At 43.2% G+C, this 565,863-nt stretch overlaps 6 protein-coding genes, 2 long non-coding RNA genes and 1 pseudogene across 17 annotated transcripts; 8 read left to right on the top strand and 1 right to left on the bottom strand.

Moving 5' to 3' along the window:
* Positions 1-1,328: 1,328 nt before the first annotated feature.
* Positions 1,329-187,962, top strand: SHROOM2 (shroom family member 2). Of its 4 annotated transcripts, none has more exons than XM_006120196.4 (11): positions 1,335-2,421; positions 76,385-76,536; positions 129,737-129,865; positions 134,724-137,329; positions 142,901-142,998; positions 161,718-161,795; positions 162,676-163,434; positions 170,733-171,284; positions 173,497-173,665; positions 182,194-182,466; positions 184,914-187,962. In XM_006120196.4, the coding sequence occupies exons 4-11, from the start codon at positions 136,178-136,180 to the stop codon at positions 185,178-185,180; spliced, it is 3,348 nt and encodes a 1,115-aa protein (XP_006120258.3). In that variant the 5' UTR covers positions 1,335-2,421; positions 76,385-76,536; positions 129,737-129,865; positions 134,724-136,177; the 3' UTR covers positions 185,181-187,962. The 4 variants fall into 4 exon arrangements, with proteins under 4 accessions (XP_025038919.3, XP_006120258.3, XP_006120257.3 ...); XM_006120195.4 differs by having other exon boundaries at positions 129,734-129,865; XM_006120197.4 differs by lacking the exon at positions 161,718-161,795 and having other exon boundaries at positions 129,734-129,865.
* Positions 187,963-203,023: 15,061 nt separating this feature from the next.
* Positions 203,024-219,275, top strand: LOC102454132 (claudin-34). Its single transcript, XM_025183128.3, has 5 exons — positions 203,024-203,150; positions 209,023-209,118; positions 210,183-210,339; positions 211,687-211,803; positions 213,858-219,275. The coding sequence occupies exon 5, from the start codon at positions 213,930-213,932 to the stop codon at positions 214,566-214,568; it is 639 nt and encodes a 212-aa protein (XP_025038913.3). The 5' UTR covers positions 203,024-203,150; positions 209,023-209,118; positions 210,183-210,339; positions 211,687-211,803; positions 213,858-213,929; the 3' UTR covers positions 214,569-219,275.
* Positions 219,276-221,591: 2,316 nt separating this feature from the next.
* On the top strand, positions 221,592-223,909 carry LOC142823775 (claudin-34-like; annotated as a pseudogene).
* Positions 223,910-231,003: 7,094 nt separating this feature from the next.
* On the top strand, positions 231,004-238,786 carry LOC112545311 (uncharacterized). Its single transcript, XR_016348773.1, has 4 exons — positions 231,004-231,080; positions 233,217-233,325; positions 233,849-233,907; positions 236,006-238,786. It is a non-coding gene; the product is annotated as an uncharacterized LOC112545311 (long non-coding RNA).
* Positions 238,787-245,446: 6,660 nt separating this feature from the next.
* On the top strand, positions 245,447-254,401 carry LOC142823143 (claudin-34-like). Of its 4 annotated transcripts, none has more exons than XM_089776272.1 (4): positions 245,447-245,577; positions 247,305-247,443; positions 250,902-250,973; positions 253,547-254,401. In XM_089776272.1, the coding sequence occupies exon 4, from the start codon at positions 253,610-253,612 to the stop codon at positions 254,264-254,266; it is 657 nt and encodes a 218-aa protein (XP_089632398.1). In that variant the 5' UTR covers positions 245,447-245,577; positions 247,305-247,443; positions 250,902-250,973; positions 253,547-253,609; the 3' UTR covers positions 254,267-254,401. The 4 variants fall into 4 exon arrangements, with proteins under 4 accessions (XP_089632398.1, XP_075770106.2, XP_089632396.1 ...); XM_089776270.1 differs by having other exon boundaries at positions 245,492-245,683; XM_089776271.1 differs by lacking the exon at positions 250,902-250,973 and having other exon boundaries at positions 245,493-245,683.
* A 29,600-nt stretch (positions 254,402-284,001) lies between these two features.
* On the top strand, positions 284,002-478,938 carry WWC3 (WWC family member 3). 2 transcript variants are annotated; one of them, XM_075915044.2, is made up of 23 exons: positions 284,002-284,414; positions 359,177-359,286; positions 363,935-364,138; positions 378,748-378,824; positions 381,652-381,731; positions 386,202-386,331; positions 393,200-393,349; positions 403,302-403,375; positions 425,084-425,326; positions 429,190-429,279; positions 432,464-433,038; positions 440,868-440,988; positions 443,082-443,156; positions 444,979-445,065; positions 445,681-445,873; positions 448,146-448,316; positions 450,854-451,005; positions 462,027-462,186; positions 465,188-465,352; positions 467,255-467,347; positions 468,359-468,586; positions 468,968-469,095; positions 476,657-478,938. In XM_075915044.2, exons 1-23 carry the CDS (start codon positions 284,224-284,226, stop codon positions 476,721-476,723), a joined length of 3,564 nt encoding a protein of 1,187 aa, XP_075771159.1. In that variant the 5' UTR covers positions 284,002-284,223; the 3' UTR covers positions 476,724-478,938. The 2 variants fall into 2 exon arrangements, with proteins under 2 accessions (XP_075771159.1, XP_075771150.1); XM_075915035.2 differs by having other exon boundaries at positions 284,005-284,414; positions 468,356-468,586.
* On the top strand, positions 468,972-547,396 carry CLCN4 (Cl-/H+ antiporter 4). Of its 3 annotated transcripts, none has more exons than XM_089775230.1 (12): positions 468,972-469,095; positions 504,346-504,497; positions 509,733-509,832; positions 515,196-515,383; positions 521,950-522,072; positions 522,848-523,054; positions 523,148-523,228; positions 524,044-524,589; positions 530,561-530,747; positions 534,842-535,240; positions 541,914-542,130; positions 544,489-547,396. In XM_089775230.1, exons 2-12 carry the CDS (start codon positions 504,354-504,356, stop codon positions 544,577-544,579), a joined length of 2,283 nt encoding a protein of 760 aa, XP_089631356.1. In that variant the 5' UTR covers positions 468,972-469,095; positions 504,346-504,353; the 3' UTR covers positions 544,580-547,396. The 3 variants fall into 3 exon arrangements, with proteins under 3 accessions (XP_089631356.1, XP_014427549.2, XP_089631357.1); XM_014572063.4 differs by lacking the exon at positions 468,972-469,095 and adding an exon at positions 485,260-486,008; XM_089775231.1 differs by lacking the exons at positions 468,972-469,095; positions 544,489-547,396 and adding exons at positions 485,260-486,008; positions 540,455-540,534 and having other exon boundaries at positions 541,914-542,045.
* On the top strand, positions 471,016-476,650 carry LOC149525712 (uncharacterized). Its single transcript, XM_089775238.1, has 2 exons — positions 471,016-471,472; positions 471,706-476,650. Exons 1-2 carry the CDS (start codon positions 471,230-471,232, stop codon positions 471,928-471,930), a joined length of 468 nt encoding a protein of 155 aa, XP_089631364.1. The 5' UTR covers positions 471,016-471,229; the 3' UTR covers positions 471,931-476,650.
* Positions 509,795-530,308, bottom strand: LOC142823758 (uncharacterized). The gene is made up of 3 exons (XR_016348355.1): positions 529,754-530,308; positions 529,251-529,344; positions 509,795-509,927 (listed from the first exon to the last, which is right to left on the bottom strand). It is a non-coding gene; the product is annotated as an uncharacterized LOC142823758 (long non-coding RNA).
* Positions 547,397-565,863: the final 18,467 nt, after the last annotated feature.

Below are 565,863 nucleotides of genomic sequence, written 5' to 3'. Positions count from 1 at the left end.
TGCCATCAGGTTGTTTTCTGCAGTGTAGACATACCCTAAATTTATTTTATTTGTTTATTTCCCCTGTGGTTCTGTCTACCAGTATTTAGCCCCCAAACTATTAATTTGATTGTAGGTACCAATTTTCACTCATCTTGAATTTTTTAATAAACAATAAATTCCAGGGATTTTAAAAAATAAAACAAAATGTGAAAACATAGTGGTTTGCCGATCCCTAAAATATTTGTCCACCTTTGTAAAGAATGTTGCATTCTTCCTTATTATTATCCTCTCTCAAATCTCCTGGAGTGATGCCTATAGACAACTGAGACCACTGCCTTGTGCACTGATTAATATTGTCTCATTGTTCTCCTGCACTGAAACCAGCTATGTTTGCTCTTAAATCAGGGATGGGCAACCACAAATAGGAAGTGGGTCACATGAGTGGCTTTCCTTCACCTGTGTGGGCCACAGCAGTTTAGGGCCCCACTGGAATGTCACCTGCGGCCCCCATGTGCCTACTTCTCCTGCACTGGAGCCCCAGATCCTTGATCCTCGCACTTACCTACTCCTCCCCTCAGCACTTTCGGAGCACCTCAAATTGCCTGATTCGTGCTCCATCCTCACTCCTTCCTCTCCCTCTTGGAGCTGGAACAGCTGATTCACAGATTTCCTACTGCAGCTCTGGGAGGGAAGAGGAACAGCGGAGATGGAGCCAAAATCAGACAATTTGCGGCTCCTCTGAAAGTGCTGGAAGGGAGGGAAGAGTGAATCGTAGGAAGTGTGGGGTTCTGGTGCTCCAGTGCGTGAGGCTCGTGAGGGATGGGGGCAGTCAGAGAGTCCTCACACCACGGGTGGCACCCCAATAGGCTGTATATGGCCTGCGGTCTATAGATTGCCCATTGCTGCCTTACATTGTAATATCTTTGGGGACAGTGCTGTCTTTTTGTACTGTTTTTAGCCAGTGGGTGGATCTTGAAAATCATCAAAATGATGTTAGGTAAGTTATGGGGAAGGCCCCCCCTCCAACCCCCAACCGAGTGGGGCTCTGTTCCCTGATTGGAGCTTTGCCCCAATACACACAGCTAGAACTCCGGGGCCTCCTGGAGCTGTAGGGAAAAGGAAGCGGATGCACCAAGTCTTGGGCAGCCACCTTGCAAAGCAGAGGCCACCTCCTGCTCCCCCGGGGGAATTGCCCAGGGGACTTTCGTGCGCTTGGCCTCCCAGGAAGCCAGCCGGCGCCCCGCGCCTGCTAGTCTCGCTGGCTGCCACCAGAGGGGCTGCGAGGGCTCAGGACGCGCGAGCCGGGCAGGCTCCTCCCGCCTGCCAGGTAGCGGGATGCGCCCCGGGGAAGGCAGCGAATCCGGGGAGCGGGAGCGAGACCCAGCGCGAGCACCGCCCTCGGCCGCCGCTCCAGCTGCTCCCGGGCTCAGCCCGGCGCCGCCGCTGCCCCGCTAGGGGGCCGGGGAGTGTGGCCCCCCAGCCCCGCGCGCACACTGCAGCTCTCCCCCGCCACCACGCGCAGAGGCGGGCGCCGGAGCTGCCCCCTGTCCCCGGGGCCTGAGCGCTGGCAAAGCAGGCGGGAGGGGGAAGCGGTGCCGCCGCGGGGGGTTGCTCGCGGTCGCGGCTGCCCGCCCGGCGGGGCCCCTGCTGCCCGACAGGCGCTCCCGCCCCCCCGTGTGCAGGCTGCGGGCGTCCCGCCTGGGCGCTGCCCCCTTTCCCTCCGCTCGTGCGCCGCGGGCCCGGCCTTTGTCTGCCCCCCCCGGCCTGAGTCCCCGCGTGACCCCCTGCCCCCGGGGCAGTGGCGACTCCCCGCCGTGACTTTGCCCCGCTCCCGTCCTGCAGCGTTTGCGCCCCCCCCCCCCCTTGCAGGAGGCAAAGCAAGGAGGTCGCAGCTGCGGCCAAGCAGCCCGGGCTGACCCCTGCCCGCGCGGCTGCCAAGCGCTCACAAGTTTGGGCACAGAGCAGTTTCGCAACCCCCGCCCCCCCCCCCCCACTTGCTTCCCCTCCTCCCGCCCGCCTCGCCCCATCCCAGCGGGCTCCAGAGGCAGAGGCGAGGCGAGCGTGCAGGGGTGGCTTGCGCCCTCCCCACCCCCATGGGACCACGCTTGAAGCGGTTGTTAGGTATGTGGTTCCTAGGTCAGCCGCAGCACGCTGGATCCGGCTAGGAAGACGCTGGGACGGGAGGGCAGGAGCCTGCCTGCGAGCAGCAGCAGCGCCATGGAGAACGTGGAGTTGCGCGGCGGCCCGGAGAGACTGCCAGACAAAGCTCCCCGGCTCAGCGCAGCCTTTGGGGACCAGGGGCCCCTGCTGATGATGATGGTGGACCCGAGGGGAGGGGATGGGCACAAACTGGTGGAAGTGTTGCTGACTGGAGGGGCTCCTTGGGGCTTCACGTTAAAAGGAGGAAGAGAGCACGGGGAACCTCTTATCATCACCAAGGTAAGAGACTTCTGTCTGGCACGTTCCCCCCCCGTGTTTCTTATCTTTCCTGTTGTGTGATCTCGCCTCCCCCCCCCCCTCAGGTTAACCATAGCTTTGTAGTCGCTACCCTCCCCGAACAATAGGCTGGCATAATGAATGACAATCATGGGAACATTATACTGGTAATCGACCCTTTTCTGAGAACGGTATAGGGATCTCTTTAACAAGCGTCTCATGTCATGTGCAGACTTAGACGCTTGAAAGTTGCTTAGCAATTTTGAGAAAAGTGCATGACAAAGAGACGTTGCTGGCAGGGTGTTCTGTGTGTGTTGGTGCTTTTGCTAATGTGAATTTCAGCGTGCCAGTGAACCTAACGGGGATCTTTCTCGGCAGGAGTTTTTACTAGTTTGTTGATTTGGTGAAATACATTTGCCTGTTGCTCGTGGTTCCTGCTCAATCACATCAGGAGTTCATAATTTCTTTAAACTTACAGTAGTTCCTTTCCCAAACGGTGCAGTTCCCCTCTCGCCAATAGTGTACTGCTGATTCTTGTCTCATTTCTCCTCTTTAGCAGTGGCCTGCACCTGTAGTACAACAACCAACGTTGGGGGAAGGGAGGAGCTGGTGAGAATGTAAATAAACAAAGCAATAAACTTCCTTAACTTATTAGGCTGTTGTGTTCTGTTGCTTGTTGGAAAAGGAAACATGGGACAGATGTGCTTTAGTTGTACTTTCATGGTTTTATTTTATTCACTGCTTAGTTATTTTTTTACAGCAAAGCATAGAATTGTATCAGAACACAACACAAATTTTCCATTATATACATCAATCCTGCTATATATATTTGACAAGATTTTGTTTGACATTTCATTGCACAGTTATGCAGGTTCAGAGAAACTCATTTACAAGGCTGTACCTAAAAGCTGTTTTTGGCCTGCAGCCTGTTAGCTTTACAGCTTTAAAAATGCTGCTGGGTGAAACTTCTTAAAAGGGTGTATTGCTTTTTATTTTCCTTTTCTCCCCATCAAAAATCTTTCAAATTATTCTGAATGACCACTGAAAATTCCACTCCCCCACATCCATAGTAGAAATCACTTCAGGCTTTTATATTATTAAAGTTCTGACACAAGCCAGGAAAATTCGAAGTAAAGGCTAGTACTTGTTCTGATGCTGAGTTTTCCATGGGGATTTTGTTAATTTTAATTTAACATAGTATTTTGAATCTGATTTAAAGCAAAAGTTTTTGTGGAAAATGATTAAACATGTTAGAAAGACAAGATTCTTGATTTAAAAAGTGTTATGTATGTGTATCCTGAATTTCACTATTATAGATTGTATATTTCAGTGTATTGGGCACACATTACTTGACAAGTGTGCATTGTTATGTGTTTTCTAAGAAAATGAAAACTGTGGTATATGTTTTGACCCAAGAATTCCCTTATGTTTTTTTAAACAAAATAAGCAATTACATCAGGGTCTAAGTGATGGTTTAAAAACCACAAAGGCAGATGTCTTGCTATGCAATTAAAAAAAAAGACCCTTCGTATTTGTGCATTACTTTAAAAAAAGTCAAAATACATTTTTTGAAGCTCTGGTATGGGAGAAACACAATTCTTGGTCTGCCTGCTCTAGGAACATTTTGCATGCCCCTATTTTAAAAGTACATAAAGAATGTGAGATGTCAGCAATTCTTGAATATCCCAGAGCAAGAACTTTTCTGTTCTTATTGTCATATTAAGTAGGGGTTTTTTCTCCCTCTGTTTAAGTGTCTGTCTACTCTGGACTTCCCAAATTGAGGCTTATCTTAACAGAACACAGATTGTCTAGCAACTGCGTACCTTGTTTCCACCCACGTACTTTGAGTTTTAGAGCCTGAGAATTCAAAAGTTTCAGGATACCAAAGAGAAGGACTTCTCATTACTATGTTTGATTCTGACACCTGGAAACTGAAGTGATTCCTATTCTAAAGATTCTCATATTGTGCTATAGACAAGGGCATGGTGCTGCAAAGATGCACATCTATAATGTAGCTCACTCACATAATAGGACAGTTCTCATAAGCAGAGATGCATATCAACTCAAGCATTTGGAGTCTTTGAATGTATGTCCTAAGCCTTTAGTGTTTGAAAACCAAGAAAGACCAGGACTTCCATGGCATTTTCACCTCTGTAGCTCACGAAAGAAGTTTGTGCCTAAATGTCTGCTTCTCTGTTTTTCCTTAACATACAAAGGATAACTACTACCTAAAAGGACATAACTGGCTTAAAATTCACACCATTATCTGAAAAGTAGCACCTGTGATTACTATAACAGAGCAATAGTGGAAATTGTTTACTTTTTTTCTTTTATGATTACCATGCAAAGAAGAATAGGGAGATTCTCTGGCAGAATTAATTGCTAAAACTAAGCCTGAAGTTAATATATTTTTATTCCACCAAGCTACCAGAAAGCACTGAGGGAAAGGCATGCTGAATGGAAGAAAATCTATGTTTAAATCTCAGCAGGGAGATAAGCAGTGGAATGTTGGGTACAGGAAGTATTTTTTACTCATCCCACATGCAAAGAAAGGTCAAACTAGAATCACCTTACTAATACCCAATAACAGTACTAATAGAGCATCTCACTTAATTGGGTGATTAAGCTAATTCATTTCAATATTTCTTCTTACCATGCAAATGAAACAGAACACTCAAGAATGTAATTACCTACTTTAGAAGCACACATTTAAGTTCACACCAACTAGGGTGGTTGGTGTACATTTTTTTGCAATGAACATGAAGAAAAATGGCACATGATACAGCTTGTTCAGACCTTGAATGTAGTTGGTCTTCTGAAACTCACCCAACCCGTATGCTACTGCATTGTTGACTAATACAGATATTTTTTCAGTGTCTTTTGGTTTTATTATGCTTATCTGACAATAAAACCTTACTCCTGAAAGAAAAATAAGGAATTTTCAGTCTGATTTTGCAAATCTGTACATTAAAAAGTAATAGCATTATGTTTTGTATTTCTCCCAGAGCTCTGGCCATGTTGTCTAGAGCATTCCAAAAATTTTCACAAAAGGCAACTTATTTTTATAGCAACTTGCAGAATCTTTACTTTAGCTACACCCTCACTTAAATAGTAAATAGTCTCTTCTAACTATTTAAATTTTCTTTTTTAAAATGAAGCAAGAAAACACTCAATTTGATAATGAAAACCTCAATATTGTCATGGGTAAACCTTTAGGAAAAAATCTCTTTGACAGCTAGCTAGCTTTAAATATAGATAACTTTCCCTTTTAAAATGTCTTTTTGAGAACATGCAGAAAACTTACCTGTCATTTCCAGGTTTGCTTGTGGGGGATGGGTAGAAAATATCAATATCAATATGGAATTCAGTTCATTTACAATACTAACAACATGTAAAGAATCACAAATCCTGGAATTAACATGATAACTTTATTGATAATGTATGTGAAACATTTCCAGTGTATGCTTAGATAGCATGATGCATTGTAATGCTGATACTACTTAAAAGAATTGCTTTACCAAGTGCCTGCAGCCATAGCTCCTCAAGCTATGATCTCACTCCAAGATAATTGAGACCTCCAAGTGAAACCTGGGTTTTTGCAAGAAGTGTTGCTGATTCAGTAGATGAAACTCTTCTGTCTGAATCAGTGTTGAAGCAGAAACCCAGCTGCTGCAGATGTCATTTTTGAGATCAGGAGGAAAATCAGAGTATGACTACTTATTCCTATTAAAAATTCCATAATACTGTTCTAATGGCAGTATGTGCCTGCAGTGTTGTCTTGTTCTGTGTTTGTAAAGTGTCTACTTAGTACAATGGGCTCATAAGTGCTATAAAATACAAATAGGTGTCATGGATAAATTGCAGTTTGAGTATTTACATTTGATGTAAAATTCCTCTGTTCTAACAAGGTTACAGCATTCTGTTTTCTGTCTCAGATTATTATAGAGAGCTATTTTCATTTCATTTCAGGAGTGGGAGAAGTGACTGCTGTTTTTATAAAGAATTTTTGAATCCTATAGTTTCAAAGACATAATATAAATGTAAATATTTTTTGTTTAATGGTTCAAGTATATCAGAAGTTCTTTTTCACACAATTTAATGTCTATCCATTTGTACAGAAATCTGTAGGGAACCTTTTCTGTTTGCTTGAGTATAAACCAATCATTTCATTATTTTGTACAAACTAAATATTTGACAACCTGGTTAAATGGCTCATTGATGACAATACAGCTAGGTGAAAAGATCAAGACTATATGCACAAAGGATTTGGCTTGGTTGACTTTGGGTTTTTATATGTGTGTATATAATTAAAAAGAAGAATCCTGTCACCTGACACATAAGATAATGAAATCTAGGATTTTGTGAGTTTTAGCATTAAAAAAGAGACCAAAACACTTGTCCATTATATTTAAGGGTTTTTGTTGAAACATTAATAAAGTTTAGCTTTGCTAGTAACTAAAATTTAACTTTATATTTGTAGGTAAAATTCTCTATTCCACAGGAAAAAAGGATCACAGGTTGCTAATGTTGTGCTTCAGCACAGAGTTCAATATGATCCCTAGCTAATGAACTTTTCATTTTTGTTTATGGAAATACACAGAGGTGCAGAGTCTGTATTGGCTTCCCACTACTTCCTCCTAATGATAGTTGGCTATTTTACACAACCCCATCTGTAGGAAAAAGCAGTAAACTATAATAAAAGTGGTTAAATCCGTAGAATCACACCTGAAATACTTCATGCCTTACAGATAGTGCTCTTTAAACCCTTCATTTAGTTCTTAGAGTGAGGCTGCTATTTGGGACACTATTCTAAATCAAACCTTCCATAAGACACTATTTTTGTGTATACCACTCTGCTTCCCAGCTTTAGAACAATTTTATTAGGGAATATTTATATGCTACAATGAAGATTCTGAACACGGGCAAAGTTGTATCTCATTGGGTGTGATTTGTTTTTCTCAATAGACAGATGTTTTCCATCTTAAAGGTTTAGAGTGGGATGAGGAGCCTAACGCCTGGGGGCCTGTTCTGGCCCCTGAGGCTCAGGGTTCTCCCCCCAGAATTGGGGAGCCCACATTTGACACTCCAGCGCCACAGCCCTCCCATGCTTGCACTCAAGGGCTAGAGTCAGGCAAGCCAGAGCCGGATCTAGCCCACAGGCTCTGTCTGGTGGGGGGAGGAAGCGGGTATGCTACTGCTCTCTTCCCCTTCCCCCCCCATGGCTGATTGATGCAGCAAAGTGCTGCCTGGAGGCTTTTCTCTCTTTCCCTCCCCCCCCCCCCCACGTCTCTGATTGACTGTAAGTGTGGCTAATAGGAGCAGCAGGTGATGGTGCCTGGAAGCAGTGGGGGATACCGAGCCATGTGCATACCCGAGGAGCTCTGCCAGTTTAGCGCTCTCCCTCTCACTATTACCCAGCCCTCACACTCCTACCCTGCTATCCAACCCAGCCCGCTCCTGCACCCGCTCTTCCACCCAGACCCGATACCCAGGTCCACTTCCTAGCAGCCCGCTCCTACACACTGGAGAATGGGTACTTAAACCTAAGCAGATAAAAATCAAAGTCAAAAGATAAATTGCTAAGACAGGAAGGATACCACTCAGAGACCTGTTAGCACCGTCAGTGGTTATTAAGTAGGTAGTGTCCTAGCCAGCCCATATCACTATTCAGTCCATTAGCATGTGAATTGAATTTGTGGATGAACTGTGGTTCCAGTCTTTCCCTATGTATCTGGCTTGTGGATCTGGCCTGTGACAAGACAGCCAGCTGCGGGTCTGTCAGACTGTGGTTAGGCAAGCAGAAATGTTCACCAACAGGCTTCTGTATGTTCCCTTTATGTATATCCAGTTTGTGTCCATTGATTCTTTCCCGCAGAGACCATACAGTTTGTCCAATATATATAGCAGTGGGGCACTGCTGGCATTTGATGGCATAGATCAAATTACTAAATGTGCAGCCAAATGACCCTTTGATTTTGTGGCTTATGTTGTTTGCTCCAGTCATGAATTCGTCAGTGTAGATATGTGGGCAGAGTTGGCATCTTTTTTGGTTGCAGGGCTAGGTTCCTGCAGGATTATGATGTGGTTGTGTGGCATGGTTATCAGAAAGAATATGTTTCAGGTTAGGGGATTGTCTGTAAGCAAGAATAGGTTTTTCTCCTAAGGCCTCTGAGAGTGAGGAATCATTTTCCATGATGGGTTGTAGATTGTGTATAATGCGTTGGAGGGGTCTGAGTTGTGGACTGTAGGTAACAACAAGAGGAGTTCTGTTATTTTCTTTTTTGGGTCTGTCTTGAAGTAGTTCATGTCTGGGTATTTTTTTGGCTCTGTCGATTTTTTTCACTTCCCCAGGTGGGTATTTCAGTTTTAGGAATGCTCTGTAAAGATCCTGTAGGTGATTGTCTCTGTCTGTGGGGTCGGAGCAAATCCGGTTGTATCGTAGGGTTTGGCTGCATACAATCGACTGAAAAATGTGTCTGGGATGGAAGATGGAAGCGTGAAAATAAGTGTAGTGGTCGGTGGATTTCCAATATAGGGTGGTGGAAATGTGTCCATTATTTAACTGTATTGTAGTGTCCAGGAAGTGGATTTCCCTTGTGGACTGGTCCAGGCTGAGGTTGATAGTAGGGTGGAAGTTCTTGAAATCCTTGTGGAATTATTCAAGAGTGTCTTTTCCATGGGTCCATATGATGAAGATGTCCTCGATGTAGCGTAAGTAAAGTAGAGGTATTAGGGGGCGAGAGCTGAGGAAATGTTGTTCAAGGTCAACCATAAAGATATTGAGTGTTACTTAGGGCTATCTATCTGTGCTCTCATTTAAACCACTTTGCCTTTATTTATATAGCAAAGGCTTTCCTACCTGAATGTCTAGAACAGTCATGGTAATATTAGAGACTTTTCCACAAGACAACATCTTGTAATGTTGTTACTCGCTAGTGAAAACTTAACTAGAAATGAATCATTGTGCCAACAGCAGGACTGAGAAAAGAGAGAATGAGTAAAAAGGCTTGTGACTCTTAGGAATCCATCTTTAACAGGGGTGGGCAAGATACTTCTCGCGGGCTGCCTCCGACCCACCAAGCCACCGAATCTGGTCGGTGGATCCCCCTGTCGGGACGCTGAGGCACTCAGCAGCCGCTGATCTAAGTGCAGGGCTGCTCTGTGTATCTCTCTTCTCTGGAGGGAGAGGGAGGCTTTGTGTGAACTCCCTGCCTCATCCTCAGCTCCTACTGGCCAGAAATAGCCAGCCAATTGGATCTGAGAGATTGGCTGGCAGGATGGGAGCAGCACAAGCCTCTCCCCATCCCAGTGCTGAGAGCCACATGGAGAGAGCAGCAGCAGTGTTAAGTGATCTGGGACTGTGGTAGGCAGGAAGCCCAGCCTGCCTTGGGGTTGTTGCAGGGCTGCTGGACGGGAGATGCTTAGGTAATCCCCTCCTAGCCAGATCCTGCCCCTGCTCCTCCTGCACCCCAACTCCCTTCCCAGTTAATCATCCAAACCCTCTGCGCTGCTCTCCCCCGGTCACAACTTCCTCCCAGACCCTGTACCCTTGCTTATACCTCTTCCCCAGGCCAGAATCCTCTCCTGCACCCAGTCCCCCTCCTGGACCCTGCACCCAAATCTCCTGCTCCAGGTCACAACCCCCTCCTTCACCCATACTCCCTCTCACACTGTCTCCTGCATCCCAGTCCCTTGTCCCGTGTGCCCTTCTGCACCATCCTAGACCCTGCACTTCCTCCACAGAAAAGTGCAGTTCTTGATCACTTTCCAAAATCTTGCAGTGGCCCCCCCCCCCACAAAAATTATTGCCGATCTTTGATCTTTAATCTTGGCTCAGAAGAGAGGATAAAAATTATCTTTTCTCAAAAATCTCAGCGTTCTGCTTTGCTAGGTGTGTCCTTTGACTGACATGTATTTAGTTTTATGAACAGTGATAGGAATGTTAAAAGATGTTTAATAAGGTAACCATGTAACTGCACTTAAATAAGCTTCATACTGCAGAGCCTTCAGTGAATCTTCCCTGGGAGTGGTTCCACCAGCCCCTGAGGGTCCCCCTCCCAAGGAGGAGGTTTCACTGCCACAGCAAAGTCGCTTCCCTAGGAGCAGAGTAGAGTTAAACCCAGGGGCAGATGACTGTTTTGCGGGGCCCCGGGCAGCATAATTCCGCGGGGCCCCCCTTTGCCACAGTGACGCCATGCGCATGCGCGGTGGCGCCACGGTGCATGCGCGGGGCTTTTTTAAGCGCGGGGCCCAGGGCGGCCGCCCCGTTCGCCCTGCCCTATATCTGCCCCTGCTTAAACCAGTAGCACTAACTGAAAAGCATCAGTTTATTGGTTAATCAGTTAAACTATAGCATCCCTAATACTGAAACAATACTTAATATTTTTGTTCTCTAGCGTGTCACTGTTTTAAAATGATACATTAGAACTCATGTTGTGTGAAAGAATCCTGTTGCTTTTTTCCTCCCTCTACCCTGAGAGGACTCAGTTATGGTTAGGGTACCTGGTCTGATGGACCACTCAGTTCTTTGTTTATTTTAATCAAGTAAAGCCATCCAGAAGAAGTAGCCACATACTTCCCACTTGTAGGAATTCTGTGGCTAAATCTAACAAGCTTTGAACATATCAACTGATAATTTAATTTTTCTATCGGTGTTATAAAACTAATTTTGACATGTGTCTGTTGCCACTATTCTAACATGATTCTCAAATTTATCATGTTAAAGTAAGGGTGTCACTATATATAGAGAAAGTTTTTGAAAAAACAGCAACAGCCTTCTGGAAGAAGTAATAAGTTATCATGGGATTGCTAAAATATGCTAATTAGATTAATGATGTGTTTGTGTGTATTTTTATTTTTTATATAGAGTTTGGATTTGGTTTTATACTCAGTATAGCTTGTGTCTTTGCAATGTGATTGCCACTATAGCTGTGTGTGTTTAAAAAGTAGGTGTTGGAAAGAACAAGTGCATGGGAAATGAAGTTCAGACATGAATAGATTAGAAGGATATAGCCAGAAGGGCTGGCCTTACCATGAGGCGAACTGAGGCAGCTGCCTCAGGTGCCAGACTTTGGGGGGAGGCGTCACTAGGACCCAGAGTGTAGAAAATTGTGTCTGCTGCTGGTGCAGCCAGGGGGTATGGAGGCATCATTTGAGCTCCCTGCCTCAGGTGCCAAAATGTTGTGGGCCGGCCCCAATAGCCAGCTTGTCACTGAGACTGCTCTTGAGTTCTCCGAACAAGGTATTAGGTACTTTTCTTGGGGCAGTGCTCCTTTCCATGTATTCTTGTTTTTTTGCTAAGGTGTGCTTTGTGTCATCTGTGGCTCATTCATTACAGAAACTTGAGACAGGCCCCAACAGTTCAGCAGAATTTTTACTCAATATACACATCATGATCTGTACAGTTTCGTTGGCTATATCAGATAAAAACAACAGCTGAATTGAGTTTCATGAATTTGCATAGTGCTTAAATAGATGTTAATTTATATCAAAATAGCCTTCTATTTTTAGGACAGTTTTTGAATGAGGTGAGGGTCCAGTTGGAATATGTTGGATAAAATCTTGTCCCTACTGAAACCCCTGGGAATATTTGCCAGTGAGGTTCAAATTTTATCCCACTGTTTCTTTTAAGAAAAATACATTGAAGTCTTTTAAGTCACACACAACTAATACATTGTGATTGTATCTTGAAAGAATAGTATAACTATTGTGGTGCATTTATCAGTTCTATAAGGAACAAAATTTCTCTTTTCAGAGCTTTAATTGAAACTATTTAATTAAAACTATTAATGTTCAATATAGCAAACAGCCTCATAAAGCTAGAAAGTGATCAAGTTTTATAATGAGTTATTGAATGTGGTTTGGCAAAAATGCGGAAAGGAAAGATTTGCAAAATATATATTTTGATTTTTTTTCCACTCTTGATATTTAATCAGTTTTAAAATTCAGAATGTTTTTACCGAGTCTCTGTATCAGCTTTGTACAGTAGATTAGTGAGAGAAAACCAAGAGTTTGTAACTGTAGGCTACGAAATCAGTTGTATATAACTTTATAGAATTTTTAATTTTCTAAAAAACTTTGTTTTGTGTGTTTTTGTTCAAAAGAGAGTTTAGTGCAAGTTTCTGAATAATATTTTAGCTTTGGTCTCCTTTGCCTAACTGGATGATATTAGGATTTTGCATTAAAATCATAGTTGTTGACTAAGGATTAGTTGACAAGTGTTAGCTAGGAGTGAATTTTTCTCAACAGAGTTCAACCACAGTATCACTCCTCTATCTAGTTTAACTAGAGAATTCTTCTTCAAAACATCCAGGTCAGGCCTTCAAAGGTAGAAGAGTGGTTTTTGGAAGTCAGAGGATAAAGTGAGAAAGTCCGATTAATAGATTTTATGTGACTCTGAAGAGTAAGGTATAGCACACAATACCCAGCTTCCCAAAACTGTATAGTACTATTATTTCTCTAGTAAATGCCAGAAAAGAAGTAGGGAGTGACTAGAAGGGAGATTAGAGAGGCTACCAAAATAAAGAACTCTATAATAATGGGGGATTTTAATTACCCCCATATTGACTGAATACATGTCACCTCAGGAAGAGAAGCAGAGAGAAAATTTCTCAATGGCTTAAATGACTGCTTCTTGGAGCAGCTGGTGCAGGAACCCACAAGGGGAGAGGCAATTCTCAATTTAGTCCTGAGTGGAGTGCAGGATCAGGTCCAGGATATAACCGTTACAAGACCGCTTGGGAATAGTGACCATAATATAACGACATTCAACATTCCTGTGGTGGGAAGAACACCTCAGTAGTCCAGCACCCTGGCATTTAATTTCAAAAAGGGGAATTACACAAAAATGAGGAGGTTAGTTAAACAGAAATTAAAAGGCACAGTGACTAGAGCCAAATCCCTGAAAGCTGCATGGAAACTTTTTAAAGACACCATAATAGAGGCCCAACTTAAATGTATACTCCAAATTAAAAAACCTAGCAAGAGACCTAAAAAAGAGTCACTGTGGCTTAACCACCATGTAAAAGAAGCAGTGAGGGACAAAAAGATATCTTTTAAGAAGTGGAAGTCCAATCCTAGTGAGATAAATAGAAAAGAACATAAACACTGTCAAATCAAGTGTAAAAATGTAATAAGAAAAGCAAAAAAAGATTTTGAGAAACAGCTAGCCAAAAACTCAAAAAGAAATAACAAAATATTTTTTAAGTACATTAGAAGCAGGAAGTCTGCTAAAAAACCTGTGGGTCCCCTAGATGATCGAGCTATAAAAGGAGCAATCAAGGACGATAAAGCCATTGCGGAGAAACTAAATGATTTCTTTGCTTCAGTCTTCACGGCTGAGGACGTTGGGGAGATTCCTGAATCTGCACCGTCCTTTGTGGGTGATGAAACTGAGAAACTGTCCCAGATTGAAGTGTCATTAGAGGAGGTTTTGGAACAAATAGAAAAACTTAATGTTAACAAATCTCCGGGACCAGATGGCATTCATCCAAGGGTTCTAAAAGAACTCAAATGGGAAATTGCTGAGCTATTATCTATGGTTTGTAACCTATCCTTTAAATCGGCTTCCGTACCTAATGACTGGAAGGTAGCCAACGTGACACCAATATTTAAAAAGGGCTGTAGAGGCGATCCTGGCAATTACAGACCGGTAAGTCTAACTTCAGTACTGGGCAAATTAGTGGAAACAATAGTAAAGAATAAAATAGTGAAGCATGTAGAAGAACATAATTTGTTAGACAAAAGTCAACATGGTTTCTGTAAAGGGAAATCCTGTTTTACTAATCTGTTAGGGTATGTCTACACTACCCTCCTAATTCGAACTAGGAGGGTAATGTAGGCATACCGCACTTGCAAATGAAGCCCGGGATTTGAATTTCCCGGGCTTCATTTGCATAAGCCGGGCGCCGCCATTTTTAAATCCCGGCTAGTTCGAACCCCGTGCCGCGCGGCTACACGCGACACGGAGTAGCTAGTTCAGATTAGGCTTCTAATCCGAACTAGTTGTACTCCTTGTGGAATGTACTCCCCGTGGGTTCGAACTAGCCGGGATTTAAAAATGGTGGCGCCCAGCTTATGCAAATGAAGCCCGGGAAATTCAAATCCCGTGCTTCATTTGCAAGTGCGGTATGCCTACATTACCCCACTAGTTCGAACTAGCGGGGTAGTGTAGACATACCCTTAGAGTTCTTGAAGGAGTTAACAAACATGTGGACAAGGGGGATCCAGTAGATATAGTATACTTGGATTTTCAGAAAGCCTTTGACAAGGTCCCTCACCAAAGGCTCTTGTGTAAATTTCATGGCCATGGGATAAGAGGGAAGGTCCTTTCTTGGATTGAGAACTGGTTAAAAGACAGGAAACAAAGGGTAGGAATAAATGGTAAATTTTCAGATTGGAGAGGGGTAACTAGTGGTGTACCCCAAGGATCGGTCCTGGGACCAATCCTTTTCAACTTATTCATAAATGATCTGGAGAAAGGGGTAAGCAGTGAGGTAGTAAAGTTTGCAGATGATACCAAACTGTTTAGGATAGTCAAGACAGAAGCAGACTGTGAGGGACTCCAAGAAGATCTCACCAAACTGAGTGACTGGGCAACAAAATGGCAAATGAAATTGAATGTGGATAAGTGTAAAGTAATGCACATCGGGAAAAATAACCCCAACTATACGTACAGTATGATGGGGGCTAATTTGGCTACGACAAATCAGGAAAGAGCTCTTGGAGTTATCGTGGACAGTTCTCTGAAAACTTCCACACAGTGTGCAGCGGCGGTCAAAAAGACAAATAGGATGCTAGGAATTATTAGGAAAGGGATAGAAAATAAGACCCAGAATATCTTACTGCCCCTGTATAAAACTATGGTACGCCCACATCTTGAATACTGTGTACAGATGTGGTCTCCTCACCTCAAAAAGATATTTTGGCCTTGGAACGGGTTCAGAAAAGGGCAACTAAAATGATTAGGGGTTTGGAATGGGTCCTGTATGAGGAGAGGTTAAAGCGACTGGGACTTTTGAGTTTAGAAAAGAGGAGACTGAGGGGGGATATGATAGAGGTATATAAAATCAAGAGTGGTGTGGAGAGGGTGGATAAAGAAAAGTTATTTATTAGTTCCCTAAAAAGAAGAACTAGAGGACACCAAATGAAATTAATGGGGAGCAGGTTTAAACTAATAAAAGAGCACAGCGTGTAGTCAACCTGTTGAACTCCTTGCCAGAGGAGGCTGTGAAGGCTAGGACTATAATAGAGTTTAAAGAGAAGCTAGATAATTTCATGGAGGTTAGGTCCATAAAAGGCTATTAGCCAGGGGATAAAATGGTGTCCTTGGCCTCTGTCTGTCAGAGGCTGGAGAGGGATGGCAGGAGACAAATCGCTTGATCATTGTCTTCGGTCCACCCTCTCTGGGGCACCTGGTGCTGGCCACTGTCGGTAGGCAGGATACTGGGCTAGATGGACCTTTGGTCTGACCCAATACGTCTGTTCTTATGTTCTAGAAGTAGGCACACAGCCAAAAATAAAACTACACATGTCTGTATAAAAATGGTGAAGCTTAAAAGCAAACCCACTATGAACTAGGATGCTTGGTAATGGAAGAGGATCTTGAAATAACAAGCATTTCTAAATCCTGATGATGCCTGTCAATGAGAAAGCGGAAAACACTGGCTACATAAATAGTCAGGGCTCGACTGTTAGGGCAATCTTCTCACCCAGGGGCGAGTAGATTTTAGTCTGGTAGCACAGTCAGCACATGTGCAGCATGCCAAACCGCGCGGCTGGCAAGTGGGGCTCGCCGCCGCTTGTCAAGTCCTTTAAATAGTAATGGTAATACTAATAATTATAGTGGTCAGACTATTCATTTACAGCCCCTTCTGCAACTCATTGCTTCCCTAGCTGCATCATAGAGACTTACTCAATTCTTCTCTGTTTCACAGAATTAGGAACAGCTGCAATTATTACTTATATACACATTATCAAAACTCTGATAAGTCTGCAGAGGCACTGGAGCTACCTGCAGATTCAGGCAAACCTAACTACATCAATTTTGCTGGGCTCATGGCTGCAAGAGGTTAACTGTGTAACCATAAGGGCTAGAGACCTAATTATTTTAAAATGAAAATTCTGACTCTGTAGATATTGGCAGCTTATGCTCAAATTCAGCATTGGTTTGAAAGTACTACTGTAACTTAAATTCTAAATTAACACGAGTGTAAGTACACATCCAAGCCTTACAGGTAATTTTAAAAATAAAATCTTAGCCTTCCTAAAATGTGCATGGATTTAAAATTTTCGGTCTCTTTCTTTTTTAAAAGGCATGTTCTGACTCATTCCAGATCCTGGTTCTAAATCTGTTCTGCAGGATGTAGTGCATTCAGATAGGTTTGAGTGGTCTGTCTTTTTTTTGTGTGTAGCTGCTGCTTTATTTATCATAAAATATGGTGTTGTAAATTTACTATGGCTGGTTTTGACTTGGATATGATCATGCAAAAATCAGCAGAGTCCCTGGAGCTCTTGCATGTATTTTTCTTTTGCTACTAGAGATACACACAAAATGCTGTAGTGTTTCTCCTGAAGTACACTAATGACTGCTACTAGTGCTGGTGCAACTAATGCTTAAAAATGCTTAACATGGTACTAATGCTAATTTTATGACTACATTCCTTTACTAGCAGTTCAGTTATTCACAACAGTTCTGAAGTGAGGTATTCTAGTGCTTCAGGGTGGTATTCCAGAAACATGGTTTTGTAGTAAAGAAAACAACAGCACTTCCTGCAAAGTAGCACCACTGTACCATTTTACTAATTATTTTATATGAATAGCACGCAAAAATGAGTTTTTGTAGATATGCCCAGCCCAGCAGTATCAGTTGAAACTTGTACACCAGGTCATGCTGAGTATTTTTATCTGAGAATGGGAAAATCTGTGGGGTTACATACACATTTCTTTGGACTACAATTAAATGTATTTTTCTGAACTTACATTTTAATTGTTATTTTACATTTTTCTGAACTACACAAAACTTGACAATGGTTAGGCTGATGTGTGTTGAGACGACAAACTATCATGTTGAGCAATATTGTCTCATTATTTCCTTGTATGGTCCCATTGGTCTGTCCTATCCATCTATTGCCGTGGTGTCGAACATATTAGCTGTTAGCCACTTGTGGCTACGTGGCCGGTTGTGTGTGGCTAGTTCGCTATAGCAATAGCCACAGATCTATTGTATCTCGTCCTCTGTTTAGGTTTAGAGCATGGACAGTATCTTTTTATACAGGGGAATCCAGATCCATGAGTGGGGCCACTAGGTGCTACAGTAATAACACACAATAAAGTTAGGTACATTAGCACTGCTCAATCCTGCAAAATGTTAATGCACAGCAAATATTACAGTTGCTGTTTCTGATACAGAGAAACAAAGTTGGATTTCTGACAGAGAGCTTTATTTCAGTCAACAGAGTCTGTTCACCAACCTTCATTTATTTAAAAGGAAAATTAAACTACAATCTATTTTGATACAGAGTGCTATGTTTCAGATGGACTTGATTGCTTTTCAACAATTATACAATGTAGAAAATAACCATTTTTAGCCTATAACATAATATTAATTGTTCAAATTTAAGTAAAGATCTGTGTAATTAAAGATATTCAGGAAGGCCAAAGAACAGTATCAAAACTGTAATGAGTTACAGCAAATCATTTGAACATGTTCCCTAACTTTGAAGTTGGTATGCAATTGCTTTTCTATTATGGGCCAACATTTCTGTTTGGAAGTACTTCTAAATCTACAGGTAGGTGTAAAATTACATCAAGTAATGACTTGTTAGAAAGTGGAAAGAGATCTACTATGTACTTCACACCTAGAAGGATGTTCTAAAGCCTTCTGACTTTCTCTTCTTCCCCAAGATTGCTAAGGTAGTGTTTTAATATTCCACAAGAACGTTTTTCTTTTTATTGTGTTTAGTCTTTAATATTTGTAACAGTCTTGCATCACTTGTTCTTGTGTCTTTCTTCGCTCGCACCCTAAGTTGTAGAAATATAAAATGGACTGCTCAAAATAATGTTAATTTTCCTATTAACATTTTAAAGAACAGTGACCTTTTTGTAAGCTTTAGATTCAGCAAGCTGGTTACTTTCTTCTGTGATCTTATATTGTAAGATATAAGCTATTTACTTATTCCCACAATATAAGAACTAGGGGTCACTAAATTAAATTAATAGGCAGCAGGTTTAAAACAAACAAAAGGAAGTTTTTCTTCACTCAGAACAGTCAACCTGTGGAACTCCTTGCCAGAGGATGTGGTAAAGACTAGGACTTTAACGGGGTTCAAAAAAGATCTAGATTGATTCATGGAGGTTAGGTCCATCAATGGCTGTTAACCAGGATGGGTAGGAATGGTGTCCCTAGTCTCTGTTTGTCTGTAAACTGATGACAGGAGAGGGATTACGTGAGGATTGCCTGTTGTGTTCCTTCCCTCTGGGGCATCTGATATTGGCCACTGTTGGCATACAGGATACTAGGGTAGATGGACCTTTGGTGTGACCTAGTATGAACGTTCTTATGATCTGATGATACAGTATTTGGAGGGAAGAGAAAATAATAGGTGGTGGCACTCTGAGGATTGCAGAAGTGCTTTGCAATAGGGAAGAAGTAATTAGTTCTTTGCTGTCACGTCAGAGACCTGAGTTCAGTTTCTATAGTTGCCCAGTGTATTTCTGGGCTGGGTTGTAAAGGGAGTGGGTCCTGTTGCTCAATAAAACTTTCCTGGAAGACTAAGGAGTTCATAATTTAAAAAAAAAAAAAAAAAGTCTTGGCTTTGAGGTAGTGAGTCAAGGGTGTGGGCAGCTGAATATGGGGGATGAGAAATCCTCTTCCTTCCCTTTCACCTCAGCTTGCATTTAAATTAATATGGAAGAGGAAGGAAGTGGTTAGGGTGCTGGGATTTGGGAGACCTAGATTCCAATTCTTTCACCTTTTACACATTTCTTGTGTGACCTTCTTCACACAATGCAAAATTTACCTGTGGAACTCCTTGCTGCAGGATGTTGTGAAGTCCAAGACTATAACAGGATTCAGAAAAGAACTAGATAAGTGCATGGAGGATAGGTCCATCAGTAGCCAGGATGGGTAGGAATGGTGTCCTTAGACTCTGTTTGTCAGAAACTTAGAATGGGTGACAGTACGTGGGTCACCCAATGATTACCTGTTCTGTTCATTCCCTCTGGAGCACCTGGCATTGGCCACTGTCAGAAGACCGGATCCTGGGCTGTATGGATGTTTGGTCTGACCCATTATGGTTCTTTTTATGGTCTTGGGCAAGTCATTTCGTCTGTCCATGCCTCAGCTTCCAGGCTGTGCTCCCATCTCAGAGGTGTTCAGAGGATAAGTACGTTGAAGATGGTGATGTGCTTCAAAACTATGGTTAAATATATGAGACAAATTAATATTGTGATTCTTCCATTGGATATCTTTATAAGTTTTTAAAAAATGTGTATATTTAATAGTGACAAGGAAAGTGAAACAAGCATGTCAGTCAGGAATATATCATACTTAACATTTAATATATTTTTATATTTTACATGTGCTTTCTAAGAATGGCCTGAGTGAACGATTAGACCTGCTCTAAACATGGCATTACTTATGTGCCATTTCTCGCGTGCAAGGCACAGATGCTCTTAACCTATCTGAAAAAAAGGAAAAGCTTTGGGAATGATAGAGACAGGCAAAGAAGAGGATTTCAGTACTTGGCTGAAATATAATAATGGAAAATATGAAAGGTCTGTATGAAGGTCTGGGGAGACATCTGAATCCTTGGGATCCAGCATTCACACATTTGTTGTGTTAATTATACATCAAAAGCAAATTGAGCAGGTTCAGTCAAAACATGGTTTCACTGACCGCTTGATCCACACTTTGAGATTGGCCATGGTGTACTTATTCTCCCCTGAAAGAAGTATGTTGCCAGTGTCCCAAATCCTAAAGCTGGATCAGGTAGTAATGCAAGGTGTAATTTTCAAAAGCATCTAAGTGACCTAGGAACCTATGTCTATTAGACTTTGAGTGATACTTAACCTCTTAAGTGCCTAACTCACTTAGACACTTTTCAGAAATTTTGCTCATAAGAAATGTATATATAGACCTTTTTGCTTTTTCTTTTAGAATCATGAAATGATAGAACTTGAATCCACGAAGAACAGCAGTACTCCTGCTTCATAGTAATGAAAAGAAGGGTACTAATGAAGCCTTGTTAATATCCTAGTCAAGGAATAAACAGGGGAAAACTTTATCCTTATAAACAGATGAGCTACTTTAAATGAGAACTTTTAAGTGTGTTCATTAAAGGAGTAATAAGTAATGGCATGTGTAATTTCTGATATAAATCACTCAGTGAGTTAGGCCAGATCTGGGTCCATACTACAGTAGATACTTCCTGTCTGTCTGGTTGCATGAAACAGTCTGAAGTATGTAAGGTAAGGTTGGTTGACAACCACACCTAATGCCAAAAAGGGTACTTCATAAAACAGATTCTAGTAGCAGAGTATTTCATTTTGACATAGCTATTTTTCCTCTCCGAGCTCAGATGAACAATCTAAATTTCTGCGGATTTTAAAATTTTTGTTATAAAATCAAAAGCCGATCTCATAGCTTTTAAAAAAAACCAAACATTAATAATAATATTCGGTCTTTTAATAATTAATAGCTACTGGTTGGTTTAACTTTCTGAATTTTGGAAAATGGAGAAAAATCAACTTTTTTGTGACGTTTTCTCCTTTTTATGTTAGTCTTAGTGATAATTTAAGTTGTATTGCTCCCTGAATTCTTCCTGCTCACTTATGATCTGGCTCCAACTTTCCAATACAAAATATTAAAGTATCTGATTCTCTACAGCAGCATTCCACTGTTTAAACAAGGAGATCACCCTTTCTCTTCCTTCATTGTCTTGCCTCATTCACAAACCACATTCAAACTTCTGAAACAAATGAAGCCGACAATAACATCCTTCGCTGTACAACCCTAATTTATCTCTAAGGCAGATATATCCTGTGCCCTGAATGAGGTTAAGGGTCCTGTGCAGCAAAAAAAAAAAAAAAAGTGATTATGTAATTCTGTTTTATGATAACGCATGTGCACATGGGAGCGAAGTAAGGTTGCACAGGAAACAATTCTGGCATTTCCTCATGTTGGAGTGCTTGACTTTGCAACTATAATGTTCTTTTAATGTAGCATTTTTTGTGTGCAATTTCCTTGGACTTTAAACAAATCAAACAGAAGTTCTAGCATATGACATCACATTGACACCCATTTGTGACATCAGTGAATAATGAAGTTATTTACTTATTCCCACGATATAAGAAGTAGGGTTCACCAAATGAAATTAATAGGCAACAGGTTTAAAACAAAAGGAAGTTTTTCTTCACTCAGTGCATAGTCAACCTTTCAAACTCCTTGCCAGAGGATGGGGTGAAGGCTAGGATTTTAACAGAGTTCAAAAAGAGCTAGATAGATCCACGGAGGTTAGGTCCATCAATGATTATTAGCCAGGATGAGTAGGAATGGTGTCCCTAGTCTCTGTTTGTCTGGAAACAGGTGACAGGAGAGGGATTGTGTGAGGATTACCTGTTGTGTTTCCCTCCATCTGGGACATCGGATATAGGCCACAGTTGGCAGACAGGATACTGGGCTAGATGGACCATTGGTCTGACCCAGTATGGCTGTTCTTATGTTCTTTAAACGGTATCATTTTTGTTAATGGTTTTCTTTAGGTTGGAAACTGTTTAAACTGTTGAGGGAAGCAATGAGAGAGACAATAAGAAATGAACAGTTACACTTCACAGAGGAAGACACTTCAGATGTTCGTCACTTCAGTCACCATCACCACCATTGTCCATTCTCTTTCTAAAAGAAGGGGGAAGGCTGGTTTTTTAGAGGATACAATTTAAGATCGGATCATTGTTTGTACAGTGCCATAGGTACAGACAGAAAAATAAGGCTGGTTTTTTAGAGGATACAATTTAAGATTGGATCATTGTTTGTACAGTGCCATAGGTACAGACAGAAAAATAAGACTATGTCCCTCCCTTCAAGGGTCTTCTGTTTGAATTACTTAGACAATACAATAGCACAACACAGGAGGGGAATCTTCAGATTACATGAGTGAAGATGATTGAGCAGAAGACAGAACAAGAAGGGAGAGATGAAGGAGGCGGCTCTAGGAGTTACTTGTGCTTAGTTTTCGTTGCTTTTTTGGAATTTATTTATTTTAGGGTTGTACATAAGCATAATTAAGTTGTAACATGGTGAATGCTGGGATTCTTAAATGAAATTGTTATACAAATGGTGATGGAAATCAGATAAATGTAGATTATTGATGGCATGCTAACTGAAAATCTTTCAATAGGTGTGCAGCCTAACAGAGTAAACGTTAACAAACCCTTGATGTGTTACAGTTTCTGTATGTGAAATATAGCTACTAATATGTAATCTGTTCTAGATTGTTTTTGTTTAAACTGATTAGGAGAGAAAGAACTGGGTAGACATTTCTCATCTGTGTCACCTTGGGGATCAAATTCAGGAATAACTGGTTAGATGTTTTGGCATTACGCTTTGTTTGGGAAAATATTGGAAGGAAAGAATGCGGCTTTTTTATTGTTGGTTAAACACAGCTTTGAAATTCACGTGTCCATGCTCCTAAGCTGCTTGATTTCATATCTTACATAAACAGATCTCAACTGTACAGTATTTTCATCAGAGAGATATGCTTTGCATAACTTCAGTTGGAATGGGAGAGATGGTGGCTTTTTTTTTTTTTTGCAGCTGCTGATTAAATTTTGACCTTTATAATTGAAAGCTGACAAAATCCTAAACAATCCTAGACAGTTTTATTTAACTCTAGGGGTGTGTCTAGACTACAGAGTTTTGTCGACAAAAGTGGACTTTTGTCGCCAAAGCTATAACTACACTACCGCTGAGTTCTGTCAACATAACATTGACAGAACTCAGCAGTTTTGTCGATGCTGGTAAACCTCATTTTACGAGGCATAATGCCTTTTGTCGACAGAGTTCTGTCGACAGAAGGTGTTATTGCATCTAGGGTTGTGTCTAGACTACAGGGTTTTGTCGACAAAGCAACTTGCTTTGTCAACAGAACTGAATGTAGTCTAGACGCTCTTTGTCGACAGAAGCTTTGTCGACAGTATCTGTCGACAAAACTTCTGTCGACAAAAGCCTGTAGTAGACGTACCCTAGATGTCTCAAATAGTGCCATACATTTATGTCCTTATATTTCCAATGGTTCTTAACTTTTATTTTATAATTCCCTTACATCTCAGAGCAAAAGTCTTTTATAAGTTTCCCTTTATTTTTTTAAACACACTCATTCCATTTTTTATGGGTCTGTGGCTATAGTAAAGCAAAGCCTTCTTTAAAATCCTGCAGGTTGGACCTCTTTGGTCTGGCACAGTCAAGACCAGAGCTGTCCTGGACCAGGGAGTTTGCTGGACCAGGAGAGTTCAGTAATCCCCTGCTGGTTGTCCTGCTCCCAGGCTCCTCTCCTTGGGGCTCCCTGCCCTGCCTCTGGCACCCTTAACTCTGACCTGGCATGGGTCTTTACCTTGCTGCCCGCCCGCTACCCCAGGATCTACCAGGGTTCCTGGCGGGGGCAGCTTGGCTGCTGCTGGAAACTCTGCTGCACGGTGTTCCCCAGAGTTCCTGTCTGGGGTCACCTGACACTGCCAGCCCTGCTGCTGCTTGGGGTTCCCGAGGTGGGACACCCGGCCTCCCTGCTGCTAGGGAATTATGCCCACCTCTACCAGCCCCGCTTCAGCTGGGGGTTCCCCAGTAGAGGCTGCCCACTCACCCCAGCCTCACTGCCACGGGGGATTTGCCGGGATTCGTGGCTGTGGCTGCCTGGCTGCTGGCAGCTCTGCTGCAGCCAGGGGTTCCCCAGCTGGGGCCGGGAATCCTCAGTCACCTGGCCCCGCTAATACCATGGATTTCCTATGGGTAGGGGCTCCCCAGATGCCACTGGCCCAGCTGTGGCTCCCCACTGCCTGCATTGGTCCCGCCGCCTTTGGGTCTCTTTGGTCCAGCAACATCCATGGCTCTGCCAGACCACGGCTGTTGCCAGACCAGAGTCCTGGATTTGGAAGGTTCAACCTGTACTTAAATGTGGCTTGGTTTGAAAAACAGAAATGTATTCATTTCAGAAATCAAAATTAGATAAACTCAGCTCAGTTTTATTATTACATATAACAAGCAGGAATTGTTAGCAGTGGTTTCATAAATTCCACAAGAAGGGAGTACTCTGATATGTATTCTGACCTCTTGTACAGAGGCCATCAAACTTCTCCAAAATAATTCTGAGACTATACCTTTTAGAAAAAACAGCTAATCTTGATACAAAAACTGTTAATGACTGAGAATCCACCACAACTCTTGATAAACTGTTCTAATGGTTAAATCCTCTCACTGTTAAAAATGTTTGTTTTTTTTTCCCCATCTGAATCTACCCATCTTCCAGCCTTTGGATGGTGTTATGCTTTTTTTTGCTAGATTGAAGGTCACATTATTAAATAGCTGTTTCCTCTGTGGCTACTTGTAGCCTGCAATCAAGTCACCCCTTTACTGTCTCTTTAAGCTAATTATAGTGAGTTAATCAAGTCTATCACTATAAGACACGTTTGATCTTTTGATCATATTTTGACTCTTCTATGAACCCTCTCCAATTTATCGAAGGCCACATCCTGCTTCCATTGAAGTCTGTAGGAGTTATGCCGTGGACTCCAGTGGGAACAAGATATGGCTCTTAAGGTGTGTCTATACTGCAATCAGGAGGTGCAACTGTAGTAAACATATATCTCAAAGCTAACTTAAGAAATAATTTCAGTGAAGATACGGCAGCAAAGGTGACTGCACAGGCTAGCCTTATCCACCTAGGGTATATACTCATGTCATCGTTGCCTATGCTGCCTTCGCTTCGCTGTTATTGTTACTTGAGCTAGCTTAGCTCTAGCTACATCAAAGCTAGCTCAGGTATGTCTACGTGTGCTGCGTTCATGCTTTCCTTAGTTCTGAGGCATTGAAAGCTTGTGTTCCCACTCAAAGGTGTTCTTCACTAGGGATTTAGATATTGTGTAATTGAATAGTTGTGTAACCCCACCAAATATTATCAGTTACATGACACTTCAATAGTCCCTGTGGGCCCCGCGCTGCTGCCTCTGTATCCGCTCCCCTCATGGACTGGCTGCCTGCCTCCATACAGAGGCAGCAGTGCAGGGTGGCAGCAGCCCTCATCATCATGGAGCTCGAACCCCTCTCCCCCCCCGGACGGGACTGCTGCCGCAAAGCAGCTTCTGTTCAGGGTGGGCCCAGGCTTGCTGCAAACAGAGGCTGATCTGTGGGATGTGGAGCAGCCTCTGTCTGCAGGGAGCTTGGTCCACAATGGGCAGAGGCTACTTCACAGCAGCCTCCCCTGCCCTGTCTAATAAAGGCAGCAGTGCGTGCGCAGGGGTCAGACGGATTCACAGACCTGATGCACGCAGGGAGCTGGCTTGAAAGCAGCGAGGAGTTGGGAGGGGAGGAGGCGGATCTAATGCCAGCTTCCATTTCCCCCAGGGGGGAGTGGAGGATGGAAAAAGTGTGTAGTTGACAAGATTAACTAATGAACCTAGGCTTATTAGTTAATTGAATAGTCGACTACACATTGACATTCCTATACTTCATCCTTATTTATAGAACTCTGTTAATGGTATATGATACATTTTCTAAAAGTATTACTTCCTGGCTATAGGAATAGGATAACTTACTTTCTAGCATCAGAAGATAGTTAAAAGGGGGGAAGTGTTCAGAGGCACAAAGCGGACTTATGAATACTTATAAGAGTACTGATCTGATTGGAAGCCTTACAGCCGAGCATAACCCAAACAGTGAGACTTCTGACATGCTGGCAGCAGAGCACTTTCAAACTTCCAAGGGGAAGCAAAAATACATTGTTATTGTGCATCATTTTCATGTTGAATAATATCCATGGAGTACACTTGTAAACACCTGTGTCTAGACTGGCAAGTTTTTCCACAAAAGCAGCTGCTTTTGTGGAAAAACTTGCCAGCTGTCTACAATGGCCGCTTGAATTTCCGCAAGAACACTGAGGGTATGTCTACACTACCACCCTAGTTCGAACTAGGGTGGTTAATGTAGGCATTTGAAGTTGCAAATGAAGCCTGGGATTTAAATATCCCGGGCTTCATTTGCATCTTGCCGGGCGCCGCCATTTTTAAATCCCCGTTAGTGCGGACTCCGTGCCCACGGCTACACGCGGCAGGGAGCAGGTAGTTCGAATTAGGCTTTCTAATTTGAACTACTGTTACTCCTTGTGGAACATGGAACGGGCTTCATTTGCAACTTTGAATGCCTACATTAATCACCCTAGTTCGAACTAGGGTGGTAGTGTAGACATACCCTGACTTCCTACTGTCTGAAATCAGTGCTTCTTGCGGAAATACTATGCTGCTCCCGTTCGGGCAAAAGTCCTTTTGCGCAAAAGGGCCAGTGTAGACAGCTCAGATTTGTTTTGCACAAAAAAGCGCCGGTCGCGAAAATGGCGATTGGGGCTTTTTTGCGCAAAAGCACGTCTAGATTGGCACGGATGCTTTTTTGCAAAACGTGCTTTTGCGGAAAAGCATCCGTGCCAATCTAGACACTTTTCCGTTAAAAGCATTTGTGGAAAACCATGCCAGTCTAGACGTAGCCCTTTTGATTGTATTCTCTGTTTTACCTGATTGTTTAATTACTACTATATTTAGAGCTTCACGTGCAATGCTGTCATAAACTACTTCTTAATTCATAGGGCTATTATAACTGCATTTTCTCTGACTCTGTATCTGTCCCTGCGGTCTACTTGCTTTGGGTCTCAGTTCCTAGGGCTTTGTATCTCCTGCCATCTGGGCCAGCATTACTGAGAGTATCTGCTTCATTGACACTTTATCTCCTTTGAGCTGAAAATCTGTACTATTGCAACTCTTGATTTCTTTCTTCCTCTATTTAGGGTTGCCAGGTGTCTGGTTTTGAACCAGACAGTCCAGTATTTGAGCTTTCTGTTTGGGAAACAAATTGAGAAAATGTCCGGTATTTTCTAAATAAGATGTAATGTAGATTGTGATGCAATGTCAAGTGTGTCCAGTATTTTTGTTGAAACTATCTGGCAGCTTACCTCTGTTCATATATATTACTTAAAGTGGCACCTTTACTTTACAAATTATTACAATTATAAGCAAAACAAAGAGGTAAATAATCTGGAAAGACTGTGGGGACATTTTCTCTTTTGTTATGCATTTTACAACAGTTGGTATCATACCAGTTTCTTTGTCTGATTGCGATTGTGCTGTTGCACACAAAACCTACATCTATCTCTGAATTGCTAAGAATATGTATTAAGGTTATGACAACCAATAATGCACTTTTATGTAGAAAACTATGATGAAATAGAGTTTTCCTGATTAGTGATTTAAATCATGGTTTAAATCATTTTGATTTAAATCAGATCTGCCCTGCTATGCAATTTATAATATAAGAGCAAGATCGTGATCCTGCTGGATTTTCTTCACAGAGAACTAACAGGTAGATTGTTTTGAGTCCCATGCAACCTTACAAAATGAACAATTTATAAAGTAAGATTGTTAGGAAAACAATAACTAAGAGTGTCTGACATTTTAACTACTAGTTTGATGCTGTTCTTTAGGAGTCAGCTCTAGTTCGAAGTGGGGGAAAGGTTTAATCACATCTTTTGGAACAGTGTGACCCTCAAACTGAACTTTAAAAGGATTTCTGAAGCTCTGTTTTTAATACAGTACTAGACTTTTAATCTCTGTCTAGAGATTCTTCTTAAGGCTTTGAAGAATGAGGGAGTGTGGGCCTAAAGCTGTTTACAAATAATATAAAAATATTGATATAAAAGCATCACCATGTTCTTCTGTCATGCCATTATGCTTATGTTTAACACTATTTATTTTTCTCCTGATTCCTAAGAATGTAGTACAGTAAAACTCCAATAGTCTGGCATCCAATTGTACAGCACTCCTGATAGTCTGGCATCAAAATAGCAAGAGCCTAGTGAGTGAGCTTTGGCAAAACATGAGTTACAAGGCAGCAGCTGAACCGAGTGAAACCGGATGGGACCGAGTCAGTCTGCCGCTGGCATTGTGTGACGCTGGACAGTGCTTGTGCTACAATAAAAAGGGTTAAAAACACGTTATATACAGTATATACTGTGTGTGTGTGTGTGTATATATAAAACCATCTTATAGTACCTCCTGATAGTCCGGCATATCCAGCACCACCTAGGTCCCAAAGGTTCCGGATTATTGGAAGTCTACTCTCTTGGCCAAATACTTCAGATTGACTGAGCATTGCCCACAACACAATTCATAGTAATCTCTGTTCATATTTTAGGAAGATGGTAAGCACTCGGTGTGATTAGCTTTTGTTTTTTGTGTTTGGTCCTTTGTAGCTCTCTTAACTTGTGTTTGTTTTATTTTTTTCGCATACTCATGGTGGGAGGCTCTGAGAAATACATCTGTGGCTATCCTGAAAATGGTGAGACTTTGCTTCGTCTTGTCCTTTCCCTTGGACCATGTTCCAGAACTGGGTCTCCTTATTCCATGTGTAAGACTATATATATACTCTGAGAACCTTGCAGAATTCAGGAACATCAGGAACTCTCTGGTCTGGCAACATCTGTGGTCCTGCCAGACCATAGATGTTCCCAGACTAGAGAGCCCCTGGTGGCTGGGAGTCAGCCAACAGGAGGGCTGGGATCCCGCTGGGGCTCGCAGCAGCCTGACGGGAGCCAGCAGGGGACCCGGGACTGGAGTTGAGTGGCAGCCCAGCAGGGGAGTAGGGATGTTAAATTTCGATTAATCAGCTAATCGAGTAGGTAATGGAATTTCCATTGACTATTCAGTTAGTCAATAAGGGTGGTGGGGGGTGCTCACTGTCCCCGCTGTGCCTCTGCCTTTAAAATGTAGCAAGAGCCACCTGCAGCTCTTGCTACACTTCAAAAGCAGAGGCTCAGCGGGGAACCTAGATGGGAGGCAGAGGTGCAGCAGGAAACCCGGGGCTAGAGGGGACTGAACAACATTTCAAAGGCAGAAAAGCACAGCTTCTGTGACCAGGTGTGAGCTGGGACAGCTGATTCCTGGCTCGTACCTTGCCCCCACTCCAGGTTTCCCCTCAAGTGCTGGGCAGCTGGATCCTGCCCCCTTGTAGGAGCCAGGATAGAAAGCCCAGGGTGGCTGGATCCTATGCACTCCCTGCCAAGATCTGGGGAGTCTTCTCAATTTCACATCTCCTTGAGCTGAAAAATTGACAAATTTCTGGCTCCGGGTGGTGGTAGTGTATGTATGAGAGAAGTGCTGGAGCAGCCAGACCTCACTTCCCAGGATCATGAAACCCCATTTGGCTTCCTCCTTACTCCCTGGAAGGCAAGAAGCCCTGGGTGAGGATGTGTACTACCAGCCCAAGGAAGATAGTGTGGACATGCATCACCACAATAATTACTGCAGAAGCTGTAAGTCATCCTAATATAGCTTAATGTGCCATTCTAGTGTAGCCATAGTCACTGAGGATCAGAGTCTTCGTTTGATACATTCTTGCTCTGTTATTTTAAACGAGACCTTATTTATCATAGTCATGTCTACCCTCTTATCATATATGAAGCCGTGAATATATTTTACCCAGAAAAATACCTCTATCTTCAAAATAGTGTTGGCTGATGGATAGGAAAATACCACAGACCAGTAAAAGTTACTGTTGGTCAGCACTTACCATACACTGATATTTGAGATGCTTTCCTGTTACTTAAAATGGGAAATAACTGTAGTGTCTCAGTTATTGGCAAGTGGTGACCAGTAAATATATGTCATAATATTTTAAGGGGAGATTGGATGGACAAGAAGATTCTGGGATATAAAGCCTTTGCCTTTTATAGTTGGTGGGTGCTAGTTTTCTCAGATAAATCAAGGATTAATGGCATTCGGGGCATCTTTTCCTCTCTCCAGATACTCTTTTCTGAACAGGACTAAGATACATTGTTGAACACTGGAGGGAACTAAATCATATACTCCAGCTACCCATCTGTTCTGAAAATAACTGGAGTCTTTGGCTTCTGGGGCTGCCTGTTTCCATCTTGCATAAGCACCAAGCTCCCCATCAAAACAATATGCTTTCAAAATATGTAATAATTGTGTTTTATACCAGTGTTTCTTAAACATTTTAAGACCTAGGAACACCAAAAAATATTATTTTTATGAGGAACACCAAGGATCTCTTGTTGAGCAAAAAAAAAAAGTCGCCTGTCCCTTTAAGGGTGGCCATTTTGAATTCTGTTGTTCTCCGCAGCACACTGGTGGACCACGGAACACACTTTAAGAACCACTGGTTTATACATAGCAGATGGAACCAAATACAGGAGAATGTGATAGCAGCCAATTGAAACAACATTCCTGCATGATCAAAGCAAGATTCCCCCAAATAATAGGATTTGTAAATGTCTAGTTTTTCGGAGGGTTTTTTGTGTAAAGGTGGGGTGTATTTTTTTTTTCTGGGGATTTTTTTTTTCAAATATTTGTGTGCATTGGGAAAATAAGTGTAAAATAGCAACATAAATCAATGTTCATTGGTAAAATGATCTGTCATTTCTTTAAGGCTTGGCCTAATGGGAGATGCAGAAAGTGGTGGCCTGGCCTATGCCACTTCCCACAGCTCCCATTGGCTGGGAACAGTGAGGCTCCATGCTTACGGATACCCAGGTAAACAAAGCATCTGGTAGCCCGCCAGAAGCTAAGCCTTATGAACTGTATGTGGCCTGTGGGCTGGAGGTTCCCCACCCCTGTTACAAGGGCTCTGTCTTTCAAGCTTAGGAAGAGGCAGAAGGCTCTTAAAATGAGTAAAAATCCTTACTGTTAGTTATCCAAGATACCTTCTTCATCTTCAAGTTATTTTGAAGTAACTTGAAAAAACTGTCTATAAAAGTGACAACATAAAGTAGTGCTGACATTGCTTAGAGATGGAGTTGATACCAAGTTCCTCGGTGCTAAACTGCTTTGATGGTCTCAACTTAACGAATATTGAGTATATAGTAGCACAGCATTATCAGCTATGGTTATCCTTAATGTCACTAAGAACATAAGAATGGCTATACTGGATCAGACCAAAGGTCCATTTAGCCCAGTATGCTGTCTTCCAACATTGGCCAATGTCAGGTGCCTCAGAGGGAGTGAACAGAACAGGGAATCTAGAAGTGATCCATCTTTAGTTTCTAATTCCAAGCTTCTGACAAACATAGGCTAGGGACACCATCCTTGCAAATAGCCATTGACAGACCTATCCTGAATGAATATATCTAGCTCTTTTTTAAACCCTGTTATAGCCTTGGCCTTCAAAACATCCTCTGGCAGGGAATTCGACAGATTGACTGTCATTGTGTGGAAAAAAATGCTTCCTTTGTTTGTTTTTAAACATGCTGCCTCTAAATTTATTTGGTGACCCCTAGTTCTTTTGTTATAAGCAGGCATATATATCACTTCCTTATCTTCTTTCTCCATACCAGTCATGATTTTATAGGCCTCTGTCATATTTCTTCCCTTAGTTGTCTCTTTTCCAAGCTGAAAAGCCTCAGTTTTGTTAATCTCTCCTCATATGGAAGCTGTTCCATACCCATGCCAGAAGTCTTCAGAGAACTATCCACAGTGACTCCAAGAACTCTCTGTTGAGTGGTAACAGGTAAATTTAGTTCCCATCATTATACATGTATAGTTGGGATTATGCTTTCAAATGTTGAAGTTCATCTGCCATTTTGTCAGTTAGTTTTGTCAGATCCTTTTGAAGCCCTTCACAGTCTGTTTTGGACTTAACAGCAATTGTGTATCATCTGCAAATTTTGCCACCTCACTGTTTCCTCCTTTCTCCAGATCATTTATGAATATGTTGAATAGCACAAGTCTCAGTATGGACCCCTGTGAGACACCACTGGTTACTTCCATTCTGAAAACTGATAAATTATTCCTGCTCTTTGTTTCCTATCTTTTAACCCATTATCATTCCTTGAAAGGGCCTTCCCTGTTATCCCATGACAGTTTATTTTTCTTAAGAGCCTTTGGTGAGGTACCTTGTCCAAGGCTTTCTGGAAATCCATTGGATTGCCCATGCTTGTTGACCACCTCAGAGAATTCTAGTAAATTGGTGAGGCATGATTTCCCTTCACAAAATCCATGCTGACTCTTCCCCAACAAATTATGTTCATTTATATTTTTTTTCAGTTCTATTCTTTACTATAGTTTCAACCAGTTTTCCTGTTACTGAAGTTAGACTTTACCAACCTGTAATTGCCAGGATCACCTTTGAGAGCCCTTTTTAAAAATTGATGTCATATCAGTTATTCTTCAGTCTTAGTCTTTTAGGTCTAATGATTTAAGTAGGTTTATTTTTTTTTTATTGTGAAGCTAAGCATGTTAAGCTAGTTTTAGCTATTGTGCTATGATGGCTAGATAGTGAATGCTGATTTATGGACAAATTCTCTAGAATAATAAATTTCAAGGAATAATACAATGCTTTAATTTCAGGTGAAAATACCTGCATTAAAATGGTGATTACTTCTGTATGGTATCTGAGTATTACCTGTGGCAATCCTGAATATCTTGATGTGGTTTAGAGTAAAACAATCATATATTGGGAAAAGTCTCCAACCAGATCTGCCAAATTCTCTTTCTAAATCAGCATGAAAGATTTAGGCCTTGGTCTTTGTTACTAATTTACATTGGTACAATTGCTTTGGTCAGGAGTATGGAAAATCAATGTACCTGAGCTGTGTAGTTAACGCTGGTCTAACTTCCAGTGTAGACAGAACTATGTTGTTGAGAGGGCTTCTCATGTTGACATAACTAGCGCTTCTCAGTGGAGTGGAATCCCTTCAACCTGTGGGAGAAGTGCTCTCATTGACATAATAGCGTCTTTGCTTATAGAGCTTTACTATGATGCCGTCAGAGTAGGCACCTCATAATCTCTGCTATTAAGCCCTAATTCCCTGTGTGTAAGAGTATAACAGGTTGGGTTTTTTTGTTTTTTGTTTTAGTTGTAACAAGAGCATTGAACCTTTGGTTTGTAGTACAGGCAGTCCCCGGGTTACGTACAAGATAGGGACTGTAGGTTTGTTCTTAAGTTGAATCTGTATGTAAGTCAGAACTGGCATCCAGATTCAGCCGCTGCCCGGGGCAGGGGCTTCCTGTAGTCAGCCTCTGGTCAGTTTCAGCAGCGGCTGACTTGGGGACACCTGGGGCAGAGCAGCTGGGGTGCTGCTGGGTTGGTCCAGTGGTGCCCAGAGCGGCGCTACGGGACCAACCGGCAGCGCCCCAGCTGCTGTACCACAGGCGTCCGGAGCAAAGCTGCGGAGCACGGGGGCAGCGGGACAGCCCAGACGCGCCGTGGCTATCCTGCTGCCCTCGGGCTCCGTGGCTTTGCTCTGCTTTGCTCCCCGTCCCCCTGGTCTACAGACCAGGGGGACGGGGAGCAAAGCGGCGGAACACGCGGGCAGCGGACAGCCCAGACACGTCTGGGCTGTCCGCTGTCCGCGTGCTCCGCAGCTTTGCTCTGCTCTGCTCTCCGTCCCCCTGGTCTGCAAAGCCGGGGTGCACGCGGCCAGCTGACAGCCCAGACACGAACGGGGCCCTCCCTCTCCCTGGTCTCCAGCAGACCAGGGACGGGGAGCAAAGCGGCGGAACACGCGGGCAGCGGACAGCCCCGACGTGTCTGGGCTGTCTGCTGGCCGCATGCTCCGCGGCTTTGCTCTGCTCTGCTCTGCTCCCCCACCCCCCACCCCTCCCTCTGGTCTGCAGACCAGGGCGACGGAGAGCAGAGCAGAGCAAAGCCGCGGAGCACGCTGCCAGCTGACTGCCCAGACGCGTCTGGGCTGTCCGCTGCCTGCGTGTTCCGCCGCTTTGCTTCCCCTCCCTGGTCTGCTGGAGACCAGGGAGAGGGAGGGCCCTGTTCGTAACTGCGGATCCGACATAAGTCGGATCCGCGTAACTCGGGGACTGCCTGTATTAAGAATCTTTTGTATTCTGTGCCTGTAGATGTAAATGAGTATATACAGTAGTGCAAATGATAGTGTTTGTTTGTAAAGAAACTTGAACAACATACATTTGAGTGAAACTGTGGGACAGAGGAGAAAGGAACGAAAATGAAGTCAGCAAACAAGGAACTTCAATGTTTACCAGAAACTGAGTGGAGCAAAATGAGATGTCATCCTTGGTTTGGTTTAATGTTAGAGGAAAAAACACCTCTGGTGTCTGTTGGTTCAGCACTCAAAGGGAAACTCTCCAATCATGTAGGGGCAAAATATAGCTTTGTTTAAAAGTTTAGTATTAGTAGTAGTATATTCATGACATATTGAATGAAAACTTCAATTTCCCTTGCACTGTTTGCAAACCAGCTATTACAGCATTGTGCTGGTGCATGAGAACTAGAGGCTGTAGTGAACTTTGTCACTTTGTTATCATCTAGTCTTAGAACAGTGCAAATATTAAATAGCAAGCAGCAAAAAGTTAAAATTCAGTTTCCATGTTATATAAATGGCATCAGAAAGTTTTTATGATCCAGGTTACCTGCTACAGACTCTTCTCCAGTTCACTCTTTTGCTGTCTTTGCTAGTGCTTGTCCCATCTGGGGCTATCATTTAGATCGCGAGCTCTTGAGGCCAGGCACTGATTTTGTTTTGTATCTTGCACTCTGCTGAGTACATTGTCAGTCTTTTAAATAATAACAAATATAAGTAAGGATACTGTGAAATCTGTCAGCTTCCCTTGAAATTTGAACTTATTTCTCATATCTTTTTGAGCAAAGTCTTGTAAATCTTGTAAACTGCTAAACACATTTTTAAATTTAATGGCCAAACGCCATCCTACTATAACCAAACATACATGTCGTGGTAGAAGCATTTAGTACAGAAAGGCTACGTCTAGACTGGCATGATTTTCTGCAAATCTAGATGCGGTTTTGCGCAAGAAAGCCCCGATTGCCATTTTTGCCATCGGGGCTTTTTTGCACAAAACAGTTTTTAGCTGTCTCACTGGCCCTCTTGCGCAAAAGCATTTGCGCAAGAGAGCTTTTTCCCGAGCGGGAGCAACATAGTATTTGCGCAAGAACACTGACAATCTTACATTAAATTGTCAGTGTTCTTGTGCAAATTCAAGCGACCAGTGTAGACAGCTGGCAAGTTTTTCCGCAAAAGCAGCTGCTTTTGTGGAAAATCTTGCCAGTCTAGACACAGCCAAAGGATTTAGATTCAAGTTTTCATGGGAACTGTGATAGAGCAAAAAATTACCACATTTTAGAAGTGAGACACCTACAATCTTGGCCCAAAAAAACCCCAAAACCAAAAAAACCCACACGTGTATCTTAACTTTGTTCATATTTAGTAAGTACACTTATTGTCTGTTCTGTGTTTATTTTTATTAATATTCTAATGTGCATGTGTCCTGCATCACTGCTGAGCTAGAGGCAGTTAATCTTTAGTCTTGGCATAGTTTTGACATAGTCTCCACTGTTACAGATTTTTTTTTAACTTTCTGTGCAAGGGAGCTACTAAATGTTTTGAGACAGTGAAACATAATGAGTGTGAACTGTCCCAGATTCCATGGCAGCAGGGGGAAGAGGTGGTGTTTCAGGGAGAGGATTTTTTTTTCCTGTTGGCTATTCTGTATGTTTTTATTCTGCAGTTCTTGGTTGTGATTGGTGAACATCTTTCCCACCCCAGCCCCCTACTCTGACACCAGAACAACCCAAGGTCAAGAATCTGGCTGTTAAAGGAAACCGTTTTGTGGTATTGCATTGCATTAAGATGAATGGAGTTGAAATGAACCAAGATTGGCATATCATTCTGCTGAGATTGATACATACATGCATATTTTTTAACTGATGAATTTTTCTTGGTTCTTTAGTTTTTAATACTCTTAAATAAGTTGGCGGCAATATATTATATAGAAACCCTATACATTTACAGAAGCATAAAAAATAATCTATTCAAACAGAGCATCGGTCAAATTGATTTAATAACGTAAAAGGTAATTTAGAACAATATTTAAAACATTATGCTATTCTGCACAGTTGATAACACATTCTCACCTTGAATAATGTTTTCTGTTCATGTTTCTGAGTGGGAAGGAGGAAGACAGAACAAGTTGGAAATAAAGTTATAGAGCATACCAATTTTAGTCTATAGAAGCAGGTGTCTGATGGTTTTGTGTGCGTCCACACAAGGAAATATTGAAAAACTGGAAATTATTCAGCTGAGGGAAGGAGATATGATAGATGTGGCAAAATGGTACAGAGAAGGCCAGTTGAGTCCTCTGACTTGAGTCTACCCATAGTGAACTGGATGTTAATGTTTTGAAGCCTTATAAGCACCGTGGATTTGGTTGGTTGGTTGGTTCTGCACAAATTGTTCTAGGGCATACTGGTATCCAAGAATTTGAGGGCAAACTGAGGACATGACTGCTGAATTCCTCCAGCTAGAGAGTAGAGAAGTGCTTTGAATTGTGTACTTTTTTTGTCCTGTAAATCATTCAGGCAGAGAATTGGACTTCGGATTCCCCAGACTTCAAATATTCAGATGTTCAAATGGAACTTGATCAGATCTTTTGAACCCTCCTTATGGACATAATTATCTCTACCTCTAGCTTCCCCAATTTCTCAAGTATGAATCCCAGAAATGTCATTTACTTTTTAAGGGATGTCCATGATAGTGTGCCCAACATCCCTTATCAAATCATCACAGGATCCACTTAGTCCTCATTTTCAACAATAATATTTCAAAAAATCTTCAATGCAAAGATCCAATTTTATGTTGCTTGATGTTGATGGTAGAAATGGAAAAATACTGAGTCTTCTCAATGACACAGCCTCTTCATAATGTTTTCATTAAAGTACCTCTGATTATATCTGAAACGCAGCACAAGCAGAATTTAAAAACTCAGTGTCTTACATTTCTTCTGAGGTTGTAAAGATCATATAGCTCGTGCTATAAATAATAATCGGACCTCCCCCCTGCTCACCAATACAAAGGAATAAAATGTTTTAAATTTAGTATGAGCAGGTTGAACATCCCTGGTCCGGCACCCTCAGGACCAAAGTGGTCCTGAACAAGGGAATTTGCTGGACCAGGGGAGGTTAGGCATCTGGGCTCTCTTGAGGCTCCTGTCCTGGCTGCTGCCCTGGAACAACCTGGAGGCCTGACATCCTCCTGCCTACCTGCTTGGCTCTGTTGGCCCCAGCCCACTCACGGGCCTCTGCTAACTGCCCCCAGTCTTGCATGGTACTGGCAACTTCTCCCGGGGTTCCCCAGCCCTGAGTGCACAGTGGTGGCAGCTGCTCCAGGAGTTCCCTGTGGGGATGGGGACAGGGAGCCCCAGGATCAGCTGCCGCCATGCTGGCTGGGGTTGGGAAACCCTGGGAACAGCTGGGCGGCATCTGTTCACACGGCTCTCTACCCTTAGGCCGTTGCCCCTGTAGGCTGCCGCGGGCGAGACAGACTCCACTCCCAGCTTCTCACAACCTCTGCAGCTGGAGTTCTCTTGTTTAGCAACATCTGTGGTCCTGCCAGACCGCAGACGTTGCCAGACCAGAGAGTCCTGAACGAGAGATGTTCAACCTGTATTTGCAGACTGCGTTAGTCATACTAATGGTAGAATCTTGCTGCACAGTTTAACTTGGCACCTTGTAGGTGAATGAAGGAAACATTTTACCTGAGCGTTGATAATCTTATTAGCTTCAGTCACTTTTGAAAAAGTCAGTGCCCCAGAAACTTAGTTGACTTCTGGACATCCAACACTCTGGTCATCTGCAGAAGTGGGCTGTGCCCACAGAAGCTCATGATACCATCTACATATTTTGTTAGTCTTTAAAGTGCTACCAGACTATTTGTTTTTGAAGTTTTTCCTGTTACAGACTAACTCGGCTACCCCCTGAAGCTTTTGCCCTGTTGACACTCCTAGGCAGTCCAGATTTTTTTTTCTTTTTCCAGTCCTACCAAAAGTCATTTTATTCAGCAAAAATAAATGAGAATAGAAGAAGAGAAGCTCTCTTTGTCTGCCTTAGTGCCAGTTTCTCAGAAAACCTCGTTTTTCACAACCAGGTTGAATTGTAGTCATCTCTGGTGGTGGCATGGCTACAGCTGCTGTCTCTGCTCCAGGAACCACAATTCTGACATGAATGTTCACAGAGCATGGATAAACTAGATCAGGGGTGTCCAAACTTTTTTCAAAGAGGGCCAGATTTGATTAAATGAACATGCGTGAGGGCCGACCATTTTGCCTGACGTTCTTTGAACCATTAAAATTAAATGCAAATTAACTATTTTATGCGAAGGTTATTGCAAACGGCATACTTTTCATTTCGTCACATGGATGACAAATCTAAACAGGTGTTAAATCACTCTGCCTTTCATATCTGAAGGCCAGATGAAAAAAAAATCCAGGAAGCTGAAATATATGTCAGGAACCTTGTAAAGTACATTACATATTATTGGTAATAAAGGTTGTCTGTCAACTTTTAAGTTCAAAAAATATGAACAGGAACATAACACCAAGTATACATGTTGTGTCCAAATATATTTATAACTGATTTAGACCAGCTGACATTAACTGAGATTTTACAATGTATTCATCTCAATACATATGGATTCGTTGGGGGCCATAAAAGATAGATATTGCCAAATTACCTGTGGGGCCATATTAAACCGGAACACGGGCCGCAATTGGCCCGCGGGCCGGACTTTGGACATGCCTGAACTAGATTGTCCATGGCAAATAGAAATTATGGCTAAGTGACAGGGCAGAGTGGGGCGCTTGTGCCTCCTTCCTTGAAGGGAAGAGGGAAAGATGGAGTGGCACAACCCAAGTTTTTCTGGCCCTTTCTTATGAGGGGCATGTGGAAGATTGCAAGCAAATGTGTCCAGGTAGTGGCAGTTTGCCCTTTAGGAAGGGAACAGGGACCTGACCTGCTAGTTCTATTCAGTGAAGGGCTATTCTATCCAGTGGAGCTGGAGCTGAGGGCTGTCCCCCTAGAACTACTTCCTATTTCTTCAAGTGGAAAGGAAGCAACAGAGAGGACATAATCGAAAACATGCAGTGAATTCAGAACATGTTCATTTGTTTGGTCCAGAGGCTGAGGGAAGTTTACCTGTGCTTTTATTGCTCCGCTTTTCATATGAGGAGGCAGCTTTGTTCTGTTCCTCTTTCTGTTTTTGCCACTCCCTTCTGTTTTTGCACACGCTTCCCTATCTCTTAGGATAGCCTATGCAGGAGTCGGAAAGAGTAGACATAACTGAGATAGCTGTGACTTACCTAGGTCAATGCTAGCTCAAGTAATAACTTGCAGATAAGCTGCAACAGGCTGTCAAGTTGCATAGCCTACCCTATCCTATTCAGGACCTTGGGTATATATCAGAGCAGCTGCTGGCTGTGCTTTGTGGCTTCACTGCTACTGTTGGTTGAACTAGCTTTGCTCTAGCTAGTTCAAAGCTAGTATGGATATGTTATGTGCTGCAATCCCATCACCCACTCGCAGTGTAGAAATATGCGTAGTTTGTTCCTTCTCTGCATCCTTGGACATTCTACCAAGCCAGTTGGTCCTTATTCCAGTGAACGTATTGCTCTGTTGCCTCCTTTTGTTGTCCTTTTCTCCTGCTAGTGGAGACACCTAACAGGCTGCTCCATTGGCTGCCCTAGGGTAAAACATGGCAGTTGTTTGAATTTTTTATGTATAATACATAACATTTTTTATCTTTTGCAACGCTTTTATATCATGATTCTATATATCTGTATTTATTGATCACTGTGCCGTACCTCATTTGCATATTTAACGAGCCGCCATTTTGCGCAAGGGGCTTTTTCACAAGAAGGAGCAGTCTATACTGCCTGAAAATACACGGCAGAACGGCTCTTGCGCAAGAGGGGGGTTTTGTGCAAGTCTGTACTGCTTCTTGTGCAAAAGCCCCTTGCGCAAAATGGCAGCTCATTTGCATATGTTGTGCAAGAGAGCACAATGTAGACGTTGCCAAAGTGTTTTACAGAGGGAGGTAAGCAAAAGAAAATTGGTGTGTTGTATCTGTAATATGCTTTATACATACTAATTTATAGCTTCCAGATTTTTTGAGCTGGCTTTTGTTATCCTTTTTTTTGCATCCCAGCTGAGAAGTATGAAGGTGTTTGATTTATGTACCTCTTCTGTTTAAGTTGATATGTTCAAATATAATTATCAGTAGCAAGCTACTACCACTTAGGTCAGGCCTGACTGGCAATAGTTTGATTAATTAAGATTAGTACTGTTGATTGCAACTGACCATATTTTGGAGCTTGCTGGTGTGGGGGATAGAGTTTGGAGATTATGTCTTAGAAGAAAATGTTATGGTTTTGGGGATCAGTGTATAAATGTGAAGAAAAAGTGAAATGAAATCACTACAAAGTTATTCTGTCGATTAGTTGTGATTCAGTTACCTGTTCTCTTAACATACTGTTTATAAATGTTCTGAGGCCTTCACAAAACATGAGACAATTTATGGCTATTTTTTTTTGGCTGTAGTATGTGGGAATCCTAATCCTACAGAAGACAAATGATGGACCTGAAGGGCTCTGAGGCAAAGACCAACAATTGGGGTTGCTGCTGGAGGTTTCCACAGAAAGTAAATCAAATCTCTGAATTCGCACAGGAATGTTCACCTTACATTCCACAGGCTGAGTCAATTTATCACAAGGGCTCTGGGATGCATTTTTCTCTCTCCCTTTTTAAATGTCTTTGGTGATTGGAAAAAGGGAGGGGAATAGAGCGGAAAGAGATCTGGAATTTTGCATGCAGTGGTGCCAGGAATCGTTAAGGAATGTTTAAGCAGTGCCTCTTGTGACTGCGTTCAGTCTTTTGGAAATGTAACGTGCCATCTGGCTTAGATTTTGACTTAATTAAATGCATGCAGCCGTTTTTAACAGTTCAACTGCAATTCAGCCATCTTGACATTTATAAAGAACTGGAGTTTGGTTATTGTTTGGGAAGCTGCAATATATTTGCCTAATTTATTTTGTTTGGCTTCCTTTGATATGGTCAGTGCAGTTTGCTAATGCATTTGAGTGTTTCCTTTTAAATGTTCTGTTATAGTTGCCGAGTTGGCTCCTAGAAGTTGAATTTCTTCTATTCTAGGTATTAGATTTTTTAAAAATATTGCAGTTATTTTGTTTTTAAAGTAGAAAGAAATTTTAATTGCCTTCAGTTTGCCTAGGAAAAAGGTATACTTCTGTGTTGGAAGAGTTTTATTGCCCTCCCCCAGAAATTTTGGATCAAATAAGATTTCAGCCATAAGTGGGAGAAAAAAATACTATCTAGCATTTACAGTCTAAGACAGAGCAAATATAGGAATGATCCTGAGAAATATTGCTATACATTTCTAAATAGTAAATTCAAAACACGTTTATGGATTATTTTTGTCTTCAACGCATTATTTCACAGCCCTGCTTAAGTGTTAATTTTCATTATGTTGATTTCCTTTGTCACCTCACTTTTTAAAGTTTCTTTTTCAATCCAATCTGTATCTATAACATGTTAAAGTGTTTCTTTAAGTAGGGCTGGCCCACACCACCCTGTTTTTCTAGTAATAGGGGTACTTATGACCCCACTATATTCAGTATTTCATACCTTATGACTCAGACAGGGACACAATGTTAAGAATGTACAATCCATTGTCACGTGCTTTTTAAAAAACTCACTAAACTGCTCAATTCAAAAAAGTGCTTTTTTTAAAAAGTAATTTAGACGTGTGTGTGTGTGTGTGTGTGTGTGTGTGTGTGTGTTACTTTTTGTTAACATTTGGAGGATTTATACCAGTCACATCCATTTGTGTCAATAGGAATTATGTATTCAAATGTTCTTGAACTGTAGAGAAAGTAGAGGCTGATATTGAAGCAGAAAGGAATAGTCGTCCTTATAGTCCTAAATTGCACTAGATCTTTTAACCTAGCTGCTTTTTTTTAACCTGCCTAAATCCCTTTCTTTTTAAATTTATTTTTAGGAAATTGTTCTTGGACAGCTGTCACCTATTGTATGACTGGGACTGTAAAAGCAATGAGTATGAACAGTTTCCTCAGACCACTCTAATTGATGTTATATACAGTGTCCAGATGCTTCCCTTTCCCATTTTCTAACAGCTGTGATGCATGCTTGGGTTAAAATTTGATATTCTACTTGTCAAAAGATTTGCATTTTTCTTGTCAAGAGCCTTTACCTCAAAGAATCATGGTGCCGATGTTCTGTGGGCTTCAGTAAATGAGCTTTATTCAGGAGGTGAGCTTTGAAGTCTCTCTTTTTTTGTCCTTTCCATTTTTTATGGAGTTACCACTGGTGACTGGTCCTCTCTTTGAACAGGAGTGGCATGAAGAAAAGCATTGCAAGCTTCCCCATGCTACCCTGCCTGTCTACCTCAGTGGTGACCTGACAGGTCCCCCATTTAGGGGTCAAAGAGTACGACAGCTTAGCTTTGTGCGTATTAGAGTCTTGTCTTCTGTGTTCGTACTGCTAGCAAGGATTCCAATTAGTGTCACTTGTGACGCAGTTTTTTGTGACATAGACAACTGTTCATTGCAAACTGAGAGAACCAAACAAGGTCTTCCCTCTACTAGCTAAAGCCTGAATTATATAGTTCTACTTTGCTTGAATCAGCTGCTCTGGCAATTGGGAATGATGGGGTTGGAATGCAGATTGTCTATCTCTAGATGTAGTTCTAAGAAGGTGAAAGGTTTGTGTCTGTCCAGAGCTTGGGTTACTCTGGAATAGTTTTACTCATGTAATTTACCAGTGCATACTTTTCACATTCTTCATGGCAAAGTTCAAGGCTTTTGTTTGTTTAGCTCCTTCATAGTTTGTTGTAATTTGAAAGTAGGAAGCTGTGATTTTTGTCTTTCTCTGGCATGCATACAGGCAGTCCCCGAGTTACGCGGATCCGACTTATGTCGGATCCGCAGTTACGAACGGGGATTTTCTCACCCCGGAGGACTGGAGCGGCGGGACACCTGGTCCCGCCGCCCGCCCGCCTCCTCCGGGGTGAGAAAAGCTGCTCCCCGTCTCCCTAGTCTGCTGGGGGAGCCAGCAGACCAGGGAGACGGGGAGCAAAGCAGCGGAGGACCCGGGGCCAGACCCGCGGTGCTTCCAGCTGATCTTAAGCTAGTGCCCCCCTTCCCCCCCCCCCAGCAGACCAGGGAGACATGGAGCAAAGCCCAGGGCCTATGGTAGAGCAGGTGGGGCGCTGCCGGTTGGTCCCGCAGCACCGCTCCTTGGCGCTACTGGATCAACCTGGCAGCACCCCAGCTGCTTTGCCCCAGGCGTCCTGATTCAGCCGCTGCTGATCAGTTTCAGCAGCGGCTGAATCAGGACGCCTGGGGCAGAGCAGCTGGGGTGCTGCTGGGTTGGTCCAGTAGCGCCGAGGAGCGGCCGCGCTACTGGAGCAACCCAGCAGCACCCCAGCTGCTCTGCCCCAGCTGTCCCCAAGTCAGCCGCTGCTGAAACTGACCAGCGGCTGACTACAGGAAACCCGAGGCAGAGTTGCTCTGCCCCGGGCTTCCTGGAATCAGCTGCTGATCAGTTTCAGCAGCAGCTGACTTGGGGACGCCTGGGGTTCTTAAGTTGAATCTGTATGTAAGTCGGAACTGGTGTCCAGATTCAGCTGCTGTTGAAACTGATCAGTTTCAGCAGCGGCTGAATCTGGATGCCAGTTCCGACTTACATACAGATTCAACTTAAGAACAAACCTACAGTCCCTATCTTGTACGTAACCCGGGGACTGCCTGTATATTTAGGCATTTTTCTCGGTGTGTTGGATTTCTCTTGAATAATCTAGTGTCTTTAGGGGATATGCACATATACATTTTAGCACATTGTTATTGTATTGTGTATAGTACTCTGAAAACCAGGCTGTCAGCATTTCATGAGACAATTTATTCAGTGCTTTACTGATTTATTTTTGTTCATCTTCTATTTTTGTGGATTGTTTGTCCTTGAGATATTAAAATGGACACACTTCTTCCCAACCTAGGTAGGGAAGTGAGTAAAATGTGGGCCTGATTCTGGAAACCAAGTTGTCCTATGAGACTGAGTCCCTGGAATTTTCATTGATCTATTTGTTCTGGATTATTATCTCTTCAGCATTGTCTATACCTCCTCTCCTATATGGGCACATAGCACACCACTATAAGCCCATAGGCTGCACCCTTGCTACAGTGCATACTAATCTACTGCCAGTGGATAGGGGTTACATTTGTGTAACTCTCAGCAAAAGCCATCAGACTTTCAAAGGGGCAGTTGCACACACAGTTTTGGTGATGGTCAAATATATGTGCTCAGGGTGTTATGCCTGATAGATAAGGACTGCTCTTTCCTCAGCCAATCGGCTGTTGCTGCCTCCTTCCCTGCCGCACTGTTATTCTATGAACGGGAAATGGTTGATTGGAGGATATGAGCATAGAGGAAGCTCCCTGGGAGGCATAGTGAGCTGGTGTATGTGGTAATCCTGTGTGACCGGTTCCAAGGATAGTCCTTAAGACACCTGCTAGCCTGGCAGCTTCATCAACACAGCTGGTCGGGAACCATTTTATGTGCTGTTTCCTGCTGGGGCTTACAAAAACTGGAGTAAAAAAACTGGCGTATCGATGACTGTGTTGTACCTGATACTGGGACATGTCCTGAAACCTGGACATCCCCAATGCTTAGGGAGTGTATTTTTATACAACCGATGTCTATTTCAAAATTGGATCAATGTGAAATGAGTTAATATTCAGTGTACCCATAGGTTTTGAAAAGGATGGGATAGAAGATCATAGCTGGTGTCAATCATTATAGGTTTTATTTATTTATCATCCATTGGTTTTATTGTAGTTATGTTGAATTTTATCATCTTATGATCTGATGTGTTTAGCTGGACACTGCCTCTGGAGTTGTAATCCATCTCTCTGTTATAAAATATATATACACTCCCTTCTTTTTTTTATTTAAAAGAGATGGCTTATTAAAAGAGGCCCTTTGCCACTACTGTTTGTCTACTGAGAATTCATGATCTCTGAATACTTTGCACAGTGTAGTAATGGAGCATCTAATACTTCACTCTTTTTTTTTCTTCCATGGGCTGAATCTGTGTGGTCTATCTGTTCCAGGAAATTCACTTTTCGAAAACTATGCACATTTTCAATAGAGAATAGTGCTTCCTGCTGCCTGTTTCTGGCTTTCATTTCATTTAACGTTTGGTGAATTGTGTAGCTTTCCTGTGGTGCCTAACTTGCAATTGGAGCTGCTGTCTCCCAGGTGCTTAAATTTCCTGCCTTTACAAATGCACTCAGATAAGAAGACATTGATGAGTGAAACTAGGTTTTATCTGTATAGAGCAGATGCACTGAGGTGTGTTCTAATGTTTTTCCCTAATGAGAATGGGAAAAAACCTTGAAAACATCCCTTTATGTATTTCATGGGTTAATCACTTTGCTAATGACATTATGTATGTATGTATGTATATTTATGTATATTATATTGTAGCACAGCCATAGACAATTTCTGATATTTCCTCCCATAAGACCCGATTTCAGTTGCTGATACCTTTGCCAAACGTAAACCGCTTGGGTACAACTACTGCTACCTAACACTGAGAAAATCTCTGCCCAAACTGTTAATCTGTTTCCAAAGATGAGGCTAGGAGAACAATGATTTTTTGCCGATGTCTGACACCTTTTTCTGACCGTATTTACTTTGAATAGCTCTATTGTTCCTATGCTTTAGAGCTGGTTCTTGAAATTTGGCAGGGTGATGTGCCTTTTACCTTCCCAATAAAAATCTCCCCAAATCTGGCCAAGTCCTGCAATGTTGGATTTAAAAAATATTTTAGTGTTTTACATATTATTTGGGGGGAATTTCAGTTTATTTCATTGATTCTCTCTGAGGAGAAATAGTGGAGGGCTAGACAGCGAGCCTGTCGGAGCCTGGTGAGAAGGTAGATTTGTTGCAGAACAAGCCTGCTCCGTCCTCACCCTTCATAGGCAGCTCCTTTCTCACAGAGCTGGGCCCAGCTCCCACTGGAGACATTGTGACTTGGAACACGGGGTTACAGCACTTTTTACGTTAGGCGTGGTGCCCCATGTCATCTGGACATCATGAGAGATACTATTACTCCATGTGCCAGGCATATTTGTATTTAAAAACATTGGTTTTGTTTGATTTTTGCCATTTTGAAAAATGAAAAACCTGGGGCTCTTCCCTTTGATAAACAGCAGTGCCCACAGGCTCAGTAAAGCTTTCTTAGATTTCTAAAGCCTATTGGCACTGGGCATGTTCCAGGCAAGAGTGGAGCTGGACTATCTCTGCAACTAGAGTTCTGGGATACACCGATCCAGGTGCCTGAGTTGAGAGCCCCTATTGGGCCCAAACAACTTTGGGGGAGGAAGCTACTTGATGTGGAGGGGACAAGATCTGGACCTGTGTATGTTGGGATGGACAAAGAGTAGATAGTAGGGGAATAAGAATCTGAGGAGGGGTGTGAAGGAAATTGGGGAGTTTGTTTATATGTGAGGAGTGGGAGAGTAAGGTTGCACAAGCAATCTTAATTCTAGCATTTGCTGTCTTCTGAGTGCTTGATTTGCAATCTCAATGTGTTTTTAGCAGTTTTTTGCTTGTGTGTGTAAAACACAACTGTACATACACACAATATAATACACAGAAAAGTATAACTATAGAGAAAATTGTTGTATTCACCCTGATATCTTCCTAAGAACAGCCGCATTTCTAATGTTTTAAAATAAATTTTTGTAAAGCAGCATACTCTAAGTAAGCCAAAGAATGTTTATGTAGGCCCTTAAGAAACTTCAGACTTGACTTGCAAAAACAAGCAATTCTTCTTTTAGTCCTTCCCCCTCAACTCTTCTAAGCTCAGTGGTATGCTATTAGAGTAATATATGTTATCCAGATACCACGAAAGTTTTCTTGATGACTGCAGTTGTATCTATCCAGAGAATGAATTATAGATACACTTTCCAATCAATTATCCAATTTCCTGTTAATTACTTTTTTTTTCTTTGAATTAATTCATTTGAGTGCTCTAGGGAGTAATTGATAAAAATGTACTGAAAAATGCAAATTGTTTTACACAGGAAACTTTACCTCAAAACTTAATATCAAAAGCTTTTTGGTTTGGAAAAACGGAACCAAAAATGTCATTTTTTCCTTTTTCCTTTTCCTGATTTTTTTTTTCTGACCACCCCTTTTCCAGTGGCAAAATAGGAAAGGAGAGGAGAAATTTTTTTTCATTTCTAATAGATTTTTTTTCTGCAAAAATTAGGCCTTTTTCTATTGAAATATTTTCAAAAGAACATTTTCAAGCAGCTTTACTAACCATTTTGATAGTTGCTGAGCTTTTAAACGATGCAAAATGCATGGATTTTAAGGCAGTGGATATCCTACAAAAGCAAACTTTCATGTTTCATGTGAAAAGCCAGATCCAGCATAGGGGTGTCATTGTAAATCTAGAACAAGAATTTCAGTGTAGACCTTTCAGCTGGTGTCATGGGGTGTGACAAAGCAAGTTGCCAAGAAAGAAAAGAGCTCTGGGAAGAATGAGCAATGCAGGTTAAACCTCCTAAACCTGGGACTCTCTAGAGAGCCCCTGGTGCTAGGTGCGTGAGCAAGCCTGGGAGTCCAGCAGCAGGGAATCCTGCCAGCAGTGGCTGGGCGGGTGGGGAGCTCCATCTTGGTGGAGCCCCAGTGAGCCCTCTGCACTCAAAACCAAGCCAGGCAGCATCAGGGCGCAGCCCTGTGACAGTGAGGCTGGAGGACAGCCAGCTATGGGGAGGGTCTGGGAGGCTGGTGGCTGGGGACTTCCCCATATCTGACCCATTCCCTCATTTGTGACCGGTCAGGTCCCAAGGATGCCAGACCAGGGTGGTCCAATCTTTAGTTAATAACAAGCTAGGCCTGAAGTCTCTAAACTTGAGAGAAGCATGGTCCAAGGCTCCCCCTTTCCTTGCTTGGACTGAATACACCAGGGTAGTCTAGTTTCTGGTGCTGAAAAAGATGAGGGAAAGGTCCTGGAAGTATTCCATGTGGATTTCAAAGTAGGTATGAGCCATTGGAAAGAGAAGAGAACATCCTATAACACTGAGCTATTTTTCTTAAAATAAAGGGAAGAAGGTTCTGGCTGCCATCCTCTTGGCAGCGAATGGCATACTGGGCAAGCAGAGGAACCTGATAGGGCAGCTGTGAGAGAAGAGAGTGCTGACTGTTGGAATAAGAAGGTCCCACGGGAGGAAATTCTGTGCAGCGCTCCTGCAAGGGAGTGCAGGAATGAACTTTTTCGGGGTCACATTACTGTTATATGAAGTATCGGGTGTGTTATTTCACAGAGGAACTTTGATCAACTGTTCTTGGTGGTACCTGTTTTATGAGGTAATAAATCCTGTTTCTTAAAAAAACAAAAACAAAAAAAATCCTTTGACCACCGCTATCTCACTACTTCTCCCTGGGGTGCACCCAGATTCATTGACCTGCTGATGATAGGATGTTAGTGACTGGCTTCATTGCCTTACTATCTCAGTGACAGGTATGGATGCCTTTGGTGCAGGCAGCGATGATTAAAAAAATCAGTGTGTCCAAGGCCAAATCAAAGGCCTAAACAGGCACCAGAAAATATAAATTGTCTAGGACAGGTAGGGCATGGGCTGCCACTTCAACTTATTTAGTTATTCAAGAGTGTTTCTTTTCCCTTCCTTCCACATGTTCAGACTGACAGCATCCAAACAGATGAAGTATGGGTCTATCTCTACAGGCAACTCTGAGCTGAAGCAGATCATTTGAGTGATACTGTTCAAATGAGAGAACAAGAGTTCACCATTGGAGCAATATGAGAGAGAGAGGGAGAGAGATCTTGAGAGAGAAATGTGAATATGAATTTTAAGTAAAGGCAGGGTTATGACCTTGCTTTCTTCTTAATCTCCTTTGGAATGTATCAGTAAAAGCAATCTGTAATCAAATTCTTTGCACCCTTTTCAGTGCTTTTGATCTGAAACAAAGGCAATGAATTATGTGAAAGTAGTCCTAGTATAGTATGAAATATGCTAACTTATTTCATAGATTTGGCATGTGTTCAAATAGCTCCCCTGTGGAATCAGTTGTAAATCGGGTGTTAAAGGTCACAAGTTTGATAGATTCTAGGTTATTTTATTTGACCTTATTTCTTTGATTTATATATTATGTTAAACTTACAATAAAGCATCAAAGCTACTTTAGATTTTTTCCCACCCAGTAGATATGGATACGTGATAAAAATTATGCATCTGGACCTAGGTGAGATTAACTTTTTGCAGTTTGGAAACTGGACAACATCACAAAATGTTTGCAAATCTCATTAGTGTAGTGTCACTATCATCTCTTGTGAGTTATATATTTCTTATCTTCCTTAGTAGGAATGTGAATGTTTAACCAGTAAGCATCACCCTTCGCAGGTGATGTTTACCAGTTAGGTTTAACTGGCGGTCTGGCCTGGCTGGAGAGGCCCCCTCCTCCTGCCCCCATTTTAAGTGGTTCACTGGCTAAACATAAAGTTTAACTAGTTAACTGATTAAAAGGATTTTACATCCCTATTTGTTAGACATTCTGCAAGTATACACAAAAGGCCATTCCTGGTAAGTGAACTAGAAGACCAGAGTTGCACTATATGTGGATTAGAACTGGGCAAAATTACTTTGGCTAAAACTCTTTTTGGAGAAAAATACAGATTGACCAACAGTGGAACAGCAAATTCATGTGTGTTTTGCTGAGTTGTTTCGGTTGGGAAAAGAAAGTTTGATTTTGATCATTTTAAAGCATTTTGATTGTTTTTAATACATTTATGCAAAATCTTACGATGATTGTAATCAAAACATTTTATTTTGATAATGTCAAAATGAAATATTTTAATAGACGCAAAGGAAATATTTTTTACTTTTTAATTTAACAGAACAGACAAAAATTGAAAAACATTTTAGTTTGATCTAATTTTTTTTCTAATTTTTGTTTTTAAAATGCCAGCAAACTGAAAAATCAGTTATTCCAATGAATTGAGTCTGACCCCTGGAAAATCATTGGTTTACATGGAGGCTTTGGGTGTAAGTGAATATCCAGCTTTTTTATTCCACTCAAATATAGTGGAAAATATTTTTGTAGCTGTTGTTGAAAATCAACACAATAAACCTGCTCTAATGCTCTCCAGGTGTGATGCCAAAACAACTATTTGCATTGTATCAGGTTTTGTACTATGGCATGAAATTTCCATTGTAGAAGTGTGTTTTGTTTGTTTGTTGGATCTTTTGTTTTATATGCTCTGTGCAGTTTTTTTTTAAATTGAGTGTTTTGCATTCCAGAGGTTGGGGGTAAAAAAATTTGTTACACTAGTTTAACCCAAATAACTTTGAAATAATTTCCTCGTGTTTAGGTCCTAAAGATTTTTTAAAAATCAATTGGGCACTTAATATTTGAAAGGCAGCCTATTAAACTGTTTAACTATAGAACTATCCCTACAAAAACTGAAATATGTGCTTATCTGATTAGATATTCTGCCATGAGTCCTTCTCCCCAATTACTTTATTGGTATTGGACATCATCTCTCCTTAGTACAGTACAAATGTCATATCTGTGTCAGAGTAGTTTGAATACACTCCAAAATGTTTTAACGTGTCTACAAGAGAATAGAAATATTTCCATTTTAAACCATATGTAGGGTAAGATACAAACTAGTTCTTTTTTGTTTCTATTTTACTTCTATTCTGCTGAACTAGACTTGAGGCCATAGGGGTTTTTTTTGGTTGTTGTTTCTGGGTGAGAAAAATGAGAGATGATTGTGGTGAGGAACTCTTCATTGCGTCTTTAAAATCTGGCAGCTTTCAGAGTCTCTGGGTTAGCATGACTACAGGCAGTCCCCGGGTTACGTACAAGATAGGGACTGTAGGTTTGTTCTTAAGTTGAATCTGTATGTAAGTCGGAACTGGCATCAGCCGCTGCTGAAACTGATCAGTTTCAACAGCCGCTGAATCTGGACACCAGTTCCACTTACATACAGATTCAAGGTAAGAACACCAGGTGTCCCCAAGTCAGCTGCTGCTGAAACTGATCAGCAGCTGATTCCAGGAAGCCCAGGGCAGAGCAACTCTGCCTCGGGCTTCCTGTAGTCAGCCGCTGGTCAGTTTCAGCAGCGGCTGACTTTGGGACGCCTGGGACAGAGGAGCTCGGGTGCTGCTGGCTTGGTCCAGTAGCGCGGCCACTCCTCGGAGCTAATGGAGCAACCCAGCAGCACCCCAGCTGCTCTGCCCCAGGCATCCTGATTCAGCCACTGCTGAAACTGATCAGCAGCTGAATCAGGACGCCTGGGGCAGAGCAGCTGGGGTGCTGCCGGATTGGTCCAGTAGCGCCAAGGAGCGGTGCTGCGGGACCAACCGGCAGTGCCCCCCTGCTCTACCACAGGCCCCCGGCTTTGCTCCACGTCTCCCTGGTCTGCTGGGGGGGCACTAGCTGCGTCCCGCCCCCCCCCCCCCAGCAGACCAGGGAGACGTGGAGCAAAGCTGCGGAGGATCCGAGCCGAACCGTGGCGCTTCCAGATCAGCTGAAAGCGCTGCGTGTCCAGCCGGGTGCTCCGCCGCTTTGTTCAGCGTCTCCCTGGTCTACAGACCAGAGAGACGCTGAACAGAGCGGCGGAGCACTGGGGCCAGACCCGCAGCCACTTCCAGATCAGCTGGAAGCGGCGCGGGTCCGGCCGGGTGCTCCGCCGCTCTGTTCAGCGTCTCCCTGGTCTGCAGACCAGGGAGACGCTGAACAAAGCGGCGGAGCACCCGGCTGGACCTGCGCCGCTTCCAGATCAGCTGGAAGCGGCGTGGGTCCAGCCCCAGGGAGACGCTGGGACCAGGGAGACCAGGGAGACGCTGAACAGAGCGGCGGAGCACCCGGCCGGACCCGCGCCGCTTCCAGCTGATCTGGAAGCGGCCGCGGGTCCGGCCCCCGGTGCTCCACCGCTTTGCTCCCGTCTCCCTGGTCTGCTGGCTCCGCCAGCAGACCAGGGAGACAGGGAGCAGCTTTTCTCGCCCCGGAGAAGGCGGGCGGCGGGACCAGGCGTCCCGCTGCTCTAGTTTTCCGGGGCGAGAAATCCCCGTTCGTAACTGCGGATCCGACATAAGTCGGATCCGCGTAACTCGGAGACTGCCTGTATTAAAGTACGTATTATGGTAACACCAAAGGACTCCAGTCCCAAGATTTGGGTTCCACTGTGCCATATACTGAACAATACAGTAAGACAATCTCTGTATCCAGGACCTTACATGGATACTACTTCACGATCCATTTGTGAAGGAAACTGCATGTTTGTAGGTCTAGTTATCTGTAAATATTTCAACACAATTTAGGAATTTATAGATTAAATTAGTCCTTGATTAATTATAACTTTTATACAAACTACAGGAAAGGATCATAGCACTTCAAAAATCCCCGCGTATGAGAGAAAGGGGAAATAGCCAGTAAAGGAAACTGATATCTCATTGCTCTTGCAATTTGTGCGTGCTAATAAAAATGATAATATGTAACAATTCCTTTTATGCATTTCACAAAGAAATTGTGACCCACATTTCTATTGTATACTCTTTTAATATCCTCAGCACTGTGTCTTTGAATATGTAATACCTGTATATGTAAATATTAGACCTGAGGTAAGGATGTTAAGTATCGGGTAATTGACCAATCGAATAGTTGATGCATTTTTGCACCAACTATTCGATTAGTCAGTAGGGCACCTCTGCCTTTGAAGTGCAGCAACAGCCTTAGGCGGCGTTTCAAAGCGGCAGTGCCACACGGAGCCCGGGGTCGGTTGGGGAGTCCCCATCTGGGCTCTGTGCAGCGCTGCCTCTTTGAAATGCCATGTGGAACCTGGGATCAGCTCACAGCTGACCCCGAGCTCTGTGCTGCGCTGCCTCTTTGAAGTATCTCCCTTTTCTCCCCCTCTTGCTGCCTCTGTCTGATAGAAGCAGCAAGGGAGGGAGGGAAGCAGCTAGTTGACTATCCTGTCAACTAGTCTTTCACATCCCTAACCTGAGAATGTTGAAAGGAATATGTATAGTGCCTGACAAAACGCTGACCTATTACTACATCTGTAGGACTATGTATGAGACACTTCCAGCCCACTCAGCTATCCTCATTAGCACTGGTACTATAATTGACAGGTACTCCCCTCTCTCTCCACACACACACCATTTCTTTTTCTGTTATCAATTCTGGGTTCTGTTATTTCTGCTCCTGTTCATCTGAAGAAGTGGGTTTTGCCCACGAAAGCTCATGATACTATATATATTTAGGTTAGTCTTTAAGGTGCCACGGGACTACTTGCTGTAATGCTATGGTTAATTCTGAATAAATCCATAAATTTCCTGTATATCAGAGCTTGCTCTCACGCTGTAATTAGGGATGTAAGTGACTAGTCGAGTAGTTGACTACCCAGTAAGCATAAGCTTATCAGGTAGTGGAGTGACTACTTAACTACTCTCTCTATCCCCCCCCCCCCAACTGCCTCTGTAAAAGCCACACCCCAGCACTGTCTCTGCAGTGTAGTGAGGAGGGCAAGAGAGACAGAGCTGCAGCGTCCCAGAGGCTGTGCTGGAAGCGTACCTCAGGGTTAACTGCTGGGGGCGGTGTGAGCCAGGACTGAATATTTCTAACTTGCACCATCAGGAACGCTGCGACTCTGCACTTGAAATGCAGTCAGAGTCCACTGGGCTCTGACTGCATTTCAAGTGCAGAGCTGCAGCAGGAGTGCCTCCCCTCCTTCCTTATTAACTCCTTGAGTAGTCCATGGAAATTCCATTGACTACTTGATTACTCAATTAACTGATAGTTAACATTCCTAGCTGCAACCCTTAAGACAGGCATGTCCAAAGTCCGGCCCGCGGGCCAATTGCGGCCCGTGTTCCGGTTTAATATGGCCCCACAGGTAATTTGGCAATATCTATCTTTTATGGCCCCCAACGAATCCATATGTATTGAGATGAATACATTGTAAAATCTCAGTTAATGTCAGTTGGTCTAAATCAGTTATAAATATATTTGGACGCAACATGTATACTTGGTGTTATGTTCCTGTTCATATTTTTGAACTTAAAAGTTGACAGACAACCTTTATTACCAATAATATGTAATGTACTTTACAATGTTCCTGACATATATTTCAGCTTCCTGGATTTTTTTTTTCATCTGGCCTTCAGATATGAAAGGCAGAGTGATTTAACACCTGTTTAGATTTGTCATCCATGTGACGAAATGAAAAGTATGCCGTTTGCAATAACCTTCGCATAAAATAGTTAATTTGCATTTAATTTTAATGGTTCAAAGAACGTCAGGCAAAATGGTCGGCCCTCACGCATGTTCATTTAATCAAATCTGGCCCTCTTTGAAAAAAGTTTGGACACCCCTGCCTTAAGAGAACAAAGCAAGAGGCACTGAGACAGAGGGAAATGTGTTGAAATTCAGGATAGCAACAAGACTCCTCTGATGGACTTTCTCTTGGAGGCAAATGGACTTGAAGGTTAGAGCTAATTAAAGGGCTTTTAGGCTTCTTAGGTTTTTTTTAAACTGGTGCCTAGATACCATGGTATAGTGTTTGGCGCACTCAACAATGAATTGACATGAAGTCATATAGGGTGTATGTGTGTGAAGGAATCATTTTATAGTTTTTTGGGGAGGGGTTACAATATTTCAGATGTGAAAATTGGGTATTATGTCTAGATGCTTTTTAAAAATGGTGTCGATATAAGTGTTTGTACGGGTTGATAAAGAAATGTTACAGTAGTTCTATCCTTTAATGAGCTGATCCTCTTTACTTGTATCCTTGCCAAGGAAGGCACACATCCTTTGCTAGATCACTATCTTTTCTGGCTCAGTGTTGCTTACAGTATCAGTCCTAACAAACAGAGCTAGTGTAGTGCTCTTCACTGGATATATAATTGAAAAGCTGCATCCATCAGTTTCTAATCTAGTTAATCATCCTGAAGAAGTAGTTTTCTTTTTCCATTAGAAGAGAAATGAAAGGCTTGAGTGTAACGTAAAGCCAACACGTAGGAATAGAATTACCAATTAATAATCCCAGCAGTAGAAGGAAACTTGCCTTGTTGTGTTCATGAACATAACACAGTTCTTTTAAAGTCACACAGTTATTAACATTAAAATATTTTCCCCTAGACATGTTTGCTGAAATGATATGGCAATAGTATTCAGTTGATTTCGGTCAGACAACATTTCTTTTTCACACTAAATTAAAAAAAACCACCAATTTTTATATCGTTAACCTGCTATATATCTCACTCATAAATTTTGTGAAAACTAGAGTATCCAACCAACAAAAAGGAGTGAAGCAGACCAAAGGAACACAGACTATCACAGATCTAGAACACACATCCAAATCAGAGTCTTTTATAAGAGAATATATGCAATAAAATCACACAGGTGGAAATCCTTATCTCATCAAAGACAATGAGGGTAGGATTTCACTCCATATGTTGAGATTATTTTTCACACTCCATTGAAATGAAGAGCCCAACTCTCATGTGTGCCTTTGGAAGTTGCAGAGGAGATTTTTCTAAACAGCCTCATTGGCTTTATTTTGCATGTTAGCAAACTTCTAGTTTAGTGATTACGGTTAAAACAAAGTTGGACAAAAATAAAAATCTGTTGCTATATGACACTTGCCCCATTAAAGAACTTCCCTTTTTTTAAAAAAAGCATAAGCATACCTAGTGCTTAAAGCTCTACTATACAAAATAATTAGTTGGTGAGGACTAGAACACATCTGTTTGATTTTTGGCTAACTGACCACTTCTTCCAACAACTCTGCTTGGGAGTTAACATTATAAAAATACTGTAGCATCAGGGGTGCCTGAAGGAATGAGGCGAGACCACATTGTATAAATATCCAGCAAACTTTAATGCTGCCAGATTTCTAACGCTGGCTACACAGCAGCATCTGGCTTTGCTAGAGTTGGCTGCAGGCAGACCATCCACCAAAGGAACAGTTTCAGTTCTCATTTCCCCCGTCTCTTTCTTGATCCACATCCACCTAAGCAGTGGGGGAGGAGAAGTCCATTATGGTATTAATGTGACCAAAGATTATCTCTCCACCTTATTTTGCTACCAGTGTTTTCTTTAAATGGCTTCAACTGGTTATTGTCTTCCTTCCTCTGAATCAGTAGAGACCCAAGAATTAATTATAATTATCCTGGCAGCAGAGGAAAGGAAACAACTTTTCTGTACAACTTTTACTATTGTGGCTTATCCTCCGTTCTCCAAACTCTGTACCTGATCACGGATTGCTTGAAAAGCCCAGCTTGGAAATTTAAAAAGGATTTAATAATCTGAGATAATTTTTACCGCATAGCCTAACATAATTTTTAAAGCAAATGCTTATATGTTTCTAGATACAGCAAGAGGTTTTGAAAAAAAAGCTCTGCTACTGAAAAATATAAACATAAATCTCTCCTTAGGTCTCCAACTCTGTTACACCCAGCAGTATCAGACAGTTCAAGCCATTGTATGAAGACATTAAAATCAGGTTGAAATGAGTCGTTTCAAAGTCACAAATTCAAAATTTTCAAGCCATGCCAACAAGACTCAGCTCAATGGAAATTATCTTTATGTATAAATTCATGACATTGCATTCTAGGAACACAGGAAATAAAAGAAAATCTGAGTCAGAATTTTGAAAAGATGTTTGATTTACTGGTAGTGGAAGGAAAAAACTCTCTCTTGAATAGAGAAGTAGGCTCAAGCAGGCCCAGGCTGTAGAGCTTGATATTGTCTGGGAAACACATAACATGAGACCAGTATGTGGTTGAATTGCCTAGTAAATGTAAGAGGCTATATTTTTTTCCAAGATTCTAAAAGGAATTGCATTCAGCTTATACAGTTGTTTATGTACCAGTTGAGCGCCGAGTCCTATCAGAAATCCAGAATTCAGAAGCGCTTGCCACACATTCTGTGAGTTGCATTACAGAAATTTTACTGAGAGGAATGCAAAACTCCATCTCCACAGGTATTATAACTATTGGTCTTGCTGTTTTCAGTATCTAGCAAAAATGTTTTCACCATGTGTCATAATGATGTTAACTTACATGTAAAAATACCTTATGGAAAGCTGTTGGAAAAGCCAAGAGGCTTAGCCACCTCTTTTCACCAAATGTTGACCTTCTTTCAACTAGTTTATGAAGACTCTCATTAAAATTCAGAGCCTGAACTGCATTTAATCTAGGGAGAACGTTAATAACTAGGCAACAAACAAAAACTACAAATAGTAAACATGCCTGTAATTCAGCACAACTTGAAGCATTTTTTGTAGTTCAAATGCAATGTATTCTTTTCTTGAGGCCTTATAGCCTCTTTATTTTCTTTATTAAATTTAATGTTTAATCCTATAAATTAAATGATATTTTGTGATTTACAAACGTGTCAGGAACTTTTAAGGTTCTAACTAAAATCCAGAATTTTGTACTTAGCATAACTTATGTTTTGCTTGGCATGAACTGCTGTTCAGATTGACTGTGCCTGAACAGATCTTGATGATTTGCAGTCTTTCTTCATTCTTGAATGTTAACTTGTAAAATTGTCATCATCTTGAAAGTGATTGTATCTTCCTCCTCTTCCACGCACAATGACTTTCACATCATTCTGTGTGCTATAGCAACAGTTGGCTTTTATGTGACACTTTGCTCCCTTCTTCGGCGCTCTGCACAATCATTTAAGCCCAGCAATGCCCATACATCCCTATGAGGAAGGTAACTTTGGCGAGTCATTTACCTGTTTGATAATGCTGTTGTGACAATTGGTAAAATCATGTTCACCCTTTTACCAAAGTTCTGTATCCATGTTCTATGTTGTTATGCTTCATTGTTGGCTTCATGGTTGGCTTTTGGAATCATACAAACCTGTTGTTTTGAAAAACATCTGATTAGCTTGGAAACAACAGCATCTCACATTAGCTGCTTAGCAGTCAGTTTCTTTTGCTCTGTGTGCCATATTGCAAAGAGCTCTTCTTCAATACTAGCCAATGTTTTTTAAAGTCAGATGAGACATTATGATAAACCATTACGAGAAAAGTCTTCTGCCTTTCAAAATTAAACTAAGTTTATCTTGCAAAGTTCTACTTTTTAGGGAAATATGGTATTTGTTCAGGTTAGTCATCTGCCTCTGCATTGTACAGAACACAAAGGGACATACTGCCTCCAAGAAATCTATATTCTGATATTTTAAACAACTGTTTCGCAGAACCAAACTGCTAAATATTTTTTCAATAATTTCTTTGGCAGAATATCCAAGTTATTAACTGTATACCTATCTATCTTGGAGTTTTATTTTGTTGTCCATCAGTGTTGTGTTTGAAAAGAACACTGAGAAGTCCTGTTGCATCCTAAAGGCTAAAAAGTTTATTTGGGCATAAGCTTTCGTGGGCAGGAGCCCACTTCATGAGATGCGTCCAGGAGGCACACACAAGCTTTGCTGAAACAAACTAACATAGCTACCCCTCTTGTTTTGAGGAGTACAGGATCTTTCAAAAAAGGCTTTTCTTTTCGAAAGAATCTTGTCATGATGGCAGTTTCACTTTTGAAATATCCGTTTTCGAAAGAACGCGCGGGCACCATTATGCAAATGAAGTGCGGGAAATTCAAATCCCAGCTTCATTTGCAATTTTGATATGTCTAATTTACATCCCTCTTTTGAAAGAGAGATGTAGTTTAGATGTACCCTTAGTGTTTTTTGTGTAAAAGCAATAGCAAGGTCTTTAATATTGTTGTTGTTTGTATTGAGCACCTAGGAGTCTGAGTCATGGAGTAGGACCTCGTTGTGTAAGGTGCTGTAGCAAAAAGATGGCCTCTGTATAGTGGTCTACTGGCATTTTTAGAGGATCAGAACCATGCTTGGGGTAGGTTACTTTTTGGTTGGCGAGAGGAGGCATGAATGTAGATGGTGTTTGAATTCTCAGTTTTGCTTATTCATAGATACAAGACCAGAAGGGACCGCTGTAATCACCTTGTCTGATTTATTGTAATACATGCCCTAGGAAAAGGCATAGCCAAATTTACTGATTCTGAGCTGCATACAATATTCAAAAATGTTCCAATTGCCTCATGGGGTGTTGCATGTTGAGCTGTAGGGCTAAAGCCCTTAGACTGTCCTTGCTGGAGTGCAGAAGTCCCTAGTTCCACCATCCCGCTGCAGGGCAGAAGCTCCTGGTCTAAAGGTTGGCAGTAATTTTTTATTGTGGGTCACACAAAGAATTTGGTAACTGGGCATAGGTCGTACTTTTCTTTGATATTTATGGTGGGGATGCAGGGTCTGGGATGGAGGCTGGTTGCAGAAAGCAGCCCAGGGTGGGCAATTGAGGTTTAGGAGGGAGTTTGGATTTTGGGAGGAGGATTGGGTGCTGGAGTGGATTCTGACCTAAGAAGGTGTTCAGGATCTCGGAGAGAGTTTTTGTGACCTGGGACAGGTGTGCAAGAGGGAGTGTAGAAAGTGGTTGTGACCTGGGCAGGGAGTTGGGGTGTGCGAGGAGGTGGGGAGCTAGATGCAGGCTCTAGTCAGGAGGTGCTCACCGTAAGCAGCTCCTGACTAGCAGCCCAGCAGGAACCTACCAGGCACCCTGCCTGCCTTACCCCTGTGCTGCTATGGCCAGCCTGTGTGTTTTGACACAGTGCACACTATTGGCAGCCCAGAGGATCATGGTGGGCTAGATCCAAATGTTTGACAGGCCAGACCCAGACCCTGGGTGGTATTTTGCCTGTCCTTTTCCAAGTCTCACGATCCTGCTGCAGCAAAGAAGCCTCAAGTTCCTCCTACCCAGTCTGCTAAGTGGAGAATTGGAAGAATGTGTGGGAGGCGCTCCACCAGTGTTGTCTTCAAGTCGTCATTGTCAAGTCCAAGTCGAGTCTCAAGTCACTACAGTTCAAATCTCAAGTCGAATCCCTAAAGTCACTTTCGAGTCAAGTCCCAAGTCAAGTCTCAAGTCTTAATTTAAAAAATGTCAAGTCACTTTTGTACAAGCCATCAGCATTTTCGGACAATTTTTTCACTAAGTCGATTTAACAAAATTAGCGAGTCTCAAGTCTCAAACAATGAACCTGAGTCAAGTCTCAAGTTGAGTCACCTAGGCGACTTAAGTCGGCCTTGATTTCCAAGTCATGGGACTTGAGTCAACAACTCTACGCTCCACAAGTTGTACTTAAACTATAAAAGAGTCGCATGCAGTTGATGAACTGCAGTTTGGCCATGCCTGCCCAAGGACTTCTCTGGATTAACTCTTCTTTGAACTAGTGTATATATTTTAGAAAAAAGATCTTGGTTTTAAAATTTCCAGTGATGGAGAATCTATCGTGATGCTTGGTAAATTCTTCCAATAGTTAATTACCCACATGGCTAATAATTTTTTTTTTCTTCTCTAATCTGAAATTTGTCTGACTTCAGCTTCTAGCCATTCAAACTTTTACACCTTTGTTAGCTAGGCTGAAGAGTCCATTATCAAATGTTCCTGTTTAGTTTCTTACAGATGGTGACTGTCACCCATTAACCCGATGAAACACTTTCTCAGAAGGCTTTGCAACACCGAAGATGGTAGACTTTGTATTCACTGTCCTTCTGGGACACTGCTGAATAGCTGTGCAACTTCAGAATTTCCTGTTAGCTGAAGTATTTGAACTTCTACCAGTTGGTTCCTTGGTGGCTCTGCCATTGACTCAAATACCAAAGCAGATGTACTAGTTCATTTTTAATGAGATATTTGAACATTTGTAAAATAACTTTTGAAAGAGTATATTTGCGTCATTGAATACACACGGTTAAGTGCTGCCTTTTGGTGACGTGTAACAGTACAAAGATAGTATTGCTTGTGAACTTCTCCAGAAATATTTTTAGCTTTTTAAAAGGTGACTAACAATGATTTCTTTGTATTAGATATAGTATAGTGTGTTTGAACTAGTGGAACATGATTTTATAGCATGAAGGCTCTCTCCATGTGGTTCCTCTTTTGTATGGTGTACACCTGTGCTGGAAAAGAAACTGTTTAAGGAATTACCATCTTATCAGTGACATTATACACTTACCATTACGTTAAAAAAAATTCTACATATAGGACTTTCTCCAAACTGTACTATGGGCATGAAAGTCTCAGCCACAGTGCAACGAGGCGTACAGCTAGTTCTGATTTGAAGCCTAATCCGAACTAGCTAGTCCGTGCCACGTCTAGCCGCGCGGTACGGGGTTCGAACTAGCCGGCATTTAAAAATGGCGCCGGCCGGCTTCATGCAAATGAAGCCCGGGAAATTCAAATCCCGGGCTTCATTTGCAACTGCGGATGACTACATTACCCCCACTAGTTCGAACTAACGGTGTTCTCTCTAATTTTTCACATACATGTGCAGAATGAATTTTGATATGTGCACCAATATGGAGGTTTATTAAAAACACAGGGGTGGGGGGGAAAACCCTCACTGATGTGGCCAACTGAGGAGAAGGACACTCCCCCCATTCCCCTCATACACTAGAGCCTATGTGGGCCCAGCCTTCTGGATTTTGTATGCTCCAGCCCCGCGGTGGGAGAGCGGGGGAGGCTGGAATGCCAGTGCAGGCTCCCCAATGCTTGGGGAGGCCAATGAGCCTGGGGGGCCAGATCCAGGCAAGTTGGGGAGCCGCATCCAGACATGAGGTTCCCCACCCCAGTATAACACATCACCTCTGTATTGGTGCATGTAACTAAATACATGTGTTGGGAAGTTTGAGGGGGTTGGGGACTGGAAGGGGGTATAGGACTGGGGCAGAGGATTGGGGTATGGAGAGATGAGGGCTCCTGCTTGGGGTGCAGGCTCTAGCATGGATCCTGGGATGTGGGTTGCAGGCTGCCTCACAGCTACAGTGGGGACAGAGGACTCTTCCCTTGCTCCCCCCCCTTTCTCCCTGCAGCAGCACTGGGCTGGAAGAGAGGGTTGCCCTCCCCTGGCCATGGCATGTCTAGGCTGGGCGGGTTCTCTTAGTGCCTGTGTGGTGTTTACTAGGTTTCTACACAGTTTACCAGGAATTTAGATTCTCATTTGTTCTGTAGATGCACATGCAGTCCAGTTGGCACAGGGAAGCTCCGAGGGGGCAAAGTAACTTGCTGGTGCAGATGAAATCTTTGGATCATTTATCTGCCAAATGCAAATAAAAACTCAGTTTTTTTTAAAGAAGCTTTATGACTTAGACTAATATTTGAGGATGCAAAAGGTACATCTCCACCATTCTGTAAATTTTTATGTCCATACTCCAAACGCTGGAGGCACTAGAGCGTCCCTATAAACATCTGTAATAATTTTTTATCCTGGGCAAAACACATCATTTCTAATTTCTGTGAATGGCCATGCTGTTTGTATTGAGGTTTTTAAAAAAATAGTAATAAACAAAATCAGCCTGGAGCAGTAACCTGGCATGGGATATTTGAGCCTGAGTGGTTAAAATTTGGCTAAGGATGTATCTACACAGCAAGAAAAGCCTTCAGCTCGCCTCTTCCAGCTGACTAGGCTCATGGGCTTAATCTCTGGGGCTGTTTCACTGCTGTATAAATTTCTGAGTGTGGGCTGGACTCTGGGATACTGGGGAGTGGGAGGATCATTATGCCAGGTTGTAATGAAAAGTAATCGGGAACCTTAACTGTAGATGCTGCTCCCAAAACTGACTACAGTAATTTTTGTAATACTGACATTTGATCTGAAACCTTTCTGTGCTTTTTGTATGTTACCTTTTGAGTTAGATCATTAGTTCATTGAGGCTGGGATCATTGCACCTTTAAATATCTTAAATTGTTTTATTTTGTCCTCTTGAATTTACAAAGTGTTCATAATACTCTTATTTAAATGATCCAGGCAAACATGGCTACATTAAACAAAGTGCTGTCTATTACAATTAGGGATGTAATAATATAATCAATTCACTGGTTAATCAATAAGCAAAAGTGTATAGGCTAATGCTATAGACTTACACACATTTCCTCTACCCCCACTTTGCCAGCAAATTTTTTAGCAGGGTGGCCAGCAGCCCAGCTCAGTCCTGGCTTGCGTCATGTCCGGGACCTACCCCTGCTGTGGTTCTGGATTTAACGTATATTAGGAGGCAGGCGGGTAGGCAGCCTGGCTCAGTTCCGGCTTGTACCAGATCCAGGAGCTCAGATCCACCGCGGACAGGGGCTGCTGCCACCTCACGCTGCTGCCTCTGTATCAGGGGTAACAGCATGGGGCAACAGGCAGCTAGACAGACCGGTCCATGAAGGGAGCTGGTTTTTAAACTGGCCCACCTTGCTGACCAGCTCCCACTTGGCACCCCATGCTGCATCACAGGCAGCAGCACGGAGTGGAGGTGGGGTCCTCGGGAGGGGGGCCAGAGTGCAATGGCTGCCGTCCCTGCCCCCGGAAATCACAGAATAGTTGAGTAACTGATCAGAATTCATGAGGTTAATCGACTATTCAATTAACTGATATTTAGCGTGCCAAGTACAAATATAAATAGTTATTGGTGGTTACATTTTAAAAAGTCATCTCATGGTATAATGACAGCATTGATCAACACATTGTGTTAAAATACAATATTAGTTTGTACGTTTTAACCTTTAAAAAGTGTAAATTGATTTGTTTTTAACCAGACTTTTGAAATTCTCACTTCTGGTTTAAGGAGCTGATTGGAGTTTAAGTTTTAGCTTTGAGTCTGTTTGTTGAGGTGTGAAAAGTCCCACAGAAAAAATGTGATATTCTAATATAAATGACAAGCCTTTAATCATAACAGGAATGGCACAATTATAAACATTAAAAAGCTGTATTAAAGAGACAGATTGAATGAAAGCTTTTCAAAATATGATTTTTAACACGAAGACCGTGATAAGCAACTGCCCAAATGCTTGAAGATGATATACTGTTTGAGAGAAATGAGGACTTATAATAGACTTCAGGAGTAGGATAACTTCTTTCATAATTTTTTCCTATCTTGATTTGTTAGGACATTTGTTGATACTAGAGCCTGTTTCCATCCAAATTAGAATTTGGGGTGTCTGAATCTGAATTTGGATTTGATCTCTTTGGGATCATGATGGTGGACATTTCTGAGAACAGTTTTACATGGATTTGTATCCCCATCCTGCGGTTCTTTGGGAGCGAGGTGTATGACAGGGAGCCGCCATCTCCAGTGAGGAGGAAATCTGCTGTGTTAACTTGATCAATGTAGTTTATAAGGCTGCTAGAGAGGTTCTGTGGAGAAGGCAGATGGACTGGTAACAGGACACTGTTAAAATAAAAGTTAGAACTCTGTCGTCACTATAATTGCCTGTGACTGTTGTCACCAGTAGTGTGAACAGCATTGGGTGATCAACTGGCTGATAATGCTGGTGTGGCCAGCTTGCCCCATATGTACCCAAACAACAGGCTGTCTTACTCATTTCTCTCCTCTTTCCACTAAATATTTCTCCTTTCATTACATTTGTTACATGGCAATCGTATGGATATCCAGTCAGAGGCATTGGAGAGGAACGGTGATCCAGTGTCTAGACATGAACCTGAGACTTCAGAGACTTGTTTTAGATTCCCTGCTCTGCCACAGACTTCCTGTGTGGCCTCAGCCTGTATATGCCTGAGATCTCTGTCTATAAAATGCAGATAACAGTATTTCCATACTTCACAGGGGCATGGTGAAGATATTGAAGATCAAAACAGTTTGATAGTCAGTGCTATACAAGTATATAAATAGAATTTGTACAGTGATACTAATTTACCAGAAACACATTGTATTCTGACCAACTTGTTGTACTTTACACACAACCATTAGGGTACGTCTAGACTACATGCCTCTGTCGCCAGAGGCATGTAGATTAGGCTACGAGGCATAGGAAAATGAAGCGGAGATTTAAATAATCGCCGCTTCATTTAAATTTACATGGCTGCCGCGCTGAGCCCACAAACAGCTGATCAGCTGTTTGTCGGCTCAGCGCTGTAGTCTGGACGCTCGGGTGTCGACATCAAAGGCATTTGTCGCCCACCCAGGTATGCCTCCTGGGATGAGGCATACCTGGGTGGTCGACAAATGCCTTTGATGTCGACACCTGCGCGTCCAGACTACAGCGCTGAGCCGACAAACAGCTGATCAGCTGTTTGTCGGCTCAGCGTGGCAGTCATGTAAATTTAAATGAAGCGGCGATTATTTAAATCTCCGCTTCATTTTCCTATGCCTGGTAGCCTAATTTACATGCCTCTGGCGACAGAGGCATGTAGTCTAGACGTACCCTTAGTCTCTCCTGAATCTGACCTGTAGACTCCACTGCTACCTAGATGTGCCTCCTTACTAACAAATCTAGTCACCCAAACTGCATGTTTGTTGCACAGTGCACTACATCATATCCTGCAACAACGGGATGTGGAATTTGTTATGGTATAGTTCCAGGCCTAATAAAAGTATATTAAGCTTTAATTATAAAGGATTTTTTCTTCTCATTCTGCATTGCACTGAATCAGTTTGTCACTTTTTAATTTTATTTGTCTGTCTCCAGAGGTTTCATTCAATTGGTTTTTCCCCCTATGGTTAACTGACTGACTTGGTGTCATTCTGTACTATGAGCATCTAATTCAGGGGTAGCTAATCCGAGGCTCACGAGCCGCATGCAGCTCGCGAAGAAAAAAATTGCAGCTCCTGACGGAACCGGGACAGAACCCGGAACCGCTCAGGTCAGCCGCTCTTGTGGCCGGGCCACTGTGAGCCACATGTGTGCTCATGGCCCGCGCCATTCCGCTCATGGCCCCCAGCGCACTATGTCATATCCTGCACGTGCAGGCCAGGTCGCACACAGTGTTCTGGCCTGCACATGCTAACAGTCAGCTACTGAGCGCAGGCAGCAGCTTCGGCAGCGGCTTCAGGACCCAGGCATAAGGTTGTGGGGGGGGGGATGCCTGGCTCTGGAGAAGGGGAGGAGGATTGGGGGCAGTGCGCAGGCATCCCGGACGCGGCGCAGCGGCTCTGGCTCTGGGATCCAAGCATAAGGTTGGGGGGAAGGGGGGTTGAGTTACAGCGGGGAGGGGAGATGTCTGTCTCTGGGGAAGGAGAGGAGGGGGGGATTGGATTGGGGGTGTATGTGCCTGGCTCTGGGGAAGGGGAGGAGAGGGAGGATTGGGTGTGGGGGGGTGCCTGGCTCTGGGGAAAGGGAGGGGGACTGGGTTAGAGCAGGCTGCTCTTTCCCTCCCCTAAACAGCTGGCACGCTTCCTGAAATGCCGGGTCTGTCGCACCACCGGGGACTTTACCCCTGCTGCCTGCCTGGGCAGGGAGGGAGTAGGAATCCTGGGACTGCATGCCAGCTCCAGCTTCTGAGGAAGTATGCAGCTGTCATAGGGAGCAGAGGAAGGGCACGCACTTCCTGAGACGTTGGAGCTGGCATGCAGTCCCGGGACTCCTACACACACACACACACCCGGTGCAGGCAGGGAGCAGGGGGGAAGGATGTCCTTGGCGGAGTGACAGACGGGGCATTTCAGGAAGCACACCAGCTGTTTAGGAGAGGGGAAAAGCAGCACGCGTGTTTCCTGAGACCCGGGATCCCCAGATACTGGCCCCAGTTGTGTCTGTCCCCTCCCCCTGGCCAGACCTCCCCCCCATGAGCACCCTGCCCCAGCGCCCTGACCGCTGCCCCACCAGCACAGTTGGGGCCACATTAGTGAGGCTTGGGGTGTTTTGGAGGTGTTGGTTTTTTGCATCTCACTTGTGTGGCCCCGACTGACTTTTCTGTGGGTCAGTGACTCCTGATTCAAAACAGGTTCCCCACCCCTCTCATAAAGATAATGCTGAAACATTTTGTGTTTGACATAATATTTTATTTAAAAATGAAGCCTGGCCAACAAGCCCCCAATTGGGGCCAAGCCCCCATCTGGCCGCAGCATCATACCACTCCTGCATCCCCCAGACCCTAAACCTGAGCCTATCATACACTGGAACTGCCTGTCCTGAGCCTCTCACATCCCCAAACTCCCTGCACCCCCACATCCCTGGTCTTCTGCCACAACACTCCTGTACCATCCCCACACTGCAAATCTGTGCCCATCGTACTCCCAGCCTCCTTGCCCTGAGCCCCTCATGCTCCCCAGCCCAAACTCCTGCACCCTCACAGACACAAGCCTGTGGCTTGCTCAGCACCCCAACCCTCCTCCTGACTCCAACACTCTCCAGCCTGGATCCCCCTCCCTGAGCCAACATCCTCTTCTCTACTTCCTCCTGCACCCAGATTCCCTCCCAGAGCTTGCACCTTTCACCCCTTCTCAGTGCTTTTTTTGTGAGCCACAATTGCAGTGAGGACAGCTTGAAGAGCCAGGGCAAAGTTATTGAGTCCAAAAAAAAAAAAAAAACAGGGTCGTGAAGACCTGGGGAAAAGTTGTTAACAAAACAAACAAACAAAAAAGCAGCTGTGGGACTGTGTACCAGCACCTATTTTTCCCCAGCATGGCTTTTTTTTCTTTTTGCTTGACAACTTTGCCCCGGCTCTTCACACTGTCTCCACTGCCATTGTGGCTTTTTGTCTGGAATGGGTTGGCCACCCCTGACTAACTCATTTTTACAGATAATCCACATACCAACCAATACAAAGCTATTTTTTGTTTGGGTGATAAAGCATATTTATATTCGTGGGGTCAGTACTGATAACAATGTGCTGATAAATGGGACTGTTTTCCCTGTGTTTGACTGTTTCCATCTTCCCTCTCCCATAGCAAGGAATCTTCAAGGAGGAAAAGCTGATACAATGTCCTTAGGAAACTAAATAGTGTGTGACAGCCGCATTTCCCCATCTTGGGTCCTGTTTGTTTACACAGGTGTTTCTACAGGAATGTGGGTCTTTAAAATTAACCAATGAAAGCTGATGAAAACAGAAGCTAATGGTCACATTCTGAGACTGTTGCATCTCTTTAAATTACTACATGATCAACTTTTACCTGGTCCTTTATGTGTTACTAACCATGGGAGGTAGCTTTGAGTATTGTTGGAGTAGGATGTACACTTTACTGTGAGTATTCCTTTGTGTGGAGTGGGATGAAGGTCTCCAAATAAGGAGAAATACAAAACATCGTGTAACACACACATTCTGACCATGCTTAGTTTGTTTCTTTGCTCTATACTTCCTGAAATTAATTGCAGCCTCCCTTTCCGTAGGAACAGACAATAGATTAGAATTCAAACACTATTTTTAATGAGAGAATGTTGACAGGGTTTTAGTTTGTACTGGTATTGTTGCATCAGTTAGGGTGTGACACTGTTTTGTTTTTGTTTTGTTTTGTTTTATATTCTATATAGCTATACCACTACAGGAGGATACAGTTCTAAAGCAGTATCTAATATATACCTGTTCCCAATACAGGAGGATACAAATAGAAAGCACTTTACCAATATGGAAATAACTAAACCACTAAAGCAACTTTTATTGATGGTTTAGGTCTTTTTTTTTAATCTTTAGGAAAGCATAGCTCTCGCTTGCCTTTCTTTCCACTTCTCTTCTGCCCCTCCTCTCTGTCTCACTGAAAACTGACAAGCACACAATCAATGGAGGAACACTAAATTTCTCTGTATGGTAGAAGGTGAGAGAAGGATAAATTACATTATATGTATATAGTGTTTATGTGTACTTGGAGTGGGGGGGAATATGGACCCAAACACATAGTATTTCATAATTTTAAAACTTTCTCCTGGGTCTGACAAACACAGTCATTTGTGCCTGTTGCTGATGCTCAACTAATTATGTGAACTGACAGAAATAGATTCTTTTAGTGAAATGATCAAAAGTAAGGTCTTAGATGGTGCAAATGAAATATGTAATTGAACTCTCTTAATCTGTGATTGCAGCAAATGGAGAGGACCTGACAAGGTTTTAGGCTAATGGTCAAAGTGACTTGAGCCAGATTCCTTTCTCTCTTTTTAGTGAGAGTGCAAAACAAAAAAGAAACACCGCTGCTGAAACTGACCGCCAGTTCTGACTTACATACAGAATCAACCTAAGAACCCCAAGCGTCCCCAAGTCAGCTGCTGCTGAAACTGATCAGCAGCTGATTCCAGGAAGCCCAGGGCAGAGCAACTCTGCCTCGGGCTTCCTGTAGTCAGCGCTGGTCAGTTTCAGCAGCAGCTGACTTGGGGATGCCTGGAGCAGAGCAGCTGGGGTGCTGCCGGGTTGGTCCAGTAGCGTCCAGAGCAGTGCTGCGGGACCAACCGGCAGCGCCCCAGCTGCTCTGCCACAGGCGTCTGGAGAAAAGCCTAGTCTGCTGGGGGGGGGGGGGGGCGGGCGTACTAGCTGCGCCCCCCCACCCCAGCAGACCAGGAAGACGCGGGCAGCGGACCGAGACGCACCGCGGTCCCGCCGCTTGGGTCCTCCGCGGCTTTGCTCCCAGTCTCCCTGCTCCGCTGCCGGCTTCCCCGAGGCTTTGCAGAGCCTCGGGGAAGCCAGCAGCGGAGCTGCCCAGGCGCGCCTGGGCTGCCTCGCTGCCCGAGCCCTTCCGCGGCTTTGCTCCACGTCTTCCTGGTCTGCAGACCAGGGAGACGCGGAGAAAGCCCCGGAGTACACAGGCGGCAGGACCACGAGGTCCTGCAGTCTGTGTCCTCCGAGGCGAGCCTCATTCGTAACTGCGGATCCGACGTAAGTCGGGGACTGCCTGTATCAGAAATGGTTCCAGCCTTTTTTGTCCAGATGTTCTTAGTATGTATCAGTATGTGCATGGAGATGTGTGAAAACATTTTTGCATGTGTGCATTTTGAAGTATGGTAAGTAATTGCACAATAGTTCTCACAAGGGTTTTTGGCAGTGCTGAGAGAGTTCTAAGTTTGTCTGTTGGGCAGGGTTTGTAGTTCCGACAGCTGCCTTATAAGTAGTAGAGAGTACATCTGGTGAATAGATAATAGAACGAAAATAATAAAATAAAAATTCACAAATAAGGACAGGGAGATTAGAATGTTAATACCACTAAGAGAAAAGGGGCATAATGTTGTTGGGTTTGGGTTTTTTTTACAGAAAATAGTTATATGATTTGTTGTTTTACATGCATTCAGTTGCTGGTAGAGCCTTTATCAAAGGGAGATTTACATGAGAGACTTTGGATAAAAACAGTTTTTTGGTGTGATTGTATTCTCCCCCAGCAAATACTCATGCTTGGACCAGCACATGCATAATTGAATGGAATGACATTGTTTATACACATATTCACTTATCTTTGTTAAAACCAACAGGAAAAGTATATGCATTAAAACTTTTAGCTCAGAAGGATTTTTATTGTATAGAATATATAGGTTTTATTCTTATTATCTACTACTAATTTAGAAGCAGCATATGAAGAGACCCACTTTCAGTATTTGTTAAGGGGTGCTTCAGATCATTCATGTTTTTCAGTTGATTAATGTTATTTGGGATGTACCCATAAGTCTCTTTGGAAGGCTTATGCTATGTGGAATGTGCAGTTCCCCTGCTGACATGAAAACTCAGAGGGGGTAACTGAATACTCCCTTCAGTCAGTGTATTTCCAACACAAAAAACAAATAGCTTTGCTGAGAACAATGAAAATTCCTTGAAACCCTAGGAAACGGGACTTAAACAGTGACACTGTCAAGGTCTTAAGTCTTAGGCCTTCAAATTGCTTGTAACCCAATGGCACAAAGTCTTTCCAGCCCTGAGGGCTGTACCTTGCTACTAGTTTAAGAGCCACAACTAATTTACATGTGGATATGTTGCTTAAAACTCCTTAAACAATATATTACACCTCTTAATTTTATTCACTTTTGGTTGACCTCCATCCTTCACCTCATGGTCCAATGATTCACCAATGCTTTTCATTAACATTTCCCAATGCTCTCTACCCCACATGCTTCAGGCTTCAACATGCCTTTCATTTCAAGGCAATCCAGAAATGCATAAAAGCACTTAAAGGACTTGAGAGCAATTTTTTGGGAGAGTCAAGATTCATCGTTCCCTAGATGCTCATTTCCTCTATTAGCTTTGATTGACTTATGACTCTCTTCTATGGCTGTCTGTAAGCAGCTACGCAGCCTGTAAGCAATTATGTTTTCATGCCTGACTCCTTGATCTCCTAACCTATTTGCTTGCATGGAAGTGTGATTTCCATCTCTACTCTTTTGCTCTCCACTCCACCATACAACTGAAGTGGGATTTAAAATATTTAGTGAACCCATGAGATTTGGATAATACCCTGGGAGGTCAGTTGTGGGTCATGGATTGTGCATTAATTATAACTGGATATGGAAGCTTTGTCTGGATTTTAATTATTGGTATATTATTTTGAAATCTACTTTACTGTTATCAAGTAAATTTAAAAATAAATGCTCTTTTAGAAAGGCCTACAAATACAAAATATTCAGGGCATTGTTTTTATTTAGACACTTTTGAAGAGACAAGGCAGAGTGAGATATTTTATCAGTCCAACTTCTGTTGGTGAAAGGGACAGCCTTTCAAACGGTCTTTGAAAGCCTTTCAAAGAGCTTTCAAACAGAGCTCTTCAGGTCTCGGAAAAGAACAGTGTCAAATACAAAGTGAGATACCACTTATGCTAAACTATCTGTCTCGTAAGGGAGCATTCAGTCAGTCCTCCTATTAACTCTCATCATTCGAAGACCTATTGGTTTATTTTGCTTGCCATTGTATTGTTGCAGTGTTGCTTTTTTTTTAATCAGTTTACAAAACAGTCTTGAATATCCACTCATGAATTGTGTTGGATCCATACGTCCTCTTTGTTGATTCTTTTTTTGAAATTAGGTTTAAACAAGTTTTTTTCCCATGTAGTTAATGTCTTGGTTTGCTTCAGCATACAGTAGAATTCAAAACATGTTATTTGTGGATGGTAATACCTATGATGTACTAAATTTTTTCCAGCAATTTCAAGGAAGTACAGGTCCTGCTCCTAGGAGCTCACTATCTAAAAACTGGTAGATAAAATTATGACAAGAGGAACTAGTATGGAATTTTTATACAAGTCAACTAGATCTGCTGTGATGTCTACATAAAAATTAAGCGTTCACAGGCCCACTGATGGGTCAGAAGCAAAGGGGACAGATGCCTACAGCCCAGCTACTCATCAGGAACATAGGCAGGCTTCCTACTCACCCTCCCTGTACACTGCAGAGGGATGCAGTTGTCCTGTCCCTACAGCTCCTGGGGTCTCCTGCTGAACCCCGCTCCAACTGCTGACTTGGCAGCTTGCATTGGCCAGGAACTGCAGCCAGTGGGAACTACGAGTGTGGTGCCTGATATCAGTGGTGTTCAAGACCACTTGCCCCCCACCAGCCTAGGAATACATATTGGTTTATTGGCTGCCAGAGGGATGTGTCAGTTACTTTTGGGAGTTCCCTGAGCACCTCCTGTGCCCCAGCCCCCCTGCTTCAGCCCAGAGCCTACACCCCATACTCAAACTCCCTCCTAAAGCCTGCAACCCTCAGCCCCTCTCACACCTTAACCCTCTGCCCCAGTGTAGCCGGGTCTGTCATTCAGGGGTCCTGGGGCACCCCCAGTTCGTGGGCCCTTACCCCAATGGGTCCTGAGCCGCCCCTGTTCCCAGCCTCTACCTCTCCGCTCCCGCAGTCCTTTCTCTGCTGTCAGCTCCCACCGAGCTCGCTACTCCGCTGTCCAGTCTGGTCGTCCCCCAGATCAAAGGCCACCGTCCCCCAACTGTCCGCCCGGCGACCGCTACCGGCCTGGGACCGCTCTGTCCCGTCCCCTCCTCACTGGTCCGGCTGTCCGCCTTGGGTGCTGGGATTCTGGCTCTGGGCGCCGCACTGCCTCCCGCGGAGTCTCTTGCGTGCCCTGCGGAGGAGGCTGAGAACAGAAACTCTCCTGCTCTCCCCAGTCCTCCCCCCTTCCTGTTCCTCCCGCCGCCCTTTTGAATTCCCGCTCGGCGTCCGGCCTGCCCCTCCGTGGGCTCCTGGGGCCGAGAGTGCGGGGGTGAGTCCCCCCCGTCACACCCAGCCTGATGAAAGTGTGTAAAGGTGGTGGAGAGCAAGTGACAGAGGGGAAATGGAGGAGGGGCAGAACAGGACATGATTTCAGGGAAGGAGGAAGGCAGGGGGCAGGGTAAGAGTCTTTGGGTTGGCGCAGTTAGATGGCTGACAGCCCTAATGGGGGGATATGGAAGCCCCGTCTGGGCACCAGCCAACTCAGGCGCAGCACCACCCGAATGTTAGGTGGAACTCATCTGTGCAGGTGCAACTTGTGTGTACACAGGGGCCTACTATTGTCTGTTCAGACCTGGGGCCCAGAATTGCTGCCATTAGTCCTGAGTTTTCAAGAGGGCCTAAAGAGTGGCAGGTTGGTGCCCTGCAGATAGACTTAGGACAGTGGTACCAGGCATAGGGAACTGTATGGTAAAAACCTGGAGATGATTGTGCAAGAAGCAGATGAAACTGGAAGAGCAGAAGCTGTTTGGATGGTGGAGGCATGAGACAAAGCCTGGCAAAAATGGAGAAGCAGGAAGGAGGAGGATTTTACGCCAAGTTTTTGAAGGTGACATGATCAGTGTTAAATCTGGTGTGATAGGAGACGATGAACTGAAGGAGAGTTGGATTCTAAGAGGAGACTGACATGATCATGCAAGGAATAGGCTTGAGTGGTTACATTTTGTGTGGACTGAAGGGGAGGCCAGAGGGGATATGGAATGTAAAGTTGGGATATAATGAGGACCTGAATGAAAGATTTCGTTTTGAGAATGGAAAGAAAATGTCAGATTTAGGAATTGAGGAAGAAGTGACAAGATTTGGATATGGCATGGGAGTGAATGAGAGTCAAATTATCCCTAGAATGTTGGGTGGTGATGGAGTTTTTTTCATAAATGAGAAAGGAAGAAGATAAGGAAGCAAAGTGTCTGATTTGCAGAAGAGCTGAGCACCCACAACTATCATTGAAATCAATGGGAGCTGCTAGTGCTCAGCAAATCAAGCTCTTGTTGTGTTTTTTTAGATTAACAATGTGTGTAATTAGTATTGATACACCTCATAACAACTCCAGTTATTTTATCCTCTTTTCTATTCATTTAAATATTGTGAATAGTTAGAGTAAAATTTTACTAGTAACATTTTCTGTAATCAAGAAAAGGCGCTAGGAATAGCAGTACATCCCTTCCATTGACATCCACCACAAATCGTCATCTTACATGGGCATGTGGCACATTCCATCATTCCTTACTGGTTCTCACACTTCACTCTCTCCTCCCAGCCAAAACTGCTGTGTAATTCTATCAAGCATTGTAACATGTTTGTTTTCTTAAAGGAAGTACCTTCTACCAACCCTGGAAATCTGTTAAATGTATATATGTGATTGATTAAATTTCCCAGACACAACTGGTTTCACAATATTGTGGTTACCACAGCATGTCAAACATCTCTTAGGTGGAATGTAATGGGGATAGTGGTAGTATCAATTCATCTGGAAATCTAGGTTTTAAAGGGCTTGTCCAAGGCTTAAAGTACAAGCATGGTTAAGTATATTGGGGAAAGCATTGAGCGGAGGTGAGACTATCAAACTCAAGATCAGAGATAAGGATGTTAGAGTGGTTATTTGGCTAACTGTGTAGTTGATATAATTTGTATCAACTACACGATTAGTCGATAAGGGGAACTGCTCTGCAGAGCCGCAGTGGGGGTAGCTGGGCTCTTACTACATTTAAAATGCAGAGCCAGGGAGCAGTCCTGGCTCACACCAGTCTGGGAGCACTGCGCCTCTACATTTTAAATGTGAACGGGCCTCTGCCACTGTGAACTGAGGCTGCTCCGGCAGCCCCCCTTGGTTGAAGCGGCCGGGACTGGTCGCAGACAAGGGCTGCTTCGCGGCATCGGCCCCTGTCTGCGGGGGATCCCAACTCCCCATTGGGACCCCCACGGACAGAGGCTGCTGCTGGAGCAGCCTCTGCCCATGTCAGGCAGAGGCTACTGCCTCTGTTAGAGGCAAGGTTGGGGGGAAGGCAGCACTGCTAGATGGTAGAGGCGGCGGGGGGAGGGTGGGAAAGGCAGCACCACAGAGACAGTGCTGGAGGGAACCAGCTTCTTAGGTGGAGGGGGAAGCAAGTAATCAAGTGCTCAATTTGACTACTTTCTTAAATCCCTAATCAGAGGCACCCTTGACCTTCACACCAAGGGCATAGCTATACCACAGGCACTTTAGCGAAGGCTTCCATTACGCCATAGTATAGATGCTTCCTACAGCAATGAAAGGGGCTTTTCCATACATTTAAGACAGCCACCTCCCCAAGCAGTAATAGCTAGACAGACAGACAGAATTCTTCTGATATATATGCACCTATTTTGGGGCCAGGTGGGTTTAACTGGAGCCTTCAGGTGTGTGAGTTTTTTAGGCCTCTGAGTACCATAGCTACACCAAACAAACTTTTTCAGGCACTAAATTGTAGCATTGCAAACTTCTGCACAGGTATCCCTTCCTTCCTCTCTTTTTCTCTAGTGTGGTCTATGTTTTAAAGTTAGATTGACTTACCTGTATCACTACCTTTGCTTGGGAGGATGTATATTAGATGAAAAAAACCTCTTCCATTGCTATAGGAGGTATCTGTACTATAGGGCTGCAGGTACGTAGCTACTGCTATGCTGCTGTAGCACCAGTAACGTGGGCATGCCCTCCCTCTCTCTCATCATGCTTATTTCTTTGTCAATACTTTAGTTCTGAATATTTTCAAACAAAGATTTTTTTTTTTGCATTTTAACTTCCTTAGTGTGTTACGAGTTACCAGTTGTTATGTAGTACCAGTACACAACATGAATGTTTTCATATTTTTTTAAAAGATCAAGTAATTTATTCTCCGTTCTTCTGCCTTTCTGCATTGCTTTCTCTTCAGATTGAAGAAGGGAGCAAAGCTGCAGCTGTTGAAAAGTTACTGGCTGGAGATGAAATTGTCAGCATCAATGACGTGGGGATCTCCGGCTTCAGACAAGAGGCTATCTGTCTGGTGAAAGGTTCACACAAGACACTAAAGCTTACAGTGAAAAGGTAAGCTCATGATGTACAGCCGGAGGGCCAGATGCTGCCCGGCTCTGCTTTTCAAAGCAAAGGGACAGACTGAGGCTTTGTCTACACTCCACAGCTTTTAGTGACATGGCCATGTCACTAAAAGTCATACAGTGTAAACACTGCTTGTCAGCACTTTTGCTGACAAAATATTTCTACTGCCTATGAGCGAGGTTTGCAGTGTTGACAGGGGAGCACTCCTGCTGACAAGAAGCCATTTACATTGCCACTTGCCATGGCAAAACTTTTGCCTTGAAGGGGTTGGGGGAGGGTAGGGGTATTAAGCATTTGTGAATAACAAAAGTTGCATTGTTCGGTTGGCAGTGTAGCCAAAGCCTAAATTTGTTTAAAGAGCAGCAGCAATGATTCACTGTGTTATTTTGCAAGAGACTTATAAGATTCACATTTTTATGCATAAATATGTTACTTGTTCTTCCAAAGGATCATTCACAGAGTCTCCTACGAGATGAAATACTGTGCAGGCATCATTTAGGGTGAAGGTCCAATGAGCTTGGGGTGTTGCTAACAAAATTATTTTCCAGCTTCAGCTTTTAATTCAGGAAGGAGGAAAGGGAGAGGGCAGGCTTGCCCTGGCATTGTGACAATGTCTATATTGGGTGCAATAGTTGCACATGTGAATGTGATTTTTGAGGAATTGGTTTTATGAGGAGCAGGGTGGGAAGCAGTTTTTTCATCCTGCAGGATTTTTTTAGATTTAAAAAAAAAAAACCTTCCCATCCTGAATTAGGATAAAAAGTCAAATCTGAAAAAAAACATTAATCAAAAATCTGGAAAAAATCCAGTCAAGTCACTGGAAATGTGTCGATTTTTAGCTTTTTATGTATGTACTGTAAAATAGCTTAAATTCTGAACATTTTTATGTTGATCCTTAAAATGAACATAGCTGTCTTGACTATTGCAGAAAAATATTGAAAACTGATGTTTTCCTATAAACCATTTCAGATATGATGAATCAGCCTTTCCTGATTTAAACAAATCTTGTAAAAATATAAGACAAGCTCACTAATCATGTGCATTGTGGATGGTTCTGTGTTAGTAGGGAAAACTGCATTGTTGTAGAGCCAAAGAGAATATTACGGTGATTGGGTGATTCAGCACATGCATTTAGATTGACTTGACTATTAATGTTGCCTTAAATGGTGATTCTTGGTTTCTGGAGATAGCATTGATAGGAAATGAAGTTGAACAGCCTTTACTTTTAGATTAAAAAAGGCTTTCTTGTGGGGATGGAAGAAATTAGCATAGCAGTTGAATCTATTACCTAAACAGATGGTGCAATAACTTATAACTATGAATAACAGGTTCAGGGAGTTCTACCAAAATTTGTACAGCACCAGGACTAATAAATAAATAAAAATTGTTTGTACTATGATATAAATCATATCAGTCTCCTTTAACTGGATCCTGCACTGGCTACTCTGCTGGAAAAGATTTCTCATTAGAGTGTATTGTATCAGCCTTCCATGCTCTAGATGATCTGCTTATTCGGCATCTATAAAATCTATAAAGACAGCAGAGCATAGCTGCTATGTATCATTTTCTACTCTGTCTAAAGAATGTCTAGGCACATTAAATAGTGTGGTTGTTAGCTTATTTTGCAGAATCTATGGAAGTTCTGATCTGTCTGGAATATTAGAAGTTTTTTTTTTAATTAAAATATCCTAATATAGGCAGAGGTGCAGTGTTAACATGGTGTTGGGGTGAATAGTCACAGGTCACCGCTCTCATAAAGGCAACCTCCTTTCTCCCTCATGAGGTATTACTAGGGATGTCAACATGTAGTCGACTATACAATTAACCGATAAGCCTGGGCTTATTGGTTAATCTTATTGACTATACGCACTCTCCCCCACTTTGCTACCTCTGGCTGTGCGGCGCTGCCACTTGGAAGTACCCCTTCCCCCCCCTTTGCTGCCTCTATCTCATAGAGGCAGCGGGGGGCGGGGAAACCGACTAGTCGACAGATTATCGACTAGTCTTCAACTATAGTCGACTAGACTTCAACATCCCTAACTCGGACCTCTGTGGACAGGGTCTGCTGCTACGCTGCACTGCTGCCTCTATATCAGAGGCAGCTGGTCTACATGGGGAAACTGGGTCCCCTGGCGGACTATCTCCTGCCTGCCACCCTGTGCTGTTTCCTCTGATAGAGAGGCAGCAGCATGAGGCTGGCAAGAGGGGCACCCTAGGAGTGGGGCTGGGAGCACACTGGCTGCTTGCCCCAACTCCGTGGTCTATCTAATAGTCATGTAACCATTAAGATTTTATGTGGTTACACCACTATTCAATTACATTATATCTAATATCCCTAGGTGTTACAGGTGTTTTTTCATTTGCAAGCTATACAGACAAGTCCTAGGTACGCCCTGCCTATGATTGTGTGGTGGGCATTTGGCTGCAAGGCTGTTACTCTCCAGTCAGTTCTTTCCTTTCCTTTCCTTTCCTTTCCTTTCCTTTCCTTTCCTTTCCTTTCCTTTCCCCACTTCCGTCACGTGCAAGCAACATGGATGGCACTCTGTCCATGAGGCTGAATGAAGTAGTAGCTCTAGGGTGACCTGGGAAGAAAAAAAAAACTTAAACTCCTTAAGAACTCCTCAGATCACAGCCTGGGTGTTCATTTGGAGTCTGGATTTGTCTCTTACCCAGGTCATACCCAGTTCATGGTGTCTGCATTTTCAGGGCATGTTCATATTCTGTATGTTGGAAGGTTTTTTTCCCCACAGACTCACAGCCATAGAGCTAGAAACATAAATGAAAGTCTAAATTATTCAGATTGCTATAAATCCTCATTGCATGCTTTCTATACAAGAGTTCAAAATAATCAGAGTCTTTTTTTTTTAAACTAAGGCACATATTTCATGTAAGTTCCGCTTTCTCTTATCCTAGCCTCATCTCTTTTTGGGGAGAATGTTTACACAAATCCCAGGACTTGATCATTGAAAGGAAAAAAAAATTCTTTACCTGCAAATTGTGTTTCACTTACTGACTGTAGACACTGACCCACCAAGAACTTTTTTGTTTGCTTACTATGTATTCATATGAAGAAGTGGGTTGTACCCATGAAAGCTCATATACCATCTACATGTGTTGTTAGTCTTTAAGGCGCTGCTAGACTATTTGCTGTTTTAAGTTTTTATGTATCCTTTGTCAAGCATCATTAACCTTTCCCTAAAGCATAAGTTTCTAATACTCTATCCTGTGTGTGTCAAAATGACTATTTAGTTTAAGCAAACAACCAATGTTCTGTGTGAACAAAAACGGGAGGCCTTTGCATTCAACAACCAAGTGTAGCATTGGGTCACATTTGTCTCTGTTTAATTATGGTATTTGCTCCTAATATCTATGGGAATTAGCTTGGAGAAGAAACTGGATGGCTGTGTCTACATTGGCAGCCTTTTCCGTAAAAGGGATGCTAATGAGACACTTCGGAATTGCAAATGCCACGGGAGATTTAAATATCCCCCGCGGCATTTGCTTGAACATGGCTGCCGCTTTTTTCCGGCTCGGGGTTTTGCCGGAGAAAAGTGCCAGTCTAGACGGGATCTTGTGGAAAATAAACCCTTTTCCGGAAGATCCCTTATTCCTACTTGAAAGTCCTACTCTTAGAGTCCCTGAGATCGACCAGTAGATTGTGAAAGTAGGAATAAGGGATCTTCCGGAAAAGGGTTTATTTTTCGCAAGATCCCGTCTAGACTGGCGCTTTTCTCCGGCAAAACCCCGAGCCGGAAAAAAGCGGCAGCCATGTTTATGCAAATGCCGCGGGGGATAATTAAATCCCCCGCGGCATTTGCAATTCCAAAGTGTCTCATTAGCATCCCTTTTACGGAAAAGGGTGCCAGTGTAGACACAGCCGATGGCTATAATCTGGGTTTACATCACATTTTTTCCTTTGATTATTTGGTGTGTGCTGTCAAAGAATAACTCTTTCTGCAAGGAGAGTGAATCAAAGCAGAAAATAGCTTTTTAAATTTGATATAGAGAAATCTATTTCTAAAATGACATTCCTCTGACCTATAAAGTAAGTTCTGTTGATGAAAGAGGGGTCCACCCAGAAAGCATTTGGTATCTGCCATTTCTGAGCAGTTCACAGATCTGAAATGATCTACTCCCGTGGTCACCAACCCGTAGATCACGATCTACTGGTCGATCTCAGGGACTCTAAGAGTCGCTCTTGAGCCCTCTCTGAACTGTGCGCCTGTGCAGTACATTTAAATTTGATTTCCTCATTTGAGGAGCAGCTACTCACCGAGCAACAACACAGGTGAGTAGCTGCGCGGAATGGTGGGAGCTGGGAGGTTGGGAGGGCTGAAACACCCTGGCCAGCTGGCTGTGGCTTTCAGCGAGGCGCAGCCTCCCTGGGCTGAGCACAGAGCAGCCGGGCTGGAGTGAAGAGAAGCCACTTCTCTTTGCTCCAGCCCAGCTGCCCTGCGGTCCTGCTGTAGGGAACTCCCTGCCCCCAACCTTGTTCCCTTTCTCCTGCCCCAAACCTGTCCCCCGCCCTCCTGGCCCCCTGTTCACTCTCCCTTGGCCCCCCGCCCTGCTGCAGAAACCTGTCCCCCCTGCAGAAACCTGTTCCCCGGCACCCTGCCCCCCCTGCAGAAACCAGTTCCCTCTGGCACCCTGCTCCCCTCTGCAGAACCCTGTCCCCCCCAGCACCCTGTCCCCTGCTGCAGAAACCTGTCCTTCTAGCACCCTGCCCCCTCTCCCCTGTCCCCACTGGCACCCTGTTCCCTGCTCCTCCCCAGTACTGCGTCCCCTGCTCCCAAATGACTTTTCTATGCGTCAATGACCCCCTGACTCAAGACAGGTTCCCTGCCATTCTCATAAATAAAGACAATGCAGAAACTTGTTGTGTTTAACATAGTATTTTATTTAAAAATGAAGCCTGGCCAACAAACCCCCAACTGGGGCCAAGCTCCCATCTGCCCAAAACCACTCCTGCATTCGCCCTTCCCCAGACCCTAGATCTGAGCCTATCAAACACTGGAACCTCCTGCCCTGAGCTCCTCACATATCCCAACCCAAATTCCTGCACCCTCACATCCACAAGCCTGTGGCTTGCTTAGTACCCCAACACTGGCCAGCCTGGAGCCCCCTCCCCGAGCCAGTGTCCCCTTCTCCACCTCCTCCTGCATCCAGATTTCCTCCCAGAGCTTGCACTGCTCACCCCTTCCTACACCCAAATCCCTCATTCCCACCCCAGAGACTACACATCCTGTCTCAACCCAGTGAGGGTCCAGCTAAACTGCAGGAGTTTTTCAGGATTCTGGAGATATCCCAGAAAAACTCTTCTGCATCCAGGGTTGTGTTTATTCCTTTGTTTTTTTAGTAGAAGAGCAAACATGCTCTTTCGGTCACCCCTATGTTCCTCTTTCCACAAGGAATAAGGGGGCTTCCAAAAGAAGGGTTTTTTTTCTGACATTTGGTCCAGTCTAGACAGGCCAAATGTTGGAAAAACCTCTTCCTACAGAATAATTTTTTTTTAAAGCAGCAGTATAAGGATTGGGGATAGCAAGTGATGGAGAGGAGAATAGAGAGGGCGGGGCTTCAAGGAAGGGGCGGGGCGGTAGATCTCGACTTGGTCTGTCATTTAAAAAGTGATCTTGGGTGTAAAAAGGTTGGAGACCACTGATCTACTCTTATGATTTCATCCTTCACTTCTTTTCCTTGTGCAATAATTTCTAGCATAATTATTGTCTAAATACTTTGAGACCCAGCAAGCTGTAGGACTTTACTGTGCATTTTAAAAGTGCAAATCTTAGCTGAGATTTAGATGGAGCCAAAACTCAAGTGAAAAAGTTTTGCCGTAATGTTCCATAGCATTCATTTACAGTCCCCGTGAATAACTACTTTTTCTGAGGCCATGGTATAGTTCTTATTTTGATACCATGGGATAGTAGCATCAGTTAGCTATCAAATAATTTATTTATTCTGCCACTGGTCTTTAAATAATCAAATGTCCAAATTGTTTAGAAAAAAGAAAGTAGTTATCTAAATAAAGCTCTGCTTTGATATAGAAATCTAGCAGACACAAATCTGCAGGCCATTAACATGCTACCTTTGTTTGCTGATTCTTCCTTTGGGAATGCAGTTGGGTTCAGAGTGATTAGTATTTAAATCAGCTACAAATAGTTGCTACTCTTCAGCCAGTCCCATAATATAACAATGTTTTAAATAGTTTACAGACATTGATAATTGAACAGTGCAGTATTCCTTTGGTCTCGGGTTGAATAAGGACTCCGGAGGATACACGTTGCTTACTTAAGTGGGTTTGTAGAAACAAAAAATGTTTATTATGTGTTAGTTATTCAGTGTTATTGTGAATCATTTCTTGTGTTGGTGCTTTTTTTTGAGAACTAGAGAAGAAAATCAACAAGGCGCATTTCTTATGGGAGCTGTTTGATTTCTCTTGATAAACAAGTACATAGCAAAAAGTCTGAGGCAGTTTGTATACACACATGGTTAAAATAGCTCAGTACAATTGATACTAAATAAGGGAGTGTATGCGCATCTACATGTAATAAAATATGTGCATGCAATTTTAAAACATCATTTCCTTAAATTCCATTCTGGCTAACGATGTATTTGGTTTATGACATACGCTATCATTGAGTATATGTCAGAGAAGGATTTTTCAAATGCTTGGAGTAATTGTTTTCATTATAATGTGGTGAGCAGATCTTTATTACCACAACAATGCATTTTCAAATAACTATAGTTTCTAAATCTCAATTGGACTCTGATACCCTTACTGTAGGGGAAGGGAACCTCTAAAATATGCCTAGGAACTTAAGTGGAACCGAAATGCCATCCTGTAATTGCACCCCATATGGTTCATGTCCTTTGGTATCCATCCTGTGTCCTTATGTCCTCATGCACAAACATATAAATTGTGTATACCTGGGTATTCCCCACCTCTTTCATTTATCTAGGAACCTGCATCGTCGTCTTCTTCTGACCATGTCTGTCTCTCTCCCATACTAGGCTTCTGTTCCTATCCCTTGCTCTCTGTGCTCCCAGATTAGATAGATCCAGGGGTAGGAGGACAAAGGGGACATGCCCTTCTTGGCTCTCTTTATACCTAGTCACCACATACTTTCACTCAGGTTAATAGGTGAGAAACTTTTCCCTGTTCCTGTGACCACTTCCTGGTGACCTCTGATTGGTTCTTGGAGTTCTCTGTGGCAGAGCATCTGAAGGTGGGGAAAAAGATACAGAAGCTGATACAGGCATCCCTGCCCTGCAGTAACTTTTAATGACAGGAGGCTGGAACTGCTGTTTAATTCAACCAGTTGCCCAGGACTTTGGACAGAACTTCAGATTACTGAGACTGGCTTGAAAACCCGAAAGTATTGCCGGCATGTGTGAAACTGACTTTTTTTTCCACTTGAAAATTTATTATTTGTTTTGATGATGCTTTGCATTGCAAAAAGAGGAAGTGTGCTCAGAATGTTGATTAAGTTCATTTTTCTAAACCAGAAGACAGGAAGCCGAATGCTTTTCAATTTTATCTAAGTGTACTCTTAACTGTTAAAATATGTCGATCTAAAACAAAAACCTAAAGTGGAAAGAGAGCAAAGTCAGAAAAGAACAAAATTACATACAATTTGAATTGTAAATACTCATGAGGACATTTAGAATCTCTTATGAGGAGGATGGCTACAAGAAATGCATTGTTCAGGAGAACTGTTCTAAGCTCAGATCTTTGGTGTGTCCATTCAGCAGCATTATTTCAGAATAACAGCAGTTATTCTGAAATAACAATGCGAGCATCTACACGGTAGTTTTGTTATTTCGAAATAAATTCGAAATAACGGACGGCTTATTCCGATTTCTGTAAACCTCATTCCACAACGAATAATGCCTCTTCTAAAATTGCTATTTGGAAATAGCTGTAGTGTGGATGCTCCACTGCCGCTCTTTTGAAATAGCTCCTCCCCAGGGCCATTAAAAGTAATTACTCCCTAGTGCTTCCTGGGACTCTAAATCAAAGTAGTGCGTCCACATTAGGGGAGCCCGCCCCGGACTAATTTTGAGGCTTCCCTGTAGTGTAGATGCGCTATTTTAAATAAACTATTTCAGAGTATTTCTTTTGGAATAGCTTATTCCGAAATAAGTGTGCAGTGTAGATGTACCCTTTCAGAGTGGCTGAGCTGTGTTTCATAGAAAAGTAGGACTGGAAGGGACCTCGAGAGGTCATCGAGTCCAGTCCCCTGCCCTCATGGCAGGACCAAATACTGTCTAGACCATCCCTGATAGACATTTATCTAACCTACTCTTAAATATCTCCAGAGATGGGGATTCCACAACCTCCCTTGGCAATTTATTCCAGTGTTTGATTACCCTGACAGTTAGGAACTTTTTCCTAATGTCCAACCTAAACCTCCCTTGCTGCAGTTTAAGCCCATTGCTTCTTGTTCTATCTCCAGAGGCCAAGATGAACAAGTTTTCTCCCTCCTCCTTATGACACCCTTTTAGATACCTGAAAACTGCTATCATGTCCCCCCTCAATCTTCTCTTTTCTAAACTAAACAAACCCAGTTCCTTCAGTCTTCCTTCATAGGTCATGTTCTCTAGACCTTTAATCATTCCCGTTGCTCTTCTCTGGACCCTCTCCAATTTCTCCACAGCTTTCTTGAAATGTGGTGCCCAGAACTGAACACCATACTCCAATTGAGGCCTAACCAGCGCAGAGTAGAGCGGAAGAATGACTTCTCATGTCTTGCTCACAACACACCTGTTAATGCATCCCAGAATCATGTTTGCTTTCTTGCACTGGCATCACACTGCTGACTCATATTCAACTTGTGGTCCATTATAACCCCTAGATTCCTTTCTGCCGTACTCCTTTCCAGACAGTTGCTTCCCATTCTGTATGCATGAAACTGATTGTTCCTTCCTAAGTGGAGCACTTTGCATTTGTCTTTATTAAACTTCATCCTATTTACCTCAGACCATTCCTCCAATTTGTCCAGGTCATTTTGAATTATGACCCTATTGTCCAGATTAGTCGCAACCCCTCACAGCTTGGTCTCATCTGCAAACTTAATAAGCGTACTTTCTATACCAATATCTAAATCGTTGATGAAGATATTGAATAGAACCGGTCCCAAAACAGACCCCTGCGGAATCCCACTTGTTATGCCTTTCCATCAGGATTGTGAACCATTAATAACTATTCTCTGAGTACGGTTATCCAGCCGGTTATGCACGCACCTTATAGCAGCCCTATCTCAGTTGTATTTACCTAGTTTATTGCTAAGAATATCATGTGAGACAGTATGAGACGCCTTACTAAAGTCTAGGTATACCACCTCCACCGCTTTTCCCTTATCCACAAAGCTCATTATTCTATTAAAGAAAGCTATCAGATTGGTTTGACATGATTTGTTCTTTACAAATCTATGCTGGCTGTTCCCTATCACCTTGCCACTTTCCAAGTGTTTACAGATGATTTCCTTAATTACTTGCTCCATTATCTTCCCTGGCACAGAAGTTAAAGTAACTGGTCTGTAGTTCCCTGGGTTGTTCTTACTTCCCTTTTTATAGATGGGCACTATATTTTCCCTTTTCCAGTTTGGAAAAAGGTTGGTGGGAATAGTTGGGCAGAGGTTTAAGCCATCTCTGCTTTCTCTGTCATAGACTGGCCAGGGACTAGGACAGTCCTTGGTTTATACTGTAGCAAGCAGTGCTAAGGCTGGATATGCCCACACCATTATTCAACTGATGGAGCTAATGTTGATGGAGGTTTTACCCCAACGTGGAGTCAAGGTATCTTGCACTAATTGATAGCCAGAGAATTATTGATTTGAAGCATAGTTATCTGTGAGCATGGATGTATTTTACAGCTATGTTAGGATGTGTCCATTGGATCTCTTTTGTAGACAGGGTGTTGGACTTCTGCCCTTTATTTTCATTTGCTTGGTTGCTGTTTGTTCCTGGTCTTCTTTAATTCTGCTGTTCTCTTCACTACAGTTCTTCTTTGAGTGATGTCCCTGTGGGTGCTCCAGGGCAGGTGTCGGGTTGCCCCAGAGCCGAGCTCAGAGTTTTCTGTAGCAGTAGCCAGTCAGGCCGCGCATGCCATCCAGGTGCTTTGTGTTGTTTGTGCCCTTGCTTCATGCATGCGGCCCAATTCCTCCTCAGTTCCTTAGTTGTTACCGTCGGTTGCAGACGGAACTCATCTCGCTCCTCCAGGCTTTTACCTCAGAGAGACGTGCTTATTTAGTGTTAATTTTATAATTTTTACAGTTAATAATTAGTAGTTATCTTAGTCACTAGTAGTTCTTTCATTAATACCGAAAAAATAGATTATAAATTAATGGAACCTCAAGGCCTAACCAGCCATGGGAAAGAGAGAAAGAGGAAAAGAGAGAAAGAAAGAACCTGAAAATGAATGAAGCGACTTAACCTGTACCCTCAACATAGCAGGATCTCCCCCTTGAATATGAAACATTCTGTTGAGACATGTACCACTATTTTTCTACGTCAGCTGTCCGGGTTTCATTCATCTGTATTTTTTAAGGATGTTTTCTATTTTTACCTTCTCTGCACTGTTGTTGAGCCCTCTCAAACTTGTTCCGATTTCGGTGCAGCCATTGATCGTCTGTGATAGGTCATCACCACTGCCCCCTGGTTCAGTTCCAGGAATCTACTCAGTATTGAGCCTTTGTTTTCAATGATACATGAATGAAGTCTGCAGGGTGACTGGCTAGCACCACTTCCACGAATAGACCTTGAATTATTATTCTTATACCTAGTTTCCGAGAAGGGATAATGATTTGATACTTTGAACTTGTTGTGTGCTTTTGTTTAAAAGCATGCTTTGTTTATAGAAACCCTCTTGTATGTCATTAGTGTTATAGCTGCCATGGTGAGAGAGCTGTGGCTTTTTGCTTCCAGTTTTATAGCTTTTAAAGGTCAAAAAGGGTCCATTATGATCACCGAATGTGACACGTACAACACAGGCCATAGCATTTCAGCAGGTGAATTCAATTATGATGGTGTAACAATGCACAGAAATAGCTCTCTGGGAAAGATCTGAGATCAGAGTTGTATATACCTACTCCACAGGATTTGCGTGGAAAAGAATGTCTCTAATTAATTTAATAGTGTGGGAGCTGTGAAATGTTTCACTTCCTCCTTGTCCTGTTGGTATTTTGCAGAGTGTTAATTTAAACTGAAACACAGCAGAATCTAGAGTTTAAGACCAGAAGTGGCCACCAGATCATATAGTTTGAGCTCCTGTAGATCACAGCCACCAACAGCACCCAATCAGGCGATGCCTAAGAGGCCCTTGGCATGGATGCCGAGTTTCACCCTCCCAGCTCCACCTGACATTGCCTCCTTCCACCTCACCTACTCCCTGTCTCTTCCTCACTTAGTTCCGCTTCTACTCCTGAGTACACTGCTTCTCTCCCCTTCCCCCCACCCCTCCAGCACCTCCTGATGCCACAAAAAATCGTATCTGTGGCAAGTGGTAGGTGCTAAGAAGGAGGGGGAGGTTCTGGTGGGGGTGGAGGGTGTTGCTGGTGGATGCTACAGCCCCTGAGCACATGGCCTCAGGCAGTTGTCCTAACTTACCATACCCTAGGGATGGCTCTGTACCCAACATTTACATACTAAACCCCACAACCAAAATTAGACCTGAAGTAGTACAGCCCATGGGACGATAGGCTATTATGTGCCACAATCACAGAATGGGAGGAGAGCAAGTCCCTCACAATGGAAAAGAAATTGTAATCTTCCAGATAATCCCAGTAAATGTCCTGCACCTACATACTACAAGGGAAGACAGCCCATTTGGTTGCGGTCAGTCTCACCTGGGGAAAAATTCCTTCCTGACCCCACATATAGCAATCAGATAGAGCCTCATCAAGAACCAGACACCTCAGAGAGAGAATGCTCGGTGCCATCTCAGAACAGAATCTTTCAGTTCTTGCTTCATTATGTGAAATTTAAAGATGAGATGGGAAGTATACAGAAGATCTAATGTATCAATTTAATTTGCAATGGGGTTTGTAAAACCCTTGCAATATGAGTTAGATGGTCAACTGATGACTCTCTGATGACTGGTGGGTAGTCAACTGAACATGAGTCCCAATGTGATGCTGTGGCTAATAGTGCTAATGCAATACTGGGGTGCATAAACAGAGGAATTATGAGTAGGTGTAGAAAGGTTATGTTGCCTCTGTTTGGCACTGATGTGATCACTGCCAGAATACTCTGTCCAGTTCTGGTGCCCTCAATTCCAGAAGGATGTTGATAAATTGGAAAGAAGAGCCATGAGGCTGATTTGAAATCTTGCCTCATAGTGATAGACTCAAAGAGCTCAGACTGTTTAGCTTAGCAAAGAGCTGCCCTGATTACAGTGTAAGTACCTACATGGGGAACACATATGTAATAGTGGGCTGTTCACTCTTGCAAAGAAAATATTACACAGTTCATTGCTTGGAAGTTGAAGATAGATACATTTTGACTGGAGATAAGATGTAAGTTTTTAATGATGGATGTAATTAACCATTGAACAATTCATGGAGGCTCATAATGGAGTCTCCTTCATTGACAATTTTTAAACCAACACTGGATATATTTAACTTCTACAGCCTAGGCTCTGCAGGACTTCACACTAGATCGGGGTTGGCAAGATACAGCCTGCGCCAAGTCATTTGATGTGGCCCACAGCCTGCCCTGCTGAGACCCTGACGCTGTTCAAAACGGCTGGTAGCTTCCCTCTTTCAAGGTCACACAGTGCCTCGAGGGAGCCGCCAGCCATTTTGAACAGCGAGATGTGCCACTGGTGGGAGAGGCGGGGTGAGAGACTTTGTGCGTTCCCCCTACCCTGAGTCCTGATTGGCCTGGGGTAGGGGAGTGTGCAAAGTATCCTCCCCCCAAGGGTGCGTGGCGTATAGAGGGAGCTGCCAGCTGTTCAGAACAGCTGGTGATTCCCTCTAGGCAATGCACAGCCCTGGTGGGGGTGGTGAGAGCGTTCGTGCATTCCCCCACTCCCAGGCTTCTCTCCCAGCTGCAATAATTGGCCTGGGGCCCGGGGAGTGTGTGAAGTTTCTCGCCCTCTCCCCACAGATGCACAGCCCTGAGCCTCACAAGGATGGATGCTGTCTTGGGGTCCCTGTGGGCTGCTGGCTAGGAGCTACCTAAGGTAAGGGACTCCTGGCCAGCCTCTGCCTCGGGCACCCCAGCTCCCTACCTCTTGCACCCCAGCCTTTCCCACTTCCCAGCTCCCTGCCCCAGGTTACCACTCCCCCTCTTACCCTAGGTCACCACCCAAATCCTCTGTGCACACATCCTGCCCAGGTCACAATTCCCTCCCAGACCCTTCACCTTCTGTTACACCCTCCCTTAGATCAACATTCACTCTTACACCCCTTACTCCCTCCTTGACCCAGCACCCTAATCCCCTGCTCCAGGTCACAACCCCCTCTTTACCCAAACTCCCTCAGATCCCACACTTTCTCCTGCACCCCAATGCCCTATCCAGTCTCCATCCCAAACCCCCCACTCCCACCATAGAGAAGTGCAGCCCTTGAGACCACTTTCCAAAATTTTGGAGTGGCCCCTCATCAAAAATTATCGCCCACCCCTGAACTAGATAGTCCCTTCTGGCCTTGGAATCCATGATTAAACAGTTAAAAACAATTCAGCTTATCGTTAAATGGAAGGATGCTAAATTCTTTCAATGAGAGAGGCCGTGGATGGAGGGCTGCTCCCAGGCACTGGTTAACCAGTACCTTGTAAGCATCACCTGGTAAGAGTAACCAATTACCTGTTCACATCCCTAAATAGAATATGCTTTTAATTCTCTTAAATCAGATCCAGCACTTGATTCTCATCTGTGGTAGATCGATACACATCACTCCTGAGTTGGCATAGATCAGCTGTTTAACTGGGAGCAGCAAAGAATTGTTTGATGGAACTTCAGGGGGATTAGTATATTAATTAACTGGTCAGTCCAGATTGACATTCTTTCTACCTCCTCTCTCCATTCCCCCAAAAAAACTTTCATGATGGGAACTTTTCAAGTGGGAAGTATCTTGGTGTTGCCAGGGGAAGGGGGAAAGCATCTAAAGCAGCCATAGCCAATGTTCTCTTTAATATTTTCTGTGGAATAAATTTTATGTGCACCAAGTCATGTATAGATGTGCACTGCTAGTAGAAACACATGCTACTGGCTGTGAACGCTCTGTTAATCAGCTAATCTCTCTGGGAGGTGCCCAAGCATTCAGTTTACAGGGAACACTGGCCATGACCCTCATTCCTCTCATACTACAGGTCTACAGAATTAGCAATGCTAATTACAATAGTAATGTTTCATGGAAGTGTCTCATATAAATTATATCTTTGTCTGACTTTGCATTACTTGTAAGAGATAATGAGATCACTGCACCACACAGTGCAACTATGATATGCTTATTAGTGAGTCATCTTTAAGTTCTCCCCTCACCCCCCATTCCAGTGCATTTAGATTCTCTCTCACCTGTAAGCAAAGGCTACAGGTATATAAAATATTCTGTCATATTGTAGACTGAATACAACTTTTTAGAAAAGGGGGTGCAAATTGGTCAAGAAACTAAGTAATTTTTTTTCAAATATGGGTGCATGTATCCCTTTAAAAAATGTTGGCCTTAGTCTCTTGAGTCTTGACCAATTTTATCATTTACAGTCCATATTAGGACTGGTCAAAATATGATAACTTTTTAAAATGGAATCTGTGGGGGGAAAAGGAACAAATTTTTCTCATTAATTCAAGTTTTGTATAAAACGTTGGGTGGCCTTCTGTTTCCCTGCCTTCCTTTTTCCTCCCATCAGCCCCTTTTCTTTTTTGCATTTTGGCATTAAGTGTGTGCACAGGGAAAGAAATAAAAAAAATCCCCAATTTTTTTGAGCAGTTTTGGATGAACATTTTTTCTTGAAGATTTTTCACTTTCTCAAAAATAGGCCATGTTTTCAGTGGATGTTTCTGATTTTTTTTGACCAGTGGTAGTTCATGTATAGGCAATGAAATACATTAGATTCAATTTTCCAAAGGTTCTGAGTCCAGAAGCTCCCACTGATGTCAGATGTTCAGTTTCTTGGTCAATCAAGCTCACTTACTTTGGTGCCTAAAAATGAAGCTAGGAGCATAAGTTTGAGATCTCCATTTTTTAAAAATTCTGTTGGATTTTATGATATTTCAAGCCATTTTGCATGAACTAAGATGCACTTGGTTTTGCAGTTTATGAATTTACTCGTAACGATAACAAGAACAGAAGGATTTGAAATTGACAATGTTTATGACCCGAGCAAAGAATTGGCTTTCTACAGGCAGCATTCTTTTTTTGTTATTTAGCTGTAGTGCTCAGCCTAGTGATAAAGACATCTGTGACTTAAGCCAGCCCAGAAGTTCCGATTGTAAACATGCCTCTTTCCTCATTTTTCTCAAGTGGAATCACTGATTTTGAAACTTATGTAAAACATTTCTTCATAAAATTGGAGGAAGTGACATACTGGTCTTGACAGAACAGGAAAAACATATCCACTAGCTAGAGAGTAACTAACTTTCTTTTCAGATAAAAGATTTTCTGTATATTTGGAGTGAATACTTCTGGGTGTGTTCTGTGTTTTCCCATTGTTAATTGATTGGAGTTGCTTTCATGTACTTCCATGTTTATAGTATACAGTAGTCTGGAACTTGACGTGCACATGCATTCAGGTGTGCCTCAGTTCATCTCTTTCATCTTAAAAACACCATATAATGAATAACAACTTATGTGAAGTGTTATTCTGAAGATTAAACGACAGAGTTTGCTGGCAAAAGACTCTGAAATATTTCCCTGACATGCTGGCTGCCATGTGGGTGGCAGAAACTTGAGAGGTGCTATTAATGGTAACAATTTGGAGCTTAGAAATTGTACTTCAGATTTGAAATGCTTTGCTGACATTGAGCTTTTCAACATCCCTCTGAACTACCCAAATTCCATATCCATTTTCAAGGTGGGTGATTTTAGGCACAGACTGTTAAGGAATGACTCACTGACAAGAGTTTCTGCGTTTCTCATTCCCCGTCACCATCAGAGTTGTTTTTGTAGATACAGACTAACAGGGCTACCCCCTTTGAGACATTACATCCCAGTTAGCTCCTACATATCAAATACCTGAATACGCTTCCACTATGGGCTCGCCTGTGTAGTGCTATAGGTAGGCCATTGCTCAGGCCAAAATTTGGAATTCAGTTGATAATGAAATGCAGTTCATTTGGGGCAGTTGTAAACCTGCAAACCCTGTTGTGCCAGCCACTCCAGACATCCAACACACCCACTGTCTCTCTCAGGCAATTATAAACAAACTGGCAAACTAAATCAACTTATTCATTGGACAGGCTCAGAAGGAAGAAAGCACGGGAGATTTTGTTTTGAAATACTTAGGATGTTCTCTAATACTTTGATCATGAGAGGTGTCTAACGCTGTGTCTACACTTGCAACTGATCAACAAAACTTTTGTTGTTCACAGGTGTTTAAAAACACCTGAAAAGTTTTGCCACAGCAAGTGCAAGTGTAAATGCTGCTTTGTCAGCCGCAATGCTCTTCTGCCAACAAAGCAAAAGCCACTTGTGGGGGCTAGAAGTATTTTGTCTGCAAAAGTGCTGACAAATAACGTTTGCACGTGCCAACTTTTAGTATGCATCAGTTGAGGAGCGCCACTCAAAAAAGGGATAGAAAACAAAGAAAGAAGGCAAAAAATGTTTTTTTCACGTAAGTAAAGAAAATTTCAAACTTTCAAATCCCCTCTCCCCGTGCATTTTTAAAAGAGGCCTATACATTTTTTTTTTTTAAAAGCCTGGAACAAAAATTTTGGACCAGCTGTAATAGTGAAATTAAAATAACTGAAACTGAAACAAATTTTATCCCAAATGAGAGATGTGAATGCTTAACCAGTTACCCAGTGAGCATCACCCTTACTGGCACCAGCAGCCAGCTTCATGCGGCTGGCAGCAGGAACCCTCCGGGCTGATAGGCTGAAACGGTCCTGTGCCTGGGATCCTGCTGAGTTAGTTAACCTGTCAAATGTTAGGTTAACCTAACATTTAACCAGTTAACAGAATAATCGGGATTTTACATCTGTACCCCAGACTACTTAACTTGTAACTTTTATTTGCAATTTAAATTGTGACAAATAATTTAACCCCACCCCAAAATATTGAAGCATTTTATGTAAAGATGTACTTTTACAGAAGGCAAGGATTTGCAGCATTGTATACTAGCACAGATCAAAGTTTTCCTTGCTTGGCATTGTTTTTTATACTAGAGCAGTTATGTCTGTAGTTAGCTAACTCCATTGCTGAAGGTGGGGCTATTTCCCACTGTAGATGAGAGGCCTGAAGTATTATAAAACATCAGATCCAGTTTATATATGCTGAGATTAAAAATAAATATTTCAGTTATGTACTGTGATAGTTTCTAAACACCCAGTTAAAAGTAATACTTTCACAGCATATATAAATGAAACTATTTCTTTCTACTAGATTAGTGAGAAATAATTCCAGTCCCCCATCTTGCAAAAGGAGGTTATTTTAAATCCCATCCGTATTTTCTACCAAGTATGAAAAGTCACTGTTGACTCCAGAAGAAAGTATCATTGTGAGTTGGGAGGGAGGGAGACAACAAAAAACTTGGGATTAATTTACAATGTGTATTATAAAATAGTACCCACTGATGTTGTATTAGGAGCATTTGTTTAAATTTCCATTACTGAACTTCTGGTTTTGAAGATAAAATTTTTGTGTTTCCCACTGTTTCGGGAATGTTTGTCCTTGTTTTCACAAAGTCCATAAATATTGCAGTCATATCATCTCTGACAGCGATCTCTTAAACAAATCAGGGCTAGGCCAGGTTGCTCCTTTAAATGTAACACCCAAAAGAAAATCCAGAGTGTTACTGGAAATGGTGATACTAATTCAGGCTGTCTCTCCATTTGCAATTGATCGACACAACTTTTGTCCTTGGGGAAGTGTGAAGGGTTAAGCACCCATGAATTTGCCATGGTAAATGCAAACATGAGCACTGCTTTGGAGTGCTTTCCTGCCGACAAAGCAAAAGCTGCTTCTGGGGGCTAGAACTATTTTGTCAGCAAGTGCCAACAAACTGTGTTTACGTGTACCAACTTTAAGCAACAGGGCTGTGTTGACACAGCCCTGTTGCTAAAAGTTGCATAATGTAGACATAGCTTCAGTTGGTGGGATCAGAATACTATTGTCATTATGATAGTGTCATGTCTGAGCTTACCGATGTCAATGAGGAGTTGTCTTCACTGGAAAAATACATTGTGTCAGAAAATATATTAGCCAATATGCTTTAAAATTGTTACACACAGCAAGGCCTGCGTGGATACGTGTTAGCTAACCTCAGCTTAACCTCCACTATTTTTTGTAGTGTATACTAACCCTGACCAGGAGAGTGAGTATAATTTTTACAACCCTGCTCTCCTGTTTGTTTGGCATATATCATAAAAACAAACAAACTACACCAAACCCAAGAACACTTTCCAGGAGGGTTCAAAGAACACCTGTCCAATTTGCATGGACTTACCACTGCATAGAAACACGCTCATTTACATAACCATTTAATTGGAGTTGTGGTCTTCCTGATAAGCTGTAAAACAGAGGCCCTGCCATTAAAAATCCCATAACCAATTTTGTAAGGGATGCATTTATCCTGATGTCCTGGTTAAGATCCAGTTTAGATATTGCCTTCTGCTCACCTAAAATCCACTTGAAAGGAGGTATTCTGACCCCTTGTACATTGTGAGGAATCAGGCATGTATTCCTCACTGAAGGCACTGGGGTGGGGTGGCATAGGCAGCATAGGCTCTCCTCAAAGCCTGTTGCAGTGGGAAGGCCAGGAATGGAGATGTAGTCAGAGGGTTTGGGACCCATAGCATGAGTCACTATAGTCATTATAGCTAGTGATGTAAGCCATGAGTAGTATTGGGGAGGCTGCTATTTAACTCAGCATATTTCAGGGATGCTGAGCTATGCTGGGTGCCACATAGGCCCTATAGCAACCCAGAATCCAGGGTATGTCTACACTGCAGAGCTTTTTTTGGGAAAAAAGTCAGTTTTTCTGAAAAAACTTCAGTTATATTCACACTGCAATCATATTCTTTCGACAAAAAGTCAAAAGAATGAAGGGATTTTCTGACAGCAGTAAACCTCTATGAGGAAGAACTCCTTTTCTGAAAGAGCTCTTTTGGAAAAAGGTGTGTGTAGACGCAGAAGAGGGTTTTCTTCCGAAAGAAGAAGCCTCCAGGATATAACACAAGTGCCCTGGAGGCCACTCCATCCAAAGTAATCACAGCACTATAGTTCCTGTCTCCTGGCACCTCTTAAAGCTGCAGTCACCCTGGACAAGCCTTATGGTAGGAAGCCAGCCGTGGAGTGGCACCCTCCAAGAGTCTCCCTTCGCAGCCAGCCTCTACCCACCACAGGAAAGGTAGGAAGGCCTCCCCTTTCCTCTCCACAATGTTGTGGAAGACACAACATGCCGAGATGATCTCTGGGATGTTGTGCTCCCCCACCTCCAGGTGGGTCAGGAGGAACCTGAACCACGCCTTGAGGAGGCCGAAGGCACACTCCACCTGCATCCTCACCTGACTGAGGTGGGAGTTAAATTGGTCCTTGCTGGGGTCCAGGTGGCCGGTATATGGTTTTATCAGCCACCGCATCGGGGTTAGGCTACATCTCCCATGATGCACAGTGGCATCTGCACGTCTCCGACTGCAAAGCCACAGCAGGGGAAGTCATGTGCCCTGCCTGACCACCCCACGAAAATGTCACTAAACTGTCCCTGGTGGTTGACCAGAGCCTGCAGCACCATTGAGAAGTAGCCCTTGTGGTTGGTATACTGGGCCGCTCGATGTTATGGTGTGCAGATTGGAATATGGGTTCCATCGATTGTTCCACGAAACTTTGGGAACCCCCAGGGAGGCAAATCCTGTGATAATTGGGTCCAGGTTTTCCAAGCGGATGACCCTGCGCAGTAGGATGGAGTTGATGGCCCTCGCAACCTGCAGAAGGAAACAAACACACAAAACAGAGAATGAGAGAGCGAGTGCCTGAGCCCTGAGGGAAGGGGTGAGCCAGGCACACAGCTCCAAAAAGGTGGCCTTCTGCATGCGGAAGTTTTGGAGCCACTGCTGGTTGTCCCACCGCTCCATGACCTTGGTTGTCCAGCCTGCTGTATGCCTTTCCTCCATTCCCACTGGTTCACAAGGTGCTCTTCAAGCAGAGTCAGGGCGAACGTTATCCTGATAGATGGGCCCGGCCCCACTGGTACCCCACCCTTGTGGAAATATTCCCTGACTTACTCCCTCTTGGGGCAGGATTTACTAAGATCATGAGGCCTTCAGCAGCAGGCCATGAAGGGCCTGGTTCCCCTCCCTTCTCTCCCACTCCCATCACATCACTGTTTAAAGTCATTTACTTACTCAAAAAATTGAGATGTATTTATGTATTTTGTGCCAGGGCTGTTCCCCCACTCTGGCACTCTGAGTGCAGAAGGTGGGGACCTGCAAAAGACCTTAAATACCTTGCCTCTATAGGCTCTGCTTACCCCCAAAAAAGACTCCCCAGAGTCACAAATGCACTGGCTTGGAAAAATAGGCTATCATCATCAAGTAATTTAAACCCTAAAAAAACAGGAAAGATCCCGTGAATGCCTTCCTTCTTTTGCCACAAGAGAGCTTGAAAAAAGAAACAAAAAGTACAGAAAACAAACGGCATCTCTGATAGCTGACCTGTTAGGTTAGGCAGAAACAGACACAGACCTCCTGTTACCTTCCAGGACACAAGAATCAAATCATCGCCTTAAAGTATTTTATTAACACAACAAAAAGGTATACTTGGTTGCTAGGTGTTACAGAGCAACTAAGAAGAACAAATTAAAACACAGAGAACATTGTATCTCTGGGTACAGCTTAAATAGTGAATGACAGGGAAGGAAACACTTGGATTTTACACAGAGAAGCTTACCCAAACAACCAAAACAAAGAAAAATATCCTGATTGTGACTAACTACATATTTCCCCTTATTTACTCATGAGCCCTTCAGAACCCAGTCCACTTCCATGGATTCTAAATTCCGTGGAGGCATGATAGTTCTGCTTACTGCATCGGCTCCCTCCAGCCCTTAACTTAGAACTCCCACAGAGAGAGCAGGCAAGGTACCTTATACAATTCAGATTTCAACACTGTATCCCATTGGTTCTTCTGGCCCCCTGCTCAACACCCTTGCTAGCTACTCAAGTTTAACCCTTTAGTCACCAGGTGCTGGCCAGCACTGCTCCTGTCCATCATATTTTGTTTTGTAAAAATAGCAGATTCCAGAATCAACATTATAAGAACATAAGAATGGCCGTACTGGGTCAGACCAAAGGTCCATCTATCCCAGAAGCCTGTCTGCCAACAGTGGCCAGCACCAGGTGCTCCAGAGGGGGTTGACTGAAGACAATGATCAAGCGATTTGTCTCCTGCCATCCTTCTCCAGCCTCTGACAAACAGAGGCCAGGGACACCATTTCTATCCCCTGGCTAATAGCCTTTTATGGACCTAACCTCCATGAAATTATCTAGCTTCTCTTTAAACTCTGTTATAGTCCTAGCCTTCACAGCCTCCTCTGGCAAGGAGTTCAACAGGTTGACTACGCGCTGTGTGAAGAAGAACTTTCTTTTATTAGTTTTAAACCTGCTACCCATTAACTTCATTTGGTGTTCTCTAGTTCTTCTATTATGGGAACTAATAAATAACTTTTCTTTATTCACCCTCTCCACACCACTCATGATTTGATATACCTCTATCATATCCCCCCTTAGTCTCCTCTTTTCTAAACTGAAAAGTCCCAGTCGCTTTAACCTCTCTTCATATGGGACCCATTCGAAACCCCTAATCAATTTAGTTGCCCTTTTCTGAACACTTTCTAAGGCCAAAATATCTTTTTTGAGGTGAGGAGACCACATCTGTACACGGTATTCAAGATGTGGGCATACCATAGTTTTATACAGGGGCAGTAAGATATTCTGTGTCTTATTTTCTATCCCCTTCTTAATAATTCCTAACATCCTATTTGCCTTTTTGACTGCCACTGCACACTGTGTGGAAGTTTTCAGAGAACTATCCACGATAACTCGAAGATCTCCTTCCTGATTTGTCGTAGCCAAATTAGCCCCCATCATACTGTACGTATGGTTGGGGTTATTTTTTCCAACGTGCATTACTTTACGCTTATCCACATTAAATTTCATTTGCCATTTTGTTGCCCACTCACTCAGTTTGGTGAGATCTTTTTGAAGTTCTTCACAGTCTGCTTCTTTCTTGACTATCTTAAACAGTTTAGTGTCATCTGCAAACTTTACCACCTCCCTGCTTACGTCTTTCTCCAGATCATTTATGAATAAGTTGAACAGGATTGGTCCCAGGACTGACCCTTGGGGGAACACCACTAGTTACCCCTCTCCATTCTGAAAATTTACCATTTATTTCTACCCTTTGTTTCCTGTCTTTTAACTCACATTGTTACGTGAGTCATTTAGATGTATTCATCTGTCTCACTGAGGCAGATCTTGGATGGACTATTAAAGTTTTATCATAATTTTTTGTGAGTTTCGCAGACAGGAGTATTGACGACTGAATGCCTCCTTGCAGAAAACAGATAATCTCTTTACAAATTAAGTTATTTTGTTCCCTTCCTCTAGTCTGCCCAGCTGAGCTGAGTGAATCTTTCCTTCCCTTTTAAGAAAACAGTTAGGGTGAACTTCCTCACTGAAGTCAATGGCAAAGCTTGCACTGACTTGGCTTTTGGGGGGAGGGGGTGTTAGGATTTCATCTTTAGTAACTCTGTCTATAATGCCTTGCCTATGTAGTATTAATCTCAAAATGGAAGGCACCCAAAGAATTTTTAGCTATCTTGAATTGATCGATCAATATCCTGGGACCAATACACAGCTACAACTGCACTGCGCACAACAATCTGTGTATGTGTGCAGTCTTCCTTTCTACTGGAATTGTGAGGTTCTGTGCACATACCTAATAAGTACAATTCTACCTGCAGCTTAGTAAGGACCAAGTTGCGGTGTAGCCATTTTATGATCTCTGTCTTGCTATGAATATTGCTAAGTTGTGATTGCCTTTTTCAGTTTCAGTATTAACAGTAGTAACTGGGGTCCAGCGAAGAACTATTTTAGGTTTTTTCTTTTTCTTTTCCCCCTCCTTTCCATTTAGGGACTTTGATGGGAGAAATTAAACTATGGCCAGTTTTTTCCCCCTCCCTTTTCAAATAGTAAGTTGGTTCTGTTTTTAGAATACTTTTCAGATGTCACTTCCTTTTTGATAAGAGTTTTGAAGCTGGAGTACAGAAAAACAGGAACTCAGAGACTAGGTTGCTTAGAAAATACTTTCTATCCCAGTTGCTGCTCCTGGAAAGACACAGGAATTTTTTTAACTGGCTTATTTTTAGCAACATTTTTATTTGAATAATTAATTAGGTGGGAGAGTGGGTAGGTTATTTCATGAGAACAGACAAGAACACCCTCCCCCCAAACCCTCCACAATTGTCTTTATGAAGAGTTGGAGCATTTGTGTGTAGCACTGACTTTTAGTTCAGTAGGTTAGAAATTTTGGTATAAGGATATTACGCCAAGATGTCTAAAAATGTGGGTTTTTTTAGATGCCTTGGTTTTTCAGATCTGTTAAAAGGCTCTAATAGTATATTTTAAAAAAAGCACTGAGCATTCATTTTCTAAAAATTAAAGATCTTTTCACAGGTCTCAGCTTAAATGCTCAAAAATTGAGTCACTCAGTCTCTAATTACTTCTGAAAGTGTTGGTCTTTGTTACTAGATGATTTGCTAATAGGTGCATTTTATTTAGATTGCAAGCCATGTTTTCGGAATACTAGATGTCCTTTGCTGCTAGCGCTCTCTGGTGGGCATTATTTTCTTTGACCAAGTGACGATGGGGCTTTTAAAAGTTCAAGAATAATGTATTGCTACTTACAAACAAAAAGAGATGTGTGTATCAAACATCCACAGATGTGTGTGCATCTGGTTTAGATAAACAGCCTGTAACAAAATATAGGAATAACCTTCAGAGGATGAGGGAGGAATGACAGCCCTAGTTAAAGGGGATCTAAGATTGGCTCAAAGGTCAAACAGTTCTTGAACAGCCTTCTGTTTAGTAAGACAGTGCAGTCTTCAGGGAATTAAGTCTTGGTGTGCATTGTTCTCTCTGAACCAGGGGGGAAGAACTGTGTACTGGGATCTACTGCATTCCATTTAAACGTTATGATTTGAAATTTGAATTATTGCCTGCTAGATGCAGTGCTTACCTGGACTCCGCGCTGGGTATGTTGCTGCACCAATGTATCAAACCCAAAACCAAATATGGGAATTAGCTTCCTGCCTCAGTTTCTTTGTAGGTACAACAAAACAGCTGCAGAATGATCTCCTCTATTCCCTCAGTTGTAATGTGAGCATATACTTTACTTTGGGGGTATTGATGAGAAAGTCTGGTGGTTAAAGCATTGCCTGGACATTTGAATTCCATTTCCAGCAATGCCACAGACTTTCTCTGTGACCTTCAGCAACTGACCTACTCTCTCTTGTGTCTCTAATAATACTTTCCTAACTCAAAGGGGTGTCAAGAGCTTAAATGCATTAATCTTTGAAAGGCTCTCAGATACTATGGTGAATGAGCCATCATAGAAGTATTTAGTGTGTAGGACTAAGTATTTACTATTTTTCAGTGAAGTTTGCAGTATCTTGCACAGCTATTTTATTTTATAAGCAAATTAAGATAGGAGCCTGGTTTCCATTTTAAGTCTCTTCTCTAGTCCGTCACCTTACCCAGGATTTTTAAATACAGGTTAGATCTCAGTAACAACTAGTCCTTAAAGGAGGGCCTGGGTGGTCAATTTATACAATTTTTTAAAATCATTTATTTGACTACAAAATAAATATTTCCTTGTTGGCCAACCAAATTTTAGATTAATTATTCTTAAATAAGTTGCCTTAAATATAGGCTAAGAATCTTTTCCTGACATACAGGCAGTCCCCGGGTTACGTACAAGATAGGGACTGTAAGTTTGTTCTTAAGTTGAATTTGTATGTAAGTCAGAACTGGTACATATTGTAGGGGAAACTCAGTTTTATTCTCCCACACCTCACTTCCCTCAGTCCTTTATTCTCAAGCTGAGGTGTCTGCTGAGAAAAGCCGCTCCGCGTCTCCCTGATCTGCTGTGGGGGGACACTAGCTTCGCGTCTCCCTGGTCTGCTGGGGGGAAGCAGCTAGTGTGGGGTTGCCTCCCCCCGTTTGTAAGTAGCGATCCGATGTAAGTCGGATCCATGTAACCCCGGGGACTGCCTGTACTATACTAATTAACTGGTCTCAGCAATATTCTAATATTAGGAGAGATGGACCCAGAGAAAAATAAAGAATTTCACTTGTTTAAACCAAATGTAAATATTCTTAGAAGTTTAATTTGGTAGTAAATTATTATTCGTGCATTAGGCAGGATGGGGGGAGAGATTTATTGCTGGAAATAAAAACTGGAAATATTTTGTTAGGTAATGCATAGAATTTTCTCTGTTATCCCTCTTGGCAGGTGCTACATGTAGAATTGCATTTGGTTAATTGGATTTTTGTTAGTAATAGTATCCTATTTCATGGCACTGGTAGTACACTGAGCAGTTATCTCTTAAATGTTTAAGATTAATGTTAGGAAAATGATACGTCAGGCAACATAAGTATCTCTCTCTTTCTCTGCTATGTGTAATAAGTGAGAATGCATTTGTCCTGAGTAGTGTTGGTCAGCAACCAACGAATCATGCTTAGTCATCGTTATTCAGGATACTTAAAATAACTGTTTAAACTATGTAGTTAAATGATGATCTCAGACAATGTTCCCTCTTTTTCCATCCACGTGCAGAATAAATTTTATGTGCACCGAGGCACGTGTGGATTAGGGGTGTAAGCAACTAGTTGACTACCCGATAAGCATATGCTTATTGGGTATTTGAGTAGTGATTCAACTAGTCACTTCCTTCCTTGCTGCCTCTATCAGGAGAAGCTTATGCTGGAGGGAGCTGGCTTGGTTCTCCCCAGCACCGTCTCCAGGAGGGCAAAAGAGGCAGAGGTGCAGCGGGGGGACTGGGAGAGAGCCGGGAATCAGCTATCCTGGCTTGCTCCTGATCTCTCTTCCCCCTCCCCCCACTGCACTTCTGTTTTTTAAATGTCATAAGAGCCGCCTGGCGACTCTTAATACATTTAAAAAGCAGAAGCGCAGCAAGGGGAACTGGGCGCAAGCCAGGAATCAACTGATTCCTGGCTTGCGCCCAGTCCCTCAGATACGCCTCTGCAGCTCTTAATACATTTAAAAGGCAGAGCCGCAGCAGGATTAGCTCACAGGCTGGGAACTAACCCTGCTGAGGCTCTACAGTTTCCCCCTTATCGACTAATCAAGTAGTCAATGGAAATTCGATCGACTACGCAATTAGCTGATTACCTGCAATTTAACATCTCTAGTGTGGATGTGCACTGCCAGGAGAAACACTTGCTGCTGGCTCTGGGTGCTCTGCTAATAAGCTATGTCGCATTTGAATCTCTCCTGCGTGACTACCCAAGTGATCACTTTACGGGAAACAGTGATCTCAGGTGTTTTAAAACTAGTGCAAAGAAAGTCTTGAATGAAACGTAATTGCAATCTGATTGATATCATTCATCTTCTAGCAAGTTAGCACATTAAAATTCTATAGCTTTTTTTTTTTGTCTCTATCGATCTGTTATAACCAAACAAGGATTTGTTAAACTGACATTCTGTTGAAAATGCAAAATCTTAGGTGCCTCTTAGCAAGTATCTCATAATAATTTTATAGTTGTATCAAATCTACAAGAACTATATCAGTGTATGAAGTGTGTGTTTACAGTCCCCTTCTGTCCCTGATCTCCTTTTCCTACTTCCTTTCTTCTTTCCCCTGAAGTTTGTATGTAATTGTACAGTACTCTTAGTATTTCTGATGTGATGATGATGTATGTAGTCTCTCTTGTCCTGTGGAAAGTTATTCATTCAGCGTACACAGGATGTGGGCGAGTCTGGTGGTAAGGAAACCTCTGTGAGTCAGCTGTAAACCTTAGGTGGTTACCCGCCTCTGCAATATTTTAACACAAAACCAATAGGTTGTTTTCTTCATGTGTTTGTGTGGTTTGTCAGTGAACCTAGAGATAGTCTGATCTCAGTCTAAGAATGCTCTAGGCTATCAGGATGAAACATTCCGTCCTCCCCCTTCTTCCTTATAAGTTGGTGGAATGGAATTCACACCCTTCACACTCTTGTAATAATGTTTGTATAAAGTATGCCGTGCAAGGTATGATTTGGAAACTCATAGTTTACTAATGAGTATTGCCCCGGTAAAATATATGTGGCAACACTGTAAAATTTTAAGATTCTCCCATGATGTTATTAACACATGTTCCAAACCCTGCATCCCTGCCCAGGGAGAAGTCGGGTATATCCTAAACAAAGGAAGGATTGTGTGTTTGCTGGGACAAACTACCCAAGAGACCCCTCTCGCTCCTGGCCCACTGTGTTTACTGCACCTGAAGAGACAAATGAAGTAGGCATTGGGCTCTTGGGGAGAGATCCTGACCTAAACAGTTGGGTCATTTACACTACTGAAATGAAAAATCTTTGCTTTGAATCTAATATAGTTTGTTAAGCACTAGTAAATGTTTTGTCTTTAATTTTTCTTGTAACCACGTCTGATTTTTATGCCTTATTACTTGTGCTCACTTAAAATCTCTCTTTGGGTGTGTCTAGACTACAGGGTTTTTTCAAAAAAAGTAGCCTTTTTTCGAAAAAACTTCACCTGCATCTAGACTACCGCCACGTTCTGTCGACAGTAATTTGAAAGAACGAAGCGGTTTTGTCATCTTTCAAAAAAAGGCGCTATTGCATGTAAACAGGGCTTTTTCGAAAGAGAGTGTCTAGACTCTCTTTCGAAAAAGCGAGCTGCTTTTTCGAAAAATCTCAAAAAATCTTTTTAAGCTGGCTCCCCATGAACACTATCCTGCAAAATTGCTTGTTCCTCCCACCCCAGCACTATTGCCTCTGATAGAGAGGTAGCAGCGTGGAGGGTGAGGGGGGCAGGGGAAGGGAGAAGCCAGTACACGAAGGAAGCCAACTTTCAAGCCGGCTGCCCCCGCATATTGGTTCCCACAAACCACTCTCTCCCCGACCTCCTGTGCTGCTGCTGCTTCTCTATCAGAGGAAGCAGCGTGGGAAGGGGGGGTAGGCAGGAGCCGATATGCATGGAGCTGTCTGCCCTACCCTTGCTACCTCCCACACAGGTGGGTGGAAGGCAGTAGCTGGTGCTCCAGGGCTGGGGCAGAACCAGCTTAAAAGCCAGCTGCCCACAAGCACCTCCTCTGCGGAGCCACCTGCCTCAGCCCCACACTGATGCCTCTATCAGAGGGCAGAGACAGGGAGACTTCCATGGAGCAGCCTCTGTCTGCAGGAAGCTTGGGCCCCCTGCAGACAGGGGCTGCTACTGCCCTGCACTACTGCCTCTGTATTAGGGTACCAGGTGGGAGCTTATCTGTGAAACCGGCTTCCCTTGCAATCTGGCTCCTGCCTGCCACCCCGCGCTGCTGCCTCTGATACAGAGGCAACAGTGTAAGGTAACAGGGAGCTCCTCAGGAGTAGGGCCAGGGACACAGTGGCTGCCAGCCCTGCCCCCCCGAGACTATCAAATAATTGTGTAACTGTTAAGTTTTGATGTGGTTACCTGATTATTGAATTAATCAACATCTAACATTCCTAGTGCATATTATTCCCTTAAATAACAGACTTAACGTTTTTGTACTATCCAAGAGAAGGCTGGGCAGTACAGGACATACACTGGGGAGAGGGAGTGTGTTGGGGTCATCCTGTGCTAAATGTTAAGCTTGTTAAAAGCCAAGGCATGGCTGGTTGGTTTCAGCTCTCGCAGACAAAGTTGGGAGTGATTCACATGCTAGAAGCTGTTTCTGGGCAGTCTTGGTTGGAGACTTTGGCAGCAATGACTCCTGCAGCAGGGCTCCTGGCAGCTGGCCCTCCACCGGGACTCTCTGGTCCAGGAACATCTGTGGTTCTATCAAAGCATGGGTGTTGCCGGACTAGAGTCCTGTTATAGAGAAGTTCAAGCTGTTTTTCATTACAGTTTCTACCTAATGTTTAAAAAACTCTTTGTAGTATAGATTAGCTACACTTTTGAAACTAAAAGCTGCTTACAATGGAAAAACATTTTTGAAAATGTCAAAATGGGAAATTTTTAAACTTTTTTCCACACAGTTAGAATCCAGAATTAGTCAAAAGCCAAAGTGATTTGGTTTTGCTGAATCAGCATTTTCAGATGGAAAAATATTTAATTAGTAGCCCTAGGAACTGTAACTAAAATCCATATCAAATAAGTACATCACATTTAGGGATGTTAAAACACTTAATCGGTTAAACACTAGTCCTTATCCAGTTAATCACTTTAACCTAGGGTCTGCCACCCAGTGCACTGCTCAGCCCACCTGCCCCCTCCCTGGCTGAGGCTGCTCTGGGCCAGCATGGCCGGCTGCCACTGGAGTTTGCGGGCAAGGGTCAGTTAATGGTTTAACTTACCTAATCAGAAGTATTTTCTTTGTCAAATTAATATTTATATTACCTGCTGTTTGCAAATTGTTTTTTTTTTTTCAGCTAACCATGCAATAACATTTAGCCAGAGCATGCTTTAGCATGCCCAAGATGGCTGATGAATGTGTGCTTGGTTGTGTTATTGATTACTTGAATTCAGGCAAATGATGAATTATGTATCTCATATTTTAAACAAATGATACAATTAACAGAGTAAGATTATGACTACTTCCGGGTATATCTGGAGCTCTTTTAATGCTTGCTTTGTCCTGAAATTACCATAATCCAGTACAACTCTGGTTGCCATTCTTTATTTTCTTCTTGGACGACATAATGCTCAGAGTCTTGTCAGCATCTAAGATGAAATACTAATCTCCTTGGCCCTATCTGAAGGGGCAAGGTTCAGCACTAGCCTTTAAAATGGTCATTCCACTCTGTCTACATGTTTGTGTCAACCAAGAATTACAAGCACTTTGCTTACATAGTAGTCTGTTTATTATGTAATGTGTGTTTGTCCAGCTTTAAAAAGTACAATGCAAGAACGTTGTAATAAATGTAATAAACAGACATTACTCAGAAAAATCGAAAGAAAATTCTGGCGTTCACGTTTTCACAGTAACTAATAGGTTATATTTACAGCAAACACACGCTTGCAAACAGCTGATCTTCCTGTAACTTTTTTTCTCACTAATAACTGATCCAGCTATTTTGATATATTATACTAGAAGATTGATTCTGGGTTCTTAACTGAATTCATTTTTCTTTTATGGAAAATAAAATGAAAAAGTACATGCTTCATGTTCATCATTGTTCTGGGGTGGTGTTGGTGTTGAGGGGTTCCGTAAGCAGGCTGCCCTAGAGAGAAACAGAACTATCCCAACTTTCTTCCATCACTGCATCAGATTGGAGCCAGATGAGAATCTTCTCTCCATGGCCACTGCATCTCCAGCAAGCATAGCCTGGGGGAGAGTGCCCCCTGCACTCTCCAGCCAGAGTAAGGAGTGCAGCAGACTGCACTTACTCTTCGTCAGGGCGCATGGGCAAACAGCCAGCAATGTTCCCGTATGAATCATTGGGGTGGGGGGGTCATCCCCCCCACACCCTCCCTAAAGGGCACCATGTGTGTGAGAGAGAGAGAGAGAGAGAGAGAGGCTTGGGGCTGAGGCAGTTCTGGATGACTGGTACTCCCAGCCAGCCCCTTTCACCTACCTGGTGTTTCTTTTTTTTTTTTTACTGTATGGATTCATGAGAAGCCTTCCCATTTTCCTGGCACAACCAAACCCTGACCTTGTTTCAAGTTTAGGATAAAAGGAAGCTGCATACAGAATTTGGTGGTCCTAGCTCTTACAGTTTAGAAGGAGTTCTTGAACAAACAGATGGACAGACAGGTGGATTGACGTGCATTGGAGCTTTCCCTGTGAAACGACTACAGGATAACAGTTGTACAAATGAGTAGCGTAGTGACTCTTCCACCCCCCCTGCTTTCCTCTCTTTTTATCAGAAGTGTACTTATGGTACAGGCCTTTTGATAATAATAGTGCCAAAAAATTAAACCAAGTACAGTAGATCACCTGTTCTGTGCGTTAATTAGGGAGTGAGGAGGAGTTTGTAAAATTGAATGTTTCAAAATTACGGTAAGGAGCCGTGCAAAAGTTGCAATATGGTGTGCTGCATCATATTCTTCTTCTTCAAATCACTGAAATCACCACAAGCCAGCTCCTTTTCTGGGAAACTGGTTTCAGGACAATATTTTAAATGTGCAAGAAGGTATGTGGGAAAACATAGCATGCTTATGATTCTCAAACCAAAGTGAAACCCTGCAGTAATAAGCCTCCATGGTTGCAGGGGCTTTTGGAGCCAGTAGGCTTTGCCGCATAATTAGACAGAAGGCATACTGTTTGGTAAAGCTAGAACCGTCACAGAACTACTAGCATAAGGAATCCAGGCTTGCTGATGGGCTGGATAGATAGTATGTTATCTCTATGTCACTGTCCCAGTTTAACTTGTTAATTTAGAAAACAATAAGAGGAAGGAATGTGGCACTTAAATTTTGTAACAATGTGGAAAAAGCTCGATACTGTGCAAATTCGCACCCCCTAGGTGGCCTTCAAACCAGTAGTTTCAAACCTCTCAGTTTAAATTGGTGATCTAGTTATTCTTCTCCAGAACTGCCCCTCTAACCTCTCTTCAGCCTTCTCTCTCGAGTGCAGTAAGCCTTGTTCATGAGGAATTATTCAGCAGAATCATGGGTCTGACTAATCAAAATCACTGTTTGCCTCTTAGTGTAGTACAGTAATAAGACTTCCTTCTGAATCTAATTATATCCACCAAGCTTGCACACAGGCACAGATTACCACAAGAGGAGGGCAGTCTTTGTTTAGAAGGCTGCAGGGGTTTTATTCTCTTAGGCTACAGTGTGGCATGTCTTTGCCAGAAGACAAAATTAAGTTTTACATCACCATAATGTGATCACGTCATAATCCATGGAAGTAAATTGTCAGCTCCTGTATTATATAATCTGTGGTTTTTTAAATAGATTGTGCAGAAATTAAGCACCAAGCTTATATGTAACATTGCACCCCTCCAGAACTGGCTCTTTGGAATAGTCCATTGACAAGATAGTCCCAAAGCCTAGGAATTGATTAGCACAGATGTTACTGGAGGCCATGTTAGATCTTTAATCAAAGGCATTGATGTTTGGAAAAGATTGAGGAAGTGCCCTAGAAAGGCATATGTTTTCACCTAGGCAACTGTAGACCGAGAGACATGATATCTTGGTTCTGATAGAGGGTATGTACCTGTACTTATGAAACCTGTGCCTGTCAAGAGCTCTTCTGCCAGCTTATAAGAGGTTAAGAAGCAGGGATGCTGGGTTAATTGAGGAATCTTTTAGTGCAGTGACAGGTTGTTGTTGTAAATTGCCTGTGTGACTGTTTTCATGGATGCATTTTGTTGTCTTGCTGTAAATTATTAACATGCATATAAAAGTGATGCAGGGCTTTTATTTGTGACCAAAGCTTTTTGGTTCAAATATTGTTTTGTATGATAATAGAATTGTCTATTTGAAATCAACAGGTGAAGGAAAGGATTCAGAAACCGAGGGAACTGTTTTCTTATTGCTTGCAAATATGCTTCCCATCTGTCACTCTGATCTGACCTTAGTTTGTTATGTGCCTCTGATGCAACACCTACTGTTCGGTAAGGGAGTATGTTGGGTTGGTTTACAATTGATACTTTTGAAAAACTCTGCTGTTAGATTTCTGGGGTCTCAGCGAATCTTTTAATCCAGAGTGCAAATGCAAGCATTCTAACCTGTCCTCATGGCAAAGTGAGTAGGAGGATTAGTATGTTTGTAAAATTTAAAGTATTAAGTACTGGAAATGATTCACTCTGCAGAATTTGTTCGTACAGTGTCAATAAGAGAAGAGGTTTCTTTGCCGTTAATTGTTCACCAACACATGCAGCCTCAGAGAATCAAGAGTTTGCACAAGGACTCAAGGGAATTTATAACAAAACAGTACCACAGGGAACTAGCATGTCGCAGTTGATTGTAGTGTTGCCAGACTTGTTTCGAGCAGACATGACTTTTTTTTTTAAAAAACTTAAAACTTAAAAAGAGAATTGGTGCCTTTAAAAATAACATTACATGCTGTGAGGACGGAACTGGAAACGTGTGGATATCCTTTTCAATATGTATCTTAAATGAAAATTCTGGTCCATAGGTCATATGTTTTGACAGTATGATGTCTCTTTCTAACCATCTCCATCATTATGTCTTCCTTCCCTCCTAGAACATGGAGGGGAAGGTGTGGGGTGGCAAACAGTGATTCTGGCTATGAGACTGTTTGTGTCTGCTGATTGGTGACCAGATAAAGCAGACAGCCCACTACAGAATCCTTAAACTAAAAGGGGTAGTGAAGCTTCTTTCTGTTAGGAGCTGAAATGAGTTTGTCTCACTTGGATGTTGCTTCTTATATATCCATATTATTTAGTCAGCTCCTGTGAGTTGCTGTTATTTTATGTGAGCAACGTGCAGAATAAGGGCCTGATCCAAAGTACATTGAGTTTTTCCATTGACTCCAGTTGGCAGGCCATAAAAGATTATTGTGTTCTTAGAGTCTGATTAATCCAGTTTTCTGTTTGGGGGAAGCTTTAATGCTTTTACTGCCCCAGCATTCAGGACTGCAATTCCTGTACTTTTAAATCCATGTCTGTATTTTGGTAGCCTAATAAATGGAGTCCATTCTTAGTCGGTAACTCATAATTGTCCATGCTGGCTAATATATTGTTTTGAAGCTGACTAATGTCATCGTCTACACCATACTTTCAATATATCTGAAGCCTGACAGTACTATCTATGTAATGAGAAAGTACAGTATACACGTACAAACAGCTGAGAGAAGGTGAATCATATTACATTTATAAAAAATTGTGGTTTAGTCACATTCTGTTATTTTGCCTATTGCTTATATAAACGGACATTGATGTTCGTAATCCATAGATGTTACCTATGGATCTTAAGGAATCTACTTTCATAGTAACTTTTATTCTATAAGAATACTTGATTTTTTTGGTGATTTATAACTTTTGTTCTTAGAATAAAAAAGATTGAACTAGTCACTTAAGGAATGCTGTTAAATCCCATGGCTCTTTCTAAAAGGTCACTTCTACTGAGCATGTCATCTATCAAACCGTACGAGGCAGAACTGATTTCTTTATTCCATTGGCCACTTTGGCCTACCTGGCACTGTAAAATGGCTTAGGTAGTTTGATTTCTCTCTCATTTTAAATCTCTCACATGTCATTTTAACAAATATTTCAACTTTAGTTCATTATTGTGCCAGACTGAAAGATTCTTAACACTGATTGCAACTGATGAATGGGAACCACCACAAAACACATGAATTTTGGAGACCACAAAATGTCACTAAAGTATTTTTTCTTCATTCTCATCTTGAAGGTAAAATGTGTATTGCACTCACGTCATTGAACCCAATTTTCTAAGTGCTGATTAAATTCCCTAATTAGGAATTCCCATAATTGGGAGCCTATATTTAATTATTCAGTTGCTGAAAATTGAACCTGTAAAAGGCTAGAAGCAATGGTCAGATTATGTAAATATTGGTCATAAAATAATACCAACACATCTCTTATGATATTAATTTCTACAGAATTTATATATATATTTTTGTTTAAGTTTCCAACCACTATAATGTTGTGGATGTTTTAATTTGAACAGGGTTGTGGCCATGTTAAGATGCATCCTTGCTGTCGGAGCAACCCAGTCTGGGAAACTGTTGACTCAAACCTGTATACAATATGGTTACAATTAGTAATGTGGATGGGATTTTACCTGTATTCTCTAGACAAGCTAAAGGAGACTGTTGACTCAGTTGTGTTTATATTGCGGTTGTCTGTCTGCAGAGTTAGTAAGGTTCCAAACATGAGACCTATGCATTAATCCCATTAATGTTCATGAAATGGTGAGTCAGTATCCTAATGTTAAATAGGGATATTATTTCACTATTGAACATTTCAGAAAAGAAATCTTGTTATTTTGGGACTATAAGAAGTTTGGAGTAGTGGGTAAAGCTTTACTGAACATTACTATTTTCCTCCTAATTTAAATCCTTGCGTCCATTACTGTTTTTCTCTGGTAAGATGGTGATCTTGCAATGTGTATATTTAATAAAACACAGCTGTTTACATACTTACAGATTCAAAACCAAAATCCTCCCAGTCTTACACCATAAATCTCATGCTTTCACAAATTATTCAAACAGATGCATCAGTAGAAGACAAATTATATTGTGCAATCTCCAAAAGCTAATTGGTTGGGTTGGCACACATGCACGCGCGTACCTGCGTGCATATACAGTGATGTACCTATCTAACTGAAACTTGTGATCTAAAATTTTGGGGGATTGCAGTTACCTTGAAAGTTACGCAATTAGACTTTACTTTTTTATGTTTTTAGCATTCTACATGTTATGACTAGAGCCCTGTGCGAATACAGAGTGGCTGCATCTAGACTGGCAAGTTGCCTTTGTGGAAAAACCTGCCAGCTGTCTACACTGGCTGCTTGAATTTCCGCAAGGAACACTGACTTCCTGCTGTCTGAAATCAGTGCTTCTTGCGGAAATACTATGCTGCGCCCGTTCGGGCAAAAGTCCTTTTGCGCAAAGCTTTTGCACAAAAGGGCCAGTGTAGACAGCTCAGATTTGTTTTGCGCAAAAAAGCCCCGATCGCGAAAATGGCGATCGGGGCTTTTTTGCAGAAAAGCGCGTCTAGATGGCACGGACGCTTTTCCGCAAAAAGTTCTTTTTCGGAAAAGCATCCGTGCCAATCTAGACACGCTTTTCCGCAAATGCTTTCAACGGAAAATTTTTCCGTTAAAAGCATTTGCGGAAAAGCGTGTCTAAATTGGCACGGATGCTTTTCCGCAAAAAGTTCTTTTGCGGAAAAGCATCCGTGCCAATCTAGACACGCTTTTCCGCAAATGCTTTCAACGGAAAATTTTTCCGTTAAAAGCATTTGCGGAAAATCATGCCAGTCTAGACGTAGCCAGTATGTATCCATATCCGAATCTGCAAAAACAAGCCATGGATATTCATATCCACATCCACAGATGTGGGTACCCATGGATATAAACCAGATAGCCACAGATTTGCTGGGCTCTAGTTACGACACTTGAAGTTCCTTGCCAGATTTTTTTATGCCAGTTCTGTAGTATGCTCTCAGCTCTGGATCCAGTGTCAATGCTTTAAGATGATGTGGTTACTATAGAAGCAAAGATTCATTATTTTTTCCCCTCTGAAGATAATAGCTTCCCTGTCTGCATAGACAATGGCCCTGAAGCCATTCTTCAGCAGGACTATGCTATAAATTCTGTGTATGAATGGTGCATAAAACCCAAGCATTTTGTTTTCCACTATTTAACAATCCCCAAATGACTCACCTTCCACTTAACCTCACCTACACATGATTTTTCTATTCACTCTGTCATTCATCCTAATAATAAATCAGGCAGAGAAGAAGAAATCTGCCCTTTTTAAAGCAGTTAGAAGAGGAATGCGTACTGTATACTCCTTGAAATCCCCTTTCTCCTCACATCACAGGTAGCAGCTTCACTAATTATATAATTGCAGTTCTATGGCTTACAGGTGCACCACATAATATGGAGAAAACAGTGAACAGGATGCTATTGCCAGAGCTCAGCCCAACAGAAGGCTGGAATGGACAGTAGGGATGTGAATGATTAGTCGACTAACGGATAAGCAAATGCTTCAAAGGAGGGGGTGCTTCAAAGTGGCAGCGCCATATGGTGCCCAGGGTCAGCCAGGGAGTCCCTAGCTGGCCCCAGGTTGCACGCAGAGTTTCAAAGCGGCAGCACTGTGTGGAGCCTGGAGTTGCTGCTGCTTTGAAACATCTCAGGGAGCACATGGCCAACAGGGGACTGCTTGAGTCCCCCACTGGGCCTGTGGTCCCTGCGGTGCTTTCGCCTTCGAAGTGTAGCAACAGCCCTTTGAAGGCGGAAGCGCCCTTATTGACTAATTGAAATTTTACAGCCGTAATGGACAGCTGGACAACAGTCACTATTGGCAGGAAAGATCATAATGTGCAGCTGAAATTATTTTAATTAGTTTATTCCCAGTGAGGGGCTTCTTTTTTTCCTTTGTCTTGTCAGATATCACTCTATAGATGGGAGAGGGTGAAAGGAAGCAAAGGAAACAGCATCGGATAAACGGGACATAAGCAAACAATATGTATTTTAATATGGCTAAATATAAATGTATACATCTAGAAAGAAATAACTAGCTTAGAGTGAAAGAGATGGTGAGAAGAGCCTGTAACAAAGCCTCCCTGGGTATGTCTGCACTACCCCACTAGTTCGAACTAGCGGGGTAATGTATGCATACCGCACTTGCCAATGAAGCCCGGGATTTGAATTTCCCGGGCTTCATTTGCATAAGCGGGGAGCCGCCATTTTTAAATCCCCGCTTGTTCGAACCCCGTGTAGCGCGGCTACACGGGGCTCGAACTAGGTAGTTCGGACTAGGTTCCTATTCCGAACTACCGGTACACCTCGGGGTTCGAACAAGCGGGGATTTAAAAATGGCGGCTCCCCGCTTATGCAAATGAAGCCCGGGAAATTCAAATCCTGGGCTTCATTGGCAAGTGCGGTATGCCTACATTACCCTCCTAGTTCAAACTAGGAAGGTAGTGTAGACATACCCCCTGAGAGCAGTGCCGGCCAGCATGTAACCTATGGTGAGGGGGGTGGAGTAGACTTGTCATGGACAGGGGCTGCCAGCTGGAGAAGCCTCTGCCTATGGTGGGCATCGCGGAGCTGGACCATACCCTGCCTAAGGTGGGGGTAAGCTGCTTAAGCCCATACAAATTAACTGGCTAATGATTTACATCCCTACTGGAAATGGGACTATATTTTTTTCAATGAAAGTAATTAACTATTGCAACAGTTTACCAAGGGTGGTGGTGGATTCTTCAGCACTGGCAGTCTTTAAATCAAGATTAGATACTTTTCAAAAAGATATGCTGTAGGAATTATTTTGGGAAAGTTCTATGGCCTGTGTTATCACTGTCGATCAGACTAGATGATTCCAATGGTTAGTCCCTTTTGGCACTGGAATCTGGGAAAATCTAATTTTAAAATGGAAGTAGTGCAGGGACAGAATGATGCAGAGGATCTCAGCAAAAGAAGAACTGGATGGAAACCAGGGTCCATCCTCTGATTTAACTAAGTTCAGCAGTTTAATATATGTGCTTTCCTGTTAAACCTGAAAGGAACTGACACACAGAACTTGCAGAATTCTCAAACAGTCGTTCACACTCTAAACTCAATAGTTTTCAAATTTGAGGTTCAAAATTTTCTTGCAGAACCTAAACTTATTTACACGTTTAAAGCTGTTTCTAGCCCTTCTGTTCCTTATTACAGTTCTTTTATTTCAGAAACTTACTATACATCATTGCAGAATGTGCAGTTCTTCATGGGCTGGAACTAGTGCTGATTGAATCCAATTGAAGTTTTTTTTGTGTACTTAAAATGGCACTTTATCAGGCCTGATATTTCAAATAGCAATGTGTAAATGATGCTTACTGCTATATATACACCTAGCCATAGATATCTATATTACATATTAACATTCATATGTAGTGTTGCAAGGTCCTCGCTCAGCCCCTTGCCCTGGGATGCCTTCTGGTCCACAGATTAGTCAGAGACCCTCTCTTGGTGCAGTCACCTGTGCCTTTATTGTCAGTTTCTCACCACCTTCTATTTACAGAATGTTTACAGGTCAGCAAACCTTTCCTTCACCTTCTGCCTGGGCACACACTCAGCCACACCCTGGCTCATTGCTCCTCCCTCCTGGACCCTTTCCTCTGCCTTATATAGTCCTCTGGCTAACAAGGCCCACAGCTGCTTCCATTAGCCCTTTAGGCTTGGGCTTGTTCAGCTGTCTGCAATCAGCCTTTTCTTCCAGGCTACAGTGGCAGAGCTCTGGCTTAGCCAGCAGTTGGTCACAGTAGTGAATGTCAACACCTGTGCTGGCCACATGCAGTACAATTATCTTTTATTTTAAACAACGAATTGTTATAGATTTTCATGAGATGTGAGGTGATGTGAGGCATATAGAATTCAGACATATGGTCATATGTGGGAAAAGGTGATTTGTTTAGGCTGGCAGATGGAATGAATGACCTGGTATTGATATCATGGATGGGGAGAAAAAGATTACAAGTCCACATTAAGAACACACATCAAGCAAGGGCAGTTTGGAAAGGTACGGATTATCACTGTTGACTATATTTTTCAGAGAGGGATAATAGCAGAGAGTCAAATTCTGCCGAAGAATGGTGTTTTTCTCTCTCTGACTGTACATGATGACATTCCATGGTGCTGGCTTTATTGGGACTGTCTCACAGGCAAGCATGAGAGTGCCAAATGTTGTGACCCTTTGAGAGCACATGCTTAGACTATGTTACTGGTGTCTAAAAGCCAGTAGAGGGAGGAAGTTCACTTCAAAAGCTGCCAGTGATCTCTGTCTTGTAACAAAACTAAGAGAACAGATTATTTATCTTGATTAAAAAGAAAAACATTAAGAATCATGAAAAGTGATCTTTTATAGTATTAATGTCCCTGAATATTTTCTTAGGTCTCCCCTTCAGTCTTACTGCCCCTCCCCTTGGTGGCAACTCTCATATCACATCCTTCCAAACAGCAGCCCTTCCCTTTGCAAGTTATGGAAAACAGTTCTTTCTCTGGGGCTTCCAGTTTCCTGGCACAGCCAAAACCAGACCTTGCTTTCAGTTAGGAGAAGAGGAAGCTACATACAAAGATAGATTGATAGATGATTAGAATGATTGCTTTTTTGTAATCTGTGTATTTAATAGTTTAAACTTTTATGTCAATTTTCTCATTCTTTTTTCTGGGGTGATAGAACTGGATCTTCTGTGTTATGAGGTGGGGCATTGTTTTTGTTTTTAATTTCAGATTTTCTTTTATGATACTGTGTACTCCTTTCTCCTCCCACAAGAATTCTTAAAAATATCAGAACTATTTTTCTTTAAATTTTTTTCCTTAAAAACAAAAATTAGCGTATGGACTGGCAACAAATTTGACAAATTTCAGCTAAAATGGTAAAAGTTTGGCAACATTATAAGCAGCTGAAGGAGACCTTTCAGAATGCAAATTCTTGGGCAGCCTTAGCAAAAGATATCATTATACACTACAGGCAGTCCCCGGGTTACGTACAAGATAGAGAAAGCCCCGTTCGTAAGTGCGGGGACTGCCTGTATACCTTGTAACACGTACTGGAATTCCACATTGTTGGTAAATAAATAAAAAATAAATAAATGACTGAACAGACTATATATTTTGCAGAGAATAAAGATATTCTCAATTTTCCTTCTCAAAGTTCCATCCATTTCACTTCACTTCTATGTGAAAGAGCCTTCCAAGGGCACGATTTTTAAATTAAAACTCCATAGTAATGGAGTACTCTATCAGACTTTGAGTTCCATAAACCTATTCTTGTGCTAGGTCAAATCTGTATTGATTCAATATGGCCAATGTGAGTGTGTCAGCACCAGCTGTGGAGGAAGGAAACAGTATGACTAGAGAGCTGGAGAGTAACTAAAAGATTAACTTGGAAAACACAACTTTCATTACTTGATTGATAGTTTTAGAAACGTATAGCCTGTTTTATATAACTGATTCAATTTTTAAACTGACAAATTTGCAGCCTCACTTGGACATTACATTGTAAGCACAAGTCAGCAGGCAGGCGTTAGTGACTTTCTTTGCTGAGCAAAGAAGTGGAATAAGGTATTAACAGTGGCCTTTTAGTTTGGCATAATTAGGCAATGTGCCAGATATGACAGTTTCCTGTAATATCCTTAAAATATTTTATTGTGTTACATTTATGTATTATTCATAGAATCATAGAATAATAGGACTGGAAGGGACCTCAAGAGGTCATCGAGTCCAGCCCCCCGCCCTCAAGGCAGGACCAAGCTCCGTCTACACCATCCCTGACAGATGTCTATCTAACCTGTTCTTAAATATCTCCAGAGAGGGAGATTCCACCACCTCCCTTGGCAATTTATTCCAATATTTGACCACCCTGACAGTTAGGAATTTTTTCCTAATGTCCAATCTAAACCTCCCCTGCTGCACTTTAAGCCCATTACTCCTTGTCCTGTCCTCAGAAACCAAGAGGAACAAATTTTCTCCTTCCTCCTTGTGACACCCTTTTAGATATTTGAAAACCGCTATCATGTCCCCCCTTAATCTTCTTTTTTCCAAACTAAACAAGCCCAGTTCATGAAGCCTGGCTTCATAGGTCATGTTCTCTAAATCTTTAATCATTCTTGTCGCTCTTCTCTGTACCCTTTCCAATTTCTCCACATCTTTCTTGAAATGTGGCGCCCAGAACTGGACACAGTTCTCCAGCTGAGGCCTAACTAGTGCAAAGTAGAGCGGTAGAATGACTTCACGAGTTTTGCTTACAACACACCTGTTGATACAACCTAGAATCATATTTGCTTTTTTTACAACAGCATCACACTGTTGACTCATATTCAACTTGTGGTCCACTATGACCCCTAGATCTCTTTCCGCCATGCTCCTTCCTAGACAGTCGCTTCCCATCTTGTATGTATGGAACTGATTGTTCCTTCCTAAGTGGAGCACTTTGCATTTCTCTTTATTAAACTTCATCCTGTTTACCTCTGACCATTTCTCTAACTTGCTAAGGTCATTTTGAATTATGTCCCTATCCTCCAAAGAAGTTGCAACCCCACCCAGTTTGGTATCATCTGCAAACTTAATAAGCGTACTCTCTATCCCAATATCTACATCATTGATGAAGATATTGAACAGTACGGGTCCCAAAACAGACCCTTGAGGAACTCCACTTGTTATCCCTTTCCAGCAGGATTTAGAACCGTTAACAACAACTCTCTGACTATGGTTATCCAGCCAATTATGCACCCACCTTATCGTGGCCCTATCTAAGTTATATTTGCCTAGTTTATCAATAAGAATATCATGCAAGACCGTATCAAATGCCTTACTAAAGTCTAGGTATATGACATCCACTGCTTCTCCCTTATCCACATAGAAAGCTATCAGATTAGTTTGGCATGACTTGTTCTTCACAAACCCATGCTGGCTATTCCCTATCACTTTATTATTGGTGGCTGGAATTGCATTTAACATCTATAGTGAGGTGATAGGACAGATGTGAGACCTGGGAGTTCACAAGATGTGTAGAAAAAGTGTCAGACAAGTATGGAACAATAAGTGGAATTTTGGGGACTCCCCAGTTGTTAATGCACATTCCCCAACTCTGGTTATGCAAAACCACAGCCTTTTGAAGCTTCGCCCAGAGGAGATGGTCATTGTTTGCTGATGACTGTTGCAGAAAACAACAGATCGAAGCCCCAAGCACTATAAAAAACTCTCTGATCTCTCCCTTCTTGTTTCTGGATCTAAACCAGATGAAGTGTGAAGAAAACACTTTTTGAGGGTTTTGAAGGACCAAACCCATCAGATCCTAGATTGGAGTTTGGGTGACCTCTGTTAAGCATCTTAGTATGCATGTAGATTCTTCGATGGTTTTAATATGTTTTCTCTGTAATGCTTTCACCCTGAAAATAAATAGCTTTCTTAAAATAAGCTGCATGGTAATTGATAACTAGACTTGGAAGGATTAGGTTTTTATCGGTGAATTTCAATGTAACTACATGCAAGCACATTGGAAGAAAAAATATTTCCATCAATAACAACAGAAATGAACCCACTAGGCAAAGTAAGAAAAATGCTGTTTGAGAGCTTATTAGAGTTTGATTTAAGGAATATTTACTTCATATATTTTGACATGTGATGTTGACAAACCATGTTTTAATGGTTATAAAGCTTTAATTTTTTGACTCTTAACATCTGCTGTGTTTAAATTGATGTCAGACCTACACTGTTGTATGATTCCCCCCACAGCCACAATTTTGCACAATGGTGAAAATTAAAATAATTTAAAATAAGCATTGATATCATCAGTTGACAAAAAAAATCATATTCTTCCAAGCCTGTTTATAATTGTGGACAATATACTGGTTATATGTCTCAGAGAAAAAGCAAAGTACAGGTTCTGGCCTTTCTAGGCAGTCTGGGCACATCACAATATAAGAAAGGGGTGGGTAATAAATGTCCCGTGGATCGGATGTGGTTCACTAGGGTTAGCCCTGGGCAGGCTGCCAGATACTTTATTTACCTGCTCTCTTAAAGCTCCTGTTGGCTGCAGTTCACCTTTCCCTGCCAAAGGGAGCTATAGGAAGTGGTGCGGGCCTGGCCATCACTCCCCTTTTAATTTAATATCATCTGACTTAATTTAGAGTATATCCAAACTGTATGGTACTAATTTGGATCTCACTCATAACAATACTTTGCACCATTGTAATTCCATTGATTTCTTTGCATTTATTCTTGATTAACTCTGGTCAGAGCGGACTCAACCTCAATTGTAATGGGCACACTAATAAAACTAATACATGGCTATACGAGAATGAAATTATCTTCTGAACTCTAAATTGCAGTGGTGTTAAGTTGAGTGAGAGAGGTTATTTAAAGTGCAGTTCTGTGTTGCACACAGTACGAGTTTTCCTTCTCGTGATGTAAAAATATTATTAGCACATAGGGAAGTTTTTCCCCCCACTCCCACCATGTAACATGATTTTTCTCTCCCAGAAGTAGTCACAGATGGCGACAGCTTTCTTTTTTAAAGTACTTTTAGAAAGGCAGTCAGTAGAATGCTTTTATTAATGCTTCCGTTAACTCTGCAGAGGTTTCTTGGATTGTAGGTTTAGGTGCTCTCATTCTGTCACTCAGAGTTAATACAGCAGTATTGTACTAATATCTAGCTGGTGTGATTCCAACAGCTTTCGTTGCCTACAAATTTTTCCATCTTTCTAATGTGCTTTATAATGTCTTCCTTTTTCATTCCAGTTCTCTTACTTATTTGAACTGATTGTTTTGGAATGAATTTTATATTAGGCTGTGTCTTATTAATAGAGAACATGTTTGGAGTACCGGTAGTAGAGGTGTTAGCTATTGGGTAATAGCATAGTCAAGTAACGTCATGAATTCTAACCACTCAGAATTCATGCCATTAGTTGACTATTCTATAATCCCTGGAGGTGGGCCGGCAGCCAGTGTGCTGTGGCCACACACCCAGGGAGCCCCCTGCTACCCTGCATTGCTGCCTCTGTATCAGATGCAGCAGTGTGGGGTTCCAAGCGGGAGTCGGTCTGCAAGGGGAGCCAGTTTAAAAACCAGCTTCATGAACAGACCAGCTGCCTGCCTTCTGCCTCTGCAGAGCACCTCCTTGGCGGCGGGGAGCAAAGCAGCCTCTGCTGGCACCTCCTTGGTGGGGGGGAGGAGGGAGAACAGGTGGTACCATGGAACCAGTGCTGGGGAATCTGGCTTAAAACAGGGGGGAGCCAGTTTTCTAGTCTTGAATTTCACTTGTCATATGTGTTAAAAAGTTCATTTTCTCATAATATAGGCACTTTAAATTCTTTGTTGCGTTGATGGCAGAACTGAAGCACTATGGCTACATCTAAATTACACCCCTTTGTCGGCAGAGGGATGTGAATTAGACGTATAGAAAGTGCAAATGAAGTGGGGATTTAAATATCCTGCACTTCATTTGCATAATGGCGGCCGCCGCTTTTTTCGAAACGGGGCTTTTTGAAAAAAAAAAACCCGGCAGTTTAGATGGGGCATTTTCAAAAGAAATGTCCCGTTTCAAAAGATTCAACAAATAATTTTTTGAGGAGTACAGGAGCTTTCAAAACGAGGCATTTCTGTCAAAAATGCCCCGTCTAAACTGCTGGGTTTTTTTTTCGAAAAGCCCTGTTTCGAATAAAAGCAGCGGCTGCCATTATGCAAATGAAGCACAGGATATTTAAATCCCCGCTTCATTTTCACTTTCAATAAGTCTAATTTACATCCCTCTGCCGACAGAGGGGTATAATTTGGACACAGCCTAAAGGTATAGTGTAATGAATTTGCCTAAAATAGATCAGCTCCTGCTTTCCTCCTGCCCCCCGCCCCTGCTGCTTCTGAGGCAGAGGCAGCAAGAGGGGGATGTGAATAGTCGACTAGATTAACTGATAGGACTAGACTTATTGGTTAATCGAATAGATGCCTATTCGTTCAGATCCCTAACAGGAAGTGATAAACATAAGACAATAAGATAGCCAAACACCAACACTTCCTAATTGTTATATGTTTAACTATGTGTAGTATATTGATTCCTAGTCATGCTTTTTGTGAAAGCATACAGTAAACCTGCGCTGATTGTACCCAAAAAATAACTTCTTATAAACTTATTCCCCATGTACCAATGACATAGGGAAGGGTAGCAAAGATATCAAACTTAGAGGTCAAACTTAGGCTGCTAGGAAAGAGACTGAAATCTAGGACCTCTATGGTGGCATTCTCAGAAATGCTTCCAGTTCTACACACAGGACCAGGTAGGCAGGCAGAGCTTCAGAGTCTCAATGCATGGATGAGACGATGGTGTTGGAAGGCGGGGTTTGTAAGGAACTGGGGCAAGTTTTTGGGGAGCCTATACAGGAAGGATGGGATCCACCTAAACCAAAGTAGATCCAGATTGCTGACACTTAATATTTTAAAAAGTTACAGAGCAGATTTTAAACCAAGAGATGAGGGAAAGCTGATTGGTGCAGAAGAGCATGTGGATCCGACAGAGACATCTCTTAGAGGAGAGTCTATTGATAGAGATTCTCTAGGTTTTAGTCAGGAGAAGAGGATAAAGTATGGGCCAGATCAGACGAAAAACATTCACATAAAACAGAATCTGACACATCAGAAAAGGGCAGACAAACAGTGACTATTATTAAAGTCTAAATAAGATGGATAAACTAGAGTGCCTTGTGTTAAAGGAGGATACTGATATAATAGGCATCACAGAAATCTGGTGGAGTGAGGACAATCAATGGGACACAGTCATTCCAGGGTACAAAATATATTGGAAGGACAGAACAGATCGTGCGGGTAGGGGCATGGCAGTATATGTGAAAGAAAATTAAGAATCAAATGAAGTAAAAATCTTAAATGAATCATCATGTTCTATAGACTCTCGATGGATAGTAATTCCCTGCTCTAATAAGAATATAACAGTAGGGATCTATTATTGACCACCTGACCAGGACAGTGATAGTGACTATGAAATGCTAAGGGAGATTAGAGAGGCTATCAAAATAACGATCTCAGTAATAGTGGGGGATATAAATTATCCCCATATTGACTGGGTACATGTCACCTCAGGACAAATTGCAGAGATAAAATTTCTTGATACCTTAAATGACTGCTTCTTGGAGCAGCTGGTACAGGAACCCACAAGAGGAGAAGCAATTCTCGATTTAGTCCTGAGTGGAGCGCAGGATCTGGTCCAAGAGGTAACTATAACAGGACCGCTTGGAAATAGTGACCATAATATAACAACATTTAACATTCCTGTGGTAGGAAGAACACCTCAGCAGCCCAAGACTGTGGCATTTAATTTCAGAAAGGGAAACTATGCAGAAATGAGATTTAATTAAACAGACATTAAAAGGCACAGTGACTAAAGTAAAATCCCTGCAAGCTGCATGGACACTTTTCAAAGATACCATAATAGAGGCCCAAATTAAATATATACCCCAAATTAAAAAACAAAATAAAAGAACTAAAAAAGAGCCACTACGGCTTGGCTTAACCATGTAAAAGAAGCAGTGAGATAAAAAGACATCTTTTAAAAAGTAGAAGTCAGATCCTAGTGAGGTAAATAGAAAGGAGCATAAACACTGCCAAATTAAGTGTAAACATGTAATAAGAAAAGCCAAAAAGGAGTTAGAAGAACAGCTAACCAAAAACTCGAAAGGTAATAAAATGTTTTTTAAGTACATCAGAAGCAGGAAGCCTGCTAAATCACCAGTGGGCCCCCCTGGATGATCAAGATACAAAAGGAGCACTTGAAGATGATAAAGTCATTACGGAGAAACTACATGAATTCTTTACTTCAGTCTTCACAGCTGAGGATGTTAGGGAAATTCCCAAACCTGACCCGTCCTTTGTACGTGACAAATCTGAGGACTTGTCACAGATTGAAGTATCATTAGAGGAGGCTTTGGAATTAATTGATAAACTTAACAGTAACATGTCACTAGGACCAGATGACATTCAGCCAAGAGTTCTGAAAGAACTCAAATGTGAAATTGCAGAACTATTAACTATGGTTTGTAACCTCTCCTTTAAATCAGCTTCTGTATCCAATGACTGAAAGATAGCTAATGTAAGAGAGCCAATATTTTAAAATGGCTCACAGGCAATCCCAGCAATTACATACCAGAAAGTCTAACGTCAGTACTGAGCAAATCAGTTGAAACATTAGTAAATAATAAAATTGTCAGACCCCTAGAAGAACATAACTTGTTGGGCAAAAGTCAACATGGTTTCTGTAAAGGAAAATCATGTCTTACTAATCTATTAGAGTTCTTTGAAGAGTCAACAAAAATGTGGACAAGGGGGATCCAGTAGATATAGTGTACTTAAATTTCCAGAAAACCTTTGACAAGGTCCCTCACCAGAGGCTCTTGCGTAAATTAAGTTGTCATGGAATAAGAGGGAAGATGGACTGATAACTGGTTAAAAGACAGGAAACAAAGGGTAGGAATAAATTATACATTTTCAGAATGGAGAGAGGTAGCTAGTGGTGTTTCCCAAGGGTCAGTCCTAGGACCAATCCTGTTCAACTTATTCATAAATGATCTGGAGAAAGGGGTAAACAGTGAGGTGGCAAAGTTTGCAGATGATACTAAAATGTTAACTACCTTGAAGACCAAAGCAGACTGTGAAGAACTTCAAAAAGATCGCCCAAAACTAAGTGATTGGGCAACAAAATGGCAAATGAAATTTAGTGTGGATAAATGTACAGTAATGCACATTGGAAAAAATAACCCCAACTATACATACAATATGATGGGGCTAAATTAGCTACAACTAATCAGGAACGAGATCTTGGAGTCATTGTGGATAGTTCTCTGAAGACATCCACGCAGTGTGCAGCAGCAGTCAAAAAAGCAAACAGGATGTTAGGAATCATTCAAAAAGGGATAGAGAATAAGACGGAGAATATCTTATTGCCCTTATATAAATGCATGGTACTCCCACATCTTGAATACTGTACAGATGTGGTCTCCTCATCTCAAAAAAGATATACTGGCATTAGAAAAGGTTCAGAGAAGAGCAACTAAAATGATTAGGGTTTTGGAACCGGTCGCATATGAGGAGAGATTAAAGAGACTAGGACTTTTCAGCTTGGAAAAGAAGAGACTAAGGGTGGATATATAAAATCATAAGTGGTGTAGGGAAAGTGAATAAGGAGAAGTTATTTACTTGTTCCCATAATATAAGAACTAGGGGCCACCAAATCAAATTAATAGGCAGCAAGTTTAAAACAAATAAAAGGAAGTTCTTCACACAGCGCATAGTCAACCTGCGGAACTCCTTGCCTGAGGAGCTTGTGAAGGCTGGGACTATAACAGGGTTTAAAGAGAACTAGATACATTTATGGAGGTTAAGTCCAATAATGGCTATTAGCCAGGATGAGTAAGGAATGGTATCCCTAGCTTTTGTTTGCCAGAGGGTGCAGATGCATGGCAGGAGAGAGATCGCTTGATCATTACCTGTTCAATTCACTCCTTCTGGGACACCTGGTGTTGGCCGCTGTCGGCAGACAGGATACTGGGCTGGATGGACCTTTGGTCTGACCCAGTATGGCCATTCTTATGTTCTTAACTTAGTCAGTTTTGTTTATATGGTGATTCACTTAATTCCAAATCCATTGCTAAACATTTTTTTTTGCAAAACATATCTGTGCACAAGCATAAAAGATGTGAAACAAAGGTCTAAAGTTCTCCACCACTCAGTTTGCCTCACGTCCCAGCTCAGTCCAGTCTATTCCTCTCCTTGCTTGGCTGCTCAGGAAGATGAAAGTGATGGTGGATATTGTAGCACAGAAAATGCCATCTGAAAATGATGTTCATGTGGCCAGGCGCTATCTGACGAAGATCCTGAGAAGCTCCATGAGGTATAGTATTGGTTTTACAAAATGCATCATTCCCATTCCTTATCCTTGGCAGATTGCGTTTGCTGAAAGGAATGACAGAAGAAACAGTATGAAAGTTCTCTCCTCCCACTTCCATTTGCTCATTACACCAATGTCTGTGATGTGGTAGTTTTCTAGTCTTGTGTTTCACTTGTCATATGTGTTAAAATGTTCATTTTCTCATGACATAGACACTTTAAATTCTTTGTGGCATTGATAGAAGAACTGAAGCACTAAAGGTATGGTGTCATGAATTTCCCTAAAATAGATAACGGTAATTTACTTCTCCAATATCAGTAGTACCGGAATAAACTGAGGAAATCGCTCCTTATTTTCTTCATATTGCTTCTGAGATAGAGTGCAGTAAAACTCTATGTGGCATTATGGAAAGAGAATTGAGTAGAATTAATTTACTTCTGTTCATTGCAGCAAGTAAAACACACCAAAACCATAAACAAAAACCTACTAAAGTGCCTAAGATTTCTGGAAAATCTCAGAGATGTAGCCATGTTAGTCTGTATCTGTTAAAAAAAAAGAATCATCATCATCCTGTGGCACCTTAGCGACTAACAGATTTATTAGGGCATAAGATTTCTGGGAATATTAGAGAAGCCCCTGTTGTCCCAGATGGCCCCAGGATTTCTCTGTCAAACTACAGCTGCCTTGTGGAAATACTTAATGTACTGTATGGGAAGGTAGTTAACAGGAATGTGATTCAACCTTTTGCATCGCCTGTTTGCACAAATAGCCTCAAAAAAGGGATTTTTTTCCATGTTGAGGGAGAAAGGCATGGTTAAATATTTAGCTTGGGTTTATTTGAAAATTTAGTGATATAATCTAGTTAAAAGGGAAGGAAAAGTTGTCTGTTAAAGGATCAAAGTTATGAGTTCTGGGTTCTGGATGCAGCTTTGTGACCTTGGGAAGATTACTTTCCCATGCTAGGTAAAATTGTCAGAAGTCCCATTGACTTTCCATTAGGGATGTGAAAAGTTAACTAGCTAGCCCGTTAACTGGTAAGCATCTCACTTAATGGATTAACCATTAACCGGTGGGGGCTGGGGCAGCTCCCCACCTTCTGCAGGCAAGGGGTGCTTCTGTCGTCTGAAGAAGTCCCTGCTCCATCCTGGTGTTGGTGTGCAGGGCTGGTACTCCAGCCCAGTGGGACTGGAGCAGATCCCTGCATTGCCCCTTATTTGGTCAGGTGGTTAAATGTAACGGATAACTGGTTAATCAGTTGAATAGGATTTTACATTAGGAAAAGGATAACCATGTACAGTAAAACTCCATTAGTCTGGCATCCAATTCTCCGGGACTCCTGATGGTCCGGAACCATCAGGAACCCGGAAGTGCTGGGGCAGCGGGACAGGCTTCCCCCATTCAGCTGCTGCTGAAACTGACCAGCAGCTGAATCGGGGAAGCTGGGAGCAGAGCAGCTGGGGTGCTGCCGGGTTGGTCTCGTAGCGCTGCCCCTCGGGGCTGCGGGACCAACCCGGCAGCACCCCAGCTGCTCTTGGGGATGCCTGGGGCAGAGCAGCTGGAGTGCTGCTGGGTTGGTCCCGCAGCGCCAAAGGACGGCGCTGCGGGACCAACCCGGCAGGACCCCACCTGCTGTGCCCCAGAGGTCGCCGATTCAGCCGCTGCTGAAACAGATCAGCGGCTGATTCCGGGAAGCCCGGGGCAGAGCAGCTGCTGATCTGTTTCAGCAGCGGCTGACTTGGGGACCCCTGGGGCAGAGCAGCTGGGGTGCTGCCGGGTTGGTCCCATAGTGCCTAGGGGTGGCGCTGCGGGACCAACCCGGCAGCACCCCAGCTGCTTTGTCCCAGGCGTTGGGATTCAGCCGCCGCTGAAACTGACCAGCAGCGTCAGTTTCACCAGCAGGCTGAATCCGGACGCCTGGGGCAGAGCAGCTGGGATGCTGCGGGGTTGGTCTCGCAGCTCTGCCCCGGGCTTCCTGGAATCAGCCACTGATCTGTTTTCAGCAGCGGCTGAATCGGGGACCCCTGGGGCAGAGCAGGTGGGGTCCTGCCGGATTGGTCCCACAGCGCTGTCCTTTAGTGCTGCGGGACCAACCCGGCAGCACTCCAGCTGCTCTGCCCCAGGCGTCCCCAAGAGCAGCTGGGGTGCTGCCGGGTTGGTCCCGCAGCCCCGAGGGGCAGCACTACAGGACCAACCGGGCAGTACCCCAGCTGCTCTGTCCCAGGCGTCCCCAAGAGCAGCTGGAGTGCTGCTGGGTTGGTGCCGTAGCGCCGCCCCTTGGCACTGCGGGACCAACCCGGCAGCACCCCAGCTGCTGTATTGCAGGCATCCCCGATTCAGCTGCTGCGGCAGAGCTGGACTATCGTAAGGGGGAGCTATGAGGGGCCTGGGCATCCCCTCCCACCCCACTCCAGACCCCTCATAGCCCCCCCTTCTGATAGTCCGGCATATCTGATAATCCGGCACCCCCGGGGTCCTAAAGGTGCTGGATTATCGGAAGTTTACTGTAAATGGTTAGCCATCCCATGCTGCTGCCTCTGTATCAAAGGCAGCAGTGCGGGGTCGGCAGCCAGCTCCCTGGGATCGTGACTGCAGATGAGAGTCGGTGTGCACCCCTCACTGCAGATGCAGGTAACCACATAACTGCTGAGATTTTCAGGAGTTACATGTTTATCCAATTACCCACCTTTTAACATCCCTATTTTACATCCCTACTTTCAATACGGCCTAGGCTTAAAAGTGCCTCAGCCACTTTTGAAAAGGGTTGAGTCTTGAATGACCTAAACTATCTCTGAAATTTCAGCCAATAATATTTACCTACATCACAGGAGCGTTGTAAGCATTAATTATAATAATTTGCACTTCCACTTAAGGACATTATTAGTAGTACTAGTATTAGTATTAATTTTCAAGATGTCATAGGATGTAAGCACTAAGGTTGAAAATGGTTTCACAGAATGATTCAGTAAGACAAAAATCTACTTACTACTTAAATTGGTAAATAGGGGGGTCTAGAATTTCTTAGGTGATTAATTAGGTGTTTTGGACTTGAATGTCTAAAGTTATGCATCTGAATCAATATTTAGACAAGTTGAATATTGTCTACATATTGTTAGATAAATTATCTGACTTTCAATGGTGCAGAATGCCCACATTTCCTATTGATTTCTATGGGAACTGCTGTTCTTTAGCACATTTGACAGGTAAGTGATTTTACTTGGGTGCACACTTCAGATACACAGCTTTAAACTTCAGTTTATTTCAGATGCTCTGAGGTATTTGAATGCTAGAGCAGAACTGGATGTGTGTTAGAAGTCAGGCTTCTGTCACCCTTACAACCTGGGATCAAATGAAAATATCCATGGTTTTGTCCTTCCTTCAGTCCCTCATCTCTTTTTTTTTTTTTTTTAATCCACAGTCTTTCCCACATACACACCTACGCAACAAACTTTACAAAATCTTAGAGTTGCTATGCTATAAAATGAGACATAAAACTCCCTAGCCCTTTGAACAGTTAGAGTTCTGAATGAATTCTAAGTACTTATTTACTGTCTTAAAAATACAAACCTTGCATAGAATTAATGATTCATTGTTTGCATGTCAAGTTTTTTGAAGGCAACCTAGCATCTTTTCAAAACTGACTTGTAGAGCATTGCATAGCACATTGCAATTTAAACTTACTTTGCATCTGTATTGTCTGTCTCAAGTTAATTAGATTTGCTGCCCAGTGTCTTTCACTGCATGCCACCTTATTAGGAGATCTGCATTAAAAGTAAGTGCTCTCTTTCATTTCAGAAGAAATGACCTAGCCTGCAGGCCCCACTCCTGGCATGCAACCAAATTCACTGAGAATCAGCCTGAGCCAGCCACGTCACAGCACTCCTCAACCAATGCCTGCCCTTCCTGGCACTCCCGGTATCATGCAAGGTGAGTTTCTGTTTAAGCTGCACGTACCAAGCTCTGACGGTAAGAGAACAATAATGTGCTTCATATTGTTCGGGATTGTAAACCGTGAATTTGCAATCTTTTGAGTTCATTGATATTGTAAATTGTTTTAAAATGTGAAGATAATATTGAGAATTCCCAATATGGCAACAAGTGAGTGAAGAACTACTAATAGTATAGTTCAGAAATATATTGTATTAAGTATGTATGTAAATAAAAGGCAGCTGAAAGCTATTTTTCTTCTTGCTGTGCTTTTCTTTTCAACATCCACTTTTTTTAGTGTCATAAATCTTTTTAAGGGCAGCAGGAAAGATATACTAAATGCACTAATATCTTCAGTAAAATGGAAAAATGCCAGAGCTATTGTTTGAATGCAGGATTTTTTGAAAAGCAATATAAACCTTCGCTAGAGGGGACAAGCATTTTTGTTTTATTAGACATTAAGATATTGGGTGTTCCATTAGTGAAATTGCTTCCTATAATCTGATCTCCACGACAGTACATGTTTGTTCATAGCAAGTAGAAAATGGAAAGTAAATGGCTGTCTCCTTCTATAGTTAAAATACTTACATTTGTCAGGTCTCATTCAACCCTGTAATGGAAGTCCTGGCTTCCTTGTCTTGGTCGTTAAACTTTGCATTTTTTTAGTAGAGCATGCTATGATCTATTAGTTTCCTCCTCATAAATTACACTCTTTTAGCAACAAACCTCATAAAAATGTTACTTTCCTCTCAATTATTTCCCCTTTGCAGCATAGTTATGCTAGGAATTAGAGGAAGTTATTCTGGGATACATTCCTAAGTAACAAAGCTGTCTTGGGTTTCTGTACTTTATTGCTGAACATTCTCCATCATAACTCCCTAATACCTTGTGATACAGCCCCTTTCCTCCTTACTTTAGCATTTAGTCTTATGAATCTATAATAAGATCTTTCTAAATGCTCCCTGTTGTTTTTTTAAATAGCTGCATTCAGCCCTTAAAGTAATACAGACACTAATTTTTATTATAAAAAATCCCTACCATTGTGATGCTCCCCCCACATCTTCACATTAGAACATTTTCTTGGCAGAGGGACTGTTACAAATTATATTTGTCTACCTCTTGATGATGCATCCTCTCGTTTTGCCTGGCACCTAAAAAGGGGTGTTCATTTTCATTTAAACTTCTGGATAAAGAGAGGAATTCTGTTCTATCTAAATTATACAAGAGTGTCCATTAAGCTGTGTAATTTCACCATTAGCTTCCACTGTGTGCCTGCATGTGTTACAAAAGTTTGACAGACACTTTATTTAGTAGTTGCAGTTATAGAGAAGTGTAACTGCTGGAATTTCTATCAAGGTACTGTCTTTTGTGTGAGAAATCATTCACTTCAATATCAGTCTTTGACTAGCAATGTCTGATAAGTTTGACACTTCATCTCTCTAGCTACTGGAAAGAAAAAGAAGGAACCTTCTTTCTCTCCCTCCCCCCCCCCTCCCCCCCATGCTGCTTAGCTCCCTCAGAGTGTAGGGAGGTCTTTGGCTTCTCATCCACAGCTTTATTGTTATGGAAAAATAGAGTAGATCTCCTATATCGCACATCTCCTCTGCCCTCTCACTTTGTGAGGAGAAGCAGGGAACCTAGTCATCTCTGCTATTTTAGCCTGTTCTTCACTTAAGTGCCTGCCTCTGCTCCTACTCTTCGCTTTCCTAAGCGTTTCTACAAATTGACAGGGCTTTTTTTTACAGTTTTGTTGTCAAAATTCTGGGATTCTGAGAAGCATTGCAAAATCTGGCCAGAGTCTGGGTTAATTTCACTCTGCTATATACGCACGTAGGTATATTTGTTCTTCCTTCTGAACTTCTGTAGTGCCTTTCATTGAAGAATCTCAAAGCTTATAATACATAGAAAGTTAGGGCTTCAAGGAGCATTGAAAGATCATCAAGTTCAGCCCAGCCCATGATCTTTTTTGACAGGTGTCTGTGCAAACTGGTTTTTTTAACCTCCAGCGATGGGGTTCCACAACCTCCCTTAGAAGCCTATGATAAAGTTTAACTATCCTTATAGTGAAGAAGGTTTTCCCAATACCTAAGATAAACATCCCTTTTTCATTACTTCTTATCATGCCTTCAGTATATGTGAAATACAATTACCGTAAAATCTCGAGTATAATGCGCACCCCAACTTTTGAAACTTAGGATAATGAAAAAAACTGAACTCCTATATGTAATATGCACCCCATTATACATCGAGCTTACCTCAGACATTTTCCTTTAAAAAGGCCAGGAGCCGACCCGCCAGCACCAAGCCCAGCCTCACCCGCTTCCAGGAGGTGGCCCCAAGCTGCAGAAGAGCGGGAGGGAGGGATGTGCCACTCCCACCTGCAGGCTCGCTGGGAAACACGCACGCAGCCCGGGGAGCCAGCGGCAGAGTTTGAAACCTGACCCCAGTGCTCCCAGGCAACTGCCCGCACGCCACGCCGAGCTTGCGCCTGCCATGGGGACCCCCGGGCGCAGCCTGAAGGAGCATCAGGCAGGCAGCGAGCCAGGGCGCTGCAGCCTGGCAGCACTGCTGACTCCTTGCCTTGTCTGGGAGCCTGACAGGGTGCTGTAGTGGGAAAGTTTCTCTGCGGAGGGGAGGGGGAGTTCCCCAGCCTGGGGCTACTTACAGGCTCATCGACTTCTGCCAAAATAAAACTTTAAAATATAGCTCCTATGTATAATGCGCACCCCTACTTTGACGCTAAATAACCCGGAAAAAAAGTATGCATTTTACTTGAGATTTTACGGTAATCTCCTCTTTACAACAGCCTTAACATATATGAAGACTATTAGCAAGCCCCCCCCCCTTAGTCTTCGTTCCTCAAAAGTAAACGTTTTTAATCCTTTCCACATAAATCAGGTTTTCTGTGTGTGTGTGTGTGTGTGTGTGTGTGTGTGTTTTCTGTTGCTCTCTTCTGGACTCTCTCTCTAATTTGTTCACATCTTTTGTGGTACCCAGATTTGGACACAGTACTTCATCAGAGCCTCACCAGTGCTGAGTTGAGCAGGACAGTTACTTCCTGGCTCATACATGTGACATTCCTGTTGAAATTAGCCTTTTTCATAACTGAATCATATTGTTAACTCATAGTCAATTTGTGATCCATTGCAACCTCCAGAGCCTTTTCAGCTACTTAGCCAGTTGTTCCCTCTTTTGTAATTGTACATTTGATTTTTCCTTCTTAAGAGTGATACTTTGTGTTTGTCTCTATTGAATTTCATCTTGTTGATTTCAGACCAATTTTCCATAATTACTTTTATTCTAATAGATGTATTACAATAGCATCCAGCCAGGACTGGGGCTCTGCTATACTGGGGCTGGTACAAACATGTGTGTAGTTCCTTATCTCAAGAAAAGTAACCAAGTGTGGGAGAAATAGATACAGTCCAATATATACAGTTTGGTTTATATCATGTAAATTTTGCTATTAAAAACTAGCATGGCTTAACTGTCATCTATCCTTGTCTGATCATCAAACAGCCATTGTAGAATAGCTTACTTCTTCTCGACATTGTGGCAGAAAATTGTCTTGAGAAGCAATTTAAAGGAGGACAAGGCAATAGCCTCTCTGTTTGATTCTAGGGGGACAACCTAGGTGGAAGAAGGCACAAATATAAATGTGCTGATGATGCCAAGTGGCAGAGGTATGGAAAGCAATGTGATAAATGGCAAGTGGAAAGGTAGGGATGGGAAAAGTTGTGAAGGACCTTGAATTCAAGGAATTCATTGAATTAATTGCAGGGAAGCATGAAGAGCTAATATTAGAGGTCAAAGATGTGGTCAGAGCAGTGGGCAGGAAGATAAACTTAGTAGCTGTGTTTTGTGTGGATTAGAGTTGATGTCACGGAGTCAGAGGGGAGGAGATAACAGTGACCAATGTAAGAAACACGAGCCTTGGTAAAAATTCCAGCTGGGCAAAATGCGAGGTTATAAAGGAAGAAGCAGCAAACTTTGGGAGCAGTCTGAAGAGTAAGAGAGAGGGCAATGCTGAAGGCCTGAGTGACTTGGAAGATGGTGGTTGTGTTACCCATGACAGACAGGGAGAGCAGACAATTTTTGGGAGGAAAGGCCAGGAGTTGAGCACTGGCCATGTTAAACTGAAGTTGACAGCAGAACTCCTAGGAAGAGATGTTGGAAAAGCTGTGCTGAGTTGCAGGATGAGGAGGAGGGAGTGAAGCGGTGTGATAGATTTGCAAGTTACTGACAAAACGGTGGTAGTTGAAACCTTTGTGTTGAAAGGGAGAGGGTACATAGAGGGAGGGTACATGCTAACTGAGGGATTGGTGATAGTGGTTCCAAGCAGCACATTGTACTTTAGAAGTGAAGGGTGGAGCTCTGTGTGGAGAAGCAGGTGGGACTGAGGGTGACATTTTGTGAAGGAAACAGGCAAGGGAGGAGGAGCAAGAAAGAGGAGAAGGCAATGGGGTGAGAGGGGATAGGATTGCTGGTAGTTTGAGAGAAAGTAAATGTGAAATGTTGAGGTTTGGTATCAAGAGAAGGGGATAAAAGAGGGATGTCAGACTTTTCTTTGAATGTCAGCATGATCTTACACAAGGGGTGTTTCTCGGAGAAGTAAATTTACTTATACCTCATTATGCCTGTTGTGCAGGAAGATAAACTTAAGACACGGTTGCTGAAATTCAGGTGCAAAGTTAATTGTGGAGGAGAGAGAAAGATAAACCACTAGGAGACATGCTCATGTTTCTCTCTGATAATTGCTATGTGGATGGATTGTACCAACTCCCCTGTTTAAAATCAGCTTAATTACTATAGCTATATTAACTTACAGCTGATGGTATTGTCTGTTCTTCTGTTTCAGCTCCTCCTCTCATGACCTGTCCAACTCATGGGATCAGTCAAATCTGCATCGCACATCTGAACGATTCAGTTCCCTGGGAAGTATGGACAGCTGGGATCACTCTCTCCAAACATCCCAATATGCGAAGTCCAACAACAGCATTGATCATCTAGGGAACCAAAGCAAGCGGGATTCTGCCTATGGCTCTTTCTCTACTAGTTCGAGTACCCCTGATCACACTCTGTCCAACATGGATGCTGCTTCAGTGGAGAACATGCTGTACAAAGTAGGCCACTGGGACACTGCAAAGCATGGAAACAGCAAGGCTGGCCAGTTCATGAATAACAGTGGGCTGGAGGACAAACCTGGATTCTTGCCACTTCCCATTCAATATGAGACTAGCAAGAGTCCTAGACTGGAGGAACAGCCGGACTCCAAGCCTTCTGGCAGTGGAAGATCAAGAGTTGGACCTATTTGGCATGTTCCTGAAAAAAAATCATCCTCCCCTCCTCCACCACTACCACCTCTCCGTAGTGACAGCTTTGCTATTACCAAAGGCCACGAGAAGGCCCATGGTTCAGTGTACTCGGAGGAGGCCAGCACTCAGCACTTTACAGCTCTGAACCAGTCTCAGCACAGGAGGGACTGGAAATCAGAAACTGCAGAACAACCAAGAAGACCTGTTCGGACAAGTGACAGATGTGCAGATGGAAAGAGGATCAATAATTCCAACTATAAATCTGACACTAGTCTGGACTACAATTTGTCCTCTGCTGGTGAAAGGTATCACAACAATTCAGGAAATGCTAACAGACTGCAGTCCTCTTTGTCCAGCACTGATGTTCGGTTTGCACAGCCTGCTTACGGTTACCACCACCAGCGCCAATACAGCGATGAAAGCACTTTCTTTCACCATGCAAGAGCTTCGACTTCACCTAAAGAGCACCGGCATGTTTCCTCTTATGGGGACAATAAAGAGCTACCTGCCAATCACTTTCACTGCTACAGTCCAAATCAAGCTAGAATGCTCAACACTTCTGCTAGTAACAGTGCTGCTGAACAGAAGTTGGACAACACTGTGCAGAATCGTTATTATTGCGTCACAGCAAAACAGCCTGCCCAGGGAAGCTCAAGGCCAGTACAGCTTAAGGATGAATGTTGGAAATCTGGAATAGGGGCTGATGGATCTAATGAAAATCCTGCAGTAGTCACAATGGTCCAAAAACCAAAATACTATTTACCACAACAACTGGTCGAGCCTTTGCTAGAAGGGCATGAGAAGAGTGGACACTACATAGTAGACAATGGAGGAGATGTTAAGTCTACTCTAGTGGAAGAGCCTAAAAAAATAAGTTATACTAAAAAAGCTGCTAAAAAAAAAAAGCTTTGATGGCAGTTTGGAAGAAAATGCCAACCAGCAGGAGTGTGCAAAGAGCTGTGTCCCTGTCACTGAACACAGAGCTACCCAAAAAGATATGAGGGGGCAACCAGAAGAGTGTAGTAAGATTTCTGCTCAGAAGACCCCCATCTTACATTCCTTAGCCCAGGAAGGAAAAAGCCAGTCTGGCAACTGCTTGGAACCTGGAATGGAGAGACAGCCCGCCTTTGATACTCATATGGCTAAGCAGACCCGCAGGAGTGATCGCTTTGCAACAACCCTGAGAAATGAGATCCAAATGAGGCGAGCCAAGCTGCAGAAAAGCAAAAGCACTGCTACCTTAGTAGGGTCGAGTGAAACAGAAGAGTACACTGAAAACTGGAAACCAGATTCAGTGGAGAACTTAAACACACCTTCGGAGAGCTCTTTTACCAGTTCCTACACAGATCACCTGAAGGAGGCTCAAGCCAGGGTCCTGAAGGCTACTTCTTTCAAACGGCGGGATTTGGAACCTAGCCCTGTTGATTATCTACCCAGATCACCGGAACGGAAGACAAATAATTGCAACTCTTCATTGGCGTGGGTTTCTGAAGATGTGTCAGAATTTCTTGAGGCTATGCAGGCTAAACCAAACTCATCAGGGAGTGGCACTCATCATATTTCCCGCATTGGCGCTAGGAAGAGGTTCACAGCAGAACAAAAACTGAAGTCTTACTCTGAACCAGAAAAGATGAATGAAGTGGGGGTGTCTGAAGATGACTGCCATTCCCACTGCCGCCCAAATACATCCAATGAAGCCCTGGGCTCTTTTGCAGATAAGTGGAAGTTCTTTGAAGAAACGAGTAAACCCACGTATCGTAAGTCTGCACAGAAACAAACTCCCTACAGTCTGCCTGAGCGGTCTGATAAGAAAGCTCATGGACATGAGGGTGAGGCACCATGGTATGACAGAAGGGTTCGGGCAGCCTCTTTTGGAATTGAAAGTACACGAGCTACAAAAGATAATGTCCATTACCTAGCTCATAAATCTTCAGACAAAGTGATGAAAATGGAACAGCCTCAGAGGTTGGGAACTTTTGCAGAATATCAGGCATCCTGGAAAGAGCAGAGAAAACCTCTAGAGCCAAGGAGTTCAGGAAAGTACCATTCAGCTGATAACATCCTTGATGTAAGCCATGAGCAGCAAGGGAATCCTCAGTACGCACATGAGAGATCCAGGTCATCTCCTTCTACTGATTTCTACAAACAGGTAAGAGGATTTTGTATTCCCTTCTTAATTACCTTAAAATGTGACAGAGAGGAAATAAAAAAGTTATTGTGTGTGTAACTGTTCAAGTATAGTCAAAGAACATAGACAAAGTATTGTTATTATATTGTTACAGGTAGCTCATATAAAAAGGTTTCTCATTTTTGATGCATTAGTAGTTCAGCATGGGACAAAATACACTGAGCTAAACAGTTAAGTCACTTTTCTATTGTAACTGGCATGACGGAAGAGGAGAGAAACTGATTAATTTGATCATCATTTTAAAATAGATAGCTTGTGCAGATTCTGTTTTTAGTAGTAAATCTACATAAGTGTCTATTTCACTGGATACACACAAACCAACAAAAAAGAGATTTCCATTGATGACAAAAGAAATTTAAAGTAAGAAAAATGCTGCTTGAGAATTTTTTTAGAGTTTGATTTGCGGATATTTGGTATATTTTGATGTTGGCATTTGTGGTTTAATGGCTAAAAACATGTGTTTTAACCTCTTTATCTATTGTCATTAAATAATTACCATCTAATCCCGACCATTATTTGACTCTCTCAGGGTATGTCTACACTATAGCACTAATTCAAATTAACTTAGTTCGAATTAGTTAATTCGAACTAAGCTAATTCGAATTAGCGCATTTAGACTTAAAAACTAGTTCGAATTAGCATTTTGCTAATTCAAACTAGCATGTCCACCCTGAGTGGACCCTGAACCGAGGTTAAGGATGGCCGGAAGCAGTGCCGGCAGGGCATCAGATTAGGACTTAGAGCGTGGAGCTGCTGTCTCAGGCTAGCCGAGGGCTGTGCTTAAAGGGACCCAACCCTCACCCCGGACAGACAGTTCTCAGGGGTGCCCCGCTTGCAAAGCAGTCCTGGTTTGGACTGCCCTGAGTGCCCACACTGGGCACATCACAGCACTCGGCCATCAGACCAGCTGCACTTGCCGCAGGCTGCCATCTGGGGAGAGGGGGCAATTGGGGGGCTGCAGGAGAGCTTCCACCCCCAGAAGCCAGCAGAGCCAGCCCAGTCCTCCCCATCGGGGGCCCGTGCCCCATTCCTCCCTCACCTTCTTCCACTTACCCTTCCCTAGCCCCCCTTCTTATTGATGTACAAAATAAAGATAACGTTTCTTCCAACATTGACTCTGTCTTTATTGAACAAAACTGGGGGAGACTGGGAAAAGGAGGTGGGAGAGGGGAAGAGAAAGGCTGGGAGAGGGGAGGGCAACTAACATGATCAGGGGTTGGGAACAGGTCCCAGATGAAGAAAGGCTACAGAGACTGGGACTGTTCAGCTTAGAAAAGAGGAGACGGAGGGGGGACAGGATAGAGGTCTCTAAAAGCAGGGGTTGGGTGGAGAGGGTGCATTCAGAAAAGTTCTTCCTGAGTTCCCATAAAGAAGGACTAGAGGACACCAAAGGAAAGGAATGGGTAGCAGGCTTGAAACTAGTAAGAGAAAGTTGTTGTTCTTGACAAAGCAAATAGTTAACCTGTGGAACTCCTTGCTGCAGGAGGCTGTGAAGGCTAGAACTGGAACAGAGTTTAAAGGGAAGTGAGATCAAGTCATGGAGGTTGGGTCCATGGAGTGGTATTAGCCAGGGGGTAGGAGTGGTGTCCCTGCTCAAGGTTTGTGGAAGGCTGGAGAGGGATGGCACGAGACAAATGGCTTGGTCACTGTCTTCGGTCCATCCCCTCCAGGATTCCTAGGGTTGGCCGCTGTCGGCAGACAGGCTACTGGGCTAGATGGACCTTTGGTCTGACCCAGGACGGCCATTGTAAGCTCAGGGCTCAGGGTCGGGGGTCTCAGTGGATCCCCTTGATTTTCATGCACACCTGCTCCTGGGTGGCCAGGCTGGCAGCTCTCCTGCCTTAGCCGGCCACTTTCCTGTGCCTAGTGCGGAGATCGTGGACGAGGTCCACGATGTCCGCACTAGCCCAGGCGGGCGCCCGCCTCTTGCGGTCCAGGGCAAGCTCTCGGGAGCCGCCAGCCTGGTCCCGGCAAGAGGGGGTGGGCTGGGGGGCATCGGGTGGGTGGCTCTGTGCCGTGCCAGGTGCAGGGTCTGCTAGCTGGGTGCTGGCAGGCTTGCACCTGGCACGGGCACCGTAGCCAGCCCGTGCCCCTTTAAGGGGTCCGGGGCCAGGAGGGGGGCATAGAGTTTCCCTGGTGTTGGCCAGAGTGGCCACCAGGGAAACCTGGGGAGGGCTAGCCTCCCACTAGTTCGAACTAAAGGGCTACACAGCCCTTAGTTCGAACTAGCTAGTTCGAACTAGGCGTTAGTCCTCGTAAAATGAGGTTTACCTAGTTTGAACTAAGCGCTCCGTTAGTTCGAATTAGTTCGAACTAACGGAGCGCTAGTGTAGCGCCTAGGAAAATTAGTTCGAACTAACGTCTGTTAGTTCGAACTAACTTTGTAGTGTAGACATACCCTCAGGGTATGTCTACACTACAAAGTTAGTTCGAACTAACGGACGTTAGTTCGAACTAACTTTAATAGGTGCTACACTAGCGCTCCGTTAGTTCGAATTTGAATCGAACTAGTGGAGCGCTTAGTTCGAACTAGGTAAACCTCATTTTACGAGGACTAACGCCTAGTTCGAACTAGCTAGTTCGAACTAAGGGCTGTGTAGCCCTTTAGTTCGAACTAGTGGGAGGCTAGCCCTCCCCAGGTTTCCCTGGTGGCCACTCTGGCCAACACCAGGGAAACTCTATGCCCCCCTCCTGGCCCCGGACCCCTTAAAGGGGCACGGGCTGGCTACGGTGCCCGTGCCAGGTGCAAGCCTGCCAGCACCCAGCTAGCAGACCCTGCACCTGGCACGGCACAGAGCCACCCACCCGATGCCCCCCAGCCCACCCCCTCTTGCCGGGACCAGGCTGGCGGCTCCCGGGAGCTTGCCCTGGACCGCAAGAGGCGGGCACCTTCCTGGGCTAGTGCGGACATCGTGGACCTCGTCCACGATCTCCGCACTAGGCACAGGAAAGTGGCCGTCTAGGGCAGGAGAGCTGCCAGCCTGGCCACCCAGGACCAGGTGTGCATGAAAATCAAGGGGGTCCACTGAGACCCCCGACACTGAGCCCTGAGCTTACAATGGCCGTACTGGGTCAGACCAAAGGTCCATCTAGCCCAGTAGCCTGTCTGCCGACAGCGGCCAACCCTAGGGACCCTGGAGGGGATGGACCGAAGACAATGACCAAGCCATTTGTCTCGTGCCATCCCTCTCCAGCCTTCCACAAACTTTGGGCAGGGACACCACTCCTACCCTCTGGCTAATAGGACTCCATGGACCCAACCTCCATGACTTGATCTCACTTCCCTTTAAACTCTGTTCTAGTTGTAGCCTTCACAGCCTCCTGCAGCAAGGAGTTCCACAGGTTAACTATTTGCTTTGTCAAGAACAACAACTTTCTCTTACTAGTTTCAAGCCTGCTACCCATTCCTTTCCTTTGGTGTCCTCTAGTCCTTCTTTATGGGAACTCAGGAAGAACTTTTCTGAATGCACCCTCTCCACCCAACCCCTGCTTTTAGAGACCTCTATCCTGTCCCCGCTCCATCTCCTCTTTTCTAAGCTGAACAGACCCAGTCTCTGTAGCCTTTCTTCATCTGGGACCTGTTCCCAACCCCTGATCATGTTAGTTGCCCTCCCCTCTCCCAGCCTTTCTCTTCCCCTCTCCCACCTCCTTTTCCCAGTCTCCCCCAGTTTTGTTCAATAAAGACAGAGTCAATGTTGGAAGAAACGTTATCTTTATTTTGTACATCAATAAGAAGGGGGGCTAGGGAAGGGTAAGTGGAAGGAGGTGAGGGAGGAATGGTGTACGAGCCCCCGATGGGGAGGACTGGGCTGGCTCTGCGGGCTTCTGGGGGTGGAAGCTCTCCTGCAGCCCCCCAATTACTCCCTCTCCCCAGATGGCAGCCTGCGGCAAGTGCAGCCGGGCTGATGGCCGAGTGGTGTGATGTGCCCAGTGTGGGCACTCAGGGCACTCCAAGCCAGAACTTCTTTGCAAGCGGGGCACCCCTTAGAACTGTGTGTCCGGGGTGGGGGTCGGGACCCTTTAAGCGCAGCCCTCGGCTAGCCTGAGACAGCATCTCCATGCTCTAAGTCCTCCTTTTATGCCCTGCCGGCACTGCTTCCGGCCATCCTTAAGCCCTGTTCAGAGTCCACTCAATGTGGACTTACTAGTTCGAACTAGCAAAACGCTAGTTCGAACTAGTTTTTAGTTCTAGATGCGCTAGTTCGAACTAGCTTAGTTCGAATTAACTAATTCGAACTAAGTTAGTTCGAACTAGCGCTGTAGTGTAGACGTACCCTCAGTGACTAACCCTTGTGAGATTGTTATTTTAAAAGTATATTCAAGCTTCAAGCTTGCCTCGTGTCACATGTAAAGCTACTGAAGGAGAAAGGCACCCTCTTTTTGACCTGAAAAGCCTTGTCTGCAAATATACAATATTAAAGTTGAAAAAATTAGGGTATCACATGTTTATAACAGTCTTCCTCCTTTCCCCTTCATATCTAATTTCCTATGTTCCAGTTTCCTTCTGCCTGGGGATAAAAATCCAGGTGTCAGACTTCAAAAAGCAGTTTGACAAGACAAGAGGTTCTTTAGGGAAAAACTCACCTGATCCATAGTTTGGTTTTAGTTTTAACAAAAAACTTCACTAGGACTTTTGGAGTGATGTGGGGAAGAGTTACCTGTATATAAAATCTCCAGAGCTGTAGCTTACAAGTGACTGTGTCCAAAAGCAGAATTTTTATTCTGAAGAAGACAGAAATAGCTAAATTACTCCATCTTTTATTGCCTATCCAGCAGTAGAAATAATCCTGTAATATACGTGCATTTGTTTTGTTAGTATCAAGTTGAGTGGAGGCAACTTGGAATGGCACAAAACAAATGCATCTTTCTCTCCCATCCCAAAAAAATCCACAGAACCTCATTGGGACAGTACAGTACTGTGTGCATTGTAGATATATAGATATAACAACACAGATGAGATTTAAAGTAAATGTAAGGTCTTTTACATGTTTCACATATGTAATTTAGTTGGCTTGAGGGCCCAGTGCAATTGTATTTCCCATGAACTCCAAGTTTCTAATACAGTGTTAGACTTTGTATGTGGTTGTTTGAAGATACTGAGATAATAAAATTCTGGAAGTTCAATGTTAAGTGTTTTTCCGAGAAACAGAAACACACAGAAAGTTCAGAAGCCCTCAGATGCTTGCATGTACTAAAATGCTAATAATGATATGTTTCTTACAATACTTTTTACAATATTTGGTTTTGGCAAATAGAAGCTGCTAAGTTTTTAAATATTATATTTAAATGTTTCCTCTAGACCAGTGAGATAAATTAGTAACATGAGCAGAGCAAGGTTTGTGTTGCCATAGAAGATGTCACATGGCATGCTATACGGCCCTGAAGCCAAACCAACATAAGACATGCTATGTTACTGACTTTACATATGCTTAAGCAGAGCAAACCCACAAATAAGAGGTTCCATAATAATAGATTTTCAGAAGGCTGAAATTTGATGACTTGGTGTCTTAATATGTTATAAACCCTTTGCAGGAAGTCACAGTTGAAATAAGGAGGCCAGCTGAGGATTTAGGAGAAGATGGAGAACTAACAAACAAAACTAACACTGTTGAGCAGAATTGCATTCTAAGGTAGGTATGCCATATTTTTTTGGCTCCAAAGCTTAAACACTTTGAGGACTATAAGTGAATGAGCTGGTCTTTTGCTAACTCAAAATAGAAGTTGAGGTAAACTTCGGCTGATCTTCAAGAACACTATGCTGTGCCTTTTTATCCTCTCATATACAATATAACAGTTACTTGGGCTAAGATTTCTGACTGTGGAGTAGACCTTTTGAAGAAATTACCTAGTTTCCAATTTATTTTATTTTCTTAAGTGCCAGCAGAGTCATCTTAAGAGGGTTCAGGAAGAGATCCAATCTTAATATTCATGATGTAAATGTTTTTAAAGAATAGTAAGTGTTTGAGTTTCCTAAAGGAGTGTATCAGGACTACACGTGGCAACTACTGTAAGTTGCTGAAATACAGTAGTACAATAAGTCAGAGTTAAAGATAAAGGTACTGAATATAAAACAGATAAAGGGCTCTCAATGCAAATTTACTCCTCACCACTTTTAATTGGGAAGTGAATTCCTATAATTGGAGAACAACAGCACAATTCTTTCAAGCTCCTTTCCAATAATCTTAAATAATTCAAACGTTTGAATGCCTAGCACAGTTGGGACCTGATCCTGATTTGGAGCCTCTGGATGCTGTTGAAATAAATAATTGAAACTACAGCTGCTAAGTTGCATTTGGCAACCAAGTTTCAAAACAAGTGTTATGTGCCTAAAGTAATTTAATACAAAACAGCTTTTGCATCCTGTTTTTAACTGTAAATTAAGAACAAAGTGTATACAAAAAGGTTTTTTTTTAAAGTCTACTGATTTTCCTCATTTTAAGTATATAGAGATTCTAAATAACAGAATGTCTTAGTGGAAGATAATTTCTTAGTTTAGCAAATGCTCATACAATATAAGTATAGCTACGCATGTCCCCTGTGGTCAGCAACTCATTTGTGCTAGGTAGAATATGTGTTCATTAATATTTTCCCACCCCATGAACTTTATATTATGAAAATTCAGTGCTTTATTGGTTTAAGTAATCATCTGCTGGGTGGTTTTAATTCTGTGTAGCATTTTGTATTTATTGTGCAGTAGCTGTTAAAATGGTGTGTGTACGTTGGCGTCTGTGTGTGTGTGAGTGAGAGAGAGAGAGAGAGAGAGAGAGAGAGAGGTAGTATGAGCCAGAACTAGAGATGCCTTTGCAGGCCTACTGCATCTCTGTACAACTAAAAAGTTTTCCATTTAGCATTGTGGAACTCTAACAAAAGCCTCTGAATAATACACCTACGCCAGCATTTTAACAGTGTCTGTGTAACACAATCCTCGCTTTATATAACATAGAATCCATGTACATCACATGATTGGTCTCCAGCTGTAATAACTTCTCTGTTTTAAAGCAGTAAGCTGTTTTCACATACTGTTGCAGATATATCATTTTGAGCATTGCACCACATTGTAAGAAAAGTTTTATTAAAGTGGTCTCTTTCATGGTCTTTCCCTCAGCTCTTTGTCTGATGCAAAGGGCATTTAAACTATGCAGAGGGCATATATGGCTTTTGTACTAAAATCTCCCATTTGGACAGTTTAATTCCCATGCTATGAATGGCCACTGAATAGTAATGAATGGTTATTATGCGGAAACTGTAATTTTTTTTTAAAAATGGCATTACTACAGTGAAAGTTCTAAGTGATAAGGGAACTAGTCTCATTCATCACACTCTCAGCTAAACCTATTATCTGTGGAATTGCTCGAAAGAAATTTGATTTAATATTGTTTTAAAAACTACCAGTTTGTAAATAATAATTTGCTTAATCTGGCTAATCTGTACCTAATTTTAGAACACGAACCAAATAGCCTATGAAGAAAATATTTACTAGCCAGCAAGTTTTAATAATTTCTTTGATACTCTTACACATTCCATTGTTATGGTCCTGATCCTGTGTCACCCACACTAAATGGAGATCTTCATAGCTGCAGTGTTGAACCCTAAATCTTTAAATGACCTGAGCTTTCTGCCAAAAAAGTGGGTTGCAGTTTACATTCTGTAACAGAAAAAAATATAGCCAGATATTTGAGACTGCCTAGATTATTTTGTGAGTAATAAGTGATTTGTGTGTATTTTGTACTAATTACTGTTACTGTATATATTCTGTATATATTCTAATGAATGCTAATTATTTGTGAATCTAATCTCTTAAATTGAATCTTTCATGAAAAGTGATGAAGTATTATAATGATTATATTTTCCCCCATACTTTTTAAATGAAATTACAGAGCTAGGATGTCTGACTAACCAGTCAAATTGCTTGTTTTTAATTTGCCTGTTTTATTATGTATTATGCATTTTCAGTCCAGAATGGAATAATTATTTTATGTTGTTTGCCTGAAGATGTTTATAATCCACCAAGACATTTTCAACCACTTTATGGTCTTGGCTTCGTCTTTGATTGGGACTATAATAAATTGATATACTTAGTCAAACTGCTTACTACCATCTATGGAAAAGAAAGAAAGTGTCTGAATTCCAGTATTCAGTGCTCTCTTCTGTGTTTATAGGAACAGCAATAGACCACTTCTAGGTATCATTACAACTGCTCATTCACGTAGTGCTACTACTAGGAACTGCAAACATGCAAACGCCCACTCCTACAAGCATTGTGTACAATTCCGAGAATTGTCAGAATTCCAAGTCCAGTTCAGAACTTCCAGGACTGAAACATTTGAAATGATATTTAGCAGGATTGTCACCTTTCCAATAGCTGGTAACTGCACTCCAGGGCCTCATTACCCGCCCACCTCTGCTCTGCCTTCCTCCTCAAAGCTCCGCCCTCTCTCCACTTTTTCCCTAGAGGCCCAACCTCTTCTGCCTTTCCCTCACCCCCAAAAAAAATCTCTCCCCTCCCCGTCACTCGCTCCTCTTCCCTCCTCCCTCTGTTACTCTCTGGATTGTGCCGAGGAATCTGCCTACAGGTAGAAGGCAGGGGCTGGCGTAGGTTAACAATCAAGCGCCCCCTCCAACCCCCCCCAGTAACTGGACTTCAGATTCAAATGCCATTTAAGGTTGTCAGGTGTCCTTTTTTACTAGAGTTTGCAGTTAAAAACTAGCTGTCCAAATCAAATTCAGAAGGGTGGCATCCATAGATGCTACTGACAGGCAAAACAAAGATAATGCAATGTGTGCATTTTTATTTAAGGATATCAGTTTCTATATAAAGTGATGATTGAAATTACTTACCAAGGTACTGCCATTTTCTATTAGTTACTGTATCTGTGCTGTGCTTCATAGCTGTCTGCGTACATAATGTGAGGTCAGAATTCAACTCCCTTTTCTTTGTTTGTAGCCTGATGATATTTACTGTACCTTAACATCCCCTTAGAAGTCTCTGTAGGTTTTAAACTAGGGATGTTAAATTTCGATTAACTAATCGAATAGTCAATGGCATTTCCATTGACTATTCGATTAGTCAATAAGGACTAGTGCGGCGGTCCGCCTTTGAAATGTTCAAGAGCCCCAGCAGGAACTCTTGTGCATTTCAAAGATTTAAACGCCGCATGGAGCCCGGTGTCAGCAGGGAGTCTGCTGACCCCAGGCTCCATGTGGGCTCTTCCAGCTGACCCCAAGTCCCACGTGGCATTTCAGTGAGACTCACCGCTGGCCCCAGCCTCCATGAGGTGCTTCCGCTTTGAAATGCGCAAGAGCCCCAGTGGGGACTGTTATGCATTTCAAAGTTGGAACGCCACTGCTGCGCCCTGCCCCCTTCCACGGAGCTGGAGCTGGAGCTTGGGGGAACTGGCTTCTCTCCACCCCCCCCCCCAACTGCCTCTTTCTGATAGACAGCAAGGTGGAGGAAGTGACTAGTCGACTAGTGTGTCAACTATCCGATAAGTCGATTACATCCCTATTTTAAACAGGCATATCCTTTGATATTCTAGGGTTGTTATTGTATCTATGGAGTCCTGACATCATAAAATGGTTGGGTTTTTTTAAAAGAAATTGGGCTCAGAGACACAGAGTGAGTGTGTTGAGGTGGGTGCTCATCACAAGCCAGCTTTCATGAAAAGAAAAGCATGCGTGTAGCAGTTTATTCTCTAATTAATACAATTATACTATCTCCCACTGAGAAGTACACAATCCTAAATTTTTATTTAAATTCTGATAACATTTTTCATGTATCTGCTCCTCAATTTGTTATGATGGTGTCTACAAAAAAACTACACATTACAAAAATTGAGGCAGTATTAGATCAAAGTTAGGGCTTTTTGTTATTGGTTGCTTTTTGACATTTAAAAGGTTTTAGATATAGTATCATTTTTTCAGGCGTGACCCAGCTCCAGTTAAAGTAAATGAACAGTGTAGGGATTTTTTTTCTCTTCTGAATTATCTGGTATAAGCCACCATTGAAGAGAGAATACCATGCTAGCTAGTCTATTTGTCTGTTCTGGTATGGGCAGTTAATTTGTTCTGAATACACGAAATAAAGAGGCGATCTAGCTAACCACTCTGACTGTACTGCCACATTATGAGCCATCCCATAGAATGTTTCCAGCTTTCAATATATGGGCCCTTAGTTATTATATCAGCCTGCAGTGTGATGGGAAGGAAGGGTATCAAATGGCTATGCCAGTAAATTTGAGTTATAAGAAACTTTTAAACAGGCATTTCACAGTCATGATCTCAGACGTTGCCTGTGAGACCACCAGTTCTGTTACAGCCTGTTAACCAATTAAACTGCATTATGCCAACCAACTATGGATTGATTGAGTTGTGCCTACTGTCAAAAATCTCTTAATGTTGGGCATTGTGTACTTGAATTGAAACTGAAAGTTTTGGGGCTATAAAAGTCAACAAAACAATCGGGGGGGCGGGGTTCCTGTTTCTTTAAGAAACAATCTTAAAAACTAAACATCTGTCTGCTATTTCTAAGGTGCCTGTCACATAGGTATCAGAATGGTGGGGGAAGTGTATCAAATTGCTAGTGTAGGGCTATTTGGTATTTGATTTTTATTAAGAGCATTTTCCTTTTAAAATATTGCGATAGTCTTTAAATATCTAAAACGTAACCCAGATAAACTGTGTGGATGGATGTAATGCATGTGTTTGGCCAAACTATAGACAGCTAATGCTTCATGCATGCAATAGCCATGGCATCGTCTGATCATAGGAGTTTGGGGGACGAAGGAGGTTTAGAGTGTGTGTGTGTGTTTTATATATTTATAAATAAAAATTTAGTTTTATCTACGAAGAATCATGTCTTAGTATTTGTATATACAGTTTGTTTCAGGCAGGAGGGCTTTTAATGATACTTACATGTCTAATTAATTTGAGTGGTCATTTAAATGTAGTTGATTAATGAAAGAATGACTTTATACCTTCAAATTGAAAAATTAGAAAATCATTGTTGCTGATGTCAGGACATAATTTTCTTGATTGAAATACAAAATAAGGCACTGAAAGCCTTTTTAACAAAACCAAAAAAAAAAAAAAAAAGCTTTGAAGTCTGAGCTTTTCTCCTTGAAGTCAGAAGTTTTTGATGATGTAACATATAATACAAACCAAGCCTTCAGTCATCAAGGTTAAAGTTGACAGAGCTTGTATGAACTTGTCAGTCATGTAGAAGTGGGCAAAAACAAGCCAGCTGTTGTGAGGCATGGCTTTGAAAATCCTCTGTATTACAGTAAATTAGATACAGAGGTTGAGACAGAATCAGTTCTGTGTGTCTTTGAAACAGGCTGGGGTATTTGCAATGATGCAGAGCTCATGTATCCAGTGAATACAGGCAAACGTCTAAAAATCCTGGTAAGATCTCCCTGTATTTAGTTTTAAAGTGCTAGAATATTAAATGTGTGCATTAACTCCGGTTATTGTCTGTTGGTTCTTAACTGATCTTTGCAGTAGTCATTCATACAGTATTTCTTTTGTTCTCCAAGTCTTTAACCACAAGCTGTGTTTGCCCATCCCAGTCTGCAGTAGCTACAGCTAGAAATTACAAGTGAGGGCAATGCATGATCTAGAATTGTCTTTTTTTAAAAGAATGTATGGTTTTTTTTAGTCCCTGAGGTTTAGGGGGCAAAAGAATCCTGCAAGATGCAGTGTGTGTGTGTTTGTGTGTGTGTGTGTGCCCATGTGCGCTTGTGCACAGGCTGTTTTTAGCAGCTTTTGTTTTCACAATTGGCATAATGCACACTGGAATTAGAAGGCAGTGCCTTTCAAAAATGTTTGTTTTCTGGGCTGAAGTCTGCAGCACTGTTATCCTTACTACGTGACTGCCAGCCTCAGCATACTTCACTGTTGTATTTCGTAAGATAGACTTTTTTTTTTTGTATTTCTGGTTTCTTGGCAAAATTGTTATTGTGAGCACAGATTCAGATGAAGACCCTTTCTAGAGCAGCAGGGATGAGCTTGGAATTTAGAATTGGATGTTGATTATTGGAAGAAAAAGGTGAGTGAACAGTCAGGTCTGAGTGAAAAATTGATAATAAAATATGGGTGTACATGCTAATTGATGAAAACAGCTCTCCCTGAACTCTTTAGAGATGAGCTTCAAAGGGTTCACTTCAGACCTTGTTTGAGAAGCTCAGGTGAACTAGTTACAATTAACTGTGTTGCCTTTTTCTGTTTTCCCATATATTCTGGTACTGAATTTTGCCTAGCTGCTGCTGTTCAAAAAGTGGGCACATTCCAGCTTACTATGTCAGTTCTAGATTTTTTTTTAATTAAAAAGGACAAATTCCAAATGATTTTGTACCCAGCCTTTTCCCCATGAATGAGATATCCTTGCTGGCAGTGTTAGGTAATGTTTCTTGTGTTCCTGTAGTGGTTGCCATTTATATAACACAATGGGTCTTTTTATATTGTTAGGATTTTCTTCTGAAATTGAATTCACTGATTAAGTACAGTGCATATTAACTGGCTTACTGTTGTGAGAGGTAGTCATTTTGAATCCATGCATGCCACTGGCTGCATGTGAAGAAAGATGTGAAATTGAAATAGAAAGCAAAAGATTAGCTATAAACATTTATTTTATCATTATTTTAATGTGCAGAATGGCAATAAGGGGGGGGGGGAGATATTTTTTCCTAATGAAGGAAAGGAGAATAATGTGTCTCACACTTCCACAGTATTACTAGAAATATATATTAATCACATTTGATTTTGCTTCAGAAATGCACTTTGTGTTGTTTACATTCAACCATTATTGGCCTGTATTCTTATCTGCCAACATGTGGTCAGTTGCTTCTTGCAGAATGAGATTGGATCTGTTGGAAATAAATCTAAATTCTTATTTGTGTGTGGAGGGAGGTGACATTTGTTAAAATAAACATGTTTGGAGTCAGAAACAATTTTCATTCACATTGGCATGTAAGCAGGGCACAGGTGAAAGATTCTAATGAAGCAGACTGACTAGAACTAGTCATTTCCATATAACATACTGATAAACAGGCATGATTATGTATGGGTTTGAAGCTGGAGTGACATTTTTCTGTTGCATGAAATACAGAATTGCTGTGGGATCCATTTTGATTGACTGCACAGATAACATCATCTGCCTTTTAGCTCTTTAGTAATACACTAGTTAGTGGGCATTTTGCCTGGCTGTGAAAAATGTAAGATACATTAGATAGGATATGGATTATAATGTAACAACACTCTTGTATTTCTGAGAGTATCTTTGTTATTTTGTGTGTCCCCCCTATTCTGTGGTTGTGGCCTATTGACATTTTTTTCTCTTCAAAATAATAGTTCTCATTGTGCTCTTCCTCTTTAACATTTGGTGTGTCAGTAACTTAAGTGAGTTTTTAAGACGACTCATTTCAGTAAGTTGTGTTGGACGTTGCAATCCAGGACTTCATTATTAAGGCAGTGAACAGCTTTGCTGTTTCTGCAGCAAATAATGTGCTCAGTACAAAGAAGTGCCTCCTTAAATAATTATCCAGAGGCAATCACCATTGTGGTGGTTATATTATTTGATATTCATGATTTCTTTGCTGCATATCATTTTGTCTTTCTCACAGATGTTTTAAGTGTTTTTAGACTCTCATAAAGTTTAGGATCGGTCACTCATGGAATATATTCTAAGTTCCCCAACCAAGAGCAAATTATAATACATACTATGTATCCCATAATTTATTTCTGATGTGCTTTTATTATAAGTGATTGATACATGTGTGTGTATTTCCATTCTTACAAAAAGTTTCATCAATAATGTTGTTAGCAAAGTCAAGCATCCAGAATCTGAGCAATGCCAGAATTAAGGTTCTCCCATTCTCCCCCACATACACACCCTGTATTTATGTCTGCATTATGAATAGGCTTGAAAGGATTTTATTTCTATTTGCAAATGTCAATAAATATTATCTTCACTATGCAGGCACAAACCAACAAAAATATGTTTCTATCGTTGAGAACAGAAACTCGCAGATAGGCGAAGTAAGAAGAATGCTGCTTGAGCACTACAGATTGATTTAAGAATGTTTACTTAGTTTGTTTTGCCGTGCGATATTGGCTAGTTGTGTTTTAAAGGTTATAAAGTTTAACTTTTTGAATCTCTACATGAACTGTCATTAAATAATTATCTGACCCCCCCATAACTTCCTTCAGCCATGAAAAATTAAATTGATAAAATGGAAAAATGTTTAAAAATAAACATTGATATTATCTGTCACAATTGTATTTAAAAAAATCAACCAACCTACTTAGGAGATGATCTCGAATTACCTAGTCAAATACTGTCCCTCCCCTCCCCCCCAGGATCCCTGTCTTGTTCAGGGCACAGGAGGGATGGTGCTCTGGGGATGAATCAGTGCTGTGTCGTAAAGGAGACTACACCAGGCAGGGTGGCACCAGCCCCTGTCTGCAAGGGACCCGAGCTTCCCATGGACACAGGCTGCACCAGCATCCCACGGAGCCACCTCCCCTGCCTCTCCCCCCTCCCCCACCCCTGTGCGCTGCTGCCTGCAATAGAGCCAGCAGTATGAGGGGGCCTGTCAAGTCCATGGAGCCAGCACATGTAAAAGCTGGCTCCCCAAACATATCCGCTCTGCCTGCCCCTCTCACCCTCCACACTGCTGCCTTTCTATCAGAGGAAGCAGCATGGGAGAGGGGGAGGAGGGGAAGCAGCTCCGTGGATACGGTGCTCGTGGGGAGTCTGCTTTCCGTCATCCCCCCCCCCCCCGCAGTGGGGGGATGAGGTATGTGTAGTCAATAAGATTAACCAACAAGCCCAGGATTTATTGGCTATCATGTAGTTGACTACACGCTGACATCGCTATATCTAATATTTTTTCTCATGTCCAAGACATGCATGTTCATTTATTTTCTTATCCAACATTTTCCCCCCTAATTCTTTTCAGATGAATTACATTTGAGGCTTCTCAACACTACGGAGTTATGTTGACCTAAGACAGTTTATGGCAGCCTAACTCTGTAAGGCTATGTCTATGCTGTGCGGAAGATTGACACTGCAGAAGTTGATCATCTGGGTTCGATGTAGTGGGTCTAATGAAGACCTGTTAAATTGAATTCAGAGGGTACCCCTGTCGGCACTGGTACTTCTGATACTTACAAGGAGTATGGGAAGCTGGTGGGAGTGTTTACTCCCATCAGCCTCCTGCTGTATGGACAATGTGGAAACTCAATTTAAGATATGTCAACTCCAGCTGTGTAATTAACATAGCATAGATTTGACTGCCTCACTTCAAGGGAGACACGTGATTAAATACTTTGCTGAATCAGGGCCCTGCTGAGTAGCATTATAATGGAGCTTCGACTAAAATGGGCAAGTCCTGGTATGGAATGAAATACATCAAGTTTTTTTTTTTTTTTTTTTTTTTTTAAGGAATAAGTATAGTTGCTGCTGTCATTGTTTTGAGCTCAGTATATTTAATGATGTATGGAATAACTATAAAACAGGAGAGGTATGAAAATCCAGTGGCTGAAGTGGTAAAAACAGAAAACCTAATTTCACTTCAGTTCACTTGTTAAAATTTACCAAGGGGGGGTGGGGGAGAGAGAGAAGATATTTGAGGGAAAGCACTTTGCTACCTGTATTTTGTAATGATTTCATATCAAGATTCAAGTTCTTCCTCCTGCTCTGCACATTACTACACTGATGACTACTCTGTAGGATCAGATGTCATACTTAACTGTTGCAGAATATTCTCGTTGCCTATTAATGTTTAACAGAAAATCACCTGCCAGCCCTAGCAGATCAGCACAAAAGAATTCATGGAGAGATTCAGCTACAAAGAGGCTAGCATTGCTGCAGAATGAGTCTGCTGCATTCTCTGATCCTCTCTGCAAAACACTGCTTCTCAGTCAAGTCTGATGGGCATTCTTAAGGTTATTGCTATAAACCTCTGCTATAGTAATGATCTTGGGATCTAACCTTTTTAAAGGTATGAATCAAATTGTGTGCTATTACTGATTTACTAGCCTAGATGTTTTTGTGCCTTGTGACACATGAAGCAACCCAGTGTTTCCACTGCTACATATCTAATGTTGTATCTCTTGATCCAATATTGTCTGTCCCTTCCCAGCAACATTTTTCACAATAGTTTTATTGTCATCTGTTGTCCTCCTCCAGTCAAAGGCTCGAGCATGGAGAGAGCAGTCCACAATATAACAGCAAAAACTTTAAAAATAAGATTTATTAGAACACAAATATGGGTCCATGTTAGAGTCAGGAGGAATAATTAGTTTATCGATAAACGTTTATTATCTCACACTGAAGAGAGTCTTTTATGGGAGTGAGAAGGGTAATGAAATTCTGGCCATAATTACAACAATGTCTATCTTTCTAGCCTCCCAGTAAATTAATCTGCCCCCATTTCATCAATCAAATGCAAAAACCCTCTTCCTCTCTCATCGCTCTGACCATGTCATTCCCCTCTGCATTTCCCTTCATTGCCTCCTCCCACCTTCTACATTTAACTGTATTTCTCATCTTCACTTTTCAGTGTTTCACTTCACTAATGCTCTCATTTCCTTTTACCTCTTCCAAAGCACCTTTCTAAGTGCTGCCTTTTATCCTCAGTATTCTTTTGTGCTCCTCTTACGCTTGGATTTCTTTTCCTCAATTTGAGCTCCAAAAAACTTCCCAGTTCATTTGATTCCTGCTTTAAAATATGAATCTTCTTCAGAACCTATTCATAGTGAGCCACCTCCTCTCCCCCACCGCATTTGGATGTCTGCATTGCTTTGGGTTTGGGTCCACCTCTGGTGAGTTGGATCCAACTGTATTTACTGCCTATTGTCTTTATCAGAACAAATAGACTGGTAGCCATGCCCAAAGTGACAATGCTTTAGAAGTCGTAAAACAATAGTTTCTAATTTTTAAGTCTCTATTCAGTATCTCAAGTTTTGCTTTATCTGGGAAAAAAAACCTCCTCTGTATGACAAACACCAAGCACTGAGGCTGCTGTTACACAAGGGCAAAGCTTCTGGTGAAGTAACCATAGGATAAGGCTGTATCCTGTGCATGCATTTTATTGTTTGACTCTAGAATGTACTTTATGAATAACTTTATATTGCTGACTAGAATCAGAATGTCTTAACTAACTTGACGCAGATTCACTACCACATAAGCACAGAACAAAAACAATCCTATTCACGCTATGACTATCTTTGCATATGTTTCTTAGCAGACCAACAGAAATTGAAAGCCCAGAATTTTCAAGGAGCAAAAGCCGGTTGTTAGGCTGGGCAGACCAGAGGCATTAGTTCATTTTTATGAGCATATAAGTGTTTGTATAGCATGTTTGTGATAAGATTGAATTGTAACTGTTATTTTTAAATGAGAAATTTTATATTTTATTGATGATTTTAAAAGAAAGAAATTAAAATCCCAATTTAAATTAAAACAATCCAATTTAAATACAAAATCTGATTTTTTTTAATTCATTTTTATTCACCTTGTCTGTCTGGCAAATTTTACATAACACCCAGGCACTGTTTAACAAATGCTTAAAAGTACTCCTAAATGTGATCTAAGGCATCCAACTAATCTTATAGTAGCCAGAATAGAGTCAACTCAGTGTTGAACCAAAAGCCTAATTGAACCAAGGGTTGTGGTGGATTCTTTATCGTGGATACGTTTTAGCTCAAGAATGGATGTGTTTCTAAAAGCTGTTCTCTAGGAATTATTTGGGCAAAGTTCTATAGCTCAGGTTGCCAGGTGTCCGGTTTTAAACTGAACAGTCCAGTTTTTGAGCTTTCTGTTCGAGAAACAAATTGAGAAAATATAAATGTCCGGTATTTTCTAAATAAGATGTAATGTAGATTGTGATGTAATGTCAAGCGTGTCTGGTATTTTTGTTGAAATCATCTTGGTAACCCTATAAATATAGCATGTGTTATACAGGAGGTCAGACTAGATGATCCTAGTAGTCCCTTCTGGCCTTGGAATTTGTGAATCTATGAACAAATGCTTGCCTAGGCTTTAAGGGACAATCAAGAAAAGCAAGATCCAGAGGAACTTTAAGAACGTTCTGCCAGTGACCATTGAAAGCAGAGTTCCTAGCATTGACTTCTGAAATTACTCTACAGAGGTCATCTGTTAAAATGGGATATGGAAAAGGAGTTGTGTCTTAAATAAGAGTCCAATGCCATGTCAAGATTTAGACACGGTTCATTACACCTGCAGAGAATTTCTTCTAGAGGAATCAGTTTCTTCCTTTCTCTAGGTCAGGAGGTTTATTGCTGCAAGATTCGATTTGATTTATTTTCTCTCAATTTTAGGCTAAGTAGAAAGCAACCATCCCCAGGCTCCAAGTTCCCTGTCAGTTCGTTAGAATTACAAAACACCAACACGGTACTATGGGCTCAAACCTCGTACCAAGCTACAGTGCTTACCCAAATGCCAGCATCCTCATGTTTCAACCTGTATATCAATCTCCCCTCACTACTCGCAAAAGCCACATAAAACAAATGGGCCCTGCAAAGCCAGCACTCTTTCTGTGGGTGGCAATGCATTCCAAAGCCCCAGAACCTTTATGGAAAACATGCTGCAAACAATTACTGTTAAATCAAGGGATATCTAGAATCAGCAACTCTCCAGCGGTGGCAGTGTATCCTGGGGAGAAAAGTGATCTCTCATGCCTGAAGATGACCTAGTGTATGAATTTTTTTATGATGGTGATTGATGGTGGATAAATAAGGTGACCATAGGTCATTGGCTTAAATGGAGGCAAATTATGTATGTCAACTTGTATGTATAAGCTGTTTTTAAGATGGTAATATTAGAACTGTTAGTTCTTTTTTGCTTTGAAAATTTAGATAACTGAAATGCTTGGAATTTTATTTTTCCCTAAGTCATTAAAATGTACAATGATTAAATAGATTTTATTGTACACTAAGAAGTAACTCAGCAGTAACTTTACAGTCATGTTATCAAAGGATTGAAAATCTCCGTGTCTCCTATTGTTCCACATGGTAGCTGGAAAAATTATTTTAACTTCATTGTATGATGAGGGTTTTTTTGGTCTACAAAAAGTGAATTTTCCAGTGGTGGTTACAGTTTTCTTTGCAAGTTTCTCTGAATTTGGTCTCTGCAGCAAACCATTCTAATTTGCACATTTTGTATTTTTTTCAACAGAGGAATTAAAGTTTTAAAATCTGCCTCTTTTTAATGTACTTCTTGGTACTTACACTAACATAACACTTTGCAGGTTCTTGCCACAGCGTTCCTCTGGTGCTTGAAGCTTTCTTTCTTTTCCTCCTTTCTGAACAGTGAGATCAGATCTCTTCAGGGTAACGTGATTAGCATGTTTTGCATGAGAACACCTTCCCCAAATATAAATTATTCACCGTGATGAATGCAGCTACCTTTCCTATAACCATCCTGTGTGCCACTTTCAAATGTGTATTTACTTTCACATAAACTTTGCATAAAGGTACATATGTAATCCCACTGCTTTATCCCACCAATTGGAAATGCAACATCCTTTAAGTTATCTGTGTTGTAACATTTTTAATATGTTTTTTCTTTTCAATTAATTTTGGAGACTGACAGTACTATTTATCAAAGCCTTAATTGTGGCCCAAGTCAAAGGATTGTTAAGAACATCTCATCAGGACTTTTAAAACACAAATGTTTGTTGGATGTATAAATGTGTCAGCTTGGTAGTTCACTCTGTCCTGTTCACTTGCACCTGTAGATAAAGTTCTGATTTGCATGTCAAGTTCAATATAGACTTTGCAGACTGACTGCAGCTGTGCATGTAATTCACATCTTTGGACCCTCTTATGCTGTGATTTTGATTTTTTTTTCTTTGTATGCAACTGTACCTTTATGTTATGACCTATGTTAATAAAAATAAATCAGAGAGCTTAAAGGGCTATCTGGAATCACAAGTGAGTAGAAAAAAAATCAATCTGTCCATCAGTTACCTAGGAGAGGAACAATTTTGCTATTTTTCATAGGCCTAATCGTGCAGCCCTTACTAATGTGAATATTAAAGTCATTGCAATTATTTAAAAGATGAGCGCTGTTTCTGTTGAACTCAATAGGGAAACTCTGATTGTCTAAGTCAGTGTTGCAAGATCTGACTATATTTGAATAAGGGTTATTGGCTCAGGCATAATGCAAACACGAGGGCGTGATTCTCATTTACACTAAAGTCATTCCACTGTAGTTGGGAAAAGGGTCCTTAACAAAGAGTAAATACACAATTTTTTTTAAATATAACTTACATCTGCTTCTTGGCACCTTGAAATTGACCCTTTCTGTTCATTTCCTCTGGAGCATCTGGCATTGACCATTGTCAAAGACAGAATACTGGGCTAGATGGACCATTGGTCTGACCCAGTGTGACTGTTATGTTCTCTACTATGCCTAGAGTAGTGTGAAGAGAAAATCATGCCCTGAATCTTTTGGGGATTTTTGAGGGAGCTGCCAGGGGTGGAGGAAAGAATGCTCCTCCAGCCCACAGCACTCTGTGTATGCAGCCCTGAGCCCCAACTCAAGGCTTATTAGGCAGCTGTGCAGCCACACAGCTTAGTGGGAACCCTGGTAGGGCTTTCTGCCTAGTAGGGAGAGGATTCTCAGGCTTCTGCCTTGCTCAGGGCTTCAGTAGGAAGGAGCAGGGCCCAAGCCCTGTAAGGTGCAGAGTTCCAAGCACTGGCACAGGTGCCCCAGCTATGAAACTTCTGAAGATTGTGCTAAATGCATTATAGACCCATAGTACTGTCAAAAAACCTTCTAAAATGTCATTTTTGAATAACAAGCGTGAAAATGCCATCGAAGCCTGATCACCTTTTCTTGGTGCAATATTTAAGTTTAAAACATCACTTGAATTTTTAATTGCACAAAAACAAAAAAAATAGATTTTGTTTATCAAGTTTGAGCCCGTAATAGTGTTTGTATATGACTGAAAACCTGGGATTGTAGTGGCTGTGTTCTCAAAACCTTAACAATGATTGAGTGGGCATCATTTTAACAATCTTCAGTTGCATAAGCAACTACTCGTTTCACTGTTTGGTATTTCCAAAGTAGTTTCAATAACTATATTTATTTCATGGGCTTTTCCCCCAATTAGAATCCCTTTATTTATGTGATGAAACACTTCATGAGACAGTCAAAAGTGAGGGGAAAGAACTATCAGAGGACTAAGGGAAAGCACACAGCATGTGTGAATTACTTCTGTGCCCCTCCCCTCAGCAGCTGGGAGTGAACGGAATGTACACATGCTGTGCACTTTCCCCTCTCTCCCTGATATTCAGGGGAAAGGGAAGAAGAGTACCAGAGTCCCTGGTACATGCAGCTACAGCCACTACCACCCCCTCCCTGCCTTCCCAAAATGGTACCGGGGCAGTCGGGCTCGTGGCAGGGTCAGTCCCGTATGGGAGACTTGTACCCGCAGCCAGCCCCTTTCACCATGCCTGGCTGCATGCTGCTTAATGCAGCAGCCTGCAGGAAGCCCTGAGAACCCGGTAGGGAGCACACCCTGCTGTCTCCTGCATCCAAGCGCCCCAGCTTGCCAGCTGCATCTCACCAGAGCAGCACACTGGCTTACTCTTACCTCTCGTAACAGCAGAGGAAGTCCTTAAACTGGCATAGAGGAACAAAGACTAAAGCATAGTCAATTTCAGTTTGTTCAGAGTCCACCAAGTTGTAGGGAACCTTTTTTAGGTCAGGGGCCACTGACCCACAAAATAATCAGTTGGGGACCACACAAATGAGAAGCAAAAAACCTCCAAAAACTCCCAACCCATGGCCACGGCAGTTGCTGCGAGAGGGCATAAAGCCAGGTAAGTGTCCCCCCTCATGCCCAAACCCCCAAACTCCAATCCCCCTCACGCATTTCCCAGCCGCGCCAAAACCCCACACCTCTAGCTTTCTCTGACACCCTCTCTTGTTCCTGCACCCTCCCTCCTGGCCAGACACCTTACCCCTATCCTGGTCCTGCACCCTCTCTCCTGGTCACACATTACACCCTTCCTTACTCTTGCTCCCTCCACCTGTCTAGACACCCTACTCCGCATCTGCTTCTGCACCTTACCTCCCAACCAAATCTTGCAACTTCTCCCCCTTCAGCATCCCACCTCCCTCCCAGATCCTGCATCCCATCCCTATCCCACTCACTGGCAGCCCTGTCTCACACATTGAACCCCTCATTTTTGTCGCTATCCCAGAGCCTAAGGGGGTCCATAAAATCCACTAACTCCGGAACCCCAGAAAAGTAAATCTGGCCTATGGGAAACCCTGAACCTCAGTCCTCCCTGTCCCTTCTCCTCACCCTGTGGGGCTGGAGCACCAGAGGAGTGAGGTGTTTCAATTGGGGGCCACATCAGTGAGGTTTGGGGGTTTGAGGAGGAGTTTTTTCGTTTCTCACTTGTGTGGTCCCCAACTGATTATTTCTGGGTCAGTCCCCTCCCTCCCCCCCCAAAAAAAATATTTCCTACCCCTGCCATAAATAAAGAAAACATTGAAACCTTTTTTGTTGGACATAAATTAATATTTTACTTTGTAAAATGAAGTTTGATAAACTAACATGAGAAAGTTAAAATGCTTAGCCTGTTTCATAATTTAAATTAAACCCTAACTACAGCTGGTTCAGTAAATATGGTCACCATACCCAGCCTGCCCCAGCCTGTCCCTGCCCCCTCCTCACCCCGGCACAAAGACCTGTAAATAGAAGTGAATTCGTTAAATCTTGGCACGCCACTTCTGAAAGGTTGCCAACCCCTCGTGTAGCATATAGGGAAACTGAGGCACGAATAGGCTTCAGACAGATATTACTTAAATTTCCTACTTTGTCATGCCTGGAATGACCTTTTTTGCTTGAAATAGCCTTTCGTCTCTTTCTGACACTGTCAGCTTTATCAGGCTTAGAAGGAAAGAATCCTATGTTAGGGCATCCTAGTAAAATACAAGAACAGAATTATAGTACTACGCTTATCAGCATTACAAACCTTAGGTAACTGAGTCATTGTTTTACCTCCCACTGTGATCTGCTTGGGAAAACAGCATCTTCAGCTGTTGAACAAAATGTGCAATGGCACCCACGCAGTTTGAATTTTTCTACTTTGTCTCGAGATAGCACAGTGAGTAGACAGTGATTATTTGATTCAGTTATTGAGTTTTCATGTTGTGACACAACATAACATTTCCAATATGATGTACTTGGTCCAAGGGACAAAGCTCAGTGTTCCTTATGGAAAAATGGAGATTAGATCCCTTACTAAAAAAAAAATTAATAATGGATGATCTTTATATTGCCTATACTGCGATTTTCCACCCTCTCTTTTAAAGTAAAGCACTTTGGGAGAGAGGTGGTAGGAAAACTCTGAGATGTGGAAGTTAAAATAGAAATAAGCATATCTTAAGCTGCCTTTTAAAAATGAAAGCAAACATGATTCTGGGATGCTTTAACAGGTGTGATGTGAGCAAGACACGAGAAGTCATTCTTTCGCTCTACTCTGCGCTGGTCAGGCCTCAATTGGAGTATTGTGTTCAGTTCTGGGCACCGCATTTCAAGAAAGATGTGGAGAAATTGGAGAGGGTCCAGAGAAGAGCAACGAGAATGATTAAAGGTCTAGAGAAATGACCTATGAAGGAAGGCTGAAAGAATTGGGTTTGTTTAGTTTAGAAAAGAGAAGATTGAGGGGGGACATGATAGCAGTTTTCAGATATCTAAAAGGGTGTCATAAAGAGGAAGGAGAAAACTTGTTCATCTTGGCCTCTGGGGATAGAACAAAAAGCAATGGGCTTAAACTGCAGCAAGGGAGGTTTAGATTGGACATTTTAGGAAAAAGTTCCTAACTGTCAGGGTGGCCAAACACTGGAATAAATTGCCCAGGGAGGTTGTGGAATCTCCATCTGTGGAGATATTTAAGAGTAGGTTAGATAAATGTCTATCAGGGATGGTCTAGACAGTATTTGGTCCTGCCATGAGGGCAGGGGACTGGACCCGATGACCCCTCGAGGTCCCTTCCAGTCCTAGTATTCTATGATTCTATGAGTATGTACTAATTTGTAATGCCTGTGGAAGTGATACCTGCAGTAAATGAGAGGTTTCCACTGTAGAATCATGTTGAAATCATTAGACTGATAAAGTGGCAGTGTAACTGTTGGTTTCAGATTTCATTTTATTGTGTTTCATTGGTCAAACCATCCAGTTGTGTTTTTTAAAGAAAACTCGTAGTCCCTCTTATACTTGCCCAGTCTCATTTCCAGATACAGATAATAAAACCATCAGTGGCAAAAATGAAATAATGTACTCTGAAGCCTTTTACTTTTCTGTTGCAGCTTCTTTTCTAAGCTCACAGTGTCTCTTCAGCCTCCCCTAAGCAGAGAACAAACCTGCCTTCTTTCTGGGTCTCAGAGGTACTTTTGCTCGCTTTCTTTTCTGATTTGCCTTTCTGTGGTGAGCACAACTTGTCTGTACTCTTCTGCTTGACAACAGCTTTGAGTTGCTTCAACATGGCAACTACAAAGCAAAGAGAAATATAGACTTGGAGTAAAACAAAACCATTTGTATAAGATGAGAGAGGACTTGTTGGCCACAGCAGTACTTCATGCTGTAGGGACAAAGACTCCATCTGATTTATGTATTAAACCTAAAATAGATCTTGATCCAAAATATTGAGTCTGTCTTTTCTGTTTCTAAAATACATCCTTTCCCCCCTCTTCCTTCACCATATCAGTACAAGTGAATGTGATGCTTTTGTCAATATGTATTCATTGTACATTGGTAATTTTTATCTTCAAATTTAACTTCCACAATTATGTTAATTTTGCTATATGAATGAAGGGCTGTGCATTATGATGTCTAGTGTGCCTTTTTAAAACAATATACAGAGAACTTGTATGGTAATCTGCATTTAATTAGACTCTGCTTAGTTGGAAATTAAAATCAATTTTAATTGAGTGTTGAAGGCTATACAAGGAAACCATTCTTTTAATTCACATAAAAATTAGAAGAAAATACTTTTGCATGTTCAAATATGCCATAGTAGTGCCTCAGGTTAACTCAACGTTATGTCACTTTGCACGACACAACATAGCCTAATTTAGATGGATGTTGTGCTTTGGCTCATCACATTACATTAGAAATACAATATTACATATATTTTAAAGTAGGTTGTTGCTGTTAGTTAATATTATGTGGAAAATATAATCTGTCCCCAAGCTTCCCAATATTTCTATGGCAATACACAGGAGGAAATAATAGCTCTGTAAGTAATGATTCTTCTTGTGTTTCTAGGCAGGCTCATATAGGAGTCCCAGAAGATAACACAGGAGAACAAAGGGCTCAGCTGGACCAAAATTTAGGACACAAATGGAAGGCATCTGTTAGACCATCTCAAACCAGAGAACCTATTGTCTTGTCTCAGGAGAGTCGGGGAAGGTCTGGGACATTGCCCAGTGATTACAGATACTCACAAGAAAACGTGAATGAGAAAATCAAAGATTGCAGCTTGCCCCATCTCACTTGTTCTGAGCCGCCGACATTGCACGAGAACCAATCCTGTCTGCCACAGAGCAGAGGAGAGGAAAGTCAGTGGACAGAGGTGACGTTGCTGAACAAGAAACGTGGACCTGCCCCTCAGAGACCTCCCCCACCCAAACGAGATAATAAATACAGGTGCCAGGACAAATCCCCATCACTCAGCACCTCTTCAGAATCTCTGCTGGCAGTATCCAGAAAGCCCATACAATCCATTTCCCCCCGCTCTGGTGAGGTAATTACATGTTACTCCTCTCTCACTCAGAGTCCTGCAGCATTCAATGGAAAACTGAACAGCACTCAGACTCAGAGGCTTCGGCAAACAGCATCCACTGAAAATGTGTCTCAGCACTTAGAAGAGAAAGCACAGCTTAAATTTGAACCTGTGTTGTCTGCAAAGCATCATTACCTTCAGAAACCTGCAATGGAGACATCAAGGTCCCCTTCACCTCAGTTTGCTCCACAGAAGCTGACTGACAAGCCTCCTGTATCTGTCCAGGATGAGAATCCAGCAAGGTAATGTGCCTTTACAGTTATGTGCCTTTTAGAAGCCCTTTCCCCATGTTAGGTTTTGTTAATAAAATTGGCTGTTGCTTTTAGTGAAGAAGTACGAAGAAACCTCCTTCAGGTCCGTTCCATATGAACCTTTCCAGCCTGTCTTCTGTAGCGCAGTAGAAACTGTTACAAAAATATCCAAATCGTATTTGAAATTTCAGTTAATACCATTGGAATCGTTCAACTGGTCTGTTTGCGCTATGGGACAGTATATCAATAGAAATCCTACTCCATTCTAAAATCTTAACTGGATTTTCCTCTACATAAACTATCTAAATGGGATGACTTTTTCCCTACCTGTGGGAAGTATCTAATTTACTGGATGCAGGGAGCTAAAATTATTGTACAAGAAAAATTGTGTTGATTTAGGTGGCACCTCTTCCAAAAGCTTACATATGAAGTACAGGCAGTCCCCGGGTTACGTACAAGATAGGGACTGTAGGTTTGTTCTTAAGTTGAATTTGTATGTAAGTCGGAACTGGTACATATTGTAGGGGAAACTCTAGCCAAACATTTCTCCAGAGCTCAGTTTTATTCTCCCACACCTCACTTCCCTCAGTCCTTTATTCTCAAGCTGAGGTGTCTGCTGAGAAAAGCCGCTCCACGTCTCCCTGGTCTGCTGGGGGGGGGGGGGGGGGGGCACTAGCTTCGCGTCTCCCTGGTCTGCTGGGGGGAAGCAGCTAGTGCGGGGTTGCCTCACCCCGTTTGTAAGTAGGGATCCGATGTAAGTTGGATCCATGTAACCCGGGGACTGCCTGTACACTTTTTGTTACCCTCCAAATTACAAATTTGGGGAGGGGGGGGTTAAATAAAAGTTTTTAAGTCAGCATGCTGATGATTGCTAATAAGTGGCGTCACATTTTAATTAGGACTGTCAATCGCAGTCAACTCATGCAATTAACTAAAAAAATTAATCTCGATCTTAAGAAATTGCAATTAATCACAGTTTTAATTATACTATTAAAATAGAATATTAATTGAAATTTATTAAATATTTTAGATTTTTTTCTACATTTTAAAATATATTGCTTTTAATTACAGCACAAAATACAAATTGTACACTGCTCACTTTATATTATTTTTATTACAAATATTTGCACTGTAAAAATGATCAACAAAAGAAAGAGTATTTTTAAGGTCACCTCATATAAATACTGTGGTGCAATCTCTTCTTCGTGAATATGCAAATTACAAAGGTAACTTTTTCTTTAGTTACATAACTGCACACACAAACAAAACAATATAAAACTCGAGAGCCCACAAATCAACTCACTCCTACTTCTTGTTCAGGCAGTTGCTTAGGGTGCGTCTAGACTGTGACGAACTATTGCAAAAATATATGCAAAATGCTGAGTCTTTTTCCAATACTTTCGTCGGAAGAGGCTTTTCCGAAATTTGGCCCATCTAGAAATTTCCAAATTTTGGAAAAACCCCTCTTTCTAAAGCTCCCTTCTTCCTCGTCGAACAAGGAATACAGGGGCTTTAGAAAGAGCGCATTTGCTCTTCCGCAAAAAGAAGTGAAAGAGCAAACACGTTCTCTGGACATGGCAGAGTTTTTTTCGGGATACCTCCAGTATCCCCAAAAAAACCCGCAGTCTAGCCATACCCTCAGAGAAACAAGTTCGTTTACATTTGCGAGAGGTAATTCTGCCTGCTTTCTTGCTCACATTGTTACCTGAAAGTAAGAAAAGGTTGTTGTTTCAGCAGGCATTGGAAGATATTTAAGTGCTGGATATTTTAAATATTCATATTCCCCTTTAGGTTTTGGCCTCCATTCCTGAGGACATGCTTCCATGTGGATGATGCTTGTTAAAAAATAATGCGTTAATTAAATGTGTGACTGAACTCCTTGGAAGAGAATTGTTTGTCTCTTGCTCTGATCTAGTTTAATTCATTTTTCTGTGGTCCCGCATCTGTTAGATTATGTGGACCCCCTGTATAGTTGTCTTTTTTCCTAATTTAAAACAAAATGATCACATATGGGGGGGGGGGGGGGGCACTCGCGCAGTGGCTTGGAGCTTTCCCCTGCCTGCCATTGGCCCTACATTGCACCTGGAAGCTGCTGGCATGTCCCTGGCTGCGGCCCTGGGGGAGCAGGTGACATCACACATTGTCCTCACCTGCAAGCACGACGATGGCTGCTCCCATTGACCACCATTCCCCGCCCCTCCCTTTTCCCCTCCCCCCCCCCCCCCCCACCTGCCAGGCAGGGCTGGATTAATTCAGGGGCTTTAATTAGCCCAGATTCCAGGCTAATGGAGGGAGGGGGACAAAAAAATCTGGACTTTGGCAGCTCAGAGATGTTTTTTGTGGGTTCCACTTTAGCCTGAGGCCCTGAGCTGCAGCCCATAAAGCCCGTGCATTAATCTGGGCCTGATTATAGCAGTCTTGAATGATGCCATGTTTATTTCAAATAGTGACAGAGATGCAGCCGTGTTAGTCTGGTCTAGCTGAAACAAAAGACAGAAGTACGTAGCACTTGTTAGTCTTTAAAGTGCTACATACTTCTGTCTCATGTTCATTTCAAGAACACTTCAACTACAGAGTTGACAAAATACAAAGATGGCACCAATGTGAAATTTCTTAACATAGCTACAGCACTCAACCCAAGGATTAAGACCCCAATGTGCCTTACAGAATCTTGGGGGGGAAGTTGTGAAGCATGCTTTCAGAAGTCTGAAAAGAGGAATCCTCTCATTCAGAAGTTGCAGAACCCAAACCACCAGAAAAGAAAATCAAGCTTCTGAGGATGAAAACGAGTTTGTGTTGGTCCGCACAGCTTTGGTGTGTTATCAAGCAGAACCCGGCATCAGCATAGATGCATTGTCCTCTAGAACGGTGGTTGAAGCATGAAGGGGCCATTTAAAATATTAGCACATCTGGTGTGTAAATATTTTACAGCACCAGCTACAACAATGCCAAGCCTGCTCTCATTTTCAGGTGACTTTGTAAACAAGAAGCAGGCACCATTATCTCCTGCAAATGTAACCAAACTTATTTGTATGATCAACGAGTAGTCCTGTGGCACCTTAGAGACTAACAAAAATATATTATGTCAAGAGCTTTCCTGGGTAGATGAGTCGGATTCGATGAAGTGAATTTTACTCATGAAAGCTCATGACACTGTTTTCTTGTACATTTCAAAGCTGGCACGCCTGTGTGCAGCCCGGAGTTAGCAGGACTGCCTGATGGCCCCAGGCTGCAGTGGGGGCTCTTAGGCACTTCCACATTCCTTCTTTGAAATGTACGTCGACAAGTCGAGTAGTCAATGGAAATTCTATCGACTACTCGACTAGTAAATTAACCGCAATTTAACATTCTTACACAGAACTACGTGTTTTTATATTTACAGACTAGCACAGCTACCCCTCTGAGATTTTTTGTTTGTATGAGAAATTGAGTGAACAAGAAGTAGGACTGAGTGAACTTGTCAGCTCTAATGTTATACATTGTTTTATTTTTGACTGGGCAACAGAATGGCAGATAAAATTCAATACTTACTAAGTGCCAAATAATCCATATTGCAAACATAATCCCATTTATATTTACAAAATAATGGGGTCTATATTAGCTGTAACCACTCAAGAAAGAGCTCTAGGTGTCATCATGTGTAGTTCTCTGATAACATCTACTCAATGTGCTGTGTCAGTCCAAAAAATGAACAGTGATAGGAACCATTCATTAAGGGATAGACAAAAATGCAGAAAATATGATGTCTTTATAAGTCAATGGCATACCTACACCTTGAATACAGTATGAAGTATGCATCTCAAAAAGGATGTATTAGAATTGAAAAGGTTACAGGGAAGGTCAACAAAAAATATTAGGAACACAGAACAAGAGAGATTAAATAGTCTGGCAGTATTCACCTTAGAGAAGAGACTACTAAAAATAACATGATAGAGGTCTATGAAATCACAAATGATGTAGAGAATGTGAATAAGCGTTATGTACCCCTTAATATAATATAAAAACCAAGAGTCATCCAGTGAAATTAATAAACAGCACATTTAAAAAAAAAACTTAAGAAAAATGTCATCGCACAATGCTCAGTCAACCTATGGAACTCGTTTCTTGAAGATGCATGAAGGCAAAAAACGTTACTAGGTTGAAAAAGAATTAGATAAATTCATGGAGGATAGTTCCATCCATGATTTAACCAAGATGATCAGAGATGCAAACCCGTACTCTGGGTGTCCCTAAATCCAGCCACACCTTTCTCCCTGACCCAGACACACTCTCTGCCTCGGCTTCCTATCTTCCTATACTCCAGCATTTTCCTTCTATTTGTAAGCTGGGCTCTGCTGGGTTCAGCAACCCATAGTAGCGGCCAACATCTCCACAGCCCATTTCTGCATTGTGCAGTGTTGCAGAAGTCCCCCAGAAGTACTGCTGTGTGCCCACCCACCCTGCTTCTGCCTTGTTCTTGATCACTCAAAAAGCAGTGAAGATAGCTTCCTGCAGTCCTTCTGTGTGATCCCATCCAGTCAATGCCTTTTCAGGTCCTTTGTCACCCCTCTCTATAGCTGATTTTTTTTCCTCTGTATTTCTCCCCACACTCTTCTCCTCCCACACATTAATTCCCACCCAGATCCCACATGCCAACCTACTACCCTGAGTCCCCTCCCACACTCCAAATCTCTTGGTGCCACCCCAGAGCCTGCTCCTATACCCCAAATTCCCAGTTCCATCCCAGAGCATGCACCCCTAGCTGAGCCTTCATCCCCCCAACCCAAAGCCCTCTCCCACCCCCAAGCTCCTCAGCTCCACCACCACCATAGATTGTTCATGTGCAGAATGAATTTTGTTAGGGCGCCAATATGGGGATGATCTGTCACACATCTTCTCCTTCTTGGCACCCATAACACAATTCATTCCATACATGGACATAACAATTAGAGGGAACACTACTGATCATGTGAAAAGATCCTTACTGGAGAAGGATTTGAGGTGTGGTTTTCCCCCTTATTTCAAGAAGAAGTCTCTTTAGCTCTCAAAATATTGCATCTGCATTATAGTCAAAATATTACCTACGTATGTCATTTCATATAGGGGTTGGTGAATGTGTGTAATATAGTCTGTATATTCATTCAGACACAAATATAACTATATAGATTACTACTGCAAGAGTAGTACAATATTGACTTATTTTCTGTTCTCCATGAAAGTACAGTAAGCTTAATTTTTAATTTTGGGACACACCCACACATATAGCTAAGGAGTTATATGTGTATGTCTGTCACTAATCTAATAGAAAGCAACCCAGCAGAAACCAGATATTTTAGCAGTGTTCCTTTGCTTGTCTAAGCCTTCCAAACCCACAATATTAGAGCAATGATTTTAAACTTTCTTCAAACTTGAAACCACTCCATCTGTATTTTGGCTTTATATTGTACATTCAGCGCGCACACTATAGTAGTCTTAACAGAGCTGCTATTTATCTAACATGTCATTTTCTAATTTAAAATCTAACTTTCCATTAAAAAAGACCTGTTCTTAACTGAGTATCTTGTCTTAAGCACAAGATAGCTTAGCGCTGGCAGTATGTGTTGAAGGGTTCCTGCAATAGGCTGTCACTGACAAAACAATGCAGAATTCCATACAATTCATCTATTTTGAATAGCTGTTTTTTTTTCTTTCCCTTTCTTTCAATTTATGCAAAGGTAAACTAGATTCTCATTATGAGACTTGTGTTTTACATGCAAGTTCTTTTTTAAAACCTGCATTTTTCATAAACATGTTTTGGACTGTTTCAAAGACAGCTTTAAGTACTTTCAGCCCTGTAGCCTGTAGAAAAGTCATGTTTTGTATAGTATGAATCTAATACTAGAGATCTGTATATAGGCAGACCCCGGGTTACGTACAAGATAGGGACTATAAGTTTGTTCTTAAGTTGAATCTGTATGTAAGTCGGAACTGACATCAGCCGCTGCTGAAACTGATCAGTTTCAACAGCCGCTGAATCTGGACACCAGTTCCACTTACATACAGATTCAAGGTAAGAACACCAGGCGTCCCCAAGTCAGCTGCTGCTGAAACTGATCAGCAGCTGATTCCAGGAAGCCCAGGGCAGAGCAACTCTGCCTCGGGCTTCCTGTAGTCAGCCGCTGGTCAGTTTCAGCAGCGGCTGACTTTGGGATGCCTGGGGCAGAGCAGCTCGGGTGCTGCTGGCTAGGTCCAGTAGCGCGGCCGCTCCTCAGAGCTACTGGACCAACCCAGCAGCACCCCAGCTGCTCTGCCCCAGGCATCCTGATTCAGCCACTGCTGAAACTGATCAGCAGCTGAATCAGGATGCCTGGGGCAGAGCAGCAGGGGTGCTGCCGGGTTGGTCCAGTAGCGCCAAGGAGCGGTGCTGCGGGACCAACCAGCAGTGCCCCACCTGCTCTACCACAGGCCCCCGGCTTTGCTCCACGTCTCCCTGGTCTGCTGGGGGGGGCACTAGCTGCGTTCCCCCCCCCCCCCCAGCAGACCAGGGAGACGTGGAGCAAAGCTGCGGAGGACCCGGGCCAAACCGTGGCGCTTCCAGATCAGTGCCGCAGTCCGGCCCGGGTCCTCCGCGGATTTGCTCAGCATCTCCCTGGTCTGCAGACCAGGGAGACGCTGAGCAAAGCCACGGAGGACCCGGGCGGACCCGTGGCTTCCAGATCAGCTGAAAGCGCTGCGGGTCCGGCCCGGGTCCTCCGCTGCTCTGCTCAGTGTCTCCCTGGTCTGAAGCGGCCGCGGGTCTGGCCCCGGGTGCTCCGCCGCATTGTTCAGGGTCTCCCTGGTCTGCAGACCAGGGAGACGCTGAACAGAGCGGCGGAGCACCCCGCAGGACCCGCGCCGCTTCCAGCTGATCTGGAAGTGGCCGCGGGTCTGGCCCCGGGTGCTCCGCCGCTTTGCTCCCGTCTCCCTGGTCTGCTGGCTCCGCCAGCAGTCCAGGGAGACGGGGAGCAGCTTTTCTCGCCCCGGAGAAGGCGGGCGGCGGGACCAGGCGTCCCGCTGCTCTAGTTCTCCGGGGCGAGAAATCCCCGTTCGTAACTGCGGATCCCACATAAGTCGGATCCGCGTAACTCGGGGACTGCCTGTACATGGAATAGCTTAATTTTAAAATGTATGAAGAAAGGCAGATCCCTAAATTGAGGTTTGAGATGTGATATGCAAGAGGTTTCCTCATATTAATAAATTGAACATTGATAGCATACAAACACCTTTTTGTGGATTAAAATCAATACAGTATAAAAAAAAATACAGTTAATTTGCCTTTCTTTTTTTTCCAGAATTGAAAGAGTGATAGACAACAATAAAACAGTAAAAATGGTGCCCATCAAGATAGTTCATTCTGAGAGCAATGCAGAGAAGGAAAGTCGCCAGAGTCTTGTGAGCACCATGGAGCCACCTGCCTTACCTAGTGGTTTAGAGAAGGACCAGATTAAAACACTCAGTACTTCTGAGCAATCCTACTCTCGTTTCTGTGCTTACACAAGGCGGGGTGTAGAACCAGAGCCTGAGAGCAAAGCCAAACTTCCTGAATCGCAATCAGCTGAAGCAGTTGAAAACAACTTGAAGGACAGTGATGCCTCCATTCCTGTAATCAGCTATGTGAAAGCCAAAGAGAAGACCTTTGAAGACTGGAAGTCGGAGGAGCTAGCCAGAGAGATTGTGGGAAAAGATAAATCTCTAGCAGATATTTTGGATCCTAATGTGAAAATAAAAACTACAATGGATCTGATGGTGGGAATCTTCCCTAAAGATGAACACCTCTTAGAAGAAGCTCAACAACGCAGAAAGCTCCTACCAAAAGTTCCTTCTCCAAAAATTGCAGAGGAAAAGTGAGTTAAGTGTTTCCAGAAACCAGCAACCCTTACCCTGTTGCTGTCCAACTTTGTGTTTTTCCCTAAACATTCAAGGATCCTGCTTCATAGTATTAATTTTTAGGTTTTCCCGTTAAAACGGCATTATTGGTAGTGTCATTTACTGACCAGATCTATAATCACAGGAGCAAAAATTAGAGTCCTATGGCAGAGAACAAATGTATCTATGTTAAACGCTTTACACATTAGTTATCGTGTAAAATATTTATTACATTGCACCAAAACCAAACTTGGAAAAGCCAAACAATCGCATAAGGGATTTGGGGAAGAAGCAATTAGAATTTTATCATAACACATTTCTCGAAGGCTTTACAAAGTTCTCTAAAACCACCCAATCTGGTGTATAGATAGAGGAGAAAACTTCAAATGAATATAAAAAAATATAAACTCCGTCAAAGTAATCCACTATCACCTGGTTGAGCATGAGAACAGAATAATAAAATATATAACAAAAAAGCAGTTGAATCACACAGATCTTAGATCTCTGAGTGGCAAACCTGAATCCTGACATCCTAACATGACAACCTTCTTCCTAATAATCCTGAATTTGGTAGTCCGAAGAGTGGATATAATCAATACATTATGGCAGGAGGTGGGGAATCTCAAGCCCAGAGACACTCCAGCCCCCCTGCTGCCCTACCACAGGACTAGAGAACACAAAATCTACTAGGCTGGCCCCCCCTAGACTTTGGTATGGGAGGGGAATGTGAGGATTGTCTTTTTTCTCAGTTGGGGGCCACATCAGTGAGGTGAGGATTTTTGTTTGTTTGTTTGTTACACTTGTGTGCAGCTCCCGATTGATTTTTCTGTGGGTCAGCAGCCCCTACCCCAAAAAAGGTTCCCCATCCCTGCACTATGGGAACTTTTAAAAACAGTTTCCAGCTTTTCTCACAGATAATGGCATTGAGGTCTTTATATTGTTTATTAAAGTGGAACTTGAAGGCTGTTGCATCAAATTTCAGCCTGTGAGAGACAAATTTTGTTTAGGTTTCTCTCACATTAATAGTGAAGGCTTCTCTACGAAGTCGTTTTGTTTTGTGGTCGACAGGTGCTGACATCACAAAATTGTTCATCGCAGTTGATATTTATTGTCATCCTTGTGAGCGATTGCTCAGCTTGAAGCCTCAGTGTTGAGTTCTACAGAAACTTGCATTGTCACTCTGTTTGTTATACCTGGTCTCTGGACCTAGGGCATCGGGGGATTGCCAGAGCACTCAAAAATCATGCATGCTTAGGAACACAGGCATTGCCATACTGGATTAAATAGAGGGTTATCTTATCCTGTGGTTCTCAATCTATTTACTGTCATGGGCTGCATATGCAGCTCTCTGTGAGTTGTGCATCTACACAGCACACACACACATCTACCAGTATGGCCCTGAGGATGTCACATGGGCCACATTTGTGTCCTGACTGGGCCACAAGTAGCCTGCAGGTTGAGCACCACTGAGCTAATACAATATTCTACCTCCATTCAAGGGCTAGTTGAGTTCAGACAGAAAATAGAGAAGAAAATGATTTTAAATTTAAGTTTCTTAAAGCACTGTCTTGACCAGTTATAAATTTTAAACAGTGTCCTAAATTCAGTATTGCTTCATCAGCTGTTGTATTTTTGGTATTGCTGATCATTACAAATATATTTCTGTTTTTATTACTCTGCTTCCCGGGTAATTATAATTTCTTAAAATCCCCAGAATGACCACTTTTCTACTAGTCAAGAGAGTATTGCTTAAAGTAATTGGATCTTTAAGGTTCAAAATGGAGAAAATGAAGTGTGATCTGTTGCATTTTCACCAGAAGATTGACTCACTAACCAGTGAGAGCACAGGTGTAGACCAAAACTCTGCCTTCATGCCAATGCCTGTGAAGAACAACAGTAAATGATGATTTAAACAGTTATACAGAGTGCAATTAAAAGACAGACTGATAATAAATGCTTCCAGATGGAAGTGCTACTAGTTTCCTTTAAAAGCCTAGATTGATAAGTAATTATTGTGACTTCCAGTGTGGCAATTTTTCCTTTCACATTTGACCCTGCATTGTTTCCATAGTTATCATTGTCCCGTTAAACAGTCCATTTACTTGGCAAAATGGTGGGTTTGAAAGACTGTTCTTTCTTTTCAGTGCTCAGGATGTCAGGCAGTTAATTAAAGTTATGACTTTTTACCAGGAAAGAGGAGCAGGGCATGCCCTCTGCCATCTCCTTGACAACTAATTCCACCTACTACAGCACGTCCGTACCAAAAGCAGAATTGCTGATTAAAATGAAGGACATGCAGGAGCAGCAGAGTGAAGAGGATTCTGAAGATGAGCTGGATCATGACTTGTCAGAAAAGAAGGTAACACAGTTTTGCACTTTTAAATGTTAAATAAGATTTTCAAACCTGGATGCCTAAAATTAGGCTGCTAAATCCACAATTAAGTATCTAAATAAGAGGGCTGAATTTAAGCCAGTGGTAGTTTCTGGGGGCTTAGCAGTTTCAAAAGATCAAGTTGTTTATTTTTGTTTCTTACTATGGACTTCAAAACCTAACTTTAGATAGACAAGCCTATTTTTAAAAGCCTTGTGTGTATGTTTGTCTTTGTTTCTGTAAAACCTTTCTGCCTGAGAATATCACCTTTCCACTTCTGTAAGAGAAGTGTGCTTTGTGAGAGAGTTGCTGAGCATGCACCAATCCCACTGAAATCAACTGGCCCTTGGACTTCTCCAGGGTTTTGAAAATTGGGCCTTCTGTCTGGTTGGTTGATTGGTTTGTTTTGGGGTTTTTGTTTTGTTTTTTGTGAGTTTTTTACTGCTTGTGAACTCATGAGACTGATAACATTGGTTGGAGCTAGATAGGCAGTTCACACATCACAGCCCCCTAAGCACATGTAGCCCTGTAGCACCTTAGTCTTAACTTGCATAGTATTCCAGTCCTGAGAATCTGCGTGGTGGTTGTAGCAGCTCAGCTCTGTTAGATTGACACCAAACTCCATTTACGGTTTGGCACAGATAGATTTTAACCTTGTTTCCAAGTCATGAGAAACTGAGGGAAATTGTCTATTGTGCTATTCAGTGCTATCTGTTTCTGTGTTCATAGTGGTCTAGTTCTAACTTTATTTACTTAGGGTGTGTCTAGACTACCTAGTTTTGTCGACAAAAGTGGACTTTTGTCGACAAAACAATACCAGCGTCTACACTACCGCGGAGTTCTGTCAACATAACGTCGACAGAACTCCGTGGTTTTGTCGACGCTGGTATACCTCATTTTACAAGGCATAACACTTTCTGTCGACAGAACTCTGTCGACAGAAGGTGTTATTGCCTGTAACACTGCGTCCAGACTACGGAGTTCTGTCGACAAAGCGGCTTGCTTTGTCGACAGAACTCCATGTGTCTGGATGCAAATTGTCGACGGAAGTTTTGTCGACAGTATCTGTCGACAAAACTTCCGTCGACAAAACACGGTAGTCTAGACGTACCCTTAGGGAGTAGGGTAGGAATGTGAATGGTTAACTGGTTGATTGGTTAACAAGTAAGCATCACCCTTACTAGGTGAGGCTTACCGGTTACAGTTAATTGGCATTTGGCCTGGCCAGAGTACTCTATGCCTGTGGCGGACCCAGTCTGGCTAGAGCAGCCCATGTCTGTGATGAGGGGGACGGGCCTGCCACACAACACCTCAGGCAGAGGGCCCTTATCCCAGCATGTTTGGAGCGCACACACCTCCCCTGCCCATTTCCCTTCCCTCCCCCCCGGTCCACTGCTGTTTAACAGGTTAACTGATTAAATGGGATTTTACATTCCAAATACCAGGAGAGGAGCTGCCTTCAGTTCCAGGATATCTCATTTTGTGAATGTAAACCACCATGATCAACCTGCAGTGTTCCTTCAATACAGTAATCCAGACTGAGGGTACATCTAGACTGCTTTCCTCTTCCAAAAGAGGAAATGCAAATGAAGCACTGATTAGCATATTCTTGCACGTCATTTGCATATCCTCATATGACCCTTTTTGCGGAAGGCTTTTCGCCAAAAAATGCAGTCTGGACGTGGCTTTTTCCATGGAAAAAAAAAAACAAACCTTTTTCGAAAGAACCTGTATTCCTCAAAAAATGAGGTTTACAGGTTCTTTCAAAAAAGGGGTTTTTTTTTGAGCTTCATTTGCATTTTCTCTATTGAAAGAGGAAAGCAGTCTAGATCAGTTTTTGTTAAACTGTGTTCTGTGGCGCACTGGTGTGCCGTGAGGCAGTCGGAGGTGTGCCACGGAGAACAACAAAATTCAAAATGGCCACTCTTAGAGGGGCAGGCGACCTTTTTATTTTTTCTCAATATCTTTCCCCCCGACTCTTTTTTCCCCCGACTTTTTTTTTTCCTCAACAAAAAATCCTCGGTGTTCCCCATAAGTTATTGTTTGGTGTTCCTTGATCTTAAAAAATTTAAGAAACACTTATCTAAATGTACCCTGGGAGGAATGATTTTTAAGTGAATAAAAGGGAAATTGTTTTTAAGAACTGTTCGGATATGTTAAGTAATCCATTTCCATTGGAAGCAATTTACTAAACTAAAGAAGAACATTAATTATTCTTGATTCCTTTTACCTGCCAATTATTGTTTTTTGTTTTAATTGATTCAGCAAAAAAAGGTCTGGTCATATTGTCTGAGGAAAAAGTGCTTAAGTTAGAATTTGAAACATTTTTCATCGACCCAACCAACAAGCTGCAATCCACAGACTTATAAGTCAAAAATGTCCTTTATTTGTAGTGATGTCTTTTTAAATGAAAAATGTATTTCCCTTCATCACCTCCCTCACGCCACTAACACAGATTGTACAGGCTGAGAAGTATATCCATTTATAGATTTACTAGATACCCTCCCTCTCTCATGTCTGTGATAGACACGTTCATGTTTACTCACCCATCTGTTCTTTTGAATGCAGTGATATGTGAGCTCTCAATCCAGCAGGCTTTCATCTTAGAGCTCGTCATGCAGTATATGCAAATCACAGTAAATAGGTCAAGCCTTCCTTACAAAACTGCCAAGATGTATAAAATGGTCCAATTTCACATAACAGCCGACTGTTGAAAAAGGAACTATTGCATCCTGAAAGCTTGAATATTATAATTTATTTGTCAGTCTGTTAAAAGAGACACTACTACATGCTTTGGAATCTGTTTCTCAATTCATTGACACTCACCAGTTTTATTCTAGGAAATCATGGCTTAGTCCAGTCTGGGATTCACAGTGGATGTTCCAGGACCAGTTTACGCCCACCAGTCTGTGTTTTGCAATGCTGCAATCTGTGAAGCAATATGCTTGTTGTCTTGTTATTTTATTTAGAATAAAATGTTGGAAAGTTAGGATGCGTTTGGTGGGAATTTTATGTAGAGAAATTGCACAAATCTATTACAAATAATTAGAAACAATCTCCCTAATAAATTAAATGTTCAGGTCATGTAAAGTCATTGAGGAACAATAGGATTAGCACAAATATAAATGGATTTGACTTTACATTTGGGTTTGAAAAATCTACTCGTGGCACTGTCTTTTTAGAGAAGAATATAATGTGGAATGAGGCAGGGAACATAGCACAAACCCACAAAAGTAAACCCAGTGCAGTGATGTTTTCCTAGGCCTGCAGAGAGATAGTACAGGCAGTCCCCGAGTTACGCGGATCCGACTTATGTCGGATCCGCAGTAACGAACGGGGATTTTTCTCGCCCCGGAGGACTGGAGCAGCGGGACACCTGGTCCCGCCGCCCGCCTCCTCCGGGGCGAGAAAAGCTGCTCCCCGTCTCCCTGGTCTGCTGGGGGAGCCAGCAGCACCGCTCCTTGGCGCTACTGGACCAACCCGGCAGCACCCCAGCTGCTCTGCCCCAGGAGTCCTGATTCAGCCGCTGCTGATCAGTTTCAGCAGTGGCTGAATCAGGACGCCTGGGGCAGAGCAGCTGGGGTGCTGCTGGGTTGGTCCAGTAGCGCCGAGGAGCTGCCACGCTACTTGACCAACCCAGCAGCACCCCAGCTGCTCTGCCCCAGGCGTCCCCAAGTTAGCCGCTGCTGAAACTGACCAGCGGCTGACTACAGGAAGCCCGAGGCAGAGTTGCTCTGCCCCGGGCTTCCTGGAATCAGCTGCTGATCAGTTTCAGCAGCAGCTGACTTGGGGATGCCTGGGGTTCTTAAGTCGAATCTGTATGTAAGTCAGAACTGGTGTCCAGATTCAGCCACTGTTGAAACTGATCAGTTTCAGCAGCGGCTGAATCTGGATGCCAGTTCCGACTTACATACAGATTCAACTTAAGAACAAACCTACAGTCCCTATCTTGTACGTAACCCAGGGACTGCCTGTACAACTGCTTCTGTTGCTAATACAGCAAGAGGAAGAACCCTGCACAGATACAAAATTGGTATCCTCAGCTGTTGCTGCAAAAATGATTAACAGATATCCGCATTCACATCCATGGATATGCGTACCCGCAGCTATAAAGCGGATATCTGTAAATTTGCCAGGTTCTCGATATGAAATTTGTATCCTCCTCTGCAGAAATGAACTGCAGATATCCGCATCCACATGCATGGATGTGGATACCCACAGATATAAAGCGGATATCCGTGGAATTGCAGGACTCTAGCAATAGACTACCTAGGCTAGTGAGGGGCAGCATGAGTAACTTCTCCTTCATTTCAGTGAGCCACAAGATTGTTGTATGCAAGACTGTCTCCTGGGATAGAGTAGTTAGTCTGATTGCGCTCGTGTACCTGCAAGTTGTGGGGGGTGCTGATTGAACTGTAGCAGTACTTTAATTGGATGCAGAGGGAACGCATGGCTCTTAGTCAATGTTGTGTGAAGTCAGCATGCACCTCTCTTCATTTGTCCTTGCTTTACGTGAATGTCACTTTAGTAAAACTGGTAGGGGAAAAAAATGCAGATGGAAATCTGAAGAATCTGGCAACCCTGTGCACAGGCAACAGTAAACAAAATGTCTCATGGGCCACGCATAGAACCCCACTGGGCCGCTTGTGATCTGCAGGCCGCAAGTTGCCCACTGTTTGCTCTGATAGCTTTGCTTTGCTAAGCTGCTTCTGAGTGAAATGAACCAGGCTCCAGTCAGTTTTTCTGCTAGTATTCAAAGTAACAAGGATTCTGTCCATTTGAGCTGGTCTTCACTAGCAAACTTGGGAGCTGCAGTTCACCCCCATTTCAAAACTGTAATTGATGTCAAGGAGACATTACAGCTCAGTGAATTACTAATGGGATATGTAGTTTTTAATCTGGTTTATAGGTTTCATGTTTCACAAAGGTCAGTAGTGAGTGCAAAGTCGTTTTCCGGGTCTTGTAGAAAGAGTTAATCATCTCAATCCAGTTCCCAATGGATATGTGTCCATCTCAAAACTGATGTGTTTACTGACAGCCTTAGAAGAGAGGCTATGTGCATGTATTCAGATCTACTTTCCTGACATTTAAGGGCGGTTCTTCCATGACTCATTTAAGTCATTCTAGCAGGGCAGTGTAGAACAGAGCATAACTTTCTTTAATAATGCATTTTATCATAAAACAATAGAATGATTAAATTGCATGGCATCCTAGAAAACAGGAGTACAGCAGCCTGACCCAGTTAATCCAAATCCAACTCCATTTGCATTTAGGAGGGAACAAAAAAAATCAAATCCTTCAGATTAATCAGTTGGTAGCGCATGAATGTGTAAAACTGCTTACTACCTTAATCTTTTGGACACCCAGACAAACAGATAACCCCTGTACAGATTAACCTAACCTGAGACTGTTAAATCAAAACAGGACACAGCCAGTCCAAATAATCCATATGTTTGACTTCGGAAGTATTCTTTGTTAGGCTTTAAGATATAGCTGGCCTCTGTTAGGGGAGCTGAATTATGGATGGTTCCCAAAACTGTCAGTGCTTATTTTGTGTAACTCTGAAGATTGGCTATACCTTCCTATATACAGTATAAGGGTCAGTACCATATTCCTAGGAAACAGATGGGTTTCTGTTTAATTGTACATATTCAATTGGTTAGTTGAAATCAGAGTTTCATATGAGTGTGCCCTGAAATCAAGAAACTTAAAAGAAAAACAAAAATGTAAAGTGGCACTAGAAAATAATTACCATCTTAGACAATGTAGCCTGCGTTAGAAATTGACACTAACAATTTGAAATATTACTATTATTTACAGAAAGGCAACATAAGGAGATGAGACCCCAGCCCAAGGAAAAATGTTTAGGGAGGTGGCATGGTAAGAGCAGAGAACACACATTCAGGAGACTGGGGCTCTAGTTCTGCTCTGACTGTGACTCACTGCATGACCTATAGGAAGTCTGTTCCCCTCTATCCAATGGAAATAATACTTACCTCCCAGGGATTGTTAGGAGCTATGTTTTGAGGGTACTTTGAGACCTTCTGACAGGAAGGGCTATAGAAAGCACAAATTATTTCAGACCTGTGTTTTTATCGCAAATGCAGAACAATTTGAAATAAAAGGGGAAAACCATAAAAAAACCTTAAAATGGAAAAAACTCACCTTCCTTCTAACCCTGCTTCCCAGCAGTGGCTCCTGCAGTTGCTGTTCTGTGGACTTGGTGCCTGGCTTCCCATTCTGGACATTGCTACCTGGCCCATGGAATTGCAGCACAACTCAGGTTTGGCCTCCCCCCTCCTCTACAATGACAGTGCAGCAACAGGGCCAAAACTGAGAAGTACTGCAACTCTGTGTGCTAGGTCACAACGCCTGGAGCAGGGAGCCAGGCTCAGCCTGGCAGGAAGTAATAGGAATCAAACAGCATTGTATGCCATGTGTTAACGTGGACCACCTAGCTTTCTGTCTCCATAGTCTACTTAGCACCATCAGCCCCCCACCCCAAGAATGATTATGCTCAGAGAGGGTGCTTTGGGGACAGTCTTTGAGAAGGAGAGAGTACTTTCACTATGCAGTAATTGGCTTTGAAAATTTGAAGCTGATTTAAGGAGTAGTCATAGTGAGCTCCAAAGGATGTCTTGTCTTCTGCCATGGTGATGAATTGCCAGAGTGGGCTCTTAAACTGAAAGTCCATCTAAAAGGTTGTGTCCTAATTTTTTTTAATTCCAGAATGCTTCCAAGCTCTCCTAAATGAACAGGTAACAGGAATGTGCATACCTCTCACTTTCCCAAGCTCCAGATATAATAGGGTCACAAAAAAATTCATGCAGAGATACTGTTATTCCTTAAATAACTTTGTGATTCTTTGTTTCTTGTTTAAATAACTTTCTACCATAAAAGTGAAGGGAGACTAGATTTCTGTGCGCGGAGAGAACTTTGGGACTTAAATGAGTGATATCCCTCAACATGTGAGACAATAAAGAATTATTGTAACACAGAGTGTGATAATGAGGACAAAAAAAATGGGGGCCAGGAATCAGCTGTGAACACTTGCCCTTCGTTGCTCTCTGGCCAGCTGGCCAAGTGTCTTCAGTGAAGTGTTCTCCTCTGTCCCTTTAATAAGGCTTCTTTAAAATACTGCCAGCTCTGCTGGACTCCTTTTCCCCTTCATGGAAGCACCCCAGGGATCCTACCCATCAGTTCTCTGAGGGAGTCAGTCTGCTCTTCTGAAGTCCAGGGTGTGTATTATGCTACTTTCCTTTCTTCCTTTGGTCTGGATCCTGAATTGAACCATCTCATGATCATTGCTTCCCAGGTTGTCACCCACCTCTACTTTCCCCTACTAGTTCCTCCCTGTTTGTGAGCAGCAGGTCAAGCTACGCATGGCCCCTGGTTGGTTCCTTCAGCACTTGTACCAAGAAGTTATCCCCAACTTTCTCCAAAAACTTCCTGGATTGTCTGTGTACTACTGTACATGTTGTTGGTTTCTCAACTCCCCAACGAGCAGAGTCGCAGATTTGCCCTTAAGCTGTCACAAAGGAGTGTCTAAAACAGGGTTGGAAATGGAGAGTCTCCTGGGAGCCCAGTGAGTGACAGAACAGATTCTTTCTTCTTCCCTTTTCCCTGGTGGGGAAAAACAAAACTGACTAACTTGGATTTCTTGCCATATAAAGTAATTCTCCTTTAGCTGAAAACCCCTTTTAGCAATGAAATGTAAAGCAATGTGCATGCAAAAACTTTGTAGACTTCATTTCTCTACAGGTTGAACCTCTCTAGTCCAGAACACTCTGGTCCAGAAACATCTGTCATCTGGAATGATTTTAGTTAGCCAGATGTCCACTTTTTATGGATGTGGCCCAAATTTTCCATGGTCCCATAAAGTTTTACAGTCACCAGTCTTAGCTTTCAGTTTTCTGTGCTGTTATTGAGCTCTAATTTAGCCCTCAATGTCCTCTAACATCCCAATAAGCAGTGGAAGTATCAGTAATGCTGCTAGACAATATTGATCTCCCATGGTCCAGGAAATTCTCTTGTTAGGAATTGGTCAGGTCCTGAGGGTTCCAGACTAGAGAGGTTCCACCTGTAGTTGGACCACAGTGCCATAATCATAGTTTTCCTTGTACTAATAAACATAAAGTCAGCTGTTCACTTGCTAATCAGAATCAAAGGCTGGTGGGGTTTTTGTCATGTAACAAAGCAAATCAGGGGCATGATCCTGCTTCTTTTTACTCAGTGAGTGTTACTAATGACCTCAATAAGAGGAAGCCTGAGGCCTAAGAATCTCCAGTAGTGGGGTCCTGTTTTGTTTTGGGTTCTGTAAACTGATCTGTTCTAGGAGGGGAAAGGAGTCTGATGCTGAAGTTTGGGGTCTTTTACCTATTGCTATTGACGCTTTTCACTGCTGCTGATGCTTTTCTCCCTGAGATATTGGAACAGAATGCATGGAGAGAAATCTCTCCCTCTCTGCTAAGTCAAGTGTCACTAATAAATACTTGCTCCCCTTTTGTTGTCCACAGCAAAAACTCATTGACAGCATCAGTAGGAAGCTGCAGGTGCTGCGAGAAGCTCGGGAAACACTCCTAGAAGACATCCAAGCCAACAATGCACTAGGAGAGGAGGTGGAGGCTATTGTAAAAGAAGTCTGCAAACCTAATGAGTTTGACAAGTTCAGGATGTTCATTGGGGATCTGGACAAAATAGTCAACTTGCTGCTGTCGCTGTCAGGTCGTCTAGCCCGGGTGGAAAATGCCCTAAATAATTTGGATGAAAATGCCTCTCCTGAAGAACGGGTAAGGCAGGGTGCTAAAGGGCAAGAATATTATTTTGGTATTTAAGGAATCAGTGTGGGAGGCTTTTTTAATTTGAAAATCAGGAGGATAAGAAAGTAGAGGAGTGAAGACTGCTGTGCTGATAATTCACATCAGACTGCTTTCATTAGATCTCGTTAATACTTTTGATCATGCCTGGCCTTCATTCAGACTGGCTTCACCACAGGTGGCTTAGACCTGAAGAATGCAGGACACTTCAGGTTTAGGAGAGTAGGTTGTTTAAAAACTTTTCCCTCTAAAACACTAATGGACAGTTGTCCTGATGAAAGATTATGAGCCTTCTGTTTTTTTAACAAAGGAAAGAAAAAAGCACATGGAGGAGAACAAAGAAAAAGTAATGGTCTGACTCAGCAATGTGGGATGCTTAAAAGAGAACAGATTTTGCATTTGAGCTCCAGTCCAGACACACTGTCTACAGTGTAGTAGTATTATACTATGGTGGCACCAAGTCAGTCATCGGTAGCCATTGCCCTTAGATATTGTACAGTTAGGGTGTGTCTAGACTACAGGGTTTTTTTTTTAAAAAAGGAGCCTTTTTTTGAAAAAACTTCAGCTGTGTCTAGACTGCAGCCGCGTTCTTTCGAAAGTAAATCGAAAGAACGCGGCAGTTTTTTCGATCACGGTAAACCTCATTTTACGAGGAATAACACCTTTTTTCGACAGTACTCTTTCGAAAAAAGGCGCTATCGAATACAAACTGTCATTTTTCGAAAGAGAGCATCTAGACTCTTTTGAAAAAGTGGCTTGCTTTTTCAAAAAAAATCTGCTTAGTAGTCTAAACGCTCTCTTTTGAAAGAGGCTTTTGCGAAAGATTCTTTAGTAAAAGCCTCTTTCGAAAGAGACTTGTAGTCTAGACGTAGCCTTAGGTGCTAGAACCAGGCATTCTGGGGTTGCAGTAATACTCCCAGGCTTGAAATGGTTTCCATTATATAGATGATTTACAGTTTGATTCAGTGGCTTTCAGCACTGCGTAAATTGTTTAAGCACCCTTGACTGTGCAGACAGGTAACACAGACGATGTTTGAGAGAAGTGGCAGGATGCATTAATGGACAAAAGGCAGAGAACTTGGGCGTGGCAGGGTGGGAATACAAAATCTTTTAAAAAAGGCATTTGACAGAAGAATGGCTTTCCAGTCATCTGTTGGTGCCAGATGGTAGTGTGTTATAGAAATCTCATCTCAGGAGAGGTAAGTTATTAGGAAAGATTTTAAGGACTTTACTAGGGAGGTTATTCATTGCTAACCTTTTGGTAATAGCAGAGAAATGGAAAGTGACTTATATATAGTATTATCCAGTAGCCATAATTTCCCCATGGTTAAAACTGAGTCTTGCTTCCTTTGCAAGTCTGACTTTAGATTCCTGTATATTACATTTTAAAAAACATCTCTGCATCAGATTTTATATTGCTGGCCTGTGGCCCCAGTGCATTCTTTTGCCTGAGTAGGACACGCTTTGTAAAGACACAGATGCCTGTCAAAATGTGAAATATCTTTCCTGAAATGATCTAGTGCCAAGGATCAGTTTTTGATGCAGGAAGGCAAATTTGCAAAGGTCTTTGATAGCAATTTAAGACTTGAATGGTCCTTTATGCTGTGGTGGAATCTTAAAGGGCATAATAAAGCTGGAAGATAGTTAGGATTTCAAAGTCACTAGCCCTCTGTACAGCAGGAGTCTTCAAATTGTAAACCAGTTTCTAGGAAGGTTTGCCATTGTTTCTGCTACTATCCTGTCACCCCTACAAAAACTAGGAAAAAGACACTACTCCACTAGTAGTCACTATTCGACTACTTGCTCCCCCACTTGCTGCCTTGCTGGGGAGCAGGAGCCAGTGCTGGGGGTAGCCGGCTTAAAAGCCTGTTCTTCCTAGCACCTATCTCCACTGGGGGTGGGGCAGAGGCATAGGAGGGGATCTAGTGTGAGCTGAGATTGAGCAAACCTTTTTTAAAAGTAAAAAGCAGAGAGCTCCCACTGCGGCTCTACCTTTTAAATGTAAGAAGAGTCTGGTGGCTCTTACTACCTTTAAAAGGCAGAACCGCAGCAGTCCTGGAGCTGGCGTGAGCTGGGACTGCTCAGTCCTGGCTGCGCTGCCTCCGGGAGCTAACCCCCTTATCAACTACTCAATTAGCTTATGAATTGCGACTTAGCATCCCTACTTTTGAAATGGGACTAGATCAAAGCACATTAAAAATCATTAGTATGTGTCAGCTGGAGCCACATGGACAGTTAGACCACAGCTGGCTGGTGGCCCTAACTTGCCACAAACTGTTTGCATAGAGAAGCCCTTAGTCCCAGCCCACCATACATAAATCTTGCTATCCATGTCCCTGCAAATAAAACCAACTTCAAGGTTGACCAAAAAACTGTTTACCTCGAACTTGTCTCTGTAATATGTTTCTCTTTCTCTTAAGCGGACACTGGTAGAGAAGCAGAAGCTACTGACTCAGCAGCATGAAGATGCAAAAGAACTGAAGGAAAACCTGGACCGACGGGAGCGCATTGTCTTTGATATTCTGGCCAACTATCTGAGTGAAGAGAGCCTAGCAGATTACGAGCACTTTGTAAAGATGAAGTCAGCCCTTATCATTGAGCAGAGAGAGCTAGAGGACAAGATCAAGCTGGGGGAGGAGCAACTCAAATGTCTGACAGACAGTCTCCAACCCGAAAGGCTCAAGTAAGAGATTGAGGCCTGACCAAAGACTTGAAAAGTGGATGCTTGGGTCGTTTCCAAGTATGCAAGAGAAAACCCTGACTTCTATCTGTGTCCAGTAGGGGGAGTTAGACAAAAGAAAAATAGCTACAATAGCAATAATGATCTTTCTCATTGTTTGGATGCTGTATTTAATTTTTTAGACCCTCTTTTTAATCCCCGACTCTGTAGCTGTTCTTTGTCTCTCAGTCTATAGAAAGTTCTACAGGAAGTAGAGGATAGATTTTTAAGCTTTTAATTCCATATATTGTGAAGTCTGTTGCAGTAGTGCATGCAAACAGTAATGGTTTTCAGAACAAGATATGTGACCGTCTTTGTCTTCAGATGTCTTCAGTACAAACTGTTGGGAAGCCCAAAAGCAAATGATTTTTAAAAAGCTCGAAGTTGAGGGCTTTTTTTTCAGTCACATCATGTGTGACATGAGTCTAGTATTACATTCAGGTTGCTCTCGTATTGATCCTGGTACATCAGATGCTTTTTTCTTTAATGCATCACATAAGAAAATGTCTCACTTTCTCCTTTCAGAAAATAATTTCAAAACCTATCTCAGCTGGCTACAGATTAAATACACTTGAAAATTGTTTAAGATCTACATTACTGAAGTTAAGAACACATGGTTTAGACAGAAACATTATTTTTATTATTATTTTGACATTGCACAGAAAAAGTTGTGGGCCCATATATATTCTAGCGTAAATACATTTTCTTACCAAGTGAATTGATTTTAAAACCTAGGATTGAGGATGCTTTGTTTGTGTGGTTCAATTAATTTAATAACTGAACTATTAAGAAAAATCTGTTTGCTGCTTTGGGTTTCCCCCCAGCATAGGAAAGAGTCAATAACTTAACAGGACAGACTGAACTATGTTTATTTTTCTTCTGCTTGTTCAACAGTTCACCTTTTTATATAAATATTTAAATTATATTCAAGCTGTCCCATGTAATGCTGTTTTGTCTTTCTCCCTTCCCTCATTTTCCCCAAACGCAATATAAATACCTAAGCCACTTAAATATTCCTAGGTCACGTGAGTTCAGTGCAGTATTCAAATTAACTCTGGCTTATAACTGTGAACATATGTATTTTTTCCATGTCACATGTTGACATAGACTCTTTAATGATAGGACACTATTTCTCAGTTCAAGATTATTGGAGGTGATATTGTAACACTGCCATCCAGTAAAACTCTGATAATCTGCATCATGCTAACAATCTGTTAACACAATGGATTGCTCTGTGAATTACATGTATTATTTCTAAATTAAGATATAACTTTTATGGGGAAAGTGAAGTCTTAGCTATTTAAATCAGGAAGCCCTTTATCTCTGTGTTTCGATAAACAGAAGCCACAATTAAGGCTGAAGGGAATACCAATCTGTAGGAATCTTTGAAAAATACAAGTGATTACTGATAAAACAGGATGAGAGAGAATTGTCTCTTTACACTGTTTCTAGAATTGTAATATTGACAAAAGGTTCTTTATCTGTTCTTATAAAAAGCTGCCTCTTTTAGTGCTTTTCTATGGCTAAATCTAGATGGCAGAGTTAAATCAGAAAAAGATATGCCATTTGCGGTACACAAATGGTGTAACTTTTTCTGATGTTCTTTTGAAAGAAGCTTTTTCAAAATTTGGCGCGTCTACATGGTGCCAAATTTCAGAAAAACCTGCTCTTTTGACACCTCCCTTATGCCTCATAGAACAAGATTTACAGGGATGGCGAAAGAGCACGTCTGCTTTTTTTAAAACATTTTTGGAAAAGAGGACATGTTGCTTGGACACAGCGTTACTTTTCTGGGATACCTCCAGTATCCTAGAAAAGCATTGCAGTCTAGACATAGCCTTTGTCCCTTTTTCCTGATCAGTGAACTGCTAGCATTACAGGGAATTGGCACCGAAATTTCTCTAACACCAAGCCTTTCACAGACAACTATAAATGTTAAAGGGACCATTTGCCTTTTATACGATCCTAATTCATATATACTGAGCCAGATCATCAGTTGATGATCTGGCCTTAATTTCTTCTTCCAGTTTACAAAACTTTAGACTTCTGTCAAAATCCCACAAATATTTGCTGCTATGTTAATTGATACTAGCACTGGTGAGTTTTCTCTTTAGACCCACTCCTTAACCATATGAAACCCTAAGCTAAATCACTCTTAAATAAATTATATTTAGGTTTAGTCAAGGTAGTGTGCATTGTTTTACCTGTGACCTTTTAAAGTGTTTTACATATTGTGGTTACTCTGATGTGTATGTGAAATGTGACTGTGAATAATAATATAATTTCATTATGTGTGTGTACAGTACTTTATTTAGACCTTTCATATAAAGATAGCAATACTGAGGATGTGATATATATTGTCATTTTCACAAAGCAGTATATTTAGTCATCATCTCTCACTTTCTTCTTTTTTAAATTGTGCTCAAAAGCTCTCTTAATTGGGACTGGAAGATGGCTGTCTTCCAATGCTATATGTAAATCTGTAAATAGGTATATTGTTGCTTTAAAAAAATTCTGGTGCTAATATTTTGCCTTTGGCATCTTTAGGTGATGGCTGTTGCTTCACCTTATGTCATCTCTCAATTTTAAATCTCTTTGTATAGTGAAGAATGTGTCAGGTTTCTCCACTTGTTTAGATTTTGCACCCTAGAGTGAAAATGTGTACAGTTTTCTTGCTTGACACTTAACATTTGCCTACTGACAAATCGTATTGCTTGATTTTGAGGAAATAAACTGTATATTTCAGTGTACTGAGTGTATCATTCATTTCATGTGGTCAGAATATCAAGACATCTACTCTTTCATTGGATATTTATGTCCACTTTGCAATCTCTCATGTCAGATAAAGTGTATAGCATTTAGGGTAGCAAACTATTTACCTGCTGGTTTAAAATCAGAATACTTTTTTATTCCAAATTATTTTAAACTTAGAATTGATCAGTCTTAAGTCCCACATCTAGAATGGAAGTAGTTCTTAGATGTGGCATTCCATGTAAGGATATAAATCAATAGGAAAGTGGAACTGAGTAGTTTTCTTCCCTTCTCTGATCCTCCTTGCATTTGTTTTTGTTTTAAGTTGTCCACTTTCCTCTTTCTTCTATACCTTACAGATAATAATAATAATAGAGGTTGAACTTCTCTGGTCTGAAACTGTCTGGTCCAACAATATCCATGGTCCTGCAGAGAGTTTCTGGACCAGAGAGCCCCGGCAGCCAGGAGAGGAGACAAGAGCCCAGCACTGGGGCTGGCAATGGAGCCAACCAGGGGCTGGGAACTCTGCAGCCCAGATGGGTCAAGGGCAGGCATAGCAGCACAGCCCAGTTGTAAGCACAGAGCCTGATGGCCAGGACCTGGGCTGGATTGACAACTCAGCCCAACCAGGGACACGGAGCCCAGTGGCCTTGGCCAGGGCCTGACAGTGAAGGCTGGCAGGTGCCTGTGGGCTGGGAGCAGGGAACCACAGCGCCCAGGAGAGGAGCCAGGACAGAAGTCGAGTTGGGTGGGGGCATGAAGTCTGGAAAGGAGTCCAACTAGTTCTGCTGATGGACCTGGGAGAACCCTGGAGTCCATCAGCAGAGGGGCCAGAACTGACCTCCCTTCATCTGGCAAATTCCCTCATTCGGGACTGGACAGGTCCCAAAGGTGCCAGACCAGGGAGGTCCAACCTGTAATAAACATTATGAAGTAAATGTAGAGCCCCGCCCTCTCTATTCTCCTGTCCATCACTTGCTATCCCCAGCCCTTATACACTCTGTTAAACAGTTTATTTTTAAATTATGCAATATATAAAATTAAAATCACGTTTATAGTTATGAAATAAATGCTCTGTTTTTAATTCATGCTATTTAAATGTCAAATGAAGCATTTACAATTATACATTTTGTTCTCTGCTGTTTTGTAAATCTAAAATCAAGTATTGATAATTATATATTTTTTCTTCCAATAACAAAGTCTCAGTGTGACACCTGTGACTGAACAGTATCTGCCAGTGTCTTGAAGTCTGGGTTATAGTCTGATATTGCTAGTCGTATACAGTCCATCAGATGGGCATCTGTGATCCTGCGCTCAGCCTGGGAAGCTTGCTCCAGCACAGCTGGAGCTAGACGCAGCCTCCCTGGGCTGAGCGCAGGGCAGCCAGGCTGGAAGGAAGAGAAGTGGCTGCCCGGCCAGCTGGCCATGGTGCTCAGCCAGGGTGCACCAAGCTCCACGTGGGCAGGCGCAGAGGAGAAGCCGCCGATTAGCTGGCCGACCTCCCAGCTCCCACCATTCCTCACAGCTGCTCACCTGTGTTGTTGCTTGGTGAGTAGCTGCTCCTCAAATGAGGAAATCTAATGTAAATGTTCTGCGCAAGCGCACAGTTCAGAGAGGGCTCAAGAGCTACTCTTAGAGCCCCTGAGATCTACCAGTAGATCGCGATCTACTGGCTGGTGACCACGGTTGTAGAGGATGTGGGCCAGGATCTTATCAGCTATAGACAGCAGTGAGATGCCCCAGTGGTCATCACAGCATGCACAGTCACCTTTTTTCTTGTATATGTGTACAATCAGGGCATCTCTGAGGTACAGTAATTCCTCATTTAACACGTGCCCGCTTAACACGTTTTCGTAATAGCTCAAATGTCGTCTGGTCAGGATATGGGAGCTGCTGCTGTTTTAGTTCAGACAGATGACCACCACAACCACGCTTCCTACATGCAGGTTTGTACCTCGAGCCTTCCAATCGTATCCTCCAACTGCATCTGACATCACTTGCCCATCACTGTAGGACTTCGATTCACAAGAGGTAAATCTTTAGCATCAAGAGATCAGCCTTTGCATATAAATGGATTTTAGTGAGACTGGCTTGTGAGCTGCAATTCCATTCTGTCCTCTCATACCGACCATTGTACAGCTGAAATCAGAGTTTCCCTTCTCCTAGATACCATCTGTCCACAGTGCCTTATTCTGTATTATTCAGCGCAACCCCTTGAGATCACTCTACGAAGGGCTTCCTCAATCGGCCACCCTGAGGAAGCGCTTAAACGCAGTAGTACCCAGCATGAGGGTGGCCTATACATGACTTGACATCAGCACTGCTGTGATAGTCTCGTATCTCCTGGAGTATTGCAGGATGAAGAACCTTATGTACTCTGAAAGAGCTTTAGAAGCATATTGTAACTTTCATGTACCGAAGGAATTAAGAGCCAACAAATCATGATGGGAATCAACAAAATCTGTATTGCACAAGATACTGCTTGGCACGCTATAGCTGCCTTCACTTTAAGGACTTCCTCCCTAGCTTATGGGTTGCGTGTAGTGCGGCTTTTTTCTTATTGGAGTAACACTTTGCATTACAGTATTGCAGATGGAACAAACAGCTGTAGATTACATGGGCAAATCCAAAGAAGATAGCATTATTTAGTTTAAGTGTACAGACACAGTTCAAAGAAACTGGTTCATGACCACTCCCAAAGCTGCTGTGACAGGAGTCCTGGCATTCAGAAGAGATTCCTCAGAGATACAGAGGAAAATCAGATATGCTGAGCAGGACTAAATGGTGCCAGGCAAGAAGCAAAGGTCAAATTGATAGTCCTTCATATTCCTCAGCCAGCAGAGCAGTAATATGGGACCTTAGGAGTGGGGGAAACAGGAAGGATCCTCAAACCGCATGAGGGATGTTTTATAGATCTACTGGACAGAAAATAATTGAACATCTTCCCTGTCATTCACCGCTTTATCAGCCCATCCCCATATGTGCACAATAAAAGATAAGCTATCATACTTCATATTGTGTAACTTTTCCTTTGGTAAATCAGAGTACTTCATTGTGCCTCATGAGTAAGGCAGCGTTGCAAAATTTTACTCAACTACTTTCCTGAGGTGATAGGGTTGAGGGAGTAAAATACAAACAATTTTCTCATCATAATTGTTGAAACGATAAAATAAGTAGATTTTTCCTAATGGGCTGGTATATGATCATAGCAACTTTGCAAATTTGGCGTTCCATATGCAGTTGAATTCAGGAGCTATGTGCAATTTGAGCATATATAAAGTGTGTTTGGTAACCAGAATAGGTGTGGGTGGGGTGTACTGTTAATTATCATTTGAGATATATGACTAAGGAAGTCATAAAGTGATTTGGATTACAGTAAAACTCCATTTGTCCGGCATCCAATGCTCCGGCACTCCTGATGGTCCGACACCATCGGGAACCCAGAAGTGCTCCAGGCAGCCGGGCAATAGGAGCTGCTCTGCACCCAGCTTCCCCGATTCAGCTGCTGCTGAAACTGACCAGCAGCTGAATCGGGGAAGCCAGGGACAGAGCAGCTGGGGTGCTGCCGGGTTGGTCCGGAAGTGCCGTCCCTGGGGGCTGCAGGACCAACCTAGCAGCACCCCAGCTGCTCTTGGGGACACCTGGGGCAGAGCAGCTGGAGTGCTGCCTGGTTTGTCCCGCAGCACCGAGGGGCGGCGCTACCGGACCAACCCGGCAGCACCCCAGCTGCTCTACCGTAGGCGTCCCCGATTCAGCCACTGCTGAAACTGACCAGCAGCGGCTGAATCGGGAACACCTGGGACAGAGCTGGACTATCAGAAGGGGGGGTCTATGAGGGGTCTGGGGTGGCATACCACCCCAGACCCCTCATAGCCCCCCCCTCCGATAGTCTGGCATATTTGATAATCTGGCACCCCCTGGATCCTAAAAGTGCTGGATTATCGGAAGTTTACTGTACTTAGTGAGTCCATTAAAATGGAGTGCATAATTGAGGCAAATGAAAACTTACACATCTAGGAACAAAGAATGAAGGCTATACCTACAGAATGAGGAGCTATATTTTGGAAAGGCGATTTGAAAAGGGATTTAGGATTCAGAGGGGGAAAGAAACTCAGCATGAGATCCCAAGGAAATACTGTAGCAAAAAGGGATAAGGAAAATGATGATTTTCTCTCAGTAAGCAGCTTTGGTGAGACCAGTGTTGGAATACGGCATCCAGTTCTGGTGTCCAGTTTTAAAAGGATGTTGAAAATTGGAGAGGGCATAGAAGAGAGACACAAAAATGTTGAGAGGTCTGGAGTCAATGCCCTACAGTTAAAGACATAATGAGCTTGGTCAGTTTAGCTCATTACAAAATAGGATGTGACCAATGTTCCCTGTAATCTTTTCCATCTATGTGCTGATTTCTATGTGTGTTGAGGTATTTGCGAAATGTGTACCACCTGTAGAAACAAAACACTTAGCAATGGTGCTTTACTAATCAGCTGGGTGCATTTAACTCTCTCCTGAGCAGCCGTACAAGCACACAGCTTATACTGGATGTGACTTTATTACAGTGTCTAAGTATCTTCCTTGAGATAAAATACTGGTTACCTAAGGGCTTTTTTAGCAGAGAAAAGGTATAACAAGAACTAATGGTGGAAAGCTGATGCCAGATATTCACATTTAAAATTAGACACAATTTTTTAACAGTCAGGGTAATTAATAATTGGAACATAACATAAAACATAACAAACATAAAAAGTTATTGGGCTCAGTAACCAGGTGAAATGTAATAGTCTGTATTATCTAGTTTGATCTGAATAGAATGGTCTCTCCTGGCCTTAAATTCTATGACCCTCATTATATCTATTATGAAAAATACATGTGTGTACCATTTAGGTTGGACTTTCAGTCAACCACAACCAGGAAATTCAGAATTCAAGCTTCTGTGGCCATTATGACTCAATCCCTTTATACGACTGCTTTATAATAGGCTCTTTCATTTCACAGTCACATAACAAGGTGCAATTGTGTGACCTCTTTGGTAAATATTTACCACTGCCAACTGTTCTAATTTTACCTCCTGCTCCTGTCATAAAAAGAGTGCTAGGAGGCAAGTCACAGTGACTCGAGGCTTATGTAGAGCAACAGGTAAGACAAGCATATGGGACAATAACAGCTAGAGCATTTTTATGAAGACACAAATTTGATTCATGTCTTGGAATTCAGGACAAGCCTAGTTTTCCCAAACCAGCTGTACACAGATGTTAGAGTTTGAAGACAGGTGCTCCTCTCAAATCTGTCTCAACCTACACAACTGCATCCAATTTTGTTTCTATGAAAACATTAAAGGGATAAACAGTGAGGCGGCAAAGTTTGCAGATGATACTAAACTGCTCAAGATAGTTAAGACCAAAGCAGACTGTGAAGAACTTCAAAAATATCTCACAAAACTAAGTGATTGGGCAACAAAATGGCAAATGAAATTTAATGTGGATAAATGTACAGTAATGCACATTGGAAAAAATAACCCCAACTATACATACAATATGATGGGGGTAATTTAGCTACAACTAATCAGGAACGAGATCTTGGAGTCATTGTGGCTAGTTCTCTGAAGACATCCACGCAGTGTGCAGCAGCAGTCAAAAAAGCAAACAGGATGTTAGGAATCATTCAAAAAAGGATAGAGAATAAGACGGTGAATATCTTATTGCCTATATAAATCCATGGTGCACCCACATCTTGAATACTGTGTACAGATGTGGTTTCCTCCTCTCAAAAAAGATATACTGGCATTAGAAAAGGTTCAGAGAAGGGCAACTAAAATGATTAGGGGTTTGAACAGGTCCCATATGAGGAGAGATTAAAGAGAGTAGGACTTTTCAGCTTAGAAAAGAGGAGACTAAGGGGAGCTATGATAGAGGTATATAAAATCATGAGTGGTGTGGAGAAAGTGAATAAGGAGAAGTTATTTACTTGTTCCCATAATATAAGAACTAGGGGCCACCAAATGAAATTAATGGGTAGCAGGTTTTAAATAAATAAAAGGAAGTTCTTCACACAGCGCATAGTCAACCTGTGGAACTCCTTGCCTAAGGAGGTTGTGAAGGCTGAGACTATAACAGGGTTTAAAAAAGAACTAGATAAATTCATAGAGGTTAAGTCCATTAATAGTGATTAGCCAGAATGGGTAAGGAATGGTCAGGAGAGAGATTGCTTGATCATTACCTGTTTGGTTCACCTGGCATTGGCCACTGTCAGCAGACAGGATACTGGGCTGGATGGACCCTCGGTCTGACCCAGTATGGCCATTCTTATGTTCTTTATGGTAGGTGTTATGTTGAATTACATTTTTCCCACCTATTGCTTTACAAATACATTTTGCAACCCTGACTCCCCTAACAAAATTATTCTCACCTGCATAGGATCTACAGTGTAACTTTCCAACCACTGAGTCAGCTTTGATGATATTTCTAAGTGTGTGTCTTCCATTTTAGCATACAGGAAACTGGAGAACAGTTGACATTTCTCTTTCCTTGTGTTATGATTTGTAATTTCTATGGTTTTATAGTTCATGAGACTAATTTTTTGTTGCACATTCTGCATAATCCATTTATATTTACATTGCATCTTTCTAATATTTATAAGTTTCTCCACAGTAAAATATTTCCTACTGAATTGACCTAGACAGGGCAGAGATCAGTTGAAATATTTTGATCTGTCAATAGCCAATGATTTTACAAATTGATCTGCTAGTGACCAGATGGCATAACCCAGAGACCATGTAGGTTTCTTGCTAAGATGGCACTTGAACATTGTCCTGTCATCTAACTGTGAAATTGCTATGTAATGCCATGGATGGTTTACAATTTTTTTGAAAATAATTGTTAATGGATGGAGTTTTCTATTGATTCCTTTACTCCATTCTCTTTTATAGGAACATATGCTATTTAGAAGTGTCTCACAGCTACTCATGAGTGATAATGAGAAGCCAAGTCATTCCTCCATAGAATCATAGAATCATAGAATAATAGGACTGGAAGGGACCTCAAGAGGTCATCGAGTCCAGCCCCCCGCCCTCAAGGCAGGACCAAGCTCCATCTACACCATTCCTGACAGATGTCTATCTAACCTGTTCTTAAATATCTCCAGAGAGGGAGATTCCACCACCTCCCTTGGCAATTTATTCCAATATTTGACCACCCTGACAGTTAGGAATTTTTTCCTAATGTCCAATCTAAACCTCCCCTGCTGCACTTTAAGCCCATTACTCCTTGTCCTGTCCTCAGAAACCAAGAGGAACAAATTTTCTCCTTCCTCCTTGTGACACCCTTTTAGATATTTGAAAAAATATCCATGTGATGGAAAGATACAAGAAAACGCATCCAAAATGAGTACTGAGATATCACTTGTTGATAACATCATCTCATATAATGGGGTTCTAAGCTAGCTGTAATCTAAATCCATAAGTCTTCCAGAAATTTTCTAATGACCTGCTTATTGCTGTCTGGGAAAAACATTAATGGAACTGCCAAATGAGGTCTTAAAAGGGCTTTTTAATAAACAAATTAAATAAAAAGTCTGGAATTCCTCAGTTCCGTTCTTTGGAAACAACCAGTTTCCTTCTGAGCCAATGATTTATTAGCTTTTAGTCAATGAGATACTTTTATAGCAGATATAAAGTAGAGGTTTTCTTTGAGTTTTCATATTTCAGTTTATCATGACTTACAATATGTTTGCGTTTCATGCTGCAATCACATGGAATACACCCAAACTTTTTGCAAGATTGTTTGGTGCAGACACATCTATATATAACCCCTATGATCCAAATTGCTGATGCTTGAAAATAAAGACAAGAATGCTGATCTGGACACCATGTTTATGATGCAGCATCTACCTCCGTCTGCTAACTATTGAAATTTTTTTAGGCTTCTCATCATGTCTCTTGGAAAGTTTTATTCTGGTATGACAGCTCTTGAATGTATGTATACATTAATTGGACTTCCATAACTGCTGAACACCCACAAATTTGATTTAAGTCACCAAATCTTGAACATTTAGTCCATAATATTCAAAGCCCAAATCTCCAGGTTGAGCCCACAGGATAACACCCATGGCCTTGGGGTCTTTGGTGAGCCCTTCTGAGAAATCAGGTTATGCAGTAGAAGGCTAATTCCCCAAGGAATTGAGATGCCTTTTTAAGGAGTGTGTACAATTTGCTTTTTAATGAAAGGTTAGATTTGGTATGCTAACCTCCCATGAACCCCCACCAGGGCTGAGGAAGGGCAACACATCTGCTTGTGAAGAGGGCAGCAAATGTCTTGTTACTTCTGACACATAAACCATAAGAATTTCCATCTCCATAGACCAGAGAATTTGGGGAGTGGCACCAGCAGACTGATACTGCAAACATAAAATACTCCTGTTAGGCACTACATGTTTTCCAGCAAGACAGTCTGGATATAAACTGATTATAAAGTCTCCTCAATTCAGTTATCTAATATTCACTTAGCTTTGCATTTCTAGTACAGTTCAGTGCATAATGCCACTAAATAGTACAGTATGTACTTACAGCAGCTGGGGTACGTACTGTGTGTTTGTATAAATCATTTTTACCTATGTTCATGGCAAAATGTACTAAAAGTAAAAGACCTTTTTGGAGTCTGCTAGGTGATTAGCTATTTTGGATATTGGGATATTGTGGATTACATAAAAAATCATATACCACAAAATCCAAGGGTATCTCTGGGCCCAGTGAAACAGTGGGCCAGTCCCTCCCCAGTGTATATAAACACATCTTTTGCCATCAGTGCATCTTGGCCCTATGTACACTATCTGAGCAACTGACCCAGAGCTTTTGCTATGTAGCCACTCTTTCATATTCTTGTATCAACCACTCCACAGTATCCTAGTGAGATTTCCATCATCCTGTCCAACTGAGAAATCAGTTTCCTTAAGAAAAACTCCTTTAAGAACCACTCTCTTGGCTATGAATTGACTGAACATGGTTTGAAATATGCTAAGATTTTATAATTTTCCCATTTGGAGTCCAGTGTAATTGGAGACGATTTTAGCCATAGCCAGGGCCAGATTAAGGCAGGGACTAGCCGGGCAGCTGCCCAGGGTGCCAACCTATGAAGGGGCCTGATGGCATCTGTAAGGGGCACCAGGGGGCGGGACCACGCATGCGACACGTGTCTGCTGCCCGGGGCACAGGAATGGCTCGAGCCGGCCCTGGCCATTGCTGCCTTTCTTCGTGGGCTGGGCAAAGACTACCCTGGGGACTTTTGACTGTACTTCATCATTCCCAAATATTGGGACTCACTGAGGAAAGCAGAATGACAAACTCACTCAGGGTATGTCTACACTACCACCCTAGTTCGAACTAGGGTGGTTAATGTAGGCATTCGAAGTTGCAAATTAAGCCCGGGATTTGAATTTCCCGGGCTTCATTTGCATCTTGCCGGGCGCTGCCATTTTTAAATCCCCGCTAGTTCGGAGTCCATGCCCGTGGCTACACGCGGCACGGAGTAGGTAGTTTGGATTAGGCTTCCTATTCCGAGCTACCATTACTCCTCATGGAACGAGGCTTACAGGTAGTTCGGAATAGGAAGCCTAAGCCGAACTACCTACTCTGTGCCGCGTGTAGCCGTGGGCACAGAGTCCGAACTAGCGGGGATTTAAAAATGGCGGCGCCCAGCAACATGCAAATGAAGCCCGGGAAATTCAAATCCCGGGCTTCATTTGCAACTTCAGTTGCCTACATTAACCACCCTAGTTCGAACTAGGGTGGTAGTATAGGCATACCCTCAGAGAAAAAGTCAAGCTTTGTTTAGCAACCACTTCCTGTTAGAATTACATGCATAGGAACAGAGGAATTGCCAGATTAGATCAGACCAGTGAGCCAGTGCAAATCAAGCACTTCAGAAGTGCAAATGAGCCTGGGATTTAAATATCGCGGACTTCATTTGCATACTCATGTTCCAATGCTGTGCCAATCAGGCTCAGTGTCAAAAGTGAAAGTAAAGTATAGCCGCGGCTCTGCCGACAGCGGGGAGCCTTGCTGTAAACAAGCTAGAAGTTATGGGGTAGTCTGCTCACCTGGAAAATATCTTCATAATCCCCAGTTAGAGACTAGCATATGCTTAGAAGCATTACAGTTTTTCTCTCTCAAAGACTCTTGCTTTTGTTTTTTAATCTTTACTATTTTAACAACTTTCGTGGTTATCCATATACACAATCCTTTTCTTCAATCTTCCTATGCTCTTAATATTAATTACATCCCATGGCAATAAGTTCAACAGCTAAACAGGTACTGTGTGAAAAAGGATTTCCCTTTATCAAATTTGCTGCCTTTTGAGTTCATTCACAGTATCCTTGACAAGGCATCTGTGGCCCAAACTGGAGTAGGATGGAAAATACATGCATGGATATTGCTGCTACTTGTCTACTAAGAAAGTACTGTACTACACTAGAGCTAATTCTCCTGCTGGTAAAGGAAAAAATTTGTCTTAGCTCTGAATTTCCAGTTTGGGGTTCAAGTTAGATTGGTTTAAAAAATAATGATTTTGGAAAGGGGTTTGTGTGAATGATTTTTCAGTTTCAATCTATGTGGTTTCTAACACATGCCAAGGTTTGCTTTAAATATTGGGTTTAAACTAGCTCAAAATCTCAGTGCCAAACCCTGTACAAATGTCAAGTTTCATGTTGACACCCCGCAAAACAATTTCACTTGAGTTAAACAGAAAACCAGGCTGAGTTGGAGCTAAACTGAGCCCCAGTACTCTGACACTTTGGATCCGGCCCTGTAAGAACATTGATATCAGTTTTGTCATGTAGTGATTGATTGTTCTGTCCCCTTTAGAAATGGTATTGAGATCCACAAAAAGGTCTTAGCTTTGGACTGAGCTCAAGAGCAGGTTGTAGTGGATTACAAAATTGTTTTAGTGCATAGAGAGCCTGGCCTCCTTCAGGATATGTTTTTTTTTTCCTGCTCCTGGCCAGTGTCTGCAGGTGAGTGCTATCACTTGTCTATTGGGCATAATCACTGTTGGCTAGATTGTCACAGCCCTTGCTTGTAAGAGGGTGTAATTGTCAGATAGTAACTCTTGCTATGGTAGTTAGAATAGGGCTACTCAGCCAATACTTCCTGCTGTAAACAAACAGGCAGGGTGTTGATATGGCTGCAACCACACCCTTCAATTAATTTTCCACACTAGCTCACCAGGTACACAGAGACCAATGAGCTGCCCCATAGAAGAAGGTGAAGTCACTTACTCTGCCTCTCCTTAATAATTAGCTGCTGCTATCATGTAAATATGCCACATGGCCATAATAATAAAATGCTAATGAAATGCTGTAACCAATTTTCATATCCCAGTTGCATGGCTGTGTTACGTTACCCTTTAAGACAGCAATAGCTAAGCCTATATAATGGGTTATAATATACATGCAGCACAGGCTACAGAAGCCTAGTTGAAATAGAGTGCCATTTTGCTGTGGTGCCACAGATGACTGACCTACTGCATGTTTTCATCTTTGAAATGTCAGAGGTTTTGTTGGGTTGGTTGGTTGGTTTTGCCGGTGGTAAGTGGCCAAAGAAGACTGAGGTAGATACCTTGTCTAAGTGTGCCATTGACTGAAATGACAAGTCACTTGGCCAAAAAGTCAAGAAAACTCAATCAAGGATAACTCCTGAGTGATGACACGTCCTGGCAGCAGTAATGAGGGAAGGAGAGGACTCTTCCAGAGTGTCTCAAAGCTTTCTGAATGTGAGCAGCTCCCCTTACCCATGGCGTAGCTAAGCTCTCCTATTCCAGACCGTGGCAGGCCAGAGATAACAAGTTTGCTACTGCATAGGAATGGCCGCTGTCACAGTTCAAGACAACTAAACCTATGTTCTCCACCCTCACTCTCCATCATGGTCTACCTCAAGCATCCATTGTGGGCTTCCAGCTCCTAAATGATCACCTCTTCTCAATAGAAACCCACTTCTTTTGCTGTCTAGACTGGAATTTTTTCAGGCTGTCATATGCTCAGAAAGCCAGACTCGGTTTTGCTTTCTCTCCAGAGACTATGAACAGCATAATGACCCATGGTTAAAAGTTACCACACTGCTCTTTATGACCCAGCATATTTATTCTTAAAGCGCAACCATTACAGAGAAATCCTCCCTGCCACATGCATGCTAAAAAGTTTACCAGAAGTCACCCTAATTCCTGCCTTGAGGTCTCATAGGTGTCAGCCCTTGAAAACTCCCCAATTGGTTGTCCCCATGGTTACAAATTCATAACTGTCTCAAAACCAGAATACCCATGAATACTTTAGCCTTTGCTTTATGTAATATTGGCCTCTGAATTTGTTCTCATATAACAGGTGACCATAAGACAATGGTTTATTCCTCAGACAATTGTTTCAGAAAGCTGGGTATTTTGTATAACTGAAGTTGAGGAATTGGCATTCCCTTCCCCTAGATATGCCCCAGGAAAATTACTTCATACACTTAATTGTACCAGAAGTCCATTCCTGTCTGGCACGTTGTTCAATATAATTCATTGAAGCCCGAGTCTGGCACATCTTTCCCCTTGAAAAGTGGCATATCAACCCAGCACTCAATAGTATACAAACCATGCAATTAATACAACAGACTCTAATGATAATCAAAAATAATTCAAAAAGAGCTCTGCAAGGAAATTGAATAAAATTGCCATATCTCTCACAATCATAAGCTCTTGGGAATCCAGAAGAATCCAGTCTTATTCTTTTCATGGGGAGAGGCACCCGTGTTTCTTTTAAAGGTGGGGGCATTTAGTCTCTTTCCACAAATGCATTGTCCCATGTGCCACACCTTGACTAGCCACAGGAATGGAAATCTGTTTCCTAGCTGGTATAATCTACTGCCCAAAGGTGTGGTCCTGTGAATAAACAGATCTGTAATAATGTGCAAGCTCCAACCATGAGGACAAACCTTAGCCCACCCAAAAATACAGCTGACATCACAGCATCCTGGTACTTGATCATAAAGCCAGCGACCAAACATGCCTGCACAACAAAATGTCAAAATCCACTGTCCTAGCATCCTTGATCAAGGAAAGAGTCTAAATCTGGAGCAGCCAACAATAGAGAGGAGAAATCCCAGCACCCACACATAGGGAGCCCCATACTATATTACTTTCAATTCAAATCCATGAAACAGTCTCTCCCAGGGAATACAACAGGGGATGTGAGGTAGGAATGTGAAGTGGTAACCAGTTAAGTAAACAGCACCCTTACCAGGTGAGGCTTACTGGGTACCGGTTAACTGGTACCCAGGAGCAGCACTTCCCCCCCTCCCTCACGCCTGCAGCAGCTGTCACCCCAGCATCAAGGTTGGGACCAACAGCCTCCTGCCACTGGCAGCAGCAGCAGGCCCAGCCCCAGCTCCAGGGCTGAGAGCTTCCTGCTTGCAGTGGCAGTAGCCCCAGACCTGGGGCTGGGAGCTCACTTAGTCGGTTAACCTAACATTTAAATGGTTAACTTAACCTGAATGTGAGGGCATAGCAGGAAAAAAGAGTTCCTTTCTCCTTGAAGAGCCCTTTACTGCAAGCAATGGCCAATCACAGCATTTATTTCAGGAAATAGAAATTGTTCGCTGAGGCTGTGTCTAAACTACACAGTTCTTCTGGGAAAAGATATGCTTTTTCCGCTTCTTTTTTCGGAAGAGGCTTTTCTGACATTTGGCCCCTCTACCCAGGGCCAAATGTCGAGAAAAAATCCTTTTTCGAAACATCCCTTCTTCCTCATAAGACAAGGTTTACAGGGATGCCAAAAAAACTTGTCTGGTATTCAATACAAAATTTTGGAAGAGCAGATGTGTTCCTTGGATGCGGCAGAGTTTTTCCGGGATACCTCTGGTATCCCGGAAAAACTCTGGGTTTAGACGTACCCTGAGGCATCCTTATAAAAGTGATCCCCAAATGCTATAGCCTCCATGCCCTAGCCCTATAAATGTGCACCAGTCATAAGAGCCTGTAGGACATAATAAAAATTACTGTTGAGTCCAACCAGGAGGAAAGTGAGGGCACCTACCAGAACACTAGAGCCATTTTTTGAAAAGGAAGAAAAAATACAGGAAGAAATTTAAAGAAAAAGAAAATAAATTTGGAGCAGTTCTTGTTGAAATGTTAGGCTACGTCTACATTTGTGCAAAATCTTGCTGCCTGTCTACACTGGCCGCAAGTATTTGCGCAAGAACACTGACGTTCTACTGTACGAAATCAGTGCTTCTTGCGCAAATACTCTGACGCTCCCGCTCAGGAATAAGTCCTCTTGTGCAAGTGTTCTTGCGCAAGAGGTCAGTGTAGATAAGTAACATAAATTTTCTTGTGCAAGAAAACCTGATGGCTAAAATGGCCATCGGAGCTTTCTTGCACAAGACAGCGTCTACACTGGCATGGATGCTTTTGTGCAAAAGCAAATCTTTTGCGCAAAGGCACATGCCAGTATAGATGCTCTCTTACTCAAATACTCTAACGCAAAAACTCTTGCATTTAGAGTATTTGCGCTAAATCTTGCCAGTCTAGATGTAGCCTTAGCGTATTTGTAGTCTTACTCAAATAGAAAGTCAAAATAATTCCGGGCACAAAGAGAATGCAACAGCTCACATTTGTCTCTCCAAAGGGCAAACCAAATCATGTATTTCATATCTTGCTTTGGGACCCCTTCCTGCATTCCCCCTCACCAGCAAGACTTAACTGTTAATGTAAATGTGATAGCAAGACTTTAACAGAAGGAAAGAATTATTACACCATATCGATAAGTTTTCACATTCTCTGAGCTGTGTTTTTCAGGATCTCACTTTAGAGGGTCACAGTGGTTCCTCTTGGTGTTAAACTCAGCTAACTGCTGTGACAATGTCTCTGAAGCATTACTTTACAGAAAACTGAATTTTAAATGTTTGAATATTTTGGCAAATGTTTTTATGCAATTAGATTATTTGATAAAACGTATGTTATAGTGTGTTAATGATTAACTGCCTCATTATATCTCTGTTGACTTAGTGGGAGTCTGAAAAGAACTGTGAGGTGCCTATTCCATAGTTCAAAAAATCAGACCATTCCAGATAGGTGGGTTTTTTTCCAGCTCTCTGAATTCTGTGTCCAGAACTCTGTTTCGTGCAACTGACTCTTCTTCAATGGTGCCGAACTGTTGCAGATCCACAGAAGTAAGATTCTCTTTATTGTACTGCTTATTTTATGAGGGGCTGAGAGAGAACGGAGTGTTATAGGTGTATTTACTTCCTATCTCGGAACTGACGAATTAAGTTTTCAGCCATTAAATCATAGGAATATTGCTGAGAAGAGACCTACTTAATTCAACCACATTGCTGTTTTTGAAACCTTTTGTTGAAAGTTTTGAATCAAGCAAAAGATATGGTTAGTAAGCTAAGTCCTGACTACTGCAATAAAATGACATGTAGGCAATACAATTGCACTAAGATAGGAATTGAATGTTAATTTTCAAAACATAAGCAAATGCTACAAAATCAAAAAATGAAAACGTTTGCTAAAAATTAAATGAAATGTAGTTGGTCAAGTGAGTTCTTGTGTTAATAGGGAAAAAGAAAACTCATTCCGTTTCACTGTATCATTTTGGTTTTATAGGGATGTCTTTATAATGGATTTTATCTTCAAAGTGTTTTAAAATTACACTAAATTTCCAACAGCAAACACCTTTAATAAGGACGGAGGCTACTAACAGGGAAAACCATAACACACTTCACTGGTTGATTTTTAATCATTTCTAGTATTTCATTTCTATTGTCATATTTATCAGATGCATGGAAGCAAGAATTTACTGCTGATCAGCCTTGTGAGGATGTAGCCTTGCCACCCACCCTATGATTATCCTGAGATTCAAATAGAAATCCTCTGAATCCTTGCAGCAGGTGTGAGCAGGTGTGAGACCATACCCCTGTCTCCCATGGCAGCACTGCTTCATGATCTTTAACACAGAGATTGAGTGATTTGCTCTGTTGTTGAAAGTCATGAGAGAGATGGGCATGGAGGATAGGGTCAGTGAAGAAGGAATTTGCTGTCAAGGTTTGCTGGAGTGGAGGAGAAGGAATTCAAAATCCCTCTCCCAAATTTCAAGTCATCTCTGACCCCTGCCTAAGAAGGGTGAGTGGGCGAAAAGGTAGCATCCCCACTACCAACTTCTTCCAAGTTACCTAAAACCAAAACCAGCTTCTGCACTATAATGGTCTGAGTGATCCTCTGCCCTGCTACCAAAACTTCTAATGTTCTTGCTGCCACCTAATGTCAGTGTTGTGTGCCATACAAGGCATAAGGCCTTGGGTGTAATTTGGAATCTCCTTATAGGAGCTCTGTCTTGCTGAAAAATAATCCATGGCTTTCTGTGATATGAGATACAGTTGTGCACAGAATCTGCCGAGCCTGGGCCTAGAATGGCTGCTAAACTGCAGGACCAGGTGTCCACATCGGTGTTCCCAAACTTGATTTCCACCCTGCCATTGGTGGTAACTGGATGCAGTGGAGCCTGTGATGCCTTTCTGGGAAAGCAAAAGGCCTGAAACCACATAAGTTTGACTTCAGGTGTTTGCAGGAAAAGAAGCTCATGGTCAAAACTGGGTTGACTGTTGCTGTGGAGAAGCCCAGAGCTGAACCCAAACTAAAATTAAATACAGCCCTGCCCTGGAGCACCATTGTCCCAGGAGTGCTGGAGAACTTTCATTCCTTCCCCACAAATGGCTCTGTGGCCCATTGCAGGCCCTATGAGCACAAGTATTTTATGCCCCTTCCTTCAGAGAGCAACTGAGGGGCTGCATTTCCTCCAGCAACTGGACTCTCTTGCAACCAACTTTTCCCCCCCCAAACAATGCGGCTGTCTGGTTCAGTCCACATGTCTGCCTACTAGTTCCAGGCCCTGCAGTTGGCCACCATATCATAACAATGCGACTCCTGGTCTCTCCCTGTGTTGCCCAGGTTAGGAAGGCCTTTGGGTCCTGGGCTTCTTTCTGCTTTCTGGAGCCTGCTGAAAGAATGCCTGTTCACTGTTGCCAAGCAACCATTTCACTGTCTCGTTTTTTCCCTCCAGCTGCTGCATCTGGGCTGTTATCTGTGAGAGCTGCTTCTGAGAGGCTACATAAGACACAATGGGCAGAGCTGTGTGAAAAGTCTCAACAGCACTTGCCTTTTTTACTCTTAGGTCAAGGCAGTACTAACCATCCCACATTGTTCCTGGCCACAAATTTCCTCGTTCAATCGCAAACAAATGAAGTAGCCAGACGTAAAGTAGAGGGATATACACAGGAGAAAATAAACTAGTCTTCTCGGCCCCCTAAATGTAAATAAGGAGATGGACAAATCAATGAGGAAAATATGAAAATCCTGAGTTTTTGCTCATCCTGTAACCAACCCAAATCTTTTAAGGTTAAGAAATGCTTGGGTAAAGAAACTACTCGGATGCCTGCAGCAGGTGCCACAGGCCCACTGACTGTAAAATTTATTTAATTGTTAACCAGAAAGAAAAAACAGTAACCAGGAAAGAAGTTATGATGTCCCATCACATCACCATCCCAGCAGTGGGGTGGAACATAAGTGTGATGGATGTGAGGCTACTCTAATAATTTATGAGTATATGTTCGGTGAGTCTGGCTGTTCTAAGTGGGATGGCTATATGAATACAACAGGTTAATTCAAGCAGGAAGAAGGACAATGACCATAGAGAAGCACCCATTTACCCACCTGGGAGGGACATTCATTGTGAAGTGCCACTTTTGATACCCTGCTAAGCTCATTGGACAGTATATCAAGGGTGAGAAGATCTCAGCTTGCAGCCACAGGAAACAGGAACAGAGAATTTTGGATGGATTAAGAAGGCTGTTTGGAGTTGTATTCATCACTGGCCACAAGCTTCCTAACGGAAAAACCAACGATGCTCAAACCCAGCTTGGGATAAAAACAGTTAATCCACAAGTTTCTGTACCTCAGGATCTATTTTAAAAGTGGAAGAATCATGGGATTCCACTACAAGGAATCATAGAAACTAGGCCTCATATCTGAGGTGTGTGCAGTTAGAGAAGGGATCAGAATTGCAAGTAGCCCTGCAGCCATTACAATAGGAACATAAGGCTGTCCATATATTAGTATGTTCATCACACTGTTCTCAGCAATCAGAGATGAATGAGAAATTCTATCAGTCACCCTCCCATCTTTCTTCCCTTTCCCGCCCTCCCAAGAGCAGGATAGTCAGGGATGTTTTCCACTGCAAGAAGATAGGAGAAGGAAACAAGAAAATCTGTGTGTGGAGAGTGTTGTGACAGATGGGTTTTATGGGTGGGATAAGGAGAACTGCCAAATGATTTAGAGAGACTGAATTCAATATCTGAACATCAGGAACCAGAACTTTTTTATGCTCCCCCCCTCCAATAATAACATTTAATGCACAAATAAAATAACATTTTATATCCGCCACTGTAAGATCTTTGTTACACCTTGGTTCGGTGATGTGGCAGGAGCCTCAAGGGTTAAAGCCGACTACCCAGTGAAAACTACTGGATGATGGTGAAACAAATGATTTTTATTAAATGGAATGATTCTTTTATCAAAACCAAATAACTTTCAAATGATTTTAAAAAACAATTACCTAATGCTTATACAGGTAGAAAAACCTAAACTTAGCTATACTTAACTAATTACAAACTTCTTTGATTACATTTCAACTATAAGCAGTCCCCGGGTTACGTACAAGATAGGGACTGTGGGTTTGTTCTTAAGTTGAATCTGTATGTAAGTCGGAACTGGCGTCAGCCGCTGCTGAAACTGGTCAGTTTCAACAGCGGCTGAATCTGGACGCCAGTTCTGACTTACATACAGATTCAACTTAAGAACCCCAGGCGTCCCCAAGTCAGCTGCTGCTGAAACTGATCAGCGGCTGATTCCAGGAAGACTGGGGCAGAGCAACTCTGCCTCGGGCTTCCTGTAGTCAGCGCTGGTCAGTTTCAGCAGCGGCTGACTTGAGGACGCCTGGGGCAGAGCAGCTGGGGTGCTGCTGGGTTGCTCCAGTAGCGCGGCTCCTCGGCACTACTGGAGCAACCCAGCAGCACCCCAGGTGCTCTGCCCCAGGCGTCCTGATTCAGTCGCTGCTGAAACTGACCAGCAGCGGCTGAATCAGGACGCCTGGGGCAGAGGAGCTGGGGTGCTGCCGGGTTGGTCCGGAGCAGTGCTGCGGGACCAACCCAGCACCCCCAGCTGCTCTACCCCAGGGGTAGGCAAGAAAAGCCTGGTCTGCTGGGGGGGGCACTAGCTGCGCCCCCCACCCAGCAGACCAGAGAGACGGGGGTGGCGGGACCGCCCAAGTCCTCCATGGCTTTGCTCCGTCTCCCTGGTCTGCTGACCTGGGAGACGCGGAGCAAAGCCGCAGAGCACGCAGGCAGCGGGACAGTCCAGGCGCGCCGTGGCTGTCCCACTGCTGGCGTGCTCTGAGGCTTTGCTCCCCATCTCCCTGATCTGCTGGTCATAGTTAAGGTTGGAACTACACACTGGCAGAGTACCCACAAGAAGACCCATTTCGCCCCTCAGCCAGGCAAGGTTCAGCAGCATGGAGGGTCCACAGTTGTTTCCCTAGCAGCTAGAGAAAATCTGTATGTGAGTACCTGCTGCATCCTCCTTCTGCCACACAGTTAATCTTCTTCTAACACAGTTTGGTGGGGCTCAAGAGAGCTTTGTGTACTGGAGAGAACATATCCCTCTCTGAGCTACTGTTTCTAGGTTTCTGCAGACTCAAGCGAACATTGCAATATCTTTTTTGTATTAAAAATGCTTATTAAAAATACATAAATTGAGTTTTACATTAATCATATGATCTCGGGTGCCTGAGGTATAGTTCTATAATCGGTATGCAGTAATCTGGCCCTATACTCAGAAGAGCTTTTATCTTGCTTTGACCAGGGAATTCCATAGGTATTTGTGTATCTTCATACCACATCTGGATAGCTTTACTATGCAAAAACTATTAATTCCAGATATTCACAGTATCCCAGAAATTAGAGACTGAAACAGTCCAGTACATCATCCAGTTGATCTTGATGATAATGTTGGATTTCCTTATATTTTACTTTATCTAGTCTAGATCTAATCATGAACACCAACTGAGTTGCCACCTTTTTCCTTTAGTTGTTTTAGAGAAATATCTGCAGCGGGATTAACCATTTTAATTTAAAATGGTATTTCTTAGCTTCTTTTAAAGGCCAAATTATTATTGAAAAGTAATAATGAATCTAGTTCTTCTCTGATGACATAAGACACATGCCCTGTTGAAGCCTATGAAAAGAGTTTCTGACTGCATCAGGGCTGAATTTGGCCCATAATATATAGCACCATCTCTTTGAATCTTTGTGCCTGTGACACACACAGTTGTACAAGTTTGCATGCAGCTTGTGCACTGGGCTAACTGACTGTTCTGTCAGAATGTTGCTGTGTAATTTTGGAACACAATAGATAAATCCCAAACTGAAATTACGATTAATGTTCTGAAGGCAGCTGATTGGATTGTACAGTAGTTCAAGCCAACACCACATTCTTTGGCACGTCATACAAGCCAATGCTTTTTTTTTTTTTTTTTTTTTGCTGATTCATAAACTACCTAGTAAAATCTTGAAGCAAAATGCCCTCTGCAGGTCAGTTGTGTTTTCACTCAACAAATTTTGAAAGTGTTTTAATACTGTAACAGCAATGGAAAATAAGCTCATATTGCTTACCTGGATCTAAAGCCTTCCCAACCTTCAGGAACTGGAGAAAGCAAAATTTTTGATATCTGCACAGAGCCACTGGAACAATATTTCTTGCTCATGCACATTAGCAGCAGCTCCCCTTTCTTTAAATCTCCCTGCAGTCACTGGTCAGAGATTTATGCAGAAAACTGCTTATGAGTTCCCTCAGATTCTCCTAAACCTAAGCTAAAACTACTGTGTTGATATCAGGTGGGATATTTCCCAGGGAATGCCTTGCTGCTAATTGAGGAACTAGCACTTGTCTGAGCCCTAAAGGATTAACATGTGTTGTATCTTTCCTCAGAGCAGCAGATCACACAAGTGCATGCTCCAGTTAGTCACAGAATGTCCCTCAACTCCCTGGTGCTGGGGAGACCAGTGGCCTTCTAAAGGAACCATGGTAAAGTGCTGCAAACATTTTCCTGAGGAAACTAAATGTAATAATGAACCCATGCAGAGCCATCCTGTCCATAGGATGGTTTGGGGCTGCCAGCCTAGGTCCCACAATTTGGGGAGACTTCAGTGGCCGCCCCAACCATTCTAGCCATTTTATGAACAAGAAGGTCCACCATATTGATATTAGCCTGCAGGGTGCAGGGCAGCTTGGGGGGTTATCTGGGAGGCCTGGCATGAGGTGGCAGCAGAGGTTACTCCTTTTCTCCTCCCCCCTTGTCCTCACTGAGGTAGTGGGAGTTATGGGAAGAATAGCAACGAAGCAGCCTGCTCTGCTCTGTTGCCATGTTCCAGCCGAGTTGCTCAGCTTCACTGCAGCCCCAGCGTCAATGCATTCTGCTCCCCACAAGCAGAGGTACCCAGCTGGCTGACGGCGACAGAGCAGAGCAAACTGCTGAGTTGCCCCACTTCCTGTAGCTCCTGCCACTGCAGTGAGTGCGGAGGGGCCCGACCACTGCAGCTGCCCTACACAAAGCCCCCTGATAATCCCCTGAGTCACATCTCTCTGGGTAGGGGGCTGAGAAAGAGGTGCAATGCAGGTTGGAGGAGGCAGAGCAGGTGTGGGAAGAAGTGGGGCAGGGATGCAGCTGGGGCAGGGTTTGGGGGAAAGAGTGGGATAGGAGGCAGAGCAGAGGCAGGGAAAAGATTGGGTGGGTGGGGCCTGGGACAAAATGGGGGATGTCCCATGTCCCCTTAAGGACAGTCTTGAGTCCATGCTATCCCACTGGAATGCACATGCACGGCTGCATTGGCACCCACTTTCCAGAATGTGTGTGTGGGAGGGTACTCAACCCCTGGCTCTGCCCTAGGACCAAGTGTCCTCCCCCAAGTGTCATCTCCTGACTCCTCCTCCCAGCCTTCTGAACAGCTCAGAACAGCTGGTTGTGACAGGCAGGTAGTGTGGAAAGAGAGTGGGGAGGTGCTGATATGTGGGGCCCACTGGTGAGCAGGACTGGGGACTGGAGGGCATTGTAACTGGGAGTTTGTGTTCTGCTTTCTCTACGTGTGCAGGACTCCCACTGAGATCCTTGATACCGTCCTGAGACACAGAGACCTGGCCTCAGTTCGTCTTTCAGAGCCCAGCTCCCTTGCCCACACTTTCTGACCCATCATTCCCCTTTGAGAAGAGATGTCAGTGTGGTGTGGTTTGACTCATAGCTGCAACTAGGTGAGTGATTATCCTCTGGCCCCCAGAGCTGTGGTGAGAGTTTAAGCCCATAATGTCCCCACTCTTAGGTCTGCAGGGGTCCTCCCTGTGCAAGCTCTGTGGGGTTGGGCTTGACATGGGAGCCAGGCAGAGCAGACAAGCGGCAGCACATAGGAAGAAACACTGTTGTATCCTTCCACTGAACCCAATGGGGAAGTGTCTGCTGGCCTCAGAGCATCAGAACACAAATGCCTGCTCCAGTTAGTTGTTGAATGTCCTGCAGCCCCCAGGTGCTGGGGAGACCAGTTGTCTCCTAAGGGAGCCAATCTGCCAGGTTGCATGTATGCTTGTGGGACACAATGCAGAGGCACTGGGCCTATAGATGCCTGCACTGCTAGAGACAGTCATAGGCTTTTGGAGCTACAGGCACTGACTTTTCAAACTGCCAAGGGTGCTTGACCCCTGATTCTGTCCCAGGCCATGTTTCCACCCCACCCTTTCCTCCAAGGCCCCCCCACATTACTTCCTGCCTCCCTCTCCTCCCACCCAGCCTCTTCCCAGCCAGCTCCACCTCCTCCCTCAATTATGCTGAATCCTCACTCCTTCCCTCTCTTTCCTAGCCTCCTACATGCCATGAAACAGCTGATTGTGATGGGCAGGGGCGGATATAGGGCAGGGCGAACGGGGCGGCCGCCCCGGGCCCCGCGCTTAAAAAAGCCCCGCGCATGCGGCGTGGCAAAGGGGGGCCCTGCGGAGTTATGCTGCCCAGGGCCCCCCAAAACAGTCATCTGCCCCTGGTGATGGGTGTTCATCTTCAGGGTCTGCTGGCAGGGGAGAGACACTGAGGGGAAAGAGGGCCTGCTAACTGAATATTGCACAATATTACACGAAGGGCATGTTCTCTAATAGAACAGCGATGTAACATTAACTAGGCCAGCTTTCAGTGAGAAGTTGCTGTGTAGGGTTTTGGGCTATGCACCAGTGATGTGAGTTTCAAAAGCATTCAGTTTGGCCTATGCTTGTTCTCACTGGAATCAACTCACTTAAATAAGAGCGACAACAATGAACATTTTATATGCACTGCTCCTAACGCAAGACAAATATAATAACTGCGCTTCACAGATGTGAAAGAGAGAAAACATGCCATCTGCAATTTCCCCTGGGGACATAATGCCAATCTGGTTATTAGCAGCTGTTCATTACTGCTTTCTCTAAAAGATGATTAAGTAAGACACCAGATTGAAGAGTCTTTATTAATGTAATGCATATTAAGCTGATTATATTATATATAGGTTTTTCCCTCCTCCCCCCAAGAAAAAAATTGATTAAATATACATTAGCAACATGGAGATTATCTTCTTCCAATAGGAAATGGACATGCAGTGTGAAATGTAGAAATGCAATGGAAGTTGATATGATCAGACTGAGGACTATAAAAACTGCCACAGCTATCCTCTTTTCTCTTCCATGATTGTCAATGCTGAAGTAAGTATACAATATACCAGAATGTCAAGGAATATTTTTGTCCAGACCTACTCTGTTATTGGAAAAAGAGACTAATCGTGGGATTTTTCTACCTGAGATCTCCAAAATGATCTGTCACAATTTATACCCTCAGGGGTTTTTTTTTGTTTGTTTGTTTGTTTGTTTTTTGCAAGGCATTGCAGCTAGGTAGGTATATTTGTGAAATTCTTAAATGTTAAGTAGGTAGAAAAGTTATATCAGTTAGCATTCAAAACTCCACAGTGTAGATCTAACTATTGTGAGAGAAAAATTTGGTCCAATATATTGTCTTTCTTGAATAAAGCCCACGGATTATCTTACCACAGTATATATTATAGAATTGTGCATCTGTCTGTCCATCCATCTGTTAGTCTGTTTGTTCAAGAATTCCTCTTAAACGGTAAGAGCTAGGACCACCAAATTTGGTATACAGCTTCCTCTTATCATAGTTTCAAGCAAGTTTAGGAGTTGGTACTGACAGGACAATGGGATGCATCTGGAATTTGATTGTTTCTCATAAAATGGGCAGAGAGGGGTCTGGCAGGAGGGACAATTATACTGTGGTTTGACCACAGAGAGGAAGCAAGGGGCCAGAGATGGGGACCGGGGCAGCTGGGGGCAGCGATGGAAAAAGAGACATATCTACTATTTATTTCAGAGAATTTGTCTGTGTGTGTGTGTGTGTCTGTCTGTCTGTCCCCCAGCTTAGGGACATTCACGCCTCCCCGGGATGTGCTCACTGCAGCGGCCATAGACAGGTGTTTCTCACCTGGCTCCAAGCTGTTGCAGTAAGAGAGGGTGGGGGTGGGTAGTCCTTTCTCCTGCATACAGAATCTCTCATCCCTAGCCCCACCCCAGAACAACGATTTAAATAAAGAAAAACAAAACTTATTTGAGTTAAAGATCCCAGGAATGCCAGGTAAATCTTCTAGTGGACTATATTTATCTGGACTATTATTAAAAGATGGAAGAGAATCATGGAATTTACAGAGGTATAGTGCCTGTCAAGTCTGTATAATAAATTGAACTTAAGTCCAATAATCATTAGTGGCAATGAATCATTGCTGCATTTATTTGAAAGCCTATGTGAGACTTCTGGCAGTCTTAGCCAAGTACTTAGCTGAAAAAAATTTCTGCATGACAAAACCAATCAGCATGATTAATCTGCATGCTGTTGGTAAACTCAGCATATGAACCGTGGACTGAAATATTCCACTACTATTCCATGGTGACTGGAGTTGAGGAAGCTAGTGAGTTATAATGAGTCATGATTTGTGACTCTAAGACCCTAGAAAACGTTATTCCACTATCATACTACGCAGATGCTGAGAACAGAGAAAATGCAAACTCTACCCTCAGTCCAAGAACAATGTCCCATAGATAGTTCTGCTAAGCTAAAACATTCTCAGTTTAATCATTATAAATGATGACACATAAATCTTCACCATTAGCTTTCTTTTTAATGGGGATGAATGGGAAAACTGATGTTTTCAGATCTCTTGTTTTCAATCTGTTTAACATTAATCCCTTCAGCTCAAAGCTAAGGTACAAAGGCAGACTTTGAACATGTGATTAACATCTTTTGATTCCTGATGATTTTAGGCTAAAATAATTCCCCATTCTTGTCAGTTGTTCAAACAGGACAACGACACCAAAAATGCTGTTTCCAAGAAGGAGGAGACAAGAGTTCTGCTATGGCTTCACACTCGTGAACTGTAGAAGTAGGAGTTTGTTTTCTGATTATAAAGACCGCATCTAGAACTGTAAAATATATGATAAGTGGAAAACATTCTTTGTAACAATGTGCATCAATGGGGAAAATAACTTCAGGAAATAACACTTGGTTTTTAAAATAAAGTGAATAGGAGAGAAAATCTAGATGTTATTCAGCTATAAACACTAACCTTCAAAAATTCACCACAGTAAAAGAAAGTACACTACCGTACTTCTTCTGTATCTGTACCCTGTCATGTACACACACATACACACAAATACGATTGTGTTCATAATGATATATTATTGTTGTTTTTTTTCAGTGCCTCTGCAATTGTGTATATGGCTAATATGCCGACAACTGAATTGTGACATTTGTTGAAGATCTCCAGACTATGACCTCTCTAGTCAGCACTTCTCACCTCCAGCTAGCTGCTTTTGCTTTTGGTACAATAGGCTGGATCTTATGCACTATTTCAATGGGACTCGTGGAATGGAGAATATGGCACGTGGACAACACCACCATCATCTCCTCTGGCATCGCATGGGTGGGCATATGGAAAGTTTGCTTCATCAGTTACCTCCATGTCTCCTCTGAACTTAAAGAACAGGTCTGTCATAAAATGAATGATTATGAGACCTCCATCCCCCGTGAAATTTTTGTTGCTCAGGGCCTCCTGCTGGTTGCCATGGTCGTCGGTGCACTGGGGATGGCTTCCACTATATTTGCTCTGAGGAGTATATACATGGGAATACTTTACAAAACACAGATCATCCGTTTTTTCCTAGCAGCTGGATTCTTGTACCTCACTGCAAGTGTTTGTGTCTTAATTCCAGTGAGTTGGAATTTCTATTCTGTAGTGCACAATCAAACTATCTCCTTTCCCCCTTCTTTCTATATGCCCTCCAGCCCAGTGGCTCAGGAAGTTGGTGGGGCTATTCCTGTGGGGATCATATCTGTCATCCTGCTCATGATGAGTGCGACTTTTTCTCTTTCTTACAGGTTTCCTGTCACCCCAAATGATGGGGTGTAATCCTGATAACAGGGATTTGAACTTCCCACAGACAAGTGGAGCACAGTTAAAATATAAATATAATGGCCTAGGAACCACAAGTTAAGGCCTTCTCTGGATCTTATTCTAACTTACAAGGGCACTAATATTTGGACAGTTAAATAAGATGAATACCAGTAAAGTCCATGGTTTGTACATTTGCATATAAAACAATTAGTCTATTAATTGTCACACATTATCAAGGACCCACCAATAAGATGAATGGTTGATTTGTTCTGCAACTACTGATTTTGAGTATGTGTTATTATCAGTATGTATGGATCTTTGTATTAAAGCAGAGGTCTCAAACTTGTGGCCTGAAGGCCATCCTGCAATCTGGCCTGGGAGGGGCCTGTCTATTCCCATCATCCAAGCCCCACCTATGCCCACCATCACCCTTCCCTCACCCCTCATGATACCCCATCCCCTGAGGATGCAGCTTTGGGGAGCACCAGGGGAGGTGGGTCTGGTTCAGGGCAGCAGGAATGGACGTCCCTGCCCCACACTCCCCACAAATATGGGAGCTGTGAGGATACTCAGTAAGCATACATGCTCCACTCTCCCATGGCTTCTGCTTCCATGGGGAGAGTGGAGAGACCTACCACTGTTGCCACCCAGTGCCAAGTCCCCCTGGTAATCCCTGAATCTGTGTCCTTAGGGAATGGGGTGCTATGGGGAAGAGGGGAGAAGGCAGGGTGGTGGCAGGTCAGGGCAGTGTTTAGATGATAGGGACTCCAGCTGGGGCTAGTCCATGAGTTGGCTGTTTGAGACCCCTGTATTAAAATTTAGAAAAACAAGCTGTTTAATATGTCCAAGGAATGGATTTTATCCCACTGAATTAGGTTCTTCTACTATAATTCACTTTGCACTATATTTTCTAATATGAACTTGTTTTGTTTTTGCTTCTGAGATATTTTTCTCCTGCATAAAAGACTTTCAGTGGACATGTCAAGTATGCACCATAGTGAAATTCAACTTGAATATCAGTACAGTTGCATTATATGAATCTCCATGTATAGTACTAAGCAGATCTTACTAGTTTCTCTTCTATCTACTAGGTGCCCTCTAAAGTTGAATGTATTTGACCCTATATTTATTTATATGCCCTTTCTTTGCTTGCTGCAAGTCTTCACTGGAGATATGGTGTGTCGTCAGTTCCTCCTTTAAATAAAAGGTCCACAAAGTCTGCAAACATACATTTCCTGATCAAAGACTGAAGTAATTCAAAAAGGAAAGAGGAAAACATCTTTGATCAGTGTCACTATTAGAATATTTATGCCAGAAACTGTTCTTTCTACCAACAGGCATAATGAATGACATTTTAGATGGCAGCAACTATTTTGTGTGTTACTTGGACCTTTTTTTTTAAATGTCCAAAGCACAGCAAATGTCCAAAGCACTAGAGAAGACCACAAAAATCAGGAGTTTGGAGGCATGACTAAGCCACAGTGGAAAGAGGCCTTTTATGGAGTACAATCCAATGAGAGGCTCTGAATTTTCAAATCAGTTACAAGAGGAATATAAATGAACATGCACAAAGATCATTGCTTTATTTACAATGTGTTTTCTAAATACTCATATAAATGTTAACAGTGCAAGATGTAGAATGTCAATTTTTCTGGCTGACAGTTACAGTTTAGTTGTTGCTTTTCATTCCTAATTTCTGAGGTTAAAAAAAATGAAAAATGATGAAAGCAAAGACAAATTATTGCAAGTCTACCAATTTTCCACTTCTGCAGAGAAATGCAACTATAGCCATCTTCTCTCTCAGCCAATCAAGTTTACTTCCTTTTCCATTCCTTTCAGGGTCCTTTCATTGCCTGTTTTGGCCAATTCTACCTCAGTTTCACCTATGCAAACCCCATTGAAATCATTGGACAAGGGAGTTTGGTTCTTCGTTGACACACTGTGACTTCCCCTAATCTATCCCATGAACCTGGCTTCACTCTCCTATCTTTGGATTTCCTCAACTGCTAGAACGAGCTTTCTCATTGGTGCTAATTTATGGTCTTAACACTGTTGCAAAGGGAGCCTTTTCTTCTGTAGTTATTCATTGTCAGTAGAATATCTCCAAAGCTCACCAACAATCCCCCTTCCTTTTTTAATCTCAGAAATAGTAGCTTATATCTCTTGTGTCGAACTAGAAATTTCTTTCATCTTCTGCAATTATTTATTATTTAATACTAAATCTACTTGTGACAGCATCAAGCACTTTTGAATAGGTTTATGAAACCAAAAGAATTACAGGTGGAACAGATCTGTTAGATTATTTATTAACCTGCTGCCAATAAAAGTTGGAGAGGCTGGCCATCAGGGTGGCAGTGCGTAGCCAGCACCCTCCCCATCCCCAGGGATGCAGCAATTCTGTCAGCCCTCCTGGAGGTTGGATGTTCATGATACACTTTGTGTATTGTTTTATCCAGAATAGAAATTTGTTTACCTGGAACTTTTAAAACTATCAGTTCTCCCAATACATTATACAGACTAAAGTTACCATTTTACTTATATTTGTACCATTTCAAAATAGAGAGGGATGTGTTTGTGTGTGTGTGTGTATGTATGTATTTCATTAAGGATTAAATTATAAATATTTTCTAGCAAAACATTTTTTTTAAGTTTGAAATGGAATAAAAATAAGCAGTAACACAGATGTTGATGAGTTTATGTGGAGGTAAAAGTGTGCAATTCCAACTGTTTTCCTTGACCACTGAACCATTAGGTTGGGTTTTTATTCATTCTTCCTGGCTAAAACAAAGACATAGAGAAATATGGGTATATGTTGCTGATGTTCCATTCAGTGCTAATGTCTGTTGATTGTATCCTGAAGTATGACTTTGAAGCACAATTTGTATGGAACTTCTGAGCTCTAAAAGGGCTTGTCACAGGGCTAGCTCCCCCTCAGGCTTACAGCCCTGTCATCATCGGGGTCACCCACTCTGCATCACCTGCCACCACCCGTGCCCTTTTGGTCCATGTGCCTTCGTTGCGCAGTTTTTGGCTTTAGAATATCCTTGCTCCAGCCAGGCGGCCGGTAAGGCCTAATCAGCGGCGAGGCAGGAGGGGGACTCAGTCCCGCCCCCTTTCCGAGTCCCAACCCAGGACCCTAAAGGCAGACTGAAAACGTTGCCTGGTTGGTGGGGGTTGCCCGTAACTCACCAACCCCCGCGGCTGGAAGCGACTTCGGCGCTGACCCCTGTCCTGGGCCTCTTCCCCCTGCTTGCCTCTCCTCCTCTCCCTCTTCAGCCTCCACCCTCTTTAAACTCCCCATTGGCTCTGGCCCCGCCCCGTTCCTCCGGGTGCGGGCTGATGATGTCAGCTGACGTCTCTCCCGGGCCGGCCTTCTCTTGGTTACATGCATCTCCCAAGCAGCCCGGACAGAAGCGGTGTGGGACCGCCTGGCCACCACGGGGGGTCCCATTCCCCACGCCGGCCACATCCTCTGGCGAGCTCTCGACTGCCCCGTTGCCCCCAGCATGTCTACAGGCAGCCAGGGAGTGTGGGGAGCCAGGGCTTCCGTGCGATCAGAGCCCAGTGCCCCGTCACAGGGCTACACTGTAAAGTCACAAGGACTATGATAAAGGTTCCTCATTGACCCTCATGAGAGAGATAGCCAACCTGACAAAAATCTCTGTTAGAAGTTAGAGCACAGATTTCAAAGGCTGTTGAATGAGCTTCTTTGATTATTAGCTTAGGGTGGCACCCATTATTTTTGGATAATTGGGGTTGTGTGCCTATGTTTATTCCTGAAACAGTATTTATTTCTTTATACGTATAAATGCATATATTGTTATTTTTAAACCTGTCTTTCTGTGCAGTTCCAATTAGTATCCAACAGCAATAGCAAGATTGTCCTTTGTGTGTAATTATTAAAACATAGGTCTGTAGTTAAATACCATAGAGTTTTAATGCCCTGTACATCTCCCAAAGTAGAAATTAAATCTGGTCTCATTGATATCAATGGAAAAATTCCCATTAACTTCAGTGAATCATAGAATCAGAGAAGATTGGAGACCTCTAGTCCAGCCCCCTGTTCAAAGGATGACTAACTCCAGTCAGAACAAGATTTTACCCTAAATTTTACTGAATGTTTTGCTTATGCGGATGTCCTTGGAAATAGAAGCTGTTGGTTTTTTGAATCCACAAATGTGGTCTTAGTTTCTCAGCTGTAATGCAGGCTTCTCCATGCTACTTTACTACAGGTTGGACTTCCCTCATCTGGCACCTTGGGGACCTGACCAGTCCCGAATGAGGGGAATTGCCAGACCATCAGAGGTCCCTCCCATCATGGCCCGTGCTGCCCTGCTACCGCTGGCTAGAGCTCCAGCCCAGCCAGGGCTGGCCAACAACATTTTGGCACCTGGGGCAGTATGCCTCCATGCCACCTTTTCTCCTGCCTGCCTGTTATGTCTCTTGTGCTCTCCTTCCTCCAGCACAGCACTCCACCAACTCTGTGCATCTAGAGCAGAGAGAATACATATGCACCAGCAGGAGAGACAATTTTCTACTCTGGGTCCTAGTGGTGTCCACCCCCCAGTCTGGCACCTGAGGTGGCCGCCTCAGTTCGCCTCATGTTAAGGCGACCCCTGAGCCCAGCCCTATCTGCTGCCTGCCCAGCCGTGGCTCCCTATGCTGGAGCTCTGTGGTTGGGGCTGGAGTTCTTTGGCTGCTGCTGATTGCCCCCTGCTTTCACCTGGCCAAAGGGCCAGAACTCCCTGCAACGCCATCTGCCCTTCTGCAACCTCCCCCCCCCAGCACTGGGCTCCCAGCTGAATTGTTGCCATGCCTCTCTCCTGCCCCTCCTCCCCCATGGCCCAGCCTCCCTATTCCTGATCTCTGTGATCCAACGTTGATGGACCAGAGAGTGCTGGTTAAGGGAGGTAAAACCTGTAATAACCTTGAAACTCACCTGTTGAGTCCATCCTATCTAGGAATAGCTCCATATTAGCTCAATCTACAGTCCTGTTTTATATTTTCTGATGGTGGTTTGGTGTTCTGGATTATCTACCTGAAGCTTTCACTGGTGTGACAAATGTTTGTTTAGGAATTTTTCTTTGACTAATTAATTCCATAGAATTATAGACGATCAGGGTTGGAAGGGACCTCAGAAGGCCATCAAATCTAAAACCCTGCTCAAAAGCAGGACCAATGCCAACCAAATCATCCCAGCCAGAACTCTGTCAAGCCTGGCCTTAAAAATCTTGAAAAATTGAGATTCTACCACCTGGCTAGGTAACCCATTTCAGTTAAGAAGGAGAGTACATCTCTTTGACATTTTAGAATACTGATTTGTTTGTAACATCTGCCTCAGTTGTATATTTGTTGCTCTGATATCAGTTGATAAAATAATTGACATCACTGGGAATTGAGATGGGCCCTAGCAGACTGTAGACACTGGAAATGAGTCTCTGAAAATTGTTTGATCACACAAAACTTTCAATAAAAGTAACGGCCAATGTAAAATGTAAAAGAACCTACCATGCCACTTTTTATACCCCTCTGCTCAGCTGACAGGTCATTCTACGTGTGACGCTCCCTTGCAGGCCGGGGGTAGGGAGAGAGAGACTTCACAAGCTGGCAGTTCTCTCGGGGGTGGGGTAAGAGTCTTTACATGCTCCCACACTCCCAGACCAATCAGGTCTTAAACAAATTCTGAAGTGGCCCCCATCCTGGTTTAGAACTTATCTGGACTTTCATACTAGAATAATAAATGCACTTGTGGTAAATGGTTCTCTTAAAATAACATACTAACAGATATGAAAATGATAGGCTCCAAGTACATTCACATATCCTCTAAAGAAAACTGAGCTGCGATTCCCTTTATAAATGTCACCATCAACACTGCCAGGCTCAGCATCTTTCTCTCAATCTAAAATATTTCAGTTCCCCTGTTAAATCAGTTTAGTCCCAGCTCCTTAGTGGAGAGAGGAAGGATAGTCCAGTAGAGTACTAACTTGGGAGAGCTGGATTCAATTACCTGCTCCTCCACAAACTTCCTGCGTAATATTAACCAGTCACTTTTCACTATCTTTTAAAGGTATCTAGATACCTAAACACACATATAGGTTTCTAGTTATATAAAGAAGGCTGAAAGAATTGGGCTTGTTAGTTTGGAAAAGAGAAGATTGAGGGGGGAAATGATAGCAATTCTCAGGTATCTAAAAGGGTGTCACAAGGAGGAGGGAGAAAAATTGTTCTTCCTGGCCTTGAGGATAGAACAAGAAGCAATGGGCTTAAGATGCAGCAAGGGAGGTTTAGTTTGGACATTAGGAAAAAGTTCCTAACTGTCAGGGTGGTTAAACACTGGAATAAATTATCTAAGGAGGTTGTGGAATCTCCGTCTCTGGAGATATTTAAGAGTAGGTTAGATAAATGTCTATCAGGGATGGTCTAGACAGTATTTGGTCCTGCCATGAGGGCAGGGGACTGGACTCGATGACCTCTCGAGGTCCCTTCCAGTCCTAGTATTCTATGATTCTATGATAGGAGTTATGCAGCTAGAAGCTTTTGAAACAATCATTAATCTTCTAGTTGCACCTTTAGGTGCCTAAACACCTTTAAAATCTAAGTCTGAGCTCCACATCTGTAAAATGGGGGTAATACTACTTCCCTGTCTCAGGGAGGTGTGGTGAAGATAAATGCAGTAAAGAATGTGAGGTGCTCTGATACTATTGTAATGGAAACCAACTATGGCTATGTCTAAATTACACCCCTCTGTTGGCAGAGGGATGTAAATTAGACATATTGAAAGTGCAAATGAAGCTGGGATTTAAATATCTGGGGCTTAATTTGCATAATGGTGGCTGCTGATTTTTTCGCAATGGGACTTTTCAAAAAAATGGCAGTTTAGATGGGGCATTTTTGACAAAAATTCTTCATTTCGAAAGATCCTGTACTCCTCATTTTATGAAACTGTCTAAACTGCTGGGGGGGTTTCGAAAATCCATGTTCCCAAAAAAAAGCGGTGGTTGCTATTATGCAAATTAAGTGTGGGATATTTAAATCCCGGCTTCATTTGCACTTTCAATACGTCTAATTTACATCCCACTGCCAAGAGAGGGATGTAATTTAGACATAGCCTATGTGCCTAAGATAGATCCATAGGTGCTGGAACTGAGGCTGGTAGGGGGTGGGGGAAAGAGAAGTGGTGACATACCCTCTGCCTTGAAGTGGTTTCCATTATAGGTAGGATTTACACTTTGGTTCAATAGCTTTCAGCATCTCCACTATATAAATTGTACCAGTACCCTTGGATAGATCTGTAAGAACATAGGTCCTAAAAGCTATCCTCAGTGATGAAGAATTAATTTGTGTGTATGCAGCATTATGTGGTGCTAAATACTAGTAATGAGCAGGGAGCCTATTTTCTGTGATGATAAAATCCAAAACTTTCTGATAAAAATAAAAAAATCCTCTTTTTTCCACAATTAAAATGAAACACTGAACTTTTGTTTCCCTAACTCCGGGTCTTAGCTGAACACAATATTTTATTGATCTGTAGAAGAACTCCATTAATCTGAGCTTCCATTATCCAGTTCTCCGTATTAATAGAACCACCAGCCAAACTGGGGCAAGTGTTGAATTAATACAGAGACACAACTAATGGAAGCTCAGGTAACCAGGATGCTACCTATGTTTTTATTTTTTCACAAAATGTAGTAACTAAAGATGCCTCAAAGAAGGAAGGAAGCGAAGAGGAAGCAATAACACAGGTGCCTGGGCACTATGATAATACATATAATCAATAACAACCACCTGGCAGTGGGGTGAATGACAGTGGGTGGGATGAACAATGAAAGAGCAAAAAAAAAAGAGAAATAATAGGCTTTACAAAGAGGGCAAAAAATATACTGACAAAAGGGCAGAGGGAAAACATTAGGGAGGGAGAACCTAGAAAGATTAAAATAAAGTGGCTGGATCCAGCTCTTCTGGTAACATTTCCACTGAGCAGGCCTGTGGAGTACTTGATTACTTGCTTTCCAGCTTCCAGAGAAGAAGCCCTTCCGGAAGCCAAAAGGCTCCAACATGGGTAGAGCTGAAGTAGAGCCAAGATCCCTGCACTTGGGTCTTGTTTGCTTCACAGCTGGCTCAGAATCCTGTCTATTAGTTGTCATGGCACCCAGGAGTTCTCTCAGAAAGGCCTGTATTGACCTCTTGGTAGCTCTGCCAAATACTAGAGTAATGCATGTACATATGGATTAACTCATCGTAGGACCCTAAGCAAACACATCTCTGGGCCCTTGTTCCAGCCTCACCAGTTAACCTTAACCAATAAGCCTCACCACTCAATGGGTAAGCCTCACCCATTAAGCCATTAAGGGTCAAGATTACTAGTTAACGCTTTAAACGTTCACATCCCTAATGGTCATGCCACTGTCCGCTTAGGTTTGGTCCAGCTATCCTTTTGTCATGACAGAGGAGCGGCCAGGCTAAATAGGTGGTATTGCAACCTAGCAAGCTGGCCTCTGCATGAATGTGGGCCCTAGGCACATTCCTGGTTTTGCCTACGCACTAATCCAGCCTTGTATGTGTGTGCATAAAAAGAGACAATATATTATTTTATTTATATTCTGTTTCATTTCAGTGGACCTGCATTTGCCCATAACAGGATCAGGGCACTTCTTGAAGATATCCAGACCATGACCTCTCTGGCCACTAGAATTCACTGCCAAATAGTTGGTCTTCTTTTAGGTACCTTAGGCTGGATCTCCTGTGCATCATTTCAATGGGACAAGTGCAGTGGAGAATGTGTCATACAAGTAACACCACCAGCATCTCCTCTGGCATCGCTTGGGTATTTGGAAAGTCTGTTTTAACAGTCACAGCAAAGTCTCCAGAGACCTTCAGATGATATTCTGTCATAGATTCAGTTTCAATGATGCCTTCATTCCCCAGGAAGTTTCTGTTGCCCAGTTCCTTTTATTAGTTGCTATAGTGGGGTACTAGGGAAAGCTGTTGCATCTTTGCCCTGAGGAATATGTATATGGGAATTCTACTCAAAACTCAAACAATCAGCTTTTTCCTAGCTAGGGAATATTGAAAATATTAGCAGGTGTCTGTGTCTTATTTCCAGTGATCTGGAATTGCTATTTTATAGCATACATTTGTGCTATCCCATTTCCTCCTCCTTTGTACATGCCCTCCAGCCCAGAGGGACAGGAAGTTGGCGCTCCTGTTCCTGTTGGGCTTTTATCTGTCACCTTGTTGCTGATCAGTGGGATTTTTCCCTTTCTTATAAACATCCTATAATGCCGGATGTTAGGGTGCTTTCTGATAACAGAGACCTGAGCTGCATGAGAGAAAGTTGGAGCATAGTTACAAAATAAATAAAGTAACCCAGTGACCTTGTGTGTTCAAGGAGTTCTCAGGATTTGCAAACACATTAGCATGTTAGTATTGGAATGTACAGGTGCACTCCAAAAATGGTATGTGATTAGTGATTTTCATATAACCTGTTCTTCCTAAAAATGACAAGACATTGCTACAGACTCAACATTGAAGTGAACTTTTGATTCACTCTACAGCTGTTGACTGCTATTGTTTGTCTTTGATATATATGAACTTTGTATGTTTTTATTTTCTTTCAGAATAGGTATTTCACTTTGCACTGTTGACCTGTTCATTTAATTGAATTTTTTCCTATTGTAATCAACACCTGACACTGAAGTCTTTACATCAAGATTGGCTGTCTTTCTAAATCAGTGGTTCTCAAAGTGTGGTCTTGCAGGTGGGCTGTGGGTGCAGAGTTCACCCCCTCCCCCTGCAGAAGGGAGCCTACATTGGTGCTCCAGCCCTGTGGGCCATGCCCAATTGTGAGGTTATAGCACCAGCACTGGCTTCCCATGGAGGGGAGGGGTGCATTGTGGCCCAGGTCCAGCTTGCGGGGGAAGGAAGTGACTTTGCACACTGCTGTTCCTCCTCCCTGCATCTGGGGGAACAGCAGTGCAGGAAATCGCTCACCTGGAGGCTTTCCCTGCTGCTTCCATTTGTCGAAATTATGGACAATGGGAGCAGCAGGGGAGGGAGTTTACCTGGATGCAATGGAAGGCATGGAACCAGGTAAGCACCCCACATCCCTGTCATGTGCAGACCCCATACCTCCATTTCCCTCACACTCCCCTCCCACCAAGACCCTGCACCACCTCACTTCTGCACCCAACCTCCTGTCCAGACTTTTCCCTCAACCCATTCCTGCACCCAGACTTTCAGCCAGACTCTGAACCCCAGTCTCCTCCTGCATCTCCTGGCCAGACCTTCATCCTTAACATTTCCTGTACTCATTTTGTTGTCATGGGTGGTTGGCTGTTGGTCCGTGGAAAGGCCTGCATTGAGTGGGATTGGCCGTGAGCCAAAAAGTTTGAGAACCGCTGTTCTATGTGTGCAGCTAGTTTAATCAGAAGTTATACCCTTTGTTATTCAGACAGACTAGATGATCCCTACGGCCCCTTATAGCCTTCAAAACTATGAATGCCCTATTTTTCCATCCACTTTGCAGCCTGACATACTTTTTTATTGAAATGAGATGATTAATAAACTTAATCTGTTGTTAATGCAATATCGATCACATTTTGTGCTCATATATTTAAGAGCCAGCAGAGGGGTCATGAGTTAACAAACTTGTTCCTAGAGAGATTAATCAATGTCTTCAGTGATGATGATGGTGAACAAAAAAAGCCATGGCTATGTCTACACTGGCGGCTTCTTGCGCAAGAACTGCTGTTTTTACACAAAAACTTGCTGGGTGTCTACACTGCACGCGCATTCTTGCGCAAGTAAATTTACAGTCTAGCGTCAGAAAACAGGGCTTCTTCCGGAAGAGTTATTCCTCTCCCCATGAGGAATAAGCCCTCTTGTGCAAGAGCTCTTGTGCAAGAGGGCAGTGTAGACAGGCAACATGAATTTCTTACGCAAGAAACCCCTATGGCTAAAATGGCCATCAGAGCTTTCTTGAGCAAGAGAGTGTCCACACTGCCATAGACGCTCTTGCGCAAAAGCACATGCCAGTGTAGACGCGCGCTTGTGGAAGACTTTTTGTGCAAGAACTCTTCTGCAAAACAGTTCTTGCGCAAGAAGCTGCCAGTGTAGATGTAGCCCATATGTTCTGGGGGGAGCAGGAATCATTCATTGAAGCTTTGTTAAAATCACAACAAATCAAACCAATGTGGCCAAACGAAAAAGAGTAACACTGACAGAGAAAGCACTTTTCTTTCATGCTTTTGAAAAGTCTTTACAAACTGTTAGGATTTTAGGTCAGCCCAGTCTGGCAGGTGAGACAACTGAACTCAGGCTTAGGAAGAACTCTACTCTTATACCAGCTCTGACACTAATTTTCTGTGTATCCTAGGGTGAGTCACCTAATCTGCCTATGTCTCTTTTTCCATCTCCAAAATGGTAATAACATTTATCTAAGGGTAGGTTTACATGACCATTAAAACTGACCTAACCTACATTACTAAGGGGTGTGAAAAAGTCTCTTCAATGAGTGACATAAGTTTCATGCTGTCCACACCTCCATTACGCCAGCAGGAGATGCTCTTCCGCCAACATAGCTTCCTCTTCCCACCATGGTGGAGTAATATGCTGATAGGAGAGCACTTTCCCATCAGCATAGCACATCTTCATCAAACACGCTACAGTGTTGCGGCACCATCAGTGCAGCTGTGCCAATGTAGTGCTGTAGTGTAGACATGCTCTAGGTGACTGGAATGTGATGAAAGTACATTCATGTTTGTAAAGTGTTAGTAAAGTAGAAACCTTTGTATGTATTCTAAGTAGTATTTTAAAACCTGTAACATTTAACAAAGTTGTTCACTCTGGACTGGTGTGATAATGGCGAAGGTGCATACTACAAAGTGATTCAGCCTTCCTGAGGGGATGTGGCAACAACACTATTCTAATGATATCCAGGTAAGTTATTAAGGCAGGCACTGCTCATTTAACTGGCTGCAGTTATTGAAACAGAAGTTGGAAAGGGCATGTTCAGTAGAGCCGTAGTGCTGCCTTTTATCTAAGAGCACACGTTACATGATGTTTTTCCAAATTCAAAGAGCAGCCATTCACTTTAAAATGGACTTTTATTAAAGCAAACAATAAAAACCATATACTAAAATGCAGGGCTAGATTCAGAAAGAGACTTGGTCACTGCAGTGCTGAGTTTTGTAGCACCTAACTTTTAAGCACCCTGTTGCTTAGTTGAATTCTTAGTCATAATGTGCAATGCATAAGGCGAGTTAGGCTTAAATCTATACTATAACACAGATTGATGCTCTCAGATTGATACACCGATGGTCGATTTAGCAGTTCTAGTGAAAACCTGCTAAATATAATTGCAGAGTGCTCTTCTGTTGACCCTGTTACTCTACTCTGGACAAGAAGAGTAAGGGAAGTTGATGGGAGAACATAAAAACAGCCATACTGGGTCAGACCAAATGTCCATCAAGCCCAGTATCCTGTCTGCCAACAGTGGCCAATACCAGATGGAGTGAACACAACAGGTAATCATCACATGATCCCTCTCCTGTCATCCATCGAGTTTCTCCCATAGACCCCCTGCAATGTAGACCCCCTAGTAACTTGACCAAAAGTACGGCAACTCCAGCTACTTAATTCACATATTTGGATTTGCATAGCTTAAGTTAACTATCTGTTGTAGAGTAGATGTAGCCTTAGGTGCCTAAGAATGCGAATCACAGAAGCCCACACATTGAGTGAGGAGCCGCCTAAAGTAACCAACAGGAAATGCTAAGGACAAGAGTGGGACCCTTAAAGGGAGTTAGGTGCCTAACACCGGAACAGAGAGAGGCACCTCTCTCCAGCTGGAGTTCACAGCCACCAACTCTCCTCTAAAGTGAGGTCCTGTGGATCAGGAGGACATCTGTTCAGGAATGTGGTGTGGTACCTGTTCTAGAGGGGTGATAGAGATGTAGCCGTGTTAGTCTGGTGTAGCTGAAACAAAATACAGGACTATGTAGCACTTTAAAGACTAACAAGATGGTTTATTAGATGATGAGCTTTCGTGGGCCAGACCCACTTCCTCAGATCAAATAATGGAAGAAAATAGTCGCAACCATATATACCAAAGGATACAATTTAAAAAAAAAATGAACACACATGAAAAGGACAAATCACATTACAGAACAGAAGGGAGATGGGGGGGGGGGTCGGAAGGTGAATGCCAGTGAGTTAATGATATTAGAGGTGGGGAAGGGGAAAGGTCTGTGAGTTAATAGAATTAGAGGTGATAATTGGGGAAGCTATCTTTGTAATGTGTAAGATAGCTGGGGTCATCTAATAAACCATCTTGTTAGTCTTTAAAGTGCTACATAGTCCTGTATTTTGTTCTAGAGGGGGTTATTCTCCCCCTGAAAGAACAGGTACGCAGCTTGGGAGTCCTCCTGGACCTTTTTTTAACATTTGAGAACCAGATTTCTTCGGTGGCCAGGAGTGCTTTTGGACAGCTTCGTTTGATCTGCCAGCTGCGACCCTTCCTGAACAAGTATGACTTCACCACATGATCCATACTCTTGTTATATCTTGACTGGATTACTGTAATACGCTTATTGTGGGGTTGCCTCTAAAGAGCCTTCGGAGACTGGTCCAGAATGTGGCTCCTCGAGTTTTAATTAATACTCTTTATATGGAACACATTATGCCAGTGCTCCGGCAGCTGCACTGGCTTCTGGTATGTTTCCAGGCACAATTTAAGGTTTGGTTATGACCTATAAAGCTCTAAATAGGTTGGGTCTGGGGTATCTGAAGGATCGTCTCCTCCCATATGAACCTGGCTGGGGAATGAGGTAAGCTGGGGAGGCTCTGCTCAGTGTTCCCTCACTTATGGAGATAAGATTAACATCTATACAAAGCAGAGCCTTCTCAGCTTTTGCTCCCAAGCTGTGGCAATCTCTCCTCTGGGATATTCACCTGGCACCAACATTAGCATTGTTTGTGTCAGGCTAAAGCCACCCTTTTTGCTCATGCTTTTATTGGTGTTTGAGTCTGTATGTGTGTGTTGCTTCTCTCGAGACGTTTTTAGCAGGTTTTATGTCCATCTGGGGTCTTGTATTTTTAATATATATTTGTATTGTGTTTTTAAAAATTTTGTAAACCGCCTCGAATATTTTAAATAGAGAGGCGGGGTAAAAATATTTTAAATAAATAAATAAAATTTAGCCTTTTTTTTTTTTTTGCAAGAAATACTGAAAGAGCAGATAATGGTGCCCCACATATGACCTCTAGCTCAGTGGTTGGGTTTTGTTCCAAGAGGGGAGAGACTCAATTTCAGATCCCTTTATACATCAGATAGAGGAGGAAATTAAAATTTAAGACTACTCTCTTCACAGGCCATTTTGTGGGTGTGTATCCATGCACAGAGCATGCTTACCGAGTCAGGCCCCAAAGGCAAGATAAAGTCGATTTTGTGAATCCTGCTGGGACTTAGAGATGAATTAGATATCCAGCTGCTGAATGGTGTCCCAATCTATCTGTGCACCTACTCGCTTGCTGAAATTTAGGTGCTGTGGAGACTTAGGCACCTATAGGGAAAAGAGGCAGCTGAGCAGGGGGCTGTAAATGCTTGTGACACCTAAAAGTTGGTGTTAAGTGCTTAAAGTGGCAGGTAGATTTATAACTTCCTTTATGAATCCAGCCCAGAATGTCTGCTTGAGGGGGCTGCTCTGGGTAACAGGTTACAGACACTCTGAATACAAAATGATTGCAGGCTTAGAAATTAAAAAATGCTGTTCATGGAAAACGACAACATCACAGTTTCAGAGCTACAAATTGCTTCAAGAACAGCTGGTTTGAATCAAATATATACTTACACACTTTGCTAGATTCTCAGATGAAGTCAATGAAGCTATACCAATGTACATCAATTGATGATCAAGCCACTTATATTCAAAATATTTCAGTTTGTGCCTGCTTATGGATAATCTAAATTAGTGTTAATGCAACAGCACCATAAAAAAATTCTCAGAAGTTGAGAGCTTTGGAGTGATTATCAAGAGACTAAATCAATTAGATCAGCTCCATTTCAAATAGAAAATTATCTGTAGAACTCCTATAGCCTGTTTTATATGGGATCATGGTGGTCCTTCTGGCCTTAGAATCTATAAAAGTTTGCTGATCACTTAATGAGTGATGTATTTCTAAAGAAGAGAAGGGCTATTCCCCTCCCCCCTCATTTCTTTTTTATTGTGTTTATTTTTGTAATGGGACAACCTTTTGGCAGGGAAAATCTGTTTAGTTCTATAATAAAAATAGAGACCGGGTAGGAAGATTATTATTAAGGGAAATGGGTTATATTTTCACTGGGATTCCAGCAGAATGAAAGTTAGCAACAAAAGGCTTGTGTCCTGCAGGATGTTTTGAGTAAGGAATTTTCAACAATCAGGTAAGTTGTGAGTGAGATTTTTGCTTCTAATCAGAAGGAAATTGTTAAACAAGGAAGATTTCTAGATATGTAATTTGATTTGGTAAAGGGTTTTAGAACTCAGTAACAGCTCAGACACTAGAAAGAGAGCCATTTTTTATTTTCTATATAATATCTGGAGTAAAGTCTTGATGAAGACTATTTTTAATGTTTTGTAACTGTAACATTCAGCAGAATATTGTAGATGGGTAGCCATGTTAGTCTGTAACTTTAAAACAACAAGCAGTCCTGTGGCACCTTAGGATGCAGCTGTACTGCACCCTTACTCGAAATAAGCTACACAATTTGCACTACACAAATTGCATAGCTTATTTCAAGGTAATTTCAAAATAAAGTGCTATTCCAACAATTCCTTTAACCCTCATAGAATGAGGGTTACAGGGATGCCAGAATAACAAGTCCATTATTTTGAAATATATTTCAAAATAACAGGCATGTTTAAAGATGCAGATTGCTGTTTCGGGACAGTTCTGGTATCCCAAAATAGCGCCACTGTCTAAACTGAGCTATAGAGACTAACAAATTTACTAGGTATTGAGGGGTAAAAGCCAATTCATCAGATGAGTTGGAGTGGAAATTACAGAATCCAGAGTATATATAACAGCAAAAAAAGTTATCTGTTAGTAGTAGTACTAATGTTAATGAAGCTGAAAGATGTCATATGATGAAAATGTCAAGATGCTGCAGAATGATAACAGTGTACTATTGCAACTGTGAGCTAATGGTTAGCTCAAGTGATAGCCATCTGTGTGGTAGTGCAGAAGATCTTAGGGTCTAATCCATATTATTATCTTTGAAGAGACAGGAAAGATTAATTATAGGCTTAGATCAAATGAATGAACATGTATATCACCTAAGGACTTTTTGAAGAGTCTGAAGAGAATAGAATTTTCAAATGAGCTAGTTACAAACAATAAACATGGGAACAAGAATAATGGGATGAGAATGTTTAGCTTTACATTCTAGAACAAACAGTTGAGGAGAATTCTTGTTCAGTAATATTTATTTGTTCTGTTACTGGGACAGTCAAAGCAGACCAGCTGGAAAATCTACATATGTTCTTAAATGTGTGAATAGCCTATTATTTTACTATATGCATTAGTGATAGTGCTTAGTACAGTAATTGTATTTTGGCTTGCCACATTTTAATTTAATGAAGTTGAACATAGTACTGTAATTGTAGTAATACAATTGTCCCATCCCACAGTATAAAATTAGGAAAAGGTTGCTTGCTCTTTTGGATAGTGACTGCATCTGTCTTTGTGTTTGAAAGGCACCTGGCACATTTCGAAAGTTAATAATAATCCCAAGCTCTTACACAGTGCTTTTTATCAACAGATCTTCAAAGCATGTTACAAAGGAGATCAGTACAAGTTTGTTGCCCTTCTCTATAACTTTTCTAATTTCTCTATAACTTTTTTAAATGGGGCAACCACATCTACACACAATATTCAAGATATAGGCAAATCATTGATGTACATATTAGCATTAAGATATTTTCTGTCGTATTATCTAGCCCTTTCCAAATTGTTCCTAACATTCCATTAGCATTTTTGACTGTGTCTGTACATTTAGCAGATGTTTTTAGAGAAATACACAAAACTCCAAGATTTCTTTCCTGCATTATTATAGCTAATTTAGACCATATAATGTGCATTACATTGCATTTCATCTGCCATTTTGTTGCACAGTCACCCAATTTTGTGAGTAATCTTTGTAACTTTTCCTAGTCTGCTTTGGACTTCCAATTTAACCCTAACACTAGCCTTTTTTTCCAGATCATTTATGAATATGTTGAAAAATACTGGTTCTTGTACAGACCCCTTGGGGACACCACTATTTACTTCTCTCCATTCTGAAAACTGACCGTTTATTCCTATCCTTTGTTTTCTAACTTTAAACCAGTTATTGATCCAAGAGAGAACCTTCTATCTCATTCCATGGCTGCTTACTTTGCTAAAGAGCATTTGGTAAGAAACCTTGTCAAAGGCTTTCTGAATGTCCAAATACTCTAAAACTACTGGATTGCCCTTGTCCACATGTCTGTTGACCCCACCCCCACCCGAAAGAATTATACTAGATTGGTAAGGCATGATTTCCTTTTACAAGAGCTGTGTTGATTCTTCCCCAACAAGTCATGTTTGTCCATGTATGCTATAATTCTGTTCTTTACTATAGTTTTAACTAGTTTGCCAGAAACTGAAGTTAGGCTTAGTTACCTGCAACTGCCAGCATTCCCTCTGAAGCCTTTTTTTAAAAAATGATGTCATATGAGCTATTCTCCAGGTTTGTCACCAAAAAAGAATGTGGGAATCGTCCTCATGTCCTCTGCAGTGGAAACTGATGCAAAGAATTCATTTAGTTTTTCTGCAGTGGCCTCATCATCCCTGCTTCTTTAGCACCATGATTGTCCAGTTGCTCCACTGATTGATTAGTAGACTTGTTGTTTCTGATGTACTTAAAAATGTCGCTGTTACTTTTTGAGTTGTTGACTAGTTGCTCTTCATATTCTTTTTTGGGCTTCCTGATTACACTTGTACATTTGATTTGCCAGAGTTTATGCTCTTTTCTATTTTCCTCAATAGGATTTAACATCCAATTTTTAAAGGATGCTTTTTTTTTTGTCTTACTGCTTCTTTTACTTTGTTGTTTAGCCACAGAGTCAGTTTTTTAATTTGGGAGTATACTTTCTAGTTGAGCCACGAAGAAATTTCACTTTTGGGGCTGACATCTTTTAATTTTTGTTTAACTAGCTTCATCATTTTTGCTTAGTCTCCCTTTCTAAAATTAAATGCTACTGGGGTGGGCTGTAGTGGTATTCCCCCCTACCACAGAGAGGTTAAATTCATTTACGTTATGGTTGCTATTACCAAGCAGTTCAGCTATATTTACCTATTGAACCACATCCTGAGCTCCACTTAGGACTAAATTGAGAATTGCCTCTCCTCTTGTGGGTTCCAGGACTAGTTGTCCCAATAAACAATCATTTATGGTGTCAAGAAACTTTATCTCTGCATTCCTTCCTGAGGTAACATATACCCAGTCAATATGGGGATAGATTAACTCCACCCATTATTATCACATTTTTTATTTTTATTGCCTCTCTAATGGCCCTGAGCATTTCAGTCACCATCACCATTCTAGTCAGGTGATTGATAGTATATGCCTAGTGCTATATTCAATCATGAAATTTCTATCCATAGAGCTTCTACAGTGCAATTACAGTTCTGCTGTTGCTAATGAAGGAAAGAGGACTAGCTCTGAGCAGCAGGGGAGAGGAGGCGGCACTGCATGTTCTGGGTGGCACTGAAGGTTGGCTGCCCCAGCCCTGTCCCTTTGATCCGAGGCCCACCCCTTCTGCGACCGTTGAGTCCCCACCCCGCCTTGCCCAGGGCCCAGCAATTCTGTCAGCCCTCTGATTCTAGTTACTGAAAGTGTCTATCATGTGTATCTTAACTGTTGAGGGGGGCTTCGGGAGATGAGGAGAGGAGTGAGCAATGGGAAAAGGGGACTTCGGTGGAGAGGGCTGAGAGGAGAGGATGGATGATGCCTCAAAGAGAGGAGTAGATGGAAGGTACCTCAGGAGAAGAGACAGAGTGGGAAGAAGGCCTTGGGAAAAGAAGTGAAGTAGAGCCTCAGGACAGAGGAGGCTGAGTGGGGATGGGGTCCTGGGGCAGAGCAGGGGGCAGGGCCACAATCTTGGGTCCTGTGGTTCCCCTCTTCCCCCCATTTCTAGGGTGTTTCTAACATCCCTGTCCAAGGTCCCAAAGTGCAAGAGTCATGTGCCACATAAGACTGAGACTCATGAATGCTGAGTATCTCCCATTTTTTTCAGTGGGTTCTTGAGTCCTGGAGCACCCATGGAGTCTTATAAGTTCTTCCTTTAGTACTAAGGTACTGTAAGTAGTTTAATTTCTTGTACATAAAACACATACTACTGAATGTGAGGAAGTGAATGCCTGGGGTTATTTTGACCTCAAAGACCACTTTGAAAATAGATCTGGGGTTAACTAGTGTATTGTGATACTTAAGATTTCCAGTGTTGCTTTTTCTACTGTTTGTACATGAAAAGAATATTAGGAAGGAAGTTGGAAGGAGTAGCTAGATATTAATTCATATGCAACCCAGAGGCACTAAGACCACTGACAAGGGAGAGTGAAGTCTGCTCTATAGCCTTATCTGACAGCCTCAGCTCACATGGTAGAGGCACATTATTTAAGCCCCTAACGACCTGGGTCTGTCAGCTTTACACATAGAATGGTGAAGTAAAATTAGGTGACTATCATAATAACCTGACAAGGTATCAAGAGCTTGTCTCTTTTGCCCGCAAAAGTTGGCATAGTAAAAAATATTACTTACCAACACAGCTTCAGAACACGGTATATCACAAGTCAAGACTACACAAGCAAACTTGATGTAGATATTGGGATAGAGAGTACGCTTATTAAGTTTGCAGATGATACCAAACTGGGTGGAGTTGCAACTTCTTTGGAGGATAGGGACATAATTCAAAATGACCTTAGCAAGTCATTTGGTCAGAGGTAAACAGGATGAAGTTTAATAAAGAGAAATGCAAAGTGCTCCACTTAGGAAGGAACAATCAGTTCCATACATACAGGATGGGAAGCGACTGTCTAGGAAGGAGCATGGCGGAAAGGGATCTAGGGGTCATAGTGGACCACAAGTTGAATATGAGTCAACAGTGTGATGCTGTTGCAAAAAAAGCAAATATGATTCTAGGTTGTATCAACAGGTGTGTTGTAAGCAAAACTTGTGAAGTCATTCTGCCGCTCTACTCTGCACTAATTAGGCCTCAGCTGGAGTACTGTGTCCAGTTCTGGGCGCCACATTTCAAGAAAGATGTGGAGAAATTGGAAAGGGTACAGAGAAGAGCGACAAGAATGATTAAAGGTCTAGAGAACATGACCTATGAAGCCAGGCTTCATGAACTGGGGTTGTTTAGTTTGGAAAAAAGAAGATTAAGGGGGGACATGATAGCAGTTTTCAAATATCTAAAAGGGTGTCACAAGGAGGAAGGAGAAAATCTGTTCCTCTTGGTTTCTGAGGACAGGACAAGGAGTAATGGGCTTAAAGTGCAGCAGGGGAGGTTTAGATTAGACATTAGGAAAAAATTCCTAACTATCAGGGTGGTCAAATATTGGAATAAATTGCCAAGGGAGGTGGTGGAATCTCCCTCTCTGGAGATATTTAAGAACAGGTTAGATAGACATCTGTCAAGGATGGTGTAGACGGAGCTTGGTCCTGGCTTGAGGGCGGGGGGCTGGACTCTATGACCTCTCGAGGTCCCTTCCAGTCCTATGATTCTATGATTCTATGAAACTTAGATTAGGAATTTTTTTTGACATTTGAGTAGACCAACTTGTGAATGATCCATCACGTATGATTTTTCAACAGAAAATGCAGTTTTTCCCAGGAAAATTTCAATTTTGTTGATTTTTTTTCCATCAGGAAAACCTAAATGAAACATTTTGATTCAGGCTGGTTCTACCCAAATTGAAATTTTTGGGGGGAGAGTGGTTTGAACTTACGTGAGAGAACTGAACTTAATTATGAGTAATTTTAACATTAAACTGCATTTTGTTATGGTGTTACATTGCTCGATGGAAGTTATAATTCAGGGTCCCATTTTTTCCATAATGGCTGAGCTCCCTGGAGGATACCATCTACCTTCTGACCTAGCTGTGAAGTGCATCTTAGGAGCCTCATGACTGCAGGAGCATTGTAGGAAAAGTTCTTGGAGCCAGAAACCTAGTATAGAAGGGAGAATGGAGGCATTAAAATCCTGACATACAACTTTTATGAATCACATGACACCATGAGGAAATTAAGTTTTAATGTTGAACTAATTCTAAATTATTTGTGTATCTGGTTAGTTCAGATATTACTGTGATGATCATAGTATGTAAATGGCCTGGTGTGTACTATATGCACACCAATCCATATATGCTTTTATATATGTTATGTTTTTCAGTGAACCTGAAAGTGTCTGCATGGCTGATAGTACACCTGACAGAACTGTGACACAAGTTGAAAATCTCAAGGTTGTGAATTTCCTGGCCATTACTTCTCACATTCCACTGCTTGCCTTTGTTTTGAGTGTTTTAGGTTGGATTTTGTGTATGATTTCATTAGGACTTATACCATGGAGAGTGTGGCATTTGGACAATTCCACCCTCATCTCCTCTGGCAACATTTGGATCAGAATGTGGGATGTCTGCTTTACTTTTAACCCTGAACTTACCAATGGCTCTTCCTTAATGCTCTGTCAAGGATTCAATAATCAGGACACTTTCATCCCCTCAGAAATGGTTATTGCCCAAGACCTTCTGATATTAGCTGCTGTCATGGAAGCAGTAGCTATATGTTTAGTTCTCTTTCTTTTGTGGAGTAATTATAAGAAAGAGCTTAAGGAACATTATATCTTAATTTTTTTTCTAACCGGGGGGGTCTTGAACATCATGTCTAGTGTATTCATATTAATTCCAGTAAGCTGGAATTTACAGTCCATAATGAAAAACCATAGTATTGCCTTCCCTCCTTCTTACCACTTGCCTTCCACTCCAACGTCTCAGGAAGTAGGGTCTGCTATTCATGTGGGACTTGCAGCTGTTCTCCTGCTACTGTTGAGTGGGATCTTACTTCTCTGTGACAGGTATCTTAATTTAGACAGTAAAGTGCATCCAAAAACGAAAGAACCAGATCAGGTAGCACATCACCATAAGCAAACATGCCTGTGCAAATATCCTTCTGCCAGATCAAGCCAAACTTATCCACACTGTGGATCTTGCTTGGAAATTGACCTGTGGGGCCCAAAGAGACCTTTTGGCATATACAGCTGCTCTGGGATCAACCCACATGGAGGCCCCGTACTTAAAAAGAGTCAAGTATTGACACAAGGACCGACCACTTCCTTTCAAATCCCTAGTGGACCTTTTCCACACCGACCATCCACATGTCTCATGTCTGACTCTAAAATTTTTATAGCTGGTGAAAAGCTTCTTTATTTTTAGTTTGCTTAGTTGCTTCCAATTTCATTTCCTACCAAGGCCAGGAAGGGTTGAGTATCAGGAAAACAGGTGTCAGATATGAAGGGTCCTTCCTCTTGACAGGGACTTGGCTGGGGACCCATATGTTACCTTACATAAAACACTAAGTCCAAACCTGTTCAAGCTCCTGCCCAAAAGCTCTCATTGGTGTTTGTAGGAGCTCCATATGGCGAATAATTCCCAAGAGAGATCTGTCCTGTAGATAAGTGTGACTCTGACAGCAGGATTTTACCCTTTGAGCCAGGCCAGGTTCTGTTTCCAGTTACACAGGAGCTTTGCCTGTGTAACTGGGAGCAGAATTCAACCTTATGTATCCTAGGGAAGCTGTTGGATCCTGTTGCCACTTACAATTACGTTAACCATGTAGTAACTTGAACTCGTTGACTACTAATAAAACACCTTAAGAGGAATAATCCTTTGAGGTGCTGTATGCTCTCAACTCCATTGAAATTAATGGAGTTGGAGGCATTCAGCACCTCTCAGGAGGTGTTTAGCACCTTATAAGATTGTGTAGTGGAATATAAAATTATTATTCCTATTAATTGTCAAACATTTGGAAAGTTTTACTACTGAGGCAAATGGTTGTTTCACTCTATAACTGCTGCCTACTATTATCTGTATTTTTATTAAAATATAAAACATGAAAATAGGTGTGTGTTTTACATTAATAAGGATTGGTTCCTGTGACTTTTGTCTTGTAATCAATCTGTCATTGTCTCCTGCTTGTAAGATTAAAGATTCTAAGAGTGCTAAATCCTTATATGTTTATTTCTAGCTGCCAGCATGTATGTGTGCCCTACAAGAGACTTTTGTAAGCTTTTCTTTTGGCAATAGATCCATGCTTAAATTCTGTCTGCACTTGGACTATGTCTATACTGGCAATTGATAATCAAAACTTTTGTTGTTCAGAGGTATTAACCCAGCCCAAAAATTTTACCGTGAAAAGTGGCAGTGTGAACAGTGCTTTGTCAGCAGGTACGCTCATAGTGGATAGAAGTATTTTGTCGGCAAAAGTGCTGACAAACAGCAGCTACACTGCATGATTTTTAGTGACAGGATTGTGTTGACACAGCCTTGTTGCTAAAAGCTTCATAATATGTAGATGTAGCCTTGTATGTCATTCATACTGCATAAGACTCACTGTACCACACACAATGGGCAGGCTGTAGCTAACCTGCCTGGAGGTGAAATGGAATTGGGTAAGAGAGTGCAATCACATTTACAAAATGATATGAGGAGCTTATTTTGAATACATAAATATTCTTGTTTCTTTTCTTTGCACCCAAGCATTCCAAAACCCAATCATTTCCTCACCAGTCATTGAACGGGCGTAAGGAAGCATGCACTGCATCCTGTAGAAGAGGTCCGTTCTCCCACTCCTCTCAGATCCACTGGAAGGATTCTCATCAGAATCCCTTCACAAATGCTGCTGCTGTGGAGCTCCTGGCCCTAGCCCTCATCCTCTCTGAAATCCTGGATTAAAAACATACAATATAGACTTCTATGCAGGGTATACGTGACTTGTGAACTTCACAAAACTGAGACTGAACTTCACAAAACTGAGTAACTTGAACTCATTGACTACTAATAAAACATCTTAAGGGCTATAGTCCTCTGAGGTGCTGTATGCTCTCAACTCCCTTGAAATTAATGGAGTTGGAGGCATTCTGAAAATTTTCAGAACAGTTACAGCGAGGCCCTGGGGAGATGACAAACTCACAGTAAGACTGACCTGGGTTTAGATAGGTAACACTGCACATAAACAAATATGTTACCTTACCTCACAGAATTGCTTTCTGTCTCCTACCAGACAGCTAAGAAAAACATTGTTGGATGCAGAGCTGCTGAAGTTGAGTTGTCTCAAGATGTTAAGAGAGACAAGGTGTGTAAAATAAGGCAGGTGAAGTAACATCTTACCTTGGGCCAGTTTCTGTTGGTGAGAGACAGACAAGCTTGTGAGCTTACATACAACTGAAAGGGAGTTCTGCATTAGTTCAAAAACTTGTGTGTCTCACCAATAGAAGTTGGTCCAGTAAAAGATACTACCTCATGCACCTTGTCTCTCTCAGAAACATCATTTCAATTCAGGACTGACGGAATCTGAAATAGAAGATCATCCAAGAGGTGAGTCAGGGAGTCCTGTGGAGCAGTGAAGCTAGACAAAATAAGAAGTTATGCTTAAAATCTAAGCTTTTACAAATATCCACTTACAGCAGAAATTAAGAATGAACACACAGTGCACTGCTGATCTAGTAGTGTTGTGTTCTGCTACTGAAGAGCCAGCAGAGGGAGTCAAATGTAAACAACAATGTACTGATAGATGTACATTAGAGAAGAAAAGAACTAAACATTATTACATTTGCTGAATAATAGGAATATCAATGCCAGCTAGATATATGTTGCTGAATAATATTTGATATGTTTATCCATACCAATTTCACCACCACATGGCAAGCGTCTGCCAAATCCCATTCAAGGTACAAGCAAGGTTAGCCCATCCATCCCTTCCACAGTATAAATATGGGGGGGAGGGGCAAAATCTTTCAAAACTAGAAGCCTGAAGCTAGGCTTCTAAATCCATATATAAATAAAAAGTCTGATTTCCAACACTACTGTACCCCCACTAGGTGCTGCTGAGATCAAAGAAGTGCCTCCATGACATCATCCATCCTCATTCTCCATGCCCTGCAGATCCGGGGTTATACGGAGAAAAACACTGGAGTCTGGAGGGTGGAGGTGTCTGGCCAAAGGAGAGAGCACATCTCCTCAAGTATCAGAGGGGTAGCCGTGTTAGTCTGAATCTGCAAAAGTGACAAGGAGTTCTGGGGCACTTTATGGACTAACAGATTTATTGGACCCACCTTGATGAAGTGGATCTTTGCCTATGAAATCTTATGCTCCAATAAATCTGTTAGTCTATAAGGTGCCACAGGACTCCTTGTCACTTTAGCACATCTCCTCATGACCTTTGAAAAATTGTGCATCACCAGGTGATGAATTTAATGTACGTGGAAAAAACATTATTTTTTCTTACTTGTCTAGCTATACTATGATTTTATACTACACAGATTCTAGTGATTTTGATGTTTCATGTAACATTTTTTTCCTAAAATAATATATAATTTAATTATTTTCTAACCTGAGCAATATTGCTTTCTTTAGACTTAGATACACTGTGAAAACATTTATTATTACAGTATTTAACAATGTGTTTCTCAAGCAAACGGTTTCACCACCATGAGGATCTAGGGCAACCTCCCCTTCCATTTTTCACCTACTCCTCCATTGGTCTTAGTTTATTATCTAAAGTAAAGAAAGAATTCCAACTACATGCAGAGCCAGCATTTACAAACAAAACAATTATAACACTCCTCCCCCCACAGGCCTCAGTTGTGCAGGATTGAAAACTTAAAAACTGCTGAATTGTACAGTATTTTCCACCTGATACACTAGTAGCCTTTCTAGAAATCCTGCTATGTCCTATAATACAGGATGTTATATGAGTATTTCTAAAATTGCAGAAAAATACTTTTTTTCAAATAAAATGTATGTGATCATATAACTAAACAGTGTATTATAATGCACAAGGTGATTTATCCAGAGTTGCTTGGATCCTTAACCCAAATAAGTTTTGTTTTTCTTCATTTAAATCTTTGCTCTGGAGTGGGGTAAGGGATAAAGGGGGGTCAGTGTGCAGGCTGCCCTCGGGAGAGAGGACAACCCCAGCCCACTGTAACCACAGCAGCTTGGGAGCAGGTGAAAAGCACTTATCTATGGCTGCTGCAGCTGCAGCGGGCACAGCCAGGAGAGGGGTGCATGTACCCTGGCTGGGGGACAAACAGACACACAAAGAAACTCACTGAAATATATAGTAGATAGCTGTCCCTTTTTCCACCTCTGCTATCTGTTGGCCCAAAGGTGTATAGTTGTCTCAGTCCCAATCTCTGGTCCCTTGCTGCCCCCTAGTGTCATTTGATAGTATAACTTGCTCTTACTGAGCTTTCTCATTTTATGGGAAACAATCGAATTCCAAGCACATCCCATTGTTTTGGCACAATCAAACCCTTACCTTGCTTTAAGTTATGGTAAAAGGAAGCTGCATATCAAATTTGGTGGTCCTAGCTCTTATCATTTAGGAGTTATTGAACAAACATACGGATGGACAGACAGACAAATGCACATTTCTAAAATATATACAGTATTACGATGCGCCCCAGTGGGCAGAGTTAAGATTGCACATTCACTTGTTAACTTCAGACTTCTGAAATTTCACTTTGGAATCTTTAGTCAAAAATGTCCCTTGAAAGTATTGGCCCATGAGATGAACAATGCAGAACCATGGCCCTGCTCTCTCTTTTGTTCATTAGCTTCGTCTTGGGCTCTTCCTGAAAATAGCAATGCCTCAGTAAATTATGAATAGTGAATTAAGCCAGTTTGATTCTTACATTTTGATGGTTCGGGTGAGGGCTAGATTATCCATTAGGCACCGTAAGCACAATGCTTAGGCCTACGAAAAATTTAGGGCCTAAAAACAAATTCATAATTGACTCAAAAATAAGAAAAGAAAACTGCTAAGTCACACTTAATAATTTGCTATTTTTTATTAGAATTCATGTGCAAATGTTGAAGATCAATTAAATGCAGGTGTATTAAATCTTTAGTAAAAAACAATACATGGGTATAACGTACAATTAAATATTTACTTTGTGACTCTTTGTTAGCAAAACCACGTATTATGTCATCAAATGTCATTTTTCTCAAAAGCTCACTCTGAATTGAAAGTAGTGCAAGGGAAGATTGTCATTTCTGACCCATGGTAGACTGCAGACAGTTCTTTATATGTTTTAACTTTTAAAAAGAGCGCTCCCCTTCACAGTCTGTTCCCAAGATGGTGAGAGAGATTCTGAAAGCAATGGTGACATTTAGAAAACTTGTCACCAACTTGTCTGCTATTTCTTCACTGATCTTTGCTACCTCAGGTCTCTTCTCTGCATACACATGTGAGAACAATAGAAATTCATCTGTACATTCATGTTCAAGAGCTGATGGATAGATATCTACTAATGCACTTGCCCTAGAGGCGACTTCAGCACTGGACATTGATCTATCTGCAAGAAAACTGAAGTTTTCATTCAATATGGCATATGCTGCTCATTATCTGACCATCTCAACAATAAGTTTATCTATGATAGGATAGAAGCACAGTATGTGAAATTTGTCCCTGATACTCAAATCCAAGACAAACCATACAAACTTCATCATTCCAAATGATGTACATCACAGCTGTCTTGAACTGATCCAGCTTCTTAGTCAGTGACTTTGCCTCACAGACAACTGCAGGTGGTTGTCAATCACTTTCACATATGTCTATCAAAGTCTGACAAATTTCAGAACAGTTCATATAAAGTGCTCTGGTGGCATCACTCTGTGCTGACCATCTTCTTTCTGATATGCTTTGTACAACATAGATATTTTGCTTCGTGTTATTTACTAATTTAGACCAACTCGGGGGTGAAGCTGAGAAAAACGTAAAGAGTAACTGAAAAATCCAAACCCCCTGACTGCTGCAGGGCAACACTCAACAGCAGCTGATCTAACCAAATTCAAACTGTGGGCAGCACATGGAACCCATTCAGCCAAACTCTTAACTTCACAAAAACTAGCTTGAACCCTTGAATAAATGCCACTAATATTGCTGGTGTTATCATATGACTGTGACATTCAGCTTGCAATATCAATGCCATGAAATTTCAGAATATCCTGCAAAAGATTGAATAAGTATTTTCCATCATGTTGCTCAATGGGAATGAACTGAAGAAATTGCTCAACTACATTTCTATCACTGAGTACATAATGAAACACCACCATAAGCTGATCAGTGTGACTAATATCAGGGGATGAATCGATATTGATTCCATAATACTTTGCCTTCTTGCTTTCAGATATTATCTGCGCCATAACTTTGGATCCCAAAATAGCAAAATTCATTGCATATAGTTGACAAAAGATAAGACACATTCCCTCTCCTTGGATTGCCATGTCAATGCATGTGTTCTGAGAGAAATGAATCAAATTCAGTTAGAAGTTCAATGCAACCAAGGTAGTTTCCATTGTTAGGGAAGACAGGCTCTTCAGTGTCCCTACAAAAAGGCTAGTCTTCATTCACAAAGGAATCTTATTAGAACAACTGTTCTCTTTAGGACTTTAGTCCTGTATTTTCATGATCTTTCCTTCATCTTTTCCAGTTCTGCATTAGTTCTGGCAGATTTCTGATGCTGGAGCATCATTGACAGTGCACCAAGATGATCCTTCCACTGCTCATGAGAAATAATTCTAGTGACTGCATTTTTCCAGTCATCAAAACCTGTTAATTGATTAGAGTAGTCATTGACACAGAATAGTTTGCATTTATAGCAATAACTTTACCAGTTGAAGGAGACCAAATAAGCCATTTTCTTTGGACAGTTTCCCTATTTGCCAGTGGTCTGAAAAAAAAGCTTGCTTTTGGCCATGCTGAGTTTGTTAACAGGAGACAATCTGTCTGGAGATGTTAGCCTGTGCTAAAAATTAGTTTGTTTGGAGAGAGACAGATCCAGGTCAGACAAATAAAAGAGGGGGAGAGATTCTGAATTAGCAAATTTTAATTCATTATCTGACTTCTATTGGTGTTTTTCTATTATAAAGCAGTTAGGTTGCTTTTATAGATAAGGATTATGTATATAGGTCAATCACATAATAGGATTCTTTTAACAGATTTTTTGGAGTGCTGTAGATATCTGAAGACTGATCTTTCTTCTTCTTCTTCTTTTTTTTAAATAGCCTGTGTTATATGGAGTAAATTGTTAAAACTGGAAGAACTTTGCCATGGAACCTGTTTATTTGTTTGGCCTTTCAATTACAGTTGGATTTCAGACAAGTGATTTCCTTTAAATTTTAGAATTTGTTTGGGGAGGGCAGTAAGGCCAGATCTTTTCTATATGGTATAGTTCTCACTCTTATGAGTCAATGGGTGTACTAAGTGTGATGCTAGGTATGTTCTAGAATGAAGACTATATTTGCAACCTCTTTAAAAAATGGATCTGTCTACAGACTCTGAAGCCATATGTTAAAGTGCTGCTTTGGAGAGTCTATTTTTCGAGTTGATGACACACACACCGTGAAAGTTTCAAACAAGGATAACTTTTATCTGTGTTTATAGAGCTCTGTTTCACTTGTACAGTGATCCTAAACATTCATTTAAAATACCCATCACCAACCACCTGATGTTTTACTTCCCTTCCTATTTTCATATTTGTGGCTTTATTTGCTTTCTGTGTTCCTTTATTACTTATTTTTATTGATTTATGTTTGTGCACTATTAATCAAATTAAGAGGTGGCATCCTAGAGAAACTATATAAACCTGAGTACATTCCTTTTTCTCTCCTTTCCAGTGTAAATAAATATTGCATTAATATTTGCAAGGAGAGCATGACTGTTTCCAGTTGATTCATAGATTCCTTTCACATCTTAAAGCTGAGTTATGTGTGGCTAATACTCATTTTGGTGTGTTTACTAGCTTAAGTTGTTAGAAAGGATGATAAAATACATGTAGTCCCATGTAGTGTTAAATTTCTTTTTATTTGATATTAAATAAACATCATAAGCATTGCTCCTTGTTAATTATCCCTTGTTTTAAAATTTTTGTCTTCCATACTTATGAGCTGTTTAAATATATATTTATGCCTACATTTTTTGTTTGTACTGGTGATGCACATAAGAAAATTCAACCTGCCCAAAGATGGAAAATGTTAGAAGGAACACTGCTTATTACTACAGTTTGCAATTCACTGTTGTGTTTCAGAAACCCTAAGCTACCACTAAACAGTGTTTCTGGCATCAGCCAATGTACTATTTTTTCATAGATGACGTTGAACGATCTTGCGACACAGTGTTGCCAAGTTATCAGCTCTGCAGCACAATGCATTGTTCTGCAGATTTTACAATTGTAGCGGTGGCAACATCGCTTTACTTTTTCTCCTTGTCAGCCAATTAACTATCAGGTGAATCCCAAGTTTAACTATAGTATACAACAAAATGGCTTTTATTTTAGAATGAAGTTCCATACATTTCTCACACAGAGCTCCATTTTCAAGAGCAAAAATTAAAGTGGGTGTTGTTAGGAGTATAGGTGATAGGGGTTTTCTCCCTTATATATTTCTATATAATCTAATTTAAGGGCCTACAATTATGAGAGTGCTGAGGGCCTACGAAGAGCTAAATCTGGCCCTGGTTCAGGTAAGCAGATATTATAAGCAAAGATGTCCTAAATCATGTGACAACATTCTAAGAACTTCCTGAGGGTTTTTTGTGTTATAGAATAATCAAAGGATCCAATTCAGAACAGTGACCATGGAAACGCAACATATATGGGATGGCTATGAGAATGTTCGATTTTATTTTTAAAGCCAAGAGTTTGGATGAGTTCTTTCCATTCTTCTGAAAAAGCAGAAGCAAACAGTAGGTCGACAGTTTCTGAGAGGTGTCATTTTTTCTTAATAATGCTTATTCTTTATGGATGATTTCTGGTTCAGCCATATATACTGTCAGTAAGAGCCTTGATCAGGTGGGAACTTTTAGACTTTTAAATACTACTTTTCTTTAATCTGTAAACACCCCACTAATTTATTGTATTGCTTACTAGCAATAAGTGTTTAAATGCATTTAAACTTGTAGTGGCTGGTCAATACGTGAGTGGGAGTCACATAGCGTAGACTATGTCTGCATTAGAAATGCTAGAGTGGCATATCTGCAGTGCTGTAGTGTAGACACATGCTAAAGTGATAGAAGGGGTTCTTCTATCACTGAGTAAATTCACCTCTCCCACAGCTGGTATATTGGTTGACCTAGCATTGCCTTCCAGGGGCTTAAATGTGAATTTTTCACACCCCTGAGTGATGAAGCTAAGTTGATCTCAATTTTAAGTGTAGATTAGGCTTTAAATACTAATATGATACGAATCAAGAACTATCATAGATAATAATATATCATTCTGGTTTCTACTATCTAGTTATGTGATATCTAAACCTATATAAAAGTAGATTGAGCAAGATGGCAGATTGTGGCTGCACAATTGTTTGGGCTGGGATTATCAAAGGAGTTACCAAAGGGGACATAAGGTCATATTGATGGTGTAATGGAAGACTCAGGACAGATACAGTGACAGAAGGCAAAAACTTCCTAACTCTCAGAATGGTTAAACACTGGAATAAGTTGCCTCAGGAGGTTGTGTAATCTCCATCACTGGAGATATTTAAGACCAGGTTAGTTAGACATCTATCAGGAATGATCTAGATGGTACTGGGTCCTGCCATGAGGACAGGGGACAGGACTTGATGATCTCTCGGGGTCCTTTCCAGCTCTAGTGTTCTATGATTCTATGATTCTAACTTTCCCTAGCCAGATAGGACTGCAAACTCAGAGGTGCTACTCTAGAATTACTCTGTGATATCCCATTTAGATATTGCTCACAGGGGAGCTGACAGACTAGTCCGGCCTCTGGGCAAGATAAAGGGAGGGACAGCTCTGTGCTCCTGGAAGGGGTGTGGCCTCTAGCAGAAGGGGAAAGGGCTGGGGATACAGCACTCAGTGCTGCCCAGAGCATGCTACACTATGCTTTGAAGGGCTCTGTGGCAGCCAGGAACCCCAGACCCTTTCACATTTCACTTGCCCTCTGATTGCTTATAAAGCTGCTTTCTCAATAACTATATTTACAAATGTATTTAAAATTTCACTTTCAAAGCTACAGACTGGAACACTTACAAACTACAGACTTACATAAACGTACTTGCAGTTTGAAATTTTGAAAATGAAAGACCAGCTGTTTATTGATAGAAATAAATTGACAATTGGTTCCATATGAAAAATAACTGTTTGGATCACACACATTCCTCCTATACAAGTATATAGTTAGATAGGTATAGATAAAGAAACATGAATCTCTAACAATATACCAATCTTTATTCCCAATAAGGACATGATTATCAGGATATTATTAACAGTTTCTAATTACTGATTTTTCTTTAATGTCTTTTTAAATACCATGAGATGAAATAGCTTTTTATTATACTATGAAGGGTTTATCATATACTGGTAACACATGGACATTTATCAGAGTTAATGCATCTAAGAAAGAGTTGATTAGATACACATTTTTACTGCTAATAGTGACTATCATCTTCCTATAGGTAAAGTGTTTCCTGTCAAGTTAGAGTTGATAAGAAGAACTGGAGCTAGGATCTGTAAAGATCATACTGTAGAGTATGCTAAATCTGAGTGACATTTCAAAATAATTGGGACATCATCTTTTCCCCAGTGTTGTCTTTGGTGAGTACTATACCAAACTGCCCAGTGTCTTCATGTACTACACAGAAAACTTCATGTTTTCTGTGGACTAGGATCAGCACTACTCTCACTGTATGTGTTATAGGCCTTTTACACTAATAGCTAATGGACATTCTTCTTTGAGTAGATGCAGCCACGGTATTCTACTTAGGTATGTGCATGCCCAGCACTCTGGCACTGGAGAACTTTGTCTAGAAGAACGCATACGGGAGGCACTCACTGGCTGCAGTGCTAGCCCCTCCCCTGACCATGTAAGGACAATGCCAACCCAATCCTCTAATTTCTTTATCATCTTCCCCTCCCCCATGGCTAGAGTTGGAGTTCCACATGGTTTTCTTCACTTTGTATTTTTCAGTCAGTTTCTGAGACATTTCTTCTTGTATAGAGTTGTTAGTTGTACTCTAAGTTGTTTAGTGTTAGTTTAGTTAAAGTATTTGGGTGACCCTGTGTGATATCCTCACAGGATTCAAACCTTGTCAGGTGGGGGAAGACGGGGAAAGCCCAAATGTGACCCTTACACCATGACCTTCTTGTGTCTACAATAAAGGACACATTAAAGAGAAGGGCTCTATTAGCCACCTACTCACAAAGAGATGACAAGAGACTTGTGGCTGCTAGAGCAGGCCGTGATCATTCCACAAATCATTCTCAAGATGAAATGGGACTGCACTAAGCTCATTCTCATTGCTGTAGCATGTCTGAGTCAATATGGGTTCTTGCATTATTGTTGCAGCCTCCTGTATATCTTCCTCTTCATTCGGACAACCTAGCATCAAGTTCAAGCTTTGCATCCAACACTCAGCTCTTTACATCTCATGCATGGATGCTTCATGGTTAGATGAGGAGAAGGGACAATACTGGGAGGTGATCTAGCATGTCTTGAACAATAGTAAAGAGCACTCTACCAGATCGACCTATTCAGCCCTTTGGAACTGGTTTTCAATGTGGTCATGAGCCTAAAGAAAACAAAAGAAGCAGTCATGTAGCACTTTAAAGACTAACAAGATAGTTTATTAGGTGATGAGCTTTCGTGGAGCAGACCCACTTCTTCAGATCATATTCTGAAAGTGAATTGGCATGACCATTATATAACAGAGGGATACAATGAATAAAGTAAATATAAGAACATAAGAACGGCCGTACTGGGTCAGACCAAAGATCCATCTAGCCCAGTATCCTGTCTGCCAACAGTGGCCAGCACCAGGTGCCCAGAGAGGGTGGACCGAAGACAGTGATCAAGCGATTTGTTTCCTGCCATCCCTCTCCAGCCTCTGACAAACAGAGGCCAAGGACACCATTTTATCCCCTGGCTAATAGCCTTTTATGGACCTAACCTCCATGAAATTATCTAGCTTCTCTATTATAGTCCTAGCCTTCACAGCCTCCTCTGGCAAGGAGTTCCACAGGTTGACTACACGCTGTGTGAAGAAGAACTTTCTTTTATTAGTTTTAAACCTGCTATCCATTAATTTCATTTGGTGTCCTCTAGTTCTTCTATTTAGGGAACTAATCAATAACTTTTCTTTATCGACCCTCTCCACACCACTCATGATTTTATAGACCTCTATCATATCCCCCCTCAGTCTCCTCTTTTCTAAACTGAAAAGTCCCAGTCGCTTTAACCTCAACAAATTACAAACTAATGAATTGGCTACGTAGAAAAGAAGGTGGGGACGAGGGGACAAGGAAGGAGGAAATTGCTTATTATGAGAGTCAATTAAGTGGCTAATCTGGAGTTAGTATGAATATCAAAACGTGGGGAGGCTGTCTTTTTAATGTGTAAGGTAATTATTATCTCCATTAAGGCCCATTTGCAATGTGTCCAATTTTAGCATAACTAAAAGTTCTGAAGTCTCCTCTATAATATGGTGTGAAAGTCTCTTTGTAGTAAGACACATATTGTCAGGTCTTTAAGAGAATGGCCAGTTTGACTGAAATGCTGGCTGGCAGGTTTCTGTGTGTGGAGATTTCTGATGTCTGATCAGTGAGCATTGATTCTCTGGCAAAGTGACTGACCAGTTTTTCCAATATACATCGCAGAGGGACATTGCTGGCACATGATGGCATATATCACATTGCTGGATGTACAGGAATATGAGCCTAGGGAGTTCATCTGAAGCTGGCTGGCATCTAGGCAATCGTAGAGTGCCAGTTATACCTTCAGTCTTCTGGTCTTGCACTTAGTATGTTAAGAGTCCAGCTGATGGCAATTTCAGCATTTCATCTGCCCGGCCATGGAAAGTTGTTGGTTTCAAACTTCATGGCAGTGAGGTTCTTGAAAGAGTCATTTGTCTCCGCCCACTGTTTAAAGAGCCAGTTCCTTTGAGGGACTTTAATATTGTCTTAGCAACTTGGGACCTCCATTTGAACCTCTGTCGACTTCTTCTTTCCCTCTTATGTGACAGAAAACTATCTGCCTTGTGGTGAGGAACAGAATTTGATGATAGTACTCCCTTGCACACACTTTTCTAAAGACAAAGTAACCTACAGCCACACCCTAAGTTTCACTTGAACCAAGCTAAATATTTGCCAGTGTTCTTGCCTAAGTCTCATTCAAACCCAGAGGAACAATGTCTTCAGACATTGGATGTCGGGTGATGTTTAACTTTGTATTTGGATAGGACTTTCTGCTCCTCATCTTGTTTGTCTCGTAAAGGGTCAAGCGGTCTTTTCAGAGATACTCTCTGGATGAATAACTTCCTGTATCCTACCAGTACACACAGTAACCTAAGCTATGCCTCCACAAAGGGTGTGAGCTCATTCCATGACAGCCCAGATCATGTCAACAGCATTTCTAAATGACATTCCTATATAGGACATTTGCAAGGCTGCCACTTGGCCATGCATGCATACTTTTACAAACAAGTATACCATTACTGCTGCATTCAGATCAAATGCATACTTTGGGAAGGCAACCCTACAGTCTTTGTTTAAATAAATAAATTCAAAGCCTCATCTCCTATGAGTACTACCTGTCAGTGATGACTCAAATAAGTCAATATATATAATGGATGGATGGATGGATGGAGATATATATATATATATATATATATATATATATATATATATATATATATATATACACACACACACACACACACACACACACAGGAGGCCCACGACTTGAGACATGATCCATTCCATTCCATCGCAAGTCGGGGGCATCGTAACTCGAACCCTCATTTACGATAGGTGTCATGAACATGAGGAAGCCAGGTGCAAAACCTGGGGGGTGCTGCACCCTTATTTCCTGTGCCTATCTTTACATACCAAATATGCTAAACATTTGTATGCCTTTCATGCTTTGGCCACCATTCTAGAGGACATGCTTCCATGCTGATGATGCTTTAAGAAAAAATAAAAAAGATGTGTTAACTGAATTTGTGACTGAATTCCTTGGGGGAGAACCATATATCTCCTGCTCTGTTTTATTCTGGCAGATATTTCATGCTATAGCAGTTTTGAATGATGACCCAGCACTTGTTCATTTCAGAGCAGGACTGAGTGGACTGGTAGGATCTAAAGTTCTACATTGTTTATTTTTTAATTAAGTTTTTTCCATATAATTCTGTATTTGTAAGTTCAACTTTCATGCTGCAGAGATTGAACTACACCACTTGTACTAGGTGAAGTGAAAATAAGTTTTCCTTTTGTTTTTTTACAGTGCAAATATTTGTAATCAAAATACATTTATAGTAAGCACTGTATACTTTGTATTCTATGTTGTAATTAAAATCAATATATTTGAAAATGTGGAAAATATCCAAATATTTAAATGAAAGGTATTATATTATTGTTTAATGGCACTATTAATCATGAGATTAATCATGATTATTTTTTTTAGTTGCTTGACAAGCTTAGTATATAGGTACTGAGATCTGCACAGATCACCTGTTTCTGGAACAAAGTATAATGTTGTGGTATTGTAGAGTACTGTTGCAGTGCAGGTGCTTTCTACGAACAAACATGACTTTAGTCAACATTCAAGACACTCAGTGTAGTAATTCTGTAGCTGAATGTAGCTTGGTCAGAGAATGCTTATACAGGCAGTCCCCGACTTACGCAGGGACTTACGTTGGATCCGCACTTACGAACGGGGCTTTCTCGCCCCGGAGCTCGCAGGCAGCGATCCGCCACCTCGACCTCCGGGGCGAGAAAAGCTGCTCCCGGTGCCCCATGTCTGCTGGGGACCGTCTCCAGCAGACCAGGGACACCGGGAGCGAAGCCGCAGCCGCTGCCGCTGCGGCTTTGCTCCCCGTGTCCCTGGTCTGCTGGGGGGGGGGGGGGCGCAGCTAGTGTGCCCCCCCCCGCAGACCAGGCTTTTGTTGTGGACCCTGGGGCAGAGCAGCTGGGGCGCTGCCGGTTGGTCCCGTAGCGCCGCTCTGGGCACTACTGGACCAACCCGGCAGCACCCCAGCTCCTCTGCCCAGACGTCCTGATTCAGCCGCTGCTGGTCAGTTTCAGCAGCGGCTGAATCAGGACGCCTAGGGCAGAGCAGCTGGGGTGCTGCTGGGTTGGTCCAGTAGCGCCGAGGAGTGGTGCTACTGGAGCAACCCAGCAGCACCCCAGCTGCTCTGCCCCAGGTGTCCCCAAGTCAGCCGCTGCTGAAACTGACCAGCGCTGACTACAGGAAGCCCGAGGCAGAGTTGCTCTGCCCCAGGCTTCCTGGAATCAGCCGCTGATCAGTTTCAGCAGCAGCTGACTTGGGGAAGCTTGGGGTTCTTAAGTTGAATCTGTATGTAAGTCAGAACTGGCGGTCAGTTTCAGCAGCGGCTGAATCTGGACGCCAGTTCTGATTTACATACAGATTCAACTTAAGAACAAACCTACAGTCCCTATCTTGTACGTAACCCGGGGACTGCCTGTACTAGACAGCTTGCTGTAGCTGGGGTAGAAATCTCACTCACAGAAGGAAGCTCCTGTTTCACTCATTCATAATTTCCTAAAAAAAAAATATTCTTTGTAGTTGAAAACGTTTAGGCTTGACCTCCCCTCCCCTCCCAAATATTGGAGGGTGAGAAGGATGACATTGGAAGAAAATAAATTTTTGAGAGAAGATATATTTCAGCAACTTCCTGTAGGGATATCAATATGAAAGATGGTTGTGAAGCTCTTCCGGGATATGCCAGAGTGGAAGGCATCTCATCTCCACCTGTCTGGGCGTGGTGCAGATCAGCTTCCTGAATCCACCAGCCTCTGGCAGCACAAATACTATCTTTCAGGCCTTTACAGACCTCACTTTCTCTGCACAGGCAGTCATAGGCACACACCAAACTCCCATTCCTCAGAGTGTGCCCTGTGCAGAATCTCTTACAGCATATACCTAGATTTACCAGGCCAGCTGTTTCCAAAGGAATAGAAAACACCAGCTTATAAAATTCAGCTCAGAATGTTGATAACACATTGCAAAAGAGTCAAAACTGGCTATACATATTGACAGACAGATGAGTAAAGATCTCCTGTCTGACAGAGAGCCTGTTTTTCATCTTTGCTGCTGACCAGTATCTTATAGACATGAAGAACATATTTTCAGTATACAAACATATCAGCTTGCTTAGTATTTGTACACACATTTCACAATGATATGACTGACAGTCAAAGTGTGACCTCAACTTTTATTTGAAGTCTCACATGACATTCTTTGGTGAACCAGATGGTACATATCAGAACCTGGAAGATCTCATAAACTTTCACCCTTCTCAGTTGGCATTAACATGTTCTTGGTCATAATGAAAATAAATAATGAAATGCTGAGTTCAAGCATGTTCAACAGAAGATACCATCATGAGGAAAAAGATGAAATTTTCATTCTTTGTTCAGAAAGTTCAAACACAGGCCTGATCCTGCAAGTACACAAGCATGGGGTTGCATATGTGAACAGCTCCATTGGTTTAAATGAATAAAGTAACGGTCATGTGGATGTAAGTGCATGCAGGATCAGGTCCAAAGTCTGCAAAACTCATCAATATGAGATTTTTTTCTTCACTAAAAGAAAATGTATTGCAATTATATTAATGAATATCTATTGGGACTTTTTTCACTGACAAGTAATGATAAAAATTAAAATATTGGGTTTCTTTTTCAGCGCCCATGTGATGATCTTCTTGGCTAATTTGGTTGCGTGAAGACTGATGAAGATCTTGAGACAATGTCCACTCTGTTTACAAGAACGACCCTCCAACTAACTGGCTTTTCTATGGGCTCTCTTGGCTGGATTTTATCCTGTATTACAATGAGGCATGCAGAATGGAGGCTCTGGCTTGTGGATAATGCCACCATCTTCTCCTCTGGTGTAGCCCAGGTGGGAATCTGGAAAATCTGCTTTCCCCCACATTTAAGAACCTCCAGTGATTATGGTATTGTGTGTTGTCATGAATTCAAATTCAATGAAAACTTCTTCCCTGTGGAAATGTTTCTGGCCCAGGTCCTCCTGCTCATTGCCACTTTCTTGGGAGGATCAGGAATATTTTTCACTTTCTTACCACCCTGGCACTTTTATAGGGGAACAATTCACAAAAGGCAGGCTACCTGCTTGTTTCTAGCTGGAGGGATTGTGTATATAATTACAGGGCTCTGTGTCTTAGTTCCAGTGAGCTGGAATTACTATTCAGTAGCAACCAATAAAAGCATCCCCTTTCCTCCTTCTTTCAACCTGCCCTCTAGACCTATGGCACAGAACATTGGGATTGCTATTCCTTCGGGAATCTCATCTGGCCTCATGTTGCTAATCAGTGGGATCATTTTCCTCTATATCAGATCTCCTGTGATGTCTGTTAGGGTAAACCCTATAATCCCAAGATCATAGCTATCAGCCTAAAGAGAGAGACAACATCGCAGAAAGTATTTTCTAGAAACTCTTTGGTCCATATTCCTGCCTCTAATTGTAATAACAATGTAATATTTTAATCAGACAAATACAAATAAAAGTTGATTAGCTCTTACAAATATAAAACTGAGACTCCTATTAATTGCCAAACACTTTCAAGGATTTGTCAATACTGTAATATCAACTGCTGTTTCACTCTACCACCGATAAATTTTGGTATCTTCTCTATGTACGTAAACATCAGTCACCTACTGAAGAATTAAAAAAACCAAGCAGACATACAGCTATTCACAGATGAAACCATTTTATGGAGTTGTGTAAGTAAGCACCTGGCACTGTAATACCTTTGAAACTGTATCTTCTAAGAATATAAACCCCCGGTGTGCTTGTTGTCATCATCAATCATCATCATATTCAATTGTTGGGAGCATGTGTCTCCTCTTGCCCCCAACATCACCCATGCTTGCATGCCCTAGCACAAATGAAGCACTGCTTATTGTTAAAAAGAGGACTGCAGCACTCTGAACTCACCACAGCCCAAAGTCTCACAGGAGTCCTAGGAGCCCTGGGAGGTATTGCTCCCAAAGCAGAATGAAACTGTGGAGCAACACTAGAGACCAGTACAGTGGGGAGGGGATAGATCTATGTTGTTGCCTCACTGGGTGCTACATGGAATTTAGGGGACTTGACAGGACAGTCTGTGGCATTTGGAATCATCACCTACTGGAGCTGCTGCTCTGGGAAGACAATCTCACAAAAGACAGATGCTTAGGCATGAAGCATACAGCAGAAGCTTAAAAAAAAAGAAGTCAGAAGCCCTAAGAGGCACAATACCCCCAGAAGTATAGGAAGTGTTACAACAGGAAGAGCAGGTGAGCCAGAGTTCCATACCGATTGTGAGATGCCTTTACTGTGGGAGACATCATGAGTGGGTAAAGGAGGAGTTCCCCACACTAAGACAGCATTTTTTTAGATTAATTGAATCATTTTAGCCATTTGGGAAAAACATGAGCTCTCAGAGGGTATGTCTACACTACCACCCTAGTTTGGCTAGCTGCATAGGTCACAAGAGGATTTACAAAGTGAAATTGGGGATGAGTTGAAAATCTTCCAGACCTACTACTAGATTGCCTTTCACCCTACAGAAGTACAGCAGATGAGTAAATCTGAAATCAAGCATATCAGCTGTTGTTAGTTAGGACATAGTTTCCAACATCACTGTTAAGAGTTAATTGCCGAGGTCTTTAAACTGAGACACTCAGTGCATAACATATTATAATGAAGCCTTATCACCAGATTCTCTTTTGTTACAGTAAATTCAATGAGATGACAATGATTGGTTTATGCATACAATGAGACCAACCCACACAATATAGCTATACATTAAAGCATTTATAATTTCCTAGCAGATATGAAGGACATGTTAGAATTTGGAATGAACAAACCATCATACCAAAGAAAAATCAAATGGATAGTAGTGAAGTCTAATTTTTATCAAAATGTGCTAATGTGCATTGAGATGTGTTTAATGGCTTACAAATAAAAAACAACAACGTAGGACAAGATGTCTGTTACCAAATGTTCTGACAGGTTGTACCTCCCTGGTCTGGCACCCTTGGCACCCGGCTGGTCCTGAAGCAGGGAATTTGCCAGACCAGACTACCCTGCCTCTTTTCCCAAGCATCCCCTCCATCCCTGCTCCTTCTCTTCCCTCCCTCAGGTTGAGCTATTTGCAGCACTCTGGAAGCATGGGGGAGGAACTGCTGAGCACAGGGCCTGATTTTTCCCCATGAATGCTCCAGCCTGGGGTGCCAAACCATAGATGTTGCCAGACAATGGAAGTCTGGACTATAGAGGTCCAACCTGTATTCTGTAACAAGTCACCACTATACTGAAGGTCAAGGGGATCAGATACCTGTCACAACAAAAGAGTCAATATATTTCTCTACATGCCTCAACACAGTTTTCTTTCTGACATACATTTTCATAATCTTCAAACCCAAATTCATCAGACTTTTTTCCAGAGTGCATGAATTTATTTTGCACAGCAGTTTTTAGCAAGACACTATGGGAACTGTATTTGTGGAACAAATTAATTTGAGAAGCATGAATTTAATGCTGAGGCTTTCTGCCTTTTAATCAGACTAATCAGATCTTTTGTTAATCAAACCAAGCTCTGAAATCTATTCACAGTGAATAGAAAAAGTTGGAAAAAAATATGTCAATGTATTAGAAGTTAAGTAAAATGATACTCCCAAAGGATAATGGTTTTAGGAAATTTAGCTGGTATTACTCTTGTTCATACATAGTCTGTCTTGTACAAAGAAGAATGTCTTGAAATACCGTGTGCGGTAGGAAAATGTCTGTTTAGCTCATGAGCAGTATTGAAACAGAACTGTGATTTGATCAGATGAAAGTTCCCTGCCAAAAGCAAAAATCCACCAGTCTAGCCACAGAACAAAGTATCACCATACTCCCAAAAGGACATGTTGTTTGGTACATTAGGATCCCAAAACTTCGCTGCTGTGATGTGAGCCATGAAAAACACAAGAGCCAAAGCTATGAACCTGCGAGAGGAAAGAGAACTCCACCTAAAATGGTTGTATTTCTTTTTACATTGCTCCCACAGAACTTCAGACAGGTTTAATCGGGGTAGAGGTCAAATATCCAAGTGGTTACAGAAGGATATATTAGAATCCCAGCCATTTAGATTTCAGCAGGAAGATACAATATACTGTTGTAGTTTTTTCAGTATATGAACATGTTTTCCATAAATGCAGCAGATAATTTTCATTTGCAACCAAACCTGATGACAATGTGAATGACTTAAGGCAACAATGTAGTCATCAGAGGGCAAATATAGCCACCAAGGAGAAGGAATATCCCGGAAAGTTCAGCAAACCAAAGTCCGTTATCCATTTTGCTTCTGTCTTGACTTACTCTGGCTGGAAATGAATTGCATCAATGAATCATGACACAGCAGTCTTATTGGACATAAATCCAAAAACACAGAGCAATTAATCTGTTTGTTCTTACTTTTGAATTTATTCCATCACATCTCATATAAAAATGCAGCCGCTAATTAAATCAGTGCATTTTTTGTTTTGTTTTTTCTTAATGAGCTGCATATTGTTCTGTCAAAACCACTGTGATTAAATCTGGCATAATCTCTAAATCAGGCACTGGCTAAAATTATGCCCTAAATTTATACACAATGAATTCCATACCATTATGTTTCTTGATGTTAACAATTTCCAAAAATATATGTTGAGCCACAGTTTATTTTTAAGTCATTCAATTGATTTATAGAGGTGGCTTTTGGGTCCTGTGAGACTTTTGGCTAAGAAAAGCCTTAGAGAGAAGCTCTTCATATGACAATCCCAAATTTAATGTCATATTATTGGGTGTGCTGCTGTCTAAGCATATTGATTGTAGGAGATAGATTAATGGAGGTTAGGTCCGCCAATGACTATTAGCCAGGATGGGTAGGAATAGTGTCCCCGCCTCTGTTTCTCTGGAGTGGGCGACAGGGGAGGAAATCACATGAGGATTACCTGTTGTGATCCCTCCCTCTGGGACATCTGGTATCAGCCACTGTTAGCAGACAGGATACTGGTTTAGATGGACCTTTGGTTTGACCCAGTCTGACCATTCTTATGAGAGAAGAAGAGACAGACATGATTTGCATTGTGAAGGAGAGAATAAAATTGACACACTATTAATAATCTGCTTGGACTCTTAAAACCAGCCCTGCTAAGTAGTCACATAGTATGTTTTTTTTTTTAAAGTTTTTGTCGGCCATGTACTCAATGTGCGTCTTGGCATGTTGACTTTCCTCCTTCAGTTTCCTTTGTTTGGCTCTTTATCTGCAGTTATTTCTATGCTTGTTGATTTTAGCATTTTGCCTGCAGCTGAGAAATGTGTGGTGGAAGAACTTTCTCCCCATTGAATGGCCTCTGGAAATTCCCACTCTGGGGCTGTGCTTAGCTCCCATAATGGAACCTGAGGTAGCTCTGCCTGATGGAGTGTTCTTCTGCCCCTCGCACAGGGCCCTTCTGTGCATTTGGTGCGGGAGGCTATAAAAAGAGGGAGTGCTGTTTTGGTCAGTTCCTTCCAGTTGTCAGTCACAAAGGATTAAGAAATAGAAGCTCTCTTTTCAGGGCCTCACTGCGGGTATGTCTACACTAGAAAGTTAGTTCGAACTAACGGACGTTAGTTCGAACTAACTTTCCTATGCGCTACACTAGCGCTTCGCTAGTTCGAATTTGAATCGAACTAGCGGAGCGCTTAGTTCGAACTAGGTAAACCTCATTTTACGAGGACTAACGCCTAGTTCGAACTAGCTAGTTCGAACTAAGGGCTGTGTAGCCCTTTAGTTCGAACTAGTGGGAGGCTAGCCCTCCCCAGGTTTCCCTGGTGGCCACTCTGGCCAACACCAGGGAAACTCTATGCCCCCCTCCCGGCCCCGGACCCCTTAAAGGGGCACGGGCTGGCTACGGTGCCCGTGCCAGGTGCAAGCCTGCCAGCACCCAGCCAGCAGACCCTGCACCTGGCACGGCACAGAGCCACCCACCCGATGCCCCCCAGCCCACCCCCTCTTGCCGGGACCAGGCTGGCGGCTCCCGGGAGCTTGCCCTGGACCGCAAGAGGCGGGCACCTTCCTGGGCTAGTGCGGACATCGTGGACCTCGTCCACGATCTCCGCACTAGGCACAGGAAAGTGGCCGTCTAGGGCAGGAGAGCTGCCAGCCTGGCCACCCAGGACCAGGTGTGCATGAAAATCAAGGGGGTCCACTGAGACCCCCGACACTGAGCCCTGAGCTTACAATGGCCGTCCTGGGTCAGACCAAAGGTCCATCTAGCCCAGTAGCCTGTCTGCCGACAGCAGCCAACCCTAGGGACCCTGGAGGGGATGGACCGAAGACAATGACCAAGCCATTTGTCTCGTGCCATCCCTCTCCAGCCTTCCACAAACTTTGGGCAGGGACACCACTCCTACCCTCTGGCTAATAGGACTCCATGGACCCAACCTCCATGACTTGATCTCACTTCCCTTTCAACTCTGTTCTAGTTGTAGCCTTCACAGCCTCCTGCAGCAAGGAGTTCCACAGGTTAACTATTTGCTTTGTCAACAACAACAACTTTCTCTTACTAGTTTCAAGCCTGCTACCCAGTCCTTTCCTTTGGTGTCCTCTAGTCCTTCTTTATGGGAACTCATGAAGAACTTTTCTGAATGCACCCTCTCCACCCAACCCCTGCTTTTAGAGACCTCTATCCTGTCCCCCCTCCGTCTCCTCTTTTCTAAGCTGAACAGTCCCAGTCTCTGTAGCCTCTCTTCATCTGGGACCTGTTCCCAACCCCTGATCATGTTAGTTGCCCTCCCCTCTCCCAGCCTTTCTCTTCCCCTCTCCCACCTCCTTTTCCCAGTCTCCCCCAGTTTTTTTCAATAAAGACAGAGTCAATGTTGGAAGAAACGTTATCTTTATTTTGTACATCAATAAGAAGGGGGGCTAGGGAAGGGCAAGTGGAAGGAGGTGAGGGAGGAATGGGGTACGAGCCCCCGATGGGGAGGACTGGGCTGGCTCTGCGGGCTTCTGGGGGTGGAAGCTCTCCTGCAGCCCCCCAATTACTCCCTCTCCCCAGATGGCAGCCTGTGGCAAGTGCAGCCGGGCTGATGGCCGAGTGGTGTGATGTGCCCAGTGTGGGCACTCAGGGTACTCCAAGCCAGAACTTCTTTGCAAGCGGGGCACCCCTTAGAACTGTGTGTCCGGGGTGGGGGTCAGGACCCTTTAAGCGCAGCCCTCGGCTAGCCTGAGACAGTATCTCCATGCTCTAAGTCCTCCTTTTATGCCCTGCCGGCACTGCTTCCGGCCATCATTAAGCCCTGTTCAGAGTCCACTCAATGTGGACTTACTAGTTCGAACTAGCAAAACGCTAGTTCGAACTAGTTTTTAGTTCTAGATGCGTTAGTTCGAACTAGCTTAGTTCGAATTAACTAATTCGAACTAAGTTAGTTCGAACTAGCGCTGTAGTGTAGACGTACCCTGCTTTATTTATGTATTTATTCATTTATTTTACAAAATTCATAGTATTGGCTAGCAATAACACTTAAATTAGTGTATTAGAATGTGAGAGAGAGTAGTTATTTTGAAACATGGGTTACGTTTTTGAAAAAATCTCAATGCAAATGCAAAGACTAAGAAGCTAGGTGTGTACCGCGCACAGGCCTAGTGGGGTGTGTTCCCCAGAGGGGTCTTAAGAGGCCAATTAACATGAAGGGCAGCACGGGTGAAGCAGCTAGGCTTAAATGATGAAGCCCAGCTGGGGAGCAGCAGGGTGATGATTATAAAGCAAGAAGGTTTGGAGCAGGGAATGGCTAATAGAGAGAGTGTGTGTCTGACACCTTTTTACTCTTTTTTTGGGGGGAGGGGGAGGTAAGGGGGGAGAGAGAGAAAGATGTTGACCAAGGCAGCATGGCATCTGAGGGAATAGATCTTGTCTTTCAGCTAGAGAGTCCCTAAAATGGAATAGATTTTGGCTGTCAGCTAAGGAGTTCTATACTGGAACCTGAGGGGTGGGTGTGGCACCAAAGAAATGAAGGGATAAGAGATGTAAGGATTATGGAGTCCAGAGATAGATGGATGACTTGCTGTAAGGTCACTGACTATAGTTTGGTTGGACTCTGTTACTTTTGAAGGTGTTGACTAAAATATAACCTGGCCAAATGTGTCAGAGACTGTCAGCAGGGAGCTGTATATTGGGAAACTGCTTCTTCACCATGCCACTCCTGTATTGAGTGAACCCTTTCATACAAAAATATAAGTGCTGTGCTACTTGCCCTTACATCTTATCATTGTTGAATACACATACCAACCTGCCTTGGAGAAAGACAGTCCTGATCTAGGCACCCCATTTGCACGTCTGTTGCTCTGATAGTAAGGAAAGAGATAGAGATCAAATGGAAGGTTCTTTTTCTACAAAAACCATCAACAGCCAAGCCTCTGGATGTTATGGGAAGATTCACAGGTCAGCTTCAACCCTGCTATCTCTGTAGAGAAAACAGAAACAATACAAGGGTATGTCTGCATGACAGCGTTATTTCAAATATCTTATTGTGAAATAGTTAATTTGAAATAAGTTATTTTGAAATAATGCATCTACACCCACAATGCATTTTGAAATAGCGTTTTTCTATTTCAAAATAGTGTGTCCACACTGAGTGGATGCTGAATCGCATTTCAGGCTGGCCGGAACCAAGTCCAGCAGGGCATCAGGTCAGGAGTGTCTTTGTGTGGCTGTTTCCTGAGGCTACCTGAGGCTTGTGTTTAAAGAAGTTCTCAGGTTTCCCTGCTTGCTTGCCCACCTCAATGAGGGACAGCAAAGCATTTTGTCTCTGCATGCTCTGATTGCTGTCACTCAGAACACCACAGCACTTTGCAACATGGAGCCAGAGCTGCCCCTGGGCACTCTGGTACTTCTCTTGGACATGTTGATGTGAGCCTGGCTGCACTTTCTGCAGGCTGCCATCCGGGAGGTCCATTGGGGGGCTGTCAGTATCCAGGAGGCCCTGTGGGAGAGCTGCCACCCTGAGGAGCACTAACGGTCTTCTTGGTCTGCCCCACTGGGGCTTGTGCCTCATTCCTCCCTCACGTCCTTCCACTTACCCCCCCCAACCACCCTCCAGATGTAAAATAAAATACACATTTTTTCATAAACACAAACTGTCTTTATTTGACACAACTGGGGGGAGGGGGAATGAAACTCGGGTGAGACCGAGGAAAGGAGGTGGGGAAAGGGTGGGAGAGGGCAGGGGGAAACCTGGGAGGAGGGAGCTGAAAGGGGTAAGCAAGGAGAAGAAGGGGGACAGGGGAAGCTCAGCTGTAGGGTCTCACCAGGCCAACTGTCTCCCAGCACCGTGAATGCGAGGGCCTCGGGGTCCCCAGGGGGACAGGGAGGGGATGGAGGGTGAGGAGGGTATGGAGGGAGAAGCAGGAGTGGGAGGAGGAGCGGTAGCTGGGGAGGCAGTAGGCGCTGGAGTGGTAGGAGGCAGGATGCTCTGCACCAGGGTCTGCAGGTTTTGGCAGATGGCATGGCCCTGGGCAAGCTGCTCCCGCCGGAGCTCCAGGTCTTCTTGCACCCAGTTCTGGAGGATGCTGTGCAGGTCTCGCAGTACCCCCAGGTGCTGCTGTTAGTACTTCTCCACTGCATGGGTGGTCCTGCGGAGCCCTCGGGTGCAGGAGTATGTCCCAGGCGGGGTGGTGCACCCTGCACGCGCAGCTGGTGAGGCTGTGGAGAAACAAGAGAAGTGGTCAGTTATCCCTGGGGACACAGTGGGTGAAGCCCAGGCCCCCTCTGCGAGGTGAGGATGACCGTTCCCTGCACCGTCAGGGCTGCTGGGCTTGCACAGAGGCCACGTTCGGAATGTCCTGCTATCCCTGGGAGTGGGAGCTGCCCTGAGGCTGCACCCATTCCCCTGTGCTGTGCATAGTGTGGCTGAAGTGGGGGGGAGATGTCCCCTGCCTCTGTGTAGAATGGCCTTGTGGAGGGAGAGCGTCCTGCTGTGTCCCACCCTGGGGTCAGGAACATGTCATGTCTTCTTCACACATGCATGTGGATAACAGACTAAGGCCCCTGTGTGGCAGCCAGCTCCCATGTGCACAGGTTGCTGCATGATCTGTGGTAAGCAAGGCCCATGTGTGCGGTCCCTGGTCTCCCTCCCAACCCCCCAATAAGGGGACAGTGATGGCACTCGCATGTTGTTGCCTCCCCGGATGACACTGGTGACGGGTCTTGCTGGGACAGCTCAGGGGTCCTGGCTGCGTGGCATGCTCCCTCTGGATTCATGCAGCTCCTGGGTCTCCTCCTCCGTGCCCTGGTGAGGGCCCTCTGCTCCAGGATTGATGACCCCCGGGGTAGCACGGACTGTCCCACCCCCCCAGGATGCGGTCCAGAGCGTCAAAATACGGGCAGGTGTCTGCCCCTGTTTGGAAACTGCCCCGTGTCCCTGGCATAGGCCTGCCACAGCTCCTTAATTTTCATGCACACCTGCTCCTGGGTGCACATGTGGCATTTGGTGGCCAGGCTGGCAGCCATCCGCCTGTAGACAGCCACGTTCCTCCGTCTAGTGTGGAGGAGATCATGGATATTGGAGTATTCCCGCCAAACCTCAGTCAGGTCCCTGATCTCCTCACTGGACCAGGAAGGCACCTGCCTTCTCCAGCCCTGGCAGGCTCCCAGGAGCTGAGGGACTAGGCCTGGGGACCTGTGGAGGGCTGGCTGGCACTGGCTGCCTGGCAGGGCCACTGGGTCAGGGACAGTGATTGCTGGCTCTAGGCTGGCAGGCTTGGAGCTGGTACAGGCACTGTGGCTAGAGTCTACCCCTTTATGGGCTCTGGGGCTGGGGGAGAGGAGAGGAAGTTTTCCTGGTTGGGTGCAGAGTGGCCACCAGGGCACCCTGGGAAGGGTTGGAGGCCCCATATTTCAAAATAAGCATCTACACATCGCTTATTTCAAATTAGCTATTTCAAATTTGGCATTATTCCTCATAGAATGAGGTTTACCAAATTCAAAATAAGAGCTCTGCTATTTCAAATTAATTTTGAAATAACGGTTTGGCTGTGTAGACGCTAGGAAAGTTATTTCAAAATAAAGGCTGTTATTTCGAAAGAACTTTGCTGTGTAGACATACTCTAAGATACCATCCTATGTTCCGTCGTCCTCTATGCTTATAATTTGCCTAAAACCCTTCAATTATAAAACCCTGGTGTCAGTTATTTATAACATTGCTAAACTTTAATTAAAACGCTCCCTGCAGTGTGAATGGCTGAATTTTTTTGCAAAATCAGTTAATGTGGTTCAGTTGTTTATGAGAATGTGAGCAGGGGAAAAGATACTGTTCTGCTCAATATACAATAAAATAACACACGTTTCATAGAGAAGTTCTATGATCTCCATGCTTTTTCAGCAGGCACTTGATGCTTGGTGGAGAGGTTGCTGTAATGGTAGGGATGTGATTGGGTTGTCCCTATGAAAAACTGGCAAAATTTAGCCAAGTTAGAAGACCCCTTCCCCCCCCCCCAAAATCTCAGTTTGCACTTGTTCAATAAAGTCTTGTTAGAATTTGCAGAGAATTTAGCTACCAAACTGTTTGCTTGGAACATGTTCTCTATCCCTTACAGCTCCTGTGTGATTAGAGGACTGCATACACATCATTCCCAACAGAGGCACACTCTTTCTGAGTGGTCAGGGGGTGCTTGCCCCCTATTCCACCCCAGACCTTGCTATCACTGCACCCTTTTCCCAAAGGCTGCATCCTGCTCTCCCACTTCTGACCCCATTCTGCCCCATCACCTGAACATGCTCTGCCCTTGCTTCTCCCCCTCCCTGCCAGTGCTCCCTGGATGCTGCAGAACCGCTGATTACAGTGGATTGGAAGCACTGAGAGGTAAAGGGAGGAGTTGACCAATGGGGCCTGCTGGTGGGGAGGGAAAAGAGCTGATTGGGGGGCTGCTGGTGGGTACTCAGCACCCACTATATTTTCCTGTTGGTCCTCCAGCCTCAAAACACACGTGGAGTCAGCACATATAATTCCCATGCAGTGACTGACCATACCGCAGACAAGAGCTGTAGGGGATGAACAAAACTCCCCCTTCATTTGCTTCTTGGAATGGTATAGGGCTTCTGTGTACCCAGACAGCAGAACTAAGAACAGGGATCCCAACATGATGCAATCACTATTTTTTTTAATTTACTTTTTAAAAGTTTACGAGATTTACATAAACACACACACCACTTTGTGAAAAATATTAAGATTGCAAAGTCAATAAGTCAGTAACTTGCATGATATGAATTATTCATGGATAAATAAGGCCACGTCTCCCTTTAGCAGAGGATTGACACTCTGGCAATTGATCTTCCTGGGTTCGATTTAGCAGGTCTAGAAAAGGCACCCCCATCAATATCACTACCCCTTGCTTTTATGAGGAGTAAGGGAAGTCAATAGGAGAGTTTCTCTCATTGACTTCCTGCTGTGTGGGGCCAGCCCAGAAAATTGATACAAGGCACGTTGACTCCAGCAATGCAGTTCACATAGCTGGAATTGCATATCTTGCATCAATTCTCTCCGCCAGTGTAGACTTGGCTTGAGAAACTCTCAGAAGAAAAGATTAAACCTAAGAAACCACAGACAGGCTGGCTATACCAACATTCCAAAAGAGACTACATAGGGTCGGCATCTTCATTTGTCTGGATGAAGCCATGTAGAGAAGTTGTTTCAAGTTGGCCATCAGCCAGCTCCTCAATTGCTGTAAAGTTGTGTATCTTCAATTTTTGTGCCACATGACTAATTTGCACCTGTTCAGGTTTGACCCATTAAACTCCAGTCTACCTGAGGCACTCTCTTATGTTGCACTGTAGCTGGAAAAAAAATGGGATTATGGGCAGTCCAGGAACTAGTCATGCTTGATAATGAGAGCAAGGAGAGCTACTTGGCCTTAGGCTAGTGATAGGGGATTTCCTCTGTGAAAATAAGATAACTGAAAAGGGTACCATACTTTTAATGACTCCTGTCTCATTACACTTATACTTTTGCTTTTTTTAGATGGGTGTATAAAGACTGATTATTGGATGCTGATATAAATTGAATGTGGGGAATTCCTTACATCCTCTTCCATTTACTTGCATCAGATATGAGGTTGATTGTCATGGACTTTGCCAATCTAAAAATGTTATAGAAATTTACTTGGAGCAGATTTCCTATATCAGGGTGGCCAGCCCATTACAGACAGAGAGCCAAAATAGTGGTGGATACAGCACAAAGAGCAGAGGGAAAAGTTGTCAAGAAAAAAACCCTGTTGCCCCTTTAAGAGCTGCATGTGGCCCAAGTAGGCTTCCGTCTGTCGCAGTGTCAGATCTCGCTGCCCCAAGTGGCGCCCTGACCAGACAAGGAAAAAAGGTCAGAGCAGGGGAACACAGAACAGCCGTGGGTGCGGGTGTGGGAGCCACAATTTTTCCTTTGAAGAGCCGCATGTGGCTCGTGAGCCACGGGGTGGCCACCCCGTCCTATATTAAAAATGAACAGCAGCCTGATTTGAGATATTACTTTACAGTGCTGAGGGGTCTTGGAATTAATTTAAAAAATCAGTTCCTGATTTGTAAATAATTGAAAAATTGCTGGGCAATTGAAATTTACTTTTGAGGTTTGTAAAAGCATAACTGGTCTCTTGATAGTATAAATTCACCTATAAGTCGATGAGGTGCATTGGAGACCCGTTGCAATTTTAAGGTTTATATGAAATGCCTGCCATAAGCACACACGAAGATATATTTAGTTTTTGTTTTTAATTGTGGTGTTATGGCTTGTCCCCTTAATATCTAGGTAAGATGTCTATATATTTTATGTGGGACAAATATTTGCTAAGGGAAGCTGATGCTTAGAAGCAACAGAACACAAACATCCTTAACATATTATCACTGTGTATTAGAAATTCTTTGCACACATCCTGCTTCTGGCAAAGAAAGGTACAACAGCCATGGGCACCCAGGATTGACTTGATTTCTGAGGCTTTTGTTTATTTAAAAGAACAGTGTCCTCCTGGTTGGTGAGACCGAGCTGGCCACATTAAAAAAATACCAAGCAATGTTAAATAGGAGAATCCATTTGTATGCTGGGTATGAACCTAATGCTTCTATAAAAAAGAGAGGCTGTGATTGGTTTTTATTCATACTGGGAAGTCTGAGGCATAGTTCTTGCTCCATGAAGTGAAAATTCTCTCTGTTTTGAAGGAAGAGTATAGAGGTCAACTTGGATCTTGAATATTTTGCTCTGTATGCAGGGAGGAACCCAGGGTACATATACACAGCAACGTTATTTCAAAATAACTTAGTCCGTGTCTACGGGCAGTTATTTTGAAATGTTGAAATACTGTCAAGCTGGAGGACTTCTTACTCTGACTCCTGTAAACCTCATTGTAGGAGGAATAAGGGAAGTTGGAGGAAGAGTACTTTATTTTGAAATAAGCGCTGTGTAGAGGCTCCCAATTTCAAAATAAACTATTTTGAAATAAGCTATGCAATTGATTCTCAATTTGTGTAGCTTATTTCTAGTTAAGCCCTGCTATGTAGACGCACCCCCAGTGTGATAAAGAAACATGACAGGATCTTCAGGGTAGATTTCAAACTGGACACTTTTTTTTCCTTCCCTCTAGTATAACTATAAATACCGGTAATATTTTGTTGCAAACACCTGCTGACAAAGTCACCATAAAAAGGCATATAAAAGTAACCATTGTCAGGAAAAGCTTGAGAACATACTTGTGGCAAATTGTTACCCAGGGATTGATTCCATCTGGTCATGGTGATGATAGGAAAGTGATCACTTCAGCCAGACTGAGGGAACTAAGGAGCAGATTCCTCTCTTCACTGATCAAAGTAAAAACATTTCACAGACCTTTCAAATGGGTTGTGCCCATGAAAGCTCATGATACCATCTACATGTTTTATTAGTCTCTAAGGGTACATCTAGACAACAGGCTTTTGTTGACAGAGGCTTTGTCAACAGATATTGTCGACAAGCTTCTGTTGACAAAGAGCATCTAAACTACATTCAGTTCTGTCAACAAAGCAAGCCGCTTTGTGGACATGAGTATAGACGCAAAGGACAGTGTAGATGCAATAACGCTTTCTGTTGACAGAACTCTGTTCACTAAGGCGTTATTCCTCACAGAATGAGGTTTACCGCCGTCAATAAAACGGCTGAGTTATGTTGACAGATCTCGGCGGTAGTGTAGACACAGGTATAGTTTTGTCGAAAAAAGTCCACCTTTGTCAACAAAACCCTGTACTCTAGACACACCCTAAGGTGCTGCTAGACTATTGGTTGTTTTTAAAGTTTTTCCAGTTACAGACTAACTCGGCTCCCCCTCTGAAGCTCTCCAAAGATGTCAGTGTGTTCTGAGAACAAGCATCAGAGTGCTGGTGAAGTAAACAGAACTTGCAGAGTGAAGTAGTACTGTGCTGGAGACCCTGCACACACTCTCCATGAGGCCCTTCACCTAGGAAGGGCCTTGATTTTAGTGTGTGTGTGTGTGTGTGTGTGTGTGTGTGTGTGTATTTAAATCTCTATCAGTAAGATGAATAAATGAATTATTTTACAAATAATTTCTAGAAACAAGCCAGTCTGTGAGCTTTTATATGCAATGCAAGCTTACTGTGATCCACCAGTGTACTGAATGAGACACAGTAGAACAATGGTAATAGTGGAGTATCCTGACCACTGGGTGGTACTGTTAGTGTATATAACTCCAGGATCCAAAAACAAACAAGTGATAACCTCTTTCTATGGTAATATGGTTCCTCGTAGTTTCACAGTGAGTTTGTGTTTCTATCGTCCTTAGTGTTTGTTGGGCTCTCATTGGATTTCTTCTGTAGAATCAAAATAAGATAAAAACTGCTGCTGTTTATACATTTCTCAGAAGGAAAGATTTCTTACCCAAGCTTCAAGATAAAGTAAGTTTTTCATTTTCAGGTTAAATTTATAGCAAGTTAAATCAATACTTTAATTCTTCAATAAAGAAGCAATTTTTTTCTTACTGCAACTTAAAATCAAAGACATTTGTCATTAGTCATTAAAATCAGCATAATGTAGACTTGTTGCGTAAAATTATAAACATGTTTAGCACGAAACTTGAATATGTTTGGTAAAGCTTAATTATCTGTTTGTTTACCGTCTTCCACTGCTGTCTTAACCTTCTTTTTGCTACAGGTCCACTGTCTCACTCATCCTTCTGTCTTCTAGACTCCAGGTCCTTTCATGGCAGTATCCTCTTTTAGTCAGGGCATGCTACAGGGCTTCTGAGGACAGTTCCATCTATTTTTCACGTCGGAACATTGGTAATTGAAATAAAAATAGTATGCGCATGAGGGGGTGTGCCTGGAATAAAATACCAACAACAGGAAAAACAATAGACCTTCACCCTGTGAATGGCATGCGGATGGGGTTAGCTCTGCTGGCTGACTTGCTAGTGCTGGGACCCCACACCTGCATTCTGTCAGAAGGTGCTGACACATTCCAGTGAATGAATTTGACCCTATGTCTTAGCTTATTAGTAGGGCTGTCAAGTGGTCAAAAAATTTAATCGTGATTAATCGCACGTGCCTCCCCTTTGAAACGCTGTGGCAGTGTTTCAACCGGGTAGCATTGCATGGATCCTGGGATCAGCTGGAGTCCCCAGCTGACCCTAGGTTCCATGCAGCACTGCCCCTTGGAAACGCCATGGAGGCATTTCCAAGGGGCAGCGCATTAGGAGCCTGGGATCAGCTGTGGACTCCAGCTGATTCCTAGCTCCTAATGCACTGCCCCTTTAAAGCATCAAAATGGCACTTCAAAGGGGCAGCACAAGTGGAGCCGGGGATCAGGTGGAGTGCCCAGCTGATCCTCAGCTCCATGTTGCAAAGCCCCTTTGAAGTGCCGCACTGGTGCTTAAAAGGGGATTTGTAACAGCAGAGCCGAGGATCAGCTGGGGACTCCAGCTGATCCTGGCTCCGCTTGCACTGCCCCTTTAAAGCATCAAAACGGCACTTCAAAGGGGCAGCGCAGCATTAATGCCTGCAATTAACATGTTTAAAAAAATTAATGTATTAATCCTGTCCTGCATTAATCGCAGATGTTAATGCATGTCAACTGACAGCCCTAGGGTATGTCTACACTACGGCACTAATTCGAACTAACTTAATTCGAATTTGTTAATTCGAACTAAGCTAATTCGAATTAGTGCATCTAGACCTAAAAACCATTTTGCTAATTCGAACTAGCATGTCCACATTGAGTGGACCCTGAACTGAGGTTAAGGATGGCCGGAAGCAGTGCCCGCAGGGCATCAGATGAGGATTCAGAGCGTGGAGCTGCTGTCTCAGGCTAGCCGAGGGCTGTGCTTAAAGGGACCCAACCCCCACCCCGGACAGACAGTTCTCAGGGGTTCCCCGCTTGCAAAGCAGTCCTGGCTTGGAGTGCCCTGAGTGCCCACACTCGGCACATCACAGCACTTGGCCATCAGCCCGGCTGCACTTGCCGCAGGCTGCCATCCGGGGAGGGGTCAATCTGGGGGGCTGCAGGAGAGCTTCCACCCCGAGGAGCCCGCAGAGCCAGCCCGGTCCTCCCCATTGGGGGCTCGTACCCCATTCCTCCCTCACCCCCTTCCACGTACCCTTCCCTAGCCCCCCTTCCTGATGTACAAAATAAAGGACATGTGTGTTCAAAACTAGAAACTCTCTTTATTGAACAAAACTGGGGGAGACTGGGAAAAGGAGGTGGGAGAGGGGAAGAGAGAGGCTGGGAGAGGGGAGGGCAACTAAAATGATCAGGGGTTGGGAACAGGTCCCATATGAAGAGAGGCTAAAGAGACTGGGACTTTTCAGCTTAGAAAAGAGGAGACGGAGGGGGGATATGATAGAGGTCTATAAAAGCATGAATGGTGTGGAGACGGTGCATAAAGAAAAGTTCTTCATGAGTTCCCATAATAGAAGGACTAGAGGACACCAAATGAAATGAATGGGTAGCAGGCTTCAAACTAATAACAGAAAGTTCTTCTTCACAAAGCAAATAGTCAACCTGTGGAACTCATTTCTGCAGGAGGCTGTGAAGGCTAGAACTATAACAGAGTTTAAAGAGAAGTGAGATCAAGTCATGGAGGTTGGGTCCATGGAGTGGTATTAGCCAGGGGGTAGAAATGGTGTCCCTGGCCTCTGTTTGTGGAAGGCTGGAGATGGATGGCACGAGACAAATGGCTTGGTCATTGTTTTGGTCCATCCCCTTCAGGGTCCCTAGTGTTGGTCGCTGTCGGCAGACAGGCTACTGGGCTAGATGGACCTTTGGTCTGACCCAGTACGGCCATTCTAAGCTCAGGGCTCAGGGTCGGGGGTCTCACTGGACCACCCTGATTTTCATACACACCTGCTCCTGGGTGGCCAGGCTGGCAGCTCTTCTGCCCTAGACAGCCACTTTCCTGTGCCTCGTGCAGAGGTCGTGGATGAGGTCCACGATCTCTGCACTGGATCAGGTGGGTGCCCGCCTCTTGCGGACCTGGGCAGGCTCCTGGGGGCCGCCAACCTGGTCCCGGGAAGAGGTGGAGGGCTGGGTGGCAGCGGGTGGCTGGTTCGTGCCGTGCCAGGTGCAGGGTCTGCTGGCTGGGTGCTGGCAGGCTTGCACCTGGCTCGGGCACCGTAGCCAGCCCGTGCCCCTTTAAGGGCTCCAGGGCCGGTAGGGGGGCAGACGAGTTTCCCTGGTGGTGCCCAGAGTGGCCACCAGGGAAAGCTGGGGAGGGCTAGCCTCCCACTAGTTTGAATTAAGTGGCTACACAGCCCTTAATTCGAACTACTTAACACGAACTAGGCGTTAGTCCTCGTAGAATGAGGTTTAACTAGTTTGAATTAAGCGCTCCGCTAGTTAGAATTAAGTTTGAACTAGCGGTTTGCCTGTGTAGCGCCTATGAAAGTTAATTCGAACTAACGTCTGTTAGTTCGAATTAACTTTGTAGTGTAGACATACCCCTACTTATTAGTTGCTGGCTGGGAAAGCAGTGTTATGGATATTGGTCCTTAAGTTTGCAAACAGGACAGTTGGTGAAGTGGAGAGCAACATTCCTCATAAGGAAGAAGGTGTAAGAGCAGTTAGTCCTGAACTGCTAATGGGCGAACAGTGTTGTGAGTACTGACATTCCTTGTACATGGCACGAGACAATTTTCAAAATCAAAAACTAATTTTGTGGCAACATTTTATAGGGTTGCAAATTACTTGGTTGTATTCTGCTTCTTCTCTCACCTGGTCTGCCTGGATCAGGAAAGTTCCACCTGGAATGACAATGCAGTTTAAAGAAAGGCTCTGGCCTACATCTTCCACTGATACTTGTTTTCCCTCTTTATACACTTAACATGTGGGGTCTGTTAGGTGCCCCTCTTTTTCCCTTCTAACACCCCTTTGGGGACAGAGTAGGGCATTTGCTCTGATTAAACTAGTTCCTCTCATACAGCTACATTGTATAAATTTGAATAACTGAATGAATAAAGATTGCAATGTTGTTGCCTGACAAGTTATGACAAGCTTAGGCCTTGAACAATGGCTGGTATGAAACATACTCTCACGGTGTCATGGGAGAGTAAGAAACTTCTGATAGCAATACGTTATGAACAAATATTTCATAGTTATACAAATCCAAAATGTTTTCATTGATAAATGAAACCCCCCCACCAATCTAGGGCTTTTGAGGCTCTTGAGACACCAAGATGTTGGATGGAAAGTTGGGACTCTCCTAGGGTATGTCTACACCAGAGCGCTAATTCGAACTAAGTTAGTTCGAATTAGTTAATTCGAACTAAGCTAATTCGAACTAACGCATCTAGAATTAAAAACTAGTTCGAATTAGCGTTTTGATAATTCGAACTAGCGCGTCCACGTTAAGTGGACCCTGAAGCGGGGTTAAGGATGGCCGGAAGCAGTGCCGGCAGGGCATCAGAGGAGGACTTAGAGCATGGAGATGCTGTCTCAGGCTAGCTGAGGGCTGTGATTAAAGGGTCCCAACCCAGACAGACAGTTCTCAGGGGTGCCCCGCTTGCAAAGCAGTCCTGGCTTGGAGTGCCCTGAGTGCCCACACTGGGCACATCACAGCACTCGGCCATCAGCCCGGCTGCCCTTGCCGCAGGCTGCCATCTGGGGAGAGGGCGCAATTGGGGGGCTGCAGGAAAGCTTCCACCCCCAGAAGCCCGCAGAGCCAGCCCAGTCCTCCCCACGGGGGCCCGTGCCCCATTCCTCCCTCACCTCCTTCCACTTACCCTTCCCTAACCCCCCTTCCTGATGTACAAAATAAAGGACATGTGTGTTCAAAACTAGAAACTCTCTTTATTGAACAAAACTCGGGGAGACTGGGAAAAGGAGGTGGGAGAGGGGAAGAGAGAGGCTGGGAGAGGGGAGGGCAACTAAAATGATCAGGGGTTGGGAACAGGTCCCATATGAAGAGAGGCTAAAGAGACTGGGACTTTTCAGCTTTGAAAAGAGGAGATGGAGGGGGGACAGGATAGAAGTCTCTGAAAGCAGGAGTTGGGTGGAGACGGTGCATACAGAAAAGTTCTTCATTAGTTCCCGTAAAGAAGGACTAGAGGACACCAAAGGAAAGGAATGGGTAGCAGGCTTCAAACTAGTAACAGAAAGTTGTTCTTCACAAAGCAAAGAGTCAACCTGTGGAACTCCTTGCTGCAGGAGGCTGTGAAGCCTAGAACTAGAACAGAGTTTAAAGGGAAGTGAGATCAAGTCATGGAGGTTGGGTCCATGGAGTGGTATTAGCCAGGGGGTAGGAGTGGTGTCCCTGCCCAAGGTTTGTGGAAGGCTGGAGAGGGATGGCACGAGACAAATGGCTTGGTCACTGTCTTCGGTCCATCCCCTCCAGGGTCCCTAGGGTTGGCCGCTGTCGGCAGACAGGCTACTGGGCTAGATGGACCTTTGGTCTGACCCAGTACGGCCATTGTAAGCTAGGGCTCAGGGTCGGGGGTCTCAGTGGACCCCCTTGATTCTCTTGCACACCTGCTCCTGGGTGGCCAGGCTGGCAGCTATCCTGCCCAAGCCGGCCACTTTCCTGTGCCTAGTGCGGAGGTCGTGGACGAGGTCCACGATGTCCGCAGTAGCCCAGGCGGGTGCCCGCCTCTTGCGGTCCCGGGCAAGCTCCCGGGAGCCGCCAGCCTGGTCCCAGGAAGAGGGGGAGGGCTGGGGGGCATTGGGTGGGTGGCTCAATCCATGCCAGGTGCAGGGTCTGCTGGTTGGGTGCTGGCAGGCTTGCACCTGGCACGGGCACCGTGGCCAGCCCGTGTCCCTTTAAGGGGGCCAGGGCCGGGACGGGGGCAATAGAGTTTCCCTGGTGTTGTCCACAGTGGCCACCAGGGAAAGCTGGGGAGGGCTAGCCTCCCACTAGTTCGAATTAAGGGGCTACACACCCCTTAATTCGAACTAGCTAGTTCGAACTAGGCTTAATCCTCGTGGAATGAGGATTACCTAGTTCGAACTAAACGCTCCGTTAGTTCGAATTAAATTCGAACTAGCGGAGCGCTAGTGTAGCGCCTATGAAAGTTAGTTCGAACTAACGTCCGTTAGTTCAAACTAACTTTGTAGTGTAGACATACCCCACGTAAAATTGAGCTGTATAGTTCTTTTAGTGAAAGCAGTTTTATATTCACTTGAACAATACTTTATTAGGAAATAGTATGAAAACAGCCTACAAGGATTGCAAAACAGGATTTAAGATTGCCTTTATCCCTGTCCTCCCAGAAAAGAGCAAGCTGGGAGCTGAGGACCACATAGAGCAACTGAGGCAATTCCCAGGTATGGTTGTCTGCTCATGGTAACTCATCTACACAAAAAGTCTGCTATGATTATTTAAAGATGAACTTTACTAACTCCTGTAAATTTCACAACTTTCTTATTTGCCATTTTATCCATCTTAGTAAGCAGATAAATCCAGAGAGAGATCATATATTATTGTTTCTGCCTAATTTGGCTTCTTAGTAATTTAAAAGAAATTTAACAAAATATTTCATCTAATAAATGCTACATGTTGAGAGCTTTCTGACTCACTATATTTTATTTTCCTCTGAAGAAGTGGGTTGTGCCCATAAATGCTCGTGATACCATCTACATGTTTTGTTCGTTTTTAAGTTGCTGCAGGACTATTCATTGTTAAGTTTTTTCAGTTACAGGCTAACACGGTTACCCCTCTGAAATTTTTGTATTTCGTAGTTCAGGCTGGACCTCCTTTGTCCAACAGTCTCAGGACCTGACCCTCCCAAATGAAGGAATTTACCAGATCAGGGGAGGTCCCCTGCCACCAGCCTCCCAGGATGCTCCCTCTCCCTACAGCTGGCTATGCTCCGGCCCCATTGCTACTGAGATCCAGTCTACAGGGCTTGGACTTGGATGGCCTGTTGTGGCTTCCCTGGATGGAGCTGCCATGGCCCTGCTTCTCCCCCGCCTGACCAGGAATCATAAGAACGGCCATACTGGGTCAGACCAACAATCAATCCAGACCAGTATCCTGTCTGCCAACAGTGGCCAATACCAGATGCCTCGGAGGGTGGGAGCACAACAAGTAATCCTCACATGATCCCTCCCCTGTCACCAGCTTCCAGAGAAACAGAGACTAGGGTCACCACATTCCTACTCATCCTCGCTAATAGCCATAGGTGGACCTACTCTCCATGAATCTGTCTAGCTCTTTTTTGAACCCTGTTAAAGTTCTAGCCTTCACCTCATCCTCTGGCAAAGAGTTCCATAGGTTGACTGTGCACCGAGTAAAGAAAAACTTCCTTATGTTTGTTTTAAGCCTGCTGCCTATTATTTTCATTTGGTGACCCCTAGTTCTTATAATATATAAATAACTTTTCCTCCACTTTTTTCACACCACTCATGATTTTATAGATCTTTATCATATCCCCCCTTAGTATCCTCTTTTCTAAGCTAAAAAGGCCAAGTCTTTTTAATCTCTCTTCATATGGGACCTGTTCCAAATCCCTAATCATTTTTGTTGCCCTATTCTGAACCCTTTCCAATGCCACTGTATCTTTTTTGACATGAGGCGACCATATCTGTATGTAGTATTCAAGTTTTATATAGAAGCACTAAGATATTTTCTGTTTTATTCTCTATCCCTTTTTTAATGATTCCTAACTTTCTATTTGCTTTTTTTGACTGCTGCTGCTCACTTAGTGGATGTTTTCAGAGAACTATCCATAATGATTCCAAGATCTCTCTGGAGTAGTTGTCCCCATCATATTGTATGTATAGTTGGAATTATGTTTTCCAATGTGCATTACTTTACAATTATCAACATTAAATTTCATTTGCCATTTTGTTGCCCAATTGCTTAGTTTGGTGAGATCTTTTTGAAGGTCTTCAGTCTGCTTTGGTCTTAACTATGTTGAGCAGTTTAGTATCGTGCAAATGTTGACACCTCACTGTTTACCCCTTTCTCCAGATCATTTATAAATAAGTTGAATAAGATTGGTCCCAGGACAGACCTTTGGGGGACCCCACTAGTTACCTTTCTCTACTCAGAAAGCTTACCATTTATTCCTACCCTTTGCTTCCTGTCTTTTAACCAGTTATCAATCCATGAAATGACCTTCCCTCTTATCCCATGATAATTTACTTTATTTAAGAGCCTTTGGTGAGGGACCTTATCAAAGGCTTTCTGGAAATCTAAGTACATTATATCCACTGGATCCCCCTTGTCCACATGGTAGCTCCAGGAATGGGCCTTGCCAGCTGCCCCGCTTCTGCTGTGCTTTGCCGGGGATCCCCAGGGATGGGGCTTGCTAGCTACCCCACTTTTGCCACTGGTTGCCCTGCTACTGTCCTGTCTGGCCAGGGCTCCCTAGGGACAGGGCTCAACAGTCCTGCTGGCTGGGGCTCCCCGGGATGGGGCTTTCAGCCGGTTTGCACTCCTGGGGGTTGGGGCTCTCGGATCCAGCAGGATCACAGATTTTGCTGGACCAGAGAATCCTGGATTTTGGAGATTCAACTTGTATTCCTTTTAGGTAAGCATTGCCAAAAGGGTTTCCATAAAGCTGGGGTGGGCAAGATATGATCCAGGAGCCAGATCTGGCTCACTAAGCCTTTCAATCCAACTCAGAGCCCACCCCACTGGACCCACAAAGAGGGAGCATCTTGAGGGCTCAGCGTATGTCTACACTACCCTCCTAGTTCGAACTAGTGGGGTAATGTAGGCATACCGCACTTGCAAATGAAGCCCGGGATTTGAACTTGCAAATGAAGCCCGGGATTTGAATTTCCCGGGCTTCATTTGCATAAGCGGGGAGCCGCCATTTTTAAAACCCCGCTGGTTCGAACCCCGTGCAGCGCGGCTACACGGGGTACGAACTAGGTAGTTCGAACTAGGCTTCCTAGTCCGAACTACCGTTACTCCTCCGAACTACCTAGTTCGAGCCCCGTGTAGCCGCGCGGCACGGAGTCCGCACTAGCAGACATTTAAAAATGGCGGCGCCCGGCTTTATGCAAATGAAGCCCGGGAAATTCAAATCCCGGGCTTCATTTGCAACTCCGGTTGCCTACATTACCACCCTAGTTCGAACTAGGGTGGGAGTGTAGACATACCCTAATTGTGTAGTCGATACAATTTGTATTGATTACACGATTAGTCAATAAGGAGAGGCGCTCTGTCCCAGCTTGCACCAGGCTCAGGAGCTCCCCCTGCTCTGGCTCTGCAGTTTAAAAGTAGTAGAAGCCAGGCTGCCTGTGCATCCAGCTCCTACTACATTTAAACTTCAGAGCCGCAGCGGAGATAATTCCCAGAGCCAGCACGAGCGAGGACTGAGCAGAACTGGCTCATGCTGGCTCCGGGACCACTGTGGCTCTACATTTTAAATGCAGTAAGCACCTCAAGGCTCTTAATTTAAAATGCAGAACCACAGTGGGGGTAGCTCCCTCAGTTCTGGCTCGCGCCAGCTCTGGGACCGTCATGGGTCTGCCTCCCCTGTCCCACCCCCCAAGGCACCACATAGACAGTGCCGGGAGAAATGGCTTTTAAGCCAGCTCCCCTGCAGCACCATCTCCTGCTTCCCCCTTCCTTTGTTGCCTCTGATGCAGAGGCAGTAAGGAGAGGGAGTGAGCAGTGGAGAAGTCACTCAACTACATGATAAACCTAGGCTTATTGGGTAGTCGACTACTCAACTAGTTGCTTACATCCCTATTGTGAACATGTCTCAATATCTGTGCTGCTCACCAGAAGCATCATTTCTGAAATAACAAAAGTTGTCAGTGGGGCTATGTTAATAAAATATAATAGGAGGAGCACGTGAAAGTTATTGTCTTGCACTCATGTGCAATCAGTTTGTTCTGTCACTGCATCACCTTATTTACCCATGCCACCCCAATATCCTACTGCCTCTATTTTGATGCATACCCCTAAGCCCAGTTCCTGGCTCCCCACTTATCACTGGTATCTTCTGGGAGATTTTTAATGCCCTTCTCTTACCAATCCTTTGGATTTAGAGGTTGATCAGCTAATTCTCCTACTTTTATGTTTTAGGGAGATCACCAAAGGAACCAGTGATCTCTGATTTAACAATGAGCACGGGGGTCCTTCTGCAGGCAGCTCACAGGAAGCTGCAACCCCAGGGGAGGGGATTCGCAGTCATAGCAGTGTTTCCCCATTACATGGATTAAGCTATTCTTGTCCCAGAGGATGGCACTGGCAGAGAACAGTTGGTCTGTGGAGCCAGGCCCTATTCGGGGGACTGGGTGAAGGGCGGAAGCGGGGGGAGGCACAGATCATTCCCTTTTCCTTAATTTCTCTATTCTCTGATGAATTCGGACATAATGGCTCACTGAAGCCTGGAAGATGAGGAGATCAGCTGAGCTGGCCACCACGAAAGACAGTGAGATGGGAGGAGGGAGGATTCCATCAGTGCTCCCCCTCCAGAGGAACCTGTGTGGTGGATCCAGATGGTTTGGGTGCAGCAGGATATGGGGAATAAGCTTAGAATATCTTCTCACAATTGGAAGCTGTGGGAACAGGAGTTTTCCTTGCTATCGGTTCTGATTGGCTGCCATTTCTAAACAAGTAAGGAATGAAGATGAGCAAGTCAATCAGGTAAAGATTTCATCACAGATAAAGAATTTCCCCTGTAGACTAGAAAGGCCAGAAATTCCATAATCAACAGGGACTGAATCATCATTTATGGGAGTGAGTATATGTGCATATGGAATAGACAGCTGTACAGTGACATAGGGCTGTGCAGAATTAGTGACTATAAATGGCAAGGAAGGTGTGTGCATCTGCAGAACAATTGGGTGGGGAATGTAGAAATAATTGGGGTAGGTATGGAGTGATAAGTGCCTCAGGAGTGGATGGACTTGACATGGAGCAAAAGTGGGTGTGGAGTGAAAATGTGTGAAATAAATGAGAGTTGAGATGCACGTATCAAGGTATGCAATGAGTATGAGACAATGAATTGATAAAACTGAGTGTAAATGTGTTAATTTACATTAACTATAATTAATGTTTTAATTAGTTTCTTTGCAAACTTTGGCAGTATTTCACTGCATAAATTGTGTTGTCTTTCTTGCAAGGCCAAAAACAGGGAAAATTTAAGTTCTATATATTGTGCACAGTGTTCTAGTTTGACAGCAGGTTGTTTCTCCTGCTCTACCTAATGTGGAGAATTTTCCCATTATACTGGGTACCCTACTGCATTCTTTCCCTTTCAGTTTTGTTAGACAAGAGCATCTGCCAAGAAGCAGAGCAGGTGGAGAGTTATACAGTGATATTTTTGAAGAGGGGAGAAGGAGATGCTACAGCCTGAGCCGCTACGTTTTTCACAAATGCGTTGCAAGCGGAAGTGTGATTATAGGCATGTCATGCTAGTTTCAGTCTAGCTAGCAGTGAACATAAGAACAGCCATTCTGGATAAGACCAAAGGTCTGTCTAGCCCAGTATGCTGTCTTCCAACAGTGGCCAATGCCAGGTACAACAGAATGAATGAAAAGAACAGGTAATCATCAAGTGATCCATCCTCTGTTGCCCATCCCCAGCTTTGAGGAAACAGAGGCTTGACACCATGGACCTCCGTGAATTTATCTAGGTTTTTTTTTAACCCTGCTTTTGTCTTGGCCTTCACAATATCCTCTCGCAATAGAGTTCCATAAGTTGACTGTGCATTGTGTGAAGAAATACTTCCGGTGTTGTTAATAATAAATAATAATAATAATAGTGTAGATTGGGTGCTGCAGACTTCACCATAGGCTATCAACCAGGATACATACCTAGACTCCCTGTCAGATTTGCTTACCTGTGCTACAATCGCTCCTTAACTTGAAGAACAGCCATAACACAGAAGGAAAGAAGGGCATAGAATGGAGCGTGACTCACAGACTAAGATGCTTCTCCCCTCCTATTAAATTTTAGTGTTGTTACCTGATTTCTCTCTCCTCCTTAGAAACAACCATCAGATCCAAGGTGCTGAGTTCTCTCCTATCCCTGGAACTGGCAGGAGAATGGGGAAATTGAAGATTGGAGGTACTTGGCTTGGCCTCTCAGGAGTGGTGTTTCTGTTCAGAAGCTGAGGGGTTCTCTGTCCAGATTTCTTGGGGTGGTTGAGAAGGTCTTGGCTCTGGCATCTTGTGCATGTGTTTGTTAAAGGCTGAGGGAGTCCCTGGTTTTAGATGTGTAACTGACAGGCAAATGAGATCTTTTCTATGCTTCTCACTTTTCTCACACCTGGCAGAACCCCTCATGTGGGGGTTGTTTGTTTCTCAACATAGCCTGTAGGCCAGAATCTCTTCAGAAATGCCATGTTTGCCAGCTCTATGTCCCATCGTGGCACTCACTAAACGTGTGTGGGAGTGCACAGGTATGGCCCCATGGCTATTACCAGCTCTAGGAAGGCTATGAGGGGAATCCAAATTCTGGATCCTTAGATATTTTAAGCATGCTATCTCAGCAGGCAAATTTCCTGGGTACCGATTCACTCTGTTACCATTTCCACGGCAATACAACCCTTCAAACAGCCTGTTTGTGCATCTAAGGTAGGTAGAATTCATAGAATCATAGGACTGGAAGGGACCTCGAGAGGTCATAGAGTCCAGCCCTCCACCCTCAAGGCAGGACCAAGCTCCGTCTACACCATCCCTGACAGATGTCTATCTAACCTGTTCTTAAATATCTCCAGAGAGGGAGATTCCACCACCTCCCTTGGCAATTTATTCCAATATTTGACCACCTTGACAGTTAGGAATTTTTTCCTAATGTCCAATCTAAACCTCCCTTGCTGCACTTTAAGCCCATTACTCCTTGTCCTGTCCTCAGAAACCAAGAGGAACAAATTTTCTCCTTCCTCCTTGTGACACCCTTTTAGATATTTGAAAACCGCTATCATGTCCCCCCTTAATCTTCTTTTTTCCAAACTAAACAAGCCCAGTTCATGAAGCCTGGCTTCATAGGTCATGTTCTCTAGACCTTTAATCATTCTTGTCGCTCTTCTCTGTACCCTTTCCAATTTCTCCACATCTTTCTTGAAATGTGGCGCCCAGAACTGGACACAGTACTCCAGCTGAGGCCTAACTAGTGCAGAGTAGAGCGGCAGAATGACTTCACGAGTTTTGCTTACAACACACCTGTTGATACAACCTAGAATCATATTTGCTTTTTTTGCAACAGCATCACACTGTTGACTCATATTCAACTTGTGGTCCACTATGACCCCTAGATCCCTTTCCGCCATGCTCCTTCCTAGACAGTCGCTTCCCATCCTGTATGTATGGAACTGATTGTTCCTTCCTAAGTGGAGCACTTTGCATTTCTCTTTATTAAACTTCATCCTGTTTACCTCTGACCATTTCTCTAACTTGCTAAGGTCCTTTTGAATTATGTTGCTATCCTCCAAAGAAGTTGCAACCCCACCCAGTTTGGTATCATCTGCAAACTTAATAAGTGTACTCTCTATCCCAATATCTACATCATTGATGAAGATATTGAACAGTACAGGTCCCAAAACAGACCCTTGCGGCACCATTTAAGTTGGAAATGCTATTATTCCCATAGATGGGGAGACTTGACACAGGGAGACTGACCTTGTCAAGTCTGTCATAGAGCAGCAAATTGGATCCAAGTTTCAATTCCTAACCCCTGGACCATCCATGCCAGTCATGATATCTGTCTCCTCTTCATAACACATCCTCACTGATTTTGTCTGTCCCTGACCCTGAATCCTTCACAAGCAGGTTCCATACACTACAGTTGCCTGTCTCAGTGTGGAGCTGGTGGTTGAGGTTGGAAAGGCACACTGTACTAGGCTGACAGACATGGAGATGAGGCAGAGACAGGAAAGGGCCTAACATTCAGCCACCGCATTCTGCACTGGGAGTAGTCAAGGTGAAGAAGTCAGAGGCTGGGTATGATATATGGAGGTGCTAGATTTAAAGTTGATTTGGTGGTCCCTTGTGCCCTTCTCTAGTAAGTTTACCTGAATTCAACTCTTTAAAAACCAGGAAATAAAGAGTTCAAATAAAGCAAAGTTCTGGAAGTTGGAAACATGAGTTAAAATACATACTAACACAGCCTTAACTCCAAGTGATGCTCCAACACACCCTTACTAGCTCTCTGCATTTGTAGATAGTGCAGAACACTCCAGGAACAAGGTGCTTGATTGTTTGCAAGTACACCATTTATGTTAGGTAAAATGTACTAACAGGAGCTGCCTCCACATATGCTACTGTGAAACATTGATTCTGCTCTACAGAAACATCCCCACATTTGCTAAATGCTGATAGCATTCCATCTGACAGCATCAATTAACTTTATTAAACCTGTCTCACTGCTGGCAACCCCCATGGCAAGGAAACTCCTGTGCATGCCTACTAATACACCACCGTTGAGCCCTGAAATGAGGCATGCTGATCAAAGAGGATCAGATCACTGCACTGTTTAGAATGAAGACAAATGAGGGAAGGGAGAAGAACTCAACACCCAAGTAGCAGGAGTCCCCACTATCATCAGCTTCTCCACCTCAGCTGTCTGCCACTGAATACAGCTATACCTAATACTGTCTATGCATGTGCATTCAGCTGTATGGAGTGGAAATCCATCAACTACACTGTGTAAGCAGTTCTGGACCCATGGCTATTGCCAGCTCCAGGGAGGGTAGTGTTAAGGTTGCATTGATGTTGTGTAGCTGATCTCTACTGCATGCCTTTAACTCTTACCTTCTGTTGTCTCTAAGGCTATGTCTAGACTGCAAGCCTCTTTTGAAAGAGGCTTTTTCAAAAGATACTTTCGAAACAGCCTCTTTCAAAAAAGAGCATCTAGACTGCAAGCGGAACTTTCGAAAAAGCAAGCCGCTTTTTCGAAAGAGAGCACCCAGGCAGTCTGGATGCTCTCTTTCGAAAATCCCATTTGCATTCAAGAACGCCTTTTTTTGAAAGAGCACTTTTGAAAAAAGGCGTTCTTCCTCATGCAATTAGGTTTACTGCCGTCGAAAGAAAAGCCGCGTTCTTTCGATTTAATTTCGAAAGAACACGGCGGCAGTCTAGACGCAGGTGAAGTTTTTTCGAAAAAACCCTGAGTCTGGACACAGCCTAAGGCTAAACCAGCCTCCCTACACATGCCTACCAGTCAGCTCCCACCAGTGACAGCTACTGATTTTGACGCTCTAAGGCTAAGCTACCCATTTGGTCCCAGGTTCTCTCAGGCTCCAAGCTTCCATGCAAATGTCTAATTGTGCTTCACTCTCTCACACGGCCTGTGCGCACACGGGGTAGGGGGGAGATTGACATGATGCAGAAGGGGCTGGGCGCGGAGCGCTTTCACACGGGGCGGCTCTTCTGCCCGCAGGCCCAGCCCTCCCTTGGCGGGCTGGGGGCTGTAACGCGAACCCGGCCCCGAAGTGAGGCGCAAGCCCCAGCGCCCCGCTTTCCGCGCCACTTAGGCGCTCGCTTCGGCCCGCTCCCTGCGGCGGCGGCGCGGGCCCGGCCCTGGCCGGAGGGGCGTGTCTGGCCGGCGGGGCTGGAGGCGGGGAGGGAAGCGCCGCGCCCCGCCCCAGCGTGGGAATAGCCGGGAGGGGCCGGGCCTGGCGCAGGCAGGCAGGGAAGATGGCCGGGGCAGGCGCCGGGCTGGAGCGGGGGGAGCCGGCGGGGCTGTGAGCGGGGCGGGCGCTGGGAGACGCGGGCGCTCGGGGCCGCTGCCGGGCGGGCGCTCGGGGTTAGCGGCGGGGCTGGTCCCGGCTCGGAGCGGGGGAGGATGAGCCCGGCGCGGCGCTGCCGGAGCCGCCCGAGTCCCGCGCCCCGCGGGGCCGCTTGGTAGCGCTGGAGGCGGCGACGGCGGCGGGGGGCCGGGGCCGGCCGGGGAGCGGGCGGCGGCCGGGCGGCGGCGGGCGGGCAGCGGCGGGGCCATGCCGTGGCTGAGCGGCGGGCGGCGGCGGCGGCAGCAGCAGGCGGGGGCGCAGGCAGCCGGGCAGCGGGGCCGGGAGAGCTCGGAGCTGCCGCTGCCCGCGGGCTGGGAGGAGGCGAGAGACTTCGACGGGCGCGTTTTCTACATCGACCACAACACCCGGCAGACCTCGTGGATCGACCCCCGCGACAGGTAAGGGGCCGGCGGGCACCCGCGGCCGGGGTGTGGGGAGTCTGGCTGGAGCCACTCGGGCTTGGAGCCCGGCGAGCCCCGCTTACATCTGCCTGAAACCCGCCTGTTCCCAGCGCATCTCGCGGGTCCCCGTCCCCTCCTTGTGCTCCCTCCCTGGCCGGGCAGCCAGGCTGCCTCAGCGGCGCGGATTTGGTTGTGGTGGACACAAGCGGGCCCGGCCCGCTCGCCCCCAGCCCTCCGGGAGGTGTGTGCGCGCTGGCCGGGGCCGGCACCCCTTGGCCGGGCTGTGCGGAGCCAGCTTCGTCCCGGGCGAGTGTAGAGAGACGTTCCGCGCGGCGAAACTGGGCAGCACTGCGGGCTGAAGCCACCTGAGAGAGCCGCCGGGCTGCGGTGCTCGAGGCTATTGATCTGGGGACTGGTGGGGGCTTGCTCCTTCCGTGGTGTACGTCTGCAAGCCAAGAACATCCCAAAAGGACACTTACCGCAACGTATTTAAAGGCTTTAGTGCCCTTTCTGTAAGTCAAACGGGTTGCCCTAGTAATATTAAACGCAGCTCCCACTGGGAAGTCAAAGAAACTCTTCTTGCTCTAGTCTCATCTCAAACGTCCGCAAACTATTTCTTGTGTTTCAAAATAAGCCTTTCTAAGTGTTCATAGTGGGGTGAAATAGCCCTTGACTTTGAAATGTGACAGTGCAGACATTATTTGGTGCGTTGTGGTGTAGTTACAGAGTTGTAATTTTTTGACTAGTGTGCTGCTGGTCCCTAACACGTTTCTTCTCAAGTTTTGACTTACTATTTTCCTTTCAGAAGAACAGAAAAATATATAGGCCTCTTCTGTTTTAAATATTCTTAGGTGGGCCTTGTATGGAACCTTTGGTTCTCTGCTCTAAAAATCCCAAACAAATCCTATTCTCCCCTATGAATCGTCACTATTTTAGATGTAGCTGTATTTTTAAAAGAAATGGAGCATAAAGTTTCTTAAAGCGGATAGACTGACTTGCATAGATTCTCTCCCCCCCCCCCAGACAGTACTCAGTCCCTGTAAACACTTGCACATGCTGAGCTTTACTTGCATGAATAATCACATTGACTTCTGAAGTGGGTGTGTTTGCAGGATCAGGTCCCTAGTCATTTCTGTTTAGTATTAACGTCTCTTTTTTACTTCCAATTTGTAAATATTATTTGAGTGGTAATAGCTTATTTTAGGAGACAGACAAAGCAGCACTGTCTGTGGATAGAGCCTATGCATAGTTTTGTGAGGGGTGTATAAGTAGAAGCCCAGAGTGTGTGTTTTCATTTTTCAAATGCCAGTGTACCGAATGCACTATACCATTGTAGCATGTCCATTCTGATTTATTAGCTGGTTTGAACAAATTGGAAACACAGCTGCTTGAGGCTTTATGAAATAACGTAAGGTAATCTATCAGAAGATAACATTTAGGGAGAAATCTGGTACATTAGTATTTTTTGCCTAAACACTTTGAAGAATATGTGGGCTACTACAGATTACTTTGGACTACATTGTTACAAAATGACTTCACATCTTTTGGGCTTTGTGGTATGTAATAAGATTAAGGAACTCTGGTTAATGAGCGAGAAAACAACATCACATTTTAAAAATAGATTTTAAATATATTTTTATAAACTTGCATCAATGATATGAAGAATTTGTTACAGTTTAAAGATTATGGTAGTATATAACATTTATAGATTATGTGGTCTGGTAAATACAAACTCACTTTGAAGAGTTGCTCTAAAAATTTCCATGCAGAGTTATACTGAACACAAGTGTTAGTATTTTAGGTGTGGGTAAAATAAGAAGCAGTTTGCTGAATACTTTTCTATATTAAACAATTTTTTATAGTAAACGAAAGTTGGAAAAGGAGAGTTTGAACTTCAGCCAGAGCTACCTTGCCAGAAATATGCATGGAATGTTAAGCAGGCCACAGAAACATTTAAATGGAGTCTGGTTTAAAGACTGTAATAATAATAATTTGTGCAATTCCTCTTTTCTTGCACAATGGCACATTGCTGCTTTGGTAGATAGATATGCTGTTTATACAATTAACTATTTTAATTTTGGAAACACAATTTTGGCTGTTTGGCTGTGTATATGTGTATCCAATTGACATAATATACTTTTCTATGTTGGATTGTATACTCTAATGCTGCTGTTGATTTATTTTGAATATGCTGTGGTATTAGAGTTGTCTCAGTCCAGGATATTAGACACACAAGATTGGGGAAATAATGTTGTTTAATGGACCAACTTCAGTTTTGAATATTCTACTTTGGGGTTGTCTGAAAGCCAGTATGTTTGTCTCAGTGGTCTCTCTCTCTCCCCCCTTCCTTCCCTCACTTTCCCCTGAAATGTAATGGAAGTCTTTCAATATGGTTCTTTGGAATATATGGAACAAATAGATAAGAGTGTGGAGGAAAGAATTAAAAAAGTGTTATGCTAACTCCATCGAATTAATGACTGAATTTACTTCAGTATGCTCAAAATTATCCTATACCTTGATTATCTAAAACAATTAGGAATGTTTCAGTGTATAATGTTATTCAAACACTAATTTGAATTAGTGCTTAATCTTCCTTTGGCTCACCAAGAATGCAGAAATACGTGATAATTTGAGTGGAGATTGACAGGTTTAACTTGAAGCAGACAGAAAAGTTGATTCATATTATGCCAGTGCCATCAACTTCTGTAGAATTTAAGCCTTCATTCTAGTCCTGTGGTTGTAAAGATAACCTTTCAAATGCAAACTCAGGATAAACTGCTGCTATGCTATGTTATCTTACAGACAGACATCTTTGGAATATGCTGCTGATTAGATGTTCCTTTGGAAATTCTGTAAAGTGAAAACTGACCAGTCTTGTCAATTTTCATTGCTGCTACTCAGTCTAGTGGGTGGCAACAGAACAAGTGAGGTCCCATCTATACTTACCCACAGATCAATGCTCCACAGATCAGTCTGGCATTCCATTTAGCGTGTCTAGTAAGGACATGCAAAATCAAAAGCTGAGGACACCCCCATTGGTGCCAGTTCTCCTCCTCCTTATGAGGAGTAAAGGAAGATGGTATGAGCATTTCTTCTGTCGACTTCTGCTATGGGGATGGTGCCAAAGAGAACATAAGTGGGTCCGACCAACGGTCCATCGAGCCCGGTATCCTGTCTGCTGACAGTGGCCAATGCCAGATGCCCCCAAGGGAGGGAACACAACAGGTAATTCTCACGTGATCCTTCCTCTGTCACCCACCTCCAGAGAAACAGAGGCTAGGGACACCATTCCTACCCATCCTGGCTAATAGCCATTGATGGACCTAACATCCATGAATCTATCTAGCTCAGTGGTCCCCAACCTTTTGGGGCTGCTGGGCGCCCGGGGCCGCGCCTGCGCCACGTGCCCAGGAATGGCACTGTGCATGCGCCGCACACCCGGGGCAGGTGCTGCGCATGCGCTGAGCACCCAGGGTGGCGGCCACGCATGCACCACGTGCCTAGGGTTTGGGGCGCAAGAATGGCTTGGGCTAGCCCTGGTCACTCGGCGGGCATACATAAATGCCCCAGTGGGCACCATGGCGCCCGCTGGGGCACTGCGTTGGGGGCCATTGATCTAGCTCTTTTTCGAACACTGTTAAAGTCCTAGCCAAATCAAGGTATAAAGTGAAAATCAAGATATGTCAACTCCAGCTATGCAATTAACTTAACTGGAGTTGTGTATCTTGATTCAAACTTGTCCCCTCGTGTAGACCTGCCTCAGACTCAGGTCACCTCAACTTTGTCAATGCTTGGGAAAGCTTGAAGAAGCTAGGAGGCATATGTACTCTAGCTATTTATTTATTTATTTATGGGGGGGCTTAACACCAAGTTGAGCATTGGATACGGCAGCACTAGACCACTTCTCCCTCCCTCCATTCTTCCCTCCCTCCCTCCATGGTATCAAACAGAAAACTGGGGTGAGGAGTCAAGTAGTAGAAACTACTTAGGAATGGGGGTAGGGAATAGCCAGAAGGTTTTGAGGGGTTGGGGAGGAAGGACTCACTCCACATATTTTTACTGTCTAGCAGCCAGGCGGTAGTAAGGAATGTTTGGAAATTGGCCCACAGGTAGGTTTGTCGGTTATGATTGGATGTACTCCTGGAGACTTTATCACATGACCTACCTTGTGACACATCCCTCCCACCCGATCAAACTATAATTTTCTCTTCCAGAAGTGACAAGGAGTCCTGTAGCACCTTATAGACTAAAAGATTTATTGGAGCATGAGCTTTTGTGGGAAAAGACCCACTTAGTGGATATTTCCACTACATGCATCTGACAAAGTGGGCCTTTTCCCACGAAAGCTCATTCGCCAATAAATCTGTTAGTCTATAAGGTGCTACAGGACTCCTTGTCGCTTTTGCAGATCCAGACTTATGGCTTACCCCTCTGATACTCTTCCAGGAGAGACTTTCAAAGTCTTTCTGCACCAGCAATGTCAGGCAGTCCTCATACTGACTGCCCAGCCACAGGCCCCTCAAGTTGTCAGCCTCTACTAACTAGAGAATGATAGGAAAGATGGAGCCCCTCCCCCTCAAGCACACATAAGGGACTCTATTAGGCATTCCAGTATGCTCCCCCATTCCCAGCAATTTGGGGCATGGCTGCTCTTTTGGGCATTGCCTCCAGACAGTGCATGTGGGATATCTCTCTGTCTTGGAGTACAAAATTTAATCTCCTAACAGCTGTATAGTTAACAAATTAATCCCTAAGTGAGGGTGGGCAGGAGAGAGAGGTTGATGAGATAAGCTAGGAAAATAGTATGTATGCAGAGGTTGTGTGTGTGAGGGAGTGGTATGTGTGGGTTTTTTTTTTTTTTTTTTAAGGTAAGGGGGAAATGTAAGGAAGGGAAGGAGAAGAAGACTGAAAAGAGAGACCCCACTCAGGAAAAAACACATTAAGATCTAGTACAGGAAAGAAAGTAAAGTAAAGCTGGGAAGGAAAAGAAGAAATAATATTGGAGATGAAGTATGAAAGGTCAGCGTCACATGGGGTTCTGCTCACAGCTGGGTGGTGCCTTGTGGTGATTTTGGGGACTGTGTTGGGTCAGTTTAGCAATCCCTTCCTGGTCCTTCTCCATATAGCTCTTCTCTTGTTCACCAAGTCATAATACAGCTACCTTGTAACGCCTCACTCCCACCATTTCAAACTATAATTTCCTTTTCTAGGAGAGACATTGAGTCCTTCTGCACCTGCAACATCAGGCAGTCCTCATACTGATTGCCATGACTATATCACTCCTGCAGTTTTCATATCCACTTAACGAAACCACTCTGTGGTGGTTGATAGGGGAATCCAAGCCTTTCCTCTACTCTGGGTTCATGTTTGGTGCCCTATAGCAAACAGTTGGTCTGGGACTCTACCAATCTTACCACTCTCTTCCTTGGACTACCACCCACCATGCTGCTTTTTTATCAGCCCCAGTCAGACCTTTTAGACCCACTAAGTAAACCATTCTTCATGGGTTCCTATTGCCCATTCCTGTTCCCTTACCACAGGGAAAGAGGCTGCAGGCTTCTTCCCTGTTGCCTACCCCCTTGTTGCCACAGCCAGCCTCTTAGCTTTATAGAAGCCCAGCTGGTTACCTCATAGGTGAGCTTTCTTGTAATTAGGTCCTCCACAGAGCCTGAATCTTACCTGTTTTCTGCTTAATTGGTTGATGGGGCCCATCTGGCTTAATGCACATCTCTTACCCGTGGTGTGGAGGACACACCTTATCACAGGCAGCCAAACAGTCTGAGTGTTTTTTTTTTTTGTGATAGGTCACTACCTTGATTGACAGTCATTGGGTTGATTTTATATTGACTTCTTAGCACCTTGCAAAACAAATGTGATATGTATTAAATGGATTCTCAACTGCTCAGTCTCAAAATTCACCTGTTAACAGATAATCTTCAACTAGTCTGTACTTCCCATCTGTTTCTCGGTCTCCATCTGCATCTATTGTACTTTTACTCTGTAGCATAGACATGGGCTGTGTTGACCTAATGTAGATGCAGCATATCCTGACAGATGTTCATCTGCCAGCATAGAAACACTACCTCTCTGAATGATATTAGCAAGGTGACAGAAGCATTGGTGCTAGTAGTTTTGTCAGCATAAGTGTCTTCAAGAACTGTGATTTTGTGTGTGTGCGTACCATATTTCTAGCCAGCATAGCTATTCTGGCATACTTTAGTAGTGTACACCAGGCCATAGATTGTAAACTCCTGATTAGGGATGCGAAAGTGTAACTGTGTACATGGTTACAAGCAGGCACACAATATGTGCAGGGAGCCATCTTAAAAGCTGGCTCCCTGCATGCACTAGTTCCCAAAGAGCCGCCTTTTCCCCTGTGCTGCTGCCTCTGATACACTGGGGGTGGGGGAGCAGGGCAGAAAGCTTAAAAGTCAGCTCCCCATGCCCACTGGTGCCTGGGGAGCCAACTGCCACCCTGCATGTAACAGTGTAACCGCTGAATTTTTCAGCAGTTACACACTTAATTACACATTTTAATACCCCTAGTCCCGATCAGTGGCTGAGGTGCTATGGTACAATACAAAAGGTTTTTTTTCTGAGCATGTCAGATTTGGCAAGGGGGTTTAATTTGGATTGGGGAGGTGCTTTTTGCTGTCGCCATGAAAACTGCTGACATTTTAAAAAGACTGAAACATTTGCAGTCTACACAAGCTCAGTAGAGATTTTGATTTTAGTAGGTAAATTCTCTGCTCATTTCCTCTGTACAGGCAGTCCCCGACTTACGCGGATCCGACTTACGTCAGATCCGCACTTACGAACGGGGCTTTCTCGCCCCGGAGCTCACAGGCAGCGATCCGCCACCTCGACCTCCGGGGCGAGAAAAGCTGCTCATGGTGCCCCTGGTCTGCTGGAGACCGTCTCCAGCAGACCAGGGGCACCGTGAGCGAAGCCGCAGCGGCGGCGGGTTCCGGCACTTCTGAGGCTTTGCTCTGGCAAAGTGGCCGCTGCCACTGTGGCTTTGCTCCCCGTGTCCCTGGTCTGCTGGGGGGGGCAGATAGTGTGCCCCCCCCCCAGCAGACCAGGCTTTTGTTGCCGGACCCTGGGGCAGAGCAGCTGGGGCGCTGCCGGTTAGTCCCGCAGCGCCGCTCTGGGCACTACTGGACCAACCCAGCAGCACCCGAGTTGCTCTGCCCCAGGCGTCCTGATTCAGCCGCTGCTGGTCAGTTTCAGCAGCGGCTGAATCAGGACGCCTGGGGCAGAGCAGCTGGGGTGCTGCTGGGTTGGTCCAGTAGCGCCGAGAAGCGGTGCTACTGGAGCAACCCAGCAGCACCCCAGCTGCTCTGCCCCAGGCGTCCCCAAGTCAGCCGCTGCTGAAACTGACCAGCGCTGACTACAGGAAGCCCGAGGCAGAGTTGCTCTGCCCCAGGCTTCCTGGAATCAGCGCTGATCAGTTTCAGCAGCAGCTGACTTGGGGCACGCTTGGGGTTCTTAAGTTGAATCTGTATGTAAGTCAGAACTGGCGGTCAGTTTCAGCAGCGGCTGAATCTGTACGCCAGTTCCGACTTACATACAGATTCAACTTAAGAACAAACCTACAGTCCCTATCTTGTACGTAACCTGGGGACTGCCTGTACTGAGTATGCAGCAAGTTGGAGCTGAGCAGGACATGCTTTTCAGTTGCAGATACGGGCTTCTGTAGGCTGTGTTGGGTATGGCCTCTGAAAGTTAAACTGAGAGCTAGAGGTTTACCTTTCTTTGCTCTTAACTTTCTCTTCCACGCTGCCTGAACTGGTGCCAGCAGGGGATCACTATTGGATTTGAATGCAAAGGGGCAAAAAACAGACTTTGTGGGGAAATAGCCTGGAGAAAATGGGAGGTAAAGCATAAAACTTGAGAATAGAGGCTGGGGAAAGGGAGACTGGGAGTTGGGTTGGGAGAGGCAGAAGTCAGACTGAGTCAGCTGTATCGTTGAAGGAGACAGACTGGGCCCCAGTGTGGTGCGGGGAGAGAAAATGTCTGTTGAAGAGTTAGAGTGAAATGGGGAGGGAGAAAATGGGACTGGCTGGATGTGGAACTGGGGTGGGGAAAAAGGGGATGCTGAGATTGGATGAGGAACCTGCCACTGGTGATAGAGAACATGAATAGGGGAGCAGTGACTGGAGATCAGTGTGTGTGGATGAGGGGAGAGATTGGTTAATGAGTGGAGAGGTAGGGCCTGATTGGGCTGGGAGAATAGGAGTGTCAGAGTGAGCCTGGGATGAGCAGTTTGAAGGGGTGAGACTAGGTCTTGGTGATATTCAGATGAAAAGCCTGAGGTGTAGAGACCAGGACACGTTGGAAGCGATGGAGCAGAAAAGAAGGGTCACGCTTGAGTGGATGGGCAGCACCCAGACACATTCCTCTCCAGGCTCTGGGCCTTGGAAGCAGAACACAGCCCCCTGGGGTTCCTCCCCCCTCGTCAGCAAGAGCACTGGAACAACTTGTATAGTGGAAGCAAAATGCAGGACTATGTAGCACTTTAAAGACTAACAAGATGGTTTATTAGATGATGAGCTTTCGTGGGCCAGACCCACTTCCTCAGATCAAATAGTGGAAGAAAATAGTCACAACCATATATACCAAAGGATACAATTAAAAAAAATGAACACATATGAAAAGGACAAATCACATTTCAGAACAGGAGGGGGATGCGGGGGGGGGGGGGGGAGAAAGGAAGGTAAGTGTCTGTGAATTGGCGATATTAGAGGTGGGGAGAGTGGGATGTTTGTGAGTTAATGGTATTAGAGGTGATAATTGGGAAAGCTATCTTGATAATGTGTAAGATAGTTCAAGTGTTTGTTCAATCCTCTTTGGAGAGTGTCGAATTTTAACATGAATGACAGTTCAGAGGATTCCCTTTCAAGTGCAGATGTAAAAGGTCTTGTATAGTGGGGCTGCTGAGAGCCATTGAATTGACTGCATATAATAGAAACCACTTCAAGCCAGGGAGAGCGGCAGCACTCCCAGCACTAAGGATGTTAACAAGCCGTTAATTTACTAGTCGAGTAATTGATGGGCTTTCCATCAACTACTCAATTAGTCCATAGGCATGTCGGCATTCCTCCTTTGAAATGTACAAGAGCCCCCAGCCTCAGCCTTTCTAAGCAGGTGCTGCGCATGCGCTGAGCACCCAGGGTGGCGGCCACGCATGCACCACGTGCCTAGGGTTTGGGGCGCAAGAATGGCTTGGGCTAGCCCTGGTCACTCGGCGGGCATACATAAATGCCCCAGTGGGCACCATGGCGCCCGCTGGGGCACTGCGTTGGGGGCCATTGATCTAGCTCTTTTTCGAACACTGTTAAAGTCCTAGCCAAATCAAGGTATAAAGTGAAAATCAAGATATGTCAACTCCAGCTATGCAATTAACTTAACTGGAGTTGTGTATCTTGATTCAAACTTGTCCCCTCGTGTAGACCTGCCTCAGACTCAGGTCACCTCAACTTTGTCAATGCTTGGGAAAGCTTGAAGAAGCTAGGAGGCATATGTACTCTAGCTATTTATTTATTTATTTATGGGGGGGCTTAACACCAAGTTGAGCATTGGATACGGCAGCACTAGACCACTTCTCCCTCCCTCCATTCTTCCCTCCCTCCCTCCATGGTATCAAACAGAAAACTGGGGTGAGGAGTCAAGTAGTAGAAACTACTTAGGAATGGGGGTAGGGAATAGCCAGAAGGTTTTGAGGGGTTGGGGAGGAAGGACTCACTCCACATATTTTTACTGTCTAGCAGCCAGGCGGTAGTAAGGAATGTTTGGAAATTGGCCCACAGGTAGGTTTGTCGGTTATGATTGGATGTACTCCTGGAGACTTTATCACATGACCTACCTTGTGACACATCCCTCCCACCCGATCAAACTATAATTTTCTCTTCCAGAAGTGACAAGGAGTCCTGTAGCACCTTATAGACTAAAAGATTTATTGGAGCATGAGCTTTTGTGGGAAAAGACCCACTTAGTGGATATTTCCACTACATGCATCTGACAAAGTGGGCCTTTTCCCACGAAAGCTCATTCGCCAATAAATCTGTTAGTCTATAAGGTGCTACAGGACTCCTTGTCGCTTTTGCAGATCCAGACTTATGGCTTACCCCTCTGATACTCTTCCAGGAGAGACTTTCAAAGTCTTTCTGCACCAGCAATGTCAGGCAGTCCTCATACTGACTGCCCAGCCACAGGCCCCTCAAGTTGTCAGCCTCTACTAACTAGAGAATGATAGGAAAGATGGAGCCCCTCCCCCTCAAGCACACATAAGGGACTCTATTAGGCATTCCAGTATGCTCCCCCATTCCCAGCAATTTGGGGCATGGCTGCTCTTTTGGGCATTGCCTCCAGACAGTGCATGTGGGATATCTCTCTGTCTTGGAGTACAAAATTTAATCTCCTAACAGCTGTATAGTTAACAAATTAATCCCTAAGTGAGGGTGGGCAGGAGAGAGAGGTTGATGAGATAAGCTAGGAAAATAGTATGTATGCAGAGGTTGTGTGTGTGAGGGAGTGGTATGTGTGGGTTTTTTTTTTTTTTTTTTAAGGTAAGGGGGAAATGTAAGGAAGGGAAGGAGAAGAAGACTGAAAAGAGAGACCCCACTCAGGAAAAAACACATTAAGATCTAGTACAGGAAAGAAAGTAAAGTAAAGCTGGGAAGGAAAAGAAGAAATAATATTGGAGATGAAGTATGAAAGGTCAGCGTCACATGGGGTTCTGCTCACAGCTGGGTGGTGCCTTGTGGTGATTTTGGGGACTGTGTTGGGTCAGTTTAGCAATCCCTTCCTGGTCCTTCTCCATATAGCTCTTCTCTTGTTCACCAAGTCATAATACAGCTACCTTGTAACGCCTCACTCCCACCATTTCAAACTATAATTTCCTTTTCTAGGAGAGACATTGAGTCCTTCTGCACCTGCAACATCAGGCAGTCCTCATACTGATTGCCATGACTATATCACTCCTGCAGTTTTCATATCCACTTAACGAAACCACTCTGTGGTGGTTGATAGGGGAATCCAAGCCTTTCCTCTACTCTGGGTTCATGTTTGGTGCCCTATAGCAAACAGTTGGTCTGGGACTCTACCAATCTTACCACTCTCTTCCTTGGACTACCACCCACCATGCTGCTTTTTTATCAGCCCCAGTCAGACCTTTTAGACCCACTAAGTAAACCATTCTTCATGGGTTCCTATTGCCCATTCCTGTTCCCTTACCACAGGGAAAGAGGCTGCAGGCTTCTTCCCTGTTGCCTACCCCCTTGTTGCCACAGCCAGCCTCTTAGCTTTATAGAAGCCCAGCTGGTTACCTCATAGGTGAGCTTTCTTGTAATTAGGTCCTCCACAGAGCCTGAATCTTACCTGTTTTCTGCTTAATTGGTTGATGGGGCCCATCTGGCTTAATGCACATCTCTTACCCGTGGTGTGGAGGACACACCTTATCACAGGCAGCCAAACAGTCTGAGTGTTTTTTTTTTTTGTGATAGGTCACTACCTTGATTGACAGTCATTGGGTTGATTTTATATTGACTTCTTAGCACCTTGCAAAACAAATGTGATATGTATTAAATGGATTCTCAACTGCTCAGTCTCAAAATTCACCTGTTAACAGATAATCTTCAACTAGTCTGTACTTCCCATCTGTTTCTCGGTCTCCATCTGCATCTATTGTACTTTTACTCTGTAGCATAGACATGGGCTGTGTTGACCTAATGTAGATGCAGCATATCCTGACAGATGTTCATCTGCCAGCATAGAAACACTACCTCTCTGAATGATATTAGCAAGGTGACAGAAGCATTGGTGCTAGTAGTTTTGTCAGCATAAGTGTCTTCAAGAACTGTGATTTTGTGTGTGTGCGTACCATATTTCTAGCCAGCATAGCTATTCTGGCATACTTTAGTAGTGTACACCAGGCCATAGATTGTAAACTCCTGATTAGGGATGCGAAAGTGTAACTGTGTACATGGTTACAAGCAGGCACACAATATGTGCAGGGAGCCATCTTAAAAGCTGGCTCCCTGCATGCACTAGTTCCCAAAGAGCCGCCTTTTCCCCTGTGCTGCTGCCTCTGATACACTGGGGGTGGGGGAGCAGGGCAGAAAGCTTAAAAGTCAGCTCCCCATGCCCACTGGTGCCTGGGGAGCCAACTGCCACCCTGCATGTAACAGTGTAACCGCTGAATTTTTCAGCAGTTACACACTTAATTACACATTTTAATACCCCTAGTCCCGATCAGTGGCTGAGGTGCTATGGTACAATACAAAAGGTTTTTTTTCTGAGCATGTCAGATTTGGCAAGGGGGTTTAATTTGGATTGGGGAGGTGCTTTTTGCTGTCGCCATGAAAACTGCTGACATTTTAAAAAGACTGAAACATTTGCAGTCTACACAAGCTCAGTAGAGATTTTGATTTTAGTAGGTAAATTCTCTGCTCATTTCCTCTGTACAGGCAGTCCCCGACTTACGCGGATCCGACTTACGTCAGATCCGCACTTACGAACGGGGCTTTCGCGCCCCGGAGCTCACAGGCAGCGATCCGCCACCTCGACCTCCGGGGCGAGAAAAGCTGCTCATGGTGCCCCTGGTCTGCTGGAGACCGTCTCCAGCAGACCAGGGGCACCGTGAGCGAAGCCGCAGCGGCGGCGGGTTCCGGCACTTCTGAGGCTTTGCTCTGGCAAAGTGGCCGCTGCCACTGTGGCTTTGCTCCCCGTGTCCCTGGTCTGCTGGGGGGGGGGCGCAGATAGTGTGCCCCCCCCCCAGCAGACCAGGCTTTTGTTGCCGGACCCTGGGGCAGAGCAGCTGGGGCGCTGCCGGTTAGTCCCGCAGCGCCGCTCTGGGCACTACTGGACCAACCCAGCAGCACCCGAGTTGCTCTGCCCCAGGCGTCCTGATTCAGCCGCTGCTGGTCAGTTTCAGCAGCGGCTGAATCAGGACGCCTGGGGCAGAGCAGCTGGGGTGCTGCTGGGTTGGTCCAGTAGCGCCGAGAAGCGGTGCTACTGGAGCAACCCAGCAGCACCCCAGCTGCTCTGCCCCAGGCGTCCCCAAGTCAGCCGCTGCTGAAACTGACCAGCGCTGACTACAGGAAGCCCGAGGCAGAGTTGCTCTGCCCCAGGCTTCCTGGAATCAGCGCTGATCAGTTTCAGCAGCAGCTGACTTGGGGACGCTTGGGGTTCTTAAGTTGAATCTGTATGTAAGTCAGAACTGGCGGTCAGTTTCAGCAGCGGCTGAATCTGTACGCCAGTTCCGACTTACATACAGATTCAACTTAAGAACAAACCTACAGTCCCTATCTTGTACGTAACCTGGGGACTGCCTGTACTGAGTATGCAGCAAGTTGGAGCTGAGCAGGACATGCTTTTCAGTTGCAGATACGGGCTTCTGTAGGCTGTGTTGGGTATGGCCTCTGAAAGTTAAACTGAGAGCTAGAGGTTTACCTTTCTTTGCTCTTAACTTTCTCTTCCACGCTGCCTGAACTGGTGCCAGCAGGGGATCACTATTGGATTTGAATGCAAAGGGGCAAAAAACAGACTTTGTGGGGAAATAGCCTGGAGAAAATGGGAGGTAAAGCATAAAACTTGAGAATAGAGGCTGGGGAAAGGGAGACTGGGAGTTGGGTTGGGAGAGGCAGAAGTCAGACTGAGTCAGCTGTATCGTTGAAGGAGACAGACTGGGCCCCAGTGTGGTGCGGGGAGAGAAAATGTCTGTTGAAGAGTTAGAGTGAAATGGGGAGGGAGAAAATGGGACTGGCTGGATGTGGAACTGGGGTGGGGAAAAAGGGGATGCTGAGATTGGATGAGGAACCTGCCACTGGTGATAGAGAACATGAATAGGGGAGCAGTGACTGGAGATCAGTGTGTGTGGATGAGGGGAGAGATTGGTTAATGAGTGGAGAGGTAGGGCCTGATTGGGCTGGGAGAATAGGAGTGTCAGAGTGAGCCTGGGATGAGCAGTTTGAAGGGGTGAGACTAGGTCTTGGTGATATTCAGATGAAAAGCCTGAGGTGTAGAGACCAGGACACGTTGGAAGCGATGGAGCAGAAAAGAAGGGTCACGCTTGAGTGGATGGGCAGCACCCAGACACATTCCTCTCCAGGCTCTGGGCCTTGGAAGCAGAACACAGCCCCCTGGGGTTCCTCCCCCCTCGTCAGCAAGAGCACTGGAACAACTTGTATAGTGGAAGCAAAATGCAGGACTATGTAGCACTTTAAAGACTAACAAGATGGTTTATTAGATGATGAGCTTTCGTGGGCCAGACCCACTTCCTCAGATCAAATAGTGGAAGAAAATAGTCACAACCATATATACCAAAGGATACAATTAAAAAAAATGAACACATATGAAAAGGACAAATCACATTTCAGAACAGGAGGGGGATGCGGGGGGGGGGGGGGGAGAAAGGAAGGTAAGTGTCTGTGAATTGGCGATATTAGAGGTGGGGAGAGTGGGATGTTTGTGAGTTAATGGTATTAGAGGTGATAATTGGGAAAGCTATCTTGATAATGTGTAAGATAGTTCAAGTGTTTGTTCAATCCTCTTTGGAGAGTGTCGAATTTTAACATGAATGACAGTTCAGAGGATTCCCTTTCAAGTGCAGATGTAAAAGGTCTTGTATAGTGGGGCTGCTGAGAGCCATTGAATTGACTGCATATAATAGAAACCACTTCAAGCCAGGGAGAGCGGCAGCACTCCCAGCACTAAGGATGTTAACAAGCCGTTAATTTACTAGTCGAGTAATTGATGGGCTTTCCATCAACTACTCAATTAGTCCATAGGCATGTCGGCATTCCTCCTTTGAAATGTACAAGAGCCCCCAGCCTCAGCCTTTCTAAGCAGCAGCACGGCACAGCTGATCCCGGGATCAGCTGTGCCCTGCTGCTGCTTTGAAGTACTCGCTCCCCCCCCCCCCCTTCCCGCTTTGCTGCCTCTATCTGATAGAGGCGGGGGAATTGACTAGTCAACTGATTATCCAATAAGTATTTGCTTATCAGATAGTCGACTAGTCATTAGCATCCTTACCCAGCACTCCTAGTTCCAGCATCTGTGCTCCCCAGGTGACAGCTGATCCCACCACTGGGTGTAGGCGGGGCAAGATGGAAGGGCTAGAAAGTGAAGGATGTGAAGCACCAGCGAGTGCAGATGCTCTCTGGAGATGGTTTGGAGCAGTGATCCCCAACCTTTAGGGGCTGCTGGGCGCCCGGGGGCGGGGCCACTCATGCACTGGGCACCCGGGGGTGGGGTCGCGCATACGCTGCGTGCCCAGTGCCAGTGCTACCCATGTGCTGCACTCCCAGGGCCGGCACCGCTCCTGCGCTGTGTGCCCAGGGGTGGGGATGCCCATACGCCTCACTCCCGGGGTCGGCACAGTCCATGGGTGCCACCCCTGAGCCGCATACCCGGGGCTGGCGCCGCCCCTGTGCCACATACCCAGGAGCCAGCAGCGCCCATGTGCTGCATGCCTGGGGCTGGCGCCACTCCTGTGCCATGTGCCATGGGGCGGGGATGCTCATACACCATGCACCCGGGGCCGGCACAACCCATGTAGCGCGGGGCCGCCCATGTGCTGCACGCCTAGAGGCCGGCTCCGCCCATACGCCGCGTGTTCGGGGCCGGCACAGCCCTTAAGCCGTGCAGCCGGGGGTGGGGCTGGCCCCGATCACTCGGCGGGCACACAGAAGTGGCCCGGCAGGCGCCATGGCAGGGGCCACTGGTTTGGAGGTTGGACAGCATGCAGTGAATGAGCCTGGGGATTGTAGGAAAAGAGAGCAGATTCTGATGGCTCAAGCAGTTGAATGCTGCTCTGGAGAGTTGGATTCTAGTTTACCTCTGCCGCAAGGTTCTGTCACTTAAACCAGGCTTTTCACATCGTATTGGTAATCGATTGTTCTTCATTTTCTGGCTGCCTGACTTCAGACCCTGGGTTTAGATTTGCTGTTCTGAGTAGTCAAAGCTGCCACTGAAATCAGTGGGAATTGTTCTTCAAACAGTGCTACATGATGTAAGTGCTCTTAAAAAGTCAGAACAGGGAGACTGATTGGCTTTAAAAGACTATAAAAACTGACTGACTTTAAGTGAGTAGGGTCTATTCAACCAAAGCAGGCCCTCGTTTTGCTCCATGTACAAACACATGGAAAATGATAGTTTCTGCTCTGAATGTCACACACAACGCTTTTCAGGATTGGGGTTATAAGTTGTACATGTTGAACATTATGCGCTATGAAATTTAGGGATTTAAAATCTCATTTAATTTAACTATTTAAAACTGATGTTTAACTGGTTACCTGATTACAGGGGGCTGGGTGGAGGCAGCCCAATCAGTCTGAAGCGGCTCCTCCCTCTCCTCCACTGTGGCTGGGCTGGAGTAACCCCTGCCGGTGATGGAGCAGCCCCTGCCTACGACATGTCCGACATGTCCGGGCACGTCGCAGACAGGAACTGCTCTGGCCAGGCTGAAGCACCCGGTTTGCCGCAGGCCCCTGCTCCAGCCTCCATGGTTAACTGGAAGTAGTTAAACTTTCACATCCCTTCTGTGAATAGTCCTCTTGAAGTAAAAGGTAAGATAGGACTTAAGTGCAGGTTTGAGATCTAGAAAATATTTTAATGTTTAATGTTAGGTGGGAACTTAACTACCAGGCCATAGCTAAATATTGCTTGCAGTTACACATATGCTGTTCCCATTGACTTACATAGGATTTGTATCCATGAGACAGGGGAACATGGAAGTTGGTGGCAAGACAGCTATTAGACTTCTGTTCATCTTACATCATTAGGGATTTCTTTTATGCTTTTATTTGCATAGTTGCAAATTTAAGGAAGGAAAGCAATTTTTGTTACCCAATAAGAGAGATTGTTCTGTGTGCGCACAAGTAACTTTTTCTCGCTCAGAGTTAACTTGTGAATATCAATCTGATCAATTCTCATAGGAAAAAAATAAAGAAGACTGCCTATAGAAAAATCATAACTTGTTACGGTACAGAAAAAGCCAAATGTTCAATAACTAGTTTGAATTATTGAGAACCTTTTCATCTTCCTCGAGATTTATTTTCTGGTCTGTTGCTCTAATTTACTGTGAATAAGACCAGGCTCTAATTTGTTTGCCTTTTGAATATTCCTTAATCAAATTCCAAATTCTTTTCAGACTTAATTCATCATTTCATTTTTGTTGTAGTGTGAGTTCCTAACTAAAAAGGGTGTGTTCTTAGTTCCACAGAGATTGATAAAAATATTAAACAGCTTTAGAACAAGAACCAATATGGAAGAAAACAACATACAGTAGACTTCCGATAATCCGGAACCTATGGGACCTACATGGTGCCGGATTATCAGATATGCCGGACTATCAGGAAGTACTATAAGATGGTTTTATACATATACACACACACACACACACACACACTGTATACATTATATACTGTATATAAGTATTCTTAACCCTTTTTATTGTACATACTGTATACAGTATACTGTAATGTTTTAGTTTTTTAAGCCTTTTTTACCCTTTTTGCTAAGTTCAGCTGCTGCCGCTGTTACCTTGTGACTCATATTTTTTGCTGAAGCTCACTCACTAGGCTCTTGACATTTTGATGCCGGACTATCAGGAGTGCCGGACTATTGGATGCCGGACTATTGGAGTTTTACTGTAATTGTGGTTAGTTTGCAAACAGGTGGAATGGTATATTATGATAGTTGGTCACTATCCAAAGCAGTCTGAATCAGTCGGTAAATTTGATGCTGTCAAAGAATAATACAGTGCAAAGTAGAGGTATGAAGAATGCAGGCTATACCTAAAGGCTGACTCACTGTACAGTATTTTGGGAAGTGTTGATTCTGAAACAGTCTTGAGAGCAGGGATTCTCAAATTTCATTGCACGACAACTCCTTTCTGTGTTAAAAATCGCTGTGATCCCAAGAGCCGGGGGTGGGGGGTGGGGCGGCAGAGGGAGGGAGGGGGCAGAGCCAGAGCCCCACTGCCTGGTGGGGGGGGGGGGGGTAAGGAAGCTGAAGCCTGAGACCTGGGTCCCAAGAAGCCTGATAGGGTTAAAATGGGGAAATGCCCGACTTTGGGGTCCTAATCCATAGTTTGAGAACTGCTGTTTTAGGAGGGTATAGAAGATAACAAAATTGAACAAGATAGCCCTAGAACATATTTAACACATACATTGGGTATATAAATGGGGATTTTAGAACAGAGAGGTAATATTGTCTTCATAAGAGTATTAGAGAAAACACTGATAAAATATTGTGCAGTTCCTTTGAAAGGATGTTGAAAGTTGGAGATGGTTCAAAAAGAGATTAAAAGAATGATTTGAAATTTGGAAAAATATACCTTTTAATGAAAGACATAAAAGAATTCAATGGATTAGTTATTGAAGGGAAACTTAAGAGCTGACTGATTTAAATGACCTACATACAGAGAAGTTACTTGAGGGATCTTTGAATTACCAATGTCATAACAAGAAATTATGGAAGCTGAAGCTAGTTAAAATAGCTAAAAGTGGAAATAAGATACACATTTAATTAACAGTTGGAATAATTAATTAAGTAGCAAGCCTTGAAGTTTCTTAAAGACTGGATGTCTTTCTATAAAATATTATGGATGTTAAATTGCAGTTAATTGACTACTCGACTAGTTGACAGGCACTTCCGCATTCCTCCTTTGAAATGTACAAGAGCCCCTGCTGACTCTGGGATGCACGTGGGTGCCTGCTTGAAATGTTCAAGAGTCCCCAGCAGCGGCTCTTGTGCATTTCAAGCAGGCACTCACGTGCATCCCGGAGTCAGCAGGAGCTCCTCAGCGAACCCCAGTTCTGTATGGTGTTTCAGCGGAACCCGGAATCAGCTGGGGACTCCCCAGCTGACCCTGAGCTCCGTGGATGCCCCTTTGAAATGCGGAGGTGGCATTTCAAAGGGGCAGCCACCACGCAGCTGATCCCAGGCTCAGCTGTGCTGCGCTGTCCTTTTGAAACACCAAGGTGCATAATTAAAATCTAATTCATGGTTAATAATTTGCACTTGATCTTTTTGACCCTCACTGCATTGTGGTGTAGATACTTGGAAAGAATCTACAAGATGGTCAGGGTATTATTTTTGCCAAAAATAGATGCCTGTTCTGGGGGGAAATAGTTATCTGTGTTAATTCCATATCTACATGTTTCCTAATTAATGACTTAGATATCCTATAATTTATCCAGCCTTGTTGAATACTGAGCCTGTACTTCCTGTGAATTCTGAATAGTACAGGCCTAAAATATGTTTAGTATTGTAGAGTCATAGAAGGCAGAAATGGAAGCTGGTGTCCAGATGATGCAAATAATTTCTCGCCAAAAATCGAAGGATTATTCTTTACAACACACATTATGGGTTTGTGTATTAAAAAGAACATTAGATTTTTGAGTGTGACTACAAAGTTTTGAATTACTCAGGGTAGCCAATTTTTTACAGGATATTAGAAGGAAAAAAAAATCCTAGTGCTGTGAAACCTTAACGAAGTAAGATGATAGACTGCTGAATGTTTGTCAGAGCTCTCAGAAATGACATTTTGTTTGGTGTGGACTATAAACCCATGCAGTTTTGAACTTTCATGTGATCTGCTGCTCAAATATTATTTCCCAGGAGAAGTGATAGTAGAGTTCAGAGCTTTGCTGTACAGGCAGTCCCCGACTTACGCGGATCCGACTTACGTCGGATCCGCAGTTACGAACGGGGCTGCCCCAGAGTACACGGACTGCGGGAACTCGTGGTCCTGCCGCCCGTGTACTCTGGGGCTTTGCTCTGCGTCTCCCTGGTCTGCAGACCAGGAAGACGCAGAGCAAAGCCGCGGAGGGGCTCGGGCAGCGAGGCACCCCAGGCGCGCCTGGACTGCTCCGCCGCCGGCGTCCTCAGAGGCGCTCCCCGTCTCCCTGGTCTGCTGGTCTCCAGCAGACTAGGGAGACTGGGAGCAAAGCCGCGGAGGACCCAGGCGGCGGGACCGCGGTGCATCTCGGTCCGCCGCCCGAGTCTTCCTGGTCTGCTGGGGTGGGGGGTGGGGGGGGGGGGGCGCAGCTAGCCCCCCCGCCCCCCCAGCAGACTAGGCTTTTCTCCGGGCGCCTGTGGCAGAGCAGCTGGGGTGCTGCCGGTTGGTCCCGCAGCGCCGCTCTGGGCGCTACTGGTGCAACCCAGCAGCACCCCAGCTGCTCTGGTCCTGATTCAGCCGCTGCTGGTCTGTTTCAGCAGCGGCTGAATCAGGACACCTGGGGCAGAGCAGATGGGGTGCTGCTGGGTTGCTCCAGTAGTGCCGAGGAGCGGCGCTACTGGAGCAACCCAGCAGCACCCCAGCTGCTCTGCCCCAGGCGTCCCCAAGTCAGCTTCTGCTGAAACTGACCAGCGCTGACTACAGGAAGCCTGAGGCAGAGTTGCTCTGCCCCAGGCTTCCTGGAATCAGCTGCTGATCAGTTTCAGCAGCAGCTGACTTGGAGACGCTTGGGGTTCTTAAGTTGATTCTGTATGTAAGTCAGAACTGGCGGTCAGTTTCAGCAGCGGCTGAATCTGGACACCAGTTCCGACTTACATACAGATTCAACTTAAGAACAAACCAACAGTCCCTATCTTGTATGTAACCCGGGGACTGCCTGTATTATGGCAATAATATAGGCGTATATAGGAATGTACGAAAAATGCTTAATCTTGGAACTCCTCACTCTCTGTGGGGAGCACTCCTGAATTGGAATTCAGGCAGCTTGCAAGATCTAGCCCTGAGCAACTGAGATTTGAATCAAAGGGATTTTTGGAAAATATTTGTTCTTGACAATTTGAGACATATCACTGGCTTGTGCTGATGAATGAAAAGTACAGTCTATTCTTGGATTCCAGATGCTGTTACAAATTTGAGCTGCAAGGGGTAGGGACTTTCTTCTCTGTTGCATGTAAAGTACAGTATGCTCCAGAAGCACTTAGAAATACCGTTACACTTACCTTCATGCTTCCAGCGTCCATCCCAGACACATTTCTCAATCAATTGCATACAGCCAAGCCCTACGATACAACCGGATTTGGTCCGACCCCACAGACAGAGACAGTCACCTGCAAGATCTTTACAGAGTGTTCCTAAAACTGAAATACCCACCTGGGGAGGTGAAAAAACAGATTGACAGAGCCAAAAAAATACCCAGACATGAACTACTTCAAGACAGACCCAAAAGAGAAAATAACAGAACTCCTCTTGTTGTTACCTACAGTCCGCAACTCAGACCCCTTCAACGCATTATACACAATCTACAACCCATCTTGGAAAATGATCCCTCACGCTCACAGGCCTTAGGAGAAAAACCTATTCTTGCTTACAGACAACCCCCTAACCTGAAACGTATTCTTTCTGATAACGATGCCACACAACCACATCATAAACTTCCAGGAACCCAGCCCTGCAACCAAAAAAGATGCCAACTCTGCCCACTTATCTACACTGACGAATTCATGACTGGAGCAAACAACATAAGCAAGAAAATCAAAGAGTCATTTGACTGCACATCCAGTAATTTGATCTATGCCATCAAATGCCAGCAGTGCCCCACTGCTGTATATATTGGACAAACTGGACGGTCTCTGCGAGAGAGAATCAATGGACACAAATTGGATATACGTAAGGGGAATATACAGAAGCCTGCTGGTGAGCATTTCAGCTTGCCTAACCACAGTCTGATAGATCTGCAAGTAGCTGTTTTGTCACAAAGCAGTTCTACAAGCCAAATACACAGAGAAGCCCTGGAATCCCAGTTCATGCACAAATTCAATTCACATGCTAATAGACTCAATCCCTGATATGGGCTGGTGGGGACTACTTACTTAATAATCATTGAAGGTGCTAACAGCTCCCTGAGTGGTATCCTTCCTGTTTTAGGGTTCTATCTATTGACTTGGATTTTTATCTGCTTAGGTTTAAGTATCCATTCTCTAGATACTTAATGATGCTCTGTCTCCCACTCCTCTCCCTTTTTCTTTCTCTCCTCCCTCCCCTCCCCTCTCCTATTTATTTCGAGTTTTCATATCCCCAACTCATAACTCCGGTCAGCTGAAGAAGTAGGTTGTGCCCACGAAAGCTCATGATACCATCTACATGTTTTGTTAGTCTATAAAGTTGTACCAGACCATTTGTTGTTTTTTTCTGTAACAGACTAACTTGCCTACCCCTTGAAGCTCCTATGCATGTTTAGGTGTTGCTGAACAGGACCTTAGGGTATGTCTACACTACAAAGTTAATTCGAACTAATGGACGTTAGTTCGAATTAACTTTGATAGGCGCTACACTAGCGCTCCGCTAGTTCGAACTTAATTCGAACTAAAGGAGCGCTTAGTTCGAACTAGGTAAACCTCATTGCATGAGGACTAAGCCTAGTTCGAACTTACTAGTTCGAATTAAGGGCTGTGTAGCCCCTTAATTCGAACTAGTGGGAGGCTAGCCCTCCCCAGCTTTCCCTGGTGGCCACTCTGGGAAACTCTATTGCCCCCCTTCCGGCCCCGGACTCCTTAAAGGGGCACGGGCTGGCTACGGTGCCCGTGCCAGGTGCAAGCCTGCCAGCACCCAGCCAGCAGACCCTGCACCTGGCAAGGCTCGAGCCACCCACCCGATGTCCCCCAGCCCTCCCCCTCTTCTGGGGACCAGGCTGGCAGCTCCCGGGAGCTTGCCCGGGACCACAAGAGGCGGGCACCCGCCTGGTCTAGTGCGGACATCATGGACCACGTCCACGATCTCCGCACTAGGCACAGGAAAGTGGCCGTCTAGGGCAGGAGAGCTGCCAGCCTGGCCACCCAGGAGCAGGTGTGCATGAAAATTAAGGTGGTCCACTGAGACCCCCGACCCTGAGCCCTGAGCTTACAATGGCCGTCCTGGGTCAGACCAAAGGTCCATCTAGCCCAGTAGCCTGTCTGCCGACAGTGGCCAACCCTAGGGGCCCTGGAGGGGATGGACCGAAGACAGTGACCAAGCCATTTGTCTCGTGCCATCCCTCCAGCCTTCCACAAACTTTGGGCAGGGACACCACTCCTACCCCCTGGCTAATACCACTCCATGGACCCAACCTCTGTCACTTTATCTCACTTCTCTTTAAACTCTGTTCTAGTTCTAGCCTTCACAGCCTCCTGCAGCAAGGAGTTCCACAGGTTGACTCTTTGCTTTGTGAAGAACAACTTTTTGTTACTAGTTTGAAGTCTGCTACCCATTCCTTTCCTTTAGTGTCCTCTAGTCCTTCTATTATGGGAACTAATGAAGAACTTTTCTTTATGCACCCTCTCCACCCCACTCAATCTTTTATAGACCTCTATCCTATCCCCCCTCAGTCTCCTCTTTTCTAAACTGAGAAGTCCCAGTCTCTTTAGCCTCTCTTCATATGGGACCTGTTTCAAACCTCTGATCATTGTAGTTGCCCTCCCCTCTTCCACCTCCTTTTCCCAGTGTCCCCCAGTTTTGTTCAATAAAGACAGATTCTATTTTTGACCACACGTTTTCTTTATTTTGTACATCAGGAAGGGGGGCTAGGTGGAAGGAGGTGAGGGAGGAATGGGGTACGAGCCCCCAGTGGGGAGGACTGGGCTGGCTCTGTGGGCTTCTGGGGGTGGAAGCTCTCCTGCAGCCCCCCAATTGCGCCCTCTCCCCAGATGGCAGCCTGCGGCAAGTGCAGCCGGTCTGATGGCCAAGTGCTGTGATGTGCCCAGTGTGGGTACTCCGGGCAATCCAAGCCAGGACTGCTTTGTCAAGCGGGGCACCCCTGAGAACTGTCTGTCCAGGGTGGGGGTCGGGTCCCTTTAAGCACAGCCCTCGGCTAGCCTGAGACAGCAGCTCCACGCTCTAAGTCCTACTCTGATGCCCTGCCGGCACTGCTTCCAGCCATCCTTAACCCCGGTTCAGGGTCCACTTAATGTGGACCTGCTAGTTCGACTAGTTTTTTAGTCTGGATGTGCTAAGTTAGTTCGAATTAGCGCTGTAGTGTAGACATACCCTTAGATATTACTTTTTATAAAACTGGTGCTTAGAATGCATATAAAACAGTTTTGCTTTGCTTTTAGGAGTCTATAATTAGCTGACTTAAGAATGACTGACTTGATTTTTCAAGTCCTGAGTATAAGAAGTAGATTTAGCTTTGTCGTCTTGAGCAAACTTCAGTATCGATTTAGAATCTTGGTAACAGTTTGTTTGTGTTAGAGGCAAAAATTTGTATTTTAGGGTTTGAAATATAATAGAATACAAACATAAGAACATTGTTTTACAGGCAAGAAAAAAAGTGTAGGAATTTGTCTATAGGAGATAAAACCCCACTAAATTTCCCCTATCCTTCATAAACTATTAAAATGCTTGGTTCAAGGGGCTTTCAGTATTGTAGTATGAGTGTGTGAGAGAGCACTTTTATAAAAAATTGTGTAGGTCTCTACCGAAATACAATAAATTGCTTTTTTTGATAGAACTAAATAAAACTACTACTTCTGCCTACAGTTTAAAAATAGAACTTCTTGAATATCATGTCTGCTACAGATGTGACAACTTACATTCTTTTGCAAAGGGAGCAAGCACCACAGATGCTTAACATTGACTGCAGTATTGGCTAATGAAAATAGAAATGTAAGCTATTTTCTTATCTTTGTCTTCTTTCTAATCAAATATAGATTGTGGTAGCTTCTGTTGTAGTAGAAGCAAGGATAGAAAGAGAAACAAAAATTGCAAAAAGGTTGGATTGAGGTTAGCCCACAGGGAATAATGTTTCTCATGTTTTTACAGCAGGATTATTTTGTTTTTTGTTTGTAATACCGAGGGACCCTGTTTTGCTAGATGTAGTGTAAACATCAAAAATATTCCCTGTGCTTACAGTCTAAATGTGGATCAGATACCACAGGTGTGTAGAAACAAAATGAAGATGCTGAGGCAGGGGAAGAGGTGTCATATGTTTAAGATATTTTTAAGATGTGTTGTCTACACACAGATTTCCGTTAAGTAAAGGTGTGTTTTAAAAGTGGTTTAGAAAAACAGGTATTAAATCCCATGTAAATGCATTTAAAATGGTTTATATTGATCTTAAGATGGTAAAGAAGTTAAGATATTGATAAATCACTTTAAATACAAATCCCTGTCTGGGTACCAATCTAACTAAACTGCTGTTTAAAAACAAACAAAAAAAAGACGACAAGCTTATATTGTGTATAATACAGAAGCTTAATTTTTTTTATGAATAACAATAAGATGTGTAGACCAGGGGGAACAATGAATTACTAAACAGGCCATATGCTTAATCATCATAATTAAACAGGTTGATGTCATGGTGAAGCTGGGTCTTTGGAAGGGGTGTTAAGGACTGGGTATTTCTGTGTGAATCATTTTGGGGCGGCCATTCCAGGCACAGGGGTTAGGATAGAAGGAGGCAGGAAGGGGGATAGAAGAGGGGCAAGTGAGTGATAGAGGCAGACATTAGTTGCAGAGCAAAGGGGATGTGTCATACAGGGAGATAAGTTGTGAAGGGCCTTGATGGTAGGGATCAAAAGTTTGTATTTGATGCAGTGGTGAGAAGCAGTTAAAGTTCATGTGTGGGAGATAGTGTGATCAAAGTGGGAGGCAAAGGTGATTGTTCTGGCAGCAGTGATTTGAATTTGGATGGTCAACATTTTTTAAATTTTTCTGATGTGATTTTTTTGTTGTGGACTCATATGGAGCCAGGTTGGAATACTCGAGGTCTGCAAGCATGAGATCACAGTCATTGAGGCATGAGATGATAGATAAAAGTTTCATGCACCAGGTAGAGAAAAGAGTTGCATGTCTGTTGGCTTCATTGCTGATAATAAGAGCATTTCATGCCGAGAAGAGTACTTCTGATTCTGGACGATGGGCTATGGATCGGTGCGGTAACTTGAACATCAGACTGTTGACTATGGGTACGTCTAGACTACATGCCTCTGTCGCCAGAGGCATGTAGATTAGGCTACCAGACATAGGAAAATGAAGTGGCGATTTAAATAATCGCTGCTTCATTTAAATTTACATGGCTGCCGCGCTGAGCCGACAAACAGCTGATCAGCTGTTTGTCGGCTCAGTGCGATAGTCTGGACACGCGGGTGTCGACATCAAAGGTATTTGTCGACCACCCAGGTATGCCTCCTGGGATGAGGTTTACCTGGGTGGTCGACAAATACCTTTGATGTCAACACCCGCGCGTCCAGACTATTGCGCTGAGCCGACAAACAGCTGATTAGCTGTTTGTCGGCTCAGCGTGGCAGCCATGTAAATTTAAATGAAGCGGTGAATATTTAAATCGCCGCTTCATTTTCCTATGTCTGGTAGCCTAATCTATATGCCTCTGGCGACAGAGGCATGTAGTCTAGACGTACCCTACATCTGGAGATTTTAGATGGTTTCCTGACCTAATTTTTGATCTCTCGCTCCATCATCACCCCTTTCTAGGTGAGTAATTTTAATCAGTTCGACCCACAAGTTGTGATCATTTTTAATAGACCAGTGAGTGATTTGTCATCTGTCCTGTGCTCCCTGTGTAGAGAGGCTAGCTAGCACTGTGTGTATGTTGAACCAGCTGAATAATAGCAGGTGTATTTGTTTGTGTTCTATATGGCTTCGTTTTTGCTGGGTAAACAAACAGTTTGGCCATCCAGTCTGAATCAGTGAAAATGAATGACAAGTAGCCATTTCTTTAAAATACTAAAGATGACTCTTCAATTTCTGTTTCTATTGTTGGCAGTGAAAGAGAAAAAAGTTGAGAGATCCAACAACCTTGAACCAGAAACTGAGAATGAAAGACTAGCTTTCAGAGATTTATTTTAAGGTTGAAGTATCCATGGTGGATCTTGTTGGGACTCTTTTGATGAATTACTATACTTAGTTTGACCCTGTTGAGAGAGAAATCAGATTATGCTCCTTTATGGTAAAAAATGTACATTTCATAGATATCAACATTGAAAGAGTATATATTTTCACATATGATGTATTTAAATGGAGTTGGAAAAGCAATCAATGGCTAAAACTAGAGGACTGAAGTGTACATTAAGTTTTCTAAAACCAAAACAAAAAACCAAACTAACTCAACTCTACAATGAAAGGGTGGCTTGTCCATGTAGCAAAGACTAGTGGAATATCTTAGTTATTTATGTAGTACCAACAACGTGTATGTAGTACTTTAGAGAAAAGGAATGTTGGCAGAAAAGTGTTTTGAATTTGACAATTTCAGAATTGAATTCTATGTATTAAAAAAAGCTTTACAATAAAAAAGTACTAAAAGTTTTGTATGGAAAGGGAAGACAATGTAGAAATAAGTCAGTTGGTGTTGAGAAAACACTTCAATTGCTTGTTTAATCAATATCCCTCAGCTATGTGGCTTCTGTTTCTAAATAATGGGAGGAATTATGCCTCCCTGATTGAAGGTAAAGTCATATAAACGTCAAGGTCTGTTATTGCATGTGGTTTTAAAAAATACTGAAATAGGACAATTACTATTCAACTATGCTGTTAAAAATAGTTGGTTTTAAACATACTATTAAAAAGCAACATAGAAATTTAAAATATGTTCAGAATGCAGTAAGTGTGGGTGTTCGTTGTTGTTGTCAGATTTTTAAAATGCAAAAGAAACCTTTAGTAGTTCAGCAGGCTTGCATTATCTTCTGGAGAGAGCTGTGCCCCACTGATCCCCGGCTCCGCATTGCTCTGCCCCTTTGAGGCACTGGTTCGGTGCTCCAGCACATTAGGAGCCAGGGATCAGCTGGAGTGCCCAGCTGATTCCGGGCTCTGCTTTATGCTGCCCCTTAGAAGCACAACTGCGGCGCTTCAAAGGGGCAGCACTGCACAGAGCCTGGGATGAGCTCGGGACCCCAGCTGACCGTGGGTTGACGTGGTGCTGCCTCTTGGAAATGCCAGGGCGGCCTATCCAAGGGGCAGCACTGTACTGAGCTGGGGTCAGCTGGGGACTCCAGCTGATCCCGGACTTCCGCAGTGGTGCCCCTTTGAAATGCCACCGTAATGTTTCAAAGGGGCAGTGCACACAATTAATCGTGATTAAATTTTTTAATCATGTGATTAATTGCAATTAATTTTTTTAATCGCTTGACAGCCCTAATGTAAAGGTTTAACAGAGTACAGGCAGTCCCCGGGTTACGTACAAGATAGGGACTGTAGGTTTGTTCTTAAGTTGAATCTGTATGTAAGTCGGAACTGGCGTCAGCCGCTGCTGAAACTGATCAGTTTCAACCCGCGGCTGAATCTGGACGCCAGTTCTGACTTACATACGGATTCAACTTAAGAAACCCAAACGTCCCCAAGTCAGCCCAGCAGCGCCCCAGCTGCTCTACCCCAGGTGTAGGCAAGAAAAGCCTGGTCCGCTGTGGGGGGAGGGAAGGCACTAGCTGCACCCCTCTCCCCCCCAGCAGACCAGGGAGACGCGGGTGGCAGGACCGCCCGCGTCCTCCACGGCTTTGCTCCGTCTCCCTGGTCTGCTGACCAGGGAGACGGGGAGCAAAGTCTTGGAGCACGCCCGCACGGGACAGCCCAGGTGCGCCCGGGCTGTCCCGCTGCGGGCATGCTCCGCGGCTTTGCTCCCCGTCTCCCTGTAGACCAGCTGCAGACCCGTCTCTCTGTCCCGCTGCGGGCGTACTCCAAGGCTTTGCTCCCCGTCTCTCTGGTCTGCAGGGAGACGGGGAGCAAAGCCTTGGAGCACGCCCGCAGCGGGACAGCCCAGTCGCGCCCGGGCTGTCCCGCTGTGGGCGTGCTCCGCGGCTTTGCTCCCGGTCTCCCTGCAGACCAGAGAGACGGGGAGCAGCTTTTCTCGCCCCGGAGGACGGGGGCGGCGGAACTGCAGCGCATCTGGGTGTCCCGCCGCTCCAGTCCTCCGGGGCGAGAAAAGTCCCGTTCGTAACTGCGGATCCGACATAAGTCGGATCCGTGTAACTCGGGGACTGCCTGTAACTGGCTTTAAGATGGCTCCCTGTAAGCCCTAGCTCCTGCAGAGCCTCCTGCTCCCCTGCACTGCTGCCTCTGATACACAGCAGTGAAAATTTCAGCAGTTAAATTTTTACAGAAACACACACATTTTAACATCCCTAACATATACTGCTTCAGGCTGGATTTTCCAGCGAGTCAAAGCCTTTTGACATAAATAGCTGAGTTTGAAAGACCCAGGGCCTTGTTTCTGATTCAGCAGATGGACAGGACCTTCTGTCCAGGGATGGTCTCAGTCTTTATGAAAGGGTTAGAAATACTTCAATTTACTAAGATCCCATAAGACTCTTTATACTTATTTTTAATACATTTTCTCTGTAATGCTTTTACTTGAAGAATAAATGTGCTTGCTTAGAGTTGTGTATTAACTGAGAACTGCCAGCAATACATTGTGTTTGGAGAGAAAATAATTTCTTTTAAGTGGACTAAATTGTTGGGGCTATCATAATGTATGGGAGGAAGATGTGCAGCCTTAAAACCTAGTGGTCAGAAGGGAGTGAAGGAAAGGTCCTTACACAGAGACATGTGATGGCAGCAGACCTGAAACCTGTCTGAGTACTCTTGGAGTGGACCCTTGAGGGACAGTGAGGGGTCAGGAGATAGTTATAGTTACCCTGACGCTGCAACACATATTACTCAGAATTAATATAATAAGGGTTTTATCAGTAGATAATTTGTCTCTTTTCAAGCCATACTTAAAGCTCTCATCCTACTTACACATGTGCTTAACCTGAGTACGATTAAGCATATGCAGAAGTAGTCATAACAGAATTTATTTTTCATTTTTAAATAATTTCAGTGGATAATATCAATGTCTGTTTTTAAGCATGTTTTTGTTCATTTTGTTAATTTATATTTTCACAGTAGTGGAAAATATTTGGAGGAGAGTCAGCCAATAATTATTTAACAACAATGGGTGTTGAGATTCAAAAAGCTAAAGCTTTATCATGATTAAACACACATTGTCAACACGACACACAAAATATGCCAAGTAAATATCTGCAAATCAATTTCTAGTTCTCAAGCAACATTTTTTCTTTGCATATCTGTAGATTTTGATGATCACAATAATTTGTCATCACTTTGTGTGCATACAGTGCAATCAGTGTTTACTGATGTTTACTGTAAAAACTGAATTCTTACAAGCCTGTCCATGAGTGTTCAACCTTTTTACGCCCAAGATTACTTTTTAAATGTCAGAACAAGCCAAGATCTACCGCCCCATCCTTCCTCCAAGACCCTACCCCTTCCTTGAAGCCCCACCCTCTCTATTCTCCTCCTCTCCACCACTTGCTCTGTCTAGCCCTTATATACTCTACGCTGCCATTTTTTTCCGATTCTTCTGTAGGAAGAGGTTTTTCCAACATTTGGCCTGTCTAGACTGGACCATATGTCAGAAAAAACCCTTGTTTTGGAAGCTCCCTTATTCCTCGTGAAAGAGCGTGTTTGCTTTTCCACTAAAAAAAAAAAGCAGAAGAACCATCGCATCCCTGGATGCGGAAGAGTTTTTCCGGGATATCTCTGGAATCTTGGAAGAACTCCTGCAGTCTAGTCGTACCCTGACTGTGTTGAGACAGGATGTGTGGACTCTAGGGTGGGAATGAGGGATTTGGGTGTGAGAAGGGGTGAGAAGTGCAAGCTCTGGGAGGAAATTTGGGTGAAGGAGGAGGTGGAGAAGGGGGATGCTGGCTCGGGGAGGTGACTCCAGGCTGTGGAGTGTTGGAGTCAGATGGAGGGTTAGGGTACTAAGCAAGCCACAGGCTTGTAGATGTGAGGGGGCAGGAATTTGTGTTTGGGTATGTAAGTGGCTCAGGGCAGCGGGGGTCCAGTGTATGATAGGCTCAGATCTAGGGTTGGGTGTGTGTGTGTGTGGGGGGGGGGGGGAGTTGCTGGAGTGTTATGCTGCAGCCAGATGGGAGCTTGGCCCCAATTTGGGGTTTGTTGGCCAGGCTTCCTTTTGAAACACAAAGTCAAACACAGAAAGTTTCTGCATTGTCTGTATTTGAGAAGGGCAGGGAACCTGTTTTGAGTCAGGGGTCACTGACCCACAGAAAAGTCAGCTGGGGGCCACACAAGTGAGATGCAAAATAATAACTCCTCCAAACCCCCCCCCCCCCAAGCCTCACTAATGTGGCCCCAACTGTGCTGGTGGGAGCAGGAGACATGGTACTGGGGAAGGGTGGTAGTGGGTGCTGGGGTGGGGGCAGGGTTCCAGTGGGGGCAGGCGGCAGGGTACCAGTGTGGGACAGGGTTCTGCAGCAAGGGACAGGGTTCTGCAGCAAGGGGCAGGGGACAGGGAGTTCCCCGCACCCACCACCTCCTGAGACTTCCCTCCGCCCCCCCGCAGAGGAGGGAAGCCCTGGTGTGTGCCTCCTCTTGGGAGTTTCCCACCGCCCCGCAAGTTCCCGGCATGCCACAGAGTTGGGGGAGGGGAAGCAGCCAGTGCACATCCGGAACCCCCGGAAGTGGCGCACAGCTGCAGGACTTCCGTCCACCCCACAATAAGTTGGCACTACCTCCATTGTTGCTGGAGGTAGGTAGTGGTGCTTCTTGGGGGTGGGGGCAAATGGGGGGGGCCTGAATGCCTCGTGATCGACTGGTTGAGCCCTTGTGATCAACCAGTTGATTGCGATCGATGGGTTGGTGACCACGGACCTAAGTGATTGTCACTTCCTTAAATGGAGCTGCTGTGATGCCCAGTCTTGCCATCATTTCTGTTGATGAACATTTCCATAGAAGTATGCATGTGAAACTAAATTAGTTTCTTAGGGTATGTCTACACTTGCACCCTCTTTCGAGAGAGGGATGCAAATGAAGACATTTGAAATTTCAAATGAAGCCAGGATTGAAATATCCCGTGCTTCATTTGCATATTCGCGTTATGGCGCTATTTCAAAAATAGTGCTATTTCGAAATAACAGATGCTGTTATTTCGACAGAAAACCCTTCTCTTGAAATAACCCTTATTCCTCATACAATGAGGTTTACAAATTATTTCGAGAAGGGTTTTCTCTCGAAATAGCCATGTCTTAACAGCGTCTGTTATTTCAAAATAGCGCTATTTCAAAACAGCTCCATAACGCGAATATTCAGATGAAGTGCGGGATATTGAAATCACAGCTTCATTTGCAAATTTGAATGTCTTCATTTGCATCCCTCTCTCGAAAAGGGTGCAAGTGTAAACATACCCTTTCTCTTTTTGGACCTCAATCTACTGAACAAGGAAAACTTCTATTAAGGTAACTGGGAGTTTGGGGAACACTCAGAATGAAGGCTCATGCCCATTTTTGGACTGTAAGCACTAAAGAGAGCAGGAACAATCTTTTTACTATGTGCTGGTACTGCATGTAGCATAATGGGTCCCTGATCTTGGTGGGAATTTCTAGGTGTTATTGTAATACAAATAATTTTGTTAGAAGTGAATTGGTGAGTAATCTATGGTAACATAGTAAAGCACTTCTGTTTCGTTATTATAAAGTTTGCATTGCATTCAGGTATATAAAATAGGCCCCGTCGAAAAAAAGGCAAAACTGAAGTCGGTTGTGGGAATTAGAAGAATTGAGTTTGACTTAAGGAAAAAATGTGAACCAATGTAGTACTGTACAAACTAAAGATGCACTATAAAGAGTTCCTGCCTCAAAGATCTTAGGCTAAGTTAAACACAGAAGTACAATCCAAATATTTAAGTATAATCAAAATATACATGCTATATACTGGGCTGAAAGGCTAAGTTTAAGTGTTACCTGTTTTAAAAGTTATATATTCTGTGGAACAGGGCATGTTGATGATCATTCTGAATTGCACTACTTGTTTTCACTATCAGGGCATAATTTATGAATGTTTACTGCAGAAGTGCAAGTATTGCCTCCATGGTTGTGGCTGCCTTAAAATTAGTGCTTGAATAGCATTAAAATCCCTCTGCTTTACATTTGTCAGGAATGACTGATTGTTTTTTGGGTTGGGAGCCACTGACCCACAGAAAAAGTCAGTCAAGGGCCACACACAAGCGAGAAGCAAAAAAAAAAAATTAAAAAAAAAAAAAGCACTGCCCTAGCCTTCAAGTGAAAAGGGGGGGTGGGGACCCTTGCAGATGTGCCCCCCCAACTGAGAAGCGGGGGGGGGGGGGAAGACATTCACCTCACTGCCCTCAAGGCTCCACCCCAGAGCTTAGGGGGATTGGAGCTAGTAGATTTTGATGGGGCCCCCAAGGCTCTGGGGCAAAAAATGAGGAGTTCTGTGCATAGTAAGTGGCTGCTGGAGAGCGGGCTGGGCTGTGGATATGAGGTCTGGGCAGGAGGTAGGGTACGGAAGGGAGCTGCGGGGGTCTAGCAGTGGTTGCAGGAGCAGGGTGAGGCTGCTGGGTCTGGGCAGGAAGTGGTATAGGAGTAGGCTGGGATGCTAGGGTCTGGAAGGGAGGAGAGTGCAGGTGGGGGCAGAGGATGAGGTTGCTTATCTGGTGCAGTTTCTGGGGGAGGGCGCACGTAACTCCACATGACTCTGTGTGCTGCAGGGAAGTGCTCCCTGTAGGCACCGCCCCCTGTCATTCCTGTTGACTGCAGTTCAGCCACTGGGAATGACGGGTGGCACTGACTGCAGAGAACATTTCCCTGCAGTGTGCAGAACTGCTTCCTCCCTCCCTGACAGGCAGAGCCTGTGGGACAGATCCAGCTGATGGCTTACCTGGATTGGGGCCATGAGGCTTGGAGCTACCTCTCCCCCCCCCATTGCAGAGGCAAGCAGGCACTGGATCAAGCCGCCAGCCGGATCTGGCCTGTGGGCTATAGGTTCCCCACCCCTAATTTAAATGTTTGAATTCAGTCTCTGTAGTTTATATAAGTTTTCATTGGACAATTGAATCTTCCGTGTCATTTGTTTTGAAGGCTATTTACCAACTTGCAGAAGAGATCTGGAAATATTCTCCTTTGAAATATTGCCCTCATTTTGTTGTATTTATTTTAATTCTTCTAGCTAAATAACCAATCTCCACAAACTACAAACTTATCCCTGTTTTCTCTCTGATGGCATCTTGAATGTAGGCCTATAAATACACAAGGAACTAATCTCCATATTTATCATAATAGTTAATTAATCTAAAATTAGCCCATGGAACTCATTAGTCTATTAACTACTTACTTTCTGGTGCTGCTAAATTTTCCAGAAATGTTTTCTTTTCTGTGAAAACCTTTTTACTGAATTTTTGCAAGTACAGTAAAACTCTTAACAGTCCGGCATCCAGTTGTCTGGCACTCCTGATAGTCCGGCATCAACTGGAACCTGGAACTGCTCAGGTCAGCCGCTCTCACGGCTGGGCTGCTGTGAGCCGCATGTGTGCTCACAGCCTGCACCGTTCCGCTCATGGTCCCCAGCACACACAGCGTCCAGCCTGCACATGCTAGCAGCCGTTTGCTGAGCACCGGCAGCTGCTTCGGGACCTGGGTATAAGGTTGGGGGAGAAGGTGGATTGGGTGACAGTGCGGGGGGGGGGGGGAGGTGTTTGGATCTGGGGAAGGGAGGGGGAGGGGGATTGGGTTGCTCACGGCGCCCCGGCCAGCTCATTGAAAAGCCGGATGCTCAATGCATGTGCCCCAGCGCCTGGAGGGAGATGTGTGGCTGTACCGGCAGCTCTGGAACCCGAGCATAAGGTGGGGGAGGGGGGATTGGGTTGGGAGTATGCCCCCTTATAGTACCTCTTGGTACTACAGCATATCCAATAATCTGGCACCACCTAGCTCCCAAAGGTGCCGGATTATCGGAAGTCTACTGTATCTCTATTTTGGATTGAGCTATGTGTGGCACATACTCTGGCACTGACCCCAGGATGATGGGTAGGCTATGGGAAGGAGAAGTGGATAAGAGTGGACATGTAGTCAGTCGTCATTGTGTATGTGTTCTCTAGAGAAAAATGATTTTAGTTTCTCCAAGTTATGGGTCTTTGAAAATTGCAGTTCATACATTCTCAGTACAATTTTTAAGCACAGTTGTTAGCTTAGAGAGGTTGTGTAGTGATTTTTTTAAAGTAGGTCTGTCAAATAATTGCACTTAACTTATGCAGTTAACTAAAAATTGGATCTTGATTGCAGTTTTAATTGCACTGTTAAACAAAAGAATATCAATTGAAATGTATTAAATACAGCCACTCCCCGATGTACGAACACATCGACTTACGACCATCCGTACTTACGACCAACCTCCCATTAACCCCATTATAATATTTTCGAGTTGAGAACCATGTACGTCAAGTTTTTCAAACAGTGTAGGCAGTGCGTTTAAGGACTTACGACCAAATCCAGTTATGACCAGGTGTTCGGAACGTAACCCGTTCATAAGTCGGGGACTGCCTGTATTTTTCTACATTTTCAGTTACAACACAGAATACAAAGTGTTCAGATACAAATATTTGAACTGTAAAAATGATCAACAAAAGAAATAGTATTTTTCAGTTTAGCTCATACAAGTATTGTACCGGTTGAACCTCCTAAATCTGGAAAACTCTAGTCTGCAACATCCATGGTCCAGCAGGATCATGGATGTTGCTAGAGCAGAGAGCCTGGGTGCTCAGAAGTGCAAGCTGGTCAGGAATCCAGAGGCAGGGAGCCTCACCATCAGGGCCGGTGAGCCTGTTCCCGGGGAGCTCCAGCTGGGTACTTTTGTGTACATAATTCTACATTTGTAAGGTCAACTTTCATGATGGAGATTGTACTACAGTACTTGAAATGGAGGAATAGAAAAACACTATTTGCCTTTTTACAGTGCAAATATTTGTAATAAATAAATATGAAGTGAGCATTGTACACATTGTATTCTGTGTAGTAATTGAAATAAAAATATTTGAAAAGGTAGAAAACATTCAAAATATTTAAATAAACAGCACTTGGTTGTTTAACAGTCCAATTAATCACACTGTTGATCACGATTAATTTTAATTGCTTGACAGTCCTATTTTTAGCAACTTGAATTATTCTGAACCTACTAGGACTTATTTCCACATGTTATCCAGGAAATGTCAGTTGTGGTACAGAAGCTTGCTGGCTGCTTCTGCCTTGCTTACCCAGAAAGCCCCCTTAGGCAAGGTTTGAATATTCTCCTTTTTCCACTGATTGCCTTGAATAATTCCATACACAACCGTTATTTAGCAATGACTCAGAAAACACTTAAGCACACGAATAGTCTGATTAAACTCTAGCCCGAGAAGACTCCCTAATTTTCAGCCTTATATCCAGTCCTTTGAAACAGTCTTGTTGTTATGTACTCTTGCAACATTTTCAAGACTCTGCATTTCCAACTTTTTGTCAATCTGTGGACAGTGGAAAATATTTTGATTTATTTTTTTAGATTTTTTTGAAAAGTTGCTTTATTTTCATGTTGTGAAGTCAAAAAATAAGTTTCAGAGGTAATCACTACTGCATTTTTTAAAAACTTGTGGCTACTTCACCAAAATTTCTTTGTAGGACTATTTCCATGCTCAGTCTGGTTTTTGAATACCCTCTCTCAAAGAAAATACCCTCTCACCTTTCTCAAACAAAGGAAAAAAAAATCACAGGTTGATTTGGGCTAGATAATAACTTTTGACAGTTTTTCCAAGGTATGCTGGGGTTATGACTCTAACAATTTTCAAGAAAGAAATGAAAAAAATTGTTTTAAAGTGCTTAGTTTCTCTCCTCTTCTCCACTTCGCTTCCTCCCCAAAAATTCAGAAATGACTTAATGCATAGCCTTTTTTATACTTGATTCCCAGTAAAAACTACATAGCTAACATTTTGTATAAGCTTAATTTAAATTTTGTAGAGTTCCTATTTTTAAATTGTTCTTCCACAGATAATACTACTTCAGTTTATTCACTCCATACTAACTGCTGCCAATATATTACATAATTTACTGAGGTGTGTGAGAGATTTAGGTCAGGGGTTCCCAGACTTTTTGACACGGGACTAGTAAATCCATTCACAAGCTTTCGGAGGACTGGTAACATTCATTTGCATATTCATTAAGCAAATGATGAATATTCAAATTTGTTTCTGGTCCTCCCAAAGCCCCCAGTGCCAGCTTTAGCAAAGTCACCCCCAATATTTTTGCCAGCAAGTTAAGGGAATATGGATTGGACAAATGGACTGCAAGATGGATAGAAAGCTGCTAGACCAGGGTTTCCCAAACTTTTTACTTTAGTTGGAACCTGTTTTTTTTTTCAGTACTGTTTTTTGCAGCCCAAAAATATAAACGCATATAAAAAAAAGATCTCCACCAGACAGCCCCGCTGCTCCCAACCCTGCTTCCTGGCGGCCAGTTTCCCCCTCACACATCTCCTCCCAGTCTGCCTTGCTCCCCTCCCAGCAGCCACGCTGAGGCCCGGTATTTTTTTTCCTGTGGCCCAGTACCAGGCCACGGTCCATAGTTTGTGAAATGCTGATTTAAGTAATGAGGTAGGTAGATCCACGTAGTGGTTCGTGATGGCTGTGTGCTTGTGTGTTTAACCATAGCTATTTAAACCAGTTGTTATTAGGGATGTTAGCGATTAGTCAACTAGAGGCTTTCTCCATCCCCTTGATGCTTTTATCAGAGAGAGGCAGCAAGCGGGGAAGGAGTGGAGGTAGAAATCCCCAGCTCCCCAGTGGCAGTGGGGTGGGAACCCACGGACCCCCAGTGGCAGCGGGATGGGAAGGCTGGGCGGCCTCAGCTGGAAACTCCTGGAAACACCATGTGGCTGCTGGGCTAGCAGCAGTCAAGTGGTCCTGGCCGGGAAGCCCAAGAGACCCTGGGGCAGCAGGGTGGGGAGCCCTTTTGGGCCAGTGTTAGTGGGGCCAGCGATAGGGCAGAGAGCCCCAAGAACAGGAACCCTAGGGGCAGCCAGGGTCCAGCAAATTCCCCGAGGGTGCAGGAGCAGGGATGTCCGGTAGTCTGCATTCTGCTTTTACAAAAACTCTTAACCATTCTGTCATTACAACTTTGCCATACTAAATTGCTAACGTTTTCGCTACATGTGTCATATCTAGTACATGAAAAGGTTTGTATTTTTAAGATTTTGTGTATTTGATCATTTCCCAGATTTCTTTAAAAGAAACATTTTGTTCAGTTATTTGAGTGATACTTTCTAAAGTCAACTGGCAACATCTTAGGGAACTACAGTGAGGGAACTTTAAGCCTCTGTTCAAGGGAAAGAAGTTGTAAAGCTTAATAAGAAACATTTTATTGTTAAAAATAAATGTACCGTGTATCCAGATCTCTGGTGCTGTGTAAAATCTGTGGAAAAAGTGTCCTTGTCATGAAAAGTCTCCACTCATCCTCCTTTCTGTAGACAAAGTCCTTCTGAAATGTGTTTAAGTTTTGATAGATCATCAATAAACAGGTCGTAAGATCATGTTTTATATCCGGAAAATATTTCTTTTGTTAGTCGTGTATTTGATCTGTGTTATCTGTTTTGCTACTACAGTGTTAAAACTCAATTGCAATGGTAGTATCTCAATTTCTGTAGTAGGCTGTGTCTTCAGTAAAGCTCTGTGCATGTTTGTGCAAACCTCCCCCTACTTAGAAGATTGTGCGAAAAGTTAGCTAACTCGGGAATAAGAATATTCCCTTTTTGTGTGACCTTAAAGTAATAAATCTAGTATCCATCGTTTTTGAAAGACTAAGTTCTTGGAGGAGTGGGGGAATTTGAGTACCTGATAGGTGTGTAATTCTAACAGGCAAGATTTTGCTCAGATGTTTGACTCTGTGTTTTGGTTAGGCTTTATATCAATGTCTATATATTAGCAAGCATGTTTTAAAAAACGTACCAGAGTGTAAAAATTAGCTCTTATTTGAAAAACAAGTCTGACTTGTGTCTCAAGATCCAAGTGAAACTGCTGCTCAGATGAGGCTCTAAGAAGGCATTTATATGGTGAAGAATGAATGGCATGCCTACTCTAACTCCCACAGGCTGGCTATTTCCAAGGTATCAGACAGAGCTGTATATGTTGCTGTCGCTCGCTCTCGCTCGCTCGCTCGCTCTCTCGCTCGCTTGCTCTCTCTCTCTCTCTCTCTCTCTCTCTCTCTCTCTCCAGATATGAATGTTTCTCTCAGCAAACCCATAAAAAGCTCTTACCCCACAGGGGGGGAAAAAAAAGAAAAATGACAGAGGTAATGACACACTTTTTTTGTTCCTATTTACTGAGATACATTTGTAGGTTCTTTGCTTTATAAGTTAGGGTTTTTTTTAAATCATTGTTTTTTGAGGTGCATAGTTTGGAATTTCCTGTTCATATTTTACTACAATGGTTTGTTTAAAATGATAGACCACAGTTGTTTTCCTGACTCAAAACTAGATTAGCCTTGAATGTTGAAGAAAAGTATAACAAATAAGGAAATTTTATTGTGTTTGCTTATGTCATGAAGAGAACACTTTTACTACAATGGGTTCAGTAATGTCAAATGCCGTTAAGTTGTGTTTCTTAAATATTTATGAAAACAAATAAACACAATTGTTGTATGTACTGGCAGGTCTCCAAATTTTATTTCTTTGATTCCCCAGGGCAGGCCATTTTTAACGAGGACAGCTATTTTAAAAAAGTACTTTACCTGCCTATTAGGGCATGAAATTCAGTGTTGCGAGATAAAACACTGGTCTTCCCTTGTAACTATGTTAAATGCAGTAAAACTATTTTAAATATAAAATTAAAGTTGTGAAATGAAGCATTCACATCTCAGGAAATGACAGAATTATAGATAGAAGGTTCTTGGCTCCACTGCACCATAGGTGCTTGCCTTGATGCAATGGTCTTTAATTATATCAACATATTTGTTTTAAAATGAAGGAAAAAACCCTTTTAAATTAATAATAAATGTAGCATCTTTTAAGGTGTGTAATTCTGGTATACTTAAACTAATTTCATTATAACATTCTTAATATACATCTGTGTTTTCTGATCCCATGATACGTGCAAAGTCACACGATAGATTTATTTTCAGGTAATCATTAGGCACTTGGTATTGCAGGGGAAGAGGGAGAGTAATAAGTTCTGAACTTTTTTCAGAACTATATCATTCTTAAAGTAGTTTTTCTATAATATATGGTGGTTTATCATAGCGGCTTTACACTTATTTTTGCTGATCTATGTAGCTTGCTCATAATTTTGCCACCTAAATGTAATGTGACTGTTGCAAACTCGTGGTGGCATGCTCTCTGACACATGATCATGTATTTGTGTATGTGTGTGAGCAAATATGTATATAAACATACTGCATACTCTCTAAGATTGTACACAAATTAAATTTTCAAGCCAGGATATTTTACATTTTTAAAGATATGAATTGCATAGCTAATATGACACAGACATGTCCCTACAAGAGTGTTGCCAGTTAAAATACTCAGCTGTTACAGTATTTCTAGCTCTGTTCCACCCAGTAAATACTCTCAAAAATAGAACTTGATGTAGATTTATAAAGGAAATATTTAATGTATTTTTAAAGAAAATAGCTTTGGAAGGGAAAATATTTGGGTAACTTCCACATGAATTTGTGGGACAAGGTGGAAGGTGTGTAGCAGAACGCTAGGACTGACATTTGATTCAATTCAGAGAATTCTGAAAGAATTGTGCGGCAGGAGTTGCATAGAAAATTACTGGTTCTTCACCTCTCTGTGTGTTATACATTTTTTTGCTGTTTGCCAGCTTTTAGTATCCAGTCCATAAAATCAAATTAAGATTAAATACAATTTGTTAAAATCTTAACCTCTTCTTAAGAAGAATCGAAATCATAAGAAATAAGGTAGTATTTGTGATTGTCCAAATTATGCTTCAGATTTAGAACTTTAGGGTAGAGGCTTTAATCATGCTATTTTACACTTACTCAAATGATGTCTTCAGAATTTAAAGGAAACATTTGAATATTCTATATATGCTTCAGGCTATGTCATCTTTATGGCACTGACTTGATTAGGACTTGGTTTAGGTAATGTTTTTAGTTATCAATCGTTATATGTAAAATTAATTAGCCTTCTAATTAAATTGCACCTCAAATCTCTCTTAATTGGAATTCTGGTATTTCACTGGATAAAATGAAATGTAGCTGAGCATTTCAAGATGTGCTAATGCTTGTTTTTATAGGGCTGTCAAACAAAAATGTGATTTAATTGCAAGATCAAAAATTTAATTCTACATTTGTGAGTTGCATTTTCCCAGTAGAGCAGGGGTGGTAAAAGGGTCTCCGCGGATGGATCTGGTCTGCGGAGACCATGCCACTCCCCTGTTCCCAGGCCAATTAGGGCTTGGTGGCGGAGGGAGTGCGCCAAGTTTCCTCCGCCCTGCCAGGAGTACGCGGCACTTGGAAGCACCAGGCACTCCTGACAAGGCTGGAGGAAGCTTCGTGCACTCATGCCCAATTAGGGCCTGGGGGCAGGAGAGTGCGAAGTTTCCCCTGCACTGGCCTTACCCTGCGAGCAGCACGTGGCACTTAAAAGTGCCGTGGGCTCCTGGCAGGGCGGGAGAAGACTTCGCACGCTCCCCCGCCCCCAGCCTCTGATTGGCCTGGGGGCGAGGGAGCATGCGAAGCCTCCTCCCACCCTGTCAGGAGTGTGTGGTGCTTTTAAGCTCTGTGCAAGGAGGGGACAGAGCGGAGGAAACTTTGCACACTCCCCTGCCCCCAGGTCCTGATTGGCCTGGGGGTGGAGGAGTGTGGGAAGTCTCCTCCCAACCAGGGGCCTGGGCACCTAGAGGGAGGGAGTAGTGGGCTGGCAAAGGTGCTCTTTCACATCCAGACCAGTCATGGTCTGAGAGCGGGGAACCAGGAAGTATCCCGGCCCTGCCCCTTCCGGTGCAGCCTGGGACCACTTCAAACATTTTTGTAGTGGTCTGTGGCAAAAAATTATTGCCCACGTTACGGTACGTGTATGAGATGAATTGAAAATTGTTTCTCATCTTTTTTACTGCACAAATATTTGTAATAGAAAGTTTACAGCGCTCACTTTATATTCTTGTGTTGTAGCCTTAATAATTTACTTGAAAATGTAGAAAAACATCCAAAATATTTATAATAAATTTCAATTGGTATTCTGTTATTGTTTACCAGTCTGATTAAAACTGGGATTAAGTCAGATTAGGTTTTTTTCCCTCAAATTATGTGTAGTTTATTGCCTGAGTTAACTGAGATTGACAGACCTACTTCTTTATTTTAATATTGTAAGAGATGGGAGATATGGTACTCTGCCTGCGCACGCACACACAATTTTCCTCAGCACTTGTTCAGTGGGCATATCAGCAATCACTAACACACATTAGTGAATAAATACCACTGCAGTGCAAATTGTTTAATGCATTCTCTATGTGGGGGACATTCATTGAAGCATGTCTGAATTAACTCTAAAGCCATGAGCTTGTAAAGTGCCAGTGTAAATGGGGCGCTCAGTGCTGTTATCTATTTCCCTCATGGAAGTGGTTTGCCTACAGTACTGGAGAGCGCTCTCTCAGTGCTCCTGTGGTGACCATATTGCCTTGTAACAAGTGTAGACAAAATCATTGTGGGCTTCAAAGGCTTTGGAAAGCTGGAGTCATTTTTCAGCTTGATGATGAACAACAACAACAAAAAAAAGAGAATGCATTGAAGAAAAGAGCAGAATGTGTTCGTAAAATAGTAGCCTGACAATTTAAAACATGTGTCTTGTTTGCTATACACAGTCAACTTGTGTCACTGTGAAATCACATGCATTAAGAGCAAAGGAATGTAGTTGCATTTGCCATAAATGTGAGAAGATGCAAAAGTATAAGTGATCTTGAAGGCGAAGGTAGATGTGTTTGGGAATATTGTGATCTTTTTGTTTAGGACGTTGAAGATAGCAGAAATTAAAACAGTGTATGTTCTAGATGAGGGAAGAACATGGTGAGTGAGATTGAGTAGAAAGTGCAATATACCATACAATTTCCTCTCCATACCTTCCCCCCCCCCCCCCAAAAAAAAGAAGCAGCTGCAAAGGATGTTGGAGTTATTTTATTTTTCTTCAGAATTCTGATAGATGCTAAATTCTGCTAGGAAATTGTATTTCTGTTTTACTATCCTTTTTAATGTTTACATACCCGATACACATGAAATCAATTTCTGCACAAGCAAAAGAATGACATTTATGTTAGGGATGAAAGCGACTAGTCGAGTAGTTGTTGGCATTCTTTTTTAATTTTCTCTTTTAATTTTAGTTTTCTGAACCATAGTACATTTTGAATAGAACTTTTGTGGGGTTTGATTGAGATTTGAGAGATACAGACCATTTAGTCAATGGGACCTTGTTTTGTTTTGTGATTTTTGTTTTGTTTTAACTTTTCAAGGCTGCATGGCATTCACTGAAGTGCCACCTCAAGAAGTGCCACATTGTATAGACCAGTAGTGAGAGAATTGTTTGCACATTAGTTTGTTTTCAAGTGTTTTTCTTGGTATTACTTGTCTGTATACATGTCAGAAAGGATGAAGATCAGTATTATGCTCAGGAGTGTGTTGAATGACCGCTCTAAAATCAGTGTAATATATTTCTTCTTACAGAAAACTTTTAATAGCCTTCATAAAAATAGTTTAATGCAAGGCTTGAGACCTTTGCGCCCCTGAGGTGAATAATATGAGAGGAGATGTCCAGTGGGGACTAAGCTGTTGATTTCTTTAGAATTTCACCTTCCATCAAAAAGTTGTATTGTTTCTGTAACACTGACTGTATACAGACAGGCAGGGGCAGATGACCGTTTTGCAGGGCCCCAGGCAGCATAATTCCGCGGGGCCCCCCCTTTGCCACGGCGCATGCGCAGTGACGCCATGCACATGCGCGATGGCGCCACGGCGCATGCGCGGGGCTTTCTGAAGCGCGGGGCCCGGCGCGGCCGCCCCGTTCGCTCTGCCCTATATCCGCCCCTGCAGACAGGTATGAAGTTCCTTGCGTCAAGGAGTTTCTAATTTGTACAGACAACACTTGGAGGAGAATGGGATGCAGTGGAATTCAGTTTTACCTAATGATGATATTAAACTGTTAGTTTCTCAGGTTTTGTCTGCACTTAACAGTTTAGAATGCAGCTATGGTAGCACTTGAAAACTGAAAGCATGGCCACCACATGAGTGCTGGAAGAGAACTCCCCCCAGTGCTCTATGTAAATCACCTTTGCTAGGGGAGTAGCTGGGAGCCATTGTAGCCTGGTCTACACTAGTGTTGTAGCTTATATTTGGGGTGGGTGGGTACTTTTTCACACCCCTGAGCCAGAAAGTTACAGCGCTGTAGAGTGCCAGTGTAGACTCGGCCTCAGTTTCTAGTCTTTATGGCGCCAAAGAAAAACTTGAATTGAGCAGCAGGAGGCAGTGAACAATTCTATTGGCGAAGGAGGGAAGAAACTAAATCAGACATGGGCTTCTGTTATGATGATTTGTTTCTGTCACTAGTGGCCCAGCTCTAGGTGTCCATTTTTGAAGCGGACCGTCCAGTATTTCAGCTTTCTGTTCGGGAAACAAATTGAGAATATAAGTGTCCAGTATTTTCTAAATAAGATGTAATGTAGATTGTGATGTAATGTCAAGTGTGTCCGGTATTTTTGTTGAAACCATCTGGCAACCCTACCCAGCTCAGCTCTTACTGTACTCAGTGGCAGTCTTTTGCAGAACTCTCTTGGACCTTAATGATTCAGAATCAGACTTTCAAATGCCATCATGAGCTTGGTAGATACATGAACCAATGCACTGCTGTCATCTTGAGTCTGCAGACACAAGCCTGTGTTACGACTTCAGCTACCTCAAACAGTGCCAGAGGGAAATTAATAAAATTCTGGTGAGTTTCAGTAATGCTATTTAAAAGCCTGTGAACAAGAATCCTGTGGATTTAAATCTGCTGGTACCTGGGAAAGCTATAAGCAGCTGCATATGTGGGCAATTTGTGTTTATGGGAAAACAGGACATGAAAAAGGAGGCATAGGGAGTGGATAGTAGAAGAAAGCCGCTAGTAAAAAGGTGGGAAAGGGTCACATAACAGAAAAACCTTCTGCCCCTTAGAAAGTCATTCAGTTGTGGAGTGAGCAGAGGGGGATGAGTGAGAGCTACTCTTTCAACTAGACCTGAGGCAGGAAAACATTTTTGGGTTGTAGGCCACCGTCCCACAGAAAAATCAGTCGGGGCCACACACAAGTGAGAAAGAAAGAAAGAAAAAAGAAAAAAAAAAAAAACAACCCTCACTGACATGGCTTCCAACTGGGAAGGAAAAAGACCCACATTTCCCTCACACACCAGAGCCTGGTGGGGCCCAGTCTAGCAGACTTTGTATGCTCCAGCCATGCAGTGGGCAGAGGGTGTGGGGCTGTAGCTCCAGCACAGCAGGGGAGCTTCAGGGGTGCATCCAGGATGTGGCCCCCAGGCCTAAGGTTCCCCGCCCCGAACTAGGGATGTTAAATTGCGGTAATCTGGCTAATTGTGTAGCCAGTACAATTTGTATGGACTACATGATTAGTCAATAAGGGGCTGCTCTGCAGAGCTGCAGCGGGGATAGTTTCCAGAGCTAGCTGGAGCCGGGATTGAACAGGAACCAGCTCAAGCTGGGACTGCTGGCTCCTGGCTTGCACCAAGACCATCAGCCCCTGTTCGCAGCAGCCAGGGCTGTCCGGGGACAGGGACTGCTACCGAACCAGCGCCTGCAAGCGGCCAACCCTGGCCACCGTGAACAGGGGCTGATTGGAGGCAGCAGCCTTTGACCACTGGGGGGCCGAGTTCCCTGCTGGGACCCCCATGCACAGGCACTGCCGTGGGAGCAGCTTCCTCTAGTCCTTCCCTGCTGCCTCTGATAGCAGTGTGGGAGACAGGAGGTACTACTGGAGATGGTGCTCCTGGGAACTGGCTCCCCCTAGCATTGGCTCCTGTCCCCCCCCCCCCCCGACCTTTCTGCCTCTCATACAGAGGCAGCAAGGGATGGGGGGGAAGTGAATAGTAGAATACTTCACTCGACTACCTGATAAGGTTATGCTTTTCAGGTACTCGTTTGAATGTCTATATGAGAGTCTTCACCATTTATTTAATACCGGGCTACTCAATATGCAGCCAGTTTGCAGCCCATGGTGCAGTTTGGGTTTACGCGGAGCTCAACACACAGCTCATGGGTGGGAGCCAAAACAAAAAAGTAGTCCATATAATGCTCTTCTGTTGATATGCATTTTAGTAGTTAAATTCCTGGACTGTTGTTGCTCATTAAAAGTGCTGTCATATGGCTGGAAATTGGGTAAATATTGCATTTTATTAATATCAGCAGACTTAAATAGGGCCTGTGTGTTGTGTAGTCTTGCCTTAATCTTTGTATTCATGCCCGTCAGTGTGAAAGAAGCTATTTGCATATATTTGTGTGTATATGCAACCACAGTTAAGTTGCGGCCCTTGGCATGTGCTGTGAGTATCATTGTGGCCCCTGGGGCTTCCAAAGTTGAGTAGCCCTGATTTAATAGGTGTATCAAAGTTTTTGAAAATAAAAGAACTCAAGCAATGTGTAAGGGAAATAGGTAGCAAGAGCCATAACCCTTTGATCTTGCTGGCATGGCCTTCATGCCTTCCCCCACCCTTTCCTGCTTATTCTGCCACAGGGGAGGAAGCTTCTCCCCCCTCTCCCCTTTCCTATCTCCTTTGAGTTTAAACTTACTTTGCTGGACTGCTGCAGCACTGCACATTGACTCAGTTAGCTCTGTGTTTATTGGAAAAAACAGCCCACTGCTCTACATAACAGAGCTTTTAAGTCTGTAGATTTCTTTTCATGAGCTGCTGGGAGCTTTGCTTCACCGGATTTTGAGTAATTGGAAACTGTTGACTTAAGACTGCTTATTGTCTCGTGCTGCTGGACAGTTGCTGAAGACTGGCTCACTTATCTTGCTTAGCTCTAAAATGGTCAGAATATTTTATTACTTAGTAGTTGAAGGTGTACTGATCTTGGTACAAGGTGATGAATTCATCTCTTGTCCCTTGTGTTGCTTACTAAGGGCTGGGCAAGCTTTGTCCCCCCTCTTCCCTCTCTCCCACGCAATGAGGCAGTCAGTCATCTATACCGGTGGTTTTCTAACTTTTTTTTCCCATGACCCAGTTGAAGAAAATTGTTGATGCCTGTAACCCAACATAATTTGACTGGTGTGTGGGCTCCAGGCTGGGGGTGAAGTTGAGAGTTCTGGGATGGGGGAGGGGTTCCTGCCTGAGGAGAGGATCAGGGCTGGGGCAGGAGGGGCTTACCTCAAGCGGCTCCCGGTCAGTGGTGCAGCGGAAGTGCTAAGGCAGGTTACCTGTCTCTTCTGGCACTGCAGACCATGGTGTGCCCCAGAAGCTTCCAGCAGCAGGTTCCCAGCCAATGGAAGTATGGAACTAGTGCTCAGGGCAGGAGCAGTGCGTGGAGCCCTGTGTACTCTCCTCCACCCCCATCTAGATGCTGGGCCTGCTGCTAGTTGCTTCTGGGGCTCAGCACAATCTGCGGTGCCAGGACAAGCAGGTAGCATGCCGTAGCCCCCTCACTGGTCACCTGGTCCCTCTGCAGCGATGAGACCCAGGGCCATAGTTTGAAACCATTGATCTACACCATTAGTTCTCCAACTTCTTGTCTGGTGGACCACCTGGCTCAATGCAAACCTTTCCGCAGACCACCAGTTGCTAATAGAAACTCACTATTAATTATATAATTATGCCCGAGCCATTTTGCTAGTGCGGCAGCTAGGGAGAAAGGTTTAATTTAAATTAATAACCAGATTGAAGTCCTAGCTCCTGGGGACAGGTGTTTGTAACAGCACTCCCTTGACTTCCCCTTCCAGCCTGTGGGCTTAGGACACAGGAGTGTCTGTGTTGGGGGGCTGGACACGCTGCGGTGGGCTGTGAGTGAAGCTTTGGGGCGGGGCTTGGTCAGGGCTCATCCTCTGGGCCAAACTGATGCTGTAGGAGTTCAACACTGGGCAGCCTGCTTGGCACACGGGCCTGTGGGTGCTGCCATGCAAACAGTTAGGGGCTGGGGGAAGCTTTCAGGTCCCATCCTGCTGCCCCTGTCCTGGCTCCAGGGGGCAGTGGCTGCCGTTTTCTGGATCAGGGACTTTGACTTCGAGCTCGGCACTCCCCTCCCCAGCCCTCGCTACTGTTAGTCCCCGTAATACACGAGGTTCGAAGGGATGCCGGAAAGGATGAGACCACAACTGGGGGCTTTAAAAAGCACAAACTGATTTTATTTTGATGGCGCCAGACAATCATCAGAACAAAAATTAAACAGATTGCCAGACAACACAAAACAATTCCCTGAGGCTTTTCTAAATCACAATAATTCCCAATAACTGGCCAGGGGTTAGGAACAGTTGAATTAACACTGGTATTGTCCATAGGGCTGATTATTTACACAACTTTATACAAGGAAACAGTAAAAACCCTAAACCACAACTATTTATAGACTTACTTAGTAACTTTTTAACCACTGTCACTTGACAAGCAATAAGGACAACTAAGAAATCAATTAGGATAGGGATGATGGCGGGGGGGAGGGGGGGGGTTATACCAGTTCTGGAGACAGCAGGAACACAAGTATCGGTCGCATGCTCATAAACTGTCTCCACTCGGGTCGACCAACTCGGAGTACGCTCAGTAAGACTCGAGAGCGGGGGGTGCAAGGCGTCTGGGTGATCAGGCCAGGCGTTCACTCAATGCGAATCCCCAGTGAGAGAGGGGCTGCCTGCCTGTTTTATTGCCTGTGAATTTATCACCCCATAGGTTGGTTTTTGCTGCAGTGGGTGGAGTAGCAGGCCTGAGCACAAGTCAGCCCATTGGCTGATCTTTCACTGCAATGGGTGGAGCGAGCAGGGGAAGATTATTAATTTACATGCCCTTATATGGAAAACACTCCACCTCACAGACAGAGCCCCCTATACCAGCCTCAGAGGTATTACAGGCTATGGCTCCCTGCGACGGGCAGCCATTTCTGATGTTCTGTCTCGGACAGCTACCAGCTGCTTCCGTCCGATGGCACATGGGGCTCTTGGTGTGTCCCTGTGTCCTCCAGGCCTGTGGCTGCTCCAGGCTGCCCTTACTTGTGTGTGTGGGAGCAGGGGGAATGCAAGGGTGCCGGGCTGTGCCTGGAGGGAGGGGGAATAGGCAGGGGTGCCTATCTCTGCAGTGCAGCACTCACCCCAGGCGAGGGGTCCTTTGCAGCTGTGGCCCCTACCTGTGCCTGGCCCAATGCTGAGCGGAGACCGATTCGGCTGCTCTTGGCTGGCATGATGAGCTGCCTGCTGATGGCCAGGTGCTGCAAAGCACAGTGCAGTGATGAGGCAGAGATTGAGTGACCTAAGGGTCAGTCCTAGGACCAATCCTATTCAAATTATTCATAAGTGATCTAGAGAAAGGGATAAGCAGTGAAGTGGCAAAGTTTGGAGACGATACTAAACTGTTCAAGATATTCAAGACCAAAGCAGACTGTGAAGAACTTCAAAAAGATCTCACCAAACTAAGTGATTGGGCAACAAAATGGCAAATGAAATTTAATGTGGATAAGTGTAAAGTAATGCACATTGGCAAAAATAACCCCAACTATACATATAATATGATGAGGGCTAATTTAGCTACAACTAATCAGGAAAGAGATCTTGGGAGTTATCGTGGATAGTTCTCTGAAAACGTCCACACAGTGTGCAGCGGCAGTCAAAAAAGCAAATAGGATGTTAGGAATTATTAAAAAAGGGATAGAAAATAAGATGAAGAATATCTTACTGCCCCTATATAAAACTATACTACATCCACATCTTGAATACTGCATAGAGATATGGTCTCCTCACCTCAAAAAAGATATTTTGGCTTTAGAAAAGGTTCAGAAAAGAGTAACTAAAATGATTAAGGGTTTGGAATGGGTCCCATATGAAGAGAGGCTAAAGAAACTGGGACTTTTCAGTTTAGAAAAGAGAAGACTGAGAGGGGATATGATAGAGGTATATAAAATCATGAGTGGTGTGGAGAGGGTGAATAAATAAAAGTTATTTACTTGTTCCCATAAAATAAGAACTAGAGAACACCAAATGAAATTAATGGGTAGCAGGTTTAAAACTAATAAAAGAAAGTTCTTCTTCACACAGCACATAGTCAGCCTGTGGAACTCCTTGCCAGAGGAGGCTGTTCAGTCTAGGACTACAACAGAGTTTAAAAAAGAGCTAGATAAATTCATGGAAGTTAGGTCCATAAAAGGCTATTCGCCAGGGGGTAAGGAATAGTGTCCCTGGCCTCTGTTTGTCAAAGGCTGGAGAAGGATGGCAGGAGACAAATGGCTTGATCATTGTCTTTAATCCACCCTCTCTGGGGCACCTGGCACTGGCCACTGTCGGCAGACAGGATACAGGTCTAGATGGACCTTTGGTCTGACTCAGTATGGCTGTTCTTATGTTCTTAAGGGCTGGAGCAGAGGGCCAGAGCAGCCCGGAGGGGGTTCTCCTCACTTGATCCCACTGGTTCAGGGAGTCCCTGAATGGCCAGGGTTAGTCTGTCCTCTCAGGGTTGGAGCAGGGGCTTCCTGGAGGGGTTCCCAAACAGCTGGCATGGGGAAGATCAGAGAGTGGGTCTTGGGGCTGCGGGCATTCCTAAGGCAGAGAGTGGGTCCAATGGTCAGCAAAAAGGGCAGTCAACTCCCAGCTCTCTGGTTACTCTGATGCATGTGGCAGCCACAGCTTAGACTTGTCCTCCCCGGCAGAGGGGCATGCTGGGGCCCGGCTAACCCCACAAAGCTGGGGCTGAGGAAATGTTACCAACTACGTTCAGTGTCTGGGGCCCCTGAGAGTCCCAAGGCTGAATACCCCTCTACCCCTGGTACAGTGGGAGAGAGTGGCTGGAGATGAAACATGTTCAGTCCAGTGGATTCAGGGCAGCCGACAGCTGAGCTGCTGTCTTTGTGGGTTCTCTTGCCGGAACCCAGAACTGGAATCCAGGCTCTGCAGAGAATAAAGCAGCAGCCAGACACAGCCAGCATCACAGGCTGCATTTCTGCAGGGCACCCCAGACTGCCCCTTCCCTGCCCCACCTTCCTTTCACCAGCTACGCCAGGCCAATTAGCAGCAACTGGGCTTGCTCCAAGTGCTCCACTAATAGAAGTGACAAGCTGCAACTGGCCCCAGCTGGGCTCTGAGAGCTTTGGGCAACAGCTGACTCCTTATCTTTTTAGCTTGGTGTGACTGTGCTTGGGTTTATCAGGCAGGTCATCCCCAGTGCTCCTGGGTGAGCTGGGGTGCAAGGCTCAAGTTGGCTGCTTGTTCGTAGTGCTGCTTGAGCCTCACGGACACCGGGCTTTGCACCAGCCACCAGCACTACTCCCCTCAGGCTTCTGACCACGCAACCCATGCTGATAAACCTGGAGCGGCTCAGAGGGCACATGGCGGGGAGGTGAAGGAAGTACTGACTTTCCCTGCCAAAACTGGTGTGGCTCTGCACTTGCTTTGCCTCTCTCTGTGAGCCGGAGAAGTACGGGGCTTTCTTCACCCCCACTCCCCACACCCTCTGAGCGGGAAGCCAGAGCTGGTGCAGCAGCCTCGTGGCTGCGTGGCAACCATGAGGCTTGAGCAGCAGCGTGGACTCCCTGCTGCGTGGGAGATGGGGAGGGAAAGGACTTAGCTCAAGCCACAGATGATCTAGGAGGCAGCTGCAGACCACCACTGATCTGCACTGTACATCTAAAAGGCATCAGGTCGCTTCTAAGAGAACTGGGAAATGAACAGAGCTCTTCAGTGTGGCAGACCCAAGTCTCTTCCACTTAGCCACACTGCCTTTCAGAATAAATCTGTCCAATCTGTGTGTTTGGCTATTTTGTTTGTAAGTACTAGCCTCCTTGGAAACAGAAATCTGTTTTCTTTCTCTCCCTTATCTTCCCTATTAAGCTTACACACTAGCGGGGGGTTGTAATAATACTCACACATGCTAGATTGATGACTAACATTTTTCTTTAAACAGGCATAAGGAAGTTAACAAAGCCTAAATGTGGACCTGAAATCTTTCACTATAATTTTCTTATTTTTATGCTGTCTTAAAATTTAGATTTTGTGCTGCCTAAGGAATGAAGTGGGACTAAGGACTAGAATGGAAGTTTAAGTGCTCTTTCTGGAAAAAGTGTGGTTTAATGAGCAAGCTATTGAATTTATTCCTGACTTTTGAAATATAGTAATTTTCTTTTTGTACACTAAGAGACCCAAAGGCCATTTGGTCAATTAATGATCCTACATGTTCTAGTGCCCCCTAGACACATGGAGGCTGTGTACACTGTCCCTGCCCCAAGCACGGGCTCCGCAGTATCCTTTGGCTAGGAACCACAACTGATGGGGTGGACCCTGCAAGGTCAGCACGTGGAGCTTCTTGGGCTGCAACACACAATTATCTCCTGGAGTCCATATTACAACCATCATCCTGGGGCCCCCTTCTGCACACCAAACTCTTCATCCCCAGAGCCCCAACCGTGCTAGATCCATTCCCTAACCCTGAGCCTTCTCCGGTACTCTGAGCCTTCCTTACTGGCCCCACCTCAGAGTGTACACCCACAGCCAGAGCCCTCATACACCTGAACTTCTTGTCCCAGCCTGGTGAAAGCGAGGGAAGGAGAAGAAGCAGGGAATGGAGTGAGCAGGGGATGGGGCCTCAGAGAAGGGTGTTCAGTTGTGTGTATTTTAGACAGTTGTCACACCTACTGCAGAATAAATGTTTAATCACATTTTTAAAAACCTTACCTTTGTGTTGAAAGAACATTAAGTTGCAACCTTAATTTGGCCTCCTCGTGTTATGATGTAATCTTTAATAACATGCTCACTATACACTTTTCCCACAGGACCCATGCCTCAGTGGGGTCTGGATCTGTAGACATCAATCACAAATCTCTGTCACTTGAGACTTAGTGGAATAATGGATGGCAGTAGTAAGCTGTTGTTCTTTGTGTGTATCAGTCACTTCAAAGAGGGAAGAGACTTGTTTTCCATGAGCTTCACAGATGATTGCTGAAAGCTGAGAAATGTGGACACTCCTGGGTTCAGTTCCAATTATTGTAGGGCAGTGTTCTCTAGTGCGGGGTTTATAAAGTACCCCTCTTTTCAAAAAAAAAAAAAGTACCCCCAGTACCTACAGTTTTCAGACACACACTTTTTCCCCCTACTATTGCAACACATTTGTTTAATCAACTTAATTGTAGCTGGGTGGGTGATGACATTTTTGGGTGTAAAAAGTACAAAAATAATAAAGCACTGCAAAACTTAAAACAAAAATTCAGTTTTCTCCAAATTTCAATTGTGTTGATGTACCCCACCCCCCCCGACTTCTCTCGAGTACCTCTAAGGGTGCTCGTACCACTGGTTGAGAAACACTGCTCTAGTGCGTCTCATTCTGTCTGCCCTCTTCCCCAGGGTTTTCTGTCATCTCCCTCCCCCCAACCCCACCTCATCCCGTGCCCTCGTTTGCTCTTATCTATTTTTCATTTGTCACTTCTCCCTTTTTGTACTTATCTGTTCTACCCCTTGTCCCCTTCCATGCACACCTTGGCTCTAACTTACTCCAGAGCTGTGTGTTTTGGGTATAGAGAGCTGCAGCTGGCTCTCCACAGCCCCTCATTCTGCTACGTTTGCTGCTTGGATATCACAGGAATCTAAGTCTATGACTCAGTAGTGGAAATGACCTTCACACATTTCCACTGACCACGAAAGAAAATGTACAAAAATAAGTCAGTGCTGAATAACACCTAACAGGTTTTGTGTGTGTGGGCGGGGGGGGGGGGACGAGGTGATTTTTGTCATTAAAATTGCCACTGTGCCAGACCTCAGAAAACTGGAGAATTTGAAGAAAAATGCTAATAAGATGCCATTTATGAATAACAATAATACAAAGCATATAAAATCAGTTTCCTAAGTTGTTGTAGATGGAAGTATGATTTTAACACTCCTCCTTTTCAAACACAAACATAGGAAGTTAACAAACCAGATGAACTTTCTCAGAGCATTGGAATTAAAAGGAAATAATTTGAGGAAACGGAAATATCTATTTTTAACTCAAACATTTTTTTTAAGGGGAGGAGAAACTCTTATCTAGTGCTGAAGCTCGCTTCAATTAGTGTGTTACGTGTGTAAAGTTCCTTTTCATTGATTGAAGTGATAGGATTTGTTTCTTGTCCTGTGATGAACTGTTGTGTTTTTTTCCCCACCAGCAGCAGTTGCCATCTGTTTTCTAGCTGCTAGGTATCAGTGTTCATTTCTTGTAGATGTGCTGTACAGGTTGGACCTCCGTTGTTCAGCACCCTCCCGATCTGACTGGTCCCAGAAGAGGGATTTTGCTGGACCAGGGAAGGTCTTCCTGTCTCTCACTGCCACTGGCCCCTCCCAGCCTTGGGTATGCTACCAGCCAGAGGCCAGCTCTTTCCCCTCCCACCTCCACCACCGCCAGCCCTATTGCCGCAGTGCACACTGGGCCCCCGGCATTGCTGAGATGCCAGGACTCCTCCACCAGGACTTGCTGGTCCGGCAACATCCGTGTGTCCTGGTTAAGAGAGGTTCAACCTGTAACGTGTAATTTTGCAGTCAAGATCACATTGTGTTTTTATTGCTTCTTGAACAGTAGCCCTGTTACGTCTTTGGTTGCTCCCAGAATTTACTTGATTTAAAATTTACACTACTGTATGTCAAAACTTATTTTATGGTTATTTTTGCAAATTAGTGTGTTTTATGGGTCTAATCCTTTCACAATTATTTTAAAAGGGGTTTGCTATTTTATTGAAGAGTTGGCTGCAGCGCAAAGCAAATATTAAACAACACTGAAGTTTTAGGCAGTGGTTTTTGTTTTATTTTTGAGTGCACTAGAATTTATGCTCTTAACAAATTTTATAACTTTTGTTAATACTATTTTACTCAGGTTAAAAGGCATCATCACTCTGTAACTGTTTCTATTTATTTTGGTATACAGAAAATGTTTTTTCTAATATATGTTTCTTCACGATACCATATTTATGCTGGTTCCATTTCAGTGTTTGTTACTTCAAGTTCCTAAGTTTCAACTGCTCTTCGTTCATTTAAAATTAACTTAGTATTGGTTAGTATTTCTGAAAGGATTTTTCACAGAACATTTTTAATTTGGTGACTCTACTCTGCATAACTGTGAAAGTAGAGTTATGAGCAAATGTTTTATTACTTTCTCTAAAGGACTAAATTGCACTAGCTTGCTTTAAATTTAAATATACTGTATGGTGAAACTATGAACAGCCTTTAAGATTATATGGTTTTGTTACCATTATTGTTACCTTTGAAAAAATATATGATGAATTATTAAGCTTGAGGACTTAAACTAGTAATCATTGTAAATACAGCATAGTACAGTATTATGAATGCTTGGCATTTAGGTGAATGAATGAGCTTTGAGCATACGTATATAGAGACTATAAGTTTATTGGGAACTGAGGAACTGTTTTTAAAAAAAAGCACTGTGTTTTCTGAGAACTAGGAGAATGAGTGGAGGAGAATGGTGGTTGATACAATGGGGAAAGCTGCTTAAGTTTCAGGAGAGTTTGTGAAAAAGGTCCTTTCTTTTAAGAATTTTCAAGGGTAGCACATATCTGGGAGACGTGTTTTATGAAGCTTTATAATATTCGTATGCATTTTTTAGTGTACCTAGAGATTTTAAATACATAAAACATCATTAGCAGGTGATATTAATTGAAGTACAGATTGACACACCATAAAGCAATAAACACAAATAGGGCAGTTACGTACCCCTCTCATTTTGAGGTCAGGGGAGGGACTGTGGTAATAGGGGAAAGGAAATGTACTCGTGCTGCAGAAAATTTGTTGAAGGTGTTTTTTTCTGTTTTAAAATATCTAGATAACTTTGAGTTTTAAAACAAATTTGTTTTTACTTATTGTAATCTTTAGTAAAATACTTTTATTTATGAACTTGCTGAGAGAGGAACCTGTTCTAAATATTGAGGGTAAATGGGCTATATATTCTTGTTCTTGGAGAAGAGTTGTAAGTGATATTTCAAAGAATCTGTGTAAATATATTAGCTAGAAAGCTTGGTGTACATAGTGGTTTTCAAACAAAGAATAGGAATGAAACTACTGAGGCTCTCTGAGATCAAGATTTTAGATTTGACTACTACTTTGAACCATAGAATTGTGTGGGTGTGGTGTAATTGTTTTGCAGGTTTTTTTTTACATTTTGCATGCTAAATTTGTTTTTAATTAGGATGAGTGTGAAGCCCTGGCATGCATGTACTTTTGGCACCACTTTTGGCACTACTTACAAATCACTTTATGATGAAATTTGAAAAGAATGTTCTCCTGGACATACGTTTTTCAACCATTGTTGTTTTCTGCTTAGTTGAGATGAATTTACTTTTTCCTTTCATTGTTAGCTCCTTGATTTCATTTTATAACCCTTTATAACCTGGTTCTGTAACTTTTTAAAAAAAGCTTTCTCTTCCAAACCACTCAGACTGGGTAAGGTCCAAGGTCAAATAATACTTTACTGGGAGGTCTTGTAGTGAACAGTTACTACTGGAAGTAGCACTTACTGTTGGGAATAGCCTTGTTGAAATTAATATGAAATTCCCAGTCATAAACTTTCTGCAGGAAGAGGGCTTTATCATGAGAATATTAAGAGTGAGTTACTATATAGCCCTGAATATGTGATTTTACAGCACACCAGTTTGCTGCAGCAACTTCTGGAGTTGATATTTCTATAGCACATGGAATGTCTCTGCCTGTAGTTAGGCTTATTCAGGCTGACAGGGAGGCTGGGGGGAGCAGAGAGACATAAAGGTAGCTGTTGCCTTGGGGTCTGACAATTCAAAAGGGCTCGGGGCTTCTGGCTGCCACTACTGCAGGAATATTGATGGGTAGAGCCCTGCGCCCTTTAAATTGCAACTGAAATGCTACATGGTGCACTCCATATGGCTCTGAGGGCTGGCGAGGAAGGGGAAGCAGTGCACTGCAGGCAGTGCTGAGGGCTGGTGGTCCACCCCTATCCCTTTTGCCTGATACTTAGCCCCTTCCGGAAATTCAGACCTGCCCTGCTCCCCAACTTGCCCAGGGGTCCTGCAAATTTGTCAGTCCCTCTGGACTTACTACCACTTGAAAGCGTAGTATACCAAACTACACTGTGGGAAGTTCAAGATACTGTAGCATATCTAGACGTTACTGAGGCAAACTGGTATGGTATGGATTCATATTGTAACTTGCTGTGGAGTAACAATCTGTGTAGATGAACGCTACAACCTCAGATTTCTTACTTAGGCTTGGTGTACGCTAAAAAGTTAGGTCAACCCAGCTACACCACTGAGAGTTGTGAAAAATCCACACCCTTGAGCAGTGTAGTTAAGACGATCTAACCCCCCGTGTGGACTGTGCAGGGTCAACAGAAGAATTTCAGTCTACCTAACAGCTGTCTTTGATCAGCATAGCTAATCCACCTCCTCAAGAGACCTTCTTCCATTGGCATAGGTCAGGGGTGTCCAAACTTTTTTCAAAGAGGGCCAGATTTTATGAAGTGAACATGCGTGAGGGCCGACCATTTTGCCTGACATTCTTTGAACCATTAAAATAAAATGCAAATTAACTATTTTATGCAAAGTTTATTGCAAACGGCATACTTTTCATTTCATCACATGGATGACAAATCTAAACAGGTGTTAAATCACTCTGCCTTTCATATCTGAAGGCCAGATGAAAAAAAAATCCAGGAAGCTGAAATATATGTCAGGAACCTTGTAAAGTACATTACATATTATTGGTAATAAAGGTTGTCTGTCAACTTTTAAGTTCAAAAAATATGAACAGGAACATAACACCAAGTATACATGTTGTGTCCAAATATATTTATAACTGTAAAATCTCAGTTAATGTCAGTTGGTCTAAATCAATGTATTCATCTCAATACATATGGATTCGTTGGGGGCCATAAAAGATAGATATTGCCAAATTACCTGCAGGGCCATATTAAACCGGAACACGGGCCGCAATTGGCCCGCGGGCTGGACTTTGGACATGCCTGGCATATGTAGTGTAGATGAGCCCTACTTTTCCATCAAAAGAGGGTTTTGTGTATTGATCCATTTAAAAATGACCAAGGTATGTTTCTAATCTTATTTAACTTCTTCTCCAGAGTAAGGATGTAATAGCATAGCTGGTTGCACTAAGAGTTATTGCAGAGCCACAGCTGGGGTAGTGCTGGGGACCCAGTGCAAGCTGGGACTGAGCCAGGCTGCCTGACCTCCGGCTCCTAAAATGCGCTCAGTGCAGACACAGCGCAGGTCGTTGCTGGGACCCAGAAGGAGACAGGACTGAGTGCTTGCAGTGATAACCCTTATCAATTAATCATGTAGTCATCTGTTACAGCAGATACACGTTTACATGGGTGGAGGAAGAGGCATAGCACTGACTCCTCAGCCAGGTCCCTGTTAGCACTGGCTGAATCAGAGGCAGTGGTGGGAAGGGCCAGCTTTAGGAAGTGCGGGGCACAATTTGAACTGTTTTGGCGGCCCCCTCTCCCCCCCCAGGATCAGAAGTAGATCTGATCAAAATGTATATCTATATAATTGAACATTTTCAAAAAAAAAGCCATCCTTTTATAAAAAATTTTATGCAAAATTAAATCAGTTGCCTTAAGTGTAGGTCAAATATTTTCAATTGCAAACTATCCAATTTTTTCAATAAAGTTTAAAGTTTAATTTTTAAAAAGTTACCAGAGAGCGTTGCAGTTTTCTGTTACATTGATTTACTTTTTAAATAGCAGAAATTGAGTCTTTGTTAAGAAAGTGTCAGTTCTGTGGTCAAATTCCAGTCCTTAGTTATTTCAGCACCAATGATTTCACTAGGTAATATGGTACCTCACCACCATTGCCTCCTTGCACTGCCCTTCAACACACTGACTGCATGTTGAGTCCAAGGTCAGTCTACACAAGATTTTATCAATGATTTTTGCTCAAGCGATCACTGAGACAAGACAAGGACTCTCAATTTATTCTAGTCAGCTCTGCCTTTAAACACTGGATGTAAAGTGGCAGATATAATTGAGGACTCCCAAATAGACTCTACACCACCAGAAATAAAACCTGTTTCCATCTTCTGTGACTTTCAGTTAGATGTGACTCACTATCCTCTGCTTAGTGTTTAAGTTATGGTAGACCCTAAGCCAGGTCATATTAAGTTCAGGTCTCTAACCTTTTAATCATACAATATGGATAACAACATTTCATTCTCCCAGCTCCAAGTCTTAAGTGAATTTCAACCCAAAAGAGCCAAAATTGATCACCTTGACACAGCAAGTGTGTCTATTGATCTCTGTGGCAAAGAAGATCTTATATAAATAAGCTCTGCCCATGAAGCCTTTTCCTACAGTTGATTAACAGATGGCAGTAGATAGCTCCTTTAGACCACTGGCTGATAAGTTAGTCACTCTGACCAGTTATTAACCATAGTCATGGACTCACCCTATTCTCCATTGTCTCTATGATTCTCTTGATGACCTGTGACAAAAAAGGAGGGTGGAAAGGGAAACTGAAGGGAGACACATCTCTAAATTCACCAGTCAAAGAGCAGTATTGCCAACCCAAAAATCAGAAGGAACGCCAACACAAAGTTATGAAAATAACTCCCCCTCCCCTGCTGCACAAGCCCCTTCCCCAGCCCTTCCCTTGCTGCACAAGCCCCCCAAACTCCTTTCCCAGTCCCTCCCCTGCTGCCCAAGCCCTTTTCCAAGTTCCTCCCCTGCTACACAAGCCGCTGCACAAGCCCCTTCCCTACCTTCTGCCTTCCACGTTGCGGGGCCGGAGTCTGCACTCAGGCTCCACAGTCCGAACCCGGAAGCAGCCACGTGGTGTGCCTCCGAGCAGTTTTAAAATCCCGGGCGTGATGTCACGCCCGGGCCCCGCCCACCTGCAACGCAGCATGTGGGCAGCAGCAGGTGGCAATGGGGAGCCACACAGAGGTGGACACGGTACGGGATGGGGGTGGGAGGACACGCGGTGGGGGGCAGGCAGGGGAGTCCGGGGCGCTTTCCAGGCAGAGCCGGGGGAGAGATCCAGCTCCACATAGTAGTGGAGCAGGGCCCCCGGCTCTGAATTGTAATGCCGGCTGGCACTTCCGGGTTCAGGGGCGCGGGGCCCCCTTAGGCGCGGGGCCCGATTCAACCGAATCGGTCGAATTGGCCTAAGGCTGACCCTGGTAGTGAGTGTTTGGAGGAAGGGAAGGGGAGAAGTTGGCTCGTTGGGAGCTGATCCAGAGGCAGCAGGGGAGACTCAGTGAGGAGATGGTTGATGGTGGGATGTAGAGGCAGGGGGAGGCAGTAGGGGACAGAAGCCACTGTGGGAGGTGGGAGGGAAGGGAGCCCTGCAGCCATGTGGCTGGAGCCAGGGGTAGACACTCAGGACAAATATCCATCACCATGTGGTCAGAGCCCCAAGCCAGTGTCTGTCAGAGCTAGCATCTGCTGCTGCATTGCCATGGGTCAGTGCCTGGGGCCAGCACCTGCCAGAGCCTGTCAGTCCCTGCTGCTTTGTGGCCGGGGCTGGGGATCAGCACCTGCAGCCAGCATCCACTGCTGCACAACCAGGACCAAAGGATCTACACCCAGGGCTGGTGCCTGCCAGAGCCCAGGGTTGGCACCCACTGCTACGTAGCGAGGGCTAGGGCGAATAGCTGGGTGTCAGAGTGAGCTCTCAGGAATAGCATCTGCCACCAGGGGTTGGTGCCATACAGGCAGATTCGGGAAGCAGAACCCACTGCTACATGACCAGCAGTTGGAGCCTGAAGCCTTATGGCCAAAGACCAAGGCTGTGTGGCCAGTGTTGACGGGTCAGCACTGGAAACACCACAGCAGGAGCTGGGTGCTGATGCCCAAAGCCCCATGGCTGGAACCCTGTTCCATGCAGCTAGGCTCTCTAAATCCTTCTGTCCCAACCCACCAACAACCACCTCAGGGCTGAAACCTGAGCCCTACTGCCCAGCCCCTATAAGTTGACAACTCACCCTGCTTCTTCAGCATTACATCCCACCTCTGTGCAGAGGTGACACAGGGTGGTGCATCCAGGAGCAATATGGAGGAAGAGGAGGGAGTGGTGCTTTCTACCCACACACCCAAATAATTGCCTAGGAGATCTGTGGCTGCACAAAAAGCCACAGGTGAGAAACTGTGATCTAATGACATACCTGTACAGGTGTGTGTAAGTAAGGGGTCTCATAACAGGGGCTCTAATTTTGTCACCTCCGTGACATGAGCCCACAATGCCTGGGAGCTGCAGGGTCCCTCCACTGCCTGTAGTAGCTGAGGGACCCATGCTTCCTGCTGCTTCAGGTGCTGGTGGTGGCACGGGTACCCTGGAATATACATTTGGTTATGTATATTTTAGTAAAAGTCATAGATAAGTCACAGGCTTTGGTGATTTTCTTCTTTATGGTTCATAGGTGGTCCATGACTTTTACTAAAAATATGCATGACAAAATCATAGCATCATAGAGCTGGAAGAGATCTCACGAGGTCTTCAAGTCCAGCCCCTGCCCAAGGCAGGACCAATCCCAACTAAATCAACCCAGCCAGGGCTTTGTCAAGCCAAGACTTAAACACCTCTAGGGATGGAGATTCCACCATCTCCCTAGGTAAACCATTCCAGTGCTTCACCACCCTCTTAGTGAAATGGTTTTTCCTAATAACCAACCTAGACCTCCTCCACTGTAACTTGAGACCATTGGTCCTTGTTCTGCCATCCGTTACTACTGTGAACAGCCTCTCTTCATCCGCTTTGGAACCTCCCTTCAGGAAGTTGAAGGCTGCTATCAAATCCCCCCTCACTCTTCTCTTCTGCAAACTAAACAAACTCAAATCCCTCAGCCTCTCCTCATAGGTCATGCGCTCCAGCCCCCTTATCATTTTGGTCGCCCTCTGTTGGACCCTCTCTAATGCGTCCATGTCCTTTCTATAGTGGGGGCCCCAGAACTGGACACAATACTCCAGATGTGAATAAAGAGGAATAATCACTTCTCTAGATCTGCTGGCAATGCTCCTCCTAATGCTCCCTAATATGCCATTAGCCTTCTTGGCTACAAGGGCACACTGTTGACTCATATCCAGCTTCTCATCCACTGTAATCCCCAGGTCCTTTTCTGAAGAACTGCTGCTTAACCAGGTGGTCCCCAGCCTGTAACAATGCTTTGGGACTCTTCCTTCCCAAATGTTAGCCTTTCTCGTAACTCCTCCATACCATTGTTCTGCTAGCAGCACGCTCTCCTGTATTCTTTCTTGCTGGCCCTCTGTCGCCAGTAGGCAGCGTCTCCTTGGCTCTCAGCTTTCCAGTCCCAGATCTTAGTGTGCCTTGACCAACCCTTCCCTTTGCAGCCAGCTCCCAGTTTATACTGCCTCTCTCTCCCTCTGATTTTCTGCCTAACCTATTTCCAGGGAATCTCAGGCTATGACTTCCTTTTCCTGGATTGGAGGGATGATGGAGCCTTCTGCTGGTTGGATGTTGAACTGGGGAAAGGTAATGCAATGTCCCGTAACAAGCCAGTAGACTTAATACAATTCTGTACTTTATGTCCATAAACACATACAGCTGCACAAAGGACAGGGAAATAAAGACAGATGAAATCAAAGTTTAAGGCAATTACGTAGCAGCAGTAAATAGAGAAACCACAGCAGCAAACTTTTTGTTTGGTATGTGACATTTAACCTGGATATGGATTTTAGAGAAAGTTATTTTAAGTCCTTTTGGTCAAGTAGCTTAGTATTGGCAGACACACTGTTCTGTACACCTTTACCTGATTTTACTTGTGGATCGGAGCTGCCATTTAAATTATGCCTGGAAGATTAGTTCTAGTTTTCCTCTCTGTATTTCAGGAGTTTCTTTGCTAATATATTGTTTACATGGGAGAGTTATGAGTAAAGAGTACAATTTTAAGGTATAATGCAGTGGTTCACAACCTTTTTGGGCATACAGACTCCTTTTCAATCTATTAAAATTGTATGGATTCTGCCCCCAACCCAATATAGCTGTTTTCAGATATTCCATTACTTGATAATATGGTGGCCAGCATGTTCCTCAGCTCCCACCCCCTCTGTCTCCTGCCTATCCATGGAGGATACAATGAAGGGGCTCGCATGGCCAAAGGTAGCTCCTGCTCCAGCACTCTGCCCTTGGCCAGGCATGGAGTTCAGGAGTGGGGGGGAAAAGGGGAAGAGAAAAGTAAGGATCAGGCCCACTTCAGGACTGGGAGAGGGGAGAGTGCTGAAGCATAAACAGCAGTGCAGCTGGTGGCAGGAGGATGAATGGTGAGACCCAGATGAGAATCGCCTGATGGAAAGTCCCAGTCCTGCAGTGGACCTGTTCCTTACTTTTAAACTTTCCATGGACCCCTTACAGTACCGTTGTGGACCATCAGGGGTCCGCAGACCACAGGGTGGAACCACTGCTGTAATGGAATAAGCAACATTTTCTAAGCCTTACTTTTTCTGAGTTGATTATGGAGAAAAAAATAAGAAAATACAGTATATAGCTATCGTTACTCATGGGTTTACTTAATAGCAGGGATGTAAAAAAAATAATAAAAATTAGTAACTGTGTAACTGATAGAATTCTATCTGTTACATGGTTAATCACAGGGCTGCTGGCCGCTCCTGGCCCTGCAGGGCTGTCACTGGTGGCTTTTGGCCCCATGGAGTTTAACTGTTAACTGATAAGCTGATGCTTACGGTTCCTGTTAACTGGTTAACCTGTTGAACTCTTACATCCCTACTTGATAGTAAAGAAAAGTCAGGAAGTGGAACTTTCACATTTTTTGTTCAATCGTAATTTTAGGTAGGTATGTTCTCAGTTTAGTGACTCTGAACAACTTTTACTCCTTCTTATTTTGGTAAGGTACAGGTTTGTTTGGTATGGGGATTGTGATGGGTTGGGTCACAGAGATCTCCTTGAGACTGTCACCGGACGTGTTGATCATACCACTCAGCCAGCCTACCTTCCCTCTGATTAAAATATTATAATCCTGGTAGTTAGTAGAAAGCAGTTCTCTTTCATTGTTTTTTAAGCCTACTGAGCCCGATTAATCACTACTACTTCTGTCTTATGCCATTATAATACATTGAAATTGAATATGCTCCTCTGGTGCTCTGTTGGCAATAATGCTACACTGTAACCTGCTTTGTTTAATTTTTTAAATTTGGGTTTATCTTCCACAAAATACAAGAAGCACTAGAGGAGAGAGTAAAGATAGCTGACTTTTGAACTGATTTTCTTTTTTTTTTCCTCCCTCTAAAGTAATGTTTCATTTGAACGGGGGGGGGGGACTCCATTATGAGTGGCTGCTTTGTATGCAAGTTGTAATTCAAAATATGTAATAATTTAATGAATGATAAAAATCACAACATCCTGAATTACAGTCTGTAAAAATAAAGGAAGTGGCATTGAATGTTATGTAGTTGTTGAGCACAGTGCTGGTTCTTGAAGTATGATAAAACATTTCTATGTTTTTCTCCCGGTGACCTCAAGCTAGGGTATACTGTATTGAATTCTGCAAGTTTCTGTGTTAACACTGTCTTTCTGAGCACTGAGCTTTATTTGTGCCAGTTTCTGTGTGGTTATTTATATTGTGGATTTATGTCTGTGAGGGCCTGAGCTGATGTGTACCAAATTGTTATTTCAGGATTTAAGGTTAGAATGAGTTGTCATTCTCTAAGCGTGAGATCTAATTAGCCAGTCAGGCACTTGTAACTTATTTTGTGAAGGAAGAAGACTTTACCTGAAAGTCCTATGTTTTTTTTAATTTGTATTTATAGTCTATATTATTCTGAGCTATCAATATTTCTAAGTAGTGAATGTGGGCTTTTAAAAAAAAAAAATTGGCATTTTAAAATGCCAACGCGTCTTCTATGATTTGAACATTACTCATGTGGAAATTCTGCACAAAAAAATTAAAAATTCTGTGCATAATATTTTCAAATAGGTAAATGTTTGCTTATTTTATTTGTCAAAATAACACAATATAATCATATCAGTTTCAATTATTTTGGTGATTTATTTCAAAATACCTGTTAGCAAGTGTGTCTGTAACAGTACAGATGACAGAAAAGATTCAGGAAATGTTGTTTGGCAAATAGATTACTTACTAGGTAAATTGATATAGAGCAGCTCCCAGCGAGCACCAGCTCTCCATGAGCATGGGTCATATCAAAGACAGCAGAAGGGGGCAGTTGGCTCTGCGGGAGCCAGCTTCAAAACTGGCTCCTGCCCCTTCCCCCTCTATCCCCCCCCCCAATTTGCTGCCTCTTTGGGAGGCAGCAGCATATGGGGGGGGGGGGGGGCAGGCAGCTCCATGGGAACGGGTGCACGGGGTGGTGGTGGTGGTGCTGCTGGTGCTCGTTTAAAAGCAGAGCACCTCCTCCCCCACTGATACAGAGGCAGCGGAAGCAGGGGGAAAGAGGTGCTGTGTGTAACCCAAGAGGGTTAACTGATGAGCTCAGGGTTGTTGGTTAACGGTGTACTCGACTTCATGGTCAAATCCCTAGTACTAATTCTGTGCCTGTGCAATGCCACAGAATTCCCCATGGAATTTAACCTTTTCTGAATTTTGTTAGTGGAATGGGGTTCTTTATGTAAGCTGGGATACTATAATAAATCTGATAATATAATATCCCAAAGTACCATAATATAGGGCTTGTTGCTTTATGATTTAATCTGTTACAAATTTTACATACAGAAATGAGTGGCCACTTGTTTTTTGCCACAATGGATAAAGGTGTGCTATCTTTTTTAGAAAAATGAATATATTTTTGAAAATAAATATTACTGAAAAAGCACATTCCTCCAGAACCAGTGCAATGCTTTCATAATTTGTTCAATATTGTACAGACCTGCTGCCAGGGAGGTGGCATCTCTAAGGAGAGGTTTTGATCTCTGTGGATTAGTCTGTAGGGAGGAGCAGTGAGGGTTAGGGCTGCAGGAGGGATATAGCTGAGCAGTTCAGTGGTCACAGACTGGCTTTCTTCAAAGAAGTTCCTGCAGGCTTTGGAATGTACTCCTAGCCAGCCTGTAGCTACAAAGGTGAAGGAAGTCATTATAGCTTCTTCAAGATTGGAATGTGGGTCAAAAAAAGCTGTAAACAGTTTTCCTGGGAATGGCTTTGTGAAACAACAACAAAAAAGCCCTCTGCAACATTTCCCTTTCCTAACTATATAGTCTCTGAAAAGGAGCTGCTAAAATGCCAGGCTAATGTATAAGCCTAAACTTAAAGTGGCTAGAAATTAAATAGGGGATGAAAGGCAAACAAATAGGACAAAATCCAGACTTCTGATGAAAACACTTCAGATATGTGCTTTCCTCCTCATTGAATCCTCTTCCCTTCTCATCCATTTTTTCCCCTGTAGCAAATGCCACTATAGTGCTTTAAAACAGTACTTTCGCTTTGTGAGTAGAACAGCATTAGCCCTATGAAAATGAATAAGGATACTATAACGTATAGTGTTTTCTTGTGTCAAATTGCACACTCCCGTTCAACTTCCTGTGACCTTGTCTATACTAAGTCATTTTTAACAAGCTTTTAGCCTTTCACATTCCTATTGCATATTCACTTAAGATAGTGTAACTTCCCCCCCATCAGCTGACTCTTTTTGGTGAAGTATGTCTACTTTTGCAAATATGTTGGACTGTATTTGAAAGCATTGTCATAATCTGGAGGGGTGGCTTTTATGCATCCACAACAGATAATGTAAACTGAACAAATTCTCTCCAATTCAGTCAGAATCTAATCAGGTGACAACACTATCCCATGTTCATGTCACGCTCGAGTCTTTTAATTTGACTTTTCTTATAGTTTGGTTTTTAAATTGTCAGAGCAAATATTAATTAAGCTAGGCATTACAGGAATATTTTATCTGCTTTATTGCACGTGCATACAAGACTGTGTGGCTTTTTAAATTGTTTTTACTCAAAACATTTAATTTAGGTGAGAAAACATCTCCCAGAACATACACAATTTCTGTCTGTTTAAACCCATTGGTTTGGGATTCCAGAAGCTTTCTAATGTGCTTCAACATTGAAGCTTCTGAAGTATTGTATAGCCAAAAATGGCTGTCATGTCAGAAGATTGCTATTACTTTTGGAAAAGGTAAAGTCAAATCAGAGAGCAAAGGAAACAGCTTAATCTTGATTTTATTTCATTGTATCCTTGCCATTATTCATACTAATACTATTGTGGCAGTTCATTATGTACTGTGAAGTAGGGATGTCAAGGTATAGTTGACTACATGATTAATCAATAAGCCTAGGTTTATTGGTTAATCTTGATGACCAGACGTGCTCTCCTCTCCTTTCTGCTGCTTTTGTATCAGAGGTAGCAAGGGAGTGGGAGCTGGTGCCTGTGAGGACCTGGATTTAATTAGACTCCCCAGGAACACCAGATCCACTTGTTTCCCCCCCATCAGAGGCAGCAGTGTGGAGGATGAGGGGGGCAGGCTGGACCTGATACATGCAGGGACCTGGCTTTCAGGGAGGCTCCCTGCACGTGTCAGCTCTATGAATCCACCTCTCTTGTCCCCGCTTCCTCCTATAGAGGCTGAGAGGTGGGGCAGGAAGAAGCTGGTGCTGGGGGGAGCCAGTTTATAAGCTGGTTCCCCCCAGCACCACAGTGCCACTGTCCCCACTCCACCCTCCCACTGCCTCTGTAGCGCGGGCAGGGGAGGCTTCCACAAAGCAACCTCTGTCCACGGTGGCCTGGGCTCAGAGCAGACTGAGGCTGGTCTGCAGCAGCAGCCCCTGTCCGCAGGTGGTCTGAGCTCCCCATGGACAGAGGCTGCTCCTCAGTCCCTGCGCACGGGGCTGCTGCCACCCTGTGCTGCTACCTCTGTAGCAGAGTCAGCAGCGTGGGGCACCATGCAGCCCGTGCAGAGCTGGTTTCTAAACTGATTCTCCTCACAGACCAGCTCCCACCTGCCACTTGTGCTGCGGTCTCTGATAGGGGGCTCCCCATGAGTGGGGCCAGAGCATAGTGGCTGCCCGCCCCGTACTCGGGGACTAGTGAATAGTTGTGTAACTGCTAAGTATATCATTTAAAACATTTAAATTAGGTGATTTGAGAGACAGTGAAAGTCCATGTGGGAGTGGTCACTGGTTTGAAATGTAATCTGACAGACTTTATTATTTGCATATTCAACGTTTTTATATGGAATCTACTAAGTACTTTTTCATGTGCTCTTTGCAGAACATTAGAGCGGAGGTTCTCAAACTTTGTGATTCCGCAACCTCCCTCTAAGTTGCTCACGACTCCCCTCTAAGTTGCTTGTGACACTCCGGGGTGTCGGGATCCACAGTTTGAGAACCCCTGCATTAGAGAACTGAAATCAAGGAGTCACAGTGGAATCTGTGCCTCTTAAGGAGCATTAAACAGCTTGCAAATTAGTTGGCTTTTCCTTGCAACTGCATTGAATTTTGTTCTCAACATGATTTGTTTCAAGTAGAGCAGTGAAGCACTGTAGAAACTCTTTAAAAGGTATATCAAGAGCTAGTGGCTGGAAGTTGAAGGCAGCCAAATTCTAATTAGAAATAGGCCGCACATTTTTAACAGTGAGGGTGATTAATCATAGCAAAAAAAAACCTACCAAGGGAAGTGGTGGATTCTCCATCTCCAGCCATGACTTAGATGCCTTTGTGCAAGATGTGCTGTAGCCAGACACATTATTTGGCTCAATACAGAGGAAATGGGTGAAATGAAATGATAAACAGGAGGTCAGACTAAATGATTTGATGGTCCCTTCTGGCTGTAAACTCTTTGAATCTATTAGAGTTTCATCCAGTAGTTTTTTTCGGTGTATCTGTCTTTCAGTTACCCCATTTTTCAAGTGTTGGTGTTTTCCTATGCAGAGATAGCTAATTGCATTGTATTATGTTTTGGTTTTATACTGTGGCCAGATTGAGGAAGGGGAGGAATAGAATAAGAAAACCAAAGTAATTTTAACTTGTTCAGGTTGGTACAATTTTGAATAGAGACAATTCCTTAGTAAAAGCTTAAATAGCTGAGTTATTGATTGTGTGATCATGGTTTCCATTTCCATTTTTTTTCATTTAGTGTGCTGGCATGAATTCTTAATAACTTTAAGGTTTCCTTGGGAGAAACAAACTATGCTAGTTTAAACAGTTTTTTTGTGAAAATGGTGGGGAACTTGCCGCATCTATTTAATGCTGTTTTCCTATAATAAACTTAAAAAAACAACAAATAGTCTGGTAGCACTTGAAGTTTATCCTGTACAGACTAACTCGGCTACTGCCTGAAGCTTCTTTTTCTGTAATGTTCATTCTTGTTCTCTTTGTTCCCTGAAAGTTAATACTTTATAAGTTTAAGTGAGAGAGGTGGGATCATCAAGGATGCTGGATTAAAGCATATCAAGACAAAATACTGCATGTGTAGGTTTTAATTATGAATAAGGGATGTGTATGTATGATAGGCAAGCATGCCATTCCAAGAAAAAGCAGGTTGGTCATGCGGCAATTTAGGTAGGAACCAATGTCTGGACTATATTAAGTACTTGTAAACACAGCGTATCTTTAAAAAAAATCAGAGTTGCTATACCTTGTATTTTTAATATTGTAACTGAAGACTAGAGAAATTAGAACTAATTTGGCAATATTTTACCTACATAACTACAAGACTAAGTACTAGAAGAACATTTACGCTGTTCTGTAATAAATCTTTTTCTCAACGATTATAGCTTTTAATTCAAATGGACAGTTTTCCATGAAGTATCGTACTGAAAATGATCAGTAATAGAACATTTTAAGATAGGCGTAATATATTGTAGTATTGGTATAATGTATTTGTAGTGTTAGAATTTTACTGAAACAATATATAGTTCTAATCTGTACAACACCTCTCATTTTACTAGATTTCAAATCTCATATTATGCAGCATAAGTAAACTCTAGACACTTAGTCAAATGTATTTCTGTCAATCCTAAAATTCATAAAACTTAATGTTTTTTATTTTTAGTTGTTTGGGTTTTCTTCTGGGTAAGTGTTGTGTACAATAACTGGTAATGTTAGCATAACTTTCATTCTAGCAGATTGATGAAATTATTCTTTAATCTGCAAAAATTACCAAACCTAATTGTACATTTTTATCTTTAAAAAAGGACATCTTTGCACTGATCATACGGTTCACTAACTCTTGTACTGGGCACATTCAAAATACTGTAGTATGGTTGCATAAGATTATGATGGTGAATTACTGACTTGCACTTACATAATTTTCAGTTTTTTAAAGCACTATTTAAGCATTTTTAAAAGCATTCAATCATGTGAGATAATTAGCATAGTTGAGTTTGCGTGCATGTGCCTCTGGATGGAATTTTTGTGATCTATCCCAGTGTTGTTTAGCACTGGTGCTGCATGATCTGTGGTAGTGAAGGTGGAAGTGCTAATGTAGAAATGGCAGAGGCTTTTCATGCTCTCTTCACTAGCACTTCCATCAAGACTACCACAGACACTACCAGCTTCACTGGTTCAAGAGCAAAAGTGAGAAAATTGTTAGTATAGACACAATATTTAAACTTTCAGATGCTATCCTAATGAGTCTTATACAATGTAGATAGTTTTGAGTGGCACACTTTCCAAGCCTTCTGCATGTGACATCATTGAATAATCTTGAGCAAGAAAAAGTATTCCTCTTGCCTCTCTAGTGATGCTGGGTGTGATTTAAGAACATTCAGCATGTGGATGCTTGCTGTGCACCCCTTTTCGGTTAGACAACTAATCCTCTTGAAATCTTTCCTTGCTACTTTGCATTTGTGTTAAGTAAATTTTAATATGCAGGCTTTTTTATTGGCTCAATCATAATTGTCCTACCTCCTTCAAACTTCAGTCTTGTTGGTACTAAAACAGAACTTGGGCCTTTTTTTGCATGTTATTACTTGTGTAGAACAAATAAATCAGTGTCTCTGGAAAACACCTAGACCAGAAATATATGGAAACTAGGTGACCAAACTGTGATTTTCTTAATATCGATTTGACTATTGCCCAAATTAGTCTGTATATCATGTATGTAAACATGACTGGAAAGTATAATATCTTTGCTTTTTTAAAAAATGAATGGAATACTTTTGCAGAGAAGTATTGTATAAAGCACAGGGTGTTCCAACAAAAGTGTGGAAGGTACTTCAGAAAAAAAAGTTGAGAGGGTTTGAGAGGCTCAAACACCACAATAAATTAATTATATTTTCCCATTTGTATTTGTGAAGTTGACTTAGGCTTAAGGTTTTGGTAATTATGAAAGATTTCACTCTATGTAAAAAGATTAAGTACTGTCTTTCAGACTACACTGGAGACTGTTAGCAGAAATAAGTCTCATTTCTTTACTCTGGACAGGACATAGGCAGTTGTGGCAGATGACTTGCAGCTCATATTTGTTTAATGTGATGCTTTGGCTAAAAGGGATGAAGATCCCTTTGGATGCTCAAAGGAACACTGAGTAGGAATACTGAAATTGATATTACTTTTTATATATGGTATTGGTGAGACCACTCTGGAAATACTCTGGCCACTTTTGGTGTCAGTATTTCAAAGAAAAGCCTGAAAAATTGAAGCAGGTACAAAAAAGAGCCAAGATTGGTTTAAGTCTTCCAATGAGAGACTTAAGCTAAATAGGCAGTGTTTTATGAAAAGGTTAAGAGACAAGTTGTTAAGTCTGTATCACTAGGAGAATATTTCTGATACTTCAGGGCTTATAAACATAGAATACAAAGGATTAAAAAGATTCAGTATGGAACTTTTCAAAGCTAAAGCTTATTACATTGAAACAGTGAATAAGGGGCAGATTTTTTACCATGGAGGGTAGTGAGCCATTGGAACAACTCATCAATGGATATTGTAGATTCTCCATGGCTGGAAATCTTGAAATGCAGATTGACGTCTCTTCTAAAAGATATGCCCTAATTCATATACAAGTTAAAGTTTTTGCAGGACTACTGGAGAATGTCCAGTGTTCTGTGTCCTGGAAAGTCAGGCTGAGGATCATTAAGATCCCTGCTGGAGATAAAATTATGCATTTATAAATGCTGTCTAAATTTGGATCCTTTGTAATGAGCACACATTTGTGCGCTGGGAGCCGATTTTATGTAACATGTGGAGATGTGCATCACTTAGAGGATATTACTTGAGAATTGTTTATATTTAACCAGTATTTGTATTGTGAATAGTAATTATCTTTATAAAATTAAGTTTTCTTTTGTGGCTGAGTTGATTACATGACTGACTATATTGTTTTATTTGAGCCATTTAGAGTCTATTAGGGGATACACTGGGTTTGAGCTATTTCAGGAATGATCCTTTAGGAAGTAAACTGGATAAATATTGACTATAGGGATGTCAGTGTGTAGGCGAGTACACGATTAACCGATAAGCCTTGGTTTATTGCTTAATCTTTTCGACTACACATACTCCCACCTCCCCGCTGTCCCTGAATCAGAGGCAGCAAAGGGGGGTGGAATAGGAACTAGTGCACAGGAGGAGCTGGCTTTAAGCAGACTCCCCACAAGCACTGGATTTGCCTGCCCTCTTCCTGCCACTGCCACACTGCTGCCTCTGATAGAAAGGCAGCAGTGCAGAGGGTAAGGGAGGCAGGCTGGAGCTGATTTGTGCAGGGATTTTGCATTCAAGCAGGCTCCCTGCATGTGCTGGCTCTGCAGGCCTGCTTTAGAGCAGGAGCTGGCTTAAAAGCGGGTTAGCACCAGCTCCATGGTGCCACCTGCTCCCCTCCTCCTGTCCAAGCTTCCCGTGGACAGGGGCTGCTGCTGCGGACCAGTCTCTGTCTACAGGGAGCTCAAATCATCGTGGGCAGGGGCTGCACCCACCTCATGCTACTATTTCTGTAGCAGAGGCTGCAGTGCGGGGTGACAGGCAGCCCGTCTATGTGGGGAACTGTTTTTTAAACTGGCTTATCTGATAGAGGCAGCAGTGTGGGATGGTAGGGTGCCCCCTGGGGCTGGAGCATATTGGCTGCTGGTTCCATCCCTGAGGACTATCAAATAGTCATGTAACCACTAAGTTTTATGCAGTTACATGTCTATTCAGTTGCACGGTATCTAAGATCCCTAATATTTAAAAGCTTCAGCGAGGTAGTTGAATTAGTCTGTAACTGGAAAAACTTAAAACAACTAATAGTCTTGCAGCACCTTAGAGACTAACAAAACATGTAGGTAGTATCATGAGCTTTTATGCGCACAACCCACTTCTCCAGATTAAGTGGGTTGTGCCCCCGAAAGCTCATGATACTATCTACATGTTTCGTTAGCCTCTAAGGTGCTGCAAGACTGTTAGTTTTTATCCCAAATATTGACACCTTTGATTCTGTCGGTGTCACTATGCCTTTGTATTGGTTTTCTTAATTTCTTGTTAGCTTTGATGTTTCAGAGCAATTCAAATGTTGAATCCTTGGCAAATAGTAGGAAAATGATTATTTACCTGTATTCTATTAAATGTTATCGTGTCTGTTTTTATTATGACAGCTTGAATTTCTCTTGTCTAGGACTCTCTGCTCTGGCAACATCCATGGTCTGTCAGGACCAGAGATGTTGCTAGATTAGAGATCCCTGGCTGCAAAGTTTGAGAGCATCTGGGAGTGGAGCCACAGGGCCAGTGACCTAAGGGTAGAGAGCCCAGGGAGAGACTACTGCTCCATTGGGAACAGGGAAAGGGAGCAACTGCTTTCCTGTGTGAGGCTGGCGGTTGGATCCGGGGAGCCCTGGAAGCAGTTGCCACCCCGTGAGTGGGCTGGGGGCAACAGAGCCAGATAGGTGCGCCGGAGGAGTTCAGGCCTCTGGGTTTTCCTGGGGTAGCAGCCACGAGGGTAGCTCCAAGGGAGTCCGGATGCCTGACCTTCCCTCATCCGGCAAATTCTCTTGTTCAGGGCCAATCAGGTACTGAAGGTGTTGGACCAGGGAGGTTCAACCCGTATTAGTTTGTCCAGCAGTTGCTGCAGAAGTAGTGTCATATTCAAAAACCTTAGTTAGTAGTATTGTTACTCATGTCTGTTCTTTATTCTAAGAATATGAAAATTAGGGATGTTAATGATTAATTAGTTAACAAGTAAGCTTCACCCTTAATGGGTGAGACTTACCAGTTATGGGTAATCAGCAGAGGCTGAAATAGCCCTCAACCTGCTGAAAGCCAAGGGGCTGCTCCAGCCCTGCAGAGCCCACCATGGGCAGGGATGCTCCAAAGTAACTGGAACAGCCCCTGTCTGCTGTTCCCCCCTGTTTAATTGGTTAACTGGTTAAACTTAATGTTTAACCAGTTCAAAAGGATTTTACATCCCTAACAAAATGCTTCCCAAACCTATATTGAGTATTCCTTTTTCTGGATGGAATAGGGTAACTTATGTTGGCCTAAGATAATAGGATTTTATTAACAGTTGTGCATTGGCAGTTGAAAAAAATATATATTGCTACGGACAGAAAATTATACTGGTTTGACATTTTAAGAACTTGGATGCTATAAAGTTTCCAATGAATGTGAACCACAATGAATTCTAGCTCTGTTCTCACATTGTTACTACAATATGGGGAAGAAAAACTGGCAAGACTGCATGCCATCATAATTAAATAGTTTAACACAGAACCTGAAGGGAAAAGTAGTCTGACCTGTTTTGAAGGTATCTGTCAGCATAGTTTCTAAATTAATTTTTCATTTTCTTTATACACTTCAGTTTTTATGTATTTAAAATTACTATTGCATACTCAAGTGTCTTAGCTATTTAACCTTGTCAGATAAGAGGTTTGATATAATCAAAACACATATTAAATAGCAGTACTTGCAAAGTGAACTGTGCATTGAGTTTATTTTCATTATTTTTTTTTTACAGGATTACTAAGCCATTAACATTTGCTGACTGTGTTGGCGATGAGCTTCCTTTGGGATGGGAAACAGTTTATGATCAACAGATTGGAATTTATTACATGGACCATATAAATCGTGAGTAGAAGTGAAATTGGTTTTATGAACGCTCACAAGCTGATACTCCAGCTGCCCCAAATGCAATCGTGATGTCATGTATTCAATTTCCACCTACTGTGAGAAGCCCATGGCAAGTTACTTCTTGCAGTGTTTCAGTTTTCCCAAATGTCAAATGGCTATACTGATCTCCTTTGGTAAAGTGCTTTAGAATCTATGGATGAAAAATATTTCTTTGAAAAATCCCTATTACTATTGTGCTGCAATGCAAAAGGATATCTAAATAGTCCTTGTTTGAATAAGTCATTTATAATTTCATTTGAGTTAATAATTTATATTCAGAAATAATTTTCCAAAGTAGATGTATTCCTAATCAGTGCCTCGAGTTCTCTTTTTGACAGAAAAGTATTGAAGAAGCTTGACAAAAAAGCAGTGCAAATGCTAATGCTGCTGGAATGACAGCATTTTCAGAGTGCATTGAGTATTACATAACTTTCCAGCAGGTCTGATGATGGAGGGGGAGGTGGGGCAAAGAGGGCAATTGCCCATGAGCCCAGGTGATTTAAAAAGGGGTGGAGTCCTGCAGTAGCAGTGGTGATGGCCAGAAGCTCCATGAGCCCTTCTAAATTGTCAGAGTGGGCCATAAGGCTTCTAGGCATGCGTGGGGTGGTACCTGTGGCTGTAAAGTATGTTGGGTGAGCATGTGGAAGCACTGGCCATGCTGGAAGAGTGCAGACAGAATCTCACTGGGTACCAGTCAGTAGAGGTGCAGCACTGCCCAAATGTCAGGTGGACCTCGTCCACACGGGTGTGGTTTGTGTGTGCATGGGGTCTATTGACTGTTCTGCTCCAAAGCCTGTAATTGCTTTACAGTGGCTCCCTTTTAAGACCCACACCCCAAACCCCAAAACGTGCTATAAGGAAATATATGGTGGTTTTCAGCATAATTTTAGGATTGTTGATAGATAAATTACCACATCTTTTTATTTAAATCAGCAGTCTCATCCTCTCCTAAGTATCACATACCTTATGCTTCCACATAGCAAATCAGTGGGCTTAGAATGACGACTGAATATTTGCATTACATTTTTGGGGAATGTGGATGGGTGCTGTTGCTGAGCTTCGTATTGCCACTGGCTGGCACGCTTGCCAATCATATTTTTTTAAAACATATATCTTACCTTTATAGCGTGGCAATAATGCCACTGTTACTGTTGTGCTGCTATCTGTATGCTGCTTATCACTAATGAGCACATACTTTCTGTATTTTGCGAATTGGCAACTAACTTCAGTGGTAAATAGCACTATCTGCAAAACCAATTTCAATGCAATCTCTTTGGAATGTAGTTAATTTAAAATAATAGTTTAAAGGTAATACCAGTTTCTGAACTGCTGTGCATATTTTTGTGGCTTTCACAAAAATATTTTTCACTTGATTTTGGTGTGTGAAAAACACACACAAACACTTCTTCCCTCCAAAAACAAACAACCACCTGTTAGACATTTTAATGCAGTCACTAAAGGGATAAATAACCTACTGAATATTTCAAGATCCACTGAGAAATTATAGCACTGTGTAATTCTTGCTGTTAAGAATATTGCTCATTTTAATTATTTTTATTTGAGGCACCAGGAGAATTTTATAGAAGATAGAAATTTACCTTAGACTTTAATAATATATTGTAATATGTACATAAACACTACAGACACACACACTGTACATGTAGGCATAGTATAAATCTGAATATTATTACAAAGTCAGATTTCATTATTTAGTAAAGGATTTACAGTATGGTAGATAATAAACTAAACACAAAACTCCTGTTGGCATACCGTTGCTAAAAGGGCTAACAAAGCACCCAAGTAGTAGGATTCCTTTGTTAGGAACTAGATTCTCCATGCCATGGAACAAAGATCTGTTCGTTTTTTGTTTCTCTTTTTAAAGCTTGATTCTAGTGCAGGTGTAGAATTTAGGGGCGTTATAGGGAAAAATCAGAAGCAGTTCTGTTGCTTACAGTAGCAATTCTGAGATCTTCCTAAAAATATTTGCCACAATAGCTGTTGGGTGACAGTATCTGGTAAGAGAGCGGGATTGCTCATGCATTAGACTTTTTTCCATTCTTCTTTACTCATGATCTGGCTATATACCCTTTCTAGCAGCCAGAACGCAGTGTATCAGTATACACTGTGGCAAAAATGAATGTATTAATTTCAAGAAACATTGGGAGAAGATGCAGGAGAGGGTTTAAATCTGTGCTTTTCAAAGTCAGTGCATTGTAGAAACCTTCAAAATAAAGCAGCAACACAGGCTTCTAGGCCTCCCCTTTCTTGGACAAAGCTATTGAGAGAGAACACCAAGGGCTGAGATAAAGAGGATTTTGGCCAACGACTGTCCATTTACATTAGGAAACCCCGGAGCAAAAGGAATCCTCTGTAAATCACAGCGCTACCTTCAGAGCTAACCCTCATCTCCATCTCATCCTGTTAATTCTGGCCTTTGTTGATACCCTCGCTAAGCTGGTGTTGGATCCTGTCCAACCATTTCTTAAGAAGCGTCAGTGGCTGCCAACCACAGAATTCCTTTCCTCTCCTCCTCTGAGTCTTGGGAGCCTTTTGAAGTCTCCTTTAACCAGTTGCACATTTCCCAGTTGGGAATAACATATTCCATGTTCTTGGCCAGCTAGGGCGGTACTCAAATGACTATAGAAATTTCAGTCAGCTATAAAAAAATCTAAATTAGTGGCTATCCAAATCTAAAACACCTTCCGTTTCAGTTTCTCTATAGTAACTGGTACAGTCTGTGCTCCATACGCTTATTTCAGGCCAGAATACAGAGCATTATTCCTCTTAAGAATGTCAATGTTGTACTTAACAGGTAGTGACACTTTTTATGGGATATAAGGGTGTGTCTGTAGAGCACTCTAAACTTGAAATAAGATACGCGAATTGCATAGCTTATTTCAAATCTATTTCAAAATAGGCTTTTTCAAAATTTGGTGCTATCTACACAGAACCAAATTTCGTAATAACACGCTGTTTTGAGCCATCCCTTAACCCTCGTGCAACAAAATTTACATGGATGGTGAAACAGCGCGCTCCCGTTATTTTGAAAAATATTTTGAAATAATGGGAGTATTTCTAAGACATGGGATAGCTATATTGGGATACCTCCTGAATTTGAACATTCCAAAGACATTTATTGGGGTATCATAGTTCTGAAACATTTTAAACATTTTCACTTTTTAATTCCCGGAAATTGTCATTTCTGTAGATGTTTAGAAATCAAACTGTTCTCAAACAACAGAGCTGCTTGTATATCTGTGGTGATCTTTTTAATATTAGTTAGAAGGGAGACTTAGTTTTTTATTTTTGGGGGCTCAATCACTAAAATCTCAAATTTCACAACAAACACAGACATATTTAAATAGCTTTAAGTCTTATCATTAGTACCACCGAAGAGTTGACTTGCTTCTTTCCTATCAGAGTAAACCAAAAGCAGAGTTTTAGGAAGGGAGAAATGAACTTAAAATATCTTCTTTGCTTGTTCTGAGTGTCTGTTTTGTGGCTTATTCTACATTCCTCAAGAGGGTATGAGGTTTCAAAAATCATTTTATAAATACATTTTAAATTCATAACAGAAATAATTTATCTGGTGTAGTTAACCTGTGGAATGCCCTATAGTAGGTTTTACTGTAGCTTAAGTTTGAAAAAACAAAAACCTAGATTATTTTGACAACTATGTATTGCACCTGTATATATTGATTAACTGTAAAGATTGATGGAAATGGAACAGAAATGTTAGATAAGGTAGAAGCATATTTTACCACCATACTGACTAACTCAGTTCTGAAATATGGTGGCAAGATGCTTGTCCCCTGGCTGTCTTACAGATTGCACAATCATTACCAACAGTGAAGCTGCAGTAATGGAAACGAATGCCTCTAATTCTTGTAAACACAGTCATAGCATTCACATACGCAATGGGACTCTACACAGGCAGGAGGATGCAAAACTTCTCTTCCTGCCATTTTTTCCCCCAGGTTTTGTGTTCCGTTGTGTTGAATTTGTGGACCACTGAAATGTTTGCATGAACATACCATATTGAAACTTTTCTATATTATGAGCATATATTTAGAAGGATTTCTTAATACTAAAAACAAGTCTTACTTTCAGTCTGATTGTAAACATTCTCAAATGTTAAAAGGATAGTAATGAAAGCATCAAGCTTTTTAATGGCTGTTAGGATAAAAGAAATTAAAATTAAGCATGTTAAAAGTGATTTCCTGAATCTAGTATTGAGATGTTGATTTGGCTTTTACTTTGCTCTGGGTGTATTGTGATTAAGCCATCAAAATGGTCTAATTTATTTTAAATTAAATTGACTGAATAAGGTCATTTAGGGCTGAAAAAATTGGTTTTTAATGTCATCTCTAAGATATTAATACATCTCTAAGACTCAAATATAAGGGACAATGCAGTTAAAGTTCCCCTTTTTTTCCTCTCTTTACTGGTGTGATCTTGATCTTTCTATTGAGTATAGTAGATGTCTTAGAGACAGACTTCACTTAGACTCTTTGAGCTCATGTCTTGTGCTTATGAACTATCAATGTAGCTATTGAGATAGTACTTGTAATTCGTGGAGTAATATGACTTAAGTTTTTCTCCTCAGAGCTCACACAAATTGAGGACCCAAGAGAGCAGTGGAGAAGAGAGCAGGAGCGCATGCTAAAAGAATATTTAATTGTTGCCCAGGAGGCACTTAATGCCAAGAAAGAGATCTATCAAATTAAGCAGCAGCGTTTTGAGTTAGCCCAAGAAGAATACCAGCAGCTGCACAAATTGTGTGAGGAAGACAGTCGCTCCTATGCCAGTGGTGAGTTTACTTGCATTCTCTTGTTCATAGTGTTTTTCCACTATTCAGGGTTTACAGGTGATCTGAGAGCTTGCTCCCATCATTCTGCCTTTAGTGATGTAAAAGTTTAAACGACTCAAAGGTTGCTATGTTAGATTCTTGGAAGAAATGATGTCTTAAAAGGAAATAACTCTCTTCAACGAAATTTTTCTTCACTATAACTAGCAGTTTCATTTTAATGAACTTGTACTTTCTGTCTTTTACAAAAGGCTGATCTTTTTCTACATCCACAGAGTATTGAAAGCATTAATGTAGTAGAGAGAATAGAAATAGGCCAATCCTAGTTTCTGTTTCTCAGCTCTATGAAATTGAAGGCCATGTTACATTAATGAAAAACATTTTCTTTTCTTCAATATTTTAAAGTATGTATGGATTCTGGTTACATGCATGCATTCCAGTTTCTAAAGGTACAGTTTGTCTAGAGTTTGTCTTCTGCAAGGTACGATGGCAATTCATTGTGTTAGCTTGCAACACTGTGTACTAGAGCAGGTGACAATTTTACCTGCCTTAAGCTAACTCTTAGAAAATTAAGGTTTCCTTAGCTCCATACACAGTTGTTAATAAATATATTGCAGGTTGAACCTTTCTAGTCTGACACCTTTGGGACCTGATTGGTTCCAAACCAAAGAATTTGCCATACCACGATAGATCAGTATTGCCTAGCAGCATTGCCAACACTTCCACTGCTTACCCGTATGTTAGAAGACATTTAGGGGTTAATTAGAGCTAAATAATAACAAAAACATTGAGTGAAGAACATAGCTAGGGGTACATCTACACTGCAAGATTCTTTTGAAAGAAGCTTTTTCGAAAGAGCTCTTTCAGAAAAGCTTCTTTCGAAAGAGAGTGTCCACACCTCAAAACCGGATCGAAAAAGTGATCTGCTTTTTCAAAAGAGAACGTCCAGACTGCATGGATGCTCTCTCGAAAGAAAGCTCTGATTGCTATTCACAGAATGGCCACCAGGGCACCTGTGCTTTTTTCAACTGCCTCTTTCGAAAAACGTCTCTGTTCTACATCCACACATGTCTTTTAAAAAAGATGTTCTTCCTCGTAATTTGAGGTTTACCAATGTTGAACCCCCCCCCCCCCCCGCATTCTTTTGATTTAATTTTGAAAGAATGCGATTGCAGTGTGGATGCGGGTGAAGTTTTTTTTGTGAAAGGGCAGTTTTTTTCAGAAAAACAATGTAGTCTAGACATGCCCTAGGCTAGGTCCTTCAACCGACCTTAATCGGTATTAGATAACAACATAGCGGCAAGATTTAAGGCGAACAGCGTTTCAGTACTTCAGAGTTAGGGAGGCCTGTGGACCATGAAGGAGCTAGCAGAGGATGACTGGATTATAGAGTGGGGAGAAGTAAGTGAATCAGTTCTTCTTACATCATTCTATTTTTTTATGTAACAGTGATCAAAGAAATCCTTAAGTAAGCCTTTAGTCAATCTTCTAATAATAATAATAATCTAGAATCAGACAACTAGTTTGAACATCAGCTTTTTATCTTGGAGGAACTTGTTTGCTTGTTCCGGTCTCAAACAGTGCCTTTATAAACATAGGACGAAGTACAGGTTGGACTTCTCTGGTCCAGCAACATCCGTGGTCTAGCATGATTTTAGTTAGCTGGATGTCCACTTATTGTGACTGTGCTCAAGTTTCCTGTGGTTCCATAAAGTTTGTTTACAGCCACCAGCCCTGGCTGTCAGTCTTCTGTGCTGTTATTTAGCTCTAATTTATCCCTAAATGTCTTCTAAGAGTCCAGTAAGTAGTGGAAGTGTTGTAATGATTTTATAAAACATTGCTTCCGTGCCCCCTCCCCCCCCCAGTGTTTCGGTAAATTCTCTGATTCAGCACGGGTTAGGTCCTGAGGGTGCTTGATTAGAGAGGTTCAACCTGTGCAAATACCTAGGATCCAGCAGAGACACAACTGTGTATCCCTGCAATAATTATCTAAAGGAGAATGGGGGACAAATGGAGGACTGGGTGGAGGTTCGTTGTATGTCAGGCATGAAAATGGAACATGTTTCGGGGGAGAAAATGGTATTTAGTATGGGCTATGTAGGAATGGGGTTACCAAAAGAGGAAAAGGCAAGATGTCTATTAGGAGAGGATGAAATGAGTGAGAGTCCAAAGAAGTTTGGATAACAGTTGATGATTAACTGAACCCATTGAGGTTCATCCATCACTAGTTGAGAGTTGGTTTTGATGTGGCTTTATGTGCCAAGCTGGACATTTTATGAGAGATGACTTTATAATGTGAGCACCACAGAAAGCTTCTTTTCATATGCCCAACTGCTCATTGGTGACTGTGGTGGAATAGACATAAAAGGTTTCTACACATGACTGCCTTCACAGTCCAACTTACTGTCCAATCCCAGTACAATTTATTCTCTTTTATTAGTGCCTGCTTTTAAATATAAAGTTTACTTACATTTTGATATTCAGAGCCAGGAACAGAGATGTTTGATACATGGCTTTGGCATTTTGAAGGGCTCAGAGCCAGAGTGTCCAAACAGTTAAGTATATTATGTAGTACACAACTAGATAATTTATGTAAGAAAATTCCTTTAATAACTGTATAGTAGCCTTTTACTAAAAGGCTACTTTGTTTAGCTAGTTCTTAAATGTTGTTCTTGTTTCATGCGTAATGTCATAACACTCAATGTCTTTTTACCTTGGGGATCCCTCCAAGTCGTAACTGTCATAGTCTTTTTATACCGTTGTCAAAATTAAAATGCAAAAATGCGTATTTTTAAGACATTATGGCAGAGGAGGATTGGAAATATTGTGGCTGGGGAACTCTGCTGCCATGAAAGATTGTGTACGTCTGGTGGGCAGAGGGAGAATGTGGCTGCTGTGGCGCTCAGGTTTGAGCTGGGAAGCAGGAAATGGGGATTTCCAAGGCACCAAAGGGTCCTGGGAGCAGATAGGAACACCAAGAGCTTCCTTCTCAGTGGCTGCACCCTCTCACTCCTAAGTGTGAGAATCATTCTCCCTCTGATGCTTCTTTCTCTCATTCTCAGTCAGTTTCTATCCCTGCCTCCCCTCCTACCAGTCGACGAAAAAATATTGTGAAGGGTGTTGAGTATCAGCAGTAATATTCCGTTATTTCAGAATGGAACCACTGTTAGGAAAAACTGAAGATCTTCTGTCCAGATCATTGTTCGTTTTTCTTCATAGCTGAACTTCTTTTAATAACTCTATGTTGCAATTATAGGACATTTTATATAAGATGACAGATTTACTAACACAAATGTTAAACATATATTCAGTGAATTATATATTTGGTCTATAGTATCAAAGTATTAATAAAACAGGATGCTACCAAAATCTGCTATGCTTTCCTTCAGAGGCTTTCCATAATAAGTGAGACTTGAATTTCTATCCCTTCAATTTGTGATGAAGTTGACATGTCAGAAATTCTCTTGACTATGTCACCTGTGGCTCTTGGGTGCACATGCACTTCCTACGTATAGGGTCAGATTATTATTTTTTGAATAGTGGTGTCCTTGGGGCCACCCTGTGCCTCTCTGCGTACTTCCTATGAGGTTATAAAGAGTGCGGCAGCCATGACTCTTCCTCAGCTCCCTCTTACCACAGCAAGATGGAACCGGGCAAGTGTACAGCCCACTGTCTGTCTAGCTGAAGACTCCATTTTAAAAAGATCTTGGTGAAGAGGTATCTTTATACTTTCTATCTTTGATTAATTAGGATGATCTGGGGAGGGTGGGGGAAGGAACCCCCAAAAGATACAAGTACAATGGGACTAGGTGCCTCTCACCAACTAATGATAGTTTCAACTGTATCAAATCTGTAATGGACTCATTTCTCAATTGGACAGACTTTTCTGGGATGTCTTTTCTGTTGGGGCACACTTGCCTGATAACCGCTCGGTGTGTACATCCTTCTCAGTGAGTGTGAGCAAATTGAGGGATGTATGGTTGGAACTGCATTAACGTGCCCGCCTCCCTGTTTTCTTTCCTCTTCGCTCCCAACACTCGCTACCAGCAAGCACCACAACTCAGGATTTGATAATGAAAGGAAGGGAGTGAAGAAAACTCCAACACTTTATGCTCATGGAGTACCCTGGTATGGGGATCGTTGCACCAACCAGGGCTGAAACTGGGTGCGAAATCAGCATGAATGTCCTCTGAACCAGCTCTTCTGGCATAGACAACATCCTTGGAGCCACATGGAGCAAAAGAATGGGAAGCGCCACACTGAGACCAGAGTATAGAGAGGCATTGTTCTATAAAATGGAGAAGAGGCATCCATTCCTCAAAGGATGAACTGCTTACATTTTTTTTACCACGGAGAGTGGTACTGACTAAACTGAGACCAGTGAAGGCATCAACCCCAGTATAGGACTGAGTTATACTCAGGTTCATCGTTAATATTGAAGTGGCACTGGGCCCTGGAGCCAACTTTACAGCGACTACTTATTTCATCACCATTGTTGAGCTATGGCTTCTTTCCAGGGCCAAGCACCTCATGCCTCCCTGTTACCATCTACAAGTGGCCTTGGACATGTCCTGGGGGGATCCCTCTTGCAGGGTGTAGCCACAAAGACAACTGGAATGTCATTAAGCAAACCAGTCGCTTCTGGGCTAGTATCCATATAGGTGGCTACTCTGGCCGTACTGGGGACCAATCACCTCTGGTATCCCACAGCAAAACCCTCTCATGGAGGTACAGGAAGAGGAAGAGATTAGGCTCCTCAATGATATCCTGACCAGAACCACTGACACCAGAGCCACGCATTAATATCCAGGAAGTAGGGACAGTGGAAAAACAATGACGTCTCCATCCAAAGGGCCTTTATTGTTTCCTGGCTGGGTGGTCATACATTTTCTAGCCCTAGTGACCTGTGACTTTAAAGTTCTCCAGGATCTTCCAACGCGTAGTGAAGACCAAGGCTAGTGAAATGACAGTGAACCAAGAGAAATCACACAAATTCTTTTAATTTCTTCATCACATTGGCACCATCCAGAATTGTGTTTCCTTACAAATGAAGGAACCCAGGAGTGGACTCTGCATATCCCAGCTGTCATCCAGCCCACATGCAAACTGGTGGGGAAGCATCATCAGGTGCCTCAAGAAACCTGTGAACACTTCTCTCGCCAAGATCCATGATCAATTAGTAGTTGCAGCAGTACAGAAAAAAATCAGAATTGACAAACGGCATATACTTAGACAAACCATGAGACACTGTTAGCCCAATATAATTTCTTGATGGAGGAAAGCATGACACACTCAACATGCCACAAGATGTTGGGAAGCCATTAAAGGAGGTCATCTGAGAAGGCAAGACAGTAGCTAGGAGAGCCTCACAAGCTGAAATGAGTTCTTCTAGCACAGTCAGAAGGTAGACGGCCATGAGCATGAGAAGGGCCTCTTGGCTTGGGACCAGAAATACCTAGAGAAGTTCAGGATACCAAACAAGATCTGCTGTTGGAGGCATTGAGCTCTGCAGCTAGTGAACTGGCAAATCATGCCATTCTTTAAAGGATACTGGGGCCATCCTGACATGGTCTAGGCTGTCCAAGTTTATATTTCAGAAATATGGCACAGACTTGAAATACACCTAGTCCTCCTTTGCCCCTCTGGGAGCAACTCCCTGCTTCTCTCCTATTCTTCCTAGTGGTTCTTCCAGCTCTGGGTACTGCCACTGTGGCACCTATTAAGGTTCTGTGCGGGTGCTGGGCATGGAGTCAGATCCTCTAGTATGATGGAAGGGTGGGCAGGCTGGCTAAGCAGAGTTGAGACCGTATGTGCTACATTGAAATATGGAATAAAAAGCATCCCATACTGGTTTAGTATGGGACAAGCAATTTTGTATATACATTGGGGATGTCCCTTGTAGCTAAGTACTCCATCCAGACTCAGGGCTGCCACACCTAGCAGTATGGCCGTTGACTGGTTAAGTACAAGGATAGGATCCAGGAAATTCTGGTTCTAAGTAGGAAAATATGTCAGAGAGACCTACTCATGTAAATGGAACAGTTGCTCAATATAGGCAGCCCATTATGGTCTGGACATGACTCAGACTCCAGGACTGAAGATCTTCCACTACCAGCTACTATTGAAGCTGTAGGACTTGCACATAGCTCTTATAAAGGTCTGCTTCATAGTGATTTCAGCTTGCCACGTGCCTTTCCTTCAGTGCTTGGTCTTTTATCATCCCACAATATCAGAGTTTCTCAAGAGACTCATACACATGGTCAGAAAACCTGTTCCTGCTTGGGAATTTAGCATGATCCTCCTGTGAAACTTCCATGTGAACCCCTCTCAGAATGTTCCCTGGATTAACTCTCTCTGCATATGGTCTCCCTCCTGGCTATTATTTCAACCAAGAGAAGATTCAGGCACTTATGGCTGTGTCCCCTTGTATGACCTCCCATAGTGGAAAGATGGCTGTGAAATGACATCCAAAGTTCATTCCAAAGGTGATCGCTGATTTTCATATAAACCAGCTGGTCATCCTATTTGTTTTCTTCCTGAAACCACACTGTTCACAGGGGAAAGAAAATACGTATACTTGACATTTCCAGGACTTTGATTTATTGTACTGACAGGACCAAACTATTCAGACTGTAACCCCATTTGTTTATTGCTTTTGAATAAGGTCCAGCTGCTTCTTCTCAAAGGGCATAACACAAACTACTTCACTTGCCTGTCAGCTTCTCCCACCAAGCGTCAAGTCTCAGAGACCCCTCCAGAGTGCAGGAAGTATCCTCTGCCTGCTAGAGAATTTTGCAAATATCAGCAACTGCCAAGGCAGTGATTTGGAGTAATCCCCCGATACTTGTCAGACACTATTCCTTGGACTAACCTGCTAGGCCGTACACTAAATTTGTGAGAGCTGTATTATGAACCCTATTCAGCTGATGCATTCCTACCATCCTGAGTGGAGAGGGAGGGATGAAAACTGCTTGCAAAAGTGGTTGTCTTGGTTGCTGACTCCTCCCTAGGAGGCAGCCCTACATCTGAAGCTTCTATTTTACACACACCAGGCTAAAGCAAGACATATTATCCCTCCCCTTTTGGTGGTAAAATGCCAGGTTTCGTCAAGACCCACTGTGGGCATTAAGTTAGCTGCCACTTTTTTTGGGGGGAGAGCTGCGAAGGAATTTTTCCTTTTATCACCATATTGGCTTGGGTGCAGTTAGGATTTTTTTCACTTTTCCCCACAGCAGGTTCAGGAAGGGCTTTGTTCGTGCATGGCATAAAGGGCAGTGGGCTACATGTTGCAGCTCAGTAATTAAGTGTAACATGGATGTCCAGTGCAAGTACTCCATAGGAAAGATAACACAGTGACTAGAGATGTTAAATGTTGTTTAAAAAGGTATTGCTACTGAAAATCTTTGTGGTTATTGCAGAGCTCGCAGCATGTATATAAAGCTTAAATAAGCTTCATACTGCAGAGTCTGCAGCAAAGCCTCCCCAGGACCAGAGAAGACTTTTAACCAATAGCATTAATTGATAAGCACCAGCATATCGGTTGAACTATAACATTGCTAGTAGCGACTGGATAAATAGCTTGAAAAATGAAGAGGTGGTCATTAAAAGAACAAACAAGAGGGGACTCCTAGCATTGGTACAACAGAGAGCCAACACCCCATTCTTGTAGCCAACCTTAACCCTCAGGCCCATATGTAGGAATTTCTGTGGGAGGAGTGTGCGCTTTTTTTGTAAATGTGGACCGCAAGGGTGCAATCGCACCTTCCCCATGGCCCCCAGGTCAGTGTGGTGCAGCCAGCCAAGGGAATACATGAGCAGAATACTGCCTGAGCCCAGAGATGTTAAAACTTAAACAGCTAATTAAGTAGTCAGTGGAATCTTCATTTACTACTCAATTAGTCGATGGGGCGGGGGATGACTGCTTCAGTCCCCACCCTGCTTGTGCCGGGTTCTGCGCTGCACCTCTGCCTTTTAAATCTACTAAGGGCCACGTGACTCTTACTCCATTTCAAAGGTAGGCAGAGCCACAGCACCACTGCACCTCTACCTCCCCTGGTTGCCCCTGCCCCCCTCTGCTCCCCCCCACTCTGATGGTGCTAGGGTAACTGGCTTTTAAGCTGGCTCCCCCCAGCACTGGCTCCTGCTTCCCTCCCCACCTTGCTGCCTCTGATATAGGGGGGGCTCGGGCAGCGAGGCAGCCCAGTGCGCCTGGGCTGCTCCATTGCTGGCTTTCCCGAGGCTTTGCAAAGCCGAGGGGGGGGAGGGGGGGGGCTCGGGCAGCGGGGCACCCCAGGCGCGCCTGGGCTGCTCCGCTGCCGGCTTCCCCGTGGCTTTGCAAAGCCGCGGGGGAAGCCGGCAGCGGGACAGCCCAGATGCCCCGCATCTGTCCCGCTGCCGGCGTCCTCAGAGGCTTTGCTCCCCGTCTCCCTGGTCTGCTGGTCTCCAGCAGACCAGGGAGACGGGGAGCAAAGCCGCGGAGGACCCAGGCGGCGGGACCGCGGTGCGTCTCAGTCCGCTGCCCATGTCTTCCTGGTCTGCTGGGGGGGGGGGGGGGCAGCTAGTACGCCCCCCCCCCCCCACCGCCAGCAGACTAGGCTTTTCTCCGGACGCCTGTGGCAGAGCAGCTGGGGTGCTGCCGCTTGGTGCCGCAGCGCCGCTCTGGGCGCTACTGGACCAACCCAGCAGCACCCCAGCTGCTCTGGTCCTGATTCAGCCGCTGGTGGTCAGTTTCAGCAGCGGCTGAATCAGGACGCCTGGGGCAGAGAAGCTGGGGTGCTGCTGGGTTGGTCCATTAGTGCCGAGGAGCGGCCGCGCTACTGGAGCAACCCAGCAGCACCCCAGCTGCTCTGCCCCAGGCGTCCTGATTTAGCCGCTGCTGAAACTGACCAGCGCTGACTACAGGAAGCCCGAGGCAGAGTTGCTCTGCACCGGGCTTCCTGGAATCAGCTGCTGATCAGTTTCAGCAGCAGCTGACTTGGGGACGCCTGGGGTTCTTAAGTTGAATCTGTATGTAAGTCAGAACTGGCGGTCAGTTTCAGCAGCGGCTGAATCTGGACGCCAGTTCCGACTTACATACAGATTCAACTTAAGAACAAACCTACAGTCCCTATCTTGTACGTAACCCGGGGACTGCCTGTATATCTATAGATAGATATAGTACACAAAATGTAGTGATAAAAATAACATTACAGGACATTTCGGACAAAAACCAATACAAAAGTCTCTAGTCACTTAAAAAATTCACGGCCAAGTCCATAGATCTTCAGAGAACTTGACAAAGAACAAACATCAAATTAAAAAAAAAACTTTAAAAATACAGTAATATTCTCACACTAAAAAAAAGCATCCCAACCATGTATTTCAAATTTAATACTACTGCCCCATTATGTTCTGTGTGGTTTTTAAAATTAAACTGAACTGAAAGTAAATTAGCACAGTTTGAAGTGCCTGTTTCACTCCAGCTTGTTGATCTCTGGTATGGTTTCCTCAATTTTTTCTCTTATGAAGATTATAGCTTTTTTTATAGTTTTAAAATTCAGGTCTGTCCCAGACTGCAAATATGAGAGGTTCAAAAACAATATGGGAGAGACTCCTATCTCAGAATAATTGCTTCAGCCTGGCAAAAAATAGCATTTGAATTTTCTTTGAAGAAACACTGTAAACCAGGTACATGCTGATTCTTTTTTTGCCCTGGAATTTAAATATGACATCTGTGTTGGCTGCCTTATTGTGCATCCATGAAGACTTTGAGCTTAAGGTGCTTCAGCCCCCCTGCTCTAACCCAATGCCCCACCCCATCCCCAGCGCCAGGTACCCCCAACCCCCTGCCCTAACCCAGTGCGTCCACCCCTCCGCCAGAGCCAGGCCCCCCAGCACCCCGCCCCTTCCCCCATCTAACCCAATGCCTGGATCTCACCAGAGCCACTGCAGCCACATGCTTCTCCCTCCAGGCGCTGGGGCGTGTGTGCAGAGCGGCCGGCTGTGAGCAGTCCTGGCATGTGGCTCCGAACTAACAAGAGCCCCATTTCTTGGAGCAAAGAGCCTTATGTGGTTCGAGAGCTGTAGGTTGGCCACCCCTGCAATAGCAGTATCTTCTGACTGCTCCTTATTTAGTTTCAGCAGGAGTTTAATGCATCAAGCAAATGATCATAGTTTCTGTGGGATATAAAACCCCTGTGTGGACTTGATTATCTGGTTTTAAAGTAAAATATTGGAGTGTAAAAATATCTTGTCAAGTATCAGAGGGGTAGCCGTGTTAGTCTGAATCTGCAAAAGCGGCGAGGAGTCCTGTGGAACCTTATAGACTAACTGAAGTGTAGGAGCATAAGCTTTCGTGGGCAAAGACCCACTTCGTCAGATGCATCAGGTCCCAGATGCATCTGACGAAGTGGGTCTTTGCCCACGAAAGCTTATGCTCCTAAACTTCCAGTTAGTCTATAAGGTGCCACAGGACTCCTCGCCACTTTCAAAAATATCTTATCTTCTTAAAAAGATTATTAGCTCTCTCTTCACTTCACTTGTTAGTTCATTTATGGTAGGCTTGTTCATATGCTGTGTTCTCTCTTCTGTTTCAGACACACATATCCCAATTCTCATTTGTCCCAGCCCTGATCTTACAGCAGGATTGACACCGGGGAAGGGAGGACAAAGTAAAGAATGTGGCTTTAAGTTTTTGTGTTCACCATTTATGGAACAACTAAACTGAAGGTTTATCAAGGTTCCAGTGTAAATAAGAGTAGTCATAGGGCTGTTCTAACACATGCTTTGCCTTTAAGAGCACTGGGAATTAGAGAGTTCCTGAAATACTGGAATGCAAAGGCTATAGCAGGGCTTGGAGCAGGGGCCCTATATTAGTTCCCCACTTTCCACGTAAACTCCTGCATAGGGTATCAGGATATTTCCACTGCTGTGAATTGGGTGCCCACATTATGGCTCATTGTGGAGATCCTAGAGTGGCAGTTGGCCTAGTGGCACTAGATGGGGATTCAGGAGATCTGAATGTCATTCCCAGCCATGTCCTGGCCTGCTAAGTGACTGTGAACAAGTCCCAGCACTTTACTATGCCTCAGTTTCCCAATCTGTGAAATAAGGCTAACAATGCTGTCCTTCTCTGTAAAGCACTTTGAGATGGATAGATAAGTGCTCTGTAAGAGTAAGATATTCTTGTAATAATTAGCCAAGAATCACATAGCCAAGGTGAAATCCGTTCCTCAGTGCAAGGGCTGTGGGAGACCTTCACACAAATAAACAGAGTTCCATTGCAGGGCAAATGTATGCCTCTTTTGGTGTTAGTCTGGCCTTTGCTGGCAAGCTCTCAGGGTCAGGGAAGCTGACAAGCTGTAGGTCAAACCAAATGAATTTTGGCCATTAACTTTATTGGGAGCAGAACGTGCACACTGTTCCCTGTGCTGTAGCAGTGCAGAGAGAGAGGTGCTGTGGGGTGCTCTAGCTGTGAGAGCCAAGGCATTAGTGCGGCAGTACCTTTAGTGCACAGTCAGAAAGTTGCCCTATGCTCCTGGGCTGCTATACTTCACCCTGAGAGGGGAAATAAAAACCTCTTTGTGCCTTCCACGCCTGCCTTTGCACACCTGGCAGGTGGCTCACCCCTCTTGCCCCTCTCTTTATGAGGTCAAACCCCCTCCCACAGGGGCTGGTAGTTCCCCTCCTCCCCCATCTCCAATACCCCCACCTGGGTTTTTTTTTTCCCTTCCAGCCCCTCTTCTGTCTCACCCTAAAGTTATTTGACTCCCTAGGTTAATTTCAGCCTTCTTCCCATTCTCCCCCCCCCCCTTCCCGCCGGCTGCAATTTGTTCCTTAACCTCTTTTTAATGCTTGTAAAGAGCCAGAAGCAACATTTGAATCCACATGAATTCTGCAGCAACAGCAGCTCTTACTGAGCATGCTCAGTATACTCTAAGTAGTGAATTCTGGCGTGCAGCTGCTTCTGTTGTTACACCCCTCCTTATGTCTGAGACTTTAGGGGTGCGTTTGCACCCTTCACACCATCCCGCCCCACACACACGGGCCTGACCATATGGTGGTGGATCATAAGGTCCCAGCAATGTATTAGCTGGAGTGACGTAAATGGGAAAAGAGCTGGTGGGAGCCCCCAGGATGATTGAGACTGCTTTTCTCTGCTGGATGGTCCTAGGCATCATTAAAGCATAAAATTTTGGCTTCATTAAATCCATGTCAAATGTCCTTGTCATTCTTTTGTATGGTCAGATAAATAACTTTTGTTTCTTGCCCTTGGGTTTCTGAAATGAAGTTCATATGATTCCTCATTTTTTGAGGAGTAACGTTAGTTCAGACCAAGGGGTTTGATTTGAACTAACGCCGCCTGGAGCACACTTCCTGGTTTGAATCAGCTGGTGATCGGAATAGCACGTGGGCGAGATTATGCTAATGAAGCGTGGGATATTTAAATCCCCTCTTCATTACAATTTCGGTCGCCTACATTTGCAACCGTAGTAGACGTACCCTATGATTGCAGGTGGAAGTGGAGGCGTTCATGAAACTCTTTCACTATTAAGTTGTGACCAACACTGTGAAAAAGTTCAGTCCATGCATTGGTAGCGAATGCACAACCTCTTTTGGCAAGTTATTGCATGGTTTAAATGACCGTAGCATTGTAACGTTCTTTCCACAGTTGATCAAGAGACACGACAGAATGAAACTCTGAGCTGGTTTAAAAAGTGTTAGGCCACAACAATCTCCTACTTAACCTCTTGGACTTAGCCCACTTCAGAATTCTTTTACTACCTCAGTCCTCAAGGGCTTCTGGTCTCCCTTTTTCTCTACATATGAAGAGAGATGCCAGCCATTTTCTGGGACTCTTCAGCACATTTACTTTTGGAAGCCAGCCCTTTTTGCCTTTGTGCGATAGGTAAACAGAGGATAATTTCCCACTTGGAATTTAACCTAGAGTGACTTTTGAAGTCTTGTATCTTATAACAGAGAGAACATGTTGATATGGGAAATGATGCTGCATCTTGGAAAAGAAAGAGAAAACAAAAAGCTCTCTTTAAATTGAAACTCTATTGAAGGGAAGCTGTGATTAGATAATTAAACCATTTGATATCGAGGGGCTGAAACTGAGATGGAGGAAATGTTTTAACTGTAAATTTGCATGTGGTTATTGCATGCACTGAGCATCAAGCAGGGAGAATTTCATTAGTCTGGGGTGATTGAGCTAGAAAGTGATTTATTTAGATGTGGAACAACTTCTTTTAGTTTTCTCCTTCTTAGAAAAACTTTATCAAATTGAAATATCTGAGGACATGATTTGACTTTGTTTATATGTATTTGGTACCAGTTTGATCTACTATTAGAGGGCTAAGTCTAAATTTTGAATAGCTAAATAAATTCATGTATTTATCTACTATGTAGTTGAGAGAGTTTGTGTCTTTACTGCGTCTGTCTGTCTGTGAGTCCATTTGTTCAAGAATCCCTCCTAAGTGGCAGAACTAAGACCACCACATTTGGTATGCAGCTTCCTCTTACCATAGCTTAAAGCAAGGTCAGGATTTGATTGTGCCAGGATAGTGGGATGTGCCTGGAATTTGATGGTTTCTCATGAAATGGAAAGAGGAGGGTCTGGTAGGAGGGACAGTTATATTGTAGAATGACCAGGAGGTTAGCAAGGGGCCAGAGATGGGGACTAGGACAGCTATAACCCCATTGGGCAAACAGATGGCAATACTGGAGAAAGGGACATCTATTTACTAGACATTTCAGACAGTTTGTGTGTCTGTCTGTGTGTCTGTCTTCCAGCCGGGGGATATGCACCCTTCCCCTGGCTGTGCCCACTGGAGCTGCCGCCGCTGTGGAGAGCCGCTTCTCACCTGGCCCCAAGGTGCTGTGGTGAGAGAGGGCTGGGGTTGTCCTCTCTCCCTGGGACACCCTGCAAACTGAACCCCTCATCTCCAGCGTCACTCCAGTGCAATGGTTGAAACAAAGAAAACAAAACTTATATGAGTTAAGGACTTCTAGTTTCATATGAATTTACATTCATTTTTGGCTGTTAGGTAAGTGTTTTATCTGAAATAATGTTGAGGAGATTGTAAATCAAATCTGTGTTACCATAGGGCCATTAAATTTGTTATCATAGGGACATTACATTTTTTTTCCCCGTGAAAGTTCCTAACTGCAAGAAAAATAAAAGGAAAAATCATTAAACATAGTGTCAATTTTTAGACCCTGCTGGTTAGAAGAAATAATTTTGGCTACAAACATTTCTGTGTTTTACACAAATAATTATACTGAGCAAGTCTTGCCATAAATGATTATCACATCCTACAAAGACATGTCTGGAAGTTGTACACAAATAAGCTTTTGCTATCTCTGAAGTAGAATGACTCAACTTTGGGAACCCAGAATGGCATGTAGCCTACACTTTGGCAAGTATGTACTTTTTTTGGCCTTGATCCCTCAAAAATATTAAGCACTTGCTTAAGAGATTGCTGAGTTATGGCTTTGAAGTTTCAGAAACATGTTTGAACTGGCTAACTTATTGTTATAATTTACATAGTGTACAATCAATACACACTATCATTTAGCACACTGAAAACATGAAACATATTATAAAATACCATTGTTTTCCATCTGTTTAGCATTCTCTGGATTTTCAACTAATACCAAGTATGACCCATATCAGATTAAAGCAGAAATAGCAAGCCGTCGTGACAGAGTGAGTAATCTTTTTTGATGTTATGTGATTAAAACAGTGCTGTACACACCCACCTACCATTAGGCTCAGAATGTGCATGTGCATGCTTTTTAAAATTGCATATGTGTAAAGTGCCCTTCCATTCTTGAACAGTTACTAAATGAAAATAGCTATGTGGTTCCATATATCTTATTTCTCAATAATTCCAAAGCCTTTTTTCCTGTTTATAAGTGCAAAGAATTTTTTTCTGAATGACAGCCGCACAAACTCAACTTGTATTTTAAAAATAATTTCCTTTCTGCCTTGAGCATCACCACTAATAGCAAATAATCTGCAGGTCAAATTCTGTCCCCAGCAGCACCTGTTCAAACCAATTGTCTTTAGAGTCTGCCATTATGTTCAACAGGGTTCTGTATATGTAACTGAGGTCAGGATGTGGCTCTGTCTTGAGAACTCAGTGATCAATCCAGTTAATGCACATATCAGAATAGATCATTTGTCCAGGTTGCATTTATAAAGGAATAAAAATCAACAAATGACCCACCCCCAACGTTCCTCCCACATTCTGTGATAAGTGTATATAATTCAGAATAGACAAACAGACCACATCTGTTGTGTGAGAAGGTACAATCTGTAGTTACCCATTTTTAGGTTAGAACCATCTTTTGAATACCATCTTGTTTCAAGTATTTGCAGCAGTAGGGGGAAAGTTATACTTACCTTTCCAAATCTGCTGGACAGTGTTCCTAATGAATAGTAGGAAAATCTGCACGTTCGGTTGAAATGAGTTAATGTGTTAGATGTCCACAACTAATAAAGCTGCTTATAACTTAAGCTCCACCATATTTCTAAATTGTATATTCCTTTAATTAATGGATAAAATGGGACTTAGCATTCCAGATGCTCAATTCATGAAATAAATAAAATACATCTCTCTGAAGGATGGTGTTCCTGTTTATGACTTAGTGATCACTTTTCACAGGAGTGGCTCTGAAAATAAATTATGTTCACCACCCATCAAAGGCATGTATCATTTACAACATACTGTATGCCGTAGAGCTAATGTTTAGAAAATGCAGCAAACCAAACAAGAAAATATAGTAAGTTGAAATTTCACTAAAATCATCTAAACAAGGTTTAGAGAAAACGTGACCTTTCTATTTGCATGGGTATTACCCATTTCTGTCTCCTTCTAGTTCAACAGTGACCACAAAATGAACCTTTTACTTCCATGTGTACTAGGATGAACCTCTCTTGTATTCATGTTCATGTATATTGAATTAATATAAAGAATGGAATATACTATACACTGTCGAATATAAAAACATGGAAGATCTTAGTGATATTATTTTGTGTTTTAATAGAGCGTATGTTATGAGGGTTGGACTAGATAATCCAAAAGTCACTATATATACTGCCTGTTGTGATGTGATGATATAGTGATCTCTGGTTTTGTGGGGCATGAGAGAGATGAGTTAATCATTTTTTGTCATTTACGGATTTATGTCCGTCTTGTTGATGTTTTGGATGCATCACTGAAAACCTGCGAAAGCTTTGTGAGACTCAATTTTTGCTTTCTCTTTATGAAACTCACATTTTTCTTTTTTTTTTCTTATGGTGGCAGTATATTGATTAGGGATGTAATAGTGTAATTGATTAAATGATTAACCAATAAGTTGATGCTTATTGGTTAATGCTATTGGCTACACGCATCCTCCCTTCCCTTCTGCCAGTAAATATTTTAATAGGCTGGCCAGCAGCTTGGCTCAGTACTAACTTGGGTCAGGTTCCAGGAACTATCCCAGCTGTGGCTTTGCAATAATACTCCAATAGTAGTACAGAGCCACAGCGGGACTAGTTCCCATACCCAGTGCAAGCCAGGACTGAGTGTTTGCAGTGCTAAACCTTATTCATTAATCATTGAATGAATCATTCAAAAGTCATTGAACATTTTTTGCTGACTACACGATTAAGATTTACACGCTTCTTAACATCCCTAATGTTGATGGCATCATTTATTGAAATACATGTACAAAGAAGTGCCTATACAATGTGACTCATATATGCCTCTTTGCCCAAAAACACCATACATACAATTGTATCTGTTACAATGAACATCAATTAAGGAGTAGTGAAGCCCCATATGAAGTTCATTACAGACATGCCCCAATTTTTTTTTGGGGGGGGGGGGGGGAGATAATGAACATCTGCTTATGGTTGTATTCCATAAATGATTAGTCAGGCAACTTTGACTATTTACTAGCGCTGAAGGGTCACTTTTTACTATGTTTTATAATTCAGAAATAAAAATGAGGTAGATGAATCATCAGATACTCTAGTGGCTTAAGACAAGCATTTTTTTCCCACTGAAAAAACCATAATGCCATAATTTCCATAAATTGAGCAGGCTGTTTTGCACTACAATTAAATAAAGCTGAGCAGGCCTGTAGATGGCTGTCTACTACAGAGTTAGATAAGCAATCACTGTTTCAGGGAGAGATGGGAAATCACAGGCAGACAGAGACCTATTGACCCCCCAGAAAAAGTGACAGCATAGAAGAAGATGATAAAAGAAGCGATTACCTTGTACATTTGGCAGTGTTATTACTTTGTGACCACTGTTGTTTAGGTTTTTATTAATATTTCTATAAAGTATTTATCAATTTTGTTTTTCTGTAGAATAAAAACAGATTCGTATTTTCAAACTGAAAAATTCTAGTCTTTGAACAATGCACAGTAATTTTAAATTCTTGAAAACAATTATTTGAAGAGTTATTTGAATGAACAATTATAATTATTCTGTGACTTGCTGCCATAACATTTTTGCTTAAAAATATTTTGTTTTAAGCTTTCTAGATTAAAACGAGAATTGGCACATATGAAGGAAGAACTGCAGTATAAAGAAAAGGGAGTGGAAACACTGCAAGAGTGAGTTGACAGGTTGTGGGAAGGGGGGATTCTTGTTTCTCTTCTTCCTGTTGGCGTGCATTCTTGTTGTTTAACTGAAAGTGCTGCAAAGCTTTATTTAATGCTTTTATTTAAAACTCCTGCTGCAAATTTTTATTTTTTCATATGAATAGTTCTTTTATTTTTTTGCTGCTCCTACCTATGCAGCCTACGGATGTGAAGGACTAGTTGACTGTCCAATAAGCAAATGCTTATCGGATAGTCGACTAGTCACTCCGCCCCCTCCCCCTTGCTGCCTCTATCAAATAGAGGCACAAGGGGCGAGGAGAAGAGGGCGTACTTCAAAGCAGTAGTGCCGCTTGAAGCCTGGGGCCAGACCCCAGGCTCCACACTGCAGTGCTGCTTTGAAAGCCATGATGTTTATCCCTAAACGTGCAGCCCGGGGCCAATTGGGGTGTCCCCAGGCTGCACGTGGTGTTTCAAAGTGTTAGCGCCACATGGAGCTCAGGATCCGCTGACCCTGGGCTCCATGTGGCGCTGCTGCTTTGAAACACTGCGGTGAGACTGGCATCAGGCTCCTTGCAGCATTTCAAAGCAGCTGTGCTGTGTGGAGCCCGGGGTCAGCTGGGGACTCCCCCAAGGCTGCTGTTATGCTTCAAAGGCAGAGGCACCCTATCGAATAGTTGATGCAAAATGCATCGACTATTTGATTAATCAATTACCCAATACTTAACATCCTTAATGCAGCCACAGATGGTGCGAACAATGCTCTCTCATTGACAAGGCAAATTGGTGTAAGCTAGAATGGCTGAAAGTGTTTTGGATTGATTTGAAGGCAATTTCAAACCTTTCTTTTGTATGGTTTTGTAAAAAGAGAAGCCTAAGAAGTAGTTGTGAACCTAAAGATTAATGTCTAAGATTTTAGTCTAAGCTAAATTGATTACATACTTGTGCATATGAATTATCTTTAATTATAATATAATTGTCTAATTATTATTGCTACCAATTTTCCTTTATGCCACTTTTTTGATGATGGGTGCGCTGGCAGCATGGAGAGTAGGGAGAACCAGTCCCCCATTTCCTCTGCAACAGGTTTTGGCTCCTACTGGCGGATAACCCAGCAGTCCCGGCATAGTTGGGGATATATTTCCTCTAGTGTGTCCTGAGTTGGCCGTGGGTCCTTGCCCACTGGGACGTGCCTGGTAGAATTCTAATGGAAGCTTCCCAGGGAGCATCCTTATCAGGTGCCTGAACCGCCTCAATTGGTTCCTCTCAATCCAGAGGTGTAGCTGCTCTGCCCCAAGGCTCTCCTGAATAGTCAAGCCCCTCATTCTGTCTCGGAGAATAAACCCAGTCACTTTGTGGAGAAACTTCATTTCCATTGTTTTAACCCCATCCTTTCAGTCCTTACCCAAAGTTCTTGGCCATAGGTGAGGATGGGGGCATAGAGGGACCTGTAAAACGAGAGATTTCTCTGAGAACTCAGCTCCTGCTTTGCTACCAGCCACCCCTGCGACTGCCGCACTAATCTGCTGGTTGATCTCATGCTCCCACTTGCAATCACTCGTGAGCAAGATCCCTAAATACTTAAACTCTTCCACTAAGGGCAGCTGCTCCCCCTTCAAGTAGGAGGGTGATTATGTGATTACATCATACTACTTCCATGGGATCTCTGCCTTGTTCAGTACACAGGATGGACCTTCTTGAGGTCTCCTTCTCAGGGATTTGTAGAAAAGGAGACTATTGCATGTAGGACCACTGCCTACTTTTTGACAGAAGTTAGGAGATGCGTAGTGAATGAGGTAGGAGAATGTGGGAAAATGAAGGATCTCCTGGTGAAGGCAGTTGAATGCCTCCCTGAAGAATAGGATGTTATATCCCTGCAATCTAGGCAAGTCACTTCAACTAAATTTTTCACAGGTTGTCACTAACTGTGCGTTCCTCTTCTTCTGGTTGCCTGACTTGAGACTTTGGAGTCTGATTTAAAATAAATCCTTGAGCGCTCAAACCTGCAACTGAAGTTAATGAGAGCTGTGCCTTGAAGTTAGAGAGAGTGAAAGGCTTTGAAAAAATTAGATTCTAAGTGTTTAATAGAGCATCTAAATTTAGTGGAAACTTTTAAGTTTCATCTTTCTGTGCCTCAGTTCACCACTTGTTAAAAGAGGGTAATACCACTGTCATCTGTGAAAGTAAATGTTTGTGAAGCACACAGGTATTATAGCGATGAGTGCCAATGAGGAAATTAATTTTATCTTAAGAGGAGAATTGCAATAGTATGTGATAAATAAAGCATTGAAATAGTGAGGAGAAAACACAGTGAGCATCGTCCAACCTGTTCAATAAGGAAGGCCCTGTGGACAAAGTAATGTGATCATGCCAAATTAAGGTTGCACAGGAAAAAATAATTCTGTAACTTTCCAGTTTTTGAATATTTGGCCTTGCAACATCAACCAGGTTCTTTTACTGTAATTTTCTTGTATGATGTGTATATATAAAATCACACCCAAATGTGGCCACATGAGGAAACACCAGATAACACGGAAAAAAATTAGAAATGGTATGAAAAACAAAATAAAAATAAAAAAAGGTATTGTATCTGGTAATGGGATGGCTTTTGCAGAAAACCTGGCTGTCCTACTACGTTCTCTTGACCAAAGATATCTCTGGTTAACTAAAGGCATGCTGTCAGGATCAGTGATGTAAAAGGCAGAAGACGTATCACAACTTTCTAGTTTGTAGGGTTAGACAGTGATTTTTTTTTGAAGATACATGGAGTAAATTGTATTACTGCCCATTACATTTTACCCTATTACTTGTCTCTTGATGAATTAGAAATCATTTTAAAAACAAAACTTTTTTGTAGGGGCCAATTTAATTTTGGAAAAAGATGTACAGGAGTTTGATAATACAGATTAAATATTTTCTTTCCTCTTCACCTCAGAATATCACATAAGATAAATTTACAACAGTAGTTTCCTCAAGAGTTGACAGTGATAAGCCTTTTTTGCAACCGCTAGTAATGAATCTCACCATTTATAGCTGTTGGTTCTTTTAATCTGTGAAGCAGTTCCTCACATATGTGAGCACTAGGCATCTGTAGAAGGATACAGCTCTTTCAGGTATATGTGGCCTCTGAGGCCACCTGCAGTACAGGTAGTGGAATAAAATCCAGATGTGATGGCCTTGAACTGTAAGGATGGCTGTGTTCCTACTCAGCTGTGATGAGCCTGTTTCATTGTGACAGTAGAAGGATGTAGCAGGTATAAAGATATTGGAGAAAGGAGCTGCAGTAGGTGCAGTTCCCATATTCTTGCATGTACTGCAGTCCTGTCTAGCTAAAAAGATGAGGCCAAACAGTGGAATAGTGGTGTCTGACTCCTTTTTAAGCGTGTTGCTTTGTTTAGAGCACATGACTATCCTGGCCGCTTGAATTTCTGGAAAAGCACTGACGATCTCACGTAAGATCGTCAGTGCTTTTCCGGAAATACTATGCTGCTCCCGTTTGGGCAAAAGTCTTTTTCTGAAAGACTTTTGCGCAAAAGGGCCAGTGTAAACACCACAGTAGTGTTTTCCGCAAAAAAAAGTCCCAATCGCGAAAATGGGGCTTTTTTGTGGAAAACCGCGTCTAGATTGGCCACGGATGCTTTTCCGCAAAAAGTTCTTTTGCAGAAAAGCATCCAGAAAAGCATTTCGTGCTTTTCCGAAAATGCTTTTAACGGAAAACTTTTCCATTAAAAGCATTTTCGGAAAATCATGTCAGTGTAGACATAGCCAGGAAGATCTGTCTGTGTAGCTTAACAGAGAGACAGTTAAGAGGTAACTTGACCTCAGACTGCAATTACTGACATGAACAACAAATATTTGATAATGGGCTCTTCAGTCTAGTGGACAAAAGTATAGCAAAATTCAGTGACTGATGTACTGAAAATAAGGTGCAAATCAAGATTGGATGTTCCTTTAAAAGATATTCACTAGATCAAAAGGAATTATTTTGTGGAAATTCTGTGGTTCATGCTCTACAGGAGGTCAGGTTATCACAATAGCCTCTTCCGGCCTTAGAATCCATGAACCAGTGCTATATTGTCAGGGAATTGGGCTGCTTACATTAATGGGTCTATTTCAACTTTACCACTGTAATATTAGTTTGTAAGCTAATTTTATTTTTTATTTCATGAAAATTGCCTTTAGAGTGTATGTTTACAATGCATGAACTGTGAACTCTGATTCCGGAGGCTAAACACAGGAAACTTGTCAGTTCTGGAGAAGCTGAGCTAGGACAACTGCATTGCCTTACCAGTTTCCTGGTTTATGGTCAGATCACTTTAAATGAGATAAATACTTGGTATTTGTTAAGTCACAGTATCTTTGTTAAATCCTTTTTAGTTAAATTCTTTTTAGTCATGCAAATGAAGCAGCATATTAGCAATCACTACTTTCTTTAGGAATCTTTGCATAATTAACTTTTAAATTTCTCTGAATTTTTGCCGACAGGATTGATCGTAAGATGTCAAGTGCTCACACAAATTATAAACTGGATGAAGCACAGGCCATAATGAATGAGCTCCGAACCATAAAGAAAGCCATTTGTGTGGGTGAGAAAGAAAGGCAGGACCTTATGCAGGTAAGAAACTGGATGAATAATTGCAGAAGTTTTGCTTCCCCAGTCTCTGCTGTTCTTGCTTGTTTGTAGGAATCAGTCCTGCATAGGAATTGCTAAACAGTCAGACAAGTGGTTTGATCTAGTTGAATTTTCTTGCTGACTTTGATTAGTAGCAGAAGAGAGGTAAAAAACCCACATCGTGGACAGTTTATGCAGTAACATGCTTATCTGGAAAGTTTCTTCCTAATCCCTGTCAAGTGGGTTGGTTTATGTCCTGAGAATTCATATTCCCGGGACATTTTTAGCCTTGATAGTATAACTAACTACTATTATTCATATAAATGTCTTACCTTTATTTGAATTCATATGGACTCTTGACATCACGGATACCTTAGTTACATAGTGTAATTGTCTCATAAGAAAATATATTCTTTGATCAATTTTACATTGTCTTTAATTTCAATTTTGTGTTTTCTTTTTGTTTGGATAATGAAATGGGATAAAGAAGGGCTGGGTTGGAGCAGCCTCCAGGCCTGCCATGGCCAAGCTGGCGCAGGCCATGCCAGGTTGAAGCAGCCCCCTGCTTGCAGCAGGTGGGGACTATGAACTCATTATTTTATTAAATAGTCCTCATTTAGAATCTGCCCAGACCTCTAATAATAATTTTGTCCCTCTTGGCCATTTCAGTTTGTTCAGTGGTCTTTTAAAAAATCAGTGATTGATCTTTGTGGCTTCAACAGCCAGTGGAAGAATAACGTTACAGTAAAACGCCAATTGTCCAGCATCCACTGGTCTGGCACTTCCAATAGTCTGGCACCAACTGGAACCCGGAAGTGCTCCGGATAACCAGACAATTGGAGCTGCTCCGCGCTGCTTCCCCAAGTCTGCTGCTGCCACTGCTGAAACTAACCAGTGGCGGACTTAGGGAAGACGCACAGAGCAGAGTAGCTGGGGTGCTGCCGGGTTGATCCCACATCGCCGCCCCTCACCCCCCTGCTCAGCACCTGGCAGCACCCCAGCTACTCTGCTCCGCGCCACTGCCAAAACTGATGAGCGGCGGACTTGGGGAAGCTGCGGAGCTGAGCAACTGGGGTGCTGCTGGGTACCAAGCAGGGGGACGAGGGGCGGCGCTGCGGAGCCAACCGGGCAGCACCCCAGCTGCTCTGCCCGCCATTTCCCCAAGTCCACCGCTTGTCAGTTTCAGCAGCAGTGGAATTGGGGAAGCCGAGGGGCAGAGCAGCTGGGGTGCTGCTGGGTTGTTCCTGCAGCGCCGCTCAGGTGAGGGGCAGCACCCCAACTGGCCTGTCATCAGCGGCTGCACAGGGCTTCTCCCGCCTCCCTGCAAAATGGCGGAGGGTTTGCCCTATGCCGCACCGTTCCCCGACTCCTGCCCCCGCCCCCCCCCCCCCCCCGGGCCCCTTACAGCCCCCTTTCCGGACTACCTCCTGATACTCTGGCATATCTGATAATTTGGCACCCCCTGTTTCCCAAAGGTGCTGGATTATTGGAAGTTTACTGTGTGCTGGGAGGTGGCTGGGTCAGGGGGACTTGAGTCTCGGGAGCACGTGGGTGTTTCTGAGGTGAGACACCTCCTCCCGGAATGCATGAGACTTGCAGGATCCATGCTGAGGTGGTAACAGTGCAGGGCCTGCAGCCTGTGGAGTCCATCCGACAGTCCAGGGTGGGGCTGCACTCCCCACTCAGGACATGGCAACAGATGCTCCTATGCCCGCCAGCCTTTGTCAAGGCTGCCCCAGCAGCATTACTACCCAGACTGTGGCACCACCGTTGTGCTTCAAGCCAACATGGGTTGGGTATGATTGTTATTTGTTGGCTGGCAGCTGCCCAGGTGGAATGCTGCTGGGAGGAAGATGTTGGGTGCAGAGTAGCTGTACAAAGCCCCCTCCCCCCCCCCCCGACCAGAGAGAGGCAGGTGGGGGGGAGGGGTGCTGCAGAGGCCGGGCGTGGGGAGAGGCTGGGGGGCAGAAGGCATGGGACAGTGCCGGGGCTGGGTGCTGGAAGGGGCTGGCACGGTGCAGAGATGGCAAGTGTAGCAGGGACCGCGAAGACACGGGATGGGGCTGGCAGGATGCAGCAAGTGGGGGAACTGCTGGGCCTAGGCACTGGTGGGATGGAGGCAGGGGATGAAGCAGTTGAGGGGTGCTGCAGCGGTTGGGCACCGGGAGGGGCAGAGAGCCAGCCTTCCCCATGCCCAACCCCTGCAGCATCCCCCTGCCGGCTGTGCCCTGACCACTTCTCCTTGTGCCTGGCTCCTGCAGTGCCCTCCCCCACCTGCTGCAGCCCGCCAGCCCCTCCCTGTGCCCACCCCGGCCCATGTAGTGCCTTGCAGACTTTCCCTCCCTGTACCAACCCAATCCCTTCAGAACACCAGGCCTGCTGCACCCTGACAACTGCTCCCCGTGACCAGCCCATTCAGCGCCCCTGGCCTCTGCCCTCACCAGCCCCTCCCCTGGGACGTACAGTGCCCCCCACTTGCTGTACCTTGCCAGCCTCACTCTGTGCCTGCCTGATCCCTGCTGTACCCTCTCCTCCCTCTCCCCCCTGATTCCTCTTCCCACCCCCCCCCCCCCCAAGCTCAGCAACTTGACTGCTGGGGAAGGCTGAGGCTGCAGTGCGGCAACCTGGCTTTGTCCCACTTCTGGGGAGGGCTGAGGCCGTAGTGCTGCAGTCCCAGCTCTCCCCCGCAGCCACTCGGAAGGGCTGGGCTAGGAGTGGGTGTGGCTCAGCTCTGGGGTGGGGCCTTGGGCAGAAGTGGTGGGGCTGGGGCTTGCTTTCACCCACCCATGCCTACCTCTCTGGCCTGCTGATGCTGATGACATCATTCTGTCATCCTGCAGGAAACACTTTTATGTTGGTAATGTTACTGGACAATATTGACCTCCCATGATCTGGCATATTCTCTGGTTCAGCAGCAGTTAGGTCCTGAGGGTGCCAGACTAGAGACGTTCAAGCTGTATATGTTAGCTTTATACACCTGTGGGCTTGGAAAGATAACAAGTAGTTTTGTTAAATCAGCTCTGCTATATGTGAAAGGTTGCTAACTTTTAGGAGCCTAGTAAATTAAATGTATCTTTCATTTCTTTCTGCAGTTGTTTCATCATGTTTTGCTCACTTTTTTTGGATTGGTTGATTATCTGGGTCTATTGTAATCATATTTTATATTTCCATAGTTTTAAAAGTATTCAGTCTCTGAAGCATTACCCAGAGGCCAGCCAGTGGACTATAAAACATTGCGTAAAGAGGCAAAACAGTGAAGTCAGTGTTAAAAATTTCAGCCTTGGAAACTTTCAGTATCTTTGGTATTTTGTATTGGCCAGCTTTTAAAATGGTTTCCCACATGCCATAGCTAGTAAGAATAATTCTTCCTGGATTCTGTAATGCACCTTTTGGGATACTCACTGGCCATTTAAAGACTTTCATGAGAGAGATTTTAGGATCACCTCAGCTACTCACTCTGTTTTAGCCTTCCCACTAGACTTTTTTTTAATAATCTCATGTCTTAGCCCACCAACACTTTGCCCATCTGACAGATGGAGAAATCTTGATCATTGATAAAATCAAATATCACTTTAAACAAATATTAATAGTGATAGCAGTAAAATTATTATTTGAAATTTCAAATCTAGGATCAAATTAGATCTCATCGACTGAAATGGGTTCTCAGGCAAGCCTGGAATAGACATCATACAGAACATGTGCAAAATTTAGAATGATCTTGGTCGTTGGTTTCAGATCTATATTACTGATGAGAATTAAGTTGTTACAGTTGTATCTTTCTTCCAATGCATTTCATGGTATAATCATCTTTAATGTTAATTTGTTTCAGATTTAGTGGTTACATATTTTATTCAACTTTGGCATACTTTACGATCTTGACCCAATTTTAAGATTTAACAAAATAAAAATATTTCAACAGCCAAAAAAGAAAATGAAGTTCTTAGCAGTCTTGACATAAAACCATTATTTACATTTTAAAACAATTTCAGATCTTCCTTATGAGTATTTAAGTTATGAAGAACAGTGTGAAGTCTGCTTAAAATTTTCCATATTATTCATACATTTTAAAATCATTGCTTAGTAGAAAGGGAAAAAATCTCTCAATAAACACTTTTGGAAAAAGTAGTGTTTATGGAGGAGTTGGGAGTATTTTGTATAAACACTTGGTAAACTATTCCAGAAAGAGGAAATAGAAAACTTCATAACTACCTCTTAATCTAAATCTGTAAAGTGTAGGCAGTGGACCTAAACATAGCACCAGTGACTCAGTCTTCAGTAGGTGCTCAGAAAACGGTGGCTGTTGTAAAAATTTGATGATGAATGGTTGAGGATATGTGGGAGAGAAGTTGGAGGCGAGGAAGGAAGAGGTGGACAGGTTTAAACTGGGTGCTGTGGTTAGAAATAATACCCTGTACATGGTGTCATTGCTCCAAAAAGATGGGTGATTGTTTATAAAAATGTGTATGAGTGGTCAGACTTCTGAGAGCTGTTCTTCCCCATGTCTCCCAAGTGTGTATTTATATTGACAATGTTGTCTGCTCCAATGGGTGTTTTCATTTTTAAATTGTAATATTCATTGACAGCCATGGAGTGGGGCTTGATAGGAAATACTGAAGTGGAAGAGCTGTTTCTATCTAACGTGAAGTACAAGTCTCCTGCCCCAAAATTCGATGTAGTGTTCCCAGGATAGAGCGATGAAGGATTAAGTGATGGAATGGGAGAAGCTTCAGATAGAAGACATCCATTGCCCTATAGTCAACACAGATGTATTTTCCCTGACCCTCATGGAGCTGAGCGGCTTTGATAAGGGCAGGATAGATGAAAATGGGTCCACACCATGTGATAGCATGTGTGGGAACCAGCAGGCACCAGACCCCTCTCCCTCTATTATCTTTTTTTCTTGTTTCTGCAGTTGTCCAATTGTAAGCAAGAGGGAGATGTTGATAGTTCCATGTTGTCTGCAGTTCTTTGTGAACTGTGATTTGAGAACCACTGAGCTCTACTGTGTCCTTTTTATTTTTAATAAATTAGGTGTGGCTAATTAGTACAGGTTGTTGCAAATTAGCAATCCCCATAGGAACCTAAAATCAACAGAGTGTTTTTTCACTGGCACTGAGCCTCTGTAGTTTAGAATCAAATTACAGTAAAACTCCATTGGTCCAGCATCCAATGCTCTGGCACTCCTGATGGTCCGGCACCATCAGGAACCTGGAAGTGCTCTGGCTGCCGGACAATTGGAGCTGCTCTGCGCCTGGCTTCCCTGATTCAGCCACTGCTGAAACTGACCAGCAGCTAAATCGGGGAAGCCGGGGGCAGAGCCGCTGGTGTGCTGCAGGGTTGGTCCCGTAGTGCTGCCCCTCGGGGCTGCGGGACCAACCCAGCAGCACCCCAGCTGCTCTTCCCCAGGCGTCCCCAAGTCAGCCACTGCTGAAACTGATCAGCGGCTGATTCCAGGAAGTCAGTTTCAGTCAGCGGCTGAATCGGGGATGCCTGGGGCCTAACAGCTGGGGTGATGCAGGGTTGGTCCTGTAGCGCCCGCCCCTCGGCGCTGTGGGACCAACCCGGCAGCACCCCAGCTGCTCTGCCCCAGGCGTCCCTGATTCAGCCTCTGCTGAAACTGACCAGCAGCGGCTGAATCGGGGATGCCTGGGGCAGGGCAGGACTATCGGAGGAGGGGGAGGGCTATGAGGGTCTGGGGTGGCATTCCCCCCCCACTCTATCCCAGACCCTTTATAGCCCCCCCTTCCGATAGTCCGACATATCTGATAATCCAGCACCCCCTGGGTCCTAAAGGTGCCGGATTATCGGAAGTTTACTGTAGTTTTTTTTTTTAGGTAGCAATGTTCTACCTGATGCTGGTCTGTGTGGTCATAGAAGGCTAACTTAATTTTATGGGATTTGTTAGTATAACTTCTATCAATACCTTTAGGAAATGTATGCAAGAAGTGTATTTAAATATTCTATATTTAATTTTATTACTGTGGAGTTTTCCAGTGCTTCCCTCATGCATGCCAGACTCTGTGGTTTTTGTTTTAATTGTGGCAAAACAAACCCCCAAAAAATCTTTAGAAAATGGTTTCAGGAGAGGGTAAATAATCAAAAGTCAAATCATGAAATTAAACATTGGCTCTTTATTTTGAAGAGAAACTTTGCTTAATGGTAACTTTAACTCTTCCCCCTTCCTGTTGTCTAAGCTTATATAAGAATCATGATATTGGCTTTCTTCTTTTAATTTAACATTTTATTTAATAAATTGAAAATTTGCCTTCCATCTGGCAGTTGCCATTTTGCATGACTGTGTCTTACATGCACTCCTTCCTTTCTGCTGTTGTATACCCTTACCTATCAAGTGTACTCAGATCCACAAATTTCACAGCTCTGCCTTTTCTTAATCCAAACCTCTCTAGCTGCATGGACCTTGGGTTTCACAGAACGGAAGGGTGAAATTAACAGCTATTAAAAGTGAAGCATCGAATGATACTTCCTTACTCATCTTGAAAAATTAAGTCAGTGAGGAGTGTGATGTTTTTGAGATAGGGGCAGGTAAGATATGGCCCTTGCTGTACTGGAAGATGGCTGTTGCTCTGTTTCAAGTCTGAGCTATTCACAACACTGAGAATTGAGACAGGTATTTCTTAACTAATGTGGTGGTCTTGGATTTAAATTATATTAATTGTAATTGTGTTTTTGAAATGCAATTTCCAAAACAGTCTCATAATGAAATGATAAATTTGACTTTCTTACAGGTGGTTGTTTATAAACATGCTGTTATACTGCAATAATAGAAAAGTAGTAGGTGGAATAATTCTACGATTTTTTTAATGGACAACAACATAGATTCTATTAAATTAAAAAAAACCTTCTTTTTCAGAGCCTGGCAAAGCTCACAGATGGATTCAGGAATAGCTGTTGTATTACAGACTCCCTGCAAGGTTTCCAGCACAATTCTAGTTCTCTCAGTGACTCCTGTTTACCTCAACAACACTGTGATGCTTGTTCTCAAACTGACATCACTGGAGAGGTATGTGCTCCACTGCAACATGTTTGCTGTGGAAAATAAGCTGCTTTGGTATAACAGTTACATGATTATGGTTCGTTTTAGGGATGTTAAGTAGCAATTGATTAGATAATCAAGTAGTCAATGGAATTTCCATCAACTACTGATTAGTCAGTAAGGAGGGGCGCTCACTACCCCCTGTGTCTCTGAAGTTTAAATGTATTAGGAGCTATTTGCTCAGGCAGCACAGCTCTTACTACATTTAAACTGCAGAGTTGCAGCTGGGTTAGCTCCCAGGGGCAATGCGAGCTGGGACAGAGGAGTCCTAGCTCGCGCCAGCTCTGGGACTGCTGTGGCTTTGCATTTTGAATGCAGTAAGAGCCTGGTTACTACAGCCACAACGGGGTTAACTCCCGGGCGCAGCGCAAGCTGGAACTAAGCAATCCCAGCTTGTGCCAGCTCTGCAGTGCAGAGCTGGTGTTTGGGGGAATCGGCTTTTAAGCTGGCTCCTCTCCCCCAGCACTGCTCCTGCTTTCCCCCACCCCATTGCTGCCTCTGTATCAAAGGCAGCAAGCGGTGGAGGGAAGCAAGTAGTCGAGCAGTTCTTCTTCGAGTGCTTGCTCATGTCCATTCTGATTAGTTGTACGCGCGCCGCGTGCACGGATTCCGGAGCTTTTTTTTTCCCTTAGCAGTATCCATAGGGCCAGCAGGGAGCCCCCTGGAGTGGCGCGGGTATACCGGTGCATATATACCCCTGCTGGCCCTCCCACCCCTCAGTAGCTGGAGCATGCTTCAGGTTGATAGCCTATCTCTTAGCAGCTTATTTCTTATCTGTTGTATTATAGTTCTAGTTGAAGTTTTTATCTAGTTAAGTAGTTCTTAAGTGCTGTAAATATTTAGTTAGATAAGGGAGCAGTGGAACCCTCCCGTGAGGGGAGGGCATGCCAGGGGCCCAGGGCTTTAAACCCTGTGCTTCCTGCTCCAAACCTATGCCCTGCGGAGATCCCCACTCCGACTGCTTAAAGTGTCTGGGTGAGGCCCATCGAGCTGAAAGCTGCTCTATCTGTAAGAGCTTTAAGCCCCGGACCAAGAAGGAGAGGGACTCCCAGCTGAAACTCCTGCTAATGGAGTCGGCACTGCAGCCTCAGAGCGAGGAGCGGCCTCACTCTGCCCGCAGCGCACCATCGGCGGCACCCCCGTCGGACAACAAGGCACCGAGGCACAGATCGCAGTCACCGGTGCCAAGGGCCTCCAAGAGCTTGAGGGGACGCTCGGCAGAGAGGAGTGCCCAGATGGTGCGCCCTAAGGAGGGGCACCTTTCTTCTAAGTCCTCCAAAAAGAGGCCGGACAAGGGCAAGAGCCCAGGGCAGCCCGTGGGGCTAGGAGAGGTCCGTCAGCCCTCCACCCCAGAAACTTTTGAGGCGGCCCGGGACCTCATTCACATGGCTGTGGATGAAGGGGAGGGCCCGGTGCCTCAGGAGCGGACCGCGCCGGCACCGGCCTCAAGTGCCCCCCAGCAGTCTATGGCCGGGTCGTGGGACCCTCTGGGCGAAGGGCAGGCCTCGGCCCAGCAGCAGTTTTTCTCGGAGCCGGGACGAACACCGGCACCGACCCTGGGCCCCTTCCCGACGGCACCGGGAGCGAGTGCGGTTGCGGCGCCAACAGCACCGGTGCAGGGTCCGGTGCCGCAGACGGCCCCCTGGGCGGTGCAGGGCCCTGCACCATACTATGCGCCATCTGCGGTGCCACAGCAGGCGCCCCACACGGCACCGACGCTGATGCCTCTCCCGGCACCGATCCCTGCTTACTCCTTGGGAGCGCAGCGCCACTTCACATGATGGCACCGGAGGGTTATGTACCGGCCTATCAGATGCAGCTGGGCGCGGTACCACTGCAGCAAAGGCCTCCACTCATGCCCCCACCGGCACCGTGTGCGGTGCACAGGGGCAAGCCATCGGCCATGGCAGCCCAGCGAAGGGTGCAGGCTTCATCGGCCCCTCCCTGGTCAGCATCAGAGTACTCTTTGGAGTCGGAGGCCAAGTCGGTGGCTTCGGCCAGGTCTTCATATAGGTCACAGCCCTGTCATAGGTCCCGCTCGTCGGTCAGATCATCTCACCGGGAGCCGGTGGACCAGCAGCAGTGGCAGGGGCAACCCCAGTGGGCTTTCTGGACGCCCTGGGCATACCACCAGGCCCAGGGGCCTCCCCTTACGGGGCCGGCAGCGGGGTCGTCCCGAAGGAGTAGCACTCCGTCTGCCACCCCCTTGACAGCCCCCCCGCCTGGAGGCAGCTCATCTATGGTGGCGATGCCGAGACCCCTGGTTATTGGTCAGGGGCAGGGGGCTATGTCCCAGCCGGGCGCAACCTATGTGGACATCTCTGCCCAGGGGGAACCAGGGGCACAGATAGCTGAGGAGGAGGCAATCCCCTCAAGGGAGTTCTCGTCGTCTTCACCAGACAAGACCCTGGCCGACCCCACACCCAAGCCCCCTTTCTATGGACTCCAGGGCGCACCAGGAGCTGCTCCGAAGGCTGGTGGTCAATCTTGCAGTCCAGCATGAGGAGGTTCACGAGGACTTAGATCCTATGGTGGACATCATAGCGGCAGCGGGCCCTGGTCGAGTGGCGCTCCCACTGAATAAAACGGTGGACAAGCTGTCTAAAACTCTGTGGCAGACGCCGGCTTCTATTGCACCGACCCAGAAGGGGGTCGAGAGAAGGTACTATGTACCCCAGGAGGGGCACGAGCATCTTTTTACCCACCCGGCTCCGGGATCCATAGTGGTTCAGGCCACTGGGCAGAAGGCGAAGGAGCCTAGGAGATTGGACCTACTTGGCCGGAAGGCCTATGCCACGGGGGGCCTCCAGCTACGTATAGCTAACCAGCAACTGATGCTGGGGCGTTATGCTTTTAATACATGGGCGTCTATGCAGAAATTTGCCAGCCAGCTTCCTCCCGAATCCCTCCAGGAATTCGGGGCCCTGACGGAAGAGGGACAAGCTGTGGCACGTACCTCTCTCCAGGCAGCCTTGGACACAGCTGATTCAGCAGCCCGCACTATGGCCACAGGGGTTGTTATGAGGCGTAGTGCCTGGCTGCAGGTGTCTGGCATCCCGCCCGAGGTGCAGACCACCATTCAGGATCTGCCCTTTGAGGGGCCGGCCTTGTTTTCAGAGCAGACTGATTCCAAGCTGCATAGCTTGAAGGACTCAAGGGCAACCCTGAAGTCGCTAGGGATACATACCCCAGCGCCTCAGAGGCGCTCTTTCCAGACTAGACCCTACCCTAGAAAGGGGCAAAACAACGATAGGGGTCGCAGGAGAGGCCGCAACAATAGCCGCCCTGACCTCTTCAGAGGCAGGCGTAGGGGCCCTCGGTCAGACTCCCGAGAGAGGCTCAGGTCCGTCACCTGGTCACCAAACTAAGCCCTCATTTTGAAGCTATGCCAAAGAGCAGAGTATCAGTAGCACCTATCTGTCTGCCCTTTGGGGACAGTCTTTCCCTCTTTTACCAGGAATGGTTAAAGATCACGTCGGACCGTTGGGTCCTAGACCTGGTGAAGCAGGGATATACTATCCCCTTCCTTTCCTACCCTGCCTCCCATCCCCCTGCCCCTTCCCTTTTCAGGGACCCCTCTCACGAGACACTCCTTCGGCAGGAGGTGTCCAACCTGTTGATGCTAGGGGCCATAGAAAGGGTGCACCCAGACGTAAGGGGAAAGGGTTTCTACTCCCGCTATTTCCTAGTACCCAAGGCGAAAGGGGGCATGCGTCCCATACTAGACCTCCGAAACCTGAACACCTTTATAAGGAAGACAAAGTTCAGGATGGTGACGGTAGCCTGCATCATCCCATCGCTCAGAAAGGGGGACTGGTATGCTGCTCTCGATTTAAAGGATGCGTACTTCCACATTTCAATTTTTCCAAGTCACAGAAAATTCCTTCAGTTCACGGTGGGACAGGACCACTTCCAGTTTACGGTCCTCCCTTTTGGACTGTGTACAGCCCAGAGAGTTTTTACCATATGTATGACGGTGGTAGCCGCGTTTCTGCGGCGGCACAGGGTCCAAGTGTTCCCATACCTGGACAACTGGCTCATAAGGGGCAAGTCTCGAGAATAAGTGTTGGGTCATGTCTCAAGGGCCAGGGTTTTGTTCGAGGGTCTCGGCCTCCTCATAAACGAGGCCAAATCACTGCTAGAGCCCATGCAAGTCATAGACTTAGTGGGGGCCCATCTGGACTTGCCTTTGGGCAAGGCGTCCCTACCGAGAGACAGATTTATGACCATTCGCTCTCTGGTAGTGGGGCTGCAGGAGTTCCCGACTACGACGGCGAGGACCTGCTTGAGGCTCTTAGGCCACATGGCGGCGGGCACTTATGTGGTCCAACACGCCAGGCTACGCATGCGCCCGTTGCAGGGGTGGCTCAAGGTAGCGCACAACCCCTTGAGGTCGCCGCTAGACGCGGTAGTGACTATCCCTCAGGACATTCTTCGTTCCCTGGACTGGTGGAAGGACGAGGGCACGGTGTGTGCGGGGGTCCAATTCACCAAGCCGTCCCCATCAGTACAGCTGGTCACGGACGCTTCGGACGTGGGATGGGGCGCTCACCTGGGAAACCTCAGGAGGCAAGGTACGTGGTCAATAGAGGAGGCTCACCTCCATATAAATATCAAGGAGCTGCGGGCGGTCAGGTTGGCCTGCAGGGCGTTCCTTCCCCACCTACAGAACAGAGTGGTGGCGGTGCTGACAGACAACACTACGGCCATGTTCTATATCAACAAGCAGGGTGGGGTGCGTTCCTCTCCCCTGTGCTGGGAAGCCCTAGATCTATGGGAACTGTGTATAGCCCACGGTATTTTCCTGGAGGCATCTCACCTTCCGGGAACCAGGAACGGGCTAGTGGACAGGCTCAGCCGTTCGATCCAGGCGCACCGAGTGGGTGCTAAGGTGAGATGTACTTCACGAGGTCTTCCAAAGGTGGGGGTTTCCCCGCCTGGACCTGTTTGCAACTCTGAGCAACGCCAAGTGGCAGGGAGTTCTGTTCGTACATGGGGCACGGTCTGGGCTCTCAGGGAGATGCACTGCAGGTCAGCTGGCCCAGGGGCTTACTCTATGTCTTCCCCCCGTTCCCTCTGATCCACGACACACTCCTCAGAGTGCAGAGGTTCAGGGCTCGGATCATCCTGATAGCGCCAGTATGGCCTCGACAGTACTGGTTCACCACCTTGCTGGATCTGGCTGTGGAGGGCCCGCTCAGGCTACCCCTAGTGCCAGACCTAATCACTCAGAGCTGCGAGGCCGGGGTGGCTCTCCACCCGAGCCTTCCATCTCTCCACCTAGCAGCATGGCTCCTCAGTGGCTCTCAGTGATGGAGCGAGCCTGCTCCAGAGCAGTCCAGGAGGTCCTCTTAGAAAGCAGAAAGCCGTCCACTAGAGCCCTTTACGAGGCTAAGTGGAAGAGGTTTACTTCCTGGCTGGAGGGCAGGACGCTCGCTCCAGGTGAAGGGGCGGTTCCGACTGTCCTGGAATTCCTCCTCCACCTGCGGAAATAGGGCCTGGCCACAGCCTCCCTAAGGGTGTACTTGGTGGCCATAGCAGCCTTCCACGCCGGGGGTGGGGGGGGGGGGTCAAAGGTCTATCTTTGCCAATCCCTTGGTTAAAAGATTTCTAAAGGGAGTCGACAGGATGATGCCATATGAGAGACCTCCGGTACCGGCTTGGGACCTTAACCTGGTCCTGACTGCCCTTATGAAGCCCCTATTCGAGCCCCTGGCTTCATGCTCTTTGATACATCTGTCCTATAAGGTAGCTTTCCTCGTGGCCATTACCTCGGCCAGGCAGGTGTCAGAGCTTAGGGCTCTCACCTCAGAACCACCTTACACGGTGTTTTTTAAAGATAAGGTGAGGTTGCATCCACACCTGGGGTTTCTTCCCAAGGTGGTCTCGCACTTCCACATGTCCCAAGATATTTACCTGACAGTGTTTTACCCCAAGCCACATGCGTCACCCAGGGAACAGGCTCTGCACTGCCTGGACGTTAGGAGGGCGTTGGCTTTTTATATAGATAGGACACGAGAGTTTCGTAAGTCAACTCAATTGTTTATTTCAGTGGCGGAAAGGATGTGTGGTCAGCCAGTCTCGGTGCAGCGTATATCCTCGTGGATTACTTCCTGCATTCGACTGTGCTATAAGGGCGCGGGTAGACCACTGCCACGCATAACAGCACATTCCACTAGAGCCCAGGCAGCGTCGGCGGCGTTCCTGGCCTGCGTGCCAATCTTGGAGATCTGCAGGGCAGCTACCTGGTCATCGGTGCACACCTTTGCAGAGCATTATGCAATCACGCAGCTGGCCAGGGAGGATGCTGCCGTCAGGACGGCAGTTCTGTGTTCTGCAGAATAATAAAATAATAGTTAGTCACCTTCCCACCCCGCCTCCAGAGGGGGGACACGGCTAGGGACTCACCTAATCAGAATGGACATGAGCAAGCACTCGAAGAAGAAGAGGTTACTTACCTCGTAACTGTAGTTCTTCGAGATGTGTTGCTCATGTCCATTCTGCATCCCACCCACCTCCCCGTGTCGGAAGGAGCTGGCAAGAAGGAACTGAGGGGTGGGAGGGCCAGCAGGGGTATATATGCACCACTATACCAGCGCCACTCCAGGGGGCTTCCTGCTGGCCCTATGGATACTGCTAAGGGGAAAAAAAAAGCTCCGGAATCCGTGCACGTGGCGCGCGTACACCTGATCAGAATGGACATGAGCAACACATCTTGAAGAACTACAGTTACGAGGAAAGTTACCTCTTCTTAACCTAAGTTTATCGGGTAGTCGACTACTCGAATAGTCGCTTACATATGTAGTTCGTTTTCCATTTTAATTCAAAAATGTTTTAGCTGCGATGGAATGGATGCTCAGAAGAAAATATTGGATTTTTTTTTTCTGTTTTTAACAAAGATCCATTTTGGATTAATAGTGTATGCAGCTAGTGTTCACTAGTTCTGTGTTTTGTGATTCTGATCCTCAAACATGCAAAAGGCCTTTGAGAAATGTGTTTACAGGAGAATTTGTTCCTCCATTTGATCAATCTGAGCTGAAGGATTCTTACCTTCACTATGACCAATGTGCAGATGGCAGAGTAGATTCTGAATGATGGAATGTTCACAAGCCTCCCAGTCTATGGTTTTGCTGTTTTTGTTGTGCCATTGTTGTCAGCTGTTTGCACTAAGCATCAATCTTTTACAGCCATGCTGGAGGGGGGGAAAAAGGTTTTAAGTGCCCAGTTTGACATTTGCCTTAAGACCTCTGAGCTGTTATGTTTCTTTACTTCAGTTATTGTCTCTTTTTATATGGATTAAACGATTCAAGGTCCAAGTTGATCTCTACCTCTTTCCTCTAAGTTGAAGTGAAATTTACAATTTAAATTAAGGCTCTAATATATTTTATTAAGAACCCACTATCTTCTTGATCTGGTCTGTCAATTTTTGCTAGCATTTCCTTTAAGCCCTTCTTTAAAACACATTAAAAAAAAGTAGATGAACATCACACTTAAACAGCCCATTTAAATTAATCTGTCATATGTATACCTGTTAGAGATTACCTTTTACTGTTACTTCAGTCATTTGAAGGAGCTTTTCATGGGCAAAAAGCAAGCATCTGCTTCTGAGGACAGTTGAAGTGGAGTTGTAAGAGCCCATTCACAGGTAGAATTAGATAGAATTAGAATTGGAATGTTATTTCAGATACAGAGCTTGTTATGATTCAAGAGCTTTAAGTTAGCCAGCTTTTTTTTTTTAAGTATTGTATAGCATGTATTGTTCTTTGGTCTGTTTTCACTCTCATCCATTTCACCCATTTCTATTATTGGTTAGTTAAAATTCTTCAGTAAGTATTGACAGAGCTGAGTAGAAAGGGAAATACAACATATAATTGTGGTCTGTGTAGAGCCATGGTCACCAACCAGTAGATCGTGAGCTACCGGTAGATCTCAGGGGCTCTAAGAGTAGCTCTTGAGCCCCCTCTGAACTGCGCGCCTGCGCAGTACATTTACATTAGATTTCCTCATTTGAGGAGCAGCTACTCACCGAGCAACACCACAGGTGAGTAGCTGCGAGGAATGGTGGGAGCTGGGAGGTCGGGAGGGCTGAAACACCCCAGCCAGCTGACTGTGGCTGTCAGCTGAAAGAGGCTGCCCTGCGCTCCATCTGATTGGCGGCTTCTCCTCTGCGCCTGCCCACGTGGAGCTTGGTGCACCCTGGCTGAGCACCATGGCCAGCTGGCCGGGCAGCCACTTTTCTTCCCGGCTGCCCTGCGCTCAGTCCAGGGAGGCTGCGTCTAGCTCCAGCTGTGCTAGAGCAAGCTTCCCAGGCTGAGCGCAGGGCAGCCGGGCGGGAGCAGAGAAGTGGCTTCCCGGCCAGCTGGCCATGGCGCTCAGTCAGGGTGCACCAAGCTCCACGTGGGCAGGCGCAGAGAGGAAGCCGCCCGATCAGCTGGAGCGCGGTTCAGCCTCCGCTGGGCTGAAGGCCACAGCCAGCTGGCCAGGCAGCTTCTCCTCTGCACCAGCCCACATGGAACGTGGTGCACCCTGGCTGAGCACCACTTCCAAATGTTGAAAAACCTCTTCCAAATGTTGGAAAAACCTTTTAAAAAAAGGAGCAGTATAAGGATTGGGGATAGCAAGTGATGGAGAGGAGGAGAATAGAGAGGGCGGGGCTTCAAGGAACGGGCGGGGCGGTAGATCTTGGCTTGGTCTGTCATTTTAAAAAGTGATCTTGGGTGTAAAAAGGTTGGAGACCACTGGTGTAGAGTTTAAGAGAACTGAACTTGCTCTAACCTTTTCTCACATAATCCAAAGTGAGAATCCTGTGGTGCAAGTGGAAAGTCATTTGTTGAAACTGATGGTGGGTCAGATTGCAGAACCACAATTTACCAGAAGGATAATAGCCATGTTCTCAGCTTCAGAATGCACACTGAGTAACATCTAAGACAACAAACTTCAGTATATTTTGAAGACTGTATGGTATAGATTAGGTTAGAAACTATAAATATATAATTGCATATAAGGATAATCCGTGTACTCCTGAATTGGAAAAATCTGGAGAATTAGTAGCAGCTAGTGTTTGTGAGGGGGAAATTGGCATATTGTGTTACCTGAGGTGTCCAGCCAGTTCTGAAGCTATAGTGGCTACTGCTATATAGAATTGCCATCTCAACTGGTCAAATAACCTCATGTGGCTAGCATGTTGGATGCCACAGGACTGGAAGCTCAGTGATTTGGTGGGTATGGGGACCCAAAGAAGTTATATTAAACTATATGTCTCTGGGTGGGGAAAGGAACTGAAGCTGCTTGTGAGGGAGCATATTGCCTGAGAGTTTGCAAATGAGAGCTAACTTCATGTCACTAAGAATTGCAGCTTGGTGATTCCGGAAGCAGCTGTAGCACATTGCAGTAAAACTATTTAATCTGTTGTTTATTTCTAGATAATTTCAAGAAAAAGAACTTGAATTCCAGTGACTAAAATACTGACTAATGCTTCAACATGTAGGAGCAAAAACCCCAGTGGCTGCACTGAATTTTCCAATAAAATAAGAATACTACTGTAATAAGCAGTTGAATATTACATTCTTTTGATACCTCCTATTCTTTACATATTGAGGTCTATCTTAGGAAGGTCTTGACACTAACTATTTGTTACTAATTGTTACTAACTATTTTAATTTCCAGGGAGGCTGTTTAATGAGAAGGCTAACTTTACACTTAATACACTTTTAGGTAATTTTTTTAATAATCCAATTTTGTATCTTAAGAAACCAAGCTATTTCTTGCAGACACATTTTTGTTTGAAACATTTACAGTTTTTGGTAAGCTTGGTGGGGAGTCTACATTTTATTTATGCTCTTTTTACAGTATTTGTTACTAATGTATGTTGTGTTTCTCCACCTTCCCTCTCTTCCTGGTCCTCAATGCCCCAACACAGTTTTGCTTCAATGATAAAACAAGACTTGTGGACAAAGTAAGACTAAACTGGCAATATGAAGAGGCCAAAAAGAGGTAAGTAAACTAAGACTATTTTCTGTTCTTTGTGACTGATACTTTGGAAATTGATTTGAAATCCAGCATTATTACTTTCAGTTTGCCTACTAAAATAATGTTTGATTAATTAACTTAATTTGCTTGGTCCAGAGCTAGTTAAGGTTTACTGTAACATAACATTATCAGTAATATTACAATGCTTGTTTTCAGGGGAAAAGCCAAGTCTCTGACCTACAGAGACACACAGTTGCAGTAGTTTAAAACTTTGGCTTTATTAAATCATTGCAAAACTCTGCGTGGATGCTCTTTAATTAAGTCCAGTTTATATCTGTTTAGATTGTGCTGGTAAATTTACAGGACAAGCTAACCAATACAACCAGTTTTAAGTTGATATAAATATGACTAAATAAAAGTTTGCACTAGCTTAACTAAATCAGTATAGATGGGCTTAAAACTCAAAATGAGTAAGTAAAAACAAAACTTTCTTAACTGAACAGCAGTGCTTTTAAACATTCAAGTTCTTAAATAATTTAAAAGGGTGGTTTTTATTTTTTAAAACAATGTTTGAAAATGTTTAAAACAATGTTTAAAACAATGTTCATCTGTCACTAATTGCTTCTGTTGTATCTGGCTACTTAGTGATTTGGTTTATTTTTTGCCAATGTGCAAATCAGGGGTGGACAATAATTTTTGGAGGGGGGGGGCGCTACAAGGTTTTGGAAAGTGATCAAGGGCTACACTTTTCTGTGGGGGAGGTGTGAGGTTTAGGATGGAGGCTGGGTACAGAAGAGCACACAGGGTAAGGGACTGGGGTGCAGGACACAGTGTGAGGTCTGAGGGGAGTTTGGGTGAAGGAGGGGTAGTGACTTGGGTCAGGGGATTCAGGTGCAGAGTACAGGAGGGAGGGTCTAAGTGCAGGAGAGGATTCTGGCTTGAGGGAGGGATGTAGTAGAGGGTACAAGGTTTGGGAGGGAGTTGTGACCTGGGGCAGAGGGTTTGAATGGTGACCTGGAGGGAGGGAGTTGGGGTTCAGGAAGGGCATGGGTACCAGAGGCAGCTCTAGGGGGGGAGGTGCTTACCTAAGCATCTCCTGGCCAGCAGCCCTGCAACACTCCCAAGGCAGGCTGGGCTCCCTGCCTGCTGCAGCCCCAGACCACTTAAAACTGCAGGCTGCTCCCTCCATGTGGCTCTCAGCTCTGGGAGGCGGGAGAGGCTTGTGCTGCCCTCCTCCCCCACACCAGTCTTTCAGCTCCTATTGGCCGGTTGTTTCCAGCCAATAAGAGCGGAGAGATTGGCTGGGGACAGTTTCTATTGGCTGGTGGTTTCCGGCCAATAGGAGTTGAGGATTGGCCTGGTGGAGAGGAGATCACATACAGCCTCTGCCTCCCTTCCTCCAGAGAAGAGGCACATATGGAGTAGCTTGGTGCTTAAATCAGTGGCTGCTGAATGCCTGAGCATCCCAGCAGGGGGAATCTGGTGGCATGGCAGGCAGAGGTATCTTGCCCACCCCTGGCGTAAATCCTGCAAAACTAACATAGCTCTGTAAAAGTAAATTGGGCACTCTCCTGCTTTATGCATCAAGAAAATGAACTTACTTGTTTGCAGTGTTACTTAGCGCCTGCGTTCTCCCCAAATTAAGTACTCAGTTACCCATATAATTCCATTCAAGGTGATAGGGTAGCACATAGTATAATTGGTAATTTGAGGAAAATTAGATTGCATTGGTATAACTGTACTTTCTTAAGATAGAGGTGGTACCACCACCTTTTATTAAGATTACCCGACACTTCCCACAACCCAATAACATATAACTTTGCCAAAACGTAATCTTTGGGTCTAACGTTTTCTAAGCCAGGTGTCTGCCTTAGCCACAGTTTTTTTCAGCTTTCCAGCCATGTGTTTCAAGCATTTCTGAGAATAAGGCTAGGAAAAAAACCCTTAAATCCATAATAAATTCTGATAACCTTTTCTTTCAGAAACTATAGCACCTCCATACTTAGAAGCAGAGATTTGGGAGGGAGGTGGTGTTAACTCTGTCAGGGATTTGCTTTTCTCCATCTCTGTAAAAATCAGAATAATCTTGGCCCAAGTTAGAATAATTGCATTCCACACACGCTTGATGGTGACTTGCTGGAACTTCACAGCTAAATTCTCTGCAGGTTCTGTCCATACTGAGCATAACTCCCTCCCAGGCTGAACAGGATTCAGTTGCTGGTGTGGGCCAGGGTAAGCACCACAACTGAAAGCAGGGAGGCTGACTCTCTTGTAAACCCAGTACACTTCTGCTAGGCCCAGGGAGTGAACAAGAGGAAGCTGTCTGTTCTGAATGCACAGGGCACAAGAGCTGGATGTGGGAGAAGTGGAGAGGCAGTAGATTAGGACCGAGAATTGGTTAGGAGTGACTGGGATTGGTTGGGAAAGGAGACCAGGACTGGGAAACAGATTGTGCAAGGAACCTACGGGAAAAGACCAGGATTGAGAGCTGGTGAGGATGGAGAACATGGGAAATGGGGCCTGGGACTTGGAGGCAGGGGAAAACAGATGAGAGGGGAAGCTGGGAATGATAGGGCAAGGAGCTAAGGGATGGATAAGGGCTAGGAATATCTGGAGAACAATTGTGGGAGGAGGAATCTGGGGATGAGACAAAGACTTGTTGTACAGTGAGACTGGAACTAGGGTGGGAAGCCTGAGGAGTATTTTGGAACAGGCTATGTGAGGAGAATGGCACTGAGATGAAGAGCTAGGAACATGTTGAAAGGCATAGGGTAGAAGAGGTCATGTTTGAATGAAATGGATAGAAGAGTTTGTGTCCGTCAGATACATTCCCTCCAAAGGCTGGAGTGGCACTTAAGATTCATGAATCTTATCTGTGTTCTGCTGCCAGCAAATATCACTGAAAACCAATTGTCGAAGTGTATATTTCATCTCCCTGTAGTGCTGGACTGCATAGCGCAGTGGTGCCCAATCTTCTCCTGGTGTGCTTCTTAACAGTAATGGACACTAAGACTTCCTCAGCAGATGGGAAAATGGCAGAGCTGGGGGCAGAAATGGGGATGGGGAAGGAGTTGGGGCAGAATTGTCCTGGTGGCAGGGACAGGAAATGAGGGCAGAGCAGGGCTGGGTGCATAGCAGGGCATAGACTGGGGCTGGGCTGGGGTCAGAGCAGGAAGTGGAAGGGGGAGGTCTCTGGCCCCACTGCAAGCTCCCCTCACACCTTCCTCAGGCTTCCCTGAGGGGCACACCCTACAGTTTGGGACACCTGTCATAGTGGATGCCAACCAACCAATGCTATGAGTTGGAATAGCAAAAGTCTGTGTGGAAAATTTAAACATTCAGATGTTGTTGAGGACCTGTGTAGGTATCAGTGTGATGCTACGCGATATTTTTTTTTTTTTCAGTTGAGATTTTATTTAGAAGTTAGGAAATGCTAGAATTAAGGCTGTCTACACATCATGTATGCTTAAAAGCAATATGATATAATCTTTAATTATGTGATCTCATACTTTTCCACAGATCTCCTCTCACATTCAGTGTATGATATAGACCTGCTCCTGAAATCAATCAGGATCATGTAGTGAAAGGGGGGGATATAGTTTCCAGGACCATTTCACTTGTTCCAGAAGTGGAGAGGTATGACTTGGGCAGTGTTTTGCTGAAAGAGGATGTAGGGTGTCACTGGGAAAGGCAGTTGAATGCTGCCCAGGGACAGAAAGTGTCCTTTGACCTTGCCTCTCCAAGGTCAGAGAAGTCCTGTGCAATATTAGTCAAGTCAGTTGTTTCAGGGTTGGAAGAAACATCTTTTATTTAATTTTTAAAAAGCACTGTTTGTTTGTTTTTTTACTTTGTTTTATATAAGCTGAAATATTGACGGGGGGAGCTAGAAATTTAACTCTTTGAATTGTTTAAAAGTTTTTTCAAGTTGTTGCTCCTTAAATAATCCTATTTTGTTTCTTAGGGCCACATGTATGTTGCTTGATTGTCCAACTGTGATTGTGATTTGGGAGGGAAGAAAAAATTGTAATATGTTTCACTGGATCATTGATATGTATATAATTAGGAAAACATGACTGAGGAACACTTCTAAAGGTGCAGACATTTAGAAAGTATAGTTTCGTAACATGTTGGTTACAGACCTGTTAAACGCTGGCCCAGGCTCTGCCCCACATTTACAGTCTGACAGATGTGACATTGATCAAGGATGAAGGAGAGAAGTGAGGTTTACACAGTACAATAACAGTTTACTTTTATCTTACTATTTCTACACTTCCCTCCTAGAAATTTGTGTTTGATGCTGGGAAAAACATGTCCCCTGCTTCTTTGTGTCGTGGTATGTTGCACAAGCATAAATAGAGGGGAAATGCTGAGCATTCCATTAAGGGTGAGGTACTTCTCTTATCTGTACATCAATAAGTGACCTTATTAAAACCTTTCTCTACATACTAAATTTAGACTTTTTTTATTGAATAAAAAGGCCCTCTGCATTGAAAGTATTTTTCAAAAATTGCCACAAGGTTAAATTTTTTCTGCCCCGGAGAACAGCTTTGACAGTGATCTGTTGTTCAACAGAAGTATTTTAGTTGCTTTAAAAAAAAGTATCTATTTTGACCAGCAATGTACAGTAGTGATCAGCATTTTAACTTTTGAGTGAAACTGCACAAAGCTCATTTTGCCCTCAACCAGTTATCTCTGGTCACATTCTTTTTTTATCATGCATTCCTTCCCTTTAGCTTGTTGGCATTTCTGTAGAGCTTTTGTCTCCATTAAATATTTTTTGTCTGCAGCCTTGCTTGGCTGATGAAACTTCTACTGTAACTGCATAGCGTGGGTGCAGGAATGTGCTGTGTTGGATTAAAATCTACAAACTAGAAAATTAAAATGCTGCAGTATATAATAATTGTCAAACATTTTACCATGACATCTTGCTTCTCAAATGTAACATGGAATCAATTTGTTAGACTGGAAACAGTGAATCAATGTACTATACAATAGTATACTATACAAGCTCCTCTGTTTGTTTGAAAACAAATAAAAGTTAACAGGAAATTTAAAATAGACTCACAGTAGAGTGGAAACCACTTCCTTTTTATCTTTCTAAAAAATGGAAAAATGTACAAATGTTAATATAGAGCATGCTATATCCTACCTGTTCTCCAGAAGACTGCGCCAATTCAAGTAACAGTAACCTTTTGGCTTTGCCATATGATTTTTTTAAAGTTTGATTTACATGTTGTTGCATAGCCTCTTGGCAGGGAAATGCAAGTGTGAGATTTCAACTTGATCTCTCTAGGAGAGGAAAGACCTACTAGCAATAGAACAAGTTCACGTGTCTAATTTTACTCCCTAGCGTCCCATTGAAGGTGATCTGTTTTTGAAATCCTCCTTCAAAAATTCTCCTCCTATGCTATTCTTAGTGACATAAATGAAAACATACACAGATTTTCTGCAGTTTCCCACTCTAAGGATAGTGGATAATTTGCATTTCCTGTCATTCTTCGTGTGAGCAGCTTCTGCTGGATGGACTTGGGGATTCTAACTGCCTTAAGTTCTGGAGAAAACATCCTCTCTTCACATTGAATCTGTTGCTCTGCACAGAAGCTCATAATCCATGTTTGTTACTATTCAGCTGAGGTTGAACATCTCTAGTCTGGCACCCTGGGGGCTTGACCCATGCTGAACTAGAGAAGATTCTAAACCAGGGGAGGCCAGTGCAGACTGCAAGTGGGTGCCATAGGCATCCTCAGAATTTGTGCCTGGCATGGGGGACCCGCTGCCAGACCCCCGTTCCAGCTCCTATGCGCCAGACCTTATGCTGCCACCTGGGATTCTAGATTTTGGCAGCAAGTCCCAGCCGCTGGTTCTAGCCCCGTCCCTGCTGCACCCCTGCCCCATCTCTTTCCCCTCTTTTTCTCCCACATGAGCCCCATTCCAACTCCTCCACCTCCTTCCTTGGGCTTCCGGTGTCATAAATCAGCTGATTTGTGGTGCTTTGGAAGCTCTTGTGGGGGGCGATGGTGTGGGAAGGGTGCTGCTAAACATGGATCTGGGCATGTGATGGAAGGCAGGGCCAGAGGAGGGAGCTTGGTGCCGTTTTTCCACATGAGTGCTTCAGTCACAGAGTACTCATGGTGTCGCTGCTGATGCCAGTTAACAGAATCCCATAGTACAGCTTCATCCTCTACTCCTTATTCTGCCCTCCCCCATCTTTGACAAAAATATCAGTAAAAGCGATCTCCATGGGATTTACTATTGGTCTGTGAGCCCCTACCAGTCTGGTCCTGAGGAACTAGGAGATGGGATGGGTGGTAATATTAATACAATCTTACTTGGAGCAATGACTCAAGGTCCTTCTTGAAGCACTGGTTTTGGCTTCAGTTGCTATATCAGTGAGCACCCACCTCTTCAAAAAATAGTTTGTGGAAGCTGGAAAAGCCTCTGCAGACCAAAATTGCCGCCTTTGACAGTTCTGAATGATGCTTGTAGTTCAGTGATTTATATGACCTTCCATCAGCAGCACCATTCTAAAATATTCCAGTAACTACGCCACATTTCCCTTGAAGTATGTGATTATGCTGCTGGACAAGGTGCATAGTTTCTTTCTAAAATGCAAATTAGGGGGAGTGCAGGTACATGTTAAAAGAAAACCTCGTGATGCAGTGTTCATTAGTAGTACCATAATATGGGCAAGTCTGTTTTTTGACAGAGAGAATAGGGGGAAAAAGCTATTTAAATTTTAAATCAGGAATCAAAATTCTCAGTTTTTGTATTCGGCACTGTTGGTCAAAAAAATTTGCACAGTGACACTGCTTGGCTTTAATGAGATTGGTATGAATTCACAGTTAAACTGATCGTACCAATGATAGCACTAGTGATAGAGTGTCAGTGAAATACATGATCATGTAGCTAGTTTTAAGGTCAAAATGTGCAAAAATGATTTAGCTGTTGTATGTGTGCCAGATGAAAAAACAAACCAAGAGCTGTAAAGAGAGAGAAATTATTCATTTCCAACAGAAAGGGAGAGATTTAAAACTGTAACTTGGGTAATGCTGAGGAGCTTTAAATTTGAACTCTTGCTTTGTGAAAGGTTGAATTAATGTAAATAAAAGTGCATATAAAAATCTGTTTTACTGCTGTTAATCATTTGAGTACATGTGTACATTTTAGGGATATTATAATGTGTTGTGCAAAGGTATATCAGCTGAAATTTTCAAGATACACATTTTCATGTGTGGGAGGAGGGGCAGGAGCTAGTGCTCAGGGGACTTTTAAGCTGGCTCTGCTGAGCACCGACTCCCTCCTCCCCCATTCACTGTATCTGGGAGGGGGGGAAGTTGGCTTGATGGGAGCGAGTATATGAAGGGGGGACTGGCTTCAAAGCCGACTTCTCATGTATTCCAACTCCCACTGTCACCCCTCCCCCACACTACTGCCTCTGATTCAGAGACAGCAGCATGGGTGTGAGGAGGCAGTCCTGTGGGACCCAGTATTTGTAGGGAGTTGACTTTTAAGCCAAGTCCCTGTGAGTACCAGCTCCCGCTTCCTCTCCCCACAGATTGCGCTGCTATCTCTGTGGGAAGCAGCAGTGAGGGAGGTGGTGTGGCAGACGGCTCCACAGATGCCATCTTAAAAGCTGGCTCCCCACGCTCACCATTTCCCACCTCCCCTCAATGGGGGTAGGAGGGCTGAGATGGTAGCTGAGATGACTACTCACTCACATCCCTAAATTTCTATACTCTTGCCAGTAATCAAGATGCCAGTAGTTTATTGCAAGTAGATGTTGATGACTCATTAGATGTGTAATCTGTTACCTTAAACAAAACACACGGATTTTCATCGCTTCTGATGCCAGTTGATTTTCAACTCTACAAATCATGGCTTCCTTACTTGGAGGGATCTCGCATGAGGGCATAAGCAATAACTTGTACCTTCCTTCTCTAGTCTGAGATCAGATAGCATCATTTTTCAGAGTTCTTTCCATGTACTGCAGAAAATACTAACCTGAACTACAAAAGCTTAGATTAGTGGTCAATGAACAATTCGGGATTTGGAGTTTGTATTTATGCAAAGGAGATTAGTTGCATCCTGCAGGGGTGTTTGGATTATTCCATTGCATCAGTCAGTCAAGTAAGAAAGCAATCCTGGTATTTTATAAAGGCTTTAAATCCAAAAGACATGTCTGTGTGTGTCAGTGTATTGAAACACTCATAGCAGCAGTATTAGGGCAGCACAGTGATGACTTCGTAGTTGAAGTTGTAAGTAATTTTCCATTCTAGGGCAAGATCCTATAACTTGACATTTCACAAATATTGCTCTTCCTGCCAAGAGTTGTTTTGGCAAGGTCTGGGTATATAAGACATGCTGTTTGAGACATGTGACTTGAGAGGGAATATTTCATCCTAAGTGAAGTCTTCTAATGTATTTTTGTCATCTCAAAAAAAGAAATTAGTCTTAGGCACTTGAGATTTTCTGACATGTTTGTTTTGAACTATAACCTTCTAGTTTCCTGACATTCAAACATCTGTTCTTCTGTTATCACTAAAATGAGTGCTGTAATTAATACATATGTATTTAAAGCCTTAGCTTTATTTGTTGAGTGTTTAGTATTTGGAATGTTGTGCATTAATAAAGGAATTTCTATTTCTAAAAATCACAGCATCTTCAAGGCAGGCTAGAAAAGCAATTGTATGCATTTATTACACATTAGAGTTAGATGTCCCTTTAAATAACACACTCTTCATAATGTGTGATCAGGAGTGGGGAAAGGAACAAAAGGGAGGGTAAAAATGAATAGATATTTTTTTAAAAAGACTCTGCCCTTTATTGGCAAGGAAATAGCAGCTCCCCAGCCAGTATTAATCACTGTATTATAACATTTCTCAGCTTCCTGAGAAAAAACAGTACTAAGTATGGCCAGGAAAGACTTCTCCCAACAGAAACAATACCCAGCATAAAGTTTATTTCATATTGCCATCTGGAAAAAAAATGGTCATCTGCAACATCAGGTGGAAAAAAAAATCAAGTGTCAATATAAGCCATATACCAATGATATGATGGCCTTATATTTATTTTTTTAAAACAATAATATTTCAGAGTTTTTTATAATGGAAAATGATTATTTTTATAGCTTTCATGTGGATGCATCTAGTAAGGTTCATACTTACCATATTTCATTTGTGCATGGAGCACTGTATTTTACAGAGCCAACCAGTAGTATTTCCTTCTTTTAATGTGAATTGCTAACTTCCTCTGCAATACAAGTGAAAGCACACTTGTGAATTGGTATTGTATATTTTACATACTTTGTGCTTCAGCTATTGTGCATGCATTCCAGCTGTGGTTTCCTGAAGAACATCTAGACCCATGGGTTCCCAAACTGTGGAGCATGAAGAAATTCCAGGGGGGGAGCGAGGTGACCCACCCCCCTCCTCCCCCAAAATAGTTTTGCTGCTATTTTGGGGTGGGGGGGTGGGGAGAGGTAGATGCCGAAAAGTTTGGGAACCACTGAACTAAACCATTAAATGGAATGACAGGACTAGGAATAATGACTAGTGTTTATCCACTCACCTACATCCATTGTTATGTTGGTTCCACACTGAAAAGAGTCAGGAAACATATCCCATGACTAAGGATGTCAGTGTGTACTCATCTGTATGATTAACCAAGAAGACTAACCCAGAAGACTAGGCTTATTGGCTAATCTTGGAAACTACATTCATTTCCCTGGCCCCCCTCCCGCTGCCTCTGTATCAGAGTCAGTAAGGTGGAGGGCAGGAGTGCTTAAAAGTTGATTCCTCCCAGCACTGGCTCTGTGATGCCACCTGCTCCTCCCACACTGCTGCCTCTATCAGTGGCAGCAGCGGGGGGAGGGGAGGCTGTTGCGCCACATCCCACGGAGCAGCCTCTGTCCACAATGAGCCTGCTTCACCTCCCCTGTCTGTGGGGATCTCACCCCCCCCCCCCCAGGGAAGGGCCCCCCATGGACAGAGGGTGCTCTGTGTCCCATGGCTCAGGCTCTTCATGAGAGGTGGAGTGTAGCCTCTGTCTGTGGGGGGCTCGGGCGCGCCAAGGACAGAGGCAGCTTCATTGCAGCCTCCCCTCCAGCAGCAGTGTGAAGGGGTGGCAGGCAGCACCATGGAGCTGGGGCTGGGGGAGCCTGCCCCAGAGCACCCATTGAGTTGTTACCTACATTGGCACTACAGCTCAGACCAGCTGGCTTGTTGATTATGGAGTTGAGGTCAACCCCCGCAATGAAGGCCCCCTTGATGCTGGGGCATCTTTCAGCACTGTCATTGTGGCAGCAGATCCCATCCTGGAGTTTGATACTGAATTGGGTTAGAGTGGGGGCGGTCCCTGGAGAAGGGGAGGGGAAGAGCATCCAGTGCACTTCCTGAGACCCAGGATCCCCAGGTACTGGCCCCAGCTGTCTCTGTGCCCTCCTCCTGACCAGACCCGCCCTCCCCCCATGAGCACCCTGCCCCTACCCCTACCAGCATAGTTGGGACCACATTGGAGCAGTGTGTGTGGGGTGGGGTGTTTTTTGCATCTCACTCGTGTGGCCCCGACTGACTTTTTTCTGTGGGTCAGTGACCCCTGACTCAAAACAGTTCCCTGCCCCTCTCATAAAGATAACGCTGAAACATTTTGTGTTTGACGTAATATTTTACAGGCAGTCCCTTGGTTACGTACAAGATAGGGACTGTAGGTTTGTTCTTAAGTTGAATCTGTATGTAAGTCGGAACTGGCGTCCAGATTCAGCCGCTGCTGAAACCGATCAGTTTCAACAGTGGCTGAATCTGGACGCCAGTTCTGACTTACATACAGATTCAACTTAAGAACCCCAAGTCAGCTGCTGCTGAAACTGATCAGCAGCTGATTCCAGGAAGCCCGGGGCAGAGCAACTCTGCCTCGGGCTTCCTGTAGTCAGCGCTGGTCAGTTTCAGCAACGGCTGACTTGGGGACGTCTGGGGCAGAGCAGCTGGGGTGCTGCTGGGTTGCTCCAGTAGCACTGCTCCTCGGCGCTACTGGACCAACGCAGCAGCACCCCATCTGCTCTGCCCCAGGAGTCCTGATTCAGCCGCTGCTGAAACTGACCAGCAGCGGCTGAATCAGGACGCCTGGGGCAGAGCAGTTGGGGTGCTGCCAGGTTGGTCCAGTAGTGCCCAGAGCGGCGCTGCGGGACCAACCGGCAGTGCCCCAGCTGCTCTGCCCCAGGGTCCACAACAAAAGCCTGGTCTGCTGGGGGGGGGCACACTAGCTGCGCGCGCCCCCCCCAGCAGACCAGGGACACGGAGCAAAGCGGCAGGGGGTGCCTCGCCTCTGAGGCTTTGCTCTGGCGCTGGACCGCTTTGCTCCTGGTGCCCCTGGTTTGCTGGAGACGGTCCCCACCAGACCAGGGGCACTGCGAGCAAACCCGTAGCAGCGGCAGGTTCCCGCACTTCTGAGGCTTTGCCAGAGCAAGATAGAAAAGCACTGGGAAGGGGTGAGAGGTGCAAGCTCTGGGAGGGAATTTGGGCACAGGAGAAAGTGGAGAAGAGGATGCTGGCTCAGGGAGGAGGCTCCCGGCTGGAGAGTGTTGAGGTCAGGTGGAGGGTTGGGGTGCTGAGCAAGCTGCAGGCTTGAGTGTGTGAGGGTACAGGAGTTTGGGCTGGGGTGCATGAGGGTCTCTGGCAAAGCCTCAGAAGCGCGGGAACCCGCCGCTGCTGCGGGTTTGCTCCCGATGCCCCTGGTCTGCTGGAGACGGTCCCCAGCCGACCAGGGGCACCGGGAGCAGCTTTTCTCGCCCCGGAGCTCGAGGTGGCTGACCGCTGCCTGTGAACTCCAGCGCGAGAAAGCCCCGTTCGTAAGTGAGGATCCGACATAAGTCAGATCCGCGTAAGTCGCGGACTGCCTGTATTTAAAAATGAAGCCTGGCAAACAAGACCCCATCTGGCCACAGCATCATATCACTCCTGAATCCCCCCCCCCCCCACTCGACCCCAAACCTGAGCCTGTTGTACACTGGAACCCCCTGTCCTAAGCCTCTCACATCCTCAAACTCCTGCACCCCCACATCCCCAGTCTTCTGCCACAACACTCCTGTACCATCCACACACTGCAAATCTGTGTCCTGAGACCCTCATGCACCCCAGCCCAAACTCCTGTACCCTCACACACTCAAGCCTGCAGCTTGCTCAGCACCCCAACCCTCCACCTGACCTCAACACTCTCCAGCCGGGAGCCTCCTCCATGAGCCAGCATCCTCTTCTCTACTTCCTCCTGTGCCCAAATTCCCTCCCAGAGCTTGCACCTCTCACCCCTTCCCAGTGCTTTTTTTGTGAACCACAATAGCAGTGGAGACAGCGTGAAGAGCCGGGGCAATGTTGTTGAGGCCACCGCCTACCCCCCCCCCCCCCCCCCCAAAAAAAAAGCCGTGCCTTGGGACAGATGTACCAGCACCTATTTTTCCCCTGCATGGTGGGTGTGGGGTTTGTTTGTTTGTTTTGTTTTTTGATTTTGTTTTTGTGTGTGTTTGGTTTTTTTGGCTCAACAACTTTGCCCCAGCTCTTCATGCTTTCTTCACTGCTGTTGTGTCTCTTCCTCTAGAATGGGTTGGCCACCCCTGCTCTAGAGTGGCCAAGACCATGCTGGTTCTCTGACTTTCTAATGTTATCAATTCAGCGTCCCCTGTCCCTTTCTCTTAATACTGATCTTTCTTCTCCGTATCACAGTCAGTTTGTGCATCCAGCACTCAGCTCCCCATAGCATGGATCTCACAGCATGGGTGCTGCATACCTGGAGGAGAAGGAGGAATAGGAACAGATGGGGCTTGCTCATAGGTAATCATGTGGTACAGGTTGGCAGGATTTTCTTGGGGTCTAGAATGCACATCGACTTACACGAATCCAAGATGGTCCATCAGGCCTACAGTACCTTCCTCCTACTTGTCCAGTCTAAACATATTCACTTAATGTTGGACAATACAATAGCATTTTAAGAAGAGCCCTCTCTTTGTGCCTTAAGTCAGTCACACACAGGGACTGGTGCATCAAACATCACACCGCTTTATCCAGAACGTACTTACCAGGGGTTAAAAAATTCCCTACTGGGCTGCCTGAGCAAACACTTTTCTGTGAACTATAAATGGGAAAGTCATGATTCCATTATCAATGTCATTTTTGCTTAATAGGGAATGCTGGCGTGGAACCTTTTTGCCTCACAGGCTAATGGAGTGCTTCCTCAATGCTGCTTGGGAAAGGGCACTTTGCCCCCATGTGTCATAAAAAGGAGCACTTACGATAGAATCATAGCTCATGACACCATATACATTTTTTGTTAGTTTCTAAGGTGCTGCAAGACCATTTTTTTTTAAAGTTTTTTCAGTTACAGACTAGCACAGCTACCCTTCTGAAACAATAGAATCATGGAATGCTAGAAGTGGAAGAAACCTCGAGAGGTCATCAAGTCCAGTGCCCTACCCTCACCACAGGACCAAGCATCTAGATTATCCCCAAAAGATTTTTTTTGTCTAATCTGCTCTTAAATATTCCATCCAAGGATGGAGATTCCACACCCTCCCTAGGAAATTTATTCCAGTGTTTAACCACCCTAGTAGTTCAGAAGTTTTTCCGAAGATCCAACTGTGACGGGGTGGCGCAACCCTGCACTAACCGCACCCCCCCACCCCCAGAGGGCCAGGGGGACGCGGAGCAGCTTTCCCAGCCACGAGGGAAGCTGCTGGGGGGGGGGGGGCCGGCAGAGACGCGCCGCCCAATAGGAGGCTTAACCGTCGGTTCCCCGGCTGCCGGGGAGGAGGCTTCTCCTGCAGTGGGGGAGATAGTGGCAACAGCGGAGATACGCCACCCCGGCAGCTTCAGGGCCGGTGCCCCCGCCGACCCCCCACCAGCAGCCCCGATACCCAGCGACGCTGGCCGGGAGGAGAACACTAAGAGGGGGCGGGGGCAGCTGGAGGAAAAGGGGAGGAGTTGCTTGTGGGAAGCCAGCGCAGGCGTCCTGGAGAGGAGGGGCAGCACCCTCCCCGGGATAAAACCGGCAGGAGCCGTAGGACTGCGGAGGAAGGCGGATGAAGGGGCTGAGAGCCTCGAAGAAGCACCGGGACAGACCCGCCAGTGAGCGGGAGGGTGAGGAAGCAGCCCAGGGCGGGTGCAGGCAGGAGCCTGCGGGCTGATGCGTTGAGGCACCTTGCCCCATCAGCCAGGTGAGGGGAGAGGGGTAATTCTCCCCCGCCTTAGGGCCCTGGGCTGGGGTCTGGAGAGAGGGAGGGCCCGGACCCCCCTTACCTCCCCGCTCGGGTGATTGTCAGAGCGACCAGAGGGAGGTTCAGCAATCCTCAGCTCAGCGGAATCAGAGGAGACTGGGGCAGCAAGCGGGGCGGAGGGTTATGACCGGGGTGGTCGGTGTCAGGGCCCCGTGACACCAACCTTAAGCCTCCCTTGCTTCAATTTCAGCTCATTGCCCTTACCCATAACTTGGGGTATATATTCCCTCCAGTTCCTTTGATCATGTCAAGGCTCATCAGTTAACGTTCATGATTACACACAGCTTCCATTATGTGTGGGGAGCTGGCTTAAAAGCCAGCCCGTGGTGCATCGGCTCCGAGGGAGTTGCCTGTTGCCCCATACTGCTTCCTTTGGTCATGAGAACTACACATTTTACAGAAAAAAACTTGCGCAATATTGCATATTGTGATGACTCAAAATGACAAGTTCAGTAGTTTACATTTTCTCTGGTCCCTAGAGTTTTTGGAGACTTTTGTTGTGTTTCCTGGACATATTTGCATTCTTCTTCAAGCATATTTGTGAGCAGCTTCCCTTTTCCATAGGAGGCTTCACAGTACTTCCGATATGCTCATTTAGTGTTTTTTAATTGTCTGTAGTATTTTTCTCATCCCCCCGCTTCTCAGACCTACTATTCCTAAGAATGTTTTCCCCGTTGAATGTGCGTGTACCTACTTTCAGACTCTAAATTTCAGCCTTTTTTTTTTTACTTTTGGCCTGCTCCAAAAGTGTGTTGTTTTGGGGGGGAAGAAGAGGCTTAATATTAGAGCATCTATTTGCTTTCCCTAGACAACTCTTATATTCAGTGAATGTATTGACAGGGATGTAATTTATAAAATGTACATTTAAAGTCTTATGCAAAACTCAGTTTTTCAGAATTGTTATTTTCTTCCTGGGTACAGGCGTTTGAGGGATATATATTTTACAGTGACTACAGGTAAAAAGTAGTATTTTCATTAGGGTTTATAACAAAAATGAAAGTCTCTATTGATGTAGTAATTTAACATTTTTCTGAAAATCTAAATTTGTGAAACATTAAGCAGTGTTCTAGGCATTTTTCCCATTCCCATCCATGAATAGCAAGTACTGATGGGTTTGCATTCCATACTCTAGTAAGTGGTATCAAATTGCTTTCTGGTCAATGGACTGACTTGCTGCTTATTCTGAATATCAAAATTTACTTACATTTTTTTCTAAGTGTTTCTGAAAAGTGCAGAGGAGGGAGATTGCACAAAGGAGATAACAAAACTCCAGTTATCTGAAGAAGTGAGCTGTGCCCACAAAAGCTCATGATACTATCTACATGTTTTGGTAGTCTATAAAGTGCTACCAGACCCTTTGTTGTTTTTTAAGTTTATCCTAAATCTAAGTCTAACTCGGCTATCCCCTGAAGCTTCAAAATGTTACTGTAGCTCATAAGTGAACACAAATTTAAGATGGCAGCACACACGTTCCAATAAAGTAACTTCTCTTCACTGTTTTGTATAGAATGACTTCTGTGTTACTCATTTGCACAATGTAGTTTACTTCCGTGTTACAACTTTTATTGGAATTTAATGTTTCTTGTCACATTCAGTAAAGCAAAATGGAATTTCACAGGCAAAACACTGAAGGTGGATTTAAATACAGTTTTAGGTTCGTCTTGCATCTAGGTAAACATAGTTAATGGGGTATAATTACACTGGTGCAATCTCACATAATGTTGTTACTTACTATATTGGTGCAAAATGGGGCACCAATAACTGACCGTGCAATGCTGTAGCTATTTCAACGCAAAAAGCCTCCAGTGTACACCAGATATGAGATTTGTTTTATTCTTACACAAAGCCTCCAACAAGAAATCTTTGCAAATAACTGCATATGCATGGGGAAGGCCCCTTGAGCCTGATATAGATAAGACACCTATTTTCCAAGAGGGGGGATTAAAACAGCACTGGATAGAATGCTCCCACTGAGTTCAAGAACTGTTCAGCTGAGAACAATGATATTCAAACAGTAATGAAAAATTAGATGAAAATCTCTCATTTTACCACTAAAAGTGTGTTATATTTGGTCTTTAATGTATTATCACTTACAAAAAGCTATGTTGTAACATAAATAATATTGTTTTAAGGTCACTTAAGAGAAGTGCTCCAAAAATGATTAGGAGGTAGTACCCGATACCAACTCAGTAGTTAGGGTTATGTTCTGAAATGATCTTGACATGGGGCATAAATGTTTCCATTTCCAAGTATGTGACCAATTAACATGAAATGCCTGACTAGGTTAGTTTTTATGCTCCCAGATTTTTCTGTAGTTTTTGTTAGGTTTCTCCTAGCACATTTTTTCACAGATAGTCTTCAGTTCAGGCTCTAGATATAACTTGTCCAGGGAAGTTCTACTTGTCTTTGTTGACTGGTATCTTTTCTTTTTTTAAAAAATTGACTATCCAAAACCTGATAGAAAGGTGTCTCCTCCATTGCTGTGATGCAACAATTAGATTTTGTTGTTTAAAGAAAACCATGGGCAATATCTTTTTTTTACTTATAATCATGCTTTTAGTTTATATGCCATGTGACTGAATCTAGTTGAGTGGGAACAAGGAAGCCTGATTAGTGCTGAACATTTTGATTTTTGTCCTACAACAAAGTAAGTTCTGTACATAGCTGTTGATACCCAAAATCTTCTCCAGCTACAGCCGTACGTCTGCGTGTCTTCTGCCCCCAAGCTTGCCCTGCTTAAGAATTTAAAATATTCAAAACTTGAGGAAATTAATGCACATATTTCACTGTAAAGTTATTCGTTTCTACACAGCCCATACTTAAGTCAAACTCACAAAACCAAGGAAATGAAGTATTAAGTTACTTTACAGTAACTTCTCCTTTATCCAAAGGATGCATCTAACCATTACTACAGCATCCATACCCAATATATGCTGTGCATCATCATTTTCTGCTTTCTTAAAGATACCAGCCTTTAAGAAGAACTCTTCTGAAAGACTTCTTTACTAAATTGTCATCTCCCTACCATGTGCCAAACATCCACAGATCGCTCTGTAGAAAAGGAAGTAATCTAGAAAGTAGTGTAAGTTGTTTGGGGAACAGAGTTAAAGATGGTTTTTGTGGCCTGCTGTGTCCAGTAATGGAAAGGTGTTCTTCTCTGAAAGGAGTAGTTGAAGTTAGATATCCTGGCTTATCATTTTTTTATTTTTGTGGGCATCAGGGATATTGTGTGTAGCGACCTTAATTGCCTCAAAGTTTTATACTCTCAAACAAAAGTTATTCAAGTAGTTGTCCTTTTCAAGACAAGACACAATTGTTAACACAAGAAGGAGATGATTGGTTCATATAGTACCTTAGATCTCCTGCGTTCAATATAATGGGTACATGAAAAATCTGATGTAGGAACTTCACATTTTTGAAATGTGACCTACAGAAAAGTAGAAAACATTTGATCTAACTCCCATTAAAAGGGACATCCAGCTCAAACCTTGATTCCAGTTGTATTAAAAAAACCCTATAGAACTGGATGCATGGAACTTTTTCAAAGAGTAACTAAGATGGAAGGGAAGTAGTGCTATTACTGACCAGTGAAACCTCTTTTCCTGGGACTGGTGTAGCTGTAGCTTGTATTAAGAAGTCTCAGACCTTGTCCACACTAAATGGTACTGTTGATCTACTTCAGCTATGCGAATATTGTGGCTGAAATTAACTGAATTACCACAGCCTCTTTCCCGTCGACACTGACTACTCTTCTCATCCTGGTGGAAGTACCAGTATCGGTGGAAGCATGCTCGGAGATTGATTTATCGTGTATAAGCAGATGCGATAACTTGATGGCCAGTGGATCAGTTGCTACAGTGAAGATCCACCACGTAGTGCAGACAAGGCCTCAGAGAGGTAGCTGTGTTAATCTGTTTCTGCAAAAACAATGAGGACCCAATGTTTCCTAAAAACTGACATTTATTTGGGCATAAGCTTTTGTGGGTAAAAACCACTTTGTCAGATGCATCTGATGAAGTGGTTTTTACCTACAGAAGCTTATGCCCAAATAAATGTCAGTCTTTAAGGTGCCATGGGACTCTTAAGTTAATTTTTGTGGTAAATGATTCTTCTATTTAAAGATAGGTCTTTCTGCTAATGTGCTGGCCATAATTTTATTGAAATTAAAATTGACACATGCTACAGTGTTTTAAAGTGCATGTAGAATGTAGTTACATATTTCAAATATAATATGTACTTAACTAGCAGACATACCCAACACTGCCCAGGTCGAGCAAGGCAAGGCTGGAGGGGGACCACACAGGCCTTCTGCCAGTGTGCCCCAGGTCAGTCCGTTGGAGGGTGGGTGGCCCAGTGCTTGGTTGAGGGCCAAACTCACGGACCAGGAGGCCAGGCTTGGGGTTTGAGGAGGGTGGCCAGCATGGGGGTTTTGGGAGGGGGGAAGCTTGAGATTTGGGGTAGGATATTGGTGGGGGGGAGCTCAGCTGGAGGTTGAGACCATGCAGGTCTTCCCAGCACCAGTCTCCCCCCCCCGCATGGCGCTTTCTGGGGCAGGGAAGGAAAAGAGGGGAGCATGCAGGCCTTGCTTCACCTCACCAGTGGGGTAGAAGGAGGGGTGCCACATAGGCATTGCCCAGAGGTTTTAAGGCAAGGAGACCACTTACCGGGGCAGGCCAAATGGTGGAACCCCATACCCTGCTGGCCATTTCATGGGTGCGGCTATCCTCAGTAGTAACTGTAAGGATATCTCTCCCCTGTGCTCACTGCCCCCAGTGGTGACTATAAAGATCGCTTCCCTCCTCTCTCTCCCTGCTCCCTTTCTGTTTTATGGAAAACTATCATATTCCTGGTACATTCCATTTTCCTGACACAACCAAACCCTGACCTTGCTTTGTTGTTATAAGAGGAAGCTGCATATCAAATTTGGTAGTCCTAGCTCTTAGTGAATAGGAGGAGTTCTTGAACAAAGAGACTCAGACAGATATTCATATCTCTAGCATACCCCTCCCCGCCCCGAGATTATAGGTTTCCCTGTTAAAGCTTTAAGCCCACTAAATTAATTTCTTTGGTAGGCCCCATTATTGCAACTGCTCTTTACTGATGGACTTTGGAGCTTGCATAGAGTAATGCTGAAGTAATACGGATTTCAGGAGCAGGGTGGTTGTTGCTGTATTTGTAAGACTGCATGTAATTTGTTTTTGTTTTTATTTTATCAGGCTTGAATTTAGAATTGTCTTTTTTTAAAATCTCTTATTAAAATGAGTGTGTTCTTCTTTGGCTTTATCATATTTGAATCTGTCTCATGAACATGACCGACTTAAACATTTTAATTAATTAATTAATTTTTTAATAAAATGAAACCCCTGAGCATTTTTAAGTTATTCAACAAGGAAATATTGCTGGCTAATTGTCGCTAAGAACTGAGAAAAATTATGACATTTTATATCTTCCAAGAAAACTTTTTCTCTTGCATAGTTCCACTTTTACTAAAAGAGTTGTCGGAGGGTTGGTAAGTGATTGACAAGAACGTGGTTGTGTCGAGTCTCCTACAGACATAGCATTCCGGATTTTCACTAGGGAACACATTTGAAAAATCTCTAGACGTTTTTTAAAATTTGTGTCTCATATAGTGTCTCATAGAGTTGAATATTTTGTGTTCCTACTCTAAAATACAAAGTTTCATTTTAAGATATTTTGTTAGTATGAGCTGGGCTTTTTAGATTTTAACTTTTAGGGTCATAGCCTAGAAACTCTGCTTAGATAAACGGCCCCACTGAGGTGAATTAACCCTGACTCTGTACTCCTGCCATCTCCTCTTACGTACACATAACTTAAAGTTAGCATGTTTTCAGAAATTATGGACAAACCTCAAAATGACAGGAGATTTACTAATGTTCAGTTGCCAATCAGAATTGTTTGGCTTCACAAAATTAGGACCAGATTCTGCCACCCATATACTATGTCTAGGCTGCGGAGATTATACCTTCATAGCTAGGTTGGAAAGCCCTTTAGTATAGATGCAGCTTATACTGACAGAAAGGGTAGTGTCAGAATGCCACCTTTCCAAATGAAGGTAACTGTTAACAGAAGCATTCTTTTGTTGACATATCTGCGTCTACATGGAGGTTAGTCAACGTCACTTATGCTGACAATTCTGTCGACAAACCAAACTTTCTGTGAGGTTTGCAAATCTTGTCCCTTAGGCCTTTGAAATCAGACTTTGGATCTTCCAGGCCTGGGTAGAACGAGGAAGTTCAGAGGCATGTCAGAATGAAAAAGAGGGAAAAAGGAAACTGTTCAAACTAAATTTAAATTTCAGAGAACTTGATTTGTCAGGAACTCACAAGAACTCAGCTTTAAAGGGGCACAGTGTTTATGCAAATAAACTCCATGGCTTCTGCATTCCTCAACTTAGTTTGTTCATTCTTCTCCTCTAACCATGACCATACCACCCGAAAACTGAGGTACTCTCCTGAATAACTTGTGGTTTGCGGATGGGCTGTTATGGCTTGTGCTTTGTTTTCAGAGAAGAGAAATAAGTTGTTGGAGTAGGAGGGCTTGGCTTCTTCCCAGCAGTACTTTTATAATGGCTTCTCCTGGCGGCAACTGTTCAGCTCCAGCCCCATATTTTTTAGATTCATGACTTATTTATTCCTGTCCTCTAGTTGTCAGTCATGGAGTGCCAAATCTTTTTTGTCCCTTAAAGTTTTTTTCCCAGCTGAGTGTCTGGAGAATAGCTTGGCTCTAGACATTGTGGGACTTGTTGATGGCTAAGTCCCTCAAAACATTCCCAAAATCCTGATTTGGGGAGAAGAATAAGAAATAAAATGACCCATTCCCTTCAGAATAGAAGTAAGTTTCTTGGGCTACTCAGACGGCTTCCTTGGACCCCAAGCCACATGCTTAATGTTTACTACATATAGCAGTCTCACAAATATTCATTTTATTTACATATCTTTATAGTATCTTGATAATATGAACTATCACAGCTCAAAACTGCTAAAATACCATTGCAGACATTGTCTAATTAATTGAAAGTGGTAATGATTAGTTTTTAAAAATCTTCATTTGCTATTAAGAAAGATCAGATGTAAATTAGAGTCTGATTTAAAACCAACAGAGAGAGGAAGCTAAGAGTAAACTCTGCAGTTGTATCATACATCATCTTTCAAATATATCGGCAACACATAGGGTACAGTGTGGAACAACTCCATTGGTATCTTTTAAATCCCCAACATAATGGGGTATATGTGTAAGTTAAGGGTGTTAAACTATAGCTCTAACGAGATTCACTTATGTGAGACCATAAATATATGCTTGCATGTTTTTGTGGTTTTATTTCACATTCACAAATAGTTTTAAGATTAAAAGTAATTAAGTGTTTGTGGTTTGGGAATGATTTTCCTGAACAGTTTTGCCACAGTATTTTTTTCCCTTTACTTATCTTTTTCTTATGCTGTCTCTCTCTTTTAAAGAGTTTCCAATATACAGCAGCAGCTGGCCTTGCTAGATAATGAATCCTGGCCAGGAATGGCTGAGGCAGACAGGGACCGGCTTCAGCTCATCAAGGAGAAAGAGGCTCTCCTTCAGGAACTGCAGCTCATCAGTCAGCAAAGACGATCTCCAGAATACATTGCACGTTTGGAGGAAGAAAAGCGGCGCTTGGAGGATGAAATTCAGCGGGCTCGGGCCAGTTCTGCTCAAGGAGCCACTGAAAGGTTTGGGGTCTTAAATTATTTTCTTATCTACCATAGGATGCACCTGCACATATTCCAAGTGAAGAGCTGGTGCATTTTACCAGCTTTATGTGAGATCAAAGCACATGGTTATTTGTGCACTTGGCTCCCAACTGGGACTCTAGTCTCTTTTGTAACTTCCTGACCATGCCACTGTTTAGAGCCAATCTTCTGAAAGCTTTCCTGAAATTGGCAGGACTAGTCACTTTCCCTTTTCCTCTTCAGACCCTTACGGTGCAGCAGAATTGATAAAATCATGTCAGGTTTTCACTTCTCTTTGGAAAAGCTATGAGCTGCAGATGAATGCCATTGAGCTACTCTGGATGAACCTAAACACTTATGACCCACAATGATGGGGATAGTTATGGCCTTAGAAACAGCAGAGACATCCAAACAGAGACCAAGTCTGCACACAGCATAGCCCCAGGACCAGAGAAATTTAAAGATGACCTTTATGCTGTGTTTACACACATCTTTCCTATTTGCCTGTGCAGTCTACAGTTTGGCTGCATCTAAATGTGAGCCTAAATTTTGTTGTGTATAATGTATATACTTTTTGTGTATTTAAAACCAATATGAAACTCTGTTAGAAATGAAAATATTCTTCGTATGAGGAAAGTATTGTTCATTTCAAGGTGCCATAAATTGTCATCTGAATTTAAGGAAAGGACTAGAATTCCAGCCAAGTATTGCCAATAGACTTTGGTTATTATAAAATGCTTGCAGTTATAGAGACGGAGCTTCTGTCTAAAACCCGTCTTTCTAATACAGGCAGTCCCCGGGTTACGTACAAGATGGGGACTGTAGGTTTGTTCTTAAGTTGAATTTGTATGTAAGTCGGAACTGGTACATATTGTAGGGGAAACTCTAGCCAAACATTTCTCCAGAGCTCAGTTTTATTCTCCCATACCTCACTTCCCTCAGTCCTTTATTCTCAAGCTGAGGTGTCTGCTGAGAAAAGCTGCTCCGCGTCTCCCTGGTCTGCTGGGGGGGGGGGGGGGGGGGAGGGCCTAGCTTCGTGTCTCCCTGGTCTGCTGGGGGGAAGCAGCTAGTGTGGGGTTGCCTCACCCCGTTTGTAAGTAGGGATCCGATGTAAGTCGGATCCATGTAACCCGGGGACTGCCTGTACTCTAATAGTGTTGCTAAACCTTATGGTGAACCTTTTCTTACATCAGAGGAAATATTTATGCCCATTTAGTTCTTCCATGGAAGCAGCTAGCATCTGTGAGAAGGTTTGCCAGATTTTCTGTGCATTCTTTTGGCTTTCATAACAGGTTGAGGCATGAATTAATGGAAAAAGGCCAACTTTGACACTTGAAGACACTACACTGAACAATGTTAATACCATCTTGTCTAAATATTAACACTTATGTGATTAAGTTGATCTTTATAAATAATTGAAAATGGCCCCATATCCAAGTTTGCAGAACTCTGTTTGTCTTGAACAGGCATACTTCAGGCAGTAAATCCAAAGGTTAATAGAGAATATACAGATGATTAAACAAATACAGTTGATGTTTTGTATGACATTATTTGTGATTTTTTGCAGCATTGGCACTCCAGTCTAGAAAATGATAGAGAAGGGAGTTCACTTTACCCTGAAGTGTAGTAAATTTTATATGTTGTTTTTGGGATCTCATGTTAGGTAGTGCATACTGTGCTGGCAAAAAGAGCAGGCTCTTTTTCCATGTTGTAGTCTGTGCTGTGGAAACCAACATTCCAGGGTGATATTTGATCTTTCAGATTCTAGCAAAAAATTGAGCAAAAGCTAGAACAATATTTAAGGATGCTGCATTTTTAATAACAAAAGAGAGCACAACAGCAGAGACCCAACTAATTGTAATTAGTATCTTATGTTTTGTTTTTCGAATCAGAGACAGAAGGTTACTCTCACCGAGGTTCTCCTTCTGTATATCATGTCCTTCCCGCCAGTTTACATGCGCGCACACGTGCATACACAAAGGGTTGATATTTAGGCACATTTAATAAGAGTTCTGTTACTGATGTTAAAATGTAGCATTGAGTACATAAAGATCTGGCATAACTTTAAACTTATACAGCAAACTACACTGGGGCTTCAAGATTATGTTGTGTAGAGAAGGTAGCTTTCTTTCCTTACATAGCTATGAGTGGTTAAGGCTGACATTTAATTTCACTCACCTCAAAGATTCCCTTTTTCACTTACCCTTTATTACCTTCTCTTTGAAAACGCATGCATCATATTAACTGTTTTTCCAGTCCAGGAGGGTTAGAGACATTCTGTGGAGCCAGTTAACACTGACCGGGTATGTCTACACTGCCACCCTAGCTCGAACTATGGAGGCTAATGTAGGCATTCGAAGTTGCAAATGAAGCCCGGGATTTAAATATCCCGGGCTTCATTTGCATCTTGCCGGGCGCCGCCATTTTTAAATCCCCGTTAGTGCAGACTCTGTGCCCGCGGCTACACACGGCACGGAGTAGGTAGTTCGAATTAGGCTCTGTAATTCGAACTACCGGTCCACCTCATTCCACGAGGAATAATGGTAGTTCAAATTAGAGAGCCTAATTCGAACTACCTACTCCGTGCCACGTGTAGCCACAGGCACGGAGTCCGCACTAACGGGGATTTAAAAATGGCGGCGCCCAGCAAGATGCAAATGAAGCCCGGGATATTTAAATCCCGGGTTTCATTTGCAACTTCGAATGCCTACGTTAGCCACCCTTGTTCGAACTAGGGTGGCGGTGTAGACATACCCCCCCTTGAGTAAGGTACAGAGCTCTGGACACCCACCACTTTGTCCCCCTCCATTCCAAATATCAACCAGCACGGGAGCATTGAGGACTTAAAAAAATATAATTGCAGTTTAATACAGAAGAATTCACTTTTGGCTTATTAGGTGAAGGTCAAATCGATACTTATCTGTTTTTCCAGTGGTTCTTCACTCCTCCCCTGCCACAGTATATCTGAATGAAATCCAGGATCCTAGAGTTTTGTAATAAACTGTTTAACAGAAGAGAAATTCTCAAAAAAAAAAAAAAACTTTTGAAGTTTTACTTTCAATCTGGCAGGGTATTTGGGGTACTTCCATGTACTTTCCCCTGCAAAGTACAATTAAATGACATAGTTTTTTTTTTTTACTTGAGATATAATATTGACACTAGGAAGAAAAGAAATCTTACTGTTTTAATCAGCTGCTCTTGCCTGTTGCATGTCAGCTTAGGTACCTTTATGTGGCCTCTGCAATTTCTGTTATATACCCTCACCATCATATCTCTTGTGTTTTCCTTTGGTTCCTTGTGCCTCAGTTACTTCAGTTCTCTAAGGGTTATAGAAGGCTGAGTTCCTGTGTTCTCAGTGGGAGTTCTATCATGGATTAAATGCTGTGTATTGCCCTTATTGGCTATGTCTACACTGCAGCACTATTTCGGGATACCGGAGCTATCCCAAAATAGCTATTCCACTTCTTTTGAGCACATCCCTTATTTCTAGATATAACAGGGTCCCTGTTCTGATGTCCCTGTAAACCTCTTTCCACGAGGAGTAAGGGATGTTTTGGAATAGCAATTAATTTCTAAATAGGTGCTGTATAGACAGCGCCAATTTTTGAAATAAGCTATTTCTAAATTGACTCGAAATAAGCTACACAATTTGTGTAGCTCAAATTGCATAGTTTATTTTGAGCTACAGGCAGTGTAGACACACCCATTCTGTTTTGTTAAAAAAGGATTCACTATTTAGTCCAACAAACCTGCAATACAACAAGAACTGTGTCTTCTGTATTTGGAAAGCTCTTAGCACATTTTGAACACTATTGCAATATAAACAAAAGAAGGAAAATAATAATTGCAATTTTAAATTATAGGATACTGTTACAGGAGAAGAGAAATTGTTTGCTTTTGCAGCTGGAAGAAGCTACTCGTTTAGCCTCCTATTTACACTCTCAGTTAAAAAGGTGAGTTCTTAAGAGAAAATAGTATTTAGAAAAGAACTTGAATTTTGAATTTTACAGAAAGAGCAAAAGTACAAATAGAACATGCCATTTTATTTTTTCATACCTTTTCTGTATATTGATATATAAGTAAAGGATGGGTACTGGTTCCTACTTTGGTGTTCTGTTTTCTGAGTGTACAGTTTGGTCACTGAAAGACATCCACAGGTTGTGGTTTAGCAAAGTATTTGATTTAAATTCAGTGTTTTGGATAGTGTTATAGGGAGAAGAAATACAGCTGAATCCATTTTAAAGTTTTTGTTTATAAATAAAATTTTACACGTGCGTGCACACACACACACACGACTAAACCTTTAAACTACACGTGACAAAATACAGGTTGAACCTCTGAAAACCGATACACTCTGCTCCCACACCATCAGTGAGCTTCTGGACCAGAGAGCCCTGGAGCCTACTGGCAGAGGGGCCAATAGCCTGGCTGGGGGCAGCGGGATCAGAGGAGCTCCACAGCACTGCTGAGCCTGGGAACCGGAGAACCCCAGCAGCCTGTGGAAGTGCAAAGCCGTGGGCTGGGGAATCCCAGGTATCCATAGGAACACAGGGCTGAGAGGTGTAGAAGCCTGAGTGCCTGTGACAGCATGGGGCCTTAGAAGCCTGGTTGCACAAGGCTGGGGAAATCTGGTCTCACATGGCAGTGCGGGCCGAGGCTGGAGAACCCCAGCTGCGTATGGCAGCCTGGGGTCGGGGCCAGCAGCAGCAGAGCTGAGGAGAGCAAAGAGGGTGTCAGAGACAGGGCGCTAGCTGGTTCAGGCCCATAGCAAATTGTGTCATTGGGGACAAGTCAGATCCCAACAGTGCTGAACCAGAGATGTCCAACCTGTACAGAGAATTCAGTTACATTGAGCTACATTAATGGGTCCCATAATTAAGCCCATATTAGTAATTTATTGTGTAAGTCTCTGGTGCTGTACAGGTAGACAACATAGAAAACAAGCTAAATAGACAGTATAAATCACACACAACTCCTAGGTGAGAAGAGCAATGTAAATGGGGAGTTAGTATGTTGTCCAGGGGTTACTTTACTGACATGGGTTATGTTTTGTAGGATAAGTTAATTTTGAGTAGAGGTGTGAAAGAAAAAAGCAATACATACTTGATGCACCAGAGTTTGGGCTAAGAACAAACAGAAAAGATTGTGATGCACCACCTTAGCATTCACTGTCAGAGCTGGCTCTTTTCGATCAGTCTTTTTCATTCAAATAGTAGAATTTTTATCTGGAGGAAAAACACGAGTATTATAGCAGCAGCCCTACAACTAATACCCACAGTCCAACTATTCCTTGTCCCCTTCCAAACTCTGTATAGAGAAAAGAGGGCAGGGTTCATTTCTGGTATGAAAGGGTAAACAGAATAGTCAGAAGGGAGAGAAAAAAGTGCTTAGAAAATTCTTTGCTCTGACATGAAGACAATACCCATTCAGAGGAGGGATTTGCATGCAATGGAGGAGTCATCCTCTAATCATGTGGATATCAGAACATCTTCAGGTCTCAGATGGGTAGCTATGTTAGTCTGCAACTTTAAAAACAAGTAGTCCTGGGGCACTTTTAGAGACTAACCATATAAAACATTTTCCTGTGGCACGACATAGTGACATCATCACGTCACTCTGCATCCACAGGCTCCCTGCCTGAACATTGTTCGGGGACCAGCAAAGCCGCCTGGCAGCCTGGCTCAGACCTCCTTTGCCTGGCGCTGCAGCCTCCCTCTCCTTTTCTCCTCTGTGTGGTTGAAGCACCAGTGCTGGCTTCCTGCTGTAGGGTGTGGGTGGAGAGAGAGCCCTGAGCCTTACTGCACAGGAAAAAAGTGCTCCCCTTCCTGGGCAGGGGAAACAACAGTGCACTGTCTGGAGGCTTTCCCTGAACTCCCATTGGCCAGAATCCAGCTAATGGGAACTGGGGTGAAGCCCAAAGACCAGTACCTTCCACTCCCTTACGCCCAGACCCTGCATCGCCAGCCCCCCTGCTGAGACCACAAACTCCACAGCCCACTCCTAACTCCTTCCCCTAAGCCTGCTTCTGCCCCCTCCCTGTGTCCTCATGCCCAGACTCTGTACCCTCAGCCCCGTCACTAACCCCCTTCCTGAGATCCCGCACCCCCAGCCCACTCCTAACCCATTCTCCCAAACCTGCTCCAGCACTCCTCCCCCTGCCCAGACACCCTGCCTCAAGCCCACTCCAGCGCCGCTCCCCCTGTCTGGCCAGACACCCCACCCCTCCCTGCTCTGCACTCTACTTCCCACCCAGACTTTGTACCCTCAGCCCCTCCTACATCCCACTTCCTGCCCAAATCCTGCATCCCCATTCATGTCCCACTCACTGGCAGCCCTGTTCCACACATTGATTCCCTTGGTTTTGCCCCCACCCCAGAGCCTAGGGAGCCAAAAAGTTCCACTAACTGTGGGACCCCAGAAGAGTTAATGTGGCCTAAGGCCTTGCATCTCAGTCCTGTCCCCAACCCTCCTGGGGCTGGAGCACCAGGGGAGTGAGATGCTTCATTTGGGGGCCACATCATTGAGGGTTGTTGGGTTTTGGAGAGCCTAGCTCCTGTTGGTTCATACTGCTATACTGTTATCCCCACACTTGGAAAGGGGCAAAGTAATGGGATTATTGCTGAAATTGCAACTTGAAAGCTCTCACAGGTATCTCAAATGGAAGTTCTTTGAGTTTGGTTGGATGTAAAACTGTATAGAGGGATTGTTTCCTGGTCCTGCCAATGCCCTTCTCCTCTCAAACCAAATTAGTGGACACAGTTCGAAAGCAACTGAGTGATCTATAGTTCACACTGGATAACTGATGGCCCCTTCTGACATTAAACTCCAGGAATCTGACTTCCCTCACTAGTCCTCTCTGTGGCCACCTTTCCACCAAAACCCACATAGCTTACCATCTCTAGATTTAAGGAAAGAGATGTGGTGTTTTTGTACCACTTCTCCTCTTTAGGCATACTGACCTAGTTTGGTTCTCATTTAGTCTACTTTCATCACTTTGATGCCTAAAGGCAAGGGAGGAGGAAAAATGTGGCCTGAACCTGGATATGACAGTTCTGAATGCATGGGCTGTTATTTTTCTTTCTATTCTGTGGTCATGTCTATAGAATTCATATATCAATGGAACTCTCTCTGTTTTAGTTTATCTGCTAGCACCCTCACAATGTCCTCTGGCAGCAGTAGAGGATCGCTGGCATCCAGCCGAGGTTCACTGGCATCCAGCAGGGGGTCTCTAAGCTCTGTCAGCTTCACGGACATCTATGGCCTCCCGCAGTATGAAAAATCAGACAGTGTTACGGACTACGGACAACACCTGCGCTTTGACCTGATTCCATTTGATTCTCTCAGTAAAGATGTCCAGTATTCTGATTCCATTGGCCATTGTAACTTCAATAAACAAAGGAGGTCATTGGATACTCCTCAGTCCCTGGCTTCCCTGTCATCACGGTCCTCCTTGTCATCATTGTCTCCTCCAAGTTCCCCTCTGGACACCCCTTTTCTTCCTGCTTCTCGGGATTCTCCGCTTGCCCAAATGTCAGAAGGATTTGAGGAGATAGCGGGCACAGGAGCCCTAGAAATGCTCAGAGCCCAGGTCTCTGTTTTGGGAGATGATGATGCCCGAGGAACAACTTCTTCCCAGACTCCTACTTACCCCATGGATGAGGAAGGATTGCGAGAAGTGGGACTACAGCTGGCAAACATCCAAACTGGTGGAGGTGAGTTGGTTTTCTTCAGTATAATTTTGCCACCAAATCTTAAAGGGATAATGAAAAACTCAACAAAAATTTAAGCATGGCAGTGTCACAGAGGATATGCATCCTATCAGTTGACTTTATTTTTAGTTAAATTGTATAATTTTTTAAAATGTTAACTAAACATTGTTTTGTTCAGAGAGGAAGTGCAGAGAACGTTTGTAGGACTTTAACATGAATTGTTAATGGGAATGTCAGCTTTTCTGAAAATATGCCAATTTTGTTAATTAAAAAGATAGGCCTGAGTGTTTACTACTTAGAAAGTGCCCTGAATGAGAGAACCTGAACAGTTTCTCACTGTGCACTAGCTGATATCACTTCTCTTGGGCTGCGTCTACACTGGCCTGATTTTGCACAAATACTTTTAACGGAAGAGTTTTTCAGTTAAAAGTATTTGCGCAAGAGAGCGTCTATACTGGCATGTGCCTTTGCACAAGGGATTTGCTTTTACTCAAAAGCATCCGTGCCAGTGTAGACACTCTCTTGCACAAGAAAGCTCCAATGGCCATTTTAGCCATCGGGCTTTCTTGCGCAAGAAATTGATGTTACCTGTCTACACTGGCCTCTTGCGCAAGAACACTTGCGCAAGAGGACTTATTCCTGAGCGTGAGCATCAGAGTATTTGCACAAGAAGCACTGATTTTGTACGTCAGTGTTCTTGCACAAATACTCGCAGCCAGTGTAGACAGGCGGCAAGATTTTGTGCAAAAGCACCTGCTTTTGTGCAAAATCTTGCCAATGTAGACACAGCCTCAGTGTGCCAGACTTGCTTACTGATAGTAGTGTGATGGACGGAAATGGAGATACCAACTCAAGTGGCCGAATTAGGAACAAACAATGAGACAACATAAATAACAGCAGTAAACCTTCCACAGGCAGATCAGACCCTTTTGTTTCACAGTTGGTATGAAGCAAGCAAGCACAACTGGCCTGTAAGTCTGTAGTGTTAATGTATGTCTTCATTTATGTGGACATGGTATGTAATGTCTATTTGTGAATTGGGGGGGCTGGGTGCTACCCAGCACCTACTCTGTTCACATGATCTGACATGAATACAGCTGTTTAAAGGGGGAAACGAATAAGTGATCTAGTTGAGACAATTAGTAATCATCAGATCTTGAAGCGTCGGAGGGGAGGGGCAGTTATGCTCTTACAATTAGGGATGTAAATTGCCATTTAAAAAGTTAACCAGTTAAATGCCAGGGGTGGATGGCAGGCTGCTCTGGCCAGACCGGGCCAATTTTGCCACTTAACTGGTTAAGCATCACCCTTACAGGATGATGCTTAACAGGTTACCCCTTTACAGTAGAGTTATTGTAAATAGGGAAGTCTGTGGTTGCCAGAGCACGCTTTCAAAAATATATACTATTTGTACTAAAATACATACTATTCCTCTTGTATTGCAAATTCTCAAGAGACTATTCATTATCGATGCTCCCCACATAAAATCCGTTACCAATTATCCAAGAACTCATGAAGGTCCCAGAGGACTGGAGAAGGAAGCTAGTTCCTGGCTTTAAAATGAGGAACAAAGAACGCTGTGGGAATTATACACCAATCAGCCTAACATCAGTACCTGGAAGCAAAGATACCGGCAAAAATGTATTAATCAGTTTGTAAACACCTTGGGTGTCCTAAAGTTATAAGGAAAAGTCATCATGGATTTGTCAAGAATAAGCCAGACCAAGCCATCCTCATTTCATTCTTTGACAGAATTATTGTCTTTGTGATTGGGGGTGCAAGAGGCGCAGTAGTTATGATCTACCTTGATTTTATTAAGGCTTTTGACACAGTCCTACTTTATGACCTCATAAGGAAACTAGGAAAATTGAGGCATAGATTAAATTGGTATATTTGATAGATCGTATTTAAAGAGTAGTTATCAATGATTGCTATCAAGCTGGGAGGACATATTCCTGCATGGGATAGTCCTCTCACTGTTCAGCTCTGAAAGCATAGGATAACAATATATGACATGGTATAGGGTAAAAGTACACCGAAGATCAGTTTGTTACAGAAGTGGGGGAGCAGATTTCAATGTCTGTGACATGGGTTTTAGTTTTTTCCCACGGTCATAGATTTGGTAGGGATCTAGTTAAATCATTTCTAGGAATTATATATGAGTGCTGACAGAAGGCTACAGTGGGGTTGGGATCAGAGGCGTAGCGAGGGTTTTATGCACCCAGGGGCAAAGGCAAAATTTGCGCACCCCTCCCTCTGCCACCTTGCGGTGGGGCCCCAAACCTGGCGCATGGCTGAGCCCAACCCTTGGAGGAAGTGGGGGGAGAGGAGGGTTTCTACCTTGTCTTCCCCTGCCCCCTCCAGTTTGGGGCCGGGCCTCAGTACTCCCTAACCTGCCAGTGGAGATGGAGGAGGGTCAGGCTGGGGGCAGAGAGATGGAGAGGAGGCAAGCTGAGGGATGACAGGAGGAGCGAAGGGGGACTAAATTGGCACCCCCCTCCAGTGGCGCCCATGGGCAGCTGCTCCCCCCCCACACACACACCTCCCTCGCTACGCCACTGGTTGGGATGCTGTTTCAATTATGTTCTCTGCATCCCGGTGAACTTTCTCTTTCTTTTAAACATTCTATTTCTTCTCTTTGTGTAGCATGCAACATTTATATTGGATGCAGATAAACATTGCAAGGCCAAAGAATGATTCTGGTGGTGGTCTTTCTAGCTGTTTTCAATGTGTGAATTTTAAAATAATTATTTAGAAATAAATGCCTCCTTCCCCTTACATTTCTTGCTTAGGCTGTTGACTCTTTTTCACTCTGTAAATTGATTGGCTAGGATAGTTTGCATTCTGTTTCACAAAATTCATAGGTTCACATAGCACTGAAGACCTGTTGTGAAAATGAACTGATACGTCAAACTCAAATACCACAAAGGTACACATACCATAGATTGGAATTCTGGGCCTTAGAGCTAGCTGGTTGGTTTTAAGTTCTTGTGTAAAGTGTTTGGTTGCTGCCATCTACTGGTGTTCTAGCATAATGCAATCAACTTTCTTAAAACAAAGTGTGTAGTAATTTTGATTAATTTTATTGCTCCTGAAATTGGGAGAGGGAATTAACAGTCCCAGCAAGATTCTTGTTTACTGCATGCAGCAAGCATGCAAGATTATTTCACATGACATCTTGTTTATGCATCTCAGTGTTGACTGGCACCTCTGCTGCTCCTCCAAATTTTGCATATATCCTGAGAGAAGCTAAGGATTGTGCTAAAATATATGGTGATTTTATGATGTGTACAGAAAGAACCTGATTGAGCCATGGCAGTCATTTCACTTGCAGGAAGAGGTTTACAAAGATCATGAGGGTGGGGAAGTGACATCTGAGCAAAACTTTATTTTTGTATTTTTTCCTGTGTCCTGTGAATTTTAATTTAAAGAACTTCCAATCATGAATATGAATTTTTTGGTTTAAATTGTATATTTAAATATATAGGAATATTTTGCTTTCATATAGAGAAGACTCAAACAAGAAAATCCATATATGTAACAGTCATCCCTGTACTTTGGGGGAAGTTTAGATTTAGATCCAAACATTGCAACCATTCTTTATCTCTACAATGGGCCTGGTTAAAATCCTTACTCCAAACTTGGGGGAAAATTCAGATGCATATACAATTATTTAGATATAAAGTTTCCATTAATGTCTGTTTTTGGTATAAAAACCTTGGCAAAGATTGAAAAATTGATTTATCACTGTGTGCTTTTCATTTTGTATCTTGTTTCTCATGCGGCACAGCAGAAAAATTCACTGTAAGTGAACTTGGAATTATTTATTGTGCTGGTTTTGCCTGTAATTCCCAGTGTGTTTTTGTGTGTAGTGTGTATGTTCTGTATGACTTGCATGTGGAGAAGAGGGTAGGTGTGCTCCTTTTGGTTTTGGTTGGTATTGCATTATATATGTTTAATCAATATGGTATACTTAAAATTTTGCTGTGTCCACTAAACATTATATTTATGGCTGTGGATGATTTCTCCAAAAAACTATTTGACAAGCTTCAGCTTTATTATATCCTACTAATGCCTGATGGTAGCATTTGTAGGTAAGGGTCTGTGTTTGCATAATAAGTTTCTCTTCAGGAGGTTGTTGAATTCTGCTGCTTAAATGCATTTTGAGCTCACGAAGTCCAAGTTCATGAAACATGGGTTACTTTTTCAAAAGTATCTGGTGATTTTGATGTGCGAGGTGTTTTGACAGTTAGTTTTGAGACACCTTAAGTCTACTTGCTCAGATAATGGATTCTCAGAATCCAATTTATGGTGTATCAGCAGACACAAAATCACTAGTTATTTCTGAAAATTCCATTACTTGAGATCCAAAGTCTGGTGTTACTTTCTGGTTGTCAAGTCGTTTTTCTTGGCATGTTCTGATATTTGCCACTTCTTCCAAATTCCTTGGGATTTTACTGATTTTATCAAGTTTTTCCGTGGTCTCCAGGCAGCAAGAAAAACATCAGAAAGTTGCAACATTGTTGTCACATCACTTTTTCATGACTTCACCATGTTTCATTTTGAGATCAGGTTTTCCCACCAGACAGACTCCAAAACATGACACCTCAAAACAGTTTGCAAAGTGCCTGTTACATTTACAGGATTTATTTTGTCTCCTATATCCACACAAGCCATCCATGCAATGAAAAATTGCACCTGTGTAACCTGAATTGATTTTTAAACTGAAACAGTTATCCTGGTGCAAAAGGCACCAAAATAAGTCTGTGTCTCTTTTAAAAATAAAAGGGTCCATCAAGTCTTTTGCACCAGTATAACTGTGCCAGCTCATAAACCAATTCAAGTTACACTGGTAACGTCAAGTTTGCTACATGGATGGCTTTTGTGTGGGTATAGGAGCTGAAAGTAAAATCTGTAACCATAGCAGGCACTTTGCAAGCCCTCTGTTTTAGGGTGTCATCTTTTGGACTATGTCCAGTAGGAGAAACTGATCTGAACATGCAACATAGTCATGAAAATTTTCACACCTTAAATTATGCGGATGCAATTTTTTCATATAAACAAGGCAAAAAATGAAACTAGTAGCATTAAAAAACTAAAATCACTGTTGCAAACCAGCTTGAGGGCCATATAGTGGGGCATCATAGCGCGAATATAGTTTCTTCTATCCTTTGTTAAATCTCCTTGGAGTTGAGGAGTTTGCTTGTATTTTTGGTAAAGTTGAAATGCATTGTGTTGCATAATGATCTCTATTGTACAATTAAGATGGGAAGCAGCGATCCAAGAAGGCTTATTTGTTCTTCAAGCTCAGGCACTGCTGCTCATTAGAAGGAGATTGGAACACTTCTGATTGAAGATTTAAATTTCCCAGATAGATATAGAAAGCTAGAAACATTACATTTGGTGGATAGTAAACATGTCGTCTTATCAATACCTAGATAGAGGCAAACGCTTGGATCCTCTTGCATCTAGTTGTTTGAATCCTGCATAAGTCTTTTCACCTTTTTCAATTCTTGAAATACATTGTTTTCTCAGCCTTTCGAGTTTGTAATGAAGAAAGTCATGTAGGACAGTGGCTCTCAACCTCTAACAGACTACTATATGTCTTTGAGGAGTCTTGATTTATCTTGTGTAATCCCAAGTTTCATCTCACTTTAAAACTACTTGCTTACAAAATAAGACATAAAAATACAAAACTAGCAGAGCACATGATTACTGAAAAATTGCTCATTTTCTCATTTTGATTATATAACTGTAAATCAATTCGAGTATAAATATTGTTCTTACGTTTCAGTGTATAGTATTTACAACAATATAAACAAGTCATTGTATGAAATCTTTATTTGTACTGACTTTGTTAGTGTCTCTTTTATTATGTAGCCTATTGTAAAACTAGGCAAATACCTAGATGAACTGACGTACTCCCTCATACCTCTGCCTACTCCCAGGAGTATGTGTACACCTGGTCAAGAACCATTGATTTAGGTGACAGCTAAGATCTATCTTGAAGTTCTCTAGTGGAACGTTAAAACACATGATTAATTTAATCCTGACCAAAGATTTCTGGTGACAGCAGGTACAGTTTGAATCTCTCTCTCTAGTCTGGAATACTCTAGTCTGACAACATCTGTGGTCTGGCATGATTTTAGTTAGACAGCTGTCTACTTACTATGGGTGCGGCCAAGTTTCCTGAGGTCCTATAAAGTTTGTTTACAGCCACCAGTCCTGGCTCTCAGTGGTCTGTGCTGTTGTTTAGCTTTAATTTAACCCTAAATATCTTCCAAGAGCCCAGTAAGCAGTGGAAGTGATGGTAATGCTGTTAGACAATATTGAACTTCATGGTTCAGCAAATTCTCTAGTTCAGCACCAGTCAGGTCCCAAGGAGCCGGACTAGAGAGATACAATATGTACTGACATATGAAAACCAGCAGCTGCACAAATGCAGTCATTTGAGATCTTTCATGAGCAGTCACAGGGTTCTTTTCATACTGCATAATCTCTAGGATGCACTTATTAATTAATTGTGCTATTTCTCATAGGACAAACATGTTTTTTCTCCGTGGTAATAGGCTGTATGCTTTAGTCAGTTTTTCCAATGTATTGTGCATTACATCAATGCATGTGCAAACCCCCCCCCCCCCCCAAAAAAAACCAGTTACATTAAAGGGTTGCTTGTTGCATTTTGATGCACCTCAACACCACCCCTTAAAATATCACAGCATGGATAAACAGGGGAATGCTATGTTTGTTTCTCCCTCCCCCACTTGGGAATGCCACATCTCACTACTCTACCTTCCTTAAAAAACTTTTAGTTGCTTTCCTGCTTTCTCTTTTAGTTCTGCCTTTGAGGGGAAGGACGTTAAATTGAAAAGATCATGTAAAATGCCTGTGCAATGACAAAACACAGAAATGAGTCTGATGTCTCTTAGAGGCTCAAGAGATGGCATTTCAAAATGTGTAGGGTCTTTTGAATGTGCGTAACTTTGCACAGCAGTTCTTGAGCTCCGTCACTTGTGCATGCTCATTTGAGGTTCTACACTTACAACACTCACTGGCACATGTCAAACTATGTTGATACATTCTGATATCTTATGAGATGAAAGTGACTGTCTATACTCTTTTTGTTTGAGTATGCTGGTAAGGCTGAGGGGTAGGTGTGTGTGTGAGAATGGAATTCTCATAATTTAAAAAAAAATCATCATTTAAAAAAAATTTTTTAAGGGTTATCCAGCTCTACTTGTCAGGTTCAGGTCTATTTTGAGAGTGTGCCTAAAAGTAGAAGCTCCTATTGTGGTCTGATATAAACCAGTTTGATTTGTGGTTGTGGAATTCATTTTTAAAAACAACAACAATGAAAAAACAGTACTACCAACAGCAAATTGCTTCCTTTCATTTTACTTTTTAAATAGGTGAAAAGAAATAGGCATTATGGCTATTTCCAATGTATCACACATTTATAAAGGGATGGCTAATAGGTAAATCTTAGTGTTAGGATATAGTGTGTATGCTGGGGTTTGGGCTGTGTAAGGCATACCCCATTAGTGGTGGTTCTCTCAGAAATATGTTGCATAGAGATGAGATCAGCGTATATTTATCTTGTCATGGAGAAATTAGCGCTCACATGCTTCCTAAAGTCTCCATCACAGTAACTCCACTCTTTTTAAAGTATTTTTCTAAGTTGCAGTAAAGTTCCAGCATGTGTAGTTGTACCTTTATCAATTGTGAGTTTGTTTGAGAAGTTAAAGATATTAAATTTGCTTTTTGTATAATGCATTGTGAAGGATTGTCTCAACTTAATATTTTCTTCAATTTCCTCCCTTCCCCCATTACAGCGGTAACTCTACGCGAAGACAGTGCAAGAAGGTCGGAGAGGCGAGCCAGGCGAGTCTCAGCATGTCTATCCGATTATTCACTGGCTAGTGACAGTGGCGTGTTTGAAGCTTTAAGCAAAAGGTCAGGTGTATAAATGCACAATAAATTGGAAATGTCCTTTTTCTGCAACCTGAAATCTGCAAAAATAGTTTGTAAATTTCTGAAATAGCTATAATTTTTCATATTGGACACATGATAATACCTAATATTTAGTAATGTAAGAATATTAGGTTGAAATGCTTTAGAAAGAATAGAAACTGGCTACATGCAATTCCACTGTCATTTTCACAGGTCATTTCATCTTGTCCTCTAACACTCCTGATAGTCTAGTCTGTAAGAGATTTTTCCTTTTACTTGTAACATTTTGCTTTTTCCTCTTGCTGAATTAGTTGTGCTGTCTCATCCTGTTCTAATACCTTTCTGTTTTCAGCATCTCTCATCATATATTTTATTTATATTTTATCAATATGAAAATAATATTTTACAAAGTATTATTTGCTATTGTGGAATCAGCAGGGCAACAAAAATGATTAAAGGGAAGGAATAATTAATTTATGTGGAAAATTGTAAAATTAAAATGTATAGCTTGTCCAGATGATGATTTAAAGGGAGGATGTATAACAATATACGATATCCTCCATGAATTTACACAATGTGTTTAAATTTATGTAGGATAGTCCCATCAATGGCTATTTGCCAAGATAGGCAGGGATTCTGTTCCTGGCATCTGTCGATCAGAAGCTGGGACTGAGCAACAGAGGGTAGATCACTTGATGATAACCTGCTCTGTTCATTCCCTCTGGAACACCTGGCAAAGGCCACTGTTAAGAACATAAGAACAGCTGTACTGGGTCAGACCAAAGGTCCATCTAGCCCGATAGCCTGTCTGCTGACAGTGGCCAGCACCAGGTGCCCCACAGAAGGTGGACCGAAGACAATGGTCAAGCGATTTGTCTCCTGACATCCTTTTCCAGCCTCTGACAAACAGAGGCCAGGGACACCATTTCTATCCCCGGGCTAATAGCCTTTTATGGACCTAACCTCCATGAAATTATCTAGCTTCTCTTTAAACTCTGTTATAGTCTTAGCCTTCACAGCCTCCTCTGGCAAGGAGTTCCACAGGTTGACTACACGCTGTGTGAAGAAGAACTTCCTTTTATTAGTTTTAAACCTGCTCCCCATTAACTTCATTTGGTGTCCTCTAATTCTTCTATTATGCGAACTAATAAATAACTTTTCTTTATTCACCCACTGTTGGAAAACAGGATACCGGACTACATGGTCTGAGTCAGTATGGTCGTTCTGATGTATAATCGCTGTAAAACATCAGTCAAGGAAAGAGTACTCTTTAGAGTGATCTAATTATGAATTTCAAAGTGTAATGGAAAATAAAGCAAAACAAGTTTAAGCCAAAAATCTGGAAAAAGTCATTCTAAGTGTGATATTTCTTGGACTGTGGAAGAGTTTTTCCAGGGTAGTTGTAAAAGGCCCATTCCTTGAATCATTTAGAATTGGTCTAATCTAACAACTGTAGAACATACAGCTGAATGTCCTGTAGTGGTAGGAGCCTAAGTATGGGTATGTCTAGGTTGTAGAAATAAACCTGTGGCTGGCATGTGTCAGCTGACTCAGGCTTGGGCTGCAGAACTATAAAGGTATGTCTACACAGCAGCATTATTTTGGAATAACTGACATTATTCTGAAATAACAAAGAGCGCATCAACACTACAAGCCTTTATCTCTAAACAATGTTGAGCTGGAGGACTTCTTACTCCGACTCCTGTAAGCATCATTTTATGAAGAGTAAGGGAAGTTGCAGGAAGAGCGTTCTTCCTTTGACTTCCTGCTGTGTAGACAGCATCTAAAGCTGAGTTAAGCTATTTCGACTTAAGCTACACAATTGACATAGCTGAAGTTGTGTAGCTTAATTCAACTTTAGCCATGCTGTGTAGACATGCCCTAAAACTGCAGTGTAGATTTGGGGTTTGGGCTGCTTTACTGCAATGTAGACATATCCTATATCACCTAATGGAGTTTTTCCCATGTTTTCTGAGTTGCATAGCGTGAGGTCACAAAAATCCATTTTTGCATGTTAAATAGAAATATGAATTTTAATAATAAAATAAACCCTTCTAAATCAGCGTGTAGTTTATAGTTGGCTTTTTTCCATATAGGAATGAGGATGTTGAAGATCTGGTTTACAGTGATGTTGCCTGCAGTGAAGAACCACAAATACATGTTGGATTCCTGTGAGTAATGACCCTTGGGATCTTTAGTAGATGCTGCCCACCAGGATTCTCATTCTAGGCTCTTACCTATTAAACTTTGAGCATTGAGGGCAGTGGTAGCTGGGTGTGGGCATGAACCAGACCCTTATTAGACATCATGCACCAACCACTGCAGTATACTAATACTACTGTCAAGTATTCCATTCAGTTCCCTCTACCTTGATTGGAAAAGGAGCACCTGGTTTGTTGCACTGTTCCGTCTTTCTTTTCATTGTTTAGAATCCCTTTGTGAGTAAGAAGATGAGGATTTGTCTCGGTATATGAGATCATCAACCTTTCTCTAGCCCCTTAGTGTCATGTAAGGCACAGTGGAAGACAGGTTTAAGGCTGCTTCCCAAGTATCCCCTTGCAAGCCCTGGCATGAGGGGGAAGCCGAAGGGAGAGTGGATACAGCATACAGAGCTGCATGAATTTCAGGTATCACTGGCACTTGTATGGCAGCTATGGGCATCTAGACAAGCCGCCAAGACTGGCTACTTTGTGCCAGGGCCCTCTCAGCCCTCAGAGCTGTTCTCCACCCAGGCAACAGGTTTCGTTCTGTGTTTCCAAAAGGTGCGGCACAAAATCTCAGCTAATATGTTTAACATGTTTGTTCAGTTTCCGTACTTGTGTTGACACAACGTGAACTCCGATTTATACCACATGTGAATTAGTAAAAGAGGGCAGATCATGGTGAACATTTTTTATCGGTAGACGTGTTTTGGCTACGCCTGTAATTTTACTTTCTCTGAATATCATTATGTAGGTTGGACATCTCTGGTCTGGTATCACTGGGACCCGATCGGTTCCGAACAAGAGAATTTGCCAGACCAGGGGAGGTCTCCTGCACCGGCCCCCAAGCCCATCATCAGCTGGTGGCAGGCAGCCCCAGCAGGCAACCCTGTCCCCCCACCCCCAACCTGGCTGGCTTCCTGAGTAGCCCAGATTCTGGCTCCTGCCGCAGGGCTCCGTTCCTGTGCAGCTGGGAGCAGCCACGGGGATGGGTTCTGAATCTGGCCTTGTGCAGCCCCAGCGTTGTCCCTGTGCAGCCAGGGAAAGCCATGAGGCTCCAACTCCAGGGCCCCTCACAGGCCCAGCTCAGCCCAGGGAATCCAGGCTTGGCCCCTGGCCCTGTGCTCCTGAGGATTACTGGAGGGCTCTGGCACAGATCCCACGCTTCCCCCAACCCGGCTGCCAACTCTGATGTCCTGCCAGCTGGCCCTCCTGCCCTTAGACTCCTGGACTCTCTGCTCCAGGAGCATCTGAGGTCTTGCCAGACCACAGATGTTGCCAGACCAGAGTGTCCCAGATTTTGGAGATATAACCTGTATTGGTACAACTTTTAGGGCTTGCAGTAAAATCAGTATGAAGGAGCTTTGCACCAGAATTAGCTTATTCCCCTGCCATATGAAAATAGCTCTTGTGGTCTTAAGAGTACCTTCATGCAGATACAAACCTAATCTACATTAAGATGATTGTACTGTTCCAGGTATAGCCATATAATGAAAGCAGTACAACTTTTGTGGATAGATAAGCAAGCACTAGTTGTGGCTGAGGGTTGGCAGCAATGAGAATTTATTTTTTAATGTAATAGTTCTTGGTTCTTATATTGTTTTTCTTTAGTGTATTATTGTAATGATAATTGCTTTTCTCTTACCTGAATATGATATCCAGAATCACATTGGATGTTAATAGTTTTAACTAACTTCATTCAACCGTATGTGCATAAAATATGTATCTTATTCCAAATCTGGCAAGCTAAACACTGAGGAGTTCTGCTAATTTAGGCAATCTATTTTTCCAGGCATGATGATGGAAGTGAATGTCTCCTAGTCCACGTATTACAGTTGAAGAACTTTACTGGGCTTGTGCTGAAAGAAGGCTGCAAAATGTAAGCTCAAATATCACCAAAGATCTGATTATTACACATTTGTTTTTATTTTGTGCCCCCAAATATATGAGCTTGTCTAGATGCTTTTTGTATAAAATAGTATAATATTTGGGGAAGCCTGAAAATTTGGTACATTTTGGTAGCTATCTAATTTGGGGGATTTTGTGTTAATACTCAGGGAAATTAACAAGTGACTATTAAGGAAATAGCTTGCCATGGGCTCCCAGGGACCCTGGCCTTGCGCTCCTGGCCCTAGGCTCCCACAGGGCCCCAGCCCTAGCTGGCCCTCCTGATATTAGGCTCCCAATGTAGGTGGCAGGCTCTCAGAAGCATCCATGGTCTGAGTGCACCAGTTTTCAGAAGTGCAACCTATAGTTATATTATAATGTCTCTGTTATTAGTGGAAAGTGGACGAACAGCTCAATTTTGTTTCGTTCACTTGATGAATGCAAGACTAAATTTGCTAACTGAAGAGATGAAACAGTGTGGTGTGAATGTAGAAATGCATTTATTTTTATTGTTCATAGTTTGATTTTTAGAAACTTAAAAAGATAATTTGAATTTAGTGTTCTTTATTTCAGTTGTGCTTGTCTGTGCTTGTTTTGCTGTTCCCAGACACATTCGAGTTTACTTACCTCCACTGGAGTCAGGCACACCAACCACTTACTGCTCTAGAGCTTTGGAATTCCAAACTCCATTAATATTTAATGAAGTTTTCAGAATCCCTGTGCATTCAAGTGTATTGAAATTAAAATCGCTGCAGCTGTATGTTTGTTCAATTGACAACCAGCAGCAAGAGCAGCTCTTGGTAAGTGGTCCATTTTTTTCCTGGAAAATACTATGGTATTGTGGGCTTATCAGTTCCTTAATAAAAATAACTTCCATATCAGCAGAGGACTAACGTTTTCTTAAGCAAAAGAGAAGTGTAGTTGATATCTGAAGGTAGTATGTTGATATGGGGCATTTCTCTAGATTATACACAATCATGGCCGTTTTTCCTTCCTCAGAATGACTGATATAATTGTTTGAGGTCTGAGTGGCAAACAAAAATAATTAAATATAATTTAAGGATGGACTCTTCAAAAAGCCATTTTCACACTCAGTGGGTTTGTACTCCTCGGTCACTTAGGAATTTATGAAAATCTTTCCCTCAATGTTTAAAAGAAATTAGCAGGAAAGTGGTTTTGGTCTTGAAATACGCCAACGTTGTAATATTACTTGCTGTATATTTGTGATATTTCATCACTTTTCAATACAGAGACTTACTGAAATGAATAAAGTTCTGGTGCCACTAATTCCTGTGAGACTTGGTAGATTAAGAATATTAATAATTTAGAATTACATAGAAAATTATTGTTATTGCCACCAAAGACTGACAGAAGGAAAAACATTGTATACAAGTCACCCTTTCTTAGTGGCCTGAAAATGGAGTTTCTTACATATTCTTTCATCTGCAAACTTGTCCTTCATACTTATAGTGGTGACCTTCTGTGTTATCAACTCATAAACTATTCCAAGAAGATCATAGCCTTTTCCCTGCCTTTGATCCACGTATCCTATTCATCTTTCTCTGCCATCGTTGATGGCTGCTTTCTCTTCACCTGAAATACCCTAGTTAGTGGTTTTTCCCACAGAATAAATTCAAAGCTCAATTTAGCCTTGAATGAACAAAAGACAGACTAAGAGATAGATGTTCTTTCAAGTAGCCCTAGACTTCATATATTTATTTATTTCCTATATCAGTAAAAGTTTTATTGTATAGCTTCCATTCTGCGGTCCTTGTTTGACTCACTAATCTGTTTTTGACTGTCAGAACTTTCTTCTGGAGGAACGTGTGTGCTTTTTAAAAAACAAATACAGACCTCTCTAATAGGACCTTCCACCTTTGATATTTAGCATCAGTGTCTGTAAAAGATGTTTTTCCCTAGTATTGAGCCAAAATAAATATCTACTGTGGAACAAGCCAGCCCTTTTTTGATGATGAAACAAGTACACCAAATGAATAGTGTCTTCCTTCGTTTGTGGTACACAATATTGACCTATATTTCCCAATATATTATTTTTTGTTCCTTTCAAAGGCATTTGTGCCTTATCCCCTGTCCACGAGTTCAAACAGAGCCCCAGGGAACTTTCAGCATGGAATTACAATAAAATAAATACATTATATATTTTCTAATTAACCCTTTTTAAAATCTGCTTAAAGCGAAATACAGTTTCTGAATGAATTTCTTAACTATCTTTACTGTTACATACAGTTCATCAGCTAACTTGTATTGAGAGGTCTAAACTGTACTTTTTACATAGCTTATTTAAATGAAAATTACCCCTGCTGATCGGTTCATACTATAGAAATATAAAGTTCCACTGCTAGATAGATAAAGATATAAGCTATAGGTGGATGAATTGGGATGAACAATTAAAACTTAATTGGGATCATTTAATCCCTTGCTCTTTGTTGCCCCTTTGAATCGAGGGCATCTAAAGGTGATTTACAGAGGAAACAAATTTGCTTTATTCCCTATATGACTTCTTTATGATGCATAAGGAAGTTTGCAAGTTTTTACTACTTAGTTTTTTATATAGGAATTCCAGTCTTGTCTTTATTTCCCCATACTCCCTGAAGACCACCTTGATGAGTAGAAAACTGGCGAAATTATAATGTCAGAGAGATCCTGCAAATGAAACTCGATTAACTGAGAATACTAGTGATTTTTATCCAGATTAATTTTTTCCTTCAATGACAGTTTAACTCAAATGTATGAATAAACCCTAGAGTGTAAAGTTATCTTTGTACAAGATGGGACTGAGATTGCAAACACCACTTCCAGAAAACCTCAAGAACATCAAACTTAGCCATTAGAATCTTAGTTTAAAAAAACCCTCTTTTGTTTGGGACAGGGTTTGGAAAGAAAGTATTTTAGCATATCATAAATATGCAAAACAAGTAAGATTTAAAAAAAAATGTAGGTCAGCTGTAAGATGTACTATTTTAATGAAGTATTTCTATTAAATGGAATAGTTTGTACCTAGGAAGTGGTATATTCTTTTTCCGTGCTTATTTTGGCCTATCATTTTTACAGGGCATTGCTCAAATTAACCTGGCTGATTATGAGAGTTCCACTGAGATGCAGCTTCATTGGTATCCTGTCCAGATATTCACTGGTTCAGACCCACAAAGGGTGAGGGACAAAAACCGGTGTGAAGAAAGCACTCTTCCACTGTGTACTGGAAATACAACTACAGTGAAATCGGTATGGCGAGAAAGTAGTTGGTTAACTTTAAGTGACGACTCATCCTCTACAAGTTTGTTTGCATTCCTATGTGGAATTTGGATACAGGCAGTCCCCGGGTTATGTACAAGATAGGGACTGTAGGTTTGTTCTTAAGTTGAGTTTGTATGTAAGTCGGAACTGGTACATATTGTAGGGGAAACTCTAGCCAAACATTTCTCCAGAGCTCAATTTTATTCTCCCACATCTCACTTCCCTCAGTCCTTTATTCTCAAGCTGAGGTGTCTGCTGAGAAAAGCCGCTCCGCGTCTCCCTGGTCTGCTGGGGGGGGGGGGGGGGGCGCTAGCTTCGCGGTTCCCTGGTCTGCTAGGGGGAAGCAGCTAGTGCAGGGTTGCCTCACCCCGTTTGTAAGTAGGGATCCGATGTAAGTCGGATCCATGTAACCCGGGGACTGCCTGTACTATCTGCACAAATAGATGAAATTTTACCTTTGTTTTTGTTGGAGAGAGCACCATCAAAATTGAAGCTGTCAAATTATTTTAAAAAATAACAAATTAATCTTGTGATAAAAATTAATTGTAATTAATTGTGTGATGAATTGTGCAGTGAAAAATAGAATACCATGTATGTAAATATTTTTTGATGTTTTATGTTCAAGTATATTGATTTCAGTTACAACTCAATACTACATGTACATTTCTCACTTTATTTTTTACCACAAATATTTGCGCTGTAAAAAATTTTATGGTTCACCTAATATAAGTATTGAAGTGCAATCTCTTTATCATGAAAGTTAAGCTTACAAATGTAGACTTATGTACAAAACAAATCTTCATTCAAAAATAAAACTTCAGAGCCTACAAGTTGACTCAGCCCTATTTCTTGTTCAGGCATTTACAGGAAGTAATGCTGACCACTTCTTGTTGGCAGTGTCACATGAAACTGAGAATAGGTGTTTGCATGGCACTGTTGTGGCTGCCATTGCAAAATACTTACTTGCCAGATGCACTGAAGAGTCTTCTGTACATTCATGCTTCAAACACCATTCCAGAGCATATGCGTCCATGCTCGTGGTGGGTTCTGTTTGATAACGATCCAAAGAAGTGTGGATCAGTGCATATTGATTTTCATCATTTGTATCAGATGCCATGAGTGAAAGGTTGATTTTCTTTTATGGTCAGTGAAGTTCTTTAGTTTCTGCATCAGAGTGTTGCTCTTTTAATACTTCACACCTATATCTTTTTTGAGATCTCTGAACAGTATTCAAGATGTGGGCATACAATGAATTCATACAGAAGCAATAAGATATTTTCTGTCTTATTCCCCATTTCTTAATGATTCCTAACACTGTATGCTTTTTCAACTGCTACTGCATGTTGAATGGAAGTTTTCAGATCTCTTTCTTGAGTGGTAACAGCTAATTTAGACCCCATCTTTTATATGTGTAGTTGGGGTTATGTTTTCTAACAAGCTGTAATAATCACATTCTGCAGTTGTAAACAAGAAGTGGGCAGCATTATCTTCTGTACACAAACATGTTTGGCTGAACTAGTAGTAGGACTGAATGGTCCTTTAGGCTCCATACTTTTACATTATATTGGAGTAATTGCATAAAAAAATTCTACATGTGTAAATCAAACTTTTACAATCCAGAGATTGCTTACTTGTCTGAGGTGAATTGAAAAATATTTCTTTGGTTTATTGTTTTTGCAGTGCAAATATTTGTAACCAAAAATAATATTCATTGTACATTTTGTATTGTGTGTAGAAAAAATCAAAACATGTTTAATACATTTCAAATGTTGGTCTATTGTTTAACAGAGTGATTAGAATTGTGATTATGATTTTTAAGTACAATAAGTTTTTTAGTTAATTGTGATTAACAGCCCTAGTCAAAATCACATGTATGTTTCTACCATTATAATTAAATACTAAAACATAGCTGCATAGATAATCAAAGCATAAGTAATATATGCATATGTATGTCTAAAAGGTCAAAGTTTCAGTATCACTGAATTTTAGTAGAAAATATAGCTTTCCTATATGTGGGGAGTGTTTTGTGTTAATTTCAGTATTTGAGAATGACTCGAAAACCAACATTTTCAAAATATTTTATAAAATAGAAGAATCAGGGGTTTTTTCAGTGTAAGGAACACTGCATTGCAACTGGTTAATTCTTTTCACTGTGAAAGACAATTTTATACTGTGTTTTATTCCAGTTGCATACACAGATACTCCTCAAGAATCTGAAAATATTTTAAGTTTTGAAGCATCTTTAAAGGAAATCAGAAATCTTACTCAGTTTTCCACACTCATGTTTTGTAAACATTTATGCTTGTACGCAATCCTAATCCTATTACTGCTATTTAAAATAAATGTAAAACATTCACATTTTGCCAAGTGACTAAACCTTTATGTTTTGATATCTCATGAGTACAAAGTCATGATTCAGGTCACACTTCTCTGAGAGTATTACAACAATTCTTTTATTCTGAAAACTCCATAAGAACCAACTGCTGGTTTAAGCTATTTTATTTGAAGTCTATTTTCTCTTCCAGGATGCAGTGACAGCCCTATTAGCTAGGACCACAGCTCAGCTGGAAGCAGTAGAGAGAGAGCTGGCAGAAGAAAGAGTGAAATTGGAGTACACAGAGGAGGAAATCCTAGAGATAGAAAGAAAGGAAGATCAGGCAGAAGCTGTATCAGAAAGGTAAAAATAATAGGCTAAACCCCAATCAAAAAGAATCTGTAAGATCTCAGCTGAAGTTTACACTGTGGTTTTCTCCCAGAGTACAACTGCAAAAACAACATTTCTTACTCTGAGTTCTGTTCTCTGCCTGTATTCAGTGTCGAAGATCATTATAGTTTATGATCATGTGCAATCAGGAAGGAAACCAGCTTGCTCTCAGATCCCAGCTTGAGTTTGCAGGGATGGCCGCTAGGAAAGTGGTAGAAGACATCTTCTTGTTATAAATTAAGTAATTTGGCAGGGAGCTCTTGTGGAGCAGGAAGCAAGTAACCCTTCATTGTCATTGTTATAGTCACTTTCCAGAATGTAATTTGCACTTTAATTAAAATTCTGTTGTATTTATGAAGAGAAATTTAAATACAGTTGTATGTTGCAGAGGAAACAAAGTTGAAATGTAGACAGACACTTCATGTCCTCACCTTGGAAACATCTATACACATTAGTTTGGGATTAAGCTACACATTTAGGCATTTTAAATTGCTTATAGATGACCTTGTACAAAAATTAGAAATGGAGTTCATACTGTAAAAGGATGCATTTTCTGGAGGAAGAGGGGGATTGATATGTATATATTAACAATACCATGGTATGCTATTTCCTTAACAATAAGAGCAGTTTGTACACTAGAGATAATACAGTGCTAGTAGCTGAACGGGATGGGAAACATGCAAATGTAGAAGACATTCACTACTCTAATTCTACAGAGCATTTTTTTAGAATTTTTCTGAATTTTATTAACCCCCAAAGCTATGTTGTAAAATGCATTGTGAGTGGATTACGCTTCTCAGCAGAGATTCATCATGCTGTGGAGAGTTTTTTCTTATTATGGTTAGATCCTTGTATAAATATTAGACTAATCCTAACTTTATTCATAAATAGGGTAACATGTTCAGAAATGTCTGAGAGAATTAAAGGCTTATTTAAGATACATTATGCACATGGATTCCACTGTTGGTACCCTGGTACACTTATACACTATGTACAAGAAGTTTGATTCTTTTTGCCAGCAGTGTCCAGCCCAGCTGTATCAACCCTAGATGTCCTCACACCCTCTGCCTGAGAATATAAAGGATAGAGTGGGCCCTGTTATCTCCTAATTCTCTCATCACCTTTGGTAGTTAGATGGAACTTCTGCAGTGTCCACATTTTCTCTGCACATTGAACTAATGTTACTTAACTTAGTTAATTGCCTGTGGGTAATATAACTACAAAAAGTTAGTGGCTTCTTAGATAAGATTCACATATGCTAGTAAATTTCAGTTAGGTTAGCAATATGTAAGAGAAATGTAGTAGAAGCGAAATTTCTAAGATTCAAGACCTATCCCTTGTACAGTATTTTGACGTCTGTTAACAGGGTACTCCCTGGCTGTGTCTAGACTACACCTCTCTGTTGACAGAGAGATGTAGATTAGGCACATCGAAATTGCTAATGAAGCAGGGATTTAAATATCCTGTGCTTCGTTAGCATAAACGTGGCCACAGCTTTTTTTTCCCTCTAAACGGAGCTTTTTTGGGGGGGGGAGGGGGAACGGCAGTCTAGACACGTATCTGTCGAAAATAAATCTTTTTTTTGACATCCTGTAAACCTCATTTTTTGAGGAATACAGAATCTGTCAAAAAAGGGTTTATTTTTGACAAATCTGCGTCTAGACTGCCGGTTTTTTTCCCCCAAAAAGCTCCATTTCGGAAAAAAGTGATGGCAATGTTTATGCTAACAAAGCACAAGATATTTAAATCCCTGCTTTATTAGCAATTTCTATGTGCTTGATTTGCATCCCTTTGTCGACGGAGATGCAGTCTAGACATAGCCCCAGTGTCTACTGTGCAGAGGAGAGGGAGACACTTTGGACTAAAGTTCCATTTGTCAGTCTTTCTCCAGATGGCACTTTTCAAGAGATCAGTGTGAGACGCTTCAGACACTGAAAGACTTCAGTAAGGCCTCGTCCATTTGGTCGGTCTCTCTCTGTTAGTGCCAACATTCCGCCCTGAGCTCTCTGGCCACATCTCAGAGTTGCAATCTTCTGACGAGCAGGAAGAGCCTCGCTCACCTGTTCCTATCAATCATACGTTGTACCGCTTATCAATTAAAAAGTTATTTCAGTGTTTCATATAAACCAATCCATTCACTGCCTCCTCCCCCCAGCCTCACTTAGCCCTGAAGGTAGCCAATCTTCACACATTTGATGTAATGTTTAGTTCTGTGGCACCTTAGAGACTAACATATATAACTATTTGTCACCTTTGTAAGTAGAGCTAAAGTATATCCTATATCCTTACAGAGGTTATCCAGGTAAATCTCCCACTACATGTATACTTGCTAGGAGTTGGACCGGTTAGATGAACTTCATCACATTAGAGTTTATTCCCTGAGGTTTCAGACATGTTCTATTGCCTTTTAGAACTATATCCCTATACACTTCTTGGTACAAGTGCTGAAGGAACCGACCAGGGGCCATGTGCAGCTTGACCTGTTGCTTACAAACAGGGAGGAACTAGTAGGGAAAGTAGAGCTGGGTGACAACCTGGGAAGCAGTGATCATGAGATGGTAGATTTCAGGATCCTAACCAAAGGAAGAAAGGAGAGTAGCAAAATACCCATCTTGGACTTCAGAAAAGCAGACTTTGACTCCCTCGGAGAACTGATGGGCAGGATTCCCTGGGATGCTTACCTGAAGGGGAAAGGAGTCTAGGAGAGCTGGCAGTATTTTAAAGAAGCCTTATTGAAGGCACAGGAAGAAACCATCCCAATGCGCAGCAAGAAAAGCAAATATAGTAGGCAACCAGATTGGCTTACCGGGGAAATCCTTGGTGAGCTGAAACACAAAAAGAAGCTTACAAGAAATGGAAACTTGGACAGATGACTGAGGAGTATAAATATATTGCTCGAGAATGCAGGGGAGTTATCAGGAAGGCAAAAGCGCAATTGGAATTAAAGCTAGCAAGGGATGTGAAGGATAACAAGAAAGGTTTCTACAGGCATGTTAGCAAGAAGAGAGTGATCAGAGAGGATGTGGGGCCCCTACTGGATGAGGGAGGTAACCTTTTGACAGATGATGTGGGAAAAGCTGAAGTACTCAATGCTTTCTTTGCCTCTGTATTCAGGCATAAAGTCAGCTCCCAGACTAATGCACTAGACAGTGCCATAGGGGACAGAGGTGGACAGCCCTTGGTGGGGAAAGAACAAGTTAGGAACTATTTAGAAAAGTTAGACATACACAAATCCATGGATCCGAGGTGAGGGAGTTGGCAAATGTCATTGCAGAGCCTTTGGCCATTGTCTTTGAAAACTCATGGAGCTCGGGAGAGATCCCGGCTGATTGGAAAAAGGCAAATGCAGTGACCATCTTTTAAAAAGGAAAGAAGGATAATCCTGTGAACTACAGACCAGTCAGCCTTACCTCAGTCCCTGGAAAAATCATGGAGGGGATCCTCAAGGAATCCATTTTGAGGGACTTGGAAGTGAGAAGAGTGATCAGGAATAGTCAATATGGATTCACGAAGGGAAAGTCGTGCCTGACCAATCTGTTCAGCTTCTATGATGATGTAACTGGCTCTGTGGATATGGGAAAGTCAGTGGATGTGATATACCTTGACTTCAACAAAGCTTTTGATATGGTCTCCCACAATATTCTTGCCAGCAAGTTAAGGGAGTCTGGATTGGATAAATAGATGGTAAGATGGATAGAAAGCTGGCTAGACTATCAGGCCCAAAGGAGTAGTGATCAACGGCTCAATGTCAGATTGTGGCGATAGGTTTCTGGTGGAGTATCCCAAGGATCTATTCTAGGACCGGTTTTGTTCATCATTTTATTAATGACCTGGAAGGGGATGGATTGCACCATCAGCACATTTGCAAATGACACTAAGGTAGGGGAAGAGGTAGGTGTGCTGGAGGGCAGGGATAGGATCCAGAGTGACCTAGACAAATTAGAGGATTGGGCCAAAAGAAATCTGATGAGGTTCAACAAGGACAAGTGTAGAGTCCTGCACTTGGGACGGAAGAATCCCAAGCATTGTTACATGCTGGGGACCAACTGGCTAAGTAGCAGTTCTTCAGAAAAGGACCTGGTGATTACAGTGGATGAGAAGCTGGATAGGAGTCAACAGTGTGCCCTTGCAGCCAAGAAGACTAATGGCATATTAGACTGCATTAGGAGGAGGAATGCCAGCAGATCCAGAGAAGTGATTATTCCCCTTTATTCAGCTCTGGTGAGGCCACACCTCGAGTATTGTGTCCAGTTCTGGGACCCCCACTATAGAAAGGATGTTGGAGAAGGTCCAGTGGAGGACAACCAAAATGATTAGGGGTCTGGAGCGCATGACCTATGAGGGGAGTCTGAGGAATTTGGATTTGTTGAGTCTGCAGAAGCGAAGAGTGAGGGGGATTTGATAGCAGCCTTCAACTTCCTGAAGGGAGGTTCCAAAGAGGCTGGAAAAAGGCTGTTCTCAGTAGTGATGGATGGCAGAACAAGGAGCAATGGTCTCAAGTTACAGTGGGAGAGGTCTAGGTTGGATATTAGGAAAAGCTATTTCACTAGGAGGGTGGTGAAGCACTGGAATGGGTTACCTAGGGAGGTGGTGGAATCTCCATCCCTTGAGAGAGTCCTGGCTGGGTTGATTTAGTTGGGATTGATCCTGCTTTGGGTAGGGGGCTGGACTTGATGACCTCCTGAGGTCTCTTCTAGCTCTATGATTCTATGACATGAAATTTCTAGGGCACTATATGGAGCTTGGTCCATGTCTTTGCAGGACACCCCTTTTTTTGGCAGAAGCTTTCAAATCAGATGCATGTTTTTGGAAGGGCTGTCCTGTAGTCACAAGTAGGACTCCTACCATCCACCTCCTTGCAAACAGATGGTGACTTTGTTAAATACTAAGAATGAAATCTATAGTCACTCAAAGACGAAAATAAAGCCCTGCCCTGATTGTGGGTCTTGGGGATGGGTTATCCACATGGATTCCATGACTCACTCTCCTTGCTACTATGCAGTAATTCCCTGAGATTCTGTATTGGTGAAGGAATTGAGGGACTGTCGGGCCTGCTCAGCCCTTTAAGCCTAGGTTGCAGAGGACACAAGGATATCTAGGGTGCAGGCATGGCTCCACCTGTCCAAACGAATTCAATCTTGCATGTATGGTATGCATGTGTACTGGGAGTTGAATCTCTGTGAACAATTCATACATAAGAGCCACAGTTACTGTAGGTAACTGACCATACTTTCCACTTTGAACAATGACTGTCACTTCGGAGCCTAAATCGCTTAGGTACTTCTGAAAATTTTACTCAGCCCAATATGAAAACTTACTTGACTAATGTTGAATTATGTTTTATAAAGCCTGTAAAAAGACACAGTTCTGATCCACATATTGAGTGAACTAAATTATGTAAACTGGAAAAGCCTGTTATTTATCAACTTGTGCATATTTCTGAAAACAACATTGCTATTCGATTTTTAGATTCTCAGAGATAGACTAACCCAAGAATGTCCATATTTTAACAAAAGGAATACTTTTTTTTTTAAATATCACTTTTCTTGACTGCAGACTTGCTCCATCTTTAATCCTCTTGGCTTCATAGACACCCGTTCAGTTTTAAGGATCTTTCTACTGCAATTGCTACTTCACGTGTCACTTTTTATTGCCATTTTTATTTTTCAGTTCTAGGCTGGTTTTACATCGTTGCAGACTAATCCGTTTACTTTTTGTGTGGCCCTGGCTGCTAAAAAGTGCTAAAAGTGTCTAAAGTAAACTATGACTTTTTCTTGGCAAATATTACTTATAGCAAGATTCTTTCACCCTTTGCCACTCACAACTGTGCCAAATCAGAATACACAGGAAGTGAAACCTCTAGGACACGGTATCCATTTTAGAAATAGGTAAGCCACCTGGGTCTGATTCTAAGGACTTCTCATAACTCAATAACTGTGACAAGATTTTGCTGGCAGTGGAGGACAAAATTTACTACATTGTTTGGGAAGTAGGAGAACACCAAAAAGATATAACGTATAAAGATTATAACGTTAAACTGCATTTAATTGTTCTTAAAATAGAGCTAGCTTCTCTTGAGAATAATTTAAACCATCACTGAATGAACATAAGCAGTTGAATAGAATTAAATTCACTTCCTATATTACAGAGCAGATGCCTTTAGCTGCTGCATTCAGACTTCCTTTGCTGTATGCAACAATCAAGATTTTTGCTTTTTCTCCCCCTCCAGTTTTGAAAAGAAGGGCATTTTGGAAGTTAGTACATTAAATATGTTGACGTTATTTGACCTTTGTCTTTTAAATATGAGTGAAGAACATAGCTGATAGGTTGTATGAACTCCAGGATTGTTCATTTTTTAAACTCCTTGTGACAGTGTTGAAAATCTTAGGAGCAAAAGGTATGTCAGAAGTCTACAAGACCTTTGCTGTTTTAGTTTCTTTAAAGACATGTGGGCTGAGAATCCCAGTTAGATCAGTGACACTGCTTTAAAGTTGCATCTTACTTCTCAGGAGTCAGTAAGTGAACAATTTATTTTAGTTTTACTATTTTCCCATCAGAAAGATGTGCAGGTTCCTGGCTTTATCTTGCTGAAACAATTTCTCCTCCTTTCTACCAACAAATTGATCAGAAAAGTTAGTATTTAAGTTTATAGTCAAAATGAGGATCTCCTTTTGTACAGCAACTCCCCTCGTGGTGTAACCCACTTTTAAGAAAAGCAACAGCTTTTTCAGATGCTGTCCTTAGAAAAATGGATAGGCTGTAATTTTTTTGCTTTGGCTTTTATTAAAAATATATGTTATGGTAGTATTGTCTTACATTGCATAAGGGAGACTGCTTCTTTATGGAATGTAAAAAAGTGACTGCATAATTTTAGGTCTAGTAACAATACTTTTAGTTATTCAAAGTAAGATAATGACATGAGCAACCAAATCTCATACTGTCGATGTACATTGAAAGCATCAGGAATTGTTCCACCTCTATCAGGCTAAGGATCAGGATTGTGAAAAGTTAATTCCTTAATGGGCAATGCTTAGCATTCTGGTTAATTGGTATGGGCTGGAGCAGCTTCTCTTCCACCATGGGCTACTCCAACTCCATGGGGCTTGCAGCAGAGAGCCTGGCCCTGCTTTCTCCCCCCTCCCCACACCAATTGGTTAACCAGTTAAACTTCCTGTTAACCATTGGAAGGGTGGGGGGAGAATAGCCGGGCTTCATGTTTAACCGGTTAATGGGTTAAATGTGATTTTTATATCCCTACTAAGGATCAGCTGCTGGAGTTGTTATACCAGACAGCTACCCTCCTGATTTAGTATAGCTGTATCTACTTAAGAAAACAGTCAGGTCCCAGAAAAATGAAATTGAGCCATCTAAAAAAAGTGTTCCTCGAAGCCAACCGCATGGTCCTTAAGGTACTGCTCAGTAGAACAGGGGAAAAAAGTGAGATTTTTACCACCTTTCAACTTCCCACTTTATGCAAAGTCTTAATAATGAATATCACATTACTAAGTGTGCTCCTAAAGTGCATAACTAAGAAGTTCGAGTTCTTATTCATGTCCATTCCTATTCAGATGTGTGTGCATCACATGCACAGCCATCGGAAACTTTCCCCTAGCAGCCTCCGTTGGGTCAGCCATGGAGCCCCCTGGAGTGGTGCCAGTATACAGCGCTATATATGACCCTGTTGACCCATCCCTCAATCAGTTCCTTCTTACCATCCATAGCTTGCTCTGCAAGTGTGCCATTCCTTAACGTTCGCTCATTAGTCATACGATTGTATTGTTCTTATAGTGTTAGTTAAATATTAGCTGTCATAGTTCTCACAGGACTGCAACCACGGTCAGAGGCACCAAGCCCTCTGGCACCTCCAATACACTGTTTCGTAAGGCAAGCTTGTGATTGTGATCAGGCAGTTGCTGTCTCCAGACTGTCACTGTGTACTGCACTGGTCCACCTCGCTGGAGACCCCGCACTAGTCCTTGGCCCTGAGGTTCATACCAGGTATGCATGGTACCAGCACAGGAGGCTCATCTCTCTTCACCAAGAGCCGTATCAGGTTGTGGTACTGGAAGGAGACTCTTGACGCTCACTGGCACCAGGACTAGATCCTATCCAGCACTGAGATATGAAGCTCCATCCTCTCAGCATGCAAGGCACCAGCACCACTTCTCTTCAGGCTCAGAGACATGGCAGTACTTGCCAGTACTGGCATCCCGGAGAGATAGGTTGAGGTCACGTAGCAGTCATAGGTCCCCACCTTGCTCATCCATATCAGGGTCCCTTCTTATTGATCAGAGGGCCCATCAGGACCTACTTTGCAGAATGGCCTGCAACATCGGCATCCAAGTGGGGGAGGTGGCTGAAATTGAGGAGTCCATAGTAGACATTCTGGCTCCAGAGGGGCCTTTAAAGGGAAACCCTTCCTTTGGCCTTCTTTACAGCTTTCTCAGCCTGGGTCCCTGTTTAAGACATATGCAAGGCAGCCCCCTAGTCCTCAGTTCATACATTCACGGCCCCATTATGCCATTGATCAGCAGGCCCACTGCTGTGGGTAGGGCAGTTCTACAATTCGTAGCGCACTAGCTCTGACCCCAACTCCTTCGTAGTAGCTTGGGAGTTACCTGCATTAGAATTGACATGAAGAAGCACTGAAGAAAAATCAGTTACTAACCTTTTGTAACTGTCGTTCTTTGAGAGCTGTTGTTCATGTCCATTCCAGTACCACTCTCCTTCCCCTCTGGTAGAGTAGCAAGAAAGAACCAAGGGGAGGGGAGAGGAGGGCAGGGGTGGGTCAACAGGGTCATATATAGAGCTGTATAGCAGCGCCATTTCAGAGGAATACTGCAAGGGGAAAAGTTTCCAATGTTGGCGCACATGGTGCATGCCCACCTGAATTGGAGTGGATGGGACCAACACATCTCGAAGAAGATGCCTGCAAGTCACCAGGGCCGGATGAAATGCATCCTAGAATACTCAAGGAGCTGATAGAGGAGGTATCTGAGCCTCTAGCTATCATCTTTGGAAAATCATGGGAGACAGGAGAGATTCCAGAGGACTGGAAAAGGGCAAATATAGTGCCTATCTATAAAAAGGGAAATAAGAACAACCCAGGAAACTACAGACCAATTAGTTTAACTTCTGTGCCAGGGAAGATAATGGAGTAAGTAATTAAGGAAATCATCTGTAAACACTTGGAAAGTGGCAAGGTGATAGGGAACAGCCAGCATGGATTTGTAAAGAACAAATCGTGTCAAACCAATCTGATAGCTTTCTTTAATAGGATAACAAGTTTTGTGGATAAGGGGGAAGCGGTGGATGTAGTATACCTAGACTTTAGTAAGGCGTTCGATATGGTCTCGCATGATATTCTTATCAATAAACAAGGTAAATACAACTTAGATGGGGCTACTATAATGTAGGTGCATAACTGGCTGTATAACCGTACTCAGAGAGTAGTTATTAATGGTTCACAATCCTGCTGGAAAGGCATAACAAGTCGGGTTCCTCAGGGGGTCTGTTTTGGGACCGGCTCTGTTCAATATCTTCATCAACGATTTAGATATTGGTATAGAAAGTATGCTTATTAAGTTTGCAGATGATACCAAGCTGGGAGGAGTTGCAACTAATCTGGAGGATAGGGTCATAATTCAAAATGACCTGGACAAATTGGAGAAATGGTCTGAGGTAAATAGGATGAAATTTAATAAAGAAAAATGCAAAGTGCTCCACTTAGGAAGGAACAATCAGTTTCATACATACAGAATGGGAAGCGACTGTCTGGGAAGGAGTACGGCAGAAAGGGATGTAGGGGTTATAGTGGACCACAAGTTGAATATAAGTCAGCAGTGTGATGCTGTTGCAAAGAAAGCAAACATGATTCTGGGATGCATTAACAGGTATGTTGTGAGCAAGACACAAGAAGTCATTCTTCCGCTCTACTCTGCGCTGGTTAGGCTTCAATTGGAGTATTGTGTTCAGTTCTGGGCACCGCATTTCAAGAAGGATGTGGAGAAATTGGAGAGGGTCCAGAGAAGAGCAACAAGAATGATTAAAGGTCTAGAGAACATGAGCTATGAGGGAAGACTGAAAGAATTGGGCTTCTTTAGTTTAGAAAAGAGAAGATTGAGAGGGGACATGATAGTGGTTTTCAGGTACCTAAAAGGGTGTCATAAGGGAGAAAATTGTTCATCTTGGCCTCTGGGGATAGAACAAGAAGCAATGAGCTTAAACTGCAGCAAGGGAGGCTTAGGTTGGACATTAGGATAAAGTTTCTAACTGTCAGGGTAGTCAAACACTGGAATAAATTGCCCAGGGAAGTTGTGGAATCTCCATCTGTGGAGATATTTAAGAGTAGGTTAGATAAATGTCTATCAGGCATGGTCTAGACAGTATTTGGTCCTGCCATGAGGACCGGGGACTGGACTCGATGACCTCTCAAGGTCTCTTCCTGTCCTAGTATTCTATGATTCTATTATAAGAACAATTATGAAAGTTTAGTAACTGGTTTTTTTTGTATTCTGCCTTTTAATTACTTGATATTCCTTTATTTTAGTATTCGGAGAGATTTTCAAAAGAGGAAGGCACCACTTACTTTATGGTGTTCATAATTTTGAATACTTTCAGTTGGTGTGCCTCTTGCTCTTTTGTTTTACTGGCTAAATAATCTAGTCATTGCAGTTTCTCATGTTTTTTCATGGTTGTTGAGAGAGACACCTTTTATGTATTTTAATGTTCTTTTCAAGGTTGGGAAGTGACTTTCTGGGAGGACTAGAAAAGCTGGTTCTTTCCTGAAGGAGTTGAAATGGAATTATGTGCACCTTCAGAGGCCCAAATGAATCATCACCTAATTCAACTGGAATATCTCTGAACTGCAGTGACAACATTTAAAAAAAGGACCAATTGGTCTTGATTTGGGTGTTGAAATTTATTAACATGGCACGTATTTTTGCATAATTTTATCTAATTTCTGAGAGATCCTGATAATGTTCTGTCCTTAGGAGTTGGCAAGCAGAATCTGTTGACAGCGGATGTAGTAATTGCACTCAGACCAGTCCACCTTATCCAGAGGCATGTTTTGGTGATTCGTTACGAGGACATACGTTTGCGGTTCAGGCGGGCCAATACAATTCTGGGAAACTGCATCCGCCACCCCTAAAGGTAAGTACAAAAACCAGTGTATTGTAGAACATTGGCAAACGTCTAGTGCATGTCATGCATTACTGGCAGAAGCTGAATTTGTCACCAGATCAGAAAATAAAATCAAAGTTGCATCAATAACCCTGACACACTGTTGTCTGCAATGCTGAAAATCATAATCTGTGTTAAATGCGCTCTCTTAAATTACTTCTTGGGGGAAAACTGCATGTTTTCTCATAATTTTACTTCTTATAACTGAATTCTTGTCCAGTTTCTCGAACAGAATAATTTTGTCAGCACATAAGGTGAAATAGTTTGGCTTCCTCACAGTGTGTGAGTATGGATCTACGTTCAGTAATCGTGATACCTAGAAGTGTTGTGGAGAAGGCCATCCCCAAATGCAAATACCCATAATGTCACATTTTAAAGATTTTTAAAATGTAAAAACTAAAAGCTTGTTGACCTTGCTCTGGGTATGTTAATATAAACATAGTTGATTTTTACACCTGAAGACTGTACTTTATTTAAAATGTTTTAATAATGTTTTAATACACCTGAAGACTGTACTTTATTTAAAAGTGCTGAAGACTGTACTTTATTTAAAATGTTTTATTTGAGGAGTTAAGACACGGACCAGGTTCCTAGCTAGTGTAAATCCATGCAGCTCCCTTGGAGTTAATCCTATGAAGGATCAGAACCTGTCAGAATGTGGTACACCATGTAGTATCATGTTCTGCTTGGGTCGTACTGAATGAATATTTAAATGAGCCATCTGAAAGCTTAGAGGCTTGTTTCAAAGTTTAATATTCAGGATCTCCAAATACTTAAACGTTTTTCTGTGATAGCTTCGAAAAATGTCTCCTGATTCCCTCTGACAGTTTCCTCTTCCTATGTGTGTAAGGACCTAACTGTGGGGTTGCCGCCTTCCCTAGAACTAAGGATGTTAAATTGCAGTTATCTGGCTAATCGTGTAGTCGATATAAATTGTATCTACTACATGATTATTCGATAAGGACTGCTCTGCAGGGCCACAGCAGGAGTAGAGTAAGAGCTGGCTTGAGCCAGGACTCAGCATTCCTGGCTCCTGCCAGCTACAGGAGCCACCTGTGCTGCGGCTCTGGATTTTAAATGTAGTAAAAGCTGAGTAAGTAAATTGGATCTGCTGTGCAGCCGCGGGACTTCCTTCCCTTGCTGCCTGCCTTACTTCCTGTGGCGGAAAGGGGGGAGGAGTCCCGCGGCTGTGCACCAGATCCAGTGTCTCAAGAAGCATACACGCGGCTCCTCTCCTCCCCAAAACAGCTGGCGCACTGCCTGAGATGCTGGTTCTGGCGCGCAGCCATGGAACCCCTCACTTTCCTCCCCCCTCTTCAGGAAGGCAGGCAGGCAGCACAGGGAAGGAAGTCCTGCAGCTACACATCAAAGTTGGTGTCTCAGGAAGTGTGCCTGCTGTTTTGGGGAGTGGAGGAGTAGTGCGCATTCTTCCTGAGATGCCAGATCTGGCACACAACCATGGGACTTCCTCCTTCCACCCCTTCTCTCCCCCCCATGTCGCAGGAAGCTGGCACTACTTCCATTTTTGCAGGAACTTGTAGAGCTGCTGGCTCTTTCTTGGGGGTGGGGAGAGAATGGGGGAGAGGGCTGGAAACACCTTGCGATCGACTGGCTGCCCCCATAATCAACCAGTCGATTGCAATCAGTATGTTGGTGACCTCGGATCTATAGCTACATCACCAAACAGCACAGACAGTTTGCTGGATAAGACTGATGCCTAAGCTGTTGTCTCAGTGGAAAAGAAGAACTAAATCACTTTTCAGGAAATAGTACTGTTTCTAGGTAGGGATGTTAGTGAGTAGTCAACTACCTGATAAACATCCCCAGTCCTGTGCCCCAACACCCCTGCACCATCCACTCATAGAAAATCTGTGTCCTGAGCCCATGATACTCCCAACCTCCCTGCCTTGATCCCCTCATACACACAAGCCCAAACTCCTGTACCCCCACATTCACAAGCCTGCGGCTTACTCAGCACCCCAACACTCTCCAGCGTAGAGCCCCCTCCCTGAACCAGCATCCCCTTCTCCACCTCCTCCTGCATCCAAATTCCCTCCCCCAGCTTGCACCTCTCACCCTTTCCCACAGCCAAATCCCTCATTCTCACCCCAGGGTCTGCACCTTCTGTCTCAACCCAGTGAGAGTGAGTAAGGGCTGGGGACAGCAAGTGGTGGAGAGGAGGGGAATGGAGAGGACCGGGCCTCAAGGAAAGGGTGGGGTCTTGGGGAAGGTATGGGGAACATCTTGGCTGGCCCTGACTTTTAAAAAGTTAATCTTGGGTGTAAAAATGTTGGAGATCACTGCTGTAGATGCTGCGTTAATCTCCAGTTGGTTTAAGGCGCAGCAGAAAGGCTGTTAGCACTTTCAAAGCAATCCCACTATCTAGAATTGAGTGGTTTTCAAATGACTTTTTCTTAAATGAGAGATGATTTATAGAATCATAGAATCATAGAATAATAGGACTGGAAGGGACCTCGAGAGGTCATCGAGTCCAGCCCCCCGCCCTCAAGGCAGGATCAAGCTCCGTCTACACCATCCCTGACAGATGTCTATCTAACCTGTTCTTAAATATCTCCAGAGAGGGAGATTCCACCACCTCCCTTGGCAATTTATTCCAATATTTGACCACCCTGACAGTTAGGAATTTTTTCCTAATGTCCAATCTAAACCTCCCCTGCTGCACTTTAAGCCCATTACTCCTTGTCCTGTCCTCAGAAACCAAGAGGAACAAATTTTCTCCTTCCTCCTTGTGACACCCTTTTAGATATTTGAAAACCGCTATCATGTCCCCCCTTAATCTTCTTTTTTCCAAACTAAACAAGCCCAGTTCATGAAGCCTGGCTTCATAGGTCATGTTCTCTAAACATGCTCTGGATATATTAAAACTAGATCACAGTTTACATGGCAAGTTTTTCTGCTTTTGTTGAGAGAAAAGATCATTGGGGTAATGGTATTGTTTTGGTGATTGTAGGTGGATAAAGAAACTAACACAGAGGATCTGTTCCCAGAAGAAGTCACTATTCTTCCAAAAGAGAGAGCCTGCCGCAGGACCCGGGCTTCTGCTTTTGTTCGTAGTAGCACTATTGTTCGATCACAGACCTTCTCACCTGGAGCACGAAGTCAGTATGTTTGCAGAGTGAGTAGCAGCTTTTTGCAGTTTTACGTTCAGAAGCAGAAAAAAGTGCTGTTTTAAAATACTTGCATCCTGTTTGCAAGGATCAGGTCAGTTAAAAACTCTGCATTGATTTGAAATATTATCACTGGAAAGAGTTCCTATCACTGAGCTTACTTCTCTATAAAATATTATGAATTAAATGATAGACCCCCACTGATCTCTGTTGCATAATCTTGTTTTTTGCCAGTTAGTGAAGTTACATTTCTTGTTGAGGGTTCCTTCTTGCTACCATCGTACAAATAATAGCAGTCTCTTGAAAATGCTTTCTCACACTTCAAATTGCTGCACTGACCCAGCTCCCTCCCTCCAGCCACCCAGGGGGCGAGGGTTGGGCTGGACCGAAGCAGGCCAGGTCCTTCCCTATGGCGGCAAAGGGGGTTGGTCCAGACTGAGGCTGGGTCTGGCCCAGCCCTCTCCCTCTGGCAGAGAGGAGGTACCGTGGAGCCTGGTCCTTTCCCTCCAGCCACGAGGTGGGAGGCCACGTAACTCTGGCCCCCACCAGCGAGGGTCAAGGCCATGTGGCTCCCATTTCTCACCCCAGATGCCGTGTGCGTTTTGCGTGCCCTCCTCCCAAGCCCCCAAGAGGTTGTGCAGCTACCAAGCCCCCACGGCTCCACGCGCTGCTCCCCTCTCATCCAAAGCCCCTGGGCTCCCGCATGATGCCCCCTCCCACTCCAGATAGCAGCGGAGCCACACGTCTCAATTTTAACTCCGGCAGCCGATGGAGTATACATTAAAAATATCAGCTGTTATTTAATAAAAGGAACAATATGGTAACGGTTAAAGCAAAAGATACGTAATTCTGCCTCGTGGGCACGGGAATCACAAACAACAATCTTTGGGATGTAAGGGAAGGTCACAGTCTGTTCCTCACATGTCTGAGGCCGCCTGGCCCAGACCTGGCTGTATTGCAGTGATACAGACACTTGGTCTGGTGGTGGCCACATGCTCTCAGGGTCAGTGCTCCTGTCGGGTTTTACTCCCCCTACATGTCTGGCCTGTAAAACCTCTTGGCCCTATGCCCAGGGTCCCCCTCGCTCACCTGAGTTGTTCATCGCACCTTTCTGTGGGCTGCTCTAGCCTGCCTCAGTGCTGCTGCTGTTCTGCTCATAGCACAGCTCTGTTCCCTAGGCTACTTCTCTGGTTTTCTCTGGCTGCTCTTCTCTCCTTAGCTCTGCCCTGCTGCCCACATATAGAAGGATGGGACCCTGGGTTCCTGACTCCTTCATAGACCTGCCTGCTTTGTCAATCAGACTGACCTGGAGCACTGGTCCCTGGGGACTATCAGTCTCAGGCTCTTTGATTTTTCATCGTCTCTTCCCTTTTGATAATAACAAACACACTAAATTTGAGGAGGGGCTGGCAGTCTCCTTATGTTAGCATGGATCTGTGTTCATGTCACACTCCCTGTCACTACCCAGCCCTGGCTGGGGAAAGCTAATGATCTAATCAGTGAACTAAATTTGGTGATGAATTCTGGTCATGTGTCATCGTCTTGCAAATATACCAAGAAGAGTGGCTTGTTATACACAAGAGTAAACCACTTTTGATGGTAGAGTAATCTTCCTAACCAAAAAAATCTGTTGGCAATTTAAGAAGAAACAATGAAACACATGTACCATCTATTAACAAATAAATATTGTTCAGACACGGTACAACAGGGTTTTTTTTTAAGTGAAGTCAATTACGCGTTTAGGATGGAGTGAAAGAACTTTTGTTCATTATTGTAAGTAAATCCTAAGAAAGTGGTCTGTTATCTGAAAATAGATGCCATTGTTTCCAGTCATAAAAACTTGCAACATTTAAAATTTCAAAGCAACCATGAGTAAATGTCCGTTTCTGTTTGTTGTCTTTTCTGATCAGCTGTATCGTAGTGACAGTGACAGTTCAACACTGCCAAGGAAGTCACCGTTCATCCGCAATACATTGGAAAGGCGTACTTTGCGCTATAAGCAGGTATGCTACAGTATGTGAGCATGTGGGTTTTTTCTCCACTGAGACCACCTTCTAACAAACTGAAGTACCAGTATTTTGATCTGCATTTCAGAGGTCTGTGTTAGACGGTTTTTATGAAGTATCTGATACTGTAATGCAGTAAACTATTTGGGCTTTAGGAGAAGAGAGAAATAGTCATAAACAACTACAAAAACTTTCCTGTCTCCTAATGATCAGTTTATATAGATACTGATTATGGGTTGGTTTAATTATCCAGTGTGGTAAAACATTATGGGTTAGTCTGTGCTTGGGTGGATACCCACAAAGTGAATTAAGAACAATTAGCGATTGTCATTATAACCCTATTTGGTCCTAGGTGTTAAGGAGTAAGCAAGGGTAAATGTCCCTTTAATCTCTTACCAGAGCAGAGGGACAGGAAGTGTGCAGAGCCATGTTTTTATCTCTCATACTTGCTAATTAGTGCTGCTGATCCAGTGTGGGAAGAGGTGTTACATAATATTGCTGGGAGAGATAAGTAGCCATTTTTTACTGCCTTCAAAGCAAGGAGGAGGGAGCTTGGAAGAAATTCTTACTCAGGACCTGTCTCTGAGTCATAATGCTTTTGGGGGATTACTCCTATAATGGTGTATGCCACCCTTTGCTGAAAGCTATTCCTGAAGACTTCATTGAATGCAAGAATTTCATGATGGCAGCAGAAGAAAGGTACACAAAATAAGTTTGATTCACCACCTTATGAATATGAACTAAGACATCTTGCTAGAAAAAGGCATGAGTTTGAGACCAAAACTTGTATCTACCGTCAAACACAAATTGAAATAGAATGCCTAATATACAACATATGTTTTGTCTTGTCACAGTGAAATTAGTACATTATTTTCAACTCTTGAAGTGCCAGAATAGTTAGAGGCCTGTATGCAATGTCTGTGTTAATCTACAAAGACTAAATCAATACAGCATGTTCTGAATACTCTCTCTGTTGTCTGTTTTATTTGAATTATAATAACCTAGCAGTCCTGTCGATCGTCTTTGGCTGAGCTTATGGCAAGGACATCCCTAGACCTGGAGCTGGATCTCCAGGCATCCAGAACTAGACAGAGACAGCTGAATGAGGAGATATGTACTTTGAGAGAGTTGAGGCAACGTCTGGAAGATGCCCAACTCAGAGGGCAAGCTGATCTTCCCCACTGGGTCCTTCGGGACGAACGATTCCGAAATTTGTTGAAAGAAGCAGAGAGGCAGGTATGGTTTCTTGGGCCATATGTTGGGCAGGCATACTCTGAACTGTTGATTCAAGCCTGATTGGCTGTAAAGCTATCTTGGAAGTGCTGAAATTATAATGTTCCCTGATTTTAAATAAACAGTTTCATCGCAGATACCCTTGTTCTCATGAAAACATCATTTCATTTCATGATCTTAGGCTCATTTGAAAGATGAAAATATAGTACGTTTCAGAAGCAATAAGGACTGAAACAGTCCTGTGGCTCTAGCAGGTCTAGCTATTTCGGATTTGTGCTTGGCTGGTTTCATTGAGGAGGAGTGGAAAAGCATATTATTTGACAAGATGTCTTCATTTCCATATTTCCAGCTGTTAATTTTTAGTTTGGCTTTAATATTTTTCAGACAAGACAGACCAAATTTGAACATCACCAAGAACAAGCAGCTGAGAGAATGCTAAAGAAAGCATCCAAAGAAGTATATCAACTGCGTGGACAAAACCAGAAAGAACCTATTCAGGTGCAGACTTTTAGGTAAGCAGTAACCTCTATTGAAAATGCGCGTTTAACCTTAACAGATCTCTGTGTGTAGTATAGTAATGTGTTGTTACAGCTCATTTGGTAGTTCAAAACCAGTTGGTTTCACTATGTAGTGTCCTGTGTATCTGTAGTCTTTACTTTATATACTCATGTGGATCTGCCTTCATTAGAGTGCTTTTGAGCAGTTTATGGTACAAAGACAAAAAGCCAAAGCGAAAAATCACTGTCGCTCAATGCTGTTATAAAAAGTGTTATCTGTTACAAAAAGAGAATGTTCATACTCATGTACACACATTTTCAGGCTTTATTTATAATTAAGGTGACTAATACTACCACCCTATGCTTTAGATGCCAAGCTCAGATGGTTTAAGTGCTCCAAGAACCAGCTGCTTCCCTACATGCACAGTCAATTAATTAATGTTCTATAGGTACTATAGTAAATAGCTAAAATAGGGAAAGGACAAGTTAAAAATTACTTGGACAAGTTAGATGTCTACAAGTCACCAGTACCTTAGGAAGTGCATCCCAGAATACACAAGAAGCTGACTGAAAAGATATCTGAGCTATTAGCTACTAGCTTTGAAAAGTCATGGAAGATGGGAGAGATTCCGGAAGACTGGAAAAGGGCAAAGATAGTGCCCGTCTATAAAAAAGGAAACAAGGACAAACCAGGGAATTACAAAGCAGTCAACCTAATATGTGTATTATGAAAGATAACAAAGCAAACATCTAGAAGATAATATAATAAGAAATATTCAGTGTGGAGTTGTCAAGAATAAATCCATGTCAGACCAACTGATAGCTTTTTTTGACAAGGTAACGAGCCTGGTGGTATATCTAAACTTAATAAGGCTTTTAATATAGTCTACCATGACCTTCTCATTAACAAACTAGGGAAATACAACCTTTAGTAGCTCCATCTAGGTTGTATCTTCCAAAACCGGAATTCTCTGGTCCAGCTGAACCACAGATGTTCCTGGCTCAGAGAACCTCGGTAGCCTAGTGGCAGGAGGGGCCAGGTTGAAGCAGCGGACGGGGTAGGGGCTGGTGGCAGTCCGCGACAGCCTGTGTCAATGGGACCAGGTTGGGGCTGCCCCCAGCAGCACAGGATTGGGCCAGCAACAGCACGGGGCTCGGGCTAGAGCCCCAGGCAGCCTGTGGAAGTGGGGCCGGGGCTGGTGGCAGCTCCCAGCAGCGTGGGGCTGGAGCCCCAGACAGCCTGCAGAAGTGGGGCCAGAACCTGTGGGCTGCTGTGGGGCAGGAGTCCATACTCTCAGCAGCCCGTGACAGAGTGACCGGGTCCAGGGATGAAAGCCCCCAGCAGCCCACTGCAGCGTGGGGCCAGAGTCCTAGAGATCCTGTGGAAGCTGGGCCAGAGCCTGTAGACTGCCGTGGAGCTGGAGCCAGAACCAGAACCCCTGACAGTCCCAGCCCCCAGCAGCCCATGGTAGTGCAGGGCTGGAGCTGCTGAAGCCCAGCAGGCAGTCCAACTGGGGCAGAAGCAGTGGGATCGGCAACCCAGCAGGCAGCCTCGTGGAGACTGGAGGGAGTCCCTCCACCTATCTCCCCCACTGGCAGAGTCACTAAATCTAGGATGAAGAATCTAAATGAGAATTCTTCTGCTCTACTCTGGGCTGAGTAGGCCTCAACTGAAGTATTGTCTTCAGTTCTGGGTGCACATTTCAGGAAAGATGTGGACAAACTGGAACAAGTCTAAAGAACAACAACAAAAATGATTAAAGTTCTAGAAAACATACCTGTGAGGGAAGATTGAAAGAATTGGGTTTGTTTAGAAAGGAGAAGACTGAGAAAAAGCTTAAGTTTTCAAGTACCTAAAATGTTATGAGGAGGAAAAAAATTATTCTCTTTAACTTCTGATGATAGGCAAAGAATTGATGGGCTTAAATTACCTCCTTGAGGGACAGGAAAGCTTCTTACTGCCTGCTCTGATTGCCCTTGTGGACACCACCACACTCCAGCCATGGAGCTGGACCTGCCTCAAAGCAGTCGCCAGTTCTTAGACCTCATGCCACACCACCTGGTGCAGTTACTGTAGGCTGCCCTCATGGAATAGGGCACCTCCTGTCTTCTCTCCAAGTTCTGCTCATGCAGCACGATCCTTTCCTGCATGGAGCGGTGGGACGACCAGCAGTGGCTCCAGAACTTCCACATGTGGAAGGCTACCTTCATGGAGCTGGGCCAATGGCTCGCCCCTGCCCTCAGGCGATGGGACACCCGCATGAAACCCACCATCCCCCTCCAGAAGTGGGTTGCCATCACGCTGTGCAAGTTTGCCATGCCAGACTGCTACCACTCCATGGAGAACCAGTTCGGTGCGGGGAGATCAATCATCGGGGCTGTTGTCATGCAGGTATGGCGCTATCGTGGTGTTATCCCAGGAGGTTGGTGAACTTCTGGAATGAGGTTCCCTAGGGAAGGGATTGGGGTGGAAGCTCCCTCCTTGAAAGGTTTTTCAGTCCCGTACTCTCAAAGCCCTGCCAGGGGATGGGGACAAGTTGGGGTTGCTCCTGGTGTGGGGGGGAGAAGGTTGAATTCCCAAGGGCCCTGGCAACTCTGTGATTCCCTGTTTGTCTCTTTCTGCAGATAGTGAGGGCCATCAACACCATCCTGCTGTGTAGAGTCATTATCCTGCGTGACGTGAACCTCATCGTCACTGGTTTTGCCACCATGAGCTTCCCCAACTGTGGGGGAGCCACTGATGGCACCCATATCCTCATCTGGGTGCCAGATCACCAGGCATTGAATTATATCAACCACATGGGGTACTTTTCAATGGTCCTGCAGGCCCTCATGGATCACCAAGGCTGATCTACCGTTAATACCAGGAGATAAAGGCGCATGATGCCCACTTCTTCAGGAACTCTGGCCTCTTCCAGAAGCTGCACACCAGCACATTTTTCCCCCAACCACTCCGTCAGTGTCGGGGATGTGGACGTGCCCATGTACATCATAGGGGACGCTGCCTACCATTTGCTTCCCTGGCTAATGAAACCCTTCACTGGACACCTGGACCCCACCAAAGAACGTTTTTACACCAGGCTCAGCAGGGCCCACATCATGGAGGAGGGCACCTTAGGCCATTTGAAGGGAAGGTTCTGCTGCCTCCTCATCCACCGGGACCTTGGTGAGCGGAACATTCCCCAAGTGATAGCGGCCTGCTGTGTCCTCCAAAATATATGTGAGAACAAGGGTTTCTGCCAGGGTAGAGGGGGCAGAGGCCAAGAAGTTGGCCAGGGCCTTTGAAGAGCCACGCACAGCTTTCATCCAGTAAGCTCCTCGGTGACATTGCACATTAGGAAGGTGAGGGAGAGTTTCAGACAAGGACACTAGTGAGAATCTGCCCTGGGAGCCTGTGCCTTCCTCCTCTGTGCCTTTCCTCTCCCAGCCCTCCCATCCCCTGTTGATAAAATAAACCAGACCTTTTGTTTTGAACAAATAAACTCTGTTTTGTTTAATTGGGGTAAATGTAACTGGGGGAGGGATCAGGGAAAGAACCTGGGAGGGGGAGCTGGAAGGGGAAGGAGGGTGAAGAGGCTCAGGGAATGGGCCCAGGACTGGCGCCTTCCTCGGGTGGTCCCGCTGCCTTGGGTGCGGGGTCGTCATTGGGCAGCTAGGGGGAGAAACCAGAGGTGCAGGAGCTGGAGTTGGGGTGGCAGCAAGAGCGGCCACCAGGCAGTCGGTGGTGGTGGTGTAAGCCTGCTGCAACAGCTCCTGCCAAGTGTTGTGTAACAGCTCCAGGTCATCTTCCAGTGTGTAGACCTGCTGGGCCAGAGACTGCTGCAGGGTACACAGGCAGGTGATGTTCTCCCACTGCAGGTCTTCATGGGGTCACCTTTGTCTGCAGATCTCACAGGATCAGGAGGCTGGCGCGGGAGATGTGACGCACAGCTGGTCCAATTGTAAGAAAAGTGAGAAGAGCAGTCATCCCAGGAGACAGGATGCATGAAGCCAGCTCGCATGTCTGAGCGAGACCGAAAAGTCTCAAGTCAAAGGCGATGTGCTTTGAGCAAGGCCATCTGTGGCCTAGACAATGGGCCCTTTCCTGTAGGGGCATAGATGTCCTGGGGGGAGCCTCGCTAGCCTTTTGCCCCGGGAACAAGCAGGCGTGGGAAGCAGATGACGGGGCGGCTTGGCTTCCCTGCATGCTGGACACACGCCGGCTCCAGCAGTGGCAGTGTTCCACAAGGAGAAGACTTGTATCCCTGCCTTTTGGAGGAGAGGAGTGAGGGTTTTGGGGGAGGTGTATGTGGGCAGCTAAAGCCACTTGATGGGGAAGTTGCTTCTGGGTCCCCTCTGCTTTCTGCCCCTGGCCCTTCCAGCAGGCTCCTCTGGCAAGAGACCTGTGTCCTCTGTCTCATTGCATTGGCCTGGGAGCGCAGGCTTCCCCAAAAGTGCGGGACCGTCTGTGTGTGTCCGTGACCCCATCCTCCCCAGTGGTGGCTGGTGGTGGGGAGATGTCCCACCACAGGCTTGTGAGCAAAGCGGGCCTCTCCAGAAATCCTGTGAACAGGAGCACAAGGTTCCTGAGCGGCTGCCTCATTGCGGCTTTCTGCTCCGGGCTGGAACTCCATGTGCACCTATATGCACAGGTTACTACTGTGCGATCTGAAAGCCGAAAACCTCAGGCAAAGAGCGTGCAGCCCCTCGCCACCCACACCCTCCCCCCCATGTGTGTTCAGGGAAAGTAATGCAACTCAACTGATGAGCTTTTCCTGGCCTCATCTGAGCCCTGGGTGACTTCCTGGGAGGGGGTACCAGCTCCAGGGACAGGCAGACCTCCTGGCTGGAGAGCATGGTGTCTGTGCTGGCTTCCTCATCATCACCACAGCCATGCCCTCTGGGAAGCTGACGACAGGCGATCTGTCACCCTCCCAGGATGCCATCAAGCTGGGTGAAGAAGCAGTACATCTGGGGTGCCGTGCCTGATTGGGAACTTTTTCCCTGTCTTTGGCATGGACCTACCAGAATTATTTTATTTTCATTTCATTCTTTTATTTTATTTGTACCTGGTCCAGAGTGTGGCTGTGCCCCCTCTAGACCAGGCTGTCAGCCATCTGGCCAGAAAAACTCGCATTTCGCCATCTGGCACAGAGATCTTGGATGTTGGAGTGTTCCCTCCAGATCTCAATGAGATCCAGGATCTCTGTGTCAGTCTGAAAGGGCACCTTCCTCTTTTGCCCCTGGGCAGGGGCTTGGGATGTGGCTGCTGTCATGATTATGAGGGTTAGCCAGCAGCCTGGGGATTAAGGGGTTAACTACACCTAGCCAGGTGGAGTGGCCAATAGGAACGTAGGTAGGACTTTCAAACTAGGACAAAGGAATTTGGTTTTTTTCCCTCCTTTGTCTCTCTGGGTGAGTCCTCTGCAGCTACAGGGAGGGACAAACCTGTCTGTCTCTCTCCAAGAAACCATTCTTCACTTTCTGTAAGTAGGGTAAAGTTTAGGTAGTTTCATTAGGCTTTATTGTTTTAAGGGTTGGGTATGGGATCTGATATCTGGCACCGCTTAAGAGATGCTTGGCTTTTCTTTTTAACTAAGTTCTAGCCCATGGTGAAATTCCTCCATGAGTATATTTTGTTACCTTTCCATCTCATCCTTATGCTTGCAACAGGAATATTGTAATAAAAGAAGTTTCTCCTTTCTTTTTATTAAGCTGTCATTGGTTACTTGTGTGTCCTGATTTTTATAATAGGGGCGAGATTTCCCAAATGATCTTTCCCCTAATCTCATTATTAATATTTGGGTGGTGGCAGCGGAAGTTTTATTACCAAAATCTAGGTTTTTAAGATTTTGGGGGAAATTTTATACCAAAGCCTGGTAGATAAGGCTTTAGGGTACACTTGCTGGCACCCACTTCTGCATTCATCATGCCAGAGTGAGGAAGGAGCCATGACATGGTGGGATTATTTTGAGAACCCAGGATTTTTAAAAGGACGCAGGTTTTTCTTTTAGTTGCAAGCTTTGCAGTTTTTCCTCTTTTTTTTTCTTTCCTTTGTTTCTGTGGGGCCTCAGGGAGAGGCAGACAGAAGCTTAAGCCAGATATCAGATCCCATACCCAACCTTTAGAACAATAAAGCCTAACGAAACTACCTAAACTTTACCCTACTTACAGAAAGTGGAGAATTGTTTCTTCGATAGAGAGACATGCTTGTCCCTCTCTGTAGCTGCCTAGGACTCGCCCAGAGAGACAAAGGAGGGAAAATAACCCAAATTCCTTTGTCCCAGTTTGAAAGTCCAACCTACATTCCTATTGGCCACTCCTCCTGGCTAGGTGTAGTTAACCCCTTAATCCCCAGGCTGCTGGCTAACCCTTATAATCATGACAGCTGCCTGCTCCCTTGCAGCCATGGGGGGCTTGGAGGAGGCACAGGGATCTGCTGTGGCAGCAGCAAAAGCAGTCAGGGCTCTGCTGTGTGACAAAATGGAAGCTGGGCCTGCTTTGTGCCACAAGCCCTTTTCCCCTATAGCTGTAGCTTTAAGGGCTACAGGGGAAGGGGAACTATAGAGGTCTGATGAGTGTGGACAGAGTGGCCACCAGGGCACATGTGGAAAGCTTGGAGGGCAGTTATTTCGAAATAACTTCAGCTGCACTGTGTGTACACGCCCTATTTCAAAATAACTATTTTGAAATAGGTGTTGTTCCTTGTGAAATGAGGATTACAAAATTCGGAATAAACCCGTGAGTGCAGGAGGGGTTCAGCCTGTAGTATTCCTTTTTTGTTTCACTGGGGTGGACAAAAGGGCCTCCGTGAGACAGATCCAGCCCACCAAGTGAGTTGATCCAGCCCACAGAGGCCCTGCTGCTCCGCTCGCCCCCAAGCCAATCAGAGCTTGGGGAAGGGCAGTGCGCATGAAGTCTTCAGCTCTGCAAAGGTCTCAGCACTGCTCAGCTGGCAGTTGACTCTAAGCGCGAAGCTTGCTTGCAGAGCGGGGGCGGGGAGTGAGAGACTTCATGTGCTCCCCCTCCCCAGGCCCTGATTGACTTAGGGGCAGCATGCAAAGTCTTCTCCCACATCAGAGGCCCGGGTACCTACAGGGAACTACCAGCTGTTCAAAACTGCTGGTGGTTCTCTCTGGGGGTGGGCAAAGACTTTGTGCACTCCCTCACTCCTACATCAATCAGGGTCTGTGGGAGGGGAAGCATGGAAATGTCCTAGCCCCACCTCTTCAACCTGAGGGTGGCCCATGGCCACTTCAGAAATTTCTGAAGTGACCCCCAGTCAAAAATTATTGCCCACCCCTACAGTAGACTCATTCTATGATCACTTTGAGAGCTACTTACGAAAAGTACTATAAAAGAGCTAGATGGTTTTCTTTGTTCATGTGTTATAGATATATACTATATGAGCCTAGTTTACTGTGTTTATAAACACCTCAATAAATATTTGATCTGAAGACTTTAATAAGAGCTCAATAAAATATAGCAAGACGTTCAGTTTCTTGAAATGAAAGTCTGTATATATGTGTGTGTTATATGTGTGTGTGTGTGTGTGTATTTGTTTGACCACCTTTTTATCTGTTTTTTTCAATGGCAGAGAGAAGATAGCATTTTTTACAAGACCAAGAATTAACATACCTCCTCTACCAGCTGATGATGTGTAACATGTTGCATTGTGAACATGAAGTATTTATCTGTTTCATTTTAATGAAATTATTTGACTAGCTAAATTCCTTTTAAAACTTTGTGCAAAAGCTATTAATATACATCTTTTGTAAAAAATAAAAACATAAAAGTAAAAGTAAAAAATATAAATATATTATACATACACACACATACACATATATATTATAATAGTGACTGCAGCAAGGCTTGGTTTTTCCTTGTTGTGAAATTGACATCTCTGAAGACAACTTATTTTATAAAAGATCAACTATCCTGTTAAGAGTGTGTACAGTTTTTATGCTGTTTTATTTGATTTAAAGGCTGGAAGACAGAAACAAAGTGAGTTCAGGCAAATTCACTGTATTGTAATTTATTTATAGCACATTTTCCTTGAAGGAAAATACCTACTTTAAGATGTATTTTAAGACTGAAATTTTGTTCCTCAGTATTTGTCATACAGTAGAATGGAACCATTTGAGCTGGTTTTGTTTCTGATACCTGAAATGAAAATACTATGTTCTAAATTTGTCACTTTTATCAGCTTTATTATCTGTATCTTGTAATGTAAATGTATTCTTTAGCACTTCCCGTGCTATAGGAAAATATTATCCCCTGCAGTGTTTTAAATACAGATTAAAAATGACATTCAACATTGCAGAACTCATTTGCATGTTTTTACTGTGCACTAATTGTTCTCATTTCAGTTGCATTTTAATATATCTTTATATTTTTAAGTAGATTCTCAATTTTAACGGGGGGAACAAAGAGGGTGGCAGGTCTTTTGTTTTGCTATGATTTAATGAAGATGGAAATCAGGGAGGGGTGAACTTACCATATTTCTAAAACCAGTAAAGGAATATAGCATCTCAGTAGTTTTAAAGATTGTGGTCCCATTAGAAAAGTACTTGAGTCCTATATTCTGGAAAGCATCCCTATCAAAAGAGGGATGAATATCTTTTTAAGCATGTACTTTGAGTTAAGCACATGTGTAAGTGCTTTCCTGCATAGAGAAGCTTTTTAGAAACAGGGCTTATATCTCTGGAAGATATAGCTCTCTTGGCTGGCAGCTGGGCCAACTACAACTTAGCAAAGAGCATTTTGTTACCATGTGCTTTAACATAAGACTGTCACCCTAAATTCCCGATAATGCCAGTTTTCTGTCCTTGCATTTTGCAAGTATGTAAAAATACTTCTTACTAAGCTACTATAGACAGTTTCTAGTATTTTCTAATGTGCATTACCTAATGAGAAGGGGACCCCACACAAGACTTATATACCTACAAAATCCCACCAACCTACAAAATCTCTGACCAGTAGAAATGTTTTCATTATTTTTATAAACAAGTAAACATTCCCTGCCGTGTTAGCGATCATACATTCTAGCATTATGTAAGAATGTGAGAACCTGAGTTAAACTAAGTCTATTTTCATTGTTCAAGCTGAGGAAGAAAGTACGCAGACTATAAATATCAAATGTATATTATATCAAAAACCCAAACAGATTCATAATTGAATATTAGTAATAAAGACATTTATGTTTTTAAAGTATATTCCTTTTTACCTGACAGAGTGTTTGTAAGCTTCCTATTCATCCAATCTGGCATGAAAATTTGTCAAGAAAACTGGATGTGAAGATGAAGAATATTTGACTTTATCAAGCTTCTTTTCTTGGCATTGGTATTGGTATTACACAGCATATAAGCAAACAAAAATAAACAAACACTTATTCAAATAAATAACTAAAAACCATTTGAAAGAATTGTCAGTGTTGGGATGAAAGTCAGAATAGCAACTCTTTTGGTGCTCATTACCTGAATGTCCCAGTAAGTGAGAGGGAATAGATCAGTCTCCTTTATTGTGAGTGCCATTAAAAAAAGGCAGTATTTACCAGCAGGTACGCACTGTGATATCTGAGATGTCACGGACTTGTCATATACTTGGATTAGGAAATAACAGCACAGTATCTAATGGCAAATGTTCCTGTTTATTGTTTTGTTTTTGTTTTTTGTTTTTTTAATGGTGACTACTGACCAGTATCACCAGAATGTTAAATGAATTCAAGATTGACTACTGTAATGAGTACTTTTTTGATGTGGTAATGAGTTATAATAATCAGTATTCATCTCGTGTTGTCACAGTTTTGTATGATTGTGTCATTTGTATTATTTGGAAAGTATTCCTTCTACAGAATAAAATAATTTACTATAAATACAACTAGAGCCTTGTTATGTACCACAATGTTTTTTAAATAATTTACATACAGGTCATTACAATAATACCTTTATAAAGCAATTTTGTGGGTTGTTCAGCATTATTTAGATGACATCACTATAATAAACTTTCGTCTAATAGTAAAAGTTAGGGAGCTTGTGAAACCAAACAGTCCAGAAAGACTACCGTGAAGGTTAGCAATGGATACAGAGTGCTGAATATGGGAACAGTGTCTTGAATTCTTAGCACTAATACCTCCCCTTGAAAACAAGTTAAAATTTGCATCAGAGGCTCAGGGTTAAGTCCTTTCTGAGCTTATTTGCTATGTTTATATTATGATGAACAACTTCTCTGTAGAGAAAACACTGTTTAAGATTTATTAAGGTTTAATTTGTGATCTGCAGATAACTTCACAGTACTACTACTTGTACTACTTTAACAACTTATTGAGCATCTATGGCCATGTCTCCACTTAACAGAGGACTCCAGCAATCCATCTTCCAGGGTTTGATTTAGCAGATCGAGTAAAGATCTGCTAAATTGAATGATAACGATGCCCCTGTCAACTGTGGTGCTTTTCACGGTAGTGAGGAGAAAGGTAAGTTGACAGGAGCATTTCTCCCGTCACCCTCCCACTGTGGGGCTGACCCTAGAAAATTGGTTTAAGGTTACATCAATTCCAGCTATGCAGTTGTTGTAGCTAGAATTGTGCATCTTGCATTGATTTTTCTCCACCCACGTAGACCTGGCCTTAATTCTTTAGATGGAAGTTGCTCCAAACAAGGAAAATATATAGTGCAAGTTAATTTTGGGGATCCATTACTAGCTTGACTGACTTATTACTAAGCCACACTAGGGCATTTTCTTCAGAAGACTATGCATTCAATTTGAAAGTGAATGTTCAGTGCACATGGAAGACTGTGGCTTGCTATGCTGCAGAAGCATGGTGTCCTCATTGTATCTGTGTAATCCTGGGCAGCACGAGCACAGAGGGAATTTATAGCACTGACTATGTATGTGCTGTTCTCAGTTTGCTGTTTACAAGGCATTATGGGTATAATAGAGCCAGACTATTTTTAAATCGTCTATGGGAAATAGGCTTTGGAAGTTTTAACCGTCACTCTTTGCTGCCATCAGGGTCCATCAGGAAATTAAAGGGGATATGTTAGACTGGCAGCATGGTATGAGAACAAAGTTCTGTGTGTCCTTTACTGAAATGATGATAGATACATTGCAAGATGATAGTTCAAGGTAAGCGTTATACATAGATTAGAAGTTTCTTCGAAGGCAGGGGCTGGGAACCACACGCCAAGGGTCTGCATCCGGCCCCCGGCTTGCCTGGATCTGCCCTCCAAGGGTCAGCTCCACCCCCAGAATTGGGGAACCCATGCTGGTGTTCCAGCCTCCCTGTGGGGTTAGAGCATACAAAATCTATGAGTCTGGGCTTCCTTGGCCTCCGGGAGGGGAATGAGGGATTTTTGTTTGTTTATTGGGGGGGGGGGGGTTACTCCTCACTTGTGCGGCCCTAGACTGATTTTTCTGTGGGTCAGTAGCCCCTGACCCAAAGAACGGGTGGGGAAACTTTTAAGGCATAACTGATTATGTATGTTATTAACTATAGGTCCTGCTGAGCATAATAAAATACCAACTTTTGTCCCACGGAGGAAGACTATGTTCATTGTGACCCCAATGTACTTTTGAAGTGTGGAGGAACCCCACAATTAGAAGATATTGTGTGAGATTTTTAAAAGTTCCATCTACAGGGTGAAGGCTGTAAATACTCAAGAACTTTTGTACTAAGGAAAACAAAATGTACATTTCCTCTCCTTTCCCCCGCCCCCCCACACGCCTTCCAACATTGTATATACAGTACTACTGCTTTTTTATTTTTTTACCATTTGATATGAGACCGTAAATTGAGCAGATTGTTTGGTCCACTTCATAAAGTAGTGGTTGGAAAATAATGAGGAATTGTATTGAAAGGCATTGTGTTGTAACTATTTGGAAACAATGAACTTCAGTTATGTGCCTTACACCATTTATTTGGCTGGCAGTCTGGAAAATGCCTGTGTTCCTGGCATTAAAAGCTTTAATGAGATATTTTAGCAGCATAAGTTGTTGTAACCTACAGAAGTAACTATTTGGTAGAATTTTATTTTTTCTATGGTGAATTAAATATTCTGCCTCTTAAATCCTTCAACATATTAGTAATGAGTCTGCCTTGTTAAAAATACACATCAGATGTGATAGGCAAAAAATGGGGGTGACTTCAGTGAGAATAATACAGAAGCAGAGAAGAAATCAGTCTATTAATTTAAAAGCTCCTGTATACTAAAAAGAGAGCCTTTGGTTTATGCTCATTTGACTGCAGCCTTCACTCCCTGGTTTATGGCCTGGGTTATGGTATAGGATTATGTGCATGTTAATAGATATTTTCTTAGCTGTGGCACTGTAGGGTATGTCTGCACTACAGAGAAGATGCTGTCGATCTTCCAGTGTTAAAATTAGTGGGTCCAGTGAAGACATGCTAATTTGAACTGAGAAGGGCATTCCAGTTGATGCTGGTAAACCTGCTCCTATGAGGAGTTCTCCCTTTGACTTCCTGCAGTGTCATCAGCACCAAAAATTGAGTTAAGGTACAGGCAGTCCCTGGGTTACGTACAAGATAGGGACTGTAGGTTTGTTCTTAAGTTGAATCTGTATGTAAGTCGGAACTGGCATCCAGATTCAGCCGCTGCTGAAACTGATCAGTTTCAACAGCAGCTGAATCTGGACACCAGTTCCGACTTACATACAGATTCAACTTAAGAACCCCAGGCGTCCCCAAATCAGCTGCTGCTGAAAATGATCAGCAGCTGATTCCAGGAAGCCCGGGGCAGAGCAACTCTGCCTCGGGCTTCCTGTAGTCAGCCGCTGGTCAGTTTCAGCAGTGGCTGACTTGGGGACGCCTGGGGCAGAGCAGCTCGGGTACTGCTAGGTTGGTCCAGTAGCGCGACCGCTCCTTGGCGCTACTGGACCAACCCAGCAGCACCCCAGCTGCTCTGCCCCAGGCATCCTGATTCAGCCACTGCTGAAACTGATGAGCAGCGGCTGAATCAGGACTCCTGGGGCAGAGCAGCTGGGGTGCTGCCGGGTTGGTCCAGTAGCGCCAAGGAGCGGTGCTGCGGGACCAACCGGCAGTGCCCCACCTGCTCTACCACAGGCCCCGGGCTTTGCTCCACATCTCCCTGGTCTGCTGGGGGGGGGGGGGCACTAGCTGCGTCTCCCCTCCCTCCCCCCAGCAGACCAGGGAGACGCTGAGCAAAGCGGCGGAGGACCCGGGGCCAGACCTGCGGTGCTTCCAGATCAGTGCCACGGGTCCGGCCCGGGTCCTCCGCCACTTTGTTCCACGTCTCCCTGGTCTGCTGACTCCCCCAGCAGACCAGGGAGATGGGGAGCAGCTTTTCTCGCCCCGGAGGAGGCGGGCGGCGGGACCAGGTGTCCCACCGCTCCAGTCCTCCGGGGCGAGAAAATCCCCGTTCGTAACTGCGGATCCGACGTAAGTCGGATCCGCGTAATTCGGGGACTGCCTGTACTTTGACTTTAGCTACACAATTAATGTAGCTGAAGTTGCCTATCTTAATTCAACCTTATCCCGTAGTGTAGACATACCCATAAACAGGTCTTGACAAATTAGGCAATCTACTCGCCCGTGGCGAGTAGATTTTAGCCTGGCGGGGCCGCGCAGCACGGTCAGCGCATGCGCAGCGTGAGCTTCCGTGCAGCTGGCAAGCGGGGCTCACCGCCACTTGGCAAGCCCTGGCCATAAAGAGCCGATGGGTCACATGATGCTTGCTCTCATTAGTTTGAACTGCTAAACTGAATTAAAGAAAACTTCGGGTACCTCAAGGATGGGATTTTCGAAAGAAATAACAGCCTTCCTGCTTCCATTAAAATCAATTCGAGTTTTACTCTTGCTCCTCCACAGAGCAGAATTAATGCAACTCTGAGCACTTAAAGTCCTAACCTAAATATTTTCCGAATGCTACTTTTCCATGCATGCAGTTGTTGTAATTGGCACAGAGCTCTTACATGATTATGAATGAGAATGGGAGAGGTGATCAGCCTGATTCTGTGCCAGGAAGTGGACTATAAGCCAGTCTCTCAAAGTGTAGTTCACAAAATGATAAAGTTTGAGAAAACCCACACAGAGTACTACATTTTAATCCTTTGTGCAAAGTTGGTATAAATCATAGAATCCTAGAACTGGAAGGATCATCAAGTTCAGTCCCCTGCCCTCACGGCAGGGCCAAGCACCATTTAGCTCATCCCTGACAGATGTTTATCTAACGTGCTCTGAAATATCTCCAAGTGATGGAGATTCCACAACCTCCCTAGGCAATTTATTCCTAGAAAGTTTTTGTTTATGTTCAACTTAAACCTCCTTGCTGTATTTAAGCCCATTGCTTCTTGTCCTATTCTCAGATGTTAAGCAGATTAATTTTTCCTCTTCTCCTTGTAACACCCTTTTAGATATTTGAAAGCTGCTATCATGTCCCCTCTGTCTTCTCTTTTCCAGACTAAACAAATCCAATTCTTTCAATCTTCTGTCATAGCTTATGTTTTCTAAACTTTTAATCATTTTTGTTGCTTTGGACTTTGGTCAGAGGATTTGCATAGGAAACCAGGGAAGACAGGCACTTCCTTCCACCTAGGGCCCAGATTTTGAGCTGTTGTGTAGCCATTCTGAAGTCACTAATCCAGTTTCCTACTTACAGTAACACCTGCTATGCAGTCCGTGTCTGAGGGTTTGGTCCAATGGGGCATCGATCTGCTTATTATTTGTTTGGCCTATCCCGAGTGTTCTACATGAAAGCAAAAAGAACGGATACGTAATTGTTTTGTGAACCCAAAAGGGTATGGATAGACTCCATCTGTGTGCTCCACTCTGTAGCCTGTTAATTGATTATCCTGTCTATTGTTAGATAGCTAATTTTACACCGGTATCACAAGATAAGTTGATTTTTAGGAAGGCTTTGAACATGAAGAAACTAGTGGACTTGAACACCAATTAGAAATGGGTATTCCAAGTGAGAGAATGTCTACACTAGAGTTTTTTTCGGAAAAATTGCCGTTTTTCTAAAAAAACTTAAATTACGTCCATACTTTCTTCTGAAAGAAAATCGAAAGAACAGAGGAGTTTTTCCAGCATAGGTAATCCTCATTCTACAAGGAAGAAGCTATTTTCCAAAAGATCCCTTTAGGAAAAAGGCACATGTGGACAGGGAAGAGGGAGTTTTCAAAAGAAGAGGAAAAAATACAGGTGCGCTGGTGGCCACTCCGTCCATAGTAATCACAGCTGAAATTCAAGATAGCATCCACACTGAATGGAGGTTATCTTTCAAAAAAACATTGCTTTTTCAATGTGTTGTTGCAGTGTGGATGCTCTCTTTCGGAAGAAGTTTTTTCAGAAGATCTCTTCTGGAAAAGCTTCTTCTGAAAGAAACCTGCAGTCTAGACATGGCCTGAGTGAGAGAATTATGGAGGATGCCAAGAGAAAATGTTAATGAAACTGCAGTACTTAAAACACCCTAAACTTTGTTGTGCTTACTCTCCTGTTTGGTATTGTCAAAGTCTTAATTGAAGATCATTAAGACTAAAGCATACGTATATTCAAATAAGGGAGGATGAATAATATAAGTATAATGCTGTAATAGAATATATTCATAAAATTTGGTAACATGCTTCTAAACAATTGTTAAGATAGCATAATTTATAAAGTTTCACTGTGAACAACAAATCTAGAGACATACAGAATTCTTACAAATAAAACATTTCTTTAGAACTAGAGAACTGCCAATGTGCTCAGAATGGTACTGTGATTAGAGTAAAACTCAGCTGGAATTTGTCCTTAGAGAATGATTTGAGATGTGACATGTTAGATGACCAATGATTTGAAAGTCACAGCAATCATAGAATCATAGAATACTAGGACTGGAAGGGACCTCGAGAGGTCATTGAGTCCAGTCCCCTGCCCTCATGGCAGGACTCAATACTGTCTAGACTAGACCATCCCTGATAGACGTTTCTCAAACCTACTCTTAAATATCTCCACACATGGAGATTCCTTGGGCAATTTATTCCAGTGTTTGACCACCCTGACAACTGAAGATTCTGAGTTATAGGGAGGGGAGGGAGGATTGGTTTGGGTTTTCTAATGCTGTTTAATATATTTTAAGTTGATTGTTGGTGAAAGATTTAATGGAATTTAAGAAGATAATCATGTGGCATATAGGAAAAGAATGATTTCAAGAACCAGGAGCAGCATGGAAGAGAGAGGAGAAAGATGAGTAAGAGAAGGATACAAAAATGTGTGGCTAACCATGGGAACAGAGATGGACAGAGGGACTGAACTTTGGAGGTAAGGATAGGGAGCTATAACATGTTGCAGACGATAAAGGGGTCAAAGAAGGTGTGAATTAGCAATTTAAAATTGTGTGGGTTTTGTTTTGTTTGCAGCTGCATTTTTCGATAGACTTGGACAGCAGTAAATTTTGAGAAGCAGGAATGTCAGGATTACGAAAGATTATGAAATTATGGTTTGTACCATTTTCAAACTACTGTGAATAGTAACTTTTCATCTTTATGAAATATGTAATGAGGCATTGGGGCACTGCTGTAAAATAAACAGCAATATCACTCATAATATATGGACACATGAGTTCATAATAAATTAGCTTTTTTCATTAACAAGGATTTATTATTGCTGTTATGACTGAGTAATTAGAAAAGGAACCTGGGTGTGAAATAGCTTGCCATCCATTTTGACTGTCAGAGCTTTTTAAGTCACAACATGTGTGTGGAAAAGGGTAATCGAGCTTTCACTGCCTCAACTGATTCCTGCAGGATTACAAGCTCTCTCTCTCCCTCGCTCTTCCGCCCCCCTCCCCCAGCTGATACCCTACACAGGGAGGATGCAGTCACATGACTGTAGCTGCTTCCTCCCCATGACATCATTGCTTTTGCAGCCACACCGGTAACGAAAGGATGCTATCAAAATCTGTGGGACTGAGCTAAATGATGTTGCTTTGCAGGTAAGAGAGATTCTCCAAAACCTAATTTGCCAGTATCTTTCTGTGTGGTCATCCTAGAGCTCACCCTCTGTTAGGCAGACCTTGCCCTAGAAAACCGAGCAGAGCAGTTTCTGTGCAAGCAGAGGATTTTCAGGTACAAGGGCTGCTTCCTTGCACTTTACAGCTCTTCCAGCTGACATCTCTAGCAGCAGTGCTGCCAGATGGAGCTTTAAAGCAGAAGACCCATTGTCCTGATATGGGACCTGTATCCTAATACGGGCCTTTCTTGTAAGTGCCACATTATATATTTACATTAGCAGCCATCAGCGTAGATCAGTACTGAGAGGCATAGCAATATTGTCTTGGTTATGTTCTCCGTTCTTTCCTCACACATATAAAACAAATTAGTATAAAGATAAAATGTCTCTAGTCTTTTAAATAATAAGATTAATTGGAGTAGGAGTTAGCAGGTCTCAATGGTCTAATTGTTTGCTGACTATTTTTAAGGGCCTAGTCCAGCAGGTTTCTTGCATCATTGATTTGCATGGTGTCAGATGGCTTTTGTTTGCAAGGATTTTGTCATTCGATATAAGCTATGAAGATTATTCAGGAAGGAGGGGGAAGGGAGCTTGAAACTGCAAGCAGCCTCTTGCTATTTAGAACAAAGTCTTAGTCATATAACCTGAATGATTCAAGTCATAATTAAAGTGGTAATAGGGCATAACTTCAAATTCCTATTTTTTTCCCCCGCTTCTGCTGCAATATAAACACACATGGAGCAAATACATGAAGATAAATCATTTGGAGAAATGTTTGCTTCTCTGTTATTCTCTAGTTCATTTTAAAAATTGATTTTGTTGCTAGTAAAAATAATGGCAAAAACTGAATTTTAGGAGGCAAGACATCAAAATCCCTTCTGAGCATGACAGTCAAAAAAGAAAATGTATCTTGCTTTCACTCATTTGTAAGAACTTTGATGAATAATTGTCTGGATGGATGATGACTCAGCAGCAGCAGCAGCAAAAACAGGAAGGTGGTCAAATGAATTATTGGTCATATTATGCAGGAAGTTTTTTGATTCTTGAAATTTCCTTTATTTTTTCATACATATTTTCCCGACATTGAAAATGCAAAAAAAATATGCCATGCTATGTGTGTTTGTGTGCATGCCTACATATGTCTGTCCCTGGCAGGGAAGTCTGGTTGTGTCTGATGCCTTAAATGTGTTGTACATACTAGAAAAGGAAGAAGCTGAATGGGTACATACTCCTATCACTAATGGTTAAAATCTATCATAATACCAGAAAGCATTAAGAGCCACGTAAGTCTAACGTGTCTTAGAGACTTCAGCTCTATGAGCCTACAAAAGAACATTTCAGACAAAATCAAATCTGGTAGAGAAAAGCAGCCCCAGAGAACTTTCATTTTTCAGCACTTAGGCACTGAAAGCTATATAAACACATTTCCACTTGCCATATTAATGAAGTTGCATTCAGGGCTGTATTCTGTTGCCTTCAATACTGGATGTATCCCTTCAACCCACCTTGAATTCTCAGCAGGAGAGTCATGTGAATTGTCTTTCAGGTTTAAACTGTGCTAATATGCTTCTGTTTAAAATACACTGTAGTGCTTGGCTCCCACTGGTGTGGCTTTTTGCCTGTGTGCAAAATGCACAAGGACTTCAGCTCTGATTTTTAAGGGAAACATTAATTTATTTTTCCAGTGATAATGTTGGAATTCACTGATGAAACCGGGTGGGAACAAAAGCTCTCAAGGCTGAGTCAGATATTTTCCATCCAGCAAAACGATAAGATGCCAGACTAAGCACATTATCCCAATGGCCATGCAGATGTCTTGGATGCACAACACAAGCAGAATATTGCCCTTAAGCTCCACTTTCCATTTACTTAGATTATGCTGCTGCTGTGCAGGGTGCCCATAAGTGCATTGGTGTTCATGAAAATGCATCATGCTATAGATTCAGACACCAATCATTTTTCATTTTAATTTTTTTTAAAAAACCCATTGATTATCAAATGTAACGTTTGTAGACTGGAGTACTGGAACAATTTGTATAGCGAGAGCCTTTGAATGAAATGATAAATGCTCTATATAATGAAACCCACTTTGAACCAGAGGGTACGGCAGCACTTCCCCCACCCCCACCATTTAGCTGTGGTATACTCTCCTGCCGACTGAAACCTAGACTAATTACAGAGACAAAAATAATGAGTCCGCTCTTCAGCCTGAGCTGAGAGCCAGCTAGTTTTTAGCTCAAGTGATAGAGGCTCATTCACTAAGCTCCAGTGTCCCTGGTTCGGTTCTGCCTGTCAGCATTACACCAATACCTGTGTTTCTGGAATGCAGACTGGAAAATGACTTGTGGCTAATACAAAACTTCTAGATCTTGGCAAAACATCCATATGATGATTTTCAGATTGTATATAGAAATTCTGATCTCTTGAACTACAAGTGCTTCACAAAGGAAGGCTCCTCCTGCTTGCAGATAAGGAACTTATAGAAAAAGGGAAACCTGGAGGGTAATATCCCAGAGCAGAGGTTGGCAATAATTTTTGATGGGGGCCACAGCAAGATTTTGGTACGTGGTCAAGGGCCACACTGTTTTATGGATGGAGTAAGGAGTCTGGGATGGAGGCTGGGTACAGAAGGGAGCTTGGGGTAGGGGACTGGGATGCAAGAGAGAGTGGGGGTGTCGGAGAGGGAGTTTGGGTAAAGGAGGAGGTTATGATCTGGGGCAGGCGATTGGGATGCAGGCTCCAGGAGGGGATATGGGCTCAGGAGAGGATTCTGGTTTGGGGGAGTGGGATAGGAGGAGATATAGGGTCTGGGAGGGAGTTGGAGTCTGGGAGGGAAGGCATACCAGAGGCACGCTCTGGCCAGGAGGAGTTGACCTAAGCAACTCCTGGCCAAGAACACTCTCAGGCAAGCTTCTAGGCTTGCTAGCAGCCCTAGACCACTCCATGTGTTGATCTGTGCTGCCCCGCCTCCCAGTAAACTGGCCAATGGGAGCTGAGAGATTTGGTTGGGGGCGGGGGCAGTGTGTGAAGCCTCTCTTCCCCCTGCTCCACAGAGCAGAGAGCCCCAGGGAGCAGGGAGCTGTTTGTAGCACTGCTCCATGTGAAGGGGTGGGCTGGATTAAAGGCTTTGGAGGACGGAGTCTGGGTGTGGTGGCCAGTGACCCGTATGTGAGCTAATGGTTGGTGTCATCCCTAAGCATTCGAAAATCATGAGTCTCAATCCCAATAGAAGGTGAAGTGACTTGCCTGAGGTCATACAACCAAGGGAGCTGACAGGATTGCCGGGCACCTGGGCAGTGCGGACAGTCAGCCCCTCGGACTGCCCAGACGGCACAGCCCTCTCCACCAGCTGGCCTGCAGAGCTGGCTGGAGCGCACCGCACAGTGCTCTGCTGGTGATTCTAAAGGGCCTGGGGCAGTGGTGGCTGGGAGCCCGAGGCCCTTTAGAATTGCTGGCCCCTGGGGCAATTGCCCCATTTTGCACCTCCACATCCTGCGTATGGCAAGCTAGTGAGAGATCCAGAAATAGAAACTAGGGCTCCTACATCCCACTCAGCCCTGTCGGGGGGTGCAGGGAAGGTGCTTCTGGATTTTCAGTGGACACATATTCAAGCTTTTTTCCACAACTACGAGGGGTTAACATTTACTTTTTAAAAAGTCACTGAAATGCAGTTGCTTTAACACTGATATGAAGCTCTATCTATGTGTTGTCCAAAGACATGTTTCTTGACCAGTGTAGCACCTCCTCTCTTCTGTTCACTGTCCTTGTAGGAGGCTCTCCAAGATAGAGGCTATGTCTAGACTGCAGGGTTTTTTTCAGAAAAAGACGTACAAATTGCAAACCGCAATTTGCGTTATCTTTTTCCACTTTTTTTTCAGAAGAAGCTTTTCTGAAATTTGGCCCATCTACATGGGGACAAATTGTGGAAAAAACCTCCTCTTTCGGAACATCCTTTATTCCTCTCACCTAGAGGAATACAGGGATGCTGAAACAACGTGCCCGCTTTTTCGGAAACTTCCAAAAAAGTGGACACGTTCCTCTTGTATCTCGGAAACACTCTGCTGTCTAGACATAGCCTCTAGTCCTCCTTGTATATTTCTACACAACTGTGGGAAACCAGGCCTGAGACTCCCCTGTGTACATTGTGTGTCAGTGTGTATTTACCTCAGGCCAGTCCCATTCAGGCAAACTGCCAAGAACAAAGCTTTGTTCTGTAAAGAAACACAGAGCTGCATTTCAGTCCAACAGCCTCCTCTCTGTTTGCTTGTTTTGTGCTCCCAGCCTCAGCCAGTGTTGAAGTTTCTTGCTTCAAGAACAGAGGGCAACTTCCTCCCAGGGACTAGGAAGCTGTCCCAATACGCTTGCCATTTGTAGTCCACAACTTGTAGTTCCCATGGCAGCTGCAGCTGCTGCTGCTGCTTCGGAAACACACTGGACCTTGGGCTACACCAGAACACATGTCTCTGTTAAATCTGAAATACTTTCTTTGTGACTGTATCCGTTAGTCCCTCTTTTTCATAGAAATGTTTACTGCCTAAGTTCAACTGTGCTCTTTATTTTGAAGGGCTTAAAAAAGGATAATTTTGTTGAAATCCTTGTTTGCTTGGGGGTCATTCTAGCTCTCAGTAATGTGCTGGTGCTTCCTCAACTTGTTCTGTTGAGGGATCATATCAAAATCTAATTCGACAAAGGGAGTCAACCAGAACCCTTGCCTCCTCAAACCCCACTTTGCATTTTGTGTCCTTCCTGGCTTCCAGGTATTTATCTTGTAGGGAACTCATATGAGAATGTGAAATGCAAATGTTTGCTCATTTGGATAAAAGCTGGATGGAAGCCCTGAGCTCAGTTCAAAGACAGAAGCGGTGGCTTCAGTAGGGCAGACGTTATCTTACTTAGCTAAAAAACAATGCTTAGAACTCATTCAGTAATGACATTGACCAACTCCTAGCTGAATTTTTTTGACTGCAGGTTGATGGGTATTGACATTGGGGAATCGATCATAAGAATACAAAGAAACACTCCTATGAAATAGGCAGGGTGCACTCAAAAAGATCCTATAGGTAAGGGAGGGATCAAGCAATATATTTTGTGTTAATTTACTGAAGGGTTCCTAGCTAAAAATGTTGGAACAGAGTTTCTCTATTCATGGTACAGAGATTTGCCATGTGAACTTGTCCACTGGGATCAGCCCATGTGACTGAATTTTTATCTTGAGGATTCCGTGCAATATGAGGTAGCTTTGCAGAGAAAACCCACTGGAGTATCACCTTAAGAGCAATATACATCAGTGAGCAATCAGGAGCTCAAAAGCTCTTCTGAAATGTGTGGTTTCTTTGAAACAGTAATGGCACAAGGATAAGTTTTAACGAAGAAAGCAAGAATAGAAATTAATATATGTGAATTATGCAAGAGCTAATTGTGTGTTGGAAATCCTAAATTCTGAAATCTAATGTTACCACAGCATTGTATCTTTGCCGTATTTTGTTTAATTAAATTTACCTGTTTTCTTTAACAGACAAAAGAGAGAAAGTTAGTGCTAAACCAGGACTCTATTCCCTGAATCAAACAAAAGTTAAACTGTGAGACATTCTTTATTAAAGAAGCTTATGAAACACTAGCTGAAAAAAACAAATAGTTTAATTCTAAAAATCAGTGTATGAACGTGCTGACTTTGCACATTATGTTGAGAGCTACAGATCCAGTTTTCTTCAGATGTGGGCTGGCATTTTAAGTCTCACTGGGAACAACCAAACAAAGTGAGTTTGATGTTTTTATCTTGAGCTGATTTTGAGTTATGTGAGTGCAAAAATTCCACTTGGAACATAGGAGGAAAGTGGTTTGTTTGGGTTTTTTTCTTCTGACATAAGTCAACAGCTGAACCAATTTTGCTCATACTTTCCAAGAAAACTCAAGCTGTGTCCAAACACAGCATATTTCAGACCAAAAGGAATTCGTTTGAAAAGACTTGCAATTAAACTGCGAAGGGCGGGGCCAGGAGAAAGCTCAGGATGAAAGCTGGAAGTCAACCTTAAATATAGTGGGGTCCACCATTGCAGATGAGGCTGTGTTTTAGCACTAGCCTTCTGGTTTACAGCAAGAGCCTCCTAGCAAGAGGAGTACTATATAAGTAGAAGACAGGAAATCAGGCCATAAATTCTTGCTGCTTCCATTCCCATTGCCAGAGGGGAGTAAAGGCCTAGCAGTGAGAGATTGCCTCACTCTTCCCCTCTCCCCGATGAATATTCATGCACCAGAGATGCAGATTGTGTTGGTGGGTGAGTTTGAGTGTCCACAGGTAGACACTTGTATTAAGGAGGAATAAAGCCACTTCTGTTACCTGCATTATGCTTTAGTCATTATGTGGAATAGCTGAGAGCTAATGGGCAGTGATTCTGATTTCATCTGGAGCAGTTGTTTCCTGTTGTGTCTAAATTTTCCAGTGATTATCCCATTTCTTTCCCCTTTCTTCCAGAATCTCTCCCATGTGCTGGTATGTCCTATATTTTTTCATCACTGCTACAGCTTCACATTTTCCATGGAGATTATTTAGGGTAAAACTACACATCAAAGATACACTGCATTTTAGCTTGCCCACAGCATCACCACATGAGACTCCTTAATATGTGGTAATCGTCCCATATTTTAAAAAGTACCACAATATTTTAAAGCAACATTTCAAACCGCTTCATTCCTCTGTAAAGATGCTGCTGATTTAGATGACTGCTGTAAATATAGTAGTATGTTTTTTCCATATAAGAGAAGTCTATTTGACAATCCCAGAAGCATAGTCATAAAAAATACTGTTAATTTCTATTTTTTTCCCCTTTGGTTGTCCCAACCTAACTGATGACCACTTTCTTATGCCATATCATGCTTCCAAACAGGCTTTTACTGTTTTCCTTGAAGACAGGGGACACTGTTCCAATTAAATGACCTTTAACATTTTCAAAATTTATACAGACAGTCAGTAAATGAATCTATGGTTACTTATGACTTTGAAAACCAACAGCTTTAAATTGCCCATGGGTATTTTTACATATAATTAAAATACAGTTTATCATACTAATGGTTCAGCCGTGCCTTTGCTAAACATATCTTCTAAATCATCACTTACCACCTTTTCTTTAATATTTAGAAGAATGTTTCATAATCTTTTAGTTACCTTCCATTGAACTACATGCAACATCATGTATCTGTTATAAGGTCATTTTCCTAAGTTCCTATCTGGATATTTGTTGTTGATATTTTTTTTAAAGGTTAAGAGATATTTCTTGTGTCAGGACCATGGGCAAATTCATCATCAGGATACCTTGTGGGCTAGAGGAAAGTATCTTTACTTCCAAGTATGAAAGGTGTTCGTAAAATACTAAAAATTAAACACATAGATGACTTTTTCTTTGTAGATATGCCAGTGCATACTATGTACATACCCAAACAAATTTTTTTGACTAGATGCATCTGTCAGGACTGCACATACACCCTCTGCTCCTTGTTCACTTATACAAGGTCAACCCCCTTCAATTCTTTTACTGCTCATGGCAACCAGCTGGAACTTGGCAAACATCTAACTAATTACTACCCATAAAGTCTTTAAAATATTTTTTTACCAATTTTGTGAACAAATATTCCTTCACTATTCATTAAGGCATTACTAGCAAGACCCTTGTATAGGAGTCGAGACTCTTTGAGGCAGCCATCATGCTTCATAGTGTACTCCAAACCCTGCATGTCCTATTATATGAGTTGATTCCTGTCAAAGATGGATATGGTGTCTCTTCAGCCAGAAATAAAAGATCAGACAGTCTCAATGGTTTGGGCCTGTTGACATAAGATTCTGGAAATATCCAGTGTCTAGGGATGCTAGGTCATAAGTTAGCATGCTCATACATGACTTCAATTGCAGACCTCACCTGAGACTACCCCAAATCTGTTCCTTTTTGAACCACAAAAGGAGCAAGAAAGGTTTGGTTTCGCCTCACATCATTGCAGAACTGAAATGGTGGAAGGAACCCAAGAATGTGTGTGGAAGGTGTTCTGTTCTCTGCTTTCTCCCAGTCAATGCTTTTAATTACAAATGCATCAGGCACAGGTTGGTAATCCACCTGGGCCATCAGAAATTGCAACAGATCTGGTCCCCAGGAGATCTGAAGTTCACAGACATCAGGCTAGCATGCCTGATCTTCAAAATCCCATAGTGCAGATCCTGACAGACAAGACATCCATAGTGCACGTACATAAATCAGCATGGAGATGTACATCCATCTCTCCTCTCTCTGGAAGCCATCAAGCCCTGGCATAGTCCCACCACACAGGATAGTTCTTTCCTCCCAGGAGTCAGCAACAACCTAGCGGACTTCCTGACCAGGCAATCGGAGACTTCTCACAAGTGGTCCTTAGATCTCTCTCATAGAACCACTATTCCAAGGCTGAGGATTTCCAGGACAGGCTGTTTGCCCACCAAAGTTAATGCCAACTGCCAGAATTATTATGATATTATTATATATTATATATTACTTTATTATACCACAGAGTGTATAATAAAAAGCTTATTACCTAGCACCTTCCTTCTGCAGTGGAGTCCACACCTCCGTTACACCTTAACAATATGATTTCCCTATCCTTAGGATGATTTCTAACATGGAGATTTCTCTTGTAGCTCCATCTGCCTAAGGCAATTTTGGCTGACAGACCTGATGCAGATATCTGTTTGACAGCTCTCTGCAATGTTCTCACTCTACAGAGCTGATCTTGCAGCACTACGATCCCCCATCCAAACTCTACACCTGGCAGCCTAGGTGTTGGCTCATCAAGAATCATGGACAGGAACTGCTCTAGAGCAGGAAGACATTCACCAAATGGATGAGATTCTCAATTTGGGCACCTCAGATCCAGATGTGCTTTGATACCATGGATCCGTGACTACTTGCTGCATCTGTAACTCTCTGGCAAATCATTCTGCTCTTTCAAATATGCAGTGATCTTAGGATGCCATCCATCAGTGCAGACACACTCCATCTTCACTCACTGGTAGCATTCAAATTCTTCAACAGTCTGTTACATACATACCACTAGTCAGAGAATCCTGCTCCTAGGACCTCTGCATCACCCTCTTGAGACACACAGGCCTCCATTCAAATCCCTTTCAGAATGCTCTTTACTTCATCTCAAGCTGAACACTGACTTCCTAGTTGATAACTCTTTGGCCAGGAGACTGAATAAGCTTTAAACACTTAGATGCTGGCCCTTCCAACATGACCTTTCACCGAATCAGTGCTAAAACTTCACCCACGTTCATCCCCAACGTGGTCTCAGGATTCTACCTAAATCAGCCTATCATCAGACGGGTTTTCTTCCTGGAGCCCTGCACTACATTGGGAGAACTGAAATTACATACACTGGATATTTCCAGACTCTTATGTCAAAAGGCTCAAACCATGAGGCCGTCTGCTCATTTGTTTCTGGCTGTAGTTGGCCATTCCAAGAGCCAGGCCATCTCACTTCAAAGAATATCTAAGTAGATAACATAATATGCCATATCATGGATAAATCCCAAAGCAAACTCCATTATGTTGTGCTTCTGTATGAGAGCCAACAAGCACCACATTTGATATAGGGCAAAGATAGGCTTCTGTGTGCTCTGGAAAGGAAGATCCATAGAAATATAAACAGCTAGGCTACATCTACACTGCTGGCTTTTTGCTAAAGAATGTCTGTTCTTGTGCAAAAATTTGTGGAGCATCTACACTGCATGCATGTTCTTGCACAAGTAAATTTACAGTAAGGCGTCAGAACAGAGGGCTTCTTGGGCAAAAGTTATTCATTTCCCCACGAGGACTAAGCCCTCTTGTGCAAGAAGGCAGTGTGGATGGGCAGCAGAGGTTTCTTGCACAAGAAATGCCTATGGCTAAAATGTCCATCAGAGCTTTCTTGCGTAAGAGAGTGTCCACACTGCCATGGACACTCTTGCGCAAAAGCACGTGGCAGTGTGGACATGCTCTTGCACAAGACCTATTGCACAAGAACCCTTGCACAAAACAGTTCTTGCGCAAAAAGCCTGCAGTGTAGACATAGCCCTAGAGTTTACAATGCCATCCCAATCTTCACCAGCCATGTTCTTTCTCCTCTGTCTCATTTCTTCTTTTGTTGTTGTCAAGCACAAAATTAACTGAAGATGATAATGACATGAAATCTGCAAGCAGAGAAAATTCTGTACAGCAAAACCAAACTATTATCTTAAAGACAAATAAGATAAAGATGAAAGCAATAAAGCATATGTAGATGATAGCAATATTGTAGGTTTAAAAGTAATTAAGTATCTATGATATGTTGAAAGTAACTTGAAACGTGTTTGAATTTTATTAATAAAACTACTGTCTACTTTTCTCTGATGTGGCCAATTAAAACAGAAAACAGGATGAGAAGAATATATCGTGGAACTAACATGTCTAGTTGCAATAAGCTACAGCCAAGCATTTTCTTTTGATGGCTTTTCCACTAGTTGTTCCTAGTCAATAGGCTTTTCAGTTTGCTGTGGGCTGCAAGACATTTTTAGTCTGTACTTGCCATAGCAAATATATTTTTGCATCAAATCAATCACCATCCTACCTAAAACACCATTTCACTGATGTATCCTTTGTATGTGGTTTCTACTGTAGCATATATTATAAAAATGCTACAAAGCTGAGAATGTCAGCATTTCCCCCTCTAAACATAATTTTATCACCCATCTATAAATTGCTCCTGCTGGCAACTTAATATATAATTGGCTTTCTGACATACAGAAAGACAAATTTTCTCATTGAAGAGTGCAGAAAAGCATCTTAGAACGAAAAAATTCCATATGGTTTTACCAATGGTGAGTACAATCCATCCAGAATTTGGTGTGTTCATTTACAAACCAATACCTAGAATGCTCTTTTTATATTATTGTGCAATTGTCTTGAATTCTGTCAACTTGTTTGTAGGCACTGACCTCAAGTCAGCTTTACATAATGGGGCCTTCTTACTTTTGTTTTTATTATTATTAAAAATAGTGTGGTCTATCAGAATATGCCCAGGGAAATGTTGCCAGTTAAACTCAGAGTAGGCACTTACTGAGGTTAGTGTAAGAGCGGAGATCTCTTTCATGGATTGTTAAGATGAATGAAACAAGTGATCTACATGAAATTCTGTAAGAACTGAAAGACTGTAGTTATCATTGGTTTGCTGTCAAATGGAGAGATCTATCTAATTGGGCCCCACAGAGGTTGGTCCTGGAGCTGTTCCAATTAATATTTTCATTAATGACTTGGATAATGGAGTGGGCTGTATGCTTATAAAATTTGCTGATTACATCAAGCTGCGAAGGGTTGCAAGCACTTGGGAGGATAGGATTAGAGTTCAAAATGACCTTGAGAAACAAAAGAATTGATCTGAAATAATCAAATGAAATTCAATAAAAATAAGTGAAAAGTATTTAGGAAAACAAATTCACAACTACAAAATAGAAAGTGGTGAGGTGGCAGTACTGCTGAAAAGGATCTGCAGGATACAGTGAATGTCAAATTGAATCTGAGTCAATAATGTGATACACTGATGTAGCAGGTTAATATTATTCTGTGTCCAGTTCAGGGTGCCACACTTTCGGAAAGATATGATGTGAAGACTGGGTTTGCCACCAATGTTCTATAACAACAGTTCTCAAATTGTGTATCATGACCCCATTTTAATGGGGTTAGGTATGTAAACGACCAGTCGACTATCGGATAAACAAATGCTTATTGGATAGTCAACATGTTAGTTGACTAGTTGCTTCTCCAGCCCCTTGCTGCCTCTATCAGAAAGAGGCAGCAGGTGCGGGGATTGTAGATGGGGTGCTTCAAAGTGGCAGTGCCACAGGAAGTCTGGGGTCTGCCACTTTGAAATGCTGCATGCAGCCCAGGGCCAGCTGGGAGTCCTCCACCTGTGACATTTCAAAGCAGCAGCGCTGCATGGAGCCTGGGGTCACCTGGGGACACTGCAGCTAGCCTGGCCTCCATCTGGCACTGTCGCTTTGAACCACTGCTGGTCCCATGCTCCCTGCAGCACTTTCAACTCTGAAGTGTTGCAACAGCCCTGGGGCTCTTGCAACACTTCAAAGGAGGAAGCACCCTTAGGGTATGTCTACACTACAAAGTTAATTCGAGCTAACGGACGTTAGTTCGAATTAACTTTGATAGGCGCTACACTAGCGCTCCGCTAGTTTGAACTTAGTAAAGCGCTTAGTTCGAACTAGGTAAACCGCATTGTACGAGGACTAAGCCTAGTTCGAACTTACTAGTTCGAATTAAGGGCTGTGTAGCCCCTTAATACGAACTAGTGGGAGGCTAGCCCTCCCCAGCTTTCCCTGGTGGCCACTTTGGCCAACACCAGGGAAACTCTATGCCCCCCTCCTGGCCCCGGAGCCCTTAAAGGGTCACGGGCTAGCTACGGTGCCCGTGCCAGGTGCAAGCCTGCCAGCAGCCACCTAGCAGACCCTGAACCTGTCACGGCTCGAAACAGCCACCCGCTGCCCCAGCCCTCCTCCTCTTCCCGGGACCAGGCTGGCGGCTCCTGGGAGCTTGCCTGGGACCGCAAGAGGCGAGCACCTGGTCTAGTGCGGACATCGTGGACCTCATCCACGACCTCCGCACTAGGCACAAGAAAGTGACCGTCAAGGGCAGGAGAGCTGCCAGACTGGCCACCCAGGAGCAGGTGTGCATGAAAATCAAGGGGGTCCACTGAGACCCCCGACCCTGAGCCCTGAGCTTACAATGGCCATACTGGGTCAGACCAAAGGTCCATCTAGCCCAGTAGCCTGTTTGCCTACAGCGGCCAACCCTAGGGACCCTGGAGGGGATGGACCAACGACAGTGACCAAACCATTTGTCTCGTGCCATCCCTCTCCAGCCTTCCACAAACTTTGGGCAGAGACACCACTCCTAGCCCCTGGCTAATACCACTCCATGGACCAAACCTCCATGACTTTATCTCACTTCTCTTTAAACTCTGTTATAGTTCTAGCCTTCACAGCCTCCTGCAGCAAGAAGTTCCACAGGTTGACTCTTTGCTTTGTGAAGAAGAACTTTCTGTTACTAGTTTGAAGCCTGCTACCCATTCCTTTCCTTTGGTGTCCTCTAGTCCTTCTATTATGGGAACTAATGAAGAACTTTTCTTGATGCACCCTCTCCACCCCACTCATGCTTTTATAGACCTCTATCCTATCCCCCCTCAGTCTCCTCTTTTCTAAACTGAAAAGTCCCAGTCTCTCTTTAGCCTCTCTTCATATGGGACCTGTTCCACACCTCTGATCATTTTAGTTGCCCTCCCCTCTTCCACCCTCTCTCTTCCCCTCTCCCACCTCCTTTTCCCAGTCTCCCCGAGTTTTGTTCAATAAAGAGAGATTCTATTTTTGACCACACGTTTTCTTTATTTTGTACATCAAGAAGAGGGGTTAGGGAAGGGTAAGTGGAAGGAGGTGAGGGAGGAATGGGGTACGAGCCCCTGATGGGGAGGACTGGGCTGGGTCTGCAGGCTTCTGGGGGTGGAAGCTCTCCTGCAGCCCCCCAATTGCCCTCTCTCCCCAGATGGCAGCCTGCGGCAAGTGCAGCCGGTCTGATGGCCGAGTGCTGTGATGTGCCCAGTGTGGGCACTCAGGGCACTCCAAGCCAGGACTGCTTTGCAAGCGGGGCACCCCTGAGAACTGTCTGTCCGGGGTGGGGGTCGGGTCCCTTTAAGCGCAGCCCTCGGCTAGCCTGAGACAGCATCTCCACGCTCTAAGTCCTCCTCTGATGCCCTGCCGGCACTGCTTCTGGCCATCCTTAAGCCCGGTTCAGGGTCCACTCAATGTGGACATGCTAGTTCGAATTAGCAAAACGCTAATTCGAACTAGTTTTTAGTCTGGATGCGTTGGTTCGAATTAGCTTAGTTCGATTTAACTAATTTGAACTAAGTTAGTTCGAATTAGCGCTGTAGTGTAGACATACCCTTACTGACTAATTGAATAGTCATCGACTAATCAGATAGTGCATTGACTATTCAATTAGCCAATTTATAGAAATTTTATATCCCTAAACGGGGTCACCAGGGTTACATTAGACTTGCATGACCCAGGAAAAAAGCCCAAGCCTCACCACCACAGTTAAAGCTGAAATCGAAGAGCTTCAGTCTTGTCCCTTACAGGCCCTTGAAAGCCAGCTTCCTGCATGTACCAGCTCCTGCCTATCCCCCTCGCTCCTTGCACTGCTGCTTGGAGGGGAGGGGGGGCGGTGGGGCAGGCAGTTCCATGGCAGCTAGAGCTCGTGGAAGGTAACTTTTAAGATTACTTCCCCCGAGCACTGGCTCCCGCATGTGCCCCTCTCTGTGCTGCTGCCTCTGTGGGAGAGAACAGGGGAAGCAGGGAGAGGATGCTTCGTGAAAGCCAGTATGTGCAGGGAGCAGCCTTAAAAACCAGCTCCTTCCTCCCCCTGTATCAGAGGCAGGAAGCGGCGGGGAGGGGGGAGGGTATTAATTGGTTAATCATGTAAATGACTACTCGCTAACATTCTTAATTCTCAGAAGAGGGTTGCAGTGCAATGAAATCTGAAGATCCCATGTTCTGTAAACATCTAACAGCATTTTTAGAGTCTGATGGTCTCACTGAGATGGAAGTGAACATACGCTGTAATAACGTATGAATACAGTATATTGATGTGCTTATTGAGATGTTCAGTGTATGCATTTATTGGTTTCGTTTAATAAGGGTGTGTCTAGACTCCAGGTTTTTTTCAGAAAAACAGCCATTTTTCTGAAAAAACTTCACTTACGTCCACACTGCTTTTGCGTTCTTTCGAAAGAAAATCGAAGGAACAGAGGGGTTTTTCCAACATTGGTAAACCTCATTCTTCGGGGAAGTACACCTTTTCCAAAAGAGCTCTTTCACAGAAAGGCATGAGTGGATGGGGAAGAGGGAGTTCTTTCGAAAAAAGAGGAAAGAGGAAAAAGCACAGGTGCCCTGATGTCCACTCCATTCATAGCAATCACAGCTTAAATGCGAAATAGCATCCATTCAGTGTGGACGCTATCTTTCAAAAAAGCAGATTGCTTTTTCAATGTGCTTTGGCAGTGTGGATGCTCTCTTTCAGAAGACGTTTTTTCAGAAGACCTCTTCTGGAAGAGCTTCTTCCGAAAGAAGCCTGCAGTCTAGAAGCACCCTAAGAGTTGTAAGGAAAAACAAGCAGAGAGCAAAAAAAATTAGATACGCCGCACCTAAAGAAACGCTGAAGAGTTGCTAACAGAGAATATGAGGATAAAAAAAGGCCTGGAAACCAGAAGATCAAAAGGAGAATATCATTTTAAATAGGAATACTCTCTCAAGAGGAGCTGTTCTTTGGAGGGACTATATGGACCCAGCTAGGGTATCTGAAAAACTAGGTCACTGTCACAGGATGGTAGGACTTTTGGTAAAATAAGCATGCTTATGGTCTATTGCTTTAAAATCCTATTTCTCTAATACTTTGGTTTAAGTGGTTGTTGGGTCATTATGTACCCAGACTCCTGAAGGGAAAAATCACTGGTACCCACTTTAGTCAGACCTGCTGGTTGATACAGAAGGTGCTATACCACAGGGCGCAGTCTAAGAGTGGAATAACCTGCCCTCTGGGTAGATAAAGGCACAACGCCTGACTCCTGAGGGAATACATTCACTGAGACCAGAAAGGGAACAGAGCTGCAGCTAAACCGGAAACCATGACACTCACCAGCAGGCAATGTGTACTTATTGTGATTTTCCATGAATAGACAATATGTGGTGAACTAAATGAAACAACAGGCAAAAAACATTCCATAAAAATACTTAATGATGTGTGTTTATTATGAGAGTGTGATATCCAGCAGTGGGAAACTCTAGCAGCCAGACATACAAATTGACAGGGAACGGTAAATAATGAGCTATTTGACCATTGCCAACAATGTGACCACAAAACAAAAACACATTTAAATCTACAACCGGAGTTGCATCCAATTTAGTATCCTCACAACAGTGGCAAGTCGCATACATCCAAAATTGTACTCTGCTGTGGCTAGGCCACAAAATACATAGTCTCTGGTTATAAAATGACTGATGTTGGATGAGGAGAGGAAGGATGGTCCTATGATTAGGGCGCTAGTATGGGACATTACAGAACTGGATTTATTCCCTGGCTATAACTTGCCTAAGGTCACACAAAAAGTCTGTGGCACTTAAGCCTTTGTGCCTCAGGTTGCCAGCTGTAAAGTGTGGATAATAGAGTGCTGTTACCCAACAGGAGTATTGTGAAGATAAATCCACTAACAAGTGTGAGGTGCTCAGATACTACAAAGATAGTTGGATATCTGGTCTTGGTTTCCCTAGGCTCTGGACTTCCAAAATTGATTTATTTTCAGTTAAAAATGCCATAGTGCTTGGAAGATTATTTGATTTCTGCACTTAAAAGACCTTATATAAATTTATCGTGGCGACCTACTGCACTCCCTGTAAGATACTACTTTTTTCCCTCAGTTGTCTGCTCAGAGCAGATTGCCAATTTAGCATAAAACTCCCGAACTGGCTGGGCTCAAAAGGACAGAAACTCAGAAAACTGATCTCTGTCTGGTACTTATGTCCTGTATGTTCTGACCACAAAAAAATTAGAGAGAGAGAAAAAGAGGTATTAAAGTAATACAATTTAAAACTAAAAATAGACAAGTGGATTAGGAGGAAGCTGAGTAAAGTGCTAGGGACAGGTCTGCCACATTTTTACCTGTGTTCTCATTATGTGAATCAGTAAATTTCCTAAGAATTTTATAAGGCCAGATTCTGCCTTTATCTGCACACATTAGCTTTCATTGACACACGTGGGATTTGTGTGTTAATGTATGAGGGCAGAATATGATCCAGGCTGTTGAGGATTTTATTACTCTTGTCAGTCCCTAGCAGAAGTACATTTTTTCTGCAAAGGAATTCCAAATGCTGCAGATATGCTCCTGTCAGGTTATCTAAGGATCTTTATTGTCCATAATTATCTCAAATTTGTTCTTGTAAATGACAATTGGTGTCTAGAGCAGTTTATTTGATCATTTCTCATGTCATTTCTCATCAGGAGCAGGGGCAGTGTTTTTTATCTAAGTGGCCACAAAGGAACCTGTACTTACAACAGTGTTTGCATCTTATATGTACTTCATCAATCAGCTGGAGAACCTTAGCTCAAGCTTCTTTGGAAGATAAGTGCAGTAGTGCTGCATGGATCTTTTTATGCTTGACTTGCATGGGTTCCATGAACCATATATATGGCTTTCAGGGCTTGGCAGTAATGAGTGTGGCAAAACCCTTCCTTTGAAGGTAACTAAGACCATCAGCCCAGTACTGTGCAAGTTGTGTGGAGCTGGGCTGAAGATGTCCACCCACCCTGCTTACTATCCTCCAGGGCAGCCTCTACTCTGCAGTCTCATCCCAAACCCTGTATTTGTTATGAAATATCTTCTGGAGGCTGGTTGGGGTCTGTCAGCTATATCCTGGAGTCAGGTGGCCCCCCTCCTCTAGACTGTCACAATGACTATCATGTTATGAAGATTTCTGTGATGTACTCTGGGGGTTGTTTTGTTTTGGCACTATGTATGGATAGAGCTGAGATTCTAGTTTTGTACCATGAGTTATTTTCCAATGTGGCCTCTTTCACTATGAGGGGTCCTGCAAGCAGATTCAGGTTGAACCTCGCTAGTCAGGCATGCTCAGCACCTGACCGGCGCCAAACTAGAGAATCTGCCAAGCCATGGGAGGTAAATGTAGTCTAGTAGCATTACCAAAATTAGAGCTAAATAACAGCACAAAACACTGAGAGCTAAGACTGGTGGTTGTAAACAAAGTTTATGGGACCACAGGAAACTTATCCACTTTTCATGGCTGTGTCCATCTGGCTAACTAAAATTATGCTGGACTACGGATGTTGACAGACCAGACAGTGCCAGACTATAGCGGTTCAACCTGTAGTTTGTAAAGCTATGCTTACAATTTCAGACATGGTCTGGTGTGCACCATTTCAATAGAATTTTGAAACCATCCTGCATTAGTGGACTGAGAATCCTATGCAAACATCTTGCTCGGTGTGAATGTGGTTTTTTTTCTGTTGAAGGAGGCTTTTGAAACAATTACTTTCCATACACACTAAGCTCCTTTAAGCAAGAACTGCCTCTAAGAAATGTTGTTTCATAGTCCGTTCTTTTGCTGTCTGTGTGTAGTGGTGGGTGGAGGGTTTTTTGAATAGCTTTGTTCTGAACTATCTGAAAATGTTGCATAAATTCACTAAATTTGTGGTTTTTTCCTCCAACAGGCACTAATATGGTTAATGCAGGAGACATGAATGGTTCTGGCAATCTGATGGATTTCCTGGATGAGCCTTTCCCTGATGTTGGGACGTATGAGGACTTCCACACCATTGACTGGTTAAGAGAGAAATCACGTGACACTGACAGACATAGGAAGGTAAATCAAACCCAAGTTGCCAACTATGATCTTTTATTTCAAAAGGACTGTCTGAATGACTCTAGTGCTTAAATTTGGAGGAGGGTTGGAATTTTTTCAACTCAACTATACCAAAGCTATCAGAAATTTGTATCCCACATAAAGGGAAGAAATTTGTAGAGAGAGGCAGTAGACCCACCTGGATAAATAATCACCTCAAAAAGATCATTCGGAGTAAGCAAAGAGCCTAAAAGGAATTGAAAAAGGTGTTAGTCAACAAAGAAGCTATACTATGAAAGTCAGAAAATATCAGAATAAAACGAGAATTGTTAGAAGTCAAGCTCTTGCCAAGGAAATTAAAATAAATAATGAAGGGCGCGGGGTTGTTATGTAACTAGAAATAGAATAAGGAAGGTTGAGGCTGGGGCACTATGAGAATGAGATGAAAGATGATATAGGTATGACCTCAAAAGTAAATGTACAATTTTTCTTGGTTTCAATAAAGATAATCTCATGGAACACATATAAAGGCAGTATATCTAATAGAAAATGAGTTTTAAAAATGGAAATGAAGTGGAAGAAAAAGAGCTTAATGCAGCCAAATCAGACAATTTCTACCTAAGAATACTGTAAGAACCAGCACATGAGATTGCTAGTCCAGTTGCAGGGATTTGTAATAATTTGATCTTTTCGGAGTCGTATCATATAATGGGAGACCTGGCCTGCTGACAGGGTGAGGTAGGAGCAAGGGGGCACCAGGTGATTCAAAAGGGCTGCAGCAGCAGCAGCCAAAGCCGCAGGGCCTTTAAATCATTGATGATGCACCATGCATCTTCCCTTCCTCCGCAGCTCTCAGACAGCACAGAGCACGTCGTGGTCCTGGCAGCTCTAAAGGCTGCCGGCTTCCAGCCCTGCCCTTTCCCTCTGAGGCCCTGCCCCTTCAGGGAGCGCAGAACTTCTGCCCCTTGCCTAGTGATTCAGTGAGGCTGTTGGCATCCATCCCTAGAAGGTCATTGGGGGATTTGCTCAAGAACTTCATCTGCAACTGTGGAATTACAATTAAGAAGATCTTCAAAATGGTCTTTCCAGTGAAAATTAATGGCTTCATTGTCCTTCAAAAGTGGTTCCATCCTCTGAGTGAAGGGGGTTCATGCCATAATTAATTTTTAATTAATGGAGATTGCCTATCTCCTAGAACTGGAAGGGACCTTGAAAGGTCATTGAGTCCAGTCCCCAGCCGGACCAAGTACCATCCCTGACAAATTTTTGCCCCAAATCCCTAAATGGCCTCTGCAAGGATTGAACTCACAACCCTGGGTTTAGCAGGCCAATGCTCAAACCACTGAGCTATCTCCCCCTGTTCTGCCATCATGAGCTGGCCCATAAACAGCCTTAATAGCACTAAAGTAACCATGTGTATTATGAGTATCCACAAGATGTTGCATTTCTTCTGCTTTGTCAGTCCATCATTTGTTCTTGAGTTCTCTGGTTTTACTTAGGACTTCCACCTTTGCCTTAGCATGGGCTTCTCTCTTTGTATGGCAGTGTATATCATTCTGCCAAGCACAAAAATGCCATTCTCTTCTCGTTACTGATCTGCCTGAGTTCAACATCATTCTCATCAAACCAGTCCTGATGCTGTCTGGTGTAGTAGTCAATGGTCTCCTCACAGGTATTGATGATTACTGCTATCAGCTGGTTCCAATGTTAATCAATTTTTCTGGAAACTCTGATGGAAACTTTTCTTCTAAGACAGTTTGAAAGTGGTCACACTTAATGGGGTCCTTTTGATCTTGTACCTTCAGCTTGCTCCTGATCTGCTTCTTTTGTGACCTCCATTTGGGGGCGATCCTAATTTTCACCGTGGGTCAATGAGGCAATGATTAGTCCAGCAGTCATCAGCACATCCCTGCGATCTCGAGCACAAACTATGACATAGTCGAGAAGGTGCCAGTGGTTTGAACCTGGGTGTCTCCAAGATGTTTTGAATTTGTCCTTTGGTCTAAAAAGGGTGTTTGTGATGATAAGTTCATGTGGAGCACACTTCGCCAGGAGCGGGATTCCATTTGAGTTGCCTTTGCCAGCTCCTTCTTTTCCAATTGTTTCCTTCCACAGGTCTGAGTCTCATCCAATGCATGCATTGAGATCCCCCAGAAGAGTGATCTTCCCTTCTTTAGGGGTCTCGGATAAATTGGTTTCCATCTGAGAGCAGAAGTATTTCTTTACATCCTCATCGGCGTCCATTACTGGCACATATGTTATCACTTAATCTTAACCTCTTCCTCGTCCATACATGCCTTTTTCCAAAAGTGTTCTTTCAGAAAAAGGATTCTTCTCAAAAAGAGGTTTACCAATGTTGGAAAAACCCCTCTGTTCTTTTGATTTTTTTTTTTCAAAAACACAATTGTAGTGTGGAGGTAATTGAAGTTTTTTTCAGAAAAAACACTGTTTTTTCCGAAAAAAACCCTCTGTAGTGTAGACATACCCCCACAGAGGCACCTTACAAGCTTGTACTTAATAGCAAAGCCTACTCCATACAAATGAGATTCATCTAAAGATTTTCCTTTCCAGAAGTAGGTGTATCCTCTTTTCTTCTCCCTCACCTATCCTTCATCAGCTCTTCTAATTTTGAACAAGGCAGCAATATCGATATTATACCAATTCAATTCACAAGCAATGATAGCTGTACATAGCTCTGGTTGGTCGCTGTCTGAGTTGTCCATCAGAATAGGTGCGTTCCTGGTTCCAAAGTTGAAAAGTTTCTTACCTTTCCAACCGTTGTGGTGGTAATCCTGCTGGATGTGGCTATCCAGCCAGAAGGAAAAGAGGCAAGACTATTTTTAGGGCACTTTTTCTAGCCTGCTTCCCATGTGGGGTGAGCAGAGTGGGACATAAAGAGGACTGCTCAGTCATGGGGGCAGCAGCCAAGATGCTCAACCTGCCACAGTTCTCGAGCAAGATGACTGAATCACACACCCATCACCTATGTGTCAGTCTGTGACTAGGATCTTCTGGATTTCACTGTCCTATTCTCATCACCACTAGCTGGATTTTTGACTTGAGCAGGTGGTGTTTTCTCAAAAACTCAAAGATGTCTGTGTGGGATTTCTTTTAAAGTGGGGAGACTGGTGCATAAAAATCACCACACTGTCCTTGACTGATAAAGGGCAATGGCATGGACACCATGATTGGAGATCCTCTATCTGTTGCTGCCTTCATCTGTCTTCACAGCCACTGAAACATTACACAACACTTTCAACTCCATTGTGCAGTTATCCTCTGTCTATCCTCTCCATGGATCATCACCTTGCAGTGGTGGAGAGGCTTGTGTGTTCTAATGACCCCAAGAGCAACTTCCTTAGGGTCCCTTATGGCAGAACGGTCAAGGGCGAGGCTCCAGACAAAGTGTGATCCAAGAATGCACAAAAAATGGGAGTGTTCTAGTGAAATTTGCAGATGCTACGAAGTTGGGAGATATTGTCATAATATTACATAAAAAGAGTTGAAGTGATAGAAATTAGATGAAATTCAATAGTACAAAGTGCACTTATGGCCTAAAAATAAGGATATCTGCTTCAAGCTGGCGTCTCATCAGTTCGAAGCAACAGAGGCTATTAGAGACTTGGGAGTATGGATTGATCTCAGGATGACGTGTGATCCATCAGTCTGATGAAGCTGTGAGGCTTGGGGGTTTTTGGAGGAGTTTTTTTACTTCTCACTTGTGTGGTCCCCAACTGATTTTTCTGTGGGTCAGTGACTCCTGACCCAGAAAAGGTTCCCCACGCCTGCCATACACAAGAAAACATTTAAACTTTTTGTGCTGGACATAAATTAATATTTTACTTTATTTAAAATGCAGTTTGCTAAATTAACATGAGAGAGTTAAAATGCTTCATCTGTTTTATAATTTAAATTAAACTGTTCTCATTAGCTGCAGTTGGTTCAGAAAATATGGTTACTATACCCAGCCTGCTCCTGCCCCTCTCATCCTCCTGGCACACAGATCCGTGAATTATTTAAATCTTGGCACAACACTTCTGAAAGCTTGCCAACCCTTGCTCTCATCTTTCCATCCATGTGCAGAATAATTTTATATGCACTGAAGCATGTGTGAATATGTACCACCAACAGAAACAAAACCTAGTTGTGAGCACTCTTCTAATCAGCTGGGCAGCATCTGAATCTCTCCTGATGGCTACACAAGCACACAGCTTGCAGGAAACACTGGTGGTGGGTGGGTGGTGAATAGGGATGTAAAAAAATATATATATAAAAATATTAACCATGTAACCAATAAAAAAAATCTGTTGATTACATGGTTAACCTTGGGGCTCAGCTGCCAGCTTCCAGCCCCAAAGGCCTGCTGCTCCTGGCCCCGGGGGGCTGCCCGCTCCTGGTCCCCAACCCCATGGAGCTTCCAGTTCCTGATCCACGGCCCCACATTGCTGTCAGCTCCCAACTTCTGGACCCATGGGGCTGTCAGGCCTGGCCTGGCCCACGGTACAGGGGGCTTGGCCAGGCTGGGGCAGCTTGGATGCCGGTTAACCAGCTGCCTGATAAGCATTATCCTTACCCATTTACATCCCTAGTAAGCAGGCTCTGGAACAGCCTCCCAGTAGGAGTTGTGGGGGCAAACAACTGAACTAAGCGGCCTGAAAATAAGCGGCCGAACAGCTCTTGCGCAAGAGGGGGTTTTTGCGCAAGAAGGAGCAGTATAGACTGCTCCTTCATGCGCAAAAGCCCCTTGTGCAGAAATGGCAGCTCAAGTGTGCAAATGAGGCATGACAATATTCATCGCCATGCCTCATTTGCATATGTTCTTGCGCAAGAAAGTGCAATGTAGACGTAGCCTATGACTTTAAGTAAGAGATGCAGACTGAAACAGAAATGCACTCATCACCAAAACCCAAAGTTATACCCATCCTTAAAGCAGGAAAATATTGTTTTCAGAACTATCGTATCTCATTTCATCGTGCACGCCCTGGGTCTTGAACAGGGCCTACCAAAAGATGGTCACAATTTGCCTTTCATTGCTTGTGATATTATTCTGTTAATATGGAAAAAAATCATATTGAATCTGGTGGTTTAGAGCTGAAACTATAAGCACTTGTTAAGGCTGGACAAATTCACTTTGAACAACTCAATCATGATCTCTATAATATCAGTCTTTTTATTGTTCAGTCAAAGAAGAGTCTTTCCTTGTAGATATAACACAACAAAACTGACTCTTATGAATCGGTGTATTTATTTTTTCAGATTACAAGCAAAAGTAAGGAATCCATATGGGAATTCATCAAGAGTTTGTTGGATGCCTGGTCAGGATGGGTTGTAATGCTTCTCATAGGACTGCTGGCAGGTATGTGCACAATAGTAGAAGTGTTGTGTCCGGCACACACTCGCAATTTTCCAGAGCCGTCTGTTTATTTTCCTTTCTTTATCTGGTCCCCAACTCTTTGAGATGGATGAGATAGAGACAATTATGCACCCACACTGTTTTAATGCTTCACTTGTAAAGTTTCACACGAGGGTACGTCTACACAGCAGTGCTATTTCAGGATAACATCTGTTATTCTGAAATAGCATTCTGTGCATCTTAACAGCAAGCCTATTGTTTCAAAATACATTTGAAATAAAGGGCTTGTTATTCCGATGTCCCATAAACCTTGTTGCACGAGGATTAAGGGACTTGTCGGAATTGTGCGTTATTTCGAAATTAGTGCTGTTAGACGGTGCCAAATTTTGAAATAGGCTAGCTCGAAATAAAATAAGCTATGCAATTCACATAGCTCAAATTGCGTAGATTATTTCAATCTATGCGCTACCATGTAGACATACCCTGAGTGATGACCTAAAAACATTATTTCTAACAAGTAATGTGATTTCAGTATTGCTTTTGAAATCATGCCTCTGAGTGGAAATGCCTTACCCTCTTGATGAACCATTTTGATTATCTTAGCATCTGATTCACACGTTCCTTTCTTGATCTTGGTGAATTTAATTCCATGGAAAGGCAAAGCGTGCTGGTAGAGTACCTTGAAAATGTAGTTCTCTAATACATTGTAGATTCATTCAATGCACTAGATTAATTGTAAACCAGGTTATCTCTTTATACATTCCTGGGCGGGAGAGGCGGGGAAGACCTGACACACAACCAGTTTCAGACTGACTTCCAGATCTGTTCACAAACCAGTCAGGCATTATATATTTAAAAACAAACTCAGATGGGAAATTCATTAATTTCCTGAGTTGCTCAAGTGGAGCTTGTCTTCAAGTTTGGAAAGCTGCATTCATGTTGCCAACTTAAAACAGAGGCCTTGAATAGTTTTTATGCTGTCTCAGTTCTGTCAAGATGATTGACTGCTAGATCACAACATGGTGCAAAGATTTACAAACCATGTTCTCATCAAAGCTAGTGTGTATCTCCTAGCTTAATAAGTGCAAAGTTAGTACATCTAATAGTATTGTGTAGAACTATGAAAGCTGTTTTGGAGCATTATGGCTAAAAATAGCTGAAGCATTTTTGTTGAGGTGAAATTTCGGCAAAATATGCTGTTTCATAACACATAAATTTCCACAAAATTTTTGCTGGGAAGATGAGAGAGCAAGTGAAAGTGTGACTGACTCTAACTCTGAAGCCTGATGGTTTTGGGATCCAGCCTGCAATATAGGAAATGCAGGTTTAAGTCAGTGCTCTGCCTGATTTGGAGTGATTTGGGATGAATCAGGGTCTTGAACCTGTCTCTCCCACATTCAAAGCCAGTACCCCAATTACCCAGCCGTGCAATGAAACCATAGGCTCACTAGCTGAGTCAGAGTATGTCTACTCTACAAGGGTATTTCAAAATAAGTTATTTTGGAATAATTACTCCTGAAATAACTATTTTGAAATAGCATGTCCGCACTACAGGGAAGCCTCAAAATTAGTCTGAGGCAGGCTCTCCTAATGTGGACACGCTATCTCAATTTAGAGCCCCAGGAAGCACTAGGAAGTAATTACTTTGAATGGCCCTGGGGAGGAGCTATTGTGAAATAGCAGCACTGGAGTATCCACACTACTGCTATTTCGAAATAGACATCATTCCCCATGAAATGAGGGTTTATTATTCCAGAATACGAAGCTTGTAATTTCAAAATAATTTTGAAATAACGGGCTTGATGTGTGCACACTCATCTTGTTGTTTCAACATAACATGAGTTATTTTCAAATAACACTGTAGTGTAGACGTGCCCTCATTCCAATGTGAAACCAAACTATATTGAAACCTCAAAAGTTGATGGTAAATGGAATGGTTGTACTTCAGGTATGTCGGATGGGTATGCTGAGATTAGGCTGGAGCTAGTTAACACTTAATGTGTGTGCACCTTTTATCTCAGTCAGCTAAATTGAAATAATACATGGTATCCTGCACCCATGCTAGGGAAAAGGTTGTGGTTGGGTTGAGCTTAGTTAACAGATATTAATTATTCTCAAACATGCACTTTAGCCATTCTTTGTCTACTGTACATGACAGACAACATACAACAAATTTAATTCTGCCTTTCTAGGCAAATGTGCCTTCCAGTAACCCCTTTACCAAATTGGTCCATCCAAACACATCAGACTACCCCACAAGATTGTCCTGTGCATGCTTCATCACTATGGTGGCTTGATGTAGTAGACTTCCAATGTGACCCTAGGAACGCCATGCAGCCCTGATTTTTAATGGTGTTTAGGTGATGTTTCACTCAGCATTGCAAGGCCATGGGCATCTAGATGGCTAGATCCCATTTTCAAAAGAGCCTGTCTCACTGAAAGTCAGTGAAACTAGCCTGACTTTGCGTTGCTGCAGCTGTATCTCCCGTTGACTTCCTTAGAGTTGTGAGTTTTCAGCATGTAGTATAGAATTCAGGTTCAAGGTTTTTTGGCTCATAAGGCTCTACCTAACTAAACATCCCACAATACTTCCCAGGCAGGTCATTCAATCTTTCCATGTCTCAGTTTTCTTACCTAAAAAATAGGCCACATTTGTAGTACAGTGGAGTCCGGATTAACCGACACCTGGTAATCTGACACTCAGCTTTATCTGACCCTGCAGCTCCCGGGGACTTTTTCCCCGGGAGCTGCAGGGTTGGATACAGCGTGGGCCGAGAGAACGGCCCCGCTTGCTGCCTCGTCGCTCTCTAGGAGAAGCTGCTGCTGCTGCTGCTGCTGCGGCCGGGACACTTTCAGACAGGAGCGGCAGCAGCAGCAGCTTCTCCAAGAGAGCAAGGGAACAACTGATGCTGTTCCTTCGGGGGACGTTCCCCACAAGAGCAGCATCAGTTGTTCCCTTGCTCTCTAGGAGAAGCTGCCGCTGCCGCCGAGATGCTTCTATAACCCTTAGATCTCTTTCCATAGTACTCCTTCATAGGCAGTCATTTCCCATTTTGTGTATGTAATGGATTGTTTTGTCCTAAGTGGAGTTCTTTGCATTGTCCTTCTTGAGCTTCCTCCTATTTACCTCAGACCATTTCTCCCAGTTTGTCCAGATCATGTTTATCAGTAGGAGCTTTTTCAGAAAATCATAGAGCTTATTATAAACTCACCGAGCTAGGCAGATTGAGGTGAATAGCATTATCGTGATTTACACCGACTCAGAATATGGCCCACTGTTTCCGTAGAAACTTGAGCAACCAGAAATGACAAGCCACACACACACAAACAAAACGAAAAATCATACACTTTAAAAAAAGAAAACACTTGGATTGCTGCACCAGTTTCCCCCTTTGTTTCTCTAGTAATCTCATAGACCTCTCATTGGCATATCTGTATTTTCCTTGGCTGTGTCTACACTGGGCCACTTATTCCGGAAAATCAGCCACTTTTCTGGAATAAGCTGCGAGCTGTCTACTCTGGCCCTTGAATTTCCGGAAAAGCAACGACGCTCTACTGTACAAAATCAGACGCTATTCCGGAAAAACTGTTCTGCTCCCGCTCAGGCCTAAGTCCTTATTCCAGAACACTGTCGCGGAAAAGGGCCAGTGTAGACAGCCCAGTAGTCTTTTCTGGAAAAAAGCCCCGATCGCGAAAATGGCGATCGGGGCTCTTTTCCGGAAAAGCATGTCTACATTGGCCACAGATGCTTTTCCGGAAAAAGGTCTTTTCCGGAAAAGCAGCCTGCCAATGTAGATGCTCCTTTCCCAGAAAAACTGAAAACAGAATAGTATTCTGTTTTAAGCAGTTCCGGAAATTCATGCCAGTGTAGACACAGCCCTTGAGTTTGGAAAGAGGTTCTTCCCATATACCGTATTGTGAAATTCTTCATTGGTATCATATGGCCTTATAGCAGTGACAAGCATTATCTCTCTTAATGTGACAATAAATATGATGTCCTTATGAAGATATTGCAAAACCTTTCAGTTGTCTTTAAAGCGTTGTTTTTCAGTTTAACTTTTTAATACAATCTTAATAGTTTTTCAGGGACAACATCTTAGAGACACCTGTGTAGAATAAGTAAAAAATAAGTACAGTAGAACTTCAGAGTTACAAACACCTCAGGAATGGATGTTTGTAACTCTGAAATGTTCATACCTCTGAACAAAATGTTATATTTGTTCTCTTGAAAGTTTACTGCTGAACATTGGCTTACTGCAGTTTTGAAAGTTTATTATGGAAAAGAAAAATGCTGCTTTTAACCATCTTAATTTAAATTAAACAGATTTCTTACTTTGTCAAATCTTTTGTTAAAATGTCCCCACCTTTTTTTTAGTACATTTAACATAGAACTGTACTGTTTGCTTTTTTCTGTCTGTCTCTGCTGATGCCTGATTGCATCCTTCCAGTTCCAATGGGATGTATGATTGACCAGACAGTTTGTAACTCTGAGCCTCTACTGCACGCCATTTGGTGGAAGACAGGCTATCACAGTATCATGCACTCATGCAAAATGCTAAAGTGACTTTTTTGTTGTCACAATACTAGCGCTATGGCAGATTATGATATTTGATTAGGAATAATATAGGAAAGTTAAGATCTTCTTTGGGAATCCACAGCATGCTCAAGCATCGTTCGACCACTGGATGTCACTATTATGCTGTATAATTATTTGAAAAGTCTGGCTCCTGCAGTGATGGATGAAGCTCATACAGAAAATATTTTAAGGATGTGTTTTTTCTTGGCCTTGAATTACTATTAAATACTATTACATATCTTGAATGACTATTAAAGACTAAATTGTAGTCCCATTGATTTGAATGACTAAACTATCATATGATTCAGTAAATCAGGATTGGGCTTTAACTTTTTTTATTACTTAAATTGCTCTTCTGAAAAAATCTGTGTACTGGAACCAACAAAAATATGTGTCCATGCATGCACATCCACCCCTTCCTTCATCTACCATGTGGAACAATTTCCCTGATATATTGATTACTATGCATGCGTGAAGTCCATTAACTTCACTGATACTCCAGAAGTCAAATATCATGCTGGCATCAATCAGATTGCAGGATTGGGCCCTGTGTTTGTATTTGGAATGTGATGTCCCATTTTATCAGAGCCAAGATTAGAATCACGGTGATAAAAAGAAGCGTTGCACAGTAAAACATGGAAGATGAGAGGATATTTTTGGAGAAGCTCAGTTCTTTCCTACTAACTCATAGTTGTCCAGTCTAATTATTTGGATCATGTGTTTTGTTTCAATATAATTAAATTAATATGTGTTCCACTTAACTTTTTTTATTTCCTGATCTTTTTTTCAGGCACGTTAGCTGGAGTTATAGATTTAGCTGTAGACTGGATGACAGATCTTAAAGAGGGTGTCTGCTTATCTGCATTCTGGTACAGCCATGAGCAGTGCTGCTGGACATCTAATGAAACCACATTTGATGACAGGGACAAATGTCCCCAGTGGCAGAAATGGTCCGAGCTTCTAGTAAACCAGTCTGAGGTATGCAAGACGTGGTTAGGCTGGGGAATGGGAAATACTAACCATCCCAGGAATATTCTTTTCTCCCCTCTCCTCTGTAACATTCCCTTCAGTTTGTCCCCTCTCTCACCCAGTATAGACACTTATGTGCTGCAATATTGTAACCATAGGCTTCCACAGGCTTCCACAAACATTTTCTGCATAGCCTGTTATAAGGCCCAGGTCATGTGCACACACACACTACAGAGACCAAGTCAGTGAGACTGGGGAAATCTCTTCATTGTATTCTTACCAGAATAAAAGAATGATCTGATAACTAGATTGGGGTAGACAAGTAGTATATTTGCTTAAAAATGCAGTTATGGCTAATCTGAAACCATTCATAAATTTGACAAATTAGGTTCAGCTGGGGGGGGGGGGGAGGAAAGCTAGCTCTCTCTCTCTCTCTCTCTCTCTCTCTGTGGAGAACAGAGTTATGGGAGTATTTTCCAGGTGCAATTAAAAAAAAATTGACATTTGCTGCAATCTCATCCATTCAGAGAGGGAAAGAAGTGTTTTGGATTCATTCCTATGGGCGTGTGGGATAAGTCGTCTTTATCTTGAGGGATTTAGCAGAATAAATAAAGGTTTGATTCCATCAGGCAGAACACCATAACCGTCACTTCATTTGGTAGTAGAATTTTAACCTGGAACTCCATATAGTATCTAAGAACCCCGTTATCACTGCACAGCTACAGCGTCGCCATTCTAAACAGTAACCCCAAAGCAGTTGGTTTAGATTTACATTAAAAAGCATGCTGGACTGCACTGTCTGTGGACATGCATTCCAGAGTTGTTGTCTCACTAACTTCACCGGAACTTGTGTGTATGTGCTGCACTCTTACATAACAAGCAGGAATCTCTCATGTAGAGTGAGTGATACACAATTAGATGACTTTTGCATGGTATTTCAACTGTCTTAGTATCTATAGACTAGTAGTTGTTTCTTAATAGCATTAAAGAAACATTGTCCCAGACTAAATTACTAAACTGGGCTGAAGTTGTAGTGTATTAGAAATTTCCTCGATGGAGAAGATGTGGGAAGGAAAGGGGAGGGGAGAACATATACTTTATATAGACCATTATCTGGAGGAAATCTAAGGCAAGTCACTGATCTCTTGGAGGATGTAAACAGAAAACATCCTCAAGGATATTGCTTTTCCTCTTATGCACCAGAAACTCAACAGTCAGGTTTACTCTATTTTATGCATTGCAGTAAGCCTTACAGCTGGATGGGTTGCTTTGTTCTCATGTAGTTAATCCGCTCTCCATATTCAAGCTAAGTTTCTGATCATTATGGGTATTATTACAGTGAAATAACCTTTAGTTTGACCTGATTCTGGCAACTGCCCCAGACCAACAGAACTTCTAAGATCTGCAGTCATCTCCTGTCTTGCTGGCTGCTACAGTTAGTAGATCTAACTGCATTAATGTTGTTGTTGTACAATGGTAGCTCCTAGAGTCTTGGAGCAGGGATCACGGCTCCACAGGAAATGTATACATGCACAACAGAAGGTCAGTCCTACCCTTGTACAACTCCGCAGGCTTCCCAAAGCCTTAGAACTTCTAAGAACAATCAAGATGGATTTTAATTACAATCGGTACAGAGAGATTTTTTTTGTTCCCATTCATAAGTTACTACCCCTTGCACAACACATCCAAACAACTGGCACAAGCACAGTGAAAAGAGCAGGGTTGTCTTGAGAGTATATAAGGAGCAATTCAGAGAACATTTTACATAAAAAGATCTTGGAGGGTTTTTCCCAAATATAATCTGTTCAGACTTTTATTTTATGCACAGCTGTGGCTCTGTGTATTGTATCTAACTGAATTTGACATTTTGGAGCTCTAGATGTAGATATATATTGTTTGCAAATCATTTTTTCCCTGTGGTTTTGAGCATTATTGCTGCTTATAGCCCCTTAAATATGTGGCCACTCTGAATTTTGACACATCCTATGGGATCTGCCACTATTGTTTTAATTATAGTCTTTCCATGAAACCTCACCCCCTCCCAAAAGAGAGCACATGAAAATAAATCATGCTATGCATAAGGCTATGCTTTTGTCATGGGTATTTTTAGTAAAAGTCATGGACAGGTCACAGGCAGTGAACAAAAATCCGTGGCCCATGACTTGCAATGGGGAAGGAGGGCCTGGATATTCAAAAGGGCTCAGGGACTGCAGCCGCCACTCCTGCTGCTACTGCAACAGTGGCCAGAGCCCTTTAAATCACTGCTGGAGCACCAACTGGTGCACTCCAGGCAGCTCTAAGGGATGCAGGGGAGCTGCGGTGCACTCCAGGTGGCACTGAGGACTCCTACCTGTTCCACTAGAGACCCTCCATTTTCTGGGAGCATGGAATAGACGTCCCCCCGCCTTGCCCTAGGGCCTGATAAGTCTGTCCGTCTCCCTTGCTTGTACTAAAGCAACTAAACTTAATTAAAACTTGAGGGTTTGGGGGGAGGGGGGGGAGAGGCAAGCTTCGTACACCGTTGGTGTTGGAGGTGGGTTGTGGGGGGCTGGCAGGTTTCATGTCCAGTTCCTTGTGGATGCCTGGAAGCGACAATATATTCCTCAGTGCCTAGGTGGAGCTGTAGCCAGGGATGCTCTGTGCATTGACTCTCCTGCTCCCCAATTGCTGGCTCCGCAGTTTCTATTTCCAGGAAATGCAGTCAGTGGGAGCCGTAGGGGAGGGGTCTGTGGGCAGAGGTAGTACGCGAACCTAGGAGCTGAGGGAGGGACATGTTGCTCCTTCCCCGAGGTAAGCACTGCCCAGAGCCCTCACGTCCTACTGAACCCCATCCACCTGCCCCAGCAATGGACCCCTCCCACACCCTAACCCTTGCTACTGCTGGGTGGAATGCAATGGCCTGAGAATGCTCCAAAAGCAGCTAGTGTGGCTGGCCCAGGGGTTGCCCAGGCTGCTCAGATGGTCCCTGGGTCAGCTACACCAGCTGCTGCAGAAGTCATGGCAGAGGTCACAGAAAGTCACAAAGTCCATGACTTCTGTGACCTCCTTGACAGATTCACAACCTTAATTATGCATCATACTATGTTTCCATCCCTACTCTTTATTATATAGGTTACCTGAGCTGGCCATCCCTTCAACTCTGGGCTCATTCCTTCCTCTATTCCAGTGACTTTCAACCTTTCCAGGCTACTGTACCCCTTTCAGGAATCTGATTTGTCTTGCATACCCCCAAGTTTCACCTCACTCGAAAATTACTTGCAGACATAAAAGTACAAAAGCGTCTCTGCAGACTGTCACTGAAAAATTGCTTTTTCACTTTGACCATATTATTGTACATCAGTTGGAATATAAATATTGTATTTGCATTTCAGAGGATAGTATATAGTGCAGTATAAACAAGTCATTGTGTGAAATTTTAGCTCGTACTAACTTCACTGGTGCTTTTTATGTAGCCTTGGTAAAATTAGGCAGATATCTAGATGAGTTGATGTACCCCCAGAAGACCTCTTCATATCTCCAGGGATATGCACACTTCTGGTTGAGAACTACTGTCCTGTACCACTGCCAGTGCCATTCATTTAAACAGTCAACACTGAGGAGGTGGTAAATGTAGGATGTGTGCCATCCTCCTTGTGGAGACTCAACTTGCCTCTGCTGACACTAATGAGCTATCTGTTTTGGCCTAAAGTGTTGACTCCAACAGTCGATTTATAGGCTGAACTTTCAGCATGTGAGTAAGTACCTTCCTGAATCAAGGTCTTGGTGATGGCTGCTACATGTGCAGATTACCTACTACTGGGCTTCCAAAAGACCTTGTTAACCTTTAGAAATTGCTGTTTAACATTCAGAATGTCAGCTATGAGGATGAGTGTTATCCTAACTAATGATAGTGACATAATCATGCAAAATAAGTGGGGTCCTGGTAATTTGATCTTGTATAATGCAGTGTGTGTATGTGTATCTGTAGCAAATACTGAAAATAGATTCTTTTTTCAAATCTCAGAGGTAAACAAACTAATTGGAGAGACCATTTGTGTTCAATTCTAGCTCTTAACAGTACTCATTCACAGTTTTCCTGCCTTTGGATGGTACTCCCGACACCCAGTGTCTCATCCAAAGTCTATTCTGCATTAAAATAACAAAGGCTTAGGGACCAGTTGCTTGTCATAGAATCATAGAATCCTAGGGCTGGAAGACACCTCAGAAGGTCAAGTCCAGCCCCTGCCCAAAACAGGGCTAATCCCAACTAAATCATCCTAGCCAAGGCTTTGTCAAGCCAAGACTTAAAAATCTCTTGGGATAGAGATTCCATCACCTCCCCAGGTAACCCATTCCAGTGCTTCACCACCCTCCTAGTGAAATAGCTTTTCCTAATATCCAACTTAGACCTCCCCCACTGTAACTTGAGACCATTGCTCCTTGTTCTGCCATCTGTCACTACTGAGAACAGCCTCTCTCCATCCTCTTTGGAACCTCCCTTCAGAAAGTTGAAGGCTGCTATCAAATCCCCCTTCACTCTTCTCTTCTGCACACTAAATAAGCCCAGATCCCTTAGCCTCCCCTCATCGGTCATGTGCTCCAGCCCCCTAATCATTTTGGTTGCCCTCTGCTGAACCATGTCCAATGAGCCCACATCCTTTTTTGTAGTGGGGGGGCCCAGAACTGGACACAATACTCCAGTCTGCTCTATGATCCAACAGGTGTTTCCTTAACTGTATATTACTTATTAATGGATTGAAGGTATTTTGGTAACACATCTTTTTAGAACATAAACTTCTTAGCATAGGCATAATGTGCTTCAGGTAGTTGGACCATGAGATTCCCCAGTGTTGTCTTGGAGTGCAATGTGAAAGCTGGCCATCTGTGTTAACATACACAGTCGTTTATTCTCTGCTGTCATATAGACACATATGATAATGTTAACACTCTTTTAATTACTGAGTCAGGGTCATTTTTAATCTTTGAAATGCATAACATCATTTAATCCTTTTTAAATGTTATACGTATCTTTGTCTGGTTGATTGCATATGGAAACAGAATAAACAGTGGCTTGCTGGGTGGGCTGTTGCTCTGTTGAAATTGCAAGGAGGCTGTTCCTGCCCAACAAGTGCTCACAGTGTCATGTCACGTAAGCGATCCTGTCTGGCGGTCTCCTGCCGGCAGTAGGCAATAAAACACACCTTTGTTGATTATGAAGTCTCTGACACTATTAACCATCAAATGTGATGAAATGCTACAGCCCTAAGGGTCAAAGGGAAGGAACGAGATGGCTCTTTAGTAGCTGTCCTTGTTTCTGGAGAAAAGAATTTATAGTATGGTTATGGACACTGTTAGTCTTCACACACAGGATTCTCTTGCCTTTGTTCTGGGCCGTCAGGCTACTGAGGGAAAACCATTGAAGGTATACATCATATTCTTATCACAGCTCCTTGCCTCTTTTTAGATTGGTTCAGTATGGACATTTTTTGGGCTACTGCACTGTCTAGATGGCTTTATTACTTGGAGAGACATCTGGTTGAAACTGAACCCAGTAAAGGTCAAGATCATGCTTGTGGGTGGGGAAAAGCATCTTGAGGAAAACGTTGGCAGTTTTTGTATGCCCATTCCAGGGAGAATGGCATCACTAGTGAGATGGGTGTAGAATCTGGAAGTCATCACTGGCTGCTTGTTCAGCTGTTACAATAGTGACTGAGAGTGGCTATTGTCATCTCTAGGCTGTGGGGACTAGGTCCATCTGTTTACTGGCCTCCCCGTGACCACGTAAACTTTTGTCACATCCAGGCTAGGTGACAATAATGCATTCCTAACTGGGCATCCTTTGAAATGGATTTGGAGGCTGCAGTCACTGCAAATGGTTCATATACATTCAGACAGGAGTGAGGAATTCAGTTATACCCATCCTCTGTGAAGCATGCTGGTTGCTAATACACAAAAGAATATAACTGAAGATATCAAAGTTGGTATGGGATGTCTGATCATAATCTGCACCCTCAGAACAGGGTTGATCACTTGTCCTCTTACATCCCAGCCTTTTCATTACAGTTAACCAGGGTGATTGTGGTCTTGGTCTTTTTATTAAAAATTAATGGACTGTTGCTAAATCTTTGGCTTTGAAAATCTCAGCTAGTGTCCCAAAGAGGCCCACCACAGTCTCTTGTTGGCTAACTTTTTAAAAGACATTGTAAATCCATGTTGGAGTGGGGATTTTTTTTTCTGGGCATGACTGCGTTTGCCCTGGTGATAGATTTGTTTGGTATTATTTGGGCTATGTATATATGTTTAGCTTTTCTTTCAACTGTGTAAGTGTTTAGTCTGGTATGCTGTATAGTGCTTAAGAACCTTACAAAAGACATCCCATAGATTGATTTAAACAAACTAAGATGCAGTATCTATGTATCTGTTAGAGCAGAAAAAGAACAAATGTTCATGTTTACTGAGGCAAAAGCAGCTTCAAATAAACATAGTGTTGCAGTAATGAGCAGAACCTGCTCCACCCCATTCCCAGTCCTAGTAAAAACATACTGGTTATTGCATTGCATTTGTCTAACAGTGTTTGTTGCTGTTATTTTTTTCAGGGTGCAAGTGCTTACATTCTAAACTATTTTCTGTACATTATGTGGGCTCTATCTTTTGCTTTCCTGGCAGTCTCCCTGGTCAGAGTGTTTGCTCCTTACGCCTGTGGTTCTGGGATTCCAGAGGTGAGTTTCTTCCAGATGGATGCATATTTAAAAACTGAAAAATCATTCATGTTCCAGACCGGTGCAATACAGCTATGCCTTTGGCATAGGAACAAGCAGAAGCAAGGCATGTGAATTTTTTTTCCACTTGACATGTCTTTATTTTATGCCTTTTGCCTAAACTGTGTTCATGTTACCCATCTAAATTCTTCATATTAGACTCCTCTCAAATGATTGTGGAATGGCTGTTGTCTTGGCCAACAAGCCAAGGGTTGAATTGGACACTCCCATAGCTAAAAACATGAGCTGCTACACCTTGAGCTAAAGGCTCCCTAGCTGGGTTGTAACAATTCGTATCATCGGTGGATTTGACATTGGGGGACCATAGTGCATATTCACCAGTGGGTTACACATAAATATTTGCCTGTAAGTGCAGCAGATGCAATTACTTGTTAAGGGAGAAGATAAAAGTATAAGTGGGGGAGGGAGGAGGAGGGAGAAGAGGAGATAGGAAGATTGAAGACCAAGCTTTCCAAAGTAACTAGTAATTTTGAGTTCCACAATTTTTGGGTGCCTACCATTGGAATTCCTTTATCTGTTTTTTCTGAAACTCAGGTGAGTCAAGTTGGGTGTTAACCTCTTCTAAAATATCATTATAGAACAGTTGTCTTAATCTTTTGCTCAGTGCCTCATTGGAGTCTTTCAAGTGATGATTTGTCTACTATAGCTGTTAAGTTGGTTTTGCAAAATCAAAGTTGCAGTAGTTTATTATTAACCTATTCTTCCTGTCTTCCAGATAAAAACCATCCTGAGTGGTTTCATTATTAGGGGCTACCTGGGGAAGTGGACACTCTTAATCAAAACTGTCACCTTAGTGCTGGTGGTGTCTTCGGGCCTCAGCCTCGGCAAAGAAGGTCCTTTAGTGCATGTGGCTTGCTGCTGTGGTAACTTCTTCAGCAGCCTCTTCTCAAAGTACAGCAAAAATGAAGGGAAGAGGAGAGAGGTGAGCTTGGACTCAGATTATCATTTCTTTCTCCTTAAATAATGTCCACAACTCCAAGGACTCATGCCTTGCATACAACTCTTTGTATTGCAGGTGCTTTCAGCTGCAGCGGCTGCAGGAGTCTCTGTTGCTTTTGGTGCACCAATTGGTGGTGTACTTTTTAGCCTGGAAGAGGTAAGAGCTACCAATGAATCAGCTAAGTTTCAATTTCATGTTATGTGTTTGCAGTATTTGTTTCCATCAAATATTTCCAGGAAAAATATTTCTCCTTGATTCCTTCCTTAAGAATCCTTTTTATTTTCCCAATATTTTTATTTGTAGTCTTTGCAATATGGAAGCAAATATAATCTGTAATAATTGCCAATAAGAAGTGATCTTGTAGATTAGCATAATGTTACCAGCAGAGGAATAATAGACTCTTGAGATAACCAAAGGTATGGTTAATGCTGTGTGTGTTCAGTATTTGACTATGTACAAAATAGGGTTGCCAGGTGTCCGGTTTTGAACTGGACAGTCCAGTATTTGAGCTTTCTGTTCGGGAAACAAATTAAGAAAATATAAATGAGAAAATATAAATGTCTGGTATTTTCTAAATAAGATGTAATGTAGATTGTGATGTAATGTCAAGTGTGTCTGGTGTTTTTGTTGAAACCATCTGGCAACCCTAATACAAAAAGGTGTATTCCTTGAGCAGTCTAACAAAAGATTACAGAAACTTGCTACAGCACGTCTAGCAATTGTATCTCCAGGTTATCCATTTTAAAAAAATCACAGTTCAACTGCTTGCCATTCATTTTCAATTGTTTGCAATTTCCTCTTCAAGTATGAAAATGCCTTTCCTTACTAAGATATGTGACCACATTCTGGTAAAGTCATACACACCCCAGACAGAATGCAGCAGGGCCTGTGGGGCAACAAAAAAGAGAGTAACTGAATCAAACACCTTACCTTCTACTCAGTTAAGCATTCACTGTCTCTGTTTGTTTTAGGTTAGTTATTACTTTCCCCTGAAAACCCTCTGGAGATCATTTTTTGCTGCTCTTGTGGCTGCCTTTACTCTGAGGTCCATCAATCCATTTGGAAACAGCCGACTGGTTCTTTTTTATGTGGAATACCACACCCCTTGGTATATGGCTGAACTTTTCCCATTCATTCTGCTTGGAGTCTTCGGAGGTCTGTGGGGGACGCTCTTTATCCGTTGCAACATTGCATGGTGCAGGAGGCGTAAAACAACCAGACTTGGGAAGTATCCAGTCCTAGAGGTCATTGTGGTAACTGCTATCACTGCCATCATTGCCTATCCTAATCCATACACCCGGAGGAGCACCAGTGAGCTAATCTCTGAGCTTTTCAATGACTGCGGCGCTCTGGAGTCCTCACAACTCTGCGACTATATCAATGACCCAAATATGACAAGGCCAGTAGATGACATTCCTGACAGACCTGCTGGCTTTGGTGTCTACACTGCAATGTGGCAGCTGGCCCTGGCTCTGATTTTTAAAATTATCATCACGATATTTACTTTTGGCATGAAGGTAAGTTGGGGGATGGGTAATGCTCATTGCTGAAATCCATATTGCGTGTTGACGCTAGGCTTTTGCATGACAAAACCTGGTTACTGTTAGAGCTTAGAGTTGTCATGTTCAGATTACATACATCTGGCATAATGCCAGGGAAGTGTATGAAAGTGTGTGAATTCTAAAGCACACTGCATTAGAAAATTAAGGATTAATTAGGATTTCACACTGAAACTGATACATCTGAAGACTTGAAAATTGGCAAGTGTTTCCCAGATACTCGTAGTGTCAGAGATGAATTGTAAGATGCTACGACCATTTCAAATCTTTCATTCAGCTTTTGTATTTTGCTGTAATATACAGAGTAATTCATTTTATATATAGCATAGCATCCATTTTACTATGTCTTGCTTCCCCTGCTTCCCATCAACTTCCATCAGATACAAAGAAAACGGTATTGGATTCAGACCACTTGTTGTATCTTCTAGATTTTTTTTTTTATCTTCCTGGTTGGAAAAAAATGCACAGTTGAGAATTTAAATTCACTGTTGTCAGTACGTTAATTCAACATGATTCCCATTTCTGCAGAAACTCCCTTTGAAATATGGAGTATTTTATGTTGCTGCATATGTTGTTGAAGTCATGTTTCAATACAGTGCCCTGTAGCCAAGTTGCACTGATTGTGGGAAATTGACTATTTAGTACATTTAAAAGCTCACAAGTTTATACATATGTGCAACATTTTGAATAAAAACTCAGCTGCAATATTACATCAGTGCAGATGGTATTGGTTTAGTTAATTTTTTTCCCTTGTATTTCTCAAGTTTTGCTTTTTAGAAAGAAAGGTAGAATAGAATTCAATACATCAGACCAAATAGTTAAAAGAAAAAAGGTGCTATTAGAAGGTGAACCTACAACAATCATGGGTTATTGGTTTAATAACGTCTCCCCCACCAAACGAACAGGGGTTTTGGAATCCAGATTCCATTTTATCCAAGCCAAAATTACAGAAAGTACAAAGAGGCAAGTTGTAGCTATATGGTTGTTGATGGGGTTAATTTCTAAATGTACAGTTGTCTGTACAAACAAGTATATAACTTGATGGAACTGGGGGATGATTTGAAATAGAATAGTGTCAGGGCTGTTCCCCACTCTGGCACTCCAAGTGCAAAAGGTGGGGGCCCACAAAAGACCTTAAATACCTTGCCTTTATAGGCTCTGCTTGCAAAAACTCCCCAAAGTAACAGATTCACTGATTTTGGGAGGTAGCTGCCACCCACCATCAAGTGATTTGATCCCCCCCAAAAAAGGAGGAAATATTTGAAATTCTCCCCAAGGGGACCCCAAGCTCTTTTGCCACAAGAGAGCTTAAAAAAGAAACAGAGAAGAACACAAGAAACAAACTCTCTCTTTTTGCCCCGCCACCCCCACTACATGATGCAGTTCTGCGGTGATCTGGAAGCCTACTTTCGCCGTCTCTGTCTCAAGGAATACTTCCAACACCACACTGAACAGTGCACTGACACACAGATACCTTCCCACCAACAGCACAAGAAGAAGAACTCCACATGGACTCCTCCTGAGGGCTGAAAAGACAGTCTGGACCTCTACATAGAATGCTTCCGCCGACGTGCACAGGCAGAAATTGTGGTAAAACAGCATCGCTTGCCTGGTAACCTCAGTCGTGCAGAACGCAATGCCATCCACAGCCTCCGGAACAACTCTGACATTATAATCAAAGAGGCTGACAAAGGAGGTGCTGTTGTCATCATGAACAGGCCTGACTACCTAAAGGAGGCTGCCAGACAACTCTCCAATACCAAATTCTACAGGCCTCTTTCCTCAGATCCCACTAAGGAATACACTAAGCAACTGCACCATCTGCTCAGGACACTCCCTAAACAAACACAGGAACAAATCGACACACCCTTAGAGCCCTGACCAGGGTTGTTCTATCTATTACCCAAGATCCACAAACCTGGAAATCCCGGACGCCCCATCCTCTCGGGCATTGGCACTCTCACTGAAGGACTGTCTGGCTATGTGGACTCTCTGCTCAGACCCTACGCCACCAGCACTCCCAGTTACCTTTGTGACACTACGGATTTCCTGAGAAAACTACAATGCATAGGTGATCTTCCAGAAAACACCATCCTAGCCACCATGGATGTAGAGGCTCTCTACACAAACATCCCACATGCAGATGGAGTACAAGCTGTCAGGAACAGTATTCCTGATGATGCCACGGCACAACTGGTGGCTGAACTCTGTGAATTTATCCTCACACACAACTATTTCAGATTTGGTGACAACATATACCTGCAGACCAGTGGCACTGCTATGGGCACCCGCATGGCCCCACAATACGCCAACATTTTTATGGCTGACCTGGAACAACGCTTCCTCAGCTCTCGTCCACTTACACCCCTTCTCTACCTATGCTATATTGATGACATCTTCATCATCTGGACCCATGGGAAGGAGACTCTGGAAGAATTTTACCATGATTTCAACAGCTTCCACCCCACCATCAACCTCAGCATGGACCAATCTACACGGGAGGTCCATTTCCTGGACACCACGATACAAATAAGTGACGGTCATATCAATACCACCCTATACCGAAAACCTACCGACCGTTATACTTACCTGCATGCCTCCAGTTTCCATCCCAGACACACCACACGATCCATTGTTTACAGCCAAGCACTGAGGTACAACCGCATATGCTCCAACCCCTCAGACAGAGACCTACACCTACAAGATCTTCAACAAGCATTCTGTAAACTGCGATACCCACACGAGAAAATGAGGAGACAGATCGACAGAGCCAGACGTGTACCCAGAAGCCTCCTGCTACGGGACAAGCCCAAGAAAGAAACCAACAGAACACCACTGGCCATCACCTACAGTCCCCAGCTAAAACCTCTCCAACGCATCATTAGTGATCTACAACCCATCCTGGACAATGATCCCTCACTTTCACAGGCCTTGGGAGGTAGGCCGGTCCTTGCCCACAGACAACCCGCCAACCTGAAGCATATTCTCACCAGCAACTACACACCGCATCATAATAACTAGAACTCAGGAACCAATCCTTGCAACAAACCTCGGTGCCAACTCTGCCCACATATATACACCAGCAACACCATCACAGGACCTAACCAGATCAGCCATACTGTCACTGGTACATTCTCCTGCACATCTACCAATGTAATATATGCCATCATGTGCCAACAATGCCCCACTGCTATATACATCGGCCAAACTGGACAGTCCCTATGTAAAAGAATCAATGGACACAAATCTGATATTAGGAATGGCAACATACAAAAACCTGTAGGGGAACACTTCAATCTTCCTGAACACACAATTGCAGATCTAAAAGTAGCCATCCTGCAGCAAAAAAACTTCAGGACCAGACTTCAAAGAGAAACTGCTGAGCTACAGTTCATCTTTAAGTTTGACACAATCAACTCTGGATTAAACAAAGACTGAATGGCTCGCTAACTACAAAAGCAGCTTCTGCTCTCTTGGAATTCACACCTCCAGATCTGCTGCTAGAAATGGGCCTCATCCTCCTTGATTGGTTCCACCTCGTCATCTCCAGCCTGATCCTGGCCTGCATATTTATACCTGCCTCTGGAAATTTCCACTACATGCATCTGACAAAGTGGGTCTTTGCCCACGAAAGCTTATGCTCCTACGCTTCAGTTAGTCTATAAGGTGCCACAGGACTCCTCGTCACTTTTGAAGAAACAAACTGTGTCCCTGATAGCTGACCTGTCAGGCTAGGCAGGCACACACACAGACCTGCTGTTACCTTCCAGGACACAAGAATCAAATCATAACCTTAAAAAAGGTGATTTTATTAACAAAACAAAGAGGAATACTTGATAAAACATATTTGGAAGCTAAGTGTTGCAGCAACTGAGAAGAACAAATTAAAACACAGAGAAAAAATTGTATCTTTGTCACAGCTCAGGTATGGTGAATGGGGGAGGAAAGGCACATGGAATTCACAGAGAACTTTAACCAAACAGCCAAACCAAAGAAAAATACCCTGATCATGACTAAATATACATTTTCCCTTTATTTATTCACAAATCCTTCATGATCTAGTTCACTTCCATGCCCCGAATTCTTTGGAGGCATGGTAGTCCTGTCTGGGTTTAAATCATTGTCTTTCTCCCAGCTCCTGGCTTAAAGCTCCACAAAGAGAAAATTCAGCAGGTATATATTTACAATTTAAATGTCAACACTGTATCCCATTGGTGATTCTGTCTCCCTGCCAACAACACCCTTAGCTACCTGAGTTCAACCCTTTAGTCACCAAGTGTGGGCCAGCACTCCTCCTCTCCACAGATAATGATGCCTTCCAGTGTTAAAGTCCCAAAGTAGGATGTGGCTGAGGTTGATCTTAGCACAAAGTTATCTTAGCACAAAGTTATCATTGTGGCTGTAATTTTTGTTGTGAGACTGAGGCGGTGGTGCAATGAAGTTTGAGAACACCTGGCATGGAGAGAGGATTTCAGCCTCCAAGCTTCAGCGCTTTTCTTCGGCTCTTACTTCATGTTCAGAATTTTTAAGTGGCTGACAAACAAGTCTTCCCCACCAATAACTCTCCCTCCTGCTTGAAAGACATGCTTGATATTTTACAGAAAAATTACTTAACCAACCTTGAGTGATGGATTCTCTCCTTTTCTGTAGTATTGTTTAGTGGGTTGTGACTTGATGTACACCAGACAGCAAGGCAATGGCTTGTAACGCTTACTGGAAGATATATAGCAAGTTGAGATGAAGGAATGAGCTACCTCATTTCACCTATGAGCATCAGATTCCTCATTTCAATTTTATACTGTTTGATGTTTAATTTAAAATCCAATCTTGATTACACTGACATTTAATAAAGTAAATAAAGGTAAACAGTAGCAATGCCCATGTTGTAGAGGTTGATGTCTAGATGTTATTTTCAGTTAAGCCTCTACTTTTCAAACTTATGGCACACACAAAAGCTTCACCTTCAGAACAGGCGACATTAAAAATCATGCAGTGTGAGAATTTTGAATTAAAGAAAGATTGCTCATATTAATATTGAGAAATAAAGTTGGCATGAATTCAGAAACTCTAACTAGGTCAAATAGATAAGCATGTATTAAAATTATATACACTTTTTAAATACCTATATAATTAGAAACAATGAGCAGTCCTGTGGCACCTTAGAGACTAACAAGTTTATTATGTCTTGAGCATTCATAGATAAAATCCTCTTCATCAGATGAGTTGGAGTTGTAATACAGAATCCAGGATGCATATAACAGCAAAAGCAGTTACCTGTCAATTATAGAACCATTATTAATGAAGCTAATTAAGTCAGGCAGGATGTGCCTCATTCATAGCAGTTGATGTGAATGTTCAGGAAAGTTAAAATGTTCCTCTACAGGTGTGTTACCATGCCTGATGTCTGATTTATGTCCATTAGTCCTTTGTCACAGAGACTGTCCAGTTTGGCCAATATATACAGCAGATGGGCATTGCTGGCACTTGATGGCATACATCACATTTGTGGATGTGCAAGGTGTATGAGCCCCTGAAGTTGTGTCTTATGGTTAAGTCCTGTGATGATGTTGCTTATATAGACATGTGGACAGAGTTGGCAACAGGTTTGTTGCAGAGGTAGGTTCCTGGATGAGTGTACCTGTGGTGTGGTGTGTGGCTGCCGGTAAGTAAGTATTTGCTTTAGGTTGGGGGGGCTGCCTGCAGGCAAGATTTGGCCTGTTTGCCAAGGTCTGAGACTGAGGAGTCATTTTCCAGGATAGGCTGTAGATTGTCAAAGATCTACAGCCACACACCACACATACACTCATCCAGGAAACTACCCCTAAAACAAACCTCCAATAAGGGATATTAATGCTCTAGTGTCATATGTCTTAAATACATAACTGAGACCTTTTGGTCTAAACTCTCACTTCTTTGTATTTCATTTCAGATCCCTTCAGGCCTTTTTATTCCTAGCATGGCTGTGGGAGCCATGGCTGGTAGAATGGTTGGAATTGGAGTGGAGCAGCTGGCCTACCATCACCATGACTGGATCATCTTCAGGAACTGGTGCAGACCAGGAGCAGATTGTGTTACCCCAGGGCTTTATGCTATGGTGGGAGCTGCAGCATGTCTAGGTACTGTGTGTGTGTGTGTGTGTGTGTGTGTGTGTGTGTGTGCGCGCGCGCGCGCATACATGCACATGCTACAAGATGATTTCCAGATGTACTGTGGGTTTGTTAAATGGTTAAGAGAATTTCATGCTCATGGAAGCATGCAAAATTGCCACTCTGACAATCCTGGAAACAAATTATATGACCAAGCCACAGCACAGGCAGTAGCACTGAACTCTTCCTTCCATTGCTCCTATCAATATTCTTTAAACATAGTTTAGGGAAGAGGGGGTTGTCACTGCCCACTTAAACTTAGTCCTCTCTCTTGGATCAGCCAAAAGGGACATCAGTTGGAAACAATGGGTGGGTGGGAAGACAGTTATTAAAAAAAAAAAAGATTTTTTTATACGAAGTGGAGGAAAAGGGAATCCCTCCCAAGAGGCTTGCTGATTTTTGATGGCTGTGATTTCCCCTGTATTGAACTGGAATTACTCACTGATATAAAATATTCCACTATTCAGCCAAGGGAAACAATCATTGGTCACTACCAATTTTGCCCAATTTGAAATCATTGCTCTAGAACTGAAAGGTCTGTAACCCATTACCAATCACACAGGCTATATTCAGTCTTTCATCTCGGATTATAGGTCAAAGCCTGGTTCCTTTGAATTCAAGGAGAATTTTGCTATTGACTTCAATTGGACTGCCACTCAGTCCTAAATGCTAATTGGTAAAGCAAGACCATGGATATAAACTAAATCTCATATATCCAATGTCTAATTGTAGATGGAAAGGAAATGTGAAAATATCAACCCCAAGCATATTATTTCTTCTCTCATTTTTTACCTGACCTCTATCTTACATAATTTCCACTGCCACTTGGTATTTGGACTATGCAGTAACGCTCAGATATATATCACAGAGTTAAGCCTTGTCTACAACAAAACCTTCTTGTGCAGCTATATCCCGTTCAAGAAAAGAGTGCTTTTGCTGATACAGCTTATGCTAGTACTGTGAACAAAACAAGCTATTTGGCAAAAAGACTCCCTTTCCAGTTAAATTATCTGTCTCACTAGGGTTTTTCCTGGCATGGATATGTCATTTAGGGCAGTGGTTCTTACACTTCAGTCTGATTCACCGCTCGAGCTCAGACCACCCCCACTTCCACCCTCTAGTCCCACAGCAGGGAGCCCACACTGGTGCTTCAGCATTATGCTCTCTTACCCCTCCTCCGTGACCTCCCACAAGGCTGGAGCACCAGTGCTGGCTTCCCTGGGGAGATGGGAGGGATATAGGGAAAAAGCCCTGAGCCTCCCCGCCAGGTTTGGCTCATGGGGAAGAAGCAGAGCCAGAAGTCGCTTTCCGCACTGCCACTCTCCCTCGCTCTCCCCTGTCTTGGGAAACAGCAGCACATGGACGCGCTTCCTGGAAGCTTTCCCCTACTGCTCCCATTGGCCAGAATTGCAGCCAGTGGGAGCCATGGGAGGCTGTGCCTGTGACACAATGCCTGGGAATGGCATGGACCACAAAAGAAAGTAAGTGTCCCCCATTCCTCTCAGGTTCAGATCCTGCATCCATACCAACCGCCTCCTGCTGAGACCCCACACTCGGCCCGCTCCTGCACCTTCCCTCTCCCAGCCAGACATCCTACCCCCAGCCTGCTCCTGTACCCTCCCCCCAGCCAGACATTCTACCCCCAGCCTGCTCCTATACCCTGTCCCTGGTCAGACACCCTTCCCCTAGGCCACTCCTGCACCCTTCTTCCTGGCCAGATACCCTACCCTCACCCTGTTCCTGAACCCACCCTTTCTCCTGCACATTGAACCCCTCATTTTTGTCCCTACCCCAGAGTCTAGGAGGGTCCACAAAATCATCTTACCCCCATAAATCTGGCCCATGGGAAGCCCTGAACTTCAGTCCTCCCTGTCCTTCCCCCTTGCCTCGTGCAGCTGGAGCACCAGAAGAGTGAGGTATCTCAGTTGGGGGGCCACATCAGTGAGGGTTGGAGGGTTTTGGAGGGGTGTTTTTGCTTCTCATTTGTGTGGTCCCCAGCTGATTTTTCTGTGGGTCAGTGGTTCTCAATCCAAAAAAGGTTCCCCACCTCTGCTATAAATAAAGAAAACATGGGAATCTTTTTGTGTTGGACATATATTAATATTTTACTTTATTTAAAATGAAGTTTGAAAAATTAACATGAGAAAGTTAAAGCACTTAGTCTGTTAAAATAATTTAATATTTCCTTTCTTACTAGTTAAATTAAACTGTGCTCCCTAGCTGCAGCACTAGCAAAGTGGTTTGGGCATAATTATGTTCTTAATGGCGAGTTTCCATTAGGAACTGGTGATCTATGGAAAAGTTTGCACAGAGCCAGGTGGGCCACGGGCCAAAAAGTTTGAGAACCACTTATTTAGGGCATGATTTTTCACACCCCCAACAAACATACCTATGCCAGCAAATTTTAAGTGTAGTCCAGACCTTAGTGTAATTCAGTAGGCTTCCAATGAAAGCTGTACTCCGGGAATCACTGGCAGATAAGTAGAATCATTTCTGATGCCAGTCATGGTAGGAACCTAATGTCAGAAACCTAAGCCAGCCACAGTTGTCCTTTAATATTTTTTCTTCAGCATTTCAAAGCAGAGTGTATCAGTGTAGACATTTCAATTTCAATTCCATATTACAGAAAAGTTATTTATTGTGCATCCATTACCAGGCAATCATATTCTGAGTTTACATGTCACAAATGGCTATGTAATAATTGTAACTACATAGTGTTACTCATGCTGTTATATAAAAAACCCCAACTTTTAATAACCTATTTTCCTATTTCTCTAATCTGAACAATGGCACTGTATTTTGAGATCTAAGAATATCAAATTATCAGTTATCTTTCTGACACAGGAGAAACACACACAGTTGTTATGAAGTGATTATGTGATTCTTTATATCCCACAAGACAAACTTCAGCAGTAAACAGTTTGCTTATAAAATGACACAAAGAAACCATACTAGAGTGTGCTGATTCTAGAACTGATCTATATACTGAGGGCATGACAGCAAAGCTACAAAAACACATTTCATGGGAGCTGCTTACGATATGACAAGCAATTTACAGAGCCTCAGCAAGGAGTATGCTATGCTTAATACAGTTCACTTAATGTTTTCTTTTCTTGGAGTGTAATCTTTAATCAAGTATGTGTTCAAGTTAAACCTTCAACATGCTCATAAATAAAGAAGTCAGTAATGAGATTAAATGTCTGCAGTAGTTATGCCTGCACTTGAGCACTGATTTTTTCCCCCAAATATGGGCCGAGTAGTTTAGATTGATCCCAGTTGAGGTTTGAGATGTCATGTATCAAGTATAGTTCAGATGTGTGTGTATTTTTGCTGTTGTGTCAGATTATAAAATCATGACTGGTGTGGAAAAAGTGAATAAGGAAAAGTTATTTACTTATTCTCATAAGAACTAGGGGTCTCCAAATGAAATTTATAGGCAGCGGGTTTAAAATAAACAAAAGGATGTTTTTCTTCACTCAGCACACAGTCAGCCTCTGGAAATCCTTGCCAGAGGATGTGGTGAAGGTAGGACTTTAACAGGATTCCAAAAAAAGCTAGATAGATTCATGGCAGTTACGTCCATCAATGGCTATTAGTGAGAATGGGTAGGAATGGTGTCCCTAACCTCTGTTTGTCTGGAAATGGGTGACAGGAGAGGGATCATGTGAGGATTACCTGTTATGTTCCCTCCCTCTGGAGCACCTGGCATTGGCCACTGTTGGCAGACAGGATACTGGGCTCGATAAACCATTGCTGAGACCCAGTATAACCATTCTTATGTTCTTATTTAAATAATTAAATCTTCAAGCATGCAGGTACTAGAGTCTGTAATTATCTGCTTTTCACATGCTAATAAACTTGGGTTGAGCATGTTATGGTAACCTTATCTATTCTAAATACAGCACATGAAATGGAAATCCGTATCTTCAGTAAACACACAGTGAGGGGTTTAAATAATTCCATGTCTTTATGAATATAAGCTACTGGAAAGCCAGAAGAGTTGATAAATATATAGGTTTTTGTTGTTTTTTTAGGTGGAACCTGAATGATCTTTCTCTTGGCAGGTGGAGTTACCAGAATGACTGTCTCTCTGGTGGTTATTATGTTTGAGTTAACTGGAGGCTTGGAGTATATTGTACCTCTAATGGCTGCAGCTGTGACCAGCAAGTGGGTAGCAGATGCCTTTGGGAAAGAAGGGATCTATGAGGCACACATCCACTTGAATGGTTACCCCTTTCTGGATGTTAAGGACGAGTTCACACACCGAACCCTAGCAACAGATGTCATGAGACCTAGGCGTGGTGAGCCTCCACTCTCCGTCTTGACACAGGACAGTATGACAGTGGAAGATGTGGAGACATTAATCAAAGAGACCGATTACAATGGCTTTCCGGTAGTGGTTTCCAAAGACTCAGAGCGTCTCATTGGTTTTGCACAGAGACGGGAACTGATTCTTGCAATAAGTGAGTAAAGAGTACAATTTAGAGTGTAATGAGAATGTAACAAGTATTAGTGATACTGTAAAGCATGAAGGAATAAGAGCAAAACTGAATGTTTACTCCAAAAGATATGGAAGGCTGTTTCTACTGTTCTTTACAGGAATCATGCCAAGCAGCTTCCCTGTTATAACACATGCTGAAGTAAATCTGAGGGAATTCTGTTGAAGACATTGAAGTTGAACCAGTTTCAAACTGGTGAAAGCAAAGTCATACCATGGCCATCTCTAGTCTCCAAGTAAACTTCTTGTCCCTGTCAGCAGTAAAAGTCCAGAGATAGCTGTGAACCCCCGCTGCTACATAATGTGCAAAGTGCTGGTGCCACACTGTGTTACTTTCTGTTAGCACATCATAATTACGCTAATTTGCAAGCATTTAAATCTTGCAGACCTTGGTGGCCTGAAAGACCAGTGGTATAATTTTCATATGAGTACGGGAGAGGGAGCCCCTGAATTCTTTGGAAAATAAAATCTATAAGTAGAAAACAGCAGCTATTTTAGTGGCAGGCCTTCTTGCTTACAGGGACTTTTTCCACAAATCAAGAATTGCTCTGTAACCCAGGTACTCTTGCCTCATTTTAAGCTGTTCTACCTACAAAGACCTTCCCTAGCTCTACAAAGGGGAGTAAATGTTGCAATGCTGAGCTTTGTAATACAGATTGGACCTCCCTGGTCGAGCTCCCTTGGGACCTGTGAAGACCAGAACAGGGAATTTGCCGGATCAGGTGATGTCAGGGCTTTGGCTCTCCTGGGGCTCCCCTCTTGGCCACTGTCTGGCCAGTGCACTGCCCCCAGCCTGCAGGCAGGGCCTCTGGCCCCACTCTGGCAGCGGAGCTCTGCTTCCAGCCAGCAGGGATCCCTGCCCCCAAGTCACCAGCTGTACTCCAGCTTCTGGCCGGGCTCCCTGCCTCCAGGCCATGACTTGTTACTGTCAGCTTCTATTATTTACGTTTTTTATTTCCCCTGTCCAAAGCTAATAATTGCCCCTGCCTTGATTCCCCCCCTACCCTGAACCCCTCAACCCTTCCTTCATTCCAGCATCCTCCACTCCCTGCCCTGAGCCCCCCCAACCCTCCCAGTCCCTTGCCCTAACTCGTGCACCCCTCACCCCCTTCACTGAGCCCCTAACTCCAGCATCCCCAACCCCTGTACTGAGTCCCCACCAAACCCTGTGCCCTCAGCCCCCTGCCCTCACTCCAGCACCCTCCACCCCCTGCCCTAAGCCCTCCAACCCCTCCAGCCCCCTGTTGTCACTCAAACAGCCTTCACTCCCTTCCCTGAGACCCAACCCTTCAAGCCCCCTCCCCTGATTTCCAAACCTTGTGCCGTCAGCTCTCTCTCCTGCTCTCCCTCCAGCACCTTCCACCCCCTGCCATGAGCCCCCCCAACCCTCACATCACCCTGCCCTCACTCCTGCACCCCCACCTCCTTTTTGTTCTAGAAAAAGACAGATAAACTGCCACAAGCTACCAACGAGCTCTACCTATTGTTTGGATCACTTTCCTTCTTTTATTAATAAAAACTTATTTTTCCTTCGTTTTTGAAAAATATAATAATTTAACTAAAGCATGTATATTTTTCTTTTTTTTCCTACACAAACCCCAAAATCCATTACTTCACTTACAGACCTGAGCAACTATGGTATATATGTTAGTATTATATATATATATATATATATATATATATATATATATATATATATATACACAGGCAGTCCCCGGATTACATGGATCCAACTTACATCGGATCCCTACTTACAAACGGGGTGAGGCAACCCCGCACTAGCTGCTTCTCCCCAGCAGACCAGGAAGACACGAAGCTAGCTCCACCCCCCTCAGCAGACCAGGGAGACACAGAGCGGCTTTTCTCATCAGACACCTCAGCTTGAGAATAAAGGACTGAGGGAAGTGAGGTGTGGGAGAATAAAACTGAGCTCTGGAGAAATGTTTGGCTAGAGTTTCCCCTACAATATGTACCAGTTCCGACTTACATACAAATTCAACTTAAAAACAAACCTACAGTCCCTATCTTGTACGTAACCCGGGGACTGCCTGTATATTAAGCACAAAGGATGGAAAAACTCTTTGTGCCTACTTGCAATTCACTTCATCATTGTAGGTTTAACAGAGTGCCAGAAACTCAAAAGTTATTGGATTCATGGAGCAGATGAGAGAAAAGAATTCTGGAGCCCATTTTCTAGCTATAATACATATTGCAGCCTACCTGTAAGCTACAAATATGTTTGTTTTTAGCTACATGATCAAGAGGTGGGTGGTTTAAATGGTTTGTGAACTCAGGCTAGTTTTGTGATGATCAAAAATAGGAAAGTGCAAACATCTAACAGAGAGGCACCTGGCTCATCTAACTGTAAAAGACAGCCAAGTAGTTTAAGGCAACCTGCTTTTTTGAATAGCCTCAACTCAATTGGCTCATCTCCACCTTTCTCTTCCTTACCAAAAACATCACAAGGAAGAAATCCTCAAAGTAATATTTTCAGTAATACGACAATTGTTCAATCTTACAGGATAATTAAGCCACCAACTGTGAAAGTGTCCCTTTAAATCTTAGTTTTAGCTTCAGTCTGTCACTTTCTCACACCCATACGAAAGATGCATCATACAGCAGTCTCAGAAGCAGCGGTGAAAGTAATTTAAAATGTCTTACAGGTACTGTCCTATTGCAACTCAGGTCCCTGGCAGCTCTTTAAATAGCTCCCTGCTGGCTTCTGCCACAGCTCAGCCGTCTCTTGCCGGAGCTGCTCATCAAAGCGCACCTGCTTACTTTCATCTCTGCTCAGAAGAGCAAAATACACCAATGTCTGAGAGTTGATGAAATATATAAAGGCCAAACATGGCACATTTTATAAACTACATGGAGTTTGCATTTTATGTCATTTTCTTTCTAACTATTCTTAAGGTGCTCCCCACCTCCAACTCCCTAAATTCCCTTGTGAGCCTTTGAAAATACAAATGGGATGCACTGGGCCTGAACCTTGTCTGTCTAATAATCTTGTGTTGTCATGCAGTAGGTGTACAGCGAGTTGCCATGCGGAATTGAGGGCCTGTTACACGAATGTAACACCAATATCAGTGACAAGAAAAGCTGTAAACGGACACAAACAAGGCCTGTTAATTTAAAAGTAGCGAGATCAGAAATCTTCTGAAATGGGTATAAAAAGAGAATTATACTTTTTGATGAGGCTAAATGGCAAGAAGGCTGGCTTGTTTGCAGGGAGGCATATAGATGTGTGGTCCTAACTCTAAGCTTTTTATTACTAGTGCAGAGTTAATTAAATATTTAAGCTGTTACACATTTTTCTACTGAAATACTTTCCTCTCAGAAAATGGTTTCTCTGAAATCCAGATTTTCCGTGTGTGATTTACAGGCAGTGCTAATTAAAATCTCTTTTAATTGGCCTGGAGCAGAATCAAAAATTAAAAATCCAAGAACATTTCTTCATAGATAAGCTTTCCTAAATCATTTAGGATTTGTTGGCTTTACATGATTGTTATTCCTCCCATTTCTGCTGAGGGCGGGCAGTAGTGCGAAATAACAGCAGCTATTTGCCTGATTCTTGATCTCATATTACACCACTTTTGCAATAAACTGGCCCTCATGTTAATTTTTATAATATATGGTGATTTTATACAATTTAATGTGTCTTTTATAAATCAAAATCATAATTTAAATTGTATAGCTCAAAAGTATTCTATTCTATTCTATTCATGCCCTGCACCATGTTTAAGAGGAATCTTCCAGCAGGGCATTAGGTTATATCACAAGTATCATGTGTCTTGTTTCCTTATTTATCTCTTCCTTGGGATTTAACTTCAACCAGATGTTCTTTTGTCTATTAATTGATTTCTGCCAAGTACTGAGCTAATTTCATGACAGTATGAAGGATAGATAGAGCTGTGTGTCATTTGCATGCTGTTGGCATTTGAGCATGTGATGTCTTACCAATTTTTCTAGGTTGCATGTGAATAAGGCTGGTGAGAGAACTGAGCCTCCATATGAGGATTCTGATGGGGGAGAGCATTAGTTCCTTTCCCTGCATTTTGAGACGGTTCCAGTAGAGAGGACTCCAACCATATTAGTACAGTCCCCTGGACCTCCCTCAGGCAGTAACTCATTAGTTACATCTATGGCCACCTCCTAATACACATTTAAATACTACCGATCTTGTCCACAGTTAGGGCAAAAGTTATCTTTCACATCATGTCAGATAAAATAAGTTAACTCATTTTATTGTGGAACACAGGTCTCCAATGTAACTACACTCTGAAGAAACAGTACTTTTCTTGTGGTAGCAAAAAATGAGAGGGGCAAATGGAGGTCCGTTTAGCTAAGGAGACAAATGCACATTTTCAATATAAAAATGATTGATTGCAAAACACTGATTTTGTATTAATTATGGCGAGGCATGACTAGCTATCACATCAGACTTAATACCATGTTAACTCAAACAGGGAAACTAACATGTTGGTTAACACAGTGTACTTTTCCATTACAGAGAAACCTGCGGTATGGGATCTAGGAGCTACCTAGGTTAACCAAGTTGGGATTTGAAACTCATCTTGGAAACTTAGATGTAAAAGGCCATTTCCATATCTAGTAGGACTAATTCTTCCTCTAAATCTGACAGGAGTCATCTGCTGTGGATTACTCTGGTTCAGTGGAGCCAAGAAATATAGTTGCCCTTCCTTGGGGGCTGTTTTGCTCCTTGGGCTAAATGATAGTTGTTTTGCACACTTATTGACCAAAACATATCTGTAGTAATTACTGTATTTTATCACTTCTATAATTTCCAAAAGCATATGCCCTATGAATACATTTCACCCTATTTATGGTGCCACTGAATTTGGACCAATGTTAATTTATCATTTGCAAAAGTACTGTGTCTAGAGACACGCATTTTACTTTCAGGAGTAAAATAATGGCATTGACTTATCAGTGTTTTCCAGTGTCATTGTCATTTTGTGGGGAATAGTACTCTTGGAAAAATAGTAACCAAAATGTCATTGCCTTTTTCTTCCAATGTAGGTAAAGGAGGGGAAATAATGAGTTGGCTTATTCATGGTTCTTTAGGTGAGGAACATTTCTTGACCTGAGTCAGACTAAATGAACCACCCTTTAGCTAGATGATGTAAACCATAGCATAATATGTCCAATATCTTTGCAGGCACATTCACTTTTGAAAGTGAGATGTATAAAGCAAGACAAGAAGATACATGATTAGCATCATTCCAGTAAATTGCAATGGTATGTGTAATATATGGGATAAGAAGGTTGAAAGTCACATGACACAGTGACATTAGGTGTGAACTGAAGCCGTTTTGATTCCAGTGATATTATGACAAAATGATCTTTCAGAGAAAAATAATATAGCAGGAATGTGTTGGAAATCATTACTGTCTGCACATTACACATCACAGAGCATGTTTCTGCACTTTGATTGATGGAAATGAGCTCCAAGTACATATATATTTGCACTTAGTGTCTCCAATTTCCTGTGTGCCTCTCAAGAACAGAAGCAATCTGAATCAATCAAAAAGGAAAAAAGGTTAGAATTAGCTATGATTTCTTTTAAAAAACCCATGTGCTTATATTAGGGAAAAGGGAGGTGTCTATTATCATTCTTGAGATTTTGTCTGATCTGTTAGCACCATCCACTGAAGAGTACAAATGAACAGCCAGTGGAGAGGAAAGTGTAATGAAAACCAGCCATTTCCACTTTGATAATAATTATAAAGCAAACTGTCAGAGGTGTACTTTAAGTGACAGGTTTGTAATAATAGTCATAAAAGCCAGACTTGATCAAAGTGCCAGTGAGAGGGTCACACCCTGGGTGAATCATACAGAGATTGCATTGTCTTACCCACTAAAACTGAGGTGCATGTGAAAATATGCACAGTTGAGAACTGAGGTGCTCAAAATAATTTAATTCAGTACTTCCCCCACACACTATTGGTCTTTTTCCATAAAGAAAGAACCACACCTTTTCCCAACATGACGCCTGGGTAAGCAAGCTTTATATGAGGAAATATACAGTTTCTAGGGACAGACTCTGTGCTCCAACCTGTGGGCAGGGCATTGTGGTAGCTCAGCAATCCTGGAATGATGACTACATCTCACCCCACCCCGAGTGAGAGTTTTGCCAAATGGATCTGTTTACAGATTGAGCAGCTATGCCCATGGACTGCCCCTCCATGGTGGTATAGAAGGCACAAGGTCCAAATCAGGTGCACATGTACAGCAGACGCTCCAGAGTTCCACCATGTTGGAGGTCTTCCATACCGCTACAACCTAGGTGAATCATACAGAGTTTGCATTGTTTTACCTACTAAAAGCGTGCAAAACATTTGAATTTAAGGGGAATGATGACAGTGAACATCCCAGCCTAAGAAATAGCAAGTTGCTAAAGCAAAATAAGAGTCACTATACCCAAAACTGTCTTTATATTTTCTTTGGGGTAAGAGTCTTTGAATTACTGTGGCGACCTGTGAAATGTGAGTGATTTGCTTGGTAATCCCACATTCTGATACTTTGGCGTATCAAAAGATTTCCATCTCACTGTTCATTTCCAAGTACTGGTGTACATGAGTTTGATCTGCCATTTACCCAGTCTCTTTGCATTCCAGAGAATGCAAGACAGCGTCAGGATGGGGTTGTGAGCAATTCCATTATGTATTTCACTGAAGATCCACCAGAGCTCCCAGCCAACAGCCCTCACCCACTAAAGCTCCGTCGAATTCTCAATTTGAGCCCTTTCACGGTAACTGACCACACGCCAATGGAAACGGTGGTAGACATCTTTCGGAAACTTGGACTCCGACAATGTCTTGTCACACGCAGTGGGTAGGTATATAGAGATGAACTAACAAGATTAAGTACTGAAAGGGGATGAGAGTGCCACCATAGCTTTGCTGTAACTATAATAAAAATCAGAGGGGTAGCCGTGTTAGTCTGAATCTGCAAAAGCGACGAGGAGTCCTGTGGCACCTTATAGACTAACTGAAGTGTAGGAGCATAAGCTTTCATGGGCAAAGACCCACTTCGTCAGATGCATGTAGTGGAAATTTCCAGAGGCAGGAATAAAAATGCAGGCCAGGATCAGGCTGGAGATGACGAGATCTCCAGCCTGATCCTGGCCTGCATTTTTATTCCTGCCTCTGGAAATTTCCACTACATGCATCTGACGAAGTGGGTCTTTGCCCACGAAAGCTTATGCTCCTATACTTCAGTTAGTCTATAAGGTGCCACAGGACTCCTCGTCGCTTTTGTAATAAAAATAGCACTTTTGCTTTTCAAAGGAATATATAAAGAGTAACTAACCTTCAACAGCTTATGACGTCAGCTGGGTAAATAATATTATTTTCTCTATTTTAGAAATGGGCAAACTAAGGTAGACAGGTCATGTGTCTGCCAAAGGTACCAGAAAACAGCTAGCTAGAGTTAGAATTAGCTTGGTTGTCATTGAGCTCACAGTCTATGTTCACTTCTATGCCCTGTATTGTAATTTAGGTGCCATATCTAAGACAAGGGACAATAAAATAGAGATGCTATCAGGCTGTTGTCCCAATATATTTTATTTTCAAACCATTACAAATGCAGAGTTATCAAAATATCACTGTTTGCAAAGGGTTTGCTTGGCTTCCAGGCAGATTGAAGTGCTCATAAAAAATGTGATGTGGATGGCAGCTGAGGAAAATAAATCTATTCCGTTTTGTCTGACTCAAAGGAAAAGTGCATGTGAGTTAAAACTGCATAAAAGACAGATGACAAAAAATGATCCAGAACATAAATTGAATCAAAAGTGTGAAACAGTAGCTTTGTTTGTACTGGGAAACTTTTCCCAACAGCTCGACATTATTTTAAAAATTTTGGAGACACAATCCAGCCTGGGCACTATTGATCAGAATAAAGTTTTGACACCTGAATAAAACTCGCTTGCTTTCCACAGGTGCTGAACATCCACAGTCAATTTCAGTGGTGGTGCTCAGCAACTGTGAAAATAAAACCTCTGATTTGGAATATTTGGAATTTAGGTGCCGAATATTAAGACTCAGGCTTGGAAACTTTTGGTTTTGGTTTCTACCTCTAATAGGTTTTGAAGCATCAACCACAAATATTTCACAACTGAATTGAAAGGCAAAACGACAGTAAGAATGATGGGGTTCCAAAGTTCAATATTTAACTATTTTCAAGAGTTGGAAAGAAATGCTTCATAACACGAGGATATTCTGACTCCAGTGAGATGTGAGATATTAGACATTAAAAGTGTCACACAGTCAGCACTTCCATTGCTAATTAATAGCTTACTATGGGTGTGTTTAAACTACATGGCTCCGTTGATGGAGCCATGTAGATTAGGCTGATCAGCAGAGGGAAATGAAGCCGCGATTTAAATAATCGCAGCTTCATTTAAATTTAAATGGCTGCTGCGCTGAGCCGACAAACAGCTGATTAGCTTTTTTTCGGCTTAGCGCGCTAGTCTGGATGCTCCCGCGCCGACCTGAAAGCCCTTTATCGACCTCCCCGTTATGCCTCGTAAGATGAGGTTTACCGGGGAGGTCAATAAAGGGCTTTCATGTCAACAGGGGAGTGTCCAGACTGCCCCAATCTGCCGACAAACAGCAGATCGGCAGAGTGGGGCTGCCATTTAAATTTAAATTAAGCTGCAATTATTTAAATTGTGGCTTCATTTCCCTTTGCCGAACAAACAAATCTACATGGCTCCATCGACGGAGCCATGTAGTTTAGACACACCCTAAGGGTCAGATTCCAAAACTCTTATTCATATTGGATGCTAATTTCTTGGTTAGTCCCATTAAACTCAATGGAAGTAAGGTGCTATGCCCTGACAGTAGAAGCATTGACATTTGTAAAAAAACAGCCAAGCTGATATTCACTCTTGTGCAGGCGGCCAGCACAAGTCAAGGGTCGCACTTGGTTATATGTTGCCTAGATCTTGTGCTGGTGGCCTCCTGGTTGGGAGTGAATTTTATCCTGATAGAATTTAATTATTCTCTCAAACAAAATGATGTTGCATTAATTGCAGTTCTTGGTTGACCTCAGACCAGAATAGATTCCCCACAAAAGGAGATGAGAGCTAACATACTTTATTATTTATAATAGACATAATTTGTACTGTCTTGGTTGTCATCATTAGGTAGGAATTATATGATTCACCTTTCCTTTCTTCTTCTCTTTTAGAAGGCTGCTGGGCATCATAACTAAAAAGGATGTGTTAAGACATATGGCTCAAATGGCAAATCAGGACCCTGAATCTATCATGTTTAACTAGACTGGTGACAGAAGATGGGAAGAAATAGTCTTGAAGGACTCACTCCTAAATTAATACAAAGGCTGCATACAGTATTTTGTTTTATTTAAAGGGAAAAATACAGTGTGTATGAGAAGTGGCCTAAAACTAAACTGTAACAGTCAGAGGATTGGATTCAGGAAGAGACTTATTTAATCAGGTAGGCAGGTTAGAAGTTCTCTATAGCTGCAAACAAGCTATATTTCTTCAGTGAGTTTCCGGACAACTCTGCTGGAATGTGTGATTTGGTCTGAAATGATATAGGTTTAAAGTGATATGATATGATATGAAGAGAAGGCACCAGGAGTCCTGGAGAACACACCAACATTCATACTGGTGTGAAGACTAGCACATATTTATAAAAGTCAGTTACAGCTGTAAAGCTTTGTGTTCCAAACTAGAAAACCAAGCATGTATGATTCATATTGATTTATTTGTCACTGATGTCATGGTTATTTATTTACTACTGAATTATACTAAAATATTTTCTTGAGAAAAATCATCCTGTTTATAGAGAAGTTTGTCATCTTCATTTATTTTTGTAAAAGTTAATTGAAGCTGGAGTGGAACTAATGCTGTAATACACTTCCATTCACTTTGGACATCCTGCCCTTTGTTCCCTGCTTTAAGCCATTCAGTTTTACTCAGTTTAGCCGTTTTGTCAATCAGCTCTTCCATTATTTTTTAAATGCAGAGACTGAATTATGAGAATTCATGTTTCTCTATGCAAAATTGGTATGCAGGAACTGTAGTGTTTAGTATGATGTAGTTTGCTATTACCATGGAAAAATGTAAAAAGTGGGGGAGATTTTCAAAGGCACAAAGGGCAGGTAGGTGCCCAACTCCCATTGAAAGTCAATGAGAGTTAGGCACCTGTCTCCCTCCATGTAAATAGAATGAAGCTCTCCAGTGATTTCTGCCCTACTTCCGTTTATTCCTTATTCCTCCACTGGCAATTGTTTGCACTTACTAAGAGATCTCGCACATTAACATAGCATGGCTGAAATATTTATTTTCTAGAAGAGTTATTCACTCTTTAAGTTGCTTGTACCATGTACAGGATTCATGCTGCAACCCTCCAAACTTGGACAAGGCTGTGAGAAAATAATTGTTATTATATTGTGTTACTTATGTCGCTAGAATATGAGGTTCAAAATAAAATAATTTCAGGTATGTTGGGATTACTATGCTAACCTGGTCCTAAAACCTTCCTATTCTGGTGCTCTGTGGGATGCAGAATGTAGGTATTTTGTGTTTTAATAGACTGTAACAGTCTGAATGCAGACGGCCAAATACTATAATCATTTAAGCTCTCTATCTCTGGAAGAGAGGAGGCTATTTTTAGTCGCATTAGAATTTCAAAGCCGGTGGCAAGGGCTGCCTTTGAAGACTGTCGCCAATAACTACAGATACCCTATGTGATTATCACACCAAAAAATTATGCCTTACATAATTCCCATAGTACAAGCCCTTTGTGCTATCATTAGAGTTTTATGTCCATATAGTATTCCCAAAAGGCATCTCAGAATTTACCAGATAAACACTTGCACTACAGATTCCAGCTATAAAGTATTTAATTGATTCTGCAGAATCTAAAAAGTTTCACAGAGCTTGGTTAATTTAAAAATCAGGAAGTTACTTTAGTGTACAGCTCAATTTATGCAACTACAGTTCAATACGTGCTTTCAAGCTATTCAACTGAGGATGATGTCAAACCAATGGGCGAATAAAACCTTTGATAATGAATGATGCAAGTTCAGTATTACACATTTGATATGCATGGACTGTGCTCAGTTAGGCTCAGCTTTTGACATGTATTTGAAGTGTTCTTCACCAGGAGGTCTCCTGTTAAAGAACAGAACAAGGGTAACATGCACTAGTCCCTTATTTGACAGTCATTGTAATAACTGCTGATTTTTTGTTTTGGTGAAGCAGAATACAGACCATTCAAGAACTGTAAAAGATTACATTTAATTCTGTATTGGAATGACTGCACAATAATAAGTATTATTTTGCTTTGTTTTTTAATTGTAGAAAGCAGTCTACATGTTGCACCTTATTGAAAAGTAATTTTGAAGTCTATTTTAAAGTGAAACAAGATTACAGTACTAGCAACAAAAAATGGTCATATTGTTAAATGAGCGAAGAAGCATTTATATCATGTGTATCAGTATAACTTTGGATTTCACCACATGACCACTCAAGCTTGTTGGATGATTTGGGATATCTCTGATTCAGTTTTTTGATTGCTAAAGTTACATATGCAGTTGATCAACGCCATATGACCTTCAGCCAAATAGTCTTACCCTGTATTTAGAGAACAACATTGCAGTACACCATCTTACTATTATGAACTCTTAATTTATTTTAAAAACATAAAGAAAAAAGAGAGTGTGTTCTCCCACAAGGCTGTTCTGTTTGCTGTCTTCTTTAAGCTAGTTTAAGGCTGCTAATTCAAATTCCTGTGTGAGTTCAATTTTTGGTTGTGGTTAATAATTACATTTCTGGATGGGAGCTAGCTCAATGAATGAAAATCCTGCATGTATAACTCAGGCAAAAACTCCCATTAATTCTGTGCCTGAGAATTGCTTTCAATGAAAAGAAACAATGTGAGATTGGGCTCTTCCTGGTTAATGTCACTCACAGTCGTAGACTTATCACTATATTTTTATGTAGATGGGACAATAAATCAAGGGGTTGACCACAAAGAGCTTTAAAGATACCAAGGCACTTCTCCAGAAATTAACTGTGCTAACCCTGACATCTTGGCAATATTCCAATTAAACTAATTGCTATGCATCTGGCCTAAAAGTTTCCCTACAGTCTCCACTGGACATAATATTTTTTCTCCTCTTCCTTTGTGCAGCTGAGCTGTGTATTGCTAAAGACCTTTGAGAGATGGTTGCATTTCAGAAGCAGAAGACTTTGTAAGTGGGGCATAGATTGTTGCAAACCCATACGGTATGGGTGGCACATCTCCATATTTACAGTGGTGTCCAGAAGCTGAGGAGGAATTATATCAGAAGCCACTGTGAAAGAATAAAAAGTGGAGCAGGACCCACAAATTGGCCATTATAGAACCTTGAAGCTACATCCTGGTGTGGTGGCAGTCTTAGCGCCAGGAGCTTTTACTTGTGGTAGTAAACCTTTCTTGAAAGTTCATACACAGGATGTATGGGTATGTCTACACTACCCCGCTAGTTCGAACTAGGAGGGTAATGTAGGCATATCGCACTTGCAAATGAAGCCCGGGATTTGAATTTCCCGGGCTTCATTTGCATAAGCGGGGAGCCACCATTTTTAAAACCCCGCTGGTTCGCAGCTACACAGGGCACGAACTAGGTAGTTCGAACTAGGCTTCCTAGTTCGAACTACCGTTACTCCTCGTGAAATGAGGAGTAACGGTAGTTCGAACTAGGAAGCCTAGTTCAAACTATGTAGTTCGTGCCCCGTATAGCCGTGCTGCACGGGGTTCGAACAAGCGGGGTTTTAAAAATGGCGGCTCCCCGCTTATGCAAATGAAGCCCGTGAAATTCAAATCCCGGGCTTCATTTGCAAGTGCGGTATGCCTACATTACCCTCCTAGTTCGAACTAGTGGGGTAGTGTAGACATACCCTATGAGAGATCTGGTGCTCTTCTCTCACATCTGTGCTTCACCAGCCCTCTGCCAGATTCTTTCCTCTTTCCCTGAACTTTCCCTGTCCTGTATCAAGGAGGAGACCAGCCATGTGGCCTGTTGCCAGCCCCATTCCTTTCTTTCACCTCATTCAACTTCTTTTTTTTTTTTTTAATCTCCAGACACCACTACTTCCCTCTGCTGTCCTGCATTCTTGTATCAGCTCCAAACAGTGACCGGAGGCAGTATCTTTCCAGGTCTTCTCACCCCATGCTGGGGCAGGTTCCATCCAAGCACAATCTTAAAAGTCAGGATATCCTGCCCAAGGAAAATTATTCCACGGTAATGAGGATCCTCTGGTGAGCTATAGGTTCTTGCATCATTTCCTGCTGCTAGCACAGCAAAGGGAAGAGGACTTGGCTGCAGGGAAGGGGGTGTGACTGAGCATTCTTGAACTGCACTGATTGCTAGCTCAGTTTGTGACCTCTTGAGGCCATTAGCATCCAGCCTAAATTAGGCAGCTCTCCAGTGCAGAGGCAGTAGCCTGAGCTGCAGCTGTTGGTCATCTCAGCCTGCCACCTTCAATCTGTCTTGTACTATGTACACTTCAGCCAGGGTCTGGACCGAAACACATGTAGCTAAGAACAAACAGAATCCCTGTGGTCACAATTCTTTCCCAGCCCAGAAGTGGTTAACTGGCTGGAAAGAGACTACCATATGTGAAGGCAGATAGGGGATGGCCACATTTTGGCCTCTCTTCAACATTATATTTCATTAGAGAAATAATTCCACAGGAAAAAAAAAAACACCTAATAAGCACACAGCACCTTGTAGGGATTTCCAAAAGCCCCTGGAGTCAGTTCCTGGCTTGTGCAGTGAGATGAACAACTGATGCATGATCCGGACTTTGTTAGGGAACACATCTTTTAAGGATTGCAGAGCTTTTCTTAATCCAAACAGATACAGTAAGGAGAGAGAGAAATACCCACCAGAATCACTTTCCTCAGATTGCTGAATGGACTAGGCATAGTCAGGGAACAATGCTCTGTTGTGTCAAGTGCATGTAGGTATACACAAATACACAGAAAGCCTGACAGGATGTCACCCATTCAATGCTGGCTCCCTCCATTACTAAGAATGAGTCCCATATTGCCCCCCCTAAGGAAAACTGAAATGGCTGGGCCGGGGGGGGGGGGGGGAGGAGAGGCAGGCACTATAGCCACTGCTACTTTCCTTTCCTGCTGTTTCCATCAAAATAAGCCCTTTCCCTAACCCAGACATTCTAAAATGTCACTGCACCTCAAGCCCTTTCTGACCATCAAAATTGCTGCACCATCCCAGGAGGAGCAACTGAAGTTTGTGCCCTGGGGTCCCAGCTGTGGGGTCCAGACCCCAAGCCCAAGTTATAATGGGCCCCAGGGTAGAGGCCAAAGCCCAAGGGCTTTGACCCCAGGGGCTAGTGCTTGGGCTTCAGCTTGAGAGCTGGGTGGAAGTTCAAGTTTTGGCCCCAGTCAATCTAAGAGCCCTTGGGACCCCATTAAAATGGGGTTCCAGCCCACTTTGGGGTCCCGACCAGTGTTCCCTGTAAGCTCTGCACTTGTGCGGCCACTCAGCAGAGATTCAAATGCCGCCCAGTTGATTAGCAGAGCCCCACAGCCAGGTTTTTGTTTCTTCTGGTGGTGCATATTCACACATGCCTTAGTACACACAAAAATTATTCCTTCTGTGGATGGACAAGATAAGAGGGAATATTGGTCCCAACCCACAATTTGAGAACCACTGCCCTACACAGTTGCCAGCATAGGCTGGATTGGATCATTGACCGTTTCATTAACAAAGCTCTGTACTGTGCAGTACTATAGGCTACTAGCAACTGATTAAGTGATGCGAAATTTTTTGAAAAAGTAGAAATTAGTGGATTGATTGCAGTAAAAATACCATGGAATGAGACCATCCCAAATAATTAGGGGGATGAAGGCTTTTGGCTGAATATGGCTATAATTTCATGGTTTTGAGGTCAGCCACAGAAAGTTTTCCAGTCACTGGAAAAGACATTTCCGGGTGGTACTTGGATTATATGATGAAACCTCATGCTTTAGAAAATACAACTACAAACTTCAATTTGTGTACTTTTTAGATAATTGTTCATGCTTATAAATTAGGAGGTTAACACATTGTATTTCTAGTGTGAATTCCATCACAAGGAACATGCTAATGAATTAAGCTTCAACTATGCAGTAGTATTAGTACTTAGCCTTTCTATTCCTCTGTTCCTGTTTATATCATAAGGTTGATGGGGAGGTAACTGAGTATGGTAGAGGTGGCATAGAACCTGGACAACCAGTTTTTCTGCCTTCATAGCTCTCGGTGCCTCACAAAGGTCTTCCCTATTTTCCATTTAGTGGAAGTCACTGGAGCAGCTGGTGGGTGGGAAGAGGCTAAAGTCACCTACTCTACACAATTCTCGCTGTTAAGGGCGTTTAGATCCAGCTTTCCAAATTGGCCTCCAGTCTTGGGAGTCTCACGCCATCTTTCTGACATTGAATGCCGAAACAGTCATAGGAGGAAAACACCTACTTCTAGTTGTCATTGCCCAGAATATTGCATCATCGCCCATCTGACTCAGACCTGGTCACCTTAATCCATGGCTTGTGGATCTACCCTGGGAGCACACAAGGATGCTGCTTAGCAACAAGCTAGCTATAATTGCTCTCGCTGGCTCTTCCCCACCCACTCTCATTCAAGTGAAATTGTAATTAGAGGTAGGCCCAAAACAGACAGTCAAGAGACCTGGCTGCCAATTTTGAATGCCCCATATATTTGAGTGTCTGTGGGATAGTTTAGAACTATGTCAGCTCTTAAGTAACGCCACCACAAAGCACTAGTTACAGGGGTGTGGGAAGTAAGTCACAACCTCCATTCCAAACCTAGAGGAATCAGCTTTGGGCACCCAGCCCAGAAGCTTTCCCTTCTCGTCTGCTGGAACAGCTTTTAGGGGTTGGGCTATAGCAGTCTCCAGAGTCTTAGAGTATGTCTAGACTACATGCCTCTGCCGACAGAGGCATGTAAAATAGGCTACCCGACATAGTCAATGAAGCGGGGATTTAAATATCCCTGGCTTCATTAAAATAAAAATGGCTGCTCCGTTATGCCTCGTGAAACGAAATTTACAGGAGCGGTCAACAAAGGCATTCCCTGTCGACCGATCCGTGTCTTGACTGCCGCTCTGTGCTGACATTCAGCTGAGCCGGCACGGTGTGGCAGCCATTTTTATTTTAACAAAGCCAGGGATATTTAAATCCCCGCTTCATTGACTATGTCGGGTAGCCTATTTTACATGCCTCTGTTAGGAGAGGCATGTAGTCTAGATGTACCCTTAGGGTTTCTTCACCAAAGGACCAGAAGGTAAGTCACAGCCTTTTAGCCATGTCTCCTTTCCAGACTTGGATCAGTTAAGAACACGCCAGACTGCAGTAGTAGCCTAGTCACCAGCCCACCATGATTTCCTCACTCCTTTGTCTACTTCCTTTCCTTAAACCAATAGGATTCTCCTTTCCCTGGCTTCAACCAGGAGTACCTCCCAGGAATACCTATCCAAGTTTCTGTAACAGAAATAAAAGTAATATATTATCATTTGTAACTAAAAGAACTCAATAGGTTCAGCATGTGCTCTTCAAGCCATTCTGGTCATCAGGGGTGGATAAGAGTGCCGCGGAGCCCAGGGCAGTGCCACGGGGCCCAGGGCAGCACAATTTCGCGCATGCACCATGGCCATATCAAACAGGAATTAGTGCATGTGTGGAGCCTATTTAAGCACGGGCCAGGGGCATGCGCACCGCCCTGCCCTGCCCTGCCCTATATCTGCCGCTGCTGGTCATGTTTTTCCTTAGGTGGTATAGCCTTTCCTACTGCTTCATCTCCCCTTTGCATGTTTAATGCATTAAGCCTACATCAACAAAAGGACTGACTTGGGTGCCTAAAGCCCACATTGGGAACTTGAGATTGTTAACCCTCCCCCCTTCAACTGCTGTCAAGTCTGGAGGTGCCTAAAATCCCTCACTGCCTACATTTCCATTGTAAAAGTCCCTTAAAGGTTTTGCTGCTGGACATGTGCACAATGCCCCATGTTCAATGCCTCTTTCATTGCTCAGCCCAGCATGTGCCTCAAACCAGACGAAGACAGGCATTCCCCCATCGATAGGACCTGATCCAGTAAGCAGGTTCAAGGCATGCCAAATGGCTCAGAATGGAGTCACAGTAGCCTCACTTCTAGTCCAATGGTTAGGGCACTCACCTGATATGTGGGAACCCCCAGTTCATTTCTCTGCTTTGCCTGATAAGGGATTTAAAGATGGGCCTTCTACCTCTTGAGTATCCTAATCAGTGCACTAGTCTGTCTCCCTCTGCCCCTACAAAGAGTTAATTATATATTCACAGTGAAAAATCATCAGCAAGCAGGGGTGCTGGAACAATTTGTATAACAGGGATGCTAAGAGCCATTGAACCAAACTGTAAACCCTACGTATAATGGGAATCACATCAAGCCAGGGGATGCTGCTGCATCCCTAGTTCCAGTATTGATGTCAATGAGAGAAAGAGAGAGACATCGCCCCTCCAACCCTTCCTGAGAACTGCCCACAGTACAAGGGTTAGGGCACTCAGCGGAGGGTTTGAAATCCCTTCTGATAGGGCAGAGGAGGGAATGGTGCTGAAGTCACCCAAATGCTAGGTGAACTCAACCCACAAGCTAAAGGTTTTACATGAGATCTCTTCTTTCTCGCATGCTGAGCGACGGGATACTCCCTCAGGCTGTCTTGTTAAGTTGTTCCACCATGGATAAATAATTAAAGAAGTCGGTGGAACAGGTGGACTGGTTTCGGGATACCTCCCAAGAGAGTTTGCTAACTGGCAGGCTCGAGCTTTATGCTCATGTTTGTTTGCTCGCTCTCAATCACTTACTAGAAGTCTTTCATTATTTAGTCACAGTGGAACAGCATCAGCAGGCAAGCATGAGTCACAATTGCACATCACCCATTGGAAAAAAAGCTCCCTTTCATCGCCACCCCCTGAGCAGCAGGAAGAGGGGGAACTTGAATGATGGGGGGAATCTCCCATATCCCAGGGAAAATGCCCTAGTCACTAGGCTAAAAGGTTCTCCTAAGTTTCTTTTGGCATCTAGCCTGAGGTGGCTCAATACCTTAAGAATTTGGGCTTTGAAATCATGTATTTTTAATGTCTCAAGCAATGTTCCCTCTAATCTTTTCCAGTCATGTGTGGAATGTATATTTTTATATGCATGTGCACCAACAGTAAAAACAAAACACCTACCTGTGGTTGCTCTGCTAATCAGCTGGGTGCCATTTGACGCTCTCCTGAGTGGACAATTCTGATCTTGTAGTCCAACTGCCTGCATCCCACAGACACTGTAGGGGCTGCTGTAATACAAATTAAGACGGCAAGCCAGTGACAAATCTAGGAATGGCTCTTAGGGCTCATGTCTTTCAGGCTACTCTGCCTTTCTAGTGCACTCATCAAAATACATGTGGTCTAAATAATTTTGAACGTTTTTATTGTTAGTAAGAATTAGTGTTAATGTGTGGGGCTACACAGTGGCAGCTGCTGCCAAGTAAGTGGTCATGAGCTTCCTAACTCCATTTCTATTGCCTCATGCCCCTCCGCCCCCATGCGCACACCCACAATGGATTGATCATATGGTACAAAAAGACACACTGGGACAACCCTGGAGACCACGAGGGAAAAATGGAAAGGGTAGAAAATGCCAAAGGGATGCATTGGGTGGGGGAGAGGGTATGAGGTAGTGGGGAAGATCAAAGAATGCCTATCCCCTCTGCTCCTTCTATGTCCAGTTGCTCATCCAGGAATGAAATACTATATATGGACAAAAATAGTAATTATCTTGCTGTAACTCCTTCACTCTACTCCTCTAGTCTCAACCTCCCATCACCCAATGTGCTGCTGTCCTAACTTCATCCTTTGCCTCCTCCCTTCCCAGTCCCTCACAGATATTTATCAAGCGACTCCATTCCTCCCCTGCATCACCACACCACCTCCTCCCTCTGTTATCAGAGGGTGTGTCTAGACTACTGAGTTTTGTCGACAAAAGCGGACTTTTGTCGACAAAACTATACCTGCGTCTACACTACCGCTGAGTTCTGTTGACATAACGTCGACAGAACTCAGCAGTTTTGTCGACGCTGGTAAACCTCATTTTACGAGGCGTAACACCTTCTGTCGACAGAGTTCTGTCGACAGAAGGTGTTATTGCCAGTAGGGTTGCATCTAGACTACAGGGCTTTGTCGACAAAGCAGCTTGCTTTGTTGACAGAACTGAATGTGTCTAGACGCTCTGTGTCGACAGAAGTTTTGTTGACAGTATCTGTTGACAAAACTTCCGTCGACAAAACCCTGTAGTCTAGACGTACCCTTAGTTTTTCTGACACTTCATGGAACCAGAAGTGCCAAGAGGAAAAGAAGAGGCACAACGATATTTCGCTGCAAATCCTCCCTTTGGGAAATGACCTTTTAAAAAGTCCTCAGGTGATCTGATTGGCCAAGGGCCATTTCCTTCCTGCCATTTCGTCCTGTGCCCCCATGACATACTATAGGAGGAATATGGACTTAGTGAGTCACTAAATTGCCATAACATAGCTGAACCAGAAATTGCCACCCCTTTATTTCCCCCCATACACACATAAGCTGCCTTAAAATGAAACCCAAATCTGTCACTGCAGTTAGTACAACTCTGTCTGCATAAAAGCACGGCAAACTACAACTTGTCACAGCTGTCCACATTAATCTCTTCTTATTTTTGTACAGCAGCCCAAAAAAGAACCCAGGGTTTGACTGCTTGGCTAGATATTATGTGAGCGTCAAAGCGAAGACTAAGCGTTCCCTGTAAGGTTCTTGTAAGAGCATTCAAGTACCAGTAAGGATGGCCTGGCCAATATACTCTTTTGCATTTGAGAGTACAACACTTACATCAGTGCAATATTCTTAGCAGGTGCTGAGCTAGCAAATCATTTATTAGCAATACTTCGGCGAACATTCTTCTCTCTAAATTTGGGTGTAACGCCAAGTCATATTAATGGATCTTGCTATGGATACAGAATATATCTCCTTCTGTACACAATATTGAGTGTATTATGGCACTCGTGACACTGCAAAGAAGGATGCAGTTTAGTGGGCATGAGTTAACTTATTTTTTTCTACTAGCTGCAAGTTGGAGAGGCCCACTAGGTGGCATTCCAATACCCACTATATTAAAGTCTCCAATGTCAGACTGCCAGCAAGTCATAGGTGAACTTTTTCCCCCTTTTAACATTTGTAGGGGATAATGTTTTATTTTTTCAACTATGAAATTTGAGCCATGATTTTCCTTAGATACTCAATATTTTTAATTAATTTATTTTTCTATACAAGACTGAGGTTTGTCAAAGATCTTTGAGGGAGAAGGGGGAAAAAATCTCTGCCTTGTTTGGACTATTTGGCAAGAGCAAAATATGTCTGTCGGCTTTGGCTTGTTCATCCATATACCACATCTGTGAAAACATAGTGGCAAAAAAGAGGAAAAAATAATCTCCAGCCTTCTTCCTGATGGTTTCTGTGAGATTGTTCATGTAAACGATACATTTTCCTCATTAGTGCATTCAGGTCACAGAGAGGCTGGGATTCACGAAGCCCTTACTCAGCTTCTGCCGAAGCCTTTGGGAGCCTAAACTCCCTAGGGTCCTATGATTCCACTTTTAGGGCATGTCTACACAGCATGGCAAGACCCAAATTAAGCTATGCAACTTCAGCTACATCAATTGCGTAGCTGAGTTGAAATAGCTTAATTCGGCTTTTGGCACTGTCTATGCTGCAGGAAATCAAAGGCAGAACACTTTTCCTTTGACTTCCCTTACTCCTTGTGAAATGAAGGTTACACGAGTCAGAGTAAGAAGTCCTTCAGCTAGCCATTGTTTCAGAATAATGGCTTGCTATGTAGCTATGCTCTTTGTTATTTTGGAATAACATTAGTTAGTCCGAAATAACGCTGCTGTGTAGACATAACCTTAAAGTTTCTGAGGCACCTGAAGTCCAGCAGCTGAGCATGTGCACAGACACTTAAGTCCCTACCCAATATAGTAGGAAGAGGGCCTGATAAGCCCTTGTATTAGAGGCCTGGTATGTGGCCTAAAGCCTGGGCTAAAGTAGCAGGCGGGGGGGGGGGGGGGGGCGCAGGCTCGTGTCCTGTACTGAGGGGTTTGGGAGCAGGATGGGATGAGGCGTGCAAATTCTGGGATGGAATTTAGATGCAGGAGGGGACTACAGTAAGGAGAAGAGTGTTGGGGGGCAGGTATCAACAGCTTGCAGAGACACGCTGGTCACCTGTGCTCAAGAGAAGCACAGAAACAAGCTTGCCCTGGTAGACAACCTGCTGTGCTGGCCCGGAGATCATGATCGACTAGGTGAGGCTCCATGATTGACCAGTCCATCACAATAGATGAGTTGGTGACTTCTGTACTAATGTATAAAATGAAGTCTTAGAGTGTCTTTGTCCAGCCTTGCGGGCAGTGGACAGTCCTGCCATTGACTGACTATTGTTCATTGGTATGGGTATACACGTATTTGTGGTCCAGTAAAGTCTGTGAAATACTACCACTTGTGCTTCATCAACAGTAAACCTGGCTGGGTGCCTTTGTAGCTTAACAAATCTTGTGGTCATTGGGCAGTTTGCTCTAGGTCCGCTGAGTTAGCGATCTCTGCAAAGCTGGGTCGGCACACTGGAAACATACGCACACGTAGCCGAATATCTATCAACATCTATAAGCTCAGCCCCTGTCTAAACCTCTTTGGCTGGCTGATGTTATTCCAGACATTTGCAACCATGATGCCCTTCTCATGATAACCATTGATCCCATAACTTTGGCAGTCACATCAGTTTTGCCCAATGCAGATTGTAATGATGGCTTTTTACCAGATGATCTCCCTCGATAAAGGCCCTGAACTCTCCCCTAAAGGATTTAAGCAACTTATCAGTGAATCTGGCTACAGAAGCTCAATTCACAAAATTGTGGCAGTCCTCCTCTGTGCATAGACCCACCTGATCCAGAATGGCTATCTTTACTGCTTTATAATTCCTGGCCTCCTCTTCATTTAGGGCCACACAGGCTATTTTGGCATCACTGGTTAGGCAGGGAGCCAGTCACGCGGCCCTGCTTGTCCCATCCAGCCCACATGGCTACCTGCGCAAAGTTGTGTGGAAGGCATGGGGGGGGGGGGGAAGGCTATCCGTCAGGCCCATTTTATACCTTACCATCATCCCCTCCTATGGGATTCATCACTTTCAGCAGGAGTTGCTGTTGTATGCCAACCTGCTGACAAATGAAATCCTTCAGGCTCCGCTTCTGTTATACCTTACAGTTGAACAATGCCTGTTGCTCTGTCTGGAGAACTTGCTGAAAAGTTTCCATTGCCTTCTGTGCTTCCACCTGTTGCTCAACCAGCTACTGAAGGGTCTCCTCCATCTCTGGCTTCCAAACACTTGCTCTGGCACAGGACTCCTGGACAACAGGGCTAGCCTTAGGGCTGGGCAAATTGAGCCCATGCCCAGGGTACAGTAGCCAGAGGGTGAGAGGCAACTGGGCATGTGTGTTGCTGGGCAACGGGGGTGGAGGGTACTGGGCACAAGGACAATGTGGCAGGCCATGCTGGAAGTGCAGGGCTGGGTTGGGCACAGGTGGGAGGAAAGTTCCAGGGGTGGATGAAGGGGTCATTGTGTAGAGGTTAGGGGAAAAGGGGGCACAATGCAAGGGTTGGTAGTAAAGAGAGCACAGGATGGAGGTGCAGGGGTTGGGGAGCCCATGGGTGCCAGGGAACATGGACAGTGCTATGCCCACAGCACTCAAGGGCACTAAAACACAAGTTTTCTCAGGGTACCAACTTCCCTAAGGCCAGTCCTGCTTGACAAGCACCTATGTGTAATAGGGCCATCTTGGCACTGGACCTGTCTCAGTCCACAAAGTCACTCGGAAACCCTGGATTCTGTAACCTCTAGTGCAATTTATTTACAAATGTAATCCTACCACTGCGTCACCAGCTGCAGGCAAGAGGGAGAGCAAAGCTGCCACTCCCCGCCTCCCATGGTTTCTTTCACCCTGAGGCTTTTATGCAGCCACAGGCTAATTAGGTAGCAGCTGTCCCTACTTCCCTAATTAAGGCCAGGTTATCTCCAGCCTTAATGAGGAGTGGGCATAACAGAGGGCTGGATGCATCTGCACTAAGTCTTTCAAGATCAGAATGTCATCTCAGCTCGCTCTTTTTATTTAGACTGACCCAATAAAGCACCATGAAATGTACATCCAAGGCAGGGGGAGGGAAATCAATCCAATACATCTGCATGTGAAGAAAATATAGTATGGAATAGGGATGTTATATGCGCTGTATATAAAATTTACACTTCAGAGCCCATAGCGAAGCCACCTAGAGCAGCCCCTGCCTGCGCTGGGCCCCGGGAGGATGGAGCAGGCCCCTGCCTGGAGCAGAGGAGAAGCTGCGCCAGCCCCTACTGATTAACTGGAACTGATAAGCCATTCCTTTGTCATTGTTCATGAGCCAGCAAGGTTTTAAAAACCAATGAAAAGAAAAGCAAGTTCAGACAAATCTCAAAAAGGCCAGACAGGTGCTTTATACTGTATGCTTGAGTGTTCCAGCCTGACCAAGATGCTTTTCCCATTATAGTTTTGTCCCATCTTCATTTTGCCTCCTGGTCTTTTTCTTTTTCTCACCTGAGCTGCTCATACTAAGATACCCAAATAAGAAGAGACAGTCATTGCCGTAGTTTTAGCTCTAACTCTGAAAATCTTGGCTTTTATGAGCTTTTAGAACAGCTCACCGTGCCCTGTAGTTTCTCTAGAAGAGGGGTTTACTTTGTACATAGACAGACACAGGCCAACTTTCACACGTTAAGTATAACAGCTAATCACCCATAACATTTCCTATGGTTTATGGTGCTGTCAGACAGCTGTTTTCATTCTGATATGACTGTCTCTTAGTAGGCTCCTGCTGCCAATAGCATGTCAGCCACTTCACCGGTGTTTTGTAACACTTCTTTACACACTGCCTTTGCAACCTCATGCTTACTTACAGACAAAAATCACGACTAGATGGCTGTTGAATACAAGAGCTGAAAATCAACCATCAGATTATTTCGCATTTGAGCAGTTTATTAATATAGAAAAGTAAGTCTTGTTCCTGATCCATAAAGAGAGCTGAGTGAATAATTGGTTTTTGGTGGCGTACCTGAAAAATGCGATTATTTGTTTCCAACCAAAAATGAATTATTTTTTTCTTGCTGAAAAAAGAACCAAAAATCAACACATTTTTATTTGGCTCAATTAAAATTTACATTTTTGAAATGAAACTGTTTATGTTGACAGTATCAAAATGAACCCTTTTCACTTTTTAAAAAAAATTATTTTCCTCCTTTATTTAACCCAAACTATCTGCCAAATTTGATCCGAATTCAGGGATCATTGTGTATTGCCCCAAATCTGAATTTTCTGAAAAAATTTACTACTGGTTGGACAGTGATGTTTTGGCACACTCATGCACTGACCAGTCTGGAAGGAGGAAATTGGCCGGATCAGGGAAAGTCAGCCTCTCGGGAATGACGCTTTGGCTTCATGGCCAACCCTGGGGCACCAGGCTTCTCTGTCCCCAGCTGCTGGGGGTTCTACTGCCCAAGACCACCAGGGCTCTCTGATTCAACAACATCCATGGTTTGTCTTATATGTAAATTAATTTATTGCAGAGCCAAGCCTCACAAACTGACCTGCTTGGTGCTGGTTTATGGCCATGCTTACACCACTCTCTTTCCTTCCTCCCTATCTTAAGCTAGGTTACACTGTTGCTCAAACCCCACAATCTCAGACTCCAGAGGCTGATGCCTTATCCATTAAGCCACTAGGATTTGTCCCACCTCCCTACCTTCAACTGATGCCCTTAGACTCCCTACCTTCAGCTGATCTGAGCACACCATAAACAATTGGTTATGAAATAGATTTATCTTGAGCTCAATTAACTCTTTGATTGGTAATTAATTAATTAAATTGCACTAGCATCCACAGGCTTCATTTAAGATAGGGCCACATTTTATTACTTCTGTGTTCACACATATGGGAAGAGACAGTCCCTATCCCAAGATTTAATAATTTACTTTAAAATAAGACTCACGTGAGCGAGTATAACTCCAGGGCTACATCTACACTGGCATGATTTTCCAGAAATGCTTTTAACGGAAAAGTTTTGTTAAAAGCATTTTCGGAAAAGAGCATCTAGATTGGCACGGACGCTTTTCCGCAAAAGCACTTTTTGCAGAAAAGCGTCCGTGCCAATCTAGACGAGCTTTTGCGCAAAAAAGCCCTGATTGCCATTTTAGCCATCGGGGCTTTTTTACGCAAAACAGTACTGTGCTGTCTACACTGGCCCTCTTGCGCAAATGATTTGCGCAAGAGGGCTTTTGCCCAAACGGGAACAGCACAGTATTTCCGCAAGAACACTGATGATCTTACATGAGATCGTCAGTGTTCGTGCAGAAATTCAAGCGGCCAGTGTAGACAGCTGGCAAGTTTTTCCGCAAAAGCAGATGATTTTGCGGAAAAACTTGCCGGTCTAGACACAGCCCAGGAGAAAAGAGGGAAGGAGAAGTAGGGTAACAGCAGTAAATTCACATGGTAAGTTTACTTGATGGTGTAAGAATTTGATTGCTTTTTCTATATAAATTATTTTATTTGAATCATGCTCTCTTCTTGAGCAAGAGAAGATAGAGACGTACAAAGGATTTTAATTTTGAAATTTGGTTTCATTTTTATTCATGGTTTTGAAATCCTCCATAAAGGGAAAGCTCTAGGAGGCCCTCTCAACTCAGAGAAACAGTCAGTCTGACGGGCTGCCCCAGAGATATGGACTCTGGAAAGTTAGGTTACTTGGTAGGCTGTCTGGCAGGAAACCTGCTCTGGCAGTCAGGTTTCAAAAGCTGCTGGCTTCCAGCAGAACTTGATTGAAATCAAAACCGCCAGAGAATATTTGAATTGGGGCATGTGATGGATAGGAAGAGCGCTGGCCTTTTCTGAACATCCCAACATTCAGTAACCAAAGGGTTAAACTCAGATGACTAAGGGTTTTTTGCGGGGAGCCAGGAAAGCCAATGGGGGAAGGTGTTAGGATTTGAAATGAAAGGCCTACCTGCCTGCTGTTCTTCTTTGTGTGAGTTTTAAGCCAGGATTTGAGGGAACAACATGCACTGAAGTAGGCAGAACTACCATGCCTACAAAGAATACTGAGCATGGAAATGAAGTGGACCTTGAAGCACAGATCATAAAGAGCTAGGGAAATGTCTATTTAGGCACAATCAAATTATTTCTTTAGCACAAAGATGTTTAACCAAACAACAAAACTAAGTCTGTGCCGCCCCACTCCCATACGCTGTATTAAGCTGAATCCAAGAGATACAATTCTGTTTTAATCTGTTCTTTTCTCAGTTGCTCTGTAACACCTAGCAACTTATGCTGCTTTACCAAGTATGTATTTGTGTTTTGTTAATAAAATCACCTTTTTTAGGGCTATGATTCGATTCGTCAGTCCTGGAATGTAAAAGGAAGTCTGTGTGCGCATGCCTAAGACTGAGAGGTCAGCTATTAGAGATTGCACATTGTTTTCTCTCTTTTTTTTTTTCAAGCTCTCTTGTGGTAAAAGAACTTGGGGGTGCCCTCCTAGAAGAAGTTCAAGTGCTTTCTCCCAGGGTTCAAGAAGAAAGGGTTTTTTCACTTGCTGGTGGCCGCCTATCTCCCATAGCTGCGGAAACTGTTACCTTGGAGAGCTTTTAAGCAGAAACCTATCGAGGCACGGTATTTTTAAGGTCTCTTGCAGGCTCCCACTTTCTGCACCCGGAGTGCCAGAGTGGGGAACTGCCTTGACAGGAAGAATAGGAAATTTGGCTGAAAAACAGATTTGTTGGAATTTTTCTGACCAGCTATAGTGATAAGATTTAAAAACATATGACACACATGCTTGTAAAATAATAAAGGAACAGACAGACATGTTGTTATAGGCTGGGTGAAACTTTGTTATGGGTTGAGTTAAAACCCCATTGAGACTGATAGATGTGAACTCACCTTTCACTAAACATGACTGTACACACACACACCTAAGAGAAAAGAAGCATGTCCAGAAGCATGCATGTGTGTGTATGCGTGCACTTGCAGAAGAGACAAAAAAGACAAGAACAGACAGAGGTGCAGAAGTAAATAGCAAGAAAGCCAAGCTATAGCCAGTGAGTGCAGTGCAATCCCGAGAAAAGCTAGAGTAAGAGCTTTTGAGTCCCTTAGCCAAAGATGCCTGCATCTGCAAGGAACTTGTCCTTTTGTTGTTAGATCCCCCTACATTCAGAGAAACAGGACTTTGTACATTTCTTGTAAATAAAATAGATTGTATCAAAGAAAATACCAGACTTGATCAATTTCCACTTCCAACTGGAGCACTCCCAAAGGGTGTGTCTAGACTACAGAGTTTTGTCGACAGAAGTGGACTTTTGTCGACAAAACTATACCTGCGTCTACACTACCGCTGAGTTCTGTCGACATAATGTTGACAGAACTCAGCAGTTTTGTCGACGCTGGTAAACCTCATTTTACAAGGCATAACGCCTTGTGTCGACAGAGTTTCTGTCGACAGAAGGTGTTATTGCATGTAAACTGTCCTTTGCGTCTACACTACCATGTCGACAAAGCAGCTTGCTTTGTCGACAGAACTGAATGTAGTGTAGACGCTCTCTGTTGACAGAAGTTTTGTTGACAGTATCTGTCGACAAAACTTCTGTCGACAAAAGCCTGTAGTCTAGACGTACCCAAACTTTGACAAGCCACTAAGGTTGAAAAGGGGTGACATCTCAAAGTATCCTCAGCATTAAATGGATAGGTGACAGTCACTATCTTGGCCAGTATACCAGGGACTGAACCTAGAGCCTCCAGAGCTAAAATAATGAGTTACTACAGCTAAGCCCTCCTATCTGACGTTGTAACCAAATTGCAGCCTCAACAGACTGGTATAGATGGAAATCTGTAGCCCCCACTCCTGCAAGTCACAATTGCAGTATGGTACATGCCAAATACGGCAAAGACAAAAGAAATTCCTTTACTTCTGAGTGAGAAAAGCATGCGTTGTTTAAACAGGATTAGCAATTCAAACATTCATGGTAGCTGGTTTTTAATCTGTCAAGAAATAATGACCCATTATATTTTTACTTATGGGAAATTACACTTTCTAGTACCTGGTATTTGCAGCTGTCAGATTATGTGTGTTGGCATCTGTCACTCTCCAGCAGTGCTTAATGCATGTGCTTTGCATATCCCAGGGAGCTTTTACTAGAACTGAAGAAATGTTAATACCTCTGCCATCAGCTGAGGAGGCTGATTTTGCTCTCCCAGCAGGAGCCTCACATGGATTCACTTCCATTCCATACAGGGGTAACAACAAGGCTATGTCTATACTGGTGGGTTGTTGCGCCAAAAATATGCAAATGAGGCTAAGTGTGGACTATTGCCGAGCCTCATTTGCATACCTAATGAGCCTCCATTTTTGCAGAAGAGGCTTTTGTGCTAGAAGGAGCTGGCTACACTGCTCCTTCTTGCACAAGAGGCAGGGATTTAAATATTCTGCACCTAATTTGCGTAAAATTAGCAGCTGCATTTTGCCGACTCAGCACTTTGTCGGCAAAAAGCGGCAGCCTAGAGGGGGATCTGTCAAGAAAGAAAGCCTTTTTCAACAGATCCCTTATGCCTCCTGCAAGAAGGTTTACAGGATCTGTTGAAAAAGGCTTTCTTTCTTGACAGATCCCCCTCTAGACTGCCACTTTTTGCGGACAAAGTGCTGAGTCGGCAAAATGCAGCAGCCATTTTTATGCAAATTAGGCATGGGATATTTAAATTCCTCATTTGCAATGTCGATCTGCCTAATCTGAATTCCTCTGCCAACAGAGGGATGCAGTCTAGATATACAATCAAGACATTATGGGTATTCATGGGACATTCTTCTGAGCACCGCAAAACACTGCATTAAAGCCCTTTCTACCCTAAGCTGTAATCTTCTTCTCCCCAGATCCAATCCATCTTTAACCAAAAAATAGAAAAGCTTCAGAAGGGTAGCCGAGTTAGTCTGTAAGTGGAAAAACTTAAATAACAATGAATAGTCCAGCAGCATCTTAAAGACTAACAAAACATGTAGATGGTATCATGAGCTTTGTGGGCACAACCAACTTCTTCAGATGAATGGATTATTAAAGTTCCAGTTCCAAAATAAAAAGTAGGAGATGTTGGGGGGAGGAGGAGAGGGAAGAGAAGGAAGGGAAAAATATCAGTTAGGGTGTTCATGTTACATGAGATTATAGAGAAGGTGCAAATTGTTCTTAAGTACCCATTGTTTTTTTTTTTAAGTCATTCATTAGGATGTGGAAGGTAGTGTGTTAGCCAGGTAATGTATTTATTCAGACCTTTGTGATGGGTCCCAAACCTGTAAATGAAGTTAAGTTCCAAGGCTTCAACAATCTACAACCTATCCTGGAAAATGACCCCTAGGGCTTAGCTGTGAGATAAACACCTGGCTGTCTGGAATCTGGCACATACCCAGAGGTAAAAACATAGATTCCAAAGGAACTTTTACAGCAGCACTTTAATCATTGAGTGAATCTAGGACCCTACAAGCTTCAGCAACAGCCATAGGGGAGTTTTGTGGATTGCAGTGGTGTCTAAAGAAAAGACTTATTTATGGATTTAGGACTCAGTGTTTATTAAATAGAGTGTGGGTTTTTTCTCCCCCTGAAAATTCAATGAGACAAGTGATATTCCCTCAAGTGAGCCACACAAAGGAACACTGATAAGGACTTTGTCTACACTGCCAATTGAGCAACAAAACTTTTGTCTTTCACAGGTGCTTAACTCCCTGATCTCCCCCTCCCCCGCCCTGCAAAAAGACAAAAGTTTTCCAGGGCAAGTGGAAGTATAAATGGCTCATTGTCAGCTGGAGCACTGATCTGAAGTACAGGATGGATGATGGAAATCAAAGCATTTTTATAATTATCAATACTGAAGAATTGCAGGGTTAAATATTAGGAACATGAAATAACCTACTTTTAGTGAAGACAGAAAGACTTCATTTCATTGGGCAACTCTTTAAAATAACACATAAAATAGCAATAGTACTAATTTGGTTTGTTCAGCATTAAAGACTATAGGTGATCATTTTGGGCTTTAAACATAATAAATCAGTCATTTAAATTTAATATAAACTGTATAATTTCATTCTGCATCATTAGCCCATATAAACACAATAAAATCTGTCCAATGCAAACAAAGGGCATCCTTGGGGTGATATTTAATTGTAATAAAACTGTCATGTAGATTAAGTGGCCAGCTGAGCAATTCATTTCTTTATAGGCTCTAATGCTATTCTAGAAAATGAAAACTGGGTTTAATTTACACTGTTATGACACACTGAGGAAACAAAAATTCTGCTTGTCTTTCAAACTCCACCAATCTATTCTGGAAATCGCCTGCTTCTATTAACAGAATGGTAGTGGGCCTGATCTTATTTGGG

Source organism: Pelodiscus sinensis, chromosome 1, assembly GCF_052426305.1.
Source record: "Pelodiscus sinensis isolate ZL-2025 chromosome 1, ASM5242630v1, whole genome shotgun sequence".
NCBI lineage: Eukaryota > Metazoa > Chordata > Testudines > Trionychidae > Pelodiscus > Pelodiscus sinensis.
This window is presented reverse-complemented; position numbering and strand designations above follow the sequence as displayed.

What these genes read in the sequence shown, in the direction of transcription:
- SHROOM2 (XM_006120196.4), top strand. Translation starts at nt 136,178, where the DNA reads ATGAGGGGGCAACCAGAAGAGTGTAGTAAGATTTCTGCTCAGAAGACC. An exon ending in CAGGATGAGAATCCAGCAAG is followed by an intron (nt 163,435 to 170,732) that starts GTAATGTGCCTT and finishes TTTTTTTTCCAG; the next exon opens with AATTGAAAGAGTGATAGACA. An exon ending in ATGACTTGTCAGAAAAGAAG is followed by an intron (nt 173,666 to 182,193) that starts GTAACACAGTTT and finishes TGTTGTCCACAG; the next exon opens with CAAAAACTCATTGACAGCAT.
- LOC102454132 (XM_025183128.3), top strand. Translation starts at nt 213,930, where the DNA reads ATGACCTCTCTAGTCAGCACTTCTCACCTCCAGCTAGCTGCTTTTGCT.
- LOC142823143 (XM_089776272.1), top strand. Translation starts at nt 253,610, where the DNA reads ATGTCCACTCTGTTTACAAGAACGACCCTCCAACTAACTGGCTTTTCT.
- WWC3 (XM_075915035.2), top strand. Translation starts at nt 284,224, where the DNA reads ATGCCGTGGCTGAGCGGCGGGCGGCGGCGGCGGCAGCAGCAGGCGGGG. An exon ending in CAGTCGCTCCTATGCCAGTG is followed by an intron (nt 364,139 to 378,747) that starts GTGAGTTTACTT and finishes CCATCTGTTTAG; the next exon opens with CATTCTCTGGATTTTCAACT. An exon ending in TATGAAGAGGCCAAAAAGAG is followed by an intron (nt 403,376 to 425,083) that starts GTAAGTAAACTA and finishes TCTCTTTTAAAG; the next exon opens with AGTTTCCAATATACAGCAGC.
- LOC149525712 (XM_089775238.1), top strand. Translation starts at nt 471,230, where the DNA reads ATGGAGCGGTGGGACGACCAGCAGTGGCTCCAGAACTTCCACATGTGG. An exon ending in TCGGGGCTGTTGTCATGCAG is followed by an intron (nt 471,473 to 471,705) that starts GTATGGCGCTAT and finishes CTCTTTCTGCAG; the next exon opens with ATAGTGAGGGCCATCAACAC.
- CLCN4 (XM_089775230.1), top strand. Translation starts at nt 504,354, where the DNA reads ATGGTTAATGCAGGAGACATGAATGGTTCTGGCAATCTGATGGATTTC. An exon ending in ACACTGACAGACATAGGAAG is followed by an intron (nt 504,498 to 509,732) that starts GTAAATCAAACC and finishes TTATTTTTTCAG; the next exon opens with ATTACAAGCAAAAGTAAGGA. An exon ending in TCTCATAGGACTGCTGGCAG is followed by an intron (nt 509,833 to 515,195) that starts GTATGTGCACAA and finishes TCTTTTTTTCAG; the next exon opens with GCACGTTAGCTGGAGTTATA.